The sequence below is a fragment of the Pipistrellus kuhlii genome, unplaced genomic scaffold (genome assembly GCF_014108245.1).
Source record: "Pipistrellus kuhlii isolate mPipKuh1 unplaced genomic scaffold, mPipKuh1.p scaffold_m20_p_20, whole genome shotgun sequence".
NCBI classification, from domain to species: Eukaryota; Metazoa; Chordata; class Mammalia; order Chiroptera; family Vespertilionidae; genus Pipistrellus; species Pipistrellus kuhlii.
In genome coordinates this window covers 11,319,073-11,887,029 of record NW_023425516.1, presented here as the reverse complement: position 1 = coordinate 11,887,029, position 567,957 = coordinate 11,319,073, and the positions used below count along the sequence as shown (strand labels likewise).

At 48.6% G+C, this 567,957-nt stretch overlaps 12 protein-coding genes, 2 long non-coding RNA genes and 1 pseudogene across 34 annotated transcripts in view; 8 read left to right on the top strand and 7 right to left on the bottom strand.

Annotated features, from left to right (window-relative positions):
• The window catches only part of ROBO3 (roundabout guidance receptor 3), an 18,333-nt gene extending 14,778 nt beyond the window's left edge, over positions 1–3,555 (top strand). Inside the window, exons 21-28 of the mRNA XM_045585475.1 lie at positions 1–159; positions 272–410; positions 554–766; positions 1,658–1,809; positions 1,926–2,033; positions 2,233–2,394; positions 2,833–3,017; positions 3,302–3,555. The exon at positions 1–159 is cut by the window's left edge and continues 39 nt beyond it. Coding sequence (XP_045441431.1) covers positions 1–159; positions 272–410; positions 554–766; positions 1,658–1,809; positions 1,926–2,033; positions 2,233–2,394; positions 2,833–3,017; positions 3,302–3,313 — 1,130 coding nt within the window. The 3' untranslated portion in view covers positions 3,314–3,555. The remainder of the gene's footprint in view (positions 160–271; positions 411–553; positions 767–1,657; positions 1,810–1,925; positions 2,034–2,232; positions 2,395–2,832; positions 3,018–3,301) is intronic.
• Positions 3,556–6,782: 3,227 nt separating this feature from the next.
• ROBO4 (roundabout guidance receptor 4) lies at positions 6,783–19,593 on the bottom strand. 2 transcript variants are annotated; one of them, XM_045585474.1, is made up of 17 exons: positions 19,312–19,593; positions 18,602–18,931; positions 17,347–17,504; positions 16,953–17,073; positions 16,518–16,627; positions 16,206–16,434; positions 15,926–16,038; positions 14,745–14,913; positions 14,409–14,594; positions 13,808–13,850; positions 10,482–10,618; positions 10,103–10,366; positions 9,647–9,754; positions 9,370–9,520; positions 9,003–9,254; positions 8,526–8,884; positions 6,783–7,029 (listed from the first exon to the last, which is right to left on the bottom strand). In XM_045585474.1, the coding sequence occupies exons 1-17, from the start codon at positions 19,379–19,381 to the stop codon at positions 6,872–6,874; spliced, it is 2,958 nt and encodes a 985-aa protein (XP_045441430.1). In that variant the 5' UTR covers positions 19,382–19,593; the 3' UTR covers positions 6,783–6,871. The 2 variants fall into 2 exon arrangements, with proteins under 2 accessions (XP_045441430.1, XP_036305399.1); XM_036449506.2 differs by having other exon boundaries at positions 6,785–7,029; positions 9,370–9,505; positions 19,312–19,591.
• A 4,494-nt stretch (positions 19,594–24,087) lies between these two features.
• HEPACAM (hepatic and glial cell adhesion molecule) lies at positions 24,088–37,105 on the bottom strand. 5 transcript variants are annotated; one of them, XM_045585473.1, is made up of 7 exons: positions 36,720–37,105; positions 30,358–30,699; positions 28,533–28,814; positions 28,172–28,271; positions 27,346–27,419; positions 26,972–27,039; positions 24,088–26,203 (listed from the first exon to the last, which is right to left on the bottom strand). In XM_045585473.1, exons 1-7 carry the CDS (start codon positions 36,802–36,804, stop codon positions 25,910–25,912), a joined length of 1,245 nt encoding a protein of 414 aa, XP_045441429.1. In that variant the 5' UTR covers positions 36,805–37,105; the 3' UTR covers positions 24,088–25,909. The 5 variants fall into 5 exon arrangements, with proteins under 5 accessions (XP_045441429.1, XP_036305390.1, XP_045441428.1 ...); XM_036449497.2 differs by having other exon boundaries at positions 26,972–27,042; positions 36,720–37,103; XM_045585472.1 differs by having other exon boundaries at positions 27,190–27,419; positions 36,720–37,101.
• Positions 37,106–47,151: 10,046 nt separating this feature from the next.
• Positions 47,152–85,012, top strand: CCDC15 (coiled-coil domain containing 15). 2 transcript variants are annotated; one of them, XM_045585471.1, is made up of 15 exons: positions 47,152–47,308; positions 47,657–47,845; positions 50,264–50,413; positions 54,323–54,514; positions 60,089–60,202; positions 62,411–62,533; positions 62,757–63,281; positions 64,434–64,553; positions 65,333–65,455; positions 69,071–69,190; positions 72,499–72,591; positions 73,719–73,822; positions 83,024–83,197; positions 83,293–83,441; positions 84,230–85,012. In XM_045585471.1, the coding sequence occupies exons 2-15, from the start codon at positions 47,678–47,680 to the stop codon at positions 84,373–84,375; spliced, it is 2,301 nt and encodes a 766-aa protein (XP_045441427.1). In that variant the 5' UTR covers positions 47,152–47,308; positions 47,657–47,677; the 3' UTR covers positions 84,376–85,012. The 2 variants fall into 2 exon arrangements, with proteins under 2 accessions (XP_045441427.1, XP_036305264.1); XM_036449371.2 differs by having other exon boundaries at positions 50,264–50,417; positions 54,330–54,514.
• Positions 85,013–103,604: 18,592 nt separating this feature from the next.
• On the top strand, positions 103,605–135,237 carry SLC37A2 (solute carrier family 37 member 2). 4 transcript variants are annotated; one of them, XM_045585470.1, is made up of 20 exons: positions 103,605–103,807; positions 120,397–120,478; positions 120,910–121,003; positions 121,137–121,215; positions 123,205–123,340; positions 123,937–124,013; positions 125,333–125,499; positions 126,057–126,094; positions 126,344–126,496; positions 126,801–126,891; positions 129,282–129,344; positions 129,694–129,779; positions 130,849–130,897; positions 131,040–131,113; positions 131,362–131,440; positions 132,213–132,310; positions 132,565–132,629; positions 132,808–132,864; positions 134,345–134,832; positions 135,088–135,237. In XM_045585470.1, the coding sequence occupies exons 1-18, from the start codon at positions 103,749–103,751 to the stop codon at positions 132,836–132,838; spliced, it is 1,521 nt and encodes a 506-aa protein (XP_045441426.1). In that variant the 5' UTR covers positions 103,605–103,748; the 3' UTR covers positions 132,839–132,864; positions 134,345–134,832; positions 135,088–135,237. The 4 variants fall into 4 exon arrangements, with proteins under 4 accessions (XP_045441426.1, XP_045441423.1, XP_045441425.1 ...); XM_045585467.1 differs by lacking the exon at positions 103,605–103,807 and adding an exon at positions 119,077–119,261; XM_045585469.1 differs by lacking the exons at positions 103,605–103,807; positions 132,808–132,864 and adding an exon at positions 119,077–119,261.
• Positions 135,238–144,076: 8,839 nt separating this feature from the next.
• On the bottom strand, positions 144,077–153,843 carry TMEM218 (transmembrane protein 218). Of its 2 annotated transcripts, none has more exons than XM_036449378.2 (4): positions 153,766–153,843; positions 148,668–148,777; positions 147,676–147,778; positions 144,077–144,461 (listed from the first exon to the last, which is right to left on the bottom strand). In XM_036449378.2, exons 1-4 carry the CDS (start codon positions 153,772–153,774, stop codon positions 144,327–144,329), a joined length of 357 nt encoding a protein of 118 aa, XP_036305271.1. In that variant the 5' UTR covers positions 153,775–153,843; the 3' UTR covers positions 144,077–144,326. The 2 variants fall into 2 exon arrangements, with proteins under 2 accessions (XP_036305271.1, XP_036305270.2); XM_036449377.2 differs by lacking the exon at positions 153,766–153,843 and adding an exon at positions 152,029–152,081.
• Positions 153,844–200,975: 47,132 nt separating this feature from the next.
• On the top strand, positions 200,976–430,782 carry PKNOX2 (PBX/knotted 1 homeobox 2). Of its 3 annotated transcripts, none has more exons than XM_036449441.2 (12): positions 200,976–201,081; positions 259,431–259,500; positions 352,374–352,482; positions 363,696–363,835; positions 383,036–383,207; positions 394,406–394,594; positions 410,271–410,400; positions 410,756–410,853; positions 411,487–411,606; positions 426,597–426,673; positions 427,536–427,714; positions 428,703–430,782. In XM_036449441.2, exons 3-12 carry the CDS (start codon positions 352,396–352,398, stop codon positions 428,930–428,932), a joined length of 1,422 nt encoding a protein of 473 aa, XP_036305334.1. In that variant the 5' UTR covers positions 200,976–201,081; positions 259,431–259,500; positions 352,374–352,395; the 3' UTR covers positions 428,933–430,782. The 3 variants fall into 3 exon arrangements, with proteins under 3 accessions (XP_036305334.1, XP_036305338.1, XP_036305335.1); XM_036449442.2 differs by lacking the exon at positions 200,976–201,081 and adding an exon at positions 249,676–249,686; XM_036449445.2 differs by lacking the exons at positions 410,271–410,400; positions 410,756–410,853; positions 411,487–411,606.
• Positions 235,493–236,994, top strand: LOC118725677 (annotated as a pseudogene).
• Positions 403,078–408,342, bottom strand: LOC118725537. The gene is made up of 3 exons (XR_004990039.2): positions 408,044–408,342; positions 406,425–406,427; positions 403,078–403,090 (listed from the first exon to the last, which is right to left on the bottom strand). It is a non-coding gene; the product is annotated as an uncharacterized LOC118725537 (long non-coding RNA).
• Positions 417,343–440,749, bottom strand: LOC123652839. Of its 3 annotated transcripts, none has more exons than XR_006742350.1 (3): positions 440,636–440,749; positions 430,776–430,902; positions 417,343–417,783 (listed from the first exon to the last, which is right to left on the bottom strand). It is a non-coding gene; the product is annotated as an uncharacterized LOC123652839 (long non-coding RNA). The 3 variants fall into 3 exon arrangements; XR_006742349.1 differs by lacking the exon at positions 417,343–417,783 and adding an exon at positions 419,125–420,614; XR_006742348.1 differs by lacking the exon at positions 417,343–417,783 and adding an exon at positions 429,774–429,873.
• Positions 440,750–441,404: 655 nt separating this feature from the next.
• On the bottom strand, positions 441,405–478,324 carry FEZ1 (fasciculation and elongation protein zeta 1). 2 transcript variants are annotated; one of them, XM_045585464.1, is made up of 11 exons: positions 478,160–478,324; positions 477,690–477,756; positions 471,194–471,539; positions 463,188–463,287; positions 454,571–454,660; positions 452,041–452,209; positions 450,134–450,405; positions 448,912–448,992; positions 447,490–447,565; positions 443,271–443,336; positions 441,405–441,756 (listed from the first exon to the last, which is right to left on the bottom strand). In XM_045585464.1, exons 3-11 carry the CDS (start codon positions 471,502–471,504, stop codon positions 441,740–441,742), a joined length of 1,182 nt encoding a protein of 393 aa, XP_045441420.1. In that variant the 5' UTR covers positions 471,505–471,539; positions 477,690–477,756; positions 478,160–478,324; the 3' UTR covers positions 441,405–441,739. The 2 variants fall into 2 exon arrangements, with proteins under 2 accessions (XP_045441420.1, XP_036305688.1); XM_036449795.2 differs by lacking the exon at positions 477,690–477,756 and having other exon boundaries at positions 471,194–471,538; positions 478,160–478,323.
• Positions 478,325–492,153: 13,829 nt separating this feature from the next.
• On the top strand, positions 492,154–504,143 carry EI24 (EI24 autophagy associated transmembrane protein). Of its 2 annotated transcripts, XM_045585465.1 has the most exons (11): positions 492,158–492,310; positions 494,797–494,910; positions 497,133–497,278; positions 498,477–498,537; positions 499,382–499,448; positions 499,940–500,064; positions 500,332–500,451; positions 500,796–500,907; positions 501,581–501,692; positions 502,098–502,172; positions 503,126–504,143. In XM_045585465.1, the coding sequence occupies exons 2-11, from the start codon at positions 494,869–494,871 to the stop codon at positions 503,286–503,288; spliced, it is 1,023 nt and encodes a 340-aa protein (XP_045441421.1). In that variant the 5' UTR covers positions 492,158–492,310; positions 494,797–494,868; the 3' UTR covers positions 503,289–504,143. The 2 variants fall into 2 exon arrangements, with proteins under 2 accessions (XP_045441422.1, XP_045441421.1); XM_045585466.1 differs by lacking the exon at positions 501,581–501,692 and having other exon boundaries at positions 492,154–492,310; positions 494,798–494,910.
• A 3,951-nt stretch (positions 504,144–508,094) lies between these two features.
• On the top strand, positions 508,095–528,909 carry STT3A (STT3 oligosaccharyltransferase complex catalytic subunit A). 4 transcript variants are annotated; one of them, XR_006742347.1, is made up of 19 exons: positions 508,138–508,284; positions 509,998–510,124; positions 511,137–511,197; positions 513,323–513,444; positions 514,033–514,178; positions 515,312–515,402; positions 516,429–516,535; positions 517,217–517,381; positions 518,554–518,734; positions 519,520–519,675; positions 520,610–520,701; positions 521,345–521,500; positions 521,737–521,925; positions 522,999–523,115; positions 523,233–523,335; positions 524,728–524,916; positions 525,210–525,325; positions 525,876–526,858; positions 527,047–528,909. XR_006742347.1 is itself a non-coding variant. In XM_036449789.2 (18 exons), the coding sequence occupies exons 2-18, from the start codon at positions 510,037–510,039 to the stop codon at positions 525,912–525,914; spliced, it is 2,118 nt and encodes a 705-aa protein (XP_036305682.1). In that variant the 5' UTR covers positions 508,095–508,244; positions 509,998–510,036; the 3' UTR covers positions 525,915–528,909. The 4 variants fall into 4 exon arrangements, 3 of the variants coding, with proteins under 3 accessions (XP_036305682.1, XP_036305683.1, XP_036305684.1); XM_036449789.2 differs by having other exon boundaries at positions 508,095–508,244; positions 525,876–528,909; XM_036449790.2 differs by having other exon boundaries at positions 525,876–528,909.
• Positions 528,910–531,471: 2,562 nt separating this feature from the next.
• On the top strand, positions 531,472–543,016 carry CHEK1 (checkpoint kinase 1). 2 transcript variants are annotated; one of them, XM_036449792.2, is made up of 13 exons: positions 531,472–531,609; positions 532,255–532,339; positions 533,287–533,510; positions 534,467–534,531; positions 534,619–534,688; positions 536,472–536,660; positions 537,318–537,422; positions 538,520–538,615; positions 539,431–539,539; positions 539,727–539,904; positions 540,171–540,302; positions 540,738–540,839; positions 542,128–543,016. In XM_036449792.2, exons 2-13 carry the CDS (start codon positions 532,275–532,277, stop codon positions 542,221–542,223), a joined length of 1,431 nt encoding a protein of 476 aa, XP_036305685.1. In that variant the 5' UTR covers positions 531,472–531,609; positions 532,255–532,274; the 3' UTR covers positions 542,224–543,016. The 2 variants fall into 2 exon arrangements, with proteins under 2 accessions (XP_036305685.1, XP_045441419.1); XM_045585463.1 differs by lacking the exon at positions 531,472–531,609 and adding an exon at positions 531,671–532,020.
• Positions 543,017–546,017: 3,001 nt separating this feature from the next.
• Positions 546,018–552,522, bottom strand: ACRV1 (acrosomal vesicle protein 1). Its single transcript, XM_036449586.2, has 6 exons — positions 552,432–552,522; positions 549,787–549,990; positions 549,656–549,691; positions 549,437–549,589; positions 547,107–547,226; positions 546,018–546,389 (listed from the first exon to the last, which is right to left on the bottom strand). The coding sequence occupies exons 1-6, from the start codon at positions 552,478–552,480 to the stop codon at positions 546,265–546,267; spliced, it is 687 nt and encodes a 228-aa protein (XP_036305479.1). The 5' UTR covers positions 552,481–552,522; the 3' UTR covers positions 546,018–546,264.
• Positions 552,523–567,957: the final 15,435 nt, after the last annotated feature.

Below are 567,957 nucleotides of genomic sequence, written 5' to 3'. Positions count from 1 at the left end.
GCGCGACCGCCTCCCCCGAGGGTGCCGTCTACAGCACCATCGACCCCGCCGCTGGGGAGGAGCTTCAGACCTTCCACGGGGGCTTCCCCCCAACCTCCTCCGGGGGCCCGAGCACCTGGAGCCAGTATGCTCCCCCTGAATGGAGCCAGGGGGACAGCGGTACGCCTCCCGGTCCTCTTGCGGCCCCCCCCCCCCCCCCCACACTCTTGGGACCTGGCCCAGCCCGAGCGTCTGGCAGGCCTCATCTCTGTCCCTTTCCCGCTCCGCTCAGGGCCCAGGGCCGGCAAAGCGAAGCTTCTGGGGAAAGCTGTGCAGATGCCCTGCCTCAACTGGCCAGAAGCCCTGCCCCCACCCCCTCCGTCCTGTGAACTGAGCTGCCTCCAGGGGCCTGAGGAGGAGCTTGAGGGCGGGTAAGGATGCTTCTAGCGTGGGGCCAGCCCCCGCTGCCTGCAGGGAGGGCAGAGAGCTGGAGAGGACGGGAGGGGGCACTGGACAGCCAAGGAAGGGTATGGAAGCTACTCAGCCATCCTCACCCTCCTGCCTCTCTCCCCAGCTCAGAGCCAGAGGAGTGGTGCCCACCGGTGCCCGAGAGGAGCCACCTGGCTGAGCCCAGCTCCGGTGGAGGGTGCCTGGTCCCCGTGTCCCGAGGGGAGACCCCATCTCCCACACCTTCCTACGGACAGCAGTCCACAGCCACTCTCACCCCCTCACCTCCCGACCCTCCCCAGCCCCTCACTGACACTCCCCACCTCCACCAGATGCCCAGGTAGGGAGGCGCATGGTGCCTTACATGTTACAGGCCCTCAGTACATATCTGTTCGGTGGATGGATGGATGGGTAGATGTAAGGATAAATGGATAGAAGGGTGGATGGAAGGAAGGAAGGAAGGAAGGAAGGAAGGAAGGAATGATAGATTAATGGAAGGATGGATAGATGGGTGGATGGGTGGATGGAAGGATGGAAGGAAGGATGGGTGGATGGACAAATGGATGGTTAGATAAATGGTTGGATGGATGGATGGAAGGAAGGAAGGAAGGAAGGAAGGATGAATGGAAGGATGGATGGATGGATGGATGCTTAGATGGAAGGATGGATGGGTGGATAGATGGAAGGATGAATGGAAGGATGAATGGATGGATGGATGGATAGATGGAAGGATGGTGGGTGGATGGATAATTGGATGGATGAATGGAAGGATGGATGGATGGAAGGAAGGAAGGATAGATGGAAGGGTGGATGGATGGATGGCTAGATGGAAGGATAGATGGGTGGATCTGGGGTGCATGAGGGTTGTAGTCTGATTTGGGGAGAAACCTGGAGACTAACAAGGTCTCTCACTCCCTTTGGACTGTTTCTCCCTCTGAGTGGCTTTGCCAGCTCCCGGGAGTGTTCCAAAGACATGGCTCTCCTCCTGTTCCATTAGCTCGGGAGCCTGGTGGGGAGCGGCCATGCCTTGTTCATTGAGTATTAGGCCTAACAGTGCCTGGCACACAGTAGGCGCTCAGGGTTTGTTGAGAAACGGGTGAGGTGGGTGGAAATTAGCCCATCAGTGGCCCCGTCTGCACTGCACTATCAGCCTCCAGTCCTAAAGCCCACCTTCTATAGCAGTGTCATTTCAGGAGGGTGCCCTGAAATGCTGAGGCCCATGTCATTGCAGGAGGGCACCCCCTGAGCCCAGTTCCCCTCTCGGTGTGTCCCAGCCCGCTCTGAACGGCCACGAGGGGAGGCCCGCTGGCCCGGGGGCTGGCCCCACAGCCGCCCATCACTTCAGCGCCAGCCCTGTCCCCAGCACCGCCAGCAGTACCCCAGGTGGGTCTACAGAATCCTCACCTCTTACCCCGCTCCCCCCCCCCCCCCCCCCCCCCGCCTTCCTGAAACTCCTAGGCCTTTCTTACCTGCTCCTCTCCCTTCTCCTAACGCTACAGGCAGAACCCGGCAGGTGCCGAGGGAGATGACTTCACCACTTCAGGGGCCCCGTGCCCATCGCAAGAAACCCAAGGCCGTGCCCTACAGGCGGGAGCACAGTCCTGGGGGTGAGGGGCCATGGGCCTGGGGGGCGGTGAGAGTCAGTAGCAGAAACCAAGGGCGGGCTCTGAAGGCTGCAGGTGGGGAGCAGGCAAACCCACATCCTGGGCTGTTCCTTCGCAGCCTCCTGGCGCCAGGGAATGGGAGAGGGAGGGGCTGGTATCAGGGGAGTGGTGGGAGCCTCTGCTGACACAGGCCTCTCCCCAGACCTGCCCCCACCACCCTTGCCGCCCCCAGAGGAAGAGCCGAGCTGGGCCCCGGGGTTGAGAGCAGCGGGCAGCATGTCCTCCTTGGAGCGGGAGCGCAGCGGGGAGAGGAGAGCGGTGCAGGGGGCCGCCCTGGGGGCCTATCGGGGGCCCCTCCCGGATGGTAAGGAGGCTGGGGCGGGCTGGGGGGGGGCCTGCTATAGAAGAAGGTGGGCTTTGGGACGGGAGGCTGATAGTGCAGTGCAGACGGGGCCACAGATGGGCTAATTGCCACCCGGCTCACCCCTCTCTCACTGGGTTCATGCATTGGATCCGCATCTCTCCAGCTGTCTCTGAGCAGAACCCCCCCCCGAGGTTCTCCAGTCGTGTCCTTCCCCAGGAGCAGCCTCAGTGGGAGGAGAACGGGGATGGGTGTTCCCTGCAGGTGTTTCTGAGCGCGTCAAGGCCGCGGACTGGCCGCGCTGCTCCTCAACCCCAGGGTGGCCTGAGCCCTTCGCCCGCCCTCAGCCCTCCTTCCAGAGCTGGGATGAGGGTTGGGGGGCCAGGAGTGGCGCTCTGCCCCCCTCCCTGGGCCCAGCTGCTCTTTCCTCTTGTGCTGCAGAAGAGCCCTGGCTTCCTTATAGCCGACCGAGCTTCCTGACCCGGGGCCAGGCCGCCAGCACCGGCTCCACCGCCGGCAGCAACTCTTCCAGGGGCTCCGGCAGCTCTCGGGGCTCCCGGGGCCCTGGCCGGAGCCGGAGCCGGAGCCGGAGCCAGAGCCAGAGGCCGGGACGGAAATGCCGAGAGGTGGGGGCTAGGGATGGAGAGACAGAGTGGAGGGAGGACTAGGGAGGACTGGGAAGAGGGAGACAGAGAAGGGCTTGCTGGGAAAGTGTGGAAAGGAGGCACCCAGCGAGGGAGGGGGCAGGGGGAATCTGGGGGGACAGTGACAAAGGGTGGAGGCAGATGACACATGGCAGAGGAGGCTGGGGTCCCAGAGAAGTGGGTCAGGGGAGGCGGGGGGGAAGCCAGGCTGGCGGGCCCCTCCCGGGGGCCAGGCCTGGCGAGCCAGCCTGTGTGTCTCCCCCTAGGAGCCAAGATAACGCGCGATGGAGAACCAGCAGTTCCGCGGGGGGAAGGCTTGGCCCCAGGCCAGGAGCCCGGATGGGAGCCCCTCCCCTGGGAAATGAGGGGGTGCAAAGAGGAGCAGGAGGGGTCTCGTCCCTCCTGGCAGGGACGGTGGGGCTCCCTGAGGACTGGCTGAGAAGCCAGGGAGACAGCCTCTTCAGTTTCCGTCCGACCTGCCTGAGACCGTTTTGTAAAGAAGGACAATAAAGAGTCAGAGTGATCCTGTGCCATCATCTGGTGTCAAACAGGATGGGGGGGGGGAGGGGGGAGGGGTAGGCTGGGCCTGCCAGGGGGTGAACATCAGGGCCCTTCCTTTTGAACTTCTGTCGAAACTCTAGGTGAGGATGGGCTAAGAGACCCGACCTGTCCCGCCTCCTGAAGTAGCTGAAGCCACTGCCCCCCCATCCCCCCAGTGACAACCAGAGGGACTTTCCAAATAACCAACCATGAGAGACTTGCCCTGGCCTCGGAGAACTAAGCCAGGGGCCCCCCCATTCAAGGAAATATGCCCGCGTCATAATAACTTCTAAACTCAAAGAAAGGAGGAGCTCCTGGGTGAGACCCGGGTCAAGAAGGGAAAACAGGCCCTGACCCGGCGGCTCAATGGTTAGAGCGCCAGCCCATGGACCCGAGAGTCTTGATTTGATTCCCGGTTCAAACCTCGGTTGCAGGCTCCATCCCTAGGCCCAGATGGGGCCCATGCAGGAGGCAACTGATTGATGTGTCTCTCTCTCCCCCTTCCTCCCTCCCACTCCGTCTGAAAATCAATGGAAGAATTTCCTCAGCTGAGGATTATTAAAAAAAAAATTTTTTTTTAAAAAAGGAGGGATGACCAGCTTTTCAAGCCCGAAAAGGTGTGCAAACAGGCACCTCCTGGCCAGATTAGGCTCAGGTGGGCTTGGTTTGGCTGGCACAGAATTTTAAACACTTTGGCCGTGAATGCCCTGGTCCCCGTCACCCCCTCACGCACAGCCGGGGCACAGCCGGGGTAAACCGAGGCCTGTTTCCTTCCGGTTTGCTCTCCCCTGGCTCAGGAGCCACCCTGAGTGCTCAGGATTGCCGCTGTCCGCATGCCCAGCTCTGACCGCTCCTGCCACTTTGTCCTGAGTGGGTACAACCCCTTTCTCTCCTTAGGGCTGGCAAACACGATCGGAGTATTCTTTTAAAAGGAATTTTACCAGGAAGCTAAAAGAGAAGCAGGTGCCAGAAGAGGAAAGTCAGTAGGAGAGGAAGGATGGTTATCTGCAGCGCGGATCCCTCCGCCTGGGTTAGAGCGCCAGCCAGGTCAGGGCAGTCCGGGCAGCACCATCCCCGGGGCCCCGCCTCTCAGCCTCCGAAGTAGAGTGGCTTTGGGGACGATCGCCCCCTTTGGGGCCCTTTCCAATCGGCCCTCCCTGAAGCTGTGGCCCTGCTCATGTTCCTCCTGCCCCCAGCCCGAGGATTCTGCCCCAGACTCTCCCTGCCACGTGGGAGAAATGCTGTCACCTGCTCCTCACGCTGTCTGGGGCGGAGACCCGGGGAGTCCCGCTCCACCACTGGTTTGCTCTGTTTTGTGTGTTTTTTTTCTTCTTCTTTTAATATATGTATTTTTAAAATACATTTTATTGATTTTACACAGAGAGGAATTGAGAGGGACAGAGAGTTAGAAACGTCGATGAAAGAGAAACATCGACCAGCTGCCTCTTGCACACCCCTCAACTGGGGATGTGCCCGCAACCAAGGTACATGCCCTTGACCGGAATCGAACCCGGGACCTTTCAGTCCACAGGCCGACGCTCTATCCACTGAGCCAAACCGGTCCCGGCTAAAAATATATTTTATTGATATTTTACAGAGAGGAAGAGAGAGGGATAGAGAGTTAGAAAACCGATGAGAGAGAAACATCGATCAGCTGCCTCCTGCACACCCCCTACTGGGGATGTGCCCACAACCTGGGTAAACCCGGGACCTTTCAGTCTGCAGGCCAACACTCTATCCACTGAACCAAACTGGTTTCTGCTGGTTTGCTCTGTTCCGGTGGAAGGTGCGCACCCGCCAATCATGACAGGTGGCTCTGCCTTTGGTGGGCTGAGTTACTTTGTCTGTTTTAAGAAGCCACCTGGGACTGGTCTCTGGGGGGGGGGGGGGGGGGGGTAGGGGGGTGGCTGGGGCGGCTGGAGGCAGGAGCTGTCTTCCCTGCAGACCCGGACCATGGCCCGGCCCTCCCTTGCCCGGGTCCTGCTCCCAGTTGGATGGATGAACGTAATTCTCCCCTTAGTTCCTGGACAGAGAGGAGTGACACTGCCCAGTGTCGGCGAATGCCTGCTCCCTTTCTCGTTCAGGCCATTCTTTCTCTATCTCCAGACCCCCCCCCCCCCCCCATACACACTCTCACCCCGAAACGACGCTCCAGGGAAAGAACTCACAGAACTCAAGCCATTGCCACGTCATAGTGTTAATTTATTGGGCTCACTTGACAGCAGCGTGAGGACAGCAGTTTTTGCCCCACGTCCCGCACCTCCCGCCACCGCCCGCCCGGAGCTCCCTCCAGGGCCGTCTGGGACTTCGAGTTGGTGCTGGGTTGGTTCTCGTGGCCCAGGGCTCCGCTCTGTGTCTCCTTTACAGGGTGTGTGTTGGGGGGGGGGGAGGGATGGGGGGTGAGCCCCTGTACAGAACACAGTCCAGTGAGGCTGAGCGGAGGCTTGAGGAGCCCCTTCCTCCACGGCCCACCCCCACAAGCTGCCGCTGGCCCCCCAGAAAGACCCGCGGCTCCCCCATGTCTCAGGATCCTCGTGGGCGGGAGATCAGGAGACGGGCTGCTCCTTAAGCCCCGCCGTTTGGTCGAGGAGATGGACAGAGCAGAGGACAGGCGGGGCGCCAGGGGCAGCCCGTTCTTGCTCCGGGCGCTCCGGGTCTGCTTTGCTCTGAGCGTGTGTGTGTGTGTGTGTGTGTGTGTGTGTATATGTGTGTGTGTGTGTGTGGTGTGTGTGTGTGTGTGTGTGTGTGTGTGTGTGTGTGTGTGTGTGTGGTGTGTGTGTGTGTGTGTGTGTGTGTATGTGTGTGTGTGGTGTGTGTGTGTGTGTGGTGTGTGTGTGTGTGGTGTGTGTGTGTGGTGTGTGTGTGTGTGGTGTGTGTGTGTGTGTGTGTGTGTGTGTGTGGTGTGTGTGTGTGTGTGTGTGTGTGTGTGTGTGTGTGTGTGTGTGTGTGTGCTGTCTCATTCCTTCTCAGGATCAAGGAGGGCGAGCTCTCCTGGAGGCCGGGTGTACCCAACTGCAGAGACTCCCAGACCGAGACCTGCAGTCCAGGGCCCAGCCCCCCTCAGGGCCCGGGGCAGATAGGAGAGGGAGCTCCGAGTCTCTTCTTAGGGGGGGTAGGGGTGGTGGAGGGAGTCTCGGGGACATGCCTCCGGACGAGTCTATAGGAGAATCGGAGGAGAGTGGAGTTACCCCCGGCTCCCTCATGGCTCCAGCCCAGAAGCACACCAGCCGGGCAGACGGACACTTACTGCCAGCCTTGGGTGCGGCACCGCGGGGATGGCTTCTCCGGGGAGAGTCCTAAGAGTCGGGCGGCCAGGGCGGCAGCCCTCTGCCCAGTCGCTGGACCTGGCTGCTCTCCAGGTCGTCCAGCCAGTCTGGCCTCCACTCCCACAGGGGCAGGGAGAGGGTGCGGGTGAGGAAGCGGTCCGCCCGGGGGGAGGGCGGTGACGAGGCACCTGTGTGGGAGCAGAGGTATCCGTGGAGGGCTGGCCTTCGTCCCTGGGGACCAGGGTAGGGGACAATGCTTGGGGCCAACTTAAAGCACACGCCCAGCCCTACTTGTAACCTAACCCCAACGTGGCCCATCGGGGTCTCGGTGGCTCTGGCCCCAGGGACAGGAACCGTTAGTTTCTTCAGAGAGAACTGGCCTTCGCCCATCCTCTCCCAGCATCCTCCGCTCCCTCCACCAGGGAAACTTCTGCCCTGGGTAACCCTTGCTCTCTCACAGCCTGGTTGTTTTTCTTGGGGCAGAGGGCAGAGTTAGGGTTCACAAGGTGGGAGTAGGGGAGCTGATAGAGCAGAGGAGGCAGGGAACAGCTGAGGGGGCAAGGGGAGCCCTGACTGCCTCTGTGGACAAGGAGCTAATGGTCCAGCTCCACTGGACGTGGGAAGGGTGAGCCCAGTTGCTCCTCCCACAACCACAGACAAGGCAAGGAGGAGGGTGTGGGAGCACAGCAGGGGGAAGAGGAGACGGAACGTCCCCCAGTGAGGGGAAATCCGAACACTGGGCTAGAGTGAACCACAGGGGCTGGAGCCACCCTTGCTGGAGACCCCTGTCTGGGTGAGGGGAGAGGGCGCCCCCTGCAGGTAGGGGAGTGGGTCCCACTTGTCTGCCTGCAGGCTTCAGACTTGAACAACCTGTCCCTGTTCTCATGGGTGACCTTGGGCAAGTTAATACACCTGATTGGCCAAAGCCTGTCTGGCTCATTGGATAGAGCGTCCGGCCTGTGGACTGAAAGGCCCCAGGTTTGATTCCAGTCAAGGGCATGTACCTTGGTTGTGGGCACATCCCCAGTGGGGGGCGTGCAGGAGGCAGCTGATCGATGTTTCTAGCTCCCTATCTCTCTCCCTTCCTTTCTGTAAAAACAAAAACAAACAAACAAACAAAAACAATAACATATATTTAAAAATAATAATAAATAAACCTGATTGGCTTACAGTTTCCTCATTTAGGAAAGAATAAAGAACATTCGCCAAAACTGGTTTGGCTCAGTGGATAGAGCGTCTGGCCTGCGGGCTGAAAGGTCCCAGGTTTGATTCCGGTCAAGGGCATGTACCTTGGTTGCAGGCCCATCCCCAGTGAGGGGTGTGCAGGAGGCAGCTGATGTTTCTCTCTCACCGATGTTTCTAACTCTCTATCCCTCTCCCTTCCTCTCTGTAAAAAACCAATAATCTATCTATCTATCTATCTATCTATCTATCTATATATATATTTTAAAGAATGCATTTGTTAAAAAAGGAAAAAACAGAACATTCCTCCGAGAGGTGTCATTGAAGGTATGTCAAGTGCTTATCCCAGGGCCTGAGCGGGAGTAGTCCTTTAATGAAAACTGGCTGTTCTAAGGACCACGGCGAAGACCATGGTTAGGAACCTGGCCTCTAGGTTGGGAAGAAAGGGGATCTTCCAGGGGCCGTGCCAGCTCCAAGGGGGTGAGGGTGAGAGCGGACATACCTGTGAAGACACAGTCTGCCTCCCTGGGCTCCAGCCCCAAGCCGAGGCTGTCCACGGCCACCGCCAGGGCCCGTGCGAAGTGGGCGTCGGCGAGGAAGGAGCCGTCGGAGGAGCTGACGAGGCTGGCCCTGGCGCTGGGGGCGTTGTCCTCGGAGGCTGAGCCCCACCCGTTGGCCAGGGAGCCCTCGCTGGGGGTGGGGGTGAGGCAGGGCCGGGGTGGGCACAGCAAACTCCCCACCTCGGACCCTACCCCTCCGGCGGCTCTGCCCATGTCTGCCAGCTCTGAGGCCGTGGGGACGCCGATGTACCCGTAGGTGCTGGGGGGTGACGGCGCCCTGGGCATAGGAGAGACGCTGTTCCTGGGAAGAGGCAACAGGAGAGACATGGGGCGGTGGAGGTGCGGTGGGGCGGGAACATTCTTTTGGGAAGGAGTAGAAGGAGGCAAGGTCAAGCGTACTGTCAGACGGGTCTCCTCACCTGGGCGTCTCCTCGCCCTCACCCTCACTGAGCTCCAGGCACAGGGCCACCTCCTCAGGGGTCAGCACGCTGTCCTGGTCCTCCTCCAGGGACGACAGCGAAGAGCTGGACAGGCGACTGGAGCTTGGGCTGGGACCGGACAGGGAGGAGGCCTGGCGGCTGGAGTGGCTGGCCGTGCTGGAGGGCCTGCAGGTGGGGATGGGGGCTGCTGACAGGGGGAGCGGGGAGGGAGCTCGGGGCTCGGCCACGTGCCTGATGGGGCAAGACAGATGGCAGGATGGTTAGTGGGGTCCTTCCAGCCCCTGTCCACGCCTCCCTCACCCCATCCCACCCCTCACCCCGGCTTTTTGACTCCATGCCCCCTTACTGGGTCTGTTGATTCTGAGTGGGGGGTTCATGGGAAGAGAGGGGTGCTGGTGGGAGAGGACATGTCAGCTCGTTGGAGGAGCTGAGGATCTGCGGTCCCAGGGCCCGCCAGGCAACCAGAGCGCGGGGCACAGGTCCTGGGGAACGAGAGCCTGGGCATGAGAATAGCGGAACCCCCATCAGCCCCGCCCCCCAGCCTGCCCCCTGCCCAGCCCGGCCCTCCCCTCAGCTTCCTGCCCCTGCACCCCACCCCGCCTCACCGCCTCACCGCCTCTCACCTGGGCTTTGGGAAAGGTGCTTGGAGCCTTTGTTTCCTGCCTCCCAGGCCCAGAGCTCCATCGGGGGGCTGGCCCGGAGCAGCGGGGAGCTGTTGGCCTGGTGCAGCTCTGCAAAGGAAGCGTTGGCAGTTGAGGGAGAAGCCAGGGTGAGCCTGTCAGACCCCAACCTCAGGCTCCAGCTTATCAACGTGTGGAGCTGAGCTGATTTCAGAGGCAGGGCCGCTCCTGGTGTGGCCAGACTGAAATCAGCTCACGCAGAGAAAAGCTGAGGCCGGCCCAGCCCTCGCCACCGAGTGCCTCAGGGATGGGGATCCAGGAGGACAGCCGAGTCAGAGCTGTGGTGGGGTGCTACCCATACCCGTCTGGCAGGGCCCAGGTCACATGCCCACCACATGCCCCCTCCTCCTGGGCCCTCCTCCCGCCTGCTCCAGGCGGGGCCTGCGATCCAGGCCTTACCTTGCTTCTTTTTGGCCTTCCAGACCTCTGCGGGGGCCACAGAGAAGCGAGGGGAAGGGAGCCCCCTGCGGCTGCAGAGGCTGTCGGAACTGGGCCAGGGGCTGGTGGAGAGCCGGGTCAGCTGGGGTCGGAGATGCCTGAGGGCCGGGGCCTGGGGGCTGGGCCGGGCTGGGGGGCTGGCAGGCAGCTCAGCGATGAGGGAGCCATAGAAGGTGCGGGTGTCGGGAAGGAGGGGCACGCCAGGGCTGCGGGGATCCCAGATCACTGCCACGAAACACAACAGGAGGAGTGAGGGCGAGCCATCCCGCTCACGTCCCCCCACTCCGGCCCTGCGATCTCTGCTCCTCGCCAGGCCCTGGCCGCCGCTGGGCATGCTCACAGGAGCGCCGGCCGTCTAGTGGGTCCCGGGGGTCCGCGCCCAGCCGGCTGCTGAGACTGCTGCTGCTGCTCAGGTCCCGAGAGCCAGAGGTGGATCGCCAAGTGTCTGCCAGCCAGGGGGAGTCACTATGGTCCATCCTACAGCATGGGGGGGGGGGGGGGGGGAGGAGGGGAGGTAGGGACAGGGGCAGGAGAAACAGTGTGAAGTGAGAATCCCAGGGTAGCTGAAGGAGGTGAAGAGATGGTGCTATAGGCTTTATTCTACCTGCTTTAAAAAACATTTAAAAAAAATATTTCTTTCTCATTTTTTTAATTAAGGTATTATATGCATACATATCTTATCAATTCCCTCCCTTTCATACATGCCCTCCCTCTCCAGAGTTTTGTGTCCATTGGTTATGCTTATATCTACCTGCTTTTAAGCCCTTCCGACTCCTTAAAGTAGGGGTGTCGAACTCAATCAGAGAAGGGGCCAAAATCTAAAATCCAGCCTAAATCGCGGGCCGAATGGTTTACTGAACAGTCATAAACTGTCATTGTGATGGAAACGCAGCGGAGTGCAGTGATGACAGCGCGGTGCGGGCCACATTGCAAGGCCTGGTGGGACGGATTTGGCCCGCGGGCCTTGTGTTTGACACATGTGCCTTAAAGTCTCTGCACTGATGTCTCCAACTCAGTGCCCTTTCTTATCCTGGTTATCAGAGGAAGTCCAGGTTGCCCGGAGATAAGAGGTATTGAAAAGAAACAGCTGTGTGCTAAGATAAAAAGAATATCTATCTGGAGCCAGACAGACCTAGTTTGAAAATCCCTGTTGCAAAAAAAAAAAGAAAAATCCTCCTTGGTCGCAGCCCAGCTGTGCGTCCCTTCGAGCAAGTCTGTCGGCCTCACAAAGACCCGGTCCTTCATCTGTGACCGTCAAAGCGGGCCTTCTGTACAAGGCTGGTGCTGGGCGCTGGGACCAGGAAACACGAGGTCATGTGCTGGCAGAGCCGAGCTCGCTACGGGAATGTGGCCTCACTACCTCTAGCCTGGTTCCCCCCCCCTTTTTTAATATATATTTTATTGTTTTTTTTACAAAGAGGAAGGGAGAGGGATAGAGAGTTAGAAACATCGATGAAAGAGAAACATCGATCAGCTGCCTCTTGCACACCTCCTACTGGGGATGTGCCCGCAACCAAGGTACATGCCCTTGACGGGAAATGAACCCGGGACCCTTCAGTCCGCAGGCTGACGCTCTATCCACTGAGCCAAACTGGTTTCAGCAGCCTGGTTCCCTTGGAACAGGCGGCCATGCAGGCCGCCTGAGGCCTCTTTACACAACAGGGACCAGACCAAAGTGCTCCTCTGCCTGAACCCTTCAGTGGCTCCCGTTTGCCAAGAGACAGCCCCGCTGCCTGGCAGGGCAGACGGGGCCCTCGGCCCGGTGTCCAGCTCCCTCACCAGACCCGCCTCCCATGCTGTGCCCCAGGCGGACCAAACGGCTTTCCCTTCCCTGGGAGCCTGGCGGCTGCTTCCGGCTGCCCTCTCTGGCCTGCTCCCTCTCACTGGCAGGGTGAATGTGAAATCTTTCTCCCAGAGGTCCTCACCCCAGTCTCCTCCGTGCACCCTGTACCTGGGCCTGCGCTTCCAACTCTGGATTGCATTCACTTGGGTGTCTCTGTCTAGACCAGTGCTTCCCAGCGTGGGGCACACACCCCACGGAACACAATTTGATTTTCAAGGAGGGAAATTTGAGAATGAGTTATTAACAGTGATTTTTTTGCAGTTATGATGGTTTAGGGGCCTCATATACAGTCTATAAATATACATTGTGACATATTTATGCATTCCAGTTCTCTATTACTGGTATATGTTTTGAAACTTTATTTGCTATTTTTTTATATCACTTCATATTATTATTATTAACAATTTCTTAGTGATTTCTTCCTCAGTCCTTCATCTGTCCTTTCGTTCTCTTATTTTTGTCTTTCGTGGATGCCATGTTCTTTGAAAGCTTGTTTAGACCAAGTTCATGGCCTTTTAGGCTTCCTCCATGCAAATAGGAGTTCACTTTTTTTTTTTAATAAATGATAATAATAAGTATATCTCACGGGTAGGGGGTTGGGCATCAGGATTTTAGGGATGCTTAGGGGGCATGGCCATAGAAAAAGGTTGAGAACCACTGGGCTAGACTGAGTTCCTGGCAGATGGAGACTGTTCTAGAGAAATGAACGAATCTGCCTCACGGACGGGGGTGAAGTCCCAGGGGGACAGAGGAAGTTCAGGGCAGAGCAGACAAAGCCCAAGTGGTAACTAAAGAGAATGGCCAATGAACACAGGAAACACAGGAACCTTGCTCTGACCCGAGACTGACAGAAAAATGGTCTTGGCTGGATGTATCTGGCACCTCGTAGGTGCTCAAAAAGTTCTGTTGGAAGATGCAGGACCTGGGCTGTGAAACCTCCCAGAGGAAGTCTAATGCGGTAAAGAGCAGGAGAATGCGGGCAGGTGAAATGGTTATTTTAGTGTAAAACTCGGCCAACAGGATTAAAAAGTATGTTTGCTTCCTTAGTGTCTCGTCTCACCACCGCAGACCTGCTCTGGCAGCCAGACACACTGGAAGCAGAGGTACCTGCAACGGCCCTATGGTGTAGGGGCAGCGCGCCCTCTACTGGAACTGTGGGTGGATTGCCGTGAAGGAAAGGTGGCTCCATAGGTGGAGAGATGTACAGAAAAGCAAAGGTACTGCTAGGCCAGTGGTTGGCAAACTCATGAGTCAACGGAGCCAAATATCAACAGCACAATGATTGATATTTCTTTGGAGAGTCACATTTTTTAAACTTAAAATTCTTCTAATGCCACTTCTTCAAAATAGACTCGCCTGGGACGTAGTGTTTTGTGGAAGAGCCACCCACACTCAAGGGGCCAAAGAGCCGCATGTGGCTCGTGAGCCGCAGTTTGCCGACCACAGTGCTAGGTGAACACTGAGTGCAGAGAGAAAATTAGGAATCAGGCTGCTCCTCCCTTGCTAATTATTCTCCGGCCAGGAGAATGCCTCAGCAGGAAAGTGTAGTCAGTATTATTAGTGGGAGGTTGGTGACGGGAGCACTGGATTAGGAGTGAAGGCCAGCTCTGCTGCCTTGGGCAAAGCCGAGTAAGTCTATGATTCCGTTTACTCTCTGTCGAGGGGTCTGGTAGTAGCATCATTGAAAGAGGAAACAATTCTCACTTGGAGTTAAAGAGAGACACAGATACCAGAGTAAGGGAGACTCCATCCAATTCTCTGTTCCAGCTCCTTGGTCCCCCTGCCCCTCCCTCACCTCAGGACACGCCCCTCTCATGTCTCACCTGTGTTTTAGGATGGCATCCTCACTGGTGTACCTGTACAAACCTGGGAGAGGGCGGGAAGAAGGCTTAATCTAGAGTCCCCAGCATCAGGTCCCCATAGTGTTCTTTTGAAAAAAAAAAATATATATATATAGCCAAAACCGGTTTGGCTCAGTGGATAGAGCATCGACCTGCGGACTGAAAGGTCCCAGGTTCGATTCCGGTCAAGGGCATATACCTTGGTTGCAGGTACATCCCCAGTAGGGGTTTTGCAGAAGGCAGCTGATCGATGTCTCTCTCTCATCGATGTTTCTAACACTCTATCCCTCTACCTTCCTCTCTGTAAAAAAATCAATAAAAATTATATAAATATATTGATTTCAGGGAGGAAAGGAGAGGGAGAGAGACTCAGAAACATCCATGATGAGAATCATTGATCAGCTGCCTCCTCCATGCCCCCTACTGGGGATCAAGCATGTTCCCTTGACCAGAATTGAACCCAGAACCCTTCATTCCGCAGGCCAACACTCTACCCACTGAGCCAAGCCAGTTAGGCCCCTCAATTGTGTTCTTACTGGACCCAGTGAGTCCTGACCCCCTGGAGTCCGCTCCCCGCTCTCACCAGGGCCCAGATGCATGCCAGCGCGGCGCCGACGGTGGATGCACACAGTGGTGACCAGCAGCAGCAGCCAGAGCAGGACGCCCCCGGTGGCAATGACCTCTGGGCGCTTGAAGGCTGCTCTCAGCTGCTCCAGGATCCAGGGACCCGGGTCTCTGGGTTCTCGGGTGGCTCGATCCGTGGTCTGCTCTATAGAGGATTTGGAGCTCAGGGGTAGGGGGCAGGGGGAGCAATGAGGGTCAGACAGAGAAGGGGGAAGAGCTGGAAGTGGGAACAGTGAGAGGAAGGTGGGCATTGGAGCTGAGGGAGGTGGGAGGGACCAGAGGAGATGTTCCTCACCCAGAATGAGGCAGGCGGGGCTGCTGGGCTCCCCGGCCCCGGCGCCGGTGAGGGCAGCCACCTGCACACAGTAGGCACCTGGTGTGTGGGTGGCCATCTCCAGCTGGGTCTGCTCGCCGGCCACTGTCCAGTTGGTTGGGGGCCAGGAGGTGTTGCTCAGGCTCCACACCTAAGGGCATGCGGGGTGAGGAGGGCCCTCGGGCACCATCCCCGCTGCTGGGCCCTTCCTCTGCAGTCGGACTTGGAGCCCGCCGTCACCCTGCCCTGGGGTGGACCAGGGCACACTCCCCTCACAACCACCCGCACTTCTTTCTTTCTTTCTTTCTTTCTTTCTTTCTTTCTTTCTTTCTTTCTTTCTTTCTTTCTTCCTTCCTTCCTTCCTTCCTTCCTTCCTTCCTTCCTTCCTTCCTTTCTTTCTTTCTTTCTTTCTTTCTTTTTTTTAAAATATATTTTACTGATTTAAAAAAAAATATATTTTATTGATTTTTATACAGAGAGGAAGGGAGAGAGATAGAGAGTTAGAAACATCGATGAGAGAGAGTCATCAATCAGCTGCCTCTTGCACACCCCCTACTGGGGATGTGCCCGCAACCAAGGTACATGCCCTTGACCGGAATCAAACCCGGGGCCCTTCAGTCCCCAAGCCGACGCTCTATCCATTGAGCCAAACCGGTCCCGGCTATTTTACTGATTTTTTTTATAGAGAGGAAGGGAGAGGGATAGAGAGTCAGAAACGTCGATGAGAGAGAAACATCGATCAGCTGCCTTCTGCACACCCCCCACTGGGGATGTGCCCGCAACCAAGGTACATGCCCTTGACAAGAATCAAACCTGGGACCCTTGAGTCCCCAGGCTGACGCTCTATCCACTGAGCCAAACTGGTCAGGGCTACCCACACTTCTAATCCCATCCTGGACCCTACATCCAGCCTCACTTTCCGCGCCTGTAAAATGGGGATAAGAACCAGGTGCAGTGGGGAGGGGGGGGGGGGGTTGCGCCATGAGACCAGGGAGCTAACTGCCTGGCAGGGGCCGGCAGATGCTGGCTTATCAATAGTGTGTGCTCCTCGCTTCTCTGAACAGGCTCACTTCTCGGTGCCCAGAGCAAGGACAGGCGGGATGCCAGGGGAGAGGGAGGCCTCGGCACCTCGAGGAAGGGGTGTGTCGGCTTGCGGGGGGTACCTGGTAGCCACGGATGACGCCATTGTGGTTTTTGGCAGGCGGTGGGACCCAGTTCACAAGGATGCTGCCATTGCCCAATTTTAGGGTCACCTCCTGGGGAGGGGCGCTGGGCACTGGGGAGAGGGAGAGAGGAGATAAGGAATGAGGGGACACAGAGGGCAAACTGATGAGAATAGTTTGACCAGGGCAGAGGGATCCAGGAGCAGGACCCCCCACACCCCCCACCCCTAGACTGGAGCGGGACCAGAGGCCTACTGTTGGTGTGGGCAGCGGCCCTGACCTTGCTCGGGCAGCCGCAGGAGCAGCACGTTGCTGTCAGGGCCCCGGGCCCGGCCGGAGGACGGTCTCACTTTGAACTCGTAGTCTTGGCCCCAGCGGAGGCCCCCGAGCTTGGCGCTCTGCGAGCCGGCCAGCAGGGCCTCCGCCCAGGGCGCGCCCTGGCCTCCTGGCGCCGGCTGGGCCCTGAAGAGCGCCGTGTAGGCCTGGGCAGGGGCGGCGGGGCCGCTGACCTGGGGGCGAGTCCGGACAAAGGCGGGGGGTCAGGGGCGCGGTGCTGTCCGGACCGGCTCCGGCCCTGGGCGCCAGGCCTCACCTTCCAGCTGAGCCACACGGCAGGCCCCGGCCCCGCGCCCTCGGAGGGCCCCGGGTTCAGCAGGGTCACGTTCTCCAGCTGGATGCGCACGGCCAGCAGCTCCAGAGGCTCTGTGGGGGAGGACAGGGCTGGGATGGGGGCTGCATCCGAGGAAAGGAACGGAGGGGTCCAGGACCCCTTAGCTGCCGAGAACCCCAAACTCCAGCTTCCTCTGAACTAGGGCGCTCCTATTCCCACTGTAGGATGGGGCAGCAAAGCTCCCCTAAGGTGGGGTCCACCAGCTGATGCCAATCCCAGGTTGAACCTCACATACCCTAACCTCAGCCCAAACCAGACCACACCAGCCTAACCGGATGGCCTGCCCTATATCTCCCCTGCCTCCCCTTTCCCCCCCAATCCACATTGGCCCTGATGCTAGCTAGCTCCCTCCCTTACCCTGGACAGACACCCTGGCTGCCCGGCTCTTCCGCTGTCCCGCGTTGTTGGTGGCCACACACATGTAAGTCCCCGAGTCATTCTTCTCTGCTCTTAGCATCCGCAAGGAGCCACTGGACACCTGTCAGGACAGGCCCATGCGCAGTCTCCCGTGAGGGGCGGGGGTCTGACAGGGGAGGGAAGCTGAAGGCCTTGCTGCCTTCCTCTCCTCAAATTCTGCAGGGGCCCTCGGAAGGCAGGTCAGTCCCCGGGCATGCCCTGTAGTGGACACTCAGGAGGCGGGTCGGTCCCCAGGTTGCCCTGTAGTGGGCCCTCAGGAGGCGGGTTGGTCCCCGGGCATGCCCTGTAGGGCGGGACAGGAGGAGGGAGGAAAGGGGAAGGCAGCGATACTCACCCTGTGCCGCCCCGGCTGGAGGGCCAGGGGCTTCTCATCCTTCCACCACACGACCGTGGGCTCTGGGTGGCCCCAGGGCGGCCAGCACTCCAGGATCACCTGCTCGCCCACCCTGGCCACGGTGTCCTGGGGCTGGACCCGGAAATCCTCCTGAAGGACTGTGGGGAGGAAGGAGGCTCTGGGGGGAGCAGTGCCGGGTCCTCCCCTCCCCAAAGGCCCCCCTGGGTGTCTCCTGCCACACCTGCCCCATTCTGCTTTTTCACGACGGTGCGCACTCCTCAGAGACCCACCTCCTAAGCCTGCCAGGTAGGTTCACCCCCGACTTAGCCCTCTCCTCTCGGTTCCCATCTGATATCCCTTCAAACCTCCCTCTGGCCCTGACCGGTTTGGCTCAGTGGATAGAGCGTCAGCCTGCGGACTCCAGGGTCCCAGGTTCGATTCCGGTCAAGGGCATGTACCTTGGTTGCGGGCACATCCCCAGTAAGGGCTGTGCAGGAGGCAGCTGATCGATGTCTCTCTCATCAATGTTTCTACCTCTCTATCCCTCTCCCTTCCTCTCTGCAAAAAAAAAAAAAAAAAAAAAAAAAAAAAAAAAAAAAAAAAAAATCAATGCAAAATATATATTTTTAAAAAGTATAAAAAAACAAAACAAAAACACCTCCCTCTGACGCCAATCCCAGGTTGAACCTCATATACCCTAACTGGGCCACACCAGCCTAACTGGAGTCCTCCCTATCCTCTCCTCCCAACACACACATACATTTTTTTTAAAACATATTTTATTGATTTTTTTACAGAGGGGAAGAGAGAGGGATAGAGAGTTAGAAACATCGATGAGAGAGAATCATCGATCAGCTGCCTCCCGCATACCCCCCACTGGGGATGTGTCCGCAACCAAGGTACATGCCCTTGACTGGAATCGAACCTGGGACCTTTCAGTCCTCAGGCTGACGCTCTATCCACTGAGCCAAACCGGTTCCGGCAAATTTTTTTAAAATTATTATTGATTTCAGAGAGGAAGGGGGAGAGAGAGAGAAACACACCCAGTACTGGAGGTTGAGCCCACAACTTGGGCATATGCCTTAACTGGATTCGAACCCGGGACCCTTCCATCCTCAGGCTGACGCTCTATCCACTGAGCCAAACCAGCGAGGGCCCACACACATACATTGATCCTCACAGGTACCCCTTCAAACCTCCCTCAGCACAGGCAATGACCCAGGTGTGTCCACCCTGCTCCCCTCCCAGGCCTCACCAGCCGCAGACAGCCGGGCTCCACGGCTCACCGCTGTGCCCAGCCGGTTGCTGGCCTCGCACGTGTAGATGCCCAGGTCTGTGGACAGGGCCTGGCTGCTGCGGGCGTGGGCCTGGGCGGAGGGCCAGTGCAACAGCAAGGTCCCATCGGGGAGGAGCTGGTGCGTGTCCGGGGGCTCCATGCTCAGGGGCTGCCCGTTGAGCAGCCAGTGGATGGTGGGAGGCGGCTGGCCTGAGGCTTGGCAGCTCATCCGGACGGGCTCGGGGCCCTGGAGCAGCTGGTCCTGCGGGTGGACTAGGATCTGGGGTGGGGAGTCCGGAGCCGTGCCTCCTGGAAGGGAGAGGGAGGGGGAGCCCCGTCAGACTACCATTGGGCGCCCAGGTTCCCTGCATTCCTCATTGCCTTCTCTCCTCTGAAGATCAATTCAAAGGCAGGAGACCTTTCCAACTCTCAATCTGTCAGTCTCTCTCTCTCTCTCTCTCTCTCTCTCTCTCTCTCTCTCTCTCTCTGTCTTTCACACACACACACACACACACACACACACCACCACCACCACCACCACCACCATCACCATCACCACCATCAACAACATCATCATCATCATCATCATCATCATCATCATCTCTTGCCAAGGAGCAAAGGGGCCTCTTCTTCCCTGGCCAGGCCCTGGATGGAGGGCCATGGCTGGGAGAGGGGGCGGTCACACTCACCCGTGCCGAACAGGAGCAGGAGGGGCAGGGGCCACCAGACCCCAGGGAGGCCCGCTCCCCCGGAGCCCATGGCTGCTGCTCCCAGGTCTCTGTCCTGGTCGCCAGCACTTTGTCTTGCGGCTCTGAGCTCACGGGGAGGGGAGGGGCGGGCAGGCCGTCGGTTGGTGGTTGTTTGTGGCCGAGGCTGCCCCAGAGGGAAGCAGCTCTGAGGAAACCGATGCTTCCTGCCTGGCCCTCGGTGCCTTGAAGAACTGGGAGGAGTCCAGAGGAGAGAAACTCCCTGGCTCCAACCCCAGCCCTGAGCTTTACCTTGTGAGCTAGTCTGGGATTTCTCTTTATTATTTTATTTTATTTTAATAATATTTTTATTGATTTCGAAGAGGAAAAGAGGGAGAGAGAGATGAGAGAGAATCATTGATTGGCTGCCTCCTGCAAGTCCCCTACTGGGGTTGTGCCCGCAACCAAGGTACAGGCCTTTGACCGGAATCGAACCTGGGGCCCTTGAGTCCACAGACTGACACTCTGTCCACTGAGCCAAATCAGCCAGGGCTTGTCTGGAATTTCTTAAAGGCAATCCTCACAGTAACCTCAACTCTGACCACAGCTTTAACCTTTAACCCTAAGCCTGTATTTAACCTTTGAGTCACATCCTTATTCCTTTGCTTTCAAGTGACCCTTGCTAGAGTGGACCGGAAATCCAGAGGAAACTAAGTTGAGTGGAGCAGGCGCTCCTTGGTCCGTTCCTCAAGGATGGATGGAGCAGGGGGCTGGGTGGGACAGAGACAGGAAGCCTTCAGAGGCCCTGGGACAAGCTGGAGATGCCCACCATGTGTTCCTATCCAGCTCAGAGACAAAGGGAATAAGATGGCAGACCGATGGCAGTTCCTTAGCCCCGGCAAGTCACTCATCTGTAAGTGGGGATAACAATAGTAGTGCGTACCTTGGGAGATGGAGTAAGAATGAGATGAGATAAAACATAAATCACTTGGTCCGGTAACCTAATGCATTATCCCCGCTCAGTAAGTTTAACCAATATTGTTATTTTTATGCACATTCCATCACAAAAACTATTCGAGCATTCTCAGCTGGGACACTTCAGGCCCCGGGCTGATGGTGTGAGTCTGATATTTAAGATCTTTCCAGCCCTGAAACCTGTGTCTGCTGCAGACAGGCCTGTAGCCTCTGAGCCTGCTGCTCCCCACACCCCTCCCTAGAGAGAGGCTGCATTCCCCTCTCAGAGCCCACCTCCTGTTTACAGGTTTCTTCCTTCCAAATCTGGAATCTCAGCCATTTCCTGGAGCTGTTCCCGGAAAGCCAAGGCCGGGCTCTGGGGGCTCAACGGAAGACTGTCCAGCCTTTGTTTCCAACAGTTCCTGGCCAGCTCCTCCGCGAGGCCCCTAACCCAGCTGACTCCCTCGCTTCCTCTCCTTCCCATCCTGGCATAGTACCAGCCCCAGCCACAGCCCTAACAGCCTATCAAAAGGAGAGAAGGCCCGGCGGGTGGCTGGCATGGCTCAGTGGTGGAGCGTCAACCTATGAACCGGGAGGTCACGGTATGATTCCCAGTCGGGGCACAAGCTCGATTCCCAGGGTGGGGTAGGTAGGGGGCAGCTGATTGATTCTCTCTCATCATTGACGTTTCTATTTCTCCTCCCTCCTTCTCTGAAATCAATAGAAAAATAAAGAGGCGAGAAGGCCTCTTTAATAACTCCTCTTCCCCTTCAAATGCAGACCAAGACTGACGGAGACAATTGGGACAAGAGGGCACAGTGGTTTGTACAACCCGAGGGGTGGAGGATAGACAGAAGGAAAGTAATGGGGTGACAGAGCTGGAAGGGTAGGAACTGAGAGGAGGAGCCAAGGGCAGTCAGTGGTCAAGTCCACGGCATGTGTGCCAGGAGTGGCGGCATAGAGTTTACGGGGTCAGGGACCTGTGGAGCCAGAGGGATAAAGGGGCATTCATGCGGACACTGCAGTCACCCAGGGGTGACACGAGAAGGATGTGGGAGACAAAGGAATTTCTGCACACCCTGCCAAGCTGAGGTTTCCCAGAGACAGAGCCCGGAAGCCTGGGCCCCTGACGGCTGGCTCCCTAAAATGTTGCCGTCAGCAGTCCTCTGTTAGACTCTCCTGCTTGCACATGGACTTCGGGGAGATGAACCAAGTTCTCTGCTAAGGACTGAATGCCGACTGGTTTTATCCCAAATGTGTGCAATCTAGAAGGATGATATAAACCCTCCTCAGGGGGAAAGATGGCAAGTCCCAAAGGAATTCAGATTCAGGACTAGCCCTGTCCTCAGCTGAGTGAGAATGGACGGGTGGCACAGTGGTGGGCGGCAGGAACAGAGCCCCAGAGGCTATGGCGGCCTGAGGAATGGCCCCCGACCCACAGTCATGTGCCTCATCCCTGGAGATCGCCTGATCCCTGAAGATCACTTCCATTCCATTCCATTCCATTCCATTCCATTCCATTCCATTCCAGCCTCTCTATTCCCAGACTTTCGGAGGGCCAAGTGCTAAGAACTGATGGAGATAGAAGAGGTCAATTAATCTGAGCTGCTCCTGTAGGACGTTAAGGTCCTTCCCTTTACTTGGTCCAACTCAGGGATCCCCCAAGGGGATTTCCCAACACTAAGGTGGATCTAGATGGCTCCCAGACACCACAGTGCTCACGTCCGGCAACCTGGCCCATCAGCATCCTGGCTGTCTCATTCCCACGCACAAAGGAAGAGTCGGCTGCATGAGTCAAACAGATAATGTCGGTGGGAGTAGCCTTCAGTTTTAAGGAAGTTCCGCCCCTTGCCCTGGTGATCTGCAGACCCAGTGACCAATTTAGAAAGCACCTTCCTTTGCCCTCTGGCGTTAAAGTGTTGAGGCTTGTGAGTGTCTCCTAGTTGCCTGTGAGAGGGGAGAGAAAGGGCAGGGATTGAGTGTCCTTCGAAAGGACCCTCCAGGGGAAAAATGTCCACCTCTCGTTCCTGGTTTCTCTGGATTCCTATTCCACGTTCTCTGAAGATGCAGCCGGGCATGCCTGCTGGCCGAGCTCATGGGGTAAAGGTAAGGATTCAGGTGGGACTGAAGGCAGTTACACGATGTGGAGATCCTGGTTCCACTGGCAGAGAGACCTGCAATGTCACATAATCTCTCAGAGGCCCACTTTCCTCGTCAGGATATGTCGGTATGCAGTTTATGGGTAGGGGATGTGGAAGTACTTTGAGAACACTAGCTATGCACTAATTATCCCTTGAGTGTATCTGTTCATTTTTCCCAACACCATTTATTGAACAGACTGTTTTAACCCCATTATATATTCTGCCAGTCACAGACCAAGTTTCTCTAAAGAGGATTTGCAATTTTATTTTATGTGGTTTTTAAAAAAATGTATTTTATTGATATTTTACAGAGAGGAAGGGAGAGGGACAGAGTTAGAAACATCGATGAGAGAGACATCGATCAGCTGCCTCTTGCACACCCTCTACTGGGGATGTACCCACAACCAAGGTACATGCCCTTGACAGGAATCAAACCTGGGACCTTTCAGTCCGCAGGCCGACGCTGTATCCATTGAGCCAAACCGGTCAGGGCTTAACTAATCTTTCTAACACTAAATTCAGGCCTATTCTCCCCCAAGGTACTTTAATCTTGTTTAGAGAACACTTTTATATGCTCTCAGAGCACCCTGTATCTGCCTCTATCTTTGCATCTTCCACACTGTATTGTAATAATCTGTTTACCCCTGTCTTCCTCCATGAGAATTCTGGGTAGAAATCACAGCATAGTTATGCTTGTTAGGATTGATCAAATAATTGAATTGATGCCCCTCCCCTGGGAATTGACCTTTAGGCCACTTCACAAGGGGCATTTATTTCCTTTCCCTTAGACCACATTCCATTTGCTAAGACCATTAACTCTTCGGACTTTCCCAGAATCCCAAACTGCCCAGAGAATTTTCTGTCCAGAAAAAGTCCTCCTAAAGTCATTTAAAATCTCCGACTCCCGGGTATGTATGGGAGGGGGGAGGGCATTGGTATATGTACAAAAATAATAATTTAATAAAAAAATATAATAATAATAATAAAAAAATCTCCGACTCCCTGCCCCTGGGTGCTGGTGCCATTTGGGGACTCAGCCCATCTGGTATCCAGATGACCCTTACCACTCTGGCCTTGTGCATTCCTCCTTCGGCAACCCTAACAAGGCTGTTTCCTCAGTGTCTATCACAGGGCCTGGACCATGGTGCAGTAACAAGTGTTTACGAATCAATGAAAGGATACCTGAATGGATGGATGTGGGTGAATGATTTTGGAATGGACCATTGGGGGTTTTCAAAGAGGATGAAGGCTAAGTGAAATAAGCCAGTCAGAGAAAGATAAAATATCACATGATCTCACTCATTTGTGGAATGTAATGAACACCATAAACTGATGAACAAAAACAGATCCAGAGACAGAGAAATATCGATCAGACCATCACACCTCAGAGGGAAGGTAGGGGAGGGTGGGGGGGTAAAGGGAGAGAGATCAACCAAAGGACTTGTGTGCATGCATATAAGCCTAACCAATGGACACAGACACCAGGGGGGTGAGGGCATGAGTGGGGAGGGAAGAGAGGGGGTAATGGGGGAATAAAAACACATATGTAACACCTTAATCAATAAAGAATTTTTTTTAAAAAAAAAGAGGATGAAAGATGGTGAAGGAAGATGAGAAGAAAAAAGGGAAGTGACTGATATTTTTAAGTTTGTTTTGTTCTTGCTTAAGTGGAAGAAAGTTGTCATTTCATTTCATCAAAAGTTTATTGAGCATCCAGTATGTGCGAGGCACTCTGCTGGATGTCGGTAATACAAAGATGAAGATCCAAACAAAATACAACAGAAACAAAATCCACTTCCTCACTCCTTCCCCAACTCCCCAACCCCACTCAAGGTAAATCTGGCTTCAGCCAGAGAAGCCGGGCCGGGGGGCCCTCGGGGATTCCGCATCAGGTTACGGAACACAGCAGACTCTCATCCCGTCCCACCCTCACCTTCACCTCTGCCTCTCCAGGCTGACCAGCATCTCCCCCTTCTCCGAGTCCTACATCTCACACCTGCCTGAGCAACGTACCCTGCACCTACGTACCCTGCCTGGACGAGGCACCTGGGACGGCGAGGGGAGCAGTTCTGGACAATGAAGGGGAGCTGCAAAGGCATGCAAGCTCAAATGAGCCACTGGCATGCTGACCGCTGACGGCCAGAGGGGGAGGGGCTACCTGGAGATGGTTTTGCCCTTGGGGCTGGGACAAAACTTGCACCAGTGTGAAGGGTAGGGTCAGGGGCCTTAGGAATTGCTCTGTGGGAAGGTGGAGAGTCAGAGCTGGAGTTTAGGAGGCTGAGGAGGGGCCTGGGATGCAAGGACGCTTGGAGGCATCGGAAAACAGAGGTCAGGAGACACAGAAGGTCTCCTCTTTCAGCTGTTCAATTGCCCTCTCTCCTCACACGGCAGGTTATTGTCTCTCCTACAAAGGGGTCCATAGGCCGGGGCCTGGGCCTGGCCTGGCCACACCGTGGCCCCGCCTCTGTACTCAGATGCGGTGTGATTGGGGAGTCTGCCCTCCTCCAGTCTCTTGGGATCCGGGTATCTGGGAGCAGGGCAGGTAGAGGAGGGAGCCAAGGGTTGGATCACGTCTCCCTGAGGTGCTGGGAGCAATGATCCTCCTCCCCTCCCCCCACTTCATTTCTCTGGAAAGTCAAACCTTGTTCTCTCACAGCTGGAGGGAGCCCACAGCCTTTCTGGGGGGGGGGGGGGGGATTATGATTGTTTGAAAGGCTGGTTGTGTAAGGAAGCCAGGGAGAAGGCACAGGCGTGAGCGTTAGAAACAGTTCTTCCCCTGATGTTGCTTTCTGGGCTCCGGGAGTGAGTGAGAATCCCTCTCTCTGAGATCAGAGACAGGAGGACCGCTCAGCATGCCTCTCTCTGAGCCTCTGAGGGAGGCTTCGGGAGGAGGCCAAGGCCTGGGCTTGAATCCTCTGTTCTCGCTGGGGCCCAGGTCAGGGGGCAAAAGGATGCGCCTGAGCTCCCCCCGCATCCACCGGTAGGTGCCCAGGTAGCAGGCGCCCAGAGGCACTGCCTGCAGTGATTTCCGGGTGTTCGGAACAGTGCCCTGTACACACAGTCCCCGCGATCTGACTGCCCCTTCCTCCAGACGGTTGGTTGTGCGTGTTTGAGCAGAAGGCCTCTGTGCCCTGGGCTTGCCCCAAACGTGCCAGGAGCCAGAGGGAAGGGAGGCGGGTGGGAAGGGCGCGGGATAGTCGCGGGAGTTAGGTTACTGATATTAGTTCCCATAAGATCCTTGCAGGGCTGTGCCGGATATTTAATAATCTACATAGTCCTAAGGGGGCACAGCCCTTATCCGCCGAGAACACTGCCAGCGAGCCAGCAGCAAACGCGACCCGGTTTCACCCCTGGACCCCCGGCTCCCCGCTGCCTCCTCCATCCGCTCGAGCTCATCCACGTCCTCAGGCGAGACCCCTGCTCCGTGCGCTCCTGCGGGGGGCCCCCCGCCTCCCCGGCCGCCGCGCGTGCGGGCTTCCCCGGGGGGGAAGGCGGGTCCCGGCGGCTCAGGCGCTGATGCCCACCGGGGCGGCCTCCTCGGGCTCGCGGAGCAAGCGCGCGCCCGCAGTCCGCAGGAGGCCGGAGCGGCCGGGCGAGCCGGGGGCGCGGGACGGAGACGTGTGCGGCCGGCCTCCGGGCGCGGGCGAGGGCGCGGGCGAGCGCGGGTACCGGCGGGCGGAGCGCACGGGCAGCCCCGGCGAGCGGCCGGGCACCGCCGGCGACACCACCGAGTAGCCGGGCGGGCCGGGCTCCGTGGCGCGGGGCTCCGGGGCGGGCTCCTCCTCCGGCTCCTGGGCCTCCTGCAAGGACACGCGCCGGGGTCAGCGGACAGCGGCCCGGGTTTAGGGGCGCGACGCTGGTGTGCGAGGGGCGCTGGGCAAACCTAAGTGAAGGAGATAGGTTCCCTCCACCCTTCCACCTCTTGGAAGATGGCAGACAGAGGTCTGGTTCCCTGCCCTCCAATCCCTCTTCCCCCCTCCCAATCCCCCTTCCCCCTCCCAATCTTCCTTCCCAATCCCCCCTCCTCTCCCTCCCCCCTCCCTCTCCCAATCCTTCCTCCCAATCCCCCCTCCCCCCTCCCAATCCCCACTCCTCCTCCAATTCCCCTCCCGCCTCCCAATTCCCATCTGCCCTTCAATTCCCATCCGCCCTTCAATTCCCTCTCCCCTCTTCCCAATCCCCCAATACAAGACACTTAGCATGGTGCCTGGCAGATAACAGGTGCTCCTTAAACAGTGAAATGCATGAACTTGAGTGTTTTGCCCCTTATTGTCCTCTTTCCATCTGCCTGGGGAAGCCTGGGGCAGCGTCAGTGGAACAGCGGGGAAATTACCAGGGCTGATGATGTTCAAAGACCTGAACTGAAGGCCTAGACCTGGCCCTTATTTCCTTGGCTGATCCTGGGCAAGTCCCTCCTCCGCCTTCCTCTGCCTTATTTTCCTACCCTGTACAGGGGGACGACACGCCTGTTCCTCAGGCCGCTCTGAGCACCATAAGGGGATATAAGCATCTAATCTGGCGCCAGGGCTCGTTGGGGTGTGGGGGGCACCCGGTCCACAGCCGCTCACCTTGTCCTTCAGCACATAGAGCGCCAGGGGGTTCTTCCGCTCCTGCTCTCCACTTCGGGGGAGGGTGTCTGCTGCACAGGGCGGAGAATGGGGTAGCTGGCCCAGACCCAGAACCCTCCTCCCCGCCGGCCAGCACCTACTACTTCTGCTCCCCAGGGGGCCGGGCCAGGCCCCGCCACAACCTCCACCAAGGTCAGCAGCATCCCGCGGGGTCCTACCTTGGCCGCACCTCTCCCTGCTCTGCAGTCTTCTCGCGGTTGGCGGAGGAAGGGGCCCTGCAGAGCCGGCTTCCTTGTGGCCTGCGTCCGCCTTTTCCCAGAAGCCCACTGATCTGAGTGAGGATGGGTTGGGCGAGTGGGCCGCTGGGAGCTCACCTTCTGGCTTCAGGCTGTCATCGTTCTGGTCTATGTACTCCAGGGAGTTTTGTTTTTCCAGTTTCTTCTTCTTTCTGCAAATCCACCCAGCACCCCGTGAACAGAGTGGCTGAGGGGGAGCCGGAGGAGGGCTGGGGGTGGGGACAAGGGCGAGTGGATGGCTGTACAAAAGGCCGGATAACAGGAGGATGGGCTGGAAGGAGTTAAATCTACGTTTGCCGCTGGCGTTGTGACTGTGGACAAGTCGTTTAACCAACTTGAGTTTCGGTGTCTTTATCTGTAAACTGCAAGTAATGATACTTAGAAGGTATGGGCCGAAACTACAATAGTTTGGCTCAGTGGATAGAGCATCGGTCTGTGGACTGAAGGGTCCCAGGTTCGATTCTGGTCAGGGGCATGTACCTTGGTTGTGGGCACATCCCCAGTGGGGGGTGTGCAGGAGGCAGCTGATGGATATTTCTCTCTCTCTTCCTCTCTGTAAAAAAAAAAAATCAATAAAATATATTAATATATATATATATATATATATATATATATATATATATATATATATATATATATATATATATATTGCACTAACCACAATCACAGTGCCTAGCCCAGGAATGGTACCCTGCACGTGAAACCATTATTAACAGTGTGGGTCTTCAGGGGGTTGTGAGCACAGGAGGTGGTTCCATACACTGTACCCACTGTGGTGAGAGGGATCTCCTGGGCAGAAGTGCAGGGCCCTGGGATAAGGCATTTAAAGAGGCCGCGAGAAGAAGAGAGCTTGGGAGTGGGTTGAAGGATGAGGATGCTCAGGGTGTGGAACCTGAGGGGTTACCTAGACTTTTTGGAGGGTTTCCAGCAGGCACAGACCGTCACCAAGGTCACGAGGAGGAAGATGCCTCCGGTGGACAAGATGATGTAGAGGGAGCTTCTTTCTGGGGAGAGAGAAAGGCAGGGATGGACGTGAGAGACGCCTGGGGGTGGGGAGGAGGGCTTCCTGTAGCCGTGGGAGAGAAAGGGAGCCCCAGGCAGGATGGCTGGCTCAGGGCAGAGCTTGCCCAGGGCTCACTTCTCACCTGTGGCCGTTCTCCATGGAGAGCTGGCCCATCTCTGCCTCCCTCTCCCTCCGTCTGGGATGTCTTTAGCCCCTCGTGGGCTTTGAGCCCCGAGGGGAGGGCAGGCGGGGGGGGACTCACTGTACACGGTGATCTTGATGGGCAGACTGCGGCCCTGGCTGATGGGGTTCTCCACCACGCAGCTGTACAGGTCATCGTCCTCCATGAGCACACGCGTGATGGTGAGCACCTTCTGGTCGGAGGACAGGAGCATGCGCGAGTCATTGAGGAGGGGCTTGCCGTCCTTCAGCCAGGTGTAGCTGGGCTTGGTGCCGTTTTCATGGGAGCAGTTCAGGGTGAAGGCTTCGCTGAGCTCCAGCACGGTGGTCGAAGCCACTAACACCTGTGGCCTCGAAATGGGCACTGAGCCCGGGGAGGGGAGGCTGTGAGCCAGGGGCCAGAAAGCTCCTCCCACCTCCCTAACTCCCTACCTTCCACACAGCACAACTCAGTCTGTGGTCAGAGAGGCCCTTCAGAGATCATTAGTCAGGATCCTTTCTTTCTTTCTTTCTCTTTCTTTCTTTCTTTCTTTCTTTCTTTCTTTCTTTCTTTTTTTTTAATTCTTTATTGATTAAGATATCACATTAAGCCAAAACCGGTTTGGCTCAATGGATAGAGCATAGGGCTGCGGACTGAAAGGTCCCGGGTTCGATTCCAGTCAAGGGCATGTACCTTGGTTGTGGGCACATTCCCAGTAGGGGGTGTGCAAGAGGCAGCTGATTGATGTTTCTCTCACATCGATGTTTCTAACTCTCTATCCCTCTCTCTTCCTCTCTGTAAAAAATCAATAAAATATATTTTTTAAAAAAGATATCACATTAAGGTGGTTTTTGTCCTCAACCTCCCATTCCAACCCCTCACCCCCCCCCCCCCCCCCTCAGGCCTCCACCCCCCTATTGTCCTTGACCACTGGTTAGGCTCATATGTGTGCACATAAGTCCTTTGGTTGATCTCTCCCTTTAATCCCCACCCTCCCTTTGAGGTCCAACAGTCTGACCCATGGCTCCTTATCTCAGGGTCTGTTCTTGTTCATCAGTCTATGTTGTTCACCATTTCCCCTAGATGAGTGAGATCATGTCCTACTAGTCAAGGTCTTGACCACTATCCACCCATACATTCATTCACTCATTCATTCGTTTATTTATTTTTAACTTATCTTTATTGTTGAAAGTATTACAGATGCCCCCATTCACTCATTTATTGACCAGCTATGTATTGAGTACCTACTGAGCACAGGAGGTACAATACTGAACAAGACAGCCATGGTCCCCACCCTCACAGATCTTCCCTCCCCTTTTCCCCCAAATACCTTCCTAAGATGTCGTAAACTGGAACAACGAAGGCTAAGTCCAGCTGCCTGGCTTCAAATATTGGCTCAGTCACTTACCAGCTGCAAGACTTAGGCAAGTTACTCTACCTTTTGGTGCCTCCGTTTCCTCTTCTGCAAATGGGGATAATGATATTTACTATCCCTAGCTCTGTGGTCGGCAAACTGCGGCTCTCGAGCCACATGCGACTCTTTGGCCCCTTGAGCCTGGCTCTTCCTGGGCAAGTCTATTTTGAAGAAGTGGCGTTAGAAGAAGTTTAAGTAGAAAAAGTTTGGCTCTCCAAAGAAATGTCAATCGTTGTACTGCTGATATTTGGCTCTGTGGACTCATGAGTTTGCCGACCGCTGGCCTAGATTACTGTGAGCATTAACAGAGTCAATATGTGCAAAGTACTTACAGCAGTTTCTGGAGTACAGTAAGCACTCTTTACCTGTTTCCTGCAGCCTATCTACTAACTGCTAAGGCCCCACTGGCTCACTCTCACCTCCTGAGTGGTTTTGTGTTGGCGTTCTGGGGTCTAACAGACCCTGCCCCGGTCTCAGGACCAGCCCCGCGCCTCCCCTGCCAGAGTGCCTTACCGTCTACGGTGAGGTTGATGGTCTTCTCCCCGGTGAAGGTGTCATCCGTGATGGAGATCTCAACCTCGTAGGTGCCCTCATCGCTGAGCTGCAGGTCGCTGAGGAGCAGGGAGCCGTTTTCAAAGAGGCGGATGCGGTCCCGATAGTCGGGCCGCAGGTTGCCAATGACCTCGGTGCCGATGGACTGCACCACGGTCACCGGCTTGTCCCGCTTCAGCTGCCACTTCACCACGGGCTTGTCGCTGCTGGTGCTGCTGTACTGCACGGAGAGCAGCGCCGACTTGCCCACGGTGCCATGGATCAGGCGGACCTGGCTGGTGATGTTCACCCCCTGCAGGGGCCCTAGGAACAGAGGGCATCAGACCCCTGGCTCCTTACCTCACTCCCACCTTCATTCCTCTGATCTCTTCAAGTCTCCCCATTCATTCTGGACCCTTCCCAGGTGTCCTTCCTTCTTACTCTCCGGTGCCTTCTCATCTCCCCCTGTAGCGCTGGGCCCCTCTGCTCCTCCATCATCCCTCACCCCCATCCCGTTGCCCTTAAATCTTCTTCCATCTGGCCCTCTGCCTCTGGTAGTGTCCCTCTGGAAGAGTCCAGCTCACCCTCACCATTTATAGAAATATTTATTGAGCATTTACCATATGACAGGCACTATTATGTATCCTTGGGATAGATCATTGAGCAAAACAGACATTCTTTTTTTTCTTTTTTAAAAAAAATATATTTTATTGATTTTTTTTTACAGAGAGGAAAGGAGAGGGATAGAGAGCTAGAAACATCGATGAGAGAGAAACATCGACCAGCTGCCTCCTGCACATTCCCCACTGGGGATGTGCCTGCAACCAATGTCCATGCCCTTGACCGGAATCGAACCTGGGACCCTTCAGTCCGCAGGCCGACGCTCTATCCACGGAGCCAAACCGATTTTGGCAAAAACAGACATTCTTTATCCTCTGTAGCTTTTAAGTCAATCGACGTTAGGGTGAATTTGTGAGGTTTTCTTGATGGAACACTGGGAGAGTGAGGTGGGGTTGGGTGAGGGAGAAAGCCTGGGGACATAGATTCACAAAGACATAGATTCACATGTGACATCATGTATGTCACATGATGGTGGCCTGAAGGGGAAGGGTAGGGGTCTGAAGACAACGGGGCCGCAATCCAGTTAGTCCAAGAGCCGCTCCTATCCTTGCCTCAGCGGCACGTAGCATCTTCCTAGGCCTACCCAGTGCAACACAGCCCTGTCATGAGGTAGATGATTTTGAAAATCCACCCAAAATCCAGCCCAATTTGTATTCCCTTTAGAAGAGGGATTTAGGATGAGTGAAACAAAAAGTCTGGAATCAGAAGGCCTTATAAGATTGGGCTCTTTCTGCCAATTAAACCTGATTCTTCAGGATGAAAACACTCAGAGGCTATAGCATATGGATTGCCCTAGATCTGTGGTCGGCAAACTCATTAGTCAACAGAGCCAAATATCAACAGTACAACGATGGACATTTTTTTCAACTTAAACTTCTTCTAACGCCACTTCTTCAAAATAGACTCGCCCAGGCCGTGGTATTTTGTGGAAGTGCCACACTCAAGGGGCCAAAGAGCCGCATGCGGCTCTCGAGCCACAGTTTGCTGACCACGGCCCTAGGTGGGAGTCTTCCTCCCACCATAACTTACAGGGGTAGTATGGACTGAGCAGTCTTCCTCAGAAGCTGACAAAGAGAGCATTTTGCCAAGCAAACACTGTATCCCAAAATGCTTGCCAAAACTGGAGTCTGCATTAAGTTCAGGGTTCCACAGCTTTCAAGGGACACAGAGAACTGGGACAGGAGCCAAAGCAGGACACAGAAACGAGGAAGTGGCTAACAATTGTGATCCACAGCAGAAATAAAAGGGACTAGGACTACTCAACCTTGAGAAGTGATTAACTTCATTACTGTCCTCTAGTCTCTGAGGCATCAGTATGTAGGAAGTGTCTGTTCTCACCCCAGGCTGAACAAAAGGAAATTGACTGATTAACTTAAACAGTGCCATACTGGGTCAGGTAGGTGGCCTTCATCAAGGAGGATTTTGACCCCCTGTGACACCAAGCAATGTCAAGCTGTAAATGCATCTGCCAATAACCTCGGATTCCCTTAATAGTCTCTTCCTTTAAAGACACCACAATCGACTTATTTTTATGTGCTAATTTTGCTTTGCAAAAGAGTCCACTTACTAGTATTTGCCTTAAATGTATCCTATATGATAAAAGCCTAATATGCTAAGTGTCCAATTGTCCTGTGACCTGTCAACTGATCAACCAATCAAAGCATAATATGCTAATGATATGCTAAGGCCGCTCAACCACTTGCTATAATGTGCACTGACCACCATGGGGCAGTAGGTTAGCTTGCTGCTGGGGTCCAGCTGATCGAGACTGAGTGAGATGGGCTGAACATGCCCTGGAGTCCTCCTGCGGTCCCTCCCTGGCTGGCCAACCTCCTGTGTCTCTCTCTGGCCCAATCATGCACCGGTAGGGTCCCTCAGCCTGGCCTGCACCCTCTTGCAATCTGGGACCTCTTGGGAGATGTTGGAGAGTCAGTTTCAGCCTGATCCCACAGGCCACTCCCCTCAGGAGGGTGCCAGATGCATGGCTCACCCATAGGGGCCCCACCTGTTCACAAATTCATGCGCTGGGCCTCTCATCTTTTACAAATGTCAATGAGATGGTGTCAATCATGTATTGTAGATTTTGGTCTATATACAGACATATAATCTCTAATACCATAAACTGCAGTTATATCCCTTTTTTATGTGAAGGATTTTTAAAATATATATATTTTATTGATTTTTTACAGAGAGGAAGGGAGAGGGATAGAGAGTTAGAAACATCAATGAGAGAGAAACATCGACCAGCTGCCTCCTGCACAACCCCTAACTGGGGATGTGCCCACAACCAGGATACATGCCCTTGCCCGGAATCGAACCCGGGACCTTTCAGTCCTCAGGCCGACGCTCTATCCACTGAGCCAAACCGGTCCCGGTGGAAAAAATGAATCTTGAGCCCTAGCCACTTTGGATCAGTAGATAGAGCATTGGCCCACGATCATAGGTTCAGTTCCAGTCAAGGAAACGTACCTCAATCAGGGAGCAGGCAGAAGGCAACCAATCGATGTGTCTCTCTTACATGGATATTTCTCTCTTAGTCTTTCCCCCTCCCTTCTACTCTCTCTAAAAATCAATGGATTAACAAAACAAACAAACAAAAAAGCTTGATCCTTACTTCACACCTTACACAAATATCAATTCTAGATGGATTGTATATCTAACTGTGAGAGGTAAAGCACCCATGTTTTAAAAAAAAAACACAGTGGAATAGCTCCACAACTTGAGAACAGACACAGACTTCTTAGATAGAACACAAAAGTGTGACACCCATAAAAGAAGAAAATGATACAGTGGACACAATAAAATTCAGAGCTTCTATTCATCAAATAGCAGCATGAAGACAGTGAAAAGGCAAGTTGTAGGGTGGGAAGTAATACATATTCTATAAAGGACTTATACCCAAAAAATGTTTTTTTTTTTAATTCCTACAAATCAATAATTTTTTTTAAATCCTGAAAACTCAATAGCAAATGGGCAATAGACTTGGAATAGGTACTTCACAAAAAGGATATCCAAATGGCTCATAAAGATTTGAAAAAGACACTTCATTAATAACCATGGAAATGCAATTCTAAATCATAATTTGATACCACCTCAAACTCACTAAGATGGTTAAAATAAAAAAGAATTGTTGGTGGTCAAGGGGGCATCTGGAACTCTCAAATAATGCAGGTGGGAATGCAGATTGATACAACCACTTTCAAAAACCGTTTGGTTCTATTCACTAAAACTTAACATATGCATATAACTCAGTAATTCTATTCGTATGTGTATACTCCAAAGAATGTGTATCTCTGTAACCAAAACATGCACCTTAGGATGTTTTAAGAACTATATTCATAACGCCCCAAACAGGAAACATGGATGAATCTTAAAAATTCAGTGTTCAGTGAAAGAAACCAGACAAAAAATAATGCCTAATCTGATTTCATTTATGTAAAGTTCAAAGACATGCAAAATTCATCTGCATTGGAAATTAGGATACCACTGTGACCCTGGTGGGAGGGCAATAGTCCCTGAAATTGTATGAGGTACTAAAGTGATCGATTGCTTGATCTTGGGCACTGATTACATGAATATGTTCACTTTTCAACGGTTCATCCAGCTGTATCCTTATGCTAAGTGCATTTTTCTGTATGGAATGTTTAATTGAAAAAAATTAAAAAGAGGCTGGAATAGTTATAAGATCCCAAAGAGTAAAATCTTGAATGTTGGTTCTCTAGAAAACTTTCTGCACACACAGTCTTCTAGTTCTCCCTCTGTCCTTGTGACTGTTCCTTTATGGTCTCCTCAATGGGATTTTTTCCTCTACAAATCGTGGGATTACTCAATGTTCCATTTTCAGCCTATTTTCTCATTTTAGGTGCTATTATCCATACTTTATTTTAAATCTTACCTATGGCTGACAGCGTCCAAATACCTCCCATCAGCCCTGGCCTTCCTGGCCCCCAGGTTCAGGCTATTCAACATTTTCCCACAGATGTGTCATAGGTATTTCAATCTTAACATGGATTATAGTAATGATCACATCCCTACAATTTTTGACACACAGAACCTATACCTCCCTCTCTGGATCCTCCCACTTCTTATCAATCACCAAGTCTTGACTTTCCCTCCAAAATATTATCTCAGCATTCCTCTTTATTCTAATTCCAGCCCATGCTGTTTCTCTCTCATGAACGACTGCAGTAGCCTTTTATGGGTTGAACTGTGACCCCTAAAATTCATATGTTGAAGTCCTAATCTCAGTACCTCAGACTGTGACCTTATTTGGTTCTTGTGGAGGTAATAAGCTAAGATGAAGATGGGCCTCTAATCTAATATGACTGTTGTCCTTATAAAAAGGAGAAATTTGGACACAGACACACACACAGGGAGAATAACATGTAAATGCTGAAATTATGCTGCCATAAGCCAAGGAACTACTAGAAGCAGAGAGGCCTAGAACAGATCTTTTTCTATCGCCATCGGCTGAGTTTTGCCACGAGATGTTGATCTCAAACTATTAACCTCCCACACTGTGAGACATTAAATTTCTGTTTTCCAGGCCACCCAGTTTGTGGTCCTCTGCTCTAGCAGCCCTAGGAAATGAACACAGGTGTCCTTTCCTTTCTTGTTTGCCTCCAGTTCCCGCCAGTGCCTCACTGCAGAGTGAGCTAACCCAACACGCGTCTGGCCCTCCACCCCCACTCCACCATTCACAGACTTTTCTGGTTTACTTGGTGCAGTTTACCAGGCTTTAGCCGAACTGATTCACACTTGCCTCTCCAGCAGAGGAGAACAGCTGGGCTGCTCCAAAACACAGGGTGCCACCTCAAGCTGTCGACCTTTGCCCGTTTCCCCAAAGCTAATGCCCACTCCCACACTTATACTTATTTTATCTGATCTTTTAAAATGTAGTCAGACATTCCCAGGTGACCTCTCCTGGTATTCCCCCAACTGCACCCTGCACCACCAGCACCTGTTTCCTGGTGGGGTGGGTGACTTCTCTCTGCTCTGAAGCATCCTCTGCATATCTGACTCAACATAGTTTCTGTGTTTTACTAAAATGATCTCTGCATCTGTTTGTCCAACTAAATTGTGCATTACTAAGCTTTCTGGTCTGTGTGTGTGTGTGTGTGTGTGTGTGTGTGTGTGTGTGTGCGCGCGCACGCGCCCGTGTGCATAAACAAATATACTTAAAATAAGATCAATTCTCCAAATGGTTGGTAGGGGTGGAACAGGAGACAGGTGTCTACGGTGTAGGGTGAGTTATGGGTAGTTTGCTGTGACTCTCCGAAACCAGGGGGCTTGTTATCGCCAAAGCTTCTTATATTTCTTGCTATGTCAGACTCAGAGAAGTGGGGGCAGGAGGCCGGGGAAGCACAAAACCAAGATTCCCCCACCCCACCAAGCCTCACCAGAATCCTTGCAAAGAATGCCGGAACTGGCCAGTCCCAACAAGCCATCCTATAAAAATGGCTCATTGCCCTTCCTCTAATGTCCTGAATGCCGTGGGAGCTCCGAAGTCATGCAGGCCTTTGGGGGAGGGGGCAGGGGCCGTGCAGAATGAAGAAATACATTCAACACTAATGCCTGAATTCACTGAGAGGCTTCCCACACAGCTGAGCTCTCTCTCCCCTCCTCCCACCCGAAGGACATTCTGGCCCTCCACGCTCCCCTCCCTCACCTTGGGAAGCCCCAGTCCCTTCGCCAAACCCTCTCTTACCCTTCCGGTCTCCTACCTGTCTGGATCAGAAGAAGGTAGACAAAAGGAATGAGGCGCAGGGCACTGAAGGCTCTGGACTGGGCTCCCCTTTCTCTCTTCATTTTGGGTGGCGTCCTCCAGCCTTGGGGCAGGCAATTAGCATGATTTCTTCACTCTGGGCACGTCCCTTTGTACCACTCGGAGTTTCTCTGCCCGAGCACAACGCTGCCAACTTTGCTCTGAACACACAGAGCTCTGTGTGTGGCTGGACTTGTTCTTTCTTCTCTTTCAGACCTGGCATTTTTTCTAGTTTCAAAGCCCTTACATCCCCAGTTTAGAAGGGGAGGGGGGCAATTTGCTTAGGAGATAATCTTCAAAGGGGGTGCCAATCCAATGGGTCCTGGGGGCCCATCAGCTCTTCCCTGTCTGTGATGAGAACCAGTATGAGGGGGAGATGAGGATTTGGGCTCAATAGGAACTGAACTGGGGCCCACGCTAAATGGGACTTGTGTCCCAATCCATCCTGTCTCCACCTCATGCTTCTTATTCCTGAGAAGGAAGGTGTATTTGAGGGATAGACCTCCAATAGATTTTTAAATATATATATATATATATATATATATATATATATATATATATATATATATATATAGATTTTTTTACAGATAGGAAGGAAGAGGGATAGTTAGAAACATCGATGAAAGAGGAACATCGACCAGCTGCCTCCTGCACACCCTTCACTGGGGATGTGCCTGCAACCAAGGTACATGCCTTTGACCAGAATCGAACCTGGGACCCCCCTGTCTGCAAGCTGAAGCTCCATCCACTGAGCCAAACCGATAGATTTTTAAGAGGGATAGAAGCTTTTAAAAGGCTGGGGAATAAGAGACTGCAGAGAACTACTGAAGAGATGGAAGACCCTGTTCCATCCCAAAGGAAGATTGGAATGTGGCCTGAATTCTATTATTTTCGTATCTGTCGGGTCCTCCTTGGGGTTCTCTTTCCTATCATAGAATCACATAGATACTGAGTGAGGGCCTCTTTCCAGAAGCCACTCTGTTTATTCCTCTGCCCCCAGTGAATTTTCTCCAACACGTCAGAGCAAGGACAAAGGTGACATCCTAGCAGCCAGCATCCTGGGTTCTGTCACCAGCTTCTCAGCCAGGTGGCCTCTTCTTGCTTTCAGGCTTTGAGGAGGAGTGTCACTCTAGCTCTCCTGCCCCCTCATCGCTATGTCCACCATTCCCATGAGGGCTGCCAGTAGAACGTATGCTCACCAACTTGTGCAATTTTGAAACCTGACTCATAATTTGTTAACCCTCAATTTCACACCTGTGGAATGGGGAAGCTGTAGTTTCCTTGTAGGAATTGTTAGGGAGATTGTTGGAGATACGGAACAGTAGAGTACCTAGGAAATTCTTTGTTACAAAGAGGGGTGGGGGAATCTTGGTTTTGTGCTTTCCCAGCTTCCTTAAACTTTAAACTTTAAAAAAAGAACTCTTCCTCCTCCTCCTCTTCTTCTTCCTCTCTTTCATTCCTGTAAGGAATCTTTATATCATGATGAGACCAAAGTTTACAGCTCCCTCTTGGTAATCTCTAACCCTGGTCTTAGTTTTGCAATAGCTGCCTCTCAAAATATCCTTTTTACATCCTGGAGGAAGCCTGAGTCTACCAAGTTTCTACAATGAAAGACCCGTTGTGTAGTTCAATAAGTCAAAGGATGGGGAGAAGAGTTGGGAAGCATTGGCTTTGAGCTTCACAAAGGAACTGCAAAAATCATTCTGATTTATATAAATAAGATTTTTTCCCTCCCATCTGTATTTCTGTGTCTTTAACTTTTCCCTAGACAGCTCAAGGCACCTGCCTGTCTCTGGAAGAGTTATGGTTGCTTCAGCAGGTGTGAAACGGAAAAGAGAAAGTCTATATTCAGCTTCTGTCACAGTCTTTTAGAGTCGGTAGCAAGACGAAAGGCTTGAAAGCCAAACTCTGTAAGAGACAAAAGGATATTTTAATTTCTTTTTATCTACTCCTTTGAAATATCATCGAACAACAGCCTGTGGACTGGATAACAGAGTTCTACAGGACTAGAGACAAATGGCCTCTTTTGTCTCTGATGGCCAGGCCTTAAGGCTTATTGTCTGAGGGTACAAAGAGTATATGATGTTCAGGAAATAGTCTGAAGTCTGCCTTCTTTAGCCTGAAGACTGTGGAAAGAAAAATGTGACAGAGGAGCCCAGCTTGTGTGGCTCAGTGGTTGAGCATTTGACCTATGAACCAGGAGGTCGCCGTTCAATTCTCTGTCAGGACACATACTGGGGTTCCAGGATCAATTCCCAGTGGGGTGCATACAGGAGGTAGCCAATTGATAATTCTCTCTCATCATTGATGTTTCTCTCTCTCTCTTCCTCTCTGAAATAATATATATATATATATTTTAAATATATATAAAATATATTTTAAATATATTGATATATCAAACAAATATATATTTATTAAATATATGTTAAATATTAAATATATATTTATTTTGATTAAATATATTTATTTTAAATATATATATATTTTAAAAATGTGGCAGAGGAAGACTAAAGAGCAATGTAAAGTCTCAACATCCCCCCTTTCCCTGTCCAGAAATAAACTTTTGGCTTATACCCATGCAGATTATGTAAACGCTTCAAAGAGCCCACAGGCTTCCTTGAGAAGACCTGAGATACTGAGAGAAGAAGGTAAAGAACCTACAGAGTGCTGACCTGGAGCAAAGGGGCCACACTATGCAGGCAATGATGGGCCACCAGCTGCCCTGGTGGGAGTCATACATATAGCTCATCAGAGACCAGTGGGAACACATAAGTCCATGCATATTGTCTCCTTCTGAAGCCACATCACCTATACTACCCCCACCCTTCTTAGACAGGAGCTGGGTTGGGGAGGAAGTGAATCACTGATTAAGCAATTGCCAGGGTTACCCAAGCAGAGACCTAGCTTCCTTAAGAGCATGTAAAGTGGTTGATCAAACTGAGCTGCTCAGGATGGATTAACATTTAGTTTCCTTTGCTGCCCTGGGGGTGGGAAGCTCATGGGATGATCAGAGCAGCTGCAAAGGAGCAGTTCTGTAGTCCTCTTTCAGGTCTTCTTAAGATGAGAAGACCACTGGAAGTTCATATCATCTGCTAATGTACTTTCTCTCCTAAGGAGTAGACAGCTCTTTGATTGAAAGACTGTGTCTTACTGGTCTCTGAGCCCTACTGCCTCATACAGGGCAGGAAACATAGTAGGTGCCTAATAGAGTTACTGAATGGGCAAGAACTTGAGGGAGTTTCTCAAGAATAAAGAACATGGCCAAAACCGGTTTGACTCAATGGATAGAGTGTTGGTCTGTGGACTGAAAGGTCCGGTCAACCTTGGTTGTGGGCACATCCCCAGTAGGAGATGTGCAGGAGGCAGCTGATGAATGTTTTTCTCCCATCGATGTTTCTAACTCACTATCCCGCTCCCTTTCTCTCTGTAAAAAAATCAATAAAAATATATTTTTAAAAAAGAATAAAGATGTCCATTATGAATATAAATGGAGAGAATAAAGAACAACTATGAGAGGAAACTGGGATAGAGGAGTGAGAGCAGGGAGGGCACCAAATAATGACTGCCAATGACAGACCAATTTGTGAAGATACGAGACACCCCTTTGTGAATTCCCAGAAATAAAGAATTTGCTTTGAGGGGGCTAATGATCCAATAGGCTGTAGGCTAGGGGTGTCGAACTCAATCAGAGAAGGGGCCAAAATCTAAAATCCAGCCTAAATTGCGGGCCGAATGGTTTACTGAACAGTCATAAACTGTCATTGTGATGGAAACGCAGTGGAGTGCAGTGATGACAGCGCGATGCGGGCCACATTGCAAGGCCTGGTGGGACGGATTTGGCCCGCGGGCCTTGTGTTTGACACATGTGCTGTAGGCAATTGGGTTACAGAGACATCCAAGCCAACTTGTTCTCACACATGACACGTAACATTGACCTCAACTGTCTTTGCTTATCTTGTTTTATCATTCCATGTGTTTGTTCTGTTTTCTTCCTTTATGTCTGTCCCATATAATTGTTGACGATGTGGGCTGTGTATTCTTTCTTTGACATCCTGATTATAAACATTACAGTTCTTAACTTCAAAAGTATATTTATACTTGTCAGTCTGCCTGTCTAACTTTTGAATGAGAAAATGTGGTTACTGCAGCCACCTCCTCCTTATCCTGGGTAATTCTCTGGGGCAGAAACTGTACCTCTCCACTCTTCCAGGTCTCCTCGCAGCGCCTGATTTTGAATTCTGTATAAGGTGTATGCTAAAACAATGGTGTGGACAGATGCTTGACTGACCGCAGTAATGGCCTTGATTAGCCAAAGCCACACCCCTTCCTCCTCTGAGCATTTCAACAGATGCACTTTCAAGGGCATTGTCCTTTTCGGAGCTGCATAGGCCGGGCCTCTTAGCCCTTCTGTTACACAGAGTTGCGAGCACCTCGTTTGGCACCTCCTCTGGGATCCTGACTCCTCATCCCTGCACCCATGGCAGCTCTGGCTTCCTGAACTCAGACCTCTGTGCTGAGCACTTCCTGAAGCTCAGAATGGAGCCTTGACTCCTCAAACCCCACATGATATGTAAATAATAACCAATTTTATTTTTTCCCCATTTATCCCCCTATACCCTCTTCTACCTCTACTCACTTCCCTCCTCCACACAATCAACACACAGTTGTTTGTGTACATGAGTTTCCTCTTTTTTTCTTTTTTCTTTTTTGCTCAATACTTTCACCTCCCCCAACATCTACCTCCCCCAAGAGTTGTCTGCCTGCTCTCTATGTATGAATCTGTCTCTCTTTTGCTTGTCAGTTCAGTTTGTTCATTAGATTCCACACATGAGTGAAATGATATGGTACTTGTCTTTCTCTGTCTTATTTTACTTAGCATCATATTCTCCGGGTCCATCCATATTGTCACAAAGGACAACATTTTCTTCCTTTGTATGGCTGAGTAGTACTCCATGGTATAAATGTACCATAGCTGTTTTACCCACTCATCTACTGATGGGCAATTAGGCTGCTTCCAAATCTTGGCTATTGTAAATAATGCTGCAATGAACATAGGGATACATATTTTTTTTTTTTTTGAATTAGTGGTTCAAAGTTTATTCTGATAAATTCTCAGGAGTGAAAGTGCTGGGTCATAAGGCAGTTCCGTTTTTAATTTTTTGAAGTATCTTGGTACTCCTTTCCCCAGTGGCTGCACCCATCTGCATTCCCACCAACAGTGCACAAGGGTTCCCTTTTCCCCACACCCTCTACCGTTAGATTTCAGGATGTCCCCACCCACTTGGCCTGTTCCTTTGTTCCCAGGCTCCAGGAAGAATGTTCTGGCACTGACATTACTAGAGAGATTTTGGCCTTACTAATGGCATAACATCAGTGGTGATTTTTATATTTAGCATTCCCCTCCACCCCACCTTTTCTTCATTCACTTCCTGTTATTGAGTCATATCTGTCCCTCTTCCACTAAATTGTAAATAATTTTTCATAGCAGAATGAAAAAAATCTTCTAAAAATGACACCCAAATCACTCTTACAGAGGGAACTGTCTTTAGCAAGAAAATTATTTAGGTATGCCATATGGGAGGAAGGTAAAACCTTAAACACAAGTAGTCAAGGAACAAAAAGATAAACAATTGTGCATTAGAAATAAATAGGACTTTGGTGATGGGGAAAGATAAGGGGAGAGAAATGAAGAAGGGGAGAGGGAATGAGAGAACAACTTGGTGGGGATCTGAAGAAAACCTGAACAGCTTGCACTGCTACACTAAAAACCTTTTCTCTTCTGTCTTCTGAAAAGTTCACTACACACAAATGCAATATGCATGCTTGTTTCTAGCTGATCGAATATAGCTAAGGTGATAGAACAGCCACTCCCTTGATTAGGTTAAATGATGTAAGACCCAGACTTAGCAGACCAGAGAGAGAGAGAGAGAGATTGTTCAGTTAATAAAATAATTGCCGTGTATGAAAGGGCCATATGACAAGCTCTTAGGCCAGCTTAGGAGTACTCTAATTAAGGTAATAACAATGTACCTACCTATACAGTTTAAGTGTAAAAACTGTGGCTCTCCAAAGAAATTTCAATCGTTGTACTGTTGATATTTGGCTCTGTTGACTAATGAGTTTGCCGACCACTAGTCTACCCTTTTACCCGGAGACTTTACTCTCTAAGCTATTATACATGATGGAAGGTGGCCTCTCTGCCTACTCCTTGTGCCCCCTATTACTGATAAAGTTATTTTTTTATTTTTTCAATATATTTTATTGATTTTTCACAGAGAGGAAGAGAGAGGGATAGAGAGTCAGAAACATCGATGAGAGAGAATCATCGGTCAGCTGCCTCTTGCACACCCCCTACCGGGGATGTGCCCGCAACCAAGGTACATGCCCTTGACTGGAATCGAACCCAGAACCTTTCAGTCCGCAGGCTGATGCTCTATCCACTGGCCAAACCAGTCTTGGCTGATAAAGTTATTTTTAATTCTTTGTTTCTTAAGCCTATATGTGAACAGCGTTAGAGTGGTCCCTACCATAAGTTCAATTTGCCAGGATGAGAGAGAGAGAGAGAGAGAGAGAGAGAGAGAGAGAGAGAGAGAGAGAGAGAGAGAGAGGACCCAGGAGGCCCAGGCAGCCAGAGAGTCTGTAGAGCTGTGGCGTTGCCTGGGCAACAAGGAATGTGTGAAGTGTTGTCCCGGGGAGGCAGAGCCTTGCTGTTCTAGGAGCCACCAAAAAAGACAGATTAGCTAGCTCTCTCTGGAAAAAAACAAGCTTTTTGTGGCCCTGGAGGAAGGCATTTTTTCTTTCCTTGTTCTTTTCTAAAGTTCTCCTAGGTAGCCTTGCTCTGGCTTGCTGTTGAGAAACATCAAATAGAAAGTGGAGAGGGAGTCGAAGCCTTCCCATGGCCTCACCCTGAATGCTGGTTTTGCTGCCTGCAGATTTCTGTAACGTTGAGGAGTCACTCAGAGGAAGAGCATTCTGCAGAGAGATGAGGTCTCCAAAGGTATGGGTTTGCTGAAACTGGTTTGACTCAGTGGATAGAGCGTCGGCCTGCAGACTCGCAGTTCTCAGGTTCGATTCCGGTCAAGGGCATGTACCTGAGTTGCGGGCACATCCCCAGTGGGGGGTGTGCAGGAGGCAGCTGATGGATGATTCTCTCTCATAGATGTTTCTAACTCTCTATCCCTCTCTTCCTCTCTGTAGAAAATCAATAAAATATATATTTAAAAAATTGTTAAAAATAATTTTTTAAAAAGGTATGGGTTTGTTGGGAGAAGCATGGGATCAGGGTGCAGGGTGGCACAGGGTCCTGGATACATTTCTGTAAAGCAGAGGAGGTGCTCCCATTTCCATACTCTCAAAACTGAAACACATCAAAGCCTTTTCTGCTGAGAGTAAATATTTGATTTCTGAATAGAATTCCAGCCCCCTCGGAAACTGAGAGGAACCCGGGCTTGTGTCCATGGCTGCTGAACGTGCCCTATTCAGCCGCTCTCCAGAGGAACAAAGAGGAGAAATGAATTGGCTTTAAAGGGATGGAATGATCCAGTGTGCTGACCTATTTAAGCCATAGTGAGGACATTCTAGAGAACATTTCTGGAGTCCTGTTCTTCTCATAGAAAATGAAAACAGGTTGAAAACTCATGGGGAAGCCACACATACGCCCAACTCATGAAAGCTTTCATTGTTTTCCTTCTCCTGGATCCTCAGATGGTGTCCTCCCACCAACCATGTCCAGAGAAGGATTCACTCTCATCCTCTGTCTCTCGCCTCTTTTCCCAGAGGGAGGGGCAGACGTGGAAATCAGCTAGTCTGCTGTGGAAAGAGCCCTCCACGTTCCAGAGATTAGCAATGCTACTGGTGGAAATGGGGTCCTGCCACAAAGTAGCAAGGAAAGCATTTCCAGGACCCAACACGTGGGAAGGTGAAGGGTAGTGGTAAGATCGGGGTACAGATAAAAGACTGCCTTATCTCCATCCATCATGTCTTATCTCCATCCATCCCACGGTGGAAGAAGTCCAGCCTTGTTTTCATCAAGCCCAGAAGAAGGGCCAGGGTCCAGGGTCTGTGCCATTGGTTCAATCCATGCCAGAGCTTAGCCCAGCTCAGACTCTGACCCCATCCAGCTGGCTCAGTCTCTGTTCCCAGCTGTGCTCCAGCCATGAGGCCTTGCTGTTTTCAGGTTCAACACATGTTACAGAGAAAGAGAGAGAGAGAGAGAGAGAGAGAGAGAGAGAGAGAGAGAGAGAGAGAGAATATGCCTATGTTAAGCTTTCGTTATATTACTCTGGTCTTTCAAACTGACCAATCTCTTTCCCAATCCTTCAGGGGTTTGTGCTGTATCCTCCTCCTAGCTAATCCATTTCCTAGATTTTCTGGGGTTCTGTGTCCCTTATTCAATCTGATTCTTTTCCCAGGCTAGAGACCTCCTCTTTATGGTCACCATCTTCGCTTTTACTGCTGCAAGTCCTAATGTTCTGCTGCTGTCATCTGGTTCCTACTGTGTATGTGCTTACCTCCCCCTGCACCAGCTTGGCTTCTATTGAGCATGTGCACAAATGATTGCCCTCCTCCTCCCCTGTACCCCTCCCCCGATCCTGCTACAAGGTTGGATGAGACCAAGTCCCTGCTGCCAAGGATGTGTCAGTCCCCTGGGCAGCCTTTGAATGCTGTGGCTTTCTAGCGAATCAGACTTATCTTCTGGTTCAACTCCCTTGTTTATTAGGCTTACTGTCTGATTCTATTTGCTCCCTTCCTTTATTAGTCCTAACTAGCTACCTTCACTAATACTAAGGGGGGAGGGGAGGCTAAGGCGGAAGGAGGCTCATTTAAAAGTAAAAGAAGCCCTAACCGGTTCGGCTCAGTGGATAGAGCCTCAGCCTGCAGACTCAAGGGTCCCAGGTTCAATTTTGGTCAAGGGCATGTACCTTGGTTGCAGGCACATCCCCAGTGGGGGTTGCGCAGGAGGCAGCTGATCAATGTTTCTAACTTTCTATCCCTCTGCCTTCCTCAGTGTGAAACATTTAATTTATCTCAAACTGAACTCTTTATTTGTCCCCTTTCAAACCTACTCCCTTCCACCATTTTCCCCATCTCAGTATATGACAACCTCATCCTGTCACTACTCAGAATGAAATCCCTAGAATTTTCCTTGACACGTATCTCTCTCTCTCTCTCATTCTCTCTCTCTCTCTCTCTCTCTCTCTCTCTCTCTCTCTCTCTCTCTCACACACACACACACACACACACACACACACACTCCATATCCAACTTCCAACAGGTCCTAAAAGTCCTGCCTCCCAAATATAGTATCAAAAATCCAAGTACATCTCAATAATATCTCTACCATGAATGACTTCCCCATCCAAGACACCCTGATGTCGTCTTCAGACTCTTGGAATGGTCTCCTCATTGGTCTACTCGCTTATGCCCCATTCACTCAGTCTATTCTCATTCAGCATCTAAAATGATTAGTTAGCATTTTAAATCACATTATGGCCCCCCTTTGCTCAAAACCTCCCAGTGGCTCTCCATCTCAATGCCATCGGGTGGCTTACAGCGTCTATAATATCTACGATTACCCACCCCTAACTTTTGACTTATCTCAAAACTCCCCCTCTCTTACTCTGCACACCAGCCTGCTTGCTAGGCTGGGCCCAAACAGCTGGGAGTAATTGTACTTGCTGTTCCTTGTACCTGAAACATTCTTTTATAAAACGCTTCCTTGGAGATTACAGTAGCTTGTTCCATTACCGACTTTGCATTGGAGTCTTTGCCCGAGAGTATCTCAGTGAAGCCTTCTCTGGTCATCCTATCTAAACTTCATGTCTCCTTCACTGACACACCTTTTTTTTTTATTATTATTTTATATTTTATTGATTTTTTTATAGAGAGGAAGGGAGAGGGATAGAGAGTTAGGAACATCGATAAGATAGAATCATCCATCAGCTGGTTCCTGTACTGGGGATGTGCCCGCAACCAAGGTACGTGCCCTTGACCGGAATCGAACCTGGGACCCTTCAGTCCGCAGGCCGAAGCTCTATCCACTGAGTCAAACCAGTTTCGACAACACACTTTATTTTTTATTTTTGCTTTTTGGGACAGTCTGAATGTAAGACTAGGGCGACACATCAGCAGTTCCTTCCGACCGCCGCGCGAGGACGGGAACACTACCCAGCGGCCCCGAGCACCCACTCGTTTCCGCCCGGTTCCTAGCGCCTTCACAAGCCCCGCCCCCTCAGCGGAAGTGACGGACTAGGCGCGGACTCCGCCCTCACGCCTTATTCGCCGGCCCCCGGGTAGCCCGGAAGGGGCGGGCTCAGAGAGGCTGAGGGGCGGGGCGGGGCGCCCCACCCGGAAGTGGCGGTTACCCGGAGGGGGTTAGTTTAGCATCCAGGGTAGAGTTTGAGTTTTGTGAGTTGCGGTTGACCTCTCAGCGGCAGCGGGACCCGTAAGGCCTCAGAAATAGGCTTTTCTCTGTCCTGGGATCCCCTCCTTCTTCAGCGTCTGCCCCATAACCGGAAACGGATTATTTGGACTCTCCCTCAGACCCAGGTTCTCACCACCCCCCACCCCCCACCCCCAAACCCCCGTTCAATCTATCAGTCTCACCTCGCTGTGCCACCCCTAGGTACAGTCCTCCTCTCAGTCAGACCCTTCTACTCCCCATTTCTTCCAGAGGCAATTTTTAAACCTCCGTCCCCCTCCCTTATTCCTTCCCGCTGCTTTTCCCTTTCCTCTCACCTTCTTCAAGAATCCCCGTTCTTGCACTTGGTCAGGCTGCTTGCTGCCTTCTCCAAGGCTTCTCTCCGTTTTTAGGGGACTGTGGCTCATGGGTTAGGAAGTCTGAGCGCTTAACGCGGCCGTGTGAAGATGATAAGCTTTTTTCTTTCTCCTAACCAGGAGTCACAGATTTCAGCAAGTATGGTCCCCCTCAAGAAGCGACGAAATACCCCAAAGTTGCCCCTGGCTTTAAATCCCCAGAAGAGCAAGGACGTGTTGGCAGTGCTGGCGGAGAGGAACCTGCCCATAGTGCCAGTTGGGGCATGGGTGGAACCTGCCTCACCACACACTTCGGAAAACACAGCGTATGTGAGTGTCAGTGTGAACCAAAATAGTGGGGTTCCTACCTCATCTCTCCCTTTTTTTTTTTTTTTTTTAAGCCTCTCTGGTGCTTAGATAAAGATAAACAGTCTGAGGATGCTATTTCTCTTCGGTCATAAATAGATATATTCTTGCATGAGGGTTATAGAACAAACACGTGTTTATTTGCCAAAACTTACACACGTATACATGTATGTATTTCAGTTTACTGATTCCTTGTTATATGCACAAGCAGTAGGCAACGTCTTTATCTTCCATACTTTCTGTAGTGTATTCAGGACCACCAGTTGGCCACATTTCATGTAACATTAATTATTAATAATCTGTTAAAGTTTTTGATAAATTTGGTAATGGAGATTCAGGCAGTAATAGAATATAAGAGGAAAGGATGAATTCTGACTGGGATTCTGAGAAATTCCATGGGGACAGAGACCTTTATGTTATGTTCTGTTCATTCCTGGCCTGGTCTGGTCTTCAGGGAATACATGTTGAATAAATGAATGAATGAATGAATGAGGAAATACAGTTTGTGTTGGACCTTAAAGAATGGATCTGCTGTAAGTACAAGAGAAAGGGGCATTTCAGATGAAGCGACACTTCTGCAAAATTTACATGTATGTCTGTTTACATGATTAGACTCATACTAAGTAACACAAGAGGATAATTTTGTAAGAAGACTTTTATAATCTTTCACCAAATTTTCACTTCACTATTTGTCCAGATTTTATTGTGACTCTTAACACATTATATTCATAGTAAGTTGTTTATATATCTACTTTTCCTGATGGGGTGTGAGTTCCTGGATCACAGGGGAGAAAAATCTTACTTATCACATTTCTATCTTTATCTAAGTTCCTAACAAATATGGGCATTGGTAAGTATTTATGGAATGCACAAAATGTGTGAAGATCTTCTGAATGTATAAACAGGGTTCTGAGCATGAAGGAGAAAAGTATGAAGTACATTTACTTAGTGGTCCTTGATATTAGAGGAGAAATATATGTTTAAATGTTAAATAGTAATGCAGTGTTTATTTTATTTATGTTTTTATGTATATAAATTACATACGTATTCATTTATTTCTATTCTGCCTATTTCCAGAAAGGATTTTAAGAGTTTGGGTAATGGCCGAAACTGGTTTGGCTCAGTGGATAGAGCATCGGCCTGCAGACTGAAAGGTCCCAGGTTCGATTCTGGTCAAGGGCATGTATGTTGGTTGCAGGCACATCCCCATTGGGGGTGTGCAAGAGGCAGCTGATTGATGATCCTCTCTCATCAATGTTTCTGACTCTCTATCCCTCTCTCTTCCTCTCTGTGAAAAATCAATAAAATACATTTTTTTTTTTTTTTAAAGAGTTTGGGTAATGTATAACTAAGTGCTAAGACTATGGTATTTAAAGAAGATAAGACTTTGTGAATACTGATCAGGGACTCAAATGCATTGAAATGTTCCAAATTGTTTACAATATGGATTGGAATTGAGCATTACACAGATATTAAGTACCTTTCTATTCAAGTCTCTGTGTTATATACTGCAGAAGAAAGAAAGAAGAATTAAATACATTTTCTGCCCTCAAGGAAATCATAATCTAATGAAGGAAACAAGAAACACTATACTCAGTTAACATTAATCAGAGGTACTAAGCATAACAGAGCTGAGAGGAAGAAAGGATTGTGGAAGGTACAAGGAGATTGCTATTAGATGGTCTGGGAGATTGAGTAGGTCTTTACTAGAGATTACAGGAAGGCATGCAGGGTTAAAAATGAAGCATAATTCTGAGTATGAAGACATTTTAGAATAAGATATTTTAGTGAGTGATGAGCAATCTGGTGTGTCTGGACTGTTTCACCATTTTAGAAAATGTATATTATAAGATAGATTTGAATTGAATCATTAAGAATTAGCCGAAACCGGTTTGCTCAATGGATAGAGCGTCGGCCTGTGGACTGGAAGGTCCCGGGTTCGATTCCGGTCAAGGGCATATACATTGGTTGCAGGCACATCCCCGGTAGGGGGTGTGCAGGAGGCAGCTGGTCGATGATTCTCTCTCATCAATGTTTCTAGCTATCTATCCCTCTCCCTTCCTCTCCGTGAAAAATCAATAAAATATATATATATTAAAAAGAAGAATTAATGACACTGTTCTCAGTTCAGTGAGAAATTCAGATTAGATTTGAGTACTCTAAATTCCAATTTTTATTTGTGATTTCTTTTAAGTTCTCAGCACTCACTAGCTATGTCTAGATTATCACCTCTGAACTTCTGTGATTTCTTTACTTTCCTGGGAATTTTGGATTATAGAATTTATTTTTTTCAGGATTGTTTCCTTACTTGTGTTTATAACAGGACCCTATTGGGAAAAACAGTTGACATTAAAGTTCATTTTCTATCCTTTATCTTTAAAGACTGAAGCATATATAATTGAAGAAAAACTAAAGGAACAGGCAAGAAAAAAACAAGAAGCTTTGAAGCGTTCTCAGAGACTAGCCAAACACCGAGTAAATCAACGAATTAGTATAAGAAAAAAGCAACAGCTTCAGAAGTCTTCTGAAGAAGTAAGTTCAAAGTGAGCCCTGAGTAAAGAGTGGAAACTAAGTGTTATGAGATAAGCTATTAGTGTCAGATCACTTTCTTTTGATTCCATGCTTTGTATAATCCAGTTTGCTGGTAAGAGCAGTAAATGTGTATGTAGAGAAACCATGTCTTATTCCTGTGTTCTGACTCATTTTTTGCTTCTACTAATTAAAAACAATGTTTTGGATTCCTTTTGGGGTTTGAATTTGGGCTTATGCTATTTTAAAAATTAAATTTATTGAGGTAACATTGGTTAATAATATATAAATTTCAGGTATACAACATAATTCATTGTCTGTGTACTCTTATTACGTGCTCACCACCCAAAATTTAGTTCTCTTGTGTTATCAGATATTTGACCCTCTTTACTCATTTTGCTCTTTCTTTCTGGTAACTATCATTCTGTTGTCTGTTACCTATGAGCTTGTTTTTGTTTGTTTTGTTAGTTTGTTACTTTTTTGTTTGATATTCCACATAAGTGAAGCCATATAGTTTTTGTCTTTTTCCATCTGACTTATTTCACTTAGCATAGTACTCTCAAGATCATTCATGTTACTACAGTGGCAATTTTTAAAAAATGTCTAAGTAATCTATCTATCTATCTATCTATCTATCTTTATCCATTCATCCATTGATGGACACTTAGGTTGTTTCCATGTCTTGGCTATTGTAAATAATGCTGTAGTAAACATAGGGATACATATATTTTTATGAATTAGTGTTTTTATATTTTTCATGTGAATACCCAGAAGAGGAATTGTTGGGTCATATGGTAGTTCTATTCTTAATTTTGAAAGGAATCTCCATACTGTTTTCCATAGTAGCTGCACCAATTTACATCCCCACCAACAGTGTACAGGGTTTCTTTATATCTTCGTCACTTAATATTTCTTGTCTTTTTTAAAATAGTGATTCTAGCAGGTATGAGGTGGTATCTCATTGTGGTTTTGATTTGCATCTCTCTAATAACTAGTGATATTGAATATATTTTCATGTCTGATGGCCATCTGTATGTCTTCATTGGGGAAATATCTGTTCAGATCATCTGCCCATTTTTTTTTTTAAATCAATCTTTATTGTTTATATTACAAAGGTTCCTCATTTCTTCCCCCTTCCACCAGGTTCCCACCCCACCCTCTGCCCCCTCCTACCCCCCATTGTCCTCATCCATAGGTGCACAGTTTATGTTCAGTCTCTTCCTCCCTCCCTTCCCCCCCCCCCCAGAATAGTCAGTCCACTCCCCTCCCATATCACCGACTCAACTACAATGCACCGCTATTATTGTTCATCAGGTTTTTCAATCTCCTTTTGTTGTTTTTTTTTTAATTAATAAACTTTTACACTTCTAAGAATAAATTTTAAAATCTAATAATTTTAAACCTTATTTTTTTTCTGCCCTGGGAATTGAGAGCAAACTTGTTTACATGTAAACTTGCCCTTAGGCTATCAAAAGGTGTAACCATTCAAGTGTAAATGGACACATTGTTTAAAGATAGCTGCTGGTTGGAATTGGATTACCTGTTCTGGGTGGGAAGGGTTTGTCCTCCCCTTTCTCCATTAAAATTAAGGTGTTAGCTTTAAAACCTCTTTTTGGCAAGAGACCTTAAACTTTCAGAACTTTAAAATTTTCAGATAGTAAATCAGTTGCTTAGCATTTTCTCAAATCAATAATACCTCCACATGCCCAAGGATACACTTCACACAAGGCACTCACAGATCTACACCCCAGCGCTATACTAACTCAACACATCCAGATCTAAGCCTTCCTCATTTGATTCAGCAGACCCTCAAGTTCCCCCAAAAGTTTCCAGCCATGTCTGAGAGGCAGCCTTGGGGCGGAGGCAGGTGAGGAGCGAGCTGTTCCGGACCCGGCTGCTCCTGGCCTGGCCTCTGTTGCTCTGATCCGCTCCACAACCAGCTGCTCCGGGTCTGGCCACTGCCGCTCCCGAACTGGCTGCTCCGCTCTGCCCATTTTTTAATCCGATTTTTGTTGTTGTTAATTGAGTTTTATGAGATCTTTATATATTTCAAATATTAGCTCCTTATCGGATATGTCATGTGTGAATATCTTTCCATTTGGTGGGTTGCCTTTTTGTTTTGGGGATGATTTCTTTTGCTGTGCAGGAGCTGTTTAGTTAGCTGAAGCCCCAGTTGTTTATTTCACTTTTGTTTTGCTTGCCTTTGGAGTCAAATTCACAAAAAACATCTCTGAGACCAATGTCTGGGAACTTAATTTTTTTCTATGTATTTTGTTATTTCTGGTCTTAAATTCAAGTCCTTATTCAATTTTAAGTAATTCCTGGGTATGATGTCAGAGGGGTCTAGTTTCATTCTTTTGGATATGGCTGTCCAGTTTTCCAGCACTGTTTATTGAAAAGACTTTCCTTTATCCATTGTATGTTTTTGGATCTTTGTTGTAAATTAGTTGCATATATAGGTTTATTTTGGGGCTCTCAATTCTGTACCATTGGTCTATATACTTGTTCTCCTGTCAATCCTATATCGTTTTGGTTACTATAGCTCTGTAGTATAGTTTGAAGTTGAGGAGTGTGATTTGTGTATATTTCTAGTAGTTTGTTGGTAGAGTCTTTATTTAGGGTTTTCGATATATGTAGTCATGTCATTGCAATTAGTGACAACTTTCTTTCCTTCGAATTTGGATGCCTTTAATTTTTTTCTTGCCTTATTGCTCTGGCTAGGACTGCTAGCACTATGTTGAATAACAGGTGAGGTGGGCATCTTGTCTGTTCCTAATCCTAGACGAAGAGCTTTCAGCTTTTCATCACTGAGTATGATTTTCACTATGGGTTTGTCTTAGTGGCCTTTATTATGTTGAGGTACTTCCTTTCTATACTCATTTTTTTAGTTGTTTTTTTTTTTCCTTTTTAATCAAAAGTGTATGCTATAACTTGTCAAATGCTTTTTCTACATATCTTGAGGTGGTTACATGACTTTAAAAAAAATATATCTAGAATTAGGCAGTTGGACTCAGTTAAGATAATCCCAATTTTGCTGACAACATCCAAAGCATCATCGTTAGGAGCCAGTGGAACACATGCCTTCTTCTCTCCATCTGATCAGTGTTGACCTTGGCCACATCAGTGTCATAGAGCTTCTTCACAGCCTCTTTGATTTGGTGCTTATTGGCCTAAACATCCACAGTGAATACAAGTGTATTATTGTCTTCTATCTTCTTCATGGCTAACTCTGTAGTCAGGAGAATTTGATGATGGCATAGTGGTCAAACTTGTTTCTCCCAGGTGCACTCTTCCGAGGATATTTAGGCTGCCCCGGAGCCTTAGTGTGTTTGGTTGTCGGAAGGTAGGTGACGTGTGTATCTTCTTTCTGTGGCTGTGGACACCTTTCAACACTGCTTTCTGTGCCATCTTCATAAAAAGGAATTATGTGATTTTTATCCTTCATTTTGTTAATGTGGCATATCACATTGATTAATTTGCGGCTGTTGAACTATCCTTGCACCCCTAGAATGAATCCAACTTGATCATGGTATATGATGGTATAGATGTTTAACTTGCTGTAGATGTAAGGGGATATGCAAAGGGATCTTCTCACTTCTCATGATGCTCACCTGGCTTATGCTTTTTTATTAGCAATGTGAACTTAGGGCTAATGACAACTTCTCTGGACTGTAGTTTCTTCACCTATAAAGTGGAGATATAATACTTGTCCCATAAGACTATTGTGAGAATTAGATGAGATAATGTAAATTATTAGCACATAGTAAGTGCCTGGTAAATATGTTTTTGCCAGATTTCTGATACATCCCTCTGGAACCAATTTTAAATCTTTTTGACCGCTTATGACATTATTTGATTGTATTGGGTTGGGGTGGAATCTCACTAGATTCATGTCACTCTTCCTTTGTGTAGGTAGAAGAAGAAGAAGATACTGTAGCTATGCTGCCTTCAGATCGAGGACAATTAACTTCTAAAAGAACAAGTGTTTTTCCAAAGAATTTGAATGCTGCTAGTGGAAGTGCTTGGTTATCTCCTTCCCAGAAGCTTGATGATGGAATAGAAAATAGAGAGAATCAGAATCAATTATTACAACAAGCCTTGGCTGTAAGTGCATATTTACTTTATATCTACAATTTTTTTTTAGGTGAATGACATATTAGGATATGAAGTAGAGATGAGGAGGTACCACATTCAACTTCACTTTTTCTCACCTTTTTAAAAATCTTTATAAAGTGGGAAATAGTGGGATGATGTTTATTTTAATATATGTTTAAAAATATCATATTTATTTTTGGTAAGACAATTTAGAATCATCTTATATAAGGTACCAAAGTGTTAAAGTTCAAAGTTATTAGAAAGAGCTTGGGCCAGGTAGCTCAGTTGGTTAGAGCGTTATCCTAATACGCCAATGTTGCCGGTTTGATCCCCAGTAGAGCACATACAAGAATTAATCAGTGAATGCATAAATAAGTAGAATAACAAATCAGTGTTTTTCACTCCTTTCCTCCATCTCTCTCAGTTTGTAGCATATGGACAGGGTGATCCAAACCTCTGTTGCAAAAAGGTTACTACATATATGGGGAATTTTGTTTGTTCATTTTTTTGGTCGTTTAATCTGATTCTCATAATAAATAGTTCTAAAAGTCAAATAATAATATAGGAAAGTCTCAACACATTCAGAGGTTTGTGTAACTTTTATTTAGTGATTCATTTTATATACCTGATATTTCAAAATTAATCACCATCGGTAGATTCATTCACTTGAATCACTTGATGCCATCAGTCAACTCTATTCATATGCTCAGCTTTTGTCCAGTTGATATCATATATTTCAAGTCTGCTATGGGAATTATTCTTCATCTTAGCACTTAAACATTGTATTCCTAGGGATAGTGAGAGGAAAGCAAAATGTGGAAAATGATATTTTTGTGAAAGTAAAAGTTGTGTAACCACTAATGTGTTTGGTCACAGTATGAAGCAAATCCAATTGTGTTATTAGTATAAATAGGGAAAGCTTTATAAGCACATGTTGTGTTGAAATACTTAAAAATATTTTTTTTCTTTATCCAAAACTACAACATTTTCTTTGTTTGATTTGTAGTAATCATTTTTATAATCATTTTTGTTTTCTTTTATAAGATTTTGAATAATTTGTTTATGAATAATATGCAGTGCCTGGCTCAGATATTTATTGAGTCAGGCACTGCATACAGTAAAAGGGATAGAACATTTATTAAGACAGACACATTCCTTGCTTTTATGGCCCTTGTAGCTATAAATCCCACCAAAGTAAGGATTTTATTTCATCTGGTGGGCTAATAGATCAGTCCACCAGATGAATTGTTTGTTCAACATTGTAGGGATACTAATAAAATGTGAAATAGGACCCTTTGTGGGTTTATATTTACATGTAGACATACAAAGCTTATAGACCCCAATTTAATAGACATTAATATAGAGATACTTGCTGTATTTGGTGATAAAGTTGTGTTTTGGCAGTTAAAAAATAATTTAAATTTCAAAGGAATAGTTAGGGAAGAATTCCTGGAAGCGGTGGAATTGAGCTGCATATTTTGAATTGTTAAGCTGAATTGAATTGGTAAATTCAAGAGAATTTTGAGATAAGAGGGACAGTTAAAAGTCTGGAATATGTATTAAGCTTGATATATTTGGGAGTAAGTGACAGAACCTTTCTAATGCTAGTTTATAGAGGAGAAAATAGAAAATGAGGTTAGATAGAAGGAAATCAAGTTATGAGAAGCCTTAAATGTTTCAAAAATTTTTAAAGTTTTAATAATCCTTTTTTTCTTAAAAGATGAACTACTAAATATTCAGTGATTTATACCAGTGGTCACCAACCAATAGCCCGTGGACCACTGGTGATCCGTGAGGTCCAAAAGGTTGGCAACCGCTGAATACTACTTCAAGCCTATAAACTTTTATCCACACCATACCATGGCAATAGATACTGTTTCTTTTGCAGTTTTTATCCACTAGATGTCACTAAGAGCTAGATAAATGAGACTGTTCAAGCACAGCCGCCTTTAGTTTATCTAGAACTGGTTGCGTAAATAGTGGATGTAATTCTCTTTCTGAATGTAAGTGTACTTTTCAATTTTCTTATGATTTAAGGATGAAATAGTTTGACATCTGGGGTGTATTTCAAAATAATGTAAGGGTGAAGTGAAGTAGGGGGTTATAAATAAAACAAGATTGGCCAAGAGTTATAGATTGAATTTATTTACATTTTACATTAAGTGTTAGAGAAGAAAAGACATTATCTAGTCTAACCTTTCTCTCTCTGAGGAATTCTTTTTATAATGTTTCAAGTATACATATGGCCCTCTAATTTCTGCTACAGCATTGCCACTGTTGACCAACTTTCTTTTTAGATTTTAGAAAGTTTGAAATAATTACAAATAATATTACTCTTTGGGCCTAGTTTTGTACTCTCAAGTTATAGAAGATAAAATACCATGGTGATCTCTAAGAACACATCAGGTATTGATTATAGCTATCATTTTTCTCCTTTTGGATTTTTACATTCCTTGACTCTACTAGCTTTGGATGTCTGCTAGCATTCCTTTGCTTGTGGCCATATCATACCAATCTCTGCCTCTGTTTTCACATCACCTTCTCTTCGGGTCAGATCTTCCTCTACCTCTTATAAGGATACTAGTGACCCAGCATGTGAAATTGCATGGTCCCGCCCGCCTCCCAGCCTTGACACCCTAACCTCTCCACCCAGAGCTGGAGCATGCCTGGCCCCGCCACTAACCCCTCTGGGCTTCAAGCCCCGCCTTTGGTCCCTCAAGTTGCCTCGGGCTGGTCCTGCCATCTTCAGAGCAATGCAGCGGCTCCGCCCCATCATGGCACCAGAGGAGCGTGTAGAAGCCTCATGTCTGCTGCAGAGTTTCAAGTGCTGCTTCCTGGTGGCACGCGCACTGCACTCCATCCCCTGGCAGGTGGGTGGCAGGTGCGCTGAGTGCAACAGTGGGTGGCAAAGGACTGGTGAGGGGCACTACGGGCTCTCACCCCTGCCCTCCCTGCCACGGGATGGTCCCGCCTCCTCCAGGCACCACCCTGTTTCCGCTCTGTCTCCAGAGCAACTTGGCAGCTCTGCCCCACCACACACAGCCTCCTGCTGAAAGGTCACTACAGCATGAGGTTGTAACGACCATTAGCGTATTAGCTCTTCATTACATTTAGGGCCCATCTGGATAATCCAGTAATATTTCCTCATCTCAGGACCTTTAACTTAATCACATCTGCAAAGGCACTTTTTCCTTATAAAGAAACATTTAAAAGTTTCAGGTACCAGGACCAGATATCTTTGGGTAGCCATTGTTCAGTCCTCATAGCAGGTCACTGAAAGGGCCTTTGGATTGAGGTTTGATGAAGGGTTTAGATAATGACAGAGAAAAGAATGAATATAATATATATTCCAACTGCTGGGCTAGTCGAAATTCCTGCGTATGGGACTAAAATCAATCTGTGACTCTAATAGAGTTTTAAACTGGATGGAAAATGAAAAGTATGTATCCTCATTTAAATCTGTTCCATTGTGCAAGGCAATAACATGCATCCTACTTGGTGAGTAAAAGGAGGCATATTCGCCGGCTGGTGTGGCTCAGTGGCTGATCATTGACCCATGAACCAAGCGGTTTCCAGTTCAGTTCCTGGTCAGGGCACATGCCTGGGTTCCAGGTTCAATTCTTGGGGGGACATGCAGAGATAGACGATCGATGTTTCTTTCTCATTGATGCTTCTATCTCTCTATCCCTCTTCTTCCTTTCTCATAAAATCATTTAAAAAAATTTTTAAAGGAGACATATTCATGGCTTTGTATTTTTTTATAACCTCAACTGCACATATACCTCTTTTTGCATTTTAAGTAACTTGTGATCCCTTTAGCCACTCTGTGCTAACCAAATGTAGGAATCTCCCTCCTAGTAGAATAAAGATTGGTGTTTCAAGCAGATTTCTCTGGTTAGAGTTATAGAGATTCTAGAAACAAGAACAAAACAGAAGTGATATGTGGTGTAAGGAAACTGGGCTGGTTGTGTGAGTGTTTTTTGTCTCTACTTCACTATTAAAAAAATCACAACAGTATTATTTACTAGAGGCCTGGTGCACGAAATTCGTGCATTGGTAGGGTCTTTAGGCCTGGCTAGGATCAGGGCCAATCTGTGGGACGACCGGCAGGGTGATCAAGGCCCCTCTCACCCCACTTTGGCTGGGCTGGCGCCGCCCACTCACCAGCCCTACCCTCTGCCCTGCCACTGCTGCCAGTTGCCTCCCTCTGCAGGGTGACCTGTGGGGCAAACCGGGAGCCTCCACTCACACCGACCTTGGCTGGCCTGGCACCGCCTGCTCGCAGGTCCTCCCCTCCACTGCTGTAGCTGGTCGGGGCCTATGGGTTGGGGCAGCTCCTGCATTGAGCATCTGCCCCCTGGTGATCAGTGCACATCATAGCAACTGGTCATTCTGCCATTCAGTCAATATGCATATTAGGATTTTATATAGATAGATATCTATAAATCAGAGTCATGAATTCCCTTCAAGGGAGAACTAATCTCATTAAATTTTTATTGGTTGGGTTAGAACTGGTCTCTGTTTTGCCATAATTTCACTGCATGACACAGGGATATGCTTTTCTTCCATATGATATATAATGCTTAGCCTACATTAAAGGTACTTTGTTCATTTCTGTATTTTCCTTTAAGGAACATTCTATACAGATTTATAAAATATAAAGTAGGTTGTGCTTCTCTGAAAAAGAATAAAAAATAGGTGCTTACTGAAATTACTAGGTAGAGATTAGGAATGAACCCAAAGTCAACATATTTGGTATCAATACTCATTATTACCTGTTACTTAGAGTACTTAAAATTAGTTGGTTCTGTTGAGATGTTTGAGTTTGTGTCCTCAGGTAATTTAGGAAGACTTCATGGAAGAAGAGAGATTGAGAAAATACTTTAAGTAGCTACAGTCTTCAAATGTAGGAGTGAAGAAGTGGTCATGGAAATAGGAAAGAAAGATTTTAGGAGGACGAGGAATTAGAGACATCTAGCAAGGAGTGATAAAAGGTAATTAGGTATGCAAGAATCAAAGGTAATAAGTCTGCACAGTAATTTCTAGTGTAATTCAAACTTTTAGGATCTGATAGTTTTGTGTACTAGTATAAAACATACCTTATTTTATTTATTTATTTATTTATTTATTTACTTATTTTTAAAATATATTTTATTGATTTTTCACAGAGAGGAAGGGAGAGAGATAGAGAGCTAGAAATGTCGATGAGAGAGAAACATCGACCAGCTGCCTCTTGCACATCCTCTACTGGAGATGTGCCCGCAACCAACGTACATGCCCTTGACCGGAATTGAACCTGGGACCTTTCCGTCTGCAGACCGACGCTCTACCACTGAGCCAAACCAGTTTCTGCAAACATATCTTATTTTAAAAAAATTTGAGCACTAAATCAAGTTATGAAATGCAGCCTCTTAATAAAAATAATGTAAAAACACTATCAACAGGTCACAGTCTCCTTTATAAGTAATCCTCTTGTCTCAGGTCTCGAATTTCTTAATAATAGGCATCTGTGTTCTTGTTGGAACACTTTAGTGAATTTGGTATTAAGACATTTGTTTGTTTTTTCCCCCCTTTCCCTGACAGCTTAAGAAAACCATGAAGCAGGCACGTTACCATCTGGCATCCTTTAAAACTATGAGTAAAAAATTTTCAGCAGTGTTTCCACGTGATATAAGGGAAAGCTTTTCCACTGATGAGGTAAATTAATTTCTAATTATTTTTTAAAAATAGAGATAAGAATACAGATAAATATTTATATATAATTTCAACATTATTTACAACCGTAAAATAATTGGAAATAACCTTAAATATCCAATAGCAGGGAACGGTTAAAAAATTATGATATATCAATAAATAGCCATTCTAAAAAAAAAAATCATGATTTCAAAGAACATCTGAAGAGAAGGGAAAGTGTCTGTGAGATAAAGTTTATTGAAAAGAGTAGGATACAAATTTATATACAATATAATCTCAATTTAAAAAAATCATTCAACAAATATTTATGGAACATCTATAAATGCCAAGACATTGTGTTAGAAGCACGTGAAAGTTGGACAAAGATCCTCAAGGAGCTTCTGTGCTGTGGGGAGGCATATAATAAAGAGATATCTATTATATATAGAATATAATTTCTAATATATATTCTAATATATATCTAACTCAATATATATCCTAATATATATATTATATATAGAATATAATTTCAAACAGTAAGTGCTATGAAAAAAAAATAAAGTAAAATAAAGAGATGGGGATAGAATGCTATGTGCATAGACAAAAGCCTAGAAAGAAGTGGATCAAGAAGTTAATACTGCCGAAACCGGCTTGGCTCAGTGGATAGAGCATCGGCCTGCAGACTGAAGGGTCCCAGGTTCAATTCCAGTCAAGGGCATGTGCCTTGGTTGTGGGCACATCCCCTGTTAGGGTGTGTGCAGGAGGCAGCTGATCGATGTTTCTCTCATCAATGTTTCTACCTCTATCTCTTTCCCTTCCTCTCTGTTAATAGTGATAATTTCTGAGTAGTTGTATTACAGGTGATTATTATTTTCTTTTCTTGGTTTTCTTTACTTAAAAATTACTTTATAATGTATATATTTTGCTTTCTAATTAGGAAAAAAAATACCATTATTTTTTAAAAAGAAAGAAATTGCTTTATTTATTTATTTTTTTAGATATATTTTATTGATTTTTTACAGAGAGGAAGGAGAGGGAGAGAGAGTTAGAAACGTCGATGAGAGAGAAACATCGACCAGCTGCCTCTTGCATACCCCCTACCGGGAATGTGCCCACAACCAATGTACATGCCCTTGACCGGAATCGAACCTGGGACCCTTCAGTCCGCAGACCGATGCTCTACCACTGAGCCAAACCGGTTTTGGCAAGAAATTGCTTTGATTCAACAGATAACATAAGAGTGAAAATTGGAACCCAAATGTGGAGCTAGATGAAAAAGATACTTAAGGCTATACTTGTAAAATAACACTGTTTTGGTACCTATTTATCTCAGTGTTCACATATTTGAATGCTAAACTCCTGTACTTTCCTTTGTTTACCTAATTTTGGGATTTTTAAGTTTTGGTAGCAGCATCTAGAAAAATGGACCATTAGGCTTTTTCATTATTATTATTATTATTATTATTATTAATATTATTTTGCTACCATAGACTCTGTTTTATTTAGATCTTTCTGAGTCTTGCTTCTTGATTAGTATTCTTTAATATTTTCCTAGATTATAAATATATATTTTATTTTTGTATTTTTTTTCTTAAGTATCTCAACAGTCCAAAAATACTTGTCACTTATATGTTTGCAGATGGTAGAATACTAAATTATAATGTCTCCTTCTCCAATGTTAAGAAATTTATAGTTAAATATCAAAATACAAGTGGGCAGTGGTGTGTATCTATATGTGGCATTCTTCTAGTTGCATTCATACTGGTTACCTTTTCCTAAAGAGCATTGCCTTATTGAGACTCAAGGTAGAGTTCCTTTTGTATCTAAATTCTTCTCAGTGGCTTGGTATCTTGACAATTTTCATACCTACCCTAGATTTGGATTGACTCAAGGGTACTGTTAGAGGCGATTGGACACAGTCTCATAAACCAGAGAAAAGGGGTTATTTGATGCTAGAGATTGATATTTTATATTGTGTGGAACATGTTCAAACTGTTCAATTGTTTTTTCCCACAAAGAGTACTGTTCACAGTTTTGAGTGTACATTTTTGCACTTCTTTTGTAATGTCCTGTTTTCGTAATATTGGACTATATTGACCTACTAAAATTATAGTAGTAGTATGGTAAAGCCTAGGTTGTTATTACAGTCACATTGTTCCCACCTGTAATAGGTGGGTTTTTAAAATTTTTATATATTTATAATTTTTCCATTTTTGTTTGTGTGTTCTTTAGGAGCCTGACTCTGAGGAATCTTCATCGATTACGGTAGACAAGAAAGGGAGAGAAAAATTGTTAAGGCAGAACCAACAGGGTTTCCCTTCTGAAAAGAAGAACGAAGCGTTCAGCAGAGGTCAGGTAAAGCAGAGTGAAAGGAGTTAGTATAATAGAAATTAAACTAATCTGATTTAGACTAGGGATGCCAGTACTGTTGTATTGGTTTGGGGTTGTAGATTTAGGTTACGTGGAACAAAGACAATAATTTCACATTTTAGTCTAATAAATATGAGAACCATATCCTTTTAAGATAATTTTAAGAGTCTCTGTAAAACCTATATTTGATGTTTATGTTCACTTTTAGAAAGCACAATTCAAAAATCCATTATGTGATGTAATAGAAGAGGAACAGCTAAGTAAGCTACATCCTCAGGATGCTCTGCCAGAAACCCAGGATTATCTTTCAGAAGACCAAGATGATCTGCTGGAGACCCAGGGTGATCTGACAGGAGTGCAGAGTGTTGAGCTAGAAGCCCAGAATATTAAGCCACATTCCCAGGCTGTTGAGCTGGCAGGCCAGCCTATGGAAGACCAAGTTGTTGAATCCAAAGCCCAGGCCATTGAACGTAAAGTCCATGTTTTCAAGGTGGAACCTCAGTATCTGATGTTGGAAGCCGGGAATGTTGAACCAGAAGATGGAAATATGTTGGGTATTTTATCCCCAAATCAGGCTTTTCTACCCAAAGACCAGAGCATTCTACCCAGTGATCAGAATATTCCACTCAAATGTCAGGACCAACATTTTTTACGCAAAGATCAGCATTTTTTCCCCAAAGACCAGGATATTCAACCCAAATATCAGGACCAGGATTTTATACCCAGATTTCAGGTAAAATAGAGTGGGAAGGAGATAAAACAAGAAGAAATAAGATACTTAAGGTTTGGAGTGAGTTTTGCAGGGTCTGATTTGGAGATTCATAGTTGGGAAAGATAACATCCTGGTTGATTTCTAAAAACTCTGGAGTTCTCATTAAATCTTAAAGTAATATCAACAGCATGTTACCCCTGTCTGGACACACACACACACACACACACTCTCTCTCTCTCTCTCTCTCTCTCTCTCTCTCTCTCTCTCTCTCTCTCTCTATATATATATATATATATATATATATATATAAAATTGATTTCAGAGAGAGAGAGAAATATCAATGATAAGAAAGAATAATCAGTTGTCTGCCTCCTGCATGCCTCCTGCATGCCCCCCCCCCCCAGAAGCCCTTGATCAGAATCAAATCCTGGACCCTACAATCCCCAGTCCAATGCTCTACCCACCGAGCCAAACCAGCTAGGGCTGGACAATTTATTTTAAATAAAATCTTTATTAAGGAAACTATTTCTGGCAGCCATAATCTGCTTTCACAGCTAAAGATGGGCAAAGGAGTGGCCCACAAGTGGCCAATAATATCTTTTACCCGGTTCCAAGGCCAGCTCTCTCCTAGAGATCACTTAGACCAGAAGAAAGACGTCAGGGATTAGCAGGAATTACTTAGGGGTGTGGCTGGGCTAATGTGGAATAGAGTATAGTGTTTTGTTTTATTCCATAAGATGTCCAGTTATTCTCTGACCTCAGAGAACTCCAGAATTCTCACTATAGCCTAAAGCACTATTGGTTAACATGTCTTTCTAACTGAACAATTGCTATTTTGTGTTTGTCTCGTCTTAGAAAGCAAGTTAAAGCAGCCAGCATCAATTTGGGTAGGTAGGAGAGGGAGAAAGGTATTTCCATCAAAATCAGGCCTCCATCAGGGACATGGTAGAACAGAAAAGAGAGAGAGGCCAGCAAGAACTGAGTTGTTTAGGGTTTAGTTTGGAGCTTGCAGAAATTGTTCTCAGCTAGAACGGACAAAAAGTGTGGTTTCCTGTTTTATTCGATAGTATCCTAAGTTTAAAAATTACCATAAAGTTCACAATAAAGCCCAGCCTGTGATTGCTATCATATTCCTCCTACTAGACAATTTACATTTATTATTTTTTCTTTTAGAAAGTCCGCTTCAAGGAGCATTATTCTGTTATAAATGAGAAAGGGAGAGATGACTTTTGTCTGGCAAGTTATCAGTCTCCGACTCCTAAAGTCCAGGACCAGATGTTCATCAGAGATCAGGTAGAATGGAATAAGAGATAAATGGGAAGTAAAGTGCTAGATTTTAGACATTCTCATCAACTGGTGATGTGCAGTGTAGAGTCAGGTGCAAAGGTCCCTATCTAATGAACAGTATCAGTCAAATCAGAAAGCTAATAAACCATGTTCAGATTCTTCTTTTTGTTGTTATACCTCACCTGAGGATATTTTTTTTAAATTGATATTTATATAGAGTGCAAGGAAGGGGGAGAGACAGACAGAGAAACATTATGTGAGAGAACCACATCAATTGGTTGCCTCCTGTATGCGCCCCAATTGGGGCCAGGGATCAAACTTGTGACACGGTATGTACCCTTGACTGAAATCAAAAGAGACCCTTTAGTCCGCAGGCTGATGCTGTACCCACTGAGCCAAACCGACTAGGGCACCATGTTCATATTCTTAATGTAGAATCAAACTCTTTTAATTTACTAAGATGACATTACAACTTTTGCTGAAGCTTGTGGAATTACCTTGCTGTAACTGCCCTGACATGAATAAAGTAGGAAGAAGTAGCAGATCCTAAATTACTTAAAATTATAGGTGTTTGTCAGACTATTCTGTACATGGTTTGGGATTAAAAATTAAGGCCTACAGAGTTGAGCTAAAAGTGTCACATTCTTGTTCAGATAAAAATGTATCAGAATATCTTTACCTGATACCATTTCCTTGGTACCATTTCACTGAAGCCTATAATATTATGATTAGCATGTTGTCCCAGTGAGACAATTTCTTTTCTGTGTTTTTGTTTGTTCCTTTAGAACATGTTTTTCAAGCAGCCATCATCTTTTCTGAAAGAAGTGGGAGTGAGAGATGAATATCCTATGGAGTATCATCATTATGTTAACCCTCAAGTCCAGGACCATGCCTCCCCTGGAGATCAGGTAGAACAAGACAGTGGGGAGGATGTCACTTTGCAAAGGAGTAACAGAGACAAATTACTTAAGATTTGGACTGGGGCTTATCAAGCTAGCTTGTACGTAGGATACATAGATTGAAGGCTTCTGGAGTTAGGTTAACAATATCGTCTTTTCAGTTCTTTCAAAATGAGCCCCTTCTAAAGACTCCAGATGAGAAAGTGTACCTCTGTCATTTGGGTTAACCGAGAGAGAGGTTTTATATAATATTGGTTGGTTAACAGTAAATTTTTTTTTAAAACTCTATTCCTGTAGCCTATTTATTTGGCCTTATACATCTGTAATATCTATAATAATAAAAATGTAATGTGCTACTTAGATTGGACGTCCTTCCGGACGACCTTCCGGATGAAGCCAGGGCTACAAGTGAAGCCCGGGTCCCAGGTGCCTGAGGGATGCCGGTACTGGCAGCCGGGGAAAGGAAGGTCTTCTCTTGCACAAATTTTGTGCATCGGGCCTCTAGTTATTTTATAAATGCTGAAGGGATTCTACACTTAGTCAATGGATGCAGGATACCAAACCCGGGCATCCAGTTTGCAGACCAGTTATGATAGATACAAGTTATTTGCTGCCTCAGAACTTCCTGAACTTTACTATCTCTAGTGTTTGTGCATGAATCATTGGGGACACCAAATAGGAGTACTTGTGGAAATGACACAACTCATCTCCTGGCTTTTCCTTGGGAAAATACTAGCAACATTATAAAAACACTAGAGGCCCGGTGCACGAAACTGTGCACTGGGGAGGGGTCCCTCAGCACAGCCTGCCCCCTCTCACATACTGGGAGCCCTCAGCGGATGTCCTGCTGATGGCTTAGGCCCAGTCCCTGTTGGAGCAGTCTGGCCTTTCTTTGCGGGAGGCAACCAGGCTGTTCAGGGGAAGGCGCCAGTCCCATCACCCCGCTATTGCAGCCACTGCCAGTCACCACAGCCACCAAGGTATTTTCATCAACATGAAAAAATGATAACTTTCTTTAGGCATTTTCAAGATGTGCCTTTCATAAGATATGACATTTCTTTCTTTTTCTTTTCTTTTCATCCTCACCTAAGGATATGTTTCCATTGATTTCTTTTTCCCCCCCTTCCCTCTGGTTCCAGGCTCAGCCACTTCCCAAGCCTACAACCTCCACTCCAGGCTGTAGGCTTGGGGAGCAGGCACACCCCCGCCCCTCCAATGGCAGGCATAGCCCCTTCCCAAGCCTACAGCCTCTACAACAGGTACACTCGTCCCCCAAACCTAAAGCTTCTGTGGGATGGCCAGCTGGGAGTGACCTGGGTGCCGAGGAGGTTCCTGGAACCCAGTTATGTATGCAAATTAACTGCCATTTTTATTGGGTTAATTTGCATACTCACTCTGATTGGCTGTGGGTGAGGTGGAGGTATGGTCAATTTATATGTTTCTCTATTATTAGGAAAGATTGCCTTGTTGCTTTATCTTCTTTTAACTATGCTATTGAATAAATAGTTTCCCTATGCAGAAAGAAAAAGTAAAAGAACAGTCTGGGTTTTGCTTTAAAATAAACCAGAAAAAAAGTGGGAGATAGATGAAAAAATAAAGTGTTGTCCATTATTGAAGCTGGGTGAAGGGTATCTTGGGACTCATTATACTGTGTTTTTTCTCTAGTTTGATGTGTGTTTGGAAATTTTATATTAAACACACACCCCTTTGTGAAATTATCCTACCCTAGAATCATTATTCTGGGATTGTCACTGAAATCTACATTATTGTCACTAACCCATCGTTTTTACTTAGACAATTAGTTTTTATTTTATTTTAAATAAATCTTTATTGTTCATATTATTACAAATGTTCCTCATTTCCCCCCCCCCCCCCATTGCTCCCCTCCACCAGGTTCCCACCCCACCCTCTGCCCTTTCCCCACCCCCCTTGGGTGTTCTTGTCCTCATCCATAGGTGCACAGTTTATGTTCAGTCTCTTCCCACACCCCCCTCTCCCCTTTTCCCAGTTCATGTGTATAATATTTTTTATTTCGACAATGTATTCTTTATTTCTTGTTGATCCCTTATTATTTCTTGTTGATCCCTTATTATTTCTTGTTGAACCCTTATTAATTCTTGTTGATCCCTTTTCATCTCCTCATAGGTCTTATCGACCTTTTCTAGGAAATTCTTGAAAAACCTTATAAGCGTGGTTTTGAACTCTATATCCAGTCTCTTCTTTCCCTCCATTTCTTTTGTTTGTGATCTATTTCCTTGTCTCGGCATTTTCACAGCTTCCCCGAGTTGGTAGGGTGGCTTTGTGTGCTAAGGTGTCCTATATGGTTCAGTGAGTCAGCCTCCCAGTTACCTGAGGTGGACAGTCTTGGTGTCAGTTTTGTATTTTGTTGTTTCTTTAAAACAACTATACCAAGCAATCCTGCCCCCCCCCCCCTTTTTCTTTTGAGAAATGAGAGTTTGAAACAGGAATTGCTTCTGCAGTGCCATTGGTTTGTTTCACCCAGAATTCAAGACCTAGCTTCTCTAGAGAACAAGCAGAGAATGCTCTAGTAAGGAGTAAGTAGCAGAGAGTAAATTGCTTAGGTTTTGGCTCAAGATTGACGGCAATGTGGTAACTGCCCTGGGGGTTTAGTTTTAAGGTCAGTAATAACGGACAAAGATACAATATCCTTTGTTTTGTGATATATCACACCATCTGACCTATGAAACGACTTCAGGCCTCTTCACTGAAGCATTTACTGTTGCCCTGGCATGATGGTCCTGCTTGGAAAATGTTCAGTGTTTATGAGTCTTTTAGCACAGGAACTAGGAGCAGGCCTCACATAATATGACAGTTGAGACATAGAGAGGGGAGTTATTTCTGGAGTGCCATGAATATGTCGTGCATTAAATCCAGGATTCAAGCTCTGCCAGAGAGCAGGTAGAGCAGAGTATGGTAAAGAGTAAGTAAGCAGTAAGAAGTAAATTAGAGTTGGATCTGGGCTATGCTACTAACAACAGTGATAATGATGATGGTGATAGTGTTGTCTCTTAATAATATTAGTAACATTAATATTATTATGATTGACAGCTTGCATTTTTATGTTAAAATTATTCTAGAACCTTATGTCCATTGTTTTTTCTTGTTTTTTTAAAAAATATATTTTATTGATTTTACACAGAGAGGAATTGAGAGGGACAGAGCGTTAGAAACATCGATGAGAGAGAATCATCGATCAGCTGCCTCTCGCACACCCCCCACTGGGGATGTGCCCGCAACCAAGGTACATGCCCTTGACCAGAATCGAACCCGGGACCTTTCAGTCCACAGGCCGACGCTCTATCCACTGAGCCAAACTGGTCCCGGCTAGAATCTTATGTCCATTGTCTCATTTAATCCTCACAATAACTCTGGGAGATAGATTTTGTTATTATCCTTGTTTTATAGATGAAGAAACTCCCATTGCTTTGTGGATACGGTTAAGGTCCAAATAGTGCACAGGAATAGGTCTACTTTTAGGCCATACTGTATCATATTCTTCTGACCTATTTAGAGGACCTTAGGGCTGTCATTGCAGCCTATAGTATTTTTACTACCAATATGCCACTGCTCATACATTTGGTGGGTGCTTTTGTATCTTTTTAGAGCTTAGACTCCAGGCAGCAGCCATCTCTCAGGACAGCTGAAAGAAGGCAAGATATGTTTCTGGATGGCCATCAGCATCTTCCAGCCAAGCACCAGAGAGAGGCTTCCAGCAGAAGGCAGGTATGAGCAGTAGAATGCAAACAGGAGTGTAGGCACTTACTGAGCTGCAGGTGGTAAGGCTGAGCAAAAATCAGATTCTTGTTTTATGTCATAGAGTGTAAAGCCTATCCTGACCTAAAATTACTCTAGGGCTGTCGCTGAAGCCTACTGCATTGTCAGGAGCACTTGTTGCCTATTTTGTATTTTATATGTATGTTCTTTGTGAAAGGTGTATATCTGGTGGCTATTCTCTTTTATGGTGTGAGAGGAGAAGAATGAGTGGTTTCTGAAAGGGGAAAGGTCAGGGGGATCTCACAGCTAATGGCCAGGACTAGATCTCCCTCATAAGCTGCTAGAGCATATGGCAGGGTCAGCAAGAAATAAACTATTCAGAGTTTGGACTGGAGCTTGTTAGGGTTTTGTAATATTGTCTTAAGTGTTGGTGTTTTTGAGTAAAGATCAATGGTTTTTCAAGAAAATCTATACTAATAATAGAGGAATATGCAAATTGTCCAGGACGCCATCACAGTAACAGTAATGACCAGCAGGCTGCGTCAGGCAACAGTAAAGGCCAGCAGGGAGATTATGAGGGACTACCAAATGACTGAACAGCAGGCTGCATGGGGCGACCAGGCCTGCATGGGGGTTAGTGGGGGATGACCAAACGACTGAACAGCAGACGCATGGAGTGACCAGGCCGACGGGCGGGGGATCCTGGATTCTCTTGCTACCTTTATTTCTGTGTCCAATTTTAAATGTTATAAGACTTTGGCTTCTGTCAAAATTCTCTAAAAAATATTGCATCCTTTTTGTTTGCAGCAGCATCACCTGGCTGGGTTCAGGCTCTCAGTCGTTTCTCACCTTCTGTGAACAGTGACTTCAGTGTTAGTTCAGTTCTCAAAGCCTTCGCTGTCCTCCTCCAGGTCCACCCCTGTTCACACACAGCTCAGGGTGACTCTGGGATGTGTGCCAGTTCATACACGGAATTAAAGGATCCTCTTTTCTAGCTCGCTCCCCTTCAGGATACCCACCCTCTACACTCCCAGATCCCACTGACGACAATTTTTCTTATAGTCAAGAGGGAGTCAGTGGGAGGGGGGCATTGGGAGGCAATCGTGGGCTTACTCCTTCACCAGTGCTGGAAGTCTAGTTTTTCTTACTTTTTTGAAAGCAGAAAATAATTTTATTCTAAAAAATATATATTTTATTGATTTTTTTATTTTTATTTTATTTTTTTACAGAGAGAAAGACAGAGGGATAGAGAACTAGAAACATTGACCAGCTGCCTCCTGCACACTCCCTACTGGTGATGTGCCCGCAACCAATGTACATATCCTTGACTGGAATCGAACCTGGGACCTTTGAGTCCACAGACTGAGCCAAACCGGTTTCGGCAATAATTTCGTTTTTATTGTAGCAGAAATAAATCCAAACAGAAAGGAAAAACTCCACAAAAATTCCAGAGAGAACCATCATAAGCCTTTTGCTATTTCTCATTTTTCAATTTTACCATAACAAATAAAGAAATCACTTTAAAAAGAATAGCCTTATTGAGATATACAGTCAAATCTTGTCATTCACGGCAGTTATGTTCTATATGGTTGCCTCAAACACCAAATTAGTGAATACCAAACCATTGCTCCTAGGGAAGATATGGGTTAGATTCTGGGAGCATCTGATCACATTTTTGTTAGCTAATAAATACATTACCTTATTGTATATGAACTGTTTAAAGACCCCTTATTTAATATAGCATTCTAGAGGCCCAGTGTGCACCAAATTGTGCATGGTTAGGGTCCCTCGGAAATCTGCCCGCTCACCAGGCCCTGCTGCCACCCCCTGGTTCACCATGGTTCCCCGATTGCAGCATGACCCCAGTTCCCCAGAGCCTGTGGGCTGGGTGCAGGGACCAAGAGATCGCCATTTCTCCCTCTCCTCGCCCTGCTGCCACTCACCTTGGTTGGCTGTGGTTCCCCATTCACCAAGCTGTGATTGGAGCCTGAGGGCTGGGAGAAGGAGCAAGAGGTCGCTGTTGTGCCCACTCATCAGTCCTGCCTCACCCCGCTGCCACTGACCTCAGTTCGCAGTGGTTCCCTGATCTCCGCATCGCTCTAGTTCCCAGGAGTCTGCGGCCAGGGGGAGGGACCAAGATGTTGCTGTTCCACTCGCTCTCCAGTCCTGCCCCGCCCGCTGCCACTCACCTCGGTTCACTGAGGTTCCCCATTTGCTATCCTGCTATCAGATACTGCCAAGAGGTGCTCAGTGCACTTCATGGTGACTGGTCGTTTGGTCATCCTGGTCGTCACAGACACTGCCATATATATATATATATGTGTGTGTGTGTGTGTGTGTGTGTGTGTGTGTGTGTGTGTGCGCGCGCGCATAGATATATATAGAGTTGAGTTTTTGCCTTTCAATTATTGAGTTATGTGAGTTCTTAGTATATTCTATATATAGGTTCCTTTTTAGTTACATGATTTACAAATGTTTTTTTCCCCCATTCTGTGGTTTGTATTTTTACTTTCTGGATGGTTTCTTTTGCAGCCACAAAAGTCTTAATTTTGATGAAAACCAGTTAATCTATTTTTCTTTTTGTGGCATTTGATTTTGGTGTTCCTGTAAGAATTTTGTATCTCTTACATTTAGGTCTGTGATTCACTTTGAGTTAAGTTTTGTATGTAGTGTTAGATAGGGGTCTAACTTTATTCTTTTTCATGTGGATATCCAGTTATCCTAACACTTAGTTGAAAAGATTATTCTTACTCATTGAATTCTGTTGGCACTCTTGTCAATAATCATTTGAGTGTGAATAAAGGGTTTATTTCTGAAAAGTGATTTCTACTTTGTTGATCTATATAATCTATTCTTATCCTGGTACCACACAATCTTTGATTACTCTACTTTTGTAGTAAGTTTTGAAATTGGGAAGAGTGAGTACTCCAACTTTGTCTTCTATTCTAGTATCATCTCAGCTATTTTGGCTCCCTTGCATTTTTGTATAAATTCAAGAGTCACCAAGGCAAACCAGCGAGGGTCTGAATCTTTTTCTTTGGTTTATTGTTTTTATTTGGTTAATTCATTCTGAAACTGCTTCTTTTTATTCTTTTTAAAATTTTATTCATATATATTTTGAATTTTATGATATATATAAAATTATAAATCATAATTTTATATATGTCAAATTTTTATTATATATACATATATATGGGTTTTTATTCAGTTGAGCTCAAGGTTGCAGGAGAAAATAATCAATAGATGGAAATATCAAAAGTGTACAGGAACTAACTTTTAGCAGTTTTGTCACTTTGTTTGACTGGACTTTTTAACAGGTTTATGATAAATATCAATCAGGATGGAACACTGAATTCCAAACTCCACTAGGACTTCAGTTTGAAGTAAATCAAGAAGAAGACAAAAAAGAGGTATGTAATGATAAATGCTTTTGGACACCAGTGTTTCTATTGTAACAATATATGTGAAATTAGGAATAATTTGTTGTGTCCTAATAATTAAGAGCTAATACTAAAAATTTCATAAAGGTTAAGAAATTACTTGAGTCGTTTTAATATGTTAAACTTCTAAGCTCCTAGGATTTAGGGTACCTTGATGTGAAATCAGAGATATTATCCTAGTGAATTTCTTCAGTTGGTGACATTTGCCACAATAACTTATTTAAAGGGAGATTTCTCATTTATGGCTTTCTTTTTGCCTCCTTTTTCAATCCAAATTAGTTTAAACCAACAATTTTTAACACTGACCATGCACCAGTATTAGATGTGGAGCTTTTTTCAGATATATATTGTTTTTGGTATCTGAAAATGTAGGTTTGGGTCATCTGTATTTTTAAAAAAGTATCACTGATGATTGTGCTGAATCTTCAATAGTGAGAACTGCTATTAGACTTTTAATGCTTTTACTAAAGGTTACAAACATTTCCTTGTGTATCCAATTGCCATTTGAGTAGCTTATGTCCTTAAAAGAGAATATATAAACCCAGAGGTATGAATGTATCACACATAATAGTAGCACTTGGGTTTGTTATACCTGTTCCCTTTAAAAGTATAATGCTCTTATATTCCTCAGTCCTCCTTTGCTCCCCACCACTTTAGGCTAGGCTTAGAGTGTGGTTTTAATTTTGAAAAGTTAGTGACTGCTCTTCTGTTATGAGATACGTCTCACATTCTTTCTGTGGCCCTGCTTCTATGGTACTTACTATTTGATAATAATAATAAATATAGTATATATTTTATCATACCAAATATAGACATTTCCCCAAGTGCCGTTGACAGGGGACTGTACTAAGAGCAAACTAAATTAGTACTTCTTTTTCTGACCTGTCTATAACATGTAATAACCATGTGCTTGAAGATATAAAGGTCTGGCTGTATGTGATATCCTGAGCCACTGTAAATAGAAGGAAATGAAGGACTTAGTTCCATGTGGCTTCCATATCATATCGTTTTCTTGTCTAAGGCCCAAAGATAATTTCTTCTCTCTTGGAAAGGGCTCTGAGAGCAGAATCTTAACAATTTTAACTTCTTTCCTTTAGCGTCAAAAGCGGTACCTGAGATATAGGCGACTTTTCATGGATATTGAAAGAGAAAAAGTAAAAGAACAACAAAGGCAAAAAGAATACAGGAAGAGAATTGAAAAGTGAGTTTTTTGATCCTCATTGTGATCCTTAAATTACTAGTTAAGGCGATTTGAGAAGCTAAGTTTTAGAAATAATCAGGTAGTGGTTTTGCCTTCTCAGCCATAGTAGGAACAACTATTTTTGATCTGGATAAAAGTAATAATAGATGTTTAAGGGCTATGTTTTTAAACGGTTATAGTTAAGCAGAAAGTACAAAGGGTTCCCACTTACCCCCTGCTTCTTCTACTGTTAACATCCTGTACCACCATGGTGCATTTGTTTTAACTGATAAACCTATGTGGACGCATTATAATCCATATTTTACATTTGGATTCGCTCTTGGTATAGTAGATTCTTACAGTTTTGACAAATGTATAATGACAGGTACCCATCATTGCAGTATCACACAGAATAGTTTCACTGCTCTAAAAATCCCGCCCTACACTGTTTATTCATCTCTCCCTCCCCCAGTCTCTGGCAACCACTGACCTTTTCACTGTCTCCATTGTGTACTGTTTCCAGAAAGCCGCAGAGTTGTAATCGTGCAGGATGTAGCCAAAAAGCCTGTTCAGTTGACTCCTTTCACTTAGTAATACACTTTAAGGTTCCTCCAACGCCTTTTCATGGCTCGGTAGCTCATTTCTTTTTATTGTCCAATAATATTATATTGTCTGAATGTACCACAGTTTATTTATCCTTTCACCTGCTGAAGGACATACTGGTTTCTTCCAAGCTTTGGCAATTATGAATAAAGTATCTATAAATACAGGTTTTATGTGGGCATACATTTTTAACTCCTTTGGGTAAATTCCAAGGAGTGTGTTTGCTGGATTGTATGGTAAGATTTTGTTTAATTTGGGTAGACGTTGCCAAGCTTTCTTTCAAAGTGGCCAAACCATTTTGCATTCCACCAGCAGTGAATGAGAATTCTTGTTGTTTCACATCCTTGCCAGCATTTGGTGTTTTCAGTGTTTTGGCTTTTGGCCATTCTAAGTATCTAATAGTATCCCATTGTTTTAATTTGCAATTCCGTAATGACGTATGATGTGGAATATCTTTTTATATACCATTGGCCCTGGAACAATGTTGGGCACCAACTCCCCCGCACAGTTGGATATCTGCATATTGCTTTTGACTCCTCAAAAACTTAACTACAGTCATCTCATATCTATGGGAGAATGGTTCTAGGACCCCCTATGGATACCAAAATCTGTGGATGCTCAAGTCCCTTATATATGGTAAGGCATTGGCATTGGCATTCATGGATTCCTAACTATAGATTGGAAATACTGTTACCATCTGTGGTGATTGAGTCCACACATGCAAATTTGGATTTTATCCTGAAAACAGGAGCCATATAGAGGCATTGTGGGGAACAGATAAGATGACTGCAACTAGATATTAGAAGATCATTGAAGTAATACACTTAGAAGGTGAGAGGTGAAATTAAATTTTAAACGAAGTCCTATTATAATAAACGTACTGTGTGTCAAGCACTTTACATAATTGTCTCTAATTGGTACACAGTCCTGCAGGGTAGTGGTGACTACTCTTCCCTGAGTGTTTACAGTGTGCCAGGCACAGTGTTGAGTGTTTTAGAGGCATTAGTTCATTTCTTCACTTCAGTAACCTTGTGAGGTAAATTTTATTCTTTTCCTTTTACAGATGAAAAAAATGAACTCTAGAGAAGTTAAGTAACTTGCCTAAGATCTTACTTAGCGATAGATCTGGGATTCTACCCCAGATTTATTTGACCCCAGCACCTAACCTCTTTGGATCTGTAACACAGTCTTATAGATAAGCCAGGCCAGGAGGCAATGAGGAGAAGGCAGTTTTAAGAGCACACGAGGATAATTGATAATTTTGTCAGAGAATTCAAGCATAAATTTTAGGTTTATGGTTTAAGCCACCAGGTAAATGGGGTGCTATAAAGCAGATTTGCCAGGAAGGAGTAGGTAGAGGTGGGGAGTATACATTTAATTTGGAGCATATTGGGTTTGGCGTGCTTAAAGGAAATCCAAGTAGAGAGTCCAGTAGGAAATAATTCAGTTATTTTTAGTAATGATTTTAAAAATCTCTAAGAAAGAATGCTGTCAGAATCAGGAAACAGGAGACAGGAAGGTTGAAAGAAAAACAGGATCAGCAGGCAAAGATTAGACCTACTAGATTAGACCTTAATCCTGTTCTGTCAAAGAGGCAGATTTCTTCCACTTCCTTGAGAAGTTATTTTTCTAACAGGGCACCTCTTTAACTCCTGAAGTAAAGCTGTTTCTTAATCTTAGAAGTAGAATTTCTTTTAACTTTGTAAAAGATTAGTAGTGTGGCCTTATCTTATGATAGATGACTGAATAACAAGAGTTTTTGAGTTGTTGAAATGATAAGAATACTAGAGGCCTGGTGCACAAAGTTTGTGCACTGGGGGAGGGGCTTAGCCTGGCCTATGCCCTCTTGTTGTCTGGGAGCCCTCGGGGGATGTCCGACTAACAGCTTGGGCCCTCTCCCCACAGGCAGTCGAACATCCTTAGCACTGCCACAGAGGCAGGAGAGGCACCTGCCACCACTGCTCTGCTCACCAGCTGCGAGCTCGGCTTCTGGCTGAGTGGCACTCCCACTGTGGGAGCACACTGACCACCAGGGAGCAGCTTCTATGTTGAGCAGGATCGGGCCGAAACTGGCTCTCCAACATCCCCGGAAGGGTCCCAGATTGAAAGATGGTGCAGGCAAGACTGAGGGACCTCACTGGTACATGATCGGGGCCAGGAAGGGATGCAGGAGTTTGGTCAGCCTGGGAGGAACTGCGGGAGGGCACCAGGGCATGTCTGGCCCATCCTGATCAGCTGGACTCCAGCAGCAAGCTAACCTACTGGTCAGAGTGTCTGCCCCCTGATGGTCAGTGCACATCGTGGAAAGTGGTTTAGTGGCCTTAGCATATCATTAGCATATTATGTTTTGGTGAACAGATGGTTGGACACTTAGCATATTAGGCTTTTATTATAGAGGGCACTTTTAATGTAGTTTGCCTGTGATTTATTTTTAGGAGTCTCTTTAAAATGTAAATATTGATGTCTACTTGTTTCATTGTGCAAATACATGGGATAGCAATATTATATTAGTCCCTTAAAAAATTTTTTTAAATCAACCCCAATCGGTTTGTCTCAGTGGATAGAGCATCAGCCTGTGGACTCAAGGGTCCCAGGTTCGATTCTGGTCAAGGGCATGGACCTTAGTTGCGGGCACATACCCAGTGGGGAGTGTGCAGGAGGCAGCTCATCAATGTTTCTAACTCTCTATCCCTCTCCCTTCCTTTCTGTAAAAAATCAACAAAATATATTGTTTTAAAATATTTTAAAATCATAGTTGACATTCAGTATTATATTCATTTCAGGTAAACAACATACTAGTTAGACATTTAGATAACTTCCAAAGTGATCTCCCCTGGTAAGACCTTTACCCACTTGGCACCACACATAGCTATTACAATACTATTGACTATATTTCCTATTCTGTACTTTACATTCTCTTGACTATCTTAACTGCCAATCTGCACTTCTTAATCCCTTCACCTTCCCCCTTCCTGCCTCCAGCCCCCTTCCCAACTGGCAACCACCAGTTTGTTCTCTCTCTATATGACTTTGTTTCTGTTTTGTTTGTTCCTGTTATTTAGACTCCACATATAAGTGAAATCATATGGTATTTGTTTTTTTCTGACTTATTTCACTTATAATACCCACTAAGTCTATTCATGCTGTTGCAAATGGTAAGATTTCATTCTTCTTTATGGCCAAGTAATATTCCATTGTATATATGTACCACATCTTTATTCAATTTCCTGTTGAACACTTAGGTTGTTTCCATATTTTGGCTATTGTGTATAAAATGTTCTTCATTGCCTTTTGTTACAGCCTTTGTTTTAAAGTCTGTTTTTGTCTGACATAAGTATTGCTATTCCAGCCTTTGTTGTTGTTTCCATTTGTATGAAATATCTTTTTCCATACCTTTATTTTCAGTTTATGTTTGTCTTTCAATCTGAAGTGAAGTGGGTTTCTTGTAGACAGCATATATATGAGTCTTGTTTTGTTATCTATTCAGCTACCTCATGTCTTTTGATTGGAGTATTTAATCCATTTACATGTAAAGTGATTATTGATAGGTATATATTTATTGCCATTTTCTTTCTTTTTAAAAAATGTTTTTTATTTATTTCAGAGAAGGAGGGAGAGGAAAAGAGAGGTAGAAACATCAATGATGAGAGAGAATCATTGATTGGCTGCCTCCTGCACGCTCCCTACTGGGAATCAAGCCCGCAAACCTGAGCCAAACTGTCTATGGCTATTGCCATTTTCTTTATAATTATGTCCCTCTTTTTTTATTTTCTTAAAGAAGTCCATTTAACATTTCTGGTAATGCTGTTTTGGTGGCAATGAGCTTCTTTAGCTTTTCTTTTTCTAGGGCGCTCTTGATGTCTCCGTTAATTCTAAATACTGGTAATAGCCTTGCTAGGTAGAATAATCTTTGTTGTAGGTCCTTGCTTTTCATCTGTTTGAATATGTTGTGCTGGTTCCTGTGGTCTGCAACATTCCTGTTGAGAAATCAGCTGACAGTTTTATGGGACCTACCTTGTTTGCAATTTATTGCTTTTACTAGAAGTCTGACAATGGTTTCAGAATACCTTTAACATACCAGCAAACTACAATAATTATATTCACATCAGTGCTTGGGGGGAAAAAAACATATATTGACATATTGATTTCTGACCTAGTTTAATTTTTATTGTGTTTAAAATCTTCTTATATTTATGCAAGAGGCCTTAAAAGACACCAGAAAAGATTAAAACCGTGTTTATAAAATAATTATTTATAACAACTTTTTAATGTATCTTTGTCATTTCTTTCTTTTTTAATCCTCACCAGAGGATATTTGTCCATTGATTTTCAAATGTAGTGGAAGGTGAGGGCGGGGGGCGGGGGGAGGGGGAAGAGAGAAGAGAGAGAAAGAATTATGGTCATGAGAGAGATATATTGATTGTTGCCTTTTTCACACACCCTGACCAGTTTCGGGGATTGAACCACAATGCAGGTATGTGCTGTTGACCTGGAATCAAACTTGAGACCTTTCGGTCTGTGGGCCAACGCTCTGACCACTGAGCAGGGCATCTTTGTCATTTTTATTTGATGATCCTTTTGAAACTACTGTATGGCAATAGTTCTTAACCTGAGAATCTGACCAAAGCTATGGATTCTTTTCCCAGAAAAATACCATTGAAATACTACGGTGGAAATGTCAAATTGGCAAGTAGTTAAATAGGTTTGAATTTTAGGGGAACAGTCCATGATGGACTGTTACAGGTGGTAGTGGATGGTAACTGACAACAGGGATACAACAATAGCTATCCAGTGTGAATGAATCAAAATTATACCTTTTTTTTTTTTTTTTTTTGTCAGATTGGCAAAAAATGTTTCTTGGTGTGCCTCAGAATTTTAGTAATGTGTTTATGTGTGCCATGAGATGAAAAAGGTTGAAAATTGCTGTCCTGGATGGATTAAATGACCTGTACGCCATTAATTTTAAGAGAGAGCTGGTTTAGTGGAACAATTCATAGGTCTTAAAGCCATATTGGAGGGGGTGAGGACATCAGGAAATAAAGACAGGGGATAAGTGGAGAGGCTGATTCCATCATTTATAGTAACTGCCCTGTTATTAAGACCTCGGTGCCAATATTTGAAAAACAATAATTATATTTTTCAAATATTGGTATAGGGAATAATTGGTATAGGGAATTATAAGTGACTTAGCTTTCCTATTGTCATTCACTTGGTTCTATTTAAATTTTACCAATGAAAGCCTCAATTTCATTAATTATTTACAGAAACATATTTGCCTTTTTCATAAGGTAAGTAGTTGTTGAACTAAGCAAATATGAATGACCTCAAAATACTTTTCTTTACTGGCTCTCAGAATAAAATTTCTATGTTAGTAGATCCTGAACCAAGAGCCCCTGTGATCTTTTAACTCTAGTTAGAGAGCAAGGCAACATATATTTTCAAGTCAGTTGTGAATGAGCATGTGCCTGTTTTGACCTTTCTCCCACATCACCTTTCTCACATTCCTAGGTCACTGCTTTATATGTCTTTACTTTTTAATCTAACAAAAGGAACACCTTAATTCCCCTGGAGTAATGGATAGCCCAAAGTTTCCAGTAGTCAATGATTTATTAAGAGTGTGAATTGATTTCATACTGCTGTTCAGAAAATAGTAACTCATTTGTTTCAAAGTAATTTTTAGAAACTAAAATTATCAGCATATGTTTATAAGTTCTAGTCCTGAGTTAGTCCTATTTCTTAACAAAAGTTCTTTACTTAGGTTTCTTATGAATCAATGAATTATTCATTTCCTCTCTACTTGTAGATGGTTTTAAAAATAAGTATAAAAATATTCAAGAAACTGCACATATCTAAAGTATAAACTTAGATATTTTGACATATGAAATATATGAAACCACTACCATAGTCAAGATAGTGAAAATATCCACCATCTTCAAAGGTTTCCTGATGCCCATGGTAGCCCCTCTTTCCTGCCTGATCCCTTCTCCTCTGGACCACTGGTTTGCTTTAGGTCACTATAGATTAATTTGCATTTTCTAGTTCATACAGTGTGTGTGTGTGTGTGTGTGTGTGTGTGTGTATGTGTGTATGTGTGTATAAAAGACTAAAATGCAAAGTGTCACCTCAGGATTTCAACTGGGAGACCGGTTCGATTATTCGCTATGATGTGCGCTGACCACAAGGGGGCAGCATGGAATGAAGGAAGGCCCCGACCAGCCAGCAGCCGTAAGGCTCCAATTGGCCCTGATCACTGGCCAGGCCTAGAGACCCTACCCATCCACAAATTTCATGCACCGACCTCTAGTATGTACGTATGTTTGTGTGTGTGTGTATATGTACACACACACACACACACACACACACACTCTTGTGCTCAGCTCCAATTACTCCACATTGTTATTTTGAGATTCATCCTTATTGTGTGTATAAAGAGTTCATTCACTTTTGCTATTGAATAGTATTCCATTGTATGTATATATCACAATTTGTTTAATCATATATGGGTTGGTAGACATTTGAGTTATTTCCAGTTATTTGCTATTACAAATAAATAGTCATGTACAAGTCTTTCAAAATACCTTTTCTCTTTGGCAAATACCTGGGAATTTATATGAGAGGTATAAATTTATTTTTTTTTAAAGAATCTGTCAAAATGTTTTTCAAAGTGGTTATACCATTTTATATTACCATCAGCAGTGTAAGTTTCCTTACATCTTCACCAATACTTCATATGGTCAGTCCTTTTTATTTTAGCCATTTGAATATAGGTGTGTAGTGGTATCTTATTACGGCTTAATTTGCATTTTCCGAATGACTAAAGTTCTTGAGCATCTTTTCAAATATATATTGTTTTTTGTTGAAATTTCTGTTCAAATCCAAATTTTTAAATTAGTTGTCTTATTGTTGAGTTTTAAGAGCTTTTACATTAATTCAGATATAAGTCCTTTAGCCAATATATGCTTTGCAAAAATTTTCTCCCAGTCTGTAACGTGTCTTTTCATTAAGAAAAAAAAATGTTTTTATTGATTTCAGAGAAGGGGAGAGAGAGAAGAATATTGATCGGCTTCCTCCTGCATGCCCCCTCCTGGAGATTGAGCCCACAACCCAGGTACATGCCTTGACTGGGAATCAAACTGGCAACTACCTGTTGTATGGGACAACGCTCAACCAACTGAGCCACACTGGCCAGGCTTCAGTGTATTTTTCATCTAAAAAATTAAAGTCTTATTAAGATGCTTGATTTCATCTTTTTCATATCTTAATTTTTGAACATATAGAATATAGTTATAATAAATAACTTTTAATATTCTGATGTGCTAATTCTAATAACTGTCAGTTCTACATTGGCTTTGATTGCTTGATTATGCTCTTCATTATGAGTTGTGATTTCCTTCTTTTTAGCATGCTGGGTAATCTTTGATTAGACGTCCATCATTATGACTTTTACTTTGTTGGTTGCTGGATATCTTTATATTCTTATGAATTTCCCTGAGCTTTGTTTTCAGAGACAGTTAAGTTACCTTGGGGCTTTTCTTTTACAGTTTGTTAGGTGTGTTTGGAGCAGTGCTCGGTCTAGGACTAATTATTATTTCCCCCAACTGTCAGATCGTCCTGAAAACTACCCAGTGCCGTGTGCACGATGAGTTTTTTAAGTCTGACTGGTGGAATGAGGCACTGTTCCCTGATGTCCCTTTAGATGGCTCTGTCCCTCACTCAGGCCTTTCCTCACGTGCACGCACAGTACTCTGCTGGGTGTTAGAAGGAGCCCCTCTGTAGGTCTCTGAGTCCTCTCTCTGAGCAGCTCTCTCCTCTCTGGTATTCTGTCTTGTGAACTCTGGTTGCCTGTGTGTCCCTGCACTTTCACCTTCATCTCCTCAGCTCAGGGAATCCACTAGGCTCTGCCTCAACTGCTCTGCCCTGTGCTGCTGCCTGGAAACTACAGCCAGTAAGCTCGGGCAGTTACTGGGCTCACCTCATCTGTCAAGGATCATTGTCTTTCGTTGCCTGATGTCCAGAATTTTGAAAACAATATTTTGTGTGTGTGTATTTTGTCTGGTTGTTTAGTTAGTTGGCTGGTTTGTTTGTTTGTTTGTTTATGTACTAGAGGCCTGTTGCAGGAAATTGGTTTAAGGGGCTCCGCCACGAGGCCACCTCCTCTGCCTCAGCCCTGCCTGCCGCCACCTTGGCCCTCGCAGCCCCAGCTTCGTCCGGAAGGTCGACCAGAAGGATATCCAGTAATTAGCCTATTATGCTTTTATTATTATAGGTTTGGTTGTGGAGGGTGGCAGGGAAGGTCTGATTTCTGGACCCTGTTACTCCATTTTTGCCAAAATAGAAGTCCTGTCTACTTATAGTTTTAATCTCAGAAAGCTCTTGTACTTGGATTCTTATAGACAAATTCTTGATAGTAACCTCTCATTTCCATTTGAGAGGCTCTCTCTATATACATGAGCTGTAGGATAAACTCAGATGAACCAGCTGGAGTTTTAGAAGCTGTTCCAAACTGATTTTCTGACTCCCTTAATTCTGGGAATTTCCTGAGTTATTTGGACCTAGAAGTTCATTTTAAATAACGATTTAAAAGAAAAATTCCTAAATGTGTTATGATTTTATTCTCAGAATTAAGAGAAAGAAAGAGCAGCAACGTTATGCTGAAGAGCAGAGGCTATTAAGAAGGAACTTTCAAGAAGAGCCATATTCAGGGGAGATGAGCGAAATGTTAGCGCAGCTACAGCTCGAGGAAATGAAAGAAGCCAGAGAAAAACAGCAACGAAGAGAAAGGGAATACCAAAGGTACTTCCAATTTTTTTGCATGAAATTCTGGATCTAGAGGAGACTTACGCTCATTCTCTTTCTAATGGTTCACTGATCATACTGTGTTTCTATAGGTATCTAGAAGCTTTAAGGGTCCAGATCCGAGAGAAAATGCAGCTTTATAATATTACTTTACCTCCACTATGTGGCTGTGGTCCTGACTTTTGGGATGCTCACCCTAATACCTGTGCCAACAATTGTATTTTCTATAAAAACCACAGAGGTAAGTCTCTTCAAGGAATGGTTATGGCCTGGTGGCAATTTTTTAAAAGTAATTTAGCATTTATTGAGTGCTTACTATAAGCCAGAGGCTGTGACAACCCTTTACAAAACAACCCCGAGGCAATAGAAATAAGTGATAGTGAGTTCTATTTCTCTTTGAGATCTGTTATCATCCTGTGTTTCTATTTCATCATTGATGTTTCTATTTCTCTTTCCCTCTCCCTTCCTCTCTGAAATCAATAAAAATAAAACCTTACAGATCTGATGATGCCATTTTCCTATTCTCAAATCTCTGGGTTTTTACAGTACAAAATGCACAGCCTATTTGGTATATTTTCTCTCTGGCCCCACACAAGACTCTCTAGCCTTATCAAACTTGCTATTGTCACACACCAATACATGTCACATTTTTTGTTATACCTTTGGGACCTCACATGTTGATTCCCTGCCTAAAATGCCTTCTTTTCTTTACTCTTATTAAACCTTCAGACCATCTGAAATGTCCACTCTCAAATAGTTTAATTCATTCCAAACTTCATTATGTGATGACATCTTGTGTGTGTCTCTGGGTTGACAGTCTTGCACTGCAATTATTTTTGTCCATCCTCTCCATTATCTTTTCTGTCCTCACGGAGAGTTTGGCATGTAGTAAGTACTCAATAAATATTTACTCAATAGGTAAAGTTAATACCTATGAAACTGGGCGGAGAAGCAGTAGTAATAGGAAAGAGGTTGGGAGAGCTGTTTAAAATGTGACTTCATTCATCAATGTTCAACCTTTATTTGCAGCATATACCCGGGCACTATATTCAGTCATCAATTCCTGTGATACTCCTAGGTGGACCTTGAGTCTTCGAGCTGCCATTCATAATTTTGCTTCTGCATACAGACGGACTTTGAAATATGTATATTTAGAATCTGAAATCAACTGTTAGTATTTCAGCCTTCAACTTAAAATCAGCTCTCTGAGAGATGGTTTAGGAAAAACTGTTGAAGTGTTAATCTGGAAAGAAAGACTGCCCGTGTAACAACAGTCTCTACAATTATATTGGAACCATTGTTTCCGTCTCCATCTTGGGACCATGATGGAAAGTTGACTTCCATACTTGTCTCTTTGCTATGAACCATGTAGACTCTTATTGTTTTAAAAACGATCAATCAGACCAGTAAGGTTTATCTTACTTTGCTCTGTTTCGATCTGAAGAGATCATGAGAAATTTTGGACATTATCTTGTTTATTGTCTTTCTAAAACTGTATCTTTGAGTCTTAACAGAATTGGAAATGTCTGGATGAAGCAGAAAAGAAAGATGATGAAATGAGTTTCTGAGCATCAGTGGCCATCTAGATTCCTGCAGCTTTTCTAGTTGTGTATATAACAATTAGAGATAAAAAGGATTTGAATTTGATGCACTTTTTTTCTAAAAATTTCTTTTGGGGGGAGGGTTGGTTTGTGTGTGTGTGTTTTTTAACTTATTACCTCTTTCACCATTCAGTGAATTGGGCATAAACCTTTTTAATTTTATAATTTTTATTGCCAAAAAAGGGAAAATAAACCCTCTGTTTTTTGAGCATCTTCTTTGTGAAATAATTATGAGTGACATTTCAAAAGTGAGTTTGAAGTCAAAGTGAGTAAAATTCTGCCTCAGTTCCCAATCTTTTAAAAATGTGGTGAATGGCATACCTACAGAACAGATGAAATAAAAATTCCTATAGTTAGTATTAATTTGTTATTTTTTATAGTGCTTTTTAACATAAAATATGAAAAGGTTTAATATTGTGAATTAAAGCACACTGGCAGTTTCTTTTTCATACTTTCTCTAATGAACATTGTTGAGCATTTAGGTTATGTCTCAAAAACACCTAAACATCTAGCCAGGTCATGGAAAATAAGGATTAAAATGATCTTTGTGACAAAATTTATTGGTTATTTAACTAGATTCATTGTCCAGTTCAGTCAAAATCCTTAAATAACTATATCCTTGATTCAGCCTTTATAACAGCTTTATTGAGATATAATTCATATGCCATATGATTTACCCGTCTGCAGTATACAATTCAGTGGTTTTAAGTATATTCTGTCAAATTTCAGAACACTTTTGTCACCCTAAGGCGATGCCTCCATGATCCAGCAATCCTACTTCTGGATCTATATCCAAAAGAATTGAAAACAGGATCTTGAAGAGAGATTTGCACGCCCATGTTCATTGCAGCACTAATTCGCAATAGCCAAGAAGTGGAAGTAACCCAAATGTCCATCTACAGATGAGTGGATAAACAGAACGTAGCATAGACATAAAATGGAATACTGTATTCTTCAGCCTTAAAAAAAGAAAGAAACCCTGTAACATGTTTTAATATGGATGAGCTTTAAGGAACCATAATCATCTAAGTGAAGTAAGCAATCACAAAAAGACAAATACTGTATGATTACATTTATATGAGGCACCAAGAGTGCTACAGTTCATAGACACAAAATTTAGAAAGGTCATACCCAGGAGCTGGTGGGAGGGAAATGAGAAGCTGTCTAATGGGCATTTTCAATTTTGCAAGATGAATAAGTCCTGGAGGTCTGTTTCACAACTATGTTTTGATTAGGAAGTAAGGCAAGGGGTTTTTATGAGAACGGGAAGGGGAACAATTACATTAATAGAAGGAAAGGATTTCAGTGGGTGATAATAAGCTAAGAAATTGCTAAAGGTGCCAATAAGCTACCATAGTGGTGATAATTCTGAAGAATGTTTCTAGTTTTCAGTTTAGTAGTCAAAACAACTAGGAACAACTGTAAACCTACTTTTGCCCCACCCTGTACAGCCAGAAGGGGAATTGCTTGGTTTTAAAACAGTTCAATATTTTACTTTTTAAGGAACCTCTTTACTGTTTTTCATAGTGGCTACACCAGTCTACATTCCCACCAGCAGTGCACAAAGGTTCCCTTTTCTCCACATCTTTGCCAACACTTGCTTATTGATTTATAGATGACTAGAGGCCCATTGCAGGAAGATTCCTGCAAGAATAGGGCTTCATGCAGCCTCAGCGAAGCCTGCGAAGGCGGGCTTTTCTCCTGCTGCCATCTCTCACAGCAGCCACTGCCTCCTCCTGACACCCTGCCCCACTTTCCGCTTTCCCTCCCTCTTCCTTGTACACTGTCTCCAGTCTCTGCTCAGAGCCTGCATATGCAAATTAACTGCCATCTTTGTTGGGTTAATTTGCATAGTCTGATTGGCTGGTGGTCGAAGCGAAGTGATGGTCAATTTGCATGTTTCTCCTTTATTAGTGTAGATAGCCATTCTGACAGGTAGGGGATATCTCATTGTGATTTTACTTAGCATTTCCCTGATGATTAGTGACCTTGAGCATCTTTTCATATACTTATCAGCCATCTGTCTGTCCTCTTTGGAGAAATGTCTATTCAATTTCTCTGCTCATTTTTTAATTGTATTTTTGTGTTGATTTTTTTGTAAGTTTTGGATATAAACCCCTAATTGAATGTATCATTGTCAAATATCTCCTTCCATTCAGTAGGCTTTCTTTACGTTTTGTGGATGGTTTCCTTTGCTGTGCAAGGTTTTTAGTTTGATGTAGTCCCATTTATTTTTTTTCTTTTGTTTCTTGCCCAAGGAGATATATCAAGAAAATATTACTAAGAGAAATGTCTGATATTTAACTGTGTATGTTTTCTTTAAGGAGTTTTATGCTGTCTAATCTTACATTTAAGTCTTTAATCCATTTTGAGTTTATTCTTGTATACATTATTAGAAGATGGTCTAGTTTCTTTCTTTTTTGCCTATATCCAATTTTCTCAATGCCATTTATTGAATAGACTGTCTTTACCCTATTGTAAGTTCTTCCCTTCTTTGTCAAATATTAATTGACCATAAAGGTGTGGGTTTATTTCTGAGCTCTCTATTCAGTTCCATTTATCCCTATGTCTGTTTTTAAGCCAGTACCATGCTATTTTTGAGTACTGGATCCTTGTAGTATAATTTGATATCAGGTAGTGTGATACCTTCAACTTTGTTCTTTCTCAAGATTGTTGTGGCTATTCATATTTTTGGTTTCACATAAATTTTGGATTATTTGTTCTAGTTCTGTGAAAAAGGCTATTGACATTTTGATAGGAATTACATTGAATGTGCAGATTGCTTTGGGTAGTATGAACATTTTAATGATGCTAACACTTCCATTTATTTTTTTCAGTTTCTTCAGTATCTTATATTTTTACTTCCATGGTTAAATTTATTAGCAGGTAGTTTTATTTTATTGGTGCATTTGTAAATGGAATTGTTTTCTTAGTTTCCCTTTCTAGTAGTTCATTATTAGTGTTTAAAAATGCAATTGATTTTTGAATATTTATCTTGTATCCTGCTACTTTACATAATTCATCAGTTAGTTCTAGTAATCTTTTGGTGGAATCGTTAGGGTTTTCTATACATAGTATCATGTCATCTGCCAAAAAATGACAGTTTTACTTCTTTCTTTCCAATTTGGAGGACTTTTTTTTAATTCTTCTTGTCTGATTGCTGTGGCTAGGTCTTCCCGTACCATGCTGAATAAGAGTAGTGTAACTGGACATTCCTGTCTGGTTCCTGATCTTCAAGGAAATGTTTTAAGATTTTGACGAATGGGTATAATGTCAGCTGTGGGTTGTTATATATGGCCTTTATTATATGGAGTTGTACTCCTCCTATTCCCACTTTGTTGAGAGCTTTTATCATAAATGGGTGCTTCCTGCATCTATTGCTGTGATCATAGGATTTTTTTTAATCCTCACTTGAGGATTTTTTTTTTTTTATCCTCAAATTTTCCATTGACTTTAGAGGGAGTTGAAGAGATAGGGAAAGACAGAAAGAAATATTAATGTGAAAAAAAAACATTAATTGGTTGCCTCCTGCACATACCATTACCAGGGCCTGGGCTGGGGAGGAGCCTGCAACCAAGGAACATGCCCTTGGCAGAAATTGAACATAGGGCCCTTCAGTCGCAAGCCAATGCTCTATCCACTGAGCCAAACCGTCTAGGGCTGATCATATGATTTTTAGCCTTCATTTTGTTTATGTGGTCTATCATGTTAATTGATTTGTAGATATTGCATCAATCTTACATCCCAGGAATAAATCTTACTTGATCATGGTGTAATGTTTTGCTGAATGTAGTTTGCTAATATTTTGTTGAGAAATTTTGCATCTGTTGGACTATAATTTTCTCTTAGTGTCTTTATCTGGTTTTATAATTCAGATAATGCTGGCCTTGTAAAGAGAGCTTGGGAGCCCTGGCTGGTGTAGCTCAGATGGTTGGGCGTCATCCCGTTCACCAAAAGGTTGCCAGTTTGATTCCCAGTCAGGGCACATGCCCAGGTTGTGCAGCGTGTGGTATGTAGCCGGTCACTGTTTCTCTCCCTTCCTCTCTCTTTAAATATATTTTATTGTTTTTGTACAGAGAGGAAGGGAGAGAGATAGAGAGCTAGAAACATCGATGAGAGAGAGTCATCGATCAGCTGCCTCTTGCACACCCCCCGCTGGGGATATGCCCGCAACCAAGGTACATGCCCTTGACCGGAATCGAACCCGGCTCCCTTCAGTCCCCAAGCTGACGCTCTATCCATTGAGCCAAACCGGTTTCGGCCCTTCCTCTCTCTTTCTAAAAATCTAGGGATAGGTTTTACTGTGGAGAGTGTGGTAAGAGTGGGACAAGTTCATTCAGGACTTTAGCATGATCTTGTCCGAGTAGATGTAAGTTCAGGAAGTCACAGTGGAGTTAGGAGGGCAGAACAGAAGAACTGAGGAAAGTATGGGCAGACGTCCAGTAAGAGGGAACATAACTCCAGAAAAGCGTGGCTGTGCTGTTCCCCAGAGGGACTTAATCAACTTCCAGGATCCAGGCTAGGAGGTGGAACACACATGTGATAGAAGTAATGTCAGCATGTGGTGGTGGTAGAGGATATTCATGTACTATTGTAGTTTTCCTGCAACAACAAAAATGAGAAAGCTGATGCATAACATATTTTCCTGCACAGTCCAACCCAAACAGCTTGCACAAATTGCTCTAATTTAGTCAAGTCTGTCCTTTCCCTTGCATTGTTCCAGTTTATTACTTAATTGTCCAGGCCTCACCCTTGCCTTTTATGATGGGCAGGAATAAGATTGCCAACTTTAATTTCTGAAGAGAGAAGGAGAGAGAGAGAGAGGAAAAACATCCATGCACCCTGACTAGGGATCAAACCTACAATCTTTTGGTGCGTTGGGCAACGCTCCAACCAACTGAACCATACTGGCCAGGGTGATTGCCAAGTTTTTTTTACTACCCACTGGGTGAAGAGTCTAGAAACTGCTGCTTTTATTTCTTCTAACCATGTAAGATGTGATAAAGGAGATGGCAGTTATTACTTTTCTGTGTTTATTTATATGGATTCTGATTTTGGAAGCAAAATATTTCTTTTCATTTTCCTCTAAGTGTAGTGAAAATAGTTTATTTTCTTTGTGTCCCATTTTGGGTATTTTTTTCATGCTTCTCAGGAAGGAAAGATTTGGAAGATTGGAAATATTATCGAGGATAAAATCAAACGTGTTCCTGGCATGTTAGGCTCGTTCTTCTGGGTGAAAGACTTTGAATATGTTGACTTAGATTTTTAAAGCTCTCTGGAAGTATAAATGAATGGTCTGTCTCTGGTCTTGTTCTCAGTATTATTGATCACTATTAGAGAGGTATACCAAGGAGAAGTCAAATTGATCCCTTTTAATTAAGACAGCCTGGGGTCATCATCATTCCTTCCAGGCTCCCAAGATGAGATCATCCTTGGTAGAAGTTAACACTCAATGCTTGCCTTAGGTTCCTTTCTCACCCCCCAACACACACACAACAATCATTAATGATGAAACTATTAGACATTGTCATCATCTGAACCCACATCCACCCTTACATCACTGAAAGTGAGAGAAGCAGGCATTGTGCTTCCTTTTACAAAAAATTTAAAAAGCATAACTAACAAACACGAGGACATTGTGCCTCCTGATGTTACACAGTATGAAGTATACAGTGTCTTCTAAGAGGTGGTTTTGTCCCTCCAAAAGTTGAAACTCAATATTATCAAACCTTTTAGCAGTTTTCATTGGGTTCTGGGACAAAAACTAAGTCTAACTGCCCATTGTATGTAATAAACTAACTTGTAGTCATTTATTTTTAAAATATTTTTCTTTATTGATTTCAGAGAGAAAGGAGAGGGATAGAGAGAAACGTCAGTGATGAGAGAGAATCATTGATCAGCTGCCTCCTGCACATCCCCTACTGGGGATCAAGCCCACAACCTGGGCATGTGCCATTGGCCAGGATCAAACCTATAGGACCCTGTAGGCCGACAATATCCACTGAGCCAAACCAGCTAGGGCTAACTTCTAGTCATTTAGAATGGTACTGGTTAAGTGCCATACTTGGGAGAATTGAGGAAATTGTCATTCAAATAATTTCCTCTATTCTCTGGTTTAGCTGAAAATAATATGTAAAGAGAAAAGCCATGAGGATCTCATTTATAGGAATAGGGAGAGAAAAACAAATTATACCTCAAGAAAGCAGATCTTAAGAGAATGTGTCATTTTATAGGAAAACTGATCCAAGTTCTTCAACTTAATGGCTTGAATTTTAAAAATGGGTGGATTTATGGCTAAGTTGACATAGGTAAATGTGGTACTCACTTTTCCCCACAATTACATCAGAATTACAACTAAACTACACAACAACCATCATTCTGAACCACCCCAAATCAAGCTGAATGGAAGTCCTACAACTACAAATTAATGAAGTTACATCAAACCTGGAAGGAGGGGTGAAGGCATGAAAAGGCTGGTCTGATACCCAGGTTGGTGGGTAAAGATTGGGAGGGATATCTCAGCAATGGAGATTCCCCATGAGGAGCGAGGGGGTCCTGGGCCCACATGAGGTTCCCCAGCTCAGGTTCCAGTGCCAGGACGAAAAGTCTCCATAATTTCTGGCTATAAAAACCAGCAAGGATTGAAGTTGAGGGAGGCTGAGACTGTGGGAGTGCCAGGCAGTTCCTCTTAAAGGGCCTGCACACTGTCTTACTCAGACGTACTTCCTCTGAGCTCCATGCAGGGACAGCAACTTGAAAGGCATCAGAGGCTTACAGGGAGGAAGTATATTATTTGGCATCAGGGTGAAAGCTGGAGGGGCAGCACAGAAGTGCTGGCAGAAGCCATTGTTCCTTTGATGAGCCCTTCCCTCACAAAGCAGTCAGGCACCACATCTGAAACTCCATCATCCTGGATCACAATGTTTGCTCCACCCTGGTGATTCCCCGAGGCCCCACCCCACCCAACTTTCAGGCCCACACAAACTATTTCCAGTGGCCTCGCCATAGGGATGGCCTGTCTTGGCTCATGCTTCAAATTTTTTTAAAGGGGGAGAATCAAGGGAAGACAGTTCCTAGTTGCCAAATGGATGGGTATACCATTTAAATTGCAAATTAGAACGCCTTTTGTTGCTCAACCAGAGGGCGAGATGATGCCTACATTTGAATTCTTCCGGCTACAAACAAGTAGGTACCCTCATCCAACAGGATCCATCCACTTCATCGGATTGCCAAGATTGAGTAATGGATGGTTCAGCCGGGGGAAGGACATGCCTTACCCTGTTTTCCCAGGTGGGCACTCTGTTTTCACCGAGGAGTTGAAAGCAATTGCCAGAGAGCTGACAAGCACATTTTTATCTGTCACTCATGAGGACTTTATATCCCACACATAAAACTTGATTGTTATACAGCTTGGTCTTTTTGGGTTCAGGGTCAGGGAGACTTTTTTCATATAAGGTAACTCCTTTTTCTTACCGTACAAATAAGTTGGGTCAGGGATAGTAGATAAAGGGGGATCAGAAACAGCTGAGATTTGACTACACAGACAAATGCAAGGAGCAGGATTGAGACAGATAAGCAATGGACAATCAAGGGAAAAGAGAGTTTGCGCTGAAACCGGTTTGGCTCAGTGGATGGAGTGCCAGCCTGCGGACTGAAGGGTCCCGAGTTCGATTCTGGTCAAGGGCATGTACCTTGGTTGTGAGCATGTCCCCAGTAGGGGGCGTGCAAGAGGCAGCTGATCAACGACTCATTGATGTTTCTAACTATCTCCCTTCCTCTCTGTAAAAAAATCAATGAAATATAAAAATCAATGAAATAAATATATATATATATATCAATATATCAATGAAATATATATAAGTCTCTATATATAAATATATATATAAATATATATATAAATATGTATATATATAAATATATATAAACATATATAAATCTCTCTCTCTATATATATATATATAGAGAGAATTAGGCTGGGAAATCCATTCGTGAAGGAATATAATCTGATGCAGGTCAGCAGTGATAGCTGGAGACTTAGTAAGTGCTTTGCTAAATATGTACTTTTATATATATATATAGAGAGAGATAGTTTGCAGTGGAGTTGGAGCTTGAACCAACACCACAGGAGTCAGTAGTTTAGCTAGGCATAGGTCTCTGAAGACTGCAGATGGGTTTGTTGTTAGCAGACTCACATTGAGTGCCTCACACTGTAGTGTCTGTAGTAAAAGCGTAGTAAGTATGACTTTCATGTAGTGGCTTAGGCTGGGAAATCCATTCGTGAAGGAATATAATCTGATTCAGGTCAGCAGTGATAGCTGGAGACTTAGTAAGTGCTTTGCTAAATATGTATTTTTCTACCTATTACATTTTATGAACCCCTTACTACCTTTTCCTCTTGATCATTGGCAAAATGGAAACATATAGATGAATAGCTGTTAATGAAATGAGTTTGACTGCAGAAGTGAGATGCAGTTAGATCCATACAACTATATACCGGGCCTACGGAGGCAGCAGGAGGTGGGGAATTTGTTTAGGCTGTCGCATCATTCTGCTAGGTGACATACAGGAAGTAGGTGGTGATGCTCATTCAAGACACACTGTTTTGGACGGATGGGGCCAGTTGTCCCCGTTACTCTTGTTCCTCATGCTCCTGTGCCTACCAGGAGCCCTTCCTCCGCTGAGCAGTGGGCACGGTAAGCTTTGCCAGAGGATAATATATAGGGACATCTTCTGGGATTGGTTCCAAACTGGGCATTGCTCCCACATGAATCTCTGGACCGAGTCTGGCCTTTCCTTTTGGGACTCTAGGGTGCTGGGTGCTAATAACATTTGGGTCAAGGGAGTCCTTAGGAATAGCAGGCTTTTTTTTCTTTCTTTCTTTTTTTTTTTTTTTTTTGTGCCTGAAATACCCATTCAATTCTGAGTCTTGAAGTTCTACTCACCCTACTACTATTCTATAACTTAAAGTTACCTGCCCCATGAAAACCTACCTGAGCCAGGCCAGTGTGGCTCAGTGGTTGAGCAGTGATTCATGAACCAAAAGGTCACTGGTTCAATTCTGGGTCAGGGTACATGCCCAGGTTGCAAGCTTGATCCCCAGTAGGGGGCATACAGGAGGTAGCTGATGGATGATGTTTCTCTCTCATCGATGTTTTTATCTATCTCAAATCAACAAATTTTTTTTTTTTTTTTAAAAAAACCTACCTGATTTCTCTCAATCACAAGCAATAATTCTTCTTGGTCAACCTTAGTACACTCCTTGTAACTCTATGTAGCACATATGTTTTTTTTCCTCTGCCTTACATGATAATTGTTTATATATGTTAAAAGATAATTTTCCTAAAAAGGTAAAATCACGACTCTCATACAGATATCAAGTGAACATATGTTAAAGACTTTTTAACTCATTAGGGAAATAAACAGATGCTATAACTGGTTCTAAAAAAAATGGAAAAGGGAAAAAAATTCATATGGATAAAAGAATGTTGAAAGTCCAAATGGACACAAAACTGATCTTTTCCATAGTTATTTACAATTTGAAGAATTGTAACTGAGATCAACTATGGGCTAAAATCAGGGAACTTGGAGGGGACTCCTTTGGATAATGCATCATTTCCCACTGAAACATAAAATATTTTCTATAGCCTTTCTTGTTTTGATAAAAATTAGTTTCAAAGAAAGATAATTATTTTTTTAAATATATTTTTTATTGATTTAGGAGAGGAAGGGAGAGGGAAAGAGAAACATCAATGATGGGAGAGAATCATTGATTGGCTGCCTCCTGCATGCCCCCTACTGGGATGAGCCCAGGCATGTGCCTTTGACCACAGTCGAACCTGGGACCCTTCAGTCCTCAGGCTGATACTCTATCCACTGAGCCAAACCGGCTATGGCAAAGAAAGATAATTCTTAGTCACAAACTAAGTCTGGTCTCATTAGATTGGATCAGATTATAAAGGTGAATATATAGGTCTTCTTAACTTTGTGTTGCTAGAAATTTTCCTAAGAATCTCAGATTTGACTTTTTAAATACTTGTTAATTAACCAAGCTGGGTATTTATTTATAGCTCATCTATTTGCAACCTGATTGAATTTTTAAATTTTGAGGCTTGTGTGAGCATCTTAAATCTCATTCTATGCAATAAATAGACAAGGTCTTGATTAGACTTGAAGGACTTAATAAGGCAGCACAGGATTTGGAAGACGCTGATGAGTTTTCTGTTTGTTTTTTCTAGAGATGCCTGGGCATCCCCATCCCCCAACTGAAGCTGGCATCAGAAACTGGGAGGAACCCCTCCAGGTGCATTAGTGGGAAGGGACAAAAGGTTCAGGAACAATGCTCAGTCAATAGAAATGACTACAGCTCAGGTTGGCATAAAGGGGAGCGTTTAGATAATGTTTAGGTCTGAACGAGGGAGACTTGGGCCTGAGAGAGAGATATCTCAGAAGGTTGGTCTAGGATCAGAACCCTCTTTCCCAGGGGTTTCAATCTTGGACTTGATTTCTGCATCTTGTAGCCCATTCTTTGTGAATGCCAACAGTGGACTAGGAGCTAGTCCTAAGGAATTTTGTGGGGAAATTCTAGGATAAAGGTAGTGCTGGGCCAAAGGAGATGTAGGAGTTTCTAGATCAGCACCGGCCTTTGCTGCCACAGACATCCAGCGGTAGCAGCACTACCTCCAGTTCTTACCCTGTGGCACTGGGTTGTTTTTCAGACCTGAGTCTTCCTAGTAAAAGTCTCCTCCTAAAGACCTTTCAGTCCTTGCCTGTGGAAGAAAAACATCATAGGTCTTTGAAGTCACGTGCTTCTGGTTTCCAAACCCAGTTTTCAACTTTCATTTGTCCAACCTGTTCTCCCTGTTTTATTGCTCTTGCTTCACAAAGTTACAATAAAAATGTATTCCCAATTATAGGCACAAAACAGCATCAGTGTAAGGCAGGTGGGCGGTCCCGAAGTTACCCTAGGGGCTGAGAAGGAAGCTGATTGCCCTTGGGAAGAAAGCTGGCATCTCATCCAGCCACCATCACTGTGTGGCTCGTGTACCAGTCCTCTAGAAGCCTCGTCTGAGGAAAGAGGGTTATCTCGCCTCGCCATCCAAAGGTGGAGAAGAAGCTAAGTAAGAATAACTTGGAAGCCAGGGAATATCCTGAAATCTGCTCTGGAGTTAACTGGACAGCTGACCAGGCTCTCAAGAGAAAGGATTTCTATTTAAAAGGCAAGACCCCCCTGCCCCCCATTTCTAGAATTTGCACACTGAGAAGTACTAGAAGAAATGGAAAAGTTGACAAAGGGCCTGGCCGGCATGGCTCAGTGGTTGAACATTGACCTAGGAACCAGGAGGTCACGGTTCGATTCCTGGTCAGCGCATATGCCCCGGTTGGGTTGTGGCTCAGTAGGGGGTGTGCAGGAGGCAGCCAATCAATGGTTCTCTCTCATCATTGACGTTTCCATATCTCTCTCCCTTCTTCTCTGAAATCAATTAAAACAATTTTTTTAAAGGTGACAAAGGGCTGCTTTGCCCTCACTCTTTACAAAAATTTTTATGGAAGAATTATAAATCTACAGGAAGTTGCAAAAATAGTTCAGATAGGTCCACTATACCAAGTTGACTTTGGTACAATATGTATATACAGTTCTATGTGTGACATTTTCCCACATGTGTTGATTCTGTAAACACCACCACAATTGAGAGACAAAGCTAACCCATCACCACAAAGTTTTCCCTGATGGTACCCTGTGGAGCAATGATATCCAACCTTTATCATCCCATAGCACATAAACTACTAAGATTCTGCAGCACCCCCAAAATTAAATTTGTTGCTGATCTGACAAGAAATAATTTTGGTTGATTTACAAAAAGTATAATTTTGGTTGATTTACAAAAAGAATGATAATAATAAATTACCCTTTTTACTCCAAAGTGACTTCAAAAAAAAACCATACCGAAACCGGTTTGACTTAGTGGATAGAGCGTTGGTCTACAGACTGAAACATCCTGAGTTCGATTTCAGTTAAGGGCATGTACCTTGGTTGCGGGCATGTACCTTGGTTGCGGGCACATCCCCAGTAGGGGGTGTGCAAGAGGCAGCTGATCGATGTTTCTCTCTCGTCGATGTTTCTAACTCTTTTCCTCTCTCTTCCTCTCTGTAAAAAATCAATAAAATATATTTTTTTAAAAATCAGAAGCTACCCTTATATTGTATATAAGGATTTCTGGTACCAAGAATTAACCAATCACATGCAACCTCATTATAGGACATGACCAATAAGATGCAACTCTATTATCTGACCTATTTAATGGTTCAATACAGGGCATTCACACTCGATGGCTATCGCTGTCTTGGCTGTTGTTGTTTTTTAATGGGACAATCTAAGAGAAAGGAGGTCAGTGTCCCTGACTAAATAGTCAGGTATTGCATGTTTTAAATATTCTTGCAGCACACCAATTGAAAATAGCTGCTTTAGAGCCATACCACACTCCTCCCCATCTTTTTGCCATCTCTATAATTTTGTCATTTCAAGGATGTTATATAAGTGGAATCACAGTATGACCTTTTGAGATTGCTTTCACTCGGCATGATGCCATTGAGATTCATCCAGTGGTTGCATGCATCAATGATTTGTTCCTTATATTGCTGAGTAATATTCAATGGTGTGGATGTACCACAACTTGTTTAACCATCCTATTGAGAGATATTTTGGTTACTTCCAGTCTTTTGCTATTACAGGCTGCTACGGACATTATGTACAGGTTTGTATGGACAGAAATGTTCATTTGTTGGGACTAAATGCCCAGGAGTGCAACCTGGGTAGTATCATGAGTGTATGTTTAGTTTTTTAAGGAAGTGATGACAGCATGTAATTGGATGGAGCTTTTATTCCTCTTTGCTAGGTGGGCTGTAGCAACCCAGGTTTCCTACTGAGAGGGCAGGGTGAGGATAAACTCCGGACTCCACTGTGGGGCAGGGCGGAGTTATCCTCCATTTTGTGTAACTGGACCCTAGCCCTCACCCAACCAATCAGGGTCAGCCAAAGCGGTGACATCACCACCGGTGTAAAATGCCTGGATTTGTCGAAGTTTGCGCTCTCGTCCGCCATGCTGTCCGCACGAGTGGGACAGAGCCCATGTTAACATGGGAGAGGTTCTCTTGTTAATTGCATCGGACTTGGCTCCCTGCTGGTCTTTGGGGATCATGGAACCTCGGTACAACACTACTTGGCCTCGGTTGCTACCTTTGGCAGGGTGGGGAAGGGCACCTCATTACTGCTTGGATAGTGTAGAGAGCGCCTTGGAAGGCACATGGCATTTCTTTAAATTGTCAGCTGAATACAGGGCAGTAGGCAAAGCCACATGCTGGAAACACATTCCCCCAAAAGGCAGAAGTGTTGACAGCTTGACCTTCATTTCTGCCCAGGTGCTGGGGAGTGGGTTTATTACGTAAATCCAGCCAAGCACCAGGAATGAATATGACTCGGGCCCACCCAAGAATGCAAATAATCTCCTTTGTCTTGACTTTTTAATAAAACTTCCTGGTATTTGGGGTATAAAATAAAAACACTCTATCCGCTCTGGGTCACTGTCACTGTCTCTCCATCAGAAGAGGGCAGAGGTCCCACCCATGACGCCTTCAGGATCGATTGGCAGGGACGTGAGGCTGTGTGGTGCTTGACTGGGCCAGAGGACCTGAGGCTGAGTCCCCCACCCAGCAGGGCTCGATAGGGTGGGGCCAGCTGGTCTTGGTGTTGCCCAATGGGGGTGGGGCTGGCTGGATACTTCTCTTATAGAGAAAGGGCAAATAGCAATATTAAAATATTTCCGCTAATGAATTCCCTCTTAATGTGCACAAATTTTGTGCACTGGGCCACTAGTTATCTTTTAATGAGAAACAAGGTCTTTTTGGCTACATGGTCACCTTGCTTATCTATCTTTTGACTGTGTAGCTGGAAGAAATTTAATAACAACCCTTAGTAAGATTTCAAGATCCGACATACGTGAGATGATAATAGTTTTGCTCGTTTTTATGACACTTCACTTAACCCATACATTCATCCTTGTCAGCTCAAAATTATTCCACATGTGTTACCTTGATGCTTTCAATAACTCAGGAAGTGAAGTTGTGTATACACATGCATACACAGATACCCACATACATGCACACATGTGCACACAGGATATTAAAGATTTGGCAGGTCAAACCTGTTATATCCAACGGCACTCATTTTGAAGAACTCTGATCCTGTGACCTCTATATTTTGTTCTTACTTGAAAATGGCCATTGATTTCTATCAACTGTCATCAATATCTGATCCTAGTATTGTATACAAGCTCATGCCTACGTAATAATCTCCCCGTTTACTAGACCTAGTTAATGCTGCAGTCCCTTTGTACACATAATGTTTAATTCTCATGGCCATTCTGCAAGATGTATGTTATCCACATGCTTCAGATGAGAGAACGGAGGTTCATAGAAGCAGTGTCTGCGCCACAGTGGACTCTGCCTCAAAGCCACTACTGGCCTTTTAGTTAAAAAAAAAAAAAACACCTAATATGAAACAGAAGGTTAGAAGGTTAAATAATCTCTATTTCTCCTGATATACCACTCCTACCCCATTAATCAAGGATCTGGGTCTTGATTCTGTCATGAGAAGGTGGGCTGTTCTCTGGTTAGTAAGACAGAAGTGGGAGGAAGTGGGTATAGAATGTTCAAAGAGCGATGCCTGTGTCTGTGGTGAAACTCGGGGTTCTGGCTTCTTCTCCCGGCACTTAGCCTCACAGACTTCCTCAAGCAGTCACAGGAGAAAACCCAGGGAGGACACTTGGTGCCATGTCTGAAAGGCCTAAACAGACACTGGCTGCCCCGAACTCCTGCGGACGGTCAGCAGGGCTTGCTAGTAGCGGGGACTGGCACTCAGTGGGCAGACAGGCCATTAACAGCTAGCTCCCGTCTGACAGGTGTTTGATACCATGAAACGGTATAAGCATTTTTTGAAAATTACAGATCTATTCACAATAAGAACTGAGGATCTTTTCCTTTAGTGTCTGATGCAGTAGCTGATCCCTTCCCCCATTTCCTTCAGCTACTACTGTCCATACCGTGTGGGGTTTGAGGGGGTGGTGTGAAAGGGGTGCCAGGTACCAGGTGAGTCACGAGTGGAGAGCTTGTGTAGGTGAGAGAAAGCGTCTGAGCCACCGCGTCTTGGCACTCGCCTGAGCAGCAGGAAGCAAAGGGGTTGTCCCGCTCACCCACAGGGCCCGGCGAGGAGCACTGTAGGAGTGGCCCAGCTGTCATCCAGCCCAAAACATGATGAAGGGCTGGGATTCACAGGAAGTAGCTGGGATAAGGCAAGGTCTGTCTCAGGACAGACTCTCCCTGCACCCAGCAACTTGTTGGCACTCCATGAGTAATAACCATGCCACTAAGAGGGCATATTCTTTTTTGGAAAAAATATTTTTATTGATTTCAGAGGGGAAGGAAGAGGGAGAGAGAGAGAGAGAGAGAGAGAGAGAGAGAGAAACATCAGTGATGAGAATCATTGACAGTTGCTTCCTGCATGTTCCCCACCGGGGATCAAGCCCACAAACCGGGCAGTACCCTGCCCAGGAATCGACCTGTGACCTCTTGGTTCATAGGTCAATGCTCAACCACTGAGCCACACATGAGGACATATTCTTTATTATTATTATTATTATTATTATTATTATTATTATTTATTTGCCTTTCTGTGAATTTATTGTGGTAGGTTTTAAATTTTTTTAAAAAGGCCGAAACTGGTTTGGCTCAGTGGATAGGGCGTAGGCCTACGGACTGAAGGGTCCCGGGTTCGATTCCGATCAAGGGCATGTACCTTGGTTGCGGGCACATCCCCAATAGAGGGTGTGCAACAGGCAGCTGATCGATGACTCTCTCTCATTGATGTTTCTAACTCTCTATCCCTCTCTTCCTCTCTGTAAAAAATCAATAATATATATATATATATATATATATATATATATATATATATAATTTTTTAAAAAAAGGCATGCTTTGGGCTAAGAGGAAGCCACATGCATTGTAGAAATGGGGAGACATAAAAGCTCAGAGGCAGCCGCCACTGTCAGCTCGAGGGCCACCACTTGTCTATGTCACAACCGGGGCTGATACAGATTCATCCTTTTCATGGCTGTGACCCACACCACCCACATGTCAGGAAACACATGAACCACACATACACCTCCTGTCCAGGAGTGGAATCGGTCGCACCGTCTGACCATTTGGTTTTTGCTCAAGAGTCTAAGACACTGGTTTTCAAAATGGGGGCATCCCTGGTGGACCAATGTGGAGCAGCAGTACCCGAGACCATGTGCTCTGGCTTCCTCTGGGAATAAGGTGACCAGACGCCCCGCTTTTGGCGGGACTTTTTTAAAACGCCGTGGGACGCGGGACAAATTGTTAAAAATCGGGACGTGTGGTCACCTTATCTAAGAATCTATGCTCAAGGAGGTAGAGGGCCTTCTAAGTTGTTTAAGAAAACCGCCTTCCAACGGGTAGTGGATTTATAGGAAGCTCCAGACACCGGTTGGAGGGCGCTGCTTAATGATGTGTCTAAGAATTGTCTTTGATCCAAGTAAAATTAGGTCAGCTTGTGCACTGAGTGTAGAAAGCAGGATGAGGGCATAGCCTTTTAAAAATATATATATTTTATTGATTTTTTACAGAGAGGAAAGGAGGATAGAGAATTAGAAACATCGATCAGCTGCCTCCTGCACACCCCCTACCAGGGATGTGTCCGCAACCAAGGCACATGCCCTCGACTGGAATCGAACCTGGGACCCTTCAGTCCCCAGGCTGATGCTCTATCCACTGAGCCAAACCGGTCAGGGCAAGAGCATCGTCTTAATGTCTCTCTGAGAGTTCCCGCCCCAGACAGACGTGGTCCCCTGAGAGGCACAGAAGCAGCATCAGCAGAGGGCAGTGAGATGAGCCTTATTCCTCGGCTTTTCTCTGTCTGAGACGGGAAGGTGGGTTTTCCATATGATTGGAGTCTGGGTGGCAGGTCTGGAGCCCTGGAGATGGCCCCGCCCCTTCGCCTGGGGATGCCCACGTGCTCCTGTGTAACACCAAGCACCTGCAGCACTGCCTCGGCTCCTTTGTGTCCAGCTTTCTCCTTCCTTCAGCCCCCGGGGAACAAATAGCTGCTCTCCTGTGGATATCAGCTAATCATCCTAGCGTGCTCGCCACCCCTTCACCTGGGTCCGTACCAGCCTCATGTCTGTTGGATGCTACTGACTCCAGAGCTGGTCCGGACAACAAGTGTCTCCTGGACTTGTCTCAGCAAAACACGACATAGAGTTTCCCTTCCCAGGAGGAGAAGAATAAAGGAATGCCCGCAGCCCTAACTGGTCTGGCTCAGTGGATAGAGTGTCGTCCTGTGGACTGAAGGGTCCCAGGTTCGATTCCGGTCAAGGGCTTGTACCTTGGTTGCGGGCACATCCCCAGTGGGGAGTGTGCAGGAGGCAGCTGGTCGATGTTTTTCATCGATGTTTCTAACTTTCTATCCCTCTCCCTTTCTCTCTGGAAAAAATCAAATATATATATATATATATATATATATATATATATATATATATGTATATATATATAAAGGAATGCTGCAGTGTATGGTGTATTAAGGAGTGTAAGGAGTGAGTTAGCGGCTGCTAATTGTGGTCTTCCTTTGGCGTTTCTGTAACTTACATCATCGGGTATTGACTCCTTAGCTCGCTCTTCTTTCCCCTCTATCCCTTCACCTTCCCGCCTCTGCTTTGCTCTCTTTATTTCTTCCGCTGACCCCCTCTTCTCTCCTCTCCCCTCTACCCCCCACACCCCTGCCATTGCCTGGCACTCACAGAGGGCTTTACAACTTGGCTCACCTCTCTGGACTGGCAGCAGCCAAGCTCATTATTCTGGGTCCCAACCTGTTTGGCGAAGTCGCTGCCCCACTTCCCTAACCTTGCACTTAGGGCCCGGGCGCTCCCAAGCATTAGGGCCAGGGTGGGGTCCGGGCTGAGAGCCATTTGCACAAACACAGGCCCTCCTAACCACTTTGTTCTCAGGGCTAATGCTTCCCTCTCCACCCCTCTGCAGTTCATCCTCGGGGTCACATTCAAAGGTCCCCAGTGTCTTATTTTTTATAGATGGAAATGCCCTGGAAATGTCGGCTAGAGGCCAGGAGAGGATGTGCAGAGCAGAGGAACCTGTGCCCAGGCTGGCCTTTCGCTGGCTTCCTCCGGGCTGCCGCCTCCGGGGAGAGCGGAAAGGCTGTGGCCCTGGATGGGGAGCCCAGGCTCTGAGTGTGTTTTTTGGGGTGTGTGGGGGGTCCTGTCTGGAGTCTGAGGAACAGGAAGCCCCTGCCCCGCCCGGGAGGTATATTTGGGACAAGCATGGTAGCTCCCCGGGACACCCCTGCGCTCCGCCCTTAGTGGGTTAATGATGGGACCACCCACGGGGTGTCAGCGCCAGCCCTGCGGCGTGCCTCGGTTTCCCCTCTGCACCACTTCTTGGGACAGGAAGGCGCCCAAGAACAGCTGAGACAGACGGGCGGTCGCACACAGCTGAGAAGCGCGGGTGTGACTTTCGGTTCCCTGTCGGGGGTGGGGAGGGGGGTTGAGTGGGGAGCGCAGGGCGGGCGCCGCCCCAGGAGCTCCGTGTGCCCCGGGGCCCCAGCCCCAGGCCGAGCGGGAGAAGCCCGGGCGCCGGCGGACCCGCCGCCGCAGGATGGGCCGTCGCTCTGCGCCCGGCCGATCCCCGGGGCGGTCCGGGGCCAGTGGGCGGGGGCTCCGGGCAGCGGCCGCGGGGCCGGGGCGGGCCGGCCGGCGGGGCATTTAAACCCGGGAGCCGCGGTCCGGGCCGCCTGCACCCGGCGCCCTGCACCCCGCGCCCCGCGCCGCCCGCTTCGCCGCCGCCGACCTCGGGCCCCGGCAGGCAGGATGCGGTCCTCCTTGGCGCCGGGCATCTGGCTCCTCCGCACCTTCTCCAGGGACAGCTGGTGAGCAGCGGGGAGGAGGGCGGGAGGCGCCGGGCGGGCCGGCTTCCCCTCCGCGGGCGGGAGCCTGGGGCCCGGGCCGGACCGGGCGGCCTCGCTGCGCTGGAGCCCGGGCTCCTTCTGCGGCGCCGCAGGGAGGTGAACCTGAATGGCGTGCGCTGGGACGGACGGACGGACGGACACGGACACACACACACACAGCCCCGGGGTCCCTCACTTTCATAGCACTGGGCCCCAGGCGAGCCGGGGAACCCGGGATGGTGGAGTGGCTGGAAAAGTGGCGACTGGAGTCATGGAGCGTCCCTTTCCGTCCCCTTTCCCCTCGGATAACACACACACACACACACACACACAGGCCAGAACTCGCGGTCCCGGGAGCTTGCCTCCAGGGGCTCCAGGTTTATCTCTTGGACCAGAGCAGGCAGCCGCTCAGCTGGGCAGTCACCCCAACAGTGGGCAACCCCAGCCCTGAGGGAGCCACGTCCACAGCAGCTTTCCTCCTGAGCCAGGGAGCCACCAGATGGCCGTGTGTGTGTGTGTGTGTGTGTGTGTGTGTGTGTGTGTGTGTGGTGTGTGTGTGTGTGTGTGTGTGTGTGTGTGTGGTGTGTGTGTGTGTGTGTGTGTGTGGTGTTTGTGTGTGTGTGTGTGTGTGGGTGTGTGTGGTGTGGTGTGTGTGTGTGTGTGTGTGTGGTGTTTGTGTGTGTGTGTGTGTGTGTGTGTGGTGTGTGTGTGTGTGTGTGTGTGTGTGTGGTGTGTGGTGTGTGTGTGTGTGTGTGTGTGTGTGTGTGGTGCACCCTTCACCAGAGGCCACACACTGGAGCAGTTTGTTTGGTCTGCAGTGTTTTGTGTTTTTATTTTTTATTTTTTTATTTTTTAAAATATCGTTAGTTGCCATCATTTACAAATTATAAAATTTAACATAGCCAGATTCCTGGCTTCTCTTAAAAAAACAGATGAAGCAACACTTGGCCCGAACTCCCAAATTATATTACTAGGACTCAAAGATTCCCCTTTAGATGGGGCACTTGTTCTGAGCATGACCAACTAGGTCTAGTTTTAAAGCCTAAAACCCCGCATTCCTGACCCTTTGGTTCTTGGGCTGGTTGGTCATCTTAGGTGCTTTCCTATTGGCCACTGTAGGCGCTTTCCTATTAGTCACCCTAGGGGCTTTCCTATTGGTCAGCCTAGGCGCTTTCCTATTTGTCTTTCCTATTGGTGTAAGTTTCATTACTTCCAGCCTTCTTCACTGGTATACATGACTCATTGGTGCCTTTTGAGCTTGGAACTATTAAAATAGATTTTTTTTTTCCAGAAAAAGAGAAAACCTACTTCTCCTAAGGATGTAAAAACAAACAAGTGTCAAAGATGTTATTTTACTCATAACGAGGGAATCGGAAGATGTTATAATCTAGGAAACATAAATTGTAGGGAGGGGTTAATGGGAGTTACCCATTAATGGGGACAGATCTTCAGTTTGGGAAGATGCACAGGTCCTGGGAATGGATGGTGGTGATGGTTGCACCACAATATGAAGGGGGTTAATCCCACTGAACTGTACCCTTAACAAGGATTAAAGTGGGCCCTGGCCAGTGTGGCTCACTGGTTGGAACATCCGTGTCAGCCCACACACTAGAGGGTAGAGGGTCGATTCCAGGCCAAGGGGTTGATTCCAGGTCAAGGGCACCAACCTGTGTTGCAGATTCCATCTCTGGCCCTGGTTGGAGCATGTGCAGCAGGCAACCTATCTATATGTCTCTCTCACATCAATGTTTCTCTCTCCCTCCCTTCCACTCTAAAAAAAAAAAGTCTTTGGAAAAAAATATCCTCAGATGAGGATTAATAACAACAAAAAAGGTTAGAACAGTTAAATTTTACGTTATATATTTTTTACCACAATTTTAAAAAGAGAGACTCCAAAAAACATGCTCATTTATAAATCAGGAATATTGAGGCAAAACTGGTATTTCCACAGGTTGGGAGGGAAGACTGTTGAAACTACCAGTTCACAGACATATTTCGTGTGACTCAGTTTCCCACCTGCTTGAAGCACTGTAAACAGCCTGTGTGGCCAATGAGAGGCGCAATCAGTTAAGCCGGAGGGAGTCCTCTGCAGCTTTCCAGTGAATCACAGAGGTTTCTTATAGCTTCCCCTGCACTGATAACACACAGTCACAAAGAAAGACCAGGCTTGCTCATAAAATAAGGTTTGTCTCCTTGGATTTGATCTGATGATGTAAGTGTAGCAAGTGGGCTATTTTGAAATATCGGCCTTGGGAAGTTTGCTTTGCTGGATTTTTTTTTTTTAATAAGGAATCTTAGATTGGACTTGGAAACGCTTGTTATTGGTGACAGTTCTGAAATTAGGAAGCCAAGAAACGCCACTCGGTTCTACCCGCTGTACCTGTACCTGTGGGCAAAGTCCTCCTTTCCCAGGTCCCCAAAACTCCCTCAGGCTCCTGGGCTGGCCAGGGAGTGATCTCCCTCATTTGCATATAAGGGAAAACATAAGCCAATTTTCTTGGGAGGGTTTTATTAGTCTTGGCTCTGTACCATCAACCTTGGTTCCTTAAAAAGGGCTGAGCATGTCTAATTAATTGAGCATCATTGTTAATTATGACATACCAGGGAAGGCCTTGGTTGCATCACCAATTTTTCTAACCATGCCCTGCTTTAAAAAAAAAAAAAATAGGACAGATGCTTATTAAACTTTTGAAAATAACCATCTTGCTATGAAAAGTGAGAAGACTCAACAATTGTTTTTGCATTCTGGGGAAGCAGGTAGGGAGGATAAGATATTCACAAATGTTTCACTTCGGTTTACTAAAACAGAGGCTACTAAATTGTTATGGGCTACATACAGCTTAAGAAGGAGAGCCCTAGCCAGTCTGGCTCAGTGGATAGAGTGTCAGATGTGGACTGAAGGATCGAGGGTTCGATTCTGATCAAGGGCATGTACCTTGGTTGCGGGCACATCCCCAGTGGGGGGTGTGCAGGAGGCAGCTGATCGATGTTTCTGGCTATCTGTCCCTCTCCCTTCCTCTCTGTGAAAAATCAATAAAATATATTAAAAAAAAAAAAAAAAGAGAGAGAGAAAGGGCTGCCTTATAGATCCAGAAAGCAGAACCCCAGAACAACATCGACCACATTCCAATCACAAACCGCGAGCATCCCTTGCCAGTTGACTCACTCCTGTGTGGTTGCTCCTTGTTCGCTGAGTTGGGTTCTCGATCTCACAGACCTGTCTGCTTCTTGGCTAAAGCGCTTTGAAAATTCCTGACTTAGTCCATCGGTATGCCCTGTGTCTATCTGGTGTCTAAGCGTGCCCTCAGAAGCATGTGTCCAAAAGCAGGTGACCCGTACAGCACTTTTCCGAGCCGGTTCTTGGTTGTTAAAGATAAGACCTTTGACCTATACTGCAGAGCCTGTAGGAAGCATCCGAGTAAAACAAAACAAAACAGAAGCCCTTTGCAAATGACAGAGATCTAAAAAAGAGCAGATGAACGTACTACGGATAATATTCAAACGTGAATGATCTGAGGAGCTAACCAGGACTGCTTCATTGTTGTTCCCGAAGTGTGCAAAACAAAATAAAGCTACTCCTCTCCCCCAATCTAGACAGGAACATCTGATTTATAAAAAATAGATGGACACAATTTTTATAGAGGAAAACATCTTGAGACATAATTTGCATAATGTACCAAGGATATTCCAAGAATATCAGCTAAAGAGACTTAGTTCGTGAGCCTGGGGTGAATCCTAAACATCTGGATTTAATAAAACTCCATGGGAAAGTCTGATGTACCTGCCTGGTGAAAACCACGGACCTGGGAGATGTTAGATTCAAAGAAGTGAGGCTGCAGCCCAGAGAACATTTTAAAACCCAACCCAAACCATGGCTGATAGCACTATATACCGTTACTATCAGGTAACGTATCAGCAGGATGCTGATCCCTCGAAACAAACTGTGGACCAGAGAGGACACTAAGAAATCTGTAGGAACCTCTCACACAGCATGCAATTTCTGAAATATTTATATAAACAACGTTTTCCTTTTAAAATGTAACTTAGAGAAGGCTGGGCATCTCTCTGGTTTCAGTTATTTCCGTGCGATGGCTCAACAATAACATATGAAGTACACCTGATGCGCTCTAGCCCCTCTCCTTTTAAAAGGAGACAGAACTGACCTTTGTGGTCTCTCCAGAAGTCCCCCTGGGGCCGTGGTCGGCAAACTGCGGCTCACAAGCCACCAGCGGCTCTTTGGCCCCTTGAGCGTGGCTCTTCCACAAAATACCACGGCCTGGGCGAGTCTGTTTGGAAGAAGTGGAGTTTTGAAGAAGTGGCGTTAGAAGAAGTTTAAGTTTAAAAAATCTGGCTCTGTTGACTGATGAGTTAGCTGACCACTGCCATAGGGCATCTCAAAAATAGTTTTAGGTACAAAAGCCATCCTGAATGCTTTATTTGATTTGTGTTTGTTTAGTATTTGGTTGGGGGAAGACAAAAGTGATTAGGAGGCTGGGACGCTTATCAAGAGAGCTAAGAAACAGCCCTTGTCCCATCCATTTGAAAGTGATAATATTATGTTTAAAAATAAACATAGCTGGTAACATTGTAAAGAAATAGCTCTTTCCTAAGAGAGGTTTCTTTGCTTTAAAAAGTATGGGAAATTCTTCTGGTAAGACCCAGAATTTATGCTATCTAGGTAGATTACATAGGAGGTAAAAAAAAAAATAATAATAATAACATTTTACAACTCATTAAGAACAGACCGATATTCAAGAAAATGTGATTTTAACTGAGAGAAAAACCAAATTCTACCTTTGCATTGACATAACTTCTGATACTAAAGGAACCACATCCTCTTTTTCTTAAATAATATGAGTAACATAAACACTGAGCCGGCTTTGACATAATTCCTGAAACACTTAATTGCTTCCTTTTACCGTATTATCTGCAGCTGCTATAACCCAAGGCAAACCTAATCCCCTGTCCACACAGCATTCAGATTCTGTCCTTCCTTGTCCTCTTTCTTATTCTGGAACCGCAGTCACTTTACTCTAGGGTAAAACTTTTATTCTTGTTCTTCTTAATAAACACAAACACACCTCTTGTATGCAACTTGGCCCCTCTCTGCCACTGTTGCTCCTTATAGAGTCTCATTCATAGGTATTGATTGTACCCTGTAACCAGAGGAACATATTTCAGTGAAAATGGTGGGGGTGGGGGTGGATGTGGGGGGAGAGAGGTTGATTACAAGCAGCCTGTCCCCCACACCAGCATTTTATTTTATTTTATTATTTAAAAAAATATATATATTTTATTGATTTTTTTTACATCGAGGAAGGGAGAGGGTTAGAGAGCTAGAAACATCGATGAGAGAGGAATATCAACCAGCTGTCTCCTGCACACCACCTACTGGGGATGTGCCCGCAACCAGTGTACATGCCCTTGACCGGATCGAACCTGGGACCTCTCAGTCCGCAGGCTGACGCTCTATCCACTGAGCCAAACCGGTTTCGGCCGCACCAGCATTTTAGAAGAGCTGGCAAACACACAGGACACAGCTTCTCCAGCCACACACCTAGCTCACCTACTTCTTCATGTGCAAGTCCAACCACTGCTCACCAGCATCTCCCAGATTTAAGGCGAATCCGGCCCGGAATCCTATCCCCACTGTGTGCCCTGTGCAGCTAGCTTTCCTCAGCCTCAGTTTCCCCATCGGTAAAAGGTGGGTTCTAGAGGACAAACGTGGTATGTGTCCATTCTTGAGCCCCTGTGCCTGATGGTGGGGGCGCGATACATACCCTTTAACTTCTTCCCTCGTGAATGTAGGTCCGGACGCCTCTCGAACACTCCGTGTTAACATACATGGAGTGGCCGGATGATGATGATCTCTGAACGCATAATAATCTGGCCACTTGGTGTATATCCTATATAATAAAGGCTAATAGGCAAATTGTCCCCTCGGCCAGGAATTCGACCAGCAGGCAGGCCAGCCAACTGCCCATGTCTCCTCCCTCTAGCCAGTCTGGCTGGACTTCCACCTGTGCACGAATTCATGCACTGGGTCTCTAGTGCACATGTGTCAAACACAAGGCCCGCGGGCCAAATCCGTCCCGCCAGGCCTTGCAATGTGGCCCGCACCGCGCTGTCATCACTGCACTCCGCTGCGTTTCCATCACAATGACAGTTTATGACTGTTCAGTAAACCATTTGGCCCGCGATTTAGGCTGGATTTTAGATTTTGGCCCCTTCTCTGATTGAGTTCGACACCCCTAATCTAGCCACTCAGTGTAGCTCCCACTGTGGGCACATGATGATGATGAGATTAGAGGTCTGCAGAGATGGAGAAGACATGGTCCTCCCTTCTCAGAACAAAGGCTCCGCAGGAGAGAGGGCGTGCACTCCTGTCACCAAACGTACTGCTTCTGCGTGTCCCCCAGGACGGTGTTCTAGGTGAATGGAGAAAGCAGGCGTAGCGGGACACAGCGAGGGTGGATTGGGCCTGGGCTTTGGGTTCCTCGCCTGTAAAGTGAGAATTCTGGGACTCCCTCCCGGGGAAGGAGGTCGGTGCCTGAGGTTCCCAGGCCAGCGACAGGCTCCCGTTGGGCACCGATGGGCACTGATTATGGACTATCCCCCTCCTCTTGCTTTTCCTACTAGCGTCAGGCCTCGCTGAGGAGTAGCTCACGGCAAAGTTCCCCCACCCGACATGGGTGTGCTGAGGCGCAGAGACGCTGTGCTGCTTGGCCAATGTCGTCGCACAGCCATAGATGGCTGAACCGGCCTTCAATGCAGGTGAACCTGCCGCCCAAGCTGTCCTCCTGCTGAGAGTATGGAAGGGGGAGAGATCATTTCATCTCTCTAAGGCTCCAGGCTTTGGCCTATAAAATGGGGGGGAAAAAAGCCAAAACCGGTTTGGCCTAGAGGGTAGAGCGTCCGTCTGCGTACTGAAAGGTCCCGGGTTCGATTCCGGTCAAGGGCATGTATGTTGGTTGAGGGCACATTCCTGGTAGGGGATGTGCAGGAGGCAGTTGGTCGATGTTTCTCTCTCATCAATGTTTCTAACTCTCTATCCTTCTCCCTTCCTCTCTGTTTAAAATACAATAAAATATATTTTTTTAAAATAAAAAAATAAATGGGGGGAAAAAAGCGGACCTATATCCAAAGGGTTTTGGTAAATTAAATAAGTCATTCACAGCGCTTCGCCCCGTGCCTGGCTTACATTACAGTCAGCATTGGCGGGTGCTGGTGTGTTTCCCCAGAGGGACGGACTCTCCCTCATTAGAGGAAAAGGTGGCGTGTGACCTGGTGGAGCTGGAGGGACCTTGAGCCCAGGGCCTGGAGCAAGGACCTGGCAGCAAAGGTGTGGCCTGTGCAGTGAAGGCCAGAAGGTGGAGCTGCAGCTGCAGGTGCCCAGCGGACTGAGGAGCATCTCACTCCCTGAAATCAGGCCCAGAGGCAGGCGGCACGGGCTCCTGCCCCTCCTCCTGGCCGGTTCACGGCCATTCGGAGTCCTCCCTGGTCAGGGCCCTGCCTTCCTTGGCAGCGTCTGCACAGACATGTCTGCAAGCTGGCAACACATGGGCATCTTGCCGGAGAGATGCCCGGGGCTGTCCTTGTGGGGCCGGGCCCATTTCCTGGGGGCCCTTCGAGGGGAACAGCTCAGGACAAGGAGAGGAGAAGCCTATGGGAGGAAGGACCAGCAGGAGGAGCGGGACTGGGGTAGGGGAGGCAGGGGAGCAGGAGCTGTGACTCCCTCCTGGCCATGTCCCCACACCTGAGTCTTCCCACGTGGGCTGGAGCGGCCGAGGCTGGCGGGTGGCAGCTGCTGGGATGATGGTTCTGCCCTTACTCGGCCAAGGGCTCACGCTGCCCATCCAATGGCTTTTGTCTGATCCTACAACAGTCTCGTGTGGTGGGAGCTTATTATTTAACCTTATTTATAAGAAGACCAGACCGAGGCATAGAGAGGTTAAGCAAGTCGCCCAAGGACACTGGAAGCAGCTGACCCAGAATGTAAGACTCCTCCTCTTTGGGTCTAAGTTCTTCCCCTGTTTTGCGATGACTCAGATCAGGGGCCCCGGTGCTGCCAAGATGGCTTTCTTTTGTCTTGTTTTCCTGGTAACGAAGAGCGGTACTGGGTGAGGGCGGCAGAAAGGGCTCCTTCAATGAGCTGTGACGGTGAAAGGCGAGGCCCTGGAGCAGGACCAGGAGAGCTGAGCTCCGGTCCCTGTCCCTCTCCTCCGCCCCTCAGGGTCAGGCTGACCCGGGGCGCGTGACCCAGCGCTCCCCGCCCCCACACCGCGACTGCTGCTTCCCCAGCGGCCTCTGCTTCCTCTTCCTCCCTGCAGTTTCCTCTTTCCCGCCTTCAGAGCAGGATGGGGGGCACCTTCTCAGGCCCCCCACCCCCATCTGGACTGGTCTAGACGGCAGCGAGGCTTTGGATGGTCTAAGTCCGCGATCGGGGAAACTTCGGATCGAGAGTCGCATGCGGCTCTTTGGCCCCTTGAGTGTGGCTCTTCCACAACATGCCACGGCCTGGGCGGGTCTACGTTGAAGAAGTGGCGCTGGAAGAAGTTTAAGTTTAAAAAAAAATTGGCTCTCCAAAGAAATTTCGATCGTTGCCCTGTTGAGATTGGGCTCTGTGGACTCATGGGTTTGCTGACCACTGGTCTACGTGGTTGGCCGAGGCCTTGTTCCTTCCAGTCACGCTGAGCCAGTGGGCACCGAGGTCGGAGGGGGCTGTCTGAGTCACACGGGAACTGGGGACACACAAGAGGTGGAGGCCCTGAAGCCCCTGACCCTCTCCCCCACCCTCCCTGCTTCCGCTTATCCCCTCATTGGAGTTTGTGGTGGCGTGGGAGTGGGTAGAGTGACTGCTCTGGTTTTGGCCTCTGGCTCATGCCTCATCCCCTGGACCCTTCATGCTCTGGAGGAGTGGACCAGGGTGAGGCCTGGGGCTAGGCCCCCATGGAATCCCGAGAGCAAGGCCGTCACCTTAACCCCCTGAGCAGGACAGAGCTCTGCTGTCCTTGCTCTGCCGCCCTCAGCACGGCTCCCTCTGTGCTGCTCCTGAGCCTCTCCTCAGAAGGACCGACGTAACACCTGCTGACAGTCTCTTCCCGGCCCTCCCAGCCCTCCCACTCCTCCCGGCATGGTCCAGCTGCCTGAACAAAACCTCAAGCTGGAGCTTAAGGCTGTGTCTTTTCACCCTGCCTGAGCGCACAGGGTTCCCCCACTTAGTTCCCTTCTCCAAGCCAGACAGTCATGTTTTTCTGTTCCTGAAAAAGATCATCATGTTTCCTAGTCATTCTTCTACAGAGTCCCAGCTCCTCGTGGCTACTAGCTGATGTCTGCTTCCTGTGGGAAGGTGTGTGTGTGTGTGTGGGGGGGGGTGGGTAATGAAGGGGGGAAGCAAGCCTTGAGAGACCTTGGCCTCTCTGAGCAAGCGCCCCGACTCACTGGCTGGCTCTCTGCTCCAGGAGGGCTCCGTGTCCTCAGTGCCCAGAGGCCCTCCCACACCTGGCCTGTCCCCGGTCCCTCTGGTGCACGGAAGGCCTGGCTCAGGCCCCTGCCCTGTGGTGTCTGCCCCACGCCGGCCTTTCCCCACCTGAGGTCTCCGGAGCAGGATTGGGCAGGGGGTGGAGTGGCGGTGCTGTCACCACTGGCCTGGTTCTCACAGTGCCCAGCACTCTGTCCTTCCCAGTCCCGCCGAGTCCTAGACCAGGCACGTCCACGGACAGGCCACCAGATCTGTCTTCCCAGGGCAAGGGCCGCGGGCTACCTGCAGCCACAGCCAGGAGCCACGTTAGGAGCCCTAGATACCTCGTGGCTGCCCCTCTTCGGGCAGGGAGTGGCGGGATTGATTGAGGAGGGAGTGTAAGTCCCCACCGGCTCTCCATGGGGGCGGGACTGTCAGCCATGCAGGTGCAGAGCCAGGAAGGGGGGTACAGGGAGTGGGGGGTGACCGACTGGGTGGCCACTCGGAACAGGAGCCTCTTCCCGCCACCTCCTAAGGCCTAGGTCCCTCTGCTATGCTGTCCCTTGTTTCCTGTTCTGCTGCTAGGCCCTTTGGGTGGTAATAGATCCTTTATTGTCTGTGGTTTTGTTTTGTTTTTTTCTTCTTCTCTGTTGCTGCTTTGTGACAAGTTTGGTTCCTATCTTAGAAGCGTTCCCGGTGCAAGGACATACCACGGTTGATAAAGCCATTATCACGCTCCCCCCGAGAGGACCCGTTGGGCCGTCAGCTAATCCTTGAGATAGCGGTCTGTCCGCCTCTCTCGTGGTCGTGGTTGCCCGGTACCCAGTGCCCGTATGGCAGGTGGGACTCTAAAAAGTGCCACTTAAAAAAAAAAAAAAAATATATATATATATATATATATATATATATATAATTGATTTTTTTACAGAGAGGAAGAGAGAGGGATAGAGAGCTAGAAACATCGATGAGAGAGAATCATCAATCAGCTGCCTCCTGCACCACCCCTCACTGGGGATGTGCCCACAACCAAGGTACATGCCCCTGACCGGAATGGAACCTGGGACCCTTCAGTCCACAGGCTCTATCCACTGAGCCAAACAAGTTTTGGCAAAAGTGCCGCTTCTTCATCACTTCTTTGCCTTTTGGCGAAGATCAAGTGTAAGACGGGGTGCTTTGTGCTGACAAAGCCGGCCCCGGTCTGGGGACCTCACCACTCATGTGCGTTGGTCCTTGGCCCTTGTGCCAGGCCGGCCTCACCTTCGTGCCAGGCTGCCATCCTCTGCCCTCGCAGCCATTCGAGGGCGGTGAGGTGAAGCCCAGCTGTGAGGCCCCCTGCTCCTTGGGGCCTCGCGATTCTGCAGGCAGGGCTTGTGGGAAGTGAAACCTGCGTTGCCCACGCCGCTGGAGCACATCAGCTGTCTTTCCTGCGAGTTTCTGTGCATTTGGCAGCCCTGCCCTCAGCCCAGCCCAGCCCTTCCCTGGATGGAGGTCCCTGGTCCCCTTTGAACTGGGCCTTTTCCTCAGAAGAGCAGCCAGCGTGGAGTGGGAAGAGGGCTGGGCAAAGAGGAGGCTTGGCTCCAGGCCCTGCCCAGCCAGCTGGGGGCAGACCTCATCCCTCTGGCACGCCAGCCGAGCCCGGGCAGGAAGTCCCAGAGGGCGCTCTGCCAGTTGGATGGCAGCGTGCACCTCTGCTGAGCCTCTGTGTCTGCTCTGAACCATGGCCGGCTCCCCGGAGGCACTGGCACCTGCTGGGTTCAGCTGGCTCAGGTGTGAATACTGGGGGAGTGGGGTGGGGCGGAAGGGGAGTCCAGGCCTCCGAATCCCCATCTCCCAGGGAGTCCAGGGCTGGAATGCCCACCACCCTCGCTGCCTGTAACAGAGCAGCATGGGGTGTTTCAGTCCCTCCAGCCCTTCTTCCTCATCTGAAAGTTTAAACTACCAGCAGCTGCCCGGCTGGTGTGGCTCAGTGGTTGAGCATCGACCTATGAACCAGGAGGTCGCAATTCAATTCCCAGTTAGGGCACATGCCTGGGTTTCGGGCTTGATCTCCAGGAGGCATCCAACCAATGATTTTCTCTCATCATGGATGTTTCTAGCTCTTTCTCTCTCTCTCCCCCCTCTCCCTTTCTCTCTGAAATCAATAAAAAAAATATATTAAAACATAAAAATAAAACACCAGCAGCTGTCCCACTGAGGGCCGGGAACTCATACGACCCTCCGTCGTTGGCACCACTTCACCAACACAGTGGTCGGCAAACTGCGGCTCGTGAGCCACAGGCGGCTCTTTGCCCCCTTGCGTGTGGCTCTTCCACAAAATACCACGGCCTGGGCGAGTCTATGTTGAAGAAATGGCGTTAGAGGAAGTTTTAAGTTTAAAAAAATGTGGCTCCCCAAAGAAATGTCGATCCTTGGACTGTTGCTATTTGGCTCTGCGGACTCATGAGTTTGCCGACCGCTGCACTACCCTGTCACGGACCCTACGAGAAAGGTGCTGGTCTCTGCTTTTCACAGGAGCAGATGGGGGTGAGGAGGGAAGCCAGGTTTTGCCTGACTCCCACATTCTTGCTCTTTTTTTTTCTTTTTCTTTTAAAAAAAATATATTTTATTGATATTTTACAGAGAGGAAGGGAGAGAGATAGAGAGCTAGAAACGTCGATGTGAGAGAAACATCGACCAGCTGCCTCTTGCACACCCCCTACCGGGGATGTGCCCGCAACCAAGGTACATGCCCTTGACGGGAATCGAACCTGGGACCTTTCAGTCCGCAGACCTACGCTCTACCACTGAGCCAAACTGGTTTCGGCATTGCTCTTTTTTTTTCTACTGAAATGCCAACTCCCCGAGATGTAGCTCCCAGGGTTCCCCAGGGGGACACCCTGTGCTGGGGAGGGGCTGGCAGAGTGGGAGAGGAAGCGAGGAAGCCTGCCACGAGCTCCCCCAAATAGTTCCCGGAGCAGAGCCCCGGGTGGCTGTCCAGGCCTCTCTGACCTAGAAAATGCCAGCCGCTTCCGTGCCTTCCCATCACTGTCACCACTCGGCCCCGCATGACCTGTCCCCTGCCTCCTGCCAGCCTGGCTCAGTCCCGCCTTCCACATGCCCTGGAGTTCCCCAAACAGGGAGTGCAATTTCATGCTCTCAGCTTTTTTTTAAAAAAATATATATTTTATTGATTTTTTTTACAGGGAGGAAGAGAGAGGGATAGAGAGTTAGAAACATCAACGAGAGAGAATCATTGACCAGCTGCCTCCTGCACACACCCCACTGGGGTTGTGCCCGCAACCAAGGCACATGCCCTTGACCGGAATCGAACCTGGGACCCTTCAGTCCGCAGGCCGACGCTCTATCCACTGAGCCAAACCGGTTTTGGCGTGCTCCCAGCTTTTGCACATGCACTTCCCTGTCCCTGGACGTGCTGCCTGCCCAGCTCTGGTCCACCTGGCCTCCCCCTGCTTGTTTTTGAAGATTCTGCTACAGCCTCGCCTCCCACCCCAGCCGGCCTCGGTGCCTCCTGGCTGTGCACGGCCGCATGCCTGGGAAGCCCTGAGGCCCCAATGCTGTACGTGCCCCCCTGACCTGCGAGCACCCGAGGGCAGAGATCCCTGCTACCGTTTCTCCGGCATGCTGCTGGACCCCTGCCCAGGGCCTGGCACGTGGCAGGCACACGTGTGGGTGGGAGAATCAGATGTCAGAGTTGGCATCGCTGCGCCCTGTGGTGGCACTGCCCCTCCCCCGCGGTCTGGAGAGGAGTCCGGGTGAAAAGGGCCTGGAGCAGCGAGGGGAGGACGGCGGGGACGCCGGCAGGAGGGAGCCCAGGGAGACCGTCTGGGTCCCTGCAGGGTGGGCAGGTCCTGAGGGGGGTGGGGGGGGACAGGGCAGCTGGCCACCAAGCTGGACTTGCGAGCCCCTCGCCGGCTCTGAGCAGCTCCTCCGAGGGCTCACGTGGCTGCTGAGCGGCAGCCTGGCCTCCCAGGTGGTGCCGGGCTCCATCACTGGCAAGGGCCTCCCTGCTGGGCCCACCAGGGGAGAGCCGTCCGAGCCAGCGCCTCGGGAGCTTTCAGGTCCAGAGGAGATGTGATTTGTCACCGTGGCCAGTGGCCGCATCCGTGTGGCAGCCAAGATAGGCTCTGCTGAGGCCCAGAGTCTCCCCCCCCCTTTTTAAAAAAAAAAAATATATTTTATTGATTTTTTACAGAGAGGAAGGGAGAGAGCGAAAGAGCTAGAAACATCGATGAGAGAGAAACATCGACCAGCTGCCTCTTGCACACCCCCTACCGGGGATGTGCCCGCAACCAACGTACATGCCCTTGACCGGAATCGAACCTGGGACCTTTCAGTCAGCAGACCGATGCTCTACCATTGAGCCAAACCGGCTTCGGCTTTCCCCCCCCGCCCCCCTTTTTTTTTTATTAAGGTATTATCTGTGTACATATCTTACCATTGCCCCTCTCCCCCACTCCCATACATGCCCTCCCTCCCCAGAGTTTTGTGTCCATTGGTTATGCTCATATGCATGCATACAAGTCCTTCGGTTGATCTCCCCCAGATCTCCCTCCCCTCCCCACTGTAATTTGACAGTCTGCTTGTTGCTTTACTGTCTCTGTGTGTATCTTTTGGTTCGTCAGTTTATAATGTTCCTTATTATCCATAAATGAGTGAGATCCTGTGTTGTTTTTCTCTCATTGACTGGCTTATTTCACTCAGCATGATGCTCTCCAGTTCCATCCAGGTCGCTGCAAATGATGAGAATTCCTTCTTTTTTTGTGGCCGCATAGTATTCCATTGTGTAGATGTACCATAGTTTTTTGATCCAATCTTCTGCTGACGGGCACCTAGGCTGTTTCCAAATCCTAGCTACTGTAGATTGTGCTGCTATGAACATAGGGGAGCATATGTCCTTTCTGATTGGTGTTTCTAGTTTCTTAGGATATATTCCTAGGGAGGCCCAGAGTCTTAATGGTGGCACCACAGGGACCAGGGACCAGGGACCAGGGTGAGAGCAGTTTTGGGTTCACCTCTCTTGGAGGCACCTGTGGTTGGTGCTTATCCCCGTGTGCAGTTGAGGAGAAAACCAGGGGCTTATATCTGATACCCAGTCAGAGGCCTCACCCAAAGCTTTCAGCTTCTTTCTGACCAGGCAGTCTCCCAGGCAGGGCGGTGCTCCCAGGGCTTACCTGTAGGGCCGCAGCTTTCTTCCATCCATCGCTCTCTGAAGGCCAGCTGGGCAACCCCTCCAAATTCCCCTCGGATTTTGCAAGCCCCTGACTAGGAGTCATGAGCCATATGCCAACGGTGGAAAACACTTCTTCTTTTTTTAAAAAATATATTTTATGGATTTTTTTTTTTTTTAGAGAGGAAGGGAGAAGGATAGAGAGTTAGAAACATTGATGAGAGAGATACATTGATCAGCTGCCTCCTGCACACCTCCTACTGGGGTACATGCCCCTGACCGGAATGGAACCTGGGACCCTTCAGTCGTGACTCATTTAGAAGTGAGGAGTCCAGGTGAAAAGCGCCTGAAACAGTGAGGGAAGCAGCCACGTGATCCCTCGGAGGAGCTGCTCAGAGCCAGTGAGGGGCTTGCAAGCCGGTGAGGGGCTCTGGAGGTGGATTCCTAGAAGGGCTGCTTGAGTCCCAGTGTCCAGCCCCTTAGGCTCACGGAGCTGAGGGATGCAAAGGGCTTCAGGTCCCTCCCAGCCTTCTTTCCCTCCCGCCCCCTCCATGAGATCTTTAATGGACCAGAGCTCTGGGTCTCTCTGAGTGCCTGGCCCTTTCTCCGGGGCAGGAAACCCTCTGCAGCCCGTTTTCCATGCATCTCCTGACACCGGTTGCTGACTCAGCTCAGCTGATCTCTGCTGGGGAAGCAGACGGTGACTCAGGGCCCCGAGGCCCTTCCCGGGCCCCGCACCCCGGGCGTGCATGGGAACTTGATTGGGGTTTGGCTGAACCGTTGTTTCCACCTCAGACCCAGCGCACGGGGTGAGAAGTGGAGGGTGAGGGGGCACATGGGATGTGTGAGGCACAGATGGAGAGAATGAGCCTGCTGTCTGGCGGGAGGCGAGACTGGGACCAGGAAGAGCACGTGGTTCTGTCAGCAGCTTTCCCCCTGGGGCCACGTTTCCATGTGCGGTCTGGGCTGTGTGGGGATGGGCCGCAGGGGGCTAGTTTCGCTGTGTTCTGAGCTCACAGGGAGTATTTTTTTTTAATATACATTTTATTGATTTTTCACAGAGAGGAAGAGAGAGGGATAGAAAGTTAGAAACATCGATGAGATAGAATCATCCATCAGCTGCCTCCTGCACACCCCCTACTGGGGATATGCCCAAAATCAAGGTACATGCCCTTGACCAGAATCGAACCTGGGACCCGTTAGTCCACAGACTAACACTCTATCCACTGAGCCAAACCGGTTCCAGCATCACGGGGAGTACTGAGCTCACTGTGGAGACAGACCCTTCTCCCCTCTCAGCCTCCCATCTGCTCCCATCATTTCTGGTATTTTTAACAGGATTTTAGCCGAAACCGATTCTGCTCAGTGGATAGAGCGTCAGCCTGTGGACCGAAGGGTCCCACGTTCAATTCCGGTCAAGGGCATGTACCTTGGCTGCAGGCACATCCCCGGTAGGGCTGGTCAATGTATCTCTCTCATTGATGTTTCTAGCTCACTATCCCTCTCTCTTCCTCTCTGTAAAAAAATCAATAAGATATATTTAAAAACAACAACAACAACAACAAAAACAACACAGGATTTTAGCTCTTTACCCCCCTCCCTCCTTTCCCCCTCCCTTCCCCCCCTCCCATCTCTCTCACATATGAATCCACCCAGGCACCCTGACCTTAGTGAGGCCGAATGAGTGCAGAGGTGACGAGGTGAAAAGAGGCATCCTGGGTGCTGGTGCCGAGCCAGCGCTGTTGGAAGTTGGGACCAGGAAGGCCGGGCTCCCTGAGCACCCTGGCCTACTCTCCCCATGGCCTCTGCCCAAGACCCCTGTGTCTGGAGGGGGCCCGAAGGCAGAGCCTTGGAGGCGCTGAGGCCCGGAGCTGCCCACGTGGGAATAGGCGGCAGATTGGGTCCCATCTCCCTGCTAACCCGGACGCCCGCCTTCCCCTGCAGCTACCGAGGCTTCATCCTGCTGCTCACCTTCTTCATCTACACGTGTTACCACATGTCCAGGAAGCCCATCAGCGTGGTGAAGGTGAGGCTGGCCTGGCGAGGGCAAAGATGCAGGAGATGCTAGAGAAATAAGACGCTCCAGGCGAGGGGCCCGGAGCTCGGCCCAGGACCATCCTCCCTCTTACCGCGGCCACGGAGCCTGCTCCTCCGCCTGGCGGCTCCCTCTGTTAGGAGCCCTTGTGTGGCAGAGACCCGCCCTGGCGCTCCTGTGAGTTTAGTCACCGAGACACGGCGTCCGTGGCTGTGCTGCCCTGAGCGAGCTAGGACCCTGGGCTCTGTGGGCTCAGCCTTCACTGAGGGTCCGCTGTGGCCCCCTGTCCCTGTACCGGGTCCTGCAGGGGAGGTGCCAGAGGCCAGAGGGGAGCTTGGTGTGGCTGGGGAGGGAGGTGCCTGCTCCTCTCGGGCTGAGGGGGCTGAGGGGCCCCTGGCCCTTGTATCCCATTGTCTGTCCAGAGCCGTCTGCACCAGAACTGCTCAGAGATCATCCAGCCGCCCAATGCCACCCACAGTCCCAACGACACCACCTGGTGCAACTGGCCTCCGTTTGGTAAGAATGGGGCCGGTGACTCTCCACTCCCCCCACAACCCTCCCCAGGAAGGGGGTTCAGGGCCGGGAGGCCTTTCTGCAGGGGCAGCTGAGCAGCAAGCTCAGCTGTCTGTCTCTCCCTTCTGCTTCCCAGACCAGGACAACTACAAGGAGCTGCTGGGCGCTGTGGACAACGCCTTCCTGGTGGCCTACGCCATCGGCATGTTCATCAGGTGGGCGGGCGGGGCCGGGTGGCTGGTCCTGAGCGGCTGCCACCCTCACTCACCGGGCAGCGGGCAGCGGGCAGCGGGCAGCGGGCAGCGGGTCCAGTGACAAAGCTGCCAGCTCCCCGGGTGGAAATGAGACCGAGACTCCTGCACGTGTGCTCCGCCACAGCCATTCTCGTTTCCCTGTGTGGTCACTCGCACTTCCAGTCGCTCTTTTCCTGGAAAGCCTTTCCCGGACGCTCCTTCTGATTCTGCTCAGGGTGGCAGGGTCCGTGGTGTGGCTGGAATGTGGTTTGTTCCGGACCCGGATCCTTCAAGGAGGGGTGGGTGGGGTGGGGTGCTGGATGCAGAAACGGGCAGGAAGCCCTGTCCGGTCCTGGGCCTCCATTAGCCAGGCAGGCATGGTGTTTGTCACCAGGAGTCCGGCAGGTACCCCCTCCAGCAAGCTCACAGCCTGCCGGGACCGGCAGCAGCTGGGTACACAACAGTGTGGGGCTCTGAGTCCAGGCCGGGGTTCGAGAAGAGGGACTAGGGAAGCTTCTTGAAGGAGGTACTGCTGGCACCGATGCGGAGCAGGGGCGTGGTGGGTGGGGGGAGAGGCGAGGCAGAGGCTAGCGTGGGGGAAGTAAGCAAGTGGGAGGCGGCGTGATCAGGGCTGGGGTGCGGGCAGCAGCAGGAGATGGGCTGGAGAATGAGCCCCGTGGGCCAGGCCGTGGGCACAGGAGAGCGTTGGAGGGTCCCTCGGGGTGTGGTGTTCAGATTTACATTTCAGACAGGCCGCACCCACGGGGACGAGAGGCAGGTCAAGGGAGGGCAAGGCTGAAGGAGGAAGCAGATGGATGACAGTGCAGCTACACTCAAAAAACATGTTTTTTTTAAAAAATTGGTTCTAGAGAGGAAGTGAAAGGGAGAGAGAGAGGGAGAAACATCAGTGATGAGGGAGTCACTAAACCGCTGCCTCCTGCACGCCCCACACTGGGGATCGAGCCCACAACCTCGGCAGGTGCCCTGATCGGGAATCAAACCGCGACCTCCTGGTTCGTAGGTCGATGCTCCACCACTGAGCCGCACTGGCCGGGCGCAGCTACGCTTTGAGAGCGCTTGAGTTGGAACAGTGGTCGGCACACTCATTAGTCAGCAGAGCTAAATACCAACAACTACAACGACTGAAAGTTCTTTTGAGAGCCACATTTTTTTTTTTAAACTTAAATTCTATGGGTAGGTACATTGTTGTTAACTTAATTAGGGTACTCCTTCCATCGCACTGTACGTGGGCGCCCGCATGTGGTATTTTGTGGTAGACCCAAAGAGCCTCATGTGGCTTGTGAGCCACAGTTTGCCGACTACTGAGTTAGAACAGCAGTGATAGAGGTGGAAAGACGACCTTCAGGGGGCAGCTGGTCGATGTCTCTCTCTCATTGATGTTTCTATCCCTCTCCCTTCCTCTCTGTAAAAAAATCAATAATATATATTGAGAGATAGACAGATAGAGAGCCAGAAACATCGATGAGAGAGAGTCATCGATCAGCTGCCTCCTGCACACCCCCCACTGGGGATATGCCCGCAACCAAGGCACATGCCCTTGACCGGAATCGAACCCAGGTCCCTTCAGTTCCCAAGCTGACGCTCTATACATTGAGCCAAACCGGTTTTGGCAATAAAATATATTTTTTTAAAAATGCTGCAAGAGTGGCTCCCAAGAAAATCAACGAGGAGGCATGGCCAGCCAAGGGGGAGGGGCTGTAACCCTCCAGAGTGACATGGAGCAGGCCAGGGGGAGGACAGACCTACGAGCGAGGTTAGCTGTGTCGAGGAAAGCAGAGAAGCCCAGTGAGTGGAGGGCAGCGGGTGTCGCTGGCTGTGGCAGCACAGAGGTCCCTGGGGTCACCGTGACCAGAGCCGCCCCGCCCGGCGGAGTGCCGGGGGGAAGAGAGGGAGGCAGGGTTGAGGAGTGCAGGTGGCGGGGCTAACCACGAATCTAACTCAATTCTCCAGCGGGATTTTCGGGGAGCGGCTCCCTCTTCGTTACTACCTTTCTGCCGGAATGCTGCTCAGCGGCCTCTTCACCTCGCTCTTCGGCCTGGGCTATTTCTGGGACATCCACGTGCTCTGGTACTACGTGCTCATTCAGGTAGGAGCCCCGGTCTTGCTCTCTGGCCGCTGTTTCCATCTCAGGAAGAATCTAGTCCCCCCTCAGCCGCCCCAGGCTGTGGCCAAAGGAGGCCCTCACGCCTCCTGCACAGCCCACTGCTCTTGTGGGATGCCCCCTAGAATCCCACCTCCCAGGGTCACACGCTCGCCCCCTCCGTAAGTCTGCACTGAGCACTCCCCATGTCACTACGTGCCTGAGACTGGGTCTTTGCAGCAAAGGATCTTGGGCCTCTGATGTTGATTTTTAAAAAATATATATTTTATTGATTTTTTTTTAATAGAGAGGAAGGGAGAGGAGAGGGATAGAGAGCTAGAAACATCGATGAGAGAGAGACATTGATCAGCTGCCTCCTGCACCCCCACCCCCCTCACTGGGCATGTGCCTGCAACCAATGTACATGCCCTTGACCGGAATCGAACCCGGGACCTTTCAGTCCGCAGACCAACGCTCTATCCACTGAGCCAAACCGGTTTCGGCTGGGCCTCTGATGTTGAACCTCCTCAGCCCAGGATGGGTCAGAGCAGGACGTGGGCAGCATGCCGGGCCTGTCCCACCTGCCCGCTCTCTCCCTGCAGATCTGCAATGGACTCGTCCAGACCACAGGCTGGCCCTCAGTGGTGACCTGCGTGGGCAACTGGTTTGGGAAGGGGAGGTGAGTGTGACACAGGGGTGTGAGCGGGAGGTTCCCTGGGAGGGCGGGGGCAGTGAGCAGGTCGCTGGGCCCCTAACGTAATTTTGGGGTAAACAATTATGAACTTGCCTCCTTCTTGCTGAGTGGCATATGCTAAGTGAGGCAAACATGTCGGTGACAAAAGCAGTAGGGGTTTTCTGTTGATTAGGTTTTAACCCAGAAGACAGCAACTTTAATTATGCGTTTCCTCATAATAAATGAATTTCCATTTCTCTTAAAGGCAAAAAAGAAGCCTGTAAAACTGTTTTTTGGTGTTTTTTTTCTTTCTTTCTTGAGCTGGCTTTTCTTTTTTAAAACATATTTTTATTGATTTCAGAGAGGAATGGAGAAAGAGAGAGAGAGAGAGACATCAATGATGGGAATCATTGATTGGCTGCCTCCTGAAGTCCCCACACTGGGGATTGTAATCCAGACAAGTGCCCTGACCTCCTGGGTCAAACCGTGACCTCCTGGTTCATAGGTTGACGCTCAACCACTGAGCCACGCCAGCTGTGCCTGAACTAGGTTTTATGCAAAAAAAAAAAAAAAAAAAAAAAAAAAAAAAAAAGAAAAAGGTTGCTTTAGGCAGGACTTCTCACCTCGGCACTGTTGACATTTGGGGCTGGGGATTCTTGGTCATGAGGGCCAGCTGTGTATTGTAGATGCTTAGCATCATCTGCCCACTAGGTGCCGCTAGCGCCCCCTGAGCTGTGACTGTGAATGGGGGCTGAGGACCAGTGCTTTAGAGTTACAGCCACAGGAAAGGGAGAAGACGGGGTGCAGGTCTTAACCCCTGAGGACAGCAGAGCTCCACTGGCAGGCCCTGTGTGCCGGCTCAGGTCTGCAGGCCTGGCTGTCCCTCGCCTGATCCCAGCCTTCCCTCCCCTTTCCCGGGCACGGAGCAGCCAGCTTTCTGCACTGGGCCAGGGCAATGGAGAGGAACCCTATGCTTCCCTTTTTACTTAAAAAAAAAAAATTATATATATATATATATATATATATATATATATATATATATATATATATATTATTGATTTTTTACAGAGAGGAAGAGAGAGGGATAGAGAGTTAGAAACATCGATGAGAGACATCAGCTGCCTCTTGCACACCCCCCACTGGGGATGTGCCCGCAACCAAGGCACATGTCCTTGACTGGAATCAAACCTGGGACCTTTCAGTCTGCAAGGCGATGCTCTAGCCACTGAGCCAAACCGGTTTCGGCCTATGCTTCCCTTTTTACTTTTTCTGCTCTTCTCCCCTCCTCCTCATCTTCCTCCCTCCCTCTCTCTCTCTCTCTCCAGGCGAGGTCTCATCATGGGCATCTGGAATTCCCACACATCCGTGGGCAACATCCTGGGCTCCCTGATCGCCGGCCTCTGGGTCAGCGAGCGATGGGGCCTGTCCTTTGTGGTCCCAGGCGTCATCACCGCTGCCATGGGCATCGTCACCTTCCTCTTCCTCATCGAGTGTGAGTGGACCCTCCCTCCCTCCCCGCGGGGCCCGTAGCTCTCTCTGGGAGAAGGCGGCTGGCTCGGGGAGGAAGATTCCTGGCCACAGAGCGGGAGCCCCGGAGGTGGGACTCGGGACCAGCAACTGCTCTGAGCCCCCGTTCTTTCTCACTTGTCAATGGGACCAACAGCTTGTCCATCCCCGGGCTGGCGAAGGTTTACATGACACAGGAAGCTACCGGTAGAATGCCTGCCGCTAGTTGGTGCTTGGCAAGTGCTGGCTGAGTGTGAGGGGGGAGAGCGGGGGTAGACAGGACACTCGCACGTTCGCTGTCCTCATCCCATCCATCCCTGACAGCCTGAGTCAGCTAGCCCAGGGAGCAGGGCCACTTGGTGGCAGGAGAACAGAAGTCCCCGGGGGCATTAGTGACAAGGCAGGTGATGGAGAGCCAGGCCTAGCAGGTGGGCTCGAACCCGGCTCCGGCTCCCTCGTGTGGCCACTTTGGGGATGGGGACCAGTCCCAGAGCAAGGGGAGGGCCCGCCTGAGGAATGCTTCTTAGAAGGTTTTTGTTTCAGACCCAGAGGATGTGGACTGCACCACCCCACAGCACCACGTGAGTGTGCAAACCTCCCCCCCCCCCCCGCCATGCTCCCTGCCCTCCCATTGCACCCCCAGACAGGGCTGGGGGTTGGAGGAGGAAGCCTTGAGCCCGGTTACCTCCCAGGCCCCGTGTCAGGCCCTTGGGTTGGCTCCTTGCAGCCCGGGGGCACCTCAGGCGGTTAGTCCAGCCCGGAGAGGGACCCTCCAGCCGGCAGGAGGGGGCACATGGATGTGCCCACAGCACGGTCTCATCTCTGTTCAGGGGGAGCAGGAAGAGAAGCAGGGCAGCCCTGAGGACCCTGGGTACAACCCCTACGGCCACCAGGAGGGCAGCCTGGAGGCGTCCGCCGGATGGTCCAAGGAGCCAAGCGCTCAGCCTGCTGCCATCAGCTTTTGGGGGGCGCTCATGATCCCGGTGAGAAGCCGGGGGGAATGGAGAGGGCAGGGGCCCTCTAGGTTTCTCTGTAGGATGTCAGGGAGGGGGGGTCGCAGGGTGCTCTGTGGTTTCCAGAGTCACTTCCCGGGAGGGGCCTGGGCTGGGCCAACAGGGAGGAGGCTTGTCTGGACACAGCGCTGGGGCAGCGCACACATTGCTCTCGCTGACCATGGGGGTGGCTGGAGGTGCTTGGGGTGGCAGGGGAGTGCAGGGTGCTGGGGGGTGCTCCGCTGCCCCCAGGGGCTGCACCCTCCTCACCGTGCGCCCTCTGCTCCGCTCCCAGGGTGTCATCGAGTTCTCGCTGTGTCTGCTCTTTGCCAAGCTGGTCAGCTACACCTTCCTCTACTGGCTGCCCCTCTACATCTTCAATGTGGGTGAGTTCCGGGGAGGAGCGGTGAGGAAGGAGCCGCTGGTCCGAGAGGAAACCCCTGGGTGATGCCTGTGACTCTAGCACATGTGTCAAACACAAGGCCCGCGGGCCAAATCCGTCCCGCCAGGCCTTGCAATGTGGCCCACACCGCGCTGTCATCACTGCACTCCGCTGCGTTTCCATCACAATGACAGTTTATGACTGTTCAGTAAACCATTCGGCCCGCGATTTAGGCTGGATTTTAGATTTTGGCCCCTTCTCTGATTGAGTTTGACACCCCTACATCTAGGGTGCAGGCAGGATCTCGGCTGAGCCTCTTGGAGGGCAAAGAGCAATTTAAAAAAATATATATTTTTATTGATTTCAGAGAGGAGGAAAGAAGGGGGAGAGAGAGAGAGAAACATCAATAATGAGAGAGAATCATGGACCGGCTGCGTCCTGCACACCCCACACTGGCGATCGAGCCCGCAACCCGGGCACGTGCCCTGACTGGGAATGGAACTGTGACCTCCTTGTTCATAGTCATAGGTCAATGCTCAACCACTGAACCCCGCCTGCCAGGTGCGATTTTTATTTTTAAATGTGAAGATGAGCCTTGTATGCTACCCCTCAGGCCCTGACTTCAGCCACCCTTCCCTCCTGGGTCTGAGTGGGGAGTTAGGAACCGGAAGCTCTGTTCTGTAACCCGCCCCAGCTTCTCCATCCATTAGTGTAGGAAACCCACCTCCAGGCTGCTTCGCGTATAGACGGGTGGGATTGGAGTGCTCTAGAAAAGGTCTGCCTTTTTTTTTTTTTTTAATATATTTTATTGATTTTTTACAGAAAGGAAGAGAGAGGGATAGAGAGTTAGAAACATCGATGAGAGAGAAACATCAATCAGCTGCCTCCTGCACACTCCCCACTGGGGATGTGCCCGCAACCAAGGTACATGCCCTCGACTGGAATCGAACCTGGGACCCTTGAGTCTGCAGGCCGACGTTCTGTCCACTGAGCCAAACCCGTCAGGGCAAGGTCTGCCTTTTGAATGAATCCATAGTCCCTTGAGATTCTGCCAACCTGGGTGAGCCTGGCGAGCCACTCACCAATCAAGACCTGGCGAGCCCCCCCCCACAGCTTGTAGGCTGGAGGGGAACACTGTTCTCCTCTCCCAAGGGGCTGCTGGGAGCCTCATGGGCCTCTGCCTGGTGCTCGGTTGGCTGCACTGCCCAGCTCCTGGACCGCTCTTCCTGCCTCTGCCCCACCCAAGGATGGACAGACGAGGAGAGGTCACCGTGGTGGTTGAAAAGGATATTTATGCCGGCCTGGCCTGGGTCTTTGCTATTCCCTAGGGTCAGGTGGCTACTCCATCAAAAACCAGAATCCTGGTCTGGCCAGGAGGTTCTGTTAGTTGGAGCATCATCCCATACACCAAAAGGTTGTGGGTTCGATCCCTGGTTGGAATGTATACAAAAGGCATCCAATCATTGTGTCTCTCTCACATCAATGTTCCTCTCTCTCTCAATCCAATAATCATATCCTCTGGCAAGAATTGAAAAAAAAAAAAGAGGCAAGCAGACCCCTGCCCCTGAGCCTCAGAGCTCCGCCAGGGCCAGGCCCCCCCCCCCCCCCCCCCCCCCCCGCAGGCTGCGCTGCTCCCTCCAAGCCCCACGGGAGGCCGAGGGCCAAGGCTGCCTGCCATGCGCTGTGCTGACTCCAGACAGGACCCGGTGGGGCTCAGTCAGGGCCAGATTTCAAGCTGTAACTTGCCCCCCAGCTCCTGTCTGAGGGCCTCTTGCAAACAGAGGTGGAGTCTCAGGCAGCTTCGTGGACAGGGCGACTCTGTTTTGTGGCCTCGGTGCTGACATATGTCAGAGGATGAGTCAACCTGGAGGGCTGGGCTGCTGCTCTGGCGTCTGGAGACGCCTTCCCCTCGTGCTTGGGCAAGGCCGGAACCCGAGGTCCTGTTTCCCTGAGCCTCCCTCCCTGGCTGACTCTCAGCGGAGACCGCAGGGGGATGTGACGCCCCCTGCTGGTGGCCTGCCACTCAGCCTGGAGCAGAGCAGGCCCCGGCTGGCTGGCTGGGCCGAGGCAGAGGGAGAGGTTGATCCCCGGGGGAAGGTGGCCTGGGGGTAGGGTGCAGAGGCCAGATCCCAGGGCTTTCGGGGGAGGGCCAGACTGAGAGGCCAAGGTCAGACTGAGAGGCCAAGGCCATCCTGCGGGGGAGAGAAGGCAGCGCAGGCTTGGGGTCCCAAACTGCGGTAACCTCCCGCTGGCCCATCGCTGCCCCTGGTCCCCGCTCCTCCCTCCCTCTGGGAAAGGAGGCCGAGGGCTGCACCATCACGGGGCTTTCTGGCTGGCGCTCCGGGATGCCCGCCCCGAGCCCTCAGGCCTGACCGCACGGTTGTGTCTCCACAGCTCACTTCAGCGCCAAGGAGGCGGGCGACCTGTCCACGCTCTTCGACGTCGGCGGCATCACAGGTGGGGCCTCTGAGCTGCGTTCCCCTCTCCTCCAGTGTGTGTGTGTGTGGGGGGGGGGGGGAGGGGGGGTGGTGGTGCAGGAAGAACAGGACCTGGGCAGGTGGCATCGGCTCTCGTGTCTGGTCTCCCCCTGAGCAGCGGGTACAGAAAATTCTTTTGGAGGCACGTGGCCCGCCAGCCATGAGTCTGACATGCTTGTACAGGGGGGATTTTACAGGGAGGTGCTCTGCTGGAGCCCAGGCCAGCGCCGGGCGGTGACGGGGCCGAGCTAGGTGGGGAGGTGGGCACCATGTGGGTGGGGGCTGTGGCTGTGCCCTGGGCAGCAGTGAGCGGCTGGTTTGCGTTCCAGGTGGCATCCTGGCCGGGCTCATCTCCGACTATACCAACGGCAGGGCCACCACCTGCTGCGTCATGCTGATCTTGGCCGCCCCCATGGTGGGTATAAGCTCAGGGCCGTGTGTGTGTGTGTGTGTGTGTGTGTGTGTGTGTCCGTCCCTGCATGCGGCTGCTGACCCGGGTGTGCACCCCGACACCCCAGGGCTCCAACCACTGAGGGACATGTGTGGGCGCATCCCTGTGCATAGGAAGGAGACCCAGACTGGGGGTTCAGGAAGGGATTAGTGAGCCCTAACCGGTTTGGCTCAGTGGATAGAGCATCAGCCTGCGGACTGAAAGGTCCAGGGTTCGATTCCGGTCAAGGGCATGTATCTTGGTTGCAGGCACATCCCCGATAGGGGGTGTGCAGGAGGCAGCTGATTAAAGTTTCTCTTTCATCGATGTTTCTAATGCTCTATCCCTCCCTCTCTCTTCCTCTGTAAAAAATCAATTAAAAATATATATATAAAGGGATTAGTGACTATTTGATTTTGGTGGAGAAGGGGAGACCAGCTGATAAACTTTTTTTTTATTTTTTATTTTAAATCCTCACCCGAGGATATTTTTCTCATTGATTTTCAGAGAGAGTAGAAGGGAGGAGGGGGAGAGAGAGAAAGAGAGAGGAACATCAATGCGAGAGAGACACATAGCCACCTCTCCCACGAGCCCCCATGGGGGTGAGGGGAGGGAAAGAAGGATGGGGTGTGGCCATGGAACCGGCAACTGAGTTACATGCCCTTGGCCCGAATGCTCCAACCACTGAGCAATACTGTCCAGGGCTGATCAACTTCTTGGCCAAGGAAAGAACAGGAGATTGAGGTTAGATACGAGAGACTTTCCGGGGAAAGGAAACAATAAGTTACCAGATCTCAGACACCCTCATCCTCAGGACGTTTAAGGACCGTGAGACCTGGTGTGAGAAGGAAAAGGAGTGGGGTGACAGTTGGATGTAGGAGTGGGGTGACAGTTGGATGTAGGAGTGGGGTGACAGTTGGATGTAGGAGTGGGGTGACAGTTGGATGTAGGAGTGGGGTGACAGTTGGATGTAGGGCAGCAGAGGGTTGTCCCAGACTCCCGGGCCCCTGTCCACCGTGGGAAGCCTGGGCGTGACGCTGCCTCTCCCTCCTAGCTCTTCCTGTACAACCGCTTTGGCCAGAGCGGGATCGCCAGCTCCATAGGTGAGACACTGCGGGCCCTGCCAGGCCTCGGGAAGGGCACTCACTGCCTTGGGGGCATCGGTGGGAGGCCCGGGGAAGCAGAGGGGCACAGCCTGATGCCAGGGGTCTCCTCATCGCTAACCGGCTCTCTGTGTCGCCCCAGTGATGCTGATCGTCTGCGGGGCCCTGGTCAACGGCCCTTACGCGCTCATCACCACCGCCGTCTCCGCCGATCTCGTGAGTGGGCCGCCTCCCGGGAGCCAGGGGCCACTTGGGGGGTCTCGGTCGGGGCCTCTGTCTCCGGGTCCGTCTCCCCCACAGCCCTTTCCTCCCTTCTCGGCTGGTTCAGACAAGGTCCTCAAAGTCCTTCGGAATTCCCCTTCCTCTGCTCCGAGCCCCACGGCCTGTCCCCGGCCGGCGCCCCTTCAGTCCCGGCGCCCGGCGCTGCCTCTGGGTTCGGGCCTCACGCTGCTCTCTCTCCCCAGGGCACACACCAGAGCCTGAAGGGCAACGCGAAGGCCCTGTCCACCGTCACGGCCATCATCGACGGCACCGGCTCCATAGGTCTGTGACGGGCTCCCGGCGGCCGAGCACTGAGCCTGCTGCCGTCACAGGGGCGGGCCCAGGGTCCCTTCGCGCGGTGGTCGGCAAACTGCGGCTCGCAAGCCACACGCAGCTCTCTGGCCCCTTGAGAGTGGCTCTTCCACAAAATACCACGGCCTGGGCGAGTCTATGTAGAAGAAGTGGAGTTAGGAGACGTTTACGTTTAAATATATATATAAAATATATTTTTATAGATTTTTTTTACAGAGAGGAAGAGAAAGGGATAGAGAGTTAGAAACATTGATGAGAGAGAGTCATCAATCAGCTGCCTCTTGCACACCCCCTCCTGGGGATATGCCCGCAACCAAGGTACATGCCCTTGACCGGAATCGAACCCAGAACCTTTCAGTCCGCAGGCCAATGCACTATCCACTGAGCCAAACCGGTTTCGGCTACGTTTAAATATATTTTATTGATTATTTTTTTACAGAGAGGAAGGGAGAGAGATAGAAACATCGATGAGAAACATCGATCAGCTGCCTCTTGCATGCCCCCTACTGGGGACGTGCCCACAACCAAGGTACATGCCCTTGATTGGAATCTAACCCGGGACCCTTCAGTCCGCAGGCTCTATCCACGGAGCCAAACCTATTTTGGCAGAAGTTTAAGTTTAAAACATTTGGATCTCCAAAGAAATGTCAGTCGTTGTAACTGTGGATATTTGGCTCTGGTGATGAGTGGGTTTTCGGACCATGGCCTTGGCAGGACCCCGCCCTGACACTGCGCTCCACAGGTGCGGCGCTGGGGCCTCTGCTGGCTGGGCTCATCTCGCCCACGGGCTGGAACAACGTCTTCTACATGCTCATCTCCGCGGACGTCCTGGCCTGCCTGGTGAGAGTCCCTGGGGTGCACAGATGGGCATTGTGGGGTGCCCTGTCCTGCCAGGCCAGAGCCCTGGAGGCCCAGAATATTGTCCCCTAGGGGCCCTGGGACAGCAGCCTTTTGCTAAGAACCACATCACCCCCAGGGAGACCCTGCTGAAGGGAGCTGTGTGCCAGCCCGTTCCCTCTTGCCAGCCCACCGTTGGTCACAGCACTGGCGACTGACCACGACTCCCTTCCCTCTGTGCCTCCACCTCCCCGCAGCTCCTCTGCCGGCTGGTGTACAAAGAGATCCTGGCCTGGAAGTCACACCTGAGCCAAGGCACGGGGTGAGTCCTCCGGAGAACTGGCCCCCTCCCTCGCCTCCCCGCTCCCCCCACCTCAGGTCACACCGCTGCCAGGCATGCGGCACTGCGGACCTCGATGTGTGATGTGCTCTGTGAGCGCCCGCCCCGGCCCGCCCCGGCCCCTCTAACCTGCCCTCCGTTGTCCCGTGTGTCTCCGTAGCTCTTGTGTCGCCTTAACCCACACCCAGTAGTCGTTCCCTCAAGCCCCATGACTTTTGTGAGTATCTCCTTCACGTCTGTGGCTAATCGGGGGCCAGCAAGATGTGTCGTGCCTGCAAAGCTTCCCTCTTCCAGTGATTTTTTCCCCCCTCCCTCCCTCCCTCCCTCCCTCCCTAACTTTCTCTTTCTTCCTGGGGGCCAGCTCCAAAGGCCGTCCACCCCGCAGAGCAAGGTGCTTGGGGAGTGATTCCTGAGGCCTGAGCTGCCACCGGGGCCGCAGCCTCCTCGCTGGGAGAGCATCGGGGTGTGGGACCACCCGTCTCCCAGAACAGAGAGACAGAGTCCAGGGGTATAGTTTCCTCTGGGACTCAGACCCTGCGGTGCAGGGGCTCCTCAGGCCCAGAAACCACGTCCCCGGGCCCCTGCCTGCGGCTGCCAATCCAAGACTCTGGGACAAAATCGAACATGTGGTGGTGATCGCTGGTGTGGGCTGCCTGTTGCCGGCGGTGGTGGGTTCACAGGCTGCGCGGACAGGCTGGTGGCTGAGCGAGGGGGCTCCGCTGGGGCTGAGGGCTCTGCTGGCCTTTCTGGCTCTCCCCCCCTGAGCACGGGGCCCTGCTGTCGGGAAGCTGGCGGAGCTGTGGACCTGGTGGGGATGGGGAAATGTGGGTTCCTGGGAACCAGCATGCCGTGTGGGTGCCACCCAGGTTCAGGGCGAAACACGGAGAGAGGAGGCAGTGAGGACCTCTGCCTGTCAGGCCCTGGCCTGGAGGAGCAGGGGGACAGGCCCTGGGGCCAGGGGGCCCTCCAGCTGCCTTCCCTGAGCCAGCCCTCGGGGAGATTGGGGGGATGAAGGATCGAAAAGAAGCAGAAAGGGGGGAAGAATGAACATTTAGGAAGCTCTGCCCTGGGCCTGGAACAGTCTGACGTTGGATCCTTAGCTTACCACCCAGCCACCTTGAGAGGTGGACAGGCCTATTGGAGACGAGAGAACAGTGGCCCAGGGACTGGGTTGCCCAAGCGTCCCTGGTGTGCGGGGTTTGCACGTTGGTCCTTCTCTGAAAGGCCCCTGCTGGGAGCAGAGGAGCGCTGGGCGGGAACCATGGATCCCTGGGCAGCCGGCCTCCTCCGCTCGCTTTCACCCATGAGGCCCCGGGCGCGTTCTCCGAACCTCACGTGTAAAACGGGGCCGCGGAGCCCCACGTACCCATGAGGCCCCGGGCGCGTTCTCCGAACCTCACGTGTAAAACGGGGCCGCGGAGCCCCACGTACCTGCCGCGGTGGATCCGAGGCCGAGGCGGCACGGGATACGGGAATATTGCTTTTGAACGCTGCCAGATGCGGTACAAATATCCTAAGGTTTTAATGTAATCTGGCTTTCTGTTCCCCGCTGACGAGGGGAGCAGGAGCCCCGGTTACAGAGAACAGCGATGAAGGCAATTACGAAGGGACCCCAGGAGCTCGCTCTCCCTGTTCCCACCGCTGGGGCCGGAGGTTATTAAACTGGCTCTCTCTCTCTCTCTCTCTTCCTCGTTCAGGTATAAAGAACTATGAGGCCCCGATCGGCAGAGAAGCGTGGAGGGCTCCCAAGTGCTCCCCCCTGGCCAGACCATTGAAACTGGGGACGCTGAGACAAAGCCTCCTGATCTCACACCAGCCCTCCCAGCACACGGAGACCCTGAGGGGCTGGGGGCGTCTCCGTGGGGAGAGGCCGGCCAGGCGGAAGGCGTCTCCATCCTGCCTAGGGAAGAAATACCTGCTGGTTCAGATCCCAGGACGGAGGCCGAGGCTGCCCAGGGCCGAGGCTGGAAAGCGCATGTCCCTCTTTTCTGTGCAGAATTGAACCTCTGTCATCAGCTTGTACCTGCAGATGGGATTCTGACCCGGTTTCAGAGCAGCCCAGCCTCTCTCCGTCCCTTTGTTCACAAGCCATTGATCGCCATTTGAACCTGTTTCTACCTCCTGACCCAACTGGATTGAAGCATCCTTGCTGTATCCAGGGCAGGACTAGGGGGAGGTGCACAAGGTGTCATTCTTCTTTTCTTTCTTTTTCTTTTTTTTAAAAATATATTTTATTGATTTTTTTTTACAGAGAGGAAGGGAAAGGGATAAAGAGTTAGAAACATCAATGAGAGAGAAACACCAATCAGCTGCCTCCTGCACACCCCCCACGGGGGATATGCCTACAACCAAGGTACATGCCCTTGACCAGAATCCAACCTGGGACCCTTGAGTCCGCAGGCTGACGCTCTATCCACTGAGCCAAACCGGTTTTGGCGAGGCGTCATTCTTGGGCCTCCTTTGCTGCCCCCTTGTCCTGGCCTCTGTCTCCACTAGAGACCACACATCAGGGCAGTGCTGTGGGGAGTGGGGTTTGGAGTGGGAGCCAGGACTGAAAATACTAGTGTGTATGTATGCGTATATATATATATATATATATATATATATATATATATATATATATATAATTGATTTCAGAGAGGAAGGGAGAGGGAGAGAGAGATGGAAACATCAATGAGGAGAGAAAATCATCGATTGGCTGCCTCCTGCATATGCTCCCTTACTGGGGTTGGAGCCCAAAACCCAGGCATGTGCCCTGATGGGAATCGAACTATGACCTCCTGGTTCATAGACGGATGCCCAACCACTGAGCCACACCGGCCAGAGACCAGTGTGTGTTTTGATTAAAATGCCAGTGTTTTGATAAAGAAGTGTCCGTGGTGGTTGAGTGCTCCCTGGATGCCTGCTGTATTTGGGAACGGAGTAGACAGTGGACCCCGGAAAAGGAATCACACCTGACCAGGGGGACCGGGGTGACAAGTCTGGAGCTGTCACCTGTGCAGCCCTCGGTCATGTTTTTTCCTGGGGGTCCGGGCGGGACTGTTTTGCCCCCTCAAGTCCCGGCGTGCACCAGGCCAGGCTAGCTCGTGGCGTTCTGTCTGACCCCCGATGCCTCCTCTCAGCACCAATACAGGCTTCGTTTGCTGGCTGTGCCGATGCCAGGGCTCCTGTGGGCTCTGGAGGCAGTGTCCTGGGCCTCCGGGTTGTGTGCTGGGCTGGTCACAATGGTCATTTCCAGAGGAGACACTCATGACAACGTTGATGACCGGTGGGGCAGACAGAGAGCTTAAAGGCCCATGTAAGACACCACCATTGCATCAGCTGGATGCAATTTCTCAGTGTGAAATAGGCAGTAATACACAGTGAAATAGGCGGTAATACACCCAAGTCTTTTTTCTTCTTTTTTTTCTATTGATTCTCTTCACAGAGGAAGGGAGAGGGACAGAGAGTGTTAGAAACATCGACCAGGGGATGTGCCCGCAAACAAGGCACATGGGGATGTGCCTGCAACCAAGGCACATGCCTTTGACCGGGATCGAACTGGGGACCCCTGAGTCTGCAGGCAGACGCTCTCTCCACTGAGCCAAACCGATTAGGGCTACACATAAGTCGTAGGCCCCATACTCTGGCTTTGAAAGCAGGACTGAGTTGATGCTATAAAGATTGATCTAACATCACCCCTCAGGGGCCGCTAGGTGGTGCCCTAACCCCGTGGTAGAGGCCAGCGTGAGCCGGGCTTCCTTCTAGCCCTCAGGGGGTCCAAGGAGCAGAGGTTTCTTCGCCCACGAAAATGTCAGCTTGCTGTTCGCTGCCGCTGCCCCCGGCTCAGGGTAAGAGTGGGGGGATCTTGCTCCTCCCTCCCTGGCACTTTTGAGGTCTTCTCTCCCCCAGCCTCATCCCTCAATAGCGTTCGGCCTGTTTCCTCATCTAGAAAATAGTCACAACATTCCCTCCCTCCCAGGCCAGGTGTGGAGGGAGGCCCTGCCTGCCCTGGGAGAGCTTGTCTGGCGAGGGGATGAGGTAGGAGTAGGAACACGTTTACAAAGGACACAGCACAGGAGAAAAACACGCGATTGTGGTGACTCACGGAGTCCAGCCCTGAAGGGATGGGGCTGGCAGGAGGGAGTCCGGGGGCAGGGACAGGTGTGCAAGGCCCACAGAGGTAGAATGGTGGGACTTGGGCTGCGGGGCGGCAGTGAAGAGGATGCTTACCAAGCCCCATGTGCGAGGCGGGGACTGGGACATGAGCAGGGCACCCCCACCCGCGCATGCCAGCAGGTAAGGGTGGCACAGAGGAGAGGCCAGTGTGGGAACTCGGGCCCGGCCCCACCAACAACCACTTGGGCTGCAGGTGGGTGTTTGGGGAAACACCTGGGACCTGACCTTCCTCGCTGTCTCCCGGGTCCCAGCCCCACCTCCAGCTCTAGCTCCGGGCGCTCGCTGTTCCCAGAGGCCCGGTGCCCGCCTTCTCCCTGGGCCTCCACATTCACCAGGGGCTAATGCGGGAGCGTTACATTAATTAGTTATTCATTTAATTTAACTTCACATTTGGTCTCAATTAAGCTTAAAGCGTGCTTCCTTATAGATGTTACAATAGCACTTGTAATTAAAAAGCAATAACTCTCCGCGTTTCTCCTTTAGCGATCCGCTGGGAGGCTGGGCTGGCAGGGGGCAGGGGGAGGGAGGCGGCGATGGGAAGGGAAGGGAAGGGAGGACGCTCTGGGTAGAGGAGCTCACGGAGGCTGCCACTGAAACTGAACTTGGTGGAGGGGCGAGGGGAGGAAATGCTTCATATGGCCGGAGCGTGGGAGTGGGGACTGCCAGAACCGGGGGGAGCGATACTGGAGATAAAGGGGTGCACTTTGTACAAGGAGGGGTGGGCTTAGGAGAGGCTGGAAGAAGGAGGGTGGAAAGAGGCAAGCCTTAAAAAAAGAAGGATGGGCCGAAACTGGTTTGGCTCAGTGGACTGAGCGTCCGCCTGCGGACTGAAAGGTCCCAGGTTCGATTCCGGTCAGGGGCATGTACCTTGTTTGTGGGCACATCCCCAGTAGGAGATATGCAAGAGGCAGCTGGTCGATGATTCTCTCTCATAGATGTTTCTAACTCTCCCTCTTCCTCTCTGTAAAAAATCAATAAAGAAAATGTATATTAAAAAAATAAATAAAAAGAGTTGTGGGGTGTCCAGGCAGTGTTTAGGAACCACAAACCTGCCACCTGTCACTCCTCCGAGCTCTCCGAAGGCAGGACCCGGGCTATGTGCATTGCACACCCTTAGAATACCTGACAGGACGATGGAAACCAGGAAAAGGAACTTTATTCTCTGTCCATGGTGTTGGGCACTGGCTTTGAGCCCTGCTGTCATTTTTTTAGGTCCCAGGAAACTGAGACAAGGGTGCGTGTTGGGGTGGGGATTTGGAAACATTTTTTTTTCCCCTGGAGCTACCATAACCTGCTGGAGACAGAGAGGAAGAAGCAAGCCCATGTGTGGCCTGTGGCTTTGATTCTCCCATTGGCATCTCTGAAAACGAACAAGTATTGTTTTGCAGGTGGACCGCGCCTAAGAGAGAGGTCTAGGAGCTGATCGCTATTTATTTATTTATTTTTTATTTTTAAAATATATTTTATTGGTTTTTTACAGAGAGGAAGGGAGAGGGATAGAGAGCTAGAAATATCGATGACAGAGAAACATCGATCAGCTGCCTCCTGCACACCCTCTACTAGGGTTGTGCTCGCAACCAAGGTACATGCCCTTGACCGGAATCGAACCCGGGACCCTTCAGTCCGCAGGCCGACGCTCTATCCACTGAGCCAAACCTGGCAGGGCTGCCCGCTATTTAATGTATCACTAAGCAAGAAGGAAGTCAATGTCTAACAGAGCAAAGACCTGCCCCAAACCCATATGATCCGTGAACTTGTCTCAGAGGCCCACATGGTGTTTAGCTGCTCTGCCCGGATTCCTGGCCAATCTCTGAGGTTCTAGATTTTTCCATTAGACTCTGTGGCTTCTCCTCTGGGATTTGTGTCAATGGAATTCGCATGTCTCACCTTAGCCCCTCCTTTCTCTTTGTTTTCATTTCATGGAGTAAGTAGTCTGTAGACATTAAGAGCTTGGTTGGAGCCAAACTGCCTGCCTCCTTTTATTTATTTATTTATTTTAAATATATTTTATTGATATTTTACAGAGAGGAGGAAGGGAGAGAGCTAGAGAGCTAGAAACGTCGATGAGAGAGAAACATCGACCAGCTGCCTCTTGCACACCCCCTACTGGGAATGTGCCAGCAACCAATGTACATGCCCTTGACCGGAATCGAACCTGGGACCTTTCAGTCAGCAGACCGATGCTCTACCACTGGTTTCGGCTGTCTCCTTTTTAACTCCTAGCTAAGTAGACTGAAGCAAAGCACCGCCCCACCCTGGGCCTGCTCCCCATCTGTGAAATGGGGACATTAAGAGTGCCTACATCATGGGATCGCTATGAAGGTTGCAGAATACTTACAAGGCGCTTAGAGAAATGTCTAGCACATGTTTGCTAAGCATAATGCAATCTGTAACTTCTGCATGTGAAAAATGGAATAATCCCAAATATGGGAATGGAAATAGAGATCAGGGACTGAGCTCCATGACCTATACAACCCCTTCCATTCCTGGGTTTTATGCCCGTGAGAGGATAATCAGCATTTCCCCCCTCCCCCACCCCCCGAAATTCACTCCCATGTGGTTCTGTTCCCGAATCTGGAAACTTGCTCCTCCATAAGTAACAACAGCCACATACGTAAAGATGTAGGCAGAGAAGTTATGATTAAATGCTTAGGAATTCTTTAATGAAACTTTTATCATTTTTTTGGATATGGATTAGGGAAAGGGTGGGTACACATAGCTAAGGAACAGTATTAACCAATGGAAAAAAATAAGGTGTTTAAAACACAAACGTGATCTTTAAACTCTCTTTCGGGGGACCCTGGTGTCAAGTTTGAGCCTCTCTACTGATCAGCCGTAACTCTCTGCCTCTCTCTCACATCCAATTGCGGCAGGTTTCTTTACACATTGAGTTAAAGGCAAGCAAAAAACACTTCAACTGCGGCAGGAATGACATAGTTTACTTTAAAAAAGTTTGTCTTAGAGAACACAACGAGAAATGGGAGACCTTATGTTAGAATAAACATATTTAGAAGTGCCCTGGCTGGTTTGACAATAGATATAGCATCAGCCCGAGGACTGAAGGGTCCCGCGTTCATATCCGGCAGCCAATCAATGATTCTCTCTCATCATTGGTGTTTCTATCTTGCCCTCTCCCTTCCTCTCTAAAATCAATAAAATATATTTTAAAATATTTAAAAGTAATTTGGGTGCCTTCCTCCCGGGACAGAGTTAGGAAGACTGTCACAGGTGTCTTCAAACTACGGCCCGCGGGCCACATGCGGCCCGCAGAGGAGTCTGATCCGGCCCGCCAGGTTTTTTGGGCAGTGAGGGCAGCCGAGGTGTTACAGTAGGAATTAGTAGTTCATATAGTCCGGCCCTCCAGCTCTCTGAGGGACCGTGATCTGGCCCCCACTTTAAAAAGTTTGAGGACCCCTGGAGAGGCTTCGGAGCCCAGTTCTCAGGTTAGCTCACTCTACCAGGGCCGATGCTGTATACCCAACAGCAACGCGAAGTGTTGAATGCAGGGCAATTGGAGTGTGTGCAGCAGGCGTGGATAGCTATGCAGACCCTAGTAACTGAACAACGGTACAATAATTTTGACTTTAAAAAAATATTTTTATTGATTTTAAAAAAATATTTTGATTTTGTACAGAGAGGAAGGGAGAGAGATAGCAAGTAAGAAACATCGATGAGAGAGAGTCATCGATCAGCTGCCTGCACACCCCCTACTGGGGATATGCCCGCAACTAAGGTACATGCCCTTGACCGGAATCGAACCCAGGACCCTTCAGTCCCCAAGCCGACGCTCTATCCACTGAGCCAAACCGGTTTCAGCTTTTTTTAATTGATTTTTTACAGAGAGGAAGGGAGAGGGATAGAGAATTAGAAACATCGATGAGAGAGAAACATCAATCAACTGCCTCCTGCACACACCCTCCCCCCACCCCACAACCAAGGCACATGCTCTTGACCAGAATCGAACCTGGGACCTTTCAGTCCGAAGGCTTAAGCTCTATCCACTGAGCCAAACCGGTTTTGGCTTTTTAAATGAAATATCTGATATCGGGCATCAGTAGAGAATGTAAGCTTGACTTTCATTTTTGTGAGAAATTTAAGGAACTTGTCAAGAAATTACCTAGGGCTTTTTACTGGCTTGAGATTTCTATAACGCACACAGCGCCCCGTAGTGGAGAGGATCAATGTCTGCACTGTGGGGGGAAGGGGTGTCCTGCTAGCTTAGCTTTTGTCGGGACACAATTTTAAAAGGCTATGAAATACAGCCGGTTCTCATACACAGAAGCCCTGGTTTGCTCTCCTTCCCCACCGTCCAAACATTAGGGACCACGGCCATCTCTTTGCCATGGGCTCCATGTGGGTAAGGGAATGGTACAGCAACACCTGCTCCATGGCCACTGATCAAAACATGGTGACCAGGGACATGAAGGTAACTTCTGCTTTATCTAAGGGACAACCTCCAGGGAGGCCATATGCTCAAGCGGTGCCATATCAGACATGCCCATGTAGAACTCTCCATGAAATTCATTTTGTGCCCTCCCAGCCTTTTTTTATTTTATTTTTTAAAATACATTTTATTGATTTTCCCCAGAGAGGAAGGGAGAGGGATAGAGAACTAGAAATATCAGTGAGAGAGAAACATCAATCAGCTGCCTCCTGCACACCTCCTACCAGGGATGTACCTGAAACCAAGGCACATGCCCTTGACCGGAATCAAACCTGGGACCTTTCAGTCCGCAGGCTGATGCTCTATCCACTGAGCCAAACCAGTTTTGGCCCCTCCCAGCCTTTTACTTCTCATCCCAACCCTGTGCAGTTTTGGGAGGTGGCTGAATACGGCTGCTTTGAGTGTGAAGGTGGAGAGTAGTCTGTCCTTCATTTCACAATGGCAGGTAACTATAGACAGGATCTGTAGAAGGCAGGCTGAGCTAAAAAAAAAAAAAAAAAAAAAAATACACGTGGTTCCAAGTATGATTTTTCTTTGCCCTTCACACACAAGCCTGCCATTTACATCTGTGAAAATAACAACTGGCCGGGAAGGAATTCCATTTCCAACCTTAACACATTTTTCTCCACCTAAGTAGTCACCCAACACTCTGTAACCGTGTGTCCATTGATCTAAAGGTTGGACCACTTTGCGGGGGAATAAGAAAGATGGGAACCTACAAGTTTCCCAAGTCTCTCGGGAGAAGGTGCCAGGTGGCAGCCTGGGCTGTCGGGAGTCGCTGGGCTGGCTCAGCCACTCCGCACGGACTCGCCAGAGACTGCAGGCTTTGGTGGGATGTCCGAAGGAGCCACCCTGCCCCACTCCCCCCAACATTTCCACTTCCACATCCTCCTTTTCCCTTCCATCTGCTGGGAGGGAGGTGTGTGAGGGGGGGTCGGGGAAGGGAGATGTTTTATTTCCTTTTTCTTTTCTTACCTAAGGACTCTAGGCCAGAAGGAAACGATTTCCTTTGAAACAGTCTGTGGCCGAAACGGGTTTGGCTCAGTGGATAGAACTGAAAGGTCCCAGGTTCGATTCCGGTCAAGGGCATGTACCTTGGTTGCGGGCACATCCCCAGTACAGGATGTGCAGGAGGCAGCTGATCGATGTTTCTCTCTCATCGATGTTTCTAACTCTCTATCCCTCTTCCTTCCTCTCTGTAAAATGTTAAAAAAAAGAAAAAAAAAAAAAAAAAAGTCTGTGGCCAAGCGATAGCTGCAAAGTTTTTCCAAACTGGACACGACAGAGACCGTTCAAGGGCAGGGATGCTGCGCCTGGTCCTCACCAGCCCACGGCCCCCAAAGTCACCAGTTCTCTTCGCTCTGAGTTCAGAGCGGAACGCCGCTGGGTGGCAGGGCTGGGTGACAACGGGACCCAGGAGGGAAGGCAGAGAAGTGACGCCTCCTCTCAGTCCAGGTCCATGGAGCTCAGCTGTTTCAGTCCCAGATGAGCCTAGAGGCGGGTGTAGAGAGCACACCTGCCTGCACGCTGGGCGCTGTGTGAAGTTGGGCACGTTCCTTAATCTCTCTATGCCTTTATTTTTGCTACTTTCAATTGGGGGTGATAATAGATTGCTATAAAAATTAAGAAAATTCCGTTTCAAAGGAACCAGTGTACTGCTGGCGTACGGCATGGTCAACATTCTCTTCCCGATTTGTAAGCCGGAAGATTCTTCTTCAAACGGCTCTAGGGAGCCAGGACGAGACTGGAAGTGGAGCCAGCCAGGGCCCCTCTATTTAGTGACAGATTCCACTTGGCCCAGGAAGTGAGACAGGGATGAGGTTGTATCTGATCCTGGGAACGCATTCCTCACCAGCTTCGGCGAAAGGGCCACAAAGATGAAACAAATGACAGTAACCCCGAATGGACTCCCTGGTGATTCAATAAGACACTCAAAGGCCACCGAGTCCTGGAAGAAAAGAGGATCCAGAGATACACAGCAGCAAGACAAACACTCAACACTTCCACACCCTTTCACTAACCCCCCACGTAAACCCGAAATGCACAAATGCTAGATGCGGGGTGCTGTGGTGAGCTTGCAGCGAGAGCCAGTCCTGAGTGGGTGTGTGGGCTCTCTTAGAGCAGAGGGAAGTGGCACCATTGCCTGAGAGTGAGTTCTGTGGCCAGTAATAACACCTGAGTAGTTTGCCAACTCATCGCAGTAAAATCACCTTTTGAACGTTGGGTGTCTTTCCTTCCCACATGACCCCAACCTTACAGCTAAGGGCTGTGTGTGTTATCAAAAGGACCAGATTCTCTCATTCATTGGACAGCAGGAGCCAACCAAGTGCGCCTTTTTCTGAAATCCCCTTACCGACACTCTGGTTGAAATCTCCTCTAAGCGGATCAGTTACTATTTCCCTTAGAGAACAGATGGCAAACCGGGGTACAGGTGTTAAGAAGAGTGCAATGTCCCTCTGAAGCTGGTCAGAATCTACCTCCAAAGAGACAATTTAAAAAAAATATACATTTTTTTTTATTGATTTCAGAGAGAAAGGGAGAGGGAGAGAGAGAGATAGAAACATTAATAAGAGAGAATCAATTGGTTTAGCTCAGTGGATAGAGCGTCAGCCTGCAGACTGAAGGGTCCCAGGTTTGATTCTGGTCAAAGTCTTGTACATTGGTGTGGGCACATTCCCAGTGAGGGGGTGTGCAGGAGGCAGCTGATCCATATTTCTCTCTCATCGATGTTTCTAGCTCTCTATCTCTCTCCCTTCTTCTCTGTAAAAAAATCAATAAAATATATTAAGAGAGAGAGAGAGAGAGAGAGAGAGAGAGGAAATATGAATCACTGATTGGCCACCTCCCGCATGCCAGGAATTAAACCGTGACCTTCTGGCTCACAGGTCGATGCTCAACCAGCAGCCCCCTGTCTGGAAGCCAGGACTCAAAGGATCTGTCTTAGCAATGAATGAATTTCCCCTGATCTTCAGGCACGAGATTCTATCAAAACAAGGCTCTCCAACGAGTGCCCCTTTGCTCAGGAGTAACATCCAAGTGGGGGGGAGGACGGGAATCTTAGTTTTTGTGAGCAGCGCTCAGTAGGACCTCAGTGGTTTGGCATAGATCGGCTCCAGGATGTGATGAGTCAGAACCAAGAAGAGGGCTCCGAGGAAAACTGCAGTGAGGCAAGCCAGCAGGACGTAGCGACCAATGAAGAAGGTGTCCACAATCTGGAGAAAGAAACATCGAAAACGAAGTTACCATCACTTCAGCACCAGCTGTGCTCGTCTGAAATTGTTGGTGAATGGGCCCAGAGCCTGTTCGTATTTGTGCCTTCCAGTGACATCCTGCTCTGGGTCTCCTCCGTAAATGGTCAAGAAAGAACATTTTCTTAACGACCTGAACAGGAAGTGCAAGATAAAGAAAGAATGAATGAATCCACAGGAAACAAATGGCTTGATTTAGGAGATTTGTAAACACAGTGAGGACCCCCCGGACAAGTTCTTTATGTTCTGGAATCATATGTTATGTTATGTTATGTTATGTTATGTTATGTTATGTTATGGTATGGTATGGTATCTGAAAGCATTTCTGAGATGCTTGCTTGGTCTTCGAAAGGCTCATTTTTGTTAACTTTTTATAAGAGAGAATTTTAAACATGCATATAAATTTGACAACATAATAAATCCCATGTACCCCAAATCCGAACCCCAAAGATAACCCATTGCCAACTGTGGAGGGTTCATTTTCAAAACGAAAAGGTGGCCCTTTAAAACTCTAATCTGAAGAGTTCTGAACGCTAACATTCATACCCAGCATTCCTAGCGTTAGGGAGAATGGCCATTTTCCTGAGATACTAAAGCACTAAGACATAGGCCGATCATGTCCCCCAATCAAACAGCTGGCTGCTTGGCAACCAGTCATACTTGAGGCCCCAAAGCTGTTAGTCTTTGCTGATAAAAACCTACAATTAGTGTTAGGTACCCACTGGTCTGCTGTCTGCTGCCAGCGCTCTACTCTCTCCAGATCCAAATGGTGGTGCTTAAGTCTGGGCAGGAAAAAAAGAAATTCAATCTATAGACGCAATGGAACAGCTACACAAACCAACAGACCGGGTGACTTCACAGATTCCAGAATCTTTGAGAAGCCAGTAACTCGTAGAGAATCCCAAATATTTAAAAGGTGACTGGGGGGCACAGAACAGCAGTGCAAGAATGTCCACATCTTAAATTTCAAAAATCGGGGATGGGTTAGATTACGCGGCAAAGCAGAATTAAGGTTGTAAGTGGAACCAACCTCGCTAATGAGCTCACCTCAAAATAGAGAGGATTCCCTGGCTGACAGGCGGGCCCAGTGTGATCAGAGGGTCCTCAAAAGTACGGGAGGGAAGCCAAGTCGGAAGGTGTTACCTTCCCGACTCTGAAGAGGGAGTGAAAGACCCCCAGCTAAGGGTGACCCCCCGAAGATGGAAAGGGCAAAAACACAGTCTTCCCTAGAACCTCTGGACAGGGATTCAGTCCTTCCAACCCTTGGCGTTACTCCAGTGTGACCGATCTTGAACTTCTAGCTCTTTTTAAGATAACACATCTGTCCTGAAAGTCTCTGAGCTTGTGGCCATTTGTTACAGCAGCCGCCAGACAGGGACAGGACAGGGGCCGCCCACCAAGCACCCGCCAGACAGGGACAGGACAGGGGCCGCCCACCAAGCACCTGCTATGATTGCTGAGACCCAAAGACAACACGAAGAAAGTGCGGCTCCAGAGACACCCCCACAGCCAACGCAGGCACAGGTCAGTTTGATCAAACAGCTTTAACACAACGTTGACCTTGGCTCCGGGATGAACAAGTCTCCTATGGGCTACATGTTTGCTCGTCCGACACGCTTCACTTTTTAATTAGCCAATTAGCAGGCCCTGGGTGGAGAAGGCCCAGGCCATGTATTATTGATAGGTATGGAGCCGGGCTGCTGCTGGACCGGTTCTCAGAGCCCGAAAATGAGAACGCCAGTCCACTGGCCATGCTGACGAACATCTTCTGTTCAACCCCCGTACTCCTCTCCTGGGGTCTGCAGGTCACATGACAGGACAGAGGGACTGACTGTGAACAGTGTTTGCCCTGTGCCCTTCTCCCAACATCAGCATCTGCAGCCGTCCAGAAATCGGCAGCCTTCACTGCGCTTCCCCTTTAAGTCAGGGAAGCCGAGATGGAAGTGGCCCCAGCTCGCACCAGCAGAGTGGTTTTTAATGCTGACCAAAGAACCTAGCACGGATGGAAATTATTCCTCAACTTATGTGGGTATTATTTCCTGCGAGTTTTCAGAACAATTCTCCACCCATTTTGCCACGATTAGCCCTAGAGGTGGAAATATGTGCCAGTTTTGGCTCAGAATGATGTAATTTTGTGTACTGTTGTAAAGTGTCAAAATAGCTTATGAACTCTCTGTGATGGCCCCTAAGAGTCTCGAGTCCCCATCAATGAAAGTTTTGAAGACAGAGCTCAGTTTCCATCCTTGGTCTGACTCCTTCTATATATGTCTGACCTTGGGTAAGTACTTTTTACCTCTTACAGCCTCAGTGTCCTTATCTATAAAATGGGGACAATAACAGCACCTACTTCATGCTACTTCGGGCCATCTAGAGGCTTAAATGAGATCATGCAGCAGGACCTTGCACACAGTAATCCCTTAAAAAAACGTTAGCTATTCTTACCATTCCTGCTTAAGAAGTTGCAGTGGAGGTTGAAAGAAGCTGATAGAAGGAATAATGGGACATAAGAAGTCAACACCATTAAGATGGCAGCGGTCTGAGAGCAGCTGGTTCATGAAGAAGCCAGGGCCCCAACCAGGAATGGACCAGGAGGAGGAGAGCGTCCAGGGACGGGCTCTGAGAAAGATGGCAGAAATCCACACTGAGAGGTGGTGCGGGCAGGTGTGGGTTCAGCAATGAGGACCAAAGGAACGCCCAGAAGACTGAGTGGAGAACTCATCTATTGGCACAGCTTCCTCACTACTCTTCTCTATGAAAAGTGTATTCCTCACGTCAGAAATGGAACATTCCAACACAAGGAGGCAGAAGAGCATGCCGCGAAGCACCCTGGGGGCACTGCAGAAGGTGAGGCACAGGATCTGAGTTTCTGAGCCCAGGCCACCTGGAAGGGACACTGTGACGCCAGCAGCAGGTCTATTCCTGTTCTTAATTCACTTTTCCTCCCCCTGCCCCACAGTGGGAGGTGCTCATTCATCTTGATGGGGACTCTTCCTGGGTGAAGGGGCGGGGAATCCAAACCTCCCTCAGCTTTCCTCGTCCTCGCTTTAACTTTACAAATCTCCTAACACAGCTCAGCCCACCCGCCATCAGGGAACAGCCAGGGCAGGAGTGAGGTCCAGGCTAAGAGGAGCGAGAGTTACATACAACGTGGGAGGCAACATAAAAGCAATAGTTTTACCTTCACTTCCTCCTCTGGGGCCGGGGTCTCACTGGCGCGGGGGAAGAGCAACAGAACTGCCGTGATGAGCAGGGCACCGAGGAACACCAACACCACGGAGAACCTGGGGCCAGAGGGCAAGTGTTACAGCACTGCTTACGGTTTCCTCTCTGTCGGTCCGGCCCCGGGGGCTCTTCCCCGGGGCCCATCTTCTATGCTCCAGCCCAGGGGTCCTCAAACTTTTTAAAGTGGGGGCCAGATCAGAGAGCTGGAGGGCCGGACTATATGAACTACTAATTCCTACTGTAACACCTCGGCTGCGCTCACTGCCCAAAAAACCTGGCGGGCCTGATCAGACTCCTCTGAGGGCCCCATGTGGCCCGCGGGCCGTAGTTTGAAGACGCCTGCTCCAGCCCGTTAACAAAGCCCAGGGACTGGCTGTCCACGCTGCCTGGAAGCTTAGAAATGTCTTCACCCCAAAGCCCTTCTCCCTGGACAGTACCAGCTGGATGCATTCCTGTTCGGTCCCAGTCATTCCTAGCTTGGAAGAATGGGAAGTGGGAATTTTCCTTTTTTGCCTCTGCGGAGTCATCATCACAAAAAAACAAAGTGGTCCCTCCCTCACCCCAACTTTTGACTTCCATGTTTGTTTTTAGACCAGACACTGAGTCAAGTATGAGACTTGCTGCTTTCCACGGACACCGGCCAGAGAGCACGAAGCTATAGTGTTGTGTCAGCTTACGGCCTCCATCCTGAGGCTGGTGCGTGATGGAGAGCTGGCTGTTAGCAGGGCCCCTGGGCCCAGGTCTAGAGCTTAGGGACTGGACCACGCATCGGCCACAGGCTGAACAATGAAGAAACTCACACGTGCACAGCCCCAACACTCGGTGCTGATGGTACAAGGTGAGAATGTGCAATAATGGCCGGAAGGATCTTCTAAATGTGTTATGAGCACCAGCGATTCTGCTCCTCGTGGTTTTCCCGTGGATTCCCAGGGGGAGAGGGCGCCTTACCTGGTTGCCCCGGAGGCTCTGGACAGCACCGCACACAGCAGCAGCGCCAGCACCCAGACCAGAGCTAAGACGAACACGCCGGTGCCCACGCCCAGCACCGTGCCGGTCACCTGCGGGGAGAGGAAGCCTGAGTCCCGCACTGACCCCACCCGGCCCTGGGCCAGCGCGGGACCAGGTGTCCCCTCAGCCCCCAGCCTGCCCATCTACCGCGCACTCCTGGGGTACCTGAAAGCACTCAGCCAGATACAGAAAGTCCAAACTCATCATATAAAAAGATGTCTATGCGCATATGTACATATGTATAAGTAGGAATAAGTCCAACAAAAGATACGTAAGATTTTTATAACAAAACTTATAAAATTTTATTTAAAAAAAAAAAAGACCTGAATAGAAAAATAAAACAGACCCAAATAGAGACATAACCCATGTTCCTATGTGGGATGGTTCAACTTTAATCGATCTTCATTTTCCTTAATTCAATGCCATTCTCACCAAAAAAAAAATCTCAAAAATATTATTTTTGTGTGTGTGTGGAACTTGAAAACCGATCCTCAATTCATATGGAAGAGCAAAAGCCCAGGAATAGCAAAAACAATTTTAAGAACTAGGATGGAAACTTGCCTTTCTTGTTACCAACTGCCACAAGACACATGATAAAAGCAAGGTAATTAAAACAGTGTGATGGTGGCAGAAAGACACATGGACCCGCAGAATGAGACAAGGGAACCCGGGGCCAGATCCAGGCATTTAGGAGAGCTCTATGATCCCGTGGATTTCATCGATGGTGTTGGGACAAGTGATTATCCAATCAGAAAATATTAAAATCAGATCCCTACTTTCAATCCTACCCAGAAACCAATTTTACATGGAAAGTAATTCATTATAAAACAGCATATGTTTAAATATACAAATGTTCGGGCTGACTACCCTAGAATACATAATGAAGTACAGCAGTCAGATGCTTGCACCTAAACTTAGAAGCACCACGAACGGAAAAGTACAAAATGCAAGGCTGCTGCAGGTGCGTTGGATGGCGGCTCAAATACCACGAGCTGGGCTGCCTTCGGCTATGTGAATTTTCGAGAGCGATGAACAACTCTTGTTAGAGTTCCAAACCACAAATAAGTATAATTTCCCTTGATTTACATGAAGAGTTGCATTCCTGGAAATTTTAAACTATGTTCCGCTCTGCCAAAAAATACATTCTGTTTGTACAAAAAATAAAGTTAGATTTAGGCTCGGATGATAAATCTGTATCTTGTGGGACACTCCGGAGTTTGTACAGGACGCAGGACAGGTCTCCACAGGGAGGGCTGCTGGTGCATCAGAGTATCAAACAGTTCGGGCCTTGCTCTGTGAACCCCCAAAGTCACAATAAACTCAGACAGACCCCCGTGCATTCCAAAATGACCAAGGAGGAGTACCACCCTCTTTGGAGAATCATGGTTCTGGAAAAAACTCATGCACAAAGAGACACGTGCAACGATGTTAGTTATAATACCAACACATCTGGAAAAACCTAAATGTCCATCAATAAGAGAATGGATGCAATATCACATACTCATACTGAACATGAAATGAACAAACTTGATCTATCTCGATGGAGAGAAATATATCTCAGAAATAAGGTTGAGTGACAGAAGCAAGCTTAAAAATGAATAATACTTGCATTTTTTTTAAATGTATAAAAAACTCAATAGCAATATTGTTTACGATATATTATACACTATAGAAGTTTAAAAATATGAGCACAAATAAGGCATAACAATTTCAGAACAGTGTGTGCCTCTGGGAAGGGAGGGAAGAAGGGGATGGAGTTAGGAAATAGATTAAAAGGGATCTGAACTAAGTCTGTGATGTGTTTTTAAAAAAATATATTTTATTGTTTTTTTACAGAGAGGAAGAGAGAGGGATAGTTAGAAACACCGATGAGAGAGAAACATTGATCAGCTGCCTCTTGCACACCCCCTACTGAGGATGTACCCTCAACCAAGGTACATGCCCTTGACTGGAATTGAACCTGGAACCTCTCAGTCCACTGAGCCAAACCGGCAAGTCTGAGATGTTTTATTTCTTTAAAATATAAAACTTAAGCTGATGTGCCAAAAGGTCAATGTTTATTTATCTAGTTGGTAGGACATAGGCATTTGTTATACTACCCAGTGCAATACTATTTTTTATAATTCTCAAAAAAAATATTTTAATTTTTAAAAAGTTAACTGGAGGCAGGGTGCATATGAATTGAGATCAGAGAACAGAGATTGGAGACCAGTTGGGATACTACTGCAGTTCTCTAGTTAAGAGAGGTTGAGGGCCAGAACTCTGTCTTAGCTGTGGAGATGGAAAGGAGTCTAGGAAGAAGGCATCAGAAATGAGGCTGGATTTTTTTTTTTTTTTGGTTTGTTTGTTTGTTTGTTTTTGCTCAGCAAAAGAAAACATCAATAAAATGAAAAGACAACCTCTGAATGGGAAAAAATATTTGCCAATGACACATCTGATAAGGGGTTGATACCAAATTTATAAAGAACTTATGCAACTCAACAACAAAAAACAAACAAATAATCCAAATTAAAATGGGCAAAGGACCTGAATAGATAACTCTCCAGAGATGATATACAGGTGACCTGCAGACATATGAAAAGATGCTCAATATCATAATCATCAGAGAAATGCAAATGAAAACCACCATGAGATATCGCCTCACACCTGTAAAAATGGCTATCCTCACTAAAACAAGGAACACCAAGTGGTAGCAAAGATGTGGAGAAAAAGGAACCCTGGTGCACTGTTGGTGGGAATGCAGATTGGTCCAGCCACTATGGAAAACAGGATGAGCCCTCACCAGTTTGGCTCAGGGGACAGAGCAGTGGCCTGCAGACCAAAGGGTCTCGGGTTTGAATCCAGTCAAGGTCACATACCTCGGTTGCAGATTCCTCCCCAGCCAAGGCCCTGGTCAGGGCTCATGCAAGAGGCAACCAATCGATGATTTTCTCACATGGATGTTTCTCTCTGTCTTTCCCTCTCCCTAAAAAATCAGTGGAAAAAATATCCTCGGGTGAGGATTTAAAAAAAAAAAAAAAAAGGAGAGAGAGAGAGAGAGAGAACAGTGTGGAGGTTTCTCAAAAAAAGTAAAAATGGAACTGCCTTATGACCAAACAATTCCACTTCTGGGTGTATATTGGAAGAAACCTGAAACACTGACTTGAAAATATATGCAACCCTATGTTCATGGCAGCATTACTTACTATAGGTAAGCTATGGAAACAGCCCAAGTGCCCATCAGTAGATGAGTAGATAAAAAAGTGGTGGTACCTATGTACAATGGAACACTACTCGGCTATAAAAAGGAAGAAAATCGTACCTTTTGCAACAACATGGATGAACCTAGAGAGTATTATGCTACGTGAATAAGTCAGTCAGAGAAAGACAAATACCACATGACTTTATGTGTGGAATCTTAGGAACAAAACAAACAAAATACTGTAGAAACAGACTCATAGATACAAAGAACAGACTGATGGTTGCCACAGGGGAGAGGAATTTGGTTACTGGCTGAAAAATGTGAAGGGATTGAGAAGAACAGGTTGGTACTTACAAAAGCATTATGGGGATGTAAAGTATAGCATAGGGAATACAGTCAATAATATTATAATAACTATTATGGTGCCAATTGGGTACCAGAAATATCGGGGGAGGGGTGCAACTTGTAGTATAAATGACTATCTAACACTGTGATGTACACCTGAAATTAATGCAATAATGTTGAATGTAAATTCTAATTGAATTTTTTTTTAATTAAGGAAAAATAAATGGTTGACTAAGTTCTTGGTACTACCCTTAACAAGATACTAGTTAAGTTTTTAAAAATATATATATTTTATTGCTTTTTTGCTTTTTTTTTTTTTTTTTTTTTTTTTTTTTTTTTTTTTTTACAGCGAGGAAAGGAGAGGGAAAGAGTTAGAAACATCGATGACAGAGAAACATCAATCAGCTGCCTCCTGCACCCTCCCTAGTGGGTATGTGCCCGCAACTAAGGTACATGCCCTTGACCGGAATTGAACCTGGGATCCTTGGGTCTGCAGGCCGATGCTCTATCCACTGAACCACACCGGCCAAGGCTACTATTAGTTAAGTTTAGCTGCTGCTGTTTTGGATATTATACACAAAAATCTAAGAATTGGACCAACTCGATCACCCTAGATATCGGGCAAATGGTAATGGAAGCTGATTATTAGAAACACTGCCCATCAATCTCCACAAAATCTTAAAAGTTCATGAGATACTGGGTTCAGTATGGCCTGGCTTTAAAGTAATGCGATAAATATCCCCAAACTCTTGTAAGAATGAAGTTCAACACTTTATAACCAAGCTGTGCATTTTTCTCACCGAGAGTGAAAAGGAAGGGCTGGATATAGTACAGGGTACTACTGTGGGGAAGGAGTGAACATGCAGTCACTGTATCTCATTAATTCAGTGTGTGTGTGCTTTTTACATTTAAAAAAATATTTTTATTGATTTTTTACAGAGAGGAAGGATGAGGGATAGAGAGTTAGAAACATGGATGGGAGAGAAACATCGATCAGCTGCCTCCTGCACACTCCCTACTGAGGATGTGCCCAAAACCAAGGTACATGCCCTTGACCAGAATCGAACCTGGAACCCTTCAGTCCGCAGGCCGACACTCTACCCACTGAGCCGAACCAGTTAGGGCTTCAGTGTGTTTAAATGTGAATAATATATTATTTCCCACACTGGAATAGATACATTATAGAGTAAAACTTTGATTAAAATAGTAATAACAATAGTGTTTTCGCTTAATGTCCAGCGCTTTTTCAAACCTTCTTTGAGAACTGATGATCTAGCCAACCTGAGTTCCGGGAGTCAGTCCACTTACTGAATATCTGTGGCATTTAACACTGTTAGATTGGAGATGGAAAAAAATGACCTGTCCAGCCCCGGCCCGTGTGGCTCAATGGGTTGGGGCGTCCTCCCACACGCGGCAAGGTCCGCGCCCCATCCACCGCCCCGCCTCTTCCAGCCTCCTCTGGCCCAGCCTCCTGGGCCCAGCTCCCTGGGCTCCAGCCTCAGCCGTTCTCACCTCCGCCATCCTCTCCGCTGCGGGGCCGCCCCACTCCTTACCTCCTCCCGCCCCCCGCTCCCCACACCTCGCAGGGGTTTCAGCTTTGGTCCGCTCAGAACCAATCACAAATGGGTTTTCATCCAGGCTGCACCGGATTCGCCAATCAGCGTTCCTCTTTCAACGCCCAGCTTCTCTCCTCATTTGCCTACGCTCGCCGTGGCTCCAAGCAGCGTGGTGGGTGGGCACGTCGCACCCCGTTACGCCCTCCGATTGGCTGGAGACGCCCCCGCCTTCAGCTCGATTGGGTAGAAGCAGTCCAGGCTCCGCGCACGCCCCGCCACGCACTGTCAATCACACCATCCCCTAGGTAACCCGCGGGCTCATTGGCCCAGTCGCGCCTGAGGGCGGGTTGCAGGTCGGAGCGGAGCTTCTTTCTCGCCGCCCCTCGCTGTTACTATGGAGACGTCACAGTCCTGCGGAGATGCCCAGGGCCCTGGCAACCCTTCCTTCATGTCCGAGTGCGGAGCTAGGTGCAGCAGCCTGGACATTAGTGCTTGTTTCGGGGTCTGAGGAGCACCTCAGGTCCTGAGCCGGTGGCGCTGGTGGGCGAAGCAGATGTGGCCTCAAAGCTGGGGACAGGCCCAATTACTCAGGGTCCTTACAGGGTCCCGGAAAGAACCGAGTATGACTCAGTAGTTGTGATAACATCATATTTTCACTTATTCTTACCCTCCTTATTTTTCACTTATTCTTACGTGGCCTCATTCTACTGTTATTCTTAGGAAGTAGACTGTGGCAAGGCTCCTTCTCCTCACTGGACAGAACTGGGAAGAGGAGGCCACGCACGGCCAGTCCAGTGGATCTTCTGTAGCCACACCTCCAGGCATCAGTCACTGGAGCTGATGATCCACGCCTTTAGCAAGCTGCGCTTCATCTAACTGCGAACTAAAACTTGCCATGATTTTGTCTCGAGCCTGTAACCTGTTAGACCCAAAGATCCATAAAGCAGGCTGACCAAAGGAAGTAGGACAGAGGATGCAAGCTCCGGGGCTGAGCCAGGAAGGGAAAACCAAAAAGCAAAAACGGTACCAAAGTTGAGAGCTCTAGTCTTTGAACCCTTGGCCATACACAACATTTTATTGCATTCTGAAATACCAGGAAGCAAACGATTCAATCCTGGAACACCCCATCTTTGATTTAGGGATTCTTTCCAAAAATTGGGACTTTTTTAAAACGCGGGACTGTCCCACAAAAGCAGGACGTCTGGTTACCTCACTTTAGGAGTGAAATTGAAGAAGATGGTTGAAAGCCACTGAATGTACGTCTCAAATTTATTCTACTTTCTTTTAAAAAAAGTTTATCGTTGAAAATATTACGTATATCCCCTCCTAAAACCCCCCAATTGACCTCTTCTTGCCTGCCCCTACCCTCCACCCCATGCCTTCACAATGGTCTGAGTCCATGGGTTATGCATATTAATTGATCTCTTTCCACCCACCCATCCTCCCCCTGCCTTCCTCTGACTATTCTACTTTCAAAGTTTCATTCACAATGATATTTACAACCAATGATTTCTTATATGTTTAACAACTTGACCGTACGTGGACCAATGAGGAGCTCTGTGGTTAAGAAAGCCATTATTTTTATTAATTCATTTAATTGGAATTGAGTACTAAGCACTAGTAGGAACTGTGAGGATACAAAAGAAATACCATGTGACTCCTGCCTTTTTAGCTTGTGGTTTGCTAATGAAACAATTGGAAAATGCTTTAAAGCAAGATATAACAATGGGCCAAACTTGTAGTTAATTGCTCCAGGTAATAATAAGACTTACTATTTACAGAGCATTTAATAGTTTTCGGAGCACTTCTTCACTTGTAATTATTTGGGTGAAATATTGTTTTTGTCTGAGTTGTTTTGGCTCTTCATGGTATAGGTCAGTGGTCAACAGAGCCAAATATCAACAGTACAATGATTGAAATTTCTTTTGAGAGACAAATTTTTAAAACTTAAACTATATAGGTTGGTACATTGTTATTAACTTAATTAGGGTACTCCTAAGCTGGCCTTTGCTAAAAACTCAAGGGGCCAAATTGCTGCATGTGGCTCGAGAGCTGTAGTTTGCTGACCACTGGTATAGATAGAACTAATGCTGTGCCTTGACATTTGGGTAGGAATGGGAAAGGTGGAACAGAGATGCAAGGGAATGCAGGGAGAGAAAATAGTTTGAACAAGAGGCCGAGGCAAGAATGAGCACTGAGTATTTGGGAAATGATGGGGAAACTGGTCTAAGCCAGAGTGGAGACAGGTAATGAAAAATAACATTGTGTAGACCAACCAGTCAGGACTAGTTCTGAGCCCCTAATGTTTGGGGGGGAAAGTGTTCAACATTAGAGTTTGGGATAGTTAATAATTTCTAATGACCAAACTGACTTATGTTAAATTATATATATAAATTTTTAATATATTTTATTGATTTTTTTACAGAGAGGAAGAGAGAGGGATAGAGAGTTAGAAACATCGATGAGAGAGAATCATCGATCAGCTGCCTCTTGCACACCCCCACTGGGGATGTGCCCGCAACCAAGGTACATGCCCTTGACCGGAATTGAACCCGAAACCTTTCAGTCCGCAGGCCGACGCTCTATCCACTGAGCCAAACCGGTTTCGGCTTTTGTGTACATTTGTTTAATTACAAACTTCTCTTAAATAAAATCGAAGCAACAATAACAATAAGCATCACTATCTAATTTCCTCTCTCTCAAATGTGTAAAGTCATTGTTGTGCTGTCTGGTAGAGAGGTAGGGTAACAAAAATGAGATTATTAGGGTAATTGAGTACAAGAAATGATTGCAGAGAAGATAAAGTTTTCTTGTTCATTTTACGGTTGTCAAAACTTATTCTGACAAGGAGCCCTGAATTTTTGGTATACATTTTCCTATGTGATTATTTTCGCATTTCTGCAGGTACATTCTGAAAATGTGCCTAAAACTTAGTAATTGTTGGTATTTAGCTGAGACTCAAAAGCTGCCATTATTCTGCTAAATTGGGAAACTGAGTAAACAGAAATCTTCCCTCCCTCCCGTCTCCAATTATATTGTCAGTAGTTACTGATTTTCCAGGTCACCCATGATTTTTTAGATTATAATATTCACTTTATGCTATAGATCAGGGGTCAGAAAACAATGGGGTATGGGCCCAATCTGGCCTGCCATCTATTTTATGTATGCCCTGCAAGCCAAGAATGATTTTTACATATTTATATGGTTGGGGGAAAAGAAAAATATAAAATTACATGAAATTCAAATCTCAGTGTCCATAAGTCAAGTTTTTCTGAAGCACCAGCATGCCTATTCATTAGCATATTGTCTATGTGGCAGCTTTCATTTTACAACAGCAGAGTGAAGCAAGTAGTAAAGAGACTGTATGGCACATATGACTACAATACTTACTATTGGGTCTTTAAGAAAAAGCTCTGATCTTTACTATCTATCTTAGAGTTCGCTAGTGAATCAGACCCCATGGAATGTTGGAACTGAAACAGACTTTGGAAATCATGCAGTGTTCATTTAAAAAAAAAAAAATCTCACATCCATAGAGATAATATCAGTGTAATTGGTAAAAAAAAAAAACAACCCTCACATTCTTGCCTAAAATCACTTAGTCAGTAGTAGTAGACCCCTAGTTCCGTTGGCTCAAGGTTTCTTTCATATATGTTGTGTCTTCCTTGAGACGAGATAGGTCTGGAAGCAAAGAGACTCATCAAACATTGTCTTGATTTTGATCTCATGTCTAATCCACATGAATACACTGCATGGTAAACAGTTGGTAGATTTTGGACTTGCATGGTTTCAGCCAATATAAGTTGTCTTCTATTTTCCAATTTTCTTATTTCTCAAAAGTTGTATGGCCATCATGAAAAGCTTTCTTACTTTTACTCACTTTCTCTTTTTTACCAAATCTGTCTGCTTCAGCAAAGGAATTCAGAGGTGGCTGATTTTCAGTTCCGGTTTAAGGTTCTTAAGGGAAGTGAGGATGGTTAGGAAGGCATAGGATGCAGATTTCACTCTGGAGGCCAGGGATGGGCCATATATGTGGAGTAGGAGAGGGAGTGTCCACAAACCCACTGGTAAGTGTATATCCCCATATATGGGCTTTTCTGGGAAGGATATCTATAGCCTTCCTAAGATTTTTAAGACGCTATGACCTCAAGAAGATTTGGAACGATAGATATAAAAAGATGTGTTTGGGGAAGACTGCTGCTCAGAGGTGTGGTGTGGGAGACTGATCTGGGTTCTTCAGTAAGAACTCGGCTGATATGAGGTCTTACCACTCACATCAGCTCAGCCAAGTTTTTTTTTTTTTTTTTTTTAACCTTCTCTGCCACTCATAAAGGTAATAAAAATTCATCAGATTCACAAAGCGGTTGAAGTCAGATGGTGATGAAATCCCAGCATAATTCTCACCCGAGAACGTTCTGATTAATAGAAACTGCAGAGGAACTAATTTTATGAAAATAGCAATTGTTTGAGCTGGAGCAAGCTGGGAGAGTGGGTGCTGATGCAAACAGCTCCATTGTGCGGTGCCGACAGCTCCAATCTGGCCATTTATTTATTAAATGTCTTTCCGCTGTAAATTATTAAGCCTGGATTCTGGGAGATGAGGGAACAGACAGCATAAGACAATAGAATGGAAAGCAAACCTGGACAGCTCCCTCCAGCATTATTGCAGCATTGTGTGTTGTGAAAGCCTCTTTCTGCCTCCGTGGTTTAGAGAAGTAGGATGAATTCTCTCTTCGGTGGGGCTCAGAAATGGACAAGACAAATAATATGCTTTGATTTTTAAATTATTTGCCAGTTCTTACAAATCAAAGTGTCCTTCAGGGAAAATTTAACCAGTTGGCTCAACAAGTAGAAGCCAGGTATTTTGTCTATTCTCTGAAAAGGCTGTTTTGCCCAAACAAGGAAGAACTTGGCCTACCTTAACAATAACAAGTACCAAATGAAATGTTTTAAGGGGCTCAGTCACCAGAAAATTGGGTTCATTTGGCCTATTTGATAGCTAGAAAGGTCTTTCATGCTGGGAAGGAGTTCTAAGATCTGTTTCTTAAACTGAAGAATAGAAAAGGCCTGGTGGATAGACCGACAGGGAATGGAATTCTGATTATGCACATCATCATTTGAAACACTGGAGTCCTGGTATATGGGGAAGCGAGGGGATAGCTGGTTTGTGTGAATCTTAGGTTCAACGTTTAAAACCTCTTTTTTGAACAGGGTAATAGAAAAGAGGTTTTAAACGTCATTTTTTTGCCAAGCACCACCTCCTTATTTGCTCGGGGCCAGTAATCCTGTACCATGTATGGAAGCTTGAGAATAGGTCATGCATTCATCATTTGTTTATTCGTTTGACAAATATTTGTACTGAGTATTCCTGTGTGCCTGGAAAATGGGGATAAAGAATGAACAAAACAGCCCTGCTCTCATGGAACTTACATTCCAGTGGAAGAAGCCAGAAAGTCAACAAATAAATGATCTGCTGGTTAAAAAAAAAAAAAATCTGCTGGTTTCAAATGCTATGAAGAAGAAATGTGGTGGGGTTCTGGAATAAGGATGGATGAAACGGCATGAAGGGTGGGGTATTGTTTTATACAAGTGAGGAAGGAGGATCTCTCCGAATAGGCGAAATCTTAGCAGTGACCTGAAGTGAGAGAGTGAAGAGCCGAGGGCCAAGCGAGCATGAAGGCCCTGAGAGGGACGTAGGTGAAATTTCCAAGAGCAGCAAGGAGGCCAGTGCAGCTGGAGCAGGGAGGGGGCCTGCAGGGGCCTTGTAGGGCTGTAGCTTTCTTCTGAGTGACTATGGAAGCTACTTGAGGAGTTTTGCACAGAGGAGTGACATTATCTGACTTGCCTGCCAAAAAGCAAAACCAGAAGGAGAGTGCCAGATACCAGTTAATGCAGTCTAAGGTCAGAATGGGGCTTCATTCTCGTAACAGTGACTAGCTTTAGTGATTGCTTCCCAGTATGTGAAGTGGAAGGCTCATTTCTCTGCATCTGTGGGGTGGGTGAGGGTTCTCTGTTCTTTGTAAAGAGCGTCCTCCCCTGGAGGGTGCCACGGGTGGTGACACAGTGGACGTTAGATCCTTTTGTTTGTCTACAGTGTGAAGGGGGATCTGAGGCATCAAACAGCACAGGACCTGTCAGCACTGCCCAGAGCTGGGTTTGCAGCTGGCCAGTACGAAGCTCTTGCAGGAGAAGGCTTCTGCAGTTCCAATTTCCTGTCCTCTGTGGAGCAGGAGAGGACTGCAGCCCTAGAGTCAGGCACCAGGCAGCTGCTGGGAGGATATATATGGCAAACTCAGCTGGAGTCTACGCAGGAACATTTGGTGGATGGGGGAGGAAACTCATGGTGTTTTATGGGGAGTGAGAGAATATTAGGAGAACCATGGGGCTTCTGGGTTAGCAGATGTCTGGAGGCATCGCTACAGCCCATGGCAGGCCTGAGCCCCAGGCTTTCTTATAAGATGTCAAGTTCACTGTGTCCAAGAAGCAGCTGAAAAGTGCTTCCATTCAATCATCTGGGGTTCCACCAATGAGCACTTTCAGTCTGTTCTCTCGGGGTACTTCTGAGCAGAGTCAAGTGGAGGCTTGGGTAGTGTACTCTTGATCATTGAGCCCTGAGTGGAAGGAGATGGCCAGACCCATACTTAAGGATTTTTAAAAGATGGCTACAACTCTGATTTAAGCTCCCGGCTGCTGAAATGGAAAGGTTCTTAGAGATTGGTGTTGCCTCAAAGTCCAGTGTTACCACCATTGGCACTCTCCAGGAGAGTATGCTCTCATCGATGTTTCTAACTCTCTCTCTCTCTCTCTTCCTCTCTGTGAAAAGTCAATAAAATATATTGAAAAAAACAAAAACCAAAAACAGAGAACCCTCACCCACCCACTCCACATTGGTTCTGGGATTGAAAGACCAAATCCTCAGGAAAGAGATCTCAGAGCTAAATCAGGGCTAGAAATATGCTTCTCTCAGCAGTGCACAGCTACCTGGGGATGGCCAGCTTGAGAGTACAGCTCACAAATATTCCATATTTGACTGGCGAAGACCACTGTCCACAGGGAGGGGAAGAAGCCTTGAAGATTCCAGTCCCTGGAATTTCTGCCTCTGAACCTGTTTTGCTTACCTTAGGGGCACCATCCAAACTATCCCGAGTAGAAAGTGCTAATGAATGAGTTTGCTACACCAAGTCAGAGGCCCTGAGGGTAATAGATGTTACGTTAGTTAATCTAATACATAAATGATAATGAATAGAATTGCTTATTTGATTGCTTTGGCAGCATATTCCCCTGGCTGAGACAGGGGAGTCAGGAAGGACATAAGTAGGGGACAAGAAGGAGAAAGGAGGGAGTGATGAAGGACAGGTGACTGGAGGAATGACAACAATGAAGCCAGATTCCTTAAAGAGAAAGGAGGCACAGTGTGGAGTTGCTCCGGTGGGTGGTCTGCAGTTGAGAAGGATGGCCATTCCAAAATGAGTCATTTCCCCAAAGCCTGTTTCTGGAGATGAGTGCGCACTGAGTAAACTCGATCTGCCTGGCTCCTTGATCATGCTTTGACCTAAAGGAAAAAGGGCCTGAGGCAGTTCACTTCAAACACTAAGTATCTACCGTTCATTGAGCAGTGTTCTAGAAACGCAGGAGCTTCAGTCTCTTTCTTCCAATTGTCCTCACGGTACTGTTTGCGACAAATGAGAATAACACCCTGTGTGGTAGAGGCCACATGAGAGGTAAGTCTGGGGGGCTTCCTAATCACAGGAGAGGAAATAGAGGGGTCAGGGAAGGTTTCCAAGGTGACGCTTGAATAGGGTCTTTACGAGTGACTAGAAATTAGCCACAGAGAGAAAGAGGAAAGGGATTCCAGGCTCAAGGAACAGCACATGCAGGCTTCTCGGGCTCTGAGAGAGAAGAGCATAGGCGATAGGCGAGGAGATCAGAGTGTCTGGTGTGCCGTGGGCTGGGGCTGAAAGCGTGAGAAGGGGGAAGGGCAGCAGAAGAAGCCAGGGGGCATTGGGATAGGGTCATGAGACTGGCATCATGTGAGAAGGACGTGAGACAGTATCTTTCAGATTCTGATGATCCACTGAAAGATTTAATAAGGGAAGGTATTTATAACTTGTATATATAAAAATAATCTATTCCATAAATCTCTTGTATTTATCTGGCCTTTGCATTAATTATGTTCAGGGTTGGGGTGTTCTCAACCTCCCAAAGCTGCCCACTTCACTGTTGGGTGACTGTAAATTTTACAAAACCTTTCTTCTATTGAGCCAAACTCTGCCTCCTCCTAATTCCTACTCACTGTGTCTGGCTTTGCCATTTGTAACAACACAGGAAAGACCACTTTAAGAATATTTGAAGATACCGATGCAACCTCCCATTAGTTTTCAGATTCCCAAGTTAGGCATCCAGAGTTTCACTCATTCTTTGTTTACTTCATTGTTTCGAGGCTCCTTACCACCCCTGTCACAGCTGTCTGCATTGTGGTTTATTAAAGCATCTTTCAGAATATGGCACAGGAATTGTTCCTAATACTTCAAATAAGCTCAAAAGACACGGAGTACAGTGATGCCATTACTGCTTATTTGAACTGGACACTCTATGACCATCAGGAACTCTAGTCTTCTTAGTTTCTTACTGGTCACATCCCACTGTTTGCTTTTAAAGCTTTTGATGAACTGAAGCTTCTAACTCTTCTGCACACTAATTATTGCCAAGCAAAATTTCCACTATACTCTGTATGTACAGTTTACCTTTGAAGTAAATATAGGACTTCATCTTATTTAGACTTTACTTAGTTTTCCAGACTACTAGATTTCAGCCTATTAGATTTATGTTTAAAGTCTTGATTCTCTTTTCTTTGACATGAGTGGCTCTCCTTGCACATTTGACAAACATTTGTTGTATGTTTTAATCCAAGTCACTAATAAAAATGTTTCCTAGGACAGAACTTGGTAACACTGGAGGTCTACTTTCAGTCCGGGTGTGTGTTCATACAGCTTGAGTTCCACCTAACGACCCATTTTATGTTATTCATGTGGTAACTTTGAAGATAGATTGTACTTGGAATTTCTTCCCACCCAAATCAATAAATGTTTATTGCTGACCTCCTATCTTCTAGGTTCTGTGTTAGGTTCTGAGGACATGAAAATAATCAAGATATCATTCTTGTCTTAAAGAGCTTTCAGTTTAGCGGAGGTGACATGCCTTCATACACCAGCTACAAATCAGTATGTGTATAATGAAATATGTGTTACCTCTGATATGTATTAGAGTTATATATACCTTTTTCAATATGAAACATAATAGGTAATAAATAGTATGCATTATATCATACTGTGCATAAATGGTATAAACAAAGTATACAATAACACAGAGCAAAGGGAGATTACTTCTTCATGTAGAAAGGAGAAAAGAGGGCTTCACAAAAGAAGGAACATCTTAACTGGCCTTGAAACATAACTAGGATTCGGGCAAGATGAGTGGAGAATGGAGGTGGGAAGATATTGCAGAGTAAGGAAATGTGACAAGCCAGCCACGGGGTAGTGAATGTCTTCAGAAGCAGGGACAGCAAATATTCTCTTGTGGGTGGAGCTCCAGGTTTAGGGAAATGAATGGCAAGAAATAAACCAGGGTGCAGAGGGTCTCCAGAGCCATGGCGAGGAGTTAAGGCTTTATCCTGTAGGTGAAGAGTTTAGTCAAGTCAGAAGTCATGAAGCAAGATAATAAGATGGTGTGACATACCAGCTACATAACTCTGTTGACAAGGAAATGAGTTCAGCTTGGCAGGCTTACTCTTACTGAACCCATATTGGTTCTAGTATTAACTGACCATTAAGTGTCTGTTAATGAGTACCTCAATCCATTCGTGTATGTGTATTTGTGTGTTTTGTACCTTCTTCAGCTTCTATGTAGATCCTGGCTATAGCTTTGGCCTTTTAGACTCTTGCCTTTTTTTGTCCTTATGCATTTGTTCTGCATTCTGTTGGTCTATTTGTTCACCTACAGCATGCTCTGATCTTTACTATTTAATGTGTCCCCTGTCTCTGGTGTCTAAGCCATAGCAGTTCCTACCCTCAGAGCTAGCCTGGCCTCCACTATGGATTGCTCACCGGCTTTCACATCCCCCCCATCTGCCTTGATCTCTGCATTTTCTGTTCAGCCTTGTTCTAACCTGGTTTCATCTTTTGTGCTACTATTTTTGCCTCAGTTCTTCTATTCTAGCTCCTTGACCTGCAAGTTGTACTTGTTTGTTCACTTCTCCTTTCTAGGAGCTGAATGGTACAGTAGGAACGACAGGACCAATACACAAACTATGTTATAATTGGTTGACAAATTGGATATACTGACTAAAGAGTAATGTGAATTTAGAGTAAAAATTGAATGGAGAAACTCAAGAACCTTAGGAGAAACAGCCCTTTCTAGTCAACTCTATTTTTAAAGGGCTTGGATTTTTAGACAAACATTTCTTTGGAAGCAGGAGGGGAAATATAGGGCGGAACTTCCTCTGGACTTCCCTATGATTGGCTCCAAAGCTGTCTGTCTTAGTGGCGCTCCCTTGCCTGTGTTGTCTAGGGGGTGTTGCCACCAGAGAGGCCTTACCCGCCTCAAGGAGAGAGCAATTTAACGCCATTTCCAACTTAAGCACCATATCTACAGGGCGTGAAATTAGTTCCAGCAAGCAGCAAATTTGCTGCTAATAAAAATATTTAGCGATTCACTTGTCTTTAAATCAGCAGCAGAATATTCTCTTACTTGCATCGATGCTTGTTTCTCCCAATTCTAATATTTGCTAATCAAACTAGCATTGTTTAGCTAACGCTGCGAAACAGCAAGTTCTCCAGCTCCGCATAAATGTGGGTTTTCTGAGGAGGAACTTTTATCTCACTCTTTTGGTCAGAAATAGGCCGCGATGCTCTTTGGCTCACAGAGATGGAACACTCCCTGCATTGGTGGTCTTGGAAATATGTTTTCATTCTCTTCCATCTGCCAGTGCTATCTCCTGAGTCATTGCACGTGGGAATCTGGGGCGCTCGGAGAGAACACGGTTTCTATCTCGTGTTCTTACACGGCCCCGCTCTATCTCAGTGCCAAACTCATTTTAATTTCTCTTCTGTCTCTGTTAGCCTCTGTCTACTCAGAGGGAGGGTAACCTACATACCAAAGAGATATTCTGAGCATTAAAACTTCTTTTGCACTTATTCAACGAATGTTTATTGGGCACCCACCGCATGCATTCTCTGCTTGGATTAGAAGGTCCTGTTTGGATTAGAAGGTTCCAAGAGGTCTTGTGGGATAGCTGGGTGAGAGGCTGACCTGGCAGATGACATCTCTTCTCTGGGTCACTGGAAGGGTCACTTCTCTGGGTCACTCACACATACATGGTTTGCTTTTCCTTAGGGCACTCATAGAAGGTATGAGAGCAGCAGGCATTCTCTTTCTCATCACTCAATTGCCCTAAGTGTCTAGGCAGATCACTTGTTTCAAAGTCCAAATAATTTAAAGAGTGAGTGCAGTGGCACCCTGGAGACTGTGTCTTCCACCCCAGAGGAGCTTAAATGTATCATTTTTTTCACCTCCTGCTAGAAATGGGTTTTGAGCATCCTGGTAGGAAATCAAGATGCAAGCAGCTTCAGACAGGCACAACTATCCTTTTCAGGAGTCAGCCAACAACGAGGTGCTGAGGAAAGCAGGCCTCTCGGCTAAGAGAGGGACCTCTTCATAGGGAGTTAGAATCAAAGACAAACCAAACTACCTAATAACAACTTCACTACTGGAGATACTGGAGGCATGCAGCGGAGGTGGCAGTGCGTGTGGCCTTGGATACAGTGGCAGCGGTGGCCATGGGCTCTCACCCCGCTCCACCCCGCCTGCCACAGTGGGAGAGATGGGGGCGGGCGGGCCGGAGAGGTGGTGGTGGCGGGAGGGAAGCCCACCAGAAATCTTGCAGGAATATTCCTGCAACAGGTGCCTAGTGTAACAATAAAACTTAAAAAAAAACAACAACATACAATTCAATTGGATTTACTACAGATTTGTGCTATTTAAGCTTGAGTAGGTCTGTGCAGCTACTGAGCACTCTCCTACCCATCCTTTGCTGACATTTTTTTTTGTGTGTGAAATTTCCTCAGTGTTGTTCTAAAGCATGTTTTCTTAGCCTTGTCACAATGAACATTTTGTACAGCACAATTCTTTGTTGTGAAGAGCTGTCCTATGGATTATAGAGTGGTTAGCAGCATCCCTGACCTCCACAAGATGCCACTAGAGGCCCGTAGCACCTTCTTCCCCTTCTCCAGATGCTGCCAAAGGTCTCCTGGGGGCAGAGTGGTGGGCACAATTGCTCTGGTGGAGAACCACTGTTCTAAAGCTTTTCTGTCTTTTTAAATTTTATTTTTAATTTTTATTGATTTCAGAGAGGAAGGGAGAGGGAGAGAGAGATAGAAATATCATTATTTAGAGAGAATCATTGATCAGCTGCCTTTAGCACGCCCCATATTGTGGATCAAGCCTGCAACCTGGGCATGTGCCCTGACTGGGAATTGAACTGTGACCTTCTGGTTCATAGTGTGAAGCTCAACCACTGAGCCACGCCAGCCTGGCAAGCTTTTCTGTCTTCCTCACATGCAGGACCCCAGCTTGAGACACACGTTTTCAGTTGATGGTTATGCCTCCCATTTTCTTTAGAAAGAGATAATCTTATTTAGGTATTTTGAATACCCCTTTCTTTCATGCAATATTATCTGGATAGTCCCCCATTCTTTCTCTTCCCCTTTAGCCTGGAATTGTCCTCTTTTTCAAAACTGATCATTGCATCATTCTTTTATGAAAGTCCCCTGCAGGTGCTCCACCCTCACCTCCATCAGCTGCCATTCCTCTCTGCTCCTTGAGTCTTTGTCTTTGTTGAGAACTCACTTTTGTCTAAACACAGTCTCCACTATTTTTTTAAACACCTTAAGTAGTTAGTTATTTTCACTCAACTACCAACCTTTCCCCCCTTCATTTAATTTCACGTTTCTCTGAAAAAGAACTAACAACAACTAAAGTTTGTGGAGTGCTTACTATATGCTAGGCACTGGGGATAGACTTGACTGCCTTAGCCCCACATACTTATTAATTAATTAATTAATTAATTAACTAATTAATAATTTTTAATTTATCTTTAGTGTTTAAAGTATTTGTAATGAACCCCTCTACGCTGGACCCATCCACCTTATTCTCCCCATTGACCCCCCTCCACTCCACATCATTTTTAATCCTGCTTTCCCCTCCACTCCAGGGCACTTATTTTCTCAGTGACTACCTAAATACCAAATCCAATGGCTTTTTTTTTTGCTCTTCAATTCTTTACTTCCTCTAAAGCTCTTAACACTGTTGACTATCCCTTGGTTGAAACTGTTTCCTCCTTGGGATTGTAATTTCTTAGCTTTGATTTGATTAGTTGAAGGTTGAGTAATTAATTGAAGTGATTTTTAAGACCCCGTTGGTGACAGAATCTTACACATTTAAGATCTTCTGAGCTTGCCTGCCAGAGATCCGCGATCAGAATACAGTACTTGAGCTTTAGAAGTCAAAGGGAATGTGGCCAAAGGGACCCCACTGCACAAAGGTGATCTTTATCTTCTTACTAGCAGCTCACTTTCTCAAACTTTATTTGCCCCAAGCACCACCATATTCTAACCCAGACTTCAAACTGTGGGATAATTTTGTTCGTTTTCTGTTTGGTTTATGCTTCACTGCCTCTTGCTCTCCACATTTAATTGGTCCCCAGGTCTTGCTTCTGTGACATCACTCCACTCAATCCATCTTCTTATTTTCAACCCCTCCAGCCACTCTTCTAGCTCAGGGCTTCATTACCTTTTCAAAATTAAATTTCTCTTATAATATTTAGTCTGTAGTTTCTAAACAGCGTTATGCTTCTACTGTTTGATTAAACCCCACCCCATCATTATTGATTTTTGACATAATTATTGATTTTCTCCTCTGGAAGATGATAGTTTAATGTCTAAGCTTCCTAATTTAGTGAGTATATAATTTTGGTTGAATTGCTTTTCAGTACTTATAGTGTTATGACTATGGAAATATTGTCTGTAGGTAAGCTATGTTATATTCTATAATTACATTTCTTATGTGTTTTATTTCTTTAGTTAATATTGATGACCTAAAAATTTGCTTAGTTTTATATGTACCTGTCACCAACTCTGACCCGAGTTTTTTAAAAAAATGAAAACATTCACATTTTATTTGGGTCATTTTTACTGTCACATACTGAGAAATCACATAAGATTTCAAATATATTAGTATAATCTTTCCCATACACAGATATAGTCTCTCCCACACACATATGTCCAGATAGATGGTTGGTTGTCCTTATACCCAACAAGAACACTAATCTCACATACATTCTTAGAGAAAGGGTGATGACAATTTATGGATAATAATACCATCTAGTCACAATAAGGCAAGGAATGAAATCTCACCTCATAAGACTTTAAAGAGAAAAGAAGTTGGGCCCAGCTGGCATGGCTCAGTGGTTGAGCATTGTCCCATGAACCAGGAGGTCATGGTTCAATTCCTGATCAGGGCACATGCCCCAGTTTCAGGCTCGATGCTCTGTGGTATGCAGGAGGCAACAAATCAGTGATTCTCTCTCATTATTGATGTTTCTTTTTCTCTCTCCATCTTCCTTTCTCTCTGAAATATATATATTTTAAACAGAAAAGAAATTGGTGATAAACACTGAGCATTCTCATTGATGCAAGTCCCCAAGGGATTTATTTTTAAATTGATTATATTGGGGTGACATTGATTATTAAATTATATAGGTTTCTGGTGTATAATTCTATAATACAACATCTGTATATTGTATTGTGTGTTCACCACTCCAAGTCAAATCTCCTTCCATCACCATTTACTCCCTTATATCCTCTTCTACTTCCCCACATCCTCCTTTCCCACTGGTAATCACTGTTCTGTTGTCTATGTGTTTTGTTTGTTTATATGTTTTTTGGTGTGTGCTTAATCTCTTCATCTTTTCTACCCAGCCCTCTGACTCCCTGCTCTCTGACAGCTGTCAGTCTGTTCTTTGTATTTATATGTATATGTGTATATGTGAGTTTCTATTTCATTTGTTAGTTTATTTTGTTCATTAGATTCCACATATGAGTGAAATCATATATTACTTATCTTTCTCTGGATTTTCAGGTTATCTGAAATTTCAGATAATTTCAGGCTTATTTCACTGAGCATAATGCTTTCCAGGTCCATCCATGCTGTTCCAAAAAGTAAAATTTCCTTCTTTTTTATACAGCCCAGTAGTATTCCATTGTGTAAAAGTACATCTTTTTTATCCATGCATCTTACTGATGAACACTTGATCTGCTTCTAAAACTTGGCTATGTACACTAATAAAAGAGAAATATGCAAATTAACCATCACTCTGCTACACCCACCAGCCAGGCCCACCAGCCAATCAGCAGTGAATATGCAAATTAACCCAACCAAGATGACAGCCAGCCATAGAGTGAGCAGGTGGCTTGGGTTTCCGTGGTGATGGAGGAAGCCAAACTTTCTGCCAGCTCTGGCCAGCCTTGTTATCTGCTCAAGGCTACAAAGTTTCAATTATAGAAGATAAATCCCAGATTCCTGGGCCTCCACTTGGATCAATGGGGGGCATAGCCAGCCTACAAACCACCACAAGCCCCTTACCTAGGCCACCCCATGCCCCAAGGGAACCCCCACCCTGATCTAGGACACCCTTCAGGGCAAACCAGCCCACCCCCACCTGTATACCAGGCCTCTATGCTATCTAATAAAATAGTAATATGCAAATTGACCATCACTCCAACACACAAGATGGCTGCCCCCATGTGGACAAAGATGGCTGCCCCCATGTGGACACAAGATGGCCACCACAAGATGGCCAGCAGCAGAGGGCAGTTGGGAGGGACCAGGCCTGCAAGGGAGAGCAGTTGGGGGCAATCAAATTGTCAGGGAAGGGCAGTTAGGGGTGACCAGGCCAACAGAGGAGAGAAGTTGGGGGTGACTGGGCCTGCAGGGAAGGGCAGTTGAGGGGACTCAGGCCTGCAGGGGAGAGCGGTTGGGGGGGACAAGACCTGCAGGAGAGGGCAGTTGGAGCAATCAGGCTGGCAAGGCAGCAGTTAGGCTTCAAGCAGGCTGGCAGGGGAGCAGTTAAGCTTCAAGCAGGCTGGCAGGGGAGTGGTTAGGGGGTGATCAGGCTGGCAGGCAGAAGTGGTGAGGGGCAATCAGGAAGGCAGGCAGGTGAGCAGTTGGGAGCCAGCAGTCCTGGATTATGAGAGGGATCCCAGATTGGAAAGGGTGCAGGCTAGGCTGAGGGACACCCCCCACCCCATGCATGAATTTCATGCACCAGGCCTCTAGTTGTAAATAATGCTGCAATGGCCCTAGCCAGTTTGGCTCAGTGGCTAGAACATCAGCCTGCAGACTGAAAAGCCCCAGGCTTGATTCCAGTCAAGGGCACATGCCTGGGTTGTGGGCAAGCCATTCCCATTAGGAGGCATGCAGGAGGCAGCCAACCAATGATTCTCTCTCATCATTGATGTTTCTATCTCTCTCTTCTTTTCCCTTCCTCTTTGAAATCAATAAAAATATATATTGAAAATAATATGCTGCAATGAACATAGGAGTGCATATGTTCTTTCAAATCAGTGTTTTTGTTTTTGTGGTTTTTCTGTTGTTGTTTGTTTGTTTGTTTCGGGTAAGTGCCCAGGAGTGGAATTGGTGGATCTTAAGGCAGTTCTAGTTTTAATTTTTTGAGTTAACTCCATACTGTTTTCCATAGTGACTGCACCAGTCTGCATTCCCACAAATAATAGCTGAGGGCTCTCTTTTGTCTACATCTTCGCCAATACTTGTTGTTTGTTGGTTCATTGATGGTAGCAATTCTGACAGGTGTGAGTTGATATCTCATAGATTTTAATCTGCATTTCTTTGATGATTCGTGACATTGAGCATCTTTTCATATGTCAGTTGGCCATCTGTATGTCCTCTTTCTTTTCTCTCTGGAATTCTACTATTTGGATTTTGAAACCTCCAGATTGATGCTCAAATATTCTTATCCCATTTCTTCTCTTTTCCATTTTGTTTTCTTTCTTTCTTTCTTTCTTTCTTTCTTTCTTTCTTTCTTTCTTTCTTTCTTTCTTTCTTCCTTTCTTTCTTTCTTCCTTCCTTTCTTTTCTTCCTCCCTTCCCTCCCTCCCTCCCTCCCTCCCTCCCTCCCTCCCCTCCCTCCCTCCCTCCCTCCCTCCCTCCCTCCCTCCCTCCCTCCCTCCCTCCCTCCCTTCTTTCTTTCTTTCTTTCTTTCTTTCTTTCTTTCTTTCTTTCTTTCTTTCTTTCTTTCTCCTTTTTTCTTCTATTTTCTGTGAGAGTTCCTCAACTCTTTCCTAGCTTTTCTATTTAACATTTTATTTTTGGATGTGTTAATATTAAAAAGCACTTTTTTTTTTTAAAGAAAATTGAATAACATGTTAGTTTTTGATTCTCTTAACTTTTAGTTACAATATTTCCAGAGTTTCCTTTCTTTATGTATCTGCCTCTTCAAAATTACTTTATTTTGACCTCTAGGTTTTTCATGCTAAAGATTTACCTCAAGTTTTTAGTGATTATTGAAAATTTGCTCTAAAGTAGTATTTGAAAATGAAGTCCTAAAGATAGAGATTCTCTTTATCTGTGTATGTGTATGAAGGGGTGGGCAAAATAGGTTTATAGTTCTGAGTATGCGAAACACAGTTTATTCTTGCATTATATTTATTTATATTGTTTTATTAATTTGTATTACAACTGTAAACCTACTTCTGCTCACCCCTGTATATGAGTGTGTGTGTGTGTGTGTGTGTGTGTGTGTGTGCACGCGGTGAGTATAAGCTAGGCTGCTGGCACTTAGGGAGCCTGGCCAGGCAAGGGAACCATGCGATCTCACATTTAGCATGTAATCTTTCCCTATCCCTCCTGGTTTCAGAATGGCGCCTCACCTCCACCTTTGGCGGTGACTCTTGTCCCTGCATGTGAACGCCACCCAGTTCACTCTCTCCAGGGAGGTACTGTCATCGTCTGGGCTTGGAGAGGGGCATTTTGGTCATTTAACCTTGCTGCCACAGTTTCAACTCAGTCTGTGGCCTTCAGAGGCACCTGGCATTTCCAATCCCAAGCCAGATTTGCTGACATCTCCTGTCTGCTGTTGTCTTCCATAGTCTTTGTCTTTGTGGGTTCCAGTCCTTACTGTTCTTTTATTGTCATTTAGCTTGGCTTCATGAGGGAGCACTGATAGACAAGCCTGTCTAACTCGCCCTGTTTAACCGGAGTCCTAATTGCTTTTGACTGAGCTCTTCCATCAGCCGCATGCTCATCTGTTTTAAGGCTGTTTCTACTTCAACCAATCTATGCGTTTCTGCCAGATTAATCTTTGTAAAGCACAGCTCTAATCATATAACTCCTCAGTTAAAAACTCTTGACTGCTTTCCCATTTTACTGTTGAATCTTTTCCCCTGCCATCCCCAACCCCACCCCCCTTTCCTGGAGAATCTTAACGTTAGAAAAGACTTGACAGGTTCTTGGGACCAGCTCCCTGCCTGACGCACAATACTGAGCCTGCAGTGATTGGTCAGGGGGCCTTTAACTGAGCTTCTTCAGGGAAGAGGAGCTTACTCCTCACCAGGTCGTGCTTTCTATCATTACATAGGCCTGTTTGTCAGAAAGGCCTTTCTATGTGGAACTGAAGGACCACTCCTGAAACTTCCAGTTATTAACCCAGATTCTGACCTGTGGATCCTCACATTAAGAGCCTAATCTCTCCTCCACATGACAGCACTTTATGTAATTGATTTATTGCTACCATGTGCCCTCTTAGACCTTCTCTTCTCCCAGTGAAAAATCCCTAGTTCCTTCAACCATTTCTTTTAAGACATCGCCTATTGAATAATGTCTGAAATCCCAAACTCCTATATTTAGGGCCATCTATGACGTGTCTCTAACTTCCTCTTACGATGCCATCTCTCATCTACTTTTTTTTTATGATCTTTTTTTTTTAAAATATATTTTATTGATTTTGTACAGAGAGGAAAGGAGAGAGATAGAGCGTTAGAAACATCAATGAGAGAGAGTCATCGATCAGCTGCCTCTTGCACACCCCCTACTGGAGATATGCCTGCAACCAAGGTACATGCCCTTGACCGGAATCGAACCCGGGACCCTTCAGTCCCCAAGCCGACGCTCTATCCATTGAGCCAAACCGGTCTCGGCTCTCATCTACTTTTGTCACACACTCTAGGCACACAGCTTGCCTTTTCTCCTCTCACATCCTGTTCTTCACTAGTGATACCATTCTTCTCTTTCTGTTAAAATCATTTGCATCCAAAGATTAGTGCTGATACACACCAAACTGTTAAAGGAGTTAGTTTTGGGGGATGGAGTGGGATGGGCAAAGGGGGAATATTGATTTCTTATCCCATTCAGTTTTTTTTTTTTTAAAGCAGTAGCGTTGTTGATTATCTTTTTTAAAAGTGTTATTCAATGTATTTTTCAAATATGTTAGAATCAATTTAAAAAATATATAAACAATGAAGTCTATCCATCAGTTGTAGTTCATCTCAAGATTTGCATGGCACAGGAAACCTTTGATTCTTCCTTCTAATTTGAGCTACCCTTCTCTGAACCCCTATAGCACTTGGGAGTAGCTTTCTTATTACCATTACCGTGTTATACATTTTATCATAGATATTTGTGTGCAGATCTTACCTTTTTACCAGACTGCAAGCTCCTAGCATTCCATCTTACTCATTTTGGGAAAGCCTTGCCTTTCAAACATACTTACATGTTACATGGCAGGAGCTCAATGCATTTTATCATAGGGGTGGGTTGGTGAATTCACATTACAGTTTACTATGGCCCTTCAGACATGGTCCTCTATGTTTCTTTGAATGGGCACTTCAGCCTCTGGGCAGCCACTGAGTCAGTCTCTTCCCACGGCACATGCCAAAGCACTACTGCATCAGCTTTCTCTCTCCTTAGCCTCATCTGCGTAAGTGTCTGGGTGTGTAGCTAACCCAGAGACCCATGCAGACCCTGCAAAGGACCAAAAATTCTAAAGATGGAGGTGGTGGTGGGGGTTGGTTGGTTGGTGTGACTCAGTTGGTTGGAGCCTTTGATTCTCTATCCAGACTCATATGCAGGTTGCAGTTTTGATCCCCAGTTGGGGTGTGGGAGGCAATCTATTAATGTTTCTCTCCTGAAATCTATAAAACAATTTTTTAAAAAGACTGAGGAGGTTGTATAGAGAGGAAATGGACTGGGTCAAGGCCCAGGGAAGTGAATAAATTTCTGTTACAGAAAAATATCAAGCAGGGGAGTTAAGGAGAGGAGAAACAGGAAGGGGAGTAGAAGGCAGAGCAAGATGCCCAAGTCATCTGGCATCTGGCTCAGAGGCAGACAAAGCTGCTCCCCCAGATGTAAGCAACCCCACCCCACAAGTGCCATAAAGACCTCTTGTTCCATCTGGTGATGGAGTGAATGGAAGAATAGGATTTATATCTCTGTCTAATCTCAGGCTGTTCTATGCCTGAGGTAGAAACACACTTTCTGTCTTTGTCTCTCAACGCCCCCCCCCCTCCTTTCACACACACAAACACACACACACACACACAGACACACACACACACACACACACACACACACACTCCTTTATTTCCACCTCCCTTTGCTGCGTGGGATGTAACTATCTTTCACAGCTCCTTACAGCAAGGATAGACATGGACCAGAGAGGGTCCTGGCTTCCTGATACATTTTGGACTTTCCTCCTTTCGTTGTGTGCTTCATCACGGGTCCTGTGAGACTGCTCATTGATATGCCAAATTACTTTGCCCTCTGTTTCTTTTCCCATGCTAGAGGCTCTCACCTGGTTATTTAATTGGCTCCTTGAGAGAGCTCTCTGGAAACAAGTTCGGGATTGGGGGGCTGCATGCAGGTTTATTCAGGATGCTCTTTTGAGATGCATGTGGAAGGGAGTGAGGACCACAGGATGGGACTAACGGTGAAGCTGATTCCCACTGTGGTTGCAACAGAGGACGCGGCTGAGCCCACAGAAGCTCTGGACCTGGCAGGGCCCTTTAGGGTTTTCCCCAATTGAAGCAAGGGGCACCAAGCCTTTTGTATCTTCTAACCAGCCAGCCACTGACCACTCCCCTTGAAGGGGCACAACCTTAGGTAGGGCATTCCTCTGAGATGCCAGCCATGAGCCTCAGCCCTAATATCCCTGCACCTAGGGGCAGATGCACTGGTCCTAACAAAGGGAATGGGGGAACACACATGCACCCACTACAATGTGTATCCTTTCAATCCACTTTCCCCCAGTTTATTCATCTGCATATATGAAACATGTGGTATTGCTTTGTGTCTTTTACAAATTTACACAAATGGTATTGTGCTATAAGTGTATCCTCCTTCTACCTCCATCCCAACTCCGTTTTGGAGCTCTACCTACTTATGTTGTTTTAAGTGGATTTATTTCATTCCTTCTTACCACTGCAAGATGTTTTGTCATTTGTAATTACCACAGTTTACCTTCTGTTTCCTTGCTGATGGACATCCGGGCACTTTGTTACTGCCATCAGCCAGGTGGTGGGCATGGTGTGCTTCCATGTGAGAGTTTCTGCAGGGATTGTGTACCCAGAGTGGCAGAGCTGGGCCATGCTCTATGCATTCTTCCTTCCAATAAGCCTACCAAATGCTCTCTCAAATAGCTGTACCACATCAATCAGCTTTCCTGTTTCTCCATATCTTTGCCAGCACTTAGTATTATCAGAATTTTTCATTTTTGCTAATTTATTGAAGGTAAAGTGGTATCTTATTTTCCTTTTGTGTTTTTCATATTATTTGTGAAATTAAACATCCCTTCAAAGACTTGTTAGCCTTGAGAATTTCCCCTTCTATGACCTACTTATTTATATACTTTGCTTATTTTTCTATTGCTTTCTCTCTCTCTTTTTATTTTTTTCTTACTAATTTGTTGGGATTCCCCGAATCAGGCCCCAGAGTGTCTGACTTTCTAGGCCAAAGTTCTCTACTTTACCATGGTTACTCATACTAGATTAACATACAGTTCCTTTTTCCAAGAGGAAAACTATTCTCTCAGACATCTAATATGGAACTAAATTTTTATATCACAACAAGCGGTGCAAACAAAAAAAAAATAGGTATGACTTCCCAAATGTTGATAGCTTTTTAACAACTAAGAATTAATTAAATGCTAACAACTTACTTTAAAAAAATTTAATGGTATTAGTCTAATTAAATCATAATATCATTTTCCCTAAACTAAATCCTTGATGTGGAAGGGCATGGAACCCTGATGCTCAGCCATAGGTTTTGTTTTTAAAAAAATATATATATTTTTTTAATCAATTTTTAGAGAGAGGAAGGGAGACAGAGAGATATCGTAGAAACATTGACAAGAGAAACATAATTGATTGGCTGCTTCCTGCACGTGCTCTACTGGGGATAGAGCCCATGGAGCCCACAACCCAGGGTATGTGCCCTGACCAGAAATTGAACTAGTGACCTCTTAATTCAAGGGTCAGTGCTCAATCACTGAGCCACACCAGCTGAACAGCCATGGGTTTTTTTAACCTAGTTCGCCTGGTGCTGTGGGCCCCACCGTTCTGCTGGATTCAAATTTCTGCAAAATTGTTGTTTGCTGACAGCCCCTGGTGCCATTTGGCTGTCATTTGCCACAAAGGCATCACTTAATGGGTCTGCCTCTGCCTTTTGCACTTTCAAAGCTCATTTCTTCAGAAAGCAAGGAGACTAGTCATTCTTATCAAACCCAGCTTTCCGTCGTGGACTGGGGTAAAATAAATGCACCCTGCATGATGTATCAAGGGACCCAATGGGCAGAATTAATCATTTCTAGATTTTGGGTCTTAAAAAAAAAAAGGCCAGATTTTCCTCTTTGGGGAGGAGGTATGAAGAGGAAAGGAAATACGGAAGAATTCAACTGTGCGCTATGAAGGCCTCATCCCTGACAAGTGGTTAATCTATTTGTTGACACTGAGAGGAGAAGACACAGCAGGAGAAAATTAGAAAAACACTCAGCACCAGTTGCTGCCTTGGTGAATCTCATCCAATTATCCAACAGGACACTGCTGGGGGTGCTTCTTTATTATTTTTGTTTGAATTTTCTTCTATCCTCTATTGTTTGTATACCATTGGAGAACTTTTTTGGATTAAAAATATCCTCCTTTGAATCTATTCTTTTTCATTTGGCCCTTTGATGTTTTTATTTTTTACTTCTGTGTTCATAATACTTGGAAATCAATGTAGGGTTATTATTGATTTATGTATTTATTTACTTTCTTCCTGGAATGTAGCATTGGAGATCCTACATGCAGATTCTGAAAAGAACTTTAAAGAGTATCAATTGTAATAGGAGAAAGAGAATAGTGTAGACTTGTGTAAACCTTTGAGAAAAGTGTTAGCTACACTCTTCTTTTTGCTGACAGTGTCCCTTTCTCAATATGAAGAACTGGGGCAAAATATTCTCCCAGGGAGGAAATTCTATCAGTTTAGATCTATTGTAGTTAGCCTCTGCGGTTCCAAAAAGAGATGCATTCTTCCTGAGGGACTCACTGTATACTACTTAGATTCTGGTTCCGTCTTAAAGTCACTGGCAGAGATAAGAGACTTGGGCATATTCTCTGTATAGACCAAGGCCTTTGAAAATGGCCCTGCCTTTCACGGCTCCATCTCTAGCTTGAACATACTGGTGTAGCCCCCTATGGGTAAGACTCTCTGGCAGGTGGGTCCGTGAGAGTCCCCTATCCTCATCCAATTCATGCTACAACCTCACGGCCACCACTCCAACCCCTCGGGCCCCCGGGAGGGGTGCCAGATAAAATATAAGACAACCAGTCAAGTAAGAATTCAGATCAGCAGCGAATTATTTTAGTATGAGTTTGTACCAGACATAACAGGAGATACACTTATGGCTCCGTGTCCACTCTCCTTTGCCACACACACACCCAGCGTTGGATTGTCCCTCCTCTTGCCCCCTTTCCCTTTGAGCTTCTAACCTTTAGCAGTCTTGGATTTCTTACTTTTTTTAGTCTCCTCACCTCCAACTGTGCAGCCAGGCTCTCCTCTGCTCAGGGCAGCTGCTGGCATTTGCAAGCCAAGACAAGAGTGCCAGTGGAGGTCTCGGCCAAGCACCTTCTCCTGATTCCTGTTGGTAGTACTGTTCTGCACGGCAAGGAACCTTGTGTCCCTTGGCCCCCGTCCCAAGATCTGTCCACACCCTCTGTGCAGGGGCATACCCTCCACACATTTCTCCCCCCCTCCCCCCCTCAAACAGCCATCCCTTGGCTGGCCTGGTACCTGGAATGTGACCTAGACAGGGGAGCAAGGCTCCTTTCCTTGCCCCTAAGGAGGGGTGGACCTGGAGGAGAGCCAATTTGGGCTCTTCTGAAGTTCAGGGTCAGGCAGGGACCTGGTGGTGGGTCTAAGGTGGCGCTGCCCACCATCATCCTGGAGAGCTTGTGTGGTCATCATCTTGGCCTTGTGGCCTGTATTTGCCAGATTTCTTCACCCTCCCTCAGGAGGCTCTGTGAGGCCCAGGTATCTGAGTGGCTGTCCTTGTTTCTGCATCCACCCCTTTCCCTTCTTCCTCAGCCTCCTCAGACACAGTCCCCCCCTCCTCTCTCTGCTGCAGGATTTTGGAGTTCCTTTTCCTCACTCACACATGGGCACAGTCACTACATTCAACAAAATCTTGACAATGAACAGTTTTGATTTAGCATTACTGGGGCTGGGAGGAACAGGTAGGATGGAAAAGTGAGGGGTGGAGGCTGTTTTTTGGAGAGAATTCAACCAGTTGTTTTCACCCCCTTCTCCTCCACCCCCTGCTTTGGGCTGAATTCAGTGTTATTTCAAACCGGTTGTGTGCATAGACACACCCAGCTTCCGTAATCCCCCCTCTTCCCTAATAGATAAAGTGCTGTCAGAGCCTCCAGCTTCTTTCTCCATGACGACCAAGCCCCCATTTCCATTTAATCCCGGCTTCTCCCCACCCTGACCCCTACCCTCCGCTGTGGGAAGCCCGGTTGTTTCCTTTCTCTGTCCTCTTGGCTCTTCTCTCACTCTTTCTCCCTCTCTGGGGATTCTCTCAACGTGCAGGGAACAAACATCACAGTTTTGTTGGCTCCTTCCTTTCTCCTTATCTGCCCTCTGCCTTCTCTTTGCTCCTTTGCTTTGGCAACTCTCAGATTTCTTTTGTCTTAGCTCTTCAAACACATTCCTCTCACTGCCCCCCTCAAGCTCCCGTTCCTACTCCAGACTCTGCCTAAAGGATGCAGAAATGCAGAGAAGGGAGACCAAGAAAGGGCCCTTTTCCTCTGTCCCCTGCCTTGCCAGGTGCTGGGATTTCCATTGGGAAAGATGAGTCTGGGGGTCCATCTCAGCCGGGATGGTCCAGGCCCTCAGAGTTTTGCAGAACAGTGCCTGCTGCTGAAACCTTCCCAGGTGCCCCTGCCAGTCCTCTGCTCACCGACAGGTTTTGCATTCAGGTGAGCAGAAGGACCAAGTTAGAGAGCTGGACCCTACACCTTGCCTGGAGTGTGGCCCCAACTCATTCCATGGGTCTCACTGACAGGCTTTCAAATGGTCTCCATAGCTTTCCCTATCCCAAGGCCTTCCTACTGTAATCAGTGGTCATTTTGCAGTGTAGAAGGGCACCCGTCCAGTCCGTAATTGTTACAGTCCAGTTCTGTACAGTGCATGAGCATTCCTACCCCAGTTATCTCACTTGGTCCTCAGGATAATCATGAAAGTCATCATGGTTTGTATAACCCGAGGCAGCTCTAAATTTCCACCTCCATCTCCCTCAAGCCCTCCCTTTCATGATTTTCGTGATTTTGATTTTGCAGATAGGGAAACTGAGGTTCAGAGAACTTCAACATATTATCTAGTATTTGAACAAAGAAGTAACTGGTGGAGCTGGGATAAGAATCCAGCTTGTCATACTCCTAGTTCATCACACCTTCTCTCTCTCTTTTTTAAAAAAAATATTTTTTATTGAATTCAGTGAGGGATAGAGAGATAGAAACATCAATGATGAGAGAGAATCACTGATTGACTGCCTCCTGCATGCCCCCTACTGGGGATCAAGCCCACAACCCAGGCATGTGCCTTTGGCCAGAATTGAACCTGGCACCCTTTAGTCTGCAGGCTGACATTCTATCCACTGAGCCAAACCGGCTAGGGCAATCACACCTTCTCTTTAGAGCTCTGTGTAAGGGCATGGAGAAAGGGAGAAGGCTAGGGCACAAGGCAAGGTGTTAATAGGAGGGGTGAATTACAATCCCCCCCCCCTTCTGCCACCTCCCCTCATGCCCAATTTACATTGTCACACAATGCTAATTTGTTCCGTTCTTGTTCGCGTCTCTTTATAGATGTTTTAGTTATGTCTGCCCCATATGTGCGTCTGATTTTTTTTTTTTTCCCCTTGGATTCTGAGCTTCTTGTGGGCACTTTCTACTACATGACTCCCACGGGTCAGGACGGGCCTCTGCACATGGTCCCCGGTGTGTCTGACTTAGGGGCGTGGGAAAGCAGTGCTGGCACTGCCTGCCCTGCAGCAGGTAGCAACCCAACCCATTCTCTTGCTTTCCCATCATCTGCTGCAGCCATGCTTCCCAGCCTCCTTGTTAGTCTTTGTGAGAAATCAAAGTCGCAATAATCAAATCAAGCCTTGTAAATTCCCCAGAAGCAGCTCCAGAGCACCAAGGAGCCAGCCAACCCCAGACCCCAAGTCCACGTCAAATTTCATAGATATAATTTAAGCAGGGATCAAAACCCACACTAACCTAGTAACTAAGGCTGCTCAAAATGCAGAGTTTATAGTCCATCTGCCTCTCTGCTTCAGGGAGTCTGTATTAAATTTATTGCAAAGTAAAACAAATAAAGCCAGGCAAAGGCAGTATGGAAATCTGCATACTCGTCAGAGAATTAGCAGCCCTCGCCGGTTAGGAAGGCTGCTTCTCAATTTGCATCTCTAAGGAGTTGTGACTGGGTTGGGGGGGCTGGGAGGTTTGGGGCTGGGAGGTTCAGGGCAGGATGGAGACTCTCAGCAGCCCTGCCCCCTGCTGGCAGATTGTTGAACTGCAGCCCTTGGACCTTTGCGGCAGAGGGCAGGGTGCTCCCTAGGGGCCCCAGAGAAGAGAATCTGCAGCTGGAATAAATGTTGGGAAGGTGTGGTCGAGGGAGGGTAGGTAGTAGCAAGAGGAGAAGGAAGGAGGCTGTGATGAAGAGAACCTAAGACTTGGGGGGTAGGGAAGCAGGGAACTAGGGAGGGCTTGAGGGAGATGGAGGTGGAGATTTAGAGCTGCCTCGGGTTATACAAACCATGATGACTTTCATGACTCCCCTCCACCTTTGCCTTCTCCCTTGCCCTGCACAACCCGCAATTCACAAAGCCCAGGAAATGGTGGGCGTGCAGGCGTTCCTGGCTGTTGACTGTTCCACACAGTGTGTGACCCCAGTAAAACTGTGCCTTGTTTTTAAGGCTGGGCCACACTCTGTGTCCAGGAATTTGGGGATCTATAACATACTTCCCAGGGAAACTCCAAGAAGCCCAGCCACTCTCCAAGATATTTCCAGTATTCTCCATGATGGACTCAAATGGTGTGTGTGTGTGTGTGTGTGTGTGTGTGTGTGTGTATATATATATATATATATATATATATATATATATACACACACACATACTGTAATAACTCACTGTATCTATTTATAAATCAGCCCTATCCCCTAGAATGTAAAGTCCTTGAGCTTCTTATATGAGGACAAGGGCAGGTGAGAGTCATGGTCCATCTCAGTATTTACCTGCTGCTCTTTTCCTGCTTCTCTCAGCCCAATGCCTGAGACAGTAGGCTCCGAATAAGGATGTGTTAAATGAATGAATAAATGAATAAGGTGGCACAGGATGGTGATGGTTTGGTTGTATGGTTTATCCAGAGACCTGGGTGTCACTCCTGTCTTCCTATTTCTCTCGTCTCCCTCTCCCTTATTTTATTCTTCAACTGCTTCATGATATTCTATCTAGTCTACTTCCTCATTGAATCTCAAAGCTTTCTGCTGCCTCTCTATTCTCTCAACAGGTTAAAAGCATAGACTCTAAGGTCAGAAAGACCCCCCAGAACTTAATTAGCTATGGGAACCTAACTGAGCTCCAGTGTCTCCATCTTTGCTTTTTCTTTTCTTTTATTCTTTCCAAGGACAACATAGTGCAGAGTGAGAGCACAGATACCCAAGCTAGACTGCCCTGGATTCAATCCTGACTTTGCCACTTACTAGCTGAGTGGCCCTGGGCGACTGGCTTAATCTCTCTGTGCTCAGATTCCTCACTGATAAACCGGAGTTAATAGAATCTGTTTCTTGGGGGTGTGGTGAGGATTAAAAGAGCTAATAATATACATGAAGCATTTAAAGCAGTGCCTGGCACACTGTTACCATTAGCTAGCTCAATAAGCACTACAGTGATTCACTAAAAGCAAAGAGGTTTTGCAGAACTAAAGGTGAGTGTCTGAAGAGGACACTCTGAAAGGCCAGGAGGACATGTATAAATGACACAGCAAAGCATTTCCACAAGGAAACAGGCAGGTGTGCCGAGAAAGAGTTCCCTGGGGGGTGGGGGTGGGGTGGCCAGGTGGCTACTACGCCTAGGTGCTAGGTGCGTGCAGAACCCAAGTTGGTATTTTCCCGGCAGAACCAGAAACACCAATAGTGTGAGTCCAGGTTTCAAAGGTACAGCAGCTTCTTGGTCTTTGAGATCTTTGGGGGCAAGTTGGCCTCTGAAAGCTCCTCCAGCTGGTTCCTCCTCAGCCTCCTGGCTGATGCTCTTCCTTGGACTCTCCAGGCTCCATCCACAGAGAAGGTGCCCAGCTCCTCCCACAGAGCTTGCCCCTCTTCCCTCTGGGTCTTCACGCAGGTCTCCTGTCCTGGGCACTCTTCCCCACGCTTCCCCTGCGGACCCTCTGGGAACCTTTCCTCTTGCCCTAGGTTGGGTGAGGTGCTCCCGCTCTGAGCTCCTAGCGCCACTATGTCCCTCTTTCCTTGTATCAGTGTGCAAGGGCTGCCATAACAAAATACAACCACACTGGGGGCTTAAAGCAGTTTACTTCCTCACGGTTCTGGAAGATGCAAATCTACCATCAAGGTGCCAGCAGGGCTGGTTTCTGGTGAGGATGGCCTTCTGGCTCTGGCCTCACGTGGCCTCTCTGTGCTTGTGTGGTGAGAGAGCATGCTGCTGTCTCTCCCCCGTCTAAGGGACACCAGTCCCGTCACATCAGGGCTGCACTCTGGTCCCTTAGCCCAGACCTCAGCCCGTTCCCCTGGGATCCTCTGTAATCCCACCATGCCTGCTCATGGCGCAGGCCCAGTCAGTGTGGAATGAATGAGTTTTTCAATTACTTGTGATGCTAGCAGCAGCTTTAGAAACATAGGAACATTCGGTGTGATCTAGTTTAGATGCCTGGCAGGTGGATCCTTGCTAGTTGGTGACAGAAGGACCACGGATGTCAGGTTTGCCATGTTCCCTTCTTCTCGGTCCAGCGCTCTTTTCACCTGGAGGGAGAGTTGTCAGATTGCCGCACGAAACAGGTGGTTCTTTTTCAGTCCTTGCCTGGATTTCCTTACAAAGAAAAGGTCTTTGGTCTTTCATTGACAAGCAGCAAACTCCCTCACTTGGTCTCTTCAGCTATAAGGCAGGCGTCCTTGTCCTGAAGAGCTGCTGAGGCACTTTGAAATGTCCCCCTGCCCCCCTCTGTCTGCCCCTCTGCCCCTCTGTCTGTCCCTCTGCTCCCCTCCTCCTGGGTCAGGCAGCAGAACCTGGTCTGGGTGGCGGGGCTCCCTCACCACAGGCTCTCAGTCTGAGACCACAGCTCGGGCCTGTGGTCCTTGGACTCTTGCTTCTCTGCTAATGGGTTTTGTTAACTGTCATTTGCTTATGCAAATCTACCTCGTTCAGCATTAAAATGAACCCAATTATAAAGTAAAATTTCATGATTAAACCACTTAATGAGGGACATTAAGCGACCAGAAAGGACGGATTGGTAAAAATTTCAGCCATAATTACAAACTATTTCTGAAATGTGACTAAGTTCTAGGTTTTGCTTTAAACAAACATATACTTGCACATTTTTTATGTACGTGCTGCACAGACACATGCACACACTCTCACACCTGGTTTCCATCTTCTCACTGTGGGACTTGTTCTTGCTCCGTCTCTGGGTCTAAATTTTCCCCAAATAGAGGAAATTCCACCAGCCATCAGATCATGTCTGCAGAGTTCTTGGAAACCTTCCAAAAGAAATGGCCACTGGGCCGAGGAAGCAGGGCGGGTAGGAAAACAGAAGAAGGTGTAATGGTTTTAATAAAGTCTCTTTGCCATCTTGGTGATTGATTGATATATTTTGGCATTTGCTTCCCAGCTCGGCTGTAATCAATAGCAGTTACCGACTGAGGAGCAGGAAAGCGTGGGGCTGTGGGATGAGGCCTTATTGATTGGTCTTACAGGAAAGAGCCCGGGGACTGCAGTGCTGTGGCCACCAGAACCCAGACCTCTCTGTCCCAGAGGCTGCCCTTCTGGACACCCACCCAGGCCAAGGGATGGAGTCCAGAAACTTGGACGTGGATGAGGAGAGATGGCATCCACCTAAAACATTACCCTCTGGTGCTTGAAGGGGGCCAGTCACAGGCACTTCCCTCATCACTTCCACAATTAGAGGGTGGGGACCCCAGTCTCCTGGGCTGGTGCAGGGACAGGATGAAAAGGATCTTTAAGGGCAATGGGGTGATGGTATGTTTATGGTTCCAGGCTACATCTATATCCAGGAATGAAGCCAACTTGCTTGGCAGCCTATTGCAAGGTCTGGCAGCATAATGGAGAGGTGACTTTTAGCACAGACTCTGGAGCCAGATGCCTGGGTTCAAAGCCCAGCGCTGCCATTCGGTGTGTGACATTGGACAGGTCAGTTAACCCTGCTGTGCCCTGTTCCCCATCAGGAAAATGGAGACGATAATGGTACCTATTGCCTAGGCTTGCTGCCATAGCTTTGAGAGTTAACCTGCGTAAAAAAAAAACAACTTGGAACTGTTCTGGCATATAGTAAATGCTATCTGATGTTGTTATTATTACCTGATGGTGGTGGGTTCCTGGGCTGGCATCCATGATTTATGGGTGGAAACATAGGGTACAGCTTCTCTAATCAAAACGGTCATCACAGCGTCTGCCTTCTGCTGTTGAGCACAACAGGGCTCAGGACCCAGCATCTGTTAAATAATTCTCACAGTACATCAGTCCATTAGCTGCAGGATTCCTCAACCCTTTTTAGATGATTTTTTTCCCCCTAAAGGCTTTGAAAAAGCAAAAACCCAGGTGTAGATGTGCGAGACAGTTTCAACTGATGTGACAGTTTCTGTGTGCGAACGTGAACTCAGTGTTGATACTTCAGCTGCGTAGCCACCACTCTGCAGTGTCATGGAAAGTAGCCTTTGTGTAATGCACATCCCCTGTCTTCAACAGTGCACTCAAACCAGAAAATGAGTTGTTTAAAAAAGAAAACAAATACTTTCTATTAAACATTTTTGTTGAAAACTTATTTTTGATGTATAATTTTTTTTGTCATCATGGGTGCATTTTTTATTTTTAGAAATTCATTTGAGCATGTGAAGTGAATTGGGGCTCATTTTCTTTCCAGCTATGGAACTGATGTAGTTAGAGATTGGCAAGCAGGTGGTAAGGAGCCCAGGTTAGGAGAGGGGGACGGGGGAGAGGGGTTCCATTACAGACTCCTGAAAGGCTAGAACTAGAAGGGACCCTAGAGGTCCTCTGGTTCATCTCAATGTTAAAGATGAGCCCAGAGAGGGGTGATGACTTTCAGAGTCTGAACTAGAACTAGAACCCAGGGCTCCTGATTGCAAGCCCCGTGCTGGTCCACATACAATGAGCTCGTTGCTGGCGCCCTCCCAGCTCTTCATCAGGCCCTTTCCCCTTTTCAGATCTCCCTCTGTTCTCAGGTTTGTATATGAGGCTAACTTATTATTTGACAACTCGGTCTAAGTCACACAGATGCCCTGAGTGCCTTCTTGGTGGTAAGCATGGCATTGGGTTTAGGTTACAAAAATAAGATGTGGACCCCACCAAAGGGATTGTAGTAGGTGGTATTGTGCCCAATGACTTGATTCCTTTGCCTGGGAAATGATTATGCTTATCTGTGCCATTGACATCAGACTTGATCATATAACTTGCTTTGGTCAATGAAATTTGACCAGATTTTCTGAGCAGAGGCTTTTGGGGACATTTTGTGACCCCACCCACATTTTCTCTATTCATTTGCCAGGAGAATGGCATGTCAGAGGAGTGTGCCTCTAGCTGGGTCCCACTCAAAGAGAGGACACTGAGGTGAATCAGAGCCCCAACCGGTGCATAGCATGATGAGAGAGAAATCTTGTGAGGGAGCTGTGGAGATCTCTGGCTATTTATTCTGTAGGTTACCTCCCTAAGCTGATGGCTGTAGGAAGGACATAGGGTAGTTGGAGAGATGGGTTATTTCCAGCTGAAATATAGAGTGATAGATGCTTTGCTAGATTTATACACAGAAGATTCAGAAGTAGGCCAAAAGAGGGAAAAAGGACTCTCTGAGGAAGAGGCATCAGGAAAATCTTCCTAGAAGAGGCAATAGCTTAGAAGAGTTTTAAATATGTTTTTATTGTTTTTTTAGAGAGAGAAGAAGAGAGAGGGAGAGAGAGATAGAAACATTGATTGGCTGCCTCCTTCATACCTCCTACTGGGGATCGAATCCACAACTGGGCATGTGCCCTGACCAGGAATCAAACTGGGAACCACTTGGTGCATGGGTCAAGGGTTGACACTCAGCCACGGAGCCACAGTGGCTGGGCATTACAAGACTTTTAAAGGTTGAAGGGAAGTTCAGCATGTTAGGGAAGGCTTGTTTATTGAGGTATTTTAGTCAGGGAGAACAGCAAGCACAGACACGACATATCAAGATATGTTTGAGAATTGCCTGTCACATCCACAGGTGTAGTCTAGGATCAGGTTTCTCAGTCTTTGAAAGTTTTTGACTTCCCAGCCACTCTGTCAGATACCCAAGGGGTATGTATGTGTAGACACAAAATAAATGCATCATTTATTTTGGTCAGAACTTTGGTCCCAAATCATCATCTGATCCCATATCCTGAGGAGCTAAGCTGGGCTGTGTGTGAGCCACAGGGACCCTTTTTAAGAATTTAATTTTTCTTTTAATCAAAAAATATATAAACACTAGGGGCCCAGTGCATGAGAATTTGTGCACTTGGGGGGAGGGATGGTGTGTGTCCCACAACCCGGCCTGTGCCCTCTCACAGTCTGGGACCTTTTGGGGGATATCCACCTGCCATCTTAGCGGGCCTAAGCCACAGTCGGACATCCTTAGCACTGCCGAGGAGGCGGGAAAGTTAACAATTGCCTCCTTTTTTATTGACCTGGTATAAATAAAAATGTACTTATAATTAATTCTTAAAAAATAGCTCAGGAACTCTACTTCATACTTGTTAATGCGGGGCTCCATACATTTAAGCCCATCTGTTCCATTTCTTTCCCCTGCAGTTATCCCTCCAAGAACTTTCTGTTTTTCTGCTCTAACCTGGCACTGGCACAGGATGAATAGCTGTCATCCTGAGACTTCCCTTTACCATCATTTTGAATATTTTCTTTACTGACCACCTATGCTGCATGCCCTATTTCCTGAATTCCCTATCTTCGTTATTGAACTGTCACCTAACTTTACTAAACCCCAGCCTCCAATAACTTCTTAAGAATGAGTGCTTTGAGAAGTAATTTTCTTGGGTCACTGACTATCTGAAAATATATACTGTTCTGATATGTGACTGATACTTTATTTGGGTATGGAATTCTAGATTTAAAAATATTTTCTTTAAGAATTTAGAAAGTATTTCTCTGCTATTTTTAAATACCTGATGTTGGTTTTGAAGAAGTTTGATATTGTTCTTATTATTGTTTCTTTTACCTGTTTTCTTTTGCTTTAGAATATTTTAGAAACTTTTATTTATCCTTCATGATTTAAAATGTCATAATAATAATGATGGGCATTGGTATATATCTTATTTCATTGTTTGTACTGGGCTAATCAGGGGACTAATGTCCTTTTTTCCCCCCCTTCTACTATTTATTTATTTTTCCTTTTGCTTCACCCATTGGAAAATTTCCTTAGCTTTATTTCTAACCTTTTTGAATTTTTGAAAAAATTTAATTATATTTTTAATTTAAAAGAGGACTTTTATTTAATTTTTTCATTTTCCATTGTAATCTCTTCTTTAAAAAAAATGAATGTAACCTTTCCTTTTATTTTTTTTTTTAATTAGTGTTATTGCTCTTTTTAAACCTTTTCTGGCAAAATTTCTATTCACTCATATCTCCTTCTTTTTCCTGATTATTTGCCCCCTTTTCTTATTAGAGTCTTTCTTTAAATATCTGATGATCCTTGACTATTTATTCATCTTTAAGAAAGATACTGCCGCCGGGACCGGTTTGGCTCAGTGGATAGAGTGTCGACCTGCGGACTGAAAGGTCCCAAATTAGATTCCGATCAAGGGCATGTATCTTGGTTGCGAGCACATCCCCAGTAGGGGGTGTGCAAGAGGCAGCTGATCGATGATTCTCTCTCATCAATGTTTCTAACTCTCTATCTCTCTCTCTTCCTCTCTGTGAAAAATCAATAAAATATATTAAATTTAAAAAGAAAGAAAGAAAGGAAGAAAGAAAGAAAGAAAGATACTGCTGAAATTGGTTTGGCTCAGTGGATAGAGCATCAGCCTGTGGACTGAAGGGTCCCAGGTTCGATTCCGGTCAAGGGCATGTACCTTGGTTGCAGGCACATCCCCAGTGGGGGGGGGGTGTAGGAGGTAGCTGATCAATGTTTCTCTCTCATCGATGTTTCTAACTCTCTATTTCCTCTCACTTTCTCTCTGTAAAAAATCAATAAAATATATTTTTAAAAAAAGAAAAATATAGGACTTAAAATATATATTATAAAAAAAGAAAGATACTAATAGCATATTTTGGAAGCTTATTTGCAAGTGGCAGAGTTTGTTGACTGATGGGCTGCACTGGAGTGATCAGGTGGAACTTGAGTCTTTTTATTGAGGTAGCTTCAGCTACCATTAACTGGAGTTCTCTCTGGGGCTGTCAGTTCTTTAAAGAAAAATCTTCCAATTTGCTGGTTGGTAGTGCAGGGGAATTGCTAGCAAGGCCAGAGAAAGAACTAAAGGGATCCACAGGTCAGCATGCAGATCTCTCCTTGATTCTTTTCACCCACCATACTTAGTGTTCGCCAGTCCAATATTATTCTTATTCAGTTTCTCCAAAGAAAATAATCTCTTGCTTCCTACAGGATAGAGGGGCGTGGCTTACTGGCTGAGTGGTGTGGGTGGGACCCCTTCTACAAACAGACTTCCCACCAATGCCCCTTGTTAGCCAGTGCTGGGTGCCTCTGAGAGCTGACCTCCCCAGGGCTCTGCAGAGTGGATCAACCTCACACAGGTCCTTGACTTGTGACTTCTCTGTTGAGCTCTCTACCATTCTCCTCTCTTCATTCTGATTTTTTTCAAAAAATATTGTGAAACTCTGTAATCACTGTTTTTCCCTTTTCCCATTCTTCCTCCCCGCCCCCTTATATTTTTATTGATTTCAGAGAGGATGCGAGAGGGAGAGGGAAAGAGATAGGAACATCAACTATGAGAAAGAATCATTGATTCTCTGCACATCCCACATTGGGCATTGAGCTGCAACCCAGGCATGTGCCCTGACTGGGAATCGAACCATGACTCCCGGCCTTGCTGGCTGGGCCCCTCTCTCATTCTTGTCTTTGGTTAATACCTTTGTAAATTCCAGAGGTTGGGCTGCTTAACCACAGGCCTTCTCTCCAAGGCTGTGAAATGGCTCAACAGAGAAGGGAAGAGTGACAGCCACCTGGACATATCTGGCAATTTGTCATGAGTGCTGAGATAAGGGTAATGAACTACATGTCACCATGAATCAGCCTCCTTGTCTCTCCACCAGACTGTGAGCTGCTTGAGGGCAGGACCAACGCTTCTATCCTGTAGTTGCTGTGCCGGTCCCACCATGCACAGTGCCTGGCACAAGTAGCTGCTCCATACACATCTGAGCAAATAAAGTGGGAGTGACTCCCGCCTCTCCCTCATCGTGATTGGATGGTTAGCCCTGCTCAGCATTGCCTCCCCTGGCCCCAAAATTGTTCCTATCTCAGTGGAGGGAAAATGTGAGAAACTTCTCTCCTCACTAGAGGTGAATTTTTTGAAATATTATCAAAGTTTGGGATCTGAGAATCACCCATTGCTATTGGATGATGGGGACACAAGGACACGAGGTATGTGTTGTCCAGTGTCTATAGAATGGCCTCCCCCCCCCCCCCGCCCTGTGCACCAGACATCTAGACCTTACCAGCCTAGCTTCCTTTCCAAACGAGTCCGTCTCCAGAGAAGCAGAGGTTTTCTCTCTCTTGCCCTGACTTGAAATGAAACGACTTAGCCCTCAGACAGTTTTATGGTCCCTCGCCTTCCATTCCTCTTGCTGAGTTATCATGCTGGGGAGAGCCCAGCCAGGCTCTGATTTATACAGCTCTCCAGGCCCCTGTTGGATCCGGAGTCTGGAACAATAAGACAGGGCTATCCATCACCCTCTGCTCAGATCTCCCTGGACTCATTGGCAAGGAGGGAGGGGTGGGTGGCAGAGAAGGCAGCCTCGGGGGTCCTGCCCAGAGAGCATTTGTTAGATTGATCGAATGCGCAGGCGGGCATGGGGTGGGGGAGTGGAGGCTTTTTATCTCACCCCAAGTCTCCCCTGTGACAGCAGGGTCACAGAAGAGCAGGGACAGAAAGGGTATTAGAGCTCAGAAGGCTGATCCTGGCCAAGGATGCCCCTTACGTGCTCCCAATCAGAATGCAGCAACCACTGGTCCAGCTGTGTTGGATCTTTCCAGGTCATCCATCCTATTTGTGCATCATCATCCCTTAGTACCCAGCACAGCATCTGGCACATAGTAGGCATGTGACAGAGATCAATGTTTGTTGACTAAACCTCCCTTTCCTCCATACCCTGGATCTCAGGGTCAAGGGTCATTCAGAGAACTCCTTATACATGTATGCAAGCTGCCTCTCTGCTTGTGGGCATGTGTGTCCTACATGTTAACTTGCGATGAATGCTCATGTGTGCCTGCATGCTGCACACATGTCCATTGGAGTCCACTTCCTGAGAGTCTGGGTTCTTAGAGTGTGTGACCCAAGGGAAACCCTGACTTTAGCTTCTGTAAGGCATTTGGTCATCTACCCCTGGGGCTGGGAGAGGTGGCACAGTGCCAAGAGGGAAGGGGTGGGCAAGCTCCCTCTAAATGGCCCTCTGTACTCACTGACTCCAGGTTGGCCAAAGCCGAAAGGGGGCCAGGATGTGGTCATCATCTCTAAACAACTATTAGTGGTCCATCCTCCCAGGAACTCCCTCCAGGGGGCACTTCCGATGAAAGCAACTGTGCTGGGGACAGGCCCTAAGGTCTGAGAACAGCGACTCTCTGCTACCTGTGCAGGGGGAAGGCTGCTGCTTTATGCATGCCATTCTGGCAGCCAGCTTAGGCCCTGGGGACAGCATTTTGGCTGTCAGGAAATTAGAGGCTTTGTTCAAAGCCAGGAAGAGAAAATCAATGCCCAAATCTGGGAGCTGAAGAAAAAGCAATTCAAGGGCTGCTGCACAGCTCTGGCTTTGTGGTGTCTTTCTGCTTTCGTGCTGCAGAAGCGATAACATGGAGTGGCCTAAGCGTGGTAGCTCTCAGCTCCTGGGAAGTTGGCTGACCTGAGGAGAAGCCAGGGGTGGCTAATGAGTCATTAGCAGTCTTTATTAAATTAGGATTGTAATCCATCTCAACATGCAGAGGGAAATGTTTCAAATTATCTACTTTCTTAATTGCAACTCAAAGATTTGGCAGGAAATGATCATGAGAGATAACGTCTGGAAATTGATGGATTGCACAGATGTGTGTCTAAGCTTCCAAAACTCTTAATAGCTAGAGAATTCATACACAAACATACATACACATACACACACACACACACACACATGTATATGCTTACACAGATATTGTTCATACAAACACCCCACTGTACATATCAATTTAGGATACTACCCAGATACGTATACCACACACACACACACACACACACACACACACACACGCTCACAGAGTTAAGTCTGTGCACAGTAATTAAAACCATTGACCTAAACAATTCAGACAGGCTGAGGTTGCTACCAAATGCTGAGACACTTGGAAGGACAAGGTAAGATATGAAAGAAACACCTAGCCCTTTGCCCATAAGAAGTTCAAAATTTGCTCAGGGAGTGAACGCATTCAGACCTGAAATAGAAGAGCACGTACAGAGCCACGTTCCAGTGCATATGCTACAGCGGAGACGTGAGTGCGCACAATTCAGAAGGATGCAGGACATAGGTGTCCTGAATTAAGTAGACTTTCTGGAGAGGAGTTTTCACAGGAGTGTGAATATTCCTCTGTGCACTGAGCCGGCAGCCAGTGGGGATGATGGCAGGAGACATGCTGCATCTGTCTGTTGAGAAACCTGCACAGAGCATTGACACTATTCTGTGTTCAGGGAGGGTGGGATTGGTTTGGTGAGAGAATCCAGGCCGACTACTATTTGCTGTACTAAAACAGAAGAGATTTGAAGCTCACCTCATCCTTGTCCCTTCTTGACCTCAGCTTCTCTACCTGTAGAATGGGAGTGGGGTCCGCAGGCCGACTTAGACTTTTCTAGACCTCTCTTGGTCCCTGTAAACCTGTGAGGTCTCTGTGATTCAGGAATTGTAATTTATTCACCCTTAGAGCCTAAGGGCCTAGCATGTGCCTGCCAGCCTAGATGCCGGATGGGAACAGCACTGGGACATTTTTAGAGGCCGTGGGTGTACCAGCGAATGGATGAGGGAGGGAAGAGGGGAGTGTTTGTACTTTACAGGGAAGCTGTGCAGAAAGTGGTTTAGAGAGTGGGTTCTGGAGGCAGAGCGCCCAGGTCTACACCTGGCGACAAGTTGCTCCCTTATCTGAGCCTCACTGGGGATGCATGTTGAACGCTTAGCAGATAATCAGTACACATTAGCAGTTATGGTTGTTGATCCTCTGTTTTGTTCTTCCTTGCGAAGCCAGTCATGCTGGGCAAGTTGGCTATCTTGCTCCCTTATTTGGTCACTCTTCCCTCCCTCCCCTAAATGTGATAGGACAGGGCCCCCTTCTCCTTTCCCAGAGTTGTTGCTTGGTTTTCCAAGCCAACAGAATGGAATCTTCAGCTCAGGAGGGCTCAAAGGCAACTAATGTGGACAGGGCTCCTCCCTGCAGCCAGGGAGGAGATGGCCCATGGGAGGAGCAGAAGGATGCAGGGCAGTTCTGTGAGAGATGGTGATGCTGAAGGCTGCTAGAGAATGTGAATAGGGCCAAGGGAGAGCGCAGTGACAGCAGGGGTGACAATTGTGATGGTGATGAAGGGTTTGAAAGGAGATGGAGGACTAGGGGTTCAGGGATGAATGCTCTAGTAGAGCTGGGAGAAGAGGTCTTTGTGTTGGGGAGAGTAGACGTTTTAAAACCTCATGTAACCCGGAGGCTGGAGGAGGAGAACTGAGCAACCCTGCACTCCGAGGGAGGGGCCCTCAGTGTACTCCTGGCCTCCTCACCACCCCTCAGCTGGTCCTGGGTGGTGGAGGTGCCAAGCAGAGTAGACTGAGGAGCTGGGGATCCAGAGTGACACAGGATAAACGATACAGAGTTTATACTAGAGCAAAAATCCCAAAGAAGGGTTTTGATAAAAATTGAATGCAAGTTGCATAGTAACTTTAAATTTTCTAGTAGCCGCATTAAGAGGTAAAAGCAACAGTAAAAAAAATGTTATAGCCTATTTTTATCTAATTCAGTGTAAGCAGAATATTATCATTTTAATATCGAATATACACTGGTAGGCAAAGTACGTTCATAGTTGCATTGTGATGTTCTTTTGAGTTAACTAAGCTATTATAATAATCATAACCTGTATATCTTTTTTCCATATGAAAAACTATAAACCTATGTTTGCCCACTCCTGTATATAAAGTAATTATTAATGAATTTTTTGGTATTCTTTTTTAAATACGAAGTCTTCCAAACCCATTGTGGACATTATACAATACTTACATCTCAGTTTGGGCCAGCTGCGTTTCAGGTTCTCAGGGGCTCCCTGTGCCTAGTGGCTGCTGGGTTGGACAGCACCGGTTTCTGTCTCCTTTTCTTTAAATTGCGTGGCCAAACTCTTGGGATGCCATTTCCCAAGGTGGCACTTTTTGGAAACCATCGTAGCATTTTATAGTCTAAATACTCCGTCTCTCAGTATCCCTCTTTCTCAGCTCTTTCAAACTGGCTGTGATGCTGCCACCCCTTGCCAGGGCCTGGGAAGAACTGCAGACTCAACCAAAGTTCTTCTCCTTTATTTCCTGTAGCTCATGGGCCTCTCATTTGGACCAGGGCAGGGCAGCGCTCTCTCTCTCTCTCCCTCTCTCTCTCAAGAGAGAGCCTCTGTTGTGTGTGTGTGTGTGTGTGTGTGTGTGTGTGTGTGTTTGTGTATGTGTTGCATATATACGGGTGTTGCATGCCTGTGTGAGTGTGCATGTGTGTGCATATTGGGGGTTGAAAGAAGTAAGGCATGGTGGGGGTACAGTGATTGAAGAAACTTCCCATATGTACATAAGAACCATAAGAAAAACAGGCTTTTAAAATGGTTTTGGAGACTGTGTTCCTCCTATATTAAAGAAGCCAGTTAAAGATACTATATGACCCAATTGATCGACATGTGCCCAGAGGACAGGTTGCATGCACCATGCTTCAGAGGGTGGGAGTGGAATGGGGGAGCAGAGAGGCTGTCTCAGGGTAAAAAATGAATAAGAGTGGACAAGGGCCTGGACACTCGACTCCAGCTCAGAGCAGAATCCTGGAGCCCCAGCTTCTGGAGGATGTACAGTGTCTGTGTTTTCACATGTGCAGTCCCTCACCCTGTCTGCCATTTAATAGGAATTTATTAATTTAATAGGAAACAGAATCTTCTTCACATGCCCCTGGCTTCCCCAGCACCACAGCCCCACCTGGTTCCGGGGTCAGGAAGGAGCCCTGAGGTAGAGGGTTGCATTCCCACCCCCTTTCTCCATTCTGTGCTGCCATGCTCTGTGCTTCCACGCTGCAGAGCCTGTCACAGCATCCTCAGTAAGCACCGTCTCCTCTCCTCAGGCCGATTAAGCAAGTGCCGTAATAAAGGTGCAGACAAGTGCTGTGGAAGCTTCAGGTAAGGGCTGTTAAATCCAATGGCTCCAGTTATTAGCAAGCCTCCCGGGTGCCAGGGACTGTGCTGAGATCTGTGCCTTCATCATTGGATCCAATCCCCACAGGCTCATGAGCTGGAAACTGTTATCATCCTCATTTCACAAGGGCAGAAACTGAGACTTGGAGAGTGTCGGTATCTTTCTGTGACAGGGTGAAAATTCGAGCCGGATCCATGTGACTCCAAAGCTGGAGAAGCCAAGGAAGTCTGGAAAAGAACTGGTTTTTGAGCTAAGTCTTAAAAGCAGACAGAATTAGAGAAGGTAGGGAAAGGGGACTGAGAAGTCCAGGTGGAAGGAATGGCATCAGCAAGGGCAGGAGGGTTGAGCTATGGGGGTACAGGCATACTGAGCTCCAGGGGTGGCCAGAATGAAAGTGCCCAGACTGCTCAATTGCAGCGGCTCTGAAAAATAAATAAAATTTAATTTTTAGAGCAGTTTTTGGTTCACAGCAAATTGAACAGAAAGTGTGGAGATTCCCCTATTGCTCTTGCCTCCCCACTCCACTGCCTCCTCCACTATCAACAGCCCCACCAGAGTGATATACTTGTTATAATGGGTAAATCTACATTGACACATCACCCTCAGTCCATAGTTTACATTAGGGCTCACTCTTGGTGTTGCACATTCTGTGGGTTTGGACAAATGTATAATGGTGTGGATCTATTATTATAAAATCATGTAGAGTGTTTTCACTGCCCTAAAATCCTCTGTGCTTTGATTATTCATTTCTCCCTCCACTCTCTACCTCCTGACAACATCTTTCACTTCCATAGTTTTGCCTTTTCAATAATGTCATATAGTTGGAATCATGCAATATGTATACTTTTCATTGGCTTCTTTTACTTAGTAATATGCATCTAAGATTCTTCCATGTGTTCTATGGCTCGATAGCTCATTTCATTTCTTTCTTTTTTTTTTAATATTTTATTAAATTTTTACAGAAAGGAAGAGAGAGGGATAGAGAGTTAAAAACGTTGATGAGAGAGAAACATCAATCAACTGCCTCCTGCACACCTTCTACTGGTGATGTGCCCACAACCAAGGTACTTACCCTTGACTGGAATCGAACCTGGGATCTTTTTTTTTTTTTTTTTTAATATATTTTATTGACTTTTTACAGAGAGGAAGAGAGAGAGATAGAGAGCTAGAAACATCGATGAGAGAGAAACATCAACCAGCTGTCTCTTGCACACCCCCTACTGGGGATGTGCCCGCAACCAAGGTATATGCCCTTGAACGAATCGAATTCGGGACCTTTCAGTCCGCAGACGGATGCTCTACCACTGAGCCAAACTGGTTTCGGCAGAACCTGGGATCTTTTCATCTGCAGGCTGATGCTCTATCCACTGAGCCAAATCAGTCAGGACTCGATAGCTCATTTCTTTTTAGTGCTGGATAAATATTTCATTATCTGGATGGACCACAGTTTTAATTATCTGTTCACCCACTGAAGGATATTTTGGTTGCTTCCAAATATTGGCAATTATAAACAGAGCTGCATCTGAGTGCAGGTTTTGTGGGGACACAACTTTTCAACTCATTTGGGCAGATACCAAGGAGTGCAATTGCTGGATCATATGGTTAGAGTTTGTTTGGTTTTATAAGAAACCGAAGTGGCTGTGCTGTCTTTCAAAGTGGTTGTACCACGTTGCATTCCCACCAACAGTGAATGAGAGTCCCTATTGCTTCACATCTTCACCAGCATTTGGTTTTGTCAGGGTTTTGGATTTCATTCATTCTAACAAGGATATAATGGTATTTCATTTTAATGTACATTTCCCTAGTGACATATGATATGGAGCATCTTTTCCTATACTATTTGCCATCTTCTTTGGTGAAGTGTCTATTCAGCTCTCTGCTCATTTTTAAATTAGATTGTTCATTTTCTTATTGTTAAGTTTTAAGAGCTCTTTGTATATTTTCCCCCAGTCTGTGGCTTATCTTCTCATTCCCTTCACAGCTTTTAAAATACTGATATCCCAGGCCCTTCTCCAGAGCCACTTTCTCTAGGGGTGGAACCAGAAACCCTGAACTATAGAGATTCTCATGCAGGAAGTCCAAGGGCCAGGCATGGAAGCCTCTGGAAGGTAGAACTGGGGAGGTATCAGCAGGAATACAGATTAGCCTGAAAGGTAGTTTAGGGCCAGGTGAGGAGGAGGTGGTATTGAATTCCGTGCTAAGGAAGGTGGCATTCAAGGCCCTCCTTTTTATTATAATGTTCAATAAACATCTTAGGCTAGATTTTTATTCTAGGCATTCAAGGCCCTCCTTTCCATTGTCTGAGGATTCTGAGGGGGAAACCAAGGCATAATTCAACCTTTGTTTGAGGAAGAACATTCTGGACATAGTGTATAAAAAGTATTGAGGATATTGGAGATATTAGACCAGTTAAGAAATCATCAAAATATTCCTGCTGACTGGTGGTAAGTCCTTCAACAAGGACTGGGCAGTGGTGGAGAAATCAGTTCCATTCAGTTCAACACAAGTATTTTTTTTTTTTTTTTTCCTGGACTGAGCACAATGCCGGGTTTTAAGGATCCTGGGCTGAAATAAAATATTGTCCCTCATCCTCAAGGAACTCACAATATATCAAAGATTTATAAAAAATAATTAACTTGAGAAAAAGGGAACTGGTAATTAATTAGATAGTATCCCCTGCAAATTCACTTGTTGAATTTGACTGTAACTATTTGGGTATAGGGACGTCAGGGAGTAAAATTAAATAAAATCATAAGGATAAGGCCTTACTTCAATAGATTGGTGGCTTTATAAGGAAAGGAAGAGACACCAGAGGAAAGTGTCTGGTTTGCAGAAGAGAAAGGTCCCATGAGGACACAGCAACAAGGTGCCATCTGTAAGCCAGGAAGAGAGGTCTCACTAGAAATCAATTTTGCTAGCACCTTGATCTTGGACTTCCAGGCTCCAGAACTATGAGAAAATAAATGTCTGTTGTTTAGGCTACCTAGTCTGTGATATTTTGTTATGGCAGCTGGAGCAGACTAGTACAAGTCTTAAATTTTTATTTGTGGGGCGACATGGACAGTATTAGCCAGGCCATTCTTTGTCTATGTCTACAGCTCAGAGGAGACAACCTGGGCTGGTGTGAGCTTACACTAAAGACAAATCAAGTGCAGATAAAGTGAGAAGGCAGCCCAGAACTAAGCCTTAGAAATGTCAACATTTAAGAGTGATGGCTAGGGTTGGTAAGAACTGCTGCCTGGTTTTAATGTTGATGTGTTCTCCATCCTCTTCTTCATTCTCAGAAGTATGATGGGGGAGAGATTATAGGGTATCTGAAGTGAATTCTAGACCCACTGACAGAGCCATTTAGGTATGGAACTTATGGAGTTTGACATATTGTGAATTCATTTGTTCATTGATTATTTGCTAGCTTGCTTCAAATGATGAATTCTTGCATTATTATGATCGAAGGTTTTGCGTATTAGTGCTTTGTCTTCTTCTATTAGAATGAAAGCTCCTCGTAGTCAGGAGCTGAGTTTGAACACCTTTGCGTCTGCTCTTTATCCCTAGCACGAGCATACAGTATTTTAGATGATCATTTTTTTAAAGCTTTTGCAAGTTACAAGATAGTCAAAACAAGATACACTTTAAGAAATTACTATGTGCATTTTAAAGCACCAAAAGGGTACTGTAGTAGAAATCACAGTGTTTTAAAGACTCCAAAAATTAACAGCTTATTGGCAGTGGATCTCCTGATTCAAGAAATTTTTGGACACCAAACTAGATTTCATAAAATGAGTGTGAACAGTGGGAATCAGTGATGCACGGCTGTTGCCTGCAATACTATTTATGGCTCCCTGACACCTCTCGTATGGGGTTAAGTATTTACATTCAGCCTTGATTCTCCCCTCTGACTCTGCAGGCTACAGCCACCCTCTGGGAGCCCTAGGAAAGAGAGAAAACCTCTCTGTAGGGGTCCCAGGCAGAGGCAAATGGAGCTCCCCTCCCCCTCTTGCCTCTGAAGAGGGCTTGCCTTCTGGGAGTTTATGGCAGCCTGACCTCCAGCCTTTGGTTTGGCGAATCTGGCCGCTTCTGAACTACATAAAAAGGGCAAGTGCATTCATTATTGTTATATTATTATACAATGTATAATATATAATAGCGATTATGCTGTCAGGAGCCAGAGTCTCTGACCACAGATCAGAGGCTGGGGTGACATAAATCCACCTAGTGAAGTCTTTGGAGATTCTATGTGAAGGTGAGAGGATCCAGCTTCGTCTATAATGGAGAGTCTTAGCGAAGAGTTTCTTCTGCAAGCACCTCTGGAGTTTAAATTTGGGGGGGGGGGGGGACTGGGAGGATCTGGACAAACAGTATTTAGTATCTGGGATGCGATGCAAAAAAAGGTCACAATTGCCTCCTCTGAGCTGAGCCATAAAATGCTAATGGCTCAACCCCGCTGGTGATGGGGGCAGATGAGGAGTCGCCCAGCGGCCTGGGAAGAGGGAAGGGGCAGCGTTCAACCTCTGAGGTCAGATTCTTCTCTGAAAATCTGGCCAGCTTGGGTTTCACTCTCTGCTTCCCTGCTTCCATCCGTGTCTTTGTCTCGGCTTTACCCAGGCCCCCTGCCTGGCCTGAGGTCAGAGGATCAATGGCTGCCTGGCTGTGGCTGGAATGGCTCCTCTAAGGGGAGGGAGCCCAGAGCACATTTCAAGGAGGCAGAAAGGGTCTTTGAGGCCCTTTATGGGGGGGTGGGGGAGCCTACGTGCTGAGTTGTGAAGCAAGCAAGCCAGCATCTGTAGGTGCTGGGTGCCTGCGCCAACACTTAGTAGGGCTAGAATCTTCTGGAATGAAAGAAGGCCCATGCTCGCACTGGTTTTTCTCTTGGAAGGCATTTATATGAATGTCCTCCCCAGAGTAGATGAAGCCACCCCAGCAGGCCCTGGCTGAAACAGCCCAGCTGATCTCCCTTTATATTAGGCCAGCCCAACCCCCAGAACCTGGGACTTTTTAGGATGAAAACAGCGGTGCTCCAGTGCTGGGAACAGGCTTGTTTGGTATTTGCAAAGAGGTGATTTACTGATAAAGCCGCAGTACCCTTTTAGCTCTTCCTCTGCCCCACCCCATCACACAGTCTCCCCCTCTGGGAACCACAAGTCCCAGGAAGGCCGCAGTCTTAAGAATAGGAATAACTCACCAGAGTTTCATCAGAATACCTTTTCTGATGCTAGGGTAATGAAAATTATTCAAATGCAGTCATAAAAATGAGGCCAGCCTGGCAGGGATAGGGTGGGGGCGGGTGGGCTGGCAGAGTGAAGGTAGAGGTAAGGATTTCTTGCCAGTTTTGAGTTTTGTAATTTCTGAGTTTCCTTGGGGTCCGCCTCTCTGTCCGCTCAGCACAGGATGTCTCAGAACTCTTCCTGAGGAGGACTTGGCAGGGGGACAGGGCCAGTGTTCCCGAGGTTCTGGGGGTCCTCTGAGTCCCCACGTCCGAGGCAGCCCCGCAGCCTGAGGCTTTCTGTCCAGCGCTGTGCTGAGCCTGAGCGCCTGCCCGCAGGAGCAGGCCCGCGCCGCGCAGGGCGGGCGTCTCGGAAAAGCCTCCAGCAGAGGGAGACACTCGGGCGGCTCCTCTGCCTGGAAAGCGCCGGGCCCGAGCGGGTGGGGGTGTGGGGGTGGGGAGAGGGGGAGTGGGGAGAGGAGAGGTAGGGGGGGGGGGCGGGGGCGGGTCCCTGAGCGCTGACGTCCCGAGCAGTGCTGGGAAGTATAGGCTGTGTTGTCACGCCGGTGTCAGTCTGATGAAGATTGGCATCAGGTAAGCTGTCATTCATTTCCATGTCAGAGCGGCTTCTGCAGGCGGCGCGGCTGCGGGCGGCTGCCTCGGAGCGCGCGTGTTTTATTCCGGTCCCCAAGCCGGAGTATTATTCATTGCGACAGGGCGAGGAGGAGAGCGAGCGAGCGAGCGAGCGAGGGAGGCAGCGGGTGGAGAGAGGGAGGCGGCAGGGAGGAGGGAGCAGGGAGCGGGGAGGGAGCGCGCAGAGAGAAGCTGGGGAAGCGCCGGCGGACGCGGAGCGGGCGAGGCTGGGGAGGAGGCGGTCCAGCGTCCGGCCGCCCGGCACGCAGCCCCGCGGTGGCCGCTGCCTGGCCTTGGAGGGCAGGGGCCGGGCGAGCATTGTCCGCGCGGGAGGAGGACCGCGGGGCCTCGGGCCCCGTGGCGGCGGGCGGGGAGCTAGCTGTGCGGAGACTGGGAGCAGGGAGAGCGCGCTGGCCGGAGCCGGGTGCTGGCCGGTCGGGGTCGGGCGTTCCTCCGGCGAGGCCGGCACCAGGTTCTCTTTCTCCGGGCTCCGGGCGCCCTTCGGGCCGGCGCTGCTGGCGCCACCAACCCGGGGCCGCCTTTGAGCGGCTTGAAGCGGGATCAGCCTCGGACTCGGGGCCGGGCGACTGAAGTCCGAGCCACCGCCTGACTCGTGTGGCCTGGGCGAGCGGGCTTTGCGGGCGAATCCGGGGGACTTCGGAGCACGAGTCTGGAAACTGGAGTCCCCGAGGCCAGTTAGGGAACCCGGGCCCCGCGAGGAGCGATCATTTGTAGGGCTACGGGCTTTGGACTGATCGTTGGGAGACCTTGGTGAGGTGGTGGAGGCGTGGGGCCCACCGCGAGGTTGGAAGTTAGAGTCCTGGATCGAGTCTTCCAGGCGCGAGTTCGTAAAAGAGGGGGTGGAGAGCGGAGGGAGATGGGGCAGGGTCGGGAGTGTGCCGCGCGCAAAGTTTGCGTCTCTTTCGGGTGAGGTGTGCGGGCTTCCCCAGCTCCCCAACCCCGAGGAAGAAACGAGAGAATCGGGCTCCCCTTTCGGAGTCTCAGAGGAGCCTGCGCGGCAGGGAGACCCGGGCTCGGGGTGGGAGCGCGGCAGGGCTGGAAGTGGTGTGCATCAGCCCCGAATCAGGGCAGGGGTTCGGGCCGGGCTGGAGTTTGGATTGTAGGGTCCAGGCTCACTTTGGAAGCGCGAACGGGCCACTGAGTAGCTTAAGGGTGGAATCTGCACCGGTTGGGGGCCTGGAGTTACCCCCCCCCCCCCCCCCGAGGCTGGAGTCGGAGGAACGGGTGGTTTTGTTTGTTTGTTTTGTTTTTAGGATTTAGGCACGGGATCACGAATTTTTATCGGGGTTGAGGATATTGACATTTTGGGGGTGGTCGTACGCGCTGGTCTTCACTCTCCGTGGGTGGAAAAGCATGAACGCAGGCGATGAAAGTAGTTGGTCCGAGTCATGGCAGGCGATCCCCGAGTTTCTGCTGCTTCTCCCGGAAAGAGCATCTCGAAGAGAGGATTCGAGGCGCCCAGGACCCGGTCTTAGGAGGAAGATTCCGGGAAGCGGACATATCCATGGGACATTCTGGGTGAATCGACAGGGCAAGCTCAGGGATCGAGGTGGATCCTAGGACAGTGGCGGCGCCTCGGGCTCTAGGAGTCACCCCTGGTCTTCCGGCGCAGCACAGCCAGGGGGCCGGTTCAGGTCGCCCGCAGGGGCCGAGGCCTGCCCCGGGGGCCAACAGCAAGGTGCCGCATCGCCACGGGTTGTCTGGGCTGCAGCCCGAGGGCAGGGAGGACTCCTCTCCAGCGCCCGGATTTGAGTTGCGGGCCCTGGACCCGCAGGCGCTGCCTGCGCTGCTCGCGGCCCGGCCCGGAAGCACACGCGCGGGCCCGCGGAGGCGATGTTATGCCTGGGAAACGGGGAGTTCGGGGTCCCATACCCTCACCCTCTCGTTCCCGGACTTCTCCAGCGCGTTAACTTCTCGGACAGCAAATGCTGTCCAACTGGTGGAAGACAAAAGCTTCGTATTGTAGACAGATTTAGATGACTCCCCCTCCCCCAAACTGAGAAAAGGATGGTGTTCAAACACGAAAAGATAAATGACTCTAAGCCTAACCCCAAAGACCTCCGGCTTATTCTGCCATTCTGGCCTTCGGCGAGGCCTGGGGCCTTGGGGAAGGGTGGGGACTCGTGTTTTGGACTCTGGATCTTTCACTGAAGCTGCACCGGGACCTAGGCTCTGGCCTAGCTCTAGGGAGAGAGAAGTCCGGACTCGGAGGGAGACTATCCCTCTGGCCAACTAGGGAAGCAGTATGTAGGGCGGTGCACAGGAGGGAGGGTTGAAATTTCCTCCTCGCAATCTTGAGCTCACCTCCCAGCCCTCATACCCCTCTCTGGGGGCTGCCAGATCGCGCTTCTGGGGCACAGGAGACGCTAGACCCACGAGTGGCCTCGGCCGCCCGGGCGCTGTGAGCCGCGCTCCGCGCTGTTGTTCTGCGGGCTTGGAATTCTTGCACTCTCTCCCGCCCAGAGACTGCGTGCAGGAGGGAGCCGTGACCCCACAGAGACTCCGGGTCTCCGCCTCTCCTTTGTGAGCTCCGGAGGCATGAAAGGCGAGAGAGAGAAAGAGAAGCTGCTCAGAATAAGGGGCAGGGGGTGACTGTAGGGAGATGGGCCGGCCACGGCTGGCTCCCAGTAAAATGCCTCGTGCAAATTGCACTGAAGTGTACGGGACTCGAGACTGGCTGTTTTATGATCCTTTCTGGGAGTTTACTGCTCTCTGCTTTTAAGTCTATAGATTGCTTTAAGTTAATGAAAGTGCTGCTTTCAAAAGGAGCTTTTATTGTGGGGCCATGATGAGTCCGGTCCCGCCCCTTTACTCTTCCAAAATGGGCCTGTTTAAAAAGAGAGACTCCTGGAGTTCCCACAGGGACAGAACGGAGCTGGGGCAGGGCGCCATGTGACAACGAGGGTGAATAAAAAGCAATGTCCAAGTAATTCAGAAAGAAGAGTTTCCTTCTTTTCCCGTCCAGTGTCCTCTACACATTCCCACCTCGTCTTTCGGACTTTCCCTGAGCCGGACTTCAGATGTTGCTCTTGGTCCCTCCCCCATAAACCCCTTCTCAACATTGCTTTATTTAGACCTGACCCAATTCAATTAAACTCGAACTGGATTTCAGAATTTCTACCGGCTGCCAAATCAAACTGCAGCTAAAATATTGGGGACTGGGGGAGGGGCTCTGCCTTGCCTTCAGTAAGTAAGACGCGCTAAAACGTCATGAAGAAAAGTCTGGAAACCTCGAGAAGGAACACGCAAAGCTATTGTTTCAGCACTTTCCCCTTTTCCAATCTACTTGGCACAAAAGGTGAGATGACAAGGTTTTCGACGAGGTCCTAACACAGAAACTGCAGCGGGGCCGGGCTGTGGCTTTGACCGCATGTCATAACCATTTAAACTGTGGTTAGTTGTTCAAAGCTCCTCCAAGCTGGGTTTCATTAACTCTACACCAGTTGCCTGGAAGTTCAGTAGCAATAAATTGTATAAACACATTTGAAGTAAGTTAGTGATGAAATAAGGAGAATTACTGTCTTGCGAGTGGAGAATCCCAAATTCATGGAGTACTAGCTTAACTGGAAACATACCTCCTCTCCCTTGGCCTTGATGTTTATGGGTGTACCGGAGTGTGTGTTAAATTTCTTTCTGCCATGTCCATCTTCAACGCGAGGCTGTAACTCATTAAAGACCAAGGCATGCCTAGAAAGCAAAAAAGGCCGAGTTTTAAAGCAGCTTCTATGAGCCTGGCTGAGAAAGCAAACCAAACCCATCAACCTGACTTCCTTACGCCGGGTGAATGCAACACGCACCATGAACAGCAGCAGAGCAGGCCAAATTAGATTTTTAAATGTTAGCAGCTTAATAATACTGTGTTGTTAGCAATTGAATTTGTTTTTATTAAAGAAACAACCTATAAAATTTATAGGCTCCCAACATGTTGCAAGATTTCCACGCTATTTATTTAGCGCGCACCCTTCCCCCCTTGCCATTCTATCTCCAATTTCAGACTTTTGTTCCCGATTTATTTAATGTGGAGCACATTTTCTAAATTAGTTTGAGGAAGGTGAGAAATGCTGTTCTAAGTTTTCCTTTCCCTATATACTGTGTGGCACAAGGCCTGCGATGCCGAGATATATATAAACGTGTGATGCAATTGCTAGAGGTGACGGCATGGGAACCAGAGTGTCTGATCAAACAGAATGCAGATCAGGGTTATGGAGAGGGAGAAAAATGAATCCTCTCGAGCCACCGTTAGCCTTGATTATAGCCAGCACGCCACACTTTGCATAAAACACTTCACGGGAGATTCATGACTTACTGAAGATTGAATTCTACGGAGAAGCAGAATTTAGAGGGAGGAGCCGCGCTGGCTGGGTTCTGGCCAGGCTGCTTGGCCAGCTTGTTGCAATGGGGATCTGCTAATTTAATTAGATCTAATACCTGGTGGGAATGGAGGAAGGAGATAATCAAGGTTGGCGGGTCAGCGTGCTGAGCTAAGTGTTTAGGCTGAAATTTGGGGGCCGGGCAGCTTTATCCCTCCCGTTACTGTCTGGCTGCAGGACTCCAGCGGGTCATTTAACTTCTGGATCTTGGTTTCCCCATCTGTAAGATGAGTGCATCACACACACTGCTCCCGAGGCTCCCAAGTGAATCCTTCAGGGATCCTACTGGGTGCGCTCCAATAACAAAGGGAACATGAGGGAAGGCTTCTGAGCAGCAGTCACAATCCTCCGTGTGTTTTCTTTTCCCTGTTTGGCTCCACAGCCTTTCCTCATAACTCTCAGGAGTCCCAAGACTTGGGTGAAAGGGTTGACCTCCCGCCTTTCCTTACATCCTAGAATTTGGAAACCCCGCTGTGATCCCAAAAACCACCTGCACTTCATCAGGAGGGACAATTAAGCTGCCGCACTGGGGGAACTGGAATGCTTGTTCCCCACGGTGCTACCTGGAATGGCTTTCACGCATCAGATGAACACAGAATCTGACCTGTTAGAAATCCAGCCCCTTCTCTGTGTCACGGGGAAGAAGAGGCCTGAACACCAACTGGTGTGTGACATCTGGTCAGGCGAAGGGGGGATGGGCGCTGGTCCAGAGCTAGCCGCTGCCTGACCCTTGCTTAGCAAGTCTCCACGCTGGCAGATCAAAGCGGATCCTGGGCCAGAAAGCCCACGAAGTTACAGCCCGGCCCTTCTCCAGAAGTGCGTGTCCTTGGACACTCTTTCTTACCCCTGTGCCTGGTTTTTTCAGAGCCAGCCTGGATTCTGGAAACGTGGCTCCAGTGGAAGGCTTGCCTTTAATTCTCTGTCTGTGGGGACTTCCCGGGGTAATTTTTTTCCCCTCCACACAGCCTTTTCTTACAGTCACGGGCAACATCTTAGCCTCCATTCTGATTGGAGGTGAGAGTCCGGGTTAGGGTAGAAGGGACCACCAGCTTGTTAAGAGAAACCACGAGAGTGGGAAGGCCCCGTCCTCCTCCCAGATCCTGCAGGAGTTAGGGAGAACCAAGCCCCAGACCCTCGAGAAGAACTTGCTGGGTGAACTGGCTGCGCGCTGCAAAACGCGGTGTCTTCAGGGGGATCTGCTGTTTGGCTTGGAAGCCGCACCGCAGGCCCTGCCTGCCTGGGTTTCTAATTACACGAAGGACGTTTCTGCTAAGACCTATCTCACTAAAAACACATCCCCGTGTGTAACAAGAAACCCTAAACCAGGCAGGATATTTTAAAACTGAAGCAATGAAGATTAGATTAAGTCTCCACCAAACAGCTTCGTTCTCGTATTATTTTTGGCTGGAATGTGGAAAAAAGCAGCTGGCCCTGGGGCCCCGAGCAGACTGCGAGGGTTCCGATGGAGCTGGGCTGGGTGGCGTAATTGTTAGTTTCTCTGCTTAATAGGAATGTGGCCAACTTCAGTGCCGCTCACTCAAGGCAGCGGGGGTTCGAGGGGGCTCCTGAGTTGGGAAGGGGCCAAAGAGTGGTCCAGGTCACAGGGCACTGAAGACACTTCTAACCTCCCCCCACCCTGTTAGGATCTAGTTCTTCAGGTTCAGCTTATGTTTCCACTCCCAATGCCATCTTGTGCCTAGTAAACCCATCCATGCTCCAGGAGGCCTTTGGAGGAACGTTAATATTGAGTATGTTTCTAGGTGGAGAGGAGGGACAAATAGTTGTTCAAGATTCCTGGACGTGGAGCCCAGGAACCTGGCATCACATGCTTGTCCTGTCTTCCTGGGGCCAGGCAGTGTGGTGTTCCTTCATCCAGCCAGGATATTCCGAGTTTCCTGTGTGCCCGGCACAGTGCTAGGCATCGAGGATACAGCTGCAACAGCAAACGGGACAGGCACATGTAACCACCCAGTCCCTGTCTTCAAAGAGCTCGCCTGCTGTGGAGACAGAGTGTGTGCTTAGCCTCACATACAGCTGCCCTGAGAGCCTGGCTCTGTTAGTTACTCATCAGATGACTTTAGACAAGTTGCTTAACCTCTTTGATCAACTCCCTCTTTCCCCTTGTAAAGTGGGGGCGGGGGGGGGGCAGAAAGTATAAAGCTCAAAAGATTATGGGCGAGCTCAAAAGATTTGTAAAGTCCCCAGCACATGTCTGGCACATAGGAGAGACTCGATCACTGCTGGAGAACCCCCTCCCTGTTACGTCGGACTGAAGATCCAGCGGCTGGACTACCCAGCTTACCACTCCCCTTCCATTGTGCTTTCCTGGGACATGGCCTGGCCCCTTTGCAGGTCACTGGCACCACCAGCAAGGGTGGGACAAACAGCTGGTGGCGTGGTGGCCTGGTGCTGCCCCATGCGTGCAGACTCCGGCTGGGCTATGGTAGAAATAGACCTGTCCTCGGTGTTGTTTGAGGGTGGACAAACACACGAGAGATGTCATGCAGACACACTGAGGTGACATGAGAAAAGGCACAGGTTGCCGTTAACCAGAGGAGGGGCAGGTGGGGCGGGATGCTACTGAGTGACCAGTGAGTAGGTAATCAGGGAGACTTCAAGGGGAGGTGACCTCTCAGCAGTGCTCACAGGGATGGCTGAGGCAGCACAAACCAGAGTGAAGACCAGCCCCCTCTGAGCATGCCAGGGGGTCAGCTGGGCCACCACTGCCTCAGTAGTACCACCTGGACCTCCCTGTTGGGGACTGGCCTCTGTCACACACTGAGAGATCCCTGAGAGGATTTTATGCTTATTTCTTAGTGGGTAGGACCGAGGCTAATGACAGTGCATGAAGCAAATGGATCCACCCCTGACTACAGCACACTATCCCTGTTTTCTCTCAGCTAAGAGAGCAGATAGGCCCACACCCAGCCCTCTCAGGGACCATGAAGTTGGTTGGGATGGTGGAGGGTACAGGGATGTGGACTGGGCATCAGAGGATGGAGGACCTGGGCTGTGTCTGATCCCTGGATGTCAGTTTCCTCACCTACCCAACGAGGAGCTTGAAGTTGCTCTCAGGAGCCCCTTAGGCTTCTGTGTTTTTTCCTAATTGTACCGCTTTATTTCTGGGCAGTCACTGACCCCTCCTTCCCCCTGCAGCACCCCCAGGCAGGCATTGTGAACACACACAGCTGCAGAGGCACCATGCGAGGGTGTGGCCCTTGGGTTGCCCTTGTGTGTCTTGGGTCTCAAGACAGTAGAGCAGGTTGGCTTTCACTTTGACTCAACTTCCTGGAGCGAATGGATGTGTCCTAGCAATAGGGGTGGCTGCATGGCGGCAGAATTTCTAGTCTGAAGACTCGAGGTCTCTTCTACAGAGCGATGTTGGCTTCCTTTGTTAGATGGTGTGGTGTTGGGAGAAGGAACACAGGCTTGGGTGTCAGATTCTCCATCCTGACCCTGGTCCTTTTACTGCTAAGCTGTGTGTCCTTCGGCACATCATTTAACCTCTCTGAGCCTCCGTTTTCTTAGCTCCAAAGCCAGGATGATAATGACATAGAGCCCACAGGAGTGCTGAAGAAACTATCTAAAAGTGCATGGCATGTGGTAAGCTCATGGTGGAAGTTAGTTTCCTTCCCTAATAAAGCACATTCTCATGTGCTCTCTCGTCTGATCTTGTCAACTTTTCGAAGCAGGTGAAATGGATATTATCATATCATTTTACAAATGAGAGCAGCTAGAGTGGTGGGTCTCGGAAGGGGATGTAAAGTGTCTGCCTGTTCACGGGGAAGCGTGTTAATTAAAGCAGCCCAGGTCTACCTGCCACAACTGTGGTCTTTTCTTTAGCCTTTGGAGACAAAGGAAGTGCCTTGCTGAGCTCTGAGAGCTGCTGTGCCCTGGGCCCCACTATCGGTCTCCTCAGAATCTCTTTAAAGGGACCAGATGAACACATCCCCTCATCACCCATATCTTTGTCTGGCAGACTCTGTGGAAAGTTATCAGCTCTTATAAAAACTAAAACCTAGAGGATCTATTTTTTTTTTTACTGTCACAAAGCCTTCAGTTACAGGTCGTGTGGGCTGGCCAGCGCAGAGGTGGCGTGGCAGCAGGCTTGGGCAGGGAGATTGGCAATGGCAGTGGTGACAGAGCTGCAGTGCAACCCGAGTGGTAAGGAGCCTGGGGTGAGGAGAAGGTCCCCAGGGGTTGGCACCCATGGTCCTCTTGCTTCCAGTCCTGGCAGAGAGCCCGTTGGTAGGAGCCTGCTGACTGATGAGAATGGGGGCTCTGCACAGTCTCCCTAATTCCAGTGTGGCACAATGGGTCTGGGGTAGAGTAAGGACAGCGAGCCCCACCCTAGAGCTTCCTCTAACTGTCCTCCCTCGGGCAGTTCATTGTCATTGGGCTGTTCTAGCCCAAGGCCTGGGCTGAGCTGTGGAGTCCAGGGTTGCTCCTGCCCTTCTCAGGGAGGCGGTGCCCCCTATGGATTGTGGGTTCTAGTTCCAGGTCAGAAGCAAGAAGGTCCAGAGGTTCTGGGTGTGTCCTCAGGGCCCACGGGCATAAGTGCTTGATCGCACTCCTGAGCCCTCCCCGGCGATGCATCTACCCGTCCACCGCGTGGCCTGGGCCCCCTCTTCATGAATGCCCAGTCGTGGGCTGTGCGGGGCTAAGGGGGCCTTGTCTTCCGGGAACTACGCTATCTCATCAGGAGCCCGAACAGATAACGTCCAAGGGAAAAGCTGCGTGACTCAGACACTTGTAACTTCTTTGGATTATAGCATCGACACTTTATAGAGCAGGCGGTTAGACGAGATTGTCCTCAAGGCCCCTCCAGGTCTAGGCTATGAGTATATGCTAAAGTGTGTGGTCCTCTCCTCTGAGCACCACAAATCTGGAGACGGCGGGGGGCACCAGGGGACGCTTAGCCCAGTGGACTAGGGGCTGCCTCACTCTGATTAGGTGAGAGGGGCCCTTCTTAGTCTTTGAGGCCTGAGGACATGGGGACAGAAATCAAGTAGGAGGGCCCAGTAGCGTGGGCGTTCAATACCATGCTGTCGTGTGGCCTGTGTAGAAGTGGTGGCCTTGCCCTCCTGCCTTGATGGGAGCCCCTTGCCCATGGTGCCTCTCTCAGCTCTGGGAGGGCTAGACTCACCTAGCACCGCAGTCCCTGGGGCATTCCTCACTGGTGTGATCTGGAGGGAAGGCAAGGAGCTCTATGGGTTCCCTCCCTCCACCTTCTCTGGAGGCCATTCTCAGGGAAAGGGATTTGCTCCTTGAGTGGGCATAGCTCTCCTCAGGGGCACTGCATCCTTTGGAGCCGCTGAGTGACCATGAGATGAGACTGCTACCTCCCACTGACTTCCACGTTGCCAGGAAAGCCCCTTTCCAAGCTGGACATCTGGGCATTAAGTCTCCTGAATATTTCTCAGTCTTTCCATCGGATTTGGAAGGCAGGGATGGGGGTTGGGGGGAGAACTTCAGTCCTCTGGGGAGTGCTCTTAGCTGGGAGTGGGGCAGGGGAGAGGGGAACCGCCTGGCATTCCTTTTGCACAGAGCCATGGGGCAAGACCCCACGTGACCACGTGGAGCAGGACTCTTCCTGGGAAGAGGAACAGCTGCCACAGGCTCACTCATACATCAAGGGGGAAGGATTTGCTGAGCTCCGTGGTGTTTGGGTAGCCGAGCAAGGTCACAGATTGGAGGCTCCTTCGCTGTGTGCGGGAACCCGTGCAGAACAGGCCAGAGGCTCAGGTTTGAGACTTGACTCAGCCGTATGCTCACTGGCTGACCTTAATAGCTGGCCCCACTTCCCTCGTCAGTAAATGACAGTAACAGTGCCATCGGGGCTGTGGGAGTTAACGTATGTGGATGTGTCATGCGCATTGTACACACACAAATGAAGCGCCTTCACCGTATCTGGCATGTAATGTGTGGGGAGAGAATTGGTTGGCACAGACTCTGTGATTCTTATAAGATTAAAGTGGAGCATACCCCCAGACATACACCCCTCATACTCACTGAGTGATGAATGAAAAATTATTCATCACTCAGTGAGTATGAGGGGTGTATGCCCCATGGCTGGGGGAGGAGCCACACCCTCTGGGTTTTCTCCTCATTCTGGCAGAGTCCACAAACCTAATCGAGTGCCTACCGTGTGCCAATGGTTGTTCTCACTTACGTTTTCCATCTAATGCAGTGCAGGGGCCACCTGGGGCCTGGTGTGTGTGGCGGCCAGGTGCCATCAGCCTTGGGTTCTTCCACACTGGTAATGTTTATTCAGTTTATTTTTATTGAGCACCTTCTATGTGTCAGACCCTGCGGAAGTACTGGGATACGATTGTGCGCTGGACAGCCGGGCTTCCTGCCAGTTCACGGATTGTGGGGGAGGCAGGATTCAAGTTTATAAGTAATTAGTGAAAGCAGGACAGAGCCATGGAGGAGTCCAGGATTCAGGGGAGCGTGACTGGGGAGTGTCATCTCCTCAGCGCTCCTGGAGGGCATCCTGGGCTTTTGGTCCTTAGACGAGGTTCCTCCCAGGGAGAGAGTTGACCAATCTCTCCATCCTTTTCCATCCCAGACAAGTACAGAACAGGCAAGAAGACGACAGGGCGAGCCAGAAAAATCCTGCCGGGGTTTCTGCTCTCACCTGTGTTTCTTGTCCAGGGTGCCTCACAGATCATAGCTGACGCTGTTCCCACACACACCCTGCTCCCCCATCACCATCATACTCCTTGAGGGCATAGCTTCCAGGAGGGGCTGCTAGGAAGGGCAGGCACCCCTTCTACATTCTTCCTGCAGCCCCAGCTGAGGCTCTGATCATATCTGGGAGTACTTGGTGACCTTCACATCTGACCTGAGTCTGATTCCCGGGTTGCCCTCACGGGCAGCAGCATGAACTAGGGGGAAAGGCTCACCCTTCTTTCTCAGGACCAGCCATGCCATTCTTCAGAAACGCTGGGGGTAGTTTGTACGTATTTTGCAGTTTGGTACTTTGGAGGGGGCAGTGTGGACAGGCGGGAGGGAGTGGCCATTGAGTTTGATGGACTTTTATTTATAACAATTAACGCAAAGTCACTGAGGCTGTTAATCCAAAGTTACATGGGTATGAAAAGAAAGGTGCACTCAAGGGAATGGCCGCGGGTGCGGAATGGGTCCTTGCTGAGGTTCAGGCACCGAGGGGCTGGTATCTACCTGGATCGGACAGGTAGGGGTGAAAGTGCAGCCTCAGCTGCCTGCTGTATGTGCAGTTTCTCAACCTCTTTGAGCCTTAGTCTCTTCCCTTTTGTGAACTGGAACTAGCCATGGCTCTTGCAAAGGGGTTCAATGAGATCACATAGCAAGGAGCCTGGTCTTGTCTCTGGCCTCTGGAAGGTACTCAGGATATGTGAGTCCCTTTCCTGTCATTTCCTTCTGGCTCCCCACAGTGCAGGACGGAGACCAAAGTCCCCTTCGCGAGGCGGGAAGACCCTGAGCCTCAGCTGGAATGGCTGTCTGAGACCACTGCAGGCTGGGGATAATGTCAGAGCCAGGCCGTTTCCGGGACAGTGGGGAGGCAGTGCTGGGGGTCTTCTGGAAGAGCCAGCCAGCACAGGCGACCTCAAGGAGGGGTGGGAGGCAGAGTCTCTGAAACAGGGAGCTGGGGAGAAGAGGAGGGAAGAAGGAAGGGAGGAAGGATAAAGGGAAGGAGGGAGGGAGGGAAGAAATGAACATCAATGTGTTTGACATTGAGCTAGTACTTTAGCACCCATTATTTGATTTTATACATTTAAAAGCATAGAATCTTAGAGTCATGAAATCTCAGAACTAGATAGGATATGTATTACAACCTCTGTATTATATATATTAAAAAGTTGAAGCTCAGAGAGGGGCAGAAACTTGCTTAAGGTCATGCAGGAAATGTGTGCAGAGCTGGACTGGAAACTGCCTGGCTAAGCCTTTGGGGCAGAGCAGAAAGAGCATAGGCCTTGAATGAGAAGAACTAAGTCTGACCACAGATACGTTTATAGAACTTTCTTTCTGAGCCTGTTCTCTTAGCTGCAAGATGGAATAGTCATTCTCTGTTCTAGAGGCGGCCATGACAATGAAATGAGATCATTTGTGAAAAGGGCCTGGTGTGTGGGCTCAGGTCCTTCCCCCTTCCAGCCCTGCCCCCGCTTAGCTCAAGGCTCTCACCACACCACACCCACAGAGCTCGCCACAGAGCCCTGAGCTGGCCCACCTTGTGCCCCCAGAAGGCCTGGGGCACGCATTCATTCTTTCACTCAATTGGCCTTCAGGTCTTACTGGGTAGCTGAGTGCGTGCAGGCCTTGTCCTTCCCGGGATAGGGATAGAAAGGTGAGCAAAACCAGATGTAACCTCTATCCTGAAAGATTTCACAGTTGGATGGAGCAGAGAGGCATTATTTTTTAAAAAGTCATACAAAGAAATATGAGCATACGGAGTGTTGACGGGAAGCACCTGAAGCTATGAGAGCATTAGCAGGAAGATTTTATTTTGAGAAAGCAAGGAAGTCTCTGAGAAAGTGATGCTTGTGCTGAGACCTACAGGGAGACTAGGACAGAAGTGAGGAGAGCCAGGAGGGAAGGGTGTTCCAGCAGGGGGAGGAGGTGGCAAGGAGCATGGAACAGTAGGTGTGAAGGCCCTGGGAGAGAGGAAGGGGTTGATAGATGGCAAGGGGGCTGGGGCAGAGTGATAGGGGCAGTGTGATCACAGATTGGCTGCTTAGAAGAGCTTGGATGCCGTACCTTTTGGAGAGGTGGGGGAGCCTGTGTGAGATTCTGAAATGGAGACTAGGCTAACGTCTGTCTAGAGGCCTGATATCGCCAAGCTTCAATCTTCTGCCCCAGATGAAGGTAATAATAAAAATCATAACTGAGCTGAAACCAGTTTGGCTCAATGGATTGAGTGTCGGCCTGTGGATTGAGGGGTCCCGGGTTTGATTACGGTCAAGGGCATGTGCTTTGGTTGTGGGCATATCACCAGTGGGGGTATGCAGGAGGCAGCTGATCGATGTTTCTCTCTCATCGATGTTTCTGGCTCTCTATCCCTCTCTCTTTCTCTCTGTTAAAAAAAAAAAAATCATAACTGGATTGAGGGTCCATGGTGGAGAGAGAGAAGTAAACTGAACAAATGGAAAAGGCACTTTGCCTTCATCTTGTAAGACTTAGTAAGTGAACAGTGTCGAATTCTTCAATGTGAAAGCGTAAATGATTTGAATTTATAAGGGATTAAAAGCCAAAGTCCTTACATGGTTGAATCTGCATCTTCTAGTTCAACTCCTATCACCATCTTTCCTCCCTGTGCTAAGTGTAACACCTCAGGGCCTTTGCACTTGCTGTCTCCTCTGTCTGGAGCACTTTCCCCAGGTACCTGCCTGGCCGGCTCCCTTCGTTTTTCTACGTATCCTCTCTGATGTCACCCTCGCAGTGAGGGAAGGACCTATCAGAAATGAAATCCCTTTTCTTCCATCCTTGGCTCTCCTTGGTCCCCTTTATTTTTCTCCAATAATGATCAGATGTTGTCTTTTCTTTTTCTTTTCTTTTCTGGTACTGTGATCCAACACAGTGCTTGCACAAAGTAAGAGCCCAGCTAATGTTTGTGGAGAGCTGCTTGTGAAATGATTTGGTAGGGTCATTCAGAGATGCTTTTTTTTTTTTTTGATCCTCTGAAGCTGACTCATTGAATGTTGGAATTGAAAGAAACCAAGTGGTCTTCGAATAACCTTCTCATTTAACATCTGAGTAAACAGAGGCCCAGAGAGGTCAAGGGGCTTTGGAAGATCACGTAGCACAGAGCCAGGATGAGAACTGAGGCCTCTGGGGTTCACTACAGAATTCTGGATACAAAGGTTTTTTTGGGGGGTTGCTTTGTGGGCTCCAACTTCCTGGGGGTTGGGGGTTGGAGATGACAGTGGGGTGGTGAGATGGCCTCAGTTCTCTGGCTTCCTTGAATTCTGCTCATGGGGCCACATGGCCTGAGGAGCTGTAAATTCATGCCAAGATCTCTGTTACTGCTCAGCTCCTGTAAGATGTTTTTGGGGCCGTCTTCGGGGATGTTGGTAAAGGTGGCAGGTGCTCACCAACAGGCAGACACGCATGTCTCCCGGCACTCAGAAGTGAAGTGAATGAGCTGTCAGTCTCTGTCAAGGTCAGCCCACAGGAAATGATTATGAAGCTCATACTTGGTGTCTAATGTGGGGGGACTAACGCAAAGAAGTGTCAGTTTCTGGTCCCGCCACTGGAGCCTCCTCCCGGGTCACTTCTCCCCAATGGAGGGTGCGCTGTGCTCACGGGACATTGACTCTTTTCTTAATTAATTTTTTTTTTATATGAACTTCTTAATGTTCAAATGAAACTAAGAAGATAAAATCATTTCAAAGACACTCTTAATTCACAAAACGAGGCCATTTTCCCCAGATCAACTCTTTCCCTGGATTAGCCACACTACAATTGACCTTAATGAGCTGGGGCATCAGCAGATTTCATTCACTCAATGAATGGCGTGTTCATTAAGTGTGGGCAGGGAATGGTTTCACCCAGGGCAGAGAGCATGAATGGGCTATTACTCTGAGCTGAATGTGTCTGTTTCCTGTGGGGCTTTCCTCTGTTGCCTGTGGATCCTCCATTTGCTCAAATATATTTTAATGTATTTAGCACCCACTGCGTGCCGGCCACCATGGAGGGAGACAAAAGAGGCTAAGATCTGGCCTCTACGTGAAGGAGCTTACAGTTGGAGTGAAAGTTAAATGATTTTCGAGGAGTTACATAACAATAAGTGAGAGAGGTTTGTCATAAGAGATGTTAGAGGACACAGAGGATTCATTACCAGATGAGAGGCACTAATGAGAGTGAGGCTCTCAGAGGAAGGCGAGATCGAGGGGGCTGGAGGGATCAGGGGAGACTTAATGGCAGGAGTGGGTGGTATGCCGAACCTTTGACAACATGACCTTACAGCAGGCTTGGAATGTGGGTATATGACCAGCCCCATTTTTACATAAGGCAAAGGCCCAGGCCACGCATTGGTGAGTCTGGATCAGAACCCAGACCCACCTGCATTTGAACTTTTTCTGTTAGAAATCCTGTCTTGCGTGAGCCATGCCATGTTGAAAAGAATTGAATAGGCAGAGAGAGGGGAACCCTAAACAAGGGCATGTGTGTAGAAAGATGATGAGCAAAGACTCTACTTGGTGGTAGATTTTAAGCCAAGCAGCCTGGAAGGGGGAAAGCCAGCCTCACCCAGAGGAGAGGAGCCCGCAGTTCTGGGCTCCTTGTGGGATAGGGACCTGAGCCTCTGGAACTTTTGCATGTGTTGATGTGTTCCCTGTTCTCCCCTTGGACCTCTCCTTGCCACACTCAGGAATCAGAACTTAGTTGATTGCTTTTCCTGGTCTTGAGTTGGATGCTGGATCAACTGGATTCTTCCAAGAAGACCTAATAATAATCCCTAGCATGATAATAGTAACTACATATATTATGATGATAATAACATACCTGTATCATGCTCTTCCATCCCCATGGTCCTTTCACTTGAAACCCGAAACAAACCATGAAAAAGACATCCAGATGGATGAGCACAGTCCAGGGCCTCAAACCACTTCTACTCAGATCTCAGAGGACAGGCCAATTACAAGTTCCCCAAGCAGGTTGCTCAGTGTTTTCCATTGTGTGTGCAGTGCCTGGCACATAATAGGTATTCAGTAAACATTAGTCGAGTGAATGCATTTTGGAGGAGTCCTACTACCCCTAAAGAAAGCAAATAGGATCCCTGGTCCTTTCTTCCTGGAGTTTGCTCAGTGTCCCCTGTGTCCAGTGGTCCCGAGACTTAGTTGAGTAGAGGCTCTTGCAAAGCCCATGTGCATTTATAGCTATTGAGCTCAGATGGAAAGAAACCTATTGTTTTTTCTTTAATTAGGCTATTTGGTTCAATTTAGCTTTACAAGGGAAATTAAATAATCGCACCCTATCTTTCTACTGTCCTTTTATAGTATGCTAAAATATATACAATAAAATGTGCCATTGTAACCATCTTTAAGTGTACAATTCAGTGGCATTAATTACATTCACAATGTTGTGCAAACAGCACCATATCTATTTCCATACTTTTTTTTAATCACCCTAATGGAAACTCTGTACTCATTTAGCAGTAACTCCCGATTCTGCCCTCATTTCAGCTGCTAGTAACCTCTAATCTATTTTCTGTGTCTATGAATTTGTCTCTTCTGCATATTTCATAAAAGTGGAATTGTAATATACTTGTCTTTTTGTGTCTGCCTCTTTCAGTCAGCATTCTTTCAGGATTCATCTATGTTGTAGCATATCTAAGAATTTCATTCATTTGTATGGCTGAATAATATTCTATTGTATGTAAATACCACATTTGTTTATCCATTCATCTGTTGATGGAAACTTGGGTTGCTTCTGCTTTTGAGCAATTATGAATTATGCTGCAGTGAACATTGGTGTACAAATATCTTTTTGAGTCCCATTTTTCAGTTTGTTTGGGTATATTCCTAGGAGCAGAATTGCTGAGTCATATGTAATTCTATGTTTACATTTTTGAGAAACTGTCTAAGTGTTTTCCATCATGGCTATACCATTTTACGTTTATATCAGCAAAGCACAAAGGATCCAATTTCTCCATCTCTTTGTCAGCACTTGTTATTTTCTGTTTTTATTTTTAAATTATAGTCATTCTTATAAGTGTGGAGTAGTATCTCATTGTGGTTTTGATTTGCATTTCCCTAATGACTAATAATGTTGAACATCTTTTCATGTGCTTATTGGCCTTTTATATTTTCTGTGGGTACCTATCTATTCAAGTGCTTTGGCCATTTTAAAATTGAGTCATTTGTCTTTTTGGTGTTGAGTTGAAGGAGTTTTGCATATATTCTGGATATTAAACTCTTATCAGATACATGATATACAAATATTTTCTATCATTCTGTAGATTGTCTCTTCACTTTCTTGATAATGTCTTCTGATGAACAAAAGTTTTTAATTTTAATCAAGTTCAATTTATGTAGTTTTCTTTTATGTTTATAGTTTTGGTAACATTGATCATTGCCAAATCCAAGGCCATAAAGATTTATCCCTATGTGTTTGTTTGAAGTTTTATTGTTTTTGTTCTTATACATATATTGTTGATCCATTTTGAATTAATTTTTGTATGTGATTTGAGGTAGGGGTCTAGCTTCTTGCTTTTGCACATGGAAATCTAATTATTCGGAACCATTTGATAGGGTTGCCTTGAATCTATAAGTAATTTTAAGTGGTATTGACATCTTAAGTCTTCCTATTCATGAACATGGAATGTGTTTCCATTTACTTAGGTCTTCTTCAATTTTTTTTCAGCAATGTTTTTTAATTCTTAGTACACAAGTCTTTCACCTTCTTGGTTACACATATTCCTAGTTATTTTATTCTTTTAGATGCTATTGTAAATGAATTGCTTTTTAAGTCTCCTTTTCAGATTGTGCATTGCTAGTATATAGAAACACAACTGGCCGAAGCCGGTTTGGCTCAGTGGTAGGGCGTCGGTCTGTGGACTGAGGGGTCCCAGGTTCAATTCCGGTCAGGGGCATGTACATTGGTTGCGGGCGCATCCCCGGTGGGGGGTGTGCAGGAGGCAGCTGGTCGATGTTTCTCTCTCATCGATGTTTCTAGCTCTCTATCTCTCTCCCTTCCTCCTCTCTGTGAAATATCAATAAAATATATTTTAAAAAAAAAGAAACACAACTGATTTTTCCATATGATCTTGTGCCCTATAACTTTGCGGAATTTGTTTATTAGTTCTATTTGTTTTCTTGTCTATTCCTAGGGATTTTCTATATATATATAGCATCATGTCATCTACAAATAGAAGTTGTATTACTTTTTCATTTCCAATTTGAATGTCTTTTATTTCTTTTTCTTGCCTAATTTCGCTGGCTAGAGCTTCTAGTAAATGTTTAATAGCAGTGGTGAAAGTGGGCATCTTGTCTTATTCCTGGTCTTAGGGAGAAAGCTTTTAGTTTTTTAACATTGAATATGATGTTAGCTTTCTATTGCCATTTTGATGATGCGCCACTCCTATGGTCTTGGGTCAGGTGGGGGTGGGGGCAACCATTTGTTTTATTACTCAACAAGAATAATGAAGGAGAATGTTTACTTTTTTTTATTGATATAACAAATTATTATAGACTACATAATCTATAAACAACATACATTTATTTCTCACAGTTCTGGAGGCTGGAAAGTCCAAGATCAAGGCACTGTGAGATTCAGCGTGTCCGTTGAGGGACCATTTATTGCTTTGTAGACAGTTGACTTCTTGCTTTAACCTCACTCTCGGGGACCTCTCTTATAAGGGCACTAATCCCATTCAGGAGGGCTCCACCATTATGACCTAATTATTCAAAGACCATCACATTGGGGATTAGGATTTCAACATATGGATTTTGGGGACACACAAAGTTTATGGCAGAGAATCATATTTGGAACCTTTTGCAGAGAATATCCACTAATTAGAAAATATCGATTTCATGGCAGCACTAATCACACTGTTAAAGTGTCAGTTGAACTAAAACACAAACATTTGTTAAGTTCCTACTATGTCGGAGGCACTTTTATTGCCTCATTTGATCCTACAACAGCCCTTGGAGACAGGCTTTTATTGTCACCACTCCCATTTAGAGGTGAGGAAATGAAGCCGAGTGTGTGAGGTGGTGTGTGCAGCTGGTTGGTATTCAAAGGAAGTGAGGTGTATGTGGTAAGTTTCCTGATCTGTAAGTTGAGTTCTAGTTTTTGGTCCAGTAAGTGTCAAGCAGGGGGGAAAGAAGGGGGAGTGAGAACTGCTTTTCTTTGTGGGGTGCATCAGCACCTCACTAAGGCCTGATGGGGTGGAAATTCTTTCTCAAGGCACTGACATCCCAGAGACTGTCCTGTTAGATCATTCACTCGGGGGATGCCCCACCCCCAGGAGGACTCATTGCTGCAAGGATCCATCAGGACTGACAAGAGCTTGCTGCATGATCAGACTCTCAAACCTCAGAGGGAAAGTAGGGGAGGGGGAGGGTAAGGGAAAGAGATCAACCAAAGGACTTGTGTGCATGCATATGGGCCTAGCCAGTGGCCATGGACAACAGGGGGGTGAGGGCATATGTAGGGAGGGGTTTGGGATGGGAATGGGGGGGGGGGGGGAGATGAGGTCAATTATGTGATACAATAATCAATAAAAAAAAATTAAAAAAAAAAGTTTGCTGCAACTTGCGGGTGTATTCAGTGGAGAAAAGGATGAGGACCACTGCAAACCACAGCATCACCTTTCCTTCGTGATGCTGGTGGTGCCAAACCAGTGAGGAGACTTGCGGAGTGGATCCATCAGCAGGTTCCAAGCGGGAACTTTCTCTAAGGACTGGGACCAAATTCTCCACAGCTCAAGGAGAAGTGCTGAGCCAGGCATCTGCCCGACCCCAAATCCCTGTCTTGTTAACTCTGCAGTAATCAACACTCTCAGCGAGGTTCGTTTTATCAAGTAACCGCAGCCACAAGTTCCTGGATAATTCATAGCCAATGTTTCGTTTCTAGCCTCAAATTTCTGGGTCACTGGAGCTCTGTCGGATCCTATTCTGGACCAGGTTATGCGACACGACCGGCTAGCCTCGATGTCTGCTGCAGAAGTGTGGGCGTGAGCCCAGAATGGAGTCCTGACTGGTGGGAGCGGCCCTGCAGCCTGTAGGAAAGTCCTCAGATTTCCGAGTGCTGATCCTGGGTGCTAATCTTCAACTTGGAGGAGACACAGCAGACGCTCTGTTGATCAGAGACTCTTGCACAGAAAAGTCCCAGTGAGTTCTGGGCAAGCGAGGGCTGCACTCTGCTCTCTTGACTTCTTAGATTGAAGTTCCTCTTTCTTTTGGCTTCATTTTCTGCGTGTTAGCGGGAAGAGGGGCAAGGGTAAATTTAGATTCCTATTCCTTCTGTCTTGCTCCGAGCAGGATTTGCCAAGTCCCCTGTCAGTGCTTGCTACGTTGATGCCCCGTTTAGGTTTCTAGTGCACGTTAGACTCACCAGTTCATGAAGACTCCCCTGGGTGACAGATGGTCGTGGGGACAAACTCACCAAGAGGCATGTCTGTCGAAGTTAACAAAGCCAGGGTCAGAGGGGTACCCCTGCCTCTTAGTCCCCCACATTTAACAGGTCTTCATAGTTCCAAGTCAGTTTGGCAAATGTCTGTGTAGTTATTCAGATATTGAGTTCTGTCTTCAAAGAATTCGAAATTGCTTCGAACTCTGTTCTTCCCTTATTTCTTTGCTGCTCTGTGCCACTCCCTGCCCCCATTCTCCAATCTGCTCCTGTTAAATTTTGTATTTCCCTGTCCTGCAGGCTTAAACCCTCAAAGTCCCCCTCTCCTTCCCTTCTCCTCCACTCTCTGGACTGGAGAGACCCATACACCCCAGTTTGCCCCAGATAGTCCTATATGTCTTGTCCCAATGTAATTGTAATGACTCCCTTTCACTCTTAAAAGTGTCCAGGTTAGCCGAAACCGGTTTGGCTCCGTGGATAGAGCATCAGTCTGCAGACTGAAGGGTCCCAGGTTCAATTCTGGTCAAGGACATGTACATTGGTTGCGGGCACATCCCCGGTAGGGGGTGTGCAAGAGGCATCTGGTCGATGTTTCTCTCTCATCGATATTTCTAGCTCTCTATATCTCTTCCTTCCTCTCTGTAAAAAATAAAATAAAATATATTTTTAAAAAAAGTGTCCAGGTTAGGGAAATAAATAAATGACCAGCCAATCCATAACCTTTCAGAGGCCAAGGCTGTCTTATCATCCCTCTCTGCACCTGGCATGTCACTACATTCTCACTACCATCCCCACAGGTCAGACTCTGTCACCTCCTGCCTGGAATACAGCAATTGCCTTTTCTCTGGTTTCCTCACTTCCTGTGCCTCTCACTCCCAACCCAGTCTGCAAACCATTGCCTGGTTAATTCTCTCAAAACACAGTGCTCTGAAGCTGGCCGGGTGGCTCAGTAGGTTAGAGTGTGCTCCCCATATGCCAAAGTTGTGGGTTCAATCCCCAGTGAGGGCACCTAAAAGAAGCAACCGATGGCCCTAGCTGGTTTGGCTCAGTGGATAGAACATTGGGCCGAGGATTGAAGGGTCCTGGGTTCAGTTTCAGTCAAAGGCATGTACCGTGGTTGTAGACTCGATCCCTGGTTCCGGTCAGGGCACATTTGGGAGGCAACAACACATCAATGTTTTGCTCTTTCTCTCTCTCTCCCTTCCACTCTATAAAAATCAATGGGAAAGATCATTGGGTGAGGATCAACAACAACAACAAAAATAAGGAACCAATAAATGCATAAGTAAGTGGAACAACAAGTCGATGTTTCTCACTCTCTCTAAAACAAAAACAAAAACAAACAGTACAAAACAGGGGTCTGTGTGCTCACTTCAGTGGTTTCTTGCTTCTTCCAGGATGCAGTTCAAACATCTTGGTCTGGCACTTCAAGCCTTTCACTGCCCAACCTCTGCTCTGCTTTGGTCTACACACCTCTATGAGTTTCTTGGCATGAAGTTCATGTCCACTCCCATTGGGTGACATCCAGTCTCCTGCCCTTTGATGACCACCATTGCTCTTAAAGGTCCACTTCCCTGGACTCACACCCCAGCCATTCCAGCAGATGCAAATCTCACTGTGTGTCCTTCAGGTCAGTTCCCACAGCGTCCCCCATCAGCCCATCCCTTAGCACTCTCTCCTCCTCTGACTCCTCGGCCTAGAGCAATTATTAACTGCACAATTCATTTGGCATCTAATCATGTACTGCCTCATGACTTTTTATATATTGCTATCTTGGACTAGAGCTGAGAGTATTTGCTGAAATGTCACATTTTCTTATGATATGCCTTACTCCCCCATGAAATTACAGGTTCCCCAAGGACAGGGACGATGTCTTATCCTTATGGCACCAAGTACCCAGTAGACATATAATGAATACTGACCCGAAAACCTCACTATGTATCCGCTTAGGAATCCCAGAACTGGGAGGACTCTTACCATAATATGTTTCACTCTTTTATTTTGTAACTGAATCAAAACAGAAAGACAAGAGAAATCAGAGGCTTCCTTGCTCTCGGGGACCTACTGAATGCAAATGGCAGGTCTTGTCGTTGAAAGTCCAGGGCACTTTCCCCAACACCAGGCTACCCTCACATGCTGATTTTATTTTGTGAGTGGATTGCAGCCATTTTCAAGGTTGAGTAGGGTTTAAGATAGCAGAGGGGAAGAAGACCAGCGAACCAGGAGCATCATGGCCTCAGCAAAGCCTTGGGGATGAAGACTTGCTCTGTGTAATTTTGTGGGAGCAGCAATTAGACCAAGATAGTTCCTTTGTAAGAGTTGTGGGGGGAGGATGGATCAGGGAGGACCTTTAGTCGCATGATTTTGGGTCGTAAGATGTCTGTCACATCTGAGCCACCTGCCAGCACCTTAGAGGAATGTTTCGTCTCTCCACCCGCTGTTCAGAGTATTGTGTGTGTGTGTGTGGCGAGGGAGGGGGTTAGGGGACAGCTCAGGGGGTTTGAGGAGTATATGGGAAGTCCTGCTTGGAGGCAGCTGGGTCACATTTGTTTGGGCTGTAAAGAAATGTGACTTCGGTGGTATTGAAAGTGCCACCGGTAATGCTGTTATATATAGCTTTCAACTTTAATAAGGTGTTGCAAAAGCTATGAAAATACATATAACTAAAACCACATTTCACTGGAAGCTTGATCTCGAATCCCTTTCTACTGCTCCTGTGTGGTGCTCCGTGCTGTCAATAGAGCTATTAACACACAATGGAAAGTGGGTAATTGTGCATTATATGGCTTTTGTTTTCCGTTATGAAATCCTGACATCCGAAAGCGAGCAGGATTGCCGGGTGGAGGCCACTGTGGGAGAGGCAGGAGAGGAGGTTTGGGCCTGAGGACAGAGGGTGGGAGGCAGGAATCTGGCTGCTTCTCTCCCAGCCGGTCCCTTGAGTCTTGGTTTTTCTAGCCACAAACCTGGGGGAAATTCACCCCTCCCAGGGCCTGCAGAGACTGAGTTGATAAGCAGGGTGAGCAGAGGACTCTGGAGCCCTGGCATGATATGCGAGGCGAAGGCAGGGGCTGCGGCTGTAGAATGTGTCTGAAGGCAGCGCGGGGAGATGAGGGCAAATTCAAATGAAATCAGGAAACGGGTGCCGGGGTTGTTTCCCAGATAAGCTGGGCCAGTGTCCATGCCCGCACGCTGCTGGCGAGGATTCTTAAGTGATGTCCCAATGCCAGGAGCCTCGCAGGAGCTGGGCCTGGGGAAGGTGGAGCCTTGCAAAGGTGCCCTCTGCCCCGGGCACCCCTGTCCACACGCACCAACAGCCACACAATAATCACAGCTGGTCTTTATTGGGCGCTGGGGCAGGGGCTCACCTGCCTTTCCTTAGTTCTCACAACAGCCCTCCTGCATGGATGGAACTGAGGCCACACTGGAGAGCTCTGCCATGGTGCCCCATCGCCAACCCTCCCTGGTTCCCAGGCCCCCCGGGCAGGGCGGGCACCTGGGAGGAAGGCAGGGGAAGCCCCTGCTTGCTTTCTTTATTTTTTAATATATCTTTTATATATATATATATATATATATATATATATATATATATATATATATAAAATTGATTTTTTAAAAATAGAGATGAAGGAAGAGAGATAGAGAGTTAGAAACATCGATGAGAGAGAAACATCCATCAGCTGCCTCCTGCACACCCCCTACTGGGGATGTGCCCACAACCAAGGTACATGCCCTTGACCGGAATCGAACCTGGGATCTTTCAGTCCGCAGGCCAACGCTCTGTCCACTGAGCCAAACCAGTTTCCGCAGCCCCGGCTTTCTTGTTTGTTTGGGGGCATCAGCTGTGGGCAGCAGGGACCGTAGCTGTGGGGCTGGCAGTGGCCTGTGGGCTGTTCCTTCGAGGGGACGATTGCCCCGAGGCCCTCTGATGGCTGCCCCTTGTCCACACAGGTGACTCCCGCGCTGCGGCCAGTTATCTGCAGGGAACTCTGGGCGGTGAGGCATTGCAGGGTCCTCTGGGTTTGAGGGACGGCCTGTCTCTCCAGATAGATTACATTTGGTTTGCTCAGAAGGCATTTATGGCTTTATAAAGCTCTTAAATTGGCTCTTTTCCCCCCTTCAAAACATTTCTCCAAGCTTACAAGGCCAGTTTTAGAATAGCAATTACCAGCTCCAATATCCCCCAGCAAACTCACGCTGTGCTGTTGTGTATAAACTGCCTGGGACATTTGTAATGCTGCCACACGGCATCTCCGCGCGGCGGAAAGCCCCTGTCTGCGCCGAGGCCCTTTCTCGGCTCTAATTTATGGGCCACATAAAACTCTGTGAAGTTGCCCTGCATCTTTCTGAGGCAAAGTTGAGGTTTTTTACTGTTTCAAGCTGCTAATTTTTACCATTTAGAGCCAGCCTTCTGCCCGTGCCAGTGTGCATGTGTGCATACAAGTTGGCCACTTTAATTTATGTGCCTCTCTCTCTCTGCAATGCTCATAACTCACAAATGCGCGCATAATGTACAGCCAGCTCTTCCTTATTACAAGAGGCTTGGCTGCTTTGTCCTGTGCCTGCAATAACCCGGACCCCTCCTCACCCCACCCGGAGCGAGCTCTGGTGCAGAGACAAGCACCGGCCTGGGAGCGGGAATTCGCCCAGCGAGCCTGGCCCCGTGCTCTTTCCTGTGGGGTGCGCCGAGTGGAGCAGGGAACTGGGATTGAGGGTCGGAATGAAGCACGTTCCAGATGTGCTGTGCCAGGGAGGCCTGTGATCTCTCTAAGCCTCAGTTTCCTCGTTTGCAGGACGGGGGGAGGAGCAGAAATTTCTCACTGGGGTGCTGTGAGCATGGAGCACGCTAATGACTCCGCAGGCCCCTCATAAGCCGAGGCAATATCCGAGGGCTGGATGCTAGCTATTCTGAGCTCTAAACTGCTGCCTGGGCCGAGGAGGGAGCACAGAGCAGCGTGATGCCTCAGGGTTTCCCAGAGCTGATGCAGAGGCCTCTGGACCGGCCTCCAGGCTGCAGGAGGCCCGAGTGGACAGCTCTGCACGCTCAGCTCCCCGTTTTTCACCGGCGTCTCTGGTCCTTTGATGAGAGCCGCTGGGCACCCACCCCAGGCAGCTCCCACTCCCGACCTTCCTCAGGAGCAATAACCCTCGCCTGGTCTTGGCGATGTTTCTCATCTGGAAACAACACAGGCGGGACTTCCCAGCGTCTCCTGGGAAGACTGATATTCAGTAGTTGTGGGCATCCAGAGGTGGGGAGGTTTGTGGTCCCCACGGGTTGGGATTACACTGGCTGACGAAGAGGGATGCTCAGCCCTTCCTTGGGGTTTGGTGGGTCCCCCAATCAGAGGACCCCCCAATCCTACTCTTCCATCAGTGTCCCTGGAAGCCTCTTTCCTACTTCTCACTGCTGCTGCTGGAGAGATCCCACTTGGGTATTTTGCCACTAATGCAAACTCTGCGGATTTTAAACAGGCTAATTCAACACCTATTTAGTGAAGGGAAAGATGCTGTTGCCTATTGAGCATCTACTATATGCCAGGCAGTGGAATCCTGACTTCGGGCGAAGGTAGAATAGGGGGCAAGAGGCCCAGTTTCCTGCTGGAAGAAAGAGATCCAGGCAAAGGCTCCAGGGCAAGAGTAGGGGTGAGCTGGAGTCTCCAGGGGAGCACACACATCACGAGGGGCCTTGGGCAACTGTAAAGTTTGGGTCAGTCGTGGGGGTTGGGGGTGGGGAGTGGGGGGGAGGGAGACCTGGGCTGTCAGGTAGCAGCTGTCTTTGCCCAGAGCTGGTGGGATCCCTGGAAAGAGGTCTGGTGGTCGCTCCTGCTCCCTGCTGCCCTGTGCACAGATGCCTCTGGGGCCTGCACCACAGCTTATGCTGGCAGATTGGAGGCCCTGGGGAACCTGGGCGTTACCTGCCTACAAACGGCATGGGCCTTGCAGGACCCATGGAGCAACCTCCGGGGAAGCAGTGGTTCTTGTTTAGGTCTCAGAAGCGGGCCTTGTGCTGGAGAGGTGCTTGGGGAAACTGAGCTCCCCTCTGTGCCTGCCAGGCCAGCTCTCGGGCAGAGGCCTGGATGTCCAACTTCCTGGTCTCACTGGCTCTCAAGTCTACTGGCCAGAGAGATGTGTGGAGAAAGGAGCTGTGTGAGGGCCAGGAGTGGAGTCCCCAGTGGACATTAGATGTCCCACCATGGCTGCTACGACAGAGTTAAAAGAATGTGGGCTCTGGAATCCTATTTGCTCCCGGCAGCTTTTTTTTTTGATAGGCAGGGCCAATTGGTGGAGGTGGAGCCGGGGACACTAACACTCTCCCATCACCAGCCTTTCAGCCTTGGATCCCTCTTTGTTTGGCAGTACCTGAGGGGTAAGAAGGGTGGGGCTGTGGGATCGAAGCCTTTTCTCCTTTTCCAACCCGCTTTTGGGTTCTTCAGTACACTCGCTCCTGTCTGTAGCAGCCTGGTGGTGCTTTGAGTGGCGAGGTGAATCTTACTGGAGTGCAGGTGAATTTGGGAGGTAGTATTTTCACTGTGGAGCAATTCCCCAAGGCGGGTTCATTTTTATCTTCCTTTGAGTCCCAGATGACCTTCAGTCCTAACCCTGTAGATCGGCCCATGGCTCCTTCCTCACTGCCACCAACTCCTCCCTCCTCTTTTGTTCTTTTCTGTTTCTTTGCAGAACCTCTTCCCTCTTTCTCCTCCTCCCTCTGCTCTCCTTTCTTTCTCCTTCTCTGCTGTGCTGCTCAGAGTCCTTGTCCTTGGCCTGGAGGCCCTCTGCCCACCCCAAGTGGCACCTGATTGAGCCTTGTACTCAGCTGGCCTTCATAATTCTTCTTGCTACTCTTACAGACTAGACAGGACAGGGGTAACATCCACTCAAAAAGAGAACCTGGGGCTGCGAACCAGACTGCCTGAGGTACAGCCCATCCCAGCACTGAGAGCTGGGGTGGGTGGCTCCTCCGTGCTCCGTCTTCCTATCAACAGAGCAGGATACTGAGGTTTTTAGGGCTGCATCTGAGTAGTGCACTTCATCTCACCATTCAGTGCATGTCAGATCCTGGATGCTGGCCTTTCATCTCCCACACGATAACTGAGGTAGAGCCAGAGGGCCCTAATGCCAAGGTATTTTGTCCTCCATTGTCACGAGTCTTTAGTCACCAGAGGAAATAAAATGAAGGGGTGACAGAAGGGTTGGAACAGAAAGGACAAGACCACTTGGTCTCTCCCCTCAACTTTGCCTCCCCACCTGCTCCTTCTCACTACTAGCAGCAACATTCACCAAGGTGCTTTAGCTGAAAACCAGAGATCATCCTTGACTTTGAACTTTCCCTCATTTCCCACATAGCCCAGTCCCATGTCCTGTCAATTTGAAATGTTACATAAGGTGAGTCTTAGCCCGCAACACATCTCTCCATTACCCATGCCTCGCCCTTGGTCCACACCTGTTACCGTTTGCCTGGTCCACTGCAACACATGCAGCTGGCTTTTGTTTAACCCCTTGCCCTCAGCTCTTCTCTCCACGGAAGCCACAGTCATATTTCATACCTTGAGGATCTTCAGGTGAGGCCACCAGTTTGACATCGCATACTTATTGGTGTGCATTGGAGTTTAGTATCTGACTAGCTTGTTAGACATGCTCCAGGAGGACAGGGTCATGGTCAGTGTCTGGGCTGGTCATCATTGCATCCTTAGTGCCCTGGATGAGTACCTGTTGAGCTAGTTAATGAATGGGCACTTGTTTTCCTGCTCCATCTTCTAAAGGGATGCATACCACATGGGCAAGAAGTCTCTCTTTTATTCACAGATGTCTTCCTAGAGTGTAGAATGCTGGCTCACGCAGGGGCTTAGCAAAGTTGCACTGAGCAGATTAGAGTCGCTAAGGTAAAGGGCATGGCTAGGCTCACTTATTCAGACCACTGGCCTAGACTTAGCTAGGGGTCATCTTCTCTGTGACACCCTCTCTTCCTATCTCTTTACTGGCCTCCCAGGCCTTGGTTTCCATGGAAGCTTTCTGAGCTGAGAACTTAAGTTGGGGCTGATTCAAGATTGTTGCTTGATCATTGTCCTTGCTACCCCCAAGGAAAAGTGGGTCCTTTTTGCCATGTCCTTGTTAGGTCGGGGAGATGGAGGATGGACTGCAGGCACATCTTTTGGTCCCAGAAAAAGATTTGGGAGCTTCTTTGGAGCTCAGGGTCATGGTCAGTGTCTGGGCTGGTCACCCAGTGCAGCCCAAATCATTCCCAGACATTGTTTCCTTTGTTGGTGGTGAAAAAGTAGCCCCCCCCCCCCTACACAGTTCTGGGGACTCCCAGAAAATAAGAAAAGTGTCCCTAAGGCTTGACCACAGAGGAAAGGGCAAAGCTTCAGAGGGAAGGAGGTCATGCGAGGGACTCAGATCAGGGCAGCTTGAGAAGGTGAGGGTGCCATGTGACATGCCATCTCAGTCCCCCTGGGAGCTATAGTTTCCACCTGTGAGGAGGCTGTGGCACCGGTGTGGCTGCCATGCTGAAGCCCATCCGGGAGACTCACTGGGATAGGAGTACCAGGTGTACTAATGCAGATTTTTTTTTCAATTGATGGAGTTACACATATGTTAATATATATGCAATTTAATAAGTATGTTATTTTGTTGTATTGACAGCAGCTTTAAAATTTCATATGTCAAAGTTTTTGAAGGTGTTAACATCATAGATATTTTTACACTTAAAAATGTCAAATTTCGTGCCAAAAAAAGAGCATTTGTGGAAGTTTTAATTCATTACTTTATTTTGAAGAAAAAGTTATTATATACTTCGGGAAGCTTATGGTGAACATGCTCCATCTCAAGATACTTGTGAAAGCTGGTTTAAACGCTTTAAAAGTGTTGATATCAATGTAAAAGACGAAGAATGCCCAGGTCAAACAAAAAAGTTTGAAGACCAACAATTACAAGCATTATTGGATGAAGATGCGTGTCAACTCAAAAACAACTTGCAGGAAGATTAAACGTTGCTCAGCAAACAATTTCTGATCATTTACAAGCAATGGGAAAGATTTTAAAGGAAGGAAAATGGGTGCCACATCAACTGAACGAAAGACAAATGGAAAACCAAAAAGGCATCAGTAAAATGTTGCTTCAGTGGCACGAAAGAAAGTCTTTTTTGCATCGAATTGTGACTGGCAATGAAAAGTGGATTTATTTTGAGAATCCCAAATGCACAAAATCATGGGTTGATCCAGCTCCACCATCAATATCGATTGCAAGGCTAAATCGCTTCTGAAAGAAGACAATGCTCTGAGTTTGGTGGGATCAGGAAGGTGTGGTGTATGATGAGCTTCTAAAACCAGGTGAAAGCATTAATACTTAACACTACCGACAACAAATAATCAATTTGAACCATGCTTCGATCATGAAATGACCAGAATGTGCCAGAAGACATAGCAAAGTAATTTTGCTTCATGATAACATACCATCACACACTTCAAAACCAGTTAAAGACACATTAAAAGATGTTGCCTGGGAAGTATTAACCCACCCACTGTATTCACCAGACCTTGCTCCTTCAGATTACCACTTGTTCCGATGGATGGCACACGTACTTTCTGAGCAGCACTTCAAAACATATGCAGAAGTAGAAAATTGGGTCTCTGAATGATCTGCCTCAAAACAAGAAAAGTTCTATTGGAATAGTATTTGCAAATTACCTGAAAGAGGGGGGGAAAGTGTAGCTTGTGATGAACATTTGAATAAAAACACTTTTGATGCTTCTCTTGAAATTATCATGTTTTCTTTGATTACAAAAGCCACATTATTAACAGGTACACCTGGTATGACAGGTGGGGCTGGCGACTCTTCATCTTACCCACCAGGAAAGTCCTGATTGAGCCACATCCCTCTCTCCCTGGTCAGGGGTCCAGCTCACACTCCTCCAGCTCACTGCCCTTCAGGTTTTCTTCCAGAGCCTTCTCTTGGGACCTCCTGCTCCCTTATAGTTTCTCTCCTGCCTGGTAGGCTGTAGGTGTTTCTTTCAGGGACAGGCTGGCTTGGCTTGGCTCGGGGAGGGGAATTGTGTGTTTGCAGGGCAGTGGGCTCAGCCAGGAGGCTGGGGGTCTCAAGCCGCCTTGTGGCTGCTCTGCAGGGTCTGGCGGAACCCCAGCCTCTGGCTGTGACATACAGCCCCCTTCATGAAACCAGACAGAATTAAGCCTTTTGTTTCCTGTTTGCTAGGCCGGCTTAAAGAAAACACAGAGGGTCCGTGCGGCTGGGGCTCCCAACAAGACGGCCTTTGTATTCATTTAATTAATCAGTTAGCTGAGGGGAAGGAGAAGAGGGAAGTTCATGTTATAAATACATGTTTTTCTTTGGCTTTTCCCCCCCAAAGACAGGGCCTGAATGGCATCCCCGGGAGAGCCCCCCATCTCACCCTAGATATGCTGGGGGCCAGGGGCCTGCCAGGCTGCAGCTGCAATCCCCCCTCTCCCCGCAGCTCAAGAGTGTGGGCCTTGCTTTCTCTGGGGAAATGTTAGATGCTGACAGGAGGTGGGGCAGTGGTGGGGGTGGGGGCGGGGGTCACAGGCTCTGGACCCCATTCCCCCTCCTTGCATCTCCCTTCAAACCCTGCGCCCTCCATGGACGAGGTTCTGCACTGCCACATGGAGAAATGTCTGTTCCCATCGTGGTCAGTGGCTCTGCAGGTGCATTTGGGGGCAAGTCCTTGCTTAAGTGCCAGGTGGTCTTCATGCTCCCTGCTTACCCCTCCCCCCACATGGAGGGGCCCACTGGTACCCAAGTGCCCAGCAGACAAAGCTCTCAGCCATGCATTCCTGGGAACAGCAGAGCCCCTCCATGCTTCCCCCATCCCACCCCTTCAGTTGTGACTTCTGAAGCACAGGGGCAAAGGAAGTACAGCTCTCGGGGCTCAGGGGAGGGGCTGTAGTTGGGGGGCTTGAGTCTCCCTAGACAGATAACCCTCCACCCACTGCCATTTCTGCAGAGCCAGCTGTTATAAAGCTTCCTTTGAAGATACTACTTAAACTTTATTTTCTTTAACTGGTTTTGAAGTGTGTGATGGTATGTTATCATGAAGCAAAATTACTTTGCCATGTCTTCTGGCACATTCTGGTCATTTCATGATCAAAGCATGGTTCAAATTGATTATTTGTTGTTGGTAGCGATCAATATTAACGATTTCACCTGGTTTTAGATGCTCATAATACACCACATCTTCCTGATCCCACCAAACTCAGAGCATTGTCTTCTTTCCAAAGCAATTAGGCCTTGCAGTCGATGTTGATGGTGGACCTGGATCAACCCATGATTTTGTGCACTTGGAATTCTCAAAATAAATCCACTTTTCATTGCCAGTCTCAATTCGATGCAAAAAAGACTCTTTCATGCCATTGAAGCAACATTTTACTAATGCCTTTTCGGTTTTCCATTTGTCTTTCGTTCAGTTGATGTGGCACCCATTTTCCTTCCTTTAAAATCTTTCCCATTGCTTGTAAATGATCAGAAATTGTTTGCTGAGCAACTTTTAATCTTCCTGCAAGTTGTTTTTGAGTTTGACACGCATCTTCATCCATGTAATTGTTGGTCTTCAAACTTTTTTGCTTGACCTGGGCATTCTTTGTCTTTCACATTGAAATCATTACTTTTAAAGCGTTTAAACCAGCATTCACAAGTATCTTGAGATGGAGCATGTTCACCATAAGTTTCCCGAAGTATATAATAACTTTTTCTTCAAAATAAAGTAATGAATTAAAACTTCCCACAAATGCTCTTTTTTGGCACAAAATTTGACATTTTTAAGCATAAAAATATCTATGATGTTAACACCTTCAGAAACTTTGACATATGAAGTTTTGAAGCTTGCTGTCATTACAACAAAATAGCATATATATCAAATCATAAATATATCAACATATGTGTAACTCCATCTATTGAAAAAAAAAATCTGCATTATTAACCAGTACACCTAGTAGTCATAGAGACAGTGGAGATGGAAAGAATCTCATGATCAGGTGGCCCAAGGAGGAAGCCAGAGCACAATAGGAAGTCTGGTTTGCGACATGATGGTGGGTGGGGTCAGTGGGGTTTAGTTTTGGTCCCCAGGATGCAGCCAGGGTAGCTGGGACTCGGATGTCCAGAGGATGAGGGGCCACTAAAGTCATGTTTCTCAGAAGTTGACGTGTAAGTGAGTTGCCTGGTCCTCTTGTTCAAATGCGCATGCTAAGCCAGTAGGTCTGACTGGGACTCAGGTTGCCCACTGACTGACTCCCAGATGGTGTCTATGCAGCTGGTCTGAGGCCACACTTAGTACAAGGAGTGTGTGGTTTATCAGTGTGGTGCTTGCAACGTACAAGGTCGCTGTCCTGTGGCTGAAGTGGGTGCTCTGTTCCAGTTGTAGGTGACCAACTCATCTTGGTTTTCACAGAAATTCCCCAGTTTAGTCAGTGAAAGTTCCCAGGATGGCTGACTGCTCAATGGCTATTAGATGAGCTAAGGAAGAATTGATGCCCATTGGGCTTCCATGCCCAGCAGGCCAGGTGGCAGCTTCCTGACTGAGGGCAGAGCGATGTTTTGGGCTCTTATATTTTGATTAACTGCTTTGCTATTTGTGAATCAAGAATTTTAATTCTACATTTGATTGCATCCATTTTTTTTTTTTTTTTTTTTTTTTTTGCATAGCCAGCAGGTGACTCTTGTTGGGGGATGGATGAGCAGAGATTGGGTTTTGTCCCTTTGAGCCCCAACCATTTTGTTGCAGCCCCTCCTTCAAAGCCAAGGTCTAACAACCCTCTTCTTTCATTGCATGCTCTCCAGCCTGTCCTTAGCTTCCACAGATTGTGTTACGCTAAATCCCCATACATTTATCAGGCACTTAGGAAATACAAGGCATTTCAGAAGACAAAAATGCAAGTGAACCCCAGCTTCTAACCTCCATCTTAAAGAAATCTATCCCCTCAGATGGAGAGGTGACTTGTGAAAAGTAACAATACAAGAGTTAAATAGTCATGAAGATTACAATGCAGGCGATGTCACAGGATGTCACAGAATTAATTACTGAATGAGTGGCACAGATGCTGTGCGCTGAGGGAGCACCAAGAGGAAAGAAATGCTGTGCACTGACTGGGCTGATCGGGAACCACTGGGGCAGGGCCTTGGATGGAGGATGCTACGAAGGTGGAGCAAACACTACAGACCACCTACTGTGTTTCAGGCACTGTAGGTTTTCTGCAGATACAGAGGCAAAGGAAACATAATCCTACACTTGGGGAGTCTACAATATAGGGGGAAACTCACATAGAAAACTTCAAGGCTGGGGGCCTGTGGGAGCACCACAGAGGGACACTCAGCTCAGGCTGATGGCTGTCGGGAGATTGGAAGGAACTGTTGCTTGTGACATCTAAGCTGGCTTGAGTAGAAAGTGGTCCAAAATGTGGCCCACTGTGGGCATGAAAGACTTAAGCAAAGTGGTGCTCCTGCACAGAGGCGGGTGTGCAAGGCCCAGCATGCTGCGCATGTGTATAACAAGCAGTAGAGCATGTGCATAGAAGGTGTAGTCTGGAGAATAGTCAGAGGTGAATGGAGAAGCAGGCACAGCCAGATCAGAGAAAGCCTCGTGTGCCCTCAAATGAGCATGCTTTCATATGGCCAAGGGGGAGCCCCTGAAGAGACAGAATGGAAATGTGGCTGAGAATGGGCTCTGGAGCCAGGTGTCCTGCCCTTGCATTTACCTATGTGCCCTTGGGGCCTCAATTTCCTAACCATAAAAAGGGATTAAACATAGGACCTTAGTGCACTGTTGTGAGCACTGAGTTAATCAGCATATTCTGAGTTAAAGAGCAATTCTACAGCAAAGAGAGTGCTCAATAAATTATTGCATTGTCAGTAGTAAGGGATTTTAGGCTGGCAAGTGCCTTGGTTGGACAGATTTGAGCTTTAGGAGGGTCATGTTGGAGGTGCTGCGAAGGTTGGACTACCATGGGTAAGACCAGATGCAGGGAAGCCAGTTAGAAACCTAGTGGAGTCCTCTAGGCAAGCCATGCTGAGGGCTGAATAGAGGCAGCAAGCTGTGGATAGAGTGGGAGAATTTAGAGAGGGTAAGGGAAAGGAACGCTCCATGGAAAAGAGGGCATGTGACTGGGCTTGAAGGAGGACTAGGGTTCGAATAGGCAGAGGTGGGAGATAGGCATTCCGACAGATAAATGGGACAGGCAAAGGTGCCAAGTAACCAAACTATGGGGCAGAGTCAGGGAAGGAGAAATAATTGAATTTATGTGGAGTGTAGGACTGGCACAGAAGGGGATTGTAAATTGGGACTGAAAGTTGGGTTGGAACCATGGTGCGAAGGCTTCCATGCCAGGCTTAGGAATCCACACTTTGTTCGAGAGGCCCCAGGAGCCAGTGCAGGCTTTGGACATAAAGAACAAGAGAACACTTTGCCTTATAGAAAGGTCTTGTTGACGCTAACGGGCAGGTAGAACAGCGTAGAGAGCTGGGAGTTAGCAGGTGTTCAAGAACAAAAAGCAGTAAAGGAAGTAACCACTGTGCTTGTGGGGAGAGGGAAAAGTGAATGGGGAGACGTACATGGGAGTTAAACTGTGCCCTATAAGAATGTGTTGGCCTGGGTTAGTGAGGAGGTGAAGTGAAAGTTGGTGAGAAGGAGGTTGGGAGAAATGAACAGAATTCCAAGATTTCTCCAACATGGATGGACGATCAGAAGGGAACTGGTGCTGAAACAGTGAAGACAAGCTGGCTCCACACCTAGCACAGCTGTGGCTCATGGTCCCAAGAAGCATCTGAGGTGTGTAGCGGCTCCAGAGCATTGGGTGCTGGAAAAACTGATTGTGTATTTACTTCTCGGCCATCTACTGGTCCCTACAAGCTGAGACAATGCCTCCCTCTCATCATTTTCCTATGGAACAGACTTAATTACTCCCTAACAAGAGATGAAAGAAAGATCAGCAAGCAGCAGTTTATTAAGATTGATGACAAAGTCCAAACTGAGGTAACTCACCCTGCTGGCTTTAAGGATGTAATCAGCATTGACAAGACCAGGGAGAATTTCCATCTGATCTATGACACCAAGGGCCACTTTGCTGTTCATCGGATCATGCCTGCAGAGGCCAGGTACAGGTTGTGCAAAGTGAGGAGGATCTTTGGGGGTGCAAGAGGAATGCTTGATTGGGTGACCCATGATGTCTGCACCATCAGCTACCCCGATCCCCTCAAGGTGAATGACACCATTCAGGTTGACTTGGAGACTTGGCAAAATGGCTGATGTTATCAAGTGTGGCACCGGGTAACCTTTTATATGGTGACTGGAGGTGCTAACCTGGGAAGAACTGGCATCATCACCAATAGAGAGAGACACCCTGGAGCACTCAGCCAGCTCAAGAGCAGCATCATGGGAGTTTGGGGTCAGCAGCCAGTTATGAGCACAGATCACTAAAGAGAAAGATAGGAAGGAAATAATTTCAGAGGGTTAAGAAAATAATTTCAAGATGAAATAACTCTTTACATTCATATTATAATTTATAAAATACTTCAAGTCCATAATCTTAGCTAATCTTCACAATATTTATGGAAGTCAGATGGAGGCTGTTAACGAGTGAGTCTCTGAAGGATTCTGGGCCAATCTATGTGCTGATGGATGCCCACCTCTGGGCCAGTGCTCTCCCTGCACCCTCATGCCTAGGGGTCCGGGGAGACGTGGTATGTTTGCAGGTCATGGTGGGTAGCCTGAGCCTAGGGGAGGCTAAAGATACACGAATACATACGCACAACTGATGGGCACAGAGCCCAGATGGCATCAGCCAGGGGTTGGGGGCGGGGTGAGGAGGGACTCTGCTTTTGAGGTGGGAGGGCAGGAGAGGAAGGCTAGAGATACAGCCTGTAGAAAGGACACAGCCAGCTAACACTGAAAAGTCAAAAGACACTTACGAAGCCACACACTCACAGCGCAGGAGTGACTGGGGCTGGGCTGGAGAGGACTAGCAGGCTGCAGCCCCAGTTTGGCTACAAGGTGAGGTCAGAGCCACCTTTATTGCGAGTGAAAGAAGGGGCAAAGAACCCTCTTCTGAGGCCCTGAGCATAGAAATCTTGAAGGTGGGGAGCGTGTCCTTTGTACCCTCACACCCCAGCCCTGTGCCTTCTTCACTCACCCTCACCTCTCCTTGGTCTCTGTCAGTGTCCCTGCAGCTCTCTTGATTCAGCTCTGGCTCCAGGAGACCCGCTCAGTCCCCATAAGAACCAAGTTGCTCCAGGGGAGTGTGGCCATAACTGGAGGTGAAGCAAGGTGGTGGTAGTGGTGGTGGTGGGGACTGGGGGTGGTCCATAGACGGGTCTTCCCACTGGATGCAGGAGAATGAAGATGTGCGATAGAGGTTCTGCCAGGCCGGAGAACAGAGACCCTTTACAAAAGTGACCTCTCCTTCTGAGGCCTTGGCTTTGATCCGGGAATCCGGGAGGGTCCATCCCGTGGGCCTGATGGTACTTCTTGGCACTTATTGGCAATCCTGAATTCCATGCTTCCATCGGTCCAACCTCACTGACTGGAACTCCAAGAATCTGCCCTCCTCACTCTCCGAGGTCATCTAGTCCTGGTGGCTGCAGTCCTTGAGGAATGGAGCCCACGCTGTTCTTGTTCTGAGACCAAAGTCTGCGTTTGGGGCAAAGGAGGTCACAGCGCCTCACAGCTTCCTCCTCTCCCCCACACCAGTGTGGCCTCCAATCTGAGTGTCACAAATCAGGCATAGGCGCTACATGGAGGGTCACAGCCACCATCACAGGCACAGCTGGTGGGCCATGTGGGGATAGGTTCCTTCCAGGACACCCATGCTCTTTAGCTCAGGGTCTGGGTGTTCACGTCTCTCACTGTGGTTGCCTCCCCTGAAGGTGATCGACTCTCCAGTCCTGGGACTGAGGGGTTTCCTGGGACACAGGACCTCCAGTGGGGAAACCTGGAAGTCTCAGGGAAGCTGGGACGAGGTGGTCACGCTGCCTCACTTCCATTTCTGAAAATGTTCAGAGGTTAGATCTTACTTCTACCCACACAGCCTGCTTTTCCTCTGGAATGATGCACCGTCTTGTAGGTAAAAGGATGAATTCTAAAGTGTGACACCATGTAATGTAGAGGCCGGGTTGAAACCCTCTTTGTCACTCCCTGCATGTGCAGGTTTGGGTGAGTGACTTTATATTTCTGAGGCTAGGTCTCATTATCTGGGATAAGGCTGATAACACCAATCTCACAGGCCACAAGGATGAATGAAATGATGTTTGTCAATCAGGTGCATAGAATGGCCCAGGTACCTGTAGGAGATGGTACATCTCCCTGTCTCCTCCCTCTCCTTACTTGCATGAGAGTGATACCATTTGGCAGATGGAGGATGTGAGGCTGAGGAGTAGGAATAATTTACTCTGAGACAAAATGGCAGAATCAAAAATCAGCGACAGGCTTGCAGCTCTTGTTTGCCATCTTCCTACTTGGGATGAAACAAGCTGTCTCATCTGCCGTGGCCCCTGGATGAGGGGAAGGGACCTTTTCATTTATTTGTCCATCCATGCATCCATCCATCCATCCATCCATCCATCCATCCATCCATCCAACTACGCGTACCAACCACATGCGAGGTACTATTCTAGATGCTGGGGATCAATTGTCAACAAAGTGCATAGACTTCTTGTCTCCATGAAGCTTACATCATGGCAGGGGAGACACATGACAACACCCAGGTAGTATGATGTGAAGAAGTAATAATCACTCTGAAAAGAAAACAAAGCAGGTTACAGGGAAGAGAGTGGAGGCCTCATTCTCCTGGGGTGGCTATGGAAGGCCTCTCGGAGGAGGGGTGACATTTGAGCTGAGGCCCGAAAGAATGCAGCTGGGAACTTGTGGCCTGCCCCCTCCTCCTCCTGGAGCTCCCTGCTCAGCCCAGCTGCCCCAGGGTGGAGTCAGCTGCGGTGGAGACAGTGAGTCCGGTGTGGCTGCACAGTAGGTGGGAGTGCAGCTGTTTTCATCAGCTGTCCTTCCACAGAGCTGACTGCATTGCTGGTCTGAGCTTTCAGGACGAGGGAGGATCCCAGGCTGGAAAATTAGTGTTGAAGGTCAGACTGCATATGAGAATAATATAAAAAGGCTGCCTTGCTCCACTTGGGGACACTCTACATTTGGGGACAAGTCACAGTATATTCAGTTTCCCTTATAGCTCTTTTTCTTTGGCATTGCCTTTTTCTTTAAGGAAAAAAAAAAAAAAGTACAGCCCTGTTTGGAGTGCATGGTAAATGATTTATGAACATTATTCTTTTCCCTTAGTTCTACCTGTAGGAGCTCCAGCCCTCACAATCCTTTTCATGTTGATTAAGTACATTTGAAAGCAAAAGGAGACTCTGAAATTGCTTCACAATATAGATTAGTGGCTTCCCTGGACCTGGGAGGCATTCCTCATCTTCCCTTTGAAAGAGCTCCTTGCAGCTGGTTAAGCAGCACATCAGCCCAGAAACGGGAGCCAGTCTGTGTGTGCCGAGGGGGCAGATGGAGAGTGTTCTTTCTGGAGCTGGCTGTTAGGGATTTGAAATCCTGGGATCCCTGGATGAGGAGTGCTCCAGGAGTCATCCTTGCAGTCCAGGTGTGACTACCTGGCTTGGCCCTGGCTGGTCAACCCTGGTCGGAAGGATAAGGGCATGTTCTTTTGGACCTGTCCAAGCTCAGCGTTGTCAGGAAACCCCCTGATTAGGGCATGGGAGAGGTATGCCAGCCATCTTTGTATACCCGAGTCACATGGGAGGTGTGTGTGCAAGGAAACACAATCCATGGAGCCAGCAGCCAGCTGAAGGTCCTCTTGGCTTGTTCTATAGTTAAGGCAGGACCTTCCCTAGTTCCTCTCCATCCCTGTTTGCTGCTGTGTGATGGACATCTTGGACACATACTCTACGTAGTTGCCTAATTAAGGTTTAGCCTCAGAGCTCATTTTGACCTGGTCTGAGTTAACCTGGAAGGTAGACTTAAGTAGGTTCCATTTTTACTGCATGTTCAGTGTCTTCAGCCCCAGCCTGGCCCAGGGCCCCTTTCCACAGGTCTTCATGTCACAGATGAAGTATGTCCGTTTTCCCTGAACTCTCGGTCTGCTGCAGAAATTGTGACGTCCTCTTTCCACCCTCCTTGCCTCACAGATGTCCTGTGAGTGGCAGTCAGCTTCCGGTCTTTCAAATTCAGGCTCTGAGGGTTTATTATAATAGAATCCTCCGTCTTCCAAAAGTTATCCGCTCTAGGGCCCCCTTCTGTGAATGAGCCGAGGTCCCTCCTCTGGCCCTTCTCAGGTGGATTTCCTTAGTCATGCCCGGTTTGCTGCTTACCTACTGGGTGACTTTGCAAGTCCCTTTAGATCACTGGCTCTCCATTTCCCAATTATTAAACGGGAATAAGGCCATTTGAAGAACAAAGGAGACTCCAGTTTTGAAAAATGCTTTGTAATTGTGTTTATTATCTCCTCAAGACAAATGTTAAAGTAGACACTTTAAAAAATGTAAACATTTAAAATTCTACCCTCTGGCAACATGCATTGTGGGACATGGGTGAGACGGTGAACACAGAGGGAAAGACCCCGCCCATTCATGTGGAAGCCTGAGGAGAAGTACTGGTTGTGCTAACCTGGCCTCAGTCCTCCCAGTGGAAGGAGGGACTGAGTTCCTGCCATTGTCTTATCCCTCACGCCAACCTTGTGATGGTTTGGCCCCAGCTGAGCAGCTGGTGGAAGTGAGACCCAAGGAGATAGGTGAGTTCCTCAGATCACAAAGTCAGCAAGTGATGGGGCCGAGGGTCAAGCCCAGTTCTGCCTGACCCTGCTGTCCCTGCCTGTGATGTGATATGTCAGCGCCCACCTCCTGGGCCGCCTTGAGGTCAGCTGGGCCTCCATCATTGGCCTTGACTCACTGCCACCTCTACATCCGACCCCCCTTCAGCTGTTATTCTACCTTTAGCAGTTTACCCCCAGAGCTAAGCATTTACCCCTCTGAGTCTCCTCTCTCCCTCCCGCCCCCCTCTCTCCCTCTCTCTCTAATGCGCACACCGGGTGGGTGCTCATGAAGCACAGATTAATGTGTCAGCCCCTTCTTCCCGGCTAAGAGAGCGCGAGTAAAACCTCTACATTGTGTGCCTGGGAGGGCAGCTGATCCTGAAAGCGTTGTCGTCTAAGCAGATGTAGTCCCCTTCTGAGTTTTGCCTGGGCGGGCCCTGCCTCTGTGCAAGTTGAGTCATGCCTTGGGGTCAGCTTGGGAGATCTGCACCCTGGTGTCCTAGCCCCCAGTTAACGGCAGACAGCCTCTGCCTGCGGGGACAGGTGCAGTGAGGGGTCCTCATCCCTTTGCCATCACTCAGAGACACGTGTGCACAAGCCCCTCCCCAACTCTCTCTCCCTGTCCCTCTCTCCCCATCTCTCCTCTCTCCACCTTGATGTTGAAGGCTCAGTCCCACTTAAGCTTCTGCCCACTTCCAGAGCCCCCCCCTCTCTCCAGAGTGGTTCAAAGGGTCTTTTGAGCGGGAGAGTGAGGAGGTGGGAGAGTGGGAGTGTGTGTGGGTGGAAGTGTGGGTGAGCAGGCATTCCTGGGCCTAGGAGGAGAGGTGAAGCTGTGAGCTCCCCAGGGCTCCAAGGGTGTGTGGCTGTGTGCCTGGCGACTTGAGAACCAGCTCCAACCAAGAGAAATCTGTGGTGGTAGAGCCTCAGCGAAGGAATGAGACTCTCCATGAAAACAGACCTGGGTTGGAAGCTGCCTGCTCTTGTTTGGCAGGGTTGCGCACCCTGGAAGGGGAAGGCCGTGCCTTCCGGAGCGGTTGGGAGGCTCTCAGATGGTCCAAGTATCAGCTTGCTGGTAAGGGACTGTTTTCCCCACCAGGAGGACTGGCTGAGGGATTAGTGCAGTAGTAATTGGTTTTCTAATCAAGGCCGGATGGAAAGAAAGGCTGGGAGCCGTGGGAGAGCTCTGGACCGTGAGTCAGGGCCTTGGCAGACAGTGAGTGTGATACAGCTCCGAGACTCTCGCAGACCTGCCACCTCCAGGCATTGCTTATAAATGGACAGAACTTGCCCGGGGCTCTCAGCCAGGGAAGCAGGGTCTGAGCCAGGATGTAAACTCTATTTTCCACTCCCCGGTAATTCATGAAAGCCCCATGTAGAGGTGAAAGGGGCTTGGACCGGCCTATGAAGGTTGGACCACTCTTGGTCTCTCCCTGGCCGGGGCGGTCACACACCCGGCTCAGCTGTTTGGTGTCTGCATCTTGCTTTCCAAAGAAGCTGGGGAATGGTTAAGAAGGGCCTTTCCAGTTAGTCTTTGCTACTGAATTAAGTTGGTCAACTGTGTTGCCTCTCTCTAGATTGACCCCAGGTCCTCACAGGTTTTGGAATGTAGAGAATGAGGCTTTTGCCAGCTGCTGAGATGCTTTTGTGTTAAGTGAGTAACAGGGATGCATTTTCCCCCCTCTGGTGTACAGGGAAAGGGTAAGAATTTGTATTGGGTCCAGACCCCATCACGTCGTCTTCTGCCCTGCTCCGGAGAAACCCTCTATGGTGCTGCACCTGGTGGCTGCAGGAGCCAGGGGGTTAGGCAGTGAGGGGCAGAGCTGAGGGTTTGAATCCCTCTGCTCCTGATAAAACTAGGTGATGGTGGGCCCCTGGCTCTGACCATAGACAGTGTGAGGTGAGAGGAGAGGGAGAAGGAGAAAGAAGCCTCAGAGGCAGTGCTGTTGGGGCTGAGGGGCAGAGAGGTGGCTGGGAACCCAGGGTGCCACCCCTCCTGTAGCTCCCATCCAATGGCCTCCCAGAGCTCTCGGTTGACCAGAGAGGCCATGATGGCTGGGTGGAGAAGTTCTGTCCAGAGCAGCCTGATTGATCAGAGGGGGCAGCTCCTCCAGCTCTCTTCCTTCTGCTAGCCCTTTGGCTCAGTCATGGGCTAGGAACAGAGCTGCTACTGCTGGGGCTGTCGTCAAGGAGCAAGTTGATGACCACATGCAGAGTGTACACGGGACAGGTTTGGGCTTGAAGAACATTCAAGGCATGTGCCAGTTAGAAGCTGAAAGTAGAAGCAGATCTAACCCAAAGTGTATTAAACAGTAAGGAGTATATTTTCTTATACATTATGACATTATGACATTCAAACCAGGACTGCTCTGGGCTGGATAAATTCAGTGGCTCGATGACATCCACAAGCACCTGGTTCTTTGTCTGTCACTGAAATTGGCTGTGCTTGCAGACTAGCTTACCTCTGGGTCATACCGGGGTGGGCATCGCACCATGTCCGGGTTTAAAATTAGAAACAGTAAAGTGAGTCAGCCGTAAAACCGGGGGGCGGTGGGGATGGGGTGGGGTGGGGGAGGGAATGGAGGCTGTGACAAATGGCCTGTTGTAATTCATATAAAAATTTAAAAATTTAAAACGTTTTAAGTAAAGTCAAGAGACAAATGAGAAACTGGGGAAAAAAAATAAAAATTGAAACTCACATCACAGGGCTGTTTTCCCGAACATACAAAGAGACCCTAAGAATCAACAACAAAATATAACCCAATAGAAAAAATGGGCAAAGAATCTGAACAGATTATTCATAGAAAATACACATGGCTTACCATGTAAAAGGAAGTTCAGTCAGTCTTACACATAATAAGAGAAATGAAAACTATCCTGAGATAGCATTAATCATTCATATATTAAATGGGCAACATTCAAGAAGTTTGTGTCACGCTGTATTGACAGGGGAAATTTGGTAATATCAAAATTATAAACAATTTGCCATTTGATTCAGCAATTTCAAAATACAAAATTGATCTTAAGATATACTTGCACATAAGTGAAATTATATATGTGCTAAGTTTATTATTTGCAACACTGTTTGCAATAGCAAGCAATTGCAAATGACCCAAATGTCATGACAATGGAATATACTATGCATTTTAAAAGAGGGAATGGGGAACTTCTCTTAGTACTGTTATGGAAAGATCTCTAAAAAACATATTTGGAATGTAAAAGGGAAAAAAATCACCAAGGTTCAGAAAAGTGTGCATAGAAGATAGAAAACAAGACTCTGCATTTGTGTTTGCTTGGACAAGGGGGAGACAGGAATGAGAGGGAGACATTTCAGTGCATATTTTTATATACCGTTTGATTTGGAACTGTGTTACATGCTACCTTTCTCAAAACCAAACCAGAAACACTGAGCAGATCCCATGAAACCTCTGGGAAGACCTGCTGCCTTTCCCCCGGGCTGTGAATTGTGGAGTAGGAAAGGGATGGATTTAAGAAATGATCTAGAAGTGAACCCCCTTGGGTTGGGTGAGGGAGAGAGAAAAAAGGGCAGAGGCAGAATCAAAGGTGGTTGGCAGACATGGATAACTGCTCACAGGGTACGACCTGACATGGAACACGGGAGAGGCATGTTGGGGGAAGAAGGAGGCCTGCAGCATTGCTTCACCTTGAGAACCTGGTCTCTGCATTTCCCTAGTTACTCTGTCCCGGGGCCCTACCTTGTTCTATTTCTCTGTCAGCCCACGGACTTACAGTTTGCTGGGGACAGTCTCCCTGATCAGACCAGTGAGCACAACCCCTTGGGCGTGAATCCCGAGATAGAGCTGGGTCTGCGGGTGGCTCTGGCAGCAGCCTGGGTGTGAGGTTTCCCAGGGAGCAGAGTAGCAGATGTCTGGAGCTCTGTGGACAGGGAGGAGGCCCAGCAAGTGGACACAGCAGCAGAAACCCCACAGTCGCCACTGGGTCAGCGTGTCCCAGAGAAAGGGTGAATTCTTGTCTTCTGTTTCTTATCTGTTCTAATTCTCTATGGCTCACCATATGCTGCCGGAGAGGACCCTGGGGCCGTGAGCCCTGTGCCTGTATCTTCCCAGGACTAACGTCTGCCCAGGGGCACCACGGCACTGAGGGCTGTAGGAGAGTCAATGGGGCAGGGAACCCAGAGGAGAGGCCCTCTAGGCACAATGAATGTGTTCTACGTGACACTCACATGAGAGACGCAGCAGAATGGGACGTGCTTGTGGTACATGTACCTCTTTCCGGCAACAGCAGTCCGCCCAGCTCTGGGCCCTGCTCCTGGCGCACTGGCAGCGATGGGGCCAGGAAAAAAATGGACTTGGACTTGAGGCTAACAGCAGCTGTGCTTGCCGGAGTTGGAAGCTTTATGAATTGGTGTGTGAAGCAGGGCCACACTCTCGGTTTCAATTGTAGCTGGGAAGGATTAGAAGACAATTAATAAATCATTTAGTGCCCCGAGTTTAAGTAACTTGTTATTATGGGCTGCATCTCTTTATTACGCTTTACTGAGCAACATTGGCGAATTTCCTTCAAATGTCACACAACTTGTATGCCATTTGCTTCAGAAGGTTTTTTAATGCACACATAAATTATTAACCTGAATTCTTTGGGACACATTGCCAGAATCCCAGCCCCTCTCCCACCATCCCTGAGTCTCTTAAAGACCCCCTGTGCCAGGCCTGCTGCCCCAGGTGTGGGGAGGGCACAAGAGCCACTGGCTGTCTCCTTGGATTGGGCACCTGGGCAGAGACCTAAAGGGCCTGTGAGGGAAACGCTCATGTTTTGGGAGGATTGGCTGGAGGCTGGAGAGGAACAGTTGACCAAAACCCTTCCTTCCAAAGATTTGGTAAAAATAGGTCAGGCTGGCAGGGTGGGCCTGCCCTTAAATAAATCCGGGTCTTGTTGGCGGGGAGTTGGGGGCATTTCAGACACCCTGGGCTCCAAGCTGTTGATGGGAAGCCTCTTTCTCTACGATGAACTGAAGAATCGTTTCCACATTTCCTGGGCCTGATGCTGTGTCGTCCTTTTGTTTGTCTTGGTGGAGAGTTTAACGCTTTGATAAGATACCATTTCAGTTGGCTCCTGAATTATTACAGTCCCTCCCCACAAAGATTCTCAGGTGAGTAGACAGGGACCGGGTCAAAGTTCAAACTGATCGGCTAGCGTAGGGGTGTCAAACTCAATCAGAGAAGGGGCCAAAATCTAAAATCCAGCCTAAACCGTGGGCCGAATGGTTTACTGAACAGTCATAAACTGTCATTGTGATGGAAACGCAGCGGAGTGCAGTGATGACAGCGCGGTGCGGGCCACATTGCAAGGCCTGGCGGGACGGATTTGGCCCGCGGGCCTTGTGTTTGACCGCTAGCCCCTCCTTCTTCAGGTGCTTTTCTAACCACTGTACAACATGCACCTACCAAGCACCTAAAGCGATAGGTGCTCCTAGCGTGTGTGCACGCACATATGTGTGTGCACGTGCACACATGTTTACACATGTCTTTGTGTGTGCTGTATGTGTGTGCGTGTGTTGCCTTCACCTTGCTGTATGCATCATCATACTACTCCGGCCTCCGTAGGAGTCAGTGCCTGGTGAGCGAATGAATGAGCCACCCCGGAAGGAACACAGGCAGCTTTGAACAAGCTCAAGATGAGGGACAGGAAGAACCCCGCAGCCTGGAAGCATTGAGAAGGGGCTGCACTTGATATTTTTCCAGACAGCTCAAGGTTTACTTCTTGAAGTCCTCCACGGGCGCTTAACTAGTGGACACGCTCCCTGCCTTCCTAAGAGAATAGTCCAGAACCTTCCGTGATGTTTTCTCCGTGGCGTACCCTCCTCAAGCTCAGTGTGCCTTTTGGGGATGCCTGAGCCGCCTCCTCTCTGGGTCTTGTTGGCAGGGAGCATTTCGGAGACCATGGGCTCCAATCTGTGATGTCATTGATGAGATATTACAGAGGCCCAAGGCACCAGACACTGAGCCTGTTAGAAATGTGTGTAAAATCAGAGCGAAGAAGCTGTAAGTAGGAGCCTGGGAGTTTCCCTAGGAGAAGGTCAGAAGCTTGAGGGCAAGGATTTTGTGGCTTGTACTTTGACTGCTTGGAGATTTAAAACATTGTTTCGGTATGTTTATATGAGGTTGGATTTACGGGGTTACTGCAAAGCAAAATCACACGCGGGTGAGGAAGGCATGTAGGTCACAGAAAGATGGCCTGTCTTCTTTGAGGTGAGAGTGGTGGTGGTGGTGGTGGTGGGGGGGGTTGTTAAAGGCATTTTATCTATTAATTCCCTTTCAAGAGCACCAGCAGGGAAAGTCTCTGATTGGGTCACCGGGAGACACAGAGGCAGTTTCACCAGGAGGGGCCTCTGCAGAGAGGATTTGCCCTCAGTGTTGGAAAGCCTCAGGCAGCCCTCCTTGCCAGCTCTGCCACCCCTTTGCCCTGGAGGGAGCTTGCTCTTCACTCCCAGGCTGAGCTGCTTTTGTGTCTCCCGGGAGTGAAGACCTCACTGTGGCCAACAGAGGGGCCTCCGGGCCGGCCCTGCCTGAGAGGGCTTTCACCGGCCCCAGGCTCGGGGACAGTCACCTGTGCCAGCCTGTGGCACCGCCAGCTCTGCTGCCAGCAGGTGCCAGGTCTCCACAGTCAGCTGCTCAGGAGAGAGGCTGTTCTGGGTAGTTACAGCTAGCAAGGGATCCCGTTTTATCTACCTACCATCAGGGTTATCTGTCCTCTGCTGGAGGCACCGCGAGGAGCAGTGAGCAGGTACGGCAGATGGCAGTGCAGCCAGGTGATTCCGGGTGACAGGGTGGAGAGGGAGGGAGCAGTCCCTCCCCGCCCCCTCCCCCCCCATCCGGAGGCTGCGCACTGCTGTGAACTCAGGAGACCCCTGCCCTCCCCTGTTTATGGTGAAACTGGGCCTCCTTCAAGAGAGGCAGTTTTCCTACTCGGTTTGTTCTCAGATTGGTGTTACACCCTGGAGCCAAATTAGTGGCTGAGAACAATTGGAAACAAATGCTCTCTCAGCATCCCACTGTGATCTGGATGCAGGTGGGATGGGGAGGTGGCCTTCTCCACTAAGCCACCCTCTGAGGAGAGCCAGCATCCCAGCCGTGGCCCAGCGGAGCCCCCACGCTCAGCCCGTGCTGCACACACCTGCCTGCCCTCCGCCGACAAGCGGGAGCCCTGTGAAGTTATTTATGAAACAATATTCAGGACCAGCCCCCAGGGGCAAGTTAGGAATAATGAATGGAAGTGCTAATCGGAGGCCCAGGCTGCTCAAGGGGCCTGGAGCCGGCCTGCTGGTTGGGGGAGGAGGCTCGCTCCCTGGAGGCTCCTTCCTACAGCCACCAGGGTGGGCCCCCTTCTCGGCCATGTGGGTGGCTGTTGACTTGGCCTGGATGTCAGGGTGAATATTGGCGCTGCCTCACCTCTGGATGTGCCTGAAATGGGAGGCTCTCCTTTGTGATCCCTACAAACCTGCTGGTGACACAGCCCCTCAATCCACTGGCGTGTCTCTCCTATCAGACCGTAGGTGGCTAGAGGGCAAGGAGCTGGATTCTCCAGTCCGGTAAGGGTCTACACTCAGAACACATCTGGTAAAGCATGGAGGTTCCGCTGGCCTGGCTTCCTACCCTGGACTTCCCTGGACATGTCTCCACCCCTCGCAACCTGTTTCTGCAAATGTGAAAGGAGGAGGTCAAAATAGATGATCTCGAAGGTTCCATACAGGTCCACCCGACCTGGTTCTGACCCACTAGCTCCCCCATCGGCTCTTGTGGGCGGGCACTGCCCATCATGGCTGTGGTCTCCTCTGAGCTGGTGGCCCATCTTGGCCATTATGCCGGGTTTCGGTCTGGGTCCTCTGCTCTGGTGGCCAGATACTATCCCCTGCCTGAGCTATTTCCCCTTGACCTATCCGCGCTTCTGTCTCTTTTCTGAGTCAAACAGTTGAAAATTTCCTCCCCAGCAAAGCCAGATGCAAAGTGAGAACTCTTAGACACAAAGCAGTATATTTTCTCTGCCCTCTTATGAGGCTGAATTTAGTCTTTTTTCTGTCCCAGACCCCATTCAGGGTCTAGTGAGGGGGGCCTTCCTTTCTGCTAAGGTGGCCTGTGGCCATCGCACTCTGCACTGTGCCCTGTTCAGGGGAGCAGTGGTGTGGGGACTCCGCCCCATGCAGACCTGCGCCTGCTTTCTGGGAAACCAGTCGTACCTCCTTGCACGAGAGAAATACTTTTAACTTTTCAAAGTACATCATTATTTTACTTCATTTTGAAAGTATGTCTATGTTGCAGACAAGGCAGGATAAACATCTTGATTTATTTGAGGCCCAAATATTTATTGGCATCTGGTCCAAGATTCTTTGGCATCTTGGAACTTTCAAGCCAAATGCGAGCACAGTGAGTATTTTCTGCGCTGATTCTTAACTTCTCGGAAGATTTGACAGCCTTGAAATTGTGGCAAAGTTTGTAAATCTACAGGAAAGCACACACACCAATGCTGTTCTAGATAAAATTCAAGGGGTTTGTGGACCCCTAACACCTTAAGATTCCTCTTGCCTTAATTCAGCCACTCAACTAAATAGATGGGGAAATGGAGGCCCAGAGTGTTAGGGGAGGCAGGCATAAGGGTCAAGGACAATAAAGGCCAGGACTGCTTCTAGGTCTGGTCTAAAGCCCTTCCCCACCCCCGCTCGACTGCACTCAGCACAGGAGCCTCCCAGCCTCTCCCCATAGGTCCCCGCTCATCACTCATTGCTGTGTCTCCATTCCTGACTTTCATTTCAGACTAGAGAGGGCCCAGCTCTACCAGACACCTCTCTCCTCCCACCAGTTAAAAACTTTGTTTTTCCTTTTCTTTTCTGCCCTAAATCTTGTCTCATGTGCCAGCATCACCCTTTGAAATCACCTTGGGCCAGATGTTCCCACAGGAAAGCCGCCTCCCCTGTGGGTGGACTGGCCCAGGAGCCCAGCCCCTTTGTTCCTGGCAGCCCCCCCCTCCCCCGCATTCTCCCACTGTGGCTTTAGAGAAGGGGGTTCCTGCTGCCTCTATCTGCCTGGGCCCATATCCTCTCCTGGGCTTTTGGCTGCTCATTTTTCTGCTCTTTAATACCCCAGGCTCTTTTTTCTTTAAATATATCTAAACTGGGAGAAGTAGTTTAGTAAAAGAACACACACACACACTCACGTGCGCGCGCAAAAATAGTTTTATAGTTGTAATATGAATAAATAATACAATATTAATAAATAATAACATAACAATAAACTCTGTATTTTTGTATACTCACAACTATAAGCCTAATTTTGCCTCTCTCTCTCTCTCTCTCTCTCTCTCTCTCTCTCTCTCTCTCTTTTTCTCTTTCTCTCTTTCTAATGTGGTAAAATACACATAAAATTTACCATCTTAACTATTTTTAAATGTACAATTCAATGGCATTAAGTACATTCATATTATTGTGCTACCATCACTACCATCTACCTATAGAGTTTTTGGAAAACTGAAGCTCTGTATCTATTAAATCATAACTCCCCATCTCTCCTCCTCCAGCACCTGGCAACCTCCATTCTCCTTTCTGTCTCTGTAAATCTGTGTGTGGAATCAAAGTATTTGGCCTGTGGTGACTAGATTATTTCATTTAGGAGAATGTCCTCTAGCTTGTGGCTTGTGTCAGAACTTCCTTCCTTTTTAAGGCTAAATGATATTCCATCGTATGTACACATCACATTCTTGCCCATGCTTTCATCATGGATGGACACTTGGGTTGGCTTTTGTTGTGAACATGGGTTTGCAAATGATCTCTTCGAATCTCGCTTTCAATTCTTTTGAGTATATACGCAGCAGTGGAGGGGTGGTTTTAAGGTGTCTTTCTTTGCGCTTGCTCAAGTCTATCTTTATTTTGTTCTTAAACTGACATCTTTTGAGCAGCTACTGATCGCACTGGGTCTGTGGCACATGCCACAAAGGGTGCTTTCTCAGAGGAAGGAGCTTTGGGGACTCAGCTGTCTTCTCTCTGCAGTGCCCTCCCTTTGTAACCACTTCTGCTCCCCCATCATGCCATGTTTCTTCTCAACATTTTATATAAAATGTTGCACATATATAAAATGCTCAACCTTCGTTCAACATTTTATATACATTATATATATTATTTATAATGTGACATATAAATCAGATATATATGTTTATAGATGGCTTTCTCCATTAGAACGTGAGCTCCATAAAAGCAGGGACTGTTGTGTTTTCTTAGTTATTGTATCTATGCCAGGCACAGTGCCTGGTGCATAAGCCCAAGACGTTATTAAGTTATTATTAACTTAATGCTACATGGAGTAAATGGATGAATGAATGAATGGATTAATGAATATTAAGCAAGACACTGTGTCTCCCTGCAAGAAGCTTACAGTTCAATAAGAAGATAGACACACTAATATTGTAATATAAGGCAAAATAAAGGGGCCTTGTGGGATACATAACAATGTGTGAGGATGGCCAGAGTTGACCTAGGAAGTACCTTTGTGTTCTTGGCAGGTTGATAAAAAGGCCCATGTCACTCAGGAGCTTTAAATTCATTTTCTCGGCAGTTCCCCCACAACATCACTCTGTGATATTATTATCACCGGCTTCCAGGGAGGAAACCAAGCGCAGAGAGGGTCAGGAGCTTGCCCAAGGCCACACAGCTAGGACGCAAGGGGGATCTAAAGTCAGGTCTGGATGCCTCTCAAATCCAACCTCTTTGTCTTTCTCTTACCAATTATTTTTATTTCCTTCATTCAGTTTCTTTTCAAAAACCACAAAAGTGGCTCAACTGCATCCAGAAACAAGGCAAAGGCGCCAAAGATGGAGGGCCTTCGTCCCTTGTTCCCGTTCTCCCATCCGCTCACTGTGAACACTCGGGCTGTTCCTTCCACTGCCTCTGTGCTCACACAAGCACAGGCAAATGGTGAATTCATTCTTGAGTTTTCTCTGTTTTCACCAAATGGAATTCCAAATACCACATGTCACTCTGCTCCTTACTTTTGTTTCTTTGAGCATTATGGCCAGCTTGCGTGGCAAAAGATACAGATCCAATTTTTTCTTCTTGGCATAGTCAGACCCCAAGTTACTTGGCCATTCCCCACTTGGTGGGACATCCAGGCGGTTTTGCACATCTTCCTGCTGAAGATGCTGCGCCTTTGTCCTTATGTATTCCTGCTCTCCTCCATAGGATACATTCTCACACGGGGGCTGCTCAAAGTGTATGTGTATTTTTAATTGTCATAGTCACTATTATACTATCTTTCTCAAAACATAGTAGCAACCCAGTCATGCTTTGTTGTTGTTGTTAATTCTCACCTGAGGATATTTTTCCATTGATTTTTTTAGGGAGAGGGCAAGAGAGAGGGAAAGACATAGAGAAACATTGATTGAGAGAAACACATCAATTGGTTGCTTCCTGCACAAGCCCTAACCATGGCCTGAGCCAGGGAGGAGTCTGCAACCAAGATATATGTCCTTGACCAGAATTGAACCCCTTCTGCAGGCCGATGCTCTATCCACTGAGCCAAATCGGCTAGGACTCCATTGACATTTTCATGTCTTTTCGGAGCCCAGTGCCTTTGGGCTTATCCCAGCCTCTTCTGACCTTGCCCAGGACCCTCCAGAAAGGCTGAGGGACTCCTCTTTCCTCTCTCCTGTGGCCACACATGGACACTGGGCATTGCTCTGACCTCTCCCTCGGCCAGTGACGCCTGTCTGTCAGGGTACTGGGTTATAGCCCTAACTCTGATGGTCCTTGGGCTGACCACTCAACCATTTGGGTTATTGGTTTCTTCATTCACAAGCAGAAGGAGGCTGGGTTAGCTAGATCAGCTGACCTTCCTGTGTTGCAATACCTCCAGAGCTGGCTCACAGCAGGTGGAGCACTGGGGATCTGTCTGCGTTGGGGGAGGGCCACTGCAGGGAACATGAGACCCTCAGCCATCTTCCCTAAAAAGGCCTCCCTGCTGCCTCACCTGCTGGTTCTGCAAGGAAATGGTGTGAAAGGTGGGATTCTGGAGCCAGACTGAGTCGGACCCAGGTTAGACTCAGCTCAGCCGTGTACCAGCTTTGCCAGAGCCGCGCCGTCCAATACAGCTTTCCCCAGTGGAGGAAGTGATCTCTAGCGGAGCCCCCAGAGCGACAGCCACCAGCCACATGGGGCTGACCAGCACTTGAAATGTGACTGATGAGAGTAAATTTTATTTAACCTTAATTAGGATTATTTGAATCTATAAAGCCACTTGTGGCTAGTGTGTACGTTACCGGACTGTGCAGCTCTAGAGGATGAAAATGGGATACATCACTGCAGTACATAGAAGGTGTTCAGCTAGCCCGGCGTCTGGCACATAGTAAGCACTCAACAAATGTTTGCTATTATTAGGTATGATGGGTCTTGCTTTCCAGCCCACCACCCATGGCTCTGGGACACCCCACCCGGTCTGTCGCAGAGCCACTTGGGGGAGGGTGGGCGCGGGAGGTGTTGCAGCGGTGGTGCGTGTCAGTAATGAGCCTTGCACTAAATGTTTCTGGTCTGCTACTTTCCCTGGAGGGTCATGTGAGCCCGAGTGGTATGTGGCCTGCTTTGCAAGTGATTAACATGGTGTAAGCAATCTACATGGAGAGAAAAACCCTCCGTTGGTATTCCATTATTCTATTAGAGTTTCAGAGCTGGGATTAAGTGGACATGATTTCTTCCTATGGGCCATTAATTTTGTTTTATTGCTGGTCTGATGGCCATTACCCTTTTTTGCCAATGCATTCCCCCATTAGGTTTGTACAATTAACAAAATATGTGCTGTTAGGGCTTTGATAGGAATGGTGGGATGGAAATAACTGGAGGGGGTGCAGCACCACCAAGTTGGGGGTGGGAAGAGGCTGGACTGAGGGGGCGGGGCCTCAGGAAGAAAGGGGGTGTGGCCTCTTTGTAGCCCTGCCCTGTAGCCCCCGTCATTCCTGGAGATCACCCCTGAGGCTCTGGCCTGCTCTCTCTGCCAGGAGTGGAGGAGTTGCCCAGGGGAGAGGGAAGGACACGGGTGGGCCTGCCTGGTGGCGATGGCCTTTCTCCAGATCACCTCCTTCAGCCTCCAGCTGGGAACAGAGTGAGCTACCCTGCCTGACCCACCCATGCTGTCACCTTGAACCTGAAACTCCTCAGCAGGCAGCTTGCGTCAGCCTCCAGGTGTCTGGCCCTGTGACAGGAGAGACTTCGGGTGACGCTTTGCTTCTCTCTGTAGGTCACAGAGGAGGGCCTGGGCCAGATTAAGGGGCAGTTGGTACTCAAGATCAATGATTGCCACATGGAAATGCAGGATTGGCATCGTCAGGTCATCCAGGTCTTTAAGAAAAGTTAGAAATCTGGATTTTTAAGTGAGATTTTCCACTTTTTAGATGGTGGCAGAATTTACAAAGACACCGTACAGGTCAGGGTTCACCTGCGGGCTGCCAGCTGACCACCTCTGCCAGGCAATGAGGAGTCATTGAAGGGCATTAAGGACGAGTGGATGAGATGAAATGTGTGTTTCAGAGAGATCTCGGGTTGTTGGGAGGTGGTGGGTAGATAAGGATGGGAAGAGGCTGGAAGCTGGGCCCAGGAGAAGACAGGATGCTCAAGGCAGGTCAGTGACCTGGGATGGAAGGAGAGCAGTGACACTCCTGGTGAGAATAAGCAAGTCTTACTCTTGATGTGTTCACACCTCAGAGGATGGCCTCAGGGCCAGGCAGGCTGCCCTGTGAGCGGATCCTCTGGCCACGGAGGGGTGGCCTCTGCAGGGGCCTTGCCGTTTGGGAGCCCACACTGCTCTGTATGGAAGTCCTCCCCTCCTCACTGCCTTCTGTAATCAGGTTATGAGTGTCTCTAACTCCTTCTCCCAGACAGGAAAATTATTAGGATTAGCCTGTCAGTGCCAACAGTCCTTTATAGGGTCTTCTGTACAGGTACAGCCCCAAGAACAGAGTCTTGGGTCTGGGCTGGGCCTGGAGAATGTGACTTAGGCACCTTTTCCAGTGTCTCTACAACTGGGTGCCCAGCGCTGCCTGTGGCCCAGGGGACTGAGGACGGTTGTGAATCAGCATCGGTTCTTCTGAGGAAGCCCATGCAATACTGGCTGGGTTACTGTCTCAGAGCCAGTATTGGCTACCAGGTCCTAAATTAACGACAGTCAGGACACAAGCCCATGTCTGTGATGCCCTGGTCTACTGCTCTCCATCTCAAACCATGGCTCATCTCTCTCCATCCTCCCGGCTTACCCAGTGAGCGTCATGGTGCTCGCTCAGCTGTCCTTGAGTACGTGCTACCTCCTATGGAGGTTTTCTTCTGTCCCTTTCCCCACCTCCTTTCCAAACAAACATGGGCATTCAACAACTCCCTCCTCATTTACCATTTAATGAATTTCCTCCTATTTATGTGACTGGTCAATCTCATTTATGGTTCCATTTCATTTTCATGGTGAGTAAAACAAGCCTTCATTTCAATGCTGGTTGCATTACTGCGTGGGCGCTTATCTGAACGCCTTTACACGATCGCTCGCCTGCCGGGACCACAGAGCGCTGACTTGGGAAAGGCCTAAAACCTCATGCACACAGATGACTCCCCAGCGTGGGTCCCGGGTCAGTGCCAGTTCAGGAAGACTTTCTGCTCGTTCATGGTCACGAGGGCAAAATAAGGACAATGTGGAGAGGTTGCATGTGCACATGTGTACATATGTATGCATTATACATGTGTGCATGTATGTGTGAGAGGCAGGCACGGGCTGAAAATGCTTTCCATGATGCTCTGTTCAACTCAAAGGATGGCTCTTTTTGCTTTCCTCTATCGGTTTTTTTTGGGGGGGGTTGAATTACTTGGTGTGAAAGAGACACTTAGTATTTTGTCCATACATAAGTTTGTCAGCTCTCTCAGTCTCCTGCTATTTGTGATATTGTGCTGATGGGTGAGACCGAGTCTGGGAGACCATGCTTTGGAGTAGCTTCTCACGGATGCAGGATCCTCTGTCCTGTGTGGAGAGCTCACTGTATCTGAGGAAGCCCAGCTCAGGTTTGGATGGTTCTCACTGCTAGAAATTTCTTTCTTTCTTTTTTTTAATTTTTATTGTAAATTTCTTTCTTATGTTGAATGGAAGACTGGCTTCCTCTAACATCCATCCTGCAGTCCTAAGGAGCGCAGTTTCTCTTGCATGGTTTCTTCAAATGTTTGGAGGACCACCGTATGGGAGAAAGGATGCTGCTTTGCCAGGATTTCTAGGACCAAAGGGAGATATTAGAGAGGGACAAATGAAAGGACAACTCGAGCTTCTTCCATATCTTCAACTTCACCGCTCCTAACGATGAAAATAGCAACAGCAATAGCTGGCGTTCAGTGAGTGCTTATGTTGTGCAAGGACCTGCTGGGCACTTTTCAGTCTATGAAATCTTCAGTCCTCACAACTAATCTCAGAGGAAGAGCCCTTGTCAGCCCCATTTTACAGATGAAAAACTGAGGCACAGAGAAGCTGAGTAATTGCCCAAGTCACACTGTAGTAAGGACCAGAGCTGTGCAGTCTGATTCATGAGCCTGCACTACTAACTACTGAAGGTTTTACCGGTACTTTAACTGCTAGATGCCTTCGCCCATCTCTCTCTTCTACTCATCACTATCCAAGTTATTAAAATATGGTGCCAGAATTGCACCAACAAACACAAAGTAAGTGACCATGTGCCCCTCAGTGGGACATGGTATGACTATTAATATACCTAAGATCATGATTCATGGGTTTGGCAATGACACCACACCCTGGGCTCATCCTGAAATGCATTTGATTCAGCCCACTTAAAACACACACACACACACACACACACACACACACACACACAACAGGTCACCTATGCTGTGTTTTTGCAATTGATTTTTGAATGTGAGAGTAGGATTTAGGGTATATATTCTTGTCAGAAATTTTCTACAATTCTGTAAAAAATAAAAATAGATTTTCATGTGCACATAATATAATTTAATGGTTTAGAGAGTGATGGGATTGTAGGCACTTGTACGTTTTCTTCAAAATTATTATATTTATGGCTGCCATGATGTTATTGTGCAAAAAGTAAAAACCGATAGAGGAAAGGTTGACTTTTTAGTTCTGGCCCATCCTTTCAGTGTGTTAAAAGCATTATAACACCCTTGAACCCAAGTCTCTCACATAGCAACCATCCTTCCCAGCTTTGCAGCATAAGCACATGGCCAGTCTCCCATATCTTCTCCCAAGATGCTGGTGTCCACAGCCAGTCCCAGGGGCAGGGATGAAGGCCTGCTCCCTGCAGCTCAGTGTGGAGACTTCCTGTACTGAGTCTAGTATGCTCAGTAGCCACAAGACCATGCTTTAGAAGAATACAAGTTGAGCTCCTTGCCAATCAGAGGCTGGTTCGGAGCTGCTGGTTGTGGATTCTGGTTGGAATGGACAGAGTCCATTATTAAACATTTCTGAGAACCTGATTTTTACTGGGGATTCTGCTGGGTTCCAGGGCTATACAGACATATAAGATGTAGCCCTCGTCCTCAGAGCTGGTCTTGTCTCTGATGTCATGCAGATGGTGGTAGGCAACCCCAAAGGAAGTGCCTCATCCTGGGGGACACTATCATGGGTACATCACCCTCCTCTCCCCACTGCCTGCCCCCATGCCTGAGTCTTAAATAGAAGTCCCACCTCTTCCAAGGAGCCTCTCTATCTTAAATAGAAGGAAAATAAAGACTAAAGGCCGTGGAGATGGGGCAGGACTTCTCTTCATGCCATTTCCTTCTTGAAAAGCCTTCCATGGTAACTTGGTGTGGTGACAGTAACTAGACTTGGGTGGGGTATGTAGATGTTGAATCACTGTGCTTGTACACCTAAAGCTAATGTGGTATTGTGTGTCAACTGTACTTTAATTAAAAATCAGAAAGTTCAATGGCTCCATGAGCTCACAGCTCAGCCTGGCCTCTCTGTCTGACACTCTCAGCTCTGGATGCTCCGGTCCAGCCGGCTCATTCAGTGTCAGCCTCTGCTCTGGACTCTCTCGGGCAGGCTGGCCTCTGCATCATCCCAGGGCACTGCATGCTTCTTTCTCTCATCCTTGGTGGGATTGCTCCCCTTTCTTGGGATGCTCCCCACCCCCTCTCCTTTCCATCAGCCAGATCTCTCCTTTCCAGTCCTCCAAGACCCCTGCAAACTTCCTTGAGCGCTTCATCTCTTTCCGACTTCATTTTTCTGTGGAGAGAGAATTATGGTCTCCACCGCACAGCTCGGCACGGCCATATATATAGTCCTGTCTTATCGGATGCTGTTTCATGTGGTTAATCTTATTCCCCCAATGATGCGGCGGCACTTTTATAACAGGACCCATGGATCTTATTCCTGCTGCACCTTGCGAGTGTAAATCACAGAGCAGACACCCGGGGATGCGTGCTGGGCTCTTCCTGTTCTTGTTCATGCTGCTTCACCTCAGAAGGAGAATAAAAAGCAGTCGTGTTTTTGATCTTCCCAGACTTGCCCTATTATTTTCCACACGCATTCTTTTCTTTGCAGCCCAACTGGACTCGGCACCTTTGCTTGAAAGTCCTCTCTTCTACAATACATCACCCTTCCTTGTTCTTGCCATCAGCAACAGCATTAGTCTTGTTGCTTGTTTGCTTGCTTTTTGCAGCCTTCTCCCCATAGACTACACATTCCCTGGGGGGCTGCTCAGCTCTGTCCCCTGCCTGGGGTCTCCCATCAGACAAGGAGGTGTCAGTAAACAATGATTGTCTGGCCAGCTCAGGGCTCTCCACAGCCAGGAGCCTCTCTTTCTCTGGGATTTCTATAGAGATGGGGGTGGAACTCAACGAAACCGAGGCCACAAGCAGGTAAGAGAGGGCGGTCCTGTCTCTTTGTCCTGGTTAGATGTCTACAAATCATCGTTTTGCACCAGGAGTGCCTTGCTCAGGAGACTTAACCACTCAGCACAGTGGGCACAGGGCTGCAGGGCTGGCTTTGCTCCTGGCAAGACCTACTTCTGATTGTACTGTCATCCTCATCTTGGCTCCCTCCCAGCAGAACTGTACTCGGTCTATAAAAATGTTTTCTTTCGTTGACAGGTGAAGTCTGGAGCAGGACTCTGAGGCTTTCTGTCCTCCATGCCACTCATCAGAAGAGGGACTGTGAACTGTAAGTAAATTTGATCGGCGTTTTCTGTGGTGACTCAATAAGGTTACGGGTTAAAGACCAGTTTTGAACCTGATCTTTAACAGCCATGCACTGTGCACGAGAAATCAACAGTGGGGCAGTCAGAATGTAAACTACTGTGGGCCTCTCATTAGCTTAAGTATGAATGTGACAACACAACATTCTATTTACTTAGACCAGTGTTTCCCAAACTTTTGACATATGTGTACTCCTTCTATAATTTTCATAACGCTGAGTACCCCTCGTACTCATGAGAACATAGAATTAGGCGCAGCTAAGCATGTGCAGTGCACATCCCCACCAAACTCCGGTGCAATGCATACCCCCACCAAACTCTTCCCGTACCCCTGGGGGTACGCGTACCACACTTTGGGAAACACTGATTAGACTATTGATGGTGCAGTGGGTGGTCATGCCATGTTATGTGTGTCAGATGTGTCGGAGAGGGCAGCTCTTGGATTTGCAATACTGACCCAGGCCCCAGCCCCTATCGTCTATGGAGTAAGCGTGGGGGTCAGAAATAGGAGGGTCTGGGTTCAGGTCATAGCCCTTGTTGTTACATCTGGTTATTTCTAGGGAAGGGTGAGGAAGGACAAGGAAATACCGCCGTCGCTTCCCTTCCATTACACAGCAACCTTCTACCTTATCCTTGTGCTTATTGGTTCATATTGGTTCTCCCACTTGGCAAGATTCACACACCTGTAGGACCCGGCCTCAGTCCAGCCTCCTCTGTGGTGCCTTCTTCGGTGGCTCCAGCTGGACCCTTTTCTGCAATCCCTCTGCAGTCGCATGTAGAGCATCCTCTGGCCCAGGCTGGGGCTGTGGGGCTCATCTGGGATTCCCGCCTCTTATGTCCTGCAGCCTCGTGCTGCACTGAAGGTGTGAGCTGGGCCTGGGCTGCTCCCTGGCTCCCCAGCTTCTCCGCCCTGCTCTGGGGCTGCCAGGGCCGAAGCTGCTGCTGCAACTTTGATAGTACATTGGCTTCCAACCAGTCCATGGAATTATAAATGATTAACCGTTATCAGCACACATCTTCACCTCTGTGTAAAAATAGATTGCCTGTAATGAGTATTTGAATAAATCATAAGAATGGCCGCCCTGCGATCATCTAACATCCTGCCGATGGCTGCCCGGTGAGTGAGCAGGGCGCCGGCCCTCCGCCTAATGGTCTGCGATTTAGTGCTGGTCGCCTCTGTGATTGACGGCCACGGCTCCCAGGGCACCTCCTCTCCAGCCCAGGGTCTGGAGTGGTTGGACCCCCAGGTCCAGGGGGCGGGGAAGGGCGCCTCCCTCATCCTGTTCCAGGAAAGCCTACCTCAGAGACAGGGCTGGGGTGAGGGAGCCAGAGCAGAAAGATAATGACCTCTGTGAGAATCGATGTCTCCTCGCACCGGAGGTTAGAGGGACCTCATAAGTCAAGTCAAGTACGCGAGGAGCAAGCTGAGCGTGAACCTTAATGAGAGCCACGGATGGGGGGGAATAGGTCTTCATGTTCTCTGCCTGTCCCTGCGGGCACCAGGCTCCCGGGCCACCCACACCCAGGGACACCTCCCTGGCAGGGATACAAGGAAAAACTGCACAGAGTAACAAGGAAAAACTCGTTTCTTCAGGTTCCACGACTCAGACCCGGGAAGATTAAAATGATCTTTCAAGTGTGGGGGGAAGAGGATGAGGAGAGGCAGGTTCAGAGGGCCTGGGACCAGCTGAGGAGGGAAAAGCCGGAAACTGTGGTGTCTCAGAGAGACGACCAGCGAGGCTGTATTTGAGTGGGAAACAACAAACATCCTAATTTAATCTCAGTGGTGTTCCAGTCCGTACGACTGTGTAACAAACCACCCCCAAACTTAACAACTTAACAACGTTTATTATGCTCATATAATCCGTGAGGCATGAGTTCAAATAGGACCCAGTAGGGACAACTGGTTTCTATTCCATCAGGTCTGGGATTCTGCTGGGGCAGATAAAAGTCTGGGTGCTAGAATCATCTAAAGCAAGCATGTCAAACTCAAAGGCTGACACAGGCCAAATAAACAAGGTTTAAGTTTATGTTTAAGTTAAGCTTTTACAACAAAAGCTTCAATTTTCATAGAAATGTAGATTTCTTTTGATCGAGACTGCTGAAGACAAAGGGCTGAAATAAATGAGTAATTGTTAACATAAAATAATAGAACATTTTAATAAAAATTCATATTTTTTTCTTGAACATCAATTTACCAGACACTGATTAACTGCACACATTAATAAGTGTAATGCAAATAAACCTATTTTTCTTGTTCTCCGAAAGCAAAATAGTTCCTGTTGCACACACCAAACAAATCAGCCTAAGACTAATGACGTGGCAGTCAGTTGCTAAAATATTCACTGCTGGTATTAGTGGAGAGAAATGGTGCGCCTGCACATAAGGCATGTAGAAAATGAATGCAAAACTATTATAGTAACCAGTCATTAGTGAATGTTGTAGTTCGTTATTAATAATTATGTATAACAGGATATTGTGAAAATTAAGTTACGAAATTTTTATTAAAACGTTTCTCACATACTGTTACATTGGCTGGGTCGCAGAAATATTCATTGTGAGCTGTGAGTTTGACATGCTTGCTCTAAAGGCTCATAATTTGGGGAGTTGAATACTAGCCGTTGCCTGAGACATTAGCCAGACCACCATCCAGGCTTCTCCGTGTAGCCTGGGCTTCCTCGCAGTCTGGTGGCTAGATTGCAAGAGGGAGCCTCCCGGGAGAGAGAGAGAGAGAGAGAGAGAGAGAGAGAGAGAGAGAGAGAGAGAGAGAGAGAGGCAGAAGCTCTGTTGCCTTTGTGACCTACTCTCCGGAGGCAGGCAGTGTCACCTTCACCACAGTCTCTTCACCATGGCGGTTAGAGGCCATGAGGTTTAAAGACCGGACCCTGGAACTCCCCCGCCATGTCTCACAGGGAGTCCAGCAGCTCATTGAAGAAGAGATGGGTGGGGAGAGGTGTGAGTTGTTGCAGCCGCCTTTGGGGAACATAGTCCACTACAACTTGTGTTTGTAGAGTCTGGATCCATGTGGCCTCCTCTACTTCCAAGGATAGGCTAAAGAAACCTTTGCCTTAGATAATGAAACTGTCTCTTAACTCACAGACTTCAGGGTTTAAAGGCCCCCCAGAGACTCTCCTCCCAAGATGGGACTTCTTGAGGTCATGAGGTGTCAGGAGGCCCTGCAGTTGGTGGAAGCCTCCACCTTGTAGTCCAGCTCTGGTGTGCAACCCACAGTTTGACGTGCCAGGTCTGGAGAGGGGCCTAGACCTGTGACCAAGGGCTCCGCAAGCCTTGAGCCCTTCATTCCTATCCAGGGCTCCCCACACCCCCAACCTCATGGCCTTCCAAGCTGGGGTACAGTCTAGCCAAGGATCAGGGCTTAAGAGGCTGCAAGGGTGGTGCTGGGGACAGGAGGTTGGGGGGGGGGCGGTAATGGCCAACCCTTCCTTCCTGCCCCACCTCTGTTCTCTGTCTCCCTTCTTCCCTCCCCCACACCCTGTAATTTGTCAGGGGTGCAGTGGCGGGGACAGGGGGATCCTGAAGGACCTAGTTCCTTTCCGTTGTCTTTTTCCCAACACAGATGCAACTAAATTTGGAAGAGAATTATAGTGCTCTGGATGCCTTGTTGTGACTTAAGGGGATAGAAACAAATCTCAAGCAAACAAAGAGTGGACACGGAGTCAGTCCATTTCCCCAAAGAACCGCGATCTGAGAGTGTCTAATGCAGAAAAGGAGGGGCAGAGAAGAGAGGGCGTGATGGGCTTGGTTTTGCTGGGAAGATACTGGCGTTTGGAGGGAGTCTTGGTATCTTCCACAAGTCAGCTTGATAGTAATGTTAATAACCAACCTTTATTGAGCACTTACTACCTGCAGACACTAAGCTAGGCACTTGACTGAATTTTCTCATTGCACCCTTACACTACTTTATGAGATGCTGTTATTATCTTCATATTATGGAAAAGGTCGGGGCTCAGAGAACACTAGAAATACCCTGGTAAGTGATAGAGAAAGTTAGTGACAGAGTTGAAATCAAATTAGGAAACCACTTCATTGTGTGGCGCCAAGAACCTGGGTTTACTCTCCTATAAAGTGGGGATGTCTGATTGTGTCGAATCCAGTGCCACCCCCAGTTCTGAGATTCTAAATGTGCAGAAAAGATTCTGGGAACGTGCTTAGGTATGTAAAGTGGGGCCTACTCTCTTGAACTGGATCTGTGAGAAGCATGTAATGATTTTCTGTTCTCTCCTTCCCTCTTCTGGGAAACTCAGGTGAGGAGACTAATGTTTCATTTGGGCACCCAAGGAAGGAAACAAGTAAACACATAAAGATCATTTGCGTCTTTAAGGCTCCAACTTGGGGGGATACGTTGGGTTTGAAGTCCAAAGCTGGGTTTGAATCCCACCTGTGACTTACGATCCCAGGCACATCTCTTTGGTCTTTTACGATCCCAGGCACATTTCTCATCTCTAGACTGGGAATGGATTGTACACGCTTCCTGAGGACTCTGTGAGACTAAATGAAATGACAGCCCTCGAGTCACTCCTGCACCCTATAGCTACCAACATGGTTCAGTCACTCACCCACCCACCCATTGAATAAATAAAAGGTGGAGCTGGAAGGTTGTTCCTCTCCATTTCTTCTGCCATAGATGGTCAAGAACCTTTCCTTTAGCTGTACCTTCCGTAAAAGTTCACTCATAAACTATTGATATTTTAATAATACACATTAGCAACTTGCCCTTTGACGAATGAATATTGAATGAGCAATAAAGAGGCAAGAGTAGCCAGGTATAGTGCCGCCGGGAAGCTGGAATCATGAGCAGTTGTCAGGGGGAATGTCCTGTTCCAGGGCCCCGCGACTCACCTCTCCCGCAGTGACCCCTGGAAACAGCTCTTTTAGAAACTCAGGTTCCAGCCCAGCCCAGTCAGAGCAGGATTCGTCCTCCATTTTCTCTCACTTGGCTGGAGGGAACTTGGGAGAAGAGAGAACAGGCCATTGAAGAGCTGCTAAAGACAGGGACAGGTCACTCCTCCATGAAGTCCTTGGCTCTCCCCTCTACCTTTGCTACAGGTGCAGGCTTCTTCCTCATATGCCCTCTCCTACTCCATCAATCAAAAGTCTGCAGACAGATTGTGTGCCCATAAGAAATCGGGCAACAAGCTTAGAAATAACTCACACTAGTCCCGCCCCCTCTCTCCTTTCTCACCAGGTCTTAATGGGCGCTTGTGCTTGGAGTGTGTGCTAAGGTTTATAAGACATCATTTCCTACCTCTCAGGGCTCCTGCTCCCTGCCCTGCTGCGGTGGCCTCCAGTTTGCCGGGGCCTCCATCTGGGCTGGGGTCCTCGGTGTGCAGGGAACAGTGACAGGGGCTCTTGGTCGGTCCGGCTTAATTGGTGTGATTTAATGGCCTTGCTGGCAGATTCAGATTTATGCGACTTTCTGAGCTGCAAATCTGCTTTCTAAATGTAGAATTTTTGTGGAGTGGTAAAAAATAATGGCTGTTCTGTGATTCCTGCCTCCCGAGCTAGGAGATTGCAATTTACATTATGCAAATAGACATTATGCAATCAAGGCACTTTAGCGGGAATCTGGTGGCAGGGAGGCTGCTGATGAGATGCGGAGGGCTGCAGCCCTGACTGAAGGGGCTCTGGAAGGGGAGACAGAGTGGGGAGGGGGCGGGTGGGAGGAGGCAGAGAAGGGTCCTCTGGCTCAAGGAAGCAAAGTGGAGCCTGCCGGGGAGATGGACGCATCCAGGGAGCTGCCAATGCGACTCTCAATGAATGGTTTTGTTTAATCATACCCCCTGTCCAGAGGACTATTGTCTTACGGATAATTTCGTTTGCCTAACGAGATTTTGCTAATTAAATCTCCTTTCAGTTGGTGTGACTGTGCCTGCAGGAGAGGGGGCTATCTGGAGCCTTCTCCATAAACCTTTCTGGAGGGGGCCTGGGAAGGAGGACCAACCGGGAGATAGGGGAGGGAAGAGGAAGGTGGAGGGAGAAACTCCTTGCTCTGAGCAGGAGGACCAGAGAGGCGGGAGCAGGGTTTGGAAACCACAAGGTGGGCTGCTGCCACCCTCCTTGCCTTTCTTTCCTGCTTATTGGACATCCAAACAGTCATAAATTCAGACAGCCTGAGGAATTCCCCCTTTTTTTCTTTCTCTGTGGCTCCATTATCCCTTCTCATGTGCTTCCCGAATCCCAGGAGGTGCCGAGGATTACCAAGCACTGCTCCCAGCGACTCCAGCTGTGCGTGGTGGGTGGAGGGGACCAGTAATGATGCCACTGGGTGATGCTGGAGATGATGAGGATGTGGGAACCCCTCTTCTGGCTTTTGCTGTTAGCTGGCCATTTCTCCAGGGATATCTGCATGAATCACAGAGAGAACATCTCCTCACATTCATTTATCATCAGCCAAGCATCGCCTCCTACGGTTGGAGAAGCCCAGCACTGGGCCTTCAAGAGCTGGAGCCTAATGAATGCTGTTGAGTCTGACTGTGCCTGCCCGTGCTCCATCATCCTCAGTGGTTCTCCACCATCCACTGCTTCCTGGGCCTGGCTTACCTGGGGCTTTGCAGCTCCACTCTGTCTACTTGTCCAGTTTCATCTCCTACATCCCTGTTGCTCCCTCTTTCCTGTTAGTTACAGACACTCAGACACCCCTGACCCCCAAATACGCCGGTGCCCAAATGCTCTGCATAGCTTCACACCTCAGTGCTTCTGTGCTGCTGTTTCCTCTGCCTGGAATCTCCTCTTCCTGGATAACCTCTCCACTTGTAAAGCCCAGCTCACATACCTCCCTTGGTCCTTCATATGTCCCTCTTCCTGAAACGTGGCTGGACTCCTTTGTCCCATGTGTCATCACAGGTCCCAGCTGTAGTTGTTTGTCTATCCAAGTTAAGGACTAAACCTTATTCTTCTCCTAATCCCAGTGCCTAGAATCCTGCTTGGCTATGACAGGCACCTACAAGGTTGGTTGAATGAGGTGATGGATGAATAGACCAAGGAGGAGAGGGTGAATAATAGAGAGGCTCTCTCTAGTGGGCCCCCAGGAGGGATGGTGGTTGGAGATCAGGAGCTGTGTGGAGTTGATGGACAGTCTTTTATCTTTACTGTTGCCTTTACTTGTGGGGAAGGCCCTCATTCCTTCTGTGTGCCAGGCCCTGTACCAGGTGAAAGTGTCTCCTGTCCCACATTCTCACATGGATCCTAAGGAGGGTGTGGTGTTTGCAGAGGGAACTGGGGCTCCTTTGTCCTTTTCAGAGGGCAGGGCAGTGTCCTGTAACGGGGCCCACTGCAGGGGCCCAGGATCTACCCAAAGCTTCTATGCTTGTCCATCTCCTGTTCCCCCCCCCCCCCCCCCCAGTTACCCATTCCTCCATTCATGCACTCTCCCATTCATCTATCCATCCACCCACCCTTCCTTACCTAAGCCCCACCAGAAGTGTGTCATACACTTGCTGCCTGTGAGGCCGGAAATCACACTTGTGCTGGAATCCCTGTGTCTGGGTGTGTGTGCTGGGGAACGAGGCAGAGCTCAGGCCATACAGAGTGGCCTGTGGTGGCCAGTTCTGAACTCTTACCCAGGCAGTGGTGGAGGCAACAGGAGCAGAGGAGTCTGTGTTCTATGCTGGGGGCATGGGGACAGCCTGGGAGAACAACTCAGACCTCCGTGTCTGCAATGTGTCTATTATCATATGTGGATGTGTAGGCTTCGGTGTGTGTGTGTGTATGTGTGAGAGAGATGGGGGAGTGGGACTGAGGCAGTGTTTGAAGAGAGTAGCTTTGTGGTTTGCTTGGGTCCTGAGTTTTGGTGCTTTGCTTTTTGCCCTAGCATTTTCCTTTGGTTCATGTGCATCTGTCAGTGGCTGCCCTTCATCTTAACATCCCCACCATGCTATGCTCTGAGTGTGAAGTGTTTCTCAGTACTTAGTAGGTGCTCAACAAATACTCTGTGATGCACAAAATGATTGAATGAATGAATTGAGTGGACAAGCATGACTTTGGGACCACACTTGAGTTTGAGTCCTAGTGCTGTAATTTTCATATGGGAACTTGAATACTAATACCACCTATTCTAGCTTTCTCAAAGGGCTGTTGGTAGAAGATTATAGGAGATATGCGAAAGTGTTTTATAAACTCTAAAGCACCACACAAGTATGAGAGGTAATTATTATAATGATCATTACACTTGAAGTGATCATTGTGCTTGGAAATTAGGGATTCTGTTTTTAGGAATATAAAATCATCAGGCCTGATTTGAACTCTGAGGCTTACAGAGCAATCATTACAGAAGCTGATTCCAGATCTGTGCAACTATGGAAACTTTGGGGCCAAGGTGGGGGGGAAGGCTGGTGGAAGTAGGCCCACCTTCATGAGGCCACCTGTCCCCCTGTGGCCCAGATGGAAGGTCTCTCCTGAGGTTCTGCAATTGCCTAGACTTCTGTGCCTCATCATCTCTGCTGAAATCCTTCCCCCCATTCCCTCTCTGCCACATTGGTGCACTGTCCCCTTCCGGGTTACCATGCGTGTCTCTCTGAGGGCACTTATCACAGAATTGCTCATGCCTGCCTCCCTCCCTCACCACAGCACACCTCTCAGGCAGGTACTGAGGATGAATGGGTGGATGGGGAACGGCCAGGGGAAGGGTGGAGGTTTTCTAGGTGCCCAGGATTGAGCTTTGAGGCACCCTAAGCTGTAGGGGAAGGTGAGGAAGAAGAAGCTTCAGGGAATTTAGCACTGCCATTGCCCCCAAACTTCTGAGAGATATTTCTCACCTTCCCACACGCCCCGCAGGTCAAATCAGCGACCTTCTTAGGGTCACAGGGCCTGGAACTCCAATCCCATATGGGTGGGCAACTGGCCGTCAGCCAGATGGCAGTGAGGCCTGCAGGTTGGAGCTGAGGACAGGGAGACCCTGCCTGTTGCTGACCCCCACAGGTGAGCAGTTACCCACCTGGGGAAGCAGGTGCTGCTTTCTCCCCTCCTAGCCCCTCCGAATTCTGTCTCTTTGAGCGGGCCCAGCTGGCGGGGAATCTGCTGGAAGCCCTCACTGGGACCAGCTCCCTTGCCTCAGCCCTGGGTTTGGAGGTATCTTGTCCCTACCCTGTTCATGGCGTCCCCCAACCCCTTCCGCTCCCCGCTACTCTCCAGGAGCCCCAGGCAGCCACAGCAGTGCCAGAGGCTGGCAGGCTTTTCATTACCGAATGCACTGAACCTGTTTGTGAGTGTTTTGCAAAGTGTTTAATCCAAGGTGTTCCCTCAATTAAATTAGTGCAAACATCTGTGTCCCACATCCACCTCCATTTGCATTCTGTGCCATTTATTACAGCGGGAAATGGGAGCCACCTAAGGAATACTTAGGACAGAATTAGGCTAGGGGGGTGGGGCACCTAGGGGGTACCCATGATCTTGGTCCACAAGACGGATCCCTCTCCAGGCTGGGACCGGTGATGCAGCCTCTCTCTGGTGCAGGAGACCATGAGAGGAACTGTCTGGTCTTGTCAGAGAGGGCGGGTGAGTTTAATACCCCTGACTCCCACCTGGGCCCCAGTACCTGCAGAGGCAGGAGGATTTCACTGCTGTTGTTTCATAACTTTAAACTCAATTTTTTAAAAAGTGTCACACTCACGTGACCCACCTGATCTCTCCCTGGGGGAGCTCTTTTCTGGTGGAGGGTGCGCTTTGTCACCATGAAGCTGCTCAGCCATGGTGACCGCTGGGCTTGGGCAGCTGCTCTCTTCCTCTTTCCTGTGATCCCCGCGGCTGGCAGTGCACGAATCTAAGGGGCCAAAGAAGAGCACCAGTGTCAGCTGTGTGACAGCCACAGCACTCAGCGCTCCTCATGCATTAGCAGCCTCCCACCAACCCCCGGAGACAGGTCCTCTCCCAGCACAGCTCCGGGAGCCAGGCTCAATCCAAAGGTTACAAAACACACTCCTGCTTCCACAGCCAGGAAGAGGAGCAGTGGGATTTGAACTCATGTCCACACACCTTCCACTGCACTTGGACTTCTCTCTCAGATGAAGCATTTGTTATTGGTGTTGAATCAGGGACCTTGCCACTAGGATGGTGAAGCCTGCGGTCCCCAGGGTCTAGGATGAGGTGTCGGCCTGCAGGTGACTCATCGGAGGGAAGGGATTCCTGGCTTTTGTGGGTGGAGCAGGGAGGCAAAGGAGAAGTGGGTGAGGAAGAAGCTCAAGGACCTTAGAGATCACAAAATTCCTCAGTGGGGAAACTGAGGTTCAATGAGGCAACAGCTTGCCTGGGGTCATCAAGGGTTTAGTGGTAGAGGCTAGATTGGACCCCGAGGCTTTCAATTCCTGGGAGGAGAACAATGCCAGGGCTAGGGAGGGCTCAGGGGTTTTGTGGGGTGGGTGCTGGCTTTCTAGATGCAAAATATATCAAGGCTGGAGCAAGGAGCAGGGTGAGGAGGGATGGGAGGCTGCTGTGGGCTGGTCTACTGAGGGTCCTTCTGAGATGTCCTTACCAGGGAGCCTTCCAGGGAGGGCTGCTGGCATTTCCAGCCTGGGCCCTGGGAAGGTCCTCACCAGCCCTGGGTTTCTCTAGGGATGTTGGGGGGTTGCGGGGGTTGGAGTGGGGGGAAGACGGCAGTGGAACATGAGGAGATGGGAAGGGATTCTGAATCGGGGGCTGTACACCACCTGCTGGTGTCCATCTCTGCCTTGCCCGCCCATCTGCCCAGTGGAAGCATCGGGAGAAGGGAGTGCAGTGATTTGAGCGCCAATCCTGCTCTCCCACGTCCTTGGTTTCATTGGTTAAAGAGTAGGAGCAGTCTCATCTTACAGGAGGACGGGAAACTTGAAGGAATAATGGGCATGCTTGACGCTGCTTTAAGAGTCAGAACGTTGTTGCTAGTTTTCCTTCCTGTCCACCGATCTGCCTACCTCCCCTTGGGGCCCAGTGCCTGCTCCTGGATATCGAGGGGCGAGTGCTCTCCCGGCAAGATGACGGGCAGCACCCCCCATCTCAGCTCCTCCTCCTCCCTCTTGTCTTCCTTCCCTCTGTCATCAGATTTAATAACTGCATCTCCACATGTGGCCCTGCCTGGGGCTTTGTAAGAATGAATTGCTTATCCCAGCTCTTACTTCCGAGAATCAACACGTTAATAAGCACTGACTGTGTGTAGTACCCAGCTCTAGGCACAGCGGGGTGAGCCGAGAGTGACCTCCAGGCTTCTTGTCTCGGCCCAGGGGTCTGAGGGTACCTGCTTTCTTTGGATTTGCTGGGTCCTAGGATGCTCTGTCTCTGCTAGCAGAATTTGGGGTTTCTGTACCTTTGTGCCTCTATGCGTCTCTGTGTGAGGTTCTCTTTGGCTAGAATGCCTTCACTCCCCCTTGTTTACCTGGTTAGAGCTCGTTTCTAGGTGACCTGTAGTTTGTGACCACATCACAGCTAGAAAAAAGCCTGTTATTTATTTTTTTTTCTTGAGCTCCTGGTGCACCTTGGTCATCTTACTGTGATTGTTTATCACACTGTGATGTCTTTACTAGAGATGCGTCACCCAAGTAAAAGAGTCCAGAGTGTAGCTTCCTAGACCCAGCATGGGCCCCGGGGTCACCTGCTCTGCCTTGCCTGGAGGCCTGGTACTCGAATGCCTTCCTCTGCAGTTAGTCATTGGCACTTAATAAATGCTTGTCTTCAGTGAAAAAGAAGGCCCTCTTACTCTTTGAGGCAGCATGGAGGGACCTGGAAAGTATTATGCTAAGCGAAATAAGCCACTCAGAGAAAGACAAGTATCACATGATCTCACTCATATGTGGGATGGAATCTAATAAACAAAATAAATCAATGAACAAAATAGATCCAGAGACATAAAAATATGGGAGATTTTTTTATATATGGGGAATCTTAGAGGGAAGTTTGGGAAAGGTGGGTGGGTAGGAAGTGATCAACCAAAGAATGTGTGTGTGTGTGTGTGTGTGTGTGTGTGTGTGTATCCCCCATGGACACAGACAATAGGCTCTAGTTTCCAGGGTGTTCATGCCCAGAACATGTCCCTGCCTCTTATTTGCAATTCTAGTAAGTATTTTCTTCCACCCCCTGGCCTTGGGATGGGATCTCCAGATGGAGCAGAGGACAGTCAGAGGAGAATGACCCCCTTAATTCACTGTGCCTGTGTCTCTGCCACAGACATTTCCTCTTCCTGAAAAGTGTTCTTCCTCTGCACAGCCAAGCCTTGCTCATCCTCCCCGGCCCCATGCCACCTCCTCCACAAATCCAAGATCCCTCTGCAAAAGCAGTTTCTCCTCCCAGAACATCTGGCCTGAATCTCCAACACTGGCCAGCGTCAACCTACATCCCAAGTGTATCTGCGTCAGTCCTCTTCCGTGCAGCTGGTCAGTGCAGGGCCCGTGGCTGATGGTTCTGACACCCTCACTGAACCTTGATGGCACCTGGTGGAATTTATAGTACATGCATTCTGAATGAATGAATGAATGAATGAATGGGACCACTCCTGGCTTCTCTCAGAGGGAGGTGTCTGGGTTCTTCTCCCATCCTCTGCTTGGACTTCTCTGTCCCAGTGTTCTAATGGACCTGGAGACACATTTGTCACCAGTCACTGGAAACTGGATGCTGTGGCCGGCAGGAGAAAAACAGGTGTTAAATTCTATTTGGTATACTGAGCAGACTGGAATTACTTCTGTGGGGCAGGCCTGTCAAGTCTCAGTAAACCGATACTCCACCTGCAAAGTCTCCAAAACAGAGTAAGCAAGATGGGCCATTGGAATAAGAGAAGAAAACATTGAAATTTCATATATTTGTATTTTTATCTCATCCTTGTTGGATTTCTACTGTTGACTGTGTTCCGTAAGAACCATCATGCATTGGTAGAACAGTGTGTCTAACATATTAAGCATGTTTCATATGTATATATTGAAGGTGTATTAAATTATTTTACTGTTAGGGTTGTAAACTCAACTGAGGACCATGGAGTTGGGGACACTGCCCACTGTTTAGGAGGTGAGACAACAGTTATTTGTCAGTGTCTCCAGACAAACATCCCACCCCCTAGTGTGGCCTTACCTCCTGCCCAAAGCTTTACACCCTGAATCTGGCTACACAGCAAATTCTTTAGGGAAAGAAACCTGGGATTCTATTCCCCTGCGAGTGTCCAGGTGTGGCACACTGTAGGCACTCGGTAAATCGAGTGTGACTTGAATTATATTTATGTGAATTGATTGAGACTATCTGAGAATCTTTTAAAGCTTTAAAATGTTGACTTTGACTTAACTCCCAATTGTCTACTCCAGACAGTACACAGTGTATTTACTAGAGACCCATTATGCAACAAAAAAATATGTCTTCTGTGTACCACGTTGCGAACTAGGTATGGGTGACAAATCCGAGGTCCCCAACCTCAAATTACTTACATTCCTTTTCCTCAAAAGCAACTAAACAAACGCCATCCAAACGAGAAATCTTCATAACGGAAGTCAGCACTCCCTGTTCACTGGCCTGGTCCCATTTCCTCTGTACTTGCCCTAGTGCTAGTGCTCCCAGCCTCTGAGGGAGATAGGACAGACCCACCAACTCACAGTCATGTTCCAGGAGCTGTGCTAGCCCCTGGCGGGCGTGGCCAGCCCAGAACAAGCCGCGTGTGGTTAGCATCCCTGGGTCACGAGTCATTCGTATATAAATGATGCTTAGGCTGAGTCTCTCAGCTTCACTTGAAGGCCCTGCGTTGAAATTTCAGAACCGCAGAGGGGCCTATCAGATAAGGACTGAACCTGAGAGGGAGGTGGCCTCCACAGAAGACAGATAGACGACTCACAGGTCTTACAGCTCGCCTCCCTCCTCTTACCGTGAGAGAGCACAGGACTGAGGAAGAGATGGCAGAACCAGGGCGCAGCTGGGCTCTGCCTGGCCTCCCTGGGCCTCCTCTTAGCACACAGAGGACCTCCGGCTGCGTCAGGCTGGCCTGCCTTTTTCACACTCCGGGGTTCCGTGGCCAGCGCACTCAGAGCCTTCACCGAGCTGCGGGCTGTGGGCACCTCCTCCTCCGCCCTCCAGCAGCTTCCGGAGGGGCCTGCGGCCTGCGGCCCGGGCATCATGGTCCCTGCATGCGACTTCTTCTCTCTTCCTGTACAAGTTGAGCACTTGCCACCCTGCTGTCTGTTTTTCCTTGCTAAGGTTCAGTTCTAATTATGTTGATTTTCTTCATCCCACCCCCTCCTGGAAGCTTATTAGGTTGAATATTTTTATTTATTATCATTTCGCCCAACTCCTGCCAGCATTTCCAATTACTCTCCCCGCTTCCTTGTAATTGTCTTTCTGTAATGGCTCTGAAACAATTGCGCTAAATGAGGTGTCTCCTGGAAGATGAGAGTCTCACTTCATTAAAGGCTAATGTATTCTCAGCTCCAGCTCTGTGGGGCTGGCTTGGAAGGAAGACATTTAAACAGCTTCTTTTATTTTATAGGGAGAACTTTTCAGCGACGAAGATGTCTGTGGGGTAGATGCGGATGTGTGTGTGTTTCCTGATTTTAATTTAAAGAAAGTTTATAAAATAGCATAAGCCTCCTTATGGATGAGCCTCCGTCTCAGGGAGCTGAGATTTCCGAGCATTGGCCATCAGATAGAAAGGACCCCTTTATTCAGATGTCCTCCTGGCCTTTCTGTCAGACCCCTCCCTCCCCCGCTTGCTCGCCTGCTGATCAGCCCCAGACCTTTCGCCCTCCGTCCTGTGTTTCTGTCGCCTGCATAATGGGCTCAGTTACCACTGTGGTGATGACCTCCTGTTATGGGTTATTATTTTCCATTTATATATCCTAAGTCATTCATTCCCTTGCTTCTTACCCATTCATTTGTTCATTTGTTATTCACTCAACACATGTTTATTGCCGGCTTTGTTCAGGCATCATTCAGGATGCAGATGTGCCCTTTTGGGGTGTAGAGGACAGTGAAGAATAGAGACAGGTGACAGAAAGCAGGCACTTCCAGTACAAAAGGATCAGGCAAGGGCAGACCATTCCAAGAGCACTGGGCAGGGCGCCTAATAAAACCGTGGAGTCACAGGAGGCTGCTTATGGGAGGAGGGGTCTGAGTTGATACTTGAAGGATGAGGAGTTAGCCAAGTGTCAAGGGAGTGGGTGAAAGTACCTCGGGCAGAGAAACGTAAGCACGCAGAGAGGGCTTTGCAGGAGAGGTGCAATGCAGGACTTGCCTTCCAACAGGACCACCATGTGGACAGGCTGCGGTGAGGAGGGAACTGGAGGTCATGGTGGGATGGGTAGGACATACATGACTTCTAAGCAGGAGATGATTTGGCCAGCTCTGTGTTTTGGAAAGACTTTTCTTGTTTCAGTACATAGAATGGATGGAGGAAGGATTTAAAAAAAAAGGCAAGGAGGCATTTAGGAAGCTGTTGTAGGAAGTGGCAGCCGAGAAAGAGAACACTGTGTGCACCTGGGAGCATTGCAGGGGGAGAGATGCAGGCTGGGAGTGGGAGCGATGGTGAGGGAGATGGCCATTGGGGATGAGAGCCACTTCTGTGGCTTGGGCAGTGGGTGCGGGTGTGTGCTGGGGTTCCCAACACCAGGACGAGGCTGGTACTCCATGAGAGGTCCTTGGATGTGGGACTCCGAGGCTCAAGACCCAGCAGATGCTGGGTAACATTCCCCAAGGACAACTGTGGAACCGCAGAGCCTTCCCAGAGGGGGCCTGTGGGTTGTCTGAAGGCATCAGCTCGCTCTTGTAAGGGGTGCTCAACAAAAAATGTTAACTTCCACGGCTTAAAGTCTTTGTGAAAACAGGGTTTGGGCCATTGCTAGCTACAAAGGACTGGTCATGTGACAGCAGCAGCATGTTGGAAAGCCAGCCTGTCCTTCTGAAGTTTGCAAGTGTTTTTATGTATTAAGGAGGGGGAGAGGAAAGAAAGATGCAAGCCATCTGAAAGAATTTACATCAGCACTAGCTGGTTTAGCATCATGGAGAGAGCAACTGCTTAAGGACCGAAGGGTCCTGGGTTCAATTGTGGTTAAGAGCACATACCTCTGTTGCAGGCTCAATCTCTGACCCCAGTCAGGGCGTGTATGGGAGGCAAGCAAGCGATGTGTCTCTCTCGCATCGATGTTTCCCTCTCTCAGTCTATCCCCCTGCCTTCTACTCTCTCTAAAATCAATGGAAAAATATTCCCTGGTGAGGATCAACAACAACAACAAAATTCACATCAGCTATCGGCACAGGGGTGGGAGAAGTGAGCACCCAGTCTGCAAAGAGGGATGCCCGCTCCTGGCTGGGAGAGGCTGTGGGCAGCAGTCAGAAAGCCCACGCATAACAGAGGCTCCTGGAATTCAATGGTGCCTGGCTGAGAGAACCTGCAGAAAGAGCCACGGGGAAACCAACCCGAACTTCCAACTGATCCATAGGAATCTGAGCAGTGTTGTCAGAGCTGGTCCACAGCTACCAACAGGCTAGCTGCTCTGTCTCTTCCTCTCGCTTCCCGGCTGCTATAATCTTAATTTAAAGCATCTCAGGGTCTCCTCGGCAGGGTTGCATCTGTAGAACTCATTAGCACACCTGTGTGCTCTAGCTCTGAGCTGAGCCGGTCACTTGTTGGCTCTGACTTCTGACCCAGGCAACCTAACCGATACCAAGCATTGCCCCCGCAGCACCCACGGTGAAGGCTGCCTCTTCTAAAGAGCTTTGTTTGACAGTTGAGGAAGAGTAGAAAGTGTCTGATCTGTTTGGGTTGGAACTGAAGAATTTGGAGCTTACACCACGTGGATGAATGAAGTACATCCAGCATGCTACTGTGCCTCTGAGGCATTTTCCAATTTTGTTGCTGGAAGCTGGCCAGCAACAGTGGTGGTTACAGTAATAAAAGTAATAATAATGATTTCTATATTTTTTTCAAGGCCTACTATGCCCCAGGCACTCCTTTAAGCACTTGCATGTAGTATCTCATTTAGTCCTCACAATAATCCTATCATGCAGATATTATTATTATTATTATTATTATTATTATTATTATTCTTGACTCTATTTTACCAAGGAGGGAACGGCGGAACAGAGAGGCTGCGTAAGTAAACAGGCTACCAGGGCTCCCCAGCCAGCAGCTTCCTGCTTAGAGTCACGAAAAGGGGGAGTCCGGCTGGACCAGAGCCAGTTGGGGAGCAGCTGAAGCCAAAGAGAAGTGACTTGGTTAAGTCCTACACATGCTGTTTTCCTTATGGCTCTTCACGCCTCCTGTCATGTATTACTTTTTTCAGTTTATAGATCCTAACTCGTTCGTTCATTCATTCATTTATTCATTTATTCATGTCCTTCAAGGCCCTGTGTGGATTCCTTGGGAGAACCAGGTCCTCCTTCCCAACTGGTTCCCAGAATACATTCATCTCTCAATAATGATTTCTTTGCCAGTCTGTTACCACAGCTCCAGGAAGGGACCTTGGCTTACTCCTCTTTATATCTTTGGTGCCCAGCACAGAGCCTTGCACACAGTAGGTTTTCTATGACTAAATACTTGCTATTAGGGATGCCAGTATGTTCAGGTTAGGGGGCGGGCTGGAGGTCAGAGTAAAGGAGATCCCTACCCCTGTCCATTACAGAAGGAGCAAGCTGCCCAGACATGCTGCACGCCGGGCTCAGCTCCCCAGGGCGACTGCCTGGAATAGGGGGCCGCTGCAAGGACAGAAATCTCTCCCGCACACTGGGAAGGGGAGGAGGGTTAAGGTGAGTTCCCCCCAGGGCTGGGACTGGAGGAAGCAGCGTCTAGTTGGATGTTTATTCTGATGAGGTGCTTATGTAACGCCATGCTCCCCGGCTCCCAGGGGCTGGAAGGCACACAAGGAAACAAACAAGCAGAGACCCAGCCGTTGTGCTTTAGACAACTGAGTGAGGAGGTGTGTGCATCGACATCCTCCTCAGAGATTTAGCACCAGGGCAGTGGCCACGCAGTGTTTTACAAAGACTAAAACGTGTCTTTAAATATTTAAGTGCAAAAAGTCGCTCTGACTGACTTTCCTCCCCGTGGTGCTAAGAGATTCTGCCCTCAAGAAGGGCAGGGCCATGCCTCCAGCAGCTCCCTCCTTACCAAGGCCCTGATCACTGCCTGGGGCAGTGAGGGGAGAAATGGGGGAAAGACTACTAGCGTACTAGTGCCGAGAGCAGGGTCCTGGTCTAGAAACAGTAGCATGACTTTGGGCAAGAGGCTAACCCTTCCTGAGCCTCCGTTCCTGCATCTGTAAGATGAAGAGGACCATCAGGACCAGCTCTCCCTGTCCCGTGCCCAGGCTGGTTGGAGTTCTTGTGCCTGAGGTCATGCAGGAGATGGGACCGCTTTGTGATGGGGCCTCTCGTCCAAGCTGGGTGACACAGTCTTCTACCTGAGAACAGGATCCAGGTGAATTCTATGTCCAAGGTCCTCAGGGGCTCCTGGACTCACAGACGAGGCCTCCTGAGCCCAAGAGGAGTGGGAAACTGGCCTGTGCGAATGACAATGGGAAATGTAGGCTGAGAAGCCTGGAGCTGAGCTAGACAGAACATCACCTCCTCCATTTGACATGGGATGGTGCTAGATATTGAGGATGTGAACGTGGGTACCAGTCCCTGTTCTTTTAGAAACTACAGTCTAGTGGATATTCCAGATTAGTGCCCACTCTTCTCCACTTTATAGATGAGAGAGAATAAGGCCCAGGAGAGGAAGTGACTGTCATGTGGTCAAATGGCCAGCTAGTGGAGTTGGCAGGATAAAAAAACCCACCTTGTGAAGATGAAATGAGCTAATATTGTACATGCCAAGGGCTCAGGGCCGTGCCTGGTACCTACCTAGTGAGAATGCGATACGTGTTTCTTTTAGGTTTCCAGCCCCTAGGAATGGATCTTTGTCCCACAAACTCCTTGGCCCTGACCTCCTGCCTCACTCACATCTTGAAGCCAGTTTTTTAAATGAGACTCAGCCAACCCCAAGGTGAAAATGACAGGAGGAGGATGGGAATGGCAGTGGCCCTGAGGCCCTGGGCCCTAGGCATTTTATCCCTCCATTCCATGAATGCTTGTGGGGAGTTTTCCCTGTGCCCAGCACTGGGGTGACATTGGTGATGGGAACCAGGATTCCATCAGGGACCATCCACTCAAGGACTCAACTGGTTTCCAGAGACAGGGTCACCCAAGTCCACAGGAAGTCTTTGATTCCTGAACAAAATAGCCAATAGCAGGCGCCAAGCCTGCTGAGGTGAAGGGAGAGAGGTCTTGTCTGCACTTCAAGACCCAACTTAGCAATGTCAGGAGCTCTCCTAGGAGATTGGACAGCAGAGGTGAGGAGGTGACGATCTGAGCAAGTCTGCCAGAGGGACTTCGGGGTCCACAGTGCTGGCTTCTACGTTCCCTGCATATGCCTGTCACCACCAGAGGTCACTTGCCCATCCCCCCACCTCTAGGTGAGACTGTACCTAACCAACCAACCAAATGATGAAATAGCCATTCTCAAGAATAAAGGGGGCTCCCGAGAGGAAGGAAATGGAGGAGTGGCAGGGTCGCCACGTTCTGGGGCGAGTCCTGATGAGAGGAAGCAGCCATGGGGTCTTAGAGCTGGATCCCTAGATATGGACGTACCGAATTATCTCTTCAGACGTCATCAGAAACATCACTGAGAACCAAGAGTCATCCTTCCTCTGTTCTCTTCCCCCTGGCTGGCACCTCAGGGGCAAACCCAGAAACAACACAGACATTCCCGACCAGGTGGCACTCACTGTGTTGGGGAGGGGGTGGGCAGGGAGCAGGCCAGATTCTACCCAGCAGGTACCCAGTACTCACTAAGCCAATCCCGGGGCTGAGAGATGGGGCTCCCCAAAGAGGCCTATCCACCCTAGCTCTGAGGACAGGCTGTCAGCTGAGCCTCCCCTCCCAGTGTCCTGATCCTCATGCCCAATCCTCAGAGCTTCCTTTTTGTCCACCTACCTCTGCCGTGGGAGCCCCAGGAGGCAGAATTCTTGCCAGGTGGTTGTCCACTTTCTGGCTTCTCAGCAGATCAGTCCCGCTGCTCCTTTCGGCTCAGCTGCTGGAGTGGTTGCCCAGTTCTTAGTAACGATCTTCCTCCAGGAGCAGGGGACACAGAGAGCGGCTGTGCTGCTGCCGGGCTGCTGCCAACATCAAAGCCATCCGCGTGGCTTTGGTAGAATGTTAAGAATTGCGAGATAATTAAGTTGCATTTCTGTGCATTGTTTACCGTTGCTCTCAACCGATCTCTACCCCATAGGGGCCAATCTGTGCAGGGTTTTCTGTTGTTGTTGTTGTTTTCCCCCCTTTTCTTTTGCAGGCTGTTTGTATCTCATTCTTCATTATGCTTCAGTTACAATTTTAATTTTACTATTATTAAATCTCCCCCAAAGCTGTATTATTCTGCGCCTCTGAGCTCGAATTCCTGATGTGGGGACTGTTTGCATCTGGGCCTGTTCACAAACGATTGTTCTTGTTTACAAAAGAGCAGACATTGAAACTGCACTGGAGGAATCCTGGCTCCCCCACCTCCTCCCGCCCGGCTCACCTGGCTGCAGGAGCCGGAAGCGTGGGTCTGGCTGTTGGTGAGATTTTGCCATTGAGAGAGCATCTTCTTGGCCTCTGATGGCCAACGGAGGGGATAGAAAGTTGTGTGCATGGGGCAGTCGGGCAGTGAGCTGGCCTGCAGGATAGCAGCAGTAAAGGGCTTTCTATTTTTTCCAGCAAGACAGTGTGTGCAATGGTTAGGACATGGCCATTGGAATCATATCTGGGTTAGAAACCCAGCTTCTCTTACTAAGCATGTGACATTGAGCAGTTAGGTAACATCTCTCAGCCTCAGTTTCCTTGTTTGAAATTGAGGAAGAATATAATAGTGCTCCCCGCCCCCCAGGCAAGGATAAAAATTGGTAATGTTTGCCTGGTTGGTGTTGCTCAGTGGTTGATCATCTACTTATGAACCAAGGAGTCGCGGTTCAATTCCCAGTAGGGGCACATGCCCGGGTGGCGGGCTCCATTCCCATGTGAGGTGTACAGAGGGCAGCCGACCAATGATTCTGTCTCATCATTGGTGTTTCTCTCTCTCTTCCTCTCTGAAAAAAAGAAAAAAAGAAAGAAAAAAAAAAGATAATGTTTTAGAACATTGTCCTCCAGATGTAAGGACTTAGTAAAGGGTAGGCGAAGCTACCTTACCATCATGATGGGTATTTTCTCATTCTGTCTCCTGCCCGTTTTGCTTCCTCCATCGCCCATCTCAGGCTTACTTGCCCAGGCTGGCCTCAGTCTCTGCCATCACTCAGCAAGAGGAGTGAAATAGGAACCACTTGCCGAAACCGGTTTGGCTCAATGGATAGAGTGTCGGCTTGGGACTGACGGGTCCCGGGTTCAATTCCAGTCAAGGGCATGTAACTTGGTTGCGGGCATATCCCCAGTAGGGGGTGTGCAAGAGGCAGCTGATCTATGACTCTCTCATTGATGTTTCTAACTCTGTATCTCTCTCCCTTCCTCTCTGTGCAAAATCAATAAAATATATTTTTTTAAAAATAGGAACCACTTGTCGTGTGCTCCTAATGACTGGGGAATGGTGGGAATCAGCTCCTTGCTTTCCTAAGAAGGAAAGAATGGCAGATTCCAGGGGCCTGAGCTAGCAGGGTGAATGGGACCTTGCCCAGCTGAAGGTGGTTGGCCTGGGGCTTTGAGAGCCCAGAACCAGCTGCCAGCACCCACGGCCCAAGTGGCTGGCTGGGCCCCGGCGGAACCAAGGCAGCCAGCTGCTCACACTCTCTCCTCTGCACCCACACCAACTTCCTCCTGAAGTTTCCTCGGCTTCTCTCTTCCTCTGTCACTGTCCCCCCATGCTGCCGTACACACACTAAAACCATAACTTTTTCCCCCCTTTCCCATTATCTCTAACCCATATACTCTGGGAAGTTTAATTTGTTCTCGGTAGTAATCACCATTAACTAGAAATTGTCTTTCTCTGTGTAAACACGTCATTAGTGAAGCTGGTTTTCTGCAGGGTCCAGATTTCATTTTTATTAAAATGAAACACTTTCAGGCGCCTCACTGTGTCCAAGGAGAGAGAGTATAATTTTAACCCATTGGGTTGGCCACAGATAATTGGGCTGACATTTGATTGGACGATTAGGAAAATATCTTCTTTGCATGCTGTATAATTTGCATTTTTCCCCACTTATAGGAAGCTAAGTCATGCTTTCGTACACAGGCAGTTTTAATGAGCATTATAAATCCTAATGAATATATTTTCATGTTCATTTTATTGGCTTGTTTTTATTACCGGAGGTCTGAAAAACAGGGCCAGTGAGAGAGCTGCAGAGGAGGTGGCAGGGGAGAGAAGCCTGTGGCAGCCCAAGCCCATCTTTGCCCCCCCCCCTCCCGCCAGCTGCCAGCTGTGAAGAACCCCCTGATTCGGGAGGGGTCATCCTGCTCCCTTTTAACACAATTTAAAAGCTCCCAGAAGTTGCTTGGGAGCCCAGAGGATGCAGAGAACGTGTCTCTCGCCCTGGGCTTCAGCTTTGCTGCAGCCGGGCTGGTGGCAGCCTCAGCCGCTGCAGCAGAGCTGTGAGCGCCCCCGCTAAGCCTGATTCATCTTGTGCTGGATGGAAGGGCAGAGAGGTACTACAGTGTCTGCCACGTGCCAGGGATTCCATGCAGGTTGATCAGACAGAATTGGGGTGGATTCTGCTTCACCAGGAATTGCCCTGCTCGGCACTGGTTCTCAAACATGACCCTGAAAAGCAGATCGGTGTGCAGAGCATGGTTTTCTCCTGGATGGCTCAGAAGGTTCGTCACTACCTTAGGGTCTCAGCACATCATCCATCACATGATCAGTTTCAGAAATCTGCTTCCCTCTCCATTCACTCATTCGTTCACTGATTCCATAACCTTTTGGGGGTGTCTACTGTGTTCTAGACCCTGAGCCAGGACATATAAAAAGGGGTCCCTCACATCTCCATCAGCTTCCACATTTTTTAAAATTCTGTAATAAATGACCAATAAAGTGACCTTCCTATTCCATCTGTGGTCTGGTTCTAAGTCACTCGGCGAGCACCAGGAGTTTGGTCTGTTTCTGTGGGCCCCGGGCATCGCACAGACAGACCCCTGTCCTGCTCTTGCAAACTGAGCCTGCCCCACAGGAAACGCTAGGTGCTGCTCAAAACCACGTCCTTCACTCTGGCCAGCGGGCCTTTCTTTCTCTCAGGACCCTGGGCAGGGTCCACCTTGCCCTGCTGCGGGGCACTGACCAGCAACTCAGCCGTGGATTCTGCTGTGGGAGCCTGGATGGGGCCTGGCTGGTCTCCCCACCGCCCTTTTGCTGTCAACACCCAGATGCTCTTTGCTGATTGTCCCAACCCACCGATTCTCCTACCCATTCTCCCCTTTCAGTTTTTCTCTTTTTATTCAGAAAGGTGCTTGCTGCATACAGAGGTTGCGAGTTTTGAGGATGTTTTAGAAATTAATTCAGCATAAAACTAGTTCAGTTTCCTTTGCCACTATCTCTTCAAAATGGCACTGGGGGTGACTGTCCCCTCAGAAACCGATGACTCACATAGACTTTGGCGACATCCTCTCTCTCCACGCCATGTACACAGACACAGCTTAACAAGTCTTGCCCCGGCCTCTGGGGCGACTTTAGATGTTTTCCTACTGTGCAAGAGATGTTTACTGAACAACTACTATGTACTAAGTCCTGTAGGAAGCAGGAAACATCTTGGGCTGGCTGGGAAGAAGGTAAGAGATCTGTGCTGTCAGGATGGGATTTTTGCAATATGTGTCTTTTCCAAAAAGAGAGGGAGGGAGGCTCTGGCTAGAGTTTCACCATTTGGATGGTTTTGTAGAATTAGTTTCGCCCTCACCATCACAGTTTGATCAAAGACCCATTTCCACCAAGCGAGTGCCTGCACTTGGCCTTGGGAAGTGGGTAGGGACTCTCCTGCGGGCATCTCTTCGCCCAGAGAACACAGAGCTTGGCTCCCATTGCATCTGCACATAGGTGCTCCGCTGCTGAGCACCGATTTGTCTCTGCTTCACGTGGTGGGTCAGTCTCATCTTCCATTAAGACTGCAAACAGCTTCTGGTCAGGGGTCCTTACCCAAAACTTCTTCCACTCCCTCCCCGCAACCCCCTACAGCCATACCCACGCACTCGGAGCAGAGTTGAATGCTCAGAAAATGCCTTGTGATCATCTCGCTGCGGGGGGCGAGAGTGGGGTGGGGGCAGGCAGGAGCTCCAGGCTCCTCTCAGCCAGTGCACCCCACCCCCAACTCAAGGCTAAGCCTCTGGGACTGACCGGCTGGTCTTGCTCAGAGAGCAGCCAGGCAGCGAGGAGCCGGACATCAGCTCCGATGCTATTCTTGTTGGATCTGCAAACATAATAGAAATCACTCAACTAGGATACCAGATTTTTGTTACAAAGGTGGTTAGGGAGGGCTGCAGGGAGGGCCAAGGGCCAAAGCAAGCTGCTGGCCCATTGCAGAGCCAGGCCTTTGATTGTGAAGTGTAACGATGTTGGCAGATTCCTGAGCTGCTCTCGGAGTCCTGTCTGGAGCGAAGCCTTCATAAAGAGAACAGCTTCCCACAGCTCAGAAGGGCCAGAAGGCGCAGCCCACCCTCAGTGCCTGCAACAACTACTTGAGAGTGGCTGGAGGGGAGGGGTCTTACAAAAGGTGTACATTCATGAGGAGCATGAGACAGGTCCTGGTAGAGAGAAGGGAGTCACCTGCTCACAAGGCACTGGTGATTGGGGGGGGGCGGGGGCAGTTCTGGGTGAGTCAGGGGAGTTGGAGGAGGCAGTGGACTGCAACTCTGCTAGCGGAGCAAGCCCAAGTAGCCTTCAGGGGTGAGGATGAGGGACAGAACAGACGTGAGTGGAGCAGACTGTGCAGGGGTTTGAGGGAAGTGTGTATTTAGGCTGCCCTGCTGGATGGCTGATAGGCCACCGTGCCCAGGGGGCAGGGCGTGCCTCTCACCTCTCCTGCTGAGGGTGTTTATTTAGCACTGGGCACAGACTGGTCAGGACTATCTTGCTGCTTCACACAAGGAGTGGAGGCAGGGGTGTGTTTGCTTTAGGCCACTTGGGGAGCTCAAGGCATTATGGGATAGCAGGAGATGCCTTCCCAGACCCAAACTGATGTTAATACCCCCTCTACCTCTGCTCCCCCTTCCTCTCCTTTGTGAAGCCAACAGGTCTCAGGCCTCAGGCTCGCTTTGGGGAGAAAGGCCAAGAGCCCAGCTGGAGCCTCGCCGCTCTCCAAGGCGTGGGCATCTCCCTTCCTCTCTTCTTTCCTCCTCCCACCTCCCTGTCTCCCTCTCCCACCCCTCCCCCCCTGCTCCTCGGCCCACTCCTCTTTTCTTCTTTCCTTATCCTCTTTCTATTTCTGTGATCAATTTTGTGATGCTCCTTTTGTTCAGTCAGTGACACCCCTCGCCCCGATGGCTGCGTCAGGGAGTGATGCTGGGATAAGTGCTACCTGTCTGCATGGAGCCAGCGCTCCACAGGGAGTGCCCAGCTGCTGCAGGGAGGGCCAAGGGCCAAACTCTGCCGGGCCCGCTTGTATGGCTGGGCCTCACTTTCCCCAGAAATGCAATCGGGAGGATGTGGCACACCTGATGTCCTGAGAAAGGAGACTCACTAGAGGAGATACAGACTAGGAGCTGGGGGCCCGATCCTTATTCTTTAAGGATGTACTATGCTCCTAGTGTCCTCCCGGCCTCCTTCCCTCTCGCCCCCTCCCCCCAGCCCAGCCAGGGCTGTGGAAAAGGGAGGCTGCACAGGATGGGGGGTGGGAGCAAGTGGAGGGGAGCTGAACCGGACTAGTTTGGGCAAACAGCAGGGACTGCTGGCAGCGGCTCCAGCCCCCACTTACGCTGTAACAGCTGCAGTCCAGCTGCTGGCATCCCTGCTGGGGGAGCGTGCTAAACCTCTCTGGGGTCAGCACTGTGGTATGTCGGTTTCCATAGCAACCAGCCAACGGGCCACTTTCTCAGAACAATTCCCCTACTCAGCCTGGTTCTGGACTTAGCTCAGCCCAAGGGCATGTGGCTGAGGAGCAAAGCAGGAGGGGGAGGCTGCCGGAGGGCCAGGCCGGGCCCCACAGAAAGTGGCCATCTCGGGCCTTGTCTCGGCACAAAGGGCGTAGACCAGAGGACAAGACATGCCGCTCTTCCTGTCCGCTCTCCCTTGCCCCCTCCTGCCCCCACCCACCACCCCGCCCGCCCACAGACCGCCCAGGCTGCGGGGCTGGAAGAAGTATCAGGTCTTTGTCTGGATCTGGACAACAGCTGCCTTGGCTGGGCTCAGAACTGGGAAGAGGAAGTCCTGGGATGACATATAGTGGGGAGAGGGGGCTTTCACTGCATTCACTCTGTACCCTTCCACCCGGCTCTTCAGGCCCACCAGAGTGCTGTCCACCCCACCCCCAGCGACCTCAGGGGAGGACAAGGTCATAACCAGTCCTCTCCCCTTCTTAGAGGGTGGGAAGGTCCCCTCTCTCTAGCCCCTTAGGAATCAGCTCCCCGACATGAGCAGGTGGGTGCCTCACCTGATGTTCTGAGAAGGGAGACTCACTAGAGGAGATACAGACTAGGAGCTGGGGGCCCGATCCCTTTCCTGGGTTGGGACGGAGACACAGCGCCCCATTCCCGGCAGAGGGCTTGTTCCCCAGCCTCTCTCCTTTCCTGATTGAGCTGCTGTCTGGCCCCAGAAACCATAGAGTTCATTTCCAGAAAGGAGCCATTAGCAAGTGGGGAAACGGAGGTCAGATAGTGTCTCTGAGTAGGTCTAATGACTGCTGGGCTGGGCGTTGGGGCTAGGATTTGGGTCCAGACAAATGACCTGGAAGGAGGTACGGGGTTCCTGCTAAGACCCAGGGAAGCAGAGACTGTTGTTGGGGTGACCTATCCAGCTGTCTCACTCCTCTATTACATGTTCCCCACTTTCAAGGAGCCTCATTTGTCCTTCTCCTCCCCGCATTCATTTTGAGCCCCAACTCCCTTAAGAGGAGGAACAGGTTCCTTTCTTCCATGCTCTTCGGCTTTGGCCACACATTTCCTAATCCCTGCCCGCAGGTGAGGAGTGGTACTCAGTTCCCTGGATGAGGGCGTTGAGGAAGGTGGTCAGTTTTAAAATCTATTTTTATTGATTCCAGAGAGAATGGGAGGGAGAGATAGAAACAACAATGATGAGAGAGAATCATTGATCTGCTGCCTCCTGCACACCCACACTGGGGACAAAGCCTGTAACCGGGGCATATGCCCTGACAGGGAATCTAACCGCAACCTCCTGGTTCATATGTTGATGCTCAACCACTGAGCCACCCTGGCTGGGCAGAAGGTGGCCAGTTTTAGAAGCTGCACGGGGTCCCCCTCTCTGGCCCCTTCTGTGAAATGGGACAGTTGCCCTGGATCAGCACTTCTCCTAGCCAGCTCCACAGCACAGCGGGCTCCGTGGGGTTGGGGCGGGGAAGGTCCAAAACCAGGCAAACTGGAGAGACAGAAACACTGCGCAAACACCCGCTTTCAAAGGGTTGCAGGATTCAGTACAATTTTAAACATTTTAAGAAGCCCAACACTATAGAGAAAATCCAGTTTAACCTGGGGCTTCCTGAACACATATGAACGACTGTGGCACCTTATTTCAAACCCTAGGACCAAACCCAACCTGGCAATCCCAACTCCGCGAGACGTTCAAGTACCTCCACAGTATCTGAAAAGTTCACGCCAGTCTCCACACCACACATGGCCCTTTGACAAACCCCCCTTTGTTCCTGCTCCTGGGAGCAGGCACCCCAATATGGGTCTCTGCCTTTCTGCCCTCCACCACCACCTCCACCTGCCTCAGGTCACCTCCACTGCAGATACAAACTCTGGGCGGGAGAGGCCTTGCCCTAGACCAGGGCTGGGGAGCCTTTTTCTGCCAAGTGCCATTTGGATATTTATAACATCATTCGCGGGCCACTCAAAATTATCAGCTTAAAAATTAGCCTGCTATGTTTGGTCGAGGATTTAATAAACTCACCCCTAATGCCTTGGCAGGGCCAGAAATGAAGACCGGCAGACCAGATGCTCCCCACCCCTGCCCTAGACCTTCAGGGAGCCAGGGCAGAGGGAGTGAAGCCCTCACAGCTCTGCCCCTGCCTCCAACTGCCCCCCCAAGTTTATGGGTCCTGTTTAAAAAAATGAGGCAGTGCTTCTAGACCAAGTGGGGGTGAAAATCCTGAGCTGCCAAGTGTCTAAAAAGAGGACTCAGGATGGGGAATCTTATAAAAGGAGAAGTGCCCCTCTCCTCCCAACTGTCCAAACTCTCAGAAATAGTACCTCATGTTCTCCAGGCCTAAAACTTTCCAAAGGCCGTGGCTGCACATGACCTCATGGCCCATCTGGAGACAGCTGTGGTGCAATGGAGGGTGTGCGGGCCGTGGAGCAGGCCCAGGCCCATCCCAGCTCCATCCTGACAGGCCTCTGCCGACAGGTCACTGCAGCCCCCCACAGCTGTCTCATGTCTCAGACCCAGGACGAGGTCCCGCCTCTCAAGGTTCTCGCGAGAACTGAATGAGATAAATGTCATAACGGGCAGCATGCAAGAGGAACTCAGTAAGTGTCAGCCTAGGAGCATTAACCCCGCAGGAGGTAGGATTTTTCTCACGTGGAAAAGGAGAAATCTGAGGCTCGGCCAAGTTAAAGGGACTTGTCTAAGGTCACACAGCTCATCAGTCCCTTTACCCTGATCCTTTGTTCTCCCATTTTCTCTCATTTCCAGGAATGAGGTGTGTGTAAGTCTCATCTGCTTGGGGCGCATTTAGCAGTTGTGATTTCCTTTACCCATGAACCTTCCAGTCCCCAAACAAGTAAAATGCTTGCAGGAGAGACTCAAAACAGGTCTGCTCTTTGGAGGGGCGGAGGGTGGGTGGAGGTGGAAAGGGGGTATTAGTTTTTTAAAAATGGCTTTTTAAGAATAAAACTAGGCTTATGAATTAAGATGATCCCTTTTCAGTTTGCCAAGAGCTCCGCCCTTAAGGAGGGACAGTGTTTTCCCTTCCTTTTTCCTGGCTGCCCAGACCCCAGACCCTGCACCACGTACCTCTCATCACGTGCGCAGCCACAGAGGTTCCTGCTGAGCTTCTGTCCTTGAACCCCTTTCCTTAGAGCAGCAGAGCCAATCCGCACACAGCACCCGGGGGCAGGAGAGGCCAGCACTTTCTTCCTGTTCTCAGCCCAGGCTTTAAGTGATCTCTTTAGCAAAAGGAAGTGAGGATAGAATGAGGGAAACGAGAAAAACAAGGATGCCTACAGTGTGCTACGCATGCACTGGGATCTTAGGACTAGCCCTCTGCAGGTGAGGGGGCTGTGCGGAGCTCTCGGGAGAAAAGGGATTTTATTCCTGCAGGGACCGTATCACTGTGTCTGTTACACTGGCCACAGGGTGGACCCTCATCAGTCTATTCATTTGGTTGAATTATGCTCTTTTCTGCGACGTCCACCCTCCTCCATCTTATGAAAACTTCACAGCCAGTGATGGGAAGGGTAGGGAGGCTTGCTGGTGAAGCCCCCCACCCTCTCCATGTGCGCGAGTGCGCTCCTGGCCCGCCTGGCCCGGATGTGCTTGTCCCTGGGGGCCTGGCCCTAGAGGCGCTCTCTGAGCTCATCCAGTCCTGCCCTCTGCCTGGCTGGGGCCTCTCTGCCTCGGGCTCCAGAAGGAGGCTGTTTGAATTACAGGACAGAGAGGAAGAAGGAGCCGCTCGGAGGGATTCTGTTCTCCAGATGTTAAGCTAGGATGATTCCTAGCTCTGCTCATCTCATTTAAAGGGCTGGCCCTCCTCCAGCAGGTACCTGCAGTAAAAACACAAACAACCCCAACAACTCCCAGGATCCCCATCGTGGGCCGAGTTCAGCTTCGTGATGCGGGGAGCCCTTTGGCTGAGTGTGCATTTGTGTATGCGTGTACATCCGTGTGTGCTTTTGTATGTGCGTGTGTGCATGTGCGTGCATATGTGCGTGTGTGCATGCGAGTGTGTGTGTTTTCCTCTGCTGATTTACAGGCACTTGGTGGGTTAGTAGACCCAAGAGGAGCAGTGGGCTGGGGGGCAGGGAATTGTCTCTGAGCAGAGGCTGATTAGAACATGGAGCTAATCAGCACTATTTATGAAGGTGTTTCGTACAGGGATTTGTGGGAGGTGATTTGAGGGGGTGGGATGCTGAGAGGGGGAAGGGAGGAAATGCCAGAGGACTATATCTGACAACTACAGTCCAGAGGGCCCAAGAAATGTTGGGACTTTGAGACAGCCTTGCCCCCAACTCTCCTCTGAGGCTCTGAGGCTTAAGGGTCAGACGGAAAACAGGAGCGAGGACCTGGCAGACCCTCCAGGCGAGCAACACGGAGAGGCCCCAGCTCCCGTTACTCTCACCTCAATATAGGCCCGCCATGCAGACTGGCCCTCAGAAATTGGGGAGCCGGTTCAAAAGCATCTCTTGGATCCAGTTTTCCCTTTTCCTTCCGTGTCCAGGATTTGGGAACCGTATTATGGTAGCAGTAAGAAGAACTTTAATTTGGGGTAGGGAGACCTAGGACCTGTCACATGACCTTTCAGAACCTGAGTTTTGTCCTGTGTATAAAATGAAGGCTTCGTGGCACTGGGAGGTCAGATGTGAAGTGGGATAGTGCTTTGTGAAGGAGCACAGATGTATGTTGTGCCATTGTTATGAGGGGGCCTTGCTTGCCAGCTTAATGCTGGGTTGGGGATGGGGAAAAGCTGGCATGGGTGCGCTAGGCATGCCCTGTTGTCACTCTCCCAGTGGGGAGCCTCAGGAAGTTATCGCTTCCTTACATCTGAATTAATTCTGGCTGCAGCAACATTGTCTAAAGCACATGAAACCAACTCAGTGGGCCCGAGAATGAAAGCTCCTGGTGGGCAGGGCCTGGGGCGTGTGCAACAGAAAACTCTTGTTTCAAGGAGAAATCAGCTCGGTGGGGATATTTGTCCCATCTCCACAGGTCTGGATTTGGGCATGCGCTTTAACACCACAACTTGGTTGCATCATCTCTGAAGACTTCCGTGCTGGGGGGAGCTGGGGAGGCCAGGAAGTGGCTTTGGTCCCATTAGTCATTCCGGCCTCAGAAGCCCAATAGTGGCTTCTTGGAGGGGAGGTGGGGAGATGCCTGGTGTGAGTGTGAGTGTTCTCATGCCCTTTTTACCTGGGTACTGTTGAAGGTGGTTCCTGGAACAGTGATCAGAGAGGGCCTCATGGGAGGAGAGGATGAAAGAGCTGGGAATTCTTGTAAATTTTTAATCTGAAAAATAAAGAAAGTGTGAATTAGAATTAATGCGGGTATTAAATATTTAAACTTTCTGTACTCACTTTCATTTTTAACATATTCCTCCTTCAAACGCCTCGATAACGCTTGTCAGGTTTGTTCTCCAGATGTCCCTCTCCTGCCACCTCCCCCCAGCCCCAGCCCCAGAGTCAGACCCCAGGTATTCATCATCCTGATGGAAACTCATTTCATTTCTCCTAAAGGAACCATCGGATATCTCTCTTTATATTTATGCTTTCTCTATATGGCAGCGTAAATAATTAATGCCATTATAAATACATCCTATGCAAAATATTTATTAGAAAGAATAACTCTTTAATTTGGCACGCCACTTCATTCCATTTTGTAATCATAGCACGTGGGCTACAATTAGTGCGAGGCCTGGGGAAGGCAGCCCACCTGCTCACATTCGCAGAGGCACACGGGTCTCCCAGCCAGAGCCCACAGGGCCCCCGCCATGGATTACTTGTGTGCATTTGGTTGATGGAGGCATGTGGCATCCACTGTCCAGTGAGTGAGACAGGAAAGTAATTTTCTCTTTAGCAGAAAGGGGGCGGGGTTTGTCTAGATCTCTTGAAGTGCTTTTGGTAGCATGAATTCAAAGGATGCTGGGCCCTAGTGGGTTTGGCTCAGTGGTTAGGGTGTTGGCCTGAGAACTGAAGGGTCGTGGGTTCGATTCCCATCAAGGGCACATACCTTAGTTGCAGGCTCAATCCTCAGCCCTAGTCAGGGCACATGTGGAAGGCAACCAATCAATATGTCTCTCTCACATCCATGTTTCTCTCTCTCTGTTTCTCCCCTCCCTTTCACTCTCTCTGAAAAATTAATGGGAAAAATATCTTCAAGTGAGGATTAACAAAAAAGAAAAGGATTCTGGGCCATTGAGACGCAGACCAATTTCTGGGGATCCGAAACCAGCTCGCTTGCTGCATTAGATTTGAAAAAACGCACATCCTGTTTGCTTGCTCTACTCCCCAGAAGCCCAGGATGAGAGGCTGAGTGTCAGGCCAGGAGACCGTGGCTGTGCTCTGGGGAAGGCAGCTGAGAATATGAACAAGTTCCCCAGGCAAGGCTCACAGGTCAGGGATGTGTTTGCCTTTACAGCCCAGGTTGCTTTTCCCACTTGAAATTCTCCTAAAAACCCAAAGGAGCTGCTGAAAATATCCCAGGTAATATGAAATGAATAATGGCTTAGCAAACAGAGCCCAGCTTCTGAGCAAACAGCCAAAAAGGCAAACAGCCCAGATGAAACCAGAAAAGAGAGAGTGTAAAGGAGGGTGGGCAAATAGGAGGAAGAGGGCGGGAATATGTGGCGCAGGAGAAAGCCAGCTCAGAGTCTCGGCCACCAGTTTCCTTGGCACTGAGTTGCCCTGTGTCCTGAGACCCCTTTCTGCCACACACCTCCCCCACGGAGTGAAGAAAAACGAGCCAATAAAGTGTTCCTCGGCTGTGGCCCAGATGGAAAGACTTAGGTGTAAACTGCCTGGTAGTGTGGTGTCCCGTGTAGTGTTGTCCTACTGTGGAAGGGAGTTTGGGATGAGGGTAGGGGGCAGGGTACCTTCCTGAGGGAGGAGGCCTGAGTCCAGAATCCCAGCCATCACTGTGTGACTCTGTAGGCTCTTATGGTCTACAGTTTCCTTATTAGCAGAATGAGAAGGTAGGATTAGATCTGTGGTCGGCTAACAGCGACTCACGTGCGGCTCTTTGGCCCCTTGAGTGTGGCTCTTCCTGGGTGAGTCTATTTTGAAGAAGTGGCGTTAGAAGTTTAAGTTTAAAAAAGTTGGCTCTCTAAAGAAATTTTAATCATTGTACTGTTGATATTTGGCTCTGTTGACTAATGAGTTTGCCGACCACTGCCTGGGGCACACAGGGGACATGGGCCATGAGCAGGAACCAGCAGAATAAGGATCTTCTTCGATACTCTGAGTAAGATTAGGGTGGGGCCAAGTGAGCTGTTTCTTCCTCCTAACAATAGTGAAGGTGGTTTTATGTTGGCTCAGGGGCCACAGGGAGGGCTTTGTATCTATGACAGTTCTCATTTATTGAGTGCTTAGTTAGCTATGCTAGCGCTTTGCATTTATGACCTCGTTTACTTTCATACCAATTCTTTGAACTGATTTTTATTGTTATCCTGGAGTTACAATGGAGACTGTGAGCTTGGGTAATGTGCATGTCACAGAAAGCAGTTCTTGCCCGGGTCTTTTTTATGGTTCAGCAGGTTCACATTCCTGAGGAAGAGAGTGAGTGACCTCAGAAGGTGAGGGATGTTTAGCAGCAGAGAGCAGGCATCCTAGCTCCCAGAGAGGGTCACAGCCCTCGCGAGAGCACAGAGAGAGTCATGCACATGCAGTTCTGTGCCTCTGCAGTGCTGGCCATGTGTCCTGGGGCTCTGCCAGTTTGCATAGGAGAGCTCTTCATGAAATTATGACATCGACTTATTTATTACCTTTTAGTAAACTAGAGAAACAGCCGGGTGATACCAGGCAGACACCAACAATATGGGCAAGAACCTTCTGCAGAGAGGGTGGTGGTGCTTGGGCTGGGAGCTACCTCTCAGTTGCTGGGCTTTCTCGCCTGACAGATGTTTTAGAATGCACAAAAATCTTGCTTTTGGTGGAAGGTTAATTAGAAGTGCCAAGAGAATGCCCAACTCCAAGATGCTATGCTCTCTGTGTGTTTGCCCTGACTAGGAGCCAGGGATGGCTGCAGATCCTGTCCTGGGCACAGAGGTAGATGAGACAGCAGCAGCTGCTCTCAGGGAGCTCACACCTCATCCTTAGGTTCCTCTCTCCTCTGTGCTGGGTCTCAGAGCATCCTGTGTCCCCATGTCCAGCCACAAATTGCTTCCTTCATATAGACAGTTAACAACTATTAAGTGCTTACTGTATTCAAGACCTTGTGGGCATGAGGAATCGTGCTGAGCCAGGCACATTTCCTGCCATCAGGTAGTTCCTATTCTAAATGAGAAGGGGGAAGGTGACTAAACAAGGAAGCAAGTGTGGAAATAAGAAATGGTGAGCCCCGATGACAGCTGATAAGGTAGTATACTATGGGAGTGGACCTTGGCTGGTGCTGGGAAGGGCTCCCTGAGGATAGGGTATTTGTATTGAAATCTGGTGGACGAGAAGGCTGGCCCCCATGTATGGATAGGAGGGAAGAACATGTGAACATCTCCAGCAAAAGGAATAACAAGAGCAAAGCCACATACTAGCTGTGGAAAGACCATGCTCGCTGCTTCGTGGAGTCAGGGAGACCTGATAGAAGGCTCTGTGGACTTGGTCTTGGCCATGGAGCTAGAAGAGAGGTTAGTGGTTGGGTTCAGGTGGCATCTTCCCATTGACTTTGGGAGCTGAGCTGAGAGGACTACCCAATGAGCCTGATGGGATGGAGGAGAAGGAAGGAAACCAGACCGAGTTACAGACTTTCAGCGAGTGGATGGAGAGGGCACTTTTTACTTAGATGGGAAACTCGGCAGGAGGATATGTGGATTTGAGGAGGGAAATAAAAGATCTGATTTGAATATGCTAAGTCTGGGTTGCCTTTAGACACCAAAATAGAGACGTTAAGTAGACAGTTGAATACAGATGTCTGAAGATCTGGGAAAAGACACAGCTGGAGGCCCTAGCTGGTTTGGCTCAGTGGCTGTAGTGTTGGCCTTTGGACTGAAGGATTCTGGGTTTAATTCCAGTAAAGGGCATGTACCTTGGTTGCAGGCTCTGCCCAGTCAGGGTGTGTGAGGGAGGCAACCAATTGATGTGTCTCTCTCACATCAACGTTTCTCTCTGTCTCTCCCTCTCCCTTCCACTCTGTCTAAAAAGCAATGGAAAAAAAATATTTGGGTGAGGATTAATAACAACAAAAACATACTAAAAAAAAAAAAAAAAAACAAAATCTAAGAGATATGAGTGTGCAGGAAGATTTTTAGAGCCTCAGGACTAGGTAAGATCACACAGGGAGAGAAGAGGCAGAAAGGAAGTGCTGAGGACACCAGGATTTTAGGAAAGGCCAGCAAAGGAAATGGGAAGGAGTGTCAGGGAAGTGTGAGAAAACCAGAGGTGAGAGGTCACAGAACATGAATAAGAAAGTGTTTTGAGAAGGAGCAATTGGCTAACTGTGCCAAATGCTGCTGGGAGAGCAAGATGAGGATAGAGAACTGACCATTTACTTCAATGAGATACAGTCATTAGCAGTCATCATCAGTGGAGGGGTAATTGGAGTGAGCTTTATTTAGTGAGAAGAGATCCAAGGTGAGAAAGTGGAGACAGTGATCGTGGATTCCTTTGAGTAGATTTGCTGTGCAGGAGAGTTCAAAAAGAAGTAGAAAATGGAAGAAGGAGTGGGGTCTAGGGGGGGGTGGGGTCAAGAAAGCATTGATTTAAAGGAGGTATGTTTGTATTCAAATTTTGAAGTATATTTGCATGCCATTGGAAATGACCCAGCAAAGGAGAACATAATAATGCAAGAAGAAATAAAAAGGCTGCAAAACAGACAAGTTACAGAAATGGCCCGGGAAAATGGGTTTCGAGCCCAATGAAGGTGTTGACCTTGGATTGGAGCCAGGACTCGTTTTCCATTGGAATTGGGGGTGGGGTAGGCAGAGTATTTTGGTTCTGGTGCAGATACAATAAAGGACTTGTTGATGGGAAGATGAAGTAGTTCTCATCTTACAGAAATCTATTTTCTCTGTGAAATATATGGCGAGGTCAGAGCTGAGAATGAGGTAGGGGGAGGGAGTATTGGAGACTTGAGGATAGAGAAGAAGGTACGGTAGTTTCCCCAGAGATTGGGAAATTGAATTTTCTAGGGAGATGCAGTAGGTTTCTCTGACAGTGTTGAGTGAGATTTGTAGTCATGTTTGTAGCAAGTCTTGTCAGAAATTTGTGTCATTTTTTCTTTAGCAGTCCTCGGCTGCTCTGGTGCAGGTCCTGAATAATTGGATAGGATATCAGGGCTTGAGTTCTGCTAGACCAGTACAGTGGGAGGAGAGTTGCCAAAAGGTTCAGGCTGTTGGCAAGGAAGTAGTTCAAGTGTTGGACTGTGAAATCAGAACTGGGCATGGAAGAGAGTGCATACCCAGGGTACAGTAGCAATGGATAGCAAAAAAAAAGTGGGCTTTTAATGAAGGTCTCGAGGGGTTGGAGATTTGATAGAGTGGAAGTGTCAGATTAAGCTAGCTCTGAGGAGGGTGGTGCTGGTGAGAGAGTGGGACATTAGGAATCTACATTTAGTGAGCGATTCAGTTATTAGAGAGGCAGAGTCTAAGGAATGGCCATGTGAGGAGAGAAAATGCTCACTGGAGCTAGAATAGTCAAAGAACTAGAAGGCCAGAGCATTGGATGGATGGTGTTCATGGATGTTGAGGTCTCCAATGATGACTGCAGGAGTAGTAATGGAGGAAACAGACTTCCAAGTGCTGGTCATCCACAACTGAGGGGAGTGACCTGGACGTTGGTAGAAAGAGAGGAGTCAGACGTCCAGGTACTGAAGTCATCCATGACTGAGGAGAGTGACCTGGAAGTTGGTAGGAATATAGGAGTCAGACTTCCAGGTGCCAAAGTCATCCATGACTGAGAGAGGGAAATGGCCTGGAAGTTGGTAGAAATATAGCATTCTATATGAAGAAGGGGTCATGAGGTCTGATGATAAGCTTGTCATCTAAGCCTGGGTTTTTTTTTTTTTTTTTTTTTTTTTTTTTTTTAATATATTTTATTGATTTTGTACAGAGAAGAAGGGAGAGAGATAGAGAGTTAGAAACATCGAGGAGAGAGAGTCATCCATCAGCTGCCTCTTGCATACCCCCTACTGGGGATATGCCCGCAACCAAGGCACATGCCCTTGACCGGAATCGAACCCGGGACCCTTCAGTCCGCAGTCCAACGCTCTACCCACTGAGCCAAACCGGTTTCGGCTAAGCCTGGGTTTTTTGAAAGAAGAAAGACAGGTTAGATGGGGAGTAAGGAGGGCACTTACCCATCTCCCCTTTCTGAAGTACACTGGATGCATAAGACAAAACCACCTCTATCAGAAAGGTTTCTAAGGAAACATATCCCCAGACTTTCACTTAAAGCAAGAAAGTGAAGGATAGTCAGAGAGGACCAAGACTTCCAGAGGCATGGTCAAAGGAGGTTAGGGGAGTTAAAGGGATGTACAGTGTCTACAGTGATGCAGGATCAGAAAGATGGTGACTCGGATGAACCGGAAGTGGAGGCGTAATGGGACAGTCTTGAAAGTCATAGTGGTCTGTGACTGAGGACATTGGCACGGTGAGGCTGTGCTCGGGATGGGGATGTGAGGGATTGAGCTGAAGCCCTGGGTGAGGGGCTGACTCACTGGAGTTGGTACGATGTGGTGATTGACGATCTGGGCTGTTGATCTGGACCTCTCCTGGAGGTGTGTCAGCTGTTCACAATGGGAAAGGAAACTAGAATCCTGCCTCGGAGAAAAAATAGGAAAAGCATTTTAGATATCCTCAATCAACTTTCATTTTTCAGGTTAGGAAAGTAGGTCCAGAGAGAATAAAGAATTGGTCCGTGGCCATCAAGTTAATAAGTGGGATGAGAGCTGATTCACAGCAGAGGTGTGTGTACTCTGTGTGCTCTTGTCTAAGGCTGAGTCAGAGGGCACAGGCGCCTTAAAACCTGGCTGTAGCCAGGAGAACACTGTGTCTCCCTGTGCCTATCCCCACCTGCAGTCACCATGTTTGCTGCAAACAAGGACCTGGCTTGGAGGGACCATTGGAAAGCAGACAGCTTGGACTAGTGACTCCATCCCTGCCACCCCCTTGGTCAAGTGTTCTAGGATCTTCATCTGTGATTGCCAGCCTGCCTGTGTGTCAAGAAGTTAGTGCAGTGGCCACAACCTGCTGTGGGCAAGGCTGTCCCCAGACCTCTCAGGACCAGGCTGTGGGACGCCCTGGAGTGGGCTCCTGTCGGACCAAATGAATGAACCATGTACTGAGCACAGTACTCACCGCTTCCATGAAGCTCACAGTCTACTTGAGGAGACCAGACTTGCACCCAAGGACTCAAAGGCTTAGAGGGTATCTGACAATCTCTGAATTCAGTTGCCTCACATTTGAGATGATACGCTGGGAGAGCAGCAGAACCAGGACCCACCTTGTCCTCTCAACGCGTGGCCCAAAGCCAGGTCACTGATGTGGGCTGCGTTTTTATTCCCTTTGGCCCAGAGTTGGAGAAACCACCTGGAGGGCCCTGTCCATCTCCTTCGTGCCGAGCACCTCTGAATCTGACCCCCCACCCCCCACCCCGCCCTAAGCCAGGGCAGGTCCTGGTGGATCATGGTGGCTGGGGGTCCTTTGTCCTCAGGATAAGATGCCGGTGAGTGTGGTCCTCATGAGCTGGCTTCTACCTCTCAGACCCTCTCTTCTTTCAGCCTGCAGGAGTGTTAAATACAGCATCAAATTAAGCAAAATTAAATATATTTCCATGCAGCATTTTTCTCTTGACTGAATCAAACAATGTGGTTGCCATAGGAACAGCCTCTTCTAAAAAGGTCACCTGCAAGAAACTGTGTTTTAGGTGCAACTCAAGGAGATTATGGGGGATTAACTCATTTTATACATATATATTAAATATATATATTTATTTTCTTTAAAGAGGCTGTTAGGAAGGAATAATATCCAACTGAGCTGGAAGATACCCACAGAAAAAAATTTTAAGTCCCTGATAAAGGTTTTTTTTTGTGTGTGTGTGTTTTTTTTTTAACCAGCATGCAGTGGGGGTGATATCTGAAATGGCGACTCTGTGTTTTTACTTGGCTTTAATTAAACCTCAGTCGGGGCTGAGAAATGTGGTGAAGCGAGATAATTGCACTATTCCCTGTACAGTTTTTAAACTCCGGCTTTGATATGCACCTCGTGACAGCCTGAACCTGCACCCAGACTCCCGGGGCTGCTTGAAGCTCGGCTTATAACCATCCCTCTTAACCTGCAGGCATCTGGGAGTGGCCTCCAGGATCCTGAATGGGGAATTAGGGCTGGGGGAGGGGGGCAGGCCCAGGCCATCTGCACAGAGCAGCGGGAAGCCTTGTCTCTCTAAAAAGTTCCTCTCCGGCATCAGGAGTACTCCGTCAGACTTTAGCATCCGCCTGTCGGGGAAGGACAGACATGAGCTGGTCTACCCCAGAGAGTGAGAAGGATGGGCTCTTCTAGCCATTTCTGTGGCTCAGAGGGGAACTGAACTGTCGGGAAGAAATCCTTCCTGAGTGTGAATGAAAATGAGCTGTCTGGCGCAGGGTCCTTTGTGAGTGTCGCAGGCAATATAGGGCAATAGGTGTTTCTACTCTTGCTCTTTGTAAAGGGCCTGGTGGGGTCCTCCCAAGGATTAGGCTCCAAGTCTCGCACATTCACACGCCCCTACCCCCACCCTGGGCTCCATGCGGCCACCAGCTCATCCACCAATGGCACGGGCACAGCAGGCTTGGTCCTGGCGGTCTCTGGTGCCCGGACGATGGGCATCTGCAGCAGCTGAGTGGACAGGACAATGCCTGGCCCCTTGCCCCCAACCCACTCAGCCCTGCTTGCTTGCCAAGATGGCAGAGGGTGGCTCCTTTGTTTCAGGCCAGGAGGCTGCGGTCTCCCAGCAGAGGGCTGACTGAGGCAGATGGGGAAACTGAGGAGACAGGGGTCTCAATGATGGCACTTGCTTCCCGGGAACTCACTAAACAGCTTTTCTGGACCCAGGGGCTGCCTCACAGTTTAGAGACAATTCAGCCCTTGCTGGTCCGGGCTGCCAATCACAACTGCCACGTTGTGTCCTCTGGAACTCAGGGCAGCTCCTGGGGCTGGCGTCCCTCTGGGCCTCTGAGAATTGGTGGCCAGCCCCAGCTCAGAGCTCCCTGGAGAAGAAAGGGATTGAAAGCCTGGGATATAAACATGGGATGCAGTCAAATAGGGTCCAGTGACGTGTAGATGGGCCCAGTGTATCCCAGTCCCCTTCAAAATGCTCCTTCGAAGGCTTCCTGGCAGTTGGCCTGCCATCCCATAGACCTCATTTCCCTTTCTATGTTGATCAAGCTACAGTGCCTGAGATTTTCCTTTGTTTGTCCTCCAATCCTCAGCATTCAGTTCCTCCTCTTAGTTCCCCCTGGTGCCAGCCACCATGGATTCATGTAGTGAAGTCAAGAGTGAGCACTGGCCGAGACTGGTTTGGCTCAGTGGATAGAGCGTCGGCCTGCGGACTTAAAGGTCCCAGGTTCGATTCCGGTCAAGGGCATGTACCGTGGTTGCAGGCACATCCCCGGTGGGAGGTGTGCAGCAGGCAGCTGATCGATGTCTCTCTCTCTCATCAATGTTTCTAACTCTCTATCCCTCTCCTTTCTTCTCTGTAAAAAATCAATTAAAAAAAAAAAAAAAAATATATATATATATATATATATATATATATATATATATATTTGAAAAGAGTGAGCACTGGCCAACAAGATTCTGAGCTTGGATTCTGCCAGCCATGTGTGGGATGCCTCGCTTTTTTTGGTCATCTGTCAAATGGGGAGATTAGTAGCCACTGTTAAGTAATAGGCCCTGCTGGGGTTGTTCTGAAGATGAGAGGAGGCGACCTGAGGGAAGTGCCTGGGTAACTTAACTGCCCCGTGGATGTTTCCTGAACATTTCAGGAGCACGACTTCTGTGCAAAACAAACCACATTTCCTTTCCTGTGGATCCAACTTGCCAGCTGAGGGACTGCTGCAGAGATTAAAGAAGGAGCAGCAATTTCCAGCTCTAATCCCCTAATACGACCACTGGAGGTTTTCTTGACTCTTAAGAAAAGTAAAGCCACAGTTATGCGGGAAGAATTTTATTTTTAGAACAACCCAGCTTCTGAACTCACATGTACCCTTAACACAAGATCCCTCGTGCCTGACCAAGCTGGAGACCCAGAAAAAGATCACTGGCCTTTGAGTCACCCGGTCGCCTCGTTGCCCGTTTAGGATAAGGTGGGGCTGCTATCGTGGGCAGTGCTGTCACCGCTGCTCCTGGGAGGTTTGGCCACATCCCTGTTCCTGTCTCCTCAGGTTGCACCGCTCAGCTTGTCAGCTGAGAATCTCCCAAATACCTTCCAAGACCGATGAGGAGCAAGGGACTCTCCGCAGGGATGTTAGTGCATAGACCGTGGGGTCAGACCCAACTGGGTTTGAACCTGGCCTCTGCCAGTTGTTAAGCTGTGAGACCTTGGGCAGGTTACTTCCACCCAGAAGCATTTCCTTGTCTGTGAAACGGACTGTACTATTGTTTCTCTCACAGCACCATTGCCACATTTAGGTGAGATGATACCAGCCACAGCATTATTTATCTATACAAGTGTACGGTGAGCGTGGGAATGCCCTGGAGGGCTTGGTAAATCACCAAGGGCTGGCTGCCCCCAGAGGCTCTGATTCATTTGGTTTGAGCGGGGGTGAGGGGGTTTGGGGGATCTGTATGTCTGACCACTTTCTGGATGGCAGTGCTGACCTGGGACCACACGTTGAAAAGCACTGGTCTATGCAGTCCAAAGTGAGGAAAGCATTTGACCATAACCCATTACAGTACCTTCTAGGCATCCAAGCTAGTTTCTGAAGGCTTCCAGTGAGTGTAGAGGACTGAATTGCCTGCCTGGGTCTGTCCAGTAGCGCTTTCTGCAGTGAGAGGGATGTGTCTTATCTGCCGCTTGGTTTGGGAGCCACCAGCCACGTGGAGCAGTCAACCACTTGCAATGTGGCTGGTGCACCTGAGGAACTGAATTTGACGTTTAAATTTAAATACCACGTGTGGCTGACTGACGGTAGCCATATCGAACAGCCCAGACTAGGTTCTCATAGATACCACTCAGAAAAGGCAGGCCTGTTAACCAGGAAGATATATGGTTAAGGAAGGACACCCCAGGAACTGAGATGAGGGTTAAGACAACATTAGAGCCATCTGTTCCTTCAGTGAGTGCCCGCTACCCAAGGACCTTCTCTGGAGACTTTAAGAACCAAGTAACAAAGCTCGCCCCTTCCCTCATGTACTGAATATCTAGGAACACTTCTCTTTGGAGGAAGCAGGGACAATGGAAATGTGTGAAGTGTAGGATTTCCATGTAAAATATATATGATGGACCTTTTGTGGACAATGGCAGAGCAGCAGTGTGCCAGGGAAGGCTTGTATGTTTCAGGAATAGAGAACAATCTGGACATTTTCTGGAAAGAAGTGGGAATCAGAAGGCAGGAGGTATGACATGTTCAGGGCCAGAAGATGGAAGAACAGAGGGTCCGTTTGAAAGGAAACATTATGTGACCCAAGGCCAGGGGGCCCGTGGCAACTTGAAAGGAGGGAACCAACTCCCCTGAGTGTGGAGAGGGGAAAGGAAGAGCGATGTCTGTGGCTGGAGGGAGAGAGGCTAACTCGGGGCCTTTCTGAGAGTTGGGACTCCCGTGAAGTGTTCCTGTTCAAGAGTCACCCTGGTGCCATGTGCCCTAAAACTTCTCCTCTCGTGCTGTGTGTGTTCTGCCCGGGAAGGTGACACAGCTGGGCACTTAGAATCGTTGGTTCTGAGGGTCTCAAAGGCCTGCTTCTGAACCAGCTCTGCCCTGTGAGCTGTAGGCCCCCAGCACATGACACAGCCTCTCTGAACCTTGGTCTCTCCATCTGTGGGTGGGAATACGAACGGTCTCATCTATGATCTGTAGGGCTGTTTGTGAGAATTAAATGAGATTGTGGTCTCAGGAGTTTCGCATGGTGCCTGGCCCATGGCAAGTGCACACGCTGACTTCATTCCCTATCTCAGCATGGGCTGGCTCCCTGGGCTGTCCCATAGGGCAGTATGAGGGTCAGATTCTGGGAGCCTTTCCCTGAGTGAGTGGAGAGGGTGTGTGTGTGTGTGTGTGTGTGTGTGTGTGTGTGTGTGTGTTTCATTCTAGAACTCTTCCCTGGTGGGGGAGTGGGGGGCAGGGGGGGGTGACCTCTCAGCCTGTAGCCCCCAGGGCTGAAGTTTTACTCCCTAACAACAGCCACAATGGATCGTGGCGTGTGTTAGCACCAAGACATAAGAAATAGCTTCAGCAAAGACCGACTTAAGCCGGGCCTGATTTAGTACAGGGACAATGACAGCTGCTCTGCTTGGCTGGCCTCCGCCCAGCAGAAGGCTATTTTTTGCAAATAAAATGGTAACTTGCTAATCAGAAAGATAAATTAAGAAGCATTAAGATAATGATGGTCTAATCACCGTCCACACAGAGAATTGCTGGAGTGAATATCCAGGCTACTGAGTGCTTGAGAGCATTTGGTGATTATTTGTATTATGAAGGGAAGGATGGCTTCCAGGCCTGGAATCAATCTGGCTCAGGAAACCCACAGCCCAGCCTCCTCAGGGAGAGGACCCCGGGGCTGTTGGAGGTCATCTGATTCTCTGCCCACCCACCTCCAGGTCTGAGCAGCTTTCCCCAAACCATTCATCGTCGCTGGCTGTTTCAGTACTCGGGGCCCCCCGCTTCTGTGAGGTGCTGCTTGGTCCAGGTGTTTTTTTGTTTTTGTTTTTTTTAAGTATATTATTATTGATTTCATAGAGGAGGGGAGAGATAGAAATATCATTGGTCCACTGCCTCCTGCACGCCCCACACTGGGGATTGAGCCTACAACCAGGGCATGTGCCCTGATCGGGAATCAAATCATGACCTCCTGGTCTATAGGTTGACATTCAACCACTGAGCCGTGCCAGCCGGGCAGCTTGGTCCCGTCTTTAAGTACCCAGTGCCCTTCTTATTGGGGAACGGCCGCATGGGAACCACTCTAGCTTGAGAGCAACGTCCGGGAGTGTGCCGGCCACTCAGCGGGGAACAGAATTCCAGGTTCCTCTTGTGCTTTCTGTGGGTGTTGGCCAGAAATGCTGTCTGCGCGTAGCATCCTAGAGTCTGGAGCCATCTAGCCAGTGGGTACTGCTCCCCTCATTGGTCAGCTGGGGTCCCTGAGGCCTAGAAAAGGCGATTTGCCCATTATCTCAGGGGCAGAGCCAAAGTTACCACTCAGGTGATCCTTCTGTCGTGAAAAGGGCTCTCACACTGGACCGAGAAGGAGCTTCTAGAAAACCTGCCTCAGATGCCCTGTTCTGTCCCGAAGGGGGATAAGGGCCTCAAAGGCGTTGAGAAAGGAAACTGAATAAGGAAAGAAGGTCCTGTTTGTAGCCTTGACAGGCAGGCTGAGGAGTTTAGATTTGGGCAGTAGGTCACTTGACTTGTCTTGAGCTTCCGCATAGCTTCACCTAAACCTTCACCTGTGAAACGGGAATAACAAGGAGCCTAACCCCTGGGTTTACTGCAAGGCTTCTATGCCAGGCTGCGCTTCTACTGCTCCGCCAACATTCTCGCCATGAGTGAGTGCAGCAGCCGCTGCCTTGGCTTTCAGGCAGGGGTGCATGGGGGCCAGCTCATACCTGTTTGCAAGAGCTGATTATTACATTTTCAAAAATTTGGTTAAAAACGGCCATAATTAAGATTAAATTATGTACATTGAAATTTAGTGAATTATATTTCAAAACAAAGGCACAGGGATTTCTTGTTTAGTGGGTGCAGAGTTTCGCTTCAGGATGATGAGAAATTCTGGAAATTGCTTGCACAACAATGTGAATGTACTTGACACCAAACTGTACACTTAAACTGTTTTTTCATTGAGGTATAACTAACATATAATGTATTACCTTCAGGTGTACCTCATAATGATTTAATATTTGTGTCTATCGCAAAATGATCATAATATGTCTAGTTAACTCCATCACCATATACCGTTACAGTTTTTTTTTCTAATGATGAGAATTTTTAAAATTACTCTCTTAGCAACTTTCAAATATGCAAAACAGTATTGTTAACTACAGTCACCATGCTGTACATTACATCCCTTAAAAGTCTTTAAAGTGGTAAATTTTGTTATGCATATTTCACTCAGATTTTAAAATGAAAATGAAGAGAAATAAAATGGGCTCCTAAGCATTTTACATTTTACTGTTATCTATGCCCTTGAGGTTGTTTATGAGGATTGTATCTGCCCAGGGAGGGGGTGGGGCGCAGGTGGCAGGAATATCAGCAATGATGTGTTGTTCTGCATCTCTTTCTTCGTTGTAGCTTGAACTTGGCCATGGAGGGAGTATGTTAGAGAGCAGACTGTTACATATTTACCAGCACACCACTGGTTCTGTGTGAGGGTCTCGTTTGTGACGGATGGGCACAGTGAGGGTCTTGTGAGGGAATAATGAGGGACCCGAAGCTGCCACCCAGTGTGGGACACATGGTACGTGCTCAGTTACTGATGGACGTAGCCAGGTGAGCAGAGCTGTGGACAGAGTACCCAGGCTTACCGGTGGGTTATGAATGCAAAGTTGGCGCCTAAAAGAAAGTTTAGAGCTTCACAAATTCCTGAAAACTTGTGTATCCATTGAGTTTTTAAAAGTCAAATCATAACTTAAAGGTATTAGCAAACTGTCCCTTTAAACTCCCACGGTAAATTATTTTTAGAGGAAAAATCCTTTGGAAACATAAATAATTCCCCTCCCCCCCCCCCAATATGGAATTTTGTGTAAAAATAGAATTTTACTAAATTCTTCAAAGAAAGTTTCACCAGACTTCATAAAAGTAGGTGCCTGAGGTTAGGGGGTACTGACCCACAATGCCACCCACTGATGTTCTGGGAGCCCCAGCCCCCTACTGCCCACTGCTGGGCCCTGGGGTTGGCTGGGTTGCCTGCCTGCCAGCAATGGCCAGCGCAGTGCCCTACAGCCACCCCTTCTTCCTCCTTTCCTCCTTCCCTCCTTCCCTCCATCTGGACTTGGTTCCCTCTGGGAGGGACATCTGCAGGCGTGGCCCTCAGCCCATTCCTGTTCCCGGGGCTGTTTGGCCAGAGCCAGCAGTGACTTGGCCAGAATGTGCAGAGCAGGCCAGCACATGCCGTGTGGCAGGCCGAGTGCGGCCTGAGGCCGGGTTCCTCTTGTGGAACCTTCCTGAGAGGGGGCTCTCCGCCCGAGGGGCCAGCAGGTCTGAGCTCCCTGCTGCCAGAACTTGCCAGCTGGGAGAACCCCTTGGTGTGATCTTTCTCCCCGTCAGCATTACTGTTAATAATAGACCTGTCGCCCTGTGAGGTGTATGTTTTATTATCCTATTTTTTTAAAAATATATTTTATTGATTTTGTACAGAGAGGAAGGGAGAGAGATAGAAAGATAGAAACATCGATGAGAGAGAGTCATCGATCAGTTGCCCCTTGCACACCCCCTACTGGGGATATGCCCGCAACCAAGGTACATGCCCTTGATCGGAATCGAACCCGGGTCCCTTCAGTCCCCAAGCCGACGCTCTATCCATTGAGCTAAACCGGTCTCGGCTTATTATCCTATTTTGTAGATGAAAAAACTAAGGCACAGAGAGACTCGTTTACTTGCCAAAGGTCATGTAGCAGGTAGGTGGTGGCACTGGGATGCCACTTTAGGACTGGCTGGTCCCAGAGCCCAGGCCAGCCCATGGCACTGTGCCAGGTGGGGAGCAGCCAGTGGGAGGAGAGGGAGCAGCACCTCTTTGGGAAAGATTTAGGTGGGGGTTCAGCCCAAGACTCTCCATTCCAGGTTTCCCACCCCCTCCCCAACTCCAGCAATCTGGTTCAGCAACTCTGGGATTGGTGGATGGGCAACTCACAGCTAAGACCCCGCCACCCCCCCCATACACACACACACAACACACACACACACACACACACACACACACACACACACACACACCAGTGCTGTGGCTGGGGAATAGGATGTGTTAGCAGCCAAAGGCTTGGGTTCCTTAAGAAAACAGAGCCCGACTCCTCCAGCCCATGCTGGCAGGGAGGAAGGGGTCCTGGGGGGGGCCTCACGAGATGGGGTGTCCCTCCCTCTCACTCCCTCCCAAGCCTTGGACTCTCTGGGCAGCCGGCAACATGTGGCTTTGGGCTAGTTCCCGCTCAGTGGGTGGGGAGGAGAAGGGCTGGAAATTCCTGAAGACTGTCTTCTGGGGAACGAATGCATCTTCTGCCCTAGCGCCGCCCCCTCCCCCCCCCCCAGTCTCCCCGCAGCTGCAGAATTTATGGAAGCCCTTCACGCTCTGTGACAGACTGCTAATGAAAGCGAGGCCTGGGCTTCTGCACCGGCCTTCTTTGGTTTCTAATTTGCCTGGGATTCTACCCCCAAGAGAGGGCGAGTGACTTGGAAGCAGGAAGGCCCCATGGAGCCCTGCAGCCTGTCAGCAGGGCTTGGCTTGAAAGGCCCCCGCCGCGGGCCACCCAGGGGGCTGCTCCCAGCTTCCAGTACCTGCCGGCGACGTGAAACATGCCCCGGGATTAATGGGAACCAGATGGGCAGGACAGCCCCTCCACCTGGCCCGCAGCAGAGACACGCTCAGATTTCTGGCATTGTGGCGAAGCATTTCTTAGGATTTCTCTAATAATTTTTTTTTTTTCTCCAGGCCTCATGCCCAGACACAGAAGCCAGGAATCCTGGCACTTTCTGTGCACATGTAAAGATGAGGAAGCTGGGAGGGACTTCGAGGTCGCCCAGCATGGGGCTTCTCACCCTAGGCTACTCCTTAGAATCACGGGGGGCAGAGGGGGGGGCTTTAAAACTCCCTGGGCTGAGTCCCACCCCAGATCGCTACACAGAAATCTCTCGGGAAGCAGTCCAGGTCTTGTTTTCTTTTAAAAGCTCCCCAGATGTCCTAATGCCCTGTCCGGGCTGGTAAGCACTGAACCCTTCCTCGTAGAGGAGGAAAAGGAGGCCCAAGCGAGGACGTGGCCAGCCCAAGGTCACTCTGCCTCTCTGCCTCCAACTCCCAACCCAAAGTCTGTTCCGAAGGCGCTGAGGAGCCCTCTCTGTGTCCTCATGACCTGAAGGCCACGGAGGTTCTACTGAAGATTATAGTATTTTTTTTTTTTAATCTATTCATTACTTTATTGATTCAGCAGTTTTGTGTCAGCATAAATAGGAATACTATGTGTGTGTGCCTGTGTCCCTCCCTCCTCTGAACATGCATAAATGTGTCTCCTCCGGACCTCACCTAGCCTTGCTACCCAGAGTGTAGACTGAGAAGAACCACAACAATTGTCCCAGTGTTGTGGCTGGAGGCTCCATGAAGAGGGGTGCTCATAGAGGGTCAGAAGGAACGTGACTGCAGCTGGAGCAGAGTTAGCCTGACCAGTTCCTGATGGGACAAGAGATGAAGGTGGGACAGGAGACTAGAACCCTAAATCACTTTTATTTAGAATATATTTTATTGATTTTTTTTTCTTTTTTTTTACAGAGAGGAAGGGAGAGGGATAGAGAGTTAGAAACATCGATGAGAGAGAAACATCGATCAGCTGCCTCTTGCACACATCCCACCGGGGATGTGCCCGCAACCAAGGTACATACCCTTGGCCAGAATCGAATCTGGACCTTTCAGTCCACAGACTGATGCTCTATCCACTGAGCCAAACCGGTTTCAGCCTAAATCACTTTTTAAAGAAAAAATTGCTGCTCAATACTAGCCTGTTGCCAGATATACATTAAATGTGTGAGCACCTTCAGGGGAGACCTGTGCTGTCTGCATGCTTCATCCCAAACCCAGTAACTATATATATATCACCACTCAGGAGGAGGCTGTGCGCATGCAGGTGGGTAGGAGGGGACTGATGCGTGGTGAGGCAAGCCACGGATGGTGCAGGCCAGGAGCAGACACACACAGGGCTGCCTGCCCAAGCCACTGCAGTGCAGCTAGAGCAGGCCCGGAGCAGAGATAGGGGCCTGCCAGCCGGTACGCACCAGCAGCCCTGCCTCTGCACATGAGCTACAGAGGAAACACCTTTTCTGACCACTCATTGGCTAAGCTCCCAGTACACCATTCGCAGTGTTCTTGGTAACTTGGGTAATAAGAATCCAAGAAGGTGATCTAGGGTTTTTCCACCTCACTCCTGGAGGAAAAAACAAAGGTCTACTGCTGGAGGGAATAAGAAATGGCATATCCTGCCCTAGCTGGTTTGGCTCAGTGGACAGAGCCTTGGCCTGTGGACCGCAGGGTCCAGGTTCGGTTCTGATTAAGGGCGAGAACCAAATTGCAGGCTCCTCCCTGGCTGGAGCCCAGGTCAGGGCTCATGCAGGAGACAACCAATCGAAGTGTCCCTCTCACATTGATGTTTCTCTCTGTCATGCCCTCTCTCTTTCATGCTCTCTAAAAATTAATGGGAAAATATCATCAGGTGAGGATAAGAAAGAAAGAAAGAAAGAAAGAAAGAAAGAAAGAAAGAAATGTCATATCCTATGAAAAAGACATCTTAAAATGCCTAAAGAGAGTTGTCATTTTTCCATCATGAAGGGACTGGAGTCCATGTTGATGAAAACACTTTGGTGTCTGCGACAGCTGGCAGTGGCAGCAGCAGTGGGATGATAGGGGTGGCACTTTCCCCTGATTATCCTGGTCGCCTCCTGCAGAGGGAGGCCAGACTGGCTTAGGCCCACTCCCCGCAGGGAGTGAGCCTAAGCCGTCCGTAAGACATCACCTGAGGACTCCTGGACTGTGAAAGGGGGCAGGCTGGGCTGAGGGGACCCCCCCCATCCCAGTGCACAAATTTCATGCACTGTGCCTCTAGTTATATATATGTGCCTGCAGCGTCAGCACCAGCAGCCTCAGCTGGGTTGGAAATGCCTGAGCTCCCGACCCAAACCTACCGAATCCACATGTAAGCAGGATCCCAGGTTGTACACTGCTAAGCATATTAAAGGTGAAGTGGCACCGACACGTGTGACACACACCCTCAATCAGATTCATTGGTGTAGGTTTTGTCTCCATGATAACATTGCCTTCTTCTTAAGAAAGAGGACCGTGTCTTATGCGTCTTGCACAGAATGTACAACACCATGGCACAAAGCTAGGCAAACAGGAAGTGCTTTTTACCTTTTTATCGGCCTAAAACCATCTCTCTTTGTAGCCTGTGGACATTTCAGGAGAATGGACATGAGGTCAGGAAATGGTCATTTCTCCAAGCTGAGTCCCAGTAGAGGGGGCCGTGCTGACCAGGGGACCTCCCCTCTGCTGCCAGGAGGATGACTCCTGCAGTGGAAGGAGCCCCGAAACAGGGAGCAGCCCCCCCAACCCCATGCCACCCTCTTCCTGCCTGTGCCACACGTGATCCGAGCAGATAACGCATCCCTGTCCTTCAGCATCCTTTCTCTGAAATGGGAATTATAGTATCTGCTCCACAGGACTTCCGGGTCACTTTGGATGTGGGGCTCCTGGCAGGCGGCCAGTTAATGCTTTGAGTGAGGAGCAAATGGGATAGCTCTTTGATGTCTCCAGTCTCATTGCCATGGCCATTTCCTCAGTCTTCTGCCTCCTGTTTTCTGGATGAGAAAAGCGAGACTTTATTCTCAGCCCCAGGCTTGCTATTCTGGGTCTGATCTGAATAGAAATAGTTGCGGCTGGAGGCTCCATGAAGAGGGGGTGCTCAGAGAGGGTCAGAGGAACATGACCCCAGCTGGGGTTAGCCCGATCAGGTCCTAATAGGAGAGGAGATGAAGGTGGGACGGGAGACTAGAACCTTAAATCACTTTTTAAAGAAAAAATTGCTGCTCACCACTAGCCTGTCACCGAATGTTCATTAAATGTGTGCGTGCCTTCAGGGGTGGCCTGCGCTGTCTGTGTGCTTCATCCTGAACCCAATAACCGCTATGTGTGTGCGCCCGCAGTGGCACGAGCCTGCGAGGGCTGGGTCTTGCCCGGCAACCAGTCTATTTCTATTCTTCTAACAAATGAAATAGGATGCTGTGCTTTTCTCCCAGATGCCCAGCAGGAAAGAGCAAAGGCTCTGAGTTCTCTCCCTAACCTCACCCCCCACCCCCACCCCTGATGAAAATTTAACCAGCTGTGCAGAGTGAAGGAAGCCCCAAAGGGAATTGAGGTCTTGGATGTGAGCTGAGCTGGGTCCCGGGAGCTCCCAAACCCCTCCTGTTGCTAATTCTCCAGCTCTTGATCCTCGGAGCAGCGCGGACAGCTGTGTGCAGCAACTGGTGGGGCTGAGGCCAGGGCAGGTTTGTGATGTGCTGCCAGGCCCCGTGAGCTGTAGGGGAGATGGAGGCGCCCCAGTTGTACTTCTTGTTTACTTTGGTCTCCACTTACTTTTCTGTGGGCCTCTGATGACAGAGCCCGAGGAGCCCCAGACCGAATGCAGCTGGATCTCAGCACTTAATAGTGTCTGACACACAGCAGTGACTGTAATCCTATATAATAAAGAGGTAATATGCAAATTGGCCACCACACCCTCACAAGATGGCTGCCTAGGACCAGGCCCACAGTGGGATTAGTAAGGGACGACCAAACGACTGAACAAGCAGGCTGCATAGGGCGACCAGGCCAGCAGAGGGGTTAGTGAGGGATGACCAAATGATTGAACAGCAGGCCGCATGGAGTGACCAGGCCGGTGTGTGTGGGGGGGTGGGGCATGTGGGGCAACCAGGCCAACGGGAGAGGGGCAATTTGGGGCAACCAGGCCGGTGAGGGGGGCAGTAAGAGGTGACCAGGCCAGTGGGGAGGTAGTTGGGGGCAATTAGGCTGGAAGGGGGGGGGGGGCAGTAAGGGGTGACGAGACCAGCAGGAGAGGGCCAGTTAGGAGTGACCAGGCTGGCAGGAAGGGGGCAGTTGGGGGCGATCTGGCTGGCAGCGGGGGCCAGTTAGGGGCAATTAGGCAGGCAGGCAGGTAAGCAATTAGGAGCCAACAGTCCAGGATTATGAGAGGGATGCCTTACTGCCAGTTTAGGCTCAATCCCCAGGATCAGGCCTAAACTGGCAGGCTTAAACCAACGGGTCCCGGATTGGAGAGGGTGCAAGCTGGGCTGAGGAGACCCCCCATGCATGAATTTTGTGCACCGGGCCTCTAATAAATGCATAAATGAGGGGGTGAGAGAGTGAGGGCTGAAAGGAGTGATGAGCCAGGAATCTATTGCAAACACTTATCTAGGTCCTTGAAGTACCATTAATCCATTCACTCAGTGAGTCACTAAGCATTCAGCATGATTATAGAGCACTTCATTTATTCATTCATTCATTCATTCAACTCCAGGTACCGGGATTTGTCCTAGGGATGCACAGATAAAATGCTCATTCTCTACCCCAAGATACTCACAGTGTGGTGGGGGAAATTGGGCAGGAGCTGCAACCAAAGAGAAGTACATGAAAATACGCTCAAGAATGAATTCCCAAGGTGCTGAAGGAGCCAAAAGAGAGCATCCAGCTCCAGTGAGGTGATGGGGGATGGGGTTCAATGGGAACCCTGAGCTGGGCCTAGAAGGGCAGATAGGAGTCAACAGGTTAGAGGTGATCAGAGAAATCATTGTCTCCTCTGATGCCTCTTAGCTCTGGCCTCTCTCCCTCTTCCCACTCTGAGCCATGTGCTCTCCCAGGACCGAGGTGCCCAGAACCTTGCCTCCTAGAGCAGGGATCAAGCCTTTCTCTTGAGTCTTAAGCTAGTCACTGCAGAAAGCTAAACAGAATAACCAACAGCCCAGCAATTCCACTCCCAGATCTAAACCCCAAAGAACTAAAAACAGACTTGAACAGATGATGTGTATATCTATAGTCAGGACAGTATTGTTCGTAGTAGCCCAAAGGTGCAAACAACCCAGTGTCCATCAACAGATAAATGGATAAACAGGATGTGGTGTGTATGTACAGTGGGATGACACTCAGCCATAAGGAGGAAGGACCTCTGGCACACGCTACCACATGGATGAACCTTGAAAACATGTGCTAGGTGACAAAAGACAGACACAAAGGAGAAGTGTTGTATGGTTCCACTTATATGAAATACCTAGAATTGAAAGATTCATAAAGACAGCAGCAGATTGGAGGTTACCAGAAGCCGGGGATGGAGGGGTTATGGATTCAAGGGGACAGAGTTTCTATCTGAGATGGTAGAAAAGTTCAGAAACAGTGGTGATGGCTACACAACAGTGAATGTAAATGATGCCACTGAATCATACACGTGAAAGTGGTTAACATTGCCTCTTTTGTGTTATCTATGTGACCACAATTTTTTAAAACACACACACATAAATCTAGACTAGCTTTTGCAGAAGACCAACCAGTCTCATAGGCCCCTCCAGCCGGCCTCCCTGGCAGCTTTTCTCCCCCCAGGATTTCTCCCAGCCTTGAGTTCTGCCAGGCGGGCGTGTTTCATTTTTGTTTTTATTTCCTGCATCTGCATCTGCTACCACCAGAATCCATTATTGCTCCCTGGGGCTCGTGCCCCTGACGGCGATTATTTGTACATGTAAATCAGTGTGCCAGGGACAAAGCTTTAATGACAGTCTCTTTGGAGGTGGCGGCGGCGGCAGCGTGTGCGATGAGCCGGTGCCAGCCCCGCTGGGCTCCCTCTGGTGGGCACTCAGGGTGGGGTGGGGCGAGGGGCTGACCCCAGCTGGTTCAAGTTTCAGGAACTTTTTCTGGTCATGATGCTGATGCTGGATTCTGGGGGCACCCCTCTCTGTGTCTGTTTAAAGGCAGGGCTCATGTTTGAATCCCCAGCTCCTTCTACAAGGCTGGGCGCATGGTGGGCCCTCACTCTGGGACTGTTGGAAAGTAGCAGGTCTGGTTTTGCATGGAAGGCACCCTTCGTTCCCCTTCCTTCCTCTCTGCTCATGGCTGCCTGTCAGAACCTGCAGTCCTGGGCAGAGAGCTCTTTCAGACTCAAGTCCACGTTACCTTGTACCCGAGAAGTGCTTGCCTGGGAGGGAGGAAATGCCTCCATTCAAGATCCGGGAGACTGCCCAGGTCTCAATGTTCGTGTGAAGTGGGGAAGTGGGGAAGAGGTCCAGGGTGAACCGGGACCCCGACTGGATAGACTGTGGTGCTCTGGGCTTGTTTTGGGGGAAGGGGACTGACACTGTGGACACCTACGCTTATGTACAGTCCGACTCCAAAGGGAAAACAAGATGCAGGTAGCAATATCGCACATGCTGCCATTTATGTCAAAAATATATGCTTGTATGTGCACAGAATATCCCTGGGCAGGGCTGCTTAAATTCTTTATCTTTTTCTGATGCTTTTATTTTATTTTAAATATGTTTTTATTGATTTTAGAAATAGAGGGGAAGGGAGAGGGATACAAGAGAGAAACATCAATGCTAGAGAGAAACAGCCATTGGCTGTCTCCCGTAAGCATCCCAACCAGGCATCAAACCCGCAACCTGGGCATGTGCCCTTACCAGGAATCAAACCCGCCATCTTTTGCTGCACATGATGATGCTCCAACCAACTGAGCCGCACCGACCAGGGCTTGCTACTGCTTTGAATTGCTTAATCACAAATTTCAGGTTTTATAAAACCCCAACCCATGCATTGCAACCGGTGGCTGACTGATGGGGCGAGTGAGCGAACGCAGTGCTCCTACCCTTTGATTTCTCTTGGTTGGAGTTTCTGAGGGATATCGGACACTGGAGAGGGGCCCTCCGTCCCTGGGAAGACTGCACAAGTGTGAGGTGCTACTTGAATTCCTTTCTTAGGACAAGATGTTCCTTTTTCAGTCATTAGTTTTCTTGTTCTCCTGGACAAATACCTCTGGTTTGGAATCTGGAAGATCTTTCCTCTTACCCTTTGGGGTCTTCTGTCTTTTGCAAATTTTTTGTTTTCTTTAGACTTTGAAGAGAATCAGCCCTCATTGATGATCAGCCTCATGTGAAGTTTTTGTTGGAATACACACACACATACACACATACACACACACACTGTTTCTGAGGAAATACTTCCTCTTACCTCTGACTCAAATGTTTCAAAATGGCTGTGGATATTAGCTTCACTCTCATTCAGACATTGATGGGGGAAGAAAACTCCTGATGTTATAGAATATTTGAGCAATGGAAACCATGCTAAGGAAGGAAGTCGACTCCTGCGCTGCATTCTGTAGCCATTGCCACTGATGCTGTAATAATATTTTTCTTAAATAACAAAGCTTCCTAACGTGACTACCCTACTTCACTTGCAATCTCAGACAATTATTTCCTTGTTAACGAGAGGAAATTAGCTAACACATTAAACAAATGAAATACAAACGATTCTTGCTTGCGGTTGTTTTGAGTGCCTCTGTTAGGGAACTGGTTGTTATCATACTTCCATTTCCACAGTATTTATGGACCATCTCCTTTAGGGACACCCAGGAGGCTGAGACCGACCCTGCTCTTAGGGAACATGCAGTACTGTGGACAACTTTCTCTAGTTGGATGGTTGGGGGATGAGGGTGGACAGAAGAGGAATCTGTGCAGAGAAGAAAGGAGAGATCAGTGCTGGGGGCAAGAGCTGGGAGAAGAAGCGGGGGGGGGGGGGGGAGAGACCTCTAGTGAGCAGAAAAACAGCCGACCCTCCATGGTGGAAAGGTTAGTATGTGTGCAGGACAGTGGTATGATGGAGAGGGCATGGGCTTTAATACAAAAAATGGTCAGGCATCAATCCCGGTCTGCTGCTCACTAGCTCTGTGACTTCCAGAATGCCCTGTGGCTTAGAAGTCCTTTTCCTCGTCTGCAAAATGAATATGGTGATGTCTGCCCAGCGAGGCTATTGTAGGGATCACCTGAGATAAAGAATGGCACGTACTGACAATTGCTAACTCCCTCCACCACCTGGAGCAGGTGGAGTATTGGGGTTCAGTAACAGGTCGGAGTGAGATGTGATTGTAGAAGGAGTAAACACCAGGCTGAGAAATTGGAGCATGGTCTCACCAGGCAAAAGGTAGGAGATGAGGCCATGCTTCCATCCGATCAATCTGGCAGTGGCCTTGGGAGGACTGGCCTGAATGGCAGCCGGAGGCAGGGATTCGGTCACGAGGTAAAGGGGGCGTTCCCAAGAAAGTAAGGATGGGGCTCAATGGGCTTAGCAGATAAAGGATGAGGAAGAGGAACAAGCCAAAGATGAACTTAGGGCTGAGAGCACTGACAGAAACCAGCAGGGCAGCATGAACCCCAAGAGAGAAGGGGCGCCGAGCACAGCTGGATCAGGAGGGGACAACTGGATTCTAAAGGAAAGGCCCTCTTAAGATGAAAGTCCTCAGGGTGGTCAACTCTAGAGAGAGATAGAGATTTCAGAGTCCAACACTCAACGTGTGTGCACTCGTGCATGCTGTGTGTGTCACTCAGAGCCGGAGCGACCGCGGGGGCTCGGGCGTGGCCTTTGGCGGGGGACACCTTTGCTGGAGAAAGAGTTCCCGGTGACCTGGAGTCGGAGCTGTGGGAGAGGGGGCAGCACAAGGAAGCTGTGGGGGTTCACACGGAACAGGGCAGATCCAGTGTCAGACGTGATAATGAGTTACAGGGAAATGAGGTCTCAGACGAGGTCACTGGCTTTGGCGAGAAGGTGGCTTTTTAAAGGGGGCAGTTTCAGAGCCTGGTCAACACAGTTGATTCCCTTTCTGGCCAGCCATAGCCTTTCTTGTCTGTCCCATGTTGGCATTTGGTTTCTGTTTGATGTATTCTTTCATAATTGCTAGCCCCTGTTCTCCCTTCATATGTACAGTGTGCCCCCCACCCCTGCCCAAATGTGCACATGCGTGTGAGAATGGTCTTTTGTTCTCTCCACCTCTGCACCACCTTCTCCATCTCAGCAGAGGGCAAAACCATGCCTACAGGTGCTCAGGTCAAAAGCCTCGAGGTTAGGTTATCTGGCCCCCCTCTCTCTCTCACACTCTACAACAGTGAATTGGGAAGCTGTCAGAGCAAGCTGCCACCACCGCTCTGCCCTGGTCCACGTGTCACTGTTTTCCGCCTGGATTACTGCAACATCTTCCTCACTGGTTGTCCTGTTCCAGTCTGCCCTCAACCCCACAGCCAGAGTCTCCATCTCAAATGGTCATCAGACCACACCACACTTCTGCTCAGAAGCCTCAATACTGGCTCCCATTTCATTAAGAATGAAAATGAAAACTCTTCCCCTGGTCCTACCTGGTTCAGATCCTTGCCGGTCCTGCCACATCTCCCAGCTCACTCTGCTCCAGCCATGCTGACCTCCTTGCTGTTCCTCCAACACACCCTCCTGCCTTAAATGCTTCCGTGGCTTTAAGTCTCTGCTCAGCTGTCCTGGAGGCTTCCCCACTACCTTAAATGAAAGAGCCACCTCCTCTCTCTACCCTTCTCACCCCCGCCCCCCAACTCCTGGTGCCTTCGATTTCCTTTATTCTGGCTGGTCCCCATGGCTCTTATCTCCATCTGGCATGCTGTGCATTTGCTTGTTTGTTTATCTATCTTGCCCAATGAGAAGTATATCCTTCGAAAACAGGGAGTTTGTTTTGTTTTTGCTCTGAGCCCAGTGCCTGGCATGTAGTAGAAGTAGATGATTCGTTAATATGAGTTGAATGAAAGAGAAGGGAAACTAACATTTACAGCGGTGTGTTGGGCACTTGCACTTTTACCATTTAGTCTTCACCACCATCCTCAGAGTATTATTCCTAGTACATAGATGAGAAAACAGATAAATACAGATCCAAATCAATATTTGTTCTTTAAACTGGGGATTCAGAATGGAGGCAGAGAGTAGGGCATGAGTAGATCTTTTGACTTCGATTTGCCCCCATTCATTCATGCATAAAACATTTAGGAAGCGCCTGCGTACGGCAGGCCCTCTGCTAATTTCTGGGGATCTAAAATGGAATAGAAAACTATCCTTGATCTCTAGCCTGATGGTGGAAACAGCCATGTAAACAAAAGCATAGAGTGATGTGATAAGTACGATAGTGGTAAGAGAGCCAGGAATTCATTGTTCAAAACGAATGAATAGGAAAGTTCTTAATTCTGGAGAAGTCAGAGGAGACTCCCTGGAGGAGGAGACATTTGGGGTCAATCTATGAATGAGTGCTATACATTCAAGAAAATTGGTTGTTCCACGGAAGGATAAAGCCCAAGCTTTTGAGACCCTCCACAACCCAGCCTTCACCACCAGCCTCATCCCCTGCCACCCCGTCAGCATAAACAGAAACTGCTCATTATTGTTTCCTGCATTGCAATGCTGTTTCCTTCCCTTGCAAATGCTATTTCCTCTCTTTGAAACACTTTCTTCCCCTTCTTTTTTTTTTTTCTGTGCGGCTCAGTTCAGCATCATCTCCTCCACAGGGTGGACCCGCGCCTGTCTTTGAGCCCATAGACAAACTGTCACATTTCCGTAACGCCCTCCAAGCCATACTCCTCTGAGGACAAACGGTCTCAGTCACCTTTGTTCTTGCTGCTATGTGGCATCTTGGATCTGTCCCAGGGTGGCCCAACCTGAACCGGTGCTAGAGGAGAGAAGGGGGCGTGAAGGCTAGGGGAGGCCCATGTGTCATGAGGACATCTGAGAGCAGCCATGGAGTGGGCCAGTCGAAGGAGCTGAGGAGAGCAGGAGCCCAGGTCCCATAAGGTGGTGAGCAGGCCACAGAGGTGATCCTGGGCAGTGGAGGTGTATAGGGCAGATGAAGGGTCCTCAGAGAGCATTCTCACAGCTGGGCAGGGGAGGTCCAGGGGAGACCTCCTGCTGCGGGACATAAGCCGGGGCCATCTGTGCACATAGGTGCCTGCTGAAGACCCAGGTGAGGCGCCTGGGAGCTCGCAGATTGGCCACTAATTTGCAGGAACATTACTGCCGGCTCCCCGCACACCTGGGCTGCCTGTCCCTCAGCCTGGCCACCTGAGTGGAGGGCTCTTTCTAAAGCTGAACAGAAGCACAGCAGCCACAGCTGGAGGAGCCATCCCAGAGCCTGGGATGGTTAAAAACAGAAGCTGTGCTGAACACCTTGCCACAGTCCCCCTCAGGCAAGCAGCATTAGAACCAAGATTTTGACCCTGGCATTTAGACTCCCCAGCCCACACCGTAACCACTGCTAGTGAGGAGGGAATGGCACATGTAACAGAGCTGCCTCGGTGTTCATTGTGCTTAGTGCAGGGTGTGTGTGTGTGTGTGTGTGTGTGTGTGTGTGTGAGAGAGAGGGGGGGGGGGGCGGGGAAGAGGTGTTAAGTGGGAGGGAGAAGTCAGAATTTGTTTGTACTGATGGAATCTACCCAGACCAGCAGTCAGAGAGGGCCCGGCCTTTGTCTCTATGGGGAAACCTGAAAGCAAAGCTCTGAGACTCAGGAAAGTTCCTGGGGCTGGAATGAGTATTTGTTAGATGGCTCCAAGGATGTTAGGAGAGATAAATAGATTTCTGACCTAGGGCGTTGGAAGAGGGGGGTCAAGCTTTAGCAGACTGCAGTCCCAGTCCCTTCTCTGGGAAATGGAAGTGCTGGGAATCAGCATGATTTCACCCCAGGCTGAAACGTGAGGCACAGGTTGAGATCTGGGCTGGAAGACAGCAGCCTGCTGTGCTGACCCCGGGCTCTGGGCAGCCCTGGCTCAGGAGGTATGTGTCTGGAGTTCAGAGCAGACGCTGCCATCACTGCTGAGACTGGCTGGGCAATGACCATGGGCAGTGGGGACAGAGGGTAGAGAGAAAATGTCTGGGGTCATCCTGGGCACCCCAGGGCCCAGTCCGCTGGCTGAGGAAAGGCCAGGCTCTCCTTCCCTTGGATTGTTCAGATAGAGGGTCCCCAGCACTCAGAGAGTCCCCCAAGACCCCTAGGAGGGACAGGCCTCCAAAGCCGAGCTGACTTCTGCTGCTGCAAGGAGTGTGGCATCTGATTTCACACCCCCCCCCCCCCCCCCCCCCCACTGCTGGCAGCGCACGATCGATATTTTTTGTGGTGCAGACAGAGTAAAGAGAGAATAAAGTGTTGAATTGTTTGGCATTATCAAGGATTTCAGCTCCCCAGGACTCCTGCATAAAGAGATGGAAATATAGCTGCTGGAGCCAAGAAACACACAGAAGTATATGAATTTATTACAGATTATCTTTCCTCCTTCCAAACAGCCCTAGAAATGTCAAAAGATCATCTATTGTTTCATGGTTGATTAAAAAAACACAGTTTGGGTTTAGTGGTCTCTGGGTGTGGGCAAGGGGAAGACAGAAGTGTTTCTCAGGGCAACCTTTGGGGGGCCCCACCACCATCTCATTCTTCCTTTCTGGGTGTTAGTTTCACATGCGTAATCTAGGCCAGGGCAAGCATGGAATTACACATTTGCATGCTTGTAAACGGGTACGTGCCCACTGTGTGCAAGGTTGTGTGTGGTGCTGCTGGAGGCACCCAGGTGTGTTCGCAAGCCCGTGGCTGCAAGGATCTCAGGCCTTGGTGCTGTCTGACTGTGCTAAGGGTGGCCATGGCATCCCAGACATAGCGAACTCTGCCTCCCTGCAGAATCCAGAGCAGGGATGGCTGCGCTGCCTGGAGGAGATCCAGGAGGGCTTCCCAGAGAAGGTGACATCTGAGCTGGACCTTGAAAGATGAGCAGACTGTCTGCTGGCAGAGGAGGGAGCAAAGGCATCTCAGGTAAAGAGAGGAACGCACGATGCACAAGTTGAAAGGCCACATTCCACCATCAGACCTGGAAGTCTGGCCTAGAGAGGCCGAGAGTAGCTGAGCCAACTCTCTGGCCCTGAGCTGACCCAGATCCTGGCAATCTGAGGCTCTGTCTGATGGTAGATCTGCTTCTCACACTCTCCCGATGCTGATATGGCTGTAATTCTCCACCTGCAAGGCTCCCATTGGCCACCCCTAATGCCCCCAGCAGCTGGCTCAGACCTGCAGCTGGACTCAGAACCCTCCAGGGAAGAGGCTGGCTTTTGGCTCACCTCCCTTCTACCTTCCTTTGGCTGGAGAAAGGCCTACCCTAGGGGAGCTCCTGGCTACCCCATGCACTGATGCAGCGGTGGGGCCAAGGGGATTAGGTCAGGTGCTCCAAGGTCAGGGCTGTCCCCCGCTCAGCCTGGCAGTCTCATGTACATCCCGGTACCTGACGGGAAAGCAGGGCAGGCAGATGGGCCAGGAGCTTGCTGGCCTTTTTTTCTTCTGGCTGGACATCTCGTCAAAGAGAGGCCCACTACCCCCTCCTTCACACCCTCTCCCCCTCTTTTCCCAGGAGGGCCTCGAAGTCTGAGTCTTGGGAAACCGTGGAGTCAGCTGAACCTGCAGAGCAGGGTGGTTGTCCAGCTCTGAGCTCTGCTCGCTGCTGCAAAGGCATTGTTTCATGGTGGTCTATCTTCCTTTGCTTAAGCCAGCACCTTCCTCCTGTGGGTCCCCCTGATGCTAGATCTGGGAGCACGCACACCTCAGAGGTCAGGCTTCTGTCCAGCCTCTGAAAGGGCTGCAGGCCAAGTGGACCCGCCTCCCCACTCTGTACCCAGGCCGGCCCCAGGCACAGGAAGCATGAGGGGCAGCAGTGGGTGTTCCCTGCCCAGAGCCAGCACTGGTCTGGACCTGTGGACAGTGAGCCCCGGCGCTGCCTAGGCCTCCTTCACGGTGAGGGAGTCCAGCACTGCAGCCTCTAAGGTTCCTCCGACTCCCAGGCTCCTCCTCCATCAGAAAACTGCCGCTTAAACATTTCTTCTTCTGCGTTTGGGAAATGGTGACAGAAACGAGGACAGCGCTGAGTCAGCACCCCAGTCTGTGGAGGGAACTGGCTCCGCGCTGGGACCAGCGCTGGGAAGGTGACACAGATGAAGACAACACCCAGGCCGCTCCCTCCTGGAGGGCTGAGTCTAGCGGGAGAGGCAGCTGTCAGGCCCACGGAGAGCAAGCAAAGGGCTTGTGTTTGCGTGGTCACTGCAGAGCCCTCGCCCGCTTCCCTCACACAGGCATGCGATACCATCTGAATGAGGGGCGTTATGCCAGTCAGTCCCCAAAGGCTTCTCAGAGAAGGCGCATATTGCCGTTTCCAGGGGGAGGGACATGGATGCAGGACCCTCTGCCCATGTGGGGAGTGTGGCTGTGTGAGGAGCCTCGGCAGCCCCGATGGACCCGACAGCTCGGGCCTGTATGGCGCTGGCTACTCAGGCGGGGCTGCCAGGAACTGGGCTCACCCGGGCAGAGACCAAGCAGGGCTGAGGCCCTGACTGCAGCCCCGGCCCCAGGACCCAGCTCGCTGGGCTCTGGCCCCAAAAGGAAGGCTTTCCATTCTCTTCCCCGACCCCCCTCGCTTACGGGAAGCTGGGTGTTATCTTAAGGTCTGTAAGTGGCCGGCTGCTTTTGCAGCTGGAGCCATTCGTTGAGAACAATTAGCACGCAGTTTTGAGCTGGAATGGAGCGTATGGCAGGAGGTCCCCAGGAGCCAGCAAGGCGCAGCCAGAGAAGGAGGGGAGTGGCCTGGGCAGGGCAGGAAAGTGCTGGGAAAGGGCGGGGCTCCAAGCCTGCCACCTGGTCCCGGTGCCCCTGCTCTAGGACTGGAGGGGGCGGAGGTGAGAGCTGTGCAAATGCCATCTGCATCTGAGGCCATGAACACAGCCATGTCCCTTAAATTGGTTTTTATGTCAGGAGACTTGAAAGGCCCCCTAAGCCCAGAGAACGGCCGCAGAGAACTTTGGGGCAAATACCCAGGAGTCTGGTCTGGGATGAGGGTGTTTATCCAGGCACGCTTTGATATTCTTTCATCCACTAAATGGTGGCTGAGGGCCTACTATGTGCCAGGAGCTGTTCTGGGCATTACTCTGTGAAGAAAACAAACCAAGATCCCTGACCTCCTGGAGTTTCCACTCTAGTGTGCAATGACATAACACGAACGTAAACTGCTGAGCATGTGAGGCGGCAGGTTAAGGTCTGAAATCAACCTTCCAGGCAAGTATTGCAATGTCCTTTATATCTGCAAAGTGATGGAAACTAAAAATTAAAATTCCCCCTTTAAAACAGCCAATTTTCATAGATACCTCCCTCCCCCCTCCAAAAAAACAAAAACACCCTGTTCAAATTCTCTGGGCTAGGAGGTGGTAAATCTGGGTTTACAGCATCCATCCCAATGTCTGCGGCACTCATCTTGCCTCAAAGATGGGTGAGACGCCCACGGCCACCTGAATAGCCCCACATGGTCGGGGTGGGCAACAGAATCATAGACTCCCCAAGAGGGGAGAGCTCAGAAATTGCCACTCTGGCCCCAGCCTCTCACAGTGGGAGAAGACCTCTGGAGATCCAGTGACCTGTCCAAGGTCACGTGATTGGTCACACTGTCATAGAACTGGAGCCTGAAGGTTCTGACCTGTGGGTACAGGTTCTTTACACCAAACCAAGCTAGCAGTCAGATTTCTCAGCAAGCCCACAGCTGAGTTTTCAAAGACAGCTTTCTCCAACTCCTGCACCCCTCCCCCCCCTCAGGGACCTCACCCACTCCTCGGGGCTCCAGTCCCAAGTCTCAGGCACTCATGATCCGACAAGGGCTGACTCCGTGATTTTGGCCCAACCAGAGAGGGGTCCACCGAACAGCACCGCCACCAGTCCAAGCTGGAATGTGCTCAAAGCAATGGCTGTACATAGGGGTTAGGTGTCCTGCAGAGTCAGGAGCTAAGCAGCACTCTGTCTGGAAGAAAAATTGCAGTAACAGCAGCAAGGGCGATTGCAGAGGTGACGGGAGGGGAGAGAGGAGACAAGCAGACCTTAATGCAGCGGCTATGAGACGACCACCAGAGCCCAGGGCAGGCACAGAACACAGCCATAAACCCAGCCTCCCGAAAGAACCTTCTGGAGCTAAGAGACACCAGCTCACTTAAAATACATCTGAGATAAGAACCGAAGATCGTTATTTTTGAGTAAGGATATAAAATGCTAAACACTGCCTTTATTAGTCCTTTCTAAAAGCCAGGTGTGAAATACTGCCATTCCCAAGATTGTGTTTTCCTTTTTTCTTTTTCTTTTAATGGCAGAAATTAAAATCTCCTTAAGCCATTAGCCATCACTCCCCAAGGTGAGCCCTCCAAGTGATTCTTCCAGGGGACCCTCCCCACCCCACTAAGCTGCACACGCCCCGCCCACCTCTCACTCAGCCCCCATTGGCATCGCATGCCAGCCAGGCAGCAGGTGGCTGGAAGTTTTATGGGTCTGCCCCGCTAGACCCTGTCCTCCACCAGTTGCCAATTTGGCTGGTTGCTCCCCACGCACGAATACCTAACACTAAAGATATTCGGCCCACTGGAGCGCTGCCAGGCGGGCCTCCCGCAGGGCGAGTGGCGCTCAGTGGCTCAGCCTCTGGGGCTATCAGATGGCACTCGGCTCCCCGTGCCACTTGTCCCCGGGCTGGCTTGCTTTCTTCCTCTCCACTGTCTTTACTTCTTCCTTTTTTTTTTTTTTCCCTTTCTTTCCATCAAAGGCTGATGCTACCAGAGAAAAAGTTCATAAAAATGTTATGTCCACCATAAAACCCCTAATGTGGCATTCTGCATGATCCATGCATTAACATTAACATTTCCCAGACAGTTATTGTGAGATAATGGTCCCAGCTATAATTCAGCAGTAACGTTCCTTCAAGCAAATGTTATGGAGGAATAAATGACTCGCCGAGTGAGCCACTGCAGTGGGGGCGGGGAGAAGCGAACGGCTGGAAGATGCAGGCTCTGGACCTTGGAGGCCTAAGCACGGCATAAAGGGTCCTGGGACTCATTCTAGATCTGGGGCAGATTCTGAGCCCCACGAGGCCAGGGCCGCTGCCTCCTGCTGCTGGTTCACACAGATCTCTCTCTCTCTCTCTCTCTCTCTCTCTCTCTCTCTCTCTCTCTCTCTCTCTCTCTCTCTCTCTCTCTCTCTCTCTCTCTCTCTCTCTTTCTCCCAGAGCTATTTTGGGAGAATTGGCCAAGAAAGAGGATCCAAGGCATCAGGGTCATAGTCGGGGCTGAGAGGGTGACAAGCTGCGCTGGTGTTTCAGGGGGCATCCTTCTCCCCATCATGGCCCCTGCGCTCCCAGCACACCTTCCACTCACCTGCGGACGGTACTTGCACTTGTATTTTCATTCTTTGTTTACCTGTTGTGTCCGCAGCTACTATGATCGCGCCTTCCTCATGAGCAGTGCACACATCTGAGTCTTTAGGTGGCCTAGCACAAAGAAGGTATTCCATAAATGTTGGGTTGTGTTTTGTTTTGTTTTTTTTTTGGGGGGGGGGGGCTGCATGGATGGATGAGGGACAGGTGGATAGGTAGTTGGATGAATGACAACATAAAAAGATCCAGAAATGAAAGCAGACCATGCGATGAACAGCATTTGACATTAGCCATCAAGAGAGAAACAACCTAAACCCATATTTTTAAACAAAGTCATAAAGATGTGAGCTGGAATGGGACTTAAGGACCTGCCGCCATACTCATTTTATTCTTCGGGAACTTGAGGCCTCGTGGAGTTGGTGTCCAGGTGGGACTGGAACTCTGGGCTGGCTGGTCAGTGCTCCGCTCCCTGCCGTCTTTCTGTGACTGTGCAAGGCTGGTAACATGCATAGAACCCCCAGAGAGCTTGCTTCCCAGTGGAGGGGACAGACACAGCTCCTCACAACTCAGGACATACTGTGATGAGTGCTACAGGGGGACTGTCTTCGATTTGGAGACTGAAGTGTGACCACAGAGGATTGGGGCCCTGGAGGGTGGGCACGACTGGAAAAGCAATCATAGCTGGGAGGGATGAGTATTTGAGAGGAGGGATCGGGTGAGCAAAGGCATAGAGAGGACCGGAACGAAGGACCCCTCACAAGTGCATTGAGTGTACGGTCCAGTCCAGGAGGCCCAGGTATATTGGAATGGCTTTCCTTACTTAGAACATGACCCCTCACTGCTTTTCACTGAGCCCTTCTGACAAGCCATCAGCTGTGGACCATGCCCTTGGCCACGGTGGTCGGCCCTCTGGCTTGTGCAGGGCTGGGCCTCACTGGCCCCTGAGCTCCCCGTAGGCAGCCACACATGGGCTGTTCCTTCCCGCCTCCGCCCAGTGGGGCTCTCAGCCCAGGCAAGATGAAGCGGGAGCCATATTCCTCCCAGAAGTGTGAGGAGGAAAGAGTCTCCGTGAGAAGCACAAGGGACATGTTGGCTCTTTTCCAAATGTCACGTGTGATGACCACTACGATGGCTCCCAAGAGCAGCTCCCCAGAAGGCAGGGCCAGATTTATTGCGCCGGCAGAGGAGAGGGTGACCTCTGCCGTGTATTCGCAGGACCCTAGAGAGGCTTTGCCCCGATCAGAAAGATCAGGCTCACCCAGGGGTCTCATCACATCCTAGAGGTGTAAGAGGCCTTGGAGGTCAAGTGCTTTAACCTGTGAAGGCCTTCTCCAATAGACGCGATTCCTGCTAAGTCCCCGGGAAGGCAGCTTTCCCATTCTGGGGCTGCTCTCACTGGTGGGACGTCCTCACCCAAAGGGGATTTGTCTCTGTCGTGTCCACCATTCTGTCCTAGTGCTGCTTGCTGGTAGCACAGTGAGAGGCCAATACCTGCTCTGCATAATGGTTCCTTAAATGCTGAAGACAACACTCCTGCTCTCCCTAGTCTTCTCCATCCCAGCCTTGCCCTGGGATGCACGCCATATTAACAGTGCTCCTCTTAGGAAGTGAACGTGGTCCTCGGGTGTGGTCGGGACCAGTGCCGCCTTCATCTGGACTTGTAGGAATGCAGCCTAAGATTGTAGTTACCTTTGGAGGTTGGGAGCCAGACATATAACAACACTGGTACCTACTGAATTTTCAGTCAGACTTCCTTTCTCCCCCCTCCCCCACATAAAATGCTTTTAAGCTCCATCTCCCTCACGCGTTCAGTTTGCATTTTCCTCAAAGAGCATAAGTGTATATTTCTCTCTATTCAACATCATCACCTTGCTTTCAGCCCGCTTCCTGCTTCCTAAGCTCTTTCTCCATCTTAATTCTCTCTTTAAATCCATTACCTCACCCCTCCCCCGTGCAGAACGATACACTCACTTTCTACGCCGCCATGCAAATGGTTCAAAGTGCTCAACAGCACAGAGTTGGCTGCCTCCCCCCAGACTGAAATCTACTGATCGGTACTGCTTGGGCACAGTCACAGTCTAGCTGAAACTTTACCCACCTCTCCTCCCATCCAGCTTCCTCTTCAGTCCTGCCCCATCCAGAAGGACATCACAGAAGATGTCATACATCTTGCTGAAGTCAAGATACTCCTCAGAATGCTCCTTACTTGGCCAACCTAGGGATTTTGTTGTGTTGTTTTTTAAAGGGGCGATGAAGTTGGTTTGACATGATTTTTTCAAATGAAGGATTCTTGTTCTTGGCCATGACGTCTTTCTCTCAAAATCCAAGTTAGACTTTTTGCTCATAATTTGAACTTGTTGTTATATTGCTCCCAGAATCTGATGTTTACCACTTTTTGAAAATACAACTTGTGCATATCTCTTTGTCTGAAAGCTATTCATGCATGTTCATCAGTTCACTAGCAGCTAACAGTACAATGGTTCTCCAGCCCTGCCTTTAAGTCCCCTCCTTCCTTCCCCCATACCCCACCCACCCACCCCCACCCACCCCCGCCCACAAGGCGACTTGCCTGTGTCGGCAGTCTTGACTTTGTTTTAAGCTGTGCGATACTCTTACCATCTCCTCACTTCTCTCAAACTCAAACCCTTTTTAAAAGTGTGGCTGTGTTGTTTTCTGGTTTGATGATCATTGTCCTTGAAGAAAAGAAAGCAAAGTGGAAGTTATATTGTTTGTTTTCCTTCTGTCCTGTGATAACCTTACATCTCTGCCCCAGGCTATAACTGCCTCTGTCCTTTATTTTATTTTTCCCTTTCCATTTTGCTTCAAATATTGCTTTTCGAGAGAGAGAGAGAGAGAGTGGAGAGGGACAATGTGTATGGGGTGGGGTGGGGGGAGGGAGGTGCTCTCAGACCTCAGTTCATCTGATCTTTGGCCTTCTGGTGCTCTTCGAACAGGTTCAGCTACGCTTGCGTGGCGTCTTGTTTATCAGCCCCTCCTTTCATCTTTTGCACAAGTGCTTTTACATCATCCTGGAGCTCAGATTGGAAAATGTGAACAAAAGATACAGTGTCCATTATATTTCCCCTTCACCATTGGAAAGACATGGGTTAACCTGACCTTCTTTTACCAGCTAACTCTCCTTAGAAATATAATTAGCGAGAAAATTCAACAACCACTATTTTTTTTATCACCTCTTATATCCAAGGCATAGTTCCAGATATTGTGGGTGATACAGAGGTGAACAAGAATTGTCCCTGCTGAAACATGGTGGAGGAGGCAGACACACACATTGCTACGGCTTCCAACAACAGGGTGAGCCAAGGACATATATAAGTGCCATGAGGGCCCAGAGGAGTAGAGACCAGGTCTGCTTGCAAGATCCAGGGAAGAATCGTGGGTTGGAAGACTGGGTAGAATACCAGGAGCCAGAGATGCAGAAAAGGCCATAAATTCCTTAGGAGGCCCAAAGAGGCAGAAACAGGATGGTGTTTGAAGAACAGGAGATGAGTATGTGACTGGAGTGTGCAGTTGGCTGAAGCAGGAAAGGGATCCCTGGGAGAAGGAACAGCAGGTGTGAGAGCACAGAGTGGAGGAGGCAGCTGGAGCTCCTGTAGATGCCTGTTCAGGCTGTGGCTGGAGCAGGAGGTGACCTGGTCACACTAGGCACAATTCAAGCGCTTCATAGCCACATGGTGCCCAGGGTACTGGGAGGTATGGACAGGGGACACTTGATTGCAGACGTCCTATGGGACAGTGCTGGGCTAAATGTGGACATGAGCACCCACCTCCAGGGATGAGGGTTAGGGAGATCACATGTGTAAAGCACTGGGCACAGACTGCATATGGGAAACCAGGACCTTCAGCAGCTGTTTTATTCTCAACTAGAGGCCTGGTGCACGAAATTTGTGCACTTGGAGGCGGGGGGAGGAGGTGTCCCTCAGCTGGGCCTGCATCCTCTCAAAATCCAGGACCCCTTGCTCCTTACCATCCACCTGCCTCGGAGGCGGGAGAGGTTCCTGCCACCATCGCTGCACTCGCCAGCTGTGAGCCTGGCTTCTGGCTGAGCAGCACCGCCCCCTCTTCCCCCCCCCCCCCCCCCATGGAAGCTCACTGACCACCAGAGGGCAGCTCCTGCATTGAGCGTCTGCCCCCTAGGTGGTCAGTGGGCAGGTGTCATCATGACCAGTCATTCCACGGTTTGGTCAATTTGCATATAAGGGTTTTATTATATAGGCTGGGCAAGAAGAAAGGCTGAGGCCCCTGACTGTGACAGTGAGGGTGCAGGGCCACAGCAGCCCTTGGGCACCAAGAATATGCTGGTCCCTAAAGATGCTGGTGTGGGAAGGAATGGGGAGGATAATGGACTCCTGTCCGGAGAGTTGAAGGGGGCTTCAACGTGAGAATTTGGGGTTGATGTGAAGGGTGGCAACTCAGGACCCTCCAGAAAGAGGCATTTGGGGGACTTCCATGACACTAAGATGATCTCAGAGAAGCCGAGGGATGGTGTCACACCATGAAATCACCTACATGTCGATCTGGGTTTGGAGCCGGCTCTGGGTCCTGGGCTTCTGCCGATGGACTGGGAGCTGGGCAGGGAGGGATGCGCGCGCCCTTGCTGTAATCTGCGTTATAATAGTGGGAAAGGCATAGGGTATCTATCCAGATGGCCCGGAATTCCCTTCCTGAGGGCACGCTGCCTCTCCCCACGCTTTTGTCCCTCTTTTGTGCCTGGCATGTTGGGGCCCAAAGAACAGAACCCATCTGGGAGCTGGAGTCACCAGGGAGGGGAGAGGGACGGTTGCAGGAGGTCCTGCCACAGGGAGCTGTGCTCCATGCCTGCAGCTGGGGATGCAGGAGGCAGGACTGCCCGATGGGCCCCTCCTCAGTGGCCCTCCCTGAGCTGGACAGCCTGAGCCAGAAAGTGGAGACTTTCTGATGAGCATGCCCCTGAGCCCCAGCGCAGCAGACAGGATGCTGGTCATCCCTGACTAATCAGCAGCCTGCCCTAGGGAAAAGGAGAGTGTTCCCTTTGGGCTGGGAGGGGGTGGTAAGGGAGTTTTGTTGTAGCGGGGATGTCCCCATTGGGCTGATACTAGCCTGAGCCAGTGCCCTCACCAACCCTCCGTGTGGCTGGCCCCCTCCCCGTGTCCCCCATCCCGTCTTCTCTCTGGTCAAGGGGCTGGTCCCCCTGTCCTAGCACAGTGTGTGCAGAATGGAGGGAGCAGCTGGGTGGGCTGTGGGGGCCAAACTTGCTTAGAGGTGTGCTCCTCTCTTCCTGCTGCTCTCTCCAGCAATCGCCCCCACCCACCTCCTTCCCTTCCCCTCCAGGGTAGGATGGATTGAGGCAGTGTGGGAGAAATCCGAATAACTAATCAGAGTCCTCATTAACCCCCTGCTGCGATGCTCAAACATTCACTTTGCTGTTTGTGAGGCAGAAAAAACTCTCTCCCTGCATTAAAATTGATGCCTTATTAATCCTTGTGCTCGGACATGGTCGATGGCCAGGGCTTGGAGACTCCAGGCCGCTGCCTCAGGCCACTTGCACTTTCTATTATCTCTTGGCCCAGTGCTGAGAGACCGTGGGGCCAACACGGGGCAGCTGCTTTGTTTTCTCCTGCTGGGGCCCTAGCTCCTCTACCAGCCCCCACCCCAGGTGCACCTTCCAGGCCCTCCACCAGGCCACTGGGGTGGGCGGTTGGAGCGATGTGGCTTCCCCCAGACCTGCGAGAGCCTGGTCACCTTTCTACACTTCGGGTGAGCTTGCCCATAGAGTGGACAGCTTCTTAGTCCAGTGCTGGGTGGGTTCTGAAGGCCTTAGCGTGTGCCTGGCCCGCTAGCTGACCCTTTCTGCCCACCTGGGACCACAGTGAACCTGTAGACCTCCCTGGCGCTACCCCACACCCAGGCCTGAAAGCTGTCATGTGGCTGTCCACCCCAGACAGTCACCCTGATATTGAATACCCTCCACATAAGAACAGAACCCCACAAATACTCATCTGCGCTGGACCTTGTTCCAGGAGCTGTCAGGGAGCCAACGGCATTGAAGGCGCTGTCTCTGTCCTCAAGGATACTTAATGCAGTGGGTTAAGGTGTCCACAGAGCAGCAAGGGGAGGGAGGGAGGGAGAGGGGGTGTATGGGAGAGGGTGTGACCTAAGGAACAGAAAGGGCTTATCTGGGTTCTCTTTGAGCCTAGGATGGTGTGGAAAGGAGTGGGGAGGAAACAAGGCCTGCTGTGCACCCCTTACTCCCATTGCTGGAGCTGGCCCAGCCCTCTTTACCGGTGGTGGACTTGCTCTGATTGGAATCTGTCCACATAGGTACCCATCCTGGCCTGTGAGTCACAGCCAGAACCTGGGTCTGAGTAACTCCACTGTGGAGCCCTCTCTGAGGTGGGCCCATAAGGACCGCTTGTGAGGGGAGGAGGAGGAGGAAGCGCTGAAAGGGGGGTGAGAAGAGAGGAGTTTAGTCCCTAGCTCCTGTTTCCAATCACTTTACTTCACTGCCTTGAGAAATGGTCCAAGGTTACCTCCCTGATCTTGGACTCAAGTTGGGAGATGTTTACCTAACTTCTGATGACCCCGTATTCATCCTCAACTCAGAACCCACGAAAATAAGCCTTCGCCCTCGAGTGGTGCCCTCCTTTCCTAACTTGGCAGACTCCGTGGCTGTGACCACTCTGACCACTGCAAGGCTGGCATTGTTGAAGGAGGGGCCTTGTGTATGGAGACCCAGCCTGACCCAGATGTGGAGGGGGGAGGGGGGAGCAGCTGACGGCATGGATTGGCAGAGGTGGGAGGAGTGAGGTGGGGGCTGCAGGGATGCAGAGTGGTGGGACTCCCCAGAGCTGCCAGGTACTACCATGGCCTCTTGTGCGGGGCGGGGAGTGGGGTTTGCAGGCACAATGACTCGATGAACATAGTATACAACCTCCTCTGGCTGCAAGCGCCTTCCCTCCATTTGGCTGAGGTTATTACTGAAGCCTCTGTGAGTCACAAGGTGCAACTCTCCCCCAGTGGGGGTTTGGGCGTTGGTGACAGGTCACCAGGTGCGCTTCTCCAGGTGGCGTGATTATAGCGGGAGGGAACGACTCTGAGAAGGGCAAGGGAGGACAGAACTGAATTTCTTCAGTGTCAGGCTTCCTGTGCCCTCTTCCTTAATGCCTGAGTTTTACACGTGTGGGGACATTCCACTTTACCCAGGGAGTCCCGGAAGGGAAAGTCAGAACCGTTGGACTGCAAGGGTGTGTGTCCCAGGGCTCAGTATGGATCCTACAGGAGCACTGATTCTTCTAAAGAGGGAGTGTAGCCATGATCAGCACAGTGAGCTGGAATCTGTACCTCCCATGTCTGGATTATGTCTCTGGGATGATTTGTGTGTGCAAATGTGCCTCTTTGTGTGTGTGTGTGCGTGTGTGTGTGTGTGTGTGTGTGTGTGTGGTGGCCATGCGTAGATTAATGTTTCTTTTTAAAAAGTATTTCTCATCTCATGCATAAATTACTGCATGTAAAAGGCCATCCAAAGCTCAGTTGCTGGCATCCTCTTTCAATGAAGCAATATTATCACAGCCTAGTCCCAAAACTAGTCCCAGGAGAGGTTTTTCCTAGATTCTTTGTCAAACGAAATGTCACCGCCTCACCGAACGATGAGAGAGAGAATTTGTCTTGTTTATTTTCCGGGCGAGGCAGCATAGCAGCAGCCCCGCCTCTGCGTCCTCTCCTTAGCTGGGTGGGCAGGAAGGCTCTGCTCTTTCACTCGCACCCTTAACCAGCTTTGTGACTTGGGGCAACTCACTTTTCTAACCTCAGTTCCCCCCTTTAAAAACAAGGACTAATAACCCCTACTCTGCAGGGTTATTGAAAAGACTATATATCATCTGCTGGATACATTCATTCATTTACTCCTGTATTCAACGAGTGTTTGTTGAACACCTAATATGGCCAAAATATGGATTGGTCTCCATTAAGAAATATTGGCTTGAGAGTCAGTTTATGGTCACGTAATCTATATAGTTGGGCAGACAGACAGGCAGACAGATGATCTCGGTTCGGCGGGACGAGTGCTAAGAGAACTGGGCACAGGATGCTCTCTGCTGCTAGAGCCATCCTGTGGCTGCGTGTGCAGGATGGAGCAGCCCCCAGTGAGGTTTATTTAGAGCCAAGATAGGGTAGTAGAGATAGAGGAGGACACCTGAGGGAGAGGAGAGACAGAGACAGCTGGGCTTTGCAGAGATCCTCAAAGGGCTGCTGATGGGGCTGAAGAATTCCCCACGCGAGGAAATCCTCTGGGAAAATGGAGCGACTTCTCCAAATGTAGGGCTGATCGCCATTGAGTTCAAAGGGACACTCGCTTTTCAGGATGGATTTGCCATCACCGGTCTCTGAGTTTTTCCAGGTCTCCTGATTGCTTTTGGCATTCCTACTCATTCATTCATCCCCTCACTTCAGCACCATCGAGCCTGATGCCAGGCCAGTGCTGGAGGCATGGGGGCAAGGAACCTGGCTCAGGAAGGCAAAGTTTTTGGGCAGGACACCTAGAGGAACACGTAATAATACTTCAGTGACATATAGCCTAGAGTTTGTGGCTGAGAAGTGTGGACTGTATTTTAAGAGAGTCACAGTCCAGTTATTAGGGGACAGACAGGAGGCAGTGACTCATCTGTGGGGTAGGAGGGCACTGAGAGGAAATTGTACAGACCTGGGTCTTGAAGGATGAATAGGATTTTGCCAAATAAGCTCTAAGCAAGCAATGGTAATTCTCATTTTCAGTAACAAAGATAGTCACCATTTATTAAGGCATAGTCAATGTCTGAGCTTTTGCTATGCCCACTAGCACATGAGGTATCTGTGAGTTTCCATCTTACAGAAACAGGAAAACCAAAACTGACACATCAGCTGGTAAGAGGGAGATCTGAACTTAAATCCAAATGTGTCCGACTTTGAAGTCTTTTCCACTCCCCTGTATTATCTCTTCCATATTCACTTATGAATATTACTGTAGGAGACATAAAATAATCCATAGGTTGATCAAAAACTCTCCATTCAGAGACACATTGAAATATAGAGAATTGTAATGCCCCTGACAATGAGACCAAATAGGCACACTCCCCCACAGACCTGATTGATTAATTGATTGATTGATTGATTGATTGATTTGGTATTTGCCATAGTGGTTCCTCTTTATGTGGTAAGAATGGCATTTCAATGACCTACTTGGGCATAGTGCTAACCCAGGTATATATGGACGGCATAAGATAAATCAAAGACACAGGTTTTGACCTCAAAATTTGTGCTGTCACTGAGGAGGTTTATATTAACACAGAAAACAGAAGTTTACAAAATAGAGTAAAAGGAGGAAAGACCATTTCCACCCTGACTGGAAAGGGGGGGGGACGTGGGGGAGGGAGGAGTCCAACAGTCTCCCAAGTTTGCTGCCTGGGGGCCAGAGAACTGGGAGCCACTCACCAAGCTCCCTGACAAGGCCAGGGGAGGAGGCAGCACTGTTTAGGTGTGGGGTATGAGACTGGAGTAATCGGCGCTCATGCACACTCTCTCTCAGTTGGTCCAGATCCTCGGGCCCCTGTGTATGGCTGCCCCTGGGAAGGCAATGCCAGGGGCCCTGAGCCCCCTGCTGCTTCTGGCGTCTGGTAGCCTCCGTTCACGGTGGGCAGAATTTGGGGTGTGCAGAGAGAGGTTGTGTTACCACCCAGACACTTTTGTTAATGGAGAGCCATTAACCACCCTACCTCCTCTTGGAGCTTCTCTCAGCTCATCCTGCTCTCTTAGCGCCCCCAGCTTCCTCTCGCCGGCAGCTGGAATTCACCCTCCCTCAGGATCCCGGATCCTGAGCCTGCGACCCTCACTGCCCTGCATTGCACACGTGAATATGCACACACTCACTCACACTTACCCACTCACACTCATTCTCACTCACACTCTCACGCTCACATACTCACTCACATTCTTCCACAATCTCACACACACTCTCACACACATACACACACATACAAACACTCTCAGTCACACACACACACACACACTGGAAGGAAGGCGGGAAAGTTGTTTAAGCAAATGTGTAAGTTTCCATTTCCCTGTGCAGCTCCCAGCCTGGACCACTGTTCGGCTCCTCCTGTTGTCGTTTTCATGTCCCTGGTTAATCACATTCTTTACGAAGGCGCCAATGTGTTTTTACAGGAGACTAAGCTGGTGTGAACTGGGAAGGAACTGAGTGTTAGAGATGCAGTTCCCTCTGGTACAGGGCTGCTTCTCTCGCTGCAGATGCTCCAGCGCTGCACTGGGAATAGCACTGCCCAGGCATCAGGCAACCCCCCACCCCACTCATGCCCCTGCCATCTGGCCCCAAAGCACAACCTCAATGGAGTCCAGTTAGCAACTCGATCCACAAGGAGAAATTGATGTGAGGGTTTGGGAAATGTCAGGCCAGGCCTTTACAGCACTGACCACCAACCTCAACTTCCCAACACCTTGGTCCATGCCACCAAGAAATAAAATTAATTCACTGCAGTCTGACAATAAATAGACAAGTTGTGTAGCCAAAGCTACCTGAGGCCACACTGTTAATGCTGCTCTGGGCCCACTGTCTTCCTGGCTCCTCTTCCCTGCTGCCTGCAGGCACCCTCCCCTCTACCCCACTAGTGTCTCTCCTCACCCCAGACCCCAGACCTCCCTCCACCCCACCATCATCTCTCCACACCCCAGGCCCCAGCCCTTCCTCCACCCCACCAGCATCTCTCCTCACCCCAGACCCCAGACCTCCCTCCACCCCACCATCATCTCTCCTCACCCCAGACCTCCCTCCACCCCACCATCATCTCTCCTCACCCCAGACCCCAGACCTCCCTCCACCCCACCATCATCTCTCCACACCCCAGACCCCAGACCTCCCTCCACCTCACCATCATCTCTCCTCACCCCAGGCCTGAGACCTCTGACCCCCATTTGTGCATTGGAAAAGGCTGCACCTCCCACCCTGTCCTCTGTTCCCTACAGTTTAAAACACATGCCTACGAATCCCCCCAGGAGAGAGGGGGCCACATGTACACCTGGTGTCAGGAAACCGGACAGGTGACAATGGGGCCCGTCCCGCTGTGACGAGGTCTGGGCTCTGAAATGCCAGGGTGGCCTTTTCAGAGGGACAAAGTGGGACGAAGGTAGTGAGGAGTATAGAGCAAACACAACAGATCCTGTCCAGCCAGCCTGCGGAGGAGGCGGGGTGCCCAGAGCGGTGGCGCCCCCTCTTCATGTTCACGACGGGCCCTGGCCTCCAGCCCTCCCTTCTGACAGCCGCCCGCCTTCTCCCACAGCTGTGCTGGCTGGAGCAGCTGGACGTGAGACGAGGGGTGGCGTTAGCGACAGTGAGCGTGTCCCACCTCAGGAAGCCCACATCCTGTATTGCTTGTTCGCATCTCCTCCCTGCGGCCAAGGTGGACGTTGCCGGTTCCCGCAGACCCCTCTCCATGTGTTCAGTGCACAACACGCTGTTGTCCATGCCCACGGCTAGGCTGCTGCTCGCGTCACAAAGAAGATAATGTTTGTACAGCTCGGCGCCAGCATTATTGCCTCGGGTGTTTGTTAAACGTGCCGGCCCACGGCCTCTCACCACAGGTTCCGATTCCACGCATCCGGGTTGATCCCGGGAGTCTGTGCCCCACGTGGCCTTGATGAACTTGGAGGAAACGGCATCCCAGGTGTTTCTGTTCTTTGAATGTAGGAAGCATTTTGAATAGAAAATCTCATTTAATCCTCTTATCAGATAGCGTTTTTTTAAATCGCCTAAGTGACTTCAGGATCTCAGAGACGTGAGCATGGGCACAGGCAGGGCTTTAGAAAGTTCCCGTGACAAGGGTGGGTCTGTTGTGTGAGATTGGGCCCAACCTCAAAGGACCTGCCCAGGACTTGTAAGTTCTCCGATGTCTTAGAACTTGTAAGTTCTCAGTGCCCTCATTTGGGGGGGGGGGGGGGCAGTGATCTTCGCCAAAAGCCCCACAAAAGCAGATTTCCCTGGAGAGAGGGAGGGAGTCCACCAGAGAGGCGATGTTCCTGGGCCCGGCTCCCGAGCAGGCAGTGAAGCCTCCGATGCCCAAGAGGTCCACCTCTGAGAGCGGGAACTGGCCAGGGGGGACTGTCCTCCTCCCATGGCCTCTGCTGTTCGGGAGCTCCTTGTTCTGGGTGCGCTAAGCGGGAGGCACGCTGGAAACTGCTATGGCTCCCGGGGGTGACAGCCAGGGACAGGGCACAGCTAGCGGGCAAGGCTTCGGGGAGCATGGTCAGGGGATGCCCATTTAGGAGACAGGTGGACAGTCTTTTCAACAACCTTTGAAGCCTGTGTGCATGGGGACGAGAGCTCACTGCAGACAGCAGCTGTGGCGGGGCTGGAAGAACAGAGGGAGGTGCTGGCGTCCCGAGGGGCAGGGGTGCTTGGGAGCATGAAGGTGCCCTGCCTCCCTCTACGGGAAGGATGGGGATGGGTCAACAGAACACTCACTCCTGCTGTGGGTTCTTTCTGCAGAATTCAAGCTTCTGTGGTGAGACAGAGGCCACTTCAGATATTAATCCTGACTCCCCAAGACACACACACACACACACACATACACACACACACACACTGACCATGGAACCGCCTTGCCAAGTGGGAGCCAGCCTGTTCTGTTGTTCTGGGAACTAAATACAGTTGACACTCTTGCTTGGGGGTGCATTCGGCAGGGACGATTTCTGCAGCTAATGCTGGAAGTGCGGCAATCAGAGGAGCCACCAGCTGTCGCGCTGAAACCGTTAGCTCTTTGCTCTCTTTTTCTAAAATCGTTTTGCTTACATAATCCGCCCCCTTTTTTATTTTCTAATTCTCTCCTTGCAAAAAGCTGGTACCAGAAAGGAAGGGCTGGGGTGGAGGGGGTAGCAATTACACATCGGTTTGGGGAGCATTTACATTCTGCAATTATAACTTTAAAATAAGCCTTGTTAATGATCTCCACATGTCAGCCACAAACCCTAACTGGCACACAGGACCCCTCCCCCGCCGCTCCCCTGGGATCTGTCTGCCTCCCCTAAGGCAGAGGTACCCAAGGAGGCTGGGAGGCCAGGGCAGCATCTGAGGGGTAGTCCTCGGGTTGGTGGAAGACAGGGAGAGAGCTGAGCTAGAAATCAGGCACAAGGAGACCACCACGCCCCCTCCTCCCTGCACCGTCGCTCCATCCTGGCGCATCTCCTCCCAAGCCCGCTCAGCAGGGCTGTGTCCTCAGGAAGCGCTGTCAGAGCTCGGAGCTGAGGAAGGGCGCCTCACGCACTGACACCCTCCGAGGGGGCATCTTCAAGTCCCACTGGGGCCAAAGTAAAGCCTGTTCCCAAGGGCCAGCCAGTGCGTCTGGGTGATCATGGCCTGAGTGGGCTGATGCCATGCACAGGGCTGAGGACAGGAACGGATTAGTCGTAACCCAGTTTGAGGGGCACTTCTCTTATCGATCGGCTGGCACGGCCCTCGGATTACTAAGCAGGGAGGTGGGAACCAGACGGATTCAGGCTCAGCTCTGCCACTGGGGATTGGGATAAGTCAAGTAACTTACGTTTTCTAGCCATCTTGTCTGTATGTCATTGGAACGATCCTTTTTTACCTCACAGGGCTCTGTGAGGATTGAACTAGATGATGCACTAGAAAACCCCCCACATAATATCCGACTCATGGTAAAGGCTCATTAAATATAGTTCCTCTCCAGGCCCCTGCTCAGTAGCCCCAACAAGCTGCCTCCCACCCATGTTGAAGCTGCTTCTTTCCATGGGCGTGAAGGAAGCGTGATCTGGTCTGATTTCTCATGCCAGCCTTCGAAGTCAACCATCTGCACCCTGAGCACTGCTGAAATAGACCACTTCCCCACTCCCTCTCTACTCTCCTTCCCACACACACACCATCTCCCCATAGTGTTCTCCTTGGGCCATGGCATCCGGCCTCTGCTCCAGTCTTCAACTTCCGGGGGGCCCTCTTCCCGACTCTGGCTTTTTTTTTTTGCTTTTTTTAAAATATATTTTATTGATTTTTTACAGAGAGTAAGGGAGAGATAGAGAGTTAGAAACATCGATGAGAGAGAGTCATCGATCAGCTGCCTCTTGCACACCCCCTACTGGGGATATGCCCGCAACCAAGGTACATGCCCTTGACCGGAATCGAACCCGGGACCCTTCAGTCCCCAAGCCGACCCTCTATCCATTGAGCCAAACTGGTTTCGGCCCGACTCTGGCTTTTAATAAGCCAGTTCTCTCTTTCCTGGGCATGAATCCAGTGGCGTGAGCTTGCATCAGGCCGCGCAGGCTCTTTACCTGGGAATGAGAAAAGTGGTTCCGAGCGTTCCAAGGCATCTTGCATCTTTCCATCTAGACATCCGTGACTCGCAGAATCTTCATCTCCATCCGCTTCTCCATCCTTTCTTCCTGAGAAAGGTTTTCATCCCCGGCAGCTTCATCCAGGCCAGCCTCTGGACTGACCCCTTATAGCCAAGAGCTTGCTTGCATTTGTTGCTGGAAACATACATAAAACCGCGGCTACCTGTGGCAAAGGTGATGCGCATCATACAGAAATCAGCGAGGGATGACTTCTGAACGCAGGCCACGAGGCACAGCGGCAGAGACCATAGGAAGGGACAACACTGCGTCCATGTTGGTGTTTAGTTCAACACAGTGACAGACTGTGTTTTACATACTGTTCTAGAAATTTGCTTTTTAACCTGGGTTATATGATGGACAGATTTCCAGGTCAGAATAAGTAGCTCTACTCCATTACCTTTCATTGCTGCATAGTATTTTCCTTTATAGATATTTAATCATTTATATAAGTGACTATATTTTTAAGATTAGAATTAAATATATGTGTGAGGAAAAGCAAATCATGTACAAGATATAAAATAAGATAAAAAGTGTTCCTTCTTTTCTACCCACAAGGTTCATAATCCAAAGTCAACCCCAATGATTTTAGTTATGTGCTGGCCAATGTTTATCGTGTTAGATGATATATTTAAGTCCCTCTTTCTGAATTTATGCATTTATCTATTAGTTCCCTGCTATGTAAACTGGGGAAATTAGCACACATTCTCCCCTTCCAATTTGTATAAGTTTGATCTTTTTTCTTTTTTTATCAAACTATATATGATGTTATCTATTTTTAATAAAAAGTATGATATGTAATATAGTACATATATTACATGGGATAATTACATAGTACATAGTATTATATATAATTATACTATTTTTAGTATAATAGTAGTATATTTAGTATCTTTCCATTAAGATTTATTTCCATTAAGATTTAGAAAATGAATATTGTATTCTATAACTTAGTCACTTCTGCATTCTGACTATAAGGTGATGGCAAAGTGGAAATAATATTCAACTGTAGAGGTAAATAGTGTGACTGGACCATGGAAAAGGAAATTAAATTCTCTCTAGAACCTTCTGAGTCCCTGGATAATGGCCTGCCTCCCCCCCGCCCCCCTTTCTCCCCTCCCCGGGTGGGGGTCACCCGGGCCCCCACCCACGCTGTGCAGACGTCGTCCTCTCCTCCCCCTGCTGTGTTGTTGGAACACCACCTTTGAGTCACTGGCAGACAGGAAGTACACTCTGAGTTCTTACGTGTCCAAAACGCACTTTGTTTTGTCTTCAGACTTGACAAGTTCAGAACCCACGTTCAAAGCCTGTTACTCTTAGATCTTGAAGACGTTGCTGCGCCGTCTTATTTCCAGTCTTGCAACGAGAATTTATGGAAACACTTCATCTTCTTCGCTTTTTAAAGTCTTGGAATTCACCACCACGTGTCGAGGCTTGTGGTTTACTTGTTCCCTTCTTTTTTTTTTTTTTTTATTACTCTCGGCCCCTGGGAACCTTTAAATCTGAAGTCACTGTCTTCCTGCAGCTCAGGGACACATGCGTCTCATTGTTTCTTGATTTATTCTGCTCCAATGCCTCTATTATGTTCTTCTGGAACTTCCCTCACCTGGCACATAGTAGGTGTGCAGTAAGTGATGATTGAATTTGTTACTTGGGACCTGGATTCAAATTGGATCCCTGTTTCCAGCTTGCTTCACGGACTCGGGAAGATTTTATTGTTTGGACAGGGCGAAATCAGGCATCCTGATGCTTCCACTCTGCCTGTCTTTTTCTCTCTGCTCTGGGCATGAGTCCCCTGCTCCTGGGACAGGGGAGAACGTAAGGAGTGAGAAGTGCCCTCCCAGTCATTCTTAAATGGGCCTCCTTTCCTCTTCACCCCACTCCGCCCGTCTCCCCTATTCCCTGAACTTGCCCAGCTCACATGCACACACAGCTCACATGCACACACAGCTCACATGCACACACAGCTCACATGTACACTCAGATCACATGTACACACAGCTCACATGTACACTCACCTCATATACACACACAGCTCACATGCACACACAGCTCACATGTACACTCACCTCATATATACACACAGCTCACATGTACACTCACCTCATATACACACACAGCTCACATGCACACACAGCTCACATGTACACACAGCTTACATGTACACTCAGCTCGCATGCACACACTGCGCATATGCACCCAGCATACACAGCTCACGTGCACACACAGCTCTTGGTGGTGAAATGACCCCCAACCATGACAAGTGTCTCTCATTCAGTGTCAGAGATAGCAGATGCTCTGGCCTCAGACTGCCAGGCCCTAAGAAGAGAGGACCAGAGAGGCCTGCCCATAGCAGGCACCTGCCCCTCTCGTAGGCCTCCTTGTGCCCTGGAGGCGGCAGCTTGGGTGAGAATTCCCATTTATTCCTCCTTTCTACCCAAGACTGGCCCCTGTGCCACACCCCTGTCTTCCCAGACCCACCTGCTCTGACAGAACCTCCGGATCAGGGAGTGAAGACACCCCACCCCGCCTCCCCAAGGGCCAGACACTGACAGTCCGGATTACCAAGTGCTCGGATCCCAGAGGACCGTTCTGTTCTGAGGCGGAGCATCCTAATTGGGCCCTGAGGGCTGGAGTCCACTGGGCAAAACTGTCTTCTCCTTTTTTCCACCCCTGGTCCTTGCTCTGCTGTGAGAAGGGGGTCCATGTCACTGGGGAAAGAAGAGGGGAAGGTGGAAGAATAGTCTTGAATTTCAGGTCCACAAAGATTCTGTATGGAATGCCGGACCTCCTTCCACCGAGACCACAATGATAGGAGATGAGCTTTCATCGCAAAAAGCAGCATGAAGATTTGATGTGAGCTCTACTTTTCAGATAGGCTGCTGGTTGTCAAGATTCTGCTGCTAATATGACGCTTCTCCTGGGGCCTGTGTACAGAAGGGCCCGAGTATGACTAACGGTTCCCCTGTTAGAAGCCAGAGAAGCGCAGACCCTTCCCAGGGCTGGAGGTGGGGGAGGGGGGACGGGCTTGGCAGGGGACAGCCAGGAGCTGGGGGGAGAAGGGACACAGCTCTGATCTCCGCACTTCCATTTCCTTGTCTCCTGCTTCCGGGGCTGTGGGTACTGATCCACTGCAGGCTGCAAAGGTGTCGTCCCTCGTCCCTCTTCAGACGGCACCTCTCTGGCTAAGAGAGGCAGGAGAAGACCTCAGGGAGATATGACAAAAGATGGGCGCCCCTAAGGATAAGGTCCCCCAGCCTGAGAAAACCAACACTGCTCTCAGATACACAGGCTTCCAAGGACAGAGTCCAGTGCCCTGGACTGAGAGTCCTGGGCATGTTTCCCCAGAACAGGGACTTCTTTGCAGCTGTGGGTGGTCCCTGAGAATCCACGGGTGGCCAAGCAGAGACAGTGCCAGAGCACGGGCTGACCACACGCTCCCTTCCACCCCACCGGCCTGGGCGGCAGCAGGGCCGCTCCGTTCAGCTGACAGGAAGGAGCCCCTGAGGGCACTCCAGTTGGTGTGGGTCAGAGCCCTGGCCCAGAGCTGCCGAGTGAGGGCACGGGCTTAGGCAGCCCCACTCTCAAAGCATCAGTTCCCAGAGTGGTCCTCCCAGAGCTGAGACCGGGCGAGCAGGCCCAGGTACACACTGTCTTCAACCACGTATCTCCGTCATCTCGTCTTGTTCTTTAATGTTCTTTCCCTTCATAATTGTGCCCGCAGCCCAGCGAGCCTACTATTGAGACTCAAGATTTGCCTCTTTCAGCTCAATGTTCCCACCTTGGTCTCAGGGGTGCTGTGCAGACAAGACCCACTTTCTCATCTCCCGGATCAGTTCTTTCAGTTTTACATCTTCCACTCATCTGGGAGAGCTGCAATAAAATATTTAAATAAATTTGCATATACTCTGCTGTTCAAATATGACAGGATGGCAGAAATGGACTGGTGCTGTTTAAGCAGGTCCCCTCCGCCCAAAGGCATAGAGTGTGTTCATTAACTGACGTACAAAAGCCCCCATTTGGCTCCAGGAGCCACTGAGGCAATGTCGGTATAATTCTTGAAAATTTGGGGCATGTGAAAGGAAGTCCAAGGACAGCCTGTCCTGGGCGGCCCTGCTCAAAGCCGGCTGTTGTTTCCACAATCAGCCTTGCCTTTTCGTACTTTTCCACTTCCTAAGGGTCTCCTTCCTTCTCTGGTGGTTGCTGCCTCTACCCTGAGATTTCTAGGTCAAGTTCAAACTCTGAAATCAGACTGTGTCACATCCAGAAGCTCTCTCAACCTCTCTAAGCCCGAGTTTTCATACCTGTGTGTAGGACAACCCTCATAATTACACTATATAGTTGTTGAGAAAAAGGAACAAAATTATCTGTGAAGCGTAGAGTAATACCTGGTGCATGGTGAGGACTCAATAAATGGCAGTTCTTATCATCTCACCCCTGTCAATATCTGCTCCTTTTCACTCAGGTGTAAATGAATTGGATTGATTGTCTTCCTTTGTAACAGTAGACTAAAGACATTAAATTGTACCTGTGTACATACTCGGGCTCCACGAGGTGGCCTGCCTTGTGAAATCACATACACACACCCCCACCCGCCACCCCCAAGAAGGAAAGAGAAGGCAGAGCCTTCTGTCTGCTGGGGACAATGACATGGGGTGGGAAGCCATTTTCCATGATGGAGAAACACACATGGAGCTCGTTCTCGCCATCCCACCCTGCCCCACTGACCTCGCTGCTGCCTACTCCACCTTGCCCCCTCGCTTTTCTTGTGAGCTGCCCGGAGCACCACAGAGGCCCGAGGGAAGGATGCACTGGCTGGGTAAGGAAGCATCAGGGATGAGTGGCTTTTTGATGATAAACAGAGCCTAGAGGGCCACTTGCTCCCACAGCCCTGACTCCTGACTTTTTTTTTTTTTTTTCCTGGAGGAATTTTTAAAAATGGAGCCAGGTATCATCCAGCCAGAGGACACATACAGTCTTTCAGCGGAAAAGAGGCCTGGCTGGCCCTCGTAGGACCCTCTGCTTCCAGGAGAATCGGAGAGCGTTGCAACTGACAGACTGGACAGGTGTCAGGGCTCCTTCCCTCTGAGGACCCCTCAACCCCAGCCAGTTCTGCCGCCCCAGACCCTCCCTTCCCCACCCCCTCCCAGACCCCTCCCAGCTCCTGTCTCCTTCCCGCCCCAAGGCCCAGAGAGTGCCATCTCCCAGCAAGCCTGCTTCAGTAAGAGAAGGATTTATGAAAGGAAGGTGGGCCCAAGCTGGTTTGGCTCAGTGGATTGAATGTTGGCCTGCAGACTGAAGTGTCCCAGGTTCAATTCCAGTCAAAGGCTTGATCCCCTGTGGGGGGCATGCAGAAGGCAGCCAATGAATGATATTCTCTCTCTCTCTTTTTCTCTTCCTTTCCTCTCTGAAATTAATAAAAATGTATTTTAAAAAAAGGAAGGAAGGAAGGAAGGCAGGGGCAGCCGTGAGCCCCTCCACCTGGGTCCTGGCACCGGGGCTGTGGGGCCGTCTCCGCTGAGCTGTGAGCCTCAGGGGCCAGCCGTGTTGTTTTCTCAGCTCGGCTCCTGAGCAGCGTCTGCTGTCAGCTCCCGACAAATAATAAACCTGGGAATCGAGTTTGTCGAAGGGGATTTCAGTCCCTGGATTCATTTTTAGATTTGTTTCTCTGTGCGTGTGCAGACAGCAAGCACGTGACGGTGTCCTGGGGGAGCAGGCAAGGCTCCCAGGGGCCCGGCAATCCACCCTGTGTGCCCCCGCCGACGGGGGAAGCTCTCCTCTGCCCCCCTGACCACCAGCAGCCTGAGGGCTTAAAAGAAAAGAAAAAATAATAGAATAAAAGGCCTCAAGCTTTCTCCTCTCCTGTTCCTCCTACCTCTCCCACTCATGCTGTTTAGATGGAGAGGAAGGGGGTGGAAAATGAGGCAGGACCCCACTCTGGGTTTGGGAGTTGCCTCGGTGACGGACAGGGAGAGGGACTGACTGGCATCTCCTGTGGATTCCACCCCAGGGCAGCTGGAGGCCTCCTGACCCCGTTCCTGGGCCGAAGTGTCCAGGGGAAGGGTCCCTGGGGAGGGAAAGGTGATCTAAGTGGACATCCTTGGCAATTGTGGGTGAGGGTGAATCTAGGACCAGACTATCTATGCCCCCCTGGGAAGCACCCATTTTCAGCAGTTTGGAGGTGACCATTGGGGTTCAGGCTGCCTCCCCGAGGGAAGTGAAGCAGGGGCAGGTGCCGGCCTGGTCTATGAGGCGGATGCAGGGCCACGCACCCCCTTACAGCTCCACGCTTCTCTCTGTTTTATTTTGTTTAAAGGAACCAACAGGGAAGAATTGCCACGTTGTAAAGTGCTGAAGGAGGAGATGAGAATCTTCTTCAGGTGCTCAGTGCTCAGGGGAGAGTAATGGGAACTCTTGCCGGCTCTTAGGGGACTGATTTTCAGATCAAGAAGAAGCAGCTGGATGAAAGGAATTATTGTTAAGCTCCTCAGTAGGAAGATCTAATGGACTATTGCCGCTATCAGGAGGAATTAAATTGCTGTTTCAGTTTGTAAAATATATCAGGGGCTTTTTGAAGCCAGAAAAGGTGTGACAACCAAGTCAGTGGTGGGGGAGGGGGGGCGCCCTGCCACTCCCTGCTCCCCGGGTGGGAGGCAGAGCAGGCGGCAGAGGGCTGGGCAGAGCATGGTTCCTCTCCCTTCTCACTCCTGTCTCCCTTTTTTTTTTTTTTTTTTAATATTTTTTTTATTGCGTTTAGAAAGGATGGGAGAGACAGTGATAGAAACATCAGTGATGAGAGAGAATCGCTCAAACCTGCCACTGGACCGGGAATCTAACTGTGACCTCCTGGTTCATAGATTGGCACTCAACCACGGAGCCATGCCAGCCGCCTCCCGTCTGCTGTGTGAAGGCAGGTTGAAAATTAGCTAAACCAGGGAGTGCAGGAGGACGAACTGCAGCCCTGGGCTCTGGGCCGGCCAGGCGGGAACCCTGTGTATCAGGCAGGACAGGAAGCAACGGGGCGAGGTGGGGGCTGCTCTCAGGGACCGGGTCACGGATGAGGGTGGTGGGTCTGTGACTGCCAGCCCCACTCTGTACTCAGATCCTCTGCCTTGCATGACCGCCAAGCCCCTGAGTTGTGGGCACAGAGGGATGGGGGGGAGAAAAGACCCGCTGGGTCTGTCCAGCCAAGCTTTTGCTCTAGGCTGGGTCAGGGGAGGGCACCAGTGACCTGTGGACGCAGCCACACAGGGGCCTTTTGTTATTCCAGATAGAGAGCAAACAGCCAAATGGCCCTGGGGGCGGGAAAGGCGAGGAGAGGCCGCCTTTGGAAGGAGGGCCACAGGCCATGGGAGGAGCCACACTCCTGGGAAGGGAGCAGGAGGGTCTGAGTTTTGTGGTTAAACAGAGGCCGAACCACTTCCAGACCATTCACTCCACGAGGCAGGTAAGGGCCGAAGGAAGGGAAAGAAGGAGGGAGAGATTGTCACATCTCCAGTTAGAAGCCCAGTCCTAGTCCAAGCTCCTGCTGGTTCAGCTCTGCCCCCACTCTGTTCCCTGGAGACCAGCATCATAACAATAGGGCATGACCGGGCGCCACCTCCCAACCAGCCTTCCCAGAAAGGTAGCAAATGACAATGGTGGCCAAAGGGCCCGAGCTGCCCTCTGTCTTGGTTGTCATCTCTGCCTCTGGCAGGAAGTCCGAGCAGAATTATTAATATTTCCCACGAGAGTTCTAAGCTGGAACCGGAAGGGCACCAGGGGAGTGGCCCTCCTGGCTGGGGCATCCTGCAAGGACTTGGGCTCTTTAGCCAGCCAGCCTTTAGGACATGTGATCAGCAAGAGGACCTGACCCTGAGCCCGCATGCTGCTCACTTCTCCCACCCGTCCTCCCTTCAGTAACAGACACTCTGTGTGCCCCCTGGCTCCCACACCACACTCTGCGCCCACTTATCAGACTAGAGAACTACCATTTGCCCCAGCTCCCCAACGTCAGGAAGATGGGGGAAGCAGCATCTGCTAGGCCACCAGCAAGCAGCTCTGAGCTCTGAGCACCTGGGTGAAAAGTCACAGGTCAGTGTTCCACCTGCTATGAGGGGCGGACTCCTGGGGAGCAGACCCCTTTGCCATCATTCCTCTAGGGCCCTTCCCTTGTCCATCATTGTGAAACATATTAACCAGACCTCCTCCCATTTGAAAGCTTCCCAGTCCACCCCTGCCCTCTCCACCATCCCCCACTGGTTTCACCTGTCATTGCCCAGGGCTGACTCCACGTGCTCACCCACACACAGGGACCGTTGGGGGTGTGATTCTGGCCCTTACCAGGTTCTTCAGAGAGACCTGGGTGGGTGTATGTCTGTGTGTGTGCACGTGCTTGTGTTTCTTTAGATAAATCCACAGTCACATGAAATCAGTGACAGGTTGACACCGTTATTTCAAGATTCATCGCTCCGCGTTGCCAGCATAGGAAGCCCGGCCAACTCCTTCCCACCAACAACACTTTTTTTTCCAGGCATAATTTATAGCCAGGGGGTGAATTTGTTTCCAAAAGATGAATATCACACTATCAGCAACAGCTGTCTCTCATTTTTATTTGTTTTTAAATTTGACTCAAAGTCCAATTCTCTACACACCCCCGAAGCTGTAAATCCTAAGGCGGCTGATTACACGATTTAGTAAACAGGTTACATTATATAATGCAATTAAAGTGGGCTCCGCGGCGCCACCTACAGGCCGCCCATGGGAAGGGCCTGGGCCGGAGACCATCCTTCTGGACCAAGCTCTCTGGGCTGAAGGAAAATAAACCGACTGCGCCAGGTTGAGGCAGTTACTCCGGAGGGAGAAGTTGAAGCCAGCCTGGTTACTAATGCAACCTTTTGGGCCCTCCTGCTGAGTTCATTGTGTTATTTCAGCCTCCTGCAAATCTGTCTAGACGTCAGAACCCAGCCTGGGCAGCTGGTCCAGGGGCCAGCCGCAGGGTGGGGGTTGGGGAGTGAGGGAGCAGTGGTACCCCACCTTGGGGCTGAGAGGGCTCCAGTTCCCCTGCCTCAGGGGCCTCCTTCTCTCACTTTCAAGCTGCAAACCAACAGTCTCCCATTCCATTCAGCTAACCTTGCATTCAGGGCTGACTGTGGGCAAAGACTTCCAGAACATTCTGGTGAGATCCCTCACTTTGCAGTCCGAGAGGGAGATTGACTTGTACAGGCCATAAGGAAATGGGGGAGCTGGGTGTGGATCCAGACATTCTGACCCTAAGCACAGGCCCAGATCATGAGAGTTCACAGGTGAGGAAACTGAGGCCCAGACAGGGAATGGGACTTCTACAACCTCTACATGTAGGAAGGGAAGGAGAATAATGAAAACACGGCTGGTGGATCGGAGGGCAGAAAAGAAGGGCTTCTCTGGGGCCCTGGGCAGTGCCTCCTAGTGCCATGCTGGGAGGGAAGGCAAGAAAGGAGGGAGGGAGAGAGAGAGAAAAGGGAGAGGAGGAAGGAAGGCAGGAAAGGGGGAGGGAGGGAAGTCAGGTGGCCTAGGCCCACTATTCCCTGCCCCATCCCTCTGCCCTAAACTATATTCTTCTTTAAAAAATATATATATTTTATTGATTTTTTACAGTGAGGAGGAGAGAGGGATAGAGAGCTAGAAACGTCGATGAGAGAGAAACATCGACCAGCTGCCTCTTGCACTCCCCTACCGGGGATGTGCCCGCAACCAATGTACATGCCCTTGACCGGAATCAAACTTGGGACCTTTCAGTCCGCAGACCGACGCTCTATCCACTGAGCCAAACCGGTTTCGGCGCTAAACTATTGTATATTCTTTAGATGAATTAGACTCCATGACGTCAAGGATGGTAGCTTTCCCAATGAGTTTGGTAAGAATGAGTCACCTAACAGAAAGGAGAGAGGACTTACTTCTTTGGGAATAAGAAACTGGACCAGCAGGGGATGGAGGGTGGACAGTGGATGGAGAAAACACCCCTTTCAGAGTCTGAGAAGGTGGCAGGACCCCCAACTTGTCCTCGAGCCCTGGTCGGTCTGGGGCCATGAGGTGGGACAGTGGAGAGCCGAAGGGAAGTAGTCCCTTCCTTCCCTCTCCCGCTGTAGGATGGTGGGTCCTCCTAGCTAAGGTCCCAGCTAGGGCAGATGCCTCAGGGGCCAGCTGGCCAGAGAGTCCCCAATTAGGCTTTCTCATCCTTCAGGCCCTGAGCCCCCAACCCCAGCACCCCCCCCCCCAATTACTGGGCAGCATTAACCCCTTGGTGCCCCCGGGCCGTTAATGGAATGTTAATTGGCCTAATAGGTTTCATGTCAACAAGTCCTAATGAGCTCCTTCCTAACGAGCTGGGTCTTTCTGTGTCTAAGCCTGTTTGTCAACACGGCGTTTGGGCTCCTGACTAAGGGCCTCCCCCCCACCCCCCCACCCCCTGCAGGGCTGGGGGAGCTAGAGAGTCAAGTCCGGGAGGCAGAGAGCTGCCCGTATCTACCTCCTAAAGGGGTGTCCTTCCACGCCCCTCACCCACCCAGCCCAGGCACACTGCCTCTCGGGGTCCTGGGTTTGGAAAATGGCATTTGTAGCTCTTTTTCTGACGATAATAATTCAGTGACATGAACTTTTTCTTCTTGGCTATCACGTGGGGCCGAGTGCCGCGCGAGGCTACCTCCCGAGGCGAGCCTCCCGGCGGTAGGACGCTGCCCTGTGGAGAACTGCGCCTGGCGTGTCCTCCATCTGCAGTCTTGGCCCTGCTCCCTCGAGTGCCCTGGTGTTTGGTAACAGCGCTGGGGCCTCTGGACAGGGCGCGTGGCTCTCCCAGCCCAACAGACGCTCAGAAGACCGGGCTGGGCGGCCTCAGGCCAGCTGCTTCCCTTCCCCCTCCCAGAGGGTGGGTTCCCCAGAGGCCCCGACATCCAGATGTTGCCCAAGGAGCTCCCACACCCCAGCTGTGAGGCCCTGGCACCAAAAGGCAGGCCCCGACATCCCTCTCCAGGTGGTCCCGCTTAGCCCTCCCCCCCCCCCCCGATAGCCCCAGGCCTGGCCAGCAGGCTGTCCCTGGGACGGGCAGTGTCTGTGTGGTGGGGGCCAGTGAAGAAGAGAAGGTGGCACCATCTCCTGTCCCCCTCACTCAGGTTACCAGGGCGCTGCGCCTGAGTGAGCAGAGAGGGAAACTTAAGCCCCTGATGAAAAGGCCTTCTGTTCTCTCGCAGGAGAAGCCCAGAGTTCAATGGGGCAGTGGTCTAGTGGCCTGTGGTGACCCCAGAGAGGGGGAGGGGAAGGAGGAGGGGCAAAGGCCATCTGCATCCTCGGGACAGTTTTCCTGTGTCCTCCGAGGCAGGGCTGGCTCCTGCTCCACGGCCTGGCAGCCTCTGGACTGGGCAGTCTCCACTCAGCCTGACCGTGGTTGTTTGTGGGAGCAGATCACCCGTAACCACCCCTCCTTACCCCAAGGCAGGGCAGCCCTCAAACTGTGTGAATATTTCTAGGGACAGCGGACCTGACTTCCCATTCACTGGACAGTGAACAAAAGAATCAGATTAAAAGGTTCTCTCTTTAGCCCAAATCCTCCTCAATGCACTTCCTTCGCTATGACTTTTTCATCCAGGAATAGTTGCCCCTAAAACTGCCTGTTGAGCTCTCACCCCAGATTCTGCCCCCAGACTCCCTCTGCTGGAGGCTACTGGCACTGCAGCCCACAGAGGCACACTTTCTTCCAGCAAAGCAGCATCTGAAATTGGTGTTCCCGGAAGGACTCCGCCTTTGCCTTTGGGACCACAGATCCATCAAAATGTACCTCATCTTCCAGAGTTCCAGGAAAGGCTGAACCTCCTCCCCGCCCCCCAATCCATATTCCTTTATTCCCTCAGGGTCCAAAGAGAGCTTCCACACCCTCCAGCACCGCTCCCGCACACAGCTGACATTTAGCAGCATTGTTTGAATGAATACCTGGGTTTCCAGTGCTTTCCCACATGCACTTAAGGTCAAAGCATGCCTTCAGAGACAGGTCAGCCAGAACTGATAGTTCCTCCTCTTCCTGGAAAAGAACCAATGCACACACATGTACTCACGCATGTACACAAATGCACATGCATACACATGCATGCCACATAGCACCCTAGAGACCTTCCTCTTTACTTAGGCAGCTCCAGAACACCCTCACATCCCCCCAGAATTCAGGCATGGGACAGTTTTGGAGGCCCTGGGGAGGGGGGCTCAGGAGAGGAGGAGAAGAGAAGGATGTCTGAGGTTGTGCCCACAAACATCTTTAGCCATCAGCACCCTCCACCTGGGTTTCTTGCCTCACAGCGACATGCCTGTGGTTTCTAGCTCTAAATATTTCAGGGCATCTTCTGAGCTACACAGCTCTCTGGACATCCTGTTACCCTGGGTGGCACTGCCCGGCTAGGCTGTCTCCCCTTACGGCAGCTGCTTCTGGTTCAAGAAGAAAACTTGAGGCCCAGTGGGGTCAGCTTGCTTGTCATTGTGGGGTGGGGGTCAGGGACACAGTAGAGCAGACCAGGAACTGGGAATCTGGAAACTCGGGTCCCCTTCCTGTTCGCTAGCACCCAGCACCCCAAACACACACCTCACTCCTCTTGGCCTCCATCTCCTCGGCTGTAAGAAGGGGGATGGCCATTGGGCTCTGACTCTGTGTTGAATGAAGCCCAAGGAAAGTCTCCCTTCCTAGAATGGGCAGGCACCTCTGTAAGCCCTGAAACACACACACACACACACACACACACACACACAGAAAAACCCACAGGTAATAGGCACACACATACACACCTAGAAAAACCCACAGGTGATAGGTACACACACACACACACACACACACCTAGAAAACACACACACACACACACACACACACACACACACACACACACGTTGCTTCCTCCACCCTCCTAAGGGAACCAGAGCCCCACGTCCTTTCCCACCACTAGGGGGTGTGGTGAGCACACCCGGGAGCAGGAGCCAGCAGAGAGGTGGGAACTGGAGTTGGAAGGGCAGAGGCCTGAGGCCTCCCTGCCCTGGCAGTGCAGGTGGCTGCTCTGAAGGCCTGGGAGAGGGAACGCACCTTGTCTTGTGGGCACCCGAACAGCCCCACTCCCCCTGTGCTGCCACCAGCCAAGCCTCTGTCCCCTCCCCTTGCTCCCTTCAAGCCTCAACCCCAGCTGATGCTGAGATAAGCATGGCTCTTACAGGTTATTTTACATCTGATTTGAATATTGTTTCTTTCAAGTCAAATCTCTCAGCAAGCCCCTCCCAGGCCTCTCCTGGGCTTTCACCCTTGCAGTGTCTGGTCAGTCCAGGTGGCCCAGCCTGAGGAGATGCCCACCGCTGGTTCCCGGGCTCCCTGTGCTCAGTATTAACGTGTGGCCCCCTTTCTCCTGCCACAGATCCTTGATGTGAATCAATCCCATGATGCAACATGCCTCCCCAGCCCCAGCTCTGACGATGATGGCCACGCAAAATGTCCCTCCCCCACCCTACCAGGACAGTCCACAGGTGAGTGTCCACCAACCGATGGGAGGGGTGCGTGCCTTCCAGGGGCCGAGGGCAGGGCCTGGTGGGTCTGCGCTCTTCCCTGGCCAGCCTGGGGAGGCCTCGCTGGAGAGAGCTTGGCAGACACTGGAAGGGAGGTCATTGCATTTAACAGATACGGGGTCAGCTCTTACTCCCCACTCACAGCAGACAGCAGACAAATGCTCCAAACCAGGAATATTTGGTAAACTGAGCCTGCCTTTGAGTGTTTGGGGAAACTTTTAAATTAGAGGCCCTTTTAGACCAGCACCTAGTCATGATCACCGGAGCCCCTATGTCCACCTTCTCTGTCTGCCCATTGGAGGAATTTCCCTTCTCTTCAGGATGTGCTCCGCTTCTGTCTCTCTACGCCCTGCAACCCTTCCCTCTGCTTGCATTCCCCAGGGGCCTCGGAGACTCCAGCTTCTCCTCCTGGTCTCTTCGTCCCTCTTTGGCTCCCGGAAGCCTGGCCCAGCTTCCTGGTTGGGCTCCTGTAGGCCTTGCCCTGATCGCTTCTAACCTTTGCCCCCCCCCCCCGGTTTCTCCCACACCTCATTCTCCGAGGCTCTGAGTTAGCCACGATGCTGCGCTTCCACAGCAGCCTCCAATCTCTGACCGTGACCTTCACACTGTCCTGTTCTCTCTAGCCTGGTCTCACAAGTCAACATCAATTTGATAATTATTTATCGTATGTCTGTCATGTGAAATGCAGCCGGCTAGAACATTCATTCATTCATGGAGCAAATGTGTCGTGAGTGCCTATTGTGTGCCAGGCAGCATTTCCCACTCCTTCCCGTCGTTGCCCTGCCCTGGTATCCCTGCATCAGACACCTCAAACACAGCCGTCCTCGTGGACAGCCCAGGGCTGGGCAGCATGAAGGGATTAGGGTGCAGACACAGGGCAGGCCCTGGCTCCCCCAGTTTAGCGTGAGCTCTAGCAGTTACACTAGCCATCCTGGTATCCCCCGGAAACTGCGCTTTGCAGGGTGTCTAGCAAGCCGGCCACCACTGACTCCTCTGCCTGCAAAAATGCAAGAGCACTGGGCATTCACCAGCCGGCCAGGACGTGTCCTCTGTCCCCACCCTGCCCCCACGCATAGACTCCATGCTCCTTCCTAGTCTCCCTGCCCTGCACTCATACCCAGCAAGCACTGGGCCCACGGCAGTAGCTTTTCGTGAATGACTGCAGGCTGGCCTTGGCATTGACACAGATTGCTGTGTGAATGCTTCCGGGTGAGCCACAGTCGGCCCTTTCCCTCTGCAGAGTGAGTGGGAAGCAGGAGGCTTGGACTAGGGGAGCCCTGGGAACCAGGCCTGCAATGGGGACAACATTCTTCTTCTCGGTAGACACAGGCATTGCTGGGGCCGGGGTGTTGGTAAAGAGCAGGAATTTGGGGTGTTCCTTTACTGTCTGGAGGCTGCTCTCCAAGGGCCACAGTAGCAACGGGCATGGCAATGGGGCACTTCCTGTGCTTAGCAGGTGGTGGGCACAAAGGTCCTCTCCACCATGCCCAAGGCTCAGGGGCTGACTGGGGTGGGCCAGGAGGTCCAGGGCACTGCATTGGCAGCTGGCAGCAGCTGCCTCTCCCCAGCCTGTTTTGCTGCCCCGGCAGCTGGGCGAAGTTAGGGTTTGGTGGGGATTAGCAGGAGGGCTGCAGGAAGGGCCTGTGCTGCCCAAGAATGCTGATCCGAGAGTAGTTAAGTAGAGGAGCCTCAGCACAGAGCGGAGCTTAACAAATCCCAGTTGCTGGCGGAGGGGGTGGGGGTGGGGCAGCGGCCCTGAGGCGCTCTGGAAGCCACCAACGGAGCAGGTGTAGCCTTTTGGGTGAGAAATTGAAGCTCCAATTCCCCAACAGGGACTGTCCCCGGGCTATGGCCTCTGAGGAGTCACCAGTACTTCACCATTAAACTACTCTCAGAGAGGTAGGAAGGGAGGGAGGAAGTAAGGGAGAGAGGAAGGAATGGAGGAAAGAAGGAAGGAAGGAAGGAAGGAAGGAAGGAAGGAAGGAAGGAAGGAAGGAAGGAAGGAAGGAGGATAATTTGCCTGGGGAAGCCACACACCTCTTTGTGACCTCAGAGATCCAGGGCTGAAGAATCTGGTGGGAAAGCACAGCATCCATAGTAGAGACTAGGCCAAGGTCTGGTGTCTTTATGGCCTTGGCTGGGCCACTGGGCTATAGCGAGATTACCATGGGCTTCCCTGGGCTGGGCTGGTTCCCAAGGAAACCATCAGGATGTGTGTGTGTGTGGGGGGGGGGGATCGTGTGAGGAGTTAGGGCAGCAGTGGAGTAGGTGGGAGGGCAGAGGGGTTGAGGTCGCCAGAACCTGGGCTCATGGGGCACAGAGTCTATGAGGAGTGCTAAACGTTGAGGCCAGTTGGCTTTTGGGGGGCCCTCCTCCCCACTCTCGGGGCTGCTGAGCGTGGCTTGCCCATAGGAATGTCTTCCATGTGGGTTTCCTGCGGGGAACTTGCTCTGGTCCCCCTGCCTTCTTCCCACCAGGATTGCAGAAGGCCGATCCTGCTTCTCGGGGGAGGCCCTGCCGCCCTGCCCCGCGGTGCTCATTCTCTGCGAACGCCAGCTGCTCCCTGGCGCTGTGTCCTCAGGAAAGCCGGGGCCAGCGGGGGGCCTCTGGAAGGATGCCCACCTCCTCCTCCTTCCGGGAGGTCTCATCTCATTACTGTGGGACCCAGTCTGACTTGTCTCCTCCAGGCCTGCACAGCTGAGCACATCTCTAGGTCGCCTCTCGGAAACCCAGTTCCTGACACTGTCTAAGAGGACAGCGTCTGACGAAGTCCCCAAAACGAGAAAGAAAGCGAGAGGCAGCGCCCCTCCTGAGACCGGGGCAGCCGTTTTAATAACGTTCCCCATAGCGCTGAGGGCAAGCGGAGCAGAGCATAATCTACTCCAATGCACAGGAGGACCTCACTTTGGAAAATTAGGAATCTGCATTGCAAAATTCCCAAGCCCCGGACCTTCTTTATTATAAATTAGAAAAATTTTTTTTCAAGGCAAGTTTTTAACTTGGCAATTTCATTTTTGAAGTTTGGGGAATAAAGTTATTAGCATGGAGGAGGCTTTCTCTCTCCTCCCATTTGCATAGAGCAGCATTCGCTGTATGGGGCGCACCACGTGGATGATGCCCATTCAGCAGCCGGCCCTCAGCCCATTTCAGCCCAACGTGGGGCAACCCGTGATTGCTCGTGAGGATGTCACTCTGTGTTTACTGTGCACTACAGACAGACCTTACGCTTAGAAAGCGCTAAAGCAGCGACCACTGGACACATCCTGTGGCCTGCTTCTTCCTGCTGGGGCTTTCTGATAAGTTCCACCAGGGTCGCACCCCTGCTGCTGTCTAACCCCAGCGCCTCACCTCCCTCAAGGTAGCTGGGCCCTTGGTCCACACAGACCTCCCTGAGAGCAGGGGTGTGTCACCTGGGCGCCTGCAGTTCTATGATGCTTGTCCCATGAAAACATTGTCTTCCGGGAGACATGTGAACTAGGTGTGTGGGCCTCCGCCCACTGTGTTGTATGAATTTCTGTATCACCGCTTCTGTTCTTCCGCATCTCTGCCACCTGCCACCTGGACCCCCGACCCCCAGCCCTCCTGCCACAGCCCAGCACCCCGGTTCTAAGGAACTCTCCAAGTTACTACATTCTCTACTGTCTCTCCCTCCCAGAATCCTCATGGTGACACAGCGGCCCCCTTGCTCCTTCTAGGCATACAGCCCTTATTCATGTGCTCTCTCTCCACCTCTGAAAGGTCCTTCAAGTTCTCCCATTTCCTGTAACATTCATTCCACATGCAACCTTGTTGACCAAGTAAAGTTCTCCCTCTGGTACCTCCACTGGCAATTTCAGGAAACCCTCTGGATTCACCAGCTCCTCCACCCTCACCTTACCCACACACAAAAACCCACCCCCACGCTTCCTCAAACATACACACATACACACTGTTCCTCAGATATCTTTGCCCTTGGCTTGTAGGAAGACAAATCCTGCATCCGGTCTAGATGTGTGTGTATTTAGGGCTCAGTCTTCCTCTGTCTGCGTGGCCCCCCGCACATGGGGCTGCGTGAGCATTAGACTAGAAAGCGGAAACCTTGGTGGGGTCGGCCTCACCCACCAGGCGCAGCCCCTATGAATGAAGGCACTCAGTTGACAGTTTAGGAACAAGTTGAAGGGTAGGTAGGTAGGTGCGTATGTAGCATGGCTTGATGGTGGGTGATATCGAAAGGGTTTGGCAGTTCCTCAAGGATGTGGCCTCATTGTTGACAAGAGGGAGGCGGGGCATACAGCCAAGACTTCAAAGCTGTCCGGGGAGCTCATGCCAAAAGTCAATTATCTCCTTGGGACCCTTGGGCAAAAGCTGTGTTCATCCATCCCCTCCACCCCTCTGCAGCCCACGGATGAGGAGAATGGTGTCCAGAACCCCAAGAAACTGTGCTTGGAGATTGGGGGTCAAGGTGATGCTATCCTACCTTCTCTGTCACAGGGAGGCTGAGCTGGGCCAGCATGTTAGGGAGGCCAGACCGCTCCATTCCTCCAAGTGCCTCCTCACCCTCCCTATCCCATCCCAGCGCCATTCCCACTCCGGTGGGTCGGTGGGTCGGGAGCAGCCATCCTGTGGAAGCTGGACCTTTGATCAGTCATTGGGGTTCCCATGCTGATTTCACAGCTGGATGCAGAGGGGGTGGCGAGGGCCCCCTGGCTGTGAATGGCCCCTGCCCGGGCCTTGCAGCTGCGGCCACAGAAGCTGGTTCAGATATTTTCACACTTTGCAGCCCTCTCATCTCTTTAAGGTCTGGAGCCCCCTGCCTTGCAGGCCCTCTGCTCGGCTGCCTGTGAAACTCATTGGCTTTGCAGCAGTGCAGTCAATTCAGCAGCTTTGAAGGTCCCCCTAAGCCTTTTCTGCGGCTGTGATTGACAGCTCTCGTGCCCCTGGGGGCAGCACCCCAGGGACCATCTGGGCGAACTGCCTGCCCTTGCTTTGACTCATCCACACAGACTCCAAACAGACTCTCCTATTTCTTTTCTTATGTTCGGCTGGGTTTTTCTCTCTGTGCACCGTGACCTCTCTCCCTGGCCGCTGGGGCCACCAAGGCCTTTAAACTGGACACATCCCTGAGCGCCAACTCACTTAAGACTCAGAGTCCTCCTGTGTAAAAGGCAAGGCAGCCTCAGGCCCCACTATGCTCCTTTACGCCCCCATTTAGGAGAAGGCGGGCCAGCCACGAGGCTTGCGAACACTCCCTCACTCCAATGGCCTTGTCCAGGTGTTTTATCCAATAAACTTGTTATCTGAATTCTGATATTTACCCAGAGAACAGAGATTTTATTGTCTATCCTCTTACTACCAAGCAGCATGAGTGCCCTCAACAGCTACAAAAATAGTTAATGGCCCAAGTATACGAAGCTTAAAATAAATCTGGGAACAGGTGGTCAAGTAGCCACTGGCCCAGGAGCCTGAGACGCGCTGCCCCCCTCCCCCAGGAGAACTAGGAGCTCCGGTGTCTGCCTGGCCTGGCGGGAGGGGAGGGGGGATGATTCGTGGCCCAAGGGTGTTTGCTGTTCTTGGAGTTCTGGGTCTGCAGGAGGAAGAGTGGGATGACTATAGAGTAGAAACGCAGGAATCCTAGGCTCTGTCCCAGCCCTACTGCTGAGGAATTGTGTAAACTGAGGCGAGTAATTTCAGTACGATTCCTTCCATTCGCTCATCCATTCAGTACATATTTTTTATTAGGAACACACTAGACATATCAAATATGTGTTTCCAGATCTAAACACCCCCCCCACACACACACACACACATACTGTGCACACACATTGCGATCTGATACACCACTAAGGGCCTCCTAGAAATCACTGGTTTGGCACTATTACATGAGCGAGGAGTCCCCTAGAAATGGGTGGAAGGGTGGGGCACATACAATTTCTAGGAAAGTGCAATAGTTGGGAGGAGAAAGACTCAGGTCCAAGTCCACGGCCTCTCTCCTATTAGCCACATGTCAGCAACACCCCAGAGGTGCAGGCAGGGCCAGCGAGCATTTACAATCTCCTCTTGTAAACCACTGCCTAGAAACTCTACTAAAAGTAATTAGTTCGTTAAGACCCCATGGTACGCCGCTGAGGAACTCTCCCGGGGTCTGTTCTGCCCAGTCAGCCCTGGGATCAGGTGTAGGTGACCCACGTCTGCTGTTGCAGGAGCCTCTTTAAGCTACATTGGGCTGGCCTGGCTCTGCAGCCAGCCCTTCCTGCTCTGCACTGACTGAGTGGGGGAGCCCTGGGGGAGCCCTCATTGACCCCATCCCTTTTTGGATCGCTGAGCCTTTTAACACATCACTCAGCCCCTCATCCGGTCAGTCATTCAATCATTTAACAAACACACCGGGAGCCCCCCATGACCAGCGTGGCAGTGGGAACTGGGAACCAGTCCACAGGGAGACAGGCTGATAGGGCCCCATGGTGTCACAGGCGGTAGGTTAACACACATACAGACCAGGCAGGGTCATGCTACCTGGGTTGGGGACGTGCAACATTGGGAAAGGCCTCCTGGGAGACTAGGGCTCCGGCTGAGCTGGGAAAGGAGTGGCTTCCCCACGGCCAGGGGGGGGGGGGGGGGGGGGTGACGGACATGCCCTGCAGAGGCATTCCAACACGAATAAGAGCACCTGAAACTGGTGTGCAGCTTCCCAGCTTCCCCTCACTCTGGAGCATCTGCTCACTTCCTGGTCAGACCAGACGGTCAGCCCCCAGGTCTTGCATTCCTGTACGCAGAGCTCTCGGTGTGGAGGTGGAAGAGTCTTTGGTTTGCAACATTTGCTAACTTCTGTGGTGCAAATGCTCCCACCGCGGACAATTTCAAGCTACCCATGCAATGTTAACCATCTTGCAAAACTCCTGAAAATTTATGTTGGTTTTCATGCCCAGCTGATGTGGCTCAGTGGTTGAGTATCGACTTATGAACCAGGAGGTCCTGGTTCGATCGATGATTTTCTCTCATCATTTGTGTTTCTCTCCCTCTCCCTTCCTCTCTGAAAACAATTTTTTTTTTTTTTTTTAATTTTAAGTTGGCTTTCCTAGGCCAGAATCAGGGAGCTCTAAGCAGTCATTTAACAGTCACACTCTGTCCTGGTCCCTGCAATCTCTCTGTTCCTGCTCTTCAGGCTGTACTTCTAGGTAACCAGCCCCAAATTCCCCATAAGTCACCCATCCCCCCGGCCCCAGACCTATGGACAGCTGCTGGGCCTTTCGCTTTGAGCCCCAGTTCATGAGGAAGGGTGGCTCTGGCTAGAAAAAGAAATCGATGTGGAGATGAACACATTCTCCAGACCTGGAGGAAATGCAGAGTTTGCCGAATTGGCCCCCAGGAGCTAAATAAATGAGTCACCATCCTCCCAAGACTAGTTCTGCTCTCTCACCCCTCCTGCTTCTGAGCCCCCGCAGCAGCCTCTCAGCCGAGCCTCTTGGGATGCGCAGGTGTGGCCACCTCGGATTACACTTCATTCTGTGCTCTCCTCTATAACCAGAAAGGCCTCCCTAACACCCTGCCCCAAAAGGAGAGACAGAGGAGGGGGAGCCCCTCCCCTCAGCCCTGTCTCCTACCTCACCTTCAAGTGCACAAGGATATTCCCCCTGAGTGGGCAGAGCAGGGCACCAGCCTGGCCTGTATTTCACCCCTGGATGGGCTGTGCAGACACAGCCTCACCTTGCTGTAGGAAAGAAGCATGTCCTGGAAATCGCGTGTTCAATAGCAACACCACCCTCCACCCGTGGAGCACTTCTGAGCTTCCAAAGCCCTTTTTCCCCACGGTGCATCATGGGATACAAGCCCCACCCCAGCTCTCTGCAGCGGGTAGTGGTCATTAAAGCACCCTCCTGGTGTCCCAGCCTGTTGGTGTTGGAAGGGACTTCAGATGCCATCTCACCCAGCCCCCCACCTAGAAAGCTTCCTGACCCTGCATGGGGCCCAGCTGATCAGCCTTCTCTGCATGGCCTCGTAGTAGTGGAAACTCCACCCCCTTTCCCCTGGTGGCAGTCCATCCTGCATTGAGAACTAGAAGGTGGGAACTTACCGGGGTTGAGCCCAGATCTGTCTCCGTGTTATATAGATCTAATGCACTGTTTGTAATTTGATCCTTCGGGGCATACAGGATAGAATCTAGAATCAAATTTTTTTTTTTAAATATATTTTATTGATCTTTTTACAGAGAGGAAGGGAGAGAGATAGAGAGCTAGAAACGTCGATGAGAGAGAAACATCAACCAGCTGCCTCTTGCACACCTCCTACCGGGGATGTGCCCGCAACCAACGTACATGCACCCGACCGGAATCGAACCCGGGACCTTTCAGTCCGCAGACCGATGCTCAACCACTGAGCCAAACCGGTTTTGGCTAGAATCAAACTTTTCATTCACACAACTCAAAGAGAGGCTTTCACATCTCTCCATCGTCCCCCTTACACATTTCAGATTCCTCCCAATAGTCCTCAGACGGCGCAGTGCAGGGTCCCTTCCCCGGTCAGTGCTCCTCTGAGTGTGCCTCCTGCCCCTGGCCCAGCACGATGGGTGGCACTGGTGGCTTTGCGCAGACTGGGCCTCTGAGCGCAGCATTTGCTGAGGCCAGTTTTCTCATTTGTTTGTTCGACAGACATATTACACTTTGGACATAATGAGCCTGCTGTCAACAAAAGCTGCTGCTGAACTGTGTCTCCCCTGTTTGGCACTTAAAGTATTGATTTTTTTTTTTTTTTTTTTTTTTTTTTTTTTTTTTTTTGCCAAAGTGCTAAAAGTGTTAAGTGCCGAATTATTAGATGAAAATGAATCTTGTTAGACTCAGAGTGTTACCAACATCTTTAAAGACCTTTTGGATCTGTTTCCTGTCACCCATGTTTGTTAAGCATTTCGCTAGACATCCTCTAAGCATTGAAGAGGAGGGCCAGGCAGAAAGCATACGCCCTCTCCTAGGAGCCTTCCTCATGCTGATACCAACTCTGCGGCTGTGGTCCTTTGGGGGAAGCTGGGAGGTACGAGGTGAGGTCACTTACACTGTCCATGCCTACCACGTCTGCCCCATCTGCCAGCTCCGAAGGCGTGTTAAAGCCAGGAGCTGAGCCTCCTAGCAGGCACTCGGCCCTGTGACCCCAGTGCCCAGCACAGGGACCGGAGTAGCATTTGGAGAAACAATCCGTTGCATTTGTGAATGAAAGAAACTGGCCCAGGTCGAGGTGAGCATTAGCAATATTTAGTATTTCTGAGTCCACCTTCTTTCTCTGTTTTGAAAATTGGAACATTCATTTGTACTTTCTTCCTTACAGCATCTCTTTAATACTCGTGAATCCTAAAAGGGCACCAATGTGCTTACTGATAAGATGATAGGAGGGTGGGAGAGTTAAAGGATTTGCCCAAGGCCCACAGCTACCAGAAGGCAGCAGGACTCCGGGTTCCATGGAGGCTGTCCAGCCTCCTGTGCACTGGGTCTGAGAAAGTTCCCCCAGCTTGGCCAACAATAGTAAGGCTATTTCATCCTAACAAAGGAATGATGGGGACACAGTATAGTAAAGCAGATATGGTTCTTTTATAGTCCCAATCTCATTCACTGCCCATAATTCATTCATTCGGTTCACTGGTTCGACAAATATTTATTGAGCCTTAACTAGTGCCAGGCAGAGTCCTTTTGTCTTGGGGGCAGAAGAGATTTAACTAAGCAAATAGACATGTAGCGCATGTCATGATAAGGGCTATGACATAAGGCAGAGGAAGGGCATTGCAAGGGGCAAAGGGGCTCTTTACTCTGAAGATGTGATGCCTGAGCAGAGACTTAAATGGAGAGAATGAGACAGCAGGTGTCTTGGGGATATTGGCACCAGCAATACTGTGCTGTGTTCATGGAAGTACAATACTTTTCTCCCAGAAAGCAGGGACCTGGATCATATGATAAACTTTTTAGCTATAAAATATCTACTGCCTTTGCAGTGGATTCATTCATTTAACCTCTCGTTTATTTTCTCTACAAACACTAAGTGTCTACTCTGTGTCGGGGGATGGGTGCTGGACGAAGCGTTAGTGCAGGAGGCAGACAAATCTATGAGCCCAACGGCACAGAGGGCAGCGCTGTCTCGGTGCGACGGACAGGCGAGACATGTCACCATTCATGACATTTGAGGGATCCCTCTGACCAAAGAAAATATAACCTAAAAGCATTATCTTCTGTAATGATGGTTATCAGAAGTTTTAAAGCCATTTAAACATTTCTTCAAATGAAATCTTATACAGGAAATTCAACATAGCATATTAAAAGGAGTTTCTCTGATTATATATATATATATATATCAAGGCCGTAGAGGCACCTTTAAAGCATGTAACAGGATGAAAACAACTGCTCTAAATATTTGTGAGAGCTGAGAACAGAAGCCTGAGCAGAGTCACTAAAATCTGCTTATCTTCACGTGGTCAACCAAATCTGGGGACCATTCAGTTTTCTATTGAAACCTTTAAAACAGTTACCTCTGGCTTGTGTTACATGCAATAGACCTGCCCACATGAGAACATCTCAGCTATTTTTTCCTCCTCTCCAAGTTAGGAAACTTAACACTGCCCAGTACATCCCAGGTGACTCCTCGGCACAATTTAAAGGGCTTGGTTTGGGGCTTTTTTTTTTCCGGCTTCTGGACAGAGGTCACCACCTTAGTTTGCATTAAGAATCATCTCTTAAGATATATATATATATATATATATATATATAATATATATATATATATATATATAATTTATATATATATATAATTTTTTTTATTGATTTCAGAGATGAAGTGAGAGGGAGAGAGAGAAGCGTCAATGATGATAGAGAATCATAGATCAGCCATCTCCTACATACCTCTGACTGGGGATCGAGCCCACAGCCCAGGCATGTTCCCTGACTGGGAATCAAACCATGACCTCCTGGTTCATAGGTCAGGAGCCACACTGGCTAGGCAACAATCATCTCTTTTAAAGTGTGCTGTGTACCACCTGGTTTTGAATGGCCCTGTGTTGTTCTCCAGCACATTCTCATGTGAAGAAAGACCTGCTTTCTCCCGACTGTAGCGCATATACAAATGGACACTCGTTATACACTCACCACAGGCCACGGCAGCCCTAGCCGTTCCAGCCAGGCGTCCTGGCCACACTAACCGCCACCTCCTCTTTCTTCTCTCTGCAGATGACGGCAACTGCTCAGACACCCTCTAAGGCCCAGGCTGTCCATATCTCCGCACCCTCTGCTGCTGCCAGCACTCCTGTGCCCAGTGCCCCCATTGACCCCCAGGCCCAGCTGGAGGCTGACAAGCGAGCTGTGTACAGGTAGGAGACACCCCAGCCAGCCTCAGGCCCAAGTTGTGAGAGATGAGACTGCAGGCCAGTTGTGGGGCTCGGCAAAGACAGTGGCCAGCAGCTACTCCCTTCTCGGCCTTCTCTCTCAGATCAATCTGGAGGTCCCTCAGCTGGCCACTGGGGTTACGGCAGCCCCTGGAATTGTCTAGTGAGGGATACGAGGGCCTGGGCAGTATCTTCCAGTATCTTCTTCATCCCTGTTGGGGAAACGAGCCCTAATGAGCCAGAAACCCTCCATTCAGCAACCAGGCAGCTGCCTGGGGACTGCTCTCTGCCTCATCTCACTGTTGCCTTTACTCCAGCAAGAAGCTCTGCGCATCTATTGCACCGCCTGGCACTTGGTATGACACCAGCTTTAGTGTGCCTGCTAGCCATTGGCAGAGCTTGTTAAATTCATGTTGTGGGCTCCTTGCTCCTTCCTGAGTCCATAGGTGAGGCTATAGCAACATGAACTTGTGAAAGCATGCCTGGTGACTCCAGTGCAGCTGGTCCTGGAACCACATTTTGATTCATGGTCATCTTGGGATTTTTAGCAACAGGCGTTGTGTGTGGCTGTGTAGGTCCTGGCACCTCCCCCAGGTGGGGGCAGAGAGCAGGAACTCATTCCATCTTGCTCTGCACCAGCCCATGCACACACACACACACACACACACACACACACACACACACACACGTAATGGTCCAGAGGGCGGGAAGAACTCAGGGAAGTTCCTGTTTATGTCTGTGGCTGGGAAGAAGCTGGCATCTACTGAGAGCAGGAGTGAACGAGGCTCCAGCAGGGACTGAAGAGAAGATGCCTGGGCCACACTCGGTTCTGCGGCTGGACCCTGGCTCACGTCCGCTGTGTGAGCGTAGGCGTTCAGGTGCATCAGTGAGCCCAGCTTACCTCTGGCTGGGCCACACTGCAGCAGGTGCTAACGCCAGCAACATGTGCAATGGGCCACCCAGGGCGGAGAGGAAGAAGATTGATTTCCTCTTCCTCACTCCCCACCCCCCCAGATGACAGTGCCTTTATGGTAATGGTGGCGATTATGGCTGTTATTATCATTATCGTTGGCATTATTTTTAGTTACTCAGATGAGCTGAGGGCCTCTAATGCTAACAGTGGGGAGTCCAGAACAGTGGGCTCTGATCCGTAGATCCTGGCACAGCGGTGCTTGCCAGGCCTGAGGAAAGATACATCACAGGGCCTGCCCGCCCACCCCAATGCACAGGCCCGGCCCAGCTGCCTGCAGGCAGTAAACTCCACCTTGGACCCCAAAGAACAACAGGATCTGATTCTAGGGGACAAGTCAGCCTCCCCCATCATAGGACTTGGCATTCCTGTCATTCATGCCCTCCTTCCCGTCACACTGTTATTGACCCCCTGCTATTATATGTGCCGGACTCTTGGGAAAAGAGGAAACCCCTAAAAAGATAAGAGCATGGGCTGGTCTCTTGTCTCCCCCAAAAAGAAACCAGCACAGCGGTCAGAGCTCTAACAGCAGACGCTTCACAGACAGAATGTATGAGTTGGATCTTCAAGGCCAGTAAGAGGGCTCCCAGGAGGAGCAGCGGGAGGAGGAGGAGGACCTGCAGGCAGGATAGACCTGATGTACTCTGGGAATGCCAGGAGCCAGAGCTGGATGTGGGGAGATGCAGCTTCATCACCATCAGTAAATGAACTGTATGGTGGCTGGTGCTCTGTGGGGTGTGAGAAGGAGAGGAGAGTACCATGGCCTCCGGAATTGCCTGGTGGCCATCGGTTATAGCCACGAAACTCCATAGATCACTGCTGCCCCGAGGAGGGGCACAGCAAGCAGCGTGGCAGCACCTGGGAGCTGATTAGAAATGCAGAATCTCAGCTCCCCCAGCCCTCGGGATGTGTGATCTGCCCTTTACCAAGACCCCAGGCGATGCGCATGTGACTGATCCTGGCACCTTCCCAGAGCCCTGGGGCTGGGCCCTATACTGAGCTCCGATTCAAGCCTGGAGGGATCCCCAGATTAGGGGTGCACTGGTCTCCAAGCTTTAGTGTTGCAGCAGGGCCTCATCCCCAGGTGTGATAAGGGTTCATGAGACAGCCATGTGAGTACCCGGCACCATGTCTGGCTCAAACCATAGCGATCCGCTGGCTCCCACCAATTGCTCATAGCCCTTCCCAGGACCCCAGGCTCCTTCCCCTTGCCCCTCACCCCCAACCCCAGGCCAGGCTGCAGGGGACACAGTCACCTCCCCTGTGGGAACTGCCCATCAGGATGCCACTCCTTCCTGTTCACCTTCACACCCAATCTTCACCTCTCCCTCAGGCTGGCCACCCCACAGCCCTTGGTGTCTGCCCAGATTATCTCTGCAGGTGGCCCCCCAGCTGCCGGGCAAACATGGTGACCCCTGCATCTCAGAACATCAACACCCACAGCTTCTCCACTCTGCAGCCCTTCCTGCCTGCCCCCTCCCACAGGTTGTCTCTCACACCACACCTCTCCCATTAGTACCAGCCGCCCTCTCTACAGCCCTCCTACATGACTGGGAGGGAACTCAGCCTCCAGGAGGGCGGGCAATTTTAATTAGATTTGCCTGCCACGGGCAGTCCGGCTGCTCCGGAGCACTTCAGGGAGTTGGTATTTCATGTCAACAAATGCAATGAGACCCTTTTGACTCAGATTAGTGCCCACACTGGCTTTTGGGAGCCCCCACCACAGCCCCTCTCAGGACTGTAGGTGAAGAAAGAGTAGAGAAGTCCCCAGCCCCTGCAATGTCAAAGGGAGGCGCACCTGTGAGGGTGGGAGCCTGCTAGTCCCCTAAGGTTTGCAGGGTTGTGTTTATGTATGAGGATGTGTTCATGAAATGTACTGGTTTCCTTTGATATGGACTGTGTGTGTGTGTGTGTGTGTGTGTGTGTGTGTGTGTGCAGGGGCAGAGGGGAGGCCCGGTCTGTCTTTAATTGGATCAGACCAGAGCATCATCTGGGCTAATCAGCCAGGCAGCCAGGAGTCCCGCTCAGATTAATGACCACAGTCTAATCTGAGCAGACACGGTGATTGGCTGTACATCGCGGGTAATTGTGTTTGTGGCTCGGGAGCAATGCTGAAGGGGCCTGAGAAGGAAACCCCGCGCAATGGGGACCGCAGGCTTGGACCCACTCAGTTCTCTGCTTCCTCAGCCCCCACCGCAACCCCAGGATTTCCCCCAAGAAGTTAAAGTGTAGCTTGAGCCGAGGCCCCATCTCCGTGCTGCCGGACAGACGGACGGGTGTTGTCTGGGACCTGGCAGTGAGGTTGCCAGCAGCACAGAAAGGGGCCAAGAGGGGAGGTTAACTCGGCTTCCACACTCCCTCCTCCCCTCCAGTCTCCTTCCTTTCCCTTTGAAGTGAGTGGGTTCCCATGGAAACGATGATGTCCTGGGGAGCAGAAGAGATGCAGGGAGCTGGCCCGGCCAGGTGCGGTGGTGGAGGAGGAGGCTGTCTTTGCTGAGACTGCTCAGGAGGTGCTGTGGTTCTCACCCCTAAGGCCGAAAACCTCTGAGAACCCACGAAGTGGCCAGCCTGGCGCTGAAGAAGTGGCCTATTATTGAAGGGAAATGCCGCGTGGAGGTGTGAGCATCGAGAAAACAGCAGGCACTTGTGCTTTGCTTCTCCATTAAAAATGCTAGAGAAGTGAGCCGCAGGTCAGACGGACGGGGTGAGTGGCTGCTGTACCCTATACAGTTGACCCTTGAACAACACAGGGGTTTAAGGGTGTTGACCCCGAGGCAGTAAAAAAAAACAACTATAGCCGAAATCGGTTTGGCTCAGTGGTAGAGCGTCGGTCTGCGAACTGAAAGGTCCCAGGTTCGATTCCGGTCCAGGGCATGTACATTGGTTGTGGGCACATCCCCAGTCGGGGATGTACAAGAGGCAGCTGGTCGATGTTTCTCTCTCATCGACGTTTCTAGCTCTCTATCTCTCTCCCTTCCTCTCTGTAAAAAATCAATAATATATATTAAAAAACAAAAAAACAAAACAACTATACCTTTGACTCCCCCAAAACTTCACAACAGTGGGCCCTTTGCATCCACAGATTCAACCAACTTCAGAGAAAAAGCAGTATATTTGATCCACAGTTAGAGAACACAAAGTCGATAATGTAAAAATTCTGTTTATTTGATCCGCGGTTGGCTGAATCTCAGATAAGAAACCCGTGGATACAGAGGGCCATGCATTTATTGGAAAAAATCCACATAAAATGGGGCCCGCGCATTTCAAACTCATGTGGTTCAAGAGTCAACTGTATTTTTCCTTTGTGGCATTACTCATAATGGAATTGATGGCGTTAGCATCATTTCTGTTTTTCCCACTAGATGGTTAACTCCGCGAGGGCAAGGTTTGTGTCTGCCTCACTCACTGATTTATTACCCAGTACCTTAGAGTCAGCCGCCTGAATAATGTACTAGATCAGTGCTTACTGAATGGATTCTCTAACCCGGCTAGGCAGTGCCCGTATGTAAACAATGGTTCTAGGCTGCTGTGCTGGCAAACTGGCTCCAGGGGCCAAGGGGAGAGGAGAGCACTGATTTGTAGCCCTGGCTGATTTCCAGTGTAAATGCTCCCATCGTGGCCCATTTTGGGTTCCAATGTGATGCTGCTAAACAATGTTGGGAGGAGACACACCGCTGGCTCTTGCCAGGCTAAAGTGAAAACCTGCACAGGTGCCCGAGTCCCAGGCACGCAGTCTCTGCTCTAAAGAGCTCAGCATGTCTCACCACCACTTCTCTGGAGAGACTTTCTTTGTGTCTGTAGCCACGATCCTGCATTCATTGGTCTTCACTGTTTTGTCTGGTCTACTCCTGGGTTCTGGGTTTGAAATGTTCTCTCTTTAAAAATTAATACTTAGGACAGTGCCTGGCACAGAGTGGGTGCTTTATAAGAATTTGCAGTTGTGCTTTTTTCTCCTTGACCCCAAGGCAGGGAGTTTTCTCCCTTCTAGATTGTACCCAACATTTTCCGTCTGTTTGAGTAAAGCCCTGTCATCACCCCCAACTCCCCTACCTTCTCCAATTCCAGTCCTTTCCTGTTTTATCCACTGACAGACTTCTTCCTGGCAGCCCTCCTTCCCCCAATCCTGCCAGGCATCAAGTCATTCTTCTGCCTCTTTATTTTCTCAGCTTTTAGAGTTGTGACCTTTCCACATAGCACTCCCAGTTCTTCACATCAGTCTCCTCTCACAAACCACAAACTCGGACCTTCTCCCTTCGTGTGTGACCTGCTGTCCCCTTCTAGTCCAATAAAAGCAACAGACATTTCCAAGCCCTGTTTATATCACTCATGCTCCTGTCTCATCCAAACTGAGTCCCTCTAGAATCCACACTCATTTGGGGAAAGGTCAGAACAGGGCAGTGGGCGGTGTTCAGATCGCTCCCTAGCAACCATCCTTCTGAATGAAGGTCACTGACGTTCTAAGCTTGATCCTGATAGTCCTGTAGCTCAAGGTGCAAATGCAGCAGAGTGGCCGTGCTGGGCAGCCGGGCGAGATCCAGAAATAGACTTGGTGATAACTGGCTTCATCACCTTGAGCATGTTAATCTCTGCGAGCCTCTGGTTTCTTAACTGTAAAAAGAACATAGTAATATCTAGACTAAAATGAGATCTTATTTGATATTACCGGACCCTCAGACCAGTGTTTCCTATGTAGACCGGGATGGGGGTATTATAAACAAGGGCCAGCTTGCCTCCCCATGGCCAGTGGATGTCCCTGTGGCCTGTCTGAGCTGTGAAGGGTCTAGTGCATTCAGAGAGGTGGAATCCAGGATCAGGATCGTGGTTTTGGACTTAGATGGACAGGGTTTACCTTCTGGCTTCACTGCTAGCCTGATTTCCTCATCTGTAAAATGGGGCTAAAAAATAGTGCTGTCTCTCCATCAGGATTGTCATGGGGATTGAATGAGGTAATGCACAGAGATCACTTGGTACGGAACCTGGCGAATGAAGCACTCTGCAGGCATCAGCCGCTGGTAGAGTAAATAGTGAGAGGCGAGGCAGCAAGAGGAGGCAGGAAAGGGCACCCAGTCAGGGGCTCTTCCCACTGCAATTCCAACAAACGTGTACCGAGCTCTGCTGTGCATCAAGCGTCGCGTTAGATGCCAGGAAGGGTTCAGAATAAGGAAAACTTCACTGTGAGGAGTGGGAGGAAGACAACATAAAAAGTAGTGTCACATAAACTTGGCACATGGAATGGGCTCAGGAAAGTATGTGTGGAATTGCCTGCAAGCTGCCTGCCATGGTGCAGTGTGGGAGAGTTGCACTGCTTTTCCTAAGGGAGGCGAAACCCACCGGAAATGATAGCCCAGCTGCCCTTCCCAGACAGGACTGGAAGACGGGGTGGGAGGAACCCCAAGTTTGGGGCTGGGCCTGCTGTGACTGTCCTCGTTAGCAGCACCCCGGCCAGGACCCTGGGAACTGGTACTTCCTAATGAAGTGTCTTTGAGGGAACTCTTCCACCTTGTGACCAAAGGGTGTTCTGGCTCCAGGGAGCTGACCCTGGGTCTTAACCCTCCGTCTTCCTTGGTATCGGCCTTGGTCATCCCTGGAACAGCTGGGCGAGGGGCCTGAGGATGGTGTGGGAGCAGTTCAGCCATTCCTAGGAGTTTAGATGCTCTAGACAAGATGCTGGGTGTCAAAGCTCCAGGCTGTATCCATCCTGGGCTTTATGGGCAGGGCTCTCGCAGACACCCCTGGCGTTTGAAGCAGGTGGCCTAAGAGCTAGCATCCCAGCTGTGGCCTGTAGTCAGGGGAGTGAACCCACTGGAGCCATAATCTAAGAGTAAAACCATGCTCCTTGCTCCATGCTCCTTGGTACCAGAACAAGCCTGTTTCCTGCCTTCCTAAAGGCATCTGCAGACCCCGTCCCAAGCCCAACCTCCACATCCTGCTGGCGGGCACAGAGGCTGCAGCTGCCAGGCCCAGGAAGCAGGTGTGTTCAGAGGTGGTGGGTCCTGCTGCTCCCACAGCTCACCGTCTGGCCTAGGCAGAGCCAAGAGTCCAGGTACCTGGAGAAGACAAGGTCCACCAGCATGAGATGCAGAACCTGGAGTCTCAATGACGTTCCTCCTCACGAGGTCATGTTAGGCTTGAAGGAGATAACGAATGCTAACAGTGCCCATGCTTGGCAATAGAGGTTCAGAGTGAAGGACAGCTTTGCTGGCGAGGAGTTACAGCACTAGACTGGCTCTGCCCCATTACCAGAGGGAAGTCATCCAGCAGGCGGGTCTCCTGCTAGTGCGATGGGGTGGGTGGGTGGGGTGGAAGGAGACTGGCAAGCAAAGTCTGGGTGTTCTCACTAGGGCTGCACTAAGCCAGTTTTACCATTCTTTAGTACCACGCTCTGATTTTCCCAAGCACTGGTCCATTTTGTGGTCAAATGCAAAGATCATAAGACTGAGACTTCAGTCTAACTTCTGACTCTACCATTTGGGCAAACCATTGAACCTCTTTAGATAAGCTTTCCTCTCCCACCAGATGGGTGTCAGATGAGAAAATGAAAGGTATATAAAGATGTTAAAGCCTGATCCCTGGCTGGGTGGCTCATTTAGTTGTAGCATCCTCCCATGCACCAAAAATGGGTCATGGATTTGTTTCCCAGCCAGGGAACATACCTAGGTTGTGGGTTCAACCCCCAGTTGGGGTGCATACGGGCGGCAACCAATCAATACTTCTCTCTCACATCGATGTTTCTCTCACTCTCCCTTCCTCTCTCTAAAATCAATACAAATATATCCTTTAGTGAAGATAAAAAATAAATATGTTAGCCCAGCCAGCATGAACATCGACTTATGAACCAGAAGGTCATGGTTTGATTCCCAATCAGGGTACATGCTGTGGGGGGCGGGGAGGTGTGGATGCAGGAGGCAGCCAATCAATGATTTTCTCCCATCTGATGTTCCTCTCCCTCTCCCTTCTTCTCTGAAATCAATAAAAATATATAAAAAATAAAAATAATAAATAAATAAATGTTAAAATCCTGTCCAAACACAAAGTACTATTAGGAGAGCAAATTCTTTTGGAAACTGGTTTGATGAGCAGAGATTCTCTTCGGCTGCAGCAGTCCTGATTCTCGAAGGGACAACATGGCAGTTCAGTTCTGAGGCCCCAGGATACACGTGACTCAAGGACAGTAGAGGGGGGGAGGGGGAAGGAGAAGGATGAAGTGATTTCAATAATCGTTCAAAAACAGTACATAGATGTGGAGAAGAGCGTAACATTTGGAGTTTGGATACCCAGATTTAAATTTCAACTCAAATCACTTACTAGCTTGATGTAATTATTTAACCCATGACACTTCAGTTCGCTGATCAGTAAAATGGGAATAATAAGAATATTGGATGTTTAAATGCAATAAGTAAAATGGAACAGCACTTTGTAACTTACAGAGTGCCTCCCAGTGACCAAGGCACAATGGACAGAGCTCCCCTTTTCACACCATCCCTTCCCCTGAGGTGCTTTCTCTCTGGGGACTGGTACCATCTCTGGTGGCTTGGGTAGGAGCTCTGACTGGCTCACCCTAGCTGCCTACCCTCAGGGAAGATACTTTCTGTGCCTCCGGTATCTCTCCTTACAATGTGGGGGCTGGTCACCAAAAACTCAGGAGACAGTAAGTGCTGGCATGGATGTGGAGAAAGGGGACCCTCCTGCACTGTCAGTGAGGTTGTAATTTGGTGCAGCCACATGGAAAACTGTGTGGAGGAGCCTCAAAAAAGTAAGCTACCGTATGATCCAGCAATTCCACTTCTGGGCATATGTCACAGGAAACAAAAATATTAACTCAAAAAGCGATCTGCACCCCTGTGTTCATAACAGCATTTTTTTACAATAGCCGAGACATGGAAGCAATATATACAAACATTATTCAGCCATAAAAATTAGGTTAACCTACTGTTTACAACAGCATGGACAGAACTTGAGGGCATTATTCTATGTGAAATGAGTCAGAAAGAAAAAGACAAATACTGTTTGATCTCACTTACCAGCGGATTGCAAAAAATAATAAATAAACAAATAAATAAAAATACCAGCAACAAACAAATCAGACTCCCGGAGAAAGAGGTCAGACTTGTGGTTCCCAGAGGGGGAGGGAAAATTGGAGGAAGGTGGTCAGAGGTACAAAGGTTCCAGTTATAAGATAAATAAGAACCAGGGCTGTAATGTCAGCAGGATGACTAGAGCCAGCACTGCTGGATGATACACAGGAAAGTTGCTAAGAAAGTAAATCCTGTCCTGACCGGTTTGGCTCAGTGGATAGAGCTTTGGCCTGTGGACTGAAAGGTCCCAGGTTCGATTCGGGTCAGGGGCATGTACCTTGGTTACGGGCACATCCCCAGTAGGGAGTGTGCAGGAGGCAGCTGATCGATGTTTCCTTCCCATCGATGTTTCTAACTCTATTCCTCTCCCTTCCTCTCTGTAAAATATCAATAAAATATTTTTTTAAAGAAAAAAAAAGGAAAGTAAATTCTGAGTTCTCATCGCAAGGTGCATTTCCCCCCATTTTTCTTGTCTCTCATTATATTTCTATGAGGAGAAGGATGTTAGCTGAGCCTACTGTGCTAATCATTTCATAATATATGTAAATCAGCCCTAATCCGGTTTGGCTCAGTGGATAGAGCCTCGGACTTTGGACTCACGGATCCCAGGTTCGATTCCGGTCAAGGGCATGTACCTTGGTTGCGGGCGCATCCGCATTGGGGGTGTGCAGGAGGCAGCTGGTCGATGTTTCTCTCTCATCTGTTTCTGACTCTCTATTCCTCTCCTTTCCTCTCTGTAAAAAATCAATAGAAATATATTTAAATATATGTGTGGGTCAGACCATCATGATACACACCTTAGACTTATACAGTGATGTGTGTCAGCTGTTTCTCAATAAACCTGAAAGAAAAAAATGAAGGGTCTGGACACGAGATCCCACCAGGTCTCAAGTGTTAGTTTCCTAGTATTCTTGGTTTTGAAGACTAGCCTTAACAATCACTTTGTTGAGATTTCACTTTTTTTTTTTTAATGTGCCAGAAGGGAGGGGTGTGTGTGAGAGAGAGAGAGAGAGTGTGTGTGTGTGTGTGTGTGTGTGTGTGTGTGTGTGTGAAGGGAGGGGGCAGAGCACACTGTGGCCAGCCCTAGGCCACACTTGTTGGGAATAGCCCTGTCCACCACCTGGGGAGGAGCGACAGTTGGGGCCCTGGAACCCTAGCTCATGCAATTCCAATTTAGCAACAAGAAGTCCTCTCCAAGGCAACCCAGGCTAACACCGCCCACCGCGCAGGACTAAAAATACACCCGCACGGTGTCAGCGTCACACCTGAAGCAAAAATACATCCGCCAGGAGCTGCTGGCTTGCTCCCCCACCCCACTCCGCTCTCTCCATCTGGTGCCTTTGAGCAGCGAGGAGTGGAGGGCTGGCCAGGCACCGCCTCCACATCACCCCTCCCTCCTAGACCCTGCCAGCCCCCCCCCCCCCCCCCCCCACACGCAAACACCCCAGCAGAGCCCAAAGCAGGCAAGTCTTTTTGTAGTAACTGTGGCTAGAAACTGCCAGATGGCAGTATCTGATCCCAGTACCCCAGCAGGAATGGATTCTGAGCCGGAAAGAAGTTCCAGATTGCGTCCTGGAACCTTCATTCTCGCAGTTCGGTGCTTCTTGATTCACTTGCTCGTTCCCATGCATCGATTCACGGAATAGTGACTGAGCCGCTGCTGTGTGCCAGGCATGGTGCCTGACCCCTGGGAATTCAGAGAGAGGACGAGCATGGCCCGGAGGAGCTCAGCGTGCAGTGAGGAAGACAGATCTGTGCACACGCAACTACAGCCAGGAGAACATGTCCCAAGGGAAATAGAAATAAATGCTCACTGGCAGTGCTGTTTGGTTAAAAAAGAAGGTCTGGCTGAAACCGGTTTGGCTCAGTGGATAGACTGTCAGCCTGTGGACTGAGGGGTCCCGGGTTCTATTCCAGTCAAGGGCATGTACCTTGGTTGCGGGCACATCCCCGGTGGGGAGCATGGAGTAGGCAACTGATCGATGACTTCCTCTCATCCATGTTTCTAGCTCTCTATCTCTCTCTCTTCCTCTCTGTAAAAAAAATCAATTATATATATATATATATATATATATATATATATATATATATAGAGAGAGAGAGAGAGAGAGAGAGAGAGAGAGAGAGAGAGAGAGTGAGTGTGTGTCTGGGTTTCTGATCACTTAATTGCACGTGGCCTCTCTTCTCTCTCTGTACCTCTATTTGAGTTGGCATGGGGGCTTGTCTCTGCCACATGAGTCCAGGAGGTGGGGATATAATTGATTGGAGCGGACGTTATCAGTGTTGCTCTGAATCAAAAAGGTGCCCACACACTCTTCCAGGGAAAAGGAGCAGCTTAGTAAGCGACAGGCACTCCACATGCTTCTTCACTGAACCCTTAAAGGTGCCTGCGTGGTGGTGGTGGTGTCCCTGCTTTAGAAAAAAGGAAACTGAGCACTAGCCAGTTTGGCTCAGTGGGTAGAGCATTGGCCCATGGACAAGGGCATATACCTCAGTTGCAGGCTCCATCTCTGGCTCTGGTCGGGGTGCGTGTGGAAGGCAACCAATTGCTGTATCCTTCTCACATCAATGTTTTTCTCTCTCTCTATCCCTCCCTTCCATTCTCTCTCTGAAAATCAGTGGGAAAAATATCCTCAGGTGAGGATTGACAAAAAAAAAAAAATAACTGAGACTCGGAGAAACTCAGTAACTTGCCCCTAAGTCACACCGTTGTGACTCCAAAGTCTAGACTCGTTTCAGAGCGCCCAGCTTCTCACCCTAAAGGAGGAAGTGGTCTGGGTGGAAACCCTGAAGCATCCCTGATGGTTCAGAGGAGGTCACGCTCCCTCTCGCTGGAGATGCCCTCGAGGCGCCTGCGCAGAAGGATGGCACGCAGAGCTGGATTCTGAAATGACTGGAAGGGACAGGTAGAGACCCAGGAGCAGGCAGCTGAGGCGGAAGGACCAGCAGGAGCCCCAGAGGTCTGGTTGTCTGAGCTGGTGCAGGGGGATTGTGCAGATATGGGGCCGGGGGCCACCTGCGCTCTGTCCATCCACCATGCTCTGAGTCTGTTGAGGAGAAACACCGAAGAGAAAGTGAGGCCACGCTGTGAATGCCGTGTGTCCATCTGAGGCTGCTCATTGATTTCCTCAGTTCTCACAGGGAATACTTGTAAGGGGCCTCTGGCAGTGGAGAGATGGCTGGGAAAGGGACAGCAGGCCGCCCTGGGAAGTGGCTCTGGGGCATTCCCCTGATTCTGTGATCCCAGTGACCTCTGACTTGGGCTCTAGAAAAAGAAGATCAGGGTCTCAGCCCTTGAGCACAGTTTCCAGGTGGTGGGCCTTTGGCAGCTCGAGACTTCTACGTGCATTAGTGCAGACTCGGTCGTGGAGCTGGAGAGCTGCCGGCCTGGTCGCTGCTTGGTCCTCTTTCTCCTATCCCCACCCCCAGCTCCCACCACCACCTAAGCAGCAAGCAGACTGATGTCCTCTGTGGCATTTGGGCCCAGACCATGCTCTGGTCCCCCTGAAATCCCCACCCAGAAATATGGCTCTCCTATCATACAGCCCACGCTCTGGACCACCATCTATCCTCCTCCCAGCCAGAAAAGGCTGAGGGGCCGTACCCTCAATGGGAGAAGCAGCCAGGGCCCAGGGAGGGCTAAGTGATGCCCTGGCCTCTCCTGTCTGCCTCTTCCCCAGCAGATGAGTCTGGGCTGGGAGAGGAGGTGCAGGACAGCCTGGGGGCTCCAAGGTCAGTCCCAGGGGGAGAAGGTGGACAGCCAGGCAAGCTGCCACACACTTGACTAGACCCATAATTGAGGTCTGCAGTCCCGGCCAAGGTCACGAGGGAAGGAATGGCTGAGAGGCTCCGGAGTGATGGAGTGGCATGACTGTGAATCACAAGGTTTATCACCCAGAAAGAGAGCCAGCGCTAACGTCTCCCGCCTGTGGCCAGCCCCGCCCCCAGCCTGCAGCGCTGTTTCCGTCCACATGCCCGCTCTCCATCCCTGTCTGTCCTGTTCTTTACATCCTAGCCTCCCCAAAGCTCTGTGTCTTTACCTTCTTTCTTTCTTTTTTGCATTCCTTCTTTTTTCCTGTCTCTGCTTCTCTGTCTCTGATCCTCTGTGCAGGAAGAAATGTTTGAAAACAATTTAACCTCGGTTGTCCGAGGAGAAAGGAAGCGAAGCCTAGAAGGTCCCTCTTACCTTTTCGTGAGTCCTTTGAACAAAAGGAAACAAGCCTTACCCTAAGCAGGGAATTGAGTCAGAGCTGAGGACGAGAATTACCAGGAAGTCGTGGTTTCCATCCCTAGGGTCTTTAAAAATGTTAGGGAGAGCCCAAACCGGTTCGGCTCAGTGGATAGAGCGTGGGCCGGCGGACTCAAGGGTCCCAGGTTCGATTCCGGTCAAGGGCATGTTCCTTGGTTGCGGGCACATCCCCAGTAGGGGGCGTGCAAGAGGCAGCTGATCGATGATTCTCTCTCATCGATGTTTCTAACTTTCCAACCCTCTCTCTTCCTCTGTGTAAAAAATCAATAAAATATATATATTTTTTTAAATGTTAGGGAGACCTACTGAGCCAGTTTATGATCACCTGCCAGGAGGTGGGGAGGGCTAACGGGCTGTGCTGAAGCCCAAGTGCTCATGATGCGCTCAGAAGCCTTACCATTGTGTGCGCACATGTGCGCATCTGTGTGACCGTGTGTGTGTGTGTGTGTGAGAGAGAGAGAGAGACCTTTCGCTGAAGGAAAACTGGGGTTCATCGAGGGGTCTCTGCCTCTTTGCTGCTACCGAGGGGGTGACATTCGCCTCCACTGGGGCTTCAGCCCAAATCCTGTCCAGTTTGGGGCCGGGGTGGGGTGGGGGGCTGGGGTGCTGCTCCTCTATCTCCTGGCCCCAAGCTGGGCTTTGCAGGCCGGTGGATTGGGGTGATGGAAAAAACACAAAGGCAGAAATGTCAGAGGTAATTAAACCAAACGACGGCTTAAGCCCCTGTAGAAATCAACGTATCGGGTTTAATCACTGCTGCAGCCGGCGCAGGGCGGCAAGGCTGCGAGAGGCCGCTTCTCTGGGTTGTTCACAGGAAGTGCGTGTCTTGAGCTTGATTTTGGTTCAGACGCTCCCGGGAGAGGTGGTGAGGGTGGCGTGGGGGTGGGGACCTGGGAAAGAAAAAAGAAACAATAAAATGTTATTTGAGATCATCTCCTCTTGCCCGCCCTGGAGCCACGCGGCTCCCCGCTCGGGGCCCTGCCCCCTCCCGGCGCCCAGGAGCGGGCACAGTGCTGAGTGTGCTAAATTAGGCCATTAGAGAAATTCATTTCTCTTTATTAGTCTGTGTCAAATCCTTTTTATTAGTGGCTGGAAACGACCTCTCTTCCTCAGTGAAATGTCACGCAGGTTCCCTCCTTCTATTTGTTCTGCACTGACGAGGCTCAAGCTCTCCCTGAATTGAGCGGTGAGATTTATTTCCTCCAAATTTTGAACGGCTTAAGAGAGATTGGGGTGGAGGGGGCGGTCAGGCGGAGGCGGCAGGGGGAAGAGGGGAGAGAGCAGCGGGAGCAGTGAGCTCCTCTGCAGGTCAGGTGTCCCCTGGAAATACAATCGAGCAGCCACCTCTCACATCTTGTTCCTGGGACTGAGTTTCCAGGTTCCTACTTCTGTCTCTCTGATGGGGGAGATCGGGACAACACCAGGACACACTGATGCTCAAGGCCATATCCCGTGTCTCCATGGAAACCCTTCTTCCCTCCCATGCCTGCACACACTGGGACATTCATGTCCCTGCTGACCAAGACACCCAGCTCTCGGGGTCCCTGCCCTAGTCACCCCATCCTGTGCCTCCCCAAGTCTGCATTGGGGCTGCCAGCCTCATCTCCCGCCCTGGACGGTGATGGTGGGGTGCAGCTTAGGAATACAGGTCCACCCTTGGTTGGACAGCTGGAGGCTGGGCAGCTGGGGAGGGGCTGGGCCTTGGAGAAGCCCAGTGACTGCAGCCACAGACCCTGCTGAGTCACCGGGAGGCTGAGCCTGGTTCTCAGGGGTGACTCAGTGTCTCAGCGGACCCTATGCTTGAGGTAGCGGGGAACAGTCTGGATTAATGGAGGGATCCAGGGGGATAGAGCAGGGGAGCCACAGGCAGCCCCTACCCGGTGTAGCCCGTGTGGAACCTGCGGCTGAGCTCAGATGCCATCTGACCTCCTGGGCTCAGGGACCAGGGACCAGGGGAGGGGTAGGTGGAACCAGCCAGGAGCTCGGAGAGGGTGGGGTGTGAGAAGGGAGGGTCTGGAGCTGAGAGTTTGGCTCGGGTCAGGAGACACTGGAGAGAAGCAGCCAGGACAGCCTCCGGGAGCCTGCTCTGTGCTCCGTGGCCCTCGTTCATTTGTGGGAGGTGTGGGGGTGGAACGTATGTTTCCTTCTTCTGGGAGATAGCAGGAGCCCCCAGAAAACACCCCCAGATATGCCCCACACACACATTCTGGGGAGATCTGACGCCTGGAAGTGAGAGGTTTTTTGAAAAGGGCGTGTGCTGTGGACCAGTGTGCGTGACAAGGCCTCCAGCCCTCCTCCTGCACCGCGCCCAAGGCCCAGCTCTGTCTGAGACTGTGATCTGAGTCCCGTTCACCTCTCCGTCCTCACCTCCCTGCATCCCCTCCCGCCTGTCCTGCTCCAGCCACATTGTCTGCATGCTGTTCCAGAAACACACCAGGCTCATTCCTATCTCAGGTGCTTTGCTTTTTCTTCTCCGAAATCCTCTCCCTCTGATTTTTGCATGACTGCCTCCTCATCATTCAGGCGTCGTTTCAATGCCGCCTCCTCAGAGAGGCCCTCCCTGATCACTCTCCTCCGTGCAGGGGCAAGAACAGTGGCAGAGGGGACCGCCCTCCCAGCCCCATCCCAACTCTAGTGCTAGTATGTGAGGGGTGCAGTCACCAGTAGATCCCTCTTTCCCTACCCCACACGCTATTCATGATAGAACACTCAGTCCCCGCCCAGATCACACACACACACACACACACACACACACACACGGCACATACATACACCCTGCCCACAATGCAGGGCACAAGCACACTCTATTCACTGAACACAAAATCTGTACCCCAACTTCAAACACCCAACCCACATGCATACATTCTTTGTACATCCCACACTGTGTGTACACACAATGCAAACACACAAGAGCACATGTACACAACACTCACACTGGACTTGCTGATGGGTGCGTGCACACACACACACACACACACACACGTACACACGGGCGCCCCCTCTTCCTTCAGCAGCTGCCCACCCCCCTCTGGCGGGAGAAGGGGATTGGCGGTGACCGGCGGGGTGCACCCACCACCTGGCACGGCGCTGCGGATTATTAGTTCCTGGTAATTTAGTGCCCTTGTACAGAGTCGATTTGTGCCTTTCATTCCTAATTGATCTAGTGGCTGTTTAAATGGCAGCAGGCATCTGTTGAGAGTAGGAAGGTTCATCAGGCGCAATAATTCATAACACCGCCTGGAATTTGCCTTTCGTGTCCCTCAGCTAGCGCGCCGCGGGCTCTGCTTAAATCACAGCCGCCACCGAGGCTTCCTTTGGTATTCCGCACAGGGCCAGGAGAGGCTTGCATTAAACTGGGATCAGCTCAGATTAGGCCATAATATGCTGCGGCATTAGTGGCTGCAAATGAAGACTTACTCCGGAGTTTAACCCTTCACCTGCTCTCTCTTTGTTTTAGCCGCTGGCTAAGCGAGCCTCGGTTTTCCCTGTCAGCTTCTGGGGAGGGTGGGGGGAGCGCTGAATAGGTCTTCCAGAGATTTGGGGCCACAGATGGGCCACATTCAGATATTGACCCTTTTTTCCCTGCTGACAAAAACCCAGCCTGCAGGCCAGCTGTTTATGCATCAGCTCCTAGAACAAGGGCGGGGAGGCAGTGTCCAGGGCAGGCCCTGCGAGCCAAGCAGCCCACCTGAAGTGGGCCCTCCCCCCCCCCACTGCCTCTGAGCCTGAGGAGAACGGCCAGTGTATATGGGGGCTAAGCACCTAGAATTATGGGAACCCCAGAGTGGACAGGCTGGGAGGGTCAGCACTGTGAGGCTGGGCGTCAGTCCTCCTTGCATTGTGTTTGATCACAGTGTGCCCGGGGGAGCACTGTCCAGTGTCCTTTCAAGTCTTGTGCTTTCCCGTGTGGCAGCCACCAGTTAAAATTAAATAAAGTTGGCTTAGTGGATAGAGCGTCAGCTTTCGGACTGAAAGGTCCCGGGTTTGATTCTGGTCAAGGGCATGTACCTTGGTTGCGGGCACATCCCCACTAGGGGGTGTGCAAGAGGCAGCTGATCGATGATTCTCTCTCATCGATGTTTCTCTCTATCCTCTCTTTTTCTCTGTAAAAAAAAAAAAAAATCAATAATATATTTTTTAATAAAATTAAATAAAGTAAAAACTCAGTGTCCTAAGCACAAGTCATCATTTTTAATCCCCACCCAAGGATACGTGTTTATTGATTTTTAGAGAGAGAGAGGGAGGGAGAGAGAGAGAAACATTGATGTGAGATAGAAACATCGATCTGCTGCCTCCCATATGCGCCACAACCATGATCAAACCCACAACCTAGGTATGTGCCCTGACCGGGAATTGAACCTGCATCCTTTTGATGTATAAGACGACGCTCCAACCTATTGAGCCACCCAGCCAGGGCGGCAGTCATATTTTAAATGTCCCTTGACCTTGACTAGTTAGTGGCTCTGTGTTGGAGGGCAGACAGTGGAGAGTGTGTCCATGTGGCAGGAATGTTACTGGACAGTGCTGGCCGGAGCATCCCCTCTCGCAGAGGCCCGGGGGCCAGGCCTGACACATGCTTCCTCCTCTCCCAGCAGGCAGAGCTTCCTCAAAAAGAAAGAGCTAGATTGTGTGGTCCCAGGGGACTGAGAAAGAGATGGGGGGATGTAAATGCTTTTAGGTGACCAGCATGGGAAGGAAGAGGGCTCCAGTGTCAACAACCCATGCAAACATATGCACAGTTCTGGGAGTTAAGACATAGTCATTTACACATGCTGCAGAGAAATAAGAGTGATATGCACTTATATGTGCACACAGGTGTGCACACATAACATATATGCATTCAGCAAACACTTGTTGGGATCTTCACGCCTCTGCTAGACTCCGAACAGACTGTGGTGAATAAGGGGTGGGCTGGCTTCCTGCCCTCATCAGCTCACATTCTAGTCAGGAAGGTAGGTGATAAAGCAAAGAGCTCAGGGAGCCATCAGCGTAGCATGAGGGAGAGGCATTCAGAGGAGCTTCCCAGAGTGGGTGACGTCTCCACCGAAACCCAGAGCCAGCAATGTAAGCCTGTCAGCTTACAGAATACATCACACACATATAACCTGCTCACTCACATACTCTTCATTCCCTAATTCATTGTCTGTCACTGAGAATTAAGTGCCTTCTATGAGCATGCAGGGCAAGGCCCTAAAGATACAACCCTCATTAAGACAGGGACAGTCCTGGAGAACAATGGTGAGGAAATACGATGCAGATAACCAGGTGTTTTCGGATGTGCTAGGTGTGTGATGACGGGAAAGTGCAGGGAGGTGATATTCCTGTGATTGGGTGTGTGACCTGAACTGAGTCGGCAAACAGATGCAGAGCAGGTGGAGACACCTGCCTGCACGTGCAACCAGAATTCAGGCTCCTGCTCATCCCCTGTAGATACTCACACGCACACTGACACTGCCCTGAGCTGGCTCCAGGCAGCCAAGAATGGGTGTCTGACCAACCGCTGATGTTCATGTCCGGGACTCGTTCTGACACCTCCCACACTTCCTTCCTGGTTGACCTTAAACCAGAAAGGGACTCCTACTTCTCTGAAGGCTTACACACACACACACACACACCCCATCAGATACCCATGCAGGTTACCTTACCACAGAGAAAAGCCAGGCGCCGGTGAGGAGGATGGCGCCCTCTGCGCTCAGGGATGGGAGACTGGGTTTTCCCTCCAGGGCGTGAGCTGCTGCCATCTGGGCTGGCCGTGGGGACTGGGGACGGTCTCGGGAGTGGGGCCGTGGGAGAAGAAGTGCGGGGAGCGTGGGGAAGGGGCCCTCATGGCTTCTGAGCCCAGCCGGCCGCAGGTCTCTGTGCACATGTGTGAGCTCTCGCTGTCCCCACAGGCACCCTCTTTTCCCGCTCCTGACGCTGCTGTTTGAGAAATGTGAACAGGCCACCCAGGGCTCGGAGTGCATCACCTCCGCCAGCTTTGACGTGGACATCGAGAACTTTGTCCACCAGCAGGAGCAGGAGCACAAACCCTTCTTCAGCGATGACCCAGAACTGGACAATCTGGTAAAGACCCTCCCTCCCCACCCCGGATAGGCTCTCCGTCCCCTGTGGTCCCTCTAAGTACTCTCATTCGTTCAGCAAAAGGCGTTGTGTGCCACCATGGGCCAGGCACTAGGTGGTCCCCTAGCCATTGAGAATCATTTCTGAGTTCCCTGAACCAAGAGCTACAGGCACAGGTCTGGCTGCCCAAGCTCTCCCCTTCTCTGGGCTCTGCCCGCTGCACACCTGCATCCCCTTCAGCCTCTTGCCGCGCAGACGCAGACGGGAGGAGAGGAGCAGCGTGGCACCAGGATGTCTGGGGCAGCGGTTCTGAGGGCTGGAGTCCTGGCGTGTTAGTCACTCGCCAGGCTGGTGTGCTGCAGGGTGGAGGGTGAGGGGACAGGCACATTCAAGCCCATCAGCAGCTCGAGAGACCTGGAGACACAGTCCTGTTGAGAAGGAGGCCAGCAGATGTCCTGCCCATTTAGGGGGACACAGGAGATAGCAGGCTTTCAAACCCAGTGTGTTACCCAGGTCACGACTGCAGCCTGCTGTTCCATGCAGCTGGGACATGCCAGCATGTGTCTGGCCCCGTGCTCCCCTTGCCAACACTCTCCCCGGGTCTCCAGGTCTGCTCACTCCCGTAGGCAGAGATCTTATTCAGTCCAGCAAACCGTGGTCAAGGGCCTGCCGTGTGCCAAGCCTGGGGAAATGGGTGTTGGTGAAGCTGCCCCGGTGGCCCCAAACCTCCAGCGGCCCCAGTCCTCAGATCACCAGACTGGGAGTGATCTGGTGAGTGGAGTCGTCCTTGGACCTCCCACCCATCACGTGGCCTGATCTACCCAGATGAGTAGCCACGGTCCCGGCTGGGAGATGGGTCAGTCTATTATTTTATTTTTTCTGTGATTTGAAATTTTTAAAGTTATAGTTTACGTTCAGTATTACTTTGTATTAGTATCGGATGTGCAGCATAGTGGTTAGACAACCATCTACTTTACAGAGTAGATTGGTCCGTTGTTCCCATGGGACGAAAGACCAGGGCCGGCTTCCCCGTTCAGCATCTACGCGACTTTGCTGACTTCGAAGCTCGGTTTCCTTGCGTGTAGATCCAATACGCCCATCTCCAGTGACTGTAATAAAAACACAAGTGAGATGGCTTGTGGAACTAAATGGCCTTTAAGAACGCATGCCGTTCAGAAGGTTAGTCTCAAGTGCAGTATCCTGACGCCAAGGCATTCTAGCTTCCCAGCCCCACCTCCCGGCCCCCAAAACTGTACTCGGGGAGCCAAGCAGTGCCCTTCGCCGCCCTCTTGAAGTCAGGAGGGGGAGGAAGAGGCCAACCACAGGAGCCATCATTAGAACAGGAATCATGTAGCCAGCGCAGCCAAGATGCACATAATTAGAAATTAGAAAAAGGTCAGATCACGTCATTATCAGCTCAATCAGCTGCCGAGTGCCACAGCCAGTTAATCTGGCATCTGTATTTTTTACAACCCCGCACACGTAGCCCAACGGACTGTAACTCTTTATCCGGACAGATATACTGCGCAGCAGAGCAGGGACATAAAATGAGAGACCCCGAGCAAATGAGCTGAGATAATTGAGAGATTTATTTTATATATATGTGCGTGTCAGGGCGGCTCTCTTCTGCCCTTGAATATTGACTTTCACAGATGAAATTGTCAGGAGGACACGGAGGTCCCCAAAACTTTGTCCCACCCTGGGATCTCGAGCTCTGATTCCTCTCTCCCCTTTTTCTCCTCCCCCTCCAGCCACCCACCAAGCCACCACTAGGCATGACTCCTCCCACCTCTAGCTGGGCGATCCCCTCCCCCCAAAGAAACACAATTTGCATGCTGTACCTTCCCTCCTCCCAGAAGGTGTCCTGGACAAGTTCCCATGGGAACACTGATGGAGCTCTCCTGGAGCTGCCCAAGGATCAGAGACGTCCCCAGACTGCAGTTCTGAGGGCACTGCCCTTCCTGGGAGCCAGCTGCTCACTGCACATGAGGAGACACAGCTCTGGAGGGAAGCAAGTCCCTCTTACAGATGAGACAGCACCGTCCAGAGAAGGGAAATTATTTTAAGACCAAGACCAACCTATGGCTCCTCATATGCTCTCCCTCCACTGCATCAACCCCTCCCTTCTCCCTGGGACAATAGAGTCCTATTTCATAAAAGTACACACCCCACCCCCCACCCTCCAGCCAGCCACTGTGGTTCAGCAGTTGAGCTGCAACATATGAACCAGGAAGTCAGGGTTCCATTCCGGTCAGGGCATATGCCAGGTTGCAGGCTTGATCCCCAGTAGGGGGCGTGCAGGAGGCAGCCAATCAATGATTCTTTCATCATTGAGATTTCTATCTCTCCTCTCTTCCTCTCTCTTAAATCAATTAAAAATATATATTTTTTTTAAAAAAAGAGTACCCCCACCAGGTCTCCCCGAGCCCCCACACTATGACCCTCTCTACTTCTCCTTTCCCACGCTGGTGGAAAGGCTGGGATGCCCCCAGGTTAGTGCCACAGCCACTCTCCATGCCAGTCCCACTCCTACCCTGTGCTCACCAGGCCCTCTCTGACCTGCCCCCCGGGTCCCCCGCTCGGGTCCAACCCCCTCTGACTGGCAGTTGGTAAAGTTTGTAAAATTTGCAAGTCCCCCAAACCCCTTTGAAAGGTAGAAGCTTTCTGTTTTATGAAATCTGATTTACGGGCCCCCAGCGCAGGGCCATGGTTTTATATATTATGCAAGATTTCAAACCGAGGCTGTAAAACCTATGGTTTCAGTTTCATGCATGGAATTTTTTTATGTGTAAATTTTTTAACATTTATGGGGCACGTTTTAATGAGACTCTGGTGTGGCTCAGGGGACAGATTAGAGCTGCCTGGCCGAAAAGCCAGCTCTGAAACGGGGCCCCGCAGGCCCCTGGGCCACGCTGAGGAGGCAGGGCCCGAGGCGTGGAGAGGAGCCAGGCCGGAGTTCCGGGCACGCAGAGGCCTCGCCGGCCCCGGGCGCTCGGTCTCTCCCTCAGCCTCCAGCGCAGACTCCCTTCGCCCAGAGAGTAGCAGGAATCCCACAGGTGAGAAAACGGAAGGAAAACCGTCTGAGCTGGCAACAGTGAGCATCTACAGAGCCCTTAGGTGCCAGGTGCTCTTCCAAACACCTTACATGTAATTTCTCACTTCATCCTATTTTCAAACCCACAAGGCTAAGGTGACCAGATCATCCTGCTTTTGGCGGGACAGTCCTGATTTCTAACAATTTTTTAAAAAGTCCCGATTGGCACACCCCCAGGAGGGGGTGTGCAAGAGGCAGCTGATCAATGTTTCTCTCTCATCGATGTTTCTTTATATATATATATATATATATATATATATATATATATATATATATATATATATAAATTGATTTTTCACAGAGAGGAAGAGAGAGGGATAGAGAGTTAGAAACGTACATGCCCTTGACCGGAATTGAACCCGGGACCTTTCAGTCCGCAGGCCAATGCTCTATCCACTGAGCCAAACCGGTGCTGACTCTCATCGATGTTTCTAACTCTCTATCCCTCTCTCTTCCTCCCTGTAAAAAAAAAATCAATAAAATATATATATATTTTAAAGTCTCAATTTTTGGAAAGATTAGAAAGATTCTTTCCAAAAATCAGGATTTTTTTTTTAAAGCGCCACGCAATGCGGGAAAAATTGTTAGAAATCAGGATTGTCCCGCCAAAAGCGGGACGCTCTGGTCACCTTACCAAGGCACATATTATTACTATTATTCCTATTTTAAGACGAGGAGCTGGAGACACGGGGATGTCACTAGCTCAAGGTCACACCTAACACGCAGCAGAGGGAGCCACGCAGTCATGCTGCTCCATCGCTCATCTTTCTGAGTTCTTTCTGTGTACCAGCTCCTCTTTTTAGCTCTTTTCGGGCCACCTTTCATTCAGTCCTCACTATAGCCCTGAGGGAGTCACTGTCATCCCATTTTGCAGAGGAGGAAAGTAGAGTGCAGAGACTCTGTAAACTGGCTAGGGTCTCTCAGCATGTGGGAGACCCAGGACTCAGCCTCCAAAGCCCACTGCTCTGCCATTTGGTTCTGTCAGTGGTCCTCTCCACATTATACAGAGGCGCTCAAGGCCTAAGAACCCAAAGTCACCGAGCTGGTATTTGCACCATGTGGGTGTGACTCCGAAGCCCACTGCCTTCCTCTGCACCACGCTGCTTCTCCAAATTGAGAAGTGACCTGTTATTGACTTAAAAGCGTTTCACCTGTCATGCATAGTTCATTCTGTCCCCCCATTATCTGGCCGCTCCCAGTCCCTGGTCTTCGTCTTCCAACTCCCCTTTCTTGTTCCCAATGACCTTACACTTACAACTGGTTGGGCAGAGCTGGGCGGGTCTGGAAAAATTCCTGATTAGGTTTTAGCTTTGGCTGCCCTAATGACCCCCAGGAAACATCACAGCTAGTGTGTTTATAAACGCCTTCATCTGCGAGTGAGCGAGGACCCTCCCAGCTTCCCGGCTCACAGAGGAAGCGCCTCCTGAATTGCTGCGTGCAGCTTCGCAGGGACCTCATCTCAGCCTCCGTTCCTCCTCTCGGGGAGACATGCCCCATGGTTATGAGGCTCAAATGAGATAATGGAGAGAAGAGCATTTTGCATCTTGTAAAGTGCTCTGCCTGTAATTGATTTGAAAGGCAAGATTTATTACCATCAAGCGGAGAGGCCACGAGCCTACAAGAGCGGCTACTTTTTAGGAGGAACTTGGTTGCGGGAGGGGGCGCGTTGGCATAAAGAACTGGCATTTATCAAATAGCTACTCTGTCCCCAGGACATTTACATACATTACCTAATTCCATTTTCACAACAGCTCTACCATGTAAGCATTATCACCCAAACTTGACCGAAAGTTTAAATGCTTGTCTGGAATACCCAGGCAGGAAATGAGTGATTTGGAGCATCATGCCACATGACCTTCTGGAAACCAGGAGCCCCATCCAGGTTCTGTCTTGGACCCCTGGGGCTAGTGCACATGGCATGAGATGAAAATATAAGGTTGCAGCTTGCTTTGCTTCTTTGAATGGTCCTTCTTAGAAAACAAGGGCTGTTTCTTTTTTGTTGTTGTTGTTGTGGTCCTCTCCACATTATACTTACAACTGGTTGGGCAGAGCTGGGCGGGTCTGGAAAAATTCCTGATTAGGTTTTAGCTTTTTTTGTTAAAAAATGTATATGCTTTTGATTCCCTGTGGTTCATAAAGCACTTCCACATTATTATTTCCCTCAGCTCTTAGCCAATCTCTTTATTGATTTTAGAGAGGAAGGGAGAAGGAAAGAGAGATAGAAACCTCAATGATGAAAGAGAATCATTGAGGTTTGGCTGCCTCCTGCATGCCCCCCACTTGGGACCATGCCCAGACCAGGCATGTGCCCTTGACTGGAACCGAACCCAGGACCCTTCAGTCCACAGGCTGATGCTCTATCCACTAAGCCAAACCAACTAAGGCAAGGGCTGTTTCCTTATTTTGAAAGAGAAGAGGGGGAGAAAAGCTGAAAGAGGAAGCCAAATGTGGATGAAGGAATTAAGGACACATTTATCACATTTGGAGATGATATTAAATCAAATGGAATTGTTATTGCTCCAGAAAGTTTGGAATGACTTTTTATATGACATTGATCATTTAGAAAAATAGCCCAATAAATCCGAGTTTCATTCTGATTTAGAGGCAAAAAAACCCAAATTGCAAACACATAGGACAGAGGATGATTTACAAGGCACAAATACAGAAGAAAACCTGGGAGTGATTGTTTTTCCACTAGCTAAATATGGGATAGCAGTAGGAAAGCCAGCAAGATATTAGAAGTTATTAAAAGAGGTTAAAAAATGTATATGCTTTTGATTTCCTGTGGTTCATAAAGCACTTCCACATTATTATTTCCCTCAGCTCTTAGCCAATCCTGTGAGTTAGGGATGATCCTTTCTCCATGATACAAACGAGGAAACTTAGGCTCCAAGAAGTCATGCAACTGGCCCAGTATCACCCAGTTTCTACACAGCAGGTGGACTCAGAACCAGGCTGACTGACAGCAATGAAAGGTCCTCCATATTCATTGCCTCGGAACACCATGATGATTTGCGCTACCTGCTTAAATCTTTAAACCAAGTCTGCTATTCCATAAAAAAGTAATCCTTTCTCTGCTTGTTCTCAGACCCGGCTTAATCCCAGTGCGTGTCTGTCTCGCCTCAGCAAAGTTTTTTACTTCTGAGTGGATTTTACTTCTGAGCTTGTTTTACTGATTTGTATTTTCTGATTCTTTTAATGCGTACTTATTGGCTATGTTTTTTAAAATAAATGAATAAATGTGCGTAGTTTTCTGTGTGTGAATGTGGGTGCACTGCTTCACGAGAAGATTTAAAAATAAATGAGAGAATAAAATGTTGATTGAAAATGAAGACTGGGCTCGCAAAGGAAAGCTCCGAGACAGAAGGGAAGAAGAAACAGAAAGAAGTAAGAAAGAAAGGGAGGCAGGGAGAGAAAAAAGGGGAAAAGAAGAACGGTTGGAGGATCCAGGACTCCATTGCCCGGAGAAGATAAAGCTAGTTGGACAATTCATTCCAGGAGGTGCTTTCTCCAGCCTGTGGCACGTTGTGAGACAATAGTCACGTCGAATGGATAACATTGAATTAAGGGAGGTGGTGCTGATCGAAGCACTAGATGTTCTTGGTGCCCACAGGAGAGAATTTGGTCACTTCTTAGAAGAATTCAACTAGCAGGTTGAGAGGACAGACCTGATGAGGTTCTGATTGGGGGCACCTCCAAGGAGACCTCGCAGCCTGTGTCCTAGAGACTTGGCCCTTCTGCTCACCACAGGCAGCCAGATCATCTCTCAGTGCCCCTTCCACACCGTCCGTGCAGTGAGGGCCCGAGCCCTGGTGATGCTCAGAGTCAGAACATGGGAGGCACCTGACAGCCCGCTCCTCTCTTCTTCCGCACGAGGAAGCAGACACCTGCATGGGTGAGGGATGCTGACTGCTGGGCTAGGCCAGGACTGAGAGAGCAGTCAGAGCAGCTGAATGAGGGGAATGTTGCCAGGGACAGGGAGGGATCTGGAAATAGTGTAAATATCCCCAAAGCTGTTTTGGTTTTTCTGGAATCCCTAATTCCTGTCACTGAGCCACTTTCTCCCTAAGCCAAGCTCCTTTACACTGCCACTTTGTACACATAAATTCCGAGGGCCGGGATTGAGGGCAAAGCAACACAGGCAACCTGGCTTCCCATCCTAGCTCTGAGGCTTACCTGCCGTGTGACTAAGCAAGTAAGCCATATGCCTGGGCTTCGTTTTCTCCAACTGTGGCATGTGGGCTTGCGGAGGTGGTTGTGAGGTACATAAAACAATACGTGCCATGGGTCTAGCACAGGGATTGCACATAGTCAGAATAAGAAATGGTTGGGCATTGTTATCAATCAGGGCGCATTTATAAACACCTTGTACTGTGCCATTTACTCTAGATACAAAACGAGATCTTCATGGCCAAAGTCAAGTAGATAATTCAGGCAAGAGCAAATATTTATTCAGTGCCAACCCCATGTGTGTTTTTTTAGTTCAAATAATCATACCAACGTCAGTATTCTCTGTGCCTGGGAGAGCCCAGAGGCTCCATCAGCTCAGCCCCATGGAGGGAGCACTTAGGATCAGACCCTGTGATTGAGCCCTGCATGAAGGCCCAAAATTGTTGGTTTCAGCCTTTGAGTGACACTTAGTCTAATTCGTAACTCCAAGAGCCCTTAATTAGTTGAGTATAGTCCCTGCCCATCAGACAATTCAAATGCCAACCCAGGCACTTTCCACTTGAAATGCCAATGGGACTCAGAGAGGGATGTGGCGCTGGCAGCTCTCTGCTCAACAGAAGTCAGAATTCTCTGTAAGAGATTCCCTCCTTGTTTTCCTGGGTATCCAAATACCAGCCGGAAGTGGGAGGGGAGAGTTAAACAGGGACTTTTATATATTACTTATGGCAACATAAATGGCTCTCCAAAGGCAACAAGCCTCTCTCTCTCTCTCTCTCTCTCTCTCTCTCTCTCTCTCTCTCTCTCTCCCTCCCTCCCTCCCTCCCTCTCTCTCTTATTGGATATCCTCAATGGGTATTTTTTCATTGACTTTTTTTTTTTAGAGAGAGAGTGGAAGAAGAGATAGAGAGAAATATCAATGTGAGAGAGACATATCGATTGGTTGCCTCTCATTTGCATCCCAACTGGGGCCTGGAATCAAACCCAAGACCCTTGGGTCTGCAGGCCAACGCTCTAACAATTGAGCCCCACTTTTTTGTTTACTTTTATATATATATAATTGTAGATTCACATACATTCATAAGAAATAGTACAGAAAGGTCCCGATTCCCTTCTTACATGACTATAGCATAGAACAGTTTCTCATCCAGGAAGTAGACAAAATACAACCCGCCAACCTTACTCAGCTTCTATCAGTTTTACAGCTGTGTGTGTGTGTGTGTGTGTGTGTGTGTGTGTGTGTAGTTCTGTGCAATTTTATCACGTGTAGATTCATGTACACACTATGATAGTCAAGATACTGAGCAATTCCTCCTACCCTTTTCCACCCCACTGCCCACAACCATTAATTTGTTCTTCATCTCTATAATTTTGCCACTTCAAAAATGTTACATAAATGGTATCATATAGTATATGATCTTTTGAGACTGGTTTTTCTTTCTCAGCATAATTTCCTTGAAATCCACCCAAGTTATTGAGTGGATCAACAGTTTGTTCCTTTTTGTTGCTGAGTGCTAGTCTATGATATGGATGTACCACATTTGCTTTATTCATTCACCTGACGAAGTATATTTTATTGTGGGTCGTTGTTGTTGTTTTCCAGTTTGAGGCCATTAGAAATAAGGTTTTTGTGTAAATATACACTTTTATTTCTCTGGGATAAATGCTCAAGAGTGCAATTTCTGGGCTGTATGGTATACATAGATTTGGTTTTGTCATAAGGTTTTCCAGCAGGGCGGTACCATTTTACACACCCACCAGCAATGTAGGAAGGATCCAGTGTCTCGTCCCTTGTCAGCATTTGGTGTGATCACTCCTTTTTATTTAACCATTCTTGTAAGCGTGTAGTGATATCTCATTGTGGCTTTAATTTGCATTTCCCTGATGGCTAATGACATTGAACATCTTTTCATGTGCTTATTTGCCATCTGCATATCCTCTTCAATGCAAAGTCTGACGTTGTCTCTTGCCCATGTTCTAATTGGATTGCTTGTTATTTTACTGTTTAGTTTTGAAAGCTTTTCATATATTCCAGATATGCTCTTTGTCAGATATGCGGTTTGCAACCATTTTCTCCCGGCCTGTTTGTCCTTTCTTCTTCCTCTCAGAGCCTTTGAAGAGCGAACACTTTTCATTTTGATGAGGTGCAATTATCAAGTTTCCCTTTTCCAGGTTGTGCTTTTGGTGTTGAATGTAGGCCCTGAAAGGCTAGTCCTTGGTCCAGATGATTTTCTCCTGGTTTTTGTTGTTGTTGTTGTTGTTGTTTTTTCTAAAAGTTTTATAGTTTCATGTCTTACACTAAAGTCTTTGATCCATTTGAGTTTATTTTTATGTAAGATGTGAGATTTGCATCAAGATTCACCTTTTCACTTGTGGGTGTCCAGTTGTTCCAGCACCACTTAAACAGCCCTTTCTCGAAAAGCAACTTGGCCATATTTATCATGAGCCTAAACGATGCCCATACCTGTTTTTCCTATCACTTCTGGGAATTCACTCTAAGGGATTAATGCAGAAACATGAATAAAATCTATAAGCTTGGGAGATAATCACTGTAACATTTTTTTATAAAATTGAAAAATCGGAAGTAATCTAAATGCCCCCAGCTAAGGAATTGGTTAAATAGGGCACACATTGAATAATTTGCAACAATTAAAAATATATTTGCTCAGCCTGGCTAGTATGGCTCAGTGGTTGAGCATCAACCCATAAATTAAAAGCTCACTGGTTCAATTCCTGGTCAGGCCACATACCCAGGTGGTGGGCTCCAACCCTAGTAGAGGGGGTGTGCAGGAAGCACCGGATCAATATTTCTCTCTCATCGGTGTTTCTCTCTATCCCTTCCTCTCTAAAAATCAATTAAAAATAAAATAGAAAATATATTTTTCAATAACTTCCATCCATTCAATCAACGTTTAATCAATATATCACTGAGGATAACACGGTGAGCAAATTAGACACCATTCCTGCCTCTACAAGATCATGGTCTAGAAGGGAGAACAGAGAGAATAATTTTGCCACTTAGAAAACTACAACTGGTAAGCTAAGGGCAAAACAGGATACAAACTTGTAAGCACATGTGACTAAAACTGTGTTAAAATACATGTATGTGGAAACAGAACATTTGTCATTGTTTTAGGATGATTGGATGAAGGGCCATTTTTGTTGTTGTTTTTCATCCTCTATTTCCTATACATCCCATACACTTTCTCTTTATAATAATAACAGTGATAAAGAGAAAAACTTCTATTGAGAAATAGCTTCTTGGCATGAAAAGGTTAGTAATGTCCATTTGAAGAGGTGACAGCTACACGTCCAACCCAAAGGTCACGGAAAAGGCCACCCCAGTTAGGTTTCCCAAGGCCTAGCTAAGTCATTCAGTCAGCGAGGATCAATGAGCATCTGCAAGGCGACCTGTGTCACGTGGTGCGCTCAGCAGGCTTATTTAAGAATAGACAGTCCCTGACCCCTGAGGCACTTGCAACAAACTCTAATCTCATCTTCCTCGTCCTCATTCAGGCTTCATTCTTTGCGGCTTGTGCATTCACTCATAGGACCCTCTTAACCAACCTGCACAGTTGTCAGGGAGGATGTCTTTATCCCCATTTGTCAGACCGTAAGCCACAGATTGCTTAAGTAATTGCCCAAGGCCAAACAGATCACAGATGGCAGGCCTGGGGGTTGGGGGCCTGGGCTTCTACCTTTAAGGCCAGTTCTGTCTCAGAATACCACCCCTGCCCAAGAGCAGCTGTGACAACAGTGGGCTCCAGGCAACAAGCAGTTGGCAGTAGGTCATGAGAATTCAAGCCATGTGGATGAGAAAGCATATACCTGGGGGCAGGGCCTGGGCTCCTGTCTCCTGGTGTGCCTCAGGCTTGGGGGGTCAAGGCAGCAAGGGGATGTGATTTAAACACCTGGGCTCACCTCTCTTCCCTCTGCACAGATGGTGAAGGCAATCCAGGTCCTGAGAATCCACCTGCTGGAGTTGGAGAAAGTCAATGAACTCTGCAAGGACTTTTGTAACCGTTACATCACCTGCCTCAAAACTAAGATGCACAGCGACAACCTGCTCAGGAATGATCTCGGGGGGCCCTATTCCCCCAACCAGCCCTCCATAAATCTTCACTCACAGGTAACCGAGGGGCGGGGTCCTACCTCCTAGGCTTTAGGAAAAGCCAGATGTAGAAATGTCCGCAGGTCCTGGTGATGTACAATAGGACAATGGATTAGACTCATTGGATCCTTTCCCCGGGAGGCTCCTACCCTGGCCAACTCTTCCTCCTGTTCGTCAAGCACCACAGTCCCTTTCTGAGCAGTGCTTACCACGACAGAGCAGTAGTGATGCCTAGGAGGTGACCAGAGCTGAGAGGGGCAATGTGATTGTGAATCCTGACATCTTGGCTGAGAAATGAGCCCAAGAGTTAAGTAGTGGAACGCTTTCCTGGAGGGTGAGGCAGGGATAGAGGTGGTCATGGGTCCGGCCCAGCCCATGGACTTCTCGAGAAGGCTCACTGAGCTCCTGATTTCCTGGGAGGGGTACTTGGGGAAGGGGTCCTGAATCCTGCCCACCCGGGAGAGGAAGATGCTTCCCCTGTGGCGTTCCTTCCTGGTCATTGTTTACTTGCTCACCCTTCCCAGGCCTATCAGTCCCCCTAAGGTTCAGGGCCACTGTAAATGTCACCTCAAGCCACCGTTTCTCAAGGGTCACCTGCCACCTTCATCCTAGGAACTGGGAAGTGTGGAAACGGTGGCTGTGTGTTCAGGGTGAGAATGGGCAGAATATTTTCCCAGAACCTACACACTAAGAAAGCTGCCTGGTGAAACCTTTCTGTCATACTCACTTGTACCCACATAAGCCGTAGGCTTCCTGATTTCTTCCTCTCCCCCTGAGTTCCCGAGTCCAGGACAGACCCATGGGAGGGTCCCCAGGAGGTTTACAGTGGCCTCTGCTCATAAGACAATCAGGCTTGGGGACACAGGTAAAACTTCCAGGAATGACTGAGGGGGGGGGGGGCAGGGGAGGAATGATTGGTGAGAGGAATTGGAAAGAGTGCCTAAGAAAGGTGTCATTTTCAATCCTTAAGTTTTAAGGACCAATACTTACAATCTTAGGTTGGTAGAGGCAGGAGAAGGGACAGGCCAGCATGCCTTGCCCATTTTGACAACAAGTATTACATCCAACCCACCCCGTGGGATCTCTGTGGGACATGGGCAAGAAGTTTATTTCCCCTTCCCATTGCTTGAAATCGCCAAATCACTTTATTACAGATCTGAAAACAGCCGCCCAGACTTGGGCTTGCTAATATTCTCTTGAAATAGACTCATTCCTTCAGAGTCTTATTGTACTTTCCCTTATGATCAAAATTAGCAAGAAACTTGCATAAAAGAGGACAATAATTGCTCAACGAGCATCTCGTTTGTAATTTATTAGTTTCTATTATTGTGGGTTACCATGGCGACGCTGCGCAGCCCGGGTGACGGGAGAGATGCAAGATAGGCGCCGAGGAGGCTGTGAGGCCTCACCAAATGGAGATGCACATTTTTATCAGTAATTTTCATGAAAATAATAAGTGAGGAGTTAATGAGATGGAAAGCCATCCTGTGGCTATTGTGAATTTTTTTTAAGTGTTGATCTAATTAGAATGCATCGGTCAGGAAAAGTAATGAGGGTTTAGTGCCTCACAGAGATGTGAGGATCATATCAGAAAATTAGCACCAGTCTTTGGAAATAATCAGGCCCTTAGAGAGGTGCTGGGTTTCCCCTCTGGGCCCTCCCAACTCTACCCGTGCTCTGGTGTTGGGGGTGCAGCAGGACGGTGGGGACAGAAGGAGGCCAGGGGGCTGGGCAATCACAAGGGCCCCTCAGGGTTGGGGTCCTGAGGCTGACGTGTAAGTCTGGGCAGCAGGGTCACTGTGGAGCTGGCAGAGACGCAGAGGACTCTGGGTGAGCGAGCTCTCAGACGCTGGCTCTAAAGCCAGCCCCTAGGGTCCCTGCATTCAGTGCCTTTGAGATCCAAGGAGAGAGGGAAACACTTTGATTCCTATCGTGACCCTAATCAGATCTCTGCTGGCCATGAAGCAGGCCCTGAGGCAAAAAGGCTCTGATCCACTCAGAAAGAACCCAGACCATCCAAAAACAAAGGCGGCAGGAAAGAGAGGAAAAGACACTCAGCGAGGCATTTCCCAAACTCAGCCTTTCGTTTCCTCTGCAGCACCACCTACATTGTCCAGGCATCAGTGTAAATAAGGTGATTGCACACAGGCTGCTGCCAGGGCTTTCTACCCTGCTCTCCAGCCTGCTCTGGCTTCCTCAGCCTCCCCCCCCACACACACATGCACATACACAATCATACACACACTCTCACACACATGCAAATACAGTCATACACTCACACACATGCATTTGCACACATGCACACAATGGTACACATACATGTGTGTACATGGCCACATATGCATTCACGCATGCGATCATACGTGCGTATACATATACACACACACATTCATCTGTTTGGTGCCACCCCCACAGCTCTGCAGGACCAAATCCAGCTCTTCCCCAAGGGCAGTAACAGGGCTGCCCTCTCAGGGAGAGCCACCCTGGCACTCTACCCAGAATGGACTTTTCTCTTTGGGCCATTTGTGTGGTAAATAGCACATGTGACTCTATATTATAATCACGTGCCTACACCTCATTTTCCTCTCCTGGATCACAACCATGATTTGAGTAGAGACAGTGTTTTATATATTATTATAGCCCATGTCCAGCGGCGGCTATCATGGGACCTTGTGCAGGAGAGGCGGCCAAAAGGAGTAATATGATGAGACAGATGGCGAGAGAAAGCCAGAGGAGAAAGGAGAAATAGAAGAAAGGGAAAGAAAGACAGATGTTGAGGGTTTTGTTCAAGAGGGAGGTAGAGAAAGACTTGGAGGAATTGGAGGAATGGAAGGATTGGAGGAATGGAAGGATTAGAGGAATGGAGGGATTGGAGGAATGGAGGGATTGGAGGAATGAAAGGATTGGAGGGATTGGAGGAATAGAAGGATTGGAGGAATTGGAGGAATGGAAGGATTAGAGGAATGGAGGGATTGGAGGAATGGAAGGTTGGAGGAATGGAGGGATTGAAGGAATGGAGGAATTGGAGGAATGGAGGGATTGGAGGAATGGAGGGATTGGAGAAATGGAAGGATTGGAGGAATGGAAGGATTGGAGGAATGGAATGACTGGAGGAATGGAGGGATTGGAGGAATGGAGGGATTGGAGGGATTGGAAGAATGGAAGGATTGGAGGAAAAGGGAAGAGATTCAGACCTGATGAGGGAAGTGAGGTGATGAAAGGCAGAGGCAGAAAAGATATAAGGAGGACCGGTAGCAATCTGAGATGAAGGACGTGGGTCAGTGCAAAGTCCGAGGTGTATGGAGAGTGGGACCATGTGCTGTCCCCACCGCACCCCTGGTCAGGCTCCCACCATTGTCTCACGGAGGAGGCTACGGTTAGTGTGGGCCTTCCAAGGAAGGAGCGACCCAGGCTCCCAAAGACTGTCCAGTGGAGGAGGCAGCCTTGAGATTCGGGCACAGGAGCCAGTACAGAGAAGAGAGAGAAAACGAGTGTATGTGTGCATGCGTGTGAGTGCATGCATGTGAGTATGCAAGCGTGTGTGTACACATTCGTCATGGTTCGATCTTAATCCCCCAACCTCGAACTAGCCATGAGTGCCAGCCTGGCCTGGGAGGGGTGTCTGCCTCTGGAACATGATCCTGGGGATCAACATCCCTGCAGCCTGCCAGCTTTGTTGCAAACTGCTGCCTCATGGTTTTCCCCGCATGCTAATCACTCAGCCTTGTGTTGCAAAGTAGACGTTCTTTAATCCAAATGTGTCCCCCTCACCACCTCCTCAATATCATACTGTTCCCCCATCCAGCTCTGCGGGGTCAGGGCATGTTCCCTGCTTGGTGAGTTTTCTCTTTGGGGGTGCAACAGGCATGAGAAGTGAGGGAGACTGCTACTACCGAGCTACAGAACTACAAGTCTCAGGGACTCTCTCCTCATCCCTGGAAAGCCATCCTGCACCCTTGCGCCTGATAGTGGGTGTCCAGGCTCCTCAGAGCCCAGGCTTCTTACAGGGGCAGCATCCTCAGCAGGAAGGCTCTATTAGACTCTGACTCAGGGTTCTTCTGTCTTAGATGACACAAGCTACACCATCCACTGGAGAGAACCTAACTCCCACCTCCCTCGGGTATTAATTTGACCTGAAATCCATCCCTCTGTCTCCATGGAGATTTAAATCTCAGCTCTATGCCAGGACAAACCCGGCTGAGCCATGGTTCTCATTCAGTCGCCAAGCATTTGCAGGGCACTTACTGTACGCACCAAACAAGGCCAGTAAGAGGGACTATGAGTCACATCTGAAGAGCTAACCTGTGTGAGCAGTGGAAGACTGGGGGTCATGGGAGTACTGGGGAAGGGCAGGGAAGGAGCTGCCGAAGAGGAGCTGCGGAACAGGGTCTGAACTGAGCAAACCACGTGTGTGGCCTGAGGTTGCTCAGTCACCACTCAGCATCCTTCTTCCTCCCGCAGGGAAAGCCCAGGCCCAACCTGCACACCCTTATAGCCAGGGGGCTAGACAAGCATCAGGAAGGGTTGGCCCACTGTGATTGGAGATGTTGTAGATTCACTGGTCTTGGGAGGACTTCTTGGGGGAGGAAGCATTTCAGGCTTTTTGAAGGGGAGGAGTGTTAGTAGAGTCTCGGGGATCTCTGAAGGTGAGTGCTCCCAGCTAGAGAGAAATCTGGGAGAAGGTAAGAAACAGAGACAACCTTTCAGAATCCCTGGTGAGAAGGAGCATCTATTCAGACACCTACTGAACCTGCTGACTTCCAAGGAGAGAAAAAGAGCTGCAAGAAGCTAATAATGATGTCTACCTGTTGGAAGTGAAAATGGGGTCCTTTCACAAGCATTTCTGGGGACCCAGGCATGAGAGTTGAGGTGATGTGGTGAGATCTATTGGGATGGAAATGGAAAGCTGCCCTGGATGACTCATCTCTGTCTGTCCCGCTGAGGAAAAAGTCCAGCCTTGTCTTCATCAAGCCCAGAAGAAAGGCCACACAGCCCAAAATTATGTGCCTTCGGTTCAGCCCATGTCAGGGCTTAGTTCAGTTCAGTGTTTGGCCCCATCTGGCTGCCTTAGTTTCTGTTCCCGGCTGCGCTCAGATAGGCGCTGCATTGCTGCACCCAGGCTCAGGCCTGGAGCCTGTGTTTGGAGTCTGCGTGGTGGCCACAGGCAGCTGCTGGGACTGCATGGCCGCTATGGAGAGAGAAAGCAGGAACCAATGGGGCGAGAGCCTGTTAGGGGGGTGGGGAGTGAGGCTGGAGAGAGGGTTGTTAAGCTTGGATTACATTATCTCCGGCTTGGAAAGGACTAGGCATTCTTTCAAACTAGCCAATCAACTTCCCAATTTTTTTTTTGTGGGGGGGGGCTTCTTATGCATCCTCCCCCACTAACTAATTCATTTCCTAGATCTGGGAATTTTTGTCCCTTATCCAATCCGACCCTTTTCCCAGGCTAGGCTCCTCTCCTTTATAGTCTCATCTTGGCTTCTACTGCACATGCCTTAAGGTAGAATGACCACCCCTTGGGCCATCTGGGCTTCTATTGGGCATGCAACCAAGAGAGGAATTTGCCCTCCTTCCCCCCAAAATCCAGTACCTGGCTAGCAGTTCCCCTGGGGTAGACTCTTTCTGCTGGTTAAGGGAGTGCTCCAGGATTACCCAAATATTAAGTCCCAAGGGCAGAGGAGTGTGAATGCGCCTGTGGATGCTATTGCTTCTCATGAAGCAGGCCCAATATTTAATTCAGCTTCCTCGTTTATTATGCTCAAAATCTGATTCTCTTTGCTCCCTTTCTTTTTATTATTATTTTTTTTAATTGATTATGGTATCACATAATTGTCCTCATCCCCCCATTCCCATCCCAAACCCCTCCCCACATATACCCCCACCCCTCTGTTGTCCATGGCTACTGGCCAGGCCCATATGCATGCACACAAGTCCTTTGGTTGATCTCTTCCCCTTAACCCCACCCTTCTCTACTTTCCCTCTGAGGTTTGAAAGTCTGATCGCTGCTTCTCTTTCTCTGAGTCTGTTTTTGTTCATCAGTTTATGTTGTTCATTATTTCCTCTAGATGTGTGAGATCATGTGATCCAAGAAATACCCTTGTAAGAACCGAAACTGAGACAAGCCATAATGGTTATGCTGAGAGGCAAATGAATTAGTGCTCCCTTTCTTTATTAATATCTAGCTACCCACACGAACACAATCACCAACGATTTTAAAGGTAGAGGAGAGTAAAGGCAATGGGTAAGTTTGGAGACACATTAATTGAGTATCCAGCCACCTCTTGTGCTGCTCAAAGAAGACCTGGCAGACAAAGGCGAGAGCTTCAACCATTACTGTGCGTACCGGATGCTCTACATGTATTATCTTATTTATTCCTCACACAGAGGCTACGAAGTGCACATTATTTTCTCCATGTTGCACCCAAGGAAAGGGAAGCTCAGAGAAGTTAGGACACTGGCTCATGGTCACACACCTGATAAGCATCGACTCCAGGTCGATGTTCTACTTATAAGTCCTTTTGCCTTTTTTCTGGCACACAGGAAGGAGCACCAAGGGTCCTGGGGCCTGCCTAGGGAGGCACCACCCTGCTTAGCTGTAGCTCAGGGACTTAGAGACTAGAGGGGAGGAGCCCACTTGGGAAGCAAGCATTTGGGTTTGCTAATCTATTGAGAGTAGGGAGAAGAGAGGTGCAAAGTGAACAGAATACTGAGATTCTGGGCTTGGTCAACCAGATGCACTTCAGCCGAGTGCGTCCCTGAGAAAACAGGGGCCTCATCAGTGCCTCCCTCCTTGGGGAAGGTGGACTTACCTATTGACCTACACAAGGAGTTTGCATTTGCAAGATTAGCAGGAGGCCAGGGGGGTGGGGCAGTCACCTCAACCAGGTCCCGGAAGTTCTGCCCAGTGGCCAAGCACCAGCAAGTCTTTCCGGTGGGAGGGGGTAGGAGAAGGTGCCCTACCTGCAAGATCACCAGAGATGAAAAGGGAGCACCCCCAAACCAAACTGAGTAAATCCTGCCTTAGGCATTCAAGCTACCCCTCCTGCCAGTTCCTCCCTGAGCTGGAGGGCTGGGGGCAGGAGGGACCAGGAAGGCGGCCCTGCAGCCGGCCCAGTGAAACCCGAGCAGGCCTCCTTCTGGGAAGGAATGTTCCTTAAGAGCTGCAGCTGTTCCATGTCCCCACCGGCCCGAGTGCCTTTCCCCTGAGACCAAAGCCCCCACAGCAATGGAATCAGAACAGGATTAGGTGGCTCTTTACATGTGACTGGCTTCCCTGAGTTTGGGAACCCGGCTTTTTGAAGGGGCACTGCCAGGAGCGGGTGTCTGGGGACAGTGGCAACCTTCCCGCCCGCTGAGGCACACGCTCACCCTTTCTCAGGCCAAAGCCCAGGCAGGCCGCATATTAACTGAGCATCTACCATGTGCCCAACACTGTGCTAGGTCTTTTGGGGGAATTCAAAGATAGACCTCTCTTTCCCTCAAAAAGCCTGCAACAATAACAGGAAAACTCACAAAAGAAAACCCTACAACCAAACTAGAGAAATACTACACATGTGTAAGAAAAAAGCACATGTGTAGTATTTAGTATATAGTGAGTGGTGCCATCTGTCCAGTGCAGCGGTCGCCAACCTTTCAGATCTCACAGGCCATGGGTGCCCGCTGGTCCAGTGCATCTGGCCGCAGGAAGCATCAGAGTCAGAGGCTGGACCGTGGGGAGCGCTTTCCACAGACGCGCGGGTCTCAGAAGCATCTCCCCAACCCCAGCCCTGGCCAGTCAGAGACACACCCGCCCTCCTGGAGGCCTGGGAGTCTTTGGGGAGCCTCTCTGAGCTGGTGGATCAGCAGAGACGCCTAGTGGCCGGAGGTGTGGATGGCAGACAGCTGGGGCCCCTATCCCCTCAACCCACCCACAGGAGAAACCTTAGGGAATGAATGGCCTTGGTTTTTCTAGTCTTCAGGGGGAGAGACGTTTACAAGTCATCCAGTTTGTCCCCCTTTTCACAGGCATCCGGGTAAGATAAAAATTCCAGCCTTTCAAAGTAGCTCACAAGAAAAGCTGTCCTATCAGTTCTTGCCTTCGCTCCTCATTTCTTCCTCCATCGTGGTTTATTCCGGGAGTGTCTTCCTTTAGTGGAAGTTGAGTCTTCCCGGGCAGCATAAGCTCTCTCCCTATGAGCTGGGAGGATCGGCGGCCGGCGGGTCGGACTCAGTTCCTCCTCGGCTGACTGCAGGCTGACTGCAGGCTGCAGCGTCAGGGTTCATGGTCACTGGCAGGCCACTGTGCACTCCCCACCCCTACTCCCCTTAGCTTCCAGAGGCAATCACAGAGCCTTCGCTCTTTCTTAGTAAGGTCTTTCTTTTAAACAAGTCATCTTTTTGTTGTTGTTCCAAAAATTAGGCTTGGAGTAAAGCTCACCTGGTGACCACTGTGATCCAGCAAAAATGACTGATGGCCCCAGGGAGCGAGGGCCCTCTAGCTGGTCATGGCCAAGTCCAGGGGGTGCAAGCTCTCTGCTGGGGGGGTTGTTTTTTAATATCTTTATTGACTACAGAGAGGAAGGGAGAGGGCAAGAGAGATAGAAGCATCGATGATAGAATCATCCACCAGCTGCCTCCTGCAAGCCCCCACCCCACTGGGGATTGAGCCCCCAACCTGGCCATGTGCCCCGACCTAGAACTGAACTCTAACCTCCTGGTTCATAGGTCGATGCTCAACCACTGAGCCACACTGGCTGGGCTCTCTGCCATTTTGAAGCTGCTGCCTACTGCTCTGCCCCCTCCCGAGGGCTCTGGGCCTCTCTGTGTCTCCAGGGAACAGTAGGAGCAGGAGGCCAGGCTTACGGGGAGGCCTGGGAAGGCTCCTTCCCTCCGACTCCTGAGCCATCACTGTGGCCTCTGAGACATCACTCCGGAAAACTACGAAAGCGTTCAGCTTCTTGGCCTGTTTCCTTCCGGAAAATAAACCTTGCTACTAGGAAGCAAGAGGCCATGGACTCCCCAGTCCGATGGAGTGGCCCCACCACAGAAGCCGGGGAAGTACCCAGGATTCCCCGCGTGTGGGAACATGTCGCCATGTTCCTGGGGGGGGACAAGACAGAGAGCCCTTGGGCTGGATAACCAGCTCCAGCCCCTGGTCTGGACACTTCCAGCGGAGACGTGAGACGAGCTGGAAGTGCCCCTCGCCTCGTTAGGGGAGCTCGGGGGCTGGGAGGAAAGCGCGCCGTGCATGCGGGTCTAGAGAGAGCAGCGTCACCCGGATTGGAGTCTGATGATCCCCGGGAGGAGGCTGAGGGGAAGCTAATAATACCGTGTGCTTAGCCAACAGTTTCTCCCCCAGGGGCTCCCACAGCTGCCACAGCAGCTCCCTCCTCAGAAAGACCTATAGACTGTTCCCAGAGACTCGGAGCCCTGTCGTCTCCATAGAGACAGATTCAACCTGAAATAGCTGCCGAGTCAAGTCTCAAAGCCCGTCAGGGGCCACAGCACCACCCTCAGGGTGCACCCATGGCCAGGACCGTCCTAAGCAGGGAGGCGGGAATGAGGGCACGCGGCGAGGACTGACGCCATGGCAGGTGTGTACCCCACATGAATCTTCCATTGCAAGCTGCCCTGGGACTGCTGGGACAGCTGTCAGTCATGGCCGTGCCACTCCCTAGCTGAGTGACTTCAGCCAAAAAAGGCGGGAAGTGACTTATTGTGTGCCTAAATGCGCCCATCACTGCGCATGTGGGCGGGGCCTGGCTGGCTGACCACAGAGCACACTCTCTGTGGGAGCCTCAGGGGTACACTCAGAGCCGGGATGCCTGGGTTCGAGGCACAGCAGCTTGACTAGGAAATAACTTCCACTTTCTGGACCTCAACTCCTAATCGGGCAAATGTAAAAATGTCTCCCCGGCTGACCACATAGGGAGTGGTGAGATGGAAATGAAATAGCATGCGAGAGGATGCTTTCTACTATTCACGTGTGTGGTGAATGGGGAGTTTCCAGACCCATCTGATCTTTGGGATCCCCTGGGGGAGGTTAGTAAAAGGCAGATTGCTGAGGCTCTGATTCAATGGCCCTGAGAATCTGTATCTTTAAAAACATGCCAGTCCTGTTTGGTGTGGTTCAGTTGGTTGGGTGATATATATGGGAAGGTTGCTGGTTTGATTTCCAGTCAGGGCACATGCTTGGGTCGTGGGCTCTATCCCTTGGGTTGTGCAGGAGGCAGCCAATCAATGGTTTGCTCTCACATCAATGTTTCTTTCTCCCTTTCCTTCTCCCCTTTCCTCTCCTCTCTCTTTAAAAATCAATTTTAAGATCTTTAAAACACACACACACACACACACACACACACACAACCTAGTGTTCATACAGGTTTGTAAATCAGCTCATATCTACAAATGTAAGGGGTGAATATTATTTTCCAGGACCTCAAAGATGCCAAGGTTTTGCTTCTTTCTTCTGCCCAGTTAAGATGCGGCCAGCCTGGCCCCACCCTAGGTCTCCTTCCCTGACGTTCTCCATCCCACTCCTTTGCTGATAGAACTTGGCTGCCTCTCAGAACCTCCCAGCACAGACCCAGGGCAGGAGGACAGGGTAGGCAAGAAAAGGGTCTGCTCCAATACATACATTGCCCTTCTTTACCCAGACAGGGTGAGCTGGCATGGAGGTGGGCCAAGCCGAAAGGCAGAGAAACAGCCAGAGTTTGAATAAGCAGATGAAGTATTTGCTGATGGGAAAGGCTCACTCTTTTGCCTTGGCTAGTAAAATGTGTGTTGGTTGAATCCCAAGGCACACCTCTTGTATTCATTTTACTGATTTTGTGTCTTTCTAACATAGTTGGATGGTTGGGGGTGGGGGAGGAATGTGGGACAACTTTTATGTTTGAAATCCCCCAATATTTTTACCCAATGAGAAACGCCGTGTTGCAGATGAGTTCAAACAAGAGATCATCGAAAAGTCATCATGAGGTTTAGGGTAAGGTGATCAGACGTCCCGCTTTTGGCGGGACAGTCCCGATTTTTAACAATTTGTCCCACGTCCCATGACATTTTAAAACAGTCCCTTAGTTTAGGGTGAGTGCATGGCCGGACCTCCTCCCCTATTAAACTCACCTGCCAGGTTTGCTTCAGCTTCATCATTCGGCAACCATCCTGGGAGAATGGTTGGCTGGGGGGATGGTTAAGAGGAGCTTAACCTTGATGCAGACACATAGGTGAGACTCAGGCTTTCAGGGTTATTGGATGTCAGCACTGGGCAGACATGTTCTGTAAACGGGGGCACTGAGCCCTCAGAAGGACCCTGACTTGCCAGTCCCCAGACCCATTGTTTTTGCCCCGGTGCCCACGCTGTCTTTGTGCTCTGGGTGTGGGTTCACAGACAAGAAAAAGCTAAAGAAGTTCATCACCACCAAACCAGTATTATATGAAATGTTGAAGAGTATTCTTTAAGAACAAAAAGATTTTAAAAAATATGAACAAAATGCCCAGATGAGGCCCAGCTGTGAAGCAAGGCAGGCCGGTGCTGGTGATGGGTCTTGGGCCTTTAATTGATACGTTTGGAGCTCCCTGACCCAGCTGCAACTTGTTTTGAGGGATTTTTTAGCCTGAGCAGGGATTGGTCAGTTAGACGCAAAAGCTGCTGCTCATAGGTTGGGTACGGTTTTCAATTGGATGAGGTGGGTGGGGTCTCAGGGAATTACCAGGGCAAAGCAAACAGAAATGGCTGCCAGTCCTACAACCACGAAGTCCCAGCATAGGAACTATGATCCCTGTGAGTACCTCCTTCTGCGAGTAAGCGGCCCCCGAGTTCCTGCCCAGATGCCAGACAGTCCAGCTCCTCCTGGTATGTGTCTGTGTCCCCCACAGCCTCACCCTGGTGCCGGCTTTTAAGAGGAGCAGCTGGGTCTCCAGCAGCCTCTGAACCCCAATCCGCACTGGTTTTTACAGCCCATACTTCTTACTGCCCAGAGGGACTTCTTTTCCCAGCTCTGGGACCCTGGGCTGGGGGGCTGGTGTGGGGCTGGGGCCCCTCGCTCCTCCAGCCTCAAAGACTATCTCCCTCCTGATTAACAAAAAAAACAGCACCCATGGGTGCCGGCCCGGCCCATTCTGCATCTCTGCACCTCCTACCGATCTCTGTGTGCTTTCTTCTTGCCTTCTCTAGTTGTAGGACTTCATTCAGGCAGCTTTCCAGTGGTTCTGTATTTTAGTTGTAATTTTGATGTGGCTGTGGGAGGCGGCGAGGACACTGCCATCTTCCTTGTCTGTTGGAATATGTGGCTTTTAAAGGCCTTTTGAGAAACTAAGCTTTTGCAAGTCAGACTCGGTGTTAGACTTGAACTGCATCTGGGGGAGGCCAAGTGTTCTGCTCAAACAGTGCACCCCTCTGGCTGGGAGGTGCTCAGTCCCAGAAAGGGGAAGGTCGGGAAAGAGCTGCCCTCCCCTTCCAAGGTCACCGCAGAGGTGAGCCAAGGCCCTGCCAAGCCTGGTGGGTGGGGGAGCGGGAGTGACTCCAGTTCCCCAGGTGCTGCTGCTCTGGGCCAGGCACAGTCCGGAGGGTGGACACGCAGCTCTGAAGGAGATACCCGGGAGTAGGGGGCGGGGGGCTGAAGGGCTGACTCGTGAGATTCATCCATCAGTGCTGCCAGGGTCTGGGAAGCAACCCCTGGGCCTCCCATGCTCCTCCTGGGTCTGTTGCTACAGGCAGGCAGTTATTGGCCAAGGTTTCCTCCAAATACGCGTCTCTCCCCTTCCACACTCTGTCTGGACTGTCCCTGGAGGCTGGAGGCTCAAACTTCTGTCAGTCCTAAAACAAAAGCTGGGAAGCGGGGGTCTTCTTTTCTCCCCAATTTGGTGCTTTTTTTTTTCTTTTTCCTTTTTTTTTTCTTTTTTCTTTTTTCTTTTTTTATATTTTTATTTTTTTTTTTACAGAGGGGAAGGGAGAGGGATAAAGAGTTAGAAACATTGATGAAAGAGAAACATCTATCAGCTGCCTCCTGCACACCCCCTACTGGGGATGTGCCCACAACCAAGGTACATGCCCTTGACTGGAATCGAACCTGGGACCCTTCAGTCCACAGGCCAGTGCTCTATCCGCTGAGCCAAACCAGTCAGGGCTCTTTTCTTTTTTTCTTGATGGTTTACTTGAGTCCATTCAACACATGCCTTAGGAATCCAGCTGTGAGCAGGGAATCCAGCTGCTGGCAGCCAGTGGGCACCTGGTTCTGTAACCGGACAACTAGGGGGTCAGGGCTGCCTGTCACTACTTAAGCCAATGAAGCAGAGATGGGGTTGAATCCTATATGAGCATTTATTCCAGTAATGCCGGCAGTGTGGGAGAGCAGCAGGTCACCCACAAAATCTGCCTCTCCCCATAAGCCAGCTGCTTATATTGGGTAGAAGGACAGAGATTACAGGCATGGGGAAGTAGGCACAGGATAATCATGCAGGCTGGGGGGGGGGGGGGTCTCAGAGGGCGGGCACCCCGGGACCAGATTACAGGCAAAAGGGGCTGGGGTTGTAAAGAGCAGGTGCCTCCAGGACTAGATTGTTTCAGCCACGAGGTTGTAAATCTTTCCATGATGACAGGCAGTTCTCAGGGAAAGGAGGATGGACTGCATTCCGATGTTAGCGCCCATGTCCCAGGGCACATAACTCCCAGCCAGGTTAGAGTGTGCTTTCTCTAATCAGAACAGAGCCATCGTGGTTAACAGAGCATGATTAACATTTCTTATTTTATTTCTTAAAACTAATAGCTAGTCCCCACGATTACATTTCTGCCCCTAACAGCTCAAGCCCTGTTTTCAAATGAGGAGCTGTGGGCAGAGGAGCTGAGACCAGGCAGGTCTTCATGGCTCCTTCCATCACACTTCATCCGCTGCCTGTCTCATCTTCCCCCACCTCTCACTCACCAACCCCTTCCTCACAAACTCCCCAGAACCCAGCCCCCAGGCAGGGAGGGCCCGCTGCCCCTGTGCAGCCTGCAGCCCAGTCTCCTTCCCCTCTGGCCGCAGTCCATTGACAAGTCTGAGCGCTTCCTTGCTCAGCTGGTAAATGGCAATGAGGAGTCAGGAAAAAAAAAAAAGTTCTTTTTAGCTGCTTTGCTTACTGCAGAGAAAATCATCCACTGGGAACATGGGCCTGGCAGGGTGACGTGGGGGAAAGGGACCCTGCTTACAGTGAGAGTCTGTGGGGCTGAGGAAGAGGAAGGAATCCATGCAACGTGCATACAGTTGAGGCTCCTAAGAGATGCCCTGAGGAGATGGGTAATGAAGGGGGTGGGGTGGCTGTTTTTTTTATTATTATTATTTTTTTTAATTTTATTTTATTTTCCCCCCTCCCTCCCTCTCACCCATCCCCTCCCTCCCCAGAGTTTTATGTCCATTGGTTGTATTTATATGCATGTATACAAGTCCTTCAGTTGATCTATTATCTCCCCCAGATCCTCCTCCCCTCCCCACTGAAATTTGACAATCTGCTTGTTGCTTTACTGTCTCTGTATCTATCTTTTGGTTCATCAGTTTATAATGATCTTTATTATCCACAAATGAGTGAGGTCATGTGGTGTTTCTCTTTCATTGATTGGCTTATTTCACTCAGCATGATGTTCTCCAATTCCATCCAGGTTGCTGCAAATGATGAGAATTTCTTCTTTTTTATGGCAGCATAGTATTCCATTGTGTAGATGTACCATAGTTTTTGGATCCAATCATCTGCTGACAGGCACCTAGGCTGTTTCCAAATTCTGGCTATTGTAGATTGTGCTGCTATGAACATAGGGGTGCATATATCTTTTCTGATTGGTGTTTCTAGTTTCTTGGGATATATTCCTAGGAGTGGGATTACTGGATCAAATGGGAGTTCCATTTTCAGTTTTTTGAGGAAATTCCACACTGTTCTCCACAGTGGTTGCACCAGTCTGCATTCCCACCAGCAGTGCACGAGGGTTCCTTTTTCTCCACAACCTCGCCAACACTTGTCGTTTGTTGATTTATTGATGTTGGCCATTCTGACAGGTGTGAGATGGTACTGCATTGTTGTTTTGATTTGCATCTCTCGGATAATTAGTGACTTTGAGCATGTTTTTTATTATTTTCTAACACGTAGCTCTCAGGAGCCAGGCACTGAACTGGGTGCTAAGGATGCAAAGATAAAACTGCAGAGGCTGCTTTGTGTGTGGACTCGGAGTAGAAAGTGCTGGGCTGTAGGTGCGCCCAAAGGTGGGGGGGCGGGGGAGGCACTCGGAGCAGACCCAGTGAGAAGGCTGGCTGGTGCTTCAATGCTGCTTCCCAGCCCCGCTGCACAGGAGAGCCACCAGGGAGCTTTTAAAGCCCAAGCCCGGGCCACAGCCCTGAGCAAGCAGATCAGAATCCCTGGGTCTGGAACCCGGGCATCAATGGTGGGGACTCCATAGTGAGGCCAAGTGGGGAACTCGAGTTCACAATCATTTATGTCTCAGGTTTGCAGGGGAATGGGATGGCTAACTGGGTGACTTGTCGGTTGGTTGGTTGGTTGGTTGGTTTTTATCTTGAGCCTTCTTATTCACTTTTTCTAGAAGCCCCAGAGAATTACCTTTCCAATTTGGGTGTGAGTGTGGGAACAGGAAGGAGGGAGGAGGGGAGGCAGGAAGGGGAGGGAAGAGGAGGAATTGGGCTGTGGCATCTAAGCTCTTAGCAACATTGTCAACGAACCACACCTCCCTCACTGCCAGGACCTCCTGCAGAATTCTCCCAATTCCATGTCCGGAGTCTCCAATAACCCCCAGGGGATTGTGGTCCCAGCCTCAGCGCTCCAGCAGAGCAGCATCGCCATGACAACTGTCAACTCACAAGTGGTGTCAGGTTGGTGCACGGGTCTGTGGGGACACTCCTGGGAAGAGGAAAGGTGGCCCCAAGGGGCCTACGGCGGGGTGAGGGGCAGGGCAGTGCACAGGTGCCCCTGGAAATGGGAGAGGGGCTCCCCGCTGAGTTTGTTAGCTAAAGAGTTCTGTGGTTTATAGATGGTTAGCATCAAGACTTCACTGTATGGTTTGGAACACATGTGGGTCAAAGTCTCATGAGCCCCTCAGAGGCCAAGCAAGGTGATCATCCTTTCCCCAGTACGCACCCCCATCCTGCCCCTTCCCACAGGGGCTGAGTACTTCCAGAGCAGAAAGTGCCTCCATGACAGGGGACACAAAACTGGTTGTCTCCTCAGGTGGAGCCTTATACCAGCCAGTTACCATGGTAACCTCCCAGGGTCAGGTGGTCACCCAAGCAATCCCCCAGGGAGCCATCCAGATCCAGAACACACAGGTGAGTGTGTGTCCCAGCGTGTGCACGTTTGCATGGGTGTGGGGGAGGGCAACCAACCAAGGTCACTTACCACCTGGTAGGCACCTCACACAAGTTACTCATTTACTCCCCATTATTCTCCTAAGAGGTAACATCACCCCCACTTTCCAGTTAAGAAGCTGGGTGCTGGAGAGGTTTTATCATTTTCTGCGATTTTGCTGCCTCCCCATTACATCCAAGGCTCCTGTTTCTGATCCGGAGCTCAGTGAGCAGAGGGGTCTGGGGAGACCTCTCTGAGCCTCAGAGTTCTTATCCACCCAGCAGGTACGCACAGCTCCACAACCTACAGGCTGCTGTGCGGGCTCACCATGGTAACAGACAGGAAGTCACTTGGCAAACTGTAAACCCTTCCAGAAAGGCTTAACTATTGGATGGTTTATGGTTTCCTCTGTCTCTTCTCTCACCCCTTCTCCACATCCCCTCTCCCTCCTTCTCCATTCTGTGAGGTGAAGGGAAAGGTGACCTCCCAGGGCCCTAGAGTGAGCTGGGAAGGGGGCTGGCAGCAAGAGCCTGCCATCATCACCATGGCAACAGGTCCCTAGCTGCCAGTCTGCCAGGCTGCTGATGCTGACTTTTTCTCCACGTGCCCTGAAGGTTAACCTTGACCTCACTTCCCTCCTGGACAATGAGGATAAGAAGTCCAAGAACAAGCGAGGAGTCTTGCCCAAGCACGCCACCAATATCATGCGTTCTTGGCTCTTCCAGCATCTCATGGTGAGTGTGTGTGGGTGCAGCGGCACCCCCAGGTCCACAGAGGGCGTGGCCTCAGAGAGAGGCTCTCTGGTTGGGTATCATCTTCCCGACCCAGGTCAGAGGGAAGCTCCCACGAGAACTCAAGCTGGGAGTCTGTCCCTAGTGCTTGCTGCTGCTGCCTTAGAAAAAGGGCGACTCCAGAGGGTGTGGGACAGACATATTCTGACTTAAATACTGGGAGTGTTCGGAACTGTTTGGTGAACAGAGTGAAATTCTGTGGGGCCGGGCCTGAGCTTCCTGGTCCAGAACCCACCTCCCAGGCAGCCCACTCACCCTGCCCTTCTCTTAAGGAGGAAATGTTCATTCTCTGCTCTTCTGGGTCCCGGAGTCCCCACTGCTGGGGAAGCTGAGGTGTGTGTCCCCCTCTTGCGTGGCGCCCCAGCACATTGCAGGGGGCCATGGTTGAGCCCATAGGCTCTGGAGGGGCACGGGCCGAGATCCTGGCTTCCTCGCATGTCCGGCTCAGCTCTGTGATGCAGAGCAAAGGCTTTCATAAGCCTTGTGGCCACTTTCGTGAAATGGAGACAGCGCCTTGGGTTTAACTGTGTGTGTGTAAAGTGCCCACTGTGTGCACTGAGATGGAGCTGTGTGCTTGTAGGGCTCGTTGAAATAGCGACTTCGGTTGACCGTCAGGAATTACCTCGATGACTTTAGCCCCTAGCACCATCTCAGAGCCAAAGACCAGTGACTGTCTGGGCTGAGTGTGAGAGAGTGTGTGCGCACACATATGTGAATGTCTGTGTCTGTCCAGGATGCGGAGATGGTGTCTGTGAACATGGATGGGCTCTCAGCCGCCTGGAAGCGTGGCCTGGCAGGACATAGACACACAGATGCAGGACAGACAGCAAAGTTGGGACTAGAACTAGAGACATATTTTGGCCTGTGAAGTGTGGGAAGAACCGAGTCAGGAATTTCTTTCTCAATCAAATGGATTATGGGAATCAGTCAGTCCATCCATCAAGGCACAGTTCTTCACTGAAGTGGGAGGGCCTCCATAGCCATGAGCCTGGGCCTGGCAGTGCTCTCAGATGCGGGGCCCCAAGGACTGCCTCAGAGGGGGCTGTGCACTGCATGGCCAGGAGAACTGCCCTGGGGGCTCACTGTGGGGCCGGGGCTTGGCATCTCCCCACATATCCCTCTTCCCTCTCACCCCCAGGGACTTGGGGCCCCCAGACGTTCGCTGAGGGAATATAGTCTGAAAACACCCCCAGGGAACAAATGGTAACCTACTTTGGAGAGAAGGGGTGGACAGCTGAGAATTCAGGTGAGAAGAGGTTGGAACGACTCCCAGGACAGGAGCCAGGGCCAGCCCAGGCCACCCGGGAGCAGCCCTGATGGGAGCTGGAGTTCACAGAGATGGCGGGGAGCTACGTCGGCCTGCCCCGATGTCACGCTGCCAGAGGCTGTCTGCAGCCTTGTGCTGTGGGAGGTAGGACTGCAGGGTCCAGGGTGTGGGAGAAGCTCACGGGCCAAACCTGAGCTCAGATCTAGGCCTCAGCCCTCACCGCCACCTGGCCACGCCTACCTCTGCGCAGGAGATGATGAAGCAGTGGATGCATCGCTGAGACCCTAGCACACTGTGGTGCTTAATGATGTCAGCTCCCCTTCCTTCTCTCCTTCCTCTCCTCCCACCTCCCTCCCATGTTGAAGACTGATGTGAACATACCTTCAAACTCACTTCTGAGGGGGAGAACAGGCAGGTGCAGGAGGGAGAGGAGGCTGCAAGGTGATTTCCGTGCACAGAGCCCTTACTTCCAGGCCAGCACCCCTCAGGGACTCCCATCACCCGCTGTGGGCGCCTCCTCAGCCACCTGCCACTCCCCGTGTGCAGCTCATGAGACTGGAGGGCCATCCGCTGAGTCCCTCCTGGCTGGGCCTCCCCTCTGACCTCAGTCCATGTCCTACCTCTCGGCCCTCCCTGCTGAGCCTCCTCTGTAGCTCACGGTCTTTTCTTTCCACTCCCACCAGATGGGATGGCAGAGGAAGGTCAAGGTGGACAGGGAGGAGGAGCCAGGGGGCTCCCCCACAGGGACCTGGGACAGTGGGAGGACTTGTTGAAAAGCATGAGTAAGCTTTCCCTGCCCACAACCTTCCCACCCCCTGGACCCTCTCCAGCGCAGAGAGCACACAAGCGCAGGTGCTATTAATAAAGCACTTAACCCTGGCAGAGTCCTCCCCCGTTAATGCCTTCCCCGCGGCAGCCATCGGCAGAGGACAAGGGAGTGACCGCTGGGCCTTTGGGAGGGAGGGGAGGAGTCACACTTAAGACACGATCGTTCCCTCTCAGCTGGCTGGAACAGTGAACAGGTTTTTGAGGCAAAGACCCCGTATTTTGTGAATCAATTAGAGTCAGGTGGCTGGCCTGTGTCTGATCTGTTACACCTGCTGAGTTCGCCATCAGGGGATCCTAAGAAAAGGGACCAGTGCTGCTCCTTGCCTGTCCTGTATGGACGTGTGTGTGTGTCAGCTTCCATGTCTTAGGTCTCTGACTCGGCAGTAAATGCTCCATAACGGGGAGTGGATGTTACTCCTCCCACGTGTCCTGCCCCCTCCAGAAGCGTGGGGAACTGTAGGTTCCACAGTCAGCGTGTTCTTCCTTCTCAGTGCGCAGGGGGCGCTGTGTGCTTGCAGGGCGGGGTTGTCCTGAGCTGTCCCCAAACACATCTGATCACTAAGTCTCCGTTTTATCTGTTGCTTTGGAGAACAGCCCTGAGGCTTGTTCTGGGGAGGTGCAGCCCCATTTTAGGAAAGAGGGGAGAAGAGGGCAGAACGTCAGCACAAGGGATGTTTTCATTCCGGTGCAGCGGGACCACAAATAGGTCGATTGGTTCACTGGAGACCGCTGGTTAAAGAAAGAACCACCGAAAAGGCACATTTTTACTTTAGTTTAAAATATATACATTTATTTATTTTAAAAAGGCATACATATAGGTTATATGGAACCAAGATCTTTTTCTAATTCAAATTTGTCATTTTACTTGCATGAATCTCTCCTATACTATAACATCTATAAATTCCATCTTTGTTTAAAGTGGAATAAGAATTTTGACATTTGGCAAGTAGTCTCGCTGCCGGATCTTCCTGGATTTTTATTGTGTGTTCCAGTTTTTTAACATCTGCCTCACTGCACCATACTGCGTGGTATTTCCAGAGCATTCTATTTAGGGTTTTCTGGTGCGTGTGTGTGTGTGTGTGTGTGTGTGTGTGTGTTGTTGTTGTTGTTGTTGTTTCTTTAGTAACAATAACTCCTTTTTGCACTCGTATTTCATTGATTTGCAGAATGGGTGGTTACATTACATGGTTACACTAGCACGTGTAACTGGCACAAGCCAATTTCGTACAAACACCGCTGACTTCCTGATAAGCAGATAAATTCGCCAATGAACTTCCTGCAAAGTAGCCTGTGTATCTCGACCATTCAGGGCAGAGTGGGCACAAGTCCTGCTGGTCTGCAGCGGACACGGGGCCTGGTACCATCTGAAACGTGGCTACCGGAGGTCGGGCCTCAGAACCTGTCGCAGATGCTGGCTCCCTGCTGTCTTGTTTCTCGGGGGGAAGTTGGGACTCTGGCCCCCTTTGTCCTGTGTCGCTTCTTACCGTGGCCACTGCTCCGTGGCATTAGCAGCTTCAGAAATGTGTCCCGGTGACAGGAGGCTCCTGGGACGGAGACTGCGCCCTGGCCTTTTGCTGTTAGGCCGGTGTCATCCGTTAGCTGCCGCGCTGCCGGTCCCTGAAGCACCAGTGATATTTCTTGCTCTCGCATTTGGGCTGGAAGAGGCTAGACTCCTGCTGGAAGCAGTGGTTCCCTAGAAACCCAGAGCGGGTGAGAAATGCAGCAGAGGGCCCGTACTTCCTCCCCAGCTTCTGGCCTGTCCCCCACTCCAGATCCCAGTCTCTTCCTGCCCTGCTGGGTGATTCTGCTGATTTCCATCCAAAATATGGCTGTTTTCTGGGTTATAGCCCCTTCCCCCCTCCCCACTCCAACACATGAGCAGCTTTACAGAATATTCTGTGTGGAAAAGGGGTGGGGGGAAACCAGCCCTAGCAAGCCCCCTCCCCCCACCCATCAAAGGAGCTGCCCTGCATGACCCCCACAGTGAGCCAGACCTCTGCTAGCATCTTCACCATTTCAGGATCCACCCAGCCCCGCAGAAGGTGGGCACCACTATTATCCATATTTTACAAATAAGGCAACTAGTCTCAAGGAAGGTACCACGTGCCCCAAGGCCCCGCACGCAGGATTTGAACCCATGTCTGTGTAACTCGAGGCTCTGCTTTCTTGCCCACTGGGCTGTACAGCTTCCACCATGACCCAGGAACCCATGGCATCTCTGGGCTCCGGGCAGGTGGGACAAGGGGACCCCAGCTTTCAGCTGAAGCACAAAGCCCGGTCCTGGGAGAGGCGTGGGGTTTTATATGCCCGGCCCTAGTTCCAGATCCCGCGAGGCTGCCCTGTAGTCCCTTCCTGTCTTCTCCCTTCCTGCTCATCACATTGGCAAGCCCGGTCAGCGCCCAGCCAGGGCCACAGTCTGCTCTGCTGGCTGCCGTCCACCCCACATCTTCTGGGGGGGGGGCGGCTCTCCATGGGCCACACTGAGCCGGGGCCTGGCCCCAGGCCCCCCTGAGCCCTCTGTCATCACAAGAGCCGAGGGCAGGAAAAGCACCAGGAGGCTTCCCTGTGTGATTCTTTTATTGAAATATAACTCACACGTCATAAAACCCACACTTTCCCACTGCACCCTTCAGAGCTTTGTGGTGCACTCACAGGCCTGTGTCATCGTCCCCACTGTCTATCCCAGAATATCTCCTCGTCCCTGAGCGAAATCGGTACCGTTAGCATCACTCCCCAGCCCCCAGACACTTCCTGTCGCTGTGGGTCGGCCTGTTCCGTATATCCCCCGTGAACGGAGTCCTATAATTGGGGTATTTTGTGACTGTCCTGACCCTCGGCATAATGTTTTCACGGCTCCCTCGTCTTGTGACAAGTATCAGTGCCTCATTCCATGGTGCCGCTGGCCAGGGCGCTCTGGTTTGAACGGACCGCGGCTTGTTCATCCTCCCATCCGCTGATGGACAGCGGTTCCGAGTAACGCCGCTCAGAGTGAGCACTCGGATCTGCCCAGGATTCCGAGCCCGTCCCAGGCTTAGGGACTCCGACGGACTCCCAGCTCCCTCGCCCACAGCGCTGGGCTCACCCCTGAGGGGAATCGGGGTACAGCCGGGGCCCTGCACGTGGGCTCCTGGTCACAGGGGTGAGGAGGTGAAAGCTAGCAGCTGCCTCCGCACCGCGGTGTCGCCTTCAGTCAGTCAGCAGACAGGCTTCACGTGGCTGCCACCTTCACTGTGCCTCGCATCGCATTAGCCTGTTAACCGGGGAGTTCCCTTGTTAATGACACAATGAATAACGGGCGCATACTCTTTCACTAGGATGTGTCAGTACGTCACGCCCGGTGGACGTCATTTCATATTATTATTTTTTATTTATACTTAATTAAAATAAATGAAATATATATTTTTTCGTTTATTTACATATAAAGCACAAAGGAAAATACAAAATTACAAACAAATGCAGAAAAGAATACCAACAAAAAAATGGAAACATCTAATTAAAAAATTATAAATTTTACAAAAAATTATAAAGATTACAAAAAAATATATACTGTCCGTTTCAGGGCACAACATATATTTCAAGGACGTATTCATATGCCCTCCTCGTTCCAGATATTGTTTACGTTTGACGTATTTATAAGTCCTGCTCGGTTAACAGGTTAAGTTCTAAGGGCATTATTACCTTTATCTCCGTCAGAGACCCGCTGACAGCATCCATCCGCGAGTCTCTTACAAACAAAACAGTGCGGCCGGAGGAGAGGACCCGGTACCTGGAGGCAGGATCCGGAGTTGAGTTTCACTGCCCTGTCCACCTGCCAGGGGGCCTGGGCCTCAGTCTCCTCAGCTGTAAAATGGGGTCTCAGGCTGCAGCCAGTAGGGCTGTTGTGGAGCTAGAATGAGACGAGGGTGTGAAAGCCTCTGTCCGATGCCCACACAGCACTGCTGCAGCTGCCTCCAGTCTCGCTCCGGGACCCCTCAGCAGCCCTGCCTTGGCAAATGCAGAGAGAAATCCTGACGCTTCTAGAGAATCTGGGAAGGAAAAAAAAAAAAAAAAGAAGAAGAAGAAAAGCTTAAAAAGCAAGAAAATGGCTTAGGGAGACTGAACCATTCTTGATCCAAAATAGCTCGCCTGCTTTTTCCTTTGACGTCCTCGCTGTCTGAGGTTTCACTCATCAGAGATGGGTTTAAAACTGTAAAATCCCTTCCCAAGCAGATGCCTCGGGCATCCAGGAGGCCATCACTCATTCACACTTAGTGTGAATTATCCAAAGCTGCCTCTCCGCTCCCCCTCAGCTGCGACCAGCCTCCTGGGAGCAGCCAGCGTGGAAGGCTGGGACCTGTTTGACTGGTGGCACAGCCTTTTGAGAAGACCAGCCAGAATGGGGTGCTAGAGGAAGGGTTTCTAGCAGTTCTTTACCCCCCTCCTCCCTCCCCTCCCCCACCCTGTCCCCCTAGACCCCTGACCTTGCTGAGAATCTGACAAAAGCTTTGTCTGCATCATCACAAATGTAGTTCCAGGAAGTAGACACTGAAGTCCAGAAGCCAGAGGCCTCCGACTCAGAATGCTGTGTCAGAAAGCACAGGCCAGTCCGGGGTGGGGGTGGGGGTGGGGGAGAGAAGGGAAGGGAGGGGGCGTGCACAGAAAAGAAGCCGGCAAAGTCTGTGCTGACCCATCTCAGAGAGCCCCCAGGCCTGGCTCTGTCCCCTGAAAGCAGATCTCTTGTCTGCCCTTCCCTCCGCCAGAACAGCCATCTCTAACCCAACGGGCCTTGGAGGGGAGCCCGGAAAACAGCTGTTTTCAAAATAGCGTGTTGCCATGGGAAAATGTGATCTAAATCCTAATTAACGTATCTGCCCACCAGCACCAAGGCTCCAGGTATGGGGCGTGATTTCAGCCCTCGGGGGCATGGTCATTTAACTAGGGGATAAATTATGCACATTCACCTGTGTGGTCAGCCCGAAATCAGGTGCAGTTATACAAACACGCGTGCCCAAAGGTTGGGGAGTGGAGGAATCCGCAGAGGTGAGAGGAGTAGACCATCTGTGCTGTGGACACGTCTAGGATGGTGTGTGCAGGGCTGAGCATCAGATTTCAGAAGGTCCTTTGCTGAGCAGCCATGATGGGGAGTGTCTGCTCAGATTAACAGGAAACTTGTCATATGACGGAGCGTCCAGGGCTGATGGGTCTGTGGAAAAGGCTGGCTGGTTGAGGGCCGGGGTCAGCAAACTGCGGCTCGCGAGCCACATGCGGCTCTTTGGCCCCTTGAGTGTGTGGCTCTTCCTCAAAATACCGCAGTCTGGGCGAGTCTATTTTGAAGAAGTGGTGTTAGAAGAAGTTTAAGTTTAAAAAATTTGGCTCTCCAAAGAAATTCCAGTTGTACTGTTGATATTTGGCTCTGTTGACTTATGAGTTTGCCGACCATGTCTAAGGCTCTGGAGGCAGGCAGACCTGAGACTGAACCCACCTCTATCTTTATTTGCCATGTGACCTTGAACGGGTCCATTGATTTCAGTAAGATGGGGATGATGAGGCCCACCGTGGAGAGGATATCAGTGATGAGTTAAAGCACAGCGCCTGGCGGAGGCGCCGGGGCAGAGCTGGGTGAATGTGGTTAAAGACACAGGGCGCGAACTGGGCTCTTTACCACTTGTGTGACCTGCGGCCAGTCTCTAACCCCTGGCTCGGTTTTCCCGTGTGTGTGAAATGGGAACAATGATTCCTGTGTCATAGGTGCCCGGAGAAGCCGGTGAGAGTTCACGTCCAGCAGCTCACTGAGGACCCTGTGGGTTCTGTAGTGTCTGAGTTAGCCAAAACCTTTAGGGATGTAGTGAGGAGTGGAACGCCTCTTACGAGGGGAGCAGCCGAGCCGCGGCCGGCTGTGGGGCGTCAGAGAGTCGGTGCTCTGAGGCTGGATGAGCAGGGAGACGGGCTTGAGTTCAACAGAAACTCACAGGCCTTCAGAGTGGAGGGTGAATGACCTCAGCAGAGCCCGGCTCCCCTGCCGTTGGGATGGCACACATCCAGGCTGCTTGTAGCTGGGCATTGGCCAGGGACTCCACCACGCCACCCCTGGGGGGACGGAGGCTAAGGACGACACCCCTGCACACCTGTTCTTTATTGTGGGGGCGCTGCTGAAAGTCTGGTGGGAAGTAACCCTGCCCGGGGGTGGGGGAGGGAGGGCTGCCCTCTGACCTCCAGGACGTGTGCAGCAGGAGACAGTAGTTAACAGGATTCAGTGGAGGAGCTGGGGTGTGGGCTGCTGCGCCTGGAAGGGGGCTAGGGTTCAGGATTGGGAGGGACGAGGAGGAGGGGGATCATTTGGATTCTAATTACTCCTGACAGGTCATCAGTGTCCCTGACTGGCCGGCAGTTCCTTCTGGCCAAAGGGACCGAGCCATCCTCCCAGCTGAGAGATGTCAGTGTCCTGTCCCTTTTTCTCCTCCGTGCAGCCTGGGGAGCCTGTGGCACCTGGGCTGTGGCTGCTGCCTCTCGGAATAGAGCAGCTCAGGCCCCCGCACCCGCAGCCCCAGGGTGGGAGGCACACCTGGAGGCGGGGAGTGAGGCCCGCTGGGCTCCGGCTGCCTTCCTCTCTCAGTGCGAGGGGGGGCATCAGGCCTTGCATTTCTGCCTGGGACACGTCAGGACGTAGGGAGGACAGGCCCCGGAAGCTGCCCTCCGCCTCCCCAGGAAGGATGGAGTGCTAAGGCATGCCCTAGGGCAGCCGCAGTCCAGGGTGTGTGCCACAGCGGCCGGTGTCACAGCAGCAAGTCCCAGGGGAGGAGAGAAGATCGGGGTCTCCATTCAAAAACCAGGGCATGTTGTCCAAGGCCAGTCAGCTGCAGGGTTGGATGGAGCTGAGCTGAAAAGAGGGATGTGGGAGACTGGCTTACATTGAGCCCCAGAACACTCCACGGGAGCCTGCAGCTCAGATTCCCCCCCCCCCCCCCAAAAAAAAAACAGGGCCAGGGGAGATTTCTAACCTCAGAGCACCCCCCCCCCCCCCCCAGGAAACCAGAGACCCAGGTTAGAAGGAAATGCCCCCATCACGTGACCCAGGTTAGAAAGAAACACCCCATCATGTGACCCAGCTGGGAGGAAACGCTCCCATCATGTGCGCGGGGGCTGGTGCGGTCCAGCAACCAGGAAGGGACACCCTCTGCAGAAGGGAGCACCCTCCTGCAGGTGCCGAAGGGCCGCTGGGGCCCTTGGCAGAGACGGACAGTGACCTGCGGCCTTTACGGAGATGGAGCCACGTGCCCAGCGGCAGGCTTACCTTCTGTCATTTACGTAACAAACACTCGCAGACTGTGCCGGCAGCATCCCGCGCCCCTTCCAAATACTACCTCGTTTCATCTTCACTGTGGCCCCGAGGGAGGTGGAACTCTCCCCCCATTTTCCGGGAGAGGAAAGAGTAAGGAGCCGAAGGCCTCAAGCTGGTGAGAGACCAGGATGCAGAGCCGGCAGGCGGGCCCCTAGTCCGTGTTCTCACCTGCTTCTCCCAGCTGCCTCCCAGACTCCGCCCCAGAGCTGGGCAGCGCGCCCCCACCCGACAGGCTCCTGCGTACCCTCCCCCGCTGATGAGGTGGGGGTGGAGAGGAAGGACCGAACCCTTTTCTCAAACACTCGCAGCCTGTCTCATTGGGCGGCCACCATCCTGGGGGATGCTGAGGAGGGTGGGCGCTCGGAACTCCCGGGAGGGGCAGCAGGAGGGGTGGGCGGGTCAGGAGCGGGTTAAGAAGGCACCATCTTGCCTCAGGGTGAAGGATGTTGAAACAGCGCCCAGAGGGAGGAGAGCAGCTTTGAGATTACAGGATGGGGTCGGGGGGAAGATGGGAAATTGTTACAAGGGAAAGATAGACGGCAGAGAGAATGGACAGCTATGGTCACACAAAAATGCCAAAAATGAGTCTCACGGCTACACTGTCGAGTCAGAGATACATGCTAGATGGCTCGTTTATAGGGCCCCAAAGCCAAACCATAATGTGTCAGGATGTAACATGGACAAAAAAGGCAAGGACGGAAGTACCATAAAAACCAGGTTATCATTGGGGGTAGTGTAAGGTGACCAGACGTCACGATTTTTAACAATTCGTCCCGCGTCCCGCGGCATTTTAAAGAAGTCCAAAAGATTTAAAAGAATCTTTCCAAACATCGGGACTTTTTTAAAATGCCACGGGACGGGGTACAAATAGTTAAAAATCGGAACTGTCCCACCAAAAGCAGGACATCGGGTCACCTTAGGGTAGTGACGGTGGGGGTTCCGGCTGCTGTCAGTCCCCTCTTTTTTGACCTGGGTGGTGGTCACATGGGTGTCTGTGATGATGCGTGAAGCTACACGTTCGAGTCGTTTGTGCTTTTCTGTGTGTGCTCAGGTCGGGGGGAGAGGTGTAAGCACAGAGCCCAGGAAAGGACGCTCTGAGCCGGGGCGGCTGCAGGAGGCGGCTCTCCTTGTGCTTCGCTCCATTCTAAAGGCTGTTCAGCCATTAGCATCTCTGAGCCAGGGGGCGCCGGCTGTTGATGAGACAAGGGATGTTTCCGGGCCTCGCCATCCGGCTGCCCCCTCTGGTTGGCCTCTGAGCCTCCTAGAGCAGAGGTCGGTCGGCAAACTGCGGCTCTTTGGCCCTTTGAGTGTGGCTCTTCTACAAAATACCACGTGCGGCGCACACATACAGTGCGATTGAAACTTCATGGCCCAGGCGCAGAAGTCGGTTTTCGGCCTGGGGGGGAGTCTGTTTTGAAAAAGTGGCGTTCGAACACGCACGTGGCTTGCGTGCTGCGGTTTGCCGACCACTGGCCTAGAGCAATGTAGAGCTGACAGCATGGGCCTCAGGCCTCGCCCACGTGGTTTGGTGAGAGGGTGCGGCTGGCCCTGGGCGATGCCGGCTCCGGCTGAGGACACGGTGGAGGCTCCATCCTGGGCTGTGTCCCGCAGTAACCTGGCCGGCCTGTGCTTCTCGGCATGGGCTGGGGGTGGAAGGCAGTCTCGTGGTGGCTCTCAGTGACAGCAGTGGCCTGGCCCCTCTCCACCCGCCCTGGCCAAGCCTCCTTCTGACCCAGGCAGACCCACTCTTAAAACTGAAGGACGCCTCAGCTTCAGCTGAGCCGGAGACTTTGGCCATGGGCTGCGAAGAGAGGTGTCAGGGAGGCAGGGACCATCTGGGTTAGATTCCCTGCGTCACTCCTCCTCTAGAGACTAAACACTCATCGAGATAGGATGCCTGGGAGGCGTCGCCCCACTGTCTGGAGTGAGCCCATGGAGGGCGCAGCTTTAGTGGCCTAGCGCATGGAACCGCCCCCCCAACGCCTTAATTTCTGTTTGCTCGGAGGAAACTAAGACATCAGCCAACCAGTCGCCAAGGTCACCCCGCTGATGAGTGCTGGGTGGCACTGACCTCCCCAGGGCCATCCTGAGCCACAGGCAGCGCTCCTAGTCACACGTGGCCCCACGCGGGCCCTGGGGGTGGGGGGTGGGGGCGGGGGACCTGTCCTTTTCCAGCTCGTCTGCGCCCTTTTCCAGGAGGAATTATCTACTTCCGGAGGCCGCTGCCTGTGCCTCCCTCCCGGGGTCCCCCAGGGAGCCCCTGAGCAGCCGCACGGCGAGACGGCCCCGGTCCCTCTGGGTTCCTGCCCTGCCCTTGGCCCCGAGTCCTTCCAGTGGTGCTAAAAGTAGCACGGCCGGGCCAGGGCTGCGCGGGGCCAGGCTATTTTGACTGTGTCCTCAGGAACCATCTGCTCTGAGCTGGCAGAGGCTGGACGGCTCCCACGAGCTGTCAGATGCGGCGCCAGGAATGTTCCAGCGCACACACCTGTCCCCCAGGCCGCACCAGGCTGCTGCCCCCCCCCCCCCCCCCCGCCAATGGCCTCCATCACGTGCCCCTGAGATCTGGGTTCCTGGAGAGAGGGGCGCTGGGACCGGCACTCTCCCGGGACGAAGGTTAACACCCTCATCCACAGGGAACACCAGCCGGCCTCCATAGGCTCCACTTGGCCCTCTCCGTGCAGCGGTAGCGTGTTCATCTGTGGGTTTGTGACACCCACACACACGGAGGCCACACCAGAGCCTCCTTAGAGGCAGCAAACAGCACTTCCTGGGGGCTGAGCCCCCTTCTCAGGGGTCCTTACAGGGGAAGAGATTGGCGTCTGGCTGGCTCTTCGCAGTCCTAGTGCAGGGCTCCCGCCCCGAGGGCCCGCCCCCTCCTTCTCTGGGGCAGCCCTCCTGACCAATCAGCACCCACCACCACCACCACCACCACCACCACCACCACCACCACCACCTACACCTGCCCTTTAATACAGGGGTTTTCCTCTGGCCCAGCGCCCTTCCCTCTCAGCTCTGAGCTCTTCATGGCAGTGGCTTCCCGGCACCTGTAGCTGGTGAACAGGCGCGGCCGGTGAGGCCAGCTTTGCTAAGGGAAAAGCCGGCGTTGTTTGGGGGTGTTCACTCATCTGTTCAGTAGGCATTGAGCTTCTCCTCCACCTGCTGCTGGTCTGAACACTGGAGCACAGAATCTAATAAGCCTGGGTGCTGCCCGGGATCCTTCCCGGATGGTCAGGGAGTGGGCTGTGCTGTCCTTCGCCTGCACTGAGGCCAGCTTTGCCCCAGGGCCGTGGTCGGCAAACTCATTAGCCCAAAGAGCTAAATGTCAACAGTATGACGATTGACATTTCTTTGGAGAGCTACATTTTTTAAACTTAAAACTTCAAAATAGACTCGTCCAGGCTGTGGGATTTTGTGGAAAAGCCACACTCAAGGGGCCAAAGAGCCGCATGTGGCCCGAGAGCCGCAGTTTGCTGACCACGGCCCCAAGGGATTAGGAACAGCCTCTCCAGGACTCTGTGGGGCGGATTTCACCTGTGACAGGTCTTCGCGGGGGAACGTGGGGGAAGAGCATCCGGAGGAGGAATCTGTGTTGCAGAGGCAGGAAGGGCCTCATGAGCCCAGGAAAGCTTTGCTGTGTCCTCAGACCGGCTGGCCGGGGACAGCCGGGCTCCTTGGTGCGGGCTCCTTGGTGCGGGGCGGGGGGGGGGGGGGGGACCACCCCAGGGAGCAGGGTGTGGGTCTGTGTGTCTTTCAGGCCCGGGCACCGGGCACCAAGGTGCAGTGAGCGTCTGAGTGGGCGCACAGAGCCCCTGCTGCTCTCCTCCTGGGCTGCAGCCTCTCCTCCCACCTCCAGCCGGCGGGGACCGGCTCCTTGACATGGAGGTGCTTTCCTTCCGTTAGAATCTTACTATTGCACAAGTCACAAGTCCCACTGCCCCGGCGTGGCTGGCGGGCGGGTCGGAGGTGTGAATTAAACAATTCGAAGTCTGATGACTCTGGGCCAGGGGTGCGAGACCCGCAGAGCCCCTTGCTTCCTGTCACTGATAGAGGGCACTCCCGAGGCGGCTGATGGTAAACTCACTCCTTACAGACCCTCGAGCACCTTGCTGACGTCACCCGATAACAGCAGCAGGAAGAGCCCCTCTTACTGAGCGTGCGCTTCACAAGGATAATTTCATTTACCCTTTAGGCGGCTTTGCGAGTGGCATGCCTGCGCTCACAGCTAGTCAGGAGCTGGGGTGTGGGTCCCAGTCTTTGGGAAGCCCAAACACCCCTCTACCACCCCCTCAACCCTAGGGAGTGATCCTGGCCTGCGGATGCTGCCGGCTTTTCGCCCTCCGCCTCAGGAGACCCCCCGATCGCCTCTGGCTTCCGGGCAAGGCTCTGACCCACTCAGACACTCACCGCACCTTTATGCCCGGTGCCCAGGCCTGAAAAGACACACAGACCCAGCCAGCATGTCGCTCTCCGCCCAGGGAGCTGGAAGGACCCCTTCCCACTGCCTCTCAAAACCTCATTGTTCAGCCTCCCCTGGCCTCTGGCCCACACCCTCTCTCCTTAGCTCCTATGGCGCCCACTTCCCAACCCCAGCACCCGCCTTCCGCTCAGCGGTCACTGCTGTGCCGTCTGCATGTGGAAGGTGAGGTAGTAAGACCAGGTCTCCGCCACAGTCTGTGAGAGAGACACACGTGGTCGGGGCGTGGGCTGGAGAGCTCCAGGGTGGCATAGACTCTGCACCCCTTCCTCTCCACACCCCTCCCCCACCCGGCCACCCCCTCAAAACCTTGTCAGATGGCATCAGGAGCGACGGGAGGGAAACTGGACTCGGCTCTGAAGGGCTGAGCAGCAAACGACAGGGAGCGCAGCGCAGGGCACACGGAGAAGCCGCCCAGTGCGTGGCCTGCAGGGCGGGAAGGCGGCACGGAGGGGCCTGCCTCACACGGGCGGGTGCGGGCCTCAGTCAGCGGAAGGAAGTGTGTGGAGCCTGTGCAGGCCATGACGTATATGCGAGCAGTGATGTCGCTCCACCTCCTGCTTCCCAGATGCCTAGCATGAACCGGCGCACAGTGGGTACACAGTACATATCAGCTAACTTGCAGGGAGTGGATCCATTCACTCCATTTACCACCTCCTCACATGCTGTGGCTTCCGGTGCCACGGTGTGCCTCCACACTGCAGTGCCCGCCCTGCGCTGCGGGAGGGGAAGGGGTCGGGGTGCGACCAGGTGAGGAGCATGTAGAGCGCCTCAGAGGCTATTAACATCCGTAATGGTCCCGTAATGGTCCCGTTAGGGGGGGTTGAGTTGAGGGCTGGGGGGGGGGCCCCATTGTGGAGCCAAAGACGTGGGGCAGCCACTGGCCAAGCCATAAGCCCATTCTTTCGGGAAATAAACATCACACTTTCTCCATTTGGGCTTCCACCCCACAAGCCCAGGGCAGGGTCTGTGACCCGGGCACGGTCCCTACGGGGGCCAGGCCACCACGTGCCCACCCCTCACCAGCCGCTCACCTCTCATTTCAGCATCCCTACCCCACGGAGGATGAGAAAAGGCAGATCGCGGCCCAGACAAACCTCACCCTCTTGCAAGTCAATAACTGGTGAGTTAGCACCGTCCGCCCCCGGGCTCTCAAGGCAGAGGCCACTTGCCTGGCAAGGGAATACACAGCCCGGAGGAGAGACTAGAAAGCCTCGTCCTGCCTCGGTTGGTCGGTTGGTCGGTCGCAGCCACCACACCATGTCCTCCCATTTGGACCGGAAGCAGAAAGCCAGGATCAGTTTCATTTGCAGCTTCTTAGCGCCCTCTGCTGGGAAACTGTGCCAGGAACATCGCTGGCCAGAAAACCCAGCCCCCCCTGCACTGCAGACACAAGCGCCTGCAGCCAAGGACTGCAGGGGCCACCGGCGGTCACCTGGTCTGCCCCCCGTCCCTCCTCATGTGAGCTCAACGTAAACTGAAGCCTTCTGCAAAGCAGTGGTGGGGAGGAGGAGGAAGCGTCGGCCGTTCTGACCGCACAGGGGCCTCAGTTTCCCCTTCTCTGTGTCCAGCGGGGCTGTGAGAAGTCTGATAGGGCGGGGGGCCTGGCTGGGTGGGAGCACACACGGGAGTTGGGCTCCCTGATCTGAGCCCCCTCGGTCCTCGGAGAGAAGTCAGAGGTTAGTGCTCTCCCGTCCTCTGTTCAACCCCGACGGGTCCGAGTAGAGATCTCTGACCCTCGGGCATCCGTCCCACGCTGCCTCGTGGTTGCCAAGCGACTCCATGAGTCCTCGGGGCCCAGAGCCCTTTCCCAGCTGGGCTGTCACCCCCAGTCAGACCCAGTCTGTTGTGTCCGGTGGACCAGCTGCTGGGTCTGGAAGCAGCTTAGCCCTCTCTGCTCTCTCTCACACACACACACACACACACACACACCCCACCTCTGTGCAGGTGTGACTGATCCCACCTCCACATTCACCCCTGGGCAGGTTCATCAACGCCCGGAGGCGCATCCTGCAGCCCATGCTTGATGCCAGCAACCCAGACCCCGCCCCCAAAGCCAAGAAGATCAAGTCCCAGCACCGGCCCACCCAGAGGTTCTGGCCCAACTCCATCGCCGCGGGGGTGCTGCAGCCGCAGGGGGGCGCCCCGGGGACCAACCCCGACGGTGAGGACCGGGCCTGGGCTGGTGGGGGTGGGAGGGGGGGGACACAGCTGCTCAGAGATCCACGGGCTGAACATCTGCTCTGTCACAGCCAAAGGGTGTGGACAGACCGGGGAGGAGGAGGATTTGCATTAACAGGCCGAGAGCCATCTCCAGAGGCCGGGGGGCCAGTGGGCATCGGAGCCCACGACTGCTCCGCGGAGCCCCCTCCTCGCTCCCACTCCCGCCGGAGCGGCTCAGAGCCAGCGCCGTCCGTACACCCCGGAGAGGCAGCGGCGAGAGGGGCTTTGTTTCCCAGCCTCCCCATTGCACACCGCACAGGCACCGTTTTCACTGCCGGTCGCCTGCGCATCATGAATAATTCAATGAGCCAGACATTTATAGCTCAGCGCAGGAGAGCGAGCTGGGGGGGGGGGGGGGGGTGCATGCGTACATCCCTGCCTGCACATGTGCTGCCCTGCCTGCATGTGTGCGTGCACTTAGGCGGCCGCATGGCGGTTCCCGTGTGAGGGGCAGCTGTCTCGTGAGGGATGGCGGGAAAAGCAGGCTGTGAGCTGGGTCAGCGGGGGGGGGGGGGGGGGGGGGGGGAGTTTAGTGTTCGCGCTCGCTCTCTCGCTCTCTCTCTCTCTCCCTCTCCCTCTCTCTCTCTCTCTCTCTCTCTCTCTCTCTCTCTCTCTCTCTCTCTCTCGTGCCTGACCGTGTCACCTCCAGCTAACGCCTTCACTGTCTGACTTGCTAACGCTACAGAAGCGTTAGCAAGTCACATGTATTTAACGTGTTTAAAGCGTTAGCAAGTCACATGTATTTAACGTGTTTCCATAGGAGAGGCTAAAGGTGGCTGGGGGCGCGCTGCTGGGAGGGGCAGGTGGGGGTGCTGAGCAGGGGCTTCATGCCAGCAACTGCCAGCTCACCGCCCCCCCTGAGCCGGCCCACCGAACCCTCCGACACCGAGGCCCCCAGCCTGACCCTCCGCTCCGCTCCCCTCCCGCAGGCTCCCTCAGCCTGGACAACCTGCAGTCCCTGTCCTCGGACAACGCCACCATGGCCATGCAGCAGGCCATGATGGCCGCACACGATGACTCGCTGGATGGGACGGAGGAGGAGGAGGAGGACGAGATGGAGGAGGAGGAGGAGGAGGAGGACCTGGAAGAGGAGGCCGATGAGCTGCAGACGACGAACGTCAGTGACCTGGGCTTGGAACACAGTGACTCCCTGGAGTAGTTGGCAGCCCAACGGCACTGACCACTGAGCGGCAGCAGCGTCGTCGGGGGGTTCGGGGTGGGGGTGGGGGGAGGGGACACGGGCAGGCGGCACCGAGGAAGCGGGGCCCTCGCTTCCCAGAACCGGTAGCTTGACACAACGCAGAGGGGACACCTGCTCCTTCCCACCCACCGAGCTCCTGTGACACCCAGCCCTGCCTCCCGGCCGCGGGGACCCTGCCGGGGCCGGCCACGCAGCCCGGCGGGAAGGCGGGGGTGAGGTCTGGATCCGGCGAACCCCGAGGACATTCGGCACCAGGGGCCCCGGCGGAAGGACTGGACGGTTCGCAGCCCGCACTGAGGCAGAGCAGGAGGAGAGGCAGACACACGGGGCTCTGTCCCAGCCCCCGAGAGACCGCCAAGGGCCAGAGGGAGCGGCACACAGCACAGCCGGCCGGCGGCTGGAGGCGAGGGAGGGGCTGAGGCATCGCATGGTGCAGGTCGGAGTGAGACCTGGATTCCCGGGGCTGCAGCCAGGTCCTCCCCGGCCCACCTCTGGGCTCAGGCAGCATGGACTTGGGAGAGAGGGAAGGAGCCACCAGAGTCTGTCTCTGTCTCTCTCTCTCTTTCTCTCTCTCCCACCCTCCCTCCTTCCCTCTCTCCCTGTGCAAAGAGCGGTAAGCTGGGCTCAAATTGCAGGAGGTTTAGAGGGGTCCCTTCCCCGGGGTCTTCAGGACCCAAGGAGGTGGCAGAGCCTGAGCTGGGGGCACATCAAGGTGTGGCTGTGGGAGTGACGGCCGTTCCCAGGTGTTCCCAGAACTCGGCCCCCGAGACGACAGGACCATGGTGTCTCACCCCCGATGTGCCAGCTCAGACGGCAGAGGGTGCAGCGGGTCAGGGTTGCCTCCCGCTCCAGGCCCCCAGGCCGGCTTCCTCGGCCTCCATCCTCGCCTTCATTTCATCCTTCAGAGCAACAGCGGAGAGAAGCATTTCAGCCCAACCGGAAGCCCCGGGGTTGGAGAAGGTGCTACATCCCTCCGCCGTCCATTTCCAAAGTGTGGGGGAGGGCACCCCAGAGCCAAGCGGTGCCCCTCCCTGCACCCGCCTCGCGGGCCTGCACACCACCTCGCACACCGCCCGGGGGGGGGGGGGGGGGGGGACACGACTGGGGCTCCCGCAGGAGGAGGCCCTCCGTCTGCCCTGACACGCCCACCCCAACCTCCAGTCCCCACATCGGGCACCCCTCCTTCCACCCCCACCCCAGCGGCTGTGAGGACAGGACCGGCTGCAAGTGTGTTTCCCACCGGGTCCGCTCTAGCGTCTCCCTCAGTGGCAGGACATGAGCGGCCACCCTGCCTGACCCAAGGGGACCCTCAGCCCCCCCCCCCCACCTCATCGGGGTGGAGCAGAAGGATGGTCGCTTTCCCGAGGTCTCCCTGAAATGAATGTATTTCTCCCCCCAAAAGAGCTGATATTTAATGTTTTACTGGGGATTTTTGAGAAACAAATAACCTTATTTATAATCTTGGTGATTCGATCATTTTTTTACGCCCTTTTGATGCCACAGGTAGCAGAGAGTCTAGCTTTTTTGGCAGTGGGATAAAATACATCTCCTCTCCGGGTTCGTTCATCTTGTTAACACATAAACACACAAACTCACACGCATGCACGCACGCGCACACATACACACACACACACACCCCACTCTGGACAGGCGCCAGGCCCGGCACAGGCACACCGCACACACGTGCCCGCACACCCTCCTCCCGGCCCCTCCACCTGCCTAATGTTATGCAACCTCCCTCTGATGTATCCACCAAGCCAGTGCTGAATGTGGCTGAGAAGTTTCCAGTAAATCTTATTACCTGCCGAGTGCTGCGTGTCCTCTTTTCCTGCGGTCAGTGGGGCTGGCCCGGAGCACACCCTTTGCTGAACTGACTGCCTCCGCGGGAGGGGACGGCAGAGGGCTCTCTGGGGACCTCGGTTTCCATCCTGGGGAGGGGGACAGCCAAGACAAAGCGATGAGGGCGAGCGGACGGGAGAGAGCTCTGTTGGCACTTTCCTAATGGCTTCCCCAAAGAGTGGAGGGCGTGGCCGTGTCTCCCACCCGATTCCACCTCCTTCCAAAGGCCTTCGCTTCTCCCACCTCCATCTTGGGCTCCAAGGGTTCTCATCATTGAAGCCGGTGCCACCACTGCCTCCCCAGCCCTCACATGCCCACCCTCGCCCTATCCCAGAGAAGTCTTGACTGCCACATTCATCTTTAGATTGATTGATGGATTGATTGATTTCAGAGAGGAAGGGAGAGGGAAAGAGACATAGAAACATCAATGGTGAGAATCACTGATGGGCTGCCTCCTGCACGCCCCACCCTGGGGATCCAGCCTGCACCCGGGCCTGTGCCCTGACCAGGGATGGATCTGTGACCTCCTGGTTAACACTGAGCCACACCGGCCGGGCTTGACTGCCACGTTTGATCCCAAATCAGTGTCCCCCGGGGAGCCTGCCCTGGAACCCAGCGTTCAGCTCTCTACTCCCTGGGGCAGGAAGGAATTCAGGGGCAGCTCATCGCTCATCTCACAAGGGAGAGGCAGTCTCTCTGTGACCTTCAGCCCAGAGGTGACCTTGTCGGGCTGGTGCCGAGAAGTCTGGGGTATCGGCCTAGAGGCAGGAGGAGGAATTCCTTGTTCCTTTTCCCAAAGGCTGCACCGGGTGCATGGCCCGTGGGCATCTTAGAGCCAGGCTGGAGGTGGCTACGGGTCACTGCTCTCATGCACCCAGCCCCACCCACCGCCACCCAGCACACCTGCCGGGTGAGCTGGGCAAACAGCAGAGACCTGCCACCAGCCGGAGCTTAAAAGAGATTTCCTTACACACACACACACACACACACACACACACACTAACTTCTGGCCCGACACCCATCCCAGACCTTTCTGGTTTGGAGATTCCCACTCAAGGGAGTTGATGGCCAGAGCAATGCTTCCTTCACCACGGGACCCCTCTACTGCCCTGAACATGGCAGGATGAGGCCATGATGCTGTGATGGCAGTCCGCTTGGACCCGTCCATTCTACCTGTGTTCTCTGGGCACTGACTGTCCCAGGCAGATACCAAGGGCACAGCTGTGATCAGCAAGGACAAGGCTCCTGCCTTGAGGGACTCAATTTCGAGTAGACCGTGTGCTCAGGAGGCCCCCATCGTGGTGACACCGTGACCTGATTCTGGTCGTGGCCTTGAACTTCATTATCCTGAATTGCAAATGTGGAGCTCAGGTCAAACTCAGTTCGCCGACATGTTTTGTTTGGACCACACATTGATTTTTCATTTTTTTGTGCCAACATTTGAAAGTTAAAAGATTGCATATAGCCGGGACCGGTTTGGCTCAATGGATAGAGCGTCGGCTTGGGGACTGAAGGGTCCCGGGTTCGATTCCGGTCAAGGGCATGTACCTTGGTTGCGGGCATATCCCCAGTAGAGGGTGTGCAAGAGGCAGCTGATCGATGACTCTCTCTCATCGATGTTTCTAACTCTCTATCTCTCTCCCTTCCTCTCTGTATAAAATCAATAAAATATATTTTTAAAAAAATAGATTGCATATAAAGCCGAAACCCATTTGGCTCAGTGGATAGAGCATTGGTCTGCGGACTGAAAGGTCCCGGGTTTGATTCCAGTCAAGGGCATGTACTTTGGGTGTGTGCCGGAGGCAGCTGACGGATGTTTCTAACTCTCTATCCCTCTCCCTTCCTCTCTGTAAAAAGTCAATAAAATAAAATAAAATAATTTTTTTAAAGATTGCACATACAGATGCAGGCTCCTGGCCATGAGGCAGCTGGGGACTACAGTCCCACAGGGTTGCAGTTGGGTGTGCTTGGATCACTGCCGCCCCTTAGGATGTGGTCTCAGTACCGTGGCTGAGGGTCAGCCGCCACTGACTACCAGGCTGTCCCTAAGTGCTTGGCTCTTGGTTAGTTATGCTTCTCTCCTCTCCCTCCCTTTTTTTTTTTTTTTTTTTTTTTTTTTGGTGTGTGTGTGTGTGTCTCCGATGTTAGAGTGGTTGTTTTTAAGAAGGGAAACACTGATGTCTGCTCAATGCTCCATTAAGAGTAAAAAAATGACCCGGCCAGTGTGGGTCAGTGGTTGAGCATCAGCCTATGAACCAGGAGGTCACAGTTCACTTCCGGTCAAGGGCACATGCCCAGGGTTTTGGGCTCAATCCCCAGTAGGGAGTGTGCAAGAGGCAGCCGATCAATGATTCTCTCTCTCTCCCCCTCTCCTTTCATCTCTGAAATCAATTTAAAAAAAAAAATTTTTTTAAGAGTTAAAAAAATAAATAGTGCAGGAGGATTCTGCCTTGGGCGGGGGCGGGGGGGGGGGGAATGGAGATGACGTATTTGTGGAAGTGAAGACACTCCTACCTTCCGATTCGAAGTCTACCTGAGCCTTTGATTCAGACATCTCCACTCCTCTGCTACCTGCCTGCCTGCCCGCCTGCCTGCCTGCCCTCTGGGGCACCCTGAGCCTGGGGCCTAAAGCAACCAGGGCTGATTGCTTACAGGCAAGATCCACAGCCATCTCTTCCCGGATGGGTTCAAGGCAAGATGTCTGAGGACTTTGAAGACCACTGCTCTCATCAGAGGCGAGGTTTCTGTTTCCTTTGGAAGAGTGCCTCCTTTTCACTTCCTGTGGCTTTGTCAACCACAGTCACTCACTCGGCGAACATCCTCGGCCCCTACTGGGCGCCAGGCATGGGCTGGGGACTGGCTCCACGTTGCAGAGTACCACGGGCCCATGGGGTCCCTGAGGACGGGCAGAAACCAAGCCGCTCGCATCCCCCTCTGTGCAATTCCTCTTCGGCATCTTACTTCCCTCCCACCGACCAGGCGGGTTTTATTACCCCACGTTCGAGTGCAGGCGTCTCTTACGCTTTCCCACGTCCCAGCCTCTCTCCGGGCCAAACTCATTTAGCCCCCTTTGCAAATTAAACGCATCTCATTAGACCAGACCCATTTAGGACAATGCCCTTCAGGTGTGCGCCTCGCGGCACATCCTTCTTGGAAGACAAGCGCCTGATTTATTTCTCATCTCATTACGCCCCTTGAAATCATATGCATCTCATTACGCTCCGTGCGCCGAGACGACTTATTTCAGGTGTAGACATTACTACCCGGTATTATCAGGCAGGATTTTTTTTTCTTCTTTCATTTCATTACAAGCCTTGCAATTTATGTACATCTCATTACAATCAGCCATTTAAGACAATTCCCTCCAGTTGTGCGGGTGTCATTATGCCTTTTCATTTCAGATTTGGCTCATCCTATGGCACCCAAGCACGAGTCAGAGAGCTCACTTCAGGTGTGTATGCTAGTGGCTCCCGTCCACCTGTTATTTTGTGGGTTTGAGGGGGGAAGGGGGGTTCCCCTCATACTACAGCAAAAGTGTCATTATACCCAGCTCACGGAAGGCCTGCTCCGTCCGGCCACGGCCTCCCAGGCTCCGCGCAGGGAAAAGGACACTGGGTTCCCCCGGATTTGGCCAAGGTTCTGCCAAGAACCCCCCTGCACACGGGGCATCTAATCAGCTGCCTCCCGCACAGGGAGGGGTGAGCGGACACCCCTTCACTTGAAATTCTGTGAAACTCGAGACCCGGGGACAACAGGGCAGTGGCTTCCCAGCTTCCCCTGGGGGAGGGGCTGGACAGGCCCCCCCAACCCCCCTGCTGGAGAAGCTGAGGTTGGTGCCACTGCCCAGGCTTCTGCTGACTGGACTGCCAACACATATATATATATATTTTAATTATTATTATTATTATTGATTTCAGAGAGGAAGGGAGAAGAGATAGAAACATCAATGACGGGAGAAAATCATTGAGCCGCTGCCTCCTGCACGCCCCCTACTGGGGATCAAGTCTGCAACCTGGGCATGTGCCCTGACCAGGAATCCAACTGTGGCCTTGTGGTTCAACCACTGAGCCACACCGGCCGGGCTGCCCTTTTGACCTGCTCTCTCCCCAGCACCTCCAGGCCCAGAGGCATCTTTGTCTCCCCACCCCCTCAGCCTCCTACCCCAGGGCCCTCAACTGGGGTGCACCTCAGCGTTGCTACGCAGGCTTCTGGAGTTGCAAGCATCCAAGTTTCACTTCCAGTGCTCAATCAGACAATCCAAGGGGGGAGTGGGCAAGCAAGGTGCAGTTTTAACACACACACACACACACACGCACACACACACACACACACACACACACGCGCGCGCGCGCACACACACACGCACACGCACACGCACACACACACCACACACACACACACACACACACACACACACACGCGCACGCGCACGCGCACACACACAGGCACACACAGGCACACACACACAGGCACACGCACACACACGCGGGATTCTGAAGGCTGTCAGCCACGCCTGGCGTCAGGAAAGCACCTACCAGCACTCACTCACGCGGGGCTGAAACACCCGCTGCTCGGAGGGCCGCCCCTCCCCTTCCTGCCCGCCGATCCGAGTAGTGAAACTGGCCCCGGAGAGGGCCCTGGGGGCGGTGAACCCAGCCTGCCCACCCCGCCCGCCCAGGTAGGAGCCACGTCCACAGCACCATCAGCCATCACTGTCTTTTCCCGCCCAGTGCCTCTGGGGCAGAGACCCAACTGCTACCCAGAGCCCCGGGCTCCTCCTCCGAGAGCCGAGGGGGTGATGGAGACGAAGGAGACCCGCCCGCCCGCCCGCCCCGGATGGTGTAAGGCAGTGTTTCCCAAACTGCTCTCATGATGAGAATCACGGATTCCTGAATCCCAACTAAGAAGTGCTAAAACTAGAATGTCTGGGAACATAGAGGTAAAATTGTATACTTAACTAGTGCTCTACGCTTAGAGCACGTAGGCAGTGTTTCCCAAACTGAAGGGTCCCAGGTTCCATTCCAGCCACGGGCAGGCTCCATCCCCAGTAGGCGGCCTGCAGGAGGCAGCCGATCAGTGATTCTCATCATTGATGTTTCTCTCTCTCTCCCTCTCCTTTCCTCTCTGAAATCAATAAAAATATATATTAAAGCAGCAGCAGCAGCAGCTCTGCAAACCGCCCAGGAGCCTTGCCCTGGTCTGGGAGCGGGTTCCGCTGCCCACCACCGACTGGGAGAGGAGGCGGCCGCAGCAGGCACACTGAGACTGAGGCCCGCGATGACAGCTACATCCAGCCTTCCTCCCCGCCCGTCAGAGGGCAAGGCCAAGCTCTTGGTGCTTTTCCGGCTTGACTTCAGAAAGGAAGGGAAATAGCAGGTGGGAGGAGGAGGAAGAATGAAGAGAAGGGAGCTCTCTGGGGGGAGAGGGAAGAGGAGGGAGGAAAGGGGGGAAGAGGGAGAGAGAGAATGAGCGTGCAGACAAGGTGGGAGGGGTCCGCCGAGAGCAGAGGGCAGCCGGCAGTCAGACCGGGCACCGCTGTTGTGAGGGGGAAGCAGAGGAGGCTGTTCAAGGAGGAAGAGAGAGCGAGTGGAAACACAGCGGCCGGAACACAGACCCCCGGCTCTTGCACAAACGTGCTGCTCTGGTTCTGTGATTCACCATCCTCTTCTCCGGCAGGTTGAGAGGGAGAAGAGAACGAGGAGGGGGACACAGGGCAGAGGAGAGAGAGAAGGAGAAAGGGGGAGAGAGAAAGAAGGAGAGAGAAGGAGAGGGTGAGAGGGAGGAACTAGATGAGGCTATGTCTCTGGGGTTCTTCAGACAAAGCTATTATCAAAATGCCAACCAGCTCCTGCCTGGCTCATTTGCATATTCCATGCTGTGCTCTTTGAAGCAGGATGAATATGCATGAGGGCTCGAGCAGGGCGTGGAGCTGCTGAGCTGCGGGTTGAGGTGGCTCCTTTTCTCCTAAAAGGAAGGCACTAACGGGAAGGCAGCGGCCCCCGCCCCCTCAGTGACGGGAGGAGGAGGGCAAAGCTCAGGCCCAGACAGAGCTCCTAGCGCCCATTCTCTCCTCCCCCCCCCCCAGACATGAACCCTCAGGCGCCATCAAGACCAGGGGGGTCTCTCCTCCCTGCGGATGCCAATCAGGGAGGCTGCGGGGCCAGGAGAGCCACCGGCCTGCATCCCAGGGAATCAGGCCACCTCTGCCCTTTCCTGCCTCTGCTGCCAGGGAAGCCGGGCACCGGGGCGCCCCCTGCTGCCACTTTGCTGTGACGACGCCTCCTGCCCTCCGTGGCGAGGCCCCTAGGTCACAGCAGGTGCTCAAAATGGCCCCAGGATGCCCTCCCTGACGCCCATGGGACCGTGCACATTCACCTCGAGTGACCTGCAGGGTGACGCCTTCCCCTGGCCGGCCCGTCTCTCCCTCCCTGACCGCGAGCTGAAGGCGGGCATCCGATTTACCCCCCAAACTCCGGGGCCACACCCCCTTCCTCTGGGCTTTCTCTCTGAGATGCCAAGGCTGCCTCCCACCCTGAAACGGAAAAGCGAAGGCGGAATGTGGGGAATGGCTGGGCCGCCCCGGCCCGGCTCTCAGCTCTGCCCCAGCATAGGCTCCGCGGTGAAGGTGCCACCACCAGGATTAGGTTGGGCTTAGCTGCCAGCACCCACATCAGCCTTTCGGGGATGGACATACACCCCGTGAAATAGCCCGTGAGCCAGACCCTCCTCCTGGCTCCCAGGAGGGCCCCCTGCAGACCTCGCCCTCTGTCGTCCTTGCTGAGTCGTGTAAACAACTGAGCCTGGCTCTGAAGCTTCCTACGTCCTTGGGGGGCAGCTGGGGGAGCGAAGTGGGTTCACCTGTGACTCCCGCTGCCCGTGCTTCCCCAGGTGTGGTCCCTTCGAGTCAGGGCTCCGGCAACACCGGAAACCTAGGCCAGTGGTTGGCAAACTCATCAGTCCACAGAGCCAAATGCCAACAGGACGGCAATTGCAATTTCTTTTTTTTTTTTAATTATTTAATATAATCATCTAGTACATACATATTCTTTTTTTAAAATATATTTTATTGATTTTGTACAGAGAGGAAGGGAGAGAGATAGAGAGTTAGAAACATCGATGAGAGAGAGTCATCGATCAGCTGCCTCTTGCACACCCCCTACTGGGGATATGCCCGCAACCAAGGTACATGCCCTTGACCGGAATCGAACCCGGGACACTTCAGTCCCCAAGCCGACGCTCTATCGATTGAGCCAAACCGGTCTCAGCTCTTTATTAAAAAAATACATTTTATTGATTTTTTTACAGAGAGGAAAGGAGAGGGATAGGAGCTAGAAACATCGATGGGAGAGCAACATCGACCAGCTGCCTCCTGCACACCCCGTACTGAGGATATGCCCGCAACCAAGGTACATGCCCTTGACCAGAATCGAACCCGGGACCCTTGAGTCCTCAGGCCGACGCTCTATCCGCTGAGCCAAACTGGTTTCGGCTGAAATGTCTTTGGAGAGCCACATTTTTTAAACTTAAACTTCTTCTGGAGCCACTTCCTCAAAATATTAATAGACTCGCCCAGGCCTTGGTATTTTGTGGAAGAGCCACACTCAAGGGGCCAAAGAGCCGCATGGGGCTCTCGCGAGCCGCGGTTTGCCGACCACTGGCCTAGGGCAAAGCTCCTCCAAAACGTAATGCAAATGCCAACCGCCTGTGGGCAGGGAACGCCAGGGAGATGGCACCTCTCGCCTGGCAGGGGGGCCCCATCATCAGCAAACAGGCAGTGACGAGTGTCGGACAGGCCGTGGGGAAAAGGGACCCTCAGTCCCTGCCGGTGGGGACGGAGGCTGTACAGCCCCGACGGAAAGCAGTCTGGCGACGCCTCAGAAGATTAGGACGAGAGCTACCGCACGGCCCAGCAACCCCACGCCTGGGTAGGAATCCGAGACACTGGAATCACATGCCCGCAAAGATACCTGCACCCGTGTTCCCTGCAGCGCTGTTCACGGTGGCCCCGACACGAGGACCACCGAGTGTCCTGCCACCGAGGACCGGGGGAGGGAGACGTGGTCCATACACACTGTGGAAGGCTCCTCAGCCACAAGAACGCACGGTGTGGCGCCATTTGCCACCACGTGGATGGGCCCGGAGAACGTCATGCTTGTGACGTAAGGCAGCCAGGAAAAGCTCAGAGCCGTGTGATCTCATTCACGTGTGGGACATGGAACGGACACGCGTGAACACAGACAGCGGTGAGGTGGATGCCGGGGGAAGGGGGTGTGGGGAGAAGGGGGTCCCCATATAAGAAGTTTAGACTCTGGGGGGAGGGCACACGGTGCTGCATACAGATCTGGTCCCATAGAAACCCACCTCGGAAACCTGTGTGTGCTTGTTGCCGATGGGACCCCAATGCACTTCATACGTAAGTTTAAATAAAAGTTGAAAACAACAACAGTGGTCCAAGGGTTTTGTGACAATGCAGTTCTGGCTCAGCCAGTGGGGGCAGCCGAGGTTTTGAGTTTTTCTTTGTTTTAAAAAAACCACAACATATTTTGTTGATCTTTTACAGAGAGAAAGGGAGAGAGATAGAGACTGAGAGAGAATCATCGATCAGCTGCCTCCTGCACACCTCCTTCTGGGGATGTGCCCGCAACCAAGGTACATGCCCTTGGCTGGAATCGAACTTGGGACCCTTGAGTCTGCAGGCCAATGCTCTATCCACTGAGCCAAACCACTCAGGGCTGCTTTTGAGTTTCTAACAAGTTCCAGATGCTGTCCGCGCTGCTGGCCTGGGCACCGCACCCTGATCAGCCAAGACAGAAGGAGGGGCAATGCAAAGCCGGAGACCCTGATTGAATATCCCTCCTCCATGCTTGCAAGGAGGAAAGGGAAACTGGGGAGCCCCTGCCCCCCCCCTACCCTCCGATACACACCCTCCAGGAGTGCCCCCCTGACCCCGAGATTGCTCTGCCGCCAGCAGCCTGGAGGAGCTGCCTCCGCTGCTCCAGGCACCTGCTGGCGGGGTGAACTGGGGAGGCAGCCGCTGACCCAGATCTGACAGATGCACCGCAGGCAGTGGGACTGGGGAAGTGAGCGTGTCTGTCTCCCCCCCACCACCACCCCACCACCCCCCAATTCTGCGCCTGGTGCAAACCCCACCGCTGCGGGGTTAGGTCGCGCCTGACCTCACACCCGTGGCCCCGCATCCTTAGCCACAGCGCCAAGTTAGGCAGAACGGAAGCCGTCCTTTTGGCAAAGCCTGGTGCTCACATCCACCTGCCGTCTCCCGAGGCCCTGCACGGGCACCTGTCTGCTGCCGAGGCAGCCGGGGCTCCATCTACACACGGTCTGCTCCGCGCAGACGCCTGAGTCAGCGCTGCAGGCGCGGGGGGCAGTCCCCCTGAGCCCCCCTCACCCCGGGGAGACCGCTGCACCGAGTCTGGCTGCTATTGTCCCCGACGCGGACCCCTGGCCTCCTGTGGAGGTGTCAGGTGACCAAGGACAGATTTCCACGTGGCACCTTTCATTCCACAAACTCCGAGCTGCTCAGGGGCGGGAGTCTAATTGGATGGGACGGAGGGCCCGTCTGGCTCCGCTTGCAAAACCCTCTGCCTCGCAGCGTCCCCGCCCCTGAGCGCGGCAGCGCTGCCCGTCGCCACACGGGGGCGCTGTGACGCGCGGTGCCGGCGGCTGGCGCTGGGCCGGGGCTTATAAAAGTCTGTGTTTAAGACGGGGCTGGGGAAACCCGCAGGTTAATATCATTTCGGCCAGAAGACGGGAGGCAAGAGAGTTCTGGTGGTAACACCAAGCCGCGAATCAGCATTCACCTACCGGTCAAGCAGGGCTGGCGGTTGCTGCCCCCCCCCGAGTTTGGAGCCAGCGCGTAGCGGGCACAGCTGCTGGGCCTCTCGGTTTGCAGGCTGGGCTGAGCATGCACGGTCCTCGCATGTGCTTCCCGGGGACGGTCAGCCGAAATCCCCCTCAAACGGCTCAGCAGAGCTGCCTCCCTCCGGCCGAGACTCCAGGTGCCTGGGCAGGGGCTGCCGGCTCCCTCCCGGAGCCCATGGGTGGTCTCCGCAGCGGTGCCCAGCGCCTGACAGCGCCCCGAGCCCCCTTCCCTCTGCTAACCTCCCAGCCGCCTCCTCCTCCCACAGCCTCCCGCCGGAAGTGCCCGCCACCCGCCCTGCAGCGCCCTCTGCAGCGCAGGCCTGAGGGCACGTGGACCGCCCCTCCTTGGTTAGGACCAGGTGCAGCCCATCCATCCCGACCTCAGCTGCACCTGCCCCCCCCCCAGCCCTGACCCCTCCCCCTGCACCTGACCCCTCCCCCTGACCCTGCCCCCGGGCCCTGCCCCCTCCCCCTGCACCTGCCCCCAGGCCCTGCCCCCTCCCCCTGCACCTGCCCCCAGGCCCTGACTCCACCTGCACCTGCCCCCGGGCCCTGCCCCCCCCTGCCCCTGGGCCCTGCCCCCCCTGCACCTGCCCCCGGGCCCTGCCCCCGGGCCTGAGCCCCTGCAGCGGCCCACGCGGGCTTCTCATCCTTTCTCCGGAGGGTTTGCCACGGGGCCCGCTGGACATCACACTCCAGGGCGCGTGGAGGATATTAATTAAATGAAGGTTTATTTCAAAATCAGTGTTAAAGTGTAAGCTGCGTTTGAGGGCGGGAGGCGGGCTACATAAATGCGCGGTGAGCGGGGCCGCCTCCCTCCCCCGGACCCGGGCGGGGAGCGGGCAGCGCCGGGCCCGCCCCGTGGCATGCACCCGCGGTTACTGGGACTGGGAGCCCGCGCCGGCCCGTGTTCTATCCGGGTTAAGCTCTACACGTTCAAACACACGCCGAGGTCACGTGGTGTCATGCGGTCCCTGGGATGGAGTGACTCTGAACTCCGTGACCTCCGCGGCGGCGGCGGCGGCGAGGCTGCTCCCAAGGGCGAGGTTAGGTGGGACAGAGCACTGGAGAGAGAGCGGAGAGGGCAGAGGTCAGAGCACAGTGCGGGGGGCTGGGGGGGGGCGGGGAGGGGCAGGACCAGCTCCCACCGGCATCCCGAGCGGACAGCTGCCCCTGGGAACCGGCGGTCATCGCAGTGGCGGTCGCTCTCCCAGGAGGAAGGGCGGATGGGAGCCGGTGGTTTGGTGCCTGGATTCAAACCCTGGGTTCTGCCGCCTTAGGGAGAATTTCCAGTTCTTACCTCCCTGCTGGGCTCTTCCTGTGGACAATAGGCTGTGCCTCTGCCCGCCCCGGGGGGCTGCTCGGAGGCGGGTAGAAGGCGCTCAGTAAATGTTAATTCGTTTTATGAATTCCCTGACATTTCAGTGGGTCACGTGGGGGGCAAGGGGGGGGGGCGGCGGGGAGTCTAGCCCTCGTGTTCCCAGACTTCCAGGCCCGTTTCCATCAACCTCCTCTGAGCAGGTCCTCTGAGAGACGTGCTGCTCTTTTCAGACCTTTAAGAGTCAGGAGTGCTGCCGAAACCAGTCTGGCTCAGGTGATAGAGCGTCAGCCAGCAGACTCAAGGATCCCGGGTTCGATTCCGGTCAAGGGCATGGACCTTGGTTGCGGGCACATCCCCAGTAGGGGGTGTGCAAGAGGCAGCTGATGGATGATTCTCTCTCATCGATGTTTCTAACTCTCTATCCCTCTCTCTTCCTCTCGTTAAAAAATCAATAAAATATATATATATATTTTTTTAAAAAGTCAGAAGTGCTTCCCAGTGTTTGGCCTCCGTTCCTCCCGCAGAAACGCCAGGCATCTCCCTGGTCCTGACGGACAGGAGACGCATCAGAGCTTCCTAACGGAGCTGCACGCGCCTCTGGACGCCGCACCGAGCGGTGTGCAGGGAGGGCTCACACCGCGACGCAGAGGCCCTTGGCGGTGGATGACGTCGACGGGCTGAAGGCTTGTGTCCCCAAGATTCCTGTGCTGAGGCCCTAACCCCCGGGGGACAGCAGTTCTGGGAGATGGGAACTATTCATCAACTGTATCCTCAGGCTCTGTTTCCCCCCCCCCCCCCCCCCCCGAGAAAGAGCCCAGCCCCGCACGAGGGGCACAGTGAGCCTTTTGTTGGTGTGGCTGCTCCTCGCCTTCAGTCAGCTGGTGACTCGGAGAGCTGGCATCTCCTTCTTAGGCGACACCCCACGACGGGAGGCCTCACAACTGCCCGCTCGCTGCCCGGGCCCTGCAGGGAGCCCACACCGTCAGCCAGAGTCGGAGGAGGGGCCCGGGAGGGTCTCTGCTCCCCAGAGCTGGGCTGCTCTGACCTTTGTTTTGTGTGGGGTTTTTTTTTTAATTGATTTCCGAGAAGAAGGGAGAGGGAGAGAGAGATAGAAATGTCAATGATGAGAGAGAATCACTGATCGGCTGCCTCCTGTCCGCCTCCTATTGGGGATCGAGCCTGAACCCGGGGCATGTGCCCTGACTCGGTTCCTAGGTCGACGCTCAACCACCGAGCCACAGCGGCCGGGCCCCTTACCTTTTAGAATGTAGTCCGTTAGCAAAGTGGGCACCTTGTCGTTATCCTCCTTCATGGCGAAGAGAACTGGGGAAGGAGAGGGACAGGTGAGCTAAGGAAAGCTCGCTCACTTCCAATGCCAAACAACCCGCCCACCCAGCAGCGAGAGCGAGAAATGACTCAGGGGAGCCAGACCTTTGTGGAGCATTGAGCAAAAGTCTAGAAGCTTCTGTCCAGCGTCGGCATTCCGCATGGTGGTGGTGCAGAGCTACCAAGAGGCAGAGGCCTATCGTGGCTTTTGTTTCCTTTATCTCTTACTTTTTTTTTTATTTGCTGGTCTATAACTCCCACATCATCTCCTAAGTATATGACTTTAATAATCATACAAAAAATAAATACTTTTTTTTTTAAAAAGAATCCGTTTTCTGGTGCAGTCAACCTAAATGTTAGAATAGCAGTTGTCACATCGCTGAGTAACCGATAACACTGTCTCTAAAGACCTTCTATTTAAATATTAATGGAAAATTCCCACACCTCCAATTTATTAATAGCAAATAAATCCCACCTCACAAATCTCTGTTTCCTGTTGTGCCCAGCAGGGCACTAGAATTGGTGGAAATGCAAGCGACGCCCGGACCCTCAAGGGCCTGACTTAGGACTTCTTGTTGAAACAGGACACGACTCCACGTGCAGCAAATGGGGATGTTATTCAAGTCTAAAGGCTTCTGATCAAAATCCCTAAAGTGGCTTTTTCTGTTGTTAAACTGGGCGGCAGTGTGGCAGGTGGTCAGGCAGACATGAGCAGGGCGAGGCGGACAGGCCAGGCACAGAGGTCACCAGGGAGGGAGGCCCCGGGTGCCTAGCAACGGGCAAAACCGGGGACGCAGCATCCTCACCCTCAGGTGACCTTGCCTCCCCTGGCATGTGGCTAGTCCTGTGGGCCAGACCCCCTTGAGGGGAAGCAGAATAAGCCATCAGGACAAGGAGGTTCTGACCGTCAGACACATCCAGGCCTCAGCGGTGTGTCAGCTCCAGGCCCAGAAAAGCAGCAGAACCAGACAAGCAAGGCAGCGACTGACCTAAGGACCTGATGCTCCGACAGATCAGTGAAAGGACACACCTGGGGAGCTGAGGACTGTTCTTTTGGGACCCTCCCCTGGGACCTCCCCTGAAATCCCCACCCCTACAAGCCCTCAGAGTGAGGAGCCAGGATCTCTGCTCTGGGGGCCTTGACTCGCCTCTCCCAGCCCCCTCTCCCCCACCTCTGCCCCCAGGGGCCTCACCTTCACCCTTCCCTCCCTCCCTCCTGAGCGCCAGCGGCCCTTCTTCCGCCTCCCACGTGTTTCCTGAGCCCAATCCCTCCACAGCTCACTTCTGCCTCGGCAACGTTCTAAATACACTTTCTCTCACAGTTTGAGCCTCGCCTCTGAATTCTTTCCTACTGAGCCGAACGCAAATGCGGAGGCTGCTGAACCCAGGCCCAGCCTGACCCACCGGGCTAACACCTATTCTCGCTGCCACAGCCTCTCCTCGTGTTCACCATCCATATTGCAGAAGCCGGCTTTGTGGAAGGCCCTTCAAGAAAGTAGCTGGATCGTGTTTATCGTCCCAAGAGATGGTGGGGGGCGCGAGGGGCTGGACGTCTACCAATAGATTCCTTCACCAACCGATTCCTTAAATAAACTCCACCCCGTGTAGGCTTTATGAGAAAGGAGAGAGCTCTGTGGGTACAGGACATCCTTAACGGGGAAGGGAGAAGGCTGCAGAACGTTATGTGTTAACTTTTAAACAAATGCGATACTCATATAAATGTCTGGGAGAAGGTGCAGGAAACTGTCCAAAGTGGTTCTCTCCGGCGTGAGGCCTTGGGGGAAGCGCCTTCCTAGGTGATATGGCACAGTGCCTGGCCTTCTCCAGGGAGCACGTAGCACTTTTTTGCACACGGAGAGTAGAACAAAGATCAGCCGGCACCGGCCCGGGCAGGAGGCAGCCCTGACGGCAGAGGCACCCGTCCTGCTCCCTGTACTTGCTCTCCGCAGATTTCTTTGCCTCGTTTCAAGTCGGGGTCATGCAAGCTGATTCCAGAAACCACGGGTGGGTGCAGAACCCAGCTGGCGGTGGCAGGAGTCGGAGGCCAAGTTGGGGGAGAGGGGCGGAGCCTGAGACCCTGCCGGTGTTGTTTCTTCAGTTGTGTTTTTTTTTGTTTTTGTTTTTTTAATATATTTTATTGATTTTTCACAGAGAGGAAGAGAGAGGGATAGAGAGTTAGAAACATCGATGAGAGAGAATCATCGACCAGCTGCCTCTTGCACACTCCCCACTGGGGATGTGCCCACAACCAAGGTACATGCCCTTGACCGGAATCGAGCCCGGGACTCTTCAGTCCGAAGGCTGACGCTCTATCCAGGCAGGGGTGAAGGTGATCGATGTTTCCCTCTCATCGATGTTTCTAGCTCTCTATTCCTCTCCCTTCCTCTCTGTAGAAAATCAATTAAATATTTATTTTTTTAAAAATACTAGTACAGTAAGTGCACTCCATCAATATGGGTCTAGGTTGGTTTCCAAAATCCAAAATTTATGATGTGCTCAGTCCCCAGAGCTGGTCTTTGGGAGTAAGGTAAAGTGGAGATATTGTTTGCAAATCCGTACAAAGATTTGGCAAAATAATAATAATAATAATAATAGAGCTTTGGTAACCTACCGAATTGGCATTCAGAAAAGATGGCAGGTTTTTTTTTCCTTTTCAAAAGAGTAAAATATTGGAATGTATATCCACATGATAGAAGAGAATCATTTTTAAAATGTTCACCAAATGTTAACGGGTGTGAATAAAATCGTGCTACAAAATTTTACAGCCAGTGTAATCCCAACCCCATGAAAAAGACATTAACTATTATGGCTGAAAAACACCAACGAGGTAACCACAGTCTGGGGATCAATGTATTCTTTCCTTCCCTTTGTTCACCTTCCTGGAATATCCTAAATGAGCGATCTGCTCTAGCGATAACCTTTTCCGTGAAAATAAAAAAAACGCGAACCAGCCCACGGTTTCTTAATCAGAACGGAAGGATTCCCGTCTTCCTTTTGCTGAGCCCGTGATCGAGTTCTTTACACAGATCAGCCGTCATCATCTGTCCAATTTATTTTCCAGGCGCTTACTGCTTGTGAAAACACAGACACCTATAAATGTCAGCCCGTCTCTATCTGCTCCCTTTAAAAAAATATATATCTTAGTGTCTGTTTATGCAAATGAAGGCGTTCAGAACGAGATGAGAGGAAGCCAAGGCCTTTGGAATTTACAATCCCGGATTCCCAAGGACGCAGCCGCTCTTGATGTCAGTAAGGTTTCTCTGTACCAGAACCTGCCTTGGTTTTCCAAACGGATAGAAACGAAGGCCCCACAGACAGGCGTCTCCCTCAGCCGGACGGAGGAAGGCCTCTGCCCATCCCCTGGGGGCCCGGATCGCCCTGCGGCTGGCCGGTCCCTCCGGCAGAGATGCCGAGGGCTGGGTGGCCGGACTAGTGTGTCACTCAAGCAGCGCACGGTTACCAGGGAGACCGACTCCTGATTCTCTGAGCCTGTCACAGCTCAGCCTCTTCCTACAAGAATCGAGCTGACGGATGGCCGACAGCACGCGGCCTGGTCCTGCGGGGGTGTCGTGTCAGATGTACATAAAGACGTGTGGCCTCCAAAAGGCTCTTGATGACCCCCTTTCCCCCGCAGTCTCAGGATGTGTGTTACTATTTTGACAGCAGAACCAACGTGGAGGGAAGCCACACTTCTTTCCCATCAGCCAGCCAGCCAGTCCCAGGGACTGCACTCCCTGCTGCAGGGGGGGGGGGGGGGGGGCGGGGCAGCCGCATCCTCCAGTTGCAGAGGAGAAAGGGGTAACAAGGCAGAGGATGCAAAACCTGGGGACTGCTGGGTGACCAGAAAGGCCGGGCACACCAATCCACGCCCCACCCCCCACCCGCCCCAACCTCTTTCCCCAGCTCATTTCTTCTCCTGGCTAATCCAGGCCCTTCCAGACACCGGGGGTGAGACCAGACGGCCCTGGGCATCGCCACAGAGCACGGCGATCTCACCCCTGCTTCGGGGCTGGGGGGCCGTGACCCAGAGCACCGTCTGGCCGTCTAACGCCCGTCTGGGAAATCCGGGGTCTGAGGCCCCAGGTCTGGCTCCCGGGGAGGGATGCGGAAAAGCCAGGGTTGACCCCGCTGGGAAGGGGGGACTACTCACTGTTGGTGAGCATCTGCAGGTCTTCCACGGACGGAGGGGAGGCCTTCCGCTCGTAGGGGATGACCGTGTTCAGATACTAGGAGACAAACGCACGCACTGGAGCCTCGGGCCTCTGGGGGGAGCTGTGCGAGGACACCCGAGGCGGGGGGGCTTTCCTCTAAGCAAGGAATGCACTCCGTCAAATGGCGGGGTCTCCACAGCACCCGTGTGGCTCACACACCCGTGTCCCAGGACCTTCTGTGTGTGGGGCGTGTCTCCTTAAAACTAAGACGTGGCCGTATCCACCAGGAAAAAAACGGCCCTCCGTTCCAACGTGGGCATTTCCCAGGGATGGGGCACTCTGGCTATTTAAAAGTCTGGGCGAGAAGTTTCTCGTCGGGGCTGGGAGCACAGAGAGGGCATTGTATCTTCGTACCCTTTGCGGTGCAATCTGAGAAGGAATGGCTTCTCTTTTGTCCAAGTGACAGGCGAGAGAACCTCAGCCACACCCTCCGTCTGAAAGTGGGATCTGCGCCCTCTGCTGGGCGTGAGGCGCTTCTACAACAGAATCATCCGGGGGATCACCCAGTGGGGTATCGGGCGCTGGGCGGGGAGGTGAAGGGCCCTCGGGGAGCCGGGGAGCTGGGCACAGTGAGTGAGACCCCCAGACCCAAAGTCAGAGGCTTCTGTGCTGGTCGTGGTTGTGCCACGTGGCTCTCCCACACACCGGCCGCGTGGCCTTGGGGGAACCTTGCCTCATCTCTCTGGGCCTCAGTTCTCACCCAGAGAAATGAGGGGACCTAGTTCATGTCCCCCAAATCTCTTCCCAAAGTGTGTCCTAGAATTCCAACACGGACCCAGCTAAAGGTATGTGTGGGACACACCCAACGTGCGCCCACTCATCCGTTTTCACACGGGCACCTCTCTCAGATGGTGCACAACGTGAGGGCGGGGAGGGGGGAGGGGCAGGACGCGCTCATCTTGGCACCTGAGGGCCTAGCAACAGAGCTCGGCACGTAATAGGTCTGCAGCAGAAGTTTCGAGCACTGTCTACAAGTAACCAGCAATGCTGCTCAGGCACACGGCCGACTCAATGGACCAGCCTGGAGTGGGCGGCTAAAAGCTCAGATGGGGGCGGGGGGGAAGATGGACCGCTGGTGGCCCAAATGATACACTTATCCACCATCAAATGCATTTCCCTTTTCATGCATTTTGTTCTTAAAATAAGCTGACTTGTAGGGCTGCACGCAGGGTCCACTTTTAAGTTTTCTCCACGTCCTGGAGCTCAGGGAACTGTTCGCCTTTACAAAGAAAGACCCGTCCTTCCTCCTCCAGAGGGAAGAAGTGGGGGATGATCCCCTTGGGCCCCCACTCCCCTCTCTGCTGGGGGGCCACGCGGCAGGGGTGAGGGAGGAGAGCGGGGGGCCAGGGGGCCAGCCGTACCTGCTTGTCGGTCCCCGAGGAGCCGAAGGTCTGGCGGATACTGCTCTGCAGGATGCTGGAGAGGCCCTCCATGCTGAAGCGCTGGGGAGAAGAGACCGAGAAGGGGGGGTGCTTCCTGCTCCACGCCACGCCCCTCCCCCACCCCTCCTTCTGGGGCTTGTGTCCTCTCTCAGCCAATGCAGACCCCTGAGCTGACACCCTGTCCAGGTCACTGTCCAGAGCGCTGAGACTAGAAAGTGTAAGACCTGGGCTGAGAGACGGGCCAGCCTGGTAACCTGAGCTTTGCGAGAATAAATACCGGGGAAGACTCTTATCTCAACCAGTCCCCCCCCCACCCAGGTTTGAGGCGCAGTGTACAATGGAAGCAGTACAGTGAAACGTGGACAGATGATGATGCAAATATCGTAGGGAAGACAGCAAAATGCCCAGCCACTGAGAAGAGCAGATGGCCCGGCCGGTATGACTCTGTGGTCAAGCATCGACCTATGAACCAGGAGGTGAGGGTTCAATTCCCGGTGAGGACACATGCCTGGGTTGTGGACTCGATCCCCAGTAGGGAGCATGCAGGAGGCAGCCGATCAATTATATTCATTCATTCTCCCTCTCCCTCTCCCTTCATTTCCTATCAAATATTTTTTTAAAGAGAGAGAAGGGCCAATGTCAAGCAGCTGCCCTTGTCCGAGGCTGTGGACAGAGCCGAGGCAAAGGCTTCTGAGGAGCCGCCCTGGCTGAGCTGCTGAGCTGCCCTGGCTCGGAGCCTCTGCTCTGAAGAACCCTGTCCGTGTACCAACGAATCAGAAACACCCCACCCACATCCTAGCGAGGTGAGTCAGGACTCTGCGCTCAGCAAGAAAGGGGGCTGTGACCCAGAGTCCCGGGGTTCCACTTCTCCAGCCCCAAATGCCCTCACCCCCCTTTCTAAGGTCTTGACTTAAAGAACATATTGGGTGATTTTCTCATGTTTACACCTTGTCTCCTCCAGTCAGACCCGAGTCCTCTGGGGCAGGGGAGGGGAGGACACAGCTCACATCTTCTCTCCCTTTTCATCCCTCCCTTCTCCCCTCCTCTACCCTCCCCACCCCCTCCACCATCTTCCAGGGTCCCTCCCGTCAGCCACTGCGCAGGAGAAGTCTGTTCTTGTCCGCTGCAGGGTTGGTGCGGGACCTGGGGTGCCGGGTTCGAGGGGGGCGCACAGGCTTCGGCCGGCTGCTCGCTCACATACCTTGAGGGGCATCTGGCTGCCCTTGTCCGCGCGGCCGCTCTGCAGGCTCAGGCCTTTCTCTTTCCGCCTCTTCTTCATCAGCTCTCGCTGCTCCTTCTGCTTGTTCTGCACCTCGATGAGCACCGTGATGAAGGAGTTCTTCACTTCCTTCTCGAATTCCAGCTCATCCCGGCGGGCCAGCTGCTGCACCAGCTCCTCCGAGAAGTCGCGGATGGCGCCCTCCACCTGGTCCAGCAGCTCCGTCAGCTCCGACCCCGACATGTGCCTCAGGCCTGCGGGGAGACGCCCACGGGTGGCACCTGCGGCCGAGCCACTCCAGGGGGGACGGCCCCTCGAGGGGAGACCCTCCCCACTCCGCAAAAGGCCAGGAAAGACCTTCACAATTTAGGGGTGTGCGGGGGGGGGGGGCGGGGGGCAGTATACTGTCTGCAGAAGAGGCAGCACTAGGTGGGAGAACAAAGGGGGAAGAAGAAAAAGCCCCCAAGGAAGCCAAAGGACTCTGCCCACAAAAAAAGTGTGTGGACAGCCCTGGCTGGTGTGGCTCAGTGGATAGAGTGTCAGCCTGCGGACTAAAGGGTCCCAGGTTCGATTCCGGTCAGGGGCACATGGCCGAGTTGCTGGCCTCCTGCACACGCCAGTAGGGGGTGTGCAGGAGGCAGCCAATCAGTGATTCTCTTTCATCGTTGATGTTTCTATCTCTCTCTCCCTCTCCCTTCCTCTCTAAAAATCAATAAAATATATAGATGTTTAAAAGTGTGTGGACAGACACCGTGGCTTCTTGATCCCTTGTTCTGTCTTCCAAATTGTCCTGTTTCTACAATATTCCTCATGTGAAATGGGTCAAGGGTGGGACGGGAGGGAGCATAAAGAGGAGGTTTCAGGCCCGGCCAGTGTGGCTCAGTGGCTGAGCATCGACCTATGAACCAGAAGGTCCCGGTTTGATTCCTGGTCAGGGCACAGGCCTGGCTTGCAGGCTCCATCCCCAGTGCGGGACGTGCAGGAGGCAGCTGGTCAATAATTCTCATCATTGATGTTTCTTTCTCTCTCTCCCTCTCCCTTCCTCTCTGAAATCAATTAAAATATTTTTAAACAAAAAAAAAAAAAAGGGGGGGGGGGTGGGGACTTGGCATTGATGCTGCAGAGCAGTAGCGGGTGGTGCTGGTTCCCAGGAGCTGGTTAAGCCGACGGCGAGATTCGCAGGCACGCCCAGGCCCTCTCCCACCTGCATTCCAAAGTGGGGACGGGAGCGGAGCCGGGCTACCCGGAGTGGGAAGGGAAGCCTGGCGAGCGGGAGCAGAGTGGGCTGCTATGGCAGGTAACATTCTTACATTTAAGATCGTTTTTCTTGCCCAGACTGGTTTGGCTCAGTGGCTAGAGTGTCGGCCTATTTATTGAAGGGTCCCAGGTTCGATGCTCACTCAAGAACAGAACTGTTTCAACTCTCTGCTTCTGGGGAAAGCTTTTCTGGGCGGAAAGGAGATTTCGTTTTTAATTCCATTTTTGCAACAGTGGCCCACGTGAGCAAGTGGCTTACCCTCTCGGAATGCTCAGCTCAGTGCTGGGGCTGGGGTGGGAGAAAGGGACATTACTGTAGAACAAACCCTTAGAATAAGGAAGCACGTAGGAAGCACTCCCAAAACATGAGCTGTCGTTGCTACTACCTTTGGTAGGAGTTTCTTGTTGGCTACGCCATGTTCTTTGCTCAGTTTTAATTTTGCTCAACTACCTTTTCATTTCCAGAAAGTGCTACCTTCTCCCCTGGTGCCCAGTAAGAAGGAGGTTGCCAACTCCATGGATGCGAGGGTCTAGTAGCTACAGGGAGGCACGTGCCCAGCGCCTGGCCCAGGACAGGGGTCCGTCCTCGGCGAGCCCCTCTCTCCCTCTCCCCCACACGCCCCGGCCCTCACCTTCATAGGACCAGTTGTTGTTGAAGGTCTGGGTCAAGGCCTGCATCTCCTGCAGGAGCACCGAGTCCGCCTGGGAGGACGTTTCGGCCCCGTCCTCCTCCTCCAGGGCCTCCTCCTCCTCCTCGGGGTCCGGGGAGTTCTGCATCATTTCTTCGATCTCCTCGATGACCTGCGGGAGGTCCACAGGAGACTGAGTGACCTTGACCTCTGCCGGAGGGGCATTCTGGCTGGAATGTGGGTCAGGGAAGGACATGTCCAACTTGCCGTCTGTAAAAATCCCTAAAGCGGTGCTGTCACTGAATACGTATTAAATACTAACAATAATAGGCCTGACCAACGGCTTGCACACACTCCTTCCTTTAATGCAAAGCTTCTCCCCAGAACAGCCCTTGGGTGAGTGCTTTATTGGAAATTCTCGGCGCCTCCCGAGAAGAAGGCCGATGAGCACCTTGCGTCTGAGGGGGAGAAGGTTTCAGCCGCCGACGTCAACACGAAACCCGGCCCCTCACTGTCACGGTGCCTGCGACTGGAAAAACACACACAGAAGCACCGTGTTCCCAGAACAACTCAGAATGCGGAAAACTTCTTCGCACGGAAGGAAATGGCTGCTTCTCCAGGTTGTGGACAGGAACGAAACCTGCCCGGCAACAAGCGAGCACAATGCTCCTAACGGAATCACAGGGTGTGCGGAGCAAAGAGCAGAAAAGAGGTAAGACCTCCAGCTCTGGCCGAAACCGGTTTGGCTCAGTGGATAGAGCGTCGGCCTGCGGACTGAAGGGTCCCAGGTTGGATTCCAGTCAAGGGCATACACCTTGGTTGCAGGCATATCCCCAGTGGAGTAGAGAGTAGGGGTTGGGGGGGTTGTGCAGGAGGCAGCTGGTCGATGTTTCTCTCTCATCGATGTATCTAACTCTCTACCCCTCTCCCTTCCTCTCTGTAAAAAATCGATAAAATATATTTTAAAAAAAAACAAAAAAACATCCAGCTCTGACCTAGCCTGGGGAGGGACAGCTCCCGGGAGGGACAGTGATGTTCGATGGAGCCAAAAGGAATGGGGTGAGCGTCTCTGTACATTAATCGTTTGCACATAAAGAAAGCGGATAAGCAAGGACTACTTCCAGAAAGACCCCACAGATGAGCCCGGTGACCTGGATCCTGCGTCTGCCCGTTCGCGATGCTGTGACAGGCTCCCGCTCTGAGGCCGCCGGGCTGGGGTCTGCGTGTGAGGCTGGACCGAAGCGAGGAAGACATGCCGCCCATCCCCTCCTTTAGAATAATGGCAGTTTAGTCCCAAACCTCCCCATCTGTACGAATACATTCAGGTCACACCCCATCTGTGACTACTGAAAGCCACTCACGGGATGCAACCAATGACATGAGCCCCTTTAGAAAGGTGCGGCTGAGTTTCTCTCGATGTCAGAGCAGGTGTCATCGGACTTCTGAAATTCACAAGAATTCACTGGTGGCGCCTGTGTTTTTCATCTGGTTCCTTCAACCTCTTGATCCTTACCTATTCACATCCCGCCTTTGACCACAGACACAAAAGAGTTCCTTTTACGGAAAAGCTTTTTCTGGCATCCACGGCTCCCGATGGAGGCTTTCCTGAATTATTTTGTGGTGGGGGGGAAAAAACGAGCATGGGGCCTGCTCACAGCAGCCATCCCTAAGTATTTACTGAAAGGTTCAATAAGGAAGCCAGAGAGCCAGCATCATTCTCCTTCAGGAATGAATTATTCAAGCCAAAATGCAATCGACTCCATCTATCTTTTTTCTTTTTTTGCAAACAAAGAGACACAAGTGTCTCTAAGACGCCTCTTGGAAGCGTCCTCTGTGTTCTGTGGAATAGGAGAAAAACAGCCATCGCGCAGAGGCCTCACCCCCCACTTCCGTTTTTGGAAGGACAGGTATTTGGGGCCCACGTTTCGGTGTCTGGACTCCAAGCACGCGAATTACAATAAGAGTTTCAGCAGGAAGTAGAGTCAGTCAACACTGGGCCTGCCTCTGACCGTTACCCAATACGGAGCCCACCCAACCCAAGTGTCTGGAATTATGTTCCTATTCACAGCAGGTGGGTAAACTGAGGCATCAGGAGAAATGAAATCCTTTCTGAAAGACACTCCAAGTCATCAACGCAGACACCCCAAGATCATACATTTTTCTTCTGCCTTAAATGGATGTGACAAGTATATTATCTTAAATTCTTCGCCATTAAAAAAAAAGTTCCTGCCGGGCTGGCATTGTTCAGTGGTTGAGCATCACCCTATGAACCAGAAGGTCATGGTTCGACTCCAGTCAGGACATATGCCCAGGTTGCGGGCTCGATCCCCAATAGGGGTGTGCAGGGGGTAGCAGATCAATGCTTCTCTCTCATCATTGATGTTTCTATCTCTCTTCCCCTCTCTCTTCCTCTCTCTGAAATCAATAAAAATCGTTTTTTTAAATTCCAAGAACAAAAAACAAAAAAAACAAAAAAAGAAATGAATTAATTTTTAAAAGAAAAACAATCCCAAGAACAAGGAGGGAGTCATACCTGATCCGCAGTGAGTAGCGGCTCCTCATTGATCCCAGAATCGTGCTCACTCTTCTCATTGAGCTCCTCCTCCTCCTCTTTGTCGTGGATCTGAAGGGGGATGGAATTCTGATCGGCCAGCAGCAGAGCTGGGCATTCCCTCTGGTCTCTACAGCGGGGGGCACTGCCTGAGGGGCCGCTCCAGCCATCCCCTGGGTAGAGGGGAGTCTGAAGAGGGGTAAGAGTTCCGTCCCTCTCCCACGCGGGTGGTGGGAAAAAGACAATGAGGGATGAGTGGCAGCACTCTCTGACTCAGAGGGAGCGGCTGTTCTCTGACCCACAGACGGGCCATCCTTGTGTGAACAGGAACCTTCTCAAGGTGAGTGATGCTGCGACCCACGCCTGCAGCAAAGGCCTGCTCGTGTAGAGGAGGAGCTCCCACCTGGGAGTTGGTTTCCAGAATTTGCTTCGTTGGGGGCATTTTAAAGGCCAGGCTTCTCGCCAGGCCAGCGTGGCTCAGTGGTTGAGCATCAACCTATGAACCAGAAGGTCACGGTTCGATTCCGGGTTGCAGGCTCGATCCCCAGTGTGGGGCCCGCAGGAGGCAGCGGATCAATGTTTCTCTCTCATCACTGATGTTTCTGTCTCTCTTTCCCTCGCCCTGCCTCTCTCTGAAATCCATAAAACATCTATTATTAAAAACTAATCAAATAAAGGATGGGCTTCTCCTGTCCCAACAGTCATGCTTTTTTTAGGATCGGGTGAAATACCATCCGTTATGGGAATCTAGGCGCGTGTCACAGCTGATGGAGGATATATAGCGATCCGTCTGTGACATGCCCCCCGAACAGCCTGACCACATGAACCAATGGGCAAACCCAACAACAACCAACACTCATCATCTGCCCCGCGTCTCCAAGATCCCACCCTCCCTCTTAAGATTCTGAAAGTTCACAACCATGGAGATCGTAGATGATGCTGTCCAACCAGGCAGCCATGGCCTTTCGGGCTTCCTGACCGGGTCCGAGATGGCCACGGCCCGCCATGTACGTCCACATCCTGCAGAACATGAACCACTCAACGCCCAGCCAGCGGCCTCTGTCGGGAAGCCGGACGTGCCAGTCACACGGGAGCTGGCGCGGTGCCTTCGGGAGACCTCTGGGCAGAGGCCCCGCCATCCAGGAGTCACTTCTGCTGGCTCACCAGGGCTTGGCACACCCATCGGCCTCTCTCCCGGGCCGTACCTCCCCGTCCTAACAGCAAACACCCCGGCTCCACCCCAGCCGTCCCGCCAGACGCAGCCTGTCCTTAGAAACCGTTCCCTCTCCCCTGAGCGCCACCTTGGCAGACACCTCTCACACAACACGCCCCGTCTGTCTCCATTTGCTTAAAACCAGGGCTGTGGCATAAAAAAAAATTAACCAAGCGGGTGTCCGATGCCATCTGCGCTCAGCCTGGCTGAGGGGTAGGGCCGGGAGGGGACGGGGTCGGCGGCGGGGCTGGGCGCCAGATGGTGACATCTCTTTCCACGGTGGAGCCCAGATGCTCCGGCGCCTGCCAAGTCCGCCACCTGTGGCAGCCACCTGGTGTCCCGGCTCCCAGCCACGCGGACACACCTCCCGGAGCCACGGCTGTTCCCAACCACGCGCTCTCTCTCTCTCGCTCGCGCGCTCGCTCTCTCTCTCTCTCTCTCTCTCTCTCTTTTTTCCTTTGTTGAATTTATTTGTTTTTTAATGCTACAATTTATTTTTTAAAATAAATCTTTTCTGTTCAGATTATTACAGGTATTCCTCTCCCCCCCCCCCATAGCTCCCCTCCACCTGATTCCCCACCCCACTCCATGCCCTTATCCCCGCCGCTGTCTTCATCCATAGGGGTAAGATTTTTGTCCGATCTCTTCCCGCATCCTTCCCCCCTTCCCCCTGAGAATTGTCAATCCACTCCCTTTCTATGTCCCTGATTCTATTATATTCACCAGTCCGTTCTGTTCTTCAGATTTTACTATATATATATATATTTTTTTAATATATTTTATTGATTTTATACAGAGAGGGAGAGGGATAGAGAATTAGAAACATCGATGAGAGAGTGTCATCGATCAGCTGCCTCTTGCACACCCGATACTGGGGACATGCCCGCAACCAAGGTACATGCCCTTGACCGGAATCGAACCCGGGACCCTTCAGTCCCCAAGTCCTCTATGCATTGAGCCAAACCGGTCCCGGCTACAATATATTTTTTTTAATCTTTTTTGTTGAAAGTATGACATATGTTCCTTTCTCCCTATTGACCCTTTCTTGCCCTCTCCAACCCCACTCAACCCCCCCCTCCCCCTAGGCCTTCACCGCACTACTGTCTGTGTCCATGGCTTATGCACATATGCATACAAGTTCTTTGATTGATCTCTTCCCACCCACCCTGGCCTTCCCTGCAGAACTTATCATATTTAGAGCCAGAAAGTCCTGTGGTAGAAGTGGGCTTCTAGGGAAAACACAGCATTTGTTTTCTGTTTGGATTACTGTTCACAAGCATCTGACAGCAAGTGTTCATCTACAACCATCTATAACCAGATTGATTTTTTTTTTTTACATTAAGTCTTTTTTTAAATGGATGATTCCCATTTAGTGGGTTTCCCATTTAGCCGATTTTAGTGGGTTTCCTTCTAAATAATACCTCACCTTTCAACCATGCCATGTCCCTCCCCAGGGTCCCTGGGTGTGTGCCCCGGAGGAGGGCAAACAGGGAGCCTCTGGGGACAGACTCTGATGCTCAAATGTTCCGGGCAGTGGTGTGAATGCCTCTCAGTCAGAGCTCGCTCTCCTCGCCCCTTCTCTGGCACGGAGCCCACAGTCTATTTGTCAGACTTGGGTTGAAGGAGATTTGAAAATCAATGACAAGCCTGTGAATGTTACTGTGAGTTCCTAGTAGTATGACCTCACCACGTTTTCTCGGATCTCAGAAGTGTGCCACTAAAAATAAAATAAAATAAAATAAAATAAAATAAAATAAAATAAAATAAAATAACAGTGTAAAATAAAATAAGAAGCACCCACAGAGTATTCCCCAGAATATTCTCCTACACGTGGCTTAACCTCCACTCTGTCTGCTTTCATCACATCCACCCTGTCCCTGGCCTTCCCTCCTCCTTTCTCTCATCCTTCCTCCATCAATCTAGGCCCCTCGTCCCACATTTTCTCTCACTCCTGCCAGTCTCTCTTCTGCTCCAATAGCTGCTGTCACTTCTCCTCAAGCCTCTTTCCTGACAGGTGTCACTTACGGACCCCTACCTGCCTTCCGTTGCCCGGACACTGTCTGTGCAGAGAAGGAAGGCTAGAAGGGGACTAGTGCGGAAAGAGAAAGGTTTTTGGAAAATGACAGCATTTAGTTATATGGATAAAAGTATATGTTAGATAGCCCTGGCCGATGTGGCTCAGTGGTTGAGCATCAGCCTACGAACTAGGAGGTCAGGTTCAATTCCCGGTCAGGGCACATGCCTGGGTTGTGGGCTCAATCCCCAGTAAGAGGTATTTCTATCTCTCTCTCTCTCTCCCTCTCTGAAATCAATTAAAAAAATATTAAAAAAAAAAAAAAAGAAAAGAAAAAAAGAAAAGAACACCGAAACCAGTTTGACTCACTGGATAGAGGGTCGGCCTGCGGACTGAAGGGTCCCAGGTTTGATTCTGGCCAAGGGCATGTACCTTGGTTGTAGGCATATCCCCCGTGTGGGGGGTGCAGGAGGCAGCTGATCGGTGTTTCTCTCTCATCGATGTTTCTAACTCTCTATCCCTCTCTCTGTAAAAAATCAATAAAATATATTTTAAAAAATAAAATAAGAAAAGAATCGCTTCCCTGAAACAGGAAAGAACTCTTAGAAATTAAACGTATGGATAGCAAATGTGGAGGTCCAGTGGAAGAGTTGGGAAGGTGGAAAAAATCACCTAGAGAGAACAACAACAAAAAGTAGGTACAAACTGGTAAGGGGGGGGGGAAAAAATCAGGAGATCCATTTCTAAGTCCAACACTTGAATAAAAGGAATTGCTCAAAGTGAAAACAGAAGAGATGGCCTCTTCTAGCCTCGACGGGGTGCCTAGTACTGGACTTACCCCTCCTGCCACGCACAACCATACATCTGTCCAGCGTCTATGGGCCAATTGTTTTCCGGCCCTGGACACAGGCAGTGCAAGGCTGTGATCCTCGGTGGAGGAGGAAAACACAAAGCGAACGAGAGCTGAGGGAATCTGTCTCCTGTTCACTTACACAACCGAGAAATACCGGCGAGAGTGTTTGGACCTGAAAGGAAATCTTGGGAAATGAGATCGACAGGAAGGAATAAAGAAGACCAAAAGTGGCGCACGTGTGGGTAAATGTAAAAAGCATCCTGAGCCCATGCAGCCTCGAGGACACAGGCAGGAGCTGGCAGCGCGTAGGCTGAAGAGGGCCTCTCCCTGACCGATTTAACTATACTAGAATGGGACAGGCTAAGTTGGAGCATTTGAAATGATGTAAAAGAATTAAATCTTGCCCAGCTGGTGTGGCTTGGTGGCTGAGCATCAACCCATGAACCAGGAGGTCACGGTTCTGCTATTTCTGGTCAGGGCTCCTGCCTGGGTTGCAGGCTCCGTCCCCATTAGGGGACATGCAGGAAGCAGCCGACCAACGAGTCTCTCTCATCATTGATGTTTTTATCTCTCTCCCTCTCCCTTCCTCTCTCTGAAATCAATAAAAACATGATTTTAAAAAAGAATTGAATATTATCTTTCATAATACAAACTAATATATAACAGCCAAAGCTGTGTGTTTTAAATAATCAGAGAAATAGCAATGTAAGAAAACTGAAGATTTTTCGATTCTTATAAGTATATTTCCAGTAGGACATGGTCTCACTCATCTAGGGGAAATGGTGAACAACATAGACTGATGAACAAGAACAGACCCAGAGATAAGGAGCCATGGGTCAGACTGTTGGACCTCAAAGGGAGGGTGGGGATAAAAGGGAGAGATCAACCAAAGGACTTGTGTGCACACATATGAGCCTAACCAGTGGTCAAGGACAATAGAAGGGGGTGGGGGCATGAGTGGGGAAGGGTGGGGGATTGGGAGGGGGAGTTGAGGACAAATATGTGATACCTTAATCAAAAAAGAATTTTTTTAAAAAAGAAAAGAAAACTGAAGATATCTGCCAAAGGAATCAGCTGAAAGAAATAAATGTGGTTGTCGAAAGCGGTTTGGCTCAGTGGATAGAGCATTGGCCTGCGGACTGAAGGGTCCCAGGTTCGATTCCAGTCAAGGGCATGTACATTGGTTGCAGGCACATCCCCGATGCGGGGTGTGCAGGAGGCAGTTAGTCGATGTTTCTCTCTCATTGATGTTTCTGGCTCTCTATTCCTCTCCTTCCTCTCTGTAAAAAAAACAATAAAATATATATATATTTAAAAAAAAAAAGAAAGAAAGAAAGAAAAAAGAAATAAAGGTGGTTGCCTCTGGGGATAGGGGGAGACAGGTCGGGCTGCTCTTTTAAGTCTTAGATGGTTTTAAAAAGTATTATGTGACTTTTAAAACGATGTGCGTGTGTTACTTTGATTTTTAAAAAGCAAAAATGACTCTCTCTGCCGTCATAAGCCAGCACTGTCTATAATATCTTATTTGATTACTTCGTTACAATCACAATTACAAGCACGAACAGGTTTGGGAACAACACAGCTGACTTTTTTTTTTTTTTTTTTTTTTTGCTTTTTAAAATTCCTTTAATGATTAAGGTATTATATCCATGTCTTTATCCCCTACATTGTTCCCCCAAATCCCCAGTCATGCCCTCACCCCCATGTTGTCTGTGTCCATTGCTTAGGCTTATATGCATGTATAAAAGTCCTTTGCTTAATCTCTCCCCCTTATCCCTTCCCTCCCCAACCTTCCCTCTGAGGTTTGAGGATCTGTTCAATGTTTCTCTGTCTCTGGATCAACACGGCTGACTTCTGCCGATGAAGCGCTTAAGCAGAAGAAGAGATGTGCACGTTTGCTAGCGAGAAGCCTGCCAGCTGTGTGCCCTCAGCACGCCCAGGCGCCCCGTCCGCATGCGTTACAGAGGGACACGGAGTGCCGTTAACCTAGCAAATCCTTTCAACCGAGGCCAGTTAACAGAGCTTCGGCTGCATGAGCGCAGATCATTGAGGAGGATGAAATAAGACAGCCTTGCTCCATCCATTTTCGCTCCCTTGTCCGTTTCCCAGGGCTCAGAGGGGAGAAATTCTACAAGGAACCAAGCTCACAATCTCCCTCCTCAGGGTCATTCAATTTGCTCTGAAATATTGAGCCTCTTGAGGGAAATCTGCCAGTGAGGATAAATGGAAGTCCTCTGGAAGGGCAGGCTGTCTTATACATCCTTAGGAGTACTCCTCAAAATGAGCGGGGAAAGGCCGAAACTGGTTTGGCTCAATGGATAGAGCGTCAGCTTGGCGACTGAAGGGTCCCGGGTTCGATTCCGGTCAAGGGCATGTACCTTGGTTGTGGGCACACCTCCAGTAGGAGGTATGCAAGAGGCAGCTGATCGATGACTCTCTCTCGTTGATGTTTCTAACTCGCTATCTCTTCCCTTCCTCTCTGTACAAAATCAATAAAATATATTTTTTTAAAAATGAGCGGGGAGCCGAGACCGGTTTGGCTCAATGGATAGAGCGTCGGCTTGGGGACTGAAGGGTCCCGGGTTCGATTCCGGTCAAGGGCATGTACCTTGGTTGCGGGCATATCTCCAGTAGGGGGTGTGCAAGAGGCAGCTGATCGATGACTCTCTCTCATCGATGTTTCTAGCTCTCTATTTCTCTCCCTTCCTCTCTGTACAAAATCAATAAAATATATTAAAAATAAATAAATAAATAAATAAATAAATAAATAAAAATGAGCGGGGAAGGTGGCAAAAGAGATAAAGAAAAAAAAAAAAATCTGCCTTTCGCACCGAGATGGACCTGCTTAAATTTCTGTCACCTGATTTGTTTCATCACTGCCTCTCTTCTCCTTTGCATTTTGGGTACCTGCTAAACACCGTCTACATAAGCACTGCAGGAGGAAATGAGCAGGTGGGAGTTCAAGACAGGACCCAATGCACACCCTCCAAGATGAACGCCAAGTAGTATCTCTTAGTCTCAAAATCACCATCTTACCTGCCCCAGTCAATGAAGCCTTGAGGTTTTCGAGTACTTTGGATTGCTAATTATTAGAAGAGTTAAGAAAGGATATTCAACCATCTTTGAAAAATATATATATTTCTACTGATTTCAGAGAGGAAGGGAGAGGGGAGAGAGAGACAGAAACATCAAGGATGAGACAGAATCATTGAATGGCTGCTTCCTGCATGCCCCACACTGGGAGATCGAGCCCACAACCTGGGCATGTGCCCTTGATCGGAATCGAACCGGGGACCCTTCAGTCCGCAGGCTGATGTTTTATCCACTAAGCCAAACTAGCTAGGGCTGCAACTATCTTTTCAAAAAAATCAGCCAACTGATCATCTGCTATGCTATTTTGGGTAACGACCTGCAGAAATATTGCCCAGTAAGGAAAACCTGTCTCTATCTCTTTTACCTGAACTCAATTCTAGACAATTTAGGAATATCAGATCCACCCCCACACACACATTTGACAGCCGTTCCTCATAAGAAATTGTCAAATTTCTTTTACAGCTGAAACTAGAAAACCAAGCAAGGCAGAAATTGGCTTTTAGCCATTAATGGATGTACCTTTTTATATATATAGAATCAGCTAGGAGGGGCAGTTGGATCTTCTGAAAGATCACTCCCCACAGCCTCTGAAAATCAACTCAAAATAAGTATTCTCACCCAACTGGTGTGGCCCAGTGGTTGAGGATCAACCTATAAACCAGGAGGTCACAGTTGGATGCCCAATCAGGGCACATGCCCGGACTTCGAGCTCAATCCCCAGTAGGGGGCATGCAGGAGGCAGCTGATCAATGATTCTCTCTTATCCTTCTCTCATCTCTTTCTCCCTTCCTCTCTGAAATCAACAAAAAATATTTTTTTTAAAAAAGTAAGTATTCTCTTTGTTTATTCATATGCGCTTAAATGAATAAGTAAGCCCTTATGCTTCTTTCTTCGTTGGCATCAGCAACCACAGAATGTGACTCAGGCCACATAAATGTCTCCTTGGTTGCCTTCCATTAAGAACGCCTCCCCATTGCGTGGCCACCTCACTCATATCCGGGCCCCAACGCTGGCCATTAGCCAGGCCCTGATCCGTCAGCACTTGCTCACTGCACTGTTTTGGTGAGACTGACTGTTCATTTTAACCATTATCACTTGAACATAAAAAAAAATAATAAAAAAAAAACACGTGGTAGCCACTCTCCTTCTTACTTCGGAGCACCCAAGTTTCCCTGGTGTAGACACAGATCACCAACAGAAGTATCTGCATTTACCTTTTCACAGGTAATGATCCCAGTCACCTCGTGTCCGCCGGATGTACCCCCTCATCTTATTTTTCACCTCCTCCCCAACTCCTACCTTCCCAGCAATGGCTTTGAGCATTGAATGGGGAAGACTGGTACGTTACTGAATGCTTTTCGAAGTGGAATTCACATCTTCTCGAGCCCTATGAGGTAGGGGTGGAGGTGGGGGAGCGGAGAGGTACCTCGGTGTCAGAGCTGTTGCCATTCAGAGCCTCGATGTTTGGGTCCCTCCAGTCTTCTGCGAGTGAAGGGATGTAATTGTCTGTCAGAGCATCCCAAACCCTAGGAACAAAGAGAAGCTCTCATTAGCACACATCTGGGGCCCCGCCCACCTGCAGGGAGGAAGAGCTGGGCCAGGGAGGCAGGCTCGGTGGGGGCCAGGCTGAGGTCATCTGCCGTCCAGCAGGCAGGGGCCAAGCTGCTTAGAGCTGAATCAGAGGCTCTGCCGCCGCCCAGAGAGGAGGAGCCAAGAGAACGGACCCTGGCCAGGAGCTGCCAAGTGAACCATGTTTGCTTCAGAGAAGGGGAGCCGTTGCGATACAAATGATGGAGTCTACAATCAAATCACCTCTGGCAATTAAAAAACATTGCCCTAGAAAACAAATCTGGCCCTCAACAAAATAGTTCATGTCTCATAAAACTGAGCAATGCTCATTTCCTACTGGCAGAGAAGACAGAGAGAGATGGAGACAGACACAGAGAGAAACACAGAGAGAGAGAGAGAGAGAGAGAGATGGCGATCTGGGCAGATTCTCTGGCTGGATCTCATTAAGAACAGGGTCATCCTGAAGTGCCAATGCTGTTGTGCTTACTTACTACCCAAAATGTTTGGCGAGTTCACAGGTGGCACGATCCTGCCCTCTCACAGCGTAGAGTCTGGGTGTGCCCTGTCTCCCACGTGGACTGTCCAAAGCAGATGTACGAAAGGAACCAATGAGCACACCTCTGTCTGCACGATCACCTCAGTGGAAGAAGATGGGCCCCCTTTACGACATTTCCTTGTAGCATTCCAAAATGTACTTAATAAGACAGGGCTTTTTGCCGTCCTTGTTGTTTAACTCATTTCAGAAAGATTTGTTTGGGGGGAGAGGGGGAGTGGTGGGAGAATCCTGAAGTCACAAACTCTCACAGGGAGGAAAAGATATGCATTAGTTAATACCCAGAGATTAATGTAAATCTAATAAAAATAATGCCATCCCTGGAAGCCAGCAGCACTTGAGTTAACCTTAAATAAATAAAAGATGAGTCTACACAGTTTCCTTCATGAGTATATGCATGCCATAATACCTATGAAACCAAGGGTAGAAAATACTAATGCAGTACAAGGAAATAGACATCCTATATAATAAAAGCCTAATAGGCTGTGTCTGGTTGTCAACCAATCAGTGTAATATGCTAATGATAGGCTAAGGTCGCTCAACCGCTCGCTATGATGTGCAATGACCACCTGGGGGCAGATGCTCCAACTGGTAGGTTAGCTTGCTGCTAGGGATCAGGACAGAGTGAGATGGGTCAGACATGCCCTGGAGCCTTCCTGTAGTCCCTCCCCAGCCCTGATCCTGCACCAGTGGGGTCCCTCAGCCTGGCCTGCACCCTTTCATAATCCGGGACCCCTCAGGGGATATCAGGGAGCCAGTTTTGGCCCAATCCTACAGGCCACTCCCCTTGGGACGATGCCAGATACAGGGCTCATTGCTGCTGCTGCTGCTGCTGCTGCTGCTGCTGCTGCTGCTGTTGCTGATGTGGCACAAGCCTCTCCTGATCAGGACTGATTGGGCATGAGGCTGCGGCAGGCGCAGTGGGGCCGGGATGAGCAGGAGCGTCAGGCAGGAGCTGCAGGTGGCGTTGGACTAGGGTTTGGGGCCGATCCCCGCAGTCCAACCCTAGGGACCCCACCCATGCACAAATTCATGCACCAGGCCTCTAGTTTAAAAATAAGCAATATGTATACATGTGGATCAAATTCAAAACATGACAAAAATGTGGATTAAGATGCTGAAACAATAAGTGCAAATTATATATATATGCTTATATATACATGCATATATAGAGAGAGAGCAAAACAGAGCACAGATACTTCAAATAAAAATCATATGTATAAATTGAGGGAGGAAAGTGCTCTTAACATATAAAATCAGGTATAATATATGATTCATGGATATATAAGCAGAATTTTTTTTTTTAATCTTCAGCTGAGGATTTTTTTTATTGCTTTTAGAGAGAGAGGAAAAGAGAGAGAAACATCATTGTGAGAGAGAAACATCCATCAGTTGCCTCCCACACATGCCCCAACCAGGATCAAACCCACAACCTAGGTATGTGCCCTGACCAGAAATCAAACCCTCAACCTTTTGGTGTACGGGATGACATTCCAACCGACTGAGCCACACTGGCCAGGGCGCAAAGAGATTTTCCTAGTGCGTGATGCATACAACTCAGGCAGTGAAACACACAAGGTAACAGCATTGCTGGGGTTATCGGCTTATTCGTTCTTTTCCTATAATTGCAGGAAAGCACTTTGCAAGATCTCATTGTTAGACAATCGCTTCAGCAGGATTTCAGAGTCTCCTTCTTAAACATGGGCGAAGACCCAATCTCTATCGGGCACTATATCAGAGCTGCACTAATCTGGCCTAATTCTAAATCCGAGTCTCATTAGCACTCTAAAGCCAAAAGGCAAATGCGACCTGCTCTCTGCGAGACAAAAGTCCCAGCGCCACACCCACCGGAAGGATGGATGGACGGGAACCGTGAGCATCACACCCCTGCACCCCGTACTCTGCTGGAGAAGGAGCAGCGAGGCACGCAGACACCGACCTTCAGACTTGTCCCTGCAGCAAGTCCTGGAAAATGAAATTCAGCAAAGCCCAAAATAGGCAGGAGCCTCTCGTCCCTCCCTCCCGGGCAGGATTGAAACTGGGAACGTCGATAGACTGCACACTTCCCAATGACCTTGAAACTGTTCGCAGCCTTACAGAGACAACTGGGAACTCTTGCAAGTCTTTTAGGGAGCAGTGACTCTTCTCATCTGGGCCTTCACTGGCACACTCTGGATTTTATCTTCAGATTCTAGATTATTTTAAATATATATTTTATTGATTTTTTTTTTTACAGAGAGGAAGGGAGAGGGATAGAGAGTCAGAAACATCGATGGGAGAGAAACACTGATCAGCTGCCTCCTGCACACCTCCTACTGGGGATGTGCCTGCAACCAAGGTACATGCCCTTGACCGGAATTGAACTTGGGACCCTTTGGTCCGCAGGCCCAGGCTCTATCCACTGAGCCAAACCAATTAGGGCCAAATTCTAGATTTTCAGTGACAACTTCCTAAACCGTTGCTGAAACCTCAGGATTCAAGCTGTTCTCATTCTCTTTTGGGTTTTGTTCAGGTTTTTCTTTTTCCGTTCAAGGTACTTTTTATCCTCAGAGGTTCAAAGCAGCCTTTAGACAGAAGGACTCTCATCTCTTTGTAATCTCAACGCGTACCTTTCCTATCTTTATTTGGTGCCTATTTAACACCAGTAACAACGCACAGCCAACACTTGGCCAGCAAGCTCTTACCATAAGCCAGGCACTATCCTAAACTCCTTATATGGATTCATTCATTCATTCATTCCAAACAACAGCTCTGTAAGGCAGACAGTAATGAGGAGAAGCTGGAAAGTGGGGGAGTTCACTTACCCTGTCTAAGTTTACACAGCCAGTAACGACAATGGTGGGACTGAGCCAGGCAATAGAGCTTACAGAGCCTACATTCCTAACGACTTCACTCTTCTGATCCTTGATGAATTTTATGATAGGCATAGGCATCAGAATCCTACACCAAGCTCCAAATCACACCCTAGAACAGCAGTTCAGAAACTGACTGTGCATGCAAAGTCTAGAACTACATTGTTCTGGGCAATATGCTTTCGCCAATCTACAGGAGACAAAGGGCCCGGACAGCAGGGCCACGCCCTGCTTTCTGTCTCCATCTCCATCCTGGGAGAGGCTAAGTGGAAGGCAGAGGCGGGGCGCTGGGAGGCAGGCAGCCACAGACAGGGACCAGGAGCCGGGCAGAGGGGAAGCACAAAGCTCGCTGTGAGGAAGAGCAGGAAGGGCTTTCTCCCCAGAGAGGCTAACTATGATGGTAAACGGGGTCCTTGGAAACAGACATAGTCCCTTTTACCGGGACGCTGAGGTGGACTGTAAAATTCCACTTCCCTGGGAAGCATCCTGCCATTGACTCTTTTCTTGGTGGAAGGAGACTCTGAAAGCCATCCACTCTATCCTTTACCAGAGAATTAAGATTAACTGAAGCCAGACAGGTCAGTTGGTTAGAGCACTGTCTCCATGCGCCAAGATTGCAGGATCGATCCCCCGTCAGGGGACATACAGGAATCAACCAGTGAATGCATGAACAAGTGGGACGACAAATCAATCTCTGTGTCTCTGTGTGTGTGTCTCTGTCTCTCTCTCTGTCTGTCTCTCTCTCTCTCGTCAGTTAAAAAAAAGGAACTAAGATTAGACAGGTTGCCTCAATTTCTGTCATGTTGCCATGGCACCCAGGGTTCAATTTGTTCTCAGTCCCTATAATAACAGAGACGGCTTTTAGGTGTCTATTTTATAGCTTGGGCTTAGTTGCCTGCAGAATGGACTAAACTTCTTTCACCAGAGGGCTAGGCATTTGGGAAAGGGTGATGGCAGAGGGTGAACAAACTGAACAGAATGAGTTCTCATAATACACCTGGACAAAAAGTCAGGTCTGAAACTGGCAACGGAGCCATCAAGGCTACATTATTCTAGCTACACACACACACACACACACACACACACACCCCTACATACCTATTCCTGACAATATAGTAGCAGTGCACAGGTCTTATTAGAATTCCAACTTGGTAACATTTCCCTGAATCCCCTCTAACAACTACAGCCCTTGTCCAGTGGTTCATTTGCATCTAGCCATCACTATCCACACTTAGATGTGTGTTAACATGGATATACTTTTGCGGTTAATACTTAATAATAATTAATTACTAGTACATGAATGACTTTGAACAATTTTTCAGATTGCTTAAATACAATTAATGCAATCTGTGCCTTCTGTATGGAGAAGAAGAGAATTAACTTTCCTAAAAAATAATAATAATAATAAAAAAATCAGTTATCTGTCATCTTTTCCTATCTGGTTATTTGGTTTTTACTTGTCTTCAGTGTAAAGTGTGGCTGATTGTAGATTGTTTATTTATTGTGCAGACTTTGTTTTTTGTTTGTTTTTGTTTTTTATTTAATATATTTTTATTGATTTTTTACAGAGAGGAAGGGAGAGGGATAGAGAGCTAGACACGTCGATGAGAGAGAAACACCGACCAGCTGCCTCCTGCACACCCCCCACCGGGGATGTGCCGGCAACCAACATATATGGCCCTGACCGGAATCGAACCTGGGACCTTTCAGTCCGCAGACCGACGCTCTACCACTGAGTCAAACCGGTTTCGGCCAGACTTTGTTTTTAACATCACCTTTGACCCCACAATTCCGTCTGAAGAATAAGAAATCTGTCAGGTCTCCCGTGGCTGGCCCCTCTATCTCCAGGGCACTTGTAAGAAGGCTGCTGAGAGGAACCCCAGAAGGCAGGAGGCAGGGTGAGAACTGCCCCTTCTCAATACAATCATTTTGTATTGGCCTCTAGGAACCTCGGGCCTCCAGGTTCAATCTCTTATGACAAAGGGAAGGTTGATCACGTATAAGCAAAGAAGAGATTCTGAAATAGTTTCTAAATTTAAAAACAGGAGCTATATATTCAAGTCTGACTCTCGTTTAATGCCCACATACCCTGGTGCAGTGGTCAACAGAGAAGCAAACACTCCAAATACACTCCAAATACTAAACCTAAGCAAGTTTATTGGAACCTTAGAGCTATCTTGATTGGAGACTTGATTGGAGAACCGCAATCAAGTCAGCTATTAAATTATCTTCTTCCTTTACCTCACTATATTTTACAGTTAAAGTAACTGAATAGGTGTCTATAAAACAAAGTAGGTAGTTGAATCCTCATTTTTATTTTAAGCTGTAAAGATTCAGATATGCTGACCACAATGTTAACTTCTCTCTTCCCAGATTCCTCCCTCGACACTACCCCCAAATCATACTTTTATCTCTAAGGAATTCTTCAACCTTTGGTCTGTTAACTGAGTCAGTCAATGAGGCAGGCAAATCGGGGAAAGTCAGGATAAGACACTAATCCCATGTGATGGTAATTGACATTGAGTGACCTCTGTTAATGTGCTACTTGCTGGCTGGGCCTCCATCCTTAATGAGGCAATGGGGGGTGAAGTAGGGGAGAGATGATTTGTTGGAAGCAAAAGGAATTGGACACGTCGTAAAAAGTCATTTTCAGAGCGCAGCCCGGGTGAGGTGAGAAATGAGGTTCTTTGCCAGTCCTTAGTCCCGCTTCATCAAGACTGAGCTCTGGGGGTTTCAAAGATGAGGACCCATGCAGTCAACTAGAGTTAGTGACTTGCCCAAGGTCACACAGCGACTTAGTGTGAGTCTGGAAATTAGAATTCATAGTCTTTATATTTCTAGTTCATTGCCTGGTGCAATGGACTAGAGTGAAAAAATACTCTGTGTAACAGCCCCACGGTCATCCTTTTTTGGACTTAAAAGAGTCGAACAAATTATAACAGTCTCAGTATCTAAAAAGAATTCATTTGAAACTTGAAATGGAATAACATACAGCCCAGTGTGATAGTACCGGCCACCAGAATGACCGGTTCTCTATGCCCAGGTCTTCTGGTGAGCATTAATGAAAAAGAGAAAACAGAAATGGATTAGACCTAGCTAGAAACACTGTGCCTATACCTATAAGGCTAGCTATTATCGCCAAACATTCATTCAATAGTCAATATGTCACTCAAAAATATTTGATCACTTACTACGCCCCAAGCACTACATTAGACAGTGGGGGTATAATAGTAAGACACAAATTTGTTGTCCTGTATTCAGAGATACAGTCTTCATTAGCCACCAAATACGCTACTGTCTGCCCCATGTGGTCAGGTTCAATCCTCTGTCTAGGACATGCCTCTTACGCAGCTTTCCTGTGGCCAGCTCTTCCTGCTCAAGTCCATGAAGAGAGAAACCAAAAGCACAGCTGTCCTCCAAACTTCCATGACCAACTATGTGGCATTTCTTGGGTGATGCCCAAAGAACAATTAGTGCATGTTTTCTCTCTGCAGGGAATTGGCTGTTTTTTGTTTTCTTCTTATCAATGCCCCAAACACTCTTTAATTTATGTGAAAAATTACCCCTTCTCTTTCTAGTCCCTCCTCAAACAGCTCTGTTCTCAGATATCTTTTCTCAACTACTGTTCTGAGAAGGTGACTAGTGAGTGGCCTGAGGAACCTGCACACTCGGAAGCCCCTTCATCCAGTTATCATCTTTGTATTCCCCCGGGGAACTCCATGGGCTCAAGTTCATTTCTTGACATTTTTTCCCACGTGTGAGGGGTGGGAAGCAATTTGGAGATGTTCACAATTCTGGTGTTTCTTGAAGCAAATTGCTCTCATGACAGATTCTTCCATCACAGTCTTGTTTTTTTCTGGTCCTTATTTTTTAAAGCTGGGTGGGTTACTACTGGCATAAAGAAAGCTGAAGATAGCCCTAGCTGGTTTGGCTCAGTGTATAGAGGGTCCCAGGTTTCATTTCGGTCAAAGGCACATCCCTGGGTTTTGGGCTTGATCCCGTATAGGGGACCTGTAGGAGGCAGCCAATCAATAATTCTCTCTCATCATTGATGTTTCTATCTCTCTTTCCCTCTCCCATCCTCTCTGAAATCAATAAAGATATATAGAAAGAAAGAAAGAAAGAAAGAAAGAAAGAAAGAAAGAAAGAAAGCTGAAGATAGACCCCCCTCCCCCCAAGTTTACCATACTCCTGAAATTCTATTTTGTATCTAGGGGAAACTTTCTATTTCCTAAAATCCCTTCACTTCTTTAAGGTTTCAACTTAAGAAAGCTCCACAGGGGACTATGAAGGGATATGACAGTACAATGGCAGCTACTACCAGGGATAGCACTGCCCGGCTGACATGAAAAGGTAGTAAGAAGCCAGGAGCTCATAGACAGAATCTAGGTCTATGTCAAGGTCCCCAGACCCCAGGGCTCTTGTATGAAGCAAGAGAGGGCAACTAAGACATCTTACTCCTCATCCTGCAGGGTCTCCTCCTCCTCTTGGATCTGGAACTGGTTCTTCACGGGAGCCAGGTTCTCGGTCTTGGCATTGTAGTTCCGGAAGCAGACATTGAGCTTCTCGTCAAATTCATTCACGAGGTCCTCCATGGACTTGAAGCTGATTATTTCAGAAGAGAAATTCTCAAGCTCAGAGAGGGAGGGGTCCTCCAGGTGGTGGGGCGAGGAGCCATACAGACACCGTGGCTTCTCCTCCTGTTCCTCTGAGCAGCAGGGCCGGAGGTCCTCAAACTCTTCATCCAGACTCACCAGTGGAGCCTCCATCCTGGCGCAGCTGCAACGTTCAGGGTTCGTGTCTCTGGAAGAAATAGACAAGCTAATGTGAGTTTGGACTGGGCGTTGGGGCCAGCCCTGCTGAGGGAACGTAATCACATATTCCATTACTCTGACTATCTCTACACACAGAGTCCACTTAACTGGCCTCCATCCCTCCTGCGCTTGCTCATTATTCTGCACTTAAGGAGTTCAAATATCACTGTCAGCATGAGTACCACTAATCTAAATAGAAAACACTTGACAGTATTATAAGAAATGCTAAAAGGTATTCTTTAAGAAGAGGAAGAAGGAAAAAGTAAAGATAAAAATTATGAACAACAAATACATATCTATCAACAAGTGAGCCCAAAAATCAAGTGAATTAAAAATCTAAGGAGCAGAATAAACTGGTGAATATAATAGAATCAGGGGCATAGAAAGAGAGTGGACTGATAATTCTCAGGGGGAAAGGGTGTGGGGGGTGCAGGAAGAGACTGGACAAAAATTGTACACCTATAGATGAGGACAGTTCAGGGAAGGAAAGGGCAGAGAGTGGGGTGGGAACCGGGTGGAGGGGAGCTATAGGGGGTGAGGGGGGGAGGAGAACTATTGTAATAATCTGAACAATAAAGATTTATTAAATTAAACAAATAATAAATAAATAAATAGAATACACTTGAGAGGTATACCTGCTTCCAATTCCCTGCTCTGAAAACCGAAGCATCGTGGTTCAGTGTGCAGCCCCTGGACCAGACCACCCAGGCTCGCATCCTGTTCTCCCCCTTCCCAGCTTCTACCTTAGCAAGTTTCTTAACTTCTCTGTGTTTCCTTTTATTCTTCCCAGGACAGAAATAATACCAGGACCGACCCCCAAGGTTGTCATAGGGTAAAAGGAGTAAACACAGGGAAGAGCTTAGGACAGTGGCTGGCAGACAACAAATGTCAATATTGTTCCAAACAGGCCCATATCCTTAACTGCGTGCTCTGGAAACTGGAAGTTTCTCCTAACTTATTTGGAAATAAATAAATAAATAAATAAATAAAACCTGACCTGAAGCTAAGCTCATTTGGCAACTAAACCCGATTTACATGAATATAAAAGCTGCTTATGGTTTTAAGTTATTCCCACTTGGTGTGTTTTGCTGCAGAAATATTAGTTTGTTTGTTTTTTAAAATATATTTTATTGATTTTTCACAGAGAGGAAGAGAGAGGGATAGAGAGTTAGAATGCTGAGATCATCTAAATTCCGAAGCATGCCTGGCCCCACGGGTTTTGGATAGCAAGTCATGGACCTCACTATGACTACCCTCATCAATAAATAGCAGACTGACAGGACACTGACAGAGGCTTTCCAACAAGCACCTGAGTTTTTCCCAGACACAGAGCACAGCCAGGACTAGAGGAATGGATTAAATGATCTAATATCCATAAAAGACGGATCCAACTGCCGATGTGTTCCCCACTGTCCCTGAGGCAGAATCCACAACCACCATCTTGGCCTCTGTGCCCGGGGAAGGCTGCAGGCTCTGGCTTCCCTGCATTTCCCACAGCTCGGGGCCTCTCCATACATCCGTTTGCACCTCCAAGCCCTCCCCCAATTTGAATCTGAATCCCTCGAGGGCACTGGCGTCCTCTGAATAGCCTCCTGGGCTTCTAGCACACACTGCCCTGTGGCCAGGCCACCAATCAACGTGTACTCGCTGAAAAAAACGATCTTCTCATCCACAGTTTCTCATTCTCCACCTCAGGCAGCACACGTATTGTTATCGATCATACCCTCCACGTATTGTTATCGATCGTACCCTCCACTGCACACAAAACTCCCTTCCTGGTGACATAGAAGGGCGGCCCAGCTTTGTTCCCCTGTCGCTGTGATTTTTGATGCAGTTAGCGGCTTACATTGGAACGACTATCCGAGGAGAACTGAACGGACAGCAAAAACCACGAGGTTCACTCTCCATCTCTGTCTACAACGTTTAAAACTCTAAATAAGGGAAGCAAAGGACAGCAAAGAGCGTGCCGGGTGAGAACCTGGGCAGCTCTTCCTGGGTTTTTACTGGTGGAAAGTCAGCATCACATCTAGCATATGCTGAGTGTGTACAGTTTACAGAGACAGCAGGATAGGACCTTCAGATACAAAAGGAAACAAGAGCAGTGTGGTATCTTGGAAAGAACACAGGCTTCAGAGCCAACACACCTGCTGATGTGTGGCTCAAGGATAAGCTTCATGGATCCCGATGAGCTCATTTGTTATGATGAAGGTGTTGGTATAGAACTAATACCATTAGCCGAGACCGGTTTGGCTCAATGGATAGAGCGTCGGCTTGGAGACTGAAGGGTCCCGGGTTCGATTCCGGTCAAGGGCGTGATCCTTGGTTTCGGGCATATCCCCAGTAGGGGGTGTGCAAGAGGCAGCTGAACGATGACTCTCTCTCATCAATGTTTCTGGCTCTCTGTCTCTCTCCCTTCCTCTCTGTACAAAATCAATAAAATATATTAAAAAATAAAAATAAAAAATATTTAAAAAAAAAGAATACCTTTGGAAGTTAATTTTAGTGACATATTAACTTAATAATTTAACTATAATAATATATTTTATTTAATACAGTATATCCAGGATATCACCATTTCAAACTGTAATCCATTTTAAAAAGCTGATGATCCATTTTACATCCTTTTCCCATTAGTCTTTGACATCCAGGGTAAGTTTTAGAATTACAGCTAGTCTCCATCTGGGCCACCCACCTTGCCAGTGCCCAACAGCCACGTGTAGCTAGTGGCTATTCTATTGGACAACACACCTACAAAGCAATAGACAACTAGTCAGGGATCCCTCCCCTAGTCTACAGACCTCAAGGGCTCTTTTATATGGCCAAAGGGGCCCATGGCACTGAAAAGATTAGGAATCCTGTCCAGCCAGTGTGGCTCAGTGGTTGAGCATCGACCTATGAACCAGGAGGTCATGTTTGATTCCAGTCAGGGCATATGCCCAGGTTGCAGGAGGCAGCCAATCAATGATTCTCTCTCATCATTGATCTTTCTATCTCTTTCTCCCTCTCCCTTCCTCTTTCTGAAACTATATTTTAAACAAAATTAGGAATCCTTTAGTGCCCAAGTGAGTTTAGGAAAGATCACAGAGTGCAGTAGACAGCAGGGACGGTTTTACTGCTGAGGGTTTGTGCGGATGGAGGCAGGACTCTGTGCTGGTGAAGAGCCTGGACTGCAGATTCCCCTCCTGTCCTGTCACTTCCCAGCTCTGAGACTTGGGGCAAATCATCAGCCTCTTTGTGCTTCAGTCTTCTCATCTATAATTGGGATTTAGAATAGTACTTACATTGAATAGTAGTTATTTTGTGGAGTCAATGAGATCAACTTTGAAATGCTAAGCACAATGCATGGAACATATAGTGTCCAATAAATGCCAATGGCTTTAGGAAAATGAGAATTACTTGGTTACATGGAAATGTGGATTGAGAATGCTCCAAGTGAAAGAAAAACAATCCTTGCCATGATATTCTAGGCCAGTGTTCGGCAAACTCATTAGTCAACAGAACCAAATATCAACAGTACACGAATGAAATTTCTTTTGAGAGTCTAATTTCTTAATCTTAAACTTCTTCTAACGCCACTTCTTCAAAATAGACTCACCCAGGCCATGGTATTTTGTGGAAGAGCCACACTCAAGGGGCCAAAGAGCCGCATGTGGCTCTTGAGCCACAGTTTGCCGACCACGGTTCCAGACTTCAAAATGCCTATCAAATGAGAGAACTATTTATTGCTAAATGAATTTTTTCTCATCTTTTTTTGCTAAAGCACCATACTTTAAATTCATTTGGTCGAAGCCTCTTGGGTCCCAGGTCCCATTTCAGAGAGACATGAAGGTTAACCAGCAGCTGTTCCAAAATTTTACATTTCCTTTAAATGTGCATCTCTAGGAGAGATGGGGTGCTGGGAGGGGCAGGAGACACCAAGGGGGTGCTGACTTGAAATGGCACAATCCATACTAACTAACTAGCGATGAGAGGGCAATCTAGGCCTAAGATTGAGTTTTGAGTGTTGGCAACAGGAAGATTATGCTGAGCACCTATCCTCGGCCCATGCAGACTCTAGAGAAATGGACTCATCTAGAGCAGTGTTTCCCAAACTTTTGACATATGTGTACCCCTTCTATAACTTTCGTAACGCTGAGTACCCCTCGTAGTCATGAGAACGTAGAATTAGGCGCAGCTAAGCACGGTGCAGTGCATATCCCCACCAAACTCCGGTGCAACGCGTACCCCCACCAAACTCTTCCCGTACCCCTGGGGGTACGCATACCACACTTTGGGAAACACTGATCTAGACATTTATTAAAGAAGAAATGGATATCACAGTTCTAGAGTTCAGAAACATGATCGCAATCGATAACATGGCCTGATTTCTTTTCATCGATTCGCTGCCGAGAAGCCGAGAAGCTCCACATGAATGGCCAGCTGGAGGTGATGCTGAAACTGAGAGCCTGTGCTGGGAACCAGGAGCCACTCAGCACCGGCCTGAGCCCAGCCTTTGCAGAAAGAGCCTGGCCCTGGAAGAGGAGATGAGGCCAGGCGTTCTGACTGGCACTGCCCTGCTCTTGAGGAGGGGCCTCTGGGTTGGGACTGGCAGCTCTTCTTGAGATGGTGCCCTTTACTCTCCTTCCTTTAGCACACCTTCTTTCGTGCTTCTCTCTTGGTAGGGTGCCTTTGCCCCCAAACGGAAATGTCATACTCTTCAAAGACAAGCTGGCTCCTGTCTTTATCCGCAGGTCATTGGGGAGGCCTCCTCCCCTTAAAAGCTGGGGTTGAGCCCTAGCTGGTTTGGCTCAGTGAATAGACCGTGGGCCTGCGGACTGAAGAGTCCCCGGTTGGATTCTGATCAAGGGCACATGCTAAGGGCTTGATTCCTGGTAGGGGGCGTGCAGGAGGCAGTCAACCAATGAGTCTCATCATTGATATTTCTCTCTGTGTCCCTCTCCCTTCTTTCTCTGAAATATATTTATATATTTAAAAAGCTGCAGTTGAAATAATGGCACTTATCCCCTTTCTCTGTGCTTCCAAAGTCTATTTTTAAAAGAATGCATGGAGAATGGCAGAAAGAAAGAACCATAGAAGGCTTTTTCTCGTTTTCTCTTTATCACAGAACCGAGTACAAGACTACAGTTTGATTATGTCCTATTGTCTATTCCACTTATTTTGGCTCCCGATGGGTAGTGCAATTTGGGAGAGAAGAGGCGTCCCGGAGCTTGACAGAGGCCCAGCAGGGAACACGTGAGTTGCCAGTGCAGTATAATGGTGCATGGGCCAGGCCGCAGCCTGGGGCTGCAGTCACATTTCCAGCCCCTGCTTTGCCTGCCGAGCAGAGCGGAGCAGAGCAGCAGAGAATCCACCGTGCCTCCAGAGGCCTCCATGCCATCTCCCCTCCTTCCCAGTACTTGCCCCATAAATCAATAGGTCCTGTGCGCCCCCCCCCCCCCCCCCCAGCCTCCCTAGAGCCTCCTTCCACTGATGCACCTTCGGTTTTCCTGCTGCTACTCGGCCAAGCCCAGTCAGGATACATGATTGTGCCAGATTCACATTTTGACGGAGAGTATTTCACTGCATATAAGCTAGCAAGCCCTTTGCGGTTCTGCTTCCCTCTGTTCCCCTCCTCCTGCTGCTCCATTCACCCTCATCTCTCATCCCCCCTGCCCCCCGCCCCCAGGGCTGTTAGGGCAAAAAAGGCTCCTCGGAGCAGCACAATAGCTGGCACTCCAAGAAAGCTGGGCTCATCCCGCGGACTGCACACATTCCACTGGCCCTTTTGGCCAAACGTGATGGAGACCCCGAAGTGGGAGGGGAGTTGGGGGTGTCAGATAGGCGAGGAGGGGGTCGGCAAGGAGGGAAGGGATAGCAAGAGCGAATAGAGGGCTGTGATAATCACCCCACCCTGGGCTCTGTCCAGCGCTGGATCTGGTTAGGGGCCCTGAGCCCACTCTCATCTTTTCTACGGCCTGTTCTGGGCCCAACAATTGCTCCCCAGCGTCTGCGGCAGCGGCCAGGGCGCTGGCCCTGCAGGAATGCACGGTCCTGGGGAAGGCCTGGCACCCCTGGGAGGGCACAGCGGGGACGGCGCGGGCTATCAAGGGCAGAGATGACTGGAGCTTTAAGGTGACGGTCTTGAAAAGAGGCACCCATATGCTTCTGGGTGGCTGCTGGGTGGCAACACCGGGCAGCGTCCCCTGCTCGCCGGCCCCAGACCGCGTGCTCCGGCACAGACACGCATACACACACACAGTCACATACACACACAGTCACATACACACACACTGTCACAAACATATACACACATGCACCCTCGCCCGGGCGCTCACACACACACACACACACACACACACACACACACACACACACACGCACGCTCGGATGCTGCTGGCAGTGCCCAAGTCCCCGCATCCCCGCTGCGCTCCCGCCAAGGGCAGAGCAGAGAGCGCCCACCTTCGGGCTTTTCTTTCTGATTCCAGGATGGGACGCGCTGGGGGTGCGGCTCCCCTCGACCTGCGGGCACCCCCGCCCCCGAAGCCCGGGTCGCGGGGCCTCCTAACCACCCCGTCCAACCCCCACCCATGGCGGGGGTCGGTCCGGACCAAGGTCGCCCCCGCGACTGCACCTGTGCGGGTCCTGGCGGAGGGAGGCGGGCCCCGGGCTCAGCGGGACACCTCCATCCACAGAACGGCCGGAGCGGGGTGCCGGGCAGCGGCGGGCAGCGGCGGGCAGCGGCGGGCGGGCGGCGGCGGCGGCGGCAGCTGAGGCTGCGACGAGCTCCCCTCCACCCGCCCTCGCCCTCCCCGCGCTCGTGCCCGGCTCCGGGGGCGCGCCCGCGCTCGGGCTCCCGCCCACTGGCACGCGCGGCCCCGTGCGTCATCGCCTGGTTAGCATTCAGAGCCTTCCTCGGAGCAGGTGGCCGCCTTTGTTAATGTTTATAAGTGCCCTCGCCCCCCTAACGCCGGCTTTTCTGCTTTCCCCACAAAATATGCAGAAGCGCCAAGATGCGCACGAGCCTCAACACTTGGAAATCTCACTGGGCCTGATGCCGTGATTCTCAAAAGAAGCTCTGAGGTGGCTGAGTGGATGGACAGGCGGATGCCCGCAGACACACTCCAACGACTCCTGGACTTTAAAAACGTGGGGTCTAGCCCTGACCAGTTTGGCTCAGTGGATAGAGCGCTTGGTCTGCGGACTGAAGGGTCCCAGGTTCGATTCTGGTCAAGGGCGTGTACCTTGGTTGTGGGCTCCAACCCTAGTAGGGGTGTGCAGGAGGCAGCTGATGAATGTTTCTCTCTCGTCGATGTTTCTCATTGCTCTTTCTAACTCTCTACCCCTCTCCCTTCCTCTCTGTAACAAAATCAATATATATATATATATATATATATATATATATATATATATATATATATATATATATTTTAAATAAAAACAAAAAACGTGGTGTCTAAGAAACTAAGACAGCCTGGCACACGTGGCTTCTGGTTGAGCGTTGCCCTATGAACCAGTTTGACTCCCGGTCAGGGCACAGGCCCTGGTTGCAGTTCCATCCCCAGTGTAGGGCAAGCAAGAGGCAGCAGATCAATGACTCTCATCACTGATGTTTCTATCTCCCTCTCCCTTCCTTTCTGAAATTTATATATATATATATATATATATATATATATATATATATATATATATATATATATATAAAAGAAATTAATACACAACTTTAGAAGAATTAAATAAGATAATTCAACGTATATTAATACCTCCTGTGTGCAATCCATGTGAAGCTTTGGCACAGGATCTAGCATACAGCAAGTGCTCAATAAGTGCTGCTTGTCTGTTTTTGGAGTTTCAGAGTCCTCCGGTCTGGGGCTGGCGAGCAGGGGATGCTGCCACCCAGCAGCCACCGACACTGCGCTCCGGCCTTTCTGTGGAGAATTACAGCATCAGGCCCATTCCCACCTCACCTCTCTAATCAGAGTAAGTCTCATTTTATTGGGTCGGCAACTAAGTAATTGCTGGTCTCACACATATATGGCTTCAGTTGAATTTTTAGGTTTGCAGACGTAGTACAAATGTAAAACACATTTTGTTATTTGATAGTTGGCTATTCAGCTGTTAATCAGCAAAAAAAGTTTTTTGATCTGTTTTGTAGTTTTCGTTTGGCGTTCGTTGAAAAATGGAAAATCAAAAGGAACATTTTCATCATATTTTGCTTTTTTATTTCCGCAAAGGGAAAAACGCATCGCAAGCTCATAAAAAGTTATGTGCTGTTTATGGTGACGAAGCCTTAAAAGAACGGCAGTGTCAAAATTGGTTTGCCAAATTTTGTTCTGGTGATTTTTCACTCAAAGATGAAAAACGCTCTGGTCGTCCAGTTGAAGTTGATGACGCCCTAATCAAAGCAATAATCAATTCGGACTGTCACAGTACAACACGTGAGATTGCAGAGAAGCTTCATGTATCACATACATGCATTGAAAATCATTTAAAACAACTTGGCTATGTTCAAAAACTCGATACATGGGTTCCTCACGAACTGAAAGAATCACAGTTAACGCAACGCATTAGCAGCTGCGATTTGCTAAAGAAACGTAATGAAAATGATCCATTTTTAAAACGACTGATAACTGGCGATGAAAAATGGGTTGTTTATAACAATATCAAGCGGAAAAGATCATGGAGCAGGCCAGGTGAACCAACTCAAACAACATCAAAAGCTGATATTCATCAAAAGAAGGTTTTGTTATCAGTTTGGTGGGATTACAAAGGAATTGTCTACTTTGAACTCTTACCACCCAACCGAATGATCAATTCTGATGTCTACATTGAACAACTAACGAAATTAAACAATGCAGTTGAAGAAAAGCGGCCCGAATTGACAAATCGAAAAGGTGTTGTATTCCATCATGACAATGCAAGGCCACACACATCTTTGGTCACTCGGCAAAAATTAATGGAGCTTGGTTGGGATGTTTTGCCACATCCACCATATAGTCCTGACCTTGCACCATCTGATTACTTTTTGTTTCGATCTTTACAAAACTCCTTGAATGGTAAAAATTTCAATAATGATGATGATGTCAAATCGTACCTGATTCAATTTTTTGCTAATAAAAACCAGAAGTTTTTTGAACGTGGGATTATGATGCTGCCTGAAAGATGGCAAAAGGTCATTGATCAAAATGGGCAATACATTACAGAATAAAGTTATTTAGTTCCATGAAAAAATTGTCTTTGATTTTTTTAAAAATCCGCAATTACTTAGTTGCCGACCCAATATATTTAAACAGACAGAGTTTCTAAAGCTTAAAAAGTTTTTCATGGTTCTGCTCCATGGGTCTTCATGAGAACTCCCCCACACCCCAGGACAAGCAGGGACATCATTTGTGTAAGCCCCTGAGGGCTCACTCCCACGCCCCTCCATGTTAGGAAGTGCCTCTATTTTCTGCTTTCCCCCAGATGCCCTGGAATTCAGAGAAAAGAAGAAAAGGAAAGAAGATCCTGTTCATATGTAAATGGTCAGCTCTCAGAACATTTCTAAGGAGCCAGGAGTGTAAAAAGGCAGCTGCTGTGTGTGTGCCTTTCGTGCACAGAACGTTAACTAATGTTACTGTTAACTAAGCCTTTACAAACCTCCTTTAGTTGTCACAGTGCCTCTCTAGAGGAGCTGTTATTATCCTCGGTCTGGAGAGAAAGGAAATGGACTTAGACACAGAGTCGGTAAGGTGGAGACCAGGGTTCTAACCCAGGGCCACCTGATTCCAAAGCCCAGAATAGCCCCGCTCACACCCTGTCCACAGAGAGGCCGGTGATGACAAGGATCCTGAGTAAGCCCAGAAAAGGCACTGCCAGGGCTGCCAATGGCACTGCTGACACTCCTTCCTCTTCATCGGTTCTTCCTCCATAATTTGTTTCTGTGTGGACCACATTCCCAGCCTCCCTGAGCCTTACTGCACGCATTTCTTTCTTGCTTTAGCTGCTTGAAAATGTCTTCATCCCGACGCGTCTTGAACAAAAGGTGCCTGGATTCTCAGAGCCCAACAAAAGCTCCGTGTGGTATTTTTAAAAAAAATATATTATTGGTGTTTGTTTTTTTTACAGAGAGGAAGGGAGATGGATAGAGAGTCAGAAATGTCGATGAGAGAGAAACATCGACCAGCCGCCTCCTGCACACCCCCTACCGGGGATGTGCCCGCAACCAGTGTACATGCCCTTGACCGGAATCAAACCTGGGGCCTTTCAGTCTGCAGAACGACGCTCTACCATTGAGCCAAACCGGTTTCGGCTCCGTGCGGTATTTTGCCGGCAATCAATCTGCTCTCATGCAGTGACATGTGCCTCCCGGCCCCTGTTCCTTTTCTGGTGCTGCTGAGCCACATGGTAGAACACAAAGGCACCAATAGGTCGTCTTGGTACCTGGTTTGGCTGATAGACCTGCCCCAATTCCCTCCTGGAGTGGATTGTGGGGTGAGGCCTGAACTCCTTGGGGGCTTCTTCCCCCCCCCCCCCCCGCCCCCTTCGCTCTCCTCTGCAGGTGGGAAGGCTGCTCACCCCTCCCTTTTTCTACAGAACTGTCTCCCTCCACTTCCATCCTTCTCCCCACTGCTGCCTTTCACCGAAGCTGCCAGGTTGCCATGCCAATAAGGTTCCCATGGTTACTAGGAAGAGCTGCTGCATTCCAACAGGCCTACCCTGGGAGGGAGAAAAGGAGACCAATATTGCCCCAGGGCAAAAAGGGACAGAGGAGGGGGTCTCAGCCCAGGGAATGTTGGAGAACAAATTTTGTTTATCTTGGTGTCTCTAGGCTGGACCTTGGACCAGATCTCTCGGCCTCCACTCAAGTTCTCTGTTCCCTAAACCGGGAGAGAGGCGCCTGGCACCAGTTCAAATCCATTGTTTTGCCTGGTGTGGAGTCCAATAGGCAGCACATTGTGAGGATCCCGTTAATATGTAAATACACCCATACATCTGGGCTCCTTGTCCAGCTTGAAAAATGGCAAAATGCAAAACATGCCCTGCTGTCTCCTCCACTGGATATCTTGTCTGAGAAACTGCTTTTCTCCTTATGGTGTTTCCCCCCCCCCCCCCCGGATTGACTAGTCTAAGCCACATCACTCTTTAAAGAAAACACACAGGGTTTGTTTTCGCTCAAATACAAAGACATGTATTTTCAAGTATAATTCAGACGTGAAGAAAAAATTTTTAGTCCTTCACAATTCCAAAATCAAAATATTTATTTGTTAATCCTCACCCCAAGATATTTCCCCGAGAATATTTTCAGAGAAGAGTGGAAGAGAGAGGGAAAGATAGAGAGAACATCTATAGGGGAGGAGCCTGCAACAGGGGTCTGTGCGATTGAACCCGGGACCCTTCAGTCTGTAGGTTGATGCTCTGTTCACTGAGCCAAACTGGCTAGGACTATTTTTTTTTTTTTTTTTTAAAATACAGTGTTTTGGTTACTGGTTTGTCTCAGATTGTTATAGCACTTCATTTTTAAAACATAATTCACTTTGTTCATATTTTGCTATAGTGAGTATTTTTTCTCTCTCTCTGTTTCTATCAATTGTCAAATAAAAAAATGGCAATTTGCCAGCCGGTGTGGCTCAGTGTTGAATATGAACCAGGAGTTTCCGGGTTCAATTCTGGGTCAGAGCGCATGCTCAGGTTGTGGGCTCACCCCCCAGTGTGGGGTGTGTAGGAGGCAGCTGATCAATGATTCTCTCTCATCATTGATGTTTCTAGGTCTCTCTCCCTCTCCCTTCCTCCCTGAAATCCTATATAATAAAAGGGTAATATGCAAATTGACCCTATGGCAGAATGTCTGGCTGCTATGATGAGCACTGACCACCAGGGGGCAGACACCCAATGCAGGAGCTGCCCCCTGGTGATCAGTGCACTTCCACAGGGGAAGGGCCACTCATCCAGAAGCCAGTTCATGGCTGGCCAGTGCAGTGGAGGTAGCGGGAGCCTCTCTCACCTCCGTTGCAGCGCTAAGGATGTCTAACTAACGGCTTAGTCCCATGCCCCGAGCGGGACTAAGCTGTTAGTCAGACATCCCCTAAGGGCTCCCAGGCCATCTGACTGCCAACATAAGCCCAATCCCCTGGTGGACATCCCCTAAGAGGGCACAGGCTGGGCTGAGGGCCCCCCTACCGCCTGAGTCCATGAATTTTCATGCATTTAGCCTCTAGTCTAGGGGTGTCGAACTCAATCAGAGAAGGGGCCAAAATCTAAAATCCAGCCTAAATCGCGGGCCGAATGGTTTACTGAACAGTCATAAACTGTCATTGTGATGGAAACGCAGCGGAGTGCAGTGATGACAGCGCGGTGCGGGCCACATTGCAAGGCCTGGCGGGACGGATTTGGCCCGCGGGCCTTGTGTTTGACACATGTGCTCTAGTCAATAATAAAAATATATTAAAAATTTAAAAATAAATGGCAATTACTCAAAAAAATATAGTTACCTCTGTGCCTGGAAGCAGGCCATAAACTTCTCTTTGAGGAATATGCTCCTTCCCAATTACCAGGGGAGAAAAGTGATTCTTTTTAAAAAATATATGTATTTTATTGATTTTTTACAGAGAGGAAGGGAGAGGGAGATTTAGAAACATCCATGAGAGAGAAATATCAATCAGCTGCCTCTTGCATACCCCCTACTAGGGATTTGCCCACAACCAAGGTTCATGCCCTTGACCAGAATCAAACCTGGGACCCCTGGTTCATAGGCTGACACTGTATCTACTGAGCCAAACCGGTTAGGGCAGAAAAGTGATTCTTATCCTCAAAGATGGGGAGTGGATACCAAGATGAATTTGCATGAACAGACCTTACTAATGTAGTCCTTATATTCCATTAGTCCCCCATGTATTTTCTAGTCAATTCCCCACAATTTATTGTCTAGTGAAGCTCAGATTCTCTTTCCTTTGTTAAAAGGATATATATGCCCCAGAGCTAAATGCTACTTTAAATTTTACTTCTTTTTTTCTTGTGAATTTCTGTGCATATAAACGCTAATAAAAGTTATGTGCTTTTTATCCTGTTAATTCCTCTTTTGTCAGTTTAATCATAGGATCCAGGTCCTGGATTTAAGAGAGTGAAGGAAAAGTTTTTCCTCCCTGATATATCCATGTTCATAGCAGCATAATTTACAATAGACAAGAGATGGAAACAATACGAATGTCCATCAGTGGATGAATGGATAAACAAAATGTGATAGATCCATACAATGGCATACTACTGAGCCTTAAAAAGGAGATTCTGACACATGCTATAACATGGATAAACCTTGAAGACATTATGCTAAGGGAAATAAACCAGTCACAAAAAGATAAATACTACATGATTCCACTTACAGGAGACATCCAGAGAAAATTCACAGAAACAGAAAATGAAATGATGGTTGCCAGGGTTGGACGGAGGAGAAAATAGGGAGTTGTGATTTAATGAGTACAGACTTTAATTACAAGGTGAAAAAGTTCTGGAGGTTGGTTGTATAACAATATGAATATACTTAACACTATTGAACTATATACTTAAAAATGGCCGAGATAGTAAATTTTATGTAGTGTGGTGTTTTTTAAAAAAATATATATTTTATTGATTTTTTTACAGAGAGGAAGGGAGAGGGTTAGAGAGCTAGAAACATCAATCAGCTGCCTCCTGCACACCCTCTACTGGGGATGTGCCCACAAACAAGGTACATGCCCTTGACCAGAATCAAACCTGAGTCCCTTCAGTCTGCAACCGATGCTCTATCCACTGAGCCAAACCAGCTAGGGCTGTGACCTGCTTTTAGGTAGCACTGCCTTCAGCTCAAAATGATCAATATGCCAAAACTGTATTTTGGGGTGGTACCTTCTGACCTGCTACATTGCCCTTGAGCTACTTATAAATAGTAAATAACAAATAAAAAATGCAAAACAATTCTTGCCTATAGAAGAATTAAACGCAAATTAATTCTGTCAAGTGGAAATTCAATGGCTTCCCTTCCCTTGAACCCTGGGAAAAGTCAGATTTCCATTCATCTGCAAATTCATTTTACATTCCTATGCTCCAAATCAATCTGGAGTAAAATTTTGGAGAAGCTTCTTTAACTTCTCCCTTGAACTGATTATTACATTTTGCTGCCTCCCTCATAAATAATTAAAAATTTAACATGTTTTTTGTTGTTGTTTTTTTAAGTCTATGTGAGAATCCTATTTTATCTTTGTTTAAAAATGATCCCTTTGCCGAAACCGGTTTGGCTCAGTGGATAGAGTGTCAGCCTGCAGACTGAAGGGTCCCGGGTTCCATTCCAGTCAAGGGCATGTACGTTGGTTGCGGGCACATTCCCAGTAGGGGGTGTGCAGGAGGCAGCTGATCAATGATTCTCTCTCATCGATGTTTCTAACTCTCTATCCCTCTCCTTTTCTCTCTGTAAAAAATCAATAAAATATATATATATTTAAAATGATCCCTTTAACTTTTCTGTTTCTGGTAAAACAAGGATAAGCACGTCTAGTTGTGGGCTTTTTGCAGTGCAACACACAACTTAGTGAAATGGAGAGAGTAAACATTTACTCTGTTAAATATCTCACCATAGGTTTATTTTAATTTTCAGCTGTACCTCTGGTTATCACATCAAAAGAAATTTGACTTTCAAATGTTAGGTAGGGATAGTCATAAAAGCTTGCATTTACTATGTACTTAATGGGTTCCAGTTACCATTTTAAGCACTTTATTTGCATTATCCTTATGAGACAAATACTAAAAACCAAAACTTTCTACTCCCATACTCAGTCTGCGCACTCAGCCCCTAGGGCACATGTGTCAAACACAAGGCCCGCGGGCCAAATCCGTCCCGCCAGGCCTTGCAATGTGGCCCGCACCGCGCTGTCATCACTGCACTCCGCTGCGTTTCCATCACAATGACAGTTTATGACTGTTCAGTAAACCATTCGGCCCGCGATTTAGGCTGGATTTTAGATTTTGGCCCCTTCTCTGATTGAGTTCGACACCCCTACTCTAGGGGAACTCACCAAGATGCAATATTTTGTTTTTTGGGGTTTGTATTTCTCCTTCCCTTCTTTTCCCTTTCCTTCCCTTCCCTTCCCTTTCTACCAATGTATATATTAAAATATATTTTTATTGATTTCAGAGAGGAAGGAAAAGGAAGAAAGAAATAGAAACATCCATGATGAGAGAGAATCATGGATTGGCTACCTCCTGCAAGTCCCCGACTGGGGATCGAGCCCACAACCCGGGCTTGTGCCCTTTGATGGGAATGAAACCTGGGACCTTTCAGTTCGCAGGCTGACGCTCTATCCACTGAGCTAAACTGGCTAGGGCAGAATGTCTTTTCTTTAATCAACACAAGACATGATTATCAGAACATGATTAATACAATATTTCCCCATAGCCACAGCTAGTCCCCAATATTCTATTTTTGACACTAACAGTAGAACACAAAAAATTATAAATTGAGGTTTGAATGTGAATGAATTGAGTATCTTATTTATGTCCTTTGGCTCTAGAAGTAAGCACAAAAGAAACTTTCTTTATTTTCCTATTAATATGCTTTTATTCATTTTAGAAAGAAATAAAAGGAGAGGGAAAAAGTGGGAGAGAAACATCTATCCATTGCCTCCTGTATGCACCCTGGTGACATTTCAGTGCACAGGATGATGATGCTTAATCAACTGAGCCACGCCGGCCAGGGCTAAAATTCTTTCCTAAATTTACAGAGATTCGGTTTATTTTCATCGTCAGGTCTCGTCACAAGAAGAAAATTTGTAACTATGTATGGTGATGCGTCTTAACTGTAGTGATATGTACAAATTTCACAATATGTATAAATTTTGCATCATTATACTGTATATCTAAAACTAATATAATGATATATTTCAATAGATCTCAATAAGAAAGGTCCAAATGTATACATTATGAACAAACAACATTTTACAAAAACATATCCAAATAAAATAAAAATATCAAACACATTGAAGCATTCGAGTATGAAAGGATGGAGAAAAGGAGTGGGAAAGTGGTGATAAAGGGGAATGTATAAATGGAAAAAAACAAACAAGTAGGGCCTTATCCACACCAATGACAATAAAGTATCATGATCGGAGGCAACCGATCAATGTCTTTTTCTCACCTGGATATTTCTCTCTGTCTTTCCCTCTCTCTAAAAAAAATCAAAGGAAAAATATCCGAGGGGAGGGGAGGGGAGGGGAGGGGAGGGGAGGGGAGAGAAAAGAAAAGAAAAAAGAAAAGAAAGAATTTTGACTTGGCTGGGAGTTGTCTGCCCCCAGGACCTGGGAAGTCAGCCTTGGATGTGGTCCAGTGACATTCAAAAATTGCCTATTATCATGAAAAGATTAACAACCTTGTTGCCTGAATAATGGAGACCCACCCGAGCCTTCCATGCCTACTTCCCCATGCCTGTAATCCCTACTAATCCTAACAATCCTTGTCTTACCCTATGTAAGTAGCTGGCTTACGGGACGCTGCAGAGCAGATTTTTGTGGGTGATGTGCTGCTCTCCCACACTGCCAGCAGCTTTGGAGTAAAGGCTCCTCTGATTCAACCGTCTCTGCTTAACTCAAGTAGTGACAGACAGACAGGCAGCGCGGACCCACTGATCGCCCAGTTCATATTCTGGCGACCACGAAAGGACGGAAGCAAGAGACACCTCTGGGGTGAGTACCGAGGATCCGCTTGCTGCCTGGACTGGGGGTTCCTGGGGCAGAGGTCTGGACTCTTTATTTGCAGGGCTGCCAGGCATTTTCCTGTTTTGAGTTCCAGCTGTAGCCTCAGCAATTCTCGACGTGTCACCTGAGACCTAAGTTGACTCAAGCGGTTCTGTAGGGAGGAATCCAGCGTGTTTTTAGGGCTTCCTTGTAAGGAAGTATGTTCTGTGAATGGCAGTAGTGTGTGTGGCATGGGAGGCATTTTACTGCCTGTTCTCCAGGTGAGCCTGATCAGCTCCGGCTGGCAGGGGACCTCCAGTGGTCCTTGCTTGGTCTCCAAGTCCTAAATCTGATCCACTTGGGGATGAGAGACACTGCTCTGCTTTGGTTGGTTTTAATCAGGGCATTCTGAGATTTCTGTGGCTGGACGGACAAGGAGCATGGTCTGAAGCTCTTATCTGTGGCTGCGCAGGCCTATAAATATTGTACACTAGAGGCCTGATGCATGAAATTCGTGCAAGAGTAGGCTTTCCTTCCCCCGGCTGACAGCACCGGCTTCCCTCTGGCACCCGGGACCTGGGCTTCCCCTCGCAGTCCCTAGGTTTGCCTGGAAGGTCTTCGGAAGGATGTCTGGTCTAACTAGCAATTTACACTTTTATTATTGTACACTAGTGGCCTGGTGCACAAAACTCGTGTGTGTGAGGATGAGAGGGGTGGGGAGGGGGTGTTCTTCAGCCTGGCCTGCACCCTCTCCAATCTGGAACTCCTCAGGGGATGTCCAACTGCCGGTTTAGGCCTGTGGGATCGGGTCCAAACCAGCACAATCAGACATCCCTCTCACAATCTGGGACCTGCCTGCCTGCCTGCCTAACTGAATCTAACCACTCTGCATTCTGGGCTGCTCGCACCCAATTCCCCTCCACCTCCCCGCTGGCTTTCTCGCCCCCAACTCCCCCCCCCACCCATCTGCTTTGCTCCCAACTCCCTTTTCACCTCCCTCCCCCACCTGATCACCCCCAACTGTCCTCCCGCACCGCTCTCCAACCCCCCCTCCCCCGCCAGCCTGATCGCCCCCAACTGCCCTCCCCTCTTGACCTGATCGCCCCTAACCACCTCTACCTCGGCCCCACCACCATGGCTTTGTCCAGAAAGGATGTGTGGAAGGTCTCATGGAAGGTCTTCCAGTCTAATTAGCATATTACCCTTTTATTAGTATTGATAGTGTCTCTGTTGGTTGTTTTGTGTCTTTTTATTGTTTGGTGTAATTTGTTTAAAGATGGGGCATATTCCACTTTGCTAGGGGCCCCAGCTACTTGTGGCAGTCTGTGATAGAGGGATTTTGGGACTTTCCCAGCAGCTGCCGAGAATTCTTAATCTTGGTAACCCTTCCTGTTCTCCCTCTCAAGGCATCAACCGCTGGAAACTCTTAGCTAGTGAAAGTTCTTGTCTGTCTGTGACTTGGTTACTGATGTTCTTTGCTTGCTTTCTTACCTTTGGAGGACTTAGTTTGCTCTTCACTGTTTTATGAACATAGGGAATCCTCTGTCTCTCTGCTGTTTGTGCTTTGTGCTACTCAGAACCCACTTGCTGTGCTGGGTTAGTGTGAGATAAGATTCTAAGGCTAATGTCCCAGTCCATCCTTTTTAGAGCAACGACGATGATTCAACTGGAGGAGAAATGGATGGGACTCTGAGACGTGCTTCTCACCACCCCAACTGCTCTGAAGCTGGCGGTGGAGGAACCTGTGTGGAATTGACCTTCACATTTTGCTGAGTAGGAGTTGGGACACCTATTGATAACATATAGGATTATTCCATTCATTTTGGAAAGTCATACACAGGGACCTTTATATGTTGGGACCCACTGTCTGGAAAAAGGATGTTTCCTCTAAGGGTTAGCACAGTAGTTCTCGGTGGCGAATGCCTGACTTTCACCAGGTGTTCTACTGACTGTCTTTGTCTAGTAACTACAACAGGAATTGTTCTAACAATTTCACCCTCCCTTATAGTAATGGACAGATTACGCTGCCAGGTGGCTGGTTTCTGATATGTGGGATAGCTTTATTCATATATCCCTGCTAAGCATGGGCGTGGGAGTGAGTGTTTCATGGAAATCTTTCTAGGTAAGGAATGAAGGTTGCTTAGGATGACTGACCATCTTTGAGCCCCAGAAGTATCACAGAATCGGAACAAAAAAAGGCCTTCTCACGGCCATTACACTGGGCTGCACTGGCATCTCCACCTGCGGAGCCCTGCTAAATATATTTTATCCGTTTTTGTTGTGCTCCCTTAAAGGAGAAGTGACCCAGCCGGCTTGGAGCATCGTAAAAGCCCTCAATGCCACCTCCGGGGCTACACATGGAATAAATCAAGAGCTGAGCCAGGTCAGGGAGGCAGTTCTAGAAAATCGGGCAGCAATAAATTGTTTGCTGTTTGTGGTGTAGCCATGGTTGTGAGGAATTTAAAGGATTGTGCTGTTTTAATCATTCTTTAAAAAAAAAAAAGATTTTATTGATTTTTACAGAGAGGAAGGGAGAGGGCTAGATAGTTAGAAACATCGACGAGAGAGAAACATGGATCAGCTGCCTCCTGCACAACTCCTACTGGGGATGTGCACGCAACCAAGGTACATGCTCTTGACCGGAATCGAACCCGGGACCCTTCAGTCCGCAGGCCGATGCTCCATCCACTGAGCCAAACCACTTAGTGCTGTTTTAATCATTCTGACAATTCTCAGCAGATGGAAAACATATCCAAGATCCTGCATTTGGTGTATTCCTTCTATTGACCAAAGGGGCCACATGCTAACCTGACAAGCTCAGGGAAGGCCTGCATGGCAGTCTTACAAACTCAAAGTAACCACAAAGGATGGTCTGAAATTAAACTTTAACTAAGAGCTGTCATGGTGGATAGTCACACCTAGGCTGATATCTTCACTGACAAAGTCAACTTTTACCTTAACTGAGCCTGTCTGTTTGCATCTATGATGGCATAGATAAAAATAGGTGAAAACTGCCATTCTCTGGAGCAGCGGTAGCCAAGTGGTGGCCAGTGTAACCACTGGTGATTCGTGAGGTCCGACAGGTTGGTGACTGCTCTGGAGCATTATCTCAATCCATTGAGATTCTGCTTCCTAGCAATTGTTGACAATTCGGCTCGACTGAACTTACAAAAATTCTTTACAGGTTTGACTGTTTGAAGTTAACAGGAGCGAGACATATAGAAGAGATTGGGAACAGGGAGAAAAAGGTTATACAATAGGTAGGGCTTGATGGTTTGATGCCGAGAAAATGCCTGTCCCTAGGGTACAGGTGGGGATGGAGATAAAGTCTTATTTCTATTTACTTTTATGTTTTGATCTTAACCATCACTTTGCCCGAAGAGTATACTCCTAAGGCAGCCGAATGGCACGGCCGCTCATGCTATTAATCATTTGAAGCTTGACTTAAGCCTACCATTGCTTGGTACCTTTGGTTACAGAAAATTTCCAACCAAATAAACCAAGGTGACTTCTGTATTATTATCCTGCTGCTGTCAGGCTTCATAAGACTTCCTAAGGACATGCGACTCCGCAGAAGTAAATGGGGGAGGGCTAAGAACGGGAAGGCGGATCCGGCAGAACCGAATCAGGGAAGCACCCAGGAAAGGCTGGGCGTCCCAGATGCGGCGCGGGACGTGCGTGGGCCTGTGGGCCAACTGGATTTCCCGGGCTCCGTCGCCCTACGTGGCCCACACCCTGTCTCTGCCTTGGGCGGCCCGTGCACGCCCAGTGGCCCAGTGCGGGCATAGCTCCCCTTTGCCTCCGCTGCCTCCGATCCCTCCCCGTCTGCCTTGACGGCTCCCCGCCCACCGCCCCGGCCTCTCGGGCATGCCCAGTGCAGGTGCGGCTTGGCCCCGCCCCCTCCGCCGCCGCCGCCCCGCCCCCTCCGCCCTGGGCCGATGGCTCCGCGCCCGTCGCCTTCCCACCGCCCCGCGCGGCCCGGGCATGCCCAGTGCGGGCGCAGCGGCCTCGGCCCTGGGAGCGCCCGGGCGGCTGCCGGCTGTGGGCGCGGAGGGTCCAGCGGCCCGCGGGGAGCGGGGGGCCGGGTCGGAGCCGAGCGGCGGGGCTGCCGGGTAGGTGCGGGCTGGGCGGAGCGGGGCCGCTGGCGCGCGGCGGGGACCCGGGCGCAGGGAGCGTGCGGCGGGGGCGGCGAGGGTCTGCAGGGCCCGCGCTCGGGGTCGTGTGGTTCCGGGGGGGGGACCCCCCTCCCCCCCGCTGGAAGGAGGAATGCCCGGGTGCGGCGCGGGGTGTCCCCAGGCTCCGGGTGACCCAGGTGCGAGGCGAGCGGCTCCGCGCGGGGTGCCCGCTGCGGGCGCCGAGGGAGATCGCGGCTTTCGGTGGGGATCGCCGGGGACCTGCGGGAGCCGCGGCCGGGCGGACCTGGAGCCGGTCCAGGGGCCGGTGGAAAGGAGGGCGCTCACCGCTCCTGCACCTGCCGTGGGGCTGCCCGCCTCCTGCCTTCCGGACTGGGGCTCCGTGTCTCCGTCGATGCCGCCTAATGAGTTCTAATGACGGCGAGGCACTCGGCGGCCACGGGTATTTCCAGGATTGAGGGACGTGTTGCCCATGGAATGCTCGGGGTAAACAAACAGTCCGACCGAGGGTAGAACACCGGGGTTGTCACGTTGGCTGTAGCCCATTCACACTGTTGCCTCCTTGGGCGAGCCATTCATTCATCCTTGGAGACTCAGTTTCCCCGTCTGTAACACGACGTGAGCCAGTTGCACCATCTCTCCTTCCAGGTTCGTTGGAGGGTGCCCGCTGCGCTGTTCAGTCTCCGTGTGGTTGGTCTCAGATGGTGGCAGGTTTCCTTTTCTCCAAGCCTCAGCTTTTTTTTTTTTTTTTTTTGTCAAACCGGCAAATCCCAAATATTCCCGGGGGGAAGGCCGCTAGGATCTCCGCGTAGAATGGAAGTGACCTATCTTTCAGAGGCCACTGCTGGTCAGTAGGTAACCTGCCACTCGGTGCGTGCAGAAGCCAGGTGTTAATGGCCATGGTTCAGATAACAGAGCTGCTCTACTGGCCTAGGACTGACCTGCTTCGGGCTCTCTATGCCCCGGGAGGAATCCAGGCTAAATAGGTGGCTTCTTAAACTCCCCCGCTAGCTCCTTTTGGAGTGCGATGATGTGTATAGAGAAGTTTTTATTTTCATGTTATGGCGCTTAAGAACATGAAGATTTTAATATCCTTAGTATATAGATAAGGTAAAGCGTGGATTCATGGTAGTCTTTCCAAACCAGTGTCTCATGTGTCATCATTGAACATTTTACGACTTGCCTGGCACTGAGTTATCTTGCACTCTGAGATGGTTTTCTGTTTGTTTTTAAGTTGGGAGTATTAAGAGAAGTTTCTCACCATGGAAACCTTTCTACCGTCTGTGTAGGATTTGACCTAAGAAGCGGATGGTTCAGATGGTGTGCAAGTTACCTTCTTCCTGCTGTTACATCCCCTGCTCGTTCAGTTCTGGGTGGCATTAGTCCAGTTGGGTCAAGAAGGTACAGAGGTGGTTTTAGGTCAGAGAAAGTGTGCTTACGTTTTGAAGTTTGAGGTGTATATAAGCTGCCTGTGAAATGCTGTCTTTATGAGCTGTCTCTTAATGTGATAACACCTTAGATTTGATTTGAGAATTGAGAGTTCTAGAATCCCAAGTTGTTTTTGTTTTTTTGCTTGTTTGTTAATCCTCACCTGAGGATATTTTCCCCCTTGTTTTTTCAGAGAAGGGAGGGAAAGTGGGAATTGAACCTGCGACCCTTAGGTGCATGGGCTGATGCTCTAACCATTGAGTACAGTGGGCCCGGGCTAGAATCCCAATTTCTTTAATAAAATTTTTGAAAATAGGTTTTATCATTCACCTGAATGACATTAAATGGGAACACAAATTTGAAGAATACTTACAGATGTGCGCTTTCAAGGTCTTAAGTTTTGAAGGTAGATTTGTCGTTTACCTGAGAAATAAAATGGGAAAGTTGTATTGAGTTAAAGAATATTTGTACGCGTGAACTTATTTTTTGGCCAAGTTTAAATAAAATCCACTGTGTCTTGCATGCTTATTAAAATTCCACTTTTATATGGATATTTTAAAACTGGAAAGCGAATGGAGGCTCATTTTGGAGATCTTGGTGGGAAATTTCACACATGTCTTAAACTGAACTGTGTGCCAGGGGCCTTGTGCATGAAGTGCATATTTAGTAATTTTTGCCAGAACTTTCATTCAAGTGTTAGAGGTTATACACCAGCATAACTACAGAGCTTAAGGGGATATTGGAATGTGTGTGTGGGGAGTTAGAGACATCAAAGTACAGTGAGATTACTGATCCCAGAGCCATTTACCTCTGTAAAAGTGGAAATTAAATTAAAAAGTAATTTATCCATTGCAGATTTTATTAGTTGCTGGGTTAACTTTACTTAGTTCACTGTCCTACTATCTTAAGGGCTAGAATCTAGAATCTACTGCACTCCTCTTAGAGATCCAAGTATGTGGGAAATGGCATCATGCAGAAATGTACATGAAGTTCCTTATCTTTAGATAAACATTTTTCTCCCATTATCTCTGTTTCCAGGTTCTTCATGATGAAAGATTTTGGGGTGCTTCCCTCTCCTCGGTATAGTTGGTAGTTTGGGTGGTGAAGATATGGCTGACAGTGTCAAAACCTTTCTCCAGGACCTAGGCCGGGTGAGTACATGAAGCCATCTCCTGACCCTTTTGCTGTAGGAACTGACTAGGAAATCCTTTAGGTATTTGTTGGGTCCTTCACGTACAGGTTTTCATTCTAATCCACTCTACTCAAGAGATAGGCATTACCCTGGCTTGCAGAAGCTTGGTATACCTTTCTGATTTCTATCGGTATTAGAATCCTGGTCAGCTTGGGTCCAGAGCCATATATATATATTCATTTATTTATTTTATTGATTTTTTTTACAAAGAGGAAGAGAGAGGGATAGAGAGTTAGAAACATCAATGAGAGAGAATCATCTATCAGCTGCCTCTTGCACACTCCCTACTGGGGATGTGCCAGCAACCAAGGTAGATGCCCTTGACAGGAATCGAACCTGGGACCTTTCAGTCTGCAGGCCAATGCTCTATCCACTGAACCAAACCGGTTTCGGCAGAGCCTTTTTTTTTTTTTTTTTTTAATTTTTAACTTTATTTTGGAATAACTTTAGACTTAACAGAAAAGTTGCAAGGTAGTACAGAGTTCCCCTGTATCCTTCACTAGGATCTGCTAATGTTAGCATCTTCTGTAACCACAACACATTGGTCAAAACTAAGCAATGAACATTGGTTACATCTGTTATGTAAACTACTACATTTGGATTTAAATTAGAGACACCCCCTTTTTATAAGGTGCAGATGCCCTAGGAAAATGTTCCATAAAGATCTGCTCAGAATCTAGTCACCCAGATTTCCAATGGCATAAAATTCTGTTTTAGTGGCCCTAACTGGTTTGGCTCAGTGATTAGAGCTTCGGCCTGTGGACTCAAAGGTTCCAGGGTCGGTTCCAGTCAAGGGCATGTACCTTGGTTGAAGGCATATACCCAGTAGGGAGTGTGCAGGAGGGAGCTGATAGATTTTCTTTCTCATCTAACTCTCTATCCCTCTCCCTTCCTCTCTGTAAAAAAAAAAAAATCAATAAAATATATTAAAAACAAATTCTGTTATAATAGTAGATGTCTGAGGTCTAGCTGTGGCCCCTCTAGCTATATTCCTAGGAGCAGGAGAGAGGCCAATTCTGATGGGGGTGGGGAGTTTGAGCTAAAAGAGAAATTGAAAGAGTATCTTGGAAGGGCTAAAGAGACTATGCAACGTGATCTACTTTTCATACCTTTACCTCCTTCTGTGATAAAATTTCAACCCTGGATCAGTTCTGCATTGTACACTTGACATGTCTGTCTGCCCCAGGGGCTGTAAGTGTCTCAGGTGGGGATCCTGTCATCATTCTAGCACATACTAGGCTCTTAGCCATCAGAACACTACTATCTAGAATATTTAAACTATTTGTGGAAGGTTTAGAAATTACTAAAAGCAAAATAAGTCTAAAAATTGCTCATAGGTAAAAGATCAGGTGCACACTGTGCCACTTTATGGTCCTATCAGTCGGTAGTTCATAACATTTGCCTGTGTCTCTGCATCCTGGTGATTATCTCCAACATTTACTTGGGCTCAGAACGGTGGGCTCACCATTGCTTCCAGGTTGCCTTTTTGTGCTGCTACTTCATGAAGTCGGGCACCCCAATGCTATCACTCTACTTGGGACATAAAAGTGTTGTGGCCCTTAATTAAACTTATAGTTGTTTACTTGTATGCTTTTCCTGCTATTTTCTTGAGCATTTCCATATGGCCCATGTCTAGCTCACTGAAGATGCTTAGTATGTGGGTGATAGGCCATTCTGGCGTTTGTGGCAAACAGTAAGCTTTCTGCTATTGGAGCTTTTCCAATATGGTTGGCTAGTGCCTCTGTCACAGTCTTTATAGAGTTAACAGCTCTCCCCCACGTCATATATTCTTTAAGGACCTTCTCCTGCAGCCATACTGGATCATTGTTTATTATTTAGGAAATACACACTGAAGTTAAAAGTAAAGGGAAATGTAGCAACCTATTCTCAAATGACTTGGAAAAAAATGTGTGTGTGACCCTATTTTATATGTAATAGTAAATGTGGCAAATATTAATCTGGGGAATCTGGAGGAAAAGGAATTAGGAAGTTTTCCATTCTTGCAACTCTTCTACAAATTTGGAATTATTTCATAATAAATAAAAAATCAAGGTTCCCATAAGCCACGTAGCAAAATAAGTACAGTGGTTTCCACTATGATATCACTTTACTGCATGTAAGTATTCCCTGAGCCATAATTTTCCCTCTTGAAATACTCTTGTTTTATACGCTTGTCTATAGGGAATCAAAGACTCCATCTGGGGGATTTGTACCATCTCAAAGCTCGATGCTCGAATTCAGCAAAAGAGAGAGGAGCAGCGTCGAAGAAGAGCAAGTAGTGTCCTGGCGCAAAGGAGAGCCCAGAGCATAGAGAGGAAGCAGGAGAGGTGAGTGGCGGCTGGTGTCAGGAATGTCTGAGCCCCCTCTGAGGGAAGGCCCTTCAGGACATGACTGCTCCTCAGCATACAAGTGAGACTGTATGTAGTGACTTGGAGTTTTAGTAGCACCCCAACTGTTTTTTTATAATCTCTCGCCCCAAAATGTGGTTATTCTCCACCCGCCTACATGGGTTTAGCAGTAATCCTTATTCAAATGTTATGGTGCTTGTTTTTTGTTTTTTTAATCAGAATGATGAATAGAGCCCTAACCGGTTCAGCTCAGCGGATAGAGTGTCAGCCTGTGAACTGAAGGGTCCCAGGTTCGATTCTGGTCAAGGGCACATCCCAATAAAATATATATTTTTAAAAAAGAATGATGAACAGAGAACCACAAAAGAATTATTTGGGTTGACGGATACTTCTAGGAGAGCCTACATGGATTTATTTATTGGTAGAATCCCAGACATCCTCTTTTAATCTTCTCCAGTCTTAGATTTTATATATATATATATATATATATATATATATATATATATATATATATATATATATATATAATTGATTTTTTTACAGAGAAAGTGATAGTTAGAAACATCGATGAGAGAGAATCATTGATCAGCTGCCTCTTGCACACCCCCTACTGGGGATGTGTCCGCAACCAAGGTACATGCCCTTGATTGGAATTGAACCCGGGACCTTTCAGTCCACAGGCCGACGCTCTATCCACTGAGCCAAACCACTTTCGGCCAGTCTTGGATTTTATTTATTTATTTATTTATTTTTTTTAAAATATATTTTATTGATTTTGTACAGAGAGGAAGGGAGAGATAGTCAGAAACATCGATGAGAGAGTCATCGATCAGCTGCCTCCTGCACATCCCCCACCGGGGATATGCCCGCAACCAAGGTACATGCCCTTGACCGGAATCGAACCCGGGACCTTCCAGTCCCCAAGCCGATGCTCTATCCATTGAGCCAAACCGGTCCCGGCCAGTCTTGGATTTTAGAAAACAAATTTTTTGTTCTGAGAAAAGCTGCTTCTCTAGAAATATTTTTAGTCTTATTGACTGGCATTAGGAGAATACTGGGAGAACAACTGGTGCTGGAAAATTAATACCAACAGAAGATATAAAATGGGGAGCTACTGAATGACAGTATGGAAGTGGCCTATCTGCCTTGTAAGCTAAACACACGTGTTCTTTTCCAGTGAGCCACGTATCGTTAGTAGAATTTTCCAGTGCTGCGCTTGGAATGGCGGAGTATTCTGGGTAAGTTCTTTTTCCTTAAATTCTAGGTGCCTTATAAGTATCTTCATATTGTTACTGTTAATAATCTTCTTCCATTTTCTTTAAACTGAGACAAATAGCTTTTGCTAGCTGACACATGCTTAAGATTATAATAGGATTCTATGCAACTGGAGTGCTTTTATTCCCACTCAGAGGATACTTTTGTGTAAACAAAGGGCTATCCCTAAAATAAGTTTTTTAAATTACTTATTCACATGTTTTAATGTTGTTATTGGTTAATAATTTCTCTTGACATTGTCTGGACATTTTGGCTAAGAGCATCTATGGGGGGGTCAGAGGGAAATGGCAGATGAAGGAGGACAAGGGTCTCCCCTCTCTGATTATAGCAATCTTTTAGAATTGATATCTGCTGAAACCCACCCCAGAAAAGATTGCCTGTAATTAATTGAGAAGCAACCCAGGCTTAGGTGAAATTTAAAAAAACAAACAGGTAGTTAAATATTTCCTTAGACTTGGAATTCAATGTAATTTGTTTCCTTTAACATTTCACAGATGTTCCCAGGTGTTAACTTTAATTAATAAAATATTACTGTGTACTTAGTCTGTGCCTTTATTTTGTCCTGTATACTATCTGAAATGTTCTTCTCTGCCTCCTAAGGTTTACTGCTTTTATAGGCAGTATCAGGCTTGTGCCTCTTAGATGGAGTATTGGGAATAGAAGTGGGTCAAGTGTTGGTGCTGTTCAGGCCTTCTAATTGATAAAGTCGCCTCCATCTGGAAAATAATTGCACTGAAACTTGGAACTCTTTTTTCTTTTTTTTGAAGAAGGGCTTTTAATATTTACCTTCTTGCTTCTTTCCTTTAGTTCAGTCTCCTCTTGTTTTATCGGGTGTTTATTCCTGTACTTCAGTCAGTAACTGCCCAGATTATTGGTAAGTATGGTGCTGTCTGCCTGGGATAGAGGTAGATTTTTCCCTGTCTCCCTCAGTCTGTGGAGCTCTTTCTATGTAGCAGGAGCTTGGGATGTTCTTAACTCAAACCTCTCAACAACCCTTCGAGAGTGGGTATTGTTATAGATGTTCTTTTATGGGTGAGGAAATCCAAGTTACCAAGGTTAAATCATCAGTAAATGGCAGAGCTGGGATTTGAACTCAGGTGGTTTCCTGCATACTGTGTACTGTTAATCGCCGTGACATCTCAGTCACCACCAGGGAAGCAGGTTTGTCTCGGGGCAAGCAGCACATATCTGTGGCTACTCTGACCGGGAGTTGTGGCCAGAATTTGGTGTGTCTGCAAAGAATAAGACTATCTGAGAAAAGGCAAGATATGTGTGGGGTCGGGGTGGGGAGGAATGGTTTGGCGTTCCCCATTCGGTCTGGTTTTCCATTTCTCCAGCTAAGCTAACTCTTTCCCCCTTTCGCAGGTGACCCATCTCTACATGGAGATGTTTGGTCGTGGCTGGAATTCTTCCTCACGTCAATTTTCAGTGCTCTCTGGGTGCTCCCCCTGTTTGTGCTTAGCAAAGTGGTGAACGCCATCTGGTTCCAAGTAGGTCCAGGGCGGGATGCAGGCTGGGTCCTGTAGCGTGAGGGGTGACGGGCTGCAGATTTCAGCCTGTGAAGTTGGTGGCCTTTGTAGGGAGCAATCTCGAGCAGCCAGTGGGTGGCGTTTGTGCTGCTGTAAAATGCAATGACTGGGTCGGGCCAACAGAGCTTTTCTCACCTGGCACGTCCGAGGGAAGATCAGTGGCCTTGGCTTTGGGATGGACAGGGGCCACTGTGTTCCTGGTTGGGTGAGCTACTTTCTCTGTTACAGGATATAGCCGACCTGGCATTCGAGGTATCCGGGAGGAAGCCTCACCCATTCCCTAGTGTTAGCAAGATCATTGCTGACATGCTCTTCAACCTCCTGCTCCAGGCTCTTTTCCTCATCCAGGTGAGACTGGGCACATGCACAGCTTTCAAAGGAAAAGGTTCCCCAGCAGGAGTTTACACAGACGGGGATTTGCATTTACACTGGGGCCGATATGCTTTAAGGGAGGTAATGATTTTTAAGTAAGCTTTTTACAGAAACTCGGGAATTTAAAAATCATAGAAAAGAAACATGAATTTACCTGCCCTTCCCTGCCACCTGGGCATTCTCCGCTCTCCTGCTCTTCAGAAATTTGAGAAATAACTGAATGAATGGCTCCTTGGGCAGAGTAGTAACACAGAATGGCAGGTGAGCAGCGTTGGGTCTCTGAAACTTTGCAATTAAGATTTTCCATGTTTGTTCTTCAGGGGATGTTCGTGAGTCTCTTTCCCATCCACCTTGTTGGTCAGCTGGTTAGTCTCCTGCATATGTCCCTTCTCTACTCACTGTACTGCTTTGAATATCGTTGGTTCAATAAAGGTAAGTCCATCTGAAGAGACTCAAAACTAAAACTGGGAAGCTCCTTTTGGAAATGCTGCCGCTGAGCAGACTTCTTAAAACTACTTAATGCTTAGGCCATTGGCCACCCATCTTTGGAAGGAAGTAGTGTCTTGGCAAGAGGGCACTCACATTTGGCTTAACCCTTAACTTTGACGCTGGAGGGTACAGCAATGGAGCATTACCTTTATGGTGCTTAACTTTAAGGTGATATACGGTAGCTCTGACTGAGCCAGAAATGAGCAGAAGTTATTCTGAATTAGAGAAATTAATTTAACATCAGTGCATTCAGATAATTTTGGGTATTTTAAAAACCCTTGACATATTTGCCTGGGTATGTACGGTTGAAAGAGGTTAATTCCTAGGAGATGGCTAACTTTTTATTTGATATCTTGCTTTGCTTAGGACTAATCCTGACAAAGGATGCTGGTGGCGTAATTCATAATTCACTTAGCCTGCCAGCTTTGAAATTGTGATTATTGAATTGTAAAAACTTTGCCTCAAATCTTTTAACACATTTGGACAATGATGAGTTATCTGTTTTAACTGTTTTCTAAATGGCAGACCTATATCCCAAACTCAAACTTGTCTCCTGTATTTAGTCACTTTAGGAAGAGGAAATAAGAATTTTAATTGTGTCGGCTCCTTGTTTTAGGTATTGAAATGCACCAGCGGTTGTCGAACATAGAGAGGAATTGGCCTTACTATTTTGGATTTGGTTTACCTCTGGCTTTCCTCACTGCAATGCAGTCCTCGTACATTATCAGGTAACTTGGCTGGAGGTACTGGAGGGGGAGTGGTACGAGACTCCGCGTAGGGATTATCTTCTGGATGCCTGGTTCTGTGCTAGGCATCCTTCATTCCTGTTGACTGTTAGGATGTATAGGACTTGCTCCTAGACATTTGTCAGTATTAACATTTAGTCTGCAGGACCTAAATGCTATATTTCATCTATGTTGCCTCCTGGAGCAGTGTTAAACATATCCAGCACTTAGAAAAATCCATTTTTAAAATTTTAAAGATGTGTTTGATTTATTAAGGGCTTTTCAGCCATAATGTTAGCACCAGAGGCAAAGGAATTTTGGGTTTCTCATGTCTTCTCCAAAGTCATGGCTGTTGTGAAGGTGACTAATTATTTTTCTTTTATTTTCTTTTCTCTTTTTTTTTTACAGTGGCTGCCTCTTCTCAATCCTCTTTCCTTTATTCATTATTAGCGCCAATGAAGCAAAGACCCCTGGCAAAGCTTAGTAAGTATTAGCCAGTACTAGCCAAAGTGTAGTAATGTTTTTTCTGTGTTAAGGATTGGGGCTATAATACCACAATTATATGAATGAGACATTTTTAAAAAATAACCTCTTAAAAAAAATAACCTCTTACATTGCTGGAAAACATTAATGTACAGTTCAATGCAAGAAAAACACTTCTGGGATATATCCCAAAATTTCCCCTATGCATATATATATGTGTGTGTACATGAATATGTTTTTAAAATTGATGCTATAATACATATTTTAAAGATTTAACAATTTACTGAACAAGGCATTTATAAACACCAGTAACTATGTTCATTTTTGTAGGAAAGACCAGTTTTTTAAAAAGGCATTGGGCTCATGTGTCTGGCTATAGGAGTTTATTGGTAATGATAGTAAAAGTACTTTAAAAGGAGTCTTTAGCAGTAACACTAGCACTCCAAAAGTTTTATCACTTCAAAAAGTCTTTGTTCAATTCTGGTTAAGTCAGTGAGGAGACACAATAATGTCAGATCTGTTTTGAGTTTGTGCTCATTCTTGCTGTGCAGCAATGCTCAGTGTGAGTCTTAGTCGGAATACTCGACTTTGTCTTGCAAACTCTCTTGAAAATGAACACATACAGCATATAATGTCTTCAGACACAGCTTGAAGTTTGTGCCCTGAAGTCAGTTATAGAAAAGTGCTTCTTGGATCAGAATTAACCTGCAATATAAATGTATTTCCAGTAAGCTTTGATACTTCAAATGGTGGTGAGTTCGTGACACTTAGGACAGTGGCAGGACCCGGGACATTCTTTAGTCTAGTTGCCTGTTTAATCCATGTGTCCAGTATCTGTACGTCCTTGATCAAATTTCACCTGCCTCATTTTCCATGTCGTTTTAAGTCGAATGTAGTCAAATAATACTTCTGATCAGCTGGGGGTCTAACAAGTTGGCTCTCTTGCCTTTTAGCCTTTTCCAGTTGCGCCTCTTCTCCTTGGTGGTTTTCTTAAGCAACAGACTCTTCCACAAGACGGTCTACCTGCAGTCCGCCCTGAGTAGCTCGGCCTCTGCAGAGAAGTTCCCTTCCCCGCATTCGTCTCCTGCCAAACTGAAGGCTGCTGCAGGCCACTGAGGCCCCTGCCACCCGGGGGGGAAGGAGCGGGAGTGGAAGGAGGCTGTGCAGTTCTCTCCTTGTTCGCCGCCCCCACCAGGGAAGGCAGGCCCCACTCTGCCAAGGGCCCTCTGCGCATTGCCTCCTGAGGAGTCGGGATTTTTGTCTCTGGTGCACGTAAGGCACAATCTCCCGACACCAGTCTGTGGACTCTTACCACCTGTGAGTCTGAAAGGCCCACGGGTTTTTCTGCAGCTCTTTTCTAGCATTTGCCAGCCCCTCCTCGCCTGGACTGATTCGAATACTTTTTCTCCCCGTGCCATTTACCCTTCCACCTCCCCCCTTCCCGCCTTCCATCACCCTTGGATGAATGGATTTTGTAATTCTAGCTTTTGTATTTTGTGGACCTGTTGTTTTTGTTGTTTTTCTGTGAAGCACATACATTGGATGTGGGAGGTGAAGGAGTATCCGTTACTCCCGGTCACTCCCTTTATAGCCATCACTGTCTTGTTTCTTGTAACTCAGGTTAGATTTTGGTCTCTCTTGCTCCACTTGCAAAAAACAAGCCTGAAGAGATGGGACAGGAGGAAAGACCACACAGCCATATCTGCCGGGTTTTGAGGAGTGATTTTTTCTTCCCCTTGAAGGGGAAAAGCTCTTTTCACTGGTACACTTAACGTTCCCAGCCACAGGGAGGTACCAGTTTTGGACAAGTGCCACTGCAACACAGAATGCTCTGAGAACCTGAACCTTTAAACTCCGCAGGTCTGAAATTTACTGTTGGCCATTGTCGGGTCTGTCTGATGTTTCAAAGGGGATATTGGGTGCTGCAAATCGGAACTGAAGGGGTAAACTTATTAAAACCATTAAACCTGTGACTGGTGTTTTTCTGTCATTTTTAAAGAGAAGTATTGGGGGAGGGGGCAGATGTCAAGACACTTGTACAATTTTAAAATGTCACAATTAAATGTGAGCTGGTTTCCCACAAGGTGTGGAATGGTTGAATTTACAAATCACATCAAGAAACATATTCAGCAAAACCAGTTTGGCTCAGTGGATAGAGTGTCAGCCTGCTGACTCAAGGGTCCCGGGTTCGATTCCAGTCAAGGGCATGTACCTTGGTGGCGGGCACATCCCCAGTAGAGAGTGTGCAAGAGGCAGCTGATTGATTATTCTCATCGATATTCCTACCTCTATCCTTCTCTCTTCTTTGTAAAAAGTCAATAAATTATATTAAAAAAGAAAAAAAGAAAGAAACATATTCATGGAACCCGAGACTTTGTCTTGGATAAATTTGCTTATAGTTTTTTAAGAGATTAGTCCTGAAGAATGTAACCTGAGAAATTTGGATTATGTCATCATGATGATCGTGTTAACATCTTGGAAAGAATTTAGGATTGTTGAATTATTTGCTTTAAAGTCTATTTGTACATCTGTGTATTCATGGATAGAGAGATCCTTATAGACTTCAGTGTATTGAACATTCTCATTAGAGAAGAGATTCAACATTTGACTAACTGTACAATGTACAAACCAAAGTAAGAGTTTAAAAATCACTGCAGGGAGATAAAAACCAAGTGTAAGGTGCAGAAAGTTTTAAAATAGTGGGCATCTTGGAGGTAAGCATTGTTTTCCAGTTTGTGCAAAAAAAAAAAAAAAAAAATGTAAAAGACATAACTTAAAATAAGATTTACTTCCAGTACTCCTTTGGAGGCCTGGTCCTTTGTCACGAGAACTGCACAGAACTGCCAGGTTGCTGTTGGGTGCTTTGAAGATCTCGGTATTTCATCAGCTTGCAACTGATCATTGATTGCCTTAAGATTAGTTTAAGTTTTTACAATTAGCTGTTAAGTGGCCACATCTCTGCTGCCAGAAATTTGTATGTGTACTAACTAAATGAGTGTTAGTTTAGAAAGATGAGGGAGGTTGAGTGGATGAAGGCACTCTATTTTATCTTGCTATAGAAAATGCTTAAAGTTTAAGTGACTGGAAATGAGGAATCTGCAGTTTTATGGGTATAATTGAGAAGCCAGGACTGTGGCATATCTACAACAAAAATTTGGTAATCACTAAAAATGAAAATCATGTTTTAATCACGTAACCAGTAGGATCTAAGGAATCATGTTCACAAAAGCTCTTCTCAGGTACAGACATCGCCACCTGGACAGGTATATGAAGCTCAAAACACTACCCTTTTAACCAACCTACCTAGAGCTGAGTTGTCCATTGTAGCAACTCGGGGGGAATTAGAAACTGGATGCTTCAGACCTGGGGAGAGGAGGTTAAGTCTGCTGGAAACTTAAATGAACATATTTATGAGCTGACTTGTTAATTGCTCTTACATTAAGGGCCAAGATAAAGTTTAAGAGGAATTGGGACAAAGAAGAGTGACTAAAGGTTAGATTGTGAAGCACCTTAAAGGGATATGTCTAAGCTTGACTTTTGGACAGTTAGCTATGATGCTCAATGACCACTAGGGTGCAGAGGCTCCGACCAGTAGCTATGACACACACTGACCACTAGGGGGCAGACATTCAAGGAGGAGCTGCGGAAAACAGCAACTCTGCAGAGTGCCGTCTGGCACCCCTCGGGATGTTGGACTGCTGGTTTTGGCTCAATCCCTGCAGGCAGGCTTAGGTACCCCACCTGCCAGAGGGACCCAGCTCATTCGACAGATGTCCTTCGAGCCCCAGTGCCACCCCAGGTGCAACCGGTGGGGAGGGACCTCGGGAGATTGGCTCAAGGGTATGTCCTGCCTGTCTTGCCCAGTCCCGCCCCACCAGCCACCTTCTAATTAATTTCCTTTCAATATGCACAAATCCATGCACCAGGCCTCTAGTCAGGGAATACTAGGGCAACTATAGTTGTCTACTGTCTATTCATTTTTCATCTACGTTTACTCATTTTCTGATTATAGAAGTAGGACATTTATTCAGCTTTTATTCTTATGTGTTTACCTGCACTAAGATTGGCCCAGGTAAGAGTTATCAGTTCATCAGCAATACAATGGAAGATACCTTTAGTTTAGCAGTAATCTTGAGCCCTCCCAATCCCAGCCCCCATTAATAATTCCATACAATAGAATATTTTGTATGGGCCTAAAATGAGTCCACAGACCAGGTAAAAGGTTTAAGTAGCAGAATAGCCGACTTAACCATATAACAAGCATTTAAGTGCCTTCTCTGTCAGGCACTGCGGATTCAAGGATGAACCAGAAATATACAATAGGATAACTGCCCAATTGGACCTAACAGTATAGTGAAAGAGACAAAAGTGATCAAGCATATTTTTTAAGTATATTTTTTATTGATTTTTTTAGGTAGAAAGAGAGAGAAACATTGGCTGCCTCTTGTACACCCCCTACTGGGGATGGAGCCTGCTACCCAGGCATGTGCCCTGATCAGGAACTGAACCAGTGACTTCTTGGTGCATGGGATGACACTGAGCCATACCAGCTAGGCAATCAAGCAAAATTTTAAAAAGCATGTTCAAATACAAAGCTACTATTTCCACAGGTCTCAGCTTGAATAAGACATTGGGATTTAGAATATTTGAGTAGGCTTATTTGAATATTTCAGCCTCATTTTTGTAGAATATTTGAATATTTCAACCTCATTCTTGTTTTATCCATTCTATGATTTCAAATTTAGGTATTTTGTAGTGCTTGCAGACCAATGGGGGGAAATGGGGACCATTTGACCATTTAGATGAGTAATCCTTAACCAATTTAGATAAGTAATTCTAAACCAAAGATCACCCTCGAAATCATCTCAGGAGCTTTCACCAAATACACATACCACCACCTGTCCCCAGGAGAAATGTGATTCTAGAAATAAAGGAACTTGGAAAATTATAACTACCTTCACATTAACTTTGTAATCTATTGCATCAATGAAATAAGAACAGATTGGTGTGAAAAAAGGGACAACACAGGAAAGTCCTTGCAAATTACAGCAGTTATGGGCATAAAATGAGATGGCTTATAGAAGTGACACCGAGCCAAAACCAGTTTGGCTCAGTGGTAGAGCGTCGGTCTGCAGACTGAAGGGTCCCACGTTCGATTCCGATCAGGGGCATGTACACTGGTTGCGGGCACATCCCGGGTATAGAAGTGACACCGATGGTGATAAACTGGAGCTTGCAGTTAGAAAGGGACAAGTGTACAGCAGGAAAATGAGGGGGGAAACCTCCATAAATGGGATCTCCAAGAAAAAAATAATTTACCAGAGAAAAATAGGTTACCTAACAAAGGAATGTGATTCATTGGCATTAAACTTCTCAAGAACACAACTCCAGGTAAAACTAGAATGCCTTCAAAATGTCTGTGCTTCTCTGTGTGTGGGGGGGAATAGGATGGTCCCAGTTGTGTCCCTATAACTCTAACCCTAGCTGTGCGAGTGCTTAAAGACAAAATAAAAGCACTGTTTGCTTTCCGTTCAGCTTTTCTGAAAAAGTTACTTGGGGGGGGGGGGGGGGAAATCTATGAACGTGGAAAATAAATACAAGAAATAGATACCTGTGTATTTAGGTGGCTCCTTCGCGTAGTTTCCGCTTCTGGTCACGTGGCTGAGGTCAACGGGCCACCCCGTCGCCAACGCGCGATTTCCTCGCGGTCCTCAGACCGACACGTCACTCCTCGGCTCTCAACCAAACTGCCTGGAGCACGCTCTTTCGGCCCGCTCGCTCTCGGCGGAAGGCCAATCACAGCTCGGCGGAAGCACAAAGTCCCGCCTCCCGGATGCTAATTGACTTCTGTAGTTCCCATTCAAGAAGTGGGAGCGCGGCCTCGTTCCCGCCTCTGGATCTGACAGACAGTTCCCCAGCCCTATCATTCTTCCGAAGTGGCGGGTCGACCCTGAGCCAGCCAATGGGGGGCTGTCCGGGAGGAGGACCTGGCGGCCCCTGCCAGGGTTGAGTGCGCCGCTGAGCGGATGGCTGTGGGAGCTGAGCGGATTCCCGAGCAACGCCGCCGGCCTGGTGAGGAGGCCGCGGGATCGAACTGGAGGATTAGCGGCAGGTGCGGCCTAGGGCGTCGGTGGGATTGAGGAAGTGCCAGAGGTGGGGCTCCAAATCCGAAGGGATCGGGGAGGCAGCCTGGCCAGCGTGGAGGAGGGGGCGTGGGGCGTGGTGGTGGTGGTGGTGGTGGTGGTGGTGGTGGGGTGCCCCGGAGTGGAAAGATGTGCAGGTCTGGGAAGCGGGTGCACTTGGGTAGGGGGGTGTGCGGAGTTGCCGGGATCTTGGGATTGGTCCTGGAGGAAAAGGCGCTCAGGATGCCGAGGTGGCGGTTGTCTCGCAGTGGGGCTGTCAGAGGGTCGGAGTCCCGGTGCAGGGGTGAGTGGAGGGGGGAGGAGGGGAGAAAAGGAGTATGGGAGGGTGGGGAAGGATGCAAGCAAACGGGGGCGGGAAGGTGCTGTCTCCGAAGCTATAACCCGGGTGGGACAAGGGTGCCACGCTTGCAGGCACACTGGGGAGAAGGGATGCGGAGCGTTTAAGTGCCTTTGCTCGTGCTTGCTTGAGGCTGTTGGAAAAGGATCAGAGAGCTCACTGAGAACTCCTTTAAGGTCCGGCCTTAGGTTACCAGCCCCTGTGCTCAGCTTTCAGGTCGAGGTTCTGCTACTCTCCTTCCCTCTCTTACCCATTCTAGGTGGCGATCATATCAACTCAGCAGTATTAAGTTTTTTTGTTTCAGGCATTCCAGAAAAGAAATGCAAACCTGAGGGATGTGGCTGGGATATTGACTTCCTGGAGTTAGGTGTTTATTCTTGATTTCAAGATAAGGCATTCCGTTGCAATTATAAATAAACGCATGTATAACTGCATCTCTGACAGTTAATTATGGAAAAAATGCTTGATTTTCTCACTGTTGAGCTAGGAACATAGGATTCTTCATGCCTTCCACCCAGTCCGGTGTTGTTCCCCCAGCTCCCACTCCTGGTAATTCAGGGGGGTGGGAGGGAAGGGATCAAGAGAGCCACAGTTCCTTTTGATCCCCCTGCAGCCGTGGACTGTGTTGCATATCCTTTATTGTTGTGTTCTTGATCACTGAGCCCTTAACCAGCTTATGTTATAAAAACACCCGCATTAGCGGTCAATCATGCTCTTTTAGTTGACCCTGCAGCCACTGGTCCTTGGAAGCTTGTAGCCAGTCAGTTGAAACTGAAATTTGGACCTGCAAATTGTGCTGATTCAGTCAGGCTTCTATTTCTGTTTTCGGTTCTTTATTCAATATCCATCCCTTGCTTGCGTTCATACATCCCTACCTCTTCTTGAATGCTCTTTCTCCTTGTAATTAATTTTTTCGCTGTTGCCAATTTTTTTCTATGTTCTTTATATCTCTTCCTCCAACCCCCATTTTTCTATTTCTGTGTTTTCTCTGTACACTTGTTGTACCACCCTATTGCCAATTTTATGTGTGTACTTGTTAGCTGTGAGGACGTGGGAGACAGAATTATGGTGATAGGTCTAATCATTTCTTTTTAGTCTTAACACACACACTTGACTTGTGCCCAAATTCCTTGCCAGTTGACCGTAATTCAGGCAAGACTCAGGCGTTAGTATTAGCCCTGACCCTCTCCGATGTATTCTTTGGCTCTCATCTCCTTCATGTTTCTCTACCACCATAAAATAAGCAAGTGACCAATTACTTTTAATGAATAAAAAAGTATGAAAGAGAATTGGGTAAATGGAAGGTGTTCAATATCATCCTATGGTCTTGATTTTTCCGTTTTAGCTCCTTGAGTGTCATCTGTTGCCACCCATCGATGCCAAGATGACTAAGCTGGGATTTTTGCGGTTGTCCTATGAGAAGCAGGACACACTTCTGAAGCTTCTCATTCTGTCAATGGCTGCTGTGTTATGTGAGTGTGCATTTGCACTCTTTCTTTGGGGGATGGGAAGGAAAAACTCTTGGGAGGAAAAAAAATCAAGAATGGCATTCTTATTGTTTTCAGCAGAATGTGTTCCTTTTACTGTCCTCCATCAGTGTAATTTTATGAAGGCAAAAGAACAGGGTTATAAAAGAACTAGCGACATCTGGGAAAGAATGGGGAGCATGCTGCGCTGGTTCTATTTTCTCATAGGGCTGAATGAGATACTGAGGACCCTTGGATACTGAATTTTCAAAAAGACTGTGATTGCCTACCTTAGTATTTCTGCCTTTAGATATTTTACCTTTTTATGAGTTGTAAGTATAGTCTTGATTGTCTTATCTCTCAGTTTGCTCCAAAGTTAAGGTCAGTTGTGGGGAACTCAGCATATATAGAAGATGACCAGGTAAGTTGAGGGCAGTAGTAATAGGTGGATGTGTTATTAGAGGCATTGATAGTAACTAGTTACCGTATTTTTCGGACCATAAGACACACCAGTTTTTAGAGAAGGGAAATGAAGAAAAAAAGATTCTGAAACAAATAGTGTCCTAAAATATTTTATGTGCATTAAAACCCAACATCACAGTCATAAACACATGTAATCAACCCTGTAAAGTAAACAGCAGCATTTAGAACCATTTTAGAGCAGGGCAAGCACACAGAGACCACACAGAGCCGGGCAAGTAAAAAAAACTTTTTTTTAAAAGTATATGTGTAGGCTATATTTGGACCATAAGACGCAGGGACTTTTCCCCCCCACTTCTGGGGGGAAAATCGTGCATCTTATGGTCCGAAAAATACGGTAAATGTGTCCTGCCTAAGTGGAAAATGTGGGTATCATTATCTGGAGAAAGTGAACTTCTCTTTATGTGGGAAGGATAAACATTAGGCATCCTTTTATATTTTATGCTTCTGTGCTGGATAATACTATTATCTTTAAAATTCCATTGTCTACTATTATTATTCATGGCACATTGAAATATTAATTCTCTGGTATTTGCAGCATTCTCCACTCGTCTCTTCGCTGTCCTGAGATTTGAAAGTGTCATCCACGAGTTTGATCCGTGAGTACATTTGCTTGGCCCAGTGCTTTCTTTGAGAAGCATTCAGGTTCATGGGTTTCAAATTCACATTCCAGTCAGTGCTTAGTGATGGGGATGCATTTTCTACATATTTAGGGGGGAAACTGCTCAAGTTTTCCAAAGGATATAATTGTCTTCTTTTGAAACATTTCTGTTAGAATTAATCAAGTGAGTCTCTTAAACTTATAAAGAATGTAAGACATTACTGGTATGCCTACCACTTTAAGGTCTGCTTCTCAGTTGGGTCAACAGTTAGGGAAAAGGGCCTGTTCTATGTTTTTAGGCTAAAAACTTGAGATCCATGGCTTTTTTTTTTTTTTTTTTTCCTGTTTAACAATTTATATAGTAGAAATTGGACCTATCAGTAAAGTACTAGGACTCTGAGAAAAACTTAAACATATTAGTTTGATTAGGGATTTTGCTTATTAGATAAAAAAGATACAGGTGAAATACATTTATTGAGCATTCATTTTGTTCCAAGCACTGTTTTATGGATTATCTCTTAAACCTAACTACAGCCCGATGAGTGAAGGTAGTACTTTATCTCCTTTTCACAAATAAGACAGGAAGCTGAAAGAGAAAATTCAGGGTTACAACTTTAATAAGTAGAGGAGCTAAGCTTTGAGTCTAGGTTTGTCTGTCTCTAGACACTGGAGTCATCATGTTATGTTGCCTAAGGCTTAATTAAAATTTGGAGAGCTAGAATTATAGGTTTTTGAAATATTGATGTCTTAAACATAGCCTATTCAGCGTATGGAGCATTGATTCAAAATGTTCCTGCTTGTATTTGTAAATTTGTTGTTTTGTATAGATATTAGAAAGCACTTTGAAGGCATATGGATACTTTTCTTTGGGATTCCCCTAAAACAATTCATATTTTTTCTCATGAATGAGGAAACTCACATCCTTGTTTCTTAATGACCAGTCAGGACCTTCTTTCTATGTGGGCACACATTGAGGTGAGATGTCAGGGAAAGCAAGAATATCTGCTCTGTAGTCACAGAGCTGGGATAGACTGTAAAGATCTTGTGATGTGACATTTCCTCTTGCAGAGCAGAAAATTGAGGCCCGAGGTGTGACACTACCCCAGACCTATTCACACTAACCTACACTTTTCCCGCCTCCCTCTGCCTCTCCTACTGGTAGGCAAAGGACACATTTCTGACACATGTTGACTGCCTGTTACCCTGAGCCCTTCTGTCTCTTTGACAGTTACCAAAACAACATTCATTAGCAGATAGAGATTTCTGCCACTTCTGCTTTAGCTGTGAAAACGTGACTGACCAAGGAGGAAATAGGATTAGAGGGGTGAGCAGGAATGATGATTAGTCATGATTATCTTTAGTAATTAGACAATTCCATTTATTTATTTACTTATTTATTTATATTTTTTGCCTTTTAAAAAATTACTTTTTAAGTGAGAAACTTAAGAGGTCACATAGCTTGGACCTAAAGAACTGTGTCTTTCCATGGATAATACTAAGCATTTTATTTAAAAAATTTTTATGTAATTTACATTTTACACTCCTATGTAGGTGGCATTTAGAACTATTTTAAATAGCATGAGAATTAAGAAGCTTGTATTATGGAGTGGGTTAAAAAATGTTCATCTTGGCAGATGGTGGTAAGCCACCATCTTTAGAGATGCCCATCACTTGAACTTATCCATGTGTCCTTGTATGTAGTATGGAAATGTCCTCTTGCATGTTCCTGTCACGTGAAAAGAGCCAAATTTATTGGTGCCCACAGCTCAGCTGTTCTGTCTTTTGGGTGCTTGAACTCTCTGACTTGTGGCAGTGCCCACGACACGCCAGCCAGCTGCAGTGTCCTGCTAGAGAGAGCGCCTTCTTAGCATGTTAGGCTTTAGCTGCACTTTCTTGCAAGGGAAGCGTGCTTTGGTTGAGCCAAGCATGAACCTACAGATGAGACTTACAGTAGCATAAAATGACTTTCATGCTTGGCATAATTTTGGGTAGCAAACTGACTTTTATTGGAGTAATGATACATTTCTTAGTGGTGTAATCTGAGGAGCAAAATTTACTGCAAATTAGTACAAATGTTTGAGTATGACGAGGTGAAGACATGGATCCTTTTCCCCTTGCTGTAGGTACTTTAATTATCGGACTACCCGGTTCCTTGCTGAGGAGGGGTTTTATAAATTCCATAACTGGTTTGATGACCGGGCCTGGTACCCATTGGGCCGAATCATTGGTGGAACGATTTACCCAGGTGAGTGAAACAGGATTCTTTTTTACAAAACAGAAATAGTATTTGTAATTGTGGAACAATTTATTTTATTTCTCACAACCTCGGCATCACTCTGCAAGCACTGCTGTATAAGTACCGCACGCTAACCGATTGCGCCACTGGAGCTCCTATTTTATTTCTAATATTTTCATTTTATGACACTTGTAATTTCATTCTGATTGCAGAGTCCTAAAAGTGGATCTTATATAGACAGAGAATGGGTATGGGAGAGTAGGCCTGGATAGTTCTTCCTAAATTCTGTACTTTTGACTGAACCTTTAAGAGAGAAATATAAGCCTATAGTAGTTGCTGTCTTAGTATTTCTGGTGGTTTGTCAAAACCTGTGTTGTTACTTTATTGATACTTGCATTTTCCCTTAAGTGCTTTATCTTAGGACTAGAGGCCCAATGAATGAAATTCATGCAAGGGGCTCGGCCCTCGCAGCCCTGGCTTCGTCCAGAAGGTCATCTGGATGGATGTCCGGAAGGTCGTTCTGCTGTCTGGTCTAATTAGCATATAACGATTTTATTATTATAGATAACTTAATGGAGTTTCTTCTTCCTGTTGCAGGCTTAATGATCACCTCTGCTGCAATCTACCATGTACTCCATTTTTTCCACATCACCATTGACATTCGGAATGTCTGTGTGTTCCTGGCCCCTCTCTTCTCTTCCTTCACCACTATCGTCACGTACCACCTTACCAAAGAGCTCAAGGTGAAGGGTCTGTGGTGACAGGAGGCTTGGGAATGAATGTAGTTGAATGTCTGTAGTCAATGGCGGTGGGTGGGGGACTGAACCAACCTTAGCAGGGATCCAGAGGCTAAAGACAGTTTTTGCTGTGCCGAATTATTGGTTCACTCCAGCTCTTCCCTAGAATAGGTGGTTTCTTATCATTAACAACTGTTTGTCCTTTAAAGAGAACATTTGGAGATCAAATGTAAATTGTTCCATAAGGGAGGGGAAATATTTAAAATGTGAAATGTGAGGTTTGAAGACCTCACACTCTAAAGGAGAGGGAAAAACAACTACAGGACATAATTGTAAAGTGGTTGGTTATTTGTTGATTTATTTTAAAATTCTTAAACCACTTGGCTTCTGTAGGAGACTCCATAATTCCGCCTCTCTTTCTAGGTTTCACATTGCTGACCCTGGCTCTTTGGAGGCTATTCTTAGTCGTGGTTATGGTGTCAGGGAGACACTTGAGAGGTGTTAAACTAGTAGGAAGGTTTGGGAAACTTGAGTTTAGTTTGGGAGCCTTTTCATGCTTCCCTTGCTGCCCTTGTTTCCAATTTGACTCTTATTAACAGACAGGTTCTTCCTCACGTTGAGTGTCAGTTACATTCTGTTGTTCCTCTCTCCTGAGCTCACAGATTGCCTGGTGATAGTGCAGCTTGATTATCTAAGCTCCTGGAATCTTTAGTCCGGATAGATTATCACCTAGCACTGTGGGCTTTTTAGCTCAAATAATAATTGTCTTCCTTTGCTTATACTTGTATAGCTTTTAGAAGTGTGACTGGTATTCCTGCAGTGTCACAGATACTGTTAGCGGTAGGGATTCATAAGACTGGGGATTCACCAGCCAAACAGCCCACTCGGGGCCAGAGTCTGATGTCTGACAGCTTACGTGATTTGTCTGTCCTTAGCATATGTGTTCTGTTTCAGACTTGATACCATCATGGGGAGTTGGTATGAAGTTTTTAGCTGTCTTGTGCTGTGAACATTTCTAGCATCACATTTACCTGTGAAAGTGTTGGCTGTTCTCTGAGCCCATGTTAAACAGAAAGGACTAGTGGATCCTCTCAGAGATGCGTTGGTGTTAACTTCCTGTTGTCCTTCTTTCCTTACAGGATGCAGGGGCTGGACTTCTTGCTGCTGCCATGATCGCTGTAGTTCCTGGGTATATCTCCCGATCTGTAGCTGGCTCCTATGATAATGAAGGTAAGACTGAAATGCCAAGGAAGGTCTGTCCACTTCATTTTCCCCTGAAACTTCACAATGTGCAGTAGAACCTGGGTTCACATGTATTATTTAGCAATAGCAAAAGTGGTATCTGGGCAAGAAGATTAGAAATAGGCAGGAAAGGATCTCAGAAAAGTTTATATTCTCTTCCTGTCCTCTCTTCTAGAAAGGAGGTAGCATTTGACTCATCCCTGGACTTATAAAAGTAGAGTTAATTATTAGTGTTGAATGGCACGCTTGTTTTAACATTATTTATTTGTTTCATTTTCCTATTATAGATGAGCAGCATGGATGTTCTTAAAACTATGATTTTTACTTCATATTTTCAATTCAACCTATGTTTATTGAGTGTTATTAGGAAAGAAGTTTTAGGTATATAAAGATAGTAATGAATAAGATTATAGAGATAGATAATGAATAAAATTATATTGGCCTGTATTTTATGAAGGAAGGTAAATATAGTATGGGTCTATAAAAATAACTAGTAACAAGCAGATAGTATTGTGTACCAAGAGAGAAATATGAATGGAATACTTTGGGAATGTAGTTAAAGGAGACATTAATTCAGATTTGGGAACCAGGGAAGGCTATTGGGAAGTAGTTTAGGTGAACTGGACCCTGAGGCTGGTACTTCCAACAGGCAAATATTAAAGAGGGGCAGTGTGTCTGGAAAGAAGAATCTGCTTGTAGTAAGATGAAAATGCAAGATGTAGGGGATATATTTAGGATTATACTAGCAGGGAATTTATTAACTGGAAAGAATAGTAATGATAATGGCCAACACTTACTGAGTGCTTGTTGTGTGCGAGATATATGTTAGCATGTAATTATTAAGTTTGTCTTCACAACACTTATGAAGTAGAAACTATTATGGACTGATTTGTACAATAATTATGCTATAAATGGGTAGTAAAATATGAATTAGGCAGTTTGTTCCAGAGTGGTGTTCTTAAAAAGTATGCCAGTATGGCCCTTTATTGACTTTTTGTTGCATTATTTCTGCAGGAATTGCCATCTTTTGCATGCTACTCACTTACTACATGTGGATCAAAGCAGTAAAGACTGGTTCCATCTATTGGGCAGCCAAGTGTGCCCTTGCTTATTTCTACATGGTAACTTTTCACTTCTTTCTTCTAGGAGTTTCTCTATGTTTGAATACCTACTGGGGTCAACTATTATAAATTGGAAGTAGCTCTTGAGCTTTGAGACTATGGAATGGAAGCTAGAAGTCTACTGTCTCTTGTATCCATACAAAGACTAACCCACAGCAGGCATGGATGTTGATTATATAATAGCAAGATGTTTTAATTTTTAAAGTTTTCCAGATACCATATTTCCTATGGGTGCATATTAGTTGGCCAACTCTCTTTTCTGATATGCTCCCCTTTATATATCTATATTTGTTTGATTTTACACATACTCTTAGACTTCTTCCTTTAACTGCTTCCACTTGCTCATGTTTCCCACATATCCCTAAATTCTCCACGGGAGCTTAAAATAGCTTGCATCTAGAGTAACCCACCCTGAAGGTCGGGTGCCTCTTATTTTGTGATTTTGACGTCAGGAGCCACAGGGAACAGGGGGTTGAGTTATAGCAATGGCGTGAATTTGGCTTTCCTATTTAAAGAAATCAGTTATTTAAACTCTTTAAGCCACTTGGCATAAGTAAAGTTTGTTAGTTATTATAAAGATACGTTCTTTAAAAAGGTCACAGGTAACATTCCAAGGCATGCTGGCGGTGGGAGGAGGAGGAGGAGTGCTCAGAGGAACTGTTCTCTTTCATCCGGTCATAGGTCTCTTCGTGGGGAGGCTACGTGTTCTTGATCAACTTGATCCCTCTCCACGTTCTGGTGCTGATGCTCACGGGGCGCTTCTCCCACCGGATCTATGTGGCATACTGCACCGTTTACTGCCTGGGCACCATTCTTTCCATGCAGATCTCCTTCGTGGGCTTCCAGGTGAGCTGTAGGCCGAGTGCGACTTTCAGCATCTTGTTCTAACCAGCTCCACCGACACTGATTTATCTTGGATCCTGGTGAGGAGAGTAAGACTTATTCACAGTCTCACCTTGGATTGCTGGTGTTAACTGAAATAACAGAATCATTGGTCATTAAAGTCTCCTTCCAGAAGTTCGTTAATGTTCGCTCCATGAAGTCTGACTGTTAATTTGGCTTGGGTTTGTAGGAAGAGGAGAAAGAAGTAGTTGGGCTGAGCTGCCTTGATAAAAGTGATCAAAGTTTATTCCTAATACTTTTTAATGATAATGACACCATTTAATGATAATGATCCCTAAGCTTCTTAAAGGGGCCTAAGCAAACATATTTCAGAAAGCAGAGCACAAATCTTTTAGCACATTACCCTCCAGAGTTAAGAGACAACTATTCAATCCAAATAATATAGTGTGTTTGGTTTCTCATGTCGGTCTCATGAAAGTGGAATCCTTATTCAGAGGTCAGCAAGTATTTCTTTACTGACCACCTATCTGCAGTTTGCTAATCACTGGGAAATGTGAAAAGAAACAATATGTCCAGTCTTGCTGGGGGAAAAGACGTACACGCATCTGTCTATAGTCTAAAGTATGTGGTTCTGGAAATGTAGTTCCTGGACCAGCAGTATCTGGGAACTTGTTAGAAATGCAAATTCTGGTGCCTCACTACAGACCGACTGGGGGTGAGCTCAGCAATCTTCTCCCTCCCCCCCGCCACCTCCCATGATCATGATACCTACTGGAGTATGAGAACAGGTAAACAAAGTTCCATGATCGAAGAGATCTAAAGTTTAGAGAACGTAGAGGGGAGTGATGGATTTCAGTTTGGCAGATCGGGGGAAAACAATATTTGCATTGGGCCTTGAGTGATGAGAATTTCAGTGAATGCAAATTTTAGGATAATGAGAAAACTGCAGTGCAGGCTAAAAGAATAGCCTGAGCAAAAGCCAGAGATGTGATAGCGTATGTATTCTTTGGAAAACATAGCAGGTGATTTAGACCCTCCTCTAGGTTGTCCCTAGTTCCTTGGTGGCTTTAGAACTCATTTGCCCCATTGGTCTGAATTAGGTCAGGGTAATTCAGGTCTAGACTGGACCCCTTCTTTTTCTAACATTAGTCTCATACATATACTTTCATCAACAGCCTGTCCTCTCGTCTGAGCACATGGCAGCCTTTGGGGTCTTTGGCCTCTGCCAGATCCATGCCTTTGTGGATTATCTGCGCAGCAAGTTGAACCCTCAGCAATTTGAAGTTCTTTTTCGAAGTGTCATCTCCCTGGTCGGCTTTGTCCTTCTCACCGTGGGAACTCTCCTCATGCTGACAGGTAGGAAAGGTTCATGTCTTTTAGTATTAAATGTGAATGGGTTTGGACATAGCATAAATTCAAAAAATATGGGTTAAGAAAGATTCCTTCTTTTTCTCTTATTTCTCTTTTCATTATTAACATACAAAGTCCTACTTCCTCGACATTTATTTCACTTGTCAGTCTAGTGTTTCGATTAAGCAAAACAAAGAATGTTTTGTTAGAGCAGCTGTTCATCTCAGAAGAATCACACTTGATCAAAGGACCATATCTTACCTTGCTAATTGTTTTCCTTTTTTCTTTTTTTGGTTCCTGATGGTAGGGTGGGAGAAGTCCTAACATTGCTTGCTAAACCCTACAGCATGGGCTCATCTGATCCCATGTGCGCTACACCACAGCTATTTAGTTTGGTTGGCATGCCACATTTTCCTCACTTCCACTTCTCAGAGGCTGATGTGATTTTGCCAAGTTTCAGTGTATTGTCTAATCTGGAGCAGCACTAGAGAACACAGTAGACTTATAGAGTTGGCCTTGGTTTGACCAGATTTGGCCTAAACCCTTCTAGGAAGCACTTCTGCCTCCTGTCTGAGTTTATGTACTGCCTGACTTTATTTTGCTTGCTTTTCTGATGAAAAGTTAGAAAAAAAAGGAAGGAGTGAAATTCTCCAAGTATTGATGCCATTTGAACAAAAAACCTAGTCCTTCTGTCTGAGAATCTTATTGAAATGAGAAGTTGTGATTAGTTAGGATTAGATGTTATTTTGTTCCAGGAGTGATTGTGAAATATTTGTTGTCTTTGCTGCCAGGAAAAATATCTCCTTGGACGGGGCGTTTCTACTCACTGCTGGACCCTTCTTACGCGAAGAACAACATCCCCATCATTGCTTCTGTGTCTGAGCATCAGCCTACCACCTGGTCTTCATACTATTTTGACCTACAGCTTCTTGTCTTCATGTTTCCAGGTCTGTGTTCTAAAGTGGCCTTCTTTGTAAGAATCGTCATTTGTTTCAAAATAAGTAAAATATTGTCATCCTTGTGTGTTTTTTTTCTTTGCCTACTTACCCTGTGTAGTACAGAGGATGGCTAAGTTTTTTTTTCTGAAGCAGAGTAAATGGTAGAAGTAAGTAGTTGCAGACCTGGGAAAGTTCGGACTCAGTTTTGTGCTCATTTAGGTGTGAAAATGTGTATTCAGGGTGTGTGTGTGGGAATACTTCTAGTGTACCTCTCTCCCACTGCCCATCCCTGGGTCCTCCCCCTTAATCAGCAGCATTGAAATCCACAATGGCCCTGGCTGATTGTGAAGCCTCTTCATCTAATGTATCTTCCGGCCAATCCAGATATGTTTTTTAGAGTTTACCCATTGTACTGGGCTTCCTTTAAAAATTTATAAAATAACATACATTTTTCTCTTACTAGGAAACTAAGTTATCTGTTGTAAAAAAAAAAAAAAAAAAAAAGATAAGTGAAAAAAGTTAAAAATTTCAGGAATTCTCACCACATATCTGTTGCTACTATTAGCATTTTTATGTATATTCATCCAATTATTTATTGAATAAAAATTAAATGCTAGTTTTTCCCAATTATTTTAAATTCATAAGGAATCATGATAATTTTTTTAGTATTGTTTTAGAGAAATAATATTTAAGATACATCATTTGTTAACTTTTTTAAAACTACAGAGATGTGTAATGGAGAAGGCAAATGGTCCATAATCTCTATAGCAGTATTTTAATTGTAGCATATTAATTTTATAAAGTAAAATATGCTCTAATTTTCCTTCTTAATGTTGGACATTTATGCGGTTTCTGGTTTTTTGCTATTTTAAAGACTGGTAGTGCACATCTTCCCATGTATGTATGATTGTTTTTTTAGCTGCTTTTTCTTTTACTCTTGTAGTTGGCCTCTATTACTGCTTTAGCAACCTGTCTGATGCCCGGATTTTCATCATCATGTATGGTGTGACCAGCATGTACTTCTCAGCTGTAATGGTGAGGAAGTCCCTCAGTCCTAGCACAGCTTCCCTCCCGCTCCTAACTCTGGGTGCTGTTTTGTTTCCTGCATAGCAGGATGCAGAAAGTTCTGGTGATTGTGCAGATGCTTCCCTCTGAGCATTGAGGGCTGCCTTGTAAAACTGCTCACTGGTTGATCCTTCACAGGAAAGTGTGAGCACTCATGCGTTCTGATTGCGGGGCCTACCTTTCTTGTATTCACGATCCTGTGTTAGGCAGAGACACTTCTGCCCTTGTTGGAGAAAGTAACCCTGGGCAGGACCCTTCCCTTCTCTTCCTGGATGTCTTAAAAAGGGATATGATGGAGGCTTGTTGAGTTGTTAAAACAGGAGAGGTTTTATATCTTATAACAAGACTGTTTCTCACACGCTAAGAAACATTTAACATTACTCAGGACTCATACATATGTACATATATGTATAACTGAAAAACAAAGGATAAGAAATATATACTTCTACTACTGTAGATTTATCAATTATTTTCTCTCCTATTTTGTTCTATTTCATTGAAAAGTCATGTTTGTTAAAAACCCCTAAATTAATGTCATGATGTACTCATAGGTTGAAAACTATAATTTGAAAAAACACTGATTAGACTGTAATCTTGCACCTGTCTCTTTCAGGTGCGTCTAATGCTAGTATTGGCACCTGTTATGTGCATTCTTTCTGGCATTGGAGTCTCCCAGGTACTGTCCACTTATATGAAGAATCTGGACATAAGTCGTCCAGACAAGAAGAGCAAGAAGCAACAGGATTCTACTTACCCCATTAAGAATGAAGTGGGTATAAAGCAACACTAAGAACAGGCTTGGGAAACTATGTGTCCGTGTGTGTATGTTTGTGTATGTTTTTGTTTTTGAGTAAGGGAGTAAGAGGACTGTCATAAGTGGTCAGAATTAACTTACATAGTCCCAGACTTATTTTGATTCATTTATATTATTGACTGTGTATAAGAAACTGTTCTGTGTTGTGTAAATTTAATTTGGTTTTATAACACATTGTTTTCCTTGTTTAGGTGGCAAGTGGGATGATATTGGTCATGGCTTTCTTTCTCATTACCTACACCTTTCATTCAACCTGGGTGACCAGTGAGGCCTACTCTTCGCCCTCCATTGTGCTGTCTGCTCGTGGTGGGGATGGCAGTAGAATAATTTTTGATGATTTTCGAGAAGCGTACTATTGGCTTCGTCACAATACTCCAGAGGTAAAGATTTGGGAAAAGGGGAGTTGTGGGTAGGATAAAGGGGGAGACATTTGATGTTATGGTGAATCTGAGCTTTTAGAAGGATGGAAAACTTGGAGAAATTGTAACTATAAGACTCTAGTGTTGAATGAGCTTTAAAGGCCACCTCCACTCAATTCAGGATTTCCTCTATAATGATCCTTACTGGTATTGATGGTGATTTTATCATGAGATGGACTATCCCAATTATATAAGAAGAAGAAAAGTTACAGATAAATAATACATGTTCATTGTAAAAAAGTCAGAAAATAGAAGAAAAAAGACAAATTTTCCATAATGGAATCACTTAATGATAACCACTTTTAACATTTTGTTTTATACCTCTGAGAATCTGAAGTGATTCCCCCCCCCCTTTTTTTTTTTAATATTCTTAGTGATTTCAGAGAGGAAGAGAGAAAGAGATGAAAACATTAACATCAACGATTAGAGAACCATCGATTGGCTACCTCCTGCACACCCCCCACTGGGGACTGAGTCCACGACTTGAGAATGTGCCCCTGACCAGAATCGAACTCAGTCCACCCACTGAGCCAAACCGGTCAGGGCTGAAGTGATTTCCTTTGCAGAAGCTATTAGAAATAGCACTTCTGAGTTAGATTCGTGAAGAGTCACAACTTTAAGAATTTTTTAATCCTTTCCCATTATATTCTGTGATTTGTGTTTCCCCCATTATTATAACTGATTTTAAAAAAATATATTAAAGACCATTTATTTCATTGGTGGGGCCAGTCTATTTGGAAACATGGAACAGTCCCCTATATTTCCCACTCCATTATACTTGTTTGTAAAAAAGTGATCTACAATGAAAGTATTGGGAATGTTGGATTGTATTATTTGCACTGAGATTTCATGATTATATATAAATGTAGGACCAGATGCAAAGATTTATTTTTTGTTGCATGCATTACTTTGTGAAGAAATTAATTAGCCATGCCTCATTTCCTATCAGATGCCTTTCCACTCCATTTCTTGTATGTGATTTTTGGAGGCAGTGGGAAAAGCTTGTTATTTTCATTTCCCATTACTTCTTTCAGGATGCTAAGGTCATGTCATGGTGGGATTATGGCTACCAGATTACAGCTATGGCGAATCGGACGATTTTAGTGGACAATAATACGTGGAATAATACCCATATTTCTCGAGTAGGACAGGTGAGGTAAAGGGATCATTTGAGTGTTTGGCCCACAGGGTCTAGTGGGAAGTATTTCTCCATGAGGGATCATATGACCTGGAATTTTGTTCTGAGAAATGTGCATGTCTTTTTCTAGGCAATGGCATCCACAGAAGAAAAAGCCTATGAGATCATGAGGGAGCTTGATGTTAGCTATGTACTGGTCATTTTTGGAGGCCTTACTGGGTATTCCTCTGATGGTAATGTACTAGATTCTACTTCTGGCTATAGGGCATAGATTCTAAGAAAACTAGATGTTGCTCCTATTTTTCTGTCCTTTATCTTACTAACATATTTTCTTAGTTGGGGAAATTCCTAAGTATTTGCAACTTGAGATTTTTTTTGGCAACAAGTAGAAAGTAAATGTAAATATTTCTCATGTAGGTACAGCATGCTGTACTTGTCTAAGGTCTAGGAGTAGTTCCACAACATAAAGCTTCTGAAATGAACTTAATATTAATATTTTTTAGTAGGGTTAAGCCAGAGAGTAATCTTCCAGCTTAAAATGTTTTATATATATATATATATGTGTGTGTGTGTGTGTGTGTGTATTATATATATATGTATATATATGTATATATATGTATATATATGTGTGTGTATTTTATATATATATGTATATATATGTATATATATATATATGTGTGTGTGTGTGTGTGTGTGTGTGCCTAGTGCAACCTGGGCTTATGCATTGATGAGGAATGGAACTAGCAACCTCTTGGTGCATGGGGTCAATGCTCAACCATTGAGCTACATTGGACGGGACCACATATGTCATTTTAAAATGTCTGTTAGCCAGATCAAAATAAAAATAGTGGAAATGAATTTTATTTATTCTTATTTAGCTTTTTAGTTGAATTTATTGGGGGTGACATTATTCCCCCCATTATTAAAACTGCTTTTTTTTGATATTGTTAAAGACCATTTATTTAATACAATTATCTGATAAGGCCAGTCTATTTGGAAATATTGAATAGGACATTGGCTAATAAAATTATGTGTGTCAGATGTACAATTCTATAATAAATCAGCTGTTTATTGCATTGTGAATTTACCACCCCAAGTCAAGTCTCCTTCCATCACCATTTCTCCCCCCTATATCTTCTTCCACCCCCCCTCCCAGAAATGAATTTTAATAATTTTATTTAATATGAATATTATTATTTAATATGTAGTCAGATATTTTATACACTTTTTTTTTTTTTGGACTATTTAATACTTACAGCACATCTTAATTTGGACTAGCCTCATTTTAAATGTCAGTAGCTAGATGTGGCTAGTAGCTACTGTATTGGACAGCTCAGCCCCAGCTAATATCTAGAACTAATTTTAGTTGTGACTTAAGTCTGGACCAATTGTATAGGATTTTAGCAGTCTACTAATCTATAGGACAAGCTGTATATTTTGAGGGAAAATGTTTTGTCTACAAATTGTCTTTCCAGTTTTTATAAATGAGTTAAATGGTGCCATTCCCCATTAGAAAAATATTTGGGGAATTTCCTTAGAAATAGTGAGCTTTTCATTAGATAGTTTAGCTCCAGCAATCTTTGTAATTCAGCAGTTCTTTCTTTTTCTTTCTTTTTTCTCCTTAGACATCAACAAGTTTCTGTGGATGGTCCGGATTGGAGGGAGCACAGACACAGGCAGACATATCAAGGAGCATGATTATTATACTCCAACTGGGGAATTCCGTGTGGACCGGGAGGGTTCTCCAGTGCTGCTCAACTGCCTTATGTACAAGATGTGTTACTACCGCTTTGGACAGGTCTACACAGAAGCCAGTGAGTGATTCTTAGCAGCATTAATAACGATAGTAAAAACAGTAATAGCTAACACGGTGTTTTTCCCTGCAAGGCTCTAAGTTACTTACATCTGTTAATTCATTTAATTCTCACAATAGCCCAAAAAGTAAATATTAATATTATTCCCATTTTATATATGAGGAAATTAAGGTACAAATAGGATACTTAACCACCCAAAGTCACAAGTGGCAGAGAGGAGTGAAACTCAGATTCCTTAGGAAATCTGCACTGTAGAAATAAGTGTATCCCGTTTTTTTTTTGTCCTTTTCTAGAGCGTCCACCAGGTTTTGACCGTGTGCGGAATGCTGAGATTGGGAATAAAGACTTTGAGCTTGATGTCCTGGAGGAAGCATATACCACAGAGCATTGGCTAGTAAGGATATACAAGGTGAGCAGATGTTCTACTGTCATCTTTGCACATCGGTTCTAGTGCTAAAAGTGGACTACATATTTCTAAAATAGGGACATTTTTAATGTCTGAAAAGTAGCTTGCAATTCATTTTGAATTTTGTTTTTATTTAGATTGTTCCTAGAGAGAAAACACCCTAGTCTGTTGTCATTGTGGCAGTGTTGTCAGTGATATATTTCCATTTGGGGCTGGACTTGATCTTTTAATAATTGTCAGGCTTCAGTGGGGCAGAGGGTGGGATGGAAAAAGTGTTCTTGTGCTTTCGAGCTACTGTAGAATTTGTGAAGCATTTCTAGCTAACAGAAGAAAAGATTGGGAATCCTTGATATATTGGAAGGTAAATTATACTGCTCCTCACAGAGGTATTTCAAAGGCTAAGCAGAGGGTAACTAGTCTCAAACCAGTCACAAAGCCAAACCGGGCAGGGGCATCCAACGTAATCCCTCCCCATCTGGGTGACCCAACTCAGTAGAGAAGCTCTCCTAAATTGAGCCAATTGTAATATTAAACTGACATCTTTATGTTGTAGGTAAAGGACCTGGATAATCGAGGCTTGTCAAGGACATAAACAATACATCCAGCTCTGATACGCTTCGCACTGAGCGCGTCCCATTTAGGATGCCGAAGATGTTTTTAAAATATGCAGTCTATAAGAACCGAGCACCATGGGATTAGAATTGTCTGGAAGTTTTGCCCTGGGCAATATGGGCTGGGCCAAATGCAATGATTTTTTTTATAATTCTGAGAGGTTACCAAATGAAATGTCATGGCTTTACTTTGGTCAATTAAAGGGAGGGAATTTTTTTTTTTTAATGTGCCTTATTTGTTTTTATTTTTGATTGATTTGAGGAAAGCAGAAGTTTATGCTGGGCTGATAAAAGGAGAGAAAGCACACCTCATTCCTGTTTTTAGCTTTCTAAATCAGCTGTGTAGGGGCATACTGTCCTTATCAAGTCAGGAAAACTTCAAGGGCTGGGTCAGATACTACATATACAATTTTGTCATTTCAAAAATTACAGCACTGAGCACAATGCTGTGCATAGTAGGTGCTCAATAAACTTTTATTAAATGAGTAAATGTGGGACTAGAGGAGTGCCATTTCTGGGTAGGAAAGGAAGCTGTGTTGCCATCATATCTCTGTTCTCAACATATCTCATCCTTGGAAGCTCCGACTTTTATGAGGGAGAGAAGGTGGCTAGCCGGACCTGATCTCTTCTTTGGGACTAGCTAGGTGGTTTGTGGTGTTTTGTTTTTTGTTTTTTTTTCCTTTTTTTTTTTTTTTTTTTAGCAGGAATAAATCAAGTGAGAATAAATCAGCAGTTTTGAAGACTCAAGGCAAATATAGTTTATTATTATTATGATTCTCATTATATTATATATACAACTTTATTTGATGTTCAATAGATAGTTTTGAATCAGCTGAAATATAATCACGCAAATCTATTTGAAATCCAGCTCTTTGGTACTCACTTATCCATGATATAGTATATGTGTGTTTGCTCATTTCCTTTAGTTTAGGCACTAAAACTCTTGTGGTTATTTAAAGGCAAGTTACTTTATCCCTTAGTCTCTATTATTACGTACCATACAGCTAACAACAACAATCTGGTTTTGAAGTCCTTGCCAAATGAGTTATAAGTTAGAAGGAGGAATTGCTATCAATAGTACCTAATGACGGGCCTAGCCTGACTATAATAAAGGGGAAGAGAACTTTAAAAATTTTAACTCAAAGCACAGTAGTCCTATGGATATTATTTAATGTTGGGATAGCCATTTGCTCAATACAGTAGGACACTGTATGTATCTTACAATACAGGACATATACAGTGAAGTATATAAACCACAAGTCATTAAAAAAATATACAGGGTAACTGTTTAGTGTTACCTGTTGCAGAAACAGGAGCAAGTACATGGCTTTTAGATAAGTCAACATGGTGCTCCTAGAGGGTATGCTCAGGAATACTTAACATACCCAGGAAACTTACCCTTCCAAACCATTTATATACCAAGTGCTTCAACTGTGTGAGACTTAGTTTGATGTAATACTTGATTTACTGTAGGTACATATATTACTTGATTTATATACAGAATTCCTCCCTACTGAAAGAGGTTATTCTGGGGCTTGTTTTATTTTTTTAAATTTCTTTTTACCAATATGAATAATACCATTTCGAGATCACTAGTGGTCTTTATAATAATATGGGATAACCCTTGAACTTATCACTGTAGTAGTTGCTTTGGCAACTTTAATGTTGTTGCTTCCTCGGCTGCATGAAGCTGTCTTTTTGAAAAATTAACTTTTTCACTGTCACACTTTTTTACACTTAGTGTAAAAAAATTGAATTCTAAAAAGCAACAAGTTTTCCACTCCTCAGAGGCAACCACTTTCAACTCTGCTGATTCTCACATTATTTACCTCCATCTCATTAGATAACTTGCTTTATTTTACTGTGTTGGTTTTTCTATCTTAGGTATCATCTATTGATTTTCTGGTGTAGAAAATGAAGATTTAGCTCTTTTTCACCATCCTGCTATTCCCATGGACCACTTTAAGATTCTGTTATAGTTACGATTTAGCTAGTTCAGTAGTTTTTACGTTATGGCTTTTCACAACTCGGCCATGCAGTATACCATTACTACTTTGTTTTATCCCTGTGTCATTTTTTTTGGATGGAGTTTTTTCATTTGTTTTTCGTGTTTGTCACTAATTTCTCCCTAAGCTCTCATTCATTTGTGCCAAGTTCCTTTTAATATGCTCAGACTCATTGGGTATGTCTTAGAGATGTCCTGTTTTGGTATATACCAGTTTGGTTTATTCTTTAGGTTTGTTTACACACCTCTTGAATTGGTGTATCCTTTCACTGTCACGTTATGTATGTCAATCTCCTGAATTCTTTCTTGTTTTGTCACCTCTAACTGCCTCCCTGAGAAAGTGTGTGGGAGATAAATTTCTTGAGATCTTGCATGTCTCGTGTCACAATCAACAGGTTGGCTAGGTATGGAGTTCCAGGTTGTGAAGATTTTCCTTAGAATTACCTTGAAGGCGTTGACCCATTGTGTTTTCTCTTCTAAATGTTGAGAAATGCAATGCTGTTCTGATTGTAACTTTTTTGCATGAGTCCATTCCCTCTCGCTTCCACCCCCAGACCTCTTAGGATCTTCTCTGTATGTAATGTTTTGAAATTTTGCCGATGATGTGTCTTATAGTGGATCATCCATTGTGCTGGGTACTTTAAACTTTTAAGTTTGGAAAGTCAAGTTCTTCAGTTCTGAGAAATTTCCTTGAGTTATTTGTGGATTTCCCCTAATTCTTTCTCTTTCTGAAAAATAAGCTATTTGGATGCTGGACTTCCTGGATTAATCACCCAATATTCTTATTCTGTTTTCCATCTATATGCTTTGCCCTGGAAGATTTCTTTAAAAAATATTTTGTTTTTGCAATTTGTCTATGTAGTTTCCCTTTTTTCTGCTATCACACTTTTTAATGTCCGAGAAGTGTTTTTCTGTTTTGTTTGAATATTCCTTTGTTTTGACATCTTTCATATTAAAGGCCTTTTCAAATTCTTAGTTGTCTGCTCTTTTTAAGAGTGGGACCCAGCCCAGCAGTGTGGCTTAGTGGTTGAACATCAACCTATGAACCAGGAGGTCACTGTTTGATTCCCAGTCAAGGGCACATGCCTGGGTTGTGGGCTCAATCCCCAGTTTGGGGTGTGCAGAGGCAGCCAATCAGTGATTCTCATCATCGATGTTTCTCTCCTCCCTTCCTCTCTGAAATAAAAATTAAAAAAAAGAGTGGAACCCTAAAACAGATTGGAAGGTCTGTTTGGGGAAAGGAGTCTGGCCCATTGAATACGGGCTCCACTCCCATGATCTGGCTGGAAATCCCTGATATTGGCATCTTTAGATCTTAACATTCCCTTGAGAAGGCTTATAAATCCTCTAAGGATACAAGGCAGGCTATCATATTTCTAAGGGGGAAGGAAGGCTGTAGAGCAGTGGTTCTCAACCTTCCTAATGCCACGACCCTTTAATATAGTTCCTCATGTTGTGAAGATCCCCAACCATAAAATTATTTTTGTTGCTACTTTATAACTAATTTTGCTACTGTTTTGAATCATAGTGTAAATATCTATGTTTTCCAATGGTCTTAGGCAACCCTGCTAGCAGTTCTCAAATGTAGAACCTAATACCATTGGAAAACACATATTTACATTAGGATTCGTTAACAGTAACAAAATTACAGTTTATGAAGTAGCAATGAAAATAATTTTATGGATGGGGGTCACCACAACATGAGGAACTGTATTAAAGGATTGTAGCATTAGCAAGGTTGAGAACTACTGCTCTAGAGCAAGCATGTCAAACATGCTGCTGGTGGGCAAGGGTCAAACTTCTTCGCATAAACTAACACTTAATCCCTTTGTTTTCAGTAAAATACCCAAGCCTCTAACTGCCTGATGCTCTCCAGCTCAGATACCATGTAGTTACTCGCTCAAATCTTATATCAGCTTTGGGGAGGGGTAGTGCTTTAGGACAAAGTGAGAGGACCCAAGGGTCTATTTGCTTCGTACCTAGTTTTTCAACCTACCCTCTGTATAGGCCCACCTTCACCTACATTTCAGTTACCTGGTGTCAATTAACTTGAGCCTTTTGGAAATTCTGGGACGTAAATCAAGTTGCTTTTCTGCTTTCCCATTGTTGGCTCTAGGATTCATCTCTGTTTTACCTAGACTTTCCACTTGCCAAAATCTCCTTTTTCATACTCTTTTCTTGTGCCTTTTAAATATTTACTATTTTAGTAAGGTTTCAGAGGCTATTGTGTGCAGTCATTCTCCCACGGGGCTGTCTTTAACTGTTCTACCTGAAACAGGTATACCTTTTTTTTTTTTTTTTTTTTTTCAGGCTAAGATACTTTAATTCCATTCACACACAAACAAACTGAGCAGGTCCTCCTCTTCCTTTCTTCATCTTCTTTGTTTGCAGCACACAGTGCACAAATTAGAGAAAAATGTAGTAAAAGATGTGAAAGCTTTATTACATGAAGCCTAGCCTGGTTAAAAACTTCGCAAACAGGCATTTTGAAATGCTCTGGTCTTATTTTAAAGCAGATATGTGCATTTTTAAAAATTAAATTTATTGGCCCAACTGGTGTGGCTCAGTGGCTGAGGGGTCTACTTATGCACTGGGAAGTCAGCCAGTTCAATTCCCAGTCAAATCCCATGTCTCTATCTCTCTCTAAAAATCAATAAGAACCTATTTTTTAAGGTAAGGGTTTAAAAATGTATTGGGGTGACATTGGTTAACTGCATTTTTGTGTAACATATTTTATACTTATTTTACTCCATTACCAGTAACACAATCGAGCTATTATCAATGTACGTGGCCCAGTTGTAAGAACTGGAGATTTTGATGGAGATGATACTGCCTGTGCCTTGAGTTCCGTCATTTATTGCCAAGGGGGAATACCTCTTTCAGTGTTCCGTATTATTTTACCGTAACGCAGGCCCATTTCCCCAGAATTTACGTATCTACTTAAACGGATTTAAAATATGCTTTGTAAAATGAGGCCAAACAGCGTTTCTGCTCTACCTACCTGCCTGCGTCTCCCACACTCAGAATGAGAAGACAGGTAGGACTGAGCTACACAGACGCTCTTCTTTCACACGCTGGGGGGCTGAGGTGCTGTTTTGGAGCCGATTCAGGCCACGCAGGGCCGAGCTGGACATCCTCACACTCCCTCCACCTGCCAGCGGTTCCATCGGAGCCTTCTCCGCCGGTTACCGAGGGGCCGGGCTCAGAGGCGCCCGCCGTTCCCTTCGTCCTTCCCAGCCCCGTCCTCAACAGCCGGTCTGCGCCTCGCTCCAACGTGACACACAGTTCGAGGCCCTCACAGTCCGGTCCGAGCCCCTGACAGGTCGCCGGGCAGATGCTCGGAGGCGCAGAACCGGCGTCGCGGCGCCCACGGGTGGACACCCGGCCCCGCGCACCCAGGTCTCCGACGCGTTGGGGCGCAGAGAGCTTTCGCAGAGGTGCGTTCGGCAGCCGGCACCTTCTCCCGGCCCCACAACACACCCCACTGTAACCTGTGGGGCTGCAGCGCCAGCCTCCGGGAGCCGCCGAGCTTCCGAACTTCGCGAACCGGAAAGCGCGCCTCCCCGCTTTACGGCAAAGGCGCGCGCGTTTGCGACAGCGTGACGCCATCCAGTTTTGGCGGGAAAAGCGCAGCATTTGGATTCCTGCGGCGGCGGGCAGAGGACGGCCTGGTGAGAAGGGCGGCGGGGAGTCTGCAGAGGAGTTCGGGGTCCGCATGAGTCAGGAGAGCACGGCGACGGGCGGGGGGTTCGGAGAGTCTCCCGCGGAGGGGCGGCCCCAGAAGGCGGAGGAGGGTGGCCCGGGGTGCGGGAGCTATAGGGGCTGCAGAAACTTCCCCTCTGCTAGTCTGCGTGCCTCCGGGCCCTGCCTTCCGCCCCTCCGGGCAGTTTGGCCCCGCCCCGGGCCCCACCCGGCCTGGGGGACGCCTGGGGGTGGGGAGGAGGGGCCGCGGCCGTCGTGGTTATCCTTCCCCGTTACCCTAGATCCCTTCTCTACATCCACCGTGGGGCATTGTCCCCCAACTCCATCACAACTGCTACCGTTCCTTCGCGGATGCGAGGGGCCGACCCAGAGCATTCGGTGTGCGTGGGAATGGGGATTTACAGAATCAAACGCCAGGATTTGGGAGTCTAGCCTAAACCCCTAGAGGTTTGGGGTTTAGACGGGGGTAAAATATGGGTGATGGGGTTCCAGGGGAAAGAAGAGCTGTTGTTTACATGGAGGACTCCTGGCAGGACGCAGAGCTCAGCGGCCTCGCAGATGACGGACGCTCGTCCTCACCCCCCACCCCCTTTTCTGGGTCCCGCCCCTTGCAGCCGCGGTGCGCAGCGGAGCCATGGCCGTGCCCTTCGTGGAGGACTGGGACTTGGTGCAGACCCTGGGAGAAGGCGCCTATGGAGAGTGAGTCCGAGCCCTCGTACCCTGCTTCCGCATCTGCTCCGTCCCCCTTGGTCTCGTTTGCGCCCACATGCGTTGTTTTGGAGTTGCTTTAATACAGTGGGGCCTTAGAAAACTGACGTCTGCATTTGAAATGCAAGACTTTCGGGGAACGGAAGTTGCGCAATCGTTTGTAAGGACGTTATTTTCTTTGACATGTACTTTGTAAAGCGCCGAATTCCTTTTCTCCTGACACCTCTTCCTTCTTGAGATTTAGGCATCGTGTTTCAAACGAACCAATGAACAGACTGTGGAGTCAGGCCGCCTGGTGTCAAATCATCAGCCTGTCACATACCGATCATTGTTTTGTTCTTAGGCGAGCTGCTGCTTTTTAATCCTCATCGCAGCATCCGAATGTGTTGGTTTTAGAAAAAGAGGAAGGGAGTGAGAGAAAGAGAGAAATATCGATGTGAGAGGGAAACCTATTTGCACCCTTTTGGTGTATGAAGTGATGCAACTGAGCCAGCTGGCTAGGGCAGCGAGCTTCTTAATACTGATGCGTGCCTCTGTTTTCTTAGCTGTAAGATGACAATAATGGTACTGACCCCATCAGTGCTTAGAAGAGTTACTGCGGGGTTGATAAATGTTATTAGAATTAAATGAATAGAGCATGTGTGTATGGGATGTGGTATAGAATGGTAATCCCAGTTTAGTTTATTTTCTCAAGCATTTATTGAATGACATTTAGTTAAATAGCATGACTTCTTCGGTGCATTATCTGTTGTATCTCCCATTTCAGAATGGAGGAGTATCTTTTGAGAACATGGCAGAGACCATTCCCATGGTTTCTCCTTGGTGGATACATTTATAAAAGTGCAACAATTCTGGAAGGGTCGTGTTTAATCTTATTCAAAGTTTTAAAATCAATAGAATCAGGTGTCTGGAATGTTATAACTTTTCTTTTTTTTTAGAGTTCAACTTGCTGTGAATAGAAGAACTGAAGAAGCAGTCGCGGTGAAGATAGTTGACATGAAGCGTGCCATAGACTGTCCAGACAACATTAAGAAAGAGATCTGCATCAATAAAATGTTAAATCATGAGAATGTAGTGAAATTCTATGGTCACAGGAGAGAAGGCAATATCCAGTATCTATTTCTGGAGTATTGTAGTGGAGGAGAACTTTTTGATCGAATCGGTATGGAAAAGATTTAAGATAATTATTCTCCTAAATAAGTTTCTAAATTTCTTTCTTGAACTTGGGTCTGCTATTTGGTCATTGTCCATTAAGAATTGCTTATGCAACAGAGAAATTGGAATAAGTTGTTTTGTTTTTGCAACTTATATTAACACACAAAAGCATAAAGTCATCAAAACTTTTTTTCCAAGTTGTATAAGTAATTTGGTTGGTATTGTTGCACACATATTAAGGATGATAAACTGTAGTCTCATTGTATATATTTAGAGATGCAACATAATAGCATGTTACTATGTTTCTTCTTTATGTGTTCAAGTGAGATAATTTAGAATTTTCTAGGATTGCTTTTATAGAATATTGAGAAGTACATAAAATATATTCTGAGTTTAATATTTAAAGCTATTGCATTAACAGTTAAAATTGATTATTAGAATCACAAGTATTTATCTCAGGAGAGAGTTGAGTGTAAAAGAAATCATGAGTTAATAAAGGAGGCCAAGATATAAAAAGATGACTGACAGTAGGATACATCTTAATAAATCTGTGTTCCTAAAGAAACGTCATGGGCATTCATGACTGTTGAGTGAGAGGTTATAGGAAGTTTAAATCTCTTGTTAACTATGCAGAGTGAAATTAGCTTAACTTTGCCAAGCTTCCACTTTGGCAATTACTCTTCAGGAGTGGAAAAATCTTGGCATAACTTTTTGATGAAATTAGGGGAGAATTTGAAAGATAAAATAAATAATGGTTAATATAAGATAAGCAGGGACTTGCAAGATATGATTTGCATTCTTATTATATAAGTTAGTGGACTCCAGAGTCTTTTTGATTGTTAGCATAAGATTCTGTTTGCTCAAGTACAATCACACATGATTAACCTCAGAATTAAGAGGCTATGTGGTTGATTCCTGATTACATTTACCTGGTAAACTAACTCTCATTATGAATTCTTACAGAGCCAGACATAGGCATGCCTGAACAAGATGCTCAGAGGTTCTTCCATCAACTCATGGCAGGGGTGGTAGGTACCGTTGACAAACTTTTACTTAAAATTAATGTGAGTGAAGTAAGTCACTAAACTCTAATATTCTTCCCTCTGCTTTCTTAGACTTATCTGCATGGCATTGGAATCACTCACAGGGATATTAAGCCAGAAAATCTCCTATTGGATGACAGGGGTAAGTTTAGCATTGTGTGACTGCTACCTAAATTATTTTAATACAGCCAAGCAAGGCTGTTTCAAGGCTTTTGCATTTCTGAATAACAAAACAAAATCCAAGGATATACAGAGGCCACCCATTAGTATTTTCAGTGATTACTACTTAACTACGGTAGTAACTTGGTACTCAATGTCAGTGGTTTAAGATTGTCATATATATAGTTGTTAACAGGTAATTATACTAGCTACCTTCCAACTCAAATCCAGGTGAACATCATCAATGGCTTCCATACTGTATTGTAGATGTAATTGATTTTTAAAGAATTAGTCCCCTATTTTGGGACAGTTGATTTTATAGCATTTAAAACAAATAAAACAGTGATGATTGTGCTATAAATTTGTGCACAAACCCAATATAAAAATTGGGTCATATAATGAATATTTTTTATGACACTTGCTTTTTTTTTTTTTTTAACTTATACTCAATTCTGTGTCAGTACACATAGCTATGCCTATATTTAAAAACAATTACTTACATAGTTTCATTATGTACATGTATTATAAGATTTAGTCATTTCTGTATTGATGGACATTTAAGTTACTTACAAATAATAAAATGAATATCCTTATGTTTGTGTGTTTGAGGAAGTAGTTCTGTGGATATAGTCCTAGAAATAGAAATTACTAGTTCATAAAGAGTGTGTGAATATTTTAGATTTTAACATCTATTGCCAGATTGTCCTCTATAAAGGTTGAAAATAGGGAATCTCTAATTCCTAAAACTAGATTTGACTCCTTTGCTATAAGAGTTCGTAATGTCCTATATTTTTATAACCTTTGCAACAGTGGTCTGTTGTTAGTCTTCTCCAGTAATTTATCTAAGCACATTGGCTAGCACAGTGTCATTTTGTTACAGTAGACATTTACCAAGTGTTTAACTACCTACAGTTTATGTGTGTGGAAGATGGGAAGTTAGAGTAGAAATTTACTTTTCTGTTTTTTTTTAAGAGTTCCTCCTCCTTTTCTAAACGAAGCCACTTTGACAAGAAGTCCTGGTGGTTTGTGGATCTTTAGTTTTGGAGGGTCTTTACATGTAAATTTTCTAACCAACAGGTTTTGCTTGCTGCTGGGAACGTTGTACCTAATACATTATTATTATTACTATTATTTTTTAACTTTGCCTGTTTTTTTTTTTAAATTTTATTTTATTGATTTTTTACAGAGAGGAAGAGAGAGGGATAGAGTTAGAAACATCGATGAGAGATGAACATTGATCAGCTGCCTCTTGCACACCCCCTACTGGGGATGTACCCGCAACCACGGTACATGCCCTTGACTGGAATCAAATGCGGGACCTTTCAGTCCGCAGGCCAACGCTCTAGCCACTGAGCCAAACCAGTTTCGGCCCTAATACATTATTGATGTCTCCTGCCTGCTGCACAACCCAATAAAGGGCTAGGCTTTGCTTTAAGCCTAAATCTCCAATACCCTTTTTCAGAAGGGCAGGTCCTTTTGACTTCAGTATCTTTCTTTAACCTGTTTGATTTTAACATTGATATTTCTCTTATTTAAAAAAATTTTTTCTCTCTCTTGAATTAGCAGAAGCGATGAGTTCTTTCACTGATTTTAGCTAAATAATGATGTCTTTTATTTCTTCTTTTTAAACATTTCTTTGTTGGCGCGTTTTAAGGCAGAGAAGTTTTACAAACCTTGGGTGACACCAACGATTTTTCCAATGACACTTTAAGTGTATCTACTTACAAAATATGTGTATCCCATCATCTCTTTTTCCTTTGGTTTAGATAACCTCAAAATCTCTGACTTTGGCTTGGCGACAGTGTTTCGGCACAATAACCGTGAGCGTTTACTGAACAAGATGTGTGGGACTTTGCCTTACGTGGCGCCAGAACTTCTGAAGAGAAAAGAATTTCACGCAGAACCAGTGGATGTTTGGTCCTGCGGAATAGTGCTGACTGCAATGTTGGCTGGGGGTAAGGGCTACAGAATCATGATACAACTCATCTCCTGCGGAAAGACAGATTTGTTATTCCAAAGTTAATGATAATAATCCAAGGGTATCCATATTTACATGACAGTATTTTAATAGTAAATTATTTACAACTAAGTTAGAACTTTTAATCCCAAAGGTTTTGAAAAATGAGGTATGGATAGCTATTAAATGATATACAACAGTAGCTCTTGCTTTTAAGATCCATTCAAATGCTTTTGGAAAGTGTAGGGCAGGAAGTGGTTTGGCTCATCTATTGTATCTTGGAGTGCTTCTGAAATTTTTGTCAGCTGGTATTCTTTTTTTTTTTAATGTATTTTATTGATTTGTTTTTTACAGAGAGGAAGGGAGAGGATAGAAAGTCAGAAACATCGATGAGAGAGAAACATTGATCAGCTGCCTCCTACACAACCCCCACTTGGGATGTGCCCGCAACCAAGAATCATGCCCTTGACTGGAATCGAACCCGGGACCCTTCAGTCCGCAGGCCAACTGAGCCAAACCGGTTTTGGCATGAGCTGGTATTCTTAATTTGAAAACCATATGAGTTAACTTGGAGGGAATGGATTTATATTGTTAATTATTTTCCCTGGGCTCTGCATAATGATATGAACACTCAGAAAACTTGTTTCTTTTTTAGAATTGCCATGGGACCAGCCCAGTGACAGTTGTCAGGAATATTCTGATTGGAAAGAAAAAAAAACATACCTCAACCCTTGGAAAAAAATCGATTCTGCTCCTCTAGGTAACTGATTGAAAGTACTGATTTCTTGGACAATGAAGTGTGGTGCTGTTTGATTATTTTTTCTTACATTTTCCTTTTGACTTTTAAATGATATAAATCTATAATCCTTGTAGATAAATATAAAAATAATAAAAAAAAATTTTTAATTGATTTCAGATAGGAAGAGAGAGAAAAATATCACTGATGAGGGAGAATCATTGATTGACTGCCTCCTGCAGGCCCCACACTGGGGATTGAGCTGCAACCTGGGCATATGCCCTGATCACCTGGTTCATAGGTTAACACTCAACCACTGAGCCACACTGGCCAGAGAATAAATTTTAAAAATCAGTCCTATAATTCCTGAAAAACAGCTTATGTTAATATTTTGATACATGCTTCTATACTTTGTTGTAAAATATATGACAAATATATATTGATATGTGTTTTTACAAAAAATGAGATTATACTATGCACACCCAATATTTTGTAATCTGTTTTTTTATGTGTGTGAATTAATGCTTTGTGAACTTTCCCTATGATTGTAATTATAGGCCTACGTCATTGTTTTTGAAGACTCTGAAATTGTTCTACTATATGGATATTCCTTATACTCATCCGGTTCACTTTTTTAGAAATCTAGATTTTTTTTTCTAATTTTTCACTATATGTCCTTTAGAAATTTACTTTTGTGGTGGGAGATATATGAATTATTTAACAAGGTAATTAGGATGCTGAAAAATAAAATTTTAAAATAAAACTGTGTGAATGAGTACTTAACATGACATTGGAACAAGTTAGGTATTGAAAATAGGTAAGATGTATTCTTTTATTAATGTTGTCAGCTGGGGAGAAACATTTCCACCGGGCGGTTACGCTACTGTCTGCAAATAATTGAGAATCAGACCTGGGCAGACTAAGATACAAACCGAAGCAAGGAACAATGGCATGAAATTAAAGCAATACTTTAGTAGCTTTAATACTTTATTCTTTCTCTTCCCCAGATATGCTATTTGGACATAAGGAGACCGAGAGAGAGATGTGTTCCATATCACAAGATATAGTTTTCTCATCTGCATGACTCTTTTGTAAATGCTGTCTTCATGTTTTGTTTTCAGCCCTGCTGCATAAAATCCTCGTTGAGAATCCATCAGTAAGGATCACCATCCCAGACATCAAAAAAGATAGGTGGTACAACAAACTACTCAAGAAAGGTAAGCATGCTTCAAATACAAGTATTTTTATTCTGTGAAATTGGGAATTTGACAAGAATGCAGGCATTTTGAAACAATCATTGTGAAGGGGAGAGAAAACTGTCGCAGGTGTCTTCAAACTATGGCCCGCGGGCCACATGCGGCCCGCAGAGGAGTCTGATCCGGCCCGCCAGGTTTTTTGGGCAGTGAGCGCAGCCGAGGTGTTACAGTAGGAATTAGTAGTTCATATAGTCCGGCCCTCCAGCTCTCTGAGGGACCGTGATCTGGCCCCTACTTTAAAAAGTTTGAGGACCCCTGGGAGAAACACAGGACTGACTGTCAGTTGAGGATCCAGCTGAGGACAGTTACCATGAATGTATAGTGGCATCATTTTCTGTGTAATGAGTGTTCTTGTTACAGCTTCTCCAGTGGAGCAAGGAATATTGGGTAGAGCAGATTCATAATGTTTATTGCCATGATCATAAATTGTTTTTTATTTTTTAAAGTTTTTACTCTTTAGTTAGGTTGCTCTGTCTTCATAGAACATTTTTCTATTACCGTAAATGATACCAATAAAATCATGGCCTTGTACTTCACACATGGAACACACTTACTGATCAGTATTTGTATAATTTGACAAGTGAATCCTAGTAAGTTTGTAATGACCACTTTTCTCGTAAAATCATGTGGAAGGAGCCACTATTTGTTGTATAAGTATTTTGGTGTTAAATGAATTCAGATGTAGTTTTACTTCTTCTGATTGCCAGTCATATTAATTTAAAAGTATCTGCATAGAAGACTTGAAAGCTTTTGTATTTATTATTTTATTTTTTTAGGGGCAAAGAGGCCCCGAGTCACTTCAGGTGGTGTATCGGAGTCTCCTGGTGGATTCTCTAAACACATTCAGTCCAATTTGGATATCTCTCTAGTCAACAGTGCTTCTAGGTAAGATTAATTAATCAAGATCAAGTGCCCGTTGAAGGTAATTTCCCCCATGTAGAATAATATATGTATGTACATTTTATGTTAATAGTGATTATCACTTTTATTGGTGTGAGAATTGTAATGTGATATTGAAAAGCCTGGGAAATTTTATTTAATGATATATATTTCCCCTGTCTTAATGTCTTAGTGAAGAAAATGTGAAATACTCCAGTTCCCAGCCAGAACCACGGACAGGCCTTTCCTTATGGGACACCAGCCCGCTGTACATTGATAAGCTGGTACAGGGGATCAGTTTCTCGCAGCCCACGTGTCCGGATCACATGCTTCTGAATAGTCAGTTACTTGGCACCCCGGGATCCTCACAGGTAGGAGAACTGAGTTTGTAAAGTGAATAATGGAACCACGCATTTTTTATTGTCGTAATGTCTCTTTTTAAATGTATAAATCTTCAAGTATTAACACTTTATATTGATTTATTTTTTCTGACAAGGAAGAGATAATTAGAAGAGACCTTTATGTATAAGAATCATGAATCACAGCAAAAAGAATTTTAAGACTAAATATTGAGATAGCTACATGCCTCCTTTTGGTGATAACAAATTTATTCTGTGTTTCTTTATTTGGCATGTAGAACCCCTGGCAGCGCTTGGTCAAAAGAATGACACGATTTTTTACTAAATTGGATGCAGACAAATCTTACCAGTGCCTAAAAGAGACTTGTGAGAAATTGGGCTATCAATGGAAGAAGAGTTGTATGAATCAGGTATGTTTCATTCATTTTTCATTGTGTGGGTAGACTACATTTTGTGTATACAGTTATCTGTTGATGGACATTTGGGATGTTTGTACTTTTAGGCTATTCTGAACAATAGCTGCTGTGATCATCCTTATACAGATTTTTTGTGTGAACATATGTGTTTGCAAGGGCTGTCATAACAGAATACTACAGACTGGATGTTTTAAACAACAGTTCTAGAGGACTTTCTATTTAATGTCTTTTTGGGCAGTTCTGGTATTTCCAAACGCAGATTTTAACTGGGACTTTTTTTTTTTTTTTTTTTTTTTTTAATGCATAGTTTCGCTGGATATGGAATTCTAGCTCAACAGCTTTTTCTTTCAGCACTTCAAATAGGTCATCCCACTGCCTTTTGGCTTCCATCCCACACATCTTCGCTTAACCTTATTTTTATTGCCTTAGGTTACTGTATCAACAACTGATAGAAGAAACAATAAACTGATTTTCAAAGTGAATTTGGTAGAAATGGATGAGAAGATCTTGGTTGACTTCCGGCTTTCTAAGGTATATAGAACAACACATATCTTTTTTAAAAACTTTGTTTTGCTTAGAGTATTGTTACGTATTCACTGTAGAAATTTTAAAAAATACAAAAAAAAAAAACAAAGAAGTTGAAAGGAGGAACTCAGAATCAAGTTTAATCTTATCATCCAGAGAGAACACACATTTTTGTTGTTAATCCTCCCCTGAGGATATTTTCCATTGATTTTTTTTTTTTTTTTTTTAGAGAGAGTGAAAGGGTGGGGGGGGGGAGGGGAAGAGACAGAAAGAGAAACATTGATTGGTCTCCTCTTATATGTGCCCCAATGGCCCTGGGAATCAAGCCTGCTAGCAAAGTATATGCCCTTGACTGAAATTGAACCCGAGACTCTTCAGTCTGCAGGCTGACGTTCTATCCACTGAGCCAAACCAGCTAGGTTCAGATTTATTTTGATGTATTTCATTATAGTAGATATGCTATATTGCTACTAATAATATATACTATGGAGAGTTTATGTGGAGATTATTTTAAAATATTATTATATTTATATACACATGGCATTTATAAACATTGAATTCATATATATCTTTTCTATAAAAATTGTGATTTGTCAAAAATGTTTGCACGTTATAATTAATGAACCATTATCTGTTAATAATTCTGTGCTTAAATATCCAGATACATAAAGTCTTACATTTATGATGATTTCTTTAGAAATTACTAGAGCTGAGGTTATATATAGTTTTAAAGCCTTTGGTATATATAAAACAAAAATAGCATCTTCTCTATTTCCTGGGAGATTGTATGAGTTCTAAAAGAGGTTGGAGGAAAAGGTCATATTCTTTATATTGGAGATTTGCTGCAATACTGTTATCTAGATGCTTGGTATGGAATTACATGGTTAAGATCCTAGTGTGATAATGTTTTTTATATAACGGAATTACTGGCTTTGTGGCCACAGTATTTTGAGAAGGCTTCAGTATAGTTGTGTAGCTTATTTTTAGTTGACCAATTTCTAATACCTATGGAAAACAATGACGTAGGGCCAGAGATATCAATGCTTAAAGCAGACAGGCTGTCATTGTATTTGCTTTCCTAGTTCAGTGTTGGGTCTAATGTTGGGGACAGTGATGGTTCTTAAGTCAGAATTATTTATTTTAGCCATTTCTTCTCCTAAGATAATTGGTCTTTATTAGAGGACCTAAAGAGAATTGTAGCTGGACATATCTGTAGGTGTTTTTCTCTACATCCTACCACAGAGATTTTGATTTTTTTCCCTTACATTATTTTTTTATATTATTCCTAATATAGGGTGATGGATTGGAATTCAAGAGACACTTCCTGAAGATTAAAGGCAAGCTGAGTGATGTTGTGAGCAGCCAGAAGGTTTGGCTTCCTGCCACATGATCGATCCGCTGGCTTTCGGATTGCTGGTGAATATAGTGCTGCTATGTTGACATTATTCTTCCTAGAGAAGACTATCCTAATCTGCAAACTGCAAACCATAGACCCTGAAGAGTTGTCTTCCTCCTGGTCAAACATTTTCCAATTATTTTGTACTTTCTGCATAAAAATAATACCTATATTTTAATTGTAAATAAGACTTTGGGGAAGGGATAGATAGAATTCATTAGATACTTTTCCAGCTGTGTTTAATTTCTAAATTTGAGGCCCACCTGGTGAAAACCAAGCTTTGGGGATATATGAGTTTACCAGCTTTTATGCCAATATAATGAAAGATGATACTCTTGTCTCATTTTTACCAAAACATTTGGTTTTATCTAAAAAGTCCATATTGCTTCCACATTGATTTACGTAAGTGGATGAATTAGTAAAAAAAAGAAATCCTTGTGGCTTTTGAACAGTAGATTTATCAGTCTGTGAAGTGAAGTTCTCTTCCAATAATATATCCCCAAGATTGGTACTCCTTTTCAGAAGGTCCTGACCAGGTATCTAAACCCATTATTGAATTATAATGATTAATTGGAATTACAAATTGGTATGTTTTTTTCCGTTATAGTTAATAAAATATAAATATAAAATGCTGGTTGGTCTTTCAAGTAGAAGTTGAGCGTAAACTCTAGTGCATAACTACCTTTAAAATTACTGTTGCACCTTTTAAATGTTTTTCTATATTATTCTCTACTTTCACAGCCGTATTTTAATTCTTTATTGCAGAAATAAATTATATTTTGAAAATGAGTAACTAACTGTGACCTTACTGTGACTAAGCTTCTAGGTGGTAAGAAATAAAAGAGGAGTCAGAAGTAAGGAAGCTATAATAGAAATAGATCTGATTCCTGGCTCTTTTATCTATGTAATCTACTAAGACTTAATTCTAATAAACTTTATATTAACTTGAATGTATTAGGTTGGGATCCTGTATTCCTACTTCTTGGTAATTTATAAAATCACTCATCTTAGTCTGAAATCAAGGACATATAAAATGTTATTGTCCAAGTTTATCATATATTAGTGTACATGTAACAGTAAATTGTGCTACTGCAGTATACCCATAGGAGGAAGAAATTTGAACCGATAGATGGCCCCTAGGAATTGAGCCAGTAAATTCTTAAATATGAAGAAATTTTGTTCTTGAAGATTGCTATCCATCCATCTATCCATCCATCCACAAACCATTTCTGGCTTTGACTGCCTCTGAGTTCTAGGCTTTTGTAGCTTCAGCCTACCTACCATTTCCTCTAGTCTAATAGTCAATACCCAAAATAACTTTTTATTTTATTGTTTTTATTAATTTCAGAGAGGAAAGGAAGAGATAGAAACATCAACGATGAGACAGAATCACTGATCTGTTGCTTCCTGCACCTATCCCCCTGCCCTCTCTCCCCTCCCCTGCTGCCCTTACTAGGGACTGAGCCCCCAACCTGGGTATGTGCCCTACTGGTAATTGAATCATGACCTCCTGGTTTATAGGTTGATGCTCATACTACCACTGAGCCACACTGGCCAGGCAAGGAAGTTTTTATTTTTAATATAGTCCAATTAAGATTTTTCCTTGGCTAACTTTTTTTTGTTTTTTATTTAAGGATTAATTCCCTACTATAAGTATATTAAAATTTTCTTCCATATTTTAAAAGATTTATTTATAGTTTTGGATTACACAGATCCACAATCTACCTGAAAATGTTTTTTGTGTATAATGTGAGATAGAGATCAAGTTTCATTCCCCCCCCCCCATATTTGGCTATCCATTTAGTTCTGGTTACTGAAAAGATTATTATAGCTAGTGAAATTGAAGCAGTTATAAAAACAACTCTCTATAAACAAAAGTCCTGGGCAGGATGACTTTTGGTGAATTTTTACCAAACATTCAGAGATGAACTAACACTTAACCTTCACAAACTATTCCAAAAAATTCTAGGAGAGGGAAGATTCCCAAGTACATTTTAAGAGGCCAACATAGTCTTAATTCCAAAATCAAATAAAGACACTACAGAGAAAGAAAATGATAGGCCAATATTCCTGATGAACATAGATGCTAAAATTCTCAGCAACGAATTAGCAAACCATATCTAGTAATACATTAAAAAGATCATACACCATCCTATCTGGTTTGGCTCAATGGATAGAGTATCGGCCTGCAGACTGAAGGGTCCCAGGTTCGATTTTGGCCAAGGTCACGTGTCCCCGTTGTGGGCTCAATCTGCAGTAGCATGTGTGCAGGAGGTAGCCAATCAATGATTCTCTCATCATTGATGTTTCAATCTCTCCCTCTCCTTATCCCTTTCTCTCTTTAAAATCAATAAAAATATAATAATCAAGTGGGCTTTATTCCAGGGGTTCAAGGTTGGTATAATGTCTGTAAATCAAGAAACTTGGTACAACACATAAACAAAATGGAAGCTAAAAACCACATGATTATATCAATAGATACAGAAAAGGCATTTGATAAAATTCACCTCCCATTTATGATAAAAACTCAACAAAATGGGAATAGGGGAATATATCTCAATGGAATAAAAGCCATATATGACAAACCCACAGTCAGCATCATACTCAATGGGCAAAACTATAAGCATTTCCCTTAAGCTCAGGAATAAGACAGGGATGTCTGCTTTTCCATTGATTTAACAAAGTCCTAGCCACAGCAATCAGACAAGAAGAAGAAATTAAAGGCATTCAAATTGGAAAGAAAAGTAAAACTTATTTGCAGATAACATGATACTTTATATAGAGAATCCTAAATCTTCCACACAAAAAACTAGAACTGATAAATGAATTCAGTAAAGAAGCAGGATAAATATCCAGACATCAGTTACATTTTTATATAATAACGATCAGAAAGGGAAACTCAGCAAATAATCCTATTCACAATTGCTTAAAAAAAAAAAAAATACCTAGGACTATAAATATAACCAAGGATGTAGAAGACCTATACTAAGGAATTATAAGACACTGAAGAAGGAAATTGGAAAAAATACAAATAAGTGAATGTATCTACCATGTTCATAGATAGAAAGACTTAGCATCATTAAAATATCCATACTACCCAAAGCAATCTGAATATTCAATGCAATTTCTATTAAGATACCAATGGAGTACTTTACAGAACTAAAACTATTCCAAGAATTTATCTGGAATCACAAAAGATCCAAAAAGCCACAGCAATCCTGAGAAAGAACAAAGTTGGAGAAATCACACTACCTAATATCCAACTATATTATAAGACCATAGTAATCAAAATAACCTGGTGCTGGCACAAAAACAGACATATAGATCAAAGGGGTGAACTTTGGACGCCATGATAAGTAGATGAGGATGGGGTTCCAGCGATTCAGAGAAGGACCCTCTCTCGGTTTAAGCTTGTAAAACGTCAGCCGAAACCGGTTTGGCTCAATGGATAGAGCATTGGCTTGGGGACTGAAGGGTCCTGGGTTCGATTCCGGTCAAGGGCATGTACCTTGGTTGTGGGCATATCCCCAGTTGGGGGTGTGCAAGAGGCAGCTGATCGATGATTCTCTCTCATCAATGTTTCTAACTCTCTATCTCCTTCTATGTACAAAATCAATAAAATATATTAAAAAAACAAAACACATTAGTACCTACTTTGTAATCTTTGTGGTCTCTGTCTTGGAGGATCTGGTTTAAAAATGCATCTGTTTCAATGTGCGAAGTGAAGGACACTTAGGCTGGCTCCGCAACTGACTGAAAAGAAACCTGCCTGGAGTCTATATTCTTTAACCATGCGGGATTTATTGAAAAACCAAAGAATGTTAAGAGATGGATTTGCGGAACAGAGAAAACAGAGGGCAGAGAGCAGTGGGGAGGAGAGGCATGGATACTGAGCATCCAGTCTGACACTCAGGCAGAGGCCCACGTGACTAGCTGTTGACTGGAAGGGAAACCAAACATAAATTGAGCCCCGGAGGTTGGTGGAGGATTTTTGCTGCCTGAGCCAGAGCCAGAAGCAAGGAAGAGCACCAGCTTCTAGGTCATGTTGCAGAAAGATTTATCCCGACAGCAGATAAGTTGCATCCTGGTCCCGTGGGAGTAGAGGCTCATGGATGGGCACATATTCTCACATCCCTGAACCATGAACTCAAGATTTCCACCTGGAAGAGGCAGAAATAAGACTGCAGTGAGCAGGAGGCAAACTAAGCCTTCATCCCATCCCGTGGTCCCCAGTGTCCTCATGCTGGCGTGAGTTGAGATCTCTCTTTCCATTTGCGTCTTCTAGGCCCTCCCCTCCATCTGTTGCCCACTCTCTCTATGGAGGGACCAGACAAGGGAAGTCAGGCAATGTGGTTTCCAGGATGGACGTAACCAAGATCTCTTATTTTGGGGGTGAGGAGTGAGTGGAAGGGTAGAGAGGTGTGGCTCTATACTCGGGACAGTTCTGGCAACCTATGGGCACAGACTCGTAGATAATTGTTTACTCATTTACTCAGTTCTTACTAACTACCTACCATGTGCTGGACATTGTGCTAAGTGCTAGGAATATATAGCCGTGAACAAGATAGACACAGTCCTGAGCCTACAGTCAATGGCTCAAGGGACAACTCCTATTTCTTTAATAAAAAGAGACAGTCATTCTTCCTGCCTCCTTTAAAGACCTGCTGGGAAGGGACTCTATCTCTCCATCAGTAACTGGAATTCTACTCGGAATACTTGGAAGGATGAGGTTTTCTTGAATTTGCAAGTTTCTGGGAAGCACAGTTTGTTTCCTCCTCACGCCCCTGTCCCCTCCCGGTCCCCTCCCACCACCTAATGACTCCCCATGAATACTCGTGTTTGCTGGCAAAGATCACTTCAGGAAGTCCCCATTATACCTTCGAAGATCTTCTTTAACATGCACTGCTGGGAACTCTGAATGGTGCAGGTTCCCTCTCCACGAAGGCATTTCCCTTCACTACTCATATAAGAGCAGGTGTGGCATTTTACCCCTGGGCCTGAAAATTTAAGATAAGCCTGATGAAATTCTCTTGTGCAGCCTTGAGTCACACCTTTGGGGGATTGGCAACTTGTAGCCTGGACACATCACATTCTTTTTTTTTAAATTATATATAATTGATTTTTTTACAGAGAGGAAGAGAGAGGAATAGAGAGTTAGAAACATCGATGGGAGAGAAACATCGATCAGCTGCCTCTTGCACACCCCCCACTGGGGATGTGCCCACAACCAAGGTACATGCCCTTGACCGGAATCGAACCCGGGACCTTTCAGTCCGCAGGCTGACGCTCTATCCACTGAGCCAAACCGGTTTTGGCAAGGACACATCACATTTCATTTCTTGATTCCTGCTGGGGATCTGAGGGCCCTGTGTCTGACAGAGCATATTCTTTCTTCTATACCAATCACATTCCTTCATTCTTTCTGCTTCATCTAGGATGTTCATTGCTGATGAATCCCAAATGTGTCTCTCTGATACTGACTTTTACTCCAGTTCCTATCCCCATTGACTTCCTGGACATTTATAATTAGAGGCCCTTAAGGTCTCCATGTCTAACAATAGGACCAAAGAACTTATTACATGCCTGACTCTCCTCCATACTCTCGCTTACCCACAGGCACAAAGACACGTGGAGTAAAATTTGCGTAATAAACTATATTAGAATGCTCTAATTTTGCTAACCTGAGAGTCTGTACTGTTCTCCATTGTCAAATCGACTTTTATGAGAAGGTCAGTTTGTCACAAAGGGCATTCTCTTTGCATAGCTTCTGTGCTGCCTTTTGCTCTCTCTCCCCTGCCAATTCCCCAGTTAACGAAGCACAAGTGAAAAAAAAATAGGGCTTTGGAGTCAGACCTCAGTTTGAATCCAAGGTTTGCTATTTTTTAACCATGTGATGTTAGTCTCATTTCTCTCAACTGAAAATTTGGGGTACTACTACTTTTGTGATGCGGTAAAATCTGATAATAAATTTAAGGCCTCAAACCTTGGATCTAATTTTCAATTCTTCGAACAACCCATTTTTAGTAAGAGCCAAAGAATTGCCATTGTCCTGGGAACTTATTTCTGGACCTAACAGAATGTCTTCCTGCTTTACTTTTCATGTTCAAACAAACAAACAAACAAACAAACACACCAAAGCCACGAGCTTGGAAGCTAGATGTTTCTCTAACTTCAAAAATATATATATTTTTTTTTATTGATTTCAGTGAGGAAGGGAGAGTGAGCGTGAAAGACAGAAACATCAATGATGAGAGAATCATTGATTGGCTGCCTCCTACAACCTCCTGCATGTGCCCTAACTGGGAATCAAACCGTAACCTCTTGGTTCACAGGTGGATGCTCAACCACTGAGACATGCTGGTTGGGCTAGATAGCTCTTTACAGGGTTTGCACAGGACTCTAACAGTTTGTTAAGAGGCTGGTTTAGCATGAAGCTCTTGAAGACTAGTCTTCCAGAAGTCCCTTCCATGGGAGCTGTGAGCATCTGCATTCATAAATTCATTTAAAAAAATATGTATTTTATTGATTTTTTTACAGAGAGGAAGGGAGGATAGAGAGCTAGAAACATCGATGAGAGAGAAACATTGATCAGCTGCCTCCTGAACACCCCTCGCTGGGGATATACTGCAAACAAGGTACATGCCCTAGACCAGAATCGAACCTGGGACCTTTCAGTTCTCAGGCTGATGCACTATCCACTGAGCCAAACCGGTTAGGGCAGCATTCATAAATTCTTATGTAAAGGGAGGTTGGAGGGACTGCTGGCATCTTGCATTTGTGCTATTTTCTTTCTTTAAAAAAAAAAAATATATATATATATATATAATTTTTTTATTATTATTATTGATTTTTCACAGAGAGGAAGGGAGAGGGATAGAGAGCTAGAAACATCGATGAGAGAGAATCATAGACCAGCTGCCCCCTGCAACCCCCCCGCCCCCACCAGGGATGTGCCGGCAACCAATGTACATGCCCTTGACCGGAACTGAACCTGGGACCCTTCAGTCCGCAGGCCGACGCTCTATCCACTGAGCCAAACCAGTTTCGGCATGTGTTATTTTTCTTAAAAGAGGACCTTCCTAATGGTTCCGCCTGTAAAGAGAGTCTTTGGGAGAACTCTTCTTTCTCCTTACACTCTTGAGTTCCTCTATGTGTTGCCTACTACCCACCCGAAGGCAAGGCCTGGCGCCCATCAGAGGTGGCTCACCTTCACTGGTTGACTCTGGACTGCCTGAAGGCTGTTCCCCCGAAGCCTGTTCCCCCGAAGCCTGTTCCCCCGAAGGTTGCCCAGTGGCGGCCTGCCCAGCTGCACCTTGATCACCGGCAGCTTGTACAAGCGCAGCCTGTTCAGCCGGAGCGGGTTCACCGGAAGTCTGTTCAGCAGGAGGAGGGTGTTCACCGGAAGTCTGTTCAGCCGGAGGAAGATGTTCACCGGAAGTCTGTTCAGCCGGAGCCTGCACACCTGGAGGTGGTTCAACCGGAAGCGCGTGCACCTGCAGCATGCGGCCCTCACCGCAGCGTGCTCACCTAGACCGGGCTCACCGGAAGTGTGCTTACCTGAAATGAGCTCTCCGGAAGCGCGTCCAACTAAAGCGTGCTCGAATGCGGCCTGCTTGCTAAAGGCGTCCCTGCCTGAAGAAGTCTCAAATAAAGCCTTGCTGTCGGAAGGGGTTGTGAGTGAAAAGGGCTCACCTGAAAATTGCTGAATGGCATCTGGATGATTCAGAGAGCCAGGGGGCTCCTCCAGCTGACTTGGTGCTCCTGGGATGGAGAAGGAACAGGAAAAAAGAAGATGATGATGACCAGGAGCGAATGCGTGTCTGGGGTAAAGACTGCTTTCCTATGGAGGAAGGCTCCTAGGCTTCCTGTGGGCCTGTACCAGGCAGATGCTGGAGAGAGCAAGCTAATGATACACCATGGAATACTACTCAGCCGTAAGACAAGATGGAAGACTGCCATTTGAGACAACATGGATGCATGGACCTTGAGGATATTACGCTAGCGAAACAAGTCAGTCAGGAAAAAAAAAGTGAAGAACCATCTGATTTCACTCATATGTGAGCTATGAAACTGAAACTTGTGGACACAAATAGCAGTGTGGTGGCTGCCAGAGGGTGCTTCGCTCGATAAAATGAAAGTCATAATTAAGAAATATCTGTCTACAGTCATAGAGGGAATGGACTAAAGGCAGAAGAGACTGGTCAGAAGAGAATGCCCAGCTAAGAGTTTTGTAATTCCTAAAAACTCGTAGGAAGAGGGTGGGGAGTGAAGGGGCCCTAATATATGGTGATGGAAAATGATTTGACTTTGATTGGTGGGCACACAGTGCAATATATAGATCTCGCTATCACAGAAATACACACTTGAAACCTACAGGATCCTATTAACCAATGTCACCTTGATAAATGTAATTAAAAAATAAATGTCTACTGAACACAAAAATTACCAGATGGAATTAAGATGCCTTTACTTGGCAATTTCAATTCTTTCCTGCACTCAGTCCCCTTTCTATGTGGGTTGGAGGCTCAAAGCAAAGTTGCTATCAATCTTAAGATAAAAACACCCTTTGCTTATATATCTGCACTGAGATTCCTTGTGGCGTAACATTTACACCCACTTCGTGGAGTTGTCATGAGTAGTCAATAAGATAAATTATGAAGTGCCTAGCCCATTGCTAAAGTGCTCAATTAATTTTAGTTTCCTCTCCTTCCCTTACACTGGGAACTACAAAACTCTCAGCTGGGAATTCTCTTCTGACCAGTCTCTTCTGCTTTTAGTCCATGTCCTCAATGACTGTAGACAGATATTCCTTAATTATGACTTTCATTTTATTGAGTGAGGCACCAAATAGAATTTGAGTATTACTCTTTGATTTGACTGAGTAACCTAGAGGAGGGAAAGCAAACTATAATGATTGAGTTATTGACCTAGCTAAAAGCTGAGAGGAATTACAAGATCTTTTAGACAGGGAGCCTAAGGTCCCACAGTCCTCTGGCTCTCTAAGAGTTCTGACTCATTCATTCCTTCTGGGTGATTTGCAGTCCTTAAAATCAACAACTTTCCGGAAAAACTAAGCTCATAATATGTGGGTAAAGGAGGAAAGGTAAGACTTAGTAAGGCTTTTAAGGAGGTATTTACTTTTAACAATCATTACAGAATTATCTGCTTGACTGGTTCTTCAATAGTTAACAGAAGCTTTAACAAAGAGGTATTTCTACTATAGAAAGGAAGTTTGAAAAAGCGCACTGATTTCTGAGTCAACCTATAGTTTCTGAGTCACTGCTTTATTATGCGGATGATATATATTACTACCTGGTAGCTATATATCTATGTTTCTGAGTCAACCTTTGAAAATCTAAAAAGGCCAAAAACAAAATGTCTGAGAACTGACGTTACAGGAAAACGCTTTGTCATTTAACCAACAGCTCAGAGCTCATGGTCTCTCTTTTCTCCTGGAGGAAGGAGGAAGGAACACAGCCCACCATGAATGTGGGTCCTAAAGAGGAAATACAGACACCTGGAAGCCAGGAGACAGAGGTGTGCCAGTAAACTCTGGCCCCAGCCCTGACATGGCTTTCTGGGACTTTACATCCCATCTCCTTGTAGCTTTCCTTTCAACATTAACTGCACAAGGCTCTCTTGCATTCAGTTCACTGGAACAAGCTTTCATTAGACTTCCATAGAACTCTAGACCTACACTGAGTGACCATATTATTATGATCTCTGAATGCATAATAATCTGGCCACTCAGTGTATATATTAGAGGCCCGGTGCATGAATTCGTGCATGGGACATGGGCGGTTGGCTGGCCTGCCTGCTGGTCAAATTCCTGGTCGAGGGGACAATTTGCATATTACCCTTTTATTATATAGGATATACACTGAGTGGCCAGATTATTATGCATTCAGAGATCATAATAATCTGGCCACTCAGTGTATATTCTCATCTCACAGAGCATCAGGTATAAGTATTGAGTGGCTGAATGAAGTAGGAATAGGCCTGGGCCATGCCAGTGGGCTCCTCTGATGGTAAAGCCATAGCCAGAAGGAATCAACTGGCTCAGAGTTGAAGTTGTTTAGCTCTTCCTGAATGTGAGTCAGACTGATTGCGGTAACTAATATACCAGTCTTCCTTCTTCAAGGGCTGAAACATCTTAAAGAGTCCCCTTACACATCTACCCAGAGCTAAGGTAGAGGACTCACCTCTGGCAGATCCAAGCAGATAAAGACTCACTAGCAAGAGAAACTTCATCTGGATTTTGGGACAGAGGGAACCCTGGTGGAGGGCACCCAAGAGCTGTGAAGAGAAACTGTGAGCAGGAGCTCCCAGTGCTGAGTTACTGCTTCTGGGAATTCTAGAACCTCAGCACCAACCCATGTTTGCTAACAATGGGCTGTGCTCTGAGGTTCTCAGATTGGCCCTCCAACAACCCATCCAACTGTGCCAGTGCAGGTTATGTGTTTGTCACGTGCAAGGTGGTGTGTTGGGGCTCTCTGCCCTATTTTTAAAAAAATCTAATTGTCAAAATAACATATAGCCTTTGTAATAAAATTTAAAAGCTCTATCTTCTCTTCTTAAAGTGTTCTTGAGAGTGAAGTGTGGCTGACTAGTTATTTTGTCTTTGGCTCTCTAAATCAGCTATTTGTTGGCCCTGTACCCCAGAAGGCTGGCTTCTATGGACTTGATTCTCTGACTGCTGGTTGGGGTTGGATTCAGATTGGGTTTAGCCAATGGAAGATTGGAGGGAGGAAACAGACACACACACATACAGAGGGAGAGGAAGGGAGGGAGAGAAACAGAAAAAAGAGAGGAGGGAGGGAGGGAGAGAAACAGAAAAAAGAGAGGAGAGAGGGAGGGAGGGAGGGAGGGAGGGAGGGAGGGAGAGAGAGAGAGAGAGAGAGAGAGAGAGAGAGAGAGAGAAGAAAGCGGAGATTAGATAATCAGTTGGACTCACCCCCTCCGCGCTCTCTTATCTGATTGAATTCACTTGTTTTTCCTTTCCTGCCTTCTGCCCCTGGCTGGGTCTTTCCATGATGGAGCTTCTGTTGAGCTTCTGTCCTCTCCTCCATGGTTCCAGCTCTCAACCAGGCTATCACATGTTTTTCTTTTCCTGCCCCCTTAGGCCTAAGGACAATGATAGGTTCTTTCTGTGCTAAAATCTGGATGCCTCAACTTTCCTTCCTTCCTCCCTTCCTTCCTTCCTTCCTTCCTTCCTTCCTTCCTTCCTTCCTCCCTTCCTTCCTTCCTTCCTTCCTTCCTTCCTTCCTTCCTTCCTTCCTTCCTTCCTTCCTTTTCCTTAACTCTCCCACTTATGTAAATAGTCTCTTCATAAAGGTCTATATCAATCATGGTTTTGGCAGGAAGCAGATGGCAAACTCAAATGGATAACCAGAGAATTTACATGCTATGGGCACAAAAAGGGATCAACAATTGATAGTCAAAAGCTGTGCCTTGAGCTGTATGTTCTTTCCCAGGAGTAGCCAAGTTGGGAGGACAGATGCAGTGAGGCATCCCCCCTGGTATAAAGCTGGAACTTTGGGGGAACTGGGTGGGAGAGAGCCCCCAGGCTTCATCTACTTCATCTACTGCCTGCCTCTCTTGGAGACAATGTGCTGGATCTAGAGTAGATAATATTCATCACTCTTATGATTACTTGTTCAACGTGTGTTTCCTCCATTAAACTAGAAGCTCCTTGAAAGTTGGTCCCTGCCCAAGTCACTATTGTATCCCCCGTACCTAGCAGCATGTTTGCCACATAAAAGGTCCATAATACATTATTTTCTGAATGAATGAATGAATGAATTGCCTTTTCTGGGCCCCTCCCTCCTGGATGAGAATCTATAGAGAGCCCCTAGAATGGGCTGGCTGAGGATTCTGAGTCAGCTGGAGAAGCAGGATCACCAGGGGACAAAAGTTGCAGAGGAGGCCTACCCAACTTGGCTTGAGCTGGAGGACAAAACTAGGATTTCAAGGTCAGAGGCTGGCTCATTTGGAGTCAAGAAGAGCATGAAAAAAACATGCTACCAAGAGTCCCTTCCTTTCATGTGGAGTGAGTTTGGAGAAACTATGAGATCCCACTGAGTCAGACTTTTGAAGCCAGACACAGTGGAAATGAGTAGAAAGGAAGAGGCACTGTCGTCTATGCCACAGACCAGTTTAAAGTTTAGCAGCACTCCTCTTTTTTTAAATAAATTTTAAAAATATATTTTATTGATTTTTTTACAGAGAGGGATAGAGAGTTAGAAACATCAATGAGAGAGAATCATCAATCAGTTGCCTCCTGCACACTCTCTATTGGGGATATGTCCACAACCAAGGTACATGCCCTTGACCAGAATCGAATCTGGGACCTTTCAGTCTGCAGACCAATGCACTATCTACTGAGCCAAACCGGTTTCAGCAGCAGCATCCCTCTTTGCAATTATTATTCCTTTCTGGGTCATCCCTGTCTCACCCCTCCCCCATATCGTGAGACAGGACCTTAAAGTCTGATTGTTCTCTCCTTAAACCCTGCGCTCCAACTTTTTCCTCTCTCTCTCTCTCTCTCTCTCTCTCTCTCTCTCTCTCTCTCTCTCTCTCTCTTTTAAGGTTGGCTTTATGGGACGATAGTCTAGTCCCACCCCGGGAGGCTTTCCCTGAGTTCTACTTTAAAAATCTCTTTTCTACATCTTTCAGCCTGGCGATTGTAAGCCAATCCTGTGAGTGTATGAGCACACCACGTAAGAAAACATGGTGATGGGGAACTCACTGTGGAACTTGGAGAGTTCTGGAACTAAGACATCCAGAGGCACTCCAGTCCCTGCCTCCTCCCTCCGATGACCTCTTTCATCCTAATGTTCCTCTTTCGTCCCATAGTTCCAATGCCCCTAAGTGAACCCAAGAATCAGCCAGCTCAGCCCCTGGCATGTTCATGGCCTGGCTCAACATGATGAGCTGAGCCAATCTGAGCCTTCTCCCAGGAACTGGCCATTGAGACACAGAAAGACAGAGACAATTCTCAAAACGTCATTTAGCCTCATGTGCTGAGACAACTATTGGGGGTCAAAAGGAGGATGAGCAAGCTGAGGAGTCCAGGAGACAGTAACAGAGAGAAAAGAACATGGAAGAGATGGGAGACAGCCTTGCCTCTCTCAGTTTACCTGAGATAATGGGAAATTATATAGATGTCCCCACAGGGAATACACACCACCCAGACCGGGCCACGTGGAGACCCGAACTCAGTCTGTGATCCAAGATGGGGTTCTGGCTACACAGCTGCGCTAGTGCAGGTTACGTGGTAGGACTTCGTTTCTTATAGTCTCCCTGCCTCTGTCCCTACTGCTCTTGTTCTAACCTCACTTTCCTCTATTCCTTCCATTTTGAGACTTGTTTACCAGTACTCCAGCTGATTCATAACTTCTGCTTACTCACAGCTTCTGAATGTTCGTTACTGATCCTTGACTTCTGAGGCCATCTTTTGATCCTACTGTGCACTGATGACTCTCCTCACCTTTGGTTTTCTTTTTTTGTTTGTTAATCCTCACCTGAGGATATTTTTACATTGATTTTTAGGGAGAGGAGAAGAGAGAGGGAAAGACAGATAGAAAAAAAAAAATCGATGTAAGAGAAACACATTGATTGGTTGCTTTCTGCATGACCCCCAACCAGGGCTTGGACCAGGGAGGAACCTGCAACCAAGGTGCATCCCCTTGCCCTTGACCGGAGTCAAACCCGGGACCCCTTGGTCCACAGGCCAAGGCTCTATCCACTAAGCCAAGCTGGCTAGGGCTCACATTTGGTTTTCAAGAGAGAATCTCAGTGGTCTAACCTCTCACTGTCATCTCTTTTGCACAAAATTCCAATGCGAGGCTGCCTCATAGGCCTTTCATGAGTGTCACATGGTCACAATGGAGGGTTTATGTGATCCCTGGCATGGCGATCCCTGTGAAAAGATCTAGGAAAGGGGTTGTAGCCATGGCAACCATTTTCAGGCTTCCCAAAAGTTAGAGGGGATAAGGGCACAATAAAATTGGGAGGCATGTTGCTTCACCTGTGCAGTGCTACCAGCAGGACCGTTTGCAACCTGTCCCCACATTTACTTCTTTAGGCTCATCTTTCTGCACACCCCCCCCTCCACACCTCTCCATCTGCACCCCAAGCTCCCTCCCAAGCCACAGGCATACACAGCTGCTAGTTATCTCCTGAGTATGCAGCGCTCTCTGCACGTGCGCGGTTCTCTCCTCTCTTTACCTGAAACTGAACTGCTCCACCTCATCCTCCCGATGAGAATGAATTCCCAACTCCTCACACACCCCCGGTTCTCAGGTCTTATCCACACCAGTCACCACCTACACAGGGAAGACTTCCTGAATCTTCCACGTGGCCCACAGGGATACCTGGACAGGGACCGGGTGCAGAGGAACTGTGCTATGATGAGATTGCACTGCCCCACGAGCTGGGCCTGGGCCAGGCCTGAGGCTGTTCTCTGCTCATCCTCCCTTAGGGACTGATGGTAATCAATGTTCAAGGGGAGAAGTCAGCATCCGTTCCTGGTCACCTGCTATGTGCTGGTTCCTGGAACAGGCTGTTGTCCTGACCTGGTCAAGCATGCACTTAGTAATCTCCCCTCCCTGGTGGCATTCCCATTCTGAACTAGTGCCCTTGCCTGTCCCCCTCACCCCATCCCTTTACGGTGTGTAACCTGCTGGTGCCTGCCAAGCCGCGCCAGACTCATTTTTCTCTCTCATTCACCCAAGACACTCCTTGTTCGTAAGTTTCCCTTAATAAGCTCGTTAATGACCAGACTGGAGGAGCCAGCCTTTTCTCTTTTCCTTTTTTTCTATCTTGTTTTTCCCTGCCCTCCACTTACCAAGGTGGGTTTTCCATCTCAGGGCTTTTCCCTGGGTCTGGGTGTACAAACGCAGGTCAAACTGAGCCTAAAAACCAGGGTTCGATTTTGTGATGTGTCCTCTTTGCCCCTTGGGACCGATGGCTTCCTTTTCGTTTTCTCATCAGTAAAATGGAGATCATCAGGACACCTGCGTGGGCCCTTGTTTGAGAGTCAGCTGGAATAACCCTGTCCGGCACATGGCGATCTGTCTCAGTGTAGCGTGTTGTTCTGAGATGGGGTATATGATAACGTCCTCAGGCCTCAGAGCTGGTGTTGTCCCCTAGGGAGCTGGTCCTCCCTTCAGTGTGTTTCCTGTTCTTTCTTAAGCTGGGGGAGCGGGCCGTGCAGAAGGGCTGGGGGTGGGGGGGGGGGGGGGAGGGAGAGGTGATTTGCTCTTGAAGTCTGGCATTTGGGGAAGGGTGGACCCATGTTATGGGATGTGCCGAGGGCTGCAGGGGAGCCGGAAGCCAAAGCTACAAAACATTTCCCCCAGATCAGTGTTTTAAAATGACATTTGTCAAGCAACAAACAAAAACGCTCTATCTTGTCTGGAACGCAGCCTGCCTGGAAAATAAGCCTAAATCTGCTCTGTTGTGGGGTCGAACCCTGGGTTCAAAATAAGACCACCGGAGGCTGAAGATTGATTAAAAAAAAAAAAAAAAAAAAAAAAAAAAAAAAAAAGCAGGCAAGGATTTATTGAAAAACAGGCGGACTCCACATGACTGCACCGTTTCAGGTGTAGCCAGTCCTTTTAAAGGTTCAAACCACAGGAATTTTCCTTTGTTCTAAATTCTAAAGCCTAAAGACTACATTCTAAAGACTGGGGTCGGTTCCCAGTCACATCCTGCAGGACATTGGAATGTGGCCCTATCCTGCGATAGCTGATAACACAGCAGCAGAGCTCAGAGGTTAGCTACAGTTTCTATCTCTGAAGGTTACTGAGTCAGTGGGAATCCATCTCCTGTGGTCCACCTGAAAACTAAGGTAAATATCCTGTGTTTATTTTTTTTTAATTTTTAAAAAATATATTTTGTTGATTTTACACAGAGAGGAATTGAGAGGGACAGAGAGAGAAACGTCGATGAGAGAGAAACACTGACCAGCTGCCTCTTGCACAACCCCCACTGGGGATGTGCCCGCAACCAAGGTACATGCCCTTGACCAGAATCGAACCCGGACCTTTCAGTCCGCAGGCCGACGCTCTATCCACTGAGCCAAACCGGTCCTGGCAATATCCTGTGTTTAATCAGGTGCTCCAGACAAAAGCGTTAAAATTCAAACAGCAGTTTTTACCAAAGTATGATTGCTACTATATTTCATACTCCTCGTGGGTTTAGTATGTTATTAGCAACCGTCTCTAGGCACATATTCATTTCTGTGAAATCAGGAGATTGCCAGAGCTGGATTTCCATATTTAGGGATGAGGCCCTGTACGTAAGGAAGATCCTGAGCCCCACCCAAGTTCATCTCTCACCTGAATCTCCCAAGTGCCGGGGGCTGAGTAAGGTGGCCACAGTTCTCCCATTGAAGAGCCTGTAGGGCCAGTGAGGGCTGCAGAGCCCGAGGCAACTGGAGCTCCATGCCCTCAGGTCCTGGTCAAGGGTGGCCCTCTGCCTGGGCTCCCATTGGCCGCTCCTCCTGGTGATAAAGCCGGACACGTTCTCAGGGGCTGGTGCCTGCAGCAAGCTCTGTCTCTCTTTCAGCTATTCCCTGGTCCTGAGGCCGAGATGGGTTCGAATCTCTCACTACGGCCGCTGCTGTTGCTGTTGCTGGGCTTCTCCTTGATTTGGGGCTCCCTGCAAGGTGAACCCCTCCAGGGCATCTGGGGGGACCCTGGGTACTGGGTCTAGAGGAGCAGACCCACGGGGGTGCTGCGGGTTGAGGGGCTTGGGACATGAGTAGCAAGGCATAAGGACCTACCCTTCACCTCAGAGCTGACCACCGCCTTCCTCACCCCATTTCCCCCCCTATCCCCTGCCTCAGCCTCCTCCCTTTGCTTCTTCCACTCTGCTCTTCCTCTCCCTTTCTTCTTCCCCTTCTTCTTCTTTTTTTTAAATAAAGCAGTATTTGCTTCTTCTTTTTAAAAAAATGTATTTTATTGATTTTTTACAGAGAAGAAGAGAGAGGGATAGAGAGTTGGAAACATCGATGAGAGAAACATTGATCAGCTGCCTCCTGCAAAACCCCTACTGGGGATGTGCCTGCAACCCCGGTATATGCCCTTGACCAGAATCGAACTTGGGACCTTTCAGTCTGCAGGCCGATGCTCTATTCACAGAGCCAAATTGGTTTGAGCTCTTCTTTCCCCTCTTGTCCTCCTTTTACATAAGCCTCCACCTCCCTCCCAGCTCATTTCTAACCTTGATGCTCCCTAATTCCTCAAGCTTCCTGGCTGAGAGCCCCACATTTGAGTACAAGAAAGTCTTTGGTTGGTGGATGGTGGATGTTGGCTCCTAGGGAGAAGACTGGGAAGAATGACATGGGCATTATAGTTGGGGTCAGGCAGATGGCGGGGCAGAACCTGACCTGCTCCAGCAGCATAGTCCGCCCCTGGGAGACGAGGAAGACCCTGTACCCAGAGGAACCCATGCCTCCTCCCAGATCCCTCAGAAGTCATCTGCTTTTTGCATGCATCCTATGGGACCGTCATTGTCATTGTGTGGCCTGCGTCTGGGCCAGAGGCTGTGCTCTCTCTCCTGACCCGCAGGAGGTAATGGGCCGGAAGGGCCTCATCCTGATGTTGGTTTTGACTTTTCAGCTCTAACATGTTTCAAGTGTGATCTAATCAACGCCACTGGTGTCTGCGAGCGTGGGAAAAGCTCCTGCGTGGCCAAGGTCAACGAGCACTGCTTTCTGAGAAAGATTTATGAAGGTAGGTGCACTTGGCCCCACCTTGAGGGAGGTGGCTCTCTCAGGAGCCCTGGGGGCAGAAGCAGAGAGGGAGGCACTCCCCCCCCCCTCCCCGCCCCCATCCTTCCCGCCCCAAGAAGTTGGGAAAGCGTCTGGATCTGCTGCTGGACCTCCTCTGACCCTTGACCAGATAAAGAGACTTATGAGGAGACCAAGTGCCTGTGGGGGAGCCCCTGGGTCCTTGTGTCGTCCCCACACACCCTCAGGGGTGACAGGAATTGGACTATAAATTCTGAGGGAGATTGTTTGTGTTATTGATTTGGGGAACTGGAGGCCTTGGTGAGGGCAAGATTAGGAGTTGGGGGAGGGATGGCCCCATAGGGGTCCACTCCTGGCAGTCTGATCCTTGGAAGCAATGTGCTGTTTGTTTCTCTACTTCACTGAATCATTTTTAAAAAATATATATTTTATTGATTTTTTTTATAGAGAGGAAGGGAGAGGCATAGAGAGTTAGAAACATCGATGAGAGGAAAACATCAATCAGCTGCCTCCTGCACAATCCTTACTGGGGATGTGTCCACAACCATAGTACATGCCTTTGACCGGAATCGAACCTGGGACCCTTGAGTCCGCAAGCCGATGCTCTCTCTACTGAGTCAGACTGGTCAGGGCTGAATGACTTATTTTGTAAAACAAACATTTATTTTTTGCCTCTTATGTGGCGAACATGCGGACTTGGACGCCACAGATCAGAGATCCCCGTTTTATTTTTTGTCTTTCTTTCTCTCCAGGTGACAAGTTCCAGCATGGATCCCAGGGCTGTAGGGACCTGTGCATCCCCATGACTCTCTTTAGACAAAAGATTAAAGTGGAGCTTAATTGCTGCAATAAGGAATCGTTCTGTAATCCGGTTTAGCGACCCGGCCCCACCTTGCTCTGGCCTGCTGTTCACTGGCCTGGGTCTCCCATGTAGCCCCTTTTTATACCCCTGTAGCCTCTTCCAGCCCCAACACCTGCTCCCACTCAGCTGCAGGTATTGATGCTTCAACAGTTTAATCCACCTGAGAGAAGCTTTCTCCTCACCCCACACCCTTGCTGCTCACGCTCAGATCCTTGTCTCCTCCTGTTCCTCCCTTTTTCCCTCCCTCCTTCCCCCATCATTGGCTGCATATAGCAAGACGCATCATCCTCTTTTCAAAAAAATATTTTCTGATTGCTGACCCCTGAATTAGATGCTGATTGCAGAGCAAAGAATAAGATCTGGTCCCTCCCCTCAGTAAGCCTTCAGTTTAATGGCTCTTACTCTGCCCGGCTGATCAGGGTCACAGTGGCTTCAATCTTGCCACCGTCTTATTCACAGGTCTTAGGGCTGGAAGTTTTAAACACACATACACACACACACACACACACACACACACACACACACACACTTTCAGTCTTTCCCCCCTTTCTATTGTTTAGCTTTTTCCCTAATAAATTCCATATATTATTTTGGTTGGTGTTGCTTGGAATTTTTGTTCTTGTGTGTTTTTAAATCATTGCCCAAGGATATTTTCCCTTTAAGTTTTAGAGAGAATGGGAGAGAAAAAGGGGAAGGGTGGTAAAACATGGATGTGAGACACATCAATTGGGTTCCCCCCCACCCCCATGCTCCCTAAATAAACCCCGAACCAGGCTGGGGATGGAACCTGCAACCCATTCCCAGTGCTCTTGACTGGGAATAGAACCTTTGACCTTTGGTTGACTTCTTTAACTAGAGACCATGGCCTTTGCTGGTAGATTTAACGTGTGTCTCTGAGTGATCCATGTGTGGTTTCAGATATACAAGTGGAGCTCCTTCAGTCACACACCAGCTCCATGTTCTTCTGCTGTAATTATACAGCAGTCACAGACATTTCCTCAGAAGTATCCAGGTGGGTTGGCTCTGTGGGAACATTTCCTGGGCCCGGAAGGGGGACAGCGAAACACCCACTGGCCAGTGTGCAAGAGGAAGCTTGTGCCCTCGGCCCAGGAGCAGCTCACTCCAGAGCTCCACCCCTTTCCAGTTTGCAGATAGGGCAGCCTGTCCGGCCCTTCCAGAGACTCATCTCCCTGCTCCAGGCCCCTCTGCATCTCCCTGCCATCCCAGACTGAGATGGACAAGCCTGTGCTCCTGCTGCTGCTGCTGCTGCTACTGCAGCTGGGAGGCTTCCCTTTCATGTTCTTCCAAGGAGTGGGTGAGGCCCTGGGCTAGCTGGGCAGGGGCAAGGACCTGGGGGGAGGGAGAGCACCCCTGGGATAATGATCTGTCCCCTTGGGAGGGAGCGAAGTCAAGGATGAGGTTCTGGGATGATCACCAGCAAGAGTTTGAGGTCTCTCTGCTGTCCCGCCCTAACTACAACCAGGGAAATGGTTCAGGTCCCTTCCAAATAGCTCCCGAGTGGGGTCAGTTACTCCCTTGGGACAGATTGGTCCTGGGGGCCCTTCTGCCCTTAGGGCTTTGGGGCTGGCTGGCATGAGCTCCAAGCATTGCCCAATGGTTGCTTAAGACTTTCTCTAAGGCAGCAGCCTGGGGGTAGTGGTCCAGCTGGAAGAAGCAATTGGATGACTTCTTTTTTATTTATTTTATAAATATGTTTTTATTGATCTTAGAGAGAAAGGAAGGAAAAGGAGAGAGAAGGAGAAACATTGCTGAGAGAGAGAAACATCTCTTGGCTGCCAGCTGCAAGTCTCCCACTGGGGACTGAGCCCACAATCCAGACATGTGCCCTAACTGGGAATTGAATCAGCGATCTTGACGCTCAGCTAACAGAGCCACACTGGCCAGGGCTGGATGGGATATTTTCACAATGCTCTTTTCACTTAAATCCGTGTGTGCTCTGGATGACTTCGGTGCTGTGCTAGCAAATCTTTGGATACTATAATCTGCCTCCTCGCCTTCAAGCTGTGTAGTCCTTAGGCCCCATCCACTTCCCCAGAGGTCCTGGCCCAGAGTGGCTATCTGTACATAGACGCTCTCATTGGGTTCTGCACATGGCTTCGCAGCTAAGGGGAGATGGCTTGCTTAGGGAACCTCTCCCAGATTTTATGAGCTTGTGAGCATAGAACTGGCCCTACGGAAGGTTCAGCCGGGTTCCTAGGGAACAAAAATTAAGGAGACATGATCTCCCAGGGTTGGTTAGGTACAACGTTGGAAATTTCGCTTGCCCCGTTAGAACCCATATCTTTTCCCCTTATATCTCACTTCCCAATATCTCCCACATCCCCTGGCAGTACCATCTCATATTCTTGTTCAAAATGCTGTTGTTGTTTTTTAGAACAGCTTTCATGAGATATAATTCACAGACGACACAATTCATACAAAGCTAGTGTACACAACGTTATCTATCCTTAATGGATTTTGAGAGTCCCCTATCAAAGACCCCATTTCCTTCAACACCTAAAGGAAGTAATCCAGTGGGGATATTTCCAGCCCCAAAAATCATGTGTGGGAGATGTATTTAGAGTCCTGCTTTGTCCCTAGACTCCTGGGTCCTCCTGTGCTAGAACCCACCATGGCCCCAGCCCATCCAAGCTCGGGCTCCACCTCCGTGACTATTTCTCCATAGCTCCGGCCACATTGTGTAGGGTCTGCAAGATCTTTAGGAAGGGCAAGTGTCTGGAAGGCAATGGCACCTGCACCGTGGAGGAAGGCCCCGGATGCAGAACCCAGGATATCTTCTTTGGCCACGTGAGAGGTAATGCTGCTGAGCCAGGGTTTACCGTGTTGAGGGGGCCCCTGACTTCAGACACTGTGTAGGTAGGGGCTCTCCAGTTGGAGGAAGCCCTGGCCGAGAGGTGGTTCTGTCTGTAGTCGGGACCAGGCTTGGTGTGGTTGGGGAAGGTCCTCTTACTTGAGCGCCAAAGCATGGTCCTCTGGCGCTGAGTGGAATTCCTTCTCTTCCAGACATATGGCGCTACAACTACACACTGCTGGACTGCTCTGATGAGTGTAAAGCTTGGAAGTTGTTTCGTGGGGAACTGATGGTCTCAAGCTTTTGCTGCCAAGGTCAAGATTTCTGCAACATGTATCGAGGAAAATCGATGTTTTGGAAGTCTCATAACGGATGAATTCTTTGTCAGTGGTGATGTCCACGGGCCCTCTCCTGTCCCTGCCATCTCTGGTCCTATCTGCCTTCACGCGTGCTCCTGAAGAGCATGCAGGGCCCTGTCCTCTCCTCCATGTTTCCCTCTTCACATTCCTCCTGGCCACTGGCTCCTTCCCCGTGACACCACTCTCAGCTCTCCCTTGTTTTAGGGCTCTGCTTCCCGCACATCTGCAGTCACCATCAGCCCCCTCTCACCTTGCATGTCCAGGTATCTCACATCATTGCATTTCTCTGGCTGCCTAATTTGTAATCCTGCCAATTCGGAAGTGACTATTCGGAAGTGACTGGATTCTGCCCAGAAAAAAAAAAAAAAAAAAAAGTGGGTTTCATTCTACACAATAGGAGAGTGAGGGTCAGCAGAAAAATTTTGTCCAAATGTCAGATGGACAGAGAGGCCTCAAAGTCCAAGGAAGTGCCAAAGACTGAGGCATAAAAATGGTATCATCAGCTTTAGATGCTACGTACAAACTCAGGATTTACTGAAAGCTTATCTCATGAGACTTAAAGAGGTTGTCTCATGAGAGGAGAAGGGAATAGGGGTGGAAGAATCGTAGGTACTAGAGACTGCCACCATAAAAAGTGGGTGATGCCCGGCCAGTGTGGCTCAGTGGTTGAGTGTTAACCAGTTAATCAAGAGGCCACAGTTTGATTCCCACATAGGGCATATGCCCGTGTTGTGGGCTTGATCCCCCGTGGGGGGCATGCAGGAGGCATCTGAACAAAGATTCTCTCTTATTGTTGATGTTTCTATCCTCAACTCCCTCTCCCTTTCTCTCTCTGAAATCAATAAAAACATATTTTAAAAAATAAAGTGGGACCTAGCTGATTTGGCTTAGTGGATAGAGGGTCAGCTCTCGGACTGAAGGACCACCAATTTGTTTAAGGTCAAGGGCACGGACACATGCTGGAGGCAACAGATCGATGTGTCTCTCTCACATTGATGTTTCTTTCTCTCTCTACTCTCTCTAAAAATCAACAGAAAAATATCCGTGGGTGAGGATTAGCAACAACAACAACAAAAGTGGAGTTTCAACCTATAGTATGAGCCAGGAGATCATTATTCAATTCGCAGTCAGGGCAGATGCCAGGGCTGAGGGCTGGGTCCCCAGTAGGAGGCATGTAGGAGGCAACCAATCAATGATTCTCTCTCATCACTGATGTTTCTGTCTCTCTCTCGCTCGCCCTTCCTCTCTGAAATCAATAAAAATATTTCCAAAAAAATTTAAAAAGTGGGTGAAGGTCACTCTACAAGAAGATTCATGGGTGATGGTCCCAGAAGCCACATTACAGTGAGTTGAGAAATGGATGGACTATGACGGAAGGAAGTAGTGAGCATGGACAACTCTTCCCAGACGTTTTGGAAGAACTGAGAAAGTGAAAGAGCACTTTTTTTGTAAGATGAGTGAGCTTAATATGTTTTTAGGGGAAGAAAGTTTTATGTATTCTCTTCAGTGTAAAATACCTCTTAGCTAATGACTGTAAGCATACCTGCCACCATCTTATCATCTTTCTCAATGTACAGTTTAAAACTTCTCCGCCCAGCAGGTGTTAAGGTGTTACATAGGACAGGGCGAATGGGGGTATTGAGGAGTGAACTGACCCGGGAACTAGCAGGCCTCGGCCACAGGGGGTGTGGGGGGAGAGTCTGAGGGTGTCTACAGAAAGCAGTCTGTTCTGCCCGGATAGAACTGGATCTAGCACGAGGGGCTGGCAGTGCTCAGCCAGCGGTCACATCATGGAACAGCCTGTCCTCCACAGGAGGGATGGGAGGAGTCAGGAATCCTACTCACTGCCTCTCCCTGGCCACACAAGAATCATCAGTGCAAAGGGCTACCCGTCCTTGCTCTGTGTTGCATATTGTGCTAGAAACGTAACGTTCGTTCAGTATAGAAATGTAGATACACACATGTCCTTACAGCCGTTCTATGACTTGGGCACAATGATGGTCATTTCTCCTCAGTAAAGGAAATCTCTCCTCATAGAGGACATGGAGATGCACAGAGATGATGTCACTTGCCATGGCCTCAACATTTTAAAATGCTGGACCCAGGCTTCTAACCCAGATCAGTCTGATATCTGAGTCTGTGCTCTGGCCAGGGCACGCCCTTGTTGGGTCAGAGCCTGGACACATTACTGGGAGCTCTGAAGGGTTGGAGTGGGCCCAGAAGCTTGTGGTGGCTCCTGGTGCCCACTGTCTGGCTGCTGCAGAGAAAGAGGCTCCTACACAGGCAGAGAGATGGTGCCTGAGGATTCAGTAGATGGGCAATGTGACTTATTTCCTGGACTGGAACACTTAGGGAGTAAATGGGTACTGATTGATATCTAACTTGGAATAGAGACATGGATTTGTCTAAATATTAGATCTCTGCCAACGAGTGAGTCTGGCAGGCACTCATGGGCACAGAATGAATTTGATACATGGCATCCATCATACTTCCAATTTCTCATTGACCTCCCCTAGACTCCCCTACTTCAACGCTACCATTAAAAATTATCTTTCCAGCCGAAACCGGTTTGGCTCAGTGGATAGAGCATCAGCCTGCGGACTGAAGGGTCCCAGGTTCAACTCCGGTCAAGGGCATGCATCTTGGTTGCGGGCACATCCCCAGTAGGGGGTGTGCAAGAGGCAGCTGATCGATGATTCTCTCTCATCGATGTTTCTAACTCTCTATCCCTCTCTCTTCCTCTCTGTAAAAAATCAATAAAATATATTTTTTAAAAATTATCTTTCCATCCAACCTGAGGCAGAGACCTTATGGAATGGTGTTCAGGAAGGGTGGAGGAAGGTAGACCAGAACCCTTGGCATCTCTCAATGACCCATGTGTGGTATCAGACATGCAAGTGGAGCCACTTCAGTCACACACGAGCTCCATGTTGTTTTGCTGTAATGACATAGACATCACAGACATTTATTAATAGGACCTCGTTCCATAAATCGGTCAGAGTTTGTTCATTGTGAGCAGCATAGGTAGATCAGGTGCGTCATGCTAAAAAAATTCCGTAGTAAAGGACCCACCACTGTGCTTACCTTAGGAAACACCATTGAGAAGTTTGTGGAGCGTTGATTCCCACAGAAATTAGACTAGACCATTCTTTTCTTTCCTTCCCTCTCCCTTTGCCTAGGTTCCCCAATGATAACATGTCCCTTTCCAATACCCTGCTAAACACTATGTAGTATCATCATTATTACATTCTTCCGTTGGCTCAAAACATTGTCTCTTCAGTAAGATAGTGCTAGTAAAGAGCAAAGCAGCTCCTTGGGAGCTCAATGATGGGTTTATATCTAATTTACCCCATTTCTACCCCTTTTCACCCCCTTGTTTGCACCATTATGATGGGATTGATGTAGTCTTGGGGAAATGAGAGACCCTGGGAATTTAACTGTCACTGTTAGAGAGGCAGGCTGAGCAGGAAGGTGACTCTGCTACTCAGCAAAATCACTCAGTTACTCACACACCCCACACTCCTCCAGAATCAACTGTGCATGATGCCTGCCTTCTGGAGGTGGTGAGGGGAGCGCTCATGCATGACAGCTCTGCTCTCCAGTGTGGGATGCAGCCGGATTCTCTGTATGTGGGTGCTTGGCCCTTTCCCTCTCCCGGTGGCTGGCTGACCCTCATGTACTCATTCATTTGTCCCATCAATCCTTGTTTAGCTGGAAATGCTTACCACGTCCACAGCCTAACCATGCATTGTGCCAAGTTTTGATTTCTTGGTTAGTATGACTGTCAAGGTCTGTGTCATGAAAGAGTACCTAGATAGAGGAAAGAGAGAGAGAGAGAGAGAGAGAGAGAGAGAGAGAGAGAGAGAGAGAGAGAGAGAGAGAGAGAGAGAGAGAGAGAGAGAGAGAGATATGCACTGCACCCTGGAAGGTTTTCTCT

Coding starts and splice junctions, on each gene's coding strand:
- STT3A (XM_036449789.2), top strand. CDS start 510,037: ATGACTAAGCTGGGATTTTTGCGGTTGTCCTATGAGAAGCAGGACACA. Junction 520,702..521,344: donor TGTACTTCTCAGCTGTAATG/GTGAGGAAGTCC, acceptor TGTCTCTTTCAG/GTGCGTCTAATGCTAGTATT. Junction 524,917..525,209: donor ACAGGTCTACACAGAAGCCA/GTGAGTGATTCT, acceptor GTCCTTTTCTAG/AGCGTCCACCAGGTTTTGAC.
- TMEM218 (XM_036449377.2), bottom strand. Junction 147,779..148,667: donor AGAGCCTCCGGGGCAACCAG/GTAAGGCGCCCT, acceptor CTCTGGCCCCAG/GTTCTCCGTGGTGTTGGTGT. Junction 144,462..147,675: donor CCCCAGAGGAGGAAGTGAAG/GTAAAACTATTG, acceptor TTCTTTCTCCAG/ATTGTGGACACCTTCTTCAT.
- CHEK1 (XM_036449792.2), top strand. CDS start 532,275: ATGGCCGTGCCCTTCGTGGAGGACTGGGACTTGGTGCAGACCCTGGGA. Junction 536,661..537,317: donor GACTGCAATGTTGGCTGGGG/GTAAGGGCTACA, acceptor TTTCTTTTTTAG/AATTGCCATGGGACCAGCCC. Junction 538,616..539,430: donor CAACAAACTACTCAAGAAAG/GTAAGCATGCTT, acceptor TTATTTTTTTAG/GGGCAAAGAGGCCCCGAGTC.
- HEPACAM (XM_036449494.2), bottom strand. CDS start 36,804: ATGAAGAGAGAAAGGGGAGCCCAGTCCAGAGCCTTCAGTGCCCTGCGC. Junction 28,272..28,532: donor CATCAAGATCACCGTGTACA/GTGAGTCCCCCC, acceptor CTCTCTCCCCAG/AAAGAAGCTCCCTCTACATC. Junction 26,204..26,971: donor TCTATGTGCTGAAGGACAAG/GTGAGCGGCTGT, acceptor GTGTCCTTGCAG/GAGGCCCAGGAGCCGGAGGA.
- SLC37A2 (XM_045585467.1), top strand. CDS start 119,092: ATGCATCTCCTGACACCGGTTGCTGACTCAGCTCAGCTGATCTCTGCT. Junction 121,216..123,204: donor GCCATCGGCATGTTCATCAG/GTGGGCGGGCGG, acceptor TCAATTCTCCAG/CGGGATTTTCGGGGAGCGGC. Junction 124,014..125,332: donor AACTGGTTTGGGAAGGGGAG/GTGAGTGTGACA, acceptor CTCTCTCTCCAG/GCGAGGTCTCATCATGGGCA.
- FEZ1 (XM_045585464.1), bottom strand. CDS start 471,504: ATGGAGGCTCCACTGGTGAGTCTGGATGAAGAGTTTGAGGACCTCCGG. Junction 452,210..454,570: donor CGCTACTCACTGCGGATCAG/GTATGACTCCCT, acceptor GACCTCCCGCAG/GTCATCGAGGAGATCGAAGA. Junction 447,566..448,911: donor CCTCGGGGACCGACAAGCAG/GTACGGCTGGCC, acceptor TTTGTCTCCTAG/TATCTGAACACGGTCATCCC.
- EI24 (XM_045585465.1), top strand. CDS start 494,869: ATGGCTGACAGTGTCAAAACCTTTCTCCAGGACCTAGGCCGG. Junction 500,065..500,331: donor TGAACGCCATCTGGTTCCAA/GTAGGTCCAGGG, acceptor TCTCTGTTACAG/GATATAGCCGACCTGGCATT. Junction 500,908..501,580: donor ATATCGTTGGTTCAATAAAG/GTAAGTCCATCT, acceptor TCCTTGTTTTAG/GTATTGAAATGCACCAGCGG.
- ROBO4 (XM_045585474.1), bottom strand. CDS start 19,381: ATGGGCTCCGGGGGAGCGGGCCTCCCTGGGGTCTGGTGGCCCCTGCCC. Junction 16,435..16,517: donor CCGTGTGGCTCAGCTGGAAG/GTGAGGCCTGGC, acceptor ACTCGCCCCCAG/GTCAGCGGCCCCGCCGCCCC. Junction 10,619..13,807: donor GATGCCATCCTAAAACACAG/GTGAGACATGAG, acceptor CCCATGCTGTAG/GATGGACCATAGTGACTCCC.
- ACRV1 (XM_036449586.2), bottom strand. CDS start 552,480: ATGAAGTTTCTCTTGCTAGTGAGTCTTTATCTGCTTGGATCTGCCAGA. Junction 549,991..552,431: donor TCTGCTTGGATCTGCCAGAG/GTGAGTCCTCTA, acceptor TCTCCATCCCAG/GAGCACCAAGTCAGCTGGAG. Junction 547,227..549,436: donor TCCAGAGTCAACCAGTGAAG/GTGAGCCACCTC, acceptor TTAAATTTTCAG/GCCCAGGGGTAAAATGCCAC.
- CCDC15 (XM_045585471.1), top strand. CDS start 47,678: ATGGTCCCCCTCAAGAAGCGACGAAATACCCCAAAGTTGCCCCTGGCT. Junction 64,554..65,332: donor AGATGTTCATCAGAGATCAG/GTAGAATGGAAT, acceptor TTGTTCCTTTAG/AACATGTTTTTCAAGCAGCC. Junction 69,191..72,498: donor AGGCTTCCAGCAGAAGGCAG/GTATGAGCAGTA, acceptor ACTTTTTAACAG/GTTTATGATAAATATCAATC.
- PKNOX2 (XM_036449441.2), top strand. CDS start 352,396: ATGATGCAACATGCCTCCCCAGCCCCAGCTCTGACGATGATGGCCACG. Junction 352,483..363,695: donor CCTACCAGGACAGTCCACAG/GTGAGTGTCCAC, acceptor TTCTCTCTGCAG/ATGACGGCAACTGCTCAGAC. Junction 411,607..426,596: donor GGCTCTTCCAGCATCTCATG/GTGAGTGTGTGT, acceptor CTCTCATTTCAG/CATCCCTACCCCACGGAGGA.